The 576,716-nt window shown below is 39.4% G+C and overlaps 2 protein-coding genes across 4 annotated transcripts; both read right to left on the reverse strand.

The window, feature by feature from the left end:
- Positions 1-127,296: 127,296 nt before the first annotated feature.
- LOC149153342 (folate-sensitive fragile site protein) lies at positions 127,297-447,916 on the reverse strand. 3 transcript variants are annotated; one of them, XM_089439784.1, is made up of 12 exons: positions 447,598-447,916; positions 416,649-416,716; positions 402,359-402,440; positions 324,534-324,617; positions 315,052-315,091; positions 297,894-297,939; positions 254,488-254,546; positions 243,166-243,294; positions 242,636-242,703; positions 195,869-195,955; positions 195,644-195,735; positions 127,297-127,659 (listed from the first exon to the last, which is right to left on the reverse strand). In XM_089439784.1, exons 1-12 carry the CDS (start codon positions 447,651-447,653, stop codon positions 127,568-127,570), a joined length of 903 nt encoding a protein of 300 aa, XP_089295910.1. In that variant the 5' UTR covers positions 447,654-447,916; the 3' UTR covers positions 127,297-127,567. The 3 variants fall into 3 exon arrangements, with proteins under 3 accessions (XP_089295910.1, XP_089295911.1, XP_089295912.1); XM_089439785.1 differs by lacking the exon at positions 447,598-447,916 and adding an exon at positions 447,428-447,561; XM_089439786.1 differs by lacking the exon at positions 243,166-243,294 and having other exon boundaries at positions 447,598-447,897.
- LOC149153343 (uncharacterized) lies at positions 301,795-303,370 on the reverse strand. The gene is made up of 3 exons (XM_089445406.1): positions 302,795-303,370; positions 302,570-302,711; positions 301,795-302,465 (listed from the first exon to the last, which is right to left on the reverse strand). Exons 1-3 carry the CDS (start codon positions 303,348-303,350, stop codon positions 301,985-301,987), a joined length of 1,179 nt encoding a protein of 392 aa, XP_089301532.1. The 5' UTR covers positions 303,351-303,370; the 3' UTR covers positions 301,795-301,984.
- Positions 447,917-576,716: the final 128,800 nt, after the last annotated feature.

Raw genomic sequence — 576,716 nt, forward strand, 5'->3', positions numbered from 1 at the left:
AATTGGTAAGGCCAAAAGGCATGACCAAAAATTCATAATGACCCTCATGAGTTCTAAATGCTATTTTTGGAATGTCTTCAGTCTTCATTCTGATTTGATGATATCCTGAACCAAGATCCAACTTGGTGAAGTAAATTGATCCATGCAATTCATCCAATAATTCATCAATGACAGGAATGGGAAATTTATCTTTAATAGTGAGCTTGTTGAGCTCCCTATAATCCGGACACATGTGCCATGATCCATCCTTCTTGTGCACCAATACTACTGGATCATAGAAATAACTTTGACTAGGTTGAATTATACCAGCCTCTAGCATTTCTGCAACTATACGTTCAATTTCGCTCTTTTGGGCATAGGGATATCTGTACGGCCTAATGTTTGGAGGAACACTTCCTGGAATAAAATGAATAACATGATATTGATCACGAATATGTGAGAGACCTTTGGGAGTCTCAAATACCTTGGAATGATTGTCCAAGAATTTTTGGAGATCTGGAGAAATAGGTGATTTCGATGTGGAAACTGTTATCACCTAGATTGACCTCCGGCTGAATGGAGGCAATTCCGGGGTAACCACAAACCAAGCTTAGCCTAGTAGCTAGCCCTACTATGCCGGGAGAGGGTTCTCTCCTTAACGATCTCAATCAAGATGACTAGATCAGGTAAATGATTTTAGGCTAGGTATAGTATCTCGAAGGTTTTGATTGGATTTGTTGGTGTTTTGCTGGATCAGGTGGATTTGGGCAGTTTAGGTTTGGGAAATTAGGTCAGAAATATCGGGTGTTCTATGGGGCAAGGTAGGCATAGGCTTTAGCACTTTAGGCTTAATGGTGTGAGGTGTCTAAGACCGATGAGGAGCTAAGAAGGGCATGTGACAATCATGGATCCTTCTTAAACAATAGAAAACATGAAATATTGAATGATTTCCCAAGGCAGAGCACTGATACAATGGATTCTACCTATCAAAATTGATAACAATCAACTAGAAGAAATGAAATGAATGATGGCATACATAGAACATGTAAACAAATAATTACAAAAGAATAAACTGTACTAAAACTCCATACCATAGGTATCCCATAAAAATACCTGCAAATCTTATTAATCTCCTTGCCAAACTACTTACAATGATGTACAATCAAGCTCTGAGCATCCAAGTGAGTCCAACCTCTCACAAAGAGAAAGAAGAAGAAGATATAGACAAGCATTCAACCTCCTCCCATCTTCAGGGGTCGAATCCCTAAGATGAGGAGATGATCTAACTGATACTAAACAAGAAATAAGAATATAGGCATCATCAACAACTTGCCTCTAAAAGTGAAAAACTAATTCATTTGGCTTCAAACTAACTCCTAAAGCAATGAATCTACCCTATACAACTTTTTAACCATCTTATTTACAATCCATGATATCATTTACAATAGTAAATCATCCACCATGAGAGAGAATCCATGATCATAGTCAAAAACTGGAAAAATAGGCATCCTGAGCAAAATTTGCTCTACGCGCAGTGCCACTTTCAGGTCCATTTTAAAGGCCTTCCCGACATCCCAATTGAGCCCATGATAGCTCATTGGAAAGATCGTCAAGTACACTTTACATAACACCTATAATTTATTCATTTGGAGCTCATTTGACTCTCAAAACTTGATTCTCCCAAGACTACTTTTGTGTGTCCAAAAAGTGGCAGAAAGGTCATTTTTAGGATGTTTTTTTACCTTTTGGTGGCCCAGCTCTGCTCCAAAAACTTTGAAACTTGCTAGGGTGCATGTCCTCACTGCCCTGAATCCAAAAATTCAAGCCATTTGTCCACTGGGTGCCTCTAGGAAAAGCGCAGTGCCGGTGGCATTGCGCATCTAGGCCATTTTTCTATGTGTCGAATTTCCAAAAATTGCAAATGTTAAAATTTACTCAAAATTTCCCCAAAATTTGTGTGAAGACTCACCATCACATGATATAATGAGTCAAGGAAACGTCAGCCAACATTCTAAGTCTATCCTCCTCTTTCTTTCCCTTCAAGGCCCACCTTAACCTAGCTTTCATCTTCTTGATTCTTATGTTGCAAATCCTATTGCGAGTCCTGTAATGATAGGCCATGTGTCTGAGAATTTGATTATCTCTGTTGGTATTCTGTAGCAGCTTCTCAAGGTGTAGGTTGACTTTCTCAAGCCAAGTTTCTCTATCCTCTTCTATCTCCTGCTCAATAGGGGTCAAAGTGACTTGTGTTTCTTTGTCACTTTCTCGTTTTGCCTTGAGCACCTCTAGCTCCATGAGGACTTGTTTGTCACTCAACTGTTTGTTTTCCTGATCTAAGTATGTGATGACATACTTGGCCTTCTCTAAGTTGTCCATTAGAGCCTGCATTTGAGCCTCCTTTTCCTGTATGATGATGTCTTTTATTGTCTCCCTCTCCTAAGAGTCAATGGTCTCAATGTCATGCTACTCAGGCTCATCATGTTCTACCAAGTCAAAGTCCCTTTCCTCCTCATCATAATCTGGCATCTTTTCCTTTCCCTTGTGCAGCTGTTGCACCTATACCTACTATGTCGATGAAGAAGGCAAGGCCCCTTCCACATCCTGTGGAGCAAACACTTTCCTAGCTGCTGCAAATAATCTCCTTGTGCCCCTCTAATAGGTCAAGTAAACTGGCACCTCAGTAGTTCTTGTCTCCTTGGCCTCCTCACCTGTTTTCACTTGACTAGAAGGTCCCCTTGCTTCTTGAGACACTGGTGGAGGAATTTGAGGACCCCTGAATATGTCATGAGCAATAAATGTCTCCCAAGGGATGTTGAGGAGACTGAGATGATGAAGAACAAGGATTTTGATCAGGGAGTAGTGATAGAGGTTGCTCATCTATTGGGGGTATGGCTTCTTCTAGACAAAATGAGCCATCTTCTCAATATTCTTGAACAAAAAGTATGGGAGGTTTAACATCTTCACCCTAGTAAAATGCATGAGGAGCCTGATGTGATAAGTGTACAGCCTGGAGAATCTGCCCTCACAAGTGAAATATTTGATGATGATTCTCATCAAGGGGACATACTTGTTCTCAAGAAACTTGAAAGGAAAAAGCCTCTTCACCTAATTTCTATACTGGCATTTAATGTAAGGCTCATAATAGTGTTCATCAAGATCCCGGGCCTTATACCACTTCTCACCAACATTAGGAATCCTGGTGGAATCTGAAATGATTGATGGTGAAAATGTGAAAGTTACCCCAGCAAGAGTTACTTTGTTGTTTTGAAGATGAGCTACAAAGACTCTGGTGAGCTCTGGGTGATATTGGACTCTCTCTACTTGTTTACAAAACTCATAGAAGCCAAGATATCTAAAACATGACACGGCCAACTGAGAAGCCTGCAATTCCGTGAGGTTTGATGGCTCCTCTTATAATCCTGCCTCCCTTATGAGGTTTTCTCTACTGCATAGCTCTATCTGCTGAGTTGTCACTAGCTTTGTTTTCCTCCTCATAGTCATGGTCTTCTCTATCCATGTTTGCAAGGTTATTTTGGTGGCACACTCCTAAAAAGGGATAAAGGGAATGAGTGGAAGTCTTTTAGGAATGAAAGGATGACTAGGGTAGATTGGACAATGAAGGGTAAGATGTGAATTATGAGAGTGAGGGAGGGGGGTTTTAGGATGAGAGGATATAATGAGGGGATATAGATGAGGGGATAGGTAGTGATGTAGAGATGGGTTTTGAGTTCTAATGATAAGTGATGGGAAGAAAAAAAGGGGTTTAGGTTTTTTTTTAGAATGAATAGAGTAAAACTAGGGTTTGATTTTAATCATGAAGAATGGCACTTATGACTTTCATATGCAAACAAAAAATGAAGGAGAGGAGGGTAACTTACTTGAAAAGAGGGAAAAAGAGAGCAATTTGAAGATTCTTTTGAGGTTTTGAGGGTTTGGATCCTTTCCCTTCAACGCACAGTGCCTTTGCCCAGACGCGCAACGCCTTTGCCTAGACGCGCAACGCCTTTGCCTAGACACGCAGTTCCGGCCCCAACGTGCAGCACCCATGTAAAATTACACTGGAGAACTCTTCCAGACGTGCAGCTCCAGGCTCTATGCGTAGCGCCAATTCTCCAATGTGCAGCGCCGACTTGTTTCGCCCAGAAGTGCAGCACCACTCAGGGAACGCGCAACGCCAAGCTTCTTTTGCCCAAACTCACTCAAATTCGCCTCTTCTTCTTACTTTTGGACTCGCTTGCTAAATGAACATAATGAGTTTTGAAAATGAAATAGGAGAGCTTAAATAGGAGTACATTTTGATTTTTCACTTTGAAAAACCCACTTTCTAATGTTTCTTGTCTTTCTTCAAAACCCTGTTTTTAATGCCTTTTATTGTTGTGTCTTTGCAGGTGGATAAATGCTCAATCTGACTCAATTTCTTTTGCAATGTTTCTTTGTCATGTAGCAAGGAGAGGTGCTTAGGTGTAGCTGGGATGCAATATTACATATAGAAACTTAAAATTACATAAGCAATACAAATAAATTCAAAATACTTTGTTTTTACCTCAAACCCATGTTTTTGAGGTGAAAATTACATTAGGTTAAAAATATAATATTTTCAGTAGGCTATGACTTTTCAAGCCATCATGCTTGATTTATTGATCATCCTCATACCCTTGCTAAACTTTATTTACATTTGGAAATAAGTTTCTTGACCTTGGTGATGAAACCTTAGACCTAATGAAATCATACCCTATGACCTAGTGAAATCATACCCTATGACCTAATGAAATGAACTGCTGATTAATTTAAAAAAACATAACTGAAGACAATTTGAAGAAGGATCAGCAAGTATAGTCTATGAGGGAAGAGCTGAAGAGAGAACAGCCATCGGTGGATCAGGCTGTCATGACCTAATGGGATGATGCAAAAATTTTCAGTATGGGACTCCTAAAATGAAAATACAAAGAGTGATTTTTTATCCCTGATGGAAGTATGCAGATACTGACACTAACATTGGCCTTATTGGGGATGGCAGGTCCTTGGAGGTGTCAAGAACACCATAGACCAAGTGCCTCATCCATTGGGCAATACAGTCAAAACCCAAAAAAATGGAAAATGACTCAATACAACTAAACATTGACTCTCAACCAAACTGACTCATAACTTGACTATAAACCAACTCAGACTTGACACTAATCATTTAAACTTTATAGCCTTCACTTCGGGTCCCAAGCTCAAATGACAGTGTACTTGAAAACTTGCAAGGAAAATGAAAATGGTATTTACAATGAAAGTGACATAATTTTAGGGAACAACCTCAAAAGTAGTAGTGCTTCAGGAGTGTTATCAGGAAAACTAGTGTCTATTCAGAACTGCTAGTCCCACTAAGATGGGTAGCTATCTTAGAAACGAACAAACTAAAGTTACTTGTGTTTTCCTTTATGAGAGATAGACGAGAAAGAAGCAGAGAGTACCAACCTCAGTCTTTCGCTGGGCTCCTTGCTTGTTTCCTTCCCCTTTGACAGAATCTCGCCACTCCTTCCTTACTTGTCCCGCTTCAAAGAGAACCTGTAGAGTCAAAGCAGCATAATACCATCAAAGCATAGAGATCTGTCATTGTAAACAACATAGGATCAGATATATATTGACCATACCAATGCATATAACAACACAATATTCAGAGATATACAAGAATATGGAGGAAAACTCAAATAGCTTTATTGCTAAAAGTAGTAGAAGAGAGAATTATAACCACTTGGTTTGACCCAACGCCATCCTCCCAGCATGAAAGCCCTCTTCACCTCATACAAAGAAAGATCACCCAACAATGTCTTCAAAGAGAAACCAACAACACTTCCTTGCAAATTACAAAATTCCAGCCTTTGGATCTCTTGGATGAGGGATCCATATATAGATGTTTACAGGAGAGTGAGTCAGCTTCTGGGATCTTGATTAGTGTCATTTCACTGATAGTTCTTGGTTCCACATGGAGATTTCAAATCTCTTACTCATCCCTGGGCGAACTCAGAGAGGCAAGTGTCAAATGAGCAATTTCTAGAAGATTCTCTGGGTTTCCACCTAGCAAACTACTTGTGCCATTTGTCTGCTCTCGCTCATCACACCCTATAGAAGGGCTTTCCTGTATGCATCACACTTTTTGCATGTGGCAAGTGAGATGCATCGCACCTTTAGCACTGGGCAGTCTGTATGGTCTTGCTTTGACCAGTTCTGAGTAGTTTTTCAGTTGGCCTTGCTCTTTTAGGGTATGAAACAACACATTTAGGGACTTAGAAGCCCTTGGTTTATGGACATGTATGATTGGGGTTGACGTGCCCAAATATGTCTATAACAGTTGCCCCCTAAAGTATGAGGTTGTAAATCCTTTTTGATGTCGGGTGAAATGCTTTATAATGAGGATCCGAGGTTTTTCGAATTGGAAGGTGACCTATAATAAGATACAATACAATACATTATCTTCATAATATTTTTCATGATCTAGCTGAGGCAGGCATTCCCATGCTCAGCTTTGATAAATTCATTTTCATGTACATAGGACAGACAATCGTCTATGTGCAGACTGATGATCCTGGTGGAGCCATCATCCTTTATTTTGGATGATTATCTGTGCAGCAATGATGTACATTTGATGTCTTTATTTTCCTGAATATATCACAGCCCAGATGGATGAAACTAGATCCGGGGTCTTCCAAACTCGTTTAATCTTCACCCGAAGTACAAGTCGATCCATGTGAAAAGATGTTCTGATGTCGAACATGGAAGGACGTCGCCTGATTACCAGCCAATGATGTAAGCTGTTAATAGGCGTGAGAGGAATCACCAATGATGATGATGACCCTTAAGGTACTGTAGTACAATTCACGTGGTGTGAATACATGAGTTGATGTCGAACACCATGCAAATTCTTTCGGTCAAAGGCCATGAGTGTAAACCTGTCGTCGAAAGTGAGAAACTTGCCATTGAGGCATGCAAGCTTCAAATTACTGAAAGGGTTGTTCCTAGGTCGGCTTCTTAGATAATGAGCTAATGTCGACAAGAAGTGACCCATCGTAGGAGGGCATTGATGGATCCCACATCTACAACACAGAATGGAGCAAATGATTTTGTAGAGGTGAAAACGATCTGATGATACAAGGTTCAGGGTGGCAGTCATGAAAGAATGAAGCGTGAAGGTATTGCAGTGGATGAGACACAAGCTGGGTAGGTGAATTCTCTGAGCGACTTCTCTTGAACATATCGGCGACACTGAAATGGATTGGTAGCGTTAACCCCAAAAGTGGATGGTACGGTGGACTAATGGTGATATGACTGGTGAACGAAACAACCGAACCTGACTCAATCATGATGATGGAGTGAAAATGTCATGTTCAAGAGCGACCTGCTACCAATAAAGTTTCTTCAAGTTTTCTTCCCAATTTTCCCCAGTAATTTCTGACCAGTACTCTTTATTTTTGTCAAGCTTGAGGAGGATAACGTATGCTTGTTATATAATTTTCCCTTTGGGCAAACCTGTCGCTATGTTTTAACGAGCCTAGCGAAAGTGAAACTCGCTCTTGTCTGAATGGACAAGTTTGTCGCTATTGTTTTAATGAGTTTAACGAGAAGGATAACTCGGTTATTTTCAATTTTAGAGAGTCTGAAAGGAGATGAAAAGGAGACTCCAATATTCCTTTTTCGTAATATAATCCCTTAAGTTTGAAAAAGTATAAAACAATGCGAAAGTGATGACTTTTCGATAGTTTTAATGAGCCGAACAAGACAAACGCTCAATCTTTTTGTGTAATAATCCCTCAGGTCCAAAAAGATTAAAATCTAGAGGAGGGATGGCACTTCCAATCACTTTATGGAGCTGGAGAGGCCAATTTCTCGAGAATCTTTTCATATTTTACGAGTCAGATGAAAAGAGCTTAAAGGAGACTCGTTTTTTTACGAACGAGTGATGTTTTCAGATAGCAGCTGGTTCCAGGTAATGTTTGGAACTTTTCAATCACGACAGTGTAAAGAAGGTGGCTAATAGGATCACTCATCGCAGTTGTTCCTCAAAAGGGGTAAACAATCAAATGGAGGCATATGATCAGCTAAAACAGAGTGGAGGTGATAGTAAGAACACAACCAATGCTCAAAAGCTGATGATAATGCATTCGAAATGGTTATTTATCGGAGGTGGGTTCATTTTTTAATGAGCTTAAACTCTGGTGGAACATATGCTCATTGCTAGGTTTAATTTTTAACGAGCTTGAACTTTGTGTAAAACTGCTTGTTGCTAGGTTTATTTTTTAACGAGCTTGAACTTCGCGTAGAACTGCTCAGGTTCAGTTTCATGTTTATACAAGCTTGAAACGAGAAACTATGCTTGTTATAAGTTTGCATGCCCCCAACAAAATGACACAAATCGAGGTGCATGCCCCCCAAGCTTCATTGCATTCAACTAGGTGGATGGAATGAAGGTTCACTTTGGAGATTTTTGAAAGACTCGACTTGGATTTTACGAGATCATAATCAAAGTCTCGATTTGGAAAGGGAGTTGTTTCATTTTTTAATGAGGTTGACATAGTAAAAGAACTATCCTCATAATCCACCGTATTTACAGTATTTGATAGAAAATCAAAAAGTGAAGGATGATTAAGGTTGCTAGAATAATCTTCGTGGTGATCCGGAAGATGGGAATGATGGTGGTGATCTTCCAATGGTGCCTCTCCTATCATCATTGACTGAATGATTCCTTCGTCTGTAGAATGTACATGTGACCAAGAATCTAAAGAGGTAACATATTCCTTAGACCTATCTATCCAAACACTCGATGAGCGTTGATCTGGGTTTGCCCCCCAGGCCAAGAAAATTGATTGCTACAATATTTCTAAAATGTCGATGATTCATGCTGACAAAATGTTCAGTAATCTTCTGAATCTTTTAGATATAGAAGATATCATATTGCAAGTTTCCACCGTGGCCACTTCCGCTAGATTACTTTGAGGCGGTAGGGAAAAAGTACCTATTAAAGTAGGATCTTTTAGGAGACCTACTCCGATATTTTGAAGCGAATGAGAGCTTCCATGGATCATCGGGATGCTTCCCGTAACTTGTGAACTGTTGGGGAGAAAGATTTGTTGGTCGACGATTGTAATTCCTCCTTGAAAAGGAAATGAAATCTTTCTGAAGTATGTCGACACAACAACGGCCATAGCATAAATCCAGGGCCTTCCCAGTAGGATGTTGTAATTGAGATTTCCATCAATAACTTCAACATCAATTTCTATTGTTTTGCCCCCCAATTCAAATTGCTAGTTACTCAAAATCCCATATGGATTGTATGTTCATCCATCGAATGCTTTTAACATCATTGACGATTGCGACAAGGGTGGTGATCCTAAATTTTTCCAGCAACTCATTGACATAATACATGTAGATGCCCCCTCATCAATAATTGTTCGATGAACAGTTTTGTTGAGGGCTTTCACTTGAATGAGGAAAGCGAGTTGAGCGGGTAATTGAGGTTCATATCCTTTATGATTAAAGGCCACAAGATTAGAACCTGTTGGGTCAATCCCACCTATTGCTAATAATAGAGCCTACTTTTGGGAGGGGCAATTTTGTAGTACTTCAAATGTCGACATAGCGAACGGCGATTGGGCCAGGTCCTCTTCTATATTATAATTATGTGCCGCTCTGGCACGAGGATTAAATGTCGATTTGTGTACTTCTCCCTTTGGCGGCTTTATCGTAAGCTCAGGAATGATGGGTGGCACAACTTCGGTCGAAGTTGTTGTCGAACTACTAGGTTGATCAGTAGTCTTGTTGTTCGACAGCTGTGGATTCTCGTAATCTTTATTCCTTGTCGATATCAAAGCATCATTTTGCTATTTTGAAATGGACAAGATAAGCACTTGGGATGGGGAAGCATTGTCACTAGCAACTAGATTGCTTCCTGGGTTTGGAAATGGGTTAGTCAATACTGCTGAAGTTCTTGAACTGTTAAAGATTCTCTTAACTTCAGCTTTATATGGACAATCTTTCATCCAATGATCCTCATCGCATATGAGGCATGGCTGACTTGGTTTCTTTTGCCCAGAAGAGTTTGTAGAAGATTTTTCAGGAGACGAATCATCCTGCTTCTTCTTTTTGCTCTTCCCTTTCTTCTTGCCCCCTAGTTGCTTCGGTTCTTTGCCTTTGTCGGTCGACACGACATTAACCTCCGAGGCTAGAAGTTCTTCATTTGCATTTTGACTAGAAATCTTACGGGATTTCTTAGATGTAGCCTTTGTCGATTTCGTGCTCTTCGTACCTATCATGCCATCACCGTCATGAGAGTCTTTGTTTGATTTAGGAGGAGGAGGAACAGAAAATTCTGATCTGGGAGCGTCAGGGATTTTGTCATAGAGCATGCCAGACTGAGTATAGATCAAGTCTAGATATTGCGCACAAGCAATGACTTGCTCTTTAGTGATGACTCCTCCCTTTGTCACATCTTCTGTAATAGAAGGCAATAATGACTTAATAAACCATTCAGCTAGTAGCTGATCAGGAACATATGTTTTTACCATTCTACGACGACGTCGCCACTCATGAATATGATCAGATATGTGAGTGGCCGTCGTCTGCTTGAAATTGGTAAGAACCTATGTTCATGTTTCGTACCTTATTGGTAACTGAAAATGGGTTAAAAAGGTGGTGGCAGGGGTGCTGAAGTTATCAAATGAAGCTCTAGGCAATTCGATGTACCATTTTGCTGCCGGACCAGTTAGCGTTCGCTAAAAAAGGCAAAACCTAATCGAATCATCATTTAGAGTGTTGGAGGAACACCATAGATGAAAGGTCATCATATGATTCGACGGATCTTCACCCGGATTTCCATTAAATTTAGGAATATCTTACGGAAGTTTATGAGGAATCGCTGGCCACCAAGGGGCATAAGCAATTGGATCATTTGTTAGCCGATTTAGATCTGGTAGCTCTAAATTCACCACGAAGGGCAACTATTGATTCAGGTTCAGCGAAGCATACCTAGGATAAGATGGGATCGCCTGAGAAATGGGTCTTTGCATACCAGCATAATGCATTTGATGCTGATAACTTTGATAAGGTTTCTGGGCATAACCAATTTGGGATGATTGATAATAACCGTTTTGAATATATAGCTTCCCATTACTTGCAAAATTTTGTTGCTCAGGTCCTTGGTATACTTGCTGGAATTGTGGTTGTTGATGTTGCACCAGCCATGGTTGTGGAACCATTTGCTGTTGCCCGTTTGACCAAGATTCAGAGGGGTAATAGTACCCGTTTGAGCCTGAGTTGCTCCAGTTAAGGAGCCACTAACCAGCGATTGCGGTTGCGTCGTGGAGACAAGAGGCTGTTGTATTACGACTTGAGAAACTTGAGGTTGGCATACGACAGGCAACGCTTGTACTTGTGACACTATCACAATAGCTGGTGTAGTGGGGATATTCGACATAGGTAGACTTGGTTGCATTGAGTATACAATTCTTGGTTGTTGAGGCAGTATTGGCACCCAACCACTGGATGTGATTCCATTTTGACCCGAATTTGGTTGAGTACTCTCATATGGTTGTTCTCCCGGAGGGAACAATGAAAGGGCATACTGCCCTCCATACGGTGGCAATCCAATGCTGACAGGAAAGATTGGCCTTTGGAGACCGGACTGCCCAAATTGATACTGTTGTGAAGGATCAATTTGCTGAGACTCAACATAAGAAATTCCAGATATTATTCTGGATGAACAAACGGGAACAGACCATACTGTCGAAACAGTCCCTGGGTGGACTCCCTCTAGCAGTTGAGAGCTAGTTGGGACAGATGGTATGCCAGCGAACATCATCGGAGTGGTGGCAGGAGGTTCTGCTACCACTGTATCGGATGACACAGTCCTAGATGTCGATGGTTGTCCAGACATATCGAGTCTATCCAAAAGACTTCCTAGCGATTCTACAGGAACTTGCGATGAAGGGGTATTAACTTCTGAAGTAGAAGGATATAGGTTGATCCTAGTTCCGAAATGTGATGGAGTACTGGATGGAAGATCCTCTGTAATCTCTTCTATAGCAATCAATCCAGGTGGAAGAGGTAGACCGTCAGGTCCGTAAAATATTTTCGATGCCGAAGAGGGTATAGATTCTGCAGTGACAGATGTTGGAGGAGTAACACCTTCTGAATCAACTCCAGATGGAGCTGGTTCAGGAATAGAAGTGTTTACTGCTACACTAGGATCAGTTCTAATGTCCTCTTGTAACTGCGAAACTTCTTCTGTAGAGGCAGGGATACTAGAAATGGTTGGAGTAACTAGAGTCTCAGAGGATGTTGAAACACAAATTTCGAACAAAAAAGGAGGCTTTGACCCAATTAAACGAGTTCGCTTGGCCCAGAATGGTTTCATTTCCGGAGTCAAAGACGGTTGACTCGTCAGTCTCCGTGAATGACGGGGTTTTGATTGACTTTCTTCCACGATTGCTAATTATTTGATCAACTCAAAATAGGAGGGGAAAAAGTTATTCTGAATTAAATGAATTTTAGACGCTTTGACACAACTTGCTTTTTCAAATTTTAAGAGTCGAGAAAAAGCTAAAGATGACTCTAGTCGCCTTCGATTTTTAATGAGCCTGAAGTGACAAGTGCTCAGATGGACCTTTTCCTTTAAGGAGTCTGAAGAGGAACGAAAGATACTACTCTGGAAATCTAGACAGAGGGATTACCAAACCAATCGCAAAACTGCAGAATACTTTTTACGGTACGACAGTCAATCTTCCCGAATGTTGTGTTCAGTGCAATGCGATCGATAAGGCGGCAGACATGGCTTCCTAAGGTTAAAGGATATAGCCTATTGTGGTCTCCCAATATATACTCGACGGTACGTGGGAGAATAAGTCCGTACTGGCACTTGTCGTCTCAAAGAGGAGGAATCACCCAACCTACGATGAAAGTGGCAGTTACCAGGCTTTACGACGTCGGAATACGTCTCTAGCCTAGACTTCTAGATGTTGTGCGTTAGGTTCCAAAGCATTTTTATGTTCATTGAATTTATTTTATAGTTGATCTTTCTTAAAAAGTTTACCTTTAAGGTTCACCGCATGATGTAGATATACAACTCCTAAATATGCAATCTAAGATGATAAATAGTCGTTTACTCTTCTTTTTGCAATGAAAATCCTAGCTACTAAGGAAAGAGAAACAAAATCCTTTCAACATAGAGCAGAGAGCACACACTAGATGCACTGTCCTAAATCAAATAAACAAGCAATCTAAATGCAAATGCACGTGCATGTATTTGTTTTCTGCTTTCTTAATGTGTGAATGACAAAAAGAATGCTAAATACAAATCTGAATTATCTCTTCTTTCAAAGCGACAGTACTAACGATTTTCTTTAAAAAAAAACGACAGGAAGGCAAGACGAAACTTTGCGATTTTGAATTGAAAACTACTTTTGACACTTGAAATACTATAAATTCAGATCAAATACAAGAGTAACAGTGTAATCGACTATCAAAAAGAGAAGGATTATTTTCTTTGACTGAAAACGACACTTGCGACACTTTCAAATCAAAAGACGACAGTTCAATTAAGCTACTATTTTGTAAATGAGAACTGTGAATGGCGAAAAATACATAAACATTCACAAATCTTTGTACAATGGAGGCTGAATGATGCAAAGGAAGGGGGTTTCAATAGTGGACTACTGATTACAGACAGCAAAACTCTTGAATAAAGCTGAAGACAGTGAAGAAAAAACCAAAGTCTGGAGGCAGAAACCGTCTTATCTGATCATCGCACCTGTAACATAGGGAAACAGGGATGCATCCCACCTACTGCACATAGGAGGTGCGATGCATCCAGTCTGCCAAAAGGAGACAGTGCGATGGTCCAGGAATGAGACTTTAACTTGGTTTTTAGTCACAGTTTGCAGCTTAGTTCAGGGATTTAGGCCGAGATAACGATAGTCAGTAAATACAAAGTATAGGGCTGATCTAATGAGGTTACTTGAGCTACCTCTAGGGCACTTAGGATGTTTGCAATTCAATTGTTCATTTCATAAACAAACCCGGAGATTGACTGAAGCAGCGTTGATCTACTTTGCACTTGCATAGCAAATGCAGTTCGAAGGCTAGTTGGCTTAACTTCAGGCTCTGTCTGTGGTTTATGAATAAAAAAAATAGAGACAAGCAATCAAACTAATCGCTCCCCAGTGGGGTCACCATTTTGTTATCGGGAAAACTAGTGTCTATTCAGAACTGCTAGTTCCACTAAGACGGGTAGCTATCTTAGAAACAAACGAACTAAAGTTACTTGTGTTTTCCTTTACGAGAGATAGAAGAGAAAGAAGCAGAGAGTACCAACCTCAGTCTTTCATTGGGCTCCTTGCTTGTTTCCTTTCCCCTTTGACAGAATCTCGCCACTCCTTCCTTACTTGTCCCGCTTCAAAGAGAACCTGTAGAGTCAAAGCAGCATAATACCATCAAAGCATAGAGATCTATTACTGTAAACAACATAGGATCAGATATATATTGACCATACCAATGCATATAACAACACAATATTCAAAGATATACAAGAATATGGAGGAAAACTCAAATAGCTTTATTGATAAAAGTAGTAGAAGAGAGAATTACAACCACTTGGTCTGACCCAGCGCCATCCTCCCAGCATGAAAGCCCTCTTCACCTCATACAAAGCAAGATCACCCAACAATGTCTTCGAAGAGAAACCAACAACACTTCCTTGCAAATTACAAAGTTCCAGCCTTTGGATCTCTTGGATGAGGGATCCATATATAGATGTTTATAGGAGAGTTAGTCAGCTTCTGGGATTTTGATTAGTGTCATTTCACTGATAGTTCTTGGTTCTACATGGAGATTTCAGATCTCTTACTCATCCCTGGGTGAACTCAGAGAGGAAAGTGTCAAATGAGCAGTTTCTAGAAGATTCTCTGGGTTTCCACCTAGCAAACTACTTGTGCCATTTGTCTGCTCTCACTCATCGCACCCTATAGAAGGGCTTTCCTGTATGCATCACACTTTTTTCATGTGGCAGGTGAGATGCATCGCACCTTTAGCACTGGGCAGTCTGTATGGTCCTGCTTTGACCAGTTCTAAGTAGTTTTTCATGGAGAACTTCTGGGAGATGATGTAATCAACTGCCCTTGCTCTTTTAGGGTATGAAACAACACTTTTAGGGACTTAGAAGCCCTTGGTTTATGGACATGTATTATTGGGGTTGATGTGCCCAAATATGTCTATAACAAGGAGCCTACCATTCACTGGCCCTACTGAAAAATCCTGACCATCCATTTCTTTTAATAAAAAGGCATTCTGTCCTCTGTATGCTGAAATCTTATATGGTCCTTTCCATAGATTTTCGAACTTACCATGCTTTCCTTTGTCCTCATTTCGTGCATCCCACCGCAGCACTACATCTTCTAGCTGAAACTTTTCTGCTTTGGTTTTGTGGTCATAGATCTTCTTTATCTTTTCTTGCAACTGGAAAGTGTTTTGAGAAACTTCTTCCCTTGTTTGCTGAAGGTGGATCATTTGATTAATTCTTCGCTGAATATCATCCCCTTCACTGCCAGCTTCCTATAGTAATCTCATGACCGGGACTGCAAGTGACGTAGGAAATACTGTATCAGTACCATAAACCAACTCAAAAAGTGACATACCTATGGATTTCTTGCTGCTCACTCTGTTGGCCCACAAGGCATTAACAAGCTTCTGATGCCAATTATTCTTATTTGCCTCCAACATTTTCTTGATTATATTCACCAAGGACTTATTTGATGACTCAGCCAATCCATTGCCCTGCGGGTAGTATGTTGTGGAATGACCCAATGTAATATTGTACTTATTGTAGAACTCCACCATCTTCTTGGACTTAAATGTTGCTGCATTATCTGTTATGATCTTGTGAGGGCAACCAAAATGAGACAAGATATTAGATTCTAAAAATTGAATAATTACCATATCCATGGCCTGCCTTGTCGAAATAGCCTCAATCCACTTGGTGAAGTAATCAGTAGTTGTCAAGATCCACCAATGTTGTGTTGATGATATAGGATGGATTTCCCCTATGAAATCAAGTCCCCACTGCTGGAAGGGTGCATTTACTTCAATTGGTTTCAAAGGAAGAGGAAGCAACTTCCTTTTTCCTTGAAAAACTTGGCATTCATGGTAGCTCAACACTATTTTATACAAATCTAAAAACAAAGTCGGCCAATAGTATCCTGCTCTCAACACTTTGTTAGCTGTTGTTTTCCAAAAAAAATGACTGCCACAATCACCTTTATGAAAATCATGCATCACCTGCTGAGCTTTATCTTCAACCAAACAGTTAAGTAGAACACCTCCCGAATCTTTCCAATAAAGAGAATTATTTAGAATGCAGAATTTTGCAGATTTGAGTTTTAGTGATCTACCTTTATTTCTTGACATTCGAGGAGGTGGTGAAAGATTCTGAAGAACATAAACTATGTCTGAATACCATGGTGATTGAAGAAACATTTCTGAAACTTGAATGAGCGAGCCATCATCCTCATCCTCTGACATTGCTGCAATAAGATTTATGTCCAGAGCATGCAGATTTGATTCTGCCATCAGTTTTGCTAAGCCTTGTCCTTTGATCAATTTTGTGGGTTTGATCTCCAGACCATATTCCAACATTGTTGCTATCCACTTACCTCTTCTTCCCTCCGGATCAGTTTGCATCAAAACATCCTTTATTGCTGCATTAGGAACATATGCTATGGTATGTGAATGCAGAATGTACACTCTGAAATCCTTTAATGCTTTTATGAGAGCCAACGCTTGTTTTTCAATGATATTATACCGCAAGGTAGCATCTCGAATAGTCCTACTGAAAAAAGCAATGGGTTGCTCAATCTGATCCCTCTTTTGCATCAATACTGCAACCATGGTGTGCTCGGATGCAAATGAAAATATAATGAAATCTTGAGTGTAATTAGGACTAATCAAGACTGGGGTTGTGGTCAAAGCAAACTTTACCAAATTGAATGACTTCATGGCATCCTCGGTCCATTTCACAGTGCTATCCTTTTTCAACATATTAGTCATTTCTCGTAAATGTTCTGCCAAATTGGGTATAAATCTGCGTAAGAAGTTCATCTTACGATTAAATGCCTAAATCTCCTTTTCATTGCACAGAAAATCTATATGCTGAATTGCCTCCACTCTTGAAGGATCAATGCAGATATCGTCTTTAGAAATGATATGACCAAGGAGCTTGCCCTCGTCCATGGCAAACAAACTTTTCTTTGGGTTGAGAGAAATCCCAAACTTTCTACATCTCTAAAAGACAATCCTTAAGTGGTGCAAGTGTTCATCATCAGAACCAGAGAATACCGTCAAAGCATCTAAATAAACAACTAAGAAAACATCCTTATCATTAGCAAAAACGATGTCGATCACTCGCTGAAAAGTGGCTCCAGCATTCTTCAATCCGAATGGCATTTTGGCATACTGAAAAGTTCCCCAAGGTGTTGTGAAAGCAGTTTTGTCTTGGTCTTTTTCATGCACCAAGATCTGATTATAGCCTGAGTAACCATCGAGTAGTGACATCCATGATGCTCCAACTACTCTTTGCAGAATATGGTCCATATTTGGAAGTGGATAGTTATCCTTTAACGATACTTTGTTGAGGTTCTGGAAATATATGCACAACCTTATTTCTCCAGTCTTCTTTCGTACTGGGACCAAATTCGAAATCCAATCAGAAAATCTAATTGGAATAATGATGCTAGCTTTGAAAAATATGTTTACCTCTTTTTTTATGGATGGCAACAGCTTTGGATTGATCCTTCTCAACTTCTGTCTGAAAGGCTTCTGATCCGGCTTGATAGGAATAGTACGCTGAATTATATCTTTGTCATACACCTTCAAATCTGAATAATCCCATGCAAACACATCATAAAATTCAGAAAGTAATTTAACATACTGGGCTTTTACCTTGAGAGACAATGTTTTTGATAACTTTACAAGCTTGGGCTTGTAAGCTGTTCCAAGATTGACATCCTCAACTCCTTTATCGGTTGGCACTGTTAGGATTCCAAGAAACTCTCCTAGGTTGTAGCTCAGAGATGCCTAGTAACATATAAATTCAACTATTGTTGTAGGTTTAATGGAAGGAATGATGGTTTAGTTCAAGCCAGATAACCACTTCTACTTTGTTTCACTCCAGACATGCATGAACACCCTCGGACTACAAGGCTTTAGACCACCAATGCTCACAGTTTAGATATAAGGTGAATATGGAGAATACTAAACACACCAGCAGATACACAATACCATGTGATGTTCAGCTACAACTAGTAAAGAAACCTGTAAATCTAATGTATTAATGCAAGACAGGATGACATCTCTCCTACTTTGGATAGAAAGAAACTTGAGCAACCTATTCAGTGATGCAATCAATACTTTAACACAGAGATAAGATGACAGTTATCTAATGCTAAACACCAAGATCTCAAGAACACAACACATCAGGCACAAGCTTAGAAACAGAGGGAAATGGACAGTGAGCAGTTAACAACAAAAGAAGCTTGTATTTGCCGAAAATGAAGATGAGAAGCTGCAAGTGACAAAATGTCTACAGTCTCTAGAAGTTGAACCTTACATCAAATTCCAACCCTGATTATGTCTTGCTTCTGGATTTTTATAATTTTACAATACTAGGGCACTTGGCCTTTCAGGTATGGAGAGGTCATAATTGACCACCAACTGCATTTAACTGCCTAATGGAGTCTCTGAACGAGGTGGCTTGTTTTAGTGGATGAATCTGACCTGCTCAGGTGCTGTGATGTCCTTTAGGCAGTTGGAGTGCTCATATCGGTGGAGTCCATGACTGATAAATTTAGTTACAGAGTTGTGCTATGTCCTTTTCTCCCTTGGCCATGCTTTCTGTTAAATATGGTTGTTGGGGGTCTGACTGTGACTGATGATGGCCGAGCTGGTCATCTCCTTCTTCAGGTAACAGAATGGTCAGAGGACGTGGAATGCATGGGTAGGTGGACAATATGGGTGAGTGAGAAGAATGACCATCGGATCAGGGAAATGAATGGCGAAGATGGCTCGACAGAGGCTATCAGCCGAGGTGGGAGTGGGGTGAGTTAGGCCATTAGATCTTCAGCAGATAGATCGGACGGTCGTCGGGTGTCAGAGTTGCATGGGCATTTAACAGACAAGAGTGGTTTGGTCGGGTGGTAATAGTTTTCATCACACCACTTTTGGGCGCTAAGTGGTAAATGTCGGGGTCACGCGATTCCATTCAACGATCGACACGTAGCAGCGGATGAGAGGTAAAAACCGCTCTCATTGCACGCTTTCGCACGATTAAGTTGTCAATGCGATGAAAGCAAAGACCGACAGATCTTGGCGGAGATGATCTGACGGTGGGGAGTGGTAGAGCGGGTCACCTTTATCAGGTGCGACGGGAGCCGTTGGATTGGTGGGGAGTATCAACGACGGGGATGTGGCGCGACGAGTTATGAATGTGCAAAGACATATGGTAGGGTTTTATGAGGGATTTGGGGTTTTGCGCTTGGGGTTGAGGCCAAAAGGGGCTTTATCGGGTTTAGGAGACAAATAGGGAAATGGAGGTGGTGGAGAGTAAGCGGGGTAGGAGAAAAAAGGGAAAATGACCCCTGTGGGGCCCCTTTGAAGACACCGCCAAACGGACCAAGCTTCTTTCTGACCTTAGAAAGTCAGCACTGCATAGCAGAGCTAACACTGGATCCTTTTGGGGATGAAAGCCTCCATGTGAGGTTTCAAGAACCATAGACCACTGCCTTTCTTACAAAAACAAGATCAGCAACATTTCCTAGTGTTCCATTGCGCATGGAGTCTAATTAAGCCTACACTAAAAACTTGTAAAAAGGACATATTTACAGTGCCGAGGCCTAAAGGCCTCAATTAACATAAACTTTCAAAAACCGCCCATTGACTGGGCCATTAAAAACTGGTTCTCCTTCCATACTTTGCAACACGAAAGTGTTGTTCCCCTGGGTCTGAGCAATGATAAAAGGTACAGTCCATAGAGAATTGAACTTCCTATGATTGCCTTTATTTTCCTTCAAAGCATCCCATTTAAGAACCAAGTCTCCAATTTGAAAATTGTCCATCTTTGCCTTTCTGTCAAAGGCTTCCTTGATTCTCTTTTGATGTGCTGCAGACCTTTTAATCAATTGATCTCTAATTTGATGCACTTCAGCCAAGTCACTAATCCTCTTTGCCATGTCAATTTCCTCATTCTTCTCTCCCTGCAAGAAATTGGCCATAGGAAGGGTCAACTGGATTGGGAATACAGCCTCAGTGCCATATACCAGCTTGAACGGAGAATTACCTGTGGATTTCTTGGTGGTTACCCTGTCAGCCCACAATGCAAACTTCAGTTTGGAATCCCAGTTCCTTTTATTGTCTTCCAACAACTTTTTGATTATCCTTATCAGGCTCTTATTGGATGATTATGCTAGACCATTACCTTGAGGGTAATATGAGGTGGAATTCACTAGCTTTATGCCCATTGAGTCACACATGTCCACCAACTCTTTTGCCCTGAAAGCTGTTGCATTGTCTGTAACCAATTTGTGTGGACATCAGAACCTGGTGAAAATGTTTTATGTCAAGAACTTCATGACAACATGGTGATCAACTTTCCTAGTAGGGATGGCCTCAATCCATTTAGTGAAGTAGTCAGTGGCTACTAAGATCCATCTGTGCTGGCCACTAGAATATGGATTAATTTCCCCTATGAAATCCAAGTCCCACTAGTGGAAAGGGCCACTGGCATGTATGGGCTTCAAGGTTAAGGACTTCAACTGCTGTTTTCCTTCAAACCTCTGACATTTGTCACAGGACCTTACAAATGAAAAGACATCGGAAAACAGAGTGGGCCAATAATACCCAGCCTTGAGGATCTTGTAAGTTGTGGTTTTCCAGTAGTGATGTCCTCCATAGATGCTAGAATGAAACTGATGCATGACCTCCCTAGATTGTTCTTTGTCCAGACACCTTAAAAGGATTCCAGATGGATCCCTCCAATAGAGCAAGTTTTCATGAATATAGAACTTGGCTGCCCTGAGCTTAATGGTCCTGGCTTGGCTTGAACCTAGGCCTAGAGGAACTTCCAACTTCAGCAAAAATCGAGCTATTGCAGAATACCATTCACAAGAAGCTAGATTTTCCACCAAAGACCGGTTTTGTCCTCATTCAACTGTTTCTTCCCCTGCCTGTCTGTTATCTGTGTTTGTGCTTATCCAATTCATGTCCAGCATCCTACAATTTTCTTCAGCCATCAGCTGAGCAAGACCCTGGCCCTTGACAAGCTTGGTGGGCTTCAGTTATATGTTGAATTCAATAAGCTTTGCAATCCATTTATCCCTTCTTCCATCAGCATCTGGCTGCATTAGGACATCTTTTACTGAAGCGGAGGGCATGTATGCAATTACCTTGGAGTGAAGAATGTATATTCGAAAAGCTTTCAAAGATTTGATAAGAGCATAAGCCTGTTTTTCGATGATATCATACCTTAGTTCAGCATCCCTTAATGTTTTGCTGAAGAATGCCACTGGATGCTCTGAACCCTCATCATCTTTCTGCAATAGGATTGCTACAAGGGTGTCACCAGAAGCAAAGGAGAAGATATGGAACTCCTTGCTATAATTTGGGCTAATCAAAGTGGGAGCTTCCATAATAGCCCTTTTGATGGCTTCAAAAGATCTTCTTGCTGCATCAATCCATTTGATCTCTGATCCCTTTTTTAGCATGGAGGTGATGTGTTTTACCAATTCTGCAAAATTAGGAATAAACCTCCTTACAAAATTTATTTTTCCCAGAAAGGATTGGATGTCCTTTTTTGATCTTGGAACAGACAAGGTCTGTATCGCTTTCACTCTTTTTGGGTCAATCTTGACACCTGCAGCAGAAACAATGTGTCCTAGAAGTTTGCCCTCTTCCAAAGCAAACTGTGACTTCTTAGGATTCACTGATATCCCAAACCTTCTGCACTTCAGAAACACCTTCTTTAAATGTTGTAAATGATCTTCATGGCTGCTGGAGTACACGGTTATATCATCCAGGTAGACAAGGACAAACTTATCCTTCTCTCCTACAAACGCTATATCCATGGCTCTCTGAAAGGTTGCCCCAGCATTCATCAGCCCAAAGGGAATCTTAGAGTACATAAAAGTGCCCCAAGGAGTTGTGAAAGCAATCTTTTCTTGGTCATCTGGATGTACAGTAACTTGGTTATACCCTAAAAATCCATCCAGGAAAGACATAACTTTGGCTCCTGAGACTTTTTGCAGCAAGTGCTCCATCTTGGGCAGAGGATAATTGTCTTTTTTAAAGCATTTGTTTAGGTTCCTAAAATCAACACATAGCCTGATTTCTCCACTTTTCTTCCTCACCACTACCAAGTTGGCTACCCACCTCGAATACCTCAGAGGAACGATGATTTTGGCAGCCAAAAACTTCTTGATTTCCTTTTCAACCAGAGGGAGGAGCAAAGGATTAATGGGTCTCAGCTTTTGCTTGAAGGGAATGGTGTCTTTCTCCAATGGGATCTTATGCTGGATGATCTTTTTGTCATAATTTTTAAGGTCACTGTATTCCCAGGCAAAGACATCAACAAATTGCTTCATTAAGGTGCAGTACTCAGAACTTTTGGCAGTAGACAAATGGGTGGACAAATTTATATAATTTGGATGATCTAGACTCCCTATGTTATGCCTATAGACTACAAACTGATCTTCTTTTTGGGCAGCCTTATGAGGCACATCGTTATGGTCAAATAGCTTCTCTAGAGGCACTAGCCCTTTAGGTATATGATTGCTAGGCAATTGAACAATGTTGTCTTGGCCAATTCTATTCCTTAGCTGGGGTTGGGGACATTCTTCCAAGTTTTCATTCTCTTAATCAATTTGCATTTTATAGAATTCATCAATGACTTGTAGAAACCTATTTACATCATCGTCATCCTCAAATACTTTCTAGTGCTGAACATTATCAGGCAAGGATGGTCTATATTTTACTTGGACTTCATAAACCAATTTACGAGGCATGGGAGGGATGAACATGCTAGCAGACACAGCAAGGGAATCAACAAGCTGATTTTTTACTCTAGGAATATATGAGATACAAAAACTATCAAAAGATTATTTGAGTCTCCATACCTCATCTCTGTATGCTTTCAGCCTTAGGTGCCTTGCTTGGAATGTTTTGTTCACTTGTTGAATGATGAGATCAGCATCTCCAAACACCTTTATGTCTCTGATTCCCATGTATTTGGCAGCGTTTAAGCCCAATATCAGAGCTTCATACTCTGCTATATTGTTGGTGACCTGGAAAGTCAGTTTAAAAGACAGATGTGTGCTTTCTTGTTTTGGGGACACTAGCACCACTCCTGCTCCTGTAGTTTCCTTTGAACAGGCTCCATCAAAGAACATATCCCAAGCCTGTGTCCCTTCCTCTTCAATGGCCTGGCATATTGGTTTCTTGAGCTGCACCGAGGCCTTCTGGGATTCTTCAATTTGGAGAATACCTGCTCCAAAATCAGTGTCCACTGCGTAAATGGGATGATTAGCGGGGTTCTTCTCATCACTAATGATATAGGCCAGCTGGGCTTCTCTGTATAGTCTTCTACTTTCCCCTCCAAAAACTGGGACGGTGGCATAAGACAAATCATTTTGCAATGTCCCACCCAACCTTTTAATTCACCCTCTGGAAAGTAGCATACCAAACTTAGGGGGAACATCTACTACCACAATATCCATTATCATGCTTTTCATGGGAAGCTGAGTTAAGGTGATAGCTAAGTCTTTGATTAGCCCCAAACATTTCACCTTCCTCAAATCAAAGGAGAACAAGTCATGATAAGGTCTGGTAATATCAAGGCCTAACTCTTCCATGACAGCGTCTGGCATCAGATTATGGTTGGCACCTATGTCCAACAGACAGTTGTGGAGGATTTTGTCATGAATAGCCAAGGAGACATAAAATGATGGGGAATTGTCCTCAGCAGGTTCAGTCATTGGGCTAAGCACAACCGCAGGTTTATCATCTTGTAAATTCACATAGTCATTTGATGCTTGTGTGGCTTTCAGCTCAAGGGCATCAAGGATGGGCTTCCTAAATACCTCACTATTTGCAAGTTCTACCAGAGGTACATATATTTTTTAGCTTCTGGACTTCTGATTCAAAACTGAAAGGGGAAGGGGACTTGTCAGGGTCTCTTACCTCTTGAGTTGGTGCTTTTAGGGTGGTGGGATCAACTGTTGGTCACTTCTACTTACTGATCTGCTGCTCTGTGGGGACAGCAGCTCTTTGGGTTGGATTCTCTTTGACATTACTCACACTTGACCTCAGGTTATATCTCTGCTGGTCTTCAGTCTGCAGAACAAATTCTCTATCCCACTCTTGACTGGTTTGGTCCTTTAGTAATGACTCCTCGTAGGCAGCTAATGTCAAAAGGGCAGCACTACCCTTGTCTTCCATGCAATGAATCTCATCCCCTTCACACACTGCTCCTCCTCCATGAATACGTTCTGGAAAGGAGCCTTAACCCTTTGTTCTTCACTGGCCTCTTTTCCCCTCTGAATGATCTGCAATTGTTCGTTTGCTCTTCTATATGGATTTGGATTTCTAAGAGCAAATGTATTAGGAAACCTTGCTTTCCTAGAACTCTGCTCAACCTTCAGTTTGGATATTTCAGCAGCCAATGACTCTATCATTTTAGTCATTTTGTCTATTTTAGGTTCTGAAGATGAGGAATAAGAGGAGGACTCACCTCTCTGCCTCCTTCTATTAGCATGTCCTTTGAGTTTTTCTGCAGCCATGATATTGGATTCCACCTCCAAGGCTGCATCTTGCATTTCAGCTACAGAAGCACATCTTCTCTCTCTTAATAGCAGGCAGAAATTAGAATCAAAGGAATTGGCATAGGTGAGTTTTGCAGAGGTGGGGGTAGGTTTTACTTCAGCTGGTATCTTACTATACATACGATTGAATCTTTTATTAAAATCAAACAATGACTCCCCATTTTCCCTCTTGAGGTTTCCAAACTCGGTACGGTACTATAGCAGATCTTTCTTATCTCCCCAATGCTTCAAAAACACATCATCTAATGCTTCAATGTCTGTTATGGACCTAGGGGTCATCTCTCTGAACCACTTTCTCCATCAAGGCTTTGGACAAATACTCTCATCCGCACATCATCTTCACTGATATCTAGGTTATCAGCATAGCTATAAAAAGACTCAAGGTGTTCTTTAGTTGTTACTCCATCTGTACCAGTGAACTTAGGCATGTATTTCTAATATTCTCCTACAGGCATGGCATTCAAAGGAATAGGCAAGACCAGGGGTCCATACCTAGCAGCTATGATTCTCTCCATTTTGGTGGGCGCTTGTGGACCTACCATGACTGGGGTAGATGGAAGGGTACTGGCAATTTGAAAGGTAGGGATTTGAGAAATGACTAATAGGGCTAAAGGAATATGATGGACTGGAAGGGAGGTTTTCTTTGGACTGAGATCCAAAGGGGAACTTATTGAATAAGGAGCTTTATGAATCTCTGAGAATATTTCTTCACTGATAATGCTAGGTTCTATCTTTTCAACATGTGCATGCTTAGCTACAAGCCTTTCTTGTAGAGATACATAAGATTGTTTAGGCTTACCTAATTCTAATGCTCCTTTTCATGATATCTTGCTTTGCTTGACAATCTTCTGAGGGTCAAGCACTGGGTTAGCTGGTGATTTCTGAGGATTTCTCCGAGTATGCCTCACAAACTGAGCCAGAACTGTGATGTGGAGTCACCAAAAGGTTGGTCCTCTAGTAGAGTTGCCAGATAGATGATTACAACCAAAAATGTGTCGATACTTTGTCTATCATCAAAGCTGGATCTGTGTCGTTCTCCCAGGAAAGCTGATCTTCAATCTCCTCTCCCCGGCAACGGCGCCAATTATGTTAGGATTCCAAGAAACTCTCCTAGGTTGTAGCTCGGAGATGCCTGGTAACATATAAATTCAACTATTGTTGCAGGTTTAATGGAAGGAATGATGGTTTAGTTCAAGCCAGATAACCACTTCTACTTTGTTTCACTCCAGACATGCATGAACACCCTCAGACTATAAGGCTTTAGACCACCAATGCTCACAGTTTAGATATAAGGTGAATATGGAGAATACTAACCACACCAGCAGATACACAAGACCATGTGATGGCCGGCTGCAACTAGTAAAGAAACCTGTAAATCTAATCTATTAATGCAAGACAGGATGACAGCTCTCCTGCATTAGATAGAAAGAAACCTGAGCAACCTATTCAGTGATGCAATCAATACTTTAACATAGAGATAAGATGACAGTTATCTAGTGCTAAACACCAAGAGCTCAAAAACACAGCACATTAGGCACAAGCTTAGAACCAGACGGAAATGGATAGTGAGCAGTTAATAGAAAAAGAAGCTTGTATTTTCCGAAAATGAAGATGAGATGTTGCAAGTGACAAAATGTCTATAGTCTTCAAAAGTTGAACCTTACATCAAATGCCAACCCTGATTACGTCTTGCTTCTGGATTTTTATAAGTTTACAATACTAGGGCACTTGGCCTTTCAGGCATGGCGAGGTCATATTTGACCACCAACTGCATTTAACCGCCTAATGGAGTCTCTGAATGAGGTGGCTTGTTTCAGTGGATGAATCCGATCTGCTCAGGTGTTGTGCTGCCCTTTAGGCAGTTGGAGTGCTCGTATCGGTGGAGTCCATGACTAATAAATTCAGTTACAGAGTCATGCTATGTCCTTTTCTCCCTTGGCCATGCTTTCTGTTAAATATGGTTGTTGGGGGTCTGACTATGACTGATGATAACCGAGCTAGTCATCTCCTTCTTCGAGCAACAGAATGGTTAGAGGACATGGAATGCACGGTAGGTGGATGATTTGGGTGAGCCAGAAGAATGACCATCGGATCGGGGAAATGAACGGCGGAGATGGCTCGGCGGAGGCTATCGGCTGAGGTGGGAGAGGGGTGAGTTAGGGCCATTAGATCTTCAGCAGACAAATCAGACGGTCGTCGGGTGTCAGAGTTGCACGGGCATTTAACAGGCGAGAGTGGTTTGGTCGGGCGGTAATAGTTTTCATCGCACCGCTTTCGGGCGCTAAGTGGTAAATGCTCGGGGTCACGCGATTCCATTCAACGATCGACACGTAGTAGCAGATGAGAGAGAAAAAATGCTCTCATCACGTGCTATTGATCGATTAAGTTGTCAGCACGATGAAAGTGAAGACTGTCAGATCTTGGCAGAGATGATCTGATAGTGGGGAGTGGTAGAGCGGGTCGCCTTTATCGGGTGTGACAGGAGCCGTTGGATCGGCAGGGATGTGGTGCGACGAGTTATGAATGTGCGAAGACATATGGTAGGGTTTTATGAGGGTTTTGGGATTTTGCGCTTGGGGCTGAGGCCAAAAGGGGCTTTATCGGGTTTAGGAGACAAATAGGGAAATGGAGGTGGTGGAGAGTAAGCGGGGTAGGAGAAAAAATGGAAAATGACCCCTGTGGGGCCCCTTTGAAGACACCACCAAATAGACCAAGCTTCTTTCTGACCTTAGCAAGTCAGCGCTGCATAGCAGAGCTAACAGGCACCAAGCTTAGCTTTCTTGCAACATCATCTTGATCAAAAAGCTCCTCTAAAGGTATGAGACCTCTAGGAATAATTTTATCCTTTAGCTGTAATACCTCCATCTGATTCACCTCAATCTCTTGTTCATCGGTATCACAATCATCATCAATGGAAGCATCCTTGAACTTTCCTTCATTCTGAAAAAAGGCATTGATTTCATTATCATCCCAAAACACTTGCCAATACCTTAAATTATCTGGAACAGCAGGTCAGTGTTTGACATGAATTTCAAACTTGTTGCTGGAGTTCATTAGGATCTTCAAATTGCTTGCAGCAGTGGCGAGTGAATCTGCAATAATGTTTTGAGTCCGGGGTACCGCCGTCAAGGTATATTTAGGAAACACTCTCAAAATATCTAGGACTGCATTTCTGTAGGCTCTCATCTGCAGATGCTTTGCTTGATACTCTCCCTTTACCTGTTTGATCACCAGCTCTGAATCACCATAGACAAAAATCCTTTTTGCATTCAATTTCTTCAAAATTTTAAGACCTATGATCAAAGCCTCATACTCCACTTCATTGTTAGAGCAATCAAAAGCCAACTTGTAAGAACATACTCTAACATTACTTGGGACTTTGGTGGGCTGAAAAGTAGGGCTACGAATCCAAATTCCTATACCGGCACCATCCTTACCCACAGCACCATCAAAATCCATGCTCCAAAGGCCTGCTTCGTCTTCTAAATGCTAAAATTCTGCTTCCTTCTCTACCTTACATTGACTGATCACTTCATTTTTCTGCTCTTCATTGACCTTTTGTTGCTGTTATGTGGACTGCTCAAAAGAACTTGCTATTTTTTCTTTTTCCTGATTAAGGACTTCCTTAAATTCTCTGAAATTTCTGGCACACTATCTACTTCTACAATCTGAATATTTACATCATTTAATCTGCTATCAGAGTACAAAACAAATGATTCTAAATCAGTATGTACAACATTTATTGGATGATTGAGTGAATGGTAGCATAAGAGAAGTCAAGTTGTAAAGTGCCCTTGAGCTTAGCACCCCACAATCTAGACAAGAGCATACCGAATCACGGTGGAATATCATAAACAACTACATCCATCAAAACATTTTTGGTTGGGATCTGATCTAAAGACACTACTAAATCTTTGATAAGACCAATGCAACGAACTCTACGGAGTCAAAGGAGTACAAATCATGGTATTTCCGGGTAATATCCAGGCCCAACTTCTCCATAATGGCTTTAGGCATCAAATTATGAGAAGCTCCGGAATCAAACATGGCATTATGGAGAATGTACTCATGCAATCTAAGACTCGGATAAAAGGGAGGAACTTCCCTATCTTCAAACTGACCTTCTATGGCTGGACCAAAAATGAGTTCAGGATGATCATCTTTGACATTTACCATATCTGACAAAGGGTCTATTTGCAAAATTCTAGACACTTGGTGTTTATAATTGCTATTCTTAACCAACTCAGTCAAAGGAATGGACACATTTAATTTAGCAATTTCATTTTCTAAATTAAAGGATGAAACTTTTTCTACCTCTTTGATAGTAAGGTCCTTCTTTTCTACTTGCTCTTTTGCTGCATTTTGCTGGTTATTCTTCTCGTTTGCAGTGTTATTTGCTGATGATACTTTGCTGGAACTCGGATCAGCAGGCTCTTTCCCTTTCTTCTGAATGTTTGATGGAGAAGTAGGGGTAATAGGTGTTTGATAGGATAAGATTGGTTGAAGGGGAAGGGTAGGTATAAAATGAATTTGGGAATGAACTTCAGAGATTGATGGGAACAAAGATGAACTAAGAGTAGTGGATGCCGATTCAGAAAGCTCAGGGATATTAGCAGCAGTGATGGACGATTAAGGGGAATTTAGGATATACTTGTCAATTAATTGGTTTTCCTTTTGAATTTTGAGATCTAGAATAAATTCCAAGTCTAGAACTATATCATCAAGTGCAGTTTCAGATTTGGTCCTAAATAGAGAAAGGTCAAACGACAAATCAAAAGAGAGATCTTCTAAGAACAACCACTCATCTGGGCAGGAATCTACTTTTATCGAGGGTGTCAAGTTGACTGAACTTTCTTGTCTTTTGAGTCTTCTATAAATAAAATTAGGATTATCCACTACTGGGGCAGGATTGGGATTAGGATTGGCCTTAGTGTACTTTCTTGAAGCCAATGTGCTCAAATTTCAAAGTTTTTATATTGCTTTACAACTTTCTATTTCAGCCTAGCAAATTCTAAAACTCATCATCCAAAGTTCAAGAATTTGTATGAAAGATATTACCGGGGAGATTGGTCTTTCTTCCCAAGTATGGTCGCCACTATGTTATCACCTAGATTGACCTCAGGCTGAAGGGAGGAAATTCTGGGGTAACCACAAACCAAGCTTCGCCTAGTAGCTAGCCCTACTAGGCCGTGAGAGGGCTTTCTCCTTAAGGATCTCAGTGAAGATGACTAGATCAGGTAAATGATTTTAGGCTAGGTATAGTAGCTTGAAGGTTTTGATTGGATTTGTTGGTGTTTTGCTGGATCAGGTGGAGCTGGGCAGTTTAGGTCTGGGAAATTAGGTCAGGAATGCAGAGTGTTCTATGGGGAAAGGTAGGCATAGGATTTAGCACTTTAGGCTTAATGGTGTGAGGTGTTTAAGACTGATGAGGAGCTAAGAAGGGCATGTGAAAATCATGGATCCTTCTTAAATAGTAGAAAACATGAAATATTGAATGATTTCCCAAGGCAGAGCACTGATACAATGGATTCTACCTATCAAACTTGATAAAATTCAACTAGAAGCAATGAAATGAATGATGGCATACATAAAACATGTAAACAAATGATTACAAAAGAAGGAAATGTACTAAAACTCCATACCACAAGGATCCCATAAAAATAGCTACAAATCTTATTAATCTCCTTGCCAAACTGCTTACAATGATGTACAATCAAGCTCTGAGCATCTAAGTGAGTCCAACCTCTCACAAAGAGAAAGAAGAAGAATATATAGACAAGCATTCAACCTAATTCCATCTTCAGGGGTCGAATCCCTAAGATGAGGAGCTGATCTAACTGATACTAAACAAGAAACAGGAATATAGGCATCATCAACAACTTGCCTCTAAAAGTGAAAAACTGATTCATTTGACTTCAAACTAACTCCTAAAGCAATGAATCTACCCTCTACAACTTTTTAACCATCATATTTACAAGCCATGACATCATTTACAATAGTAAATCATCCACCATGAGAGAGAATCCATGATCATAGTCAAAAACTGGAAAAATAGGCATCCTGAGCAAAATTTGCTCTACGCGCAGCGCCACTTTCAGGTCCCTTTTGAAGGCCTTCCCGGCATCCAAATTGAGCCCATGATAGCTCATTGGAAAGGTTTTCAAGTCTAATTTCCAGAACACCTATAATTTTTTCATTTGGAGCTCATTTGAATCCTCAAAAGGTGATTCTCACAAGACTGCTTCTGTGTGTTCAAAAACTGGCAGAAAGGTCCTTTTTAGGATGTTTTTTGACCTTTTGGTGGCCCAGTTTTGCTCCAAAAACTTTGAAACTTTCTAGGGTGAACGTCCTTACTGCCTTGAATTCAAACATCAAATCCATTTGTCCATTGGGTGCCTCTAGGAAAAGCACAGCGCGGCTAGGCCATTTTTCTATGTGTCAAATTTCCAAAAATTGCAAATGTTAAAATTTCCCCAAAATTTGTGTGAAGCCTAACCATCATATGATTTGATGAGTCAAGGAAGTCTCAGCCAAAATTCTAAGTCTATCCTCCTCTTTTTTTCCCTTTGAGGCCCGCCTTAACCTAGCTTTCATCTTCTTGATTCTTATGTTGCAAATCCTATTGCGAGTCCTGTAATGATAGGCCATGTGTCTAAGCATCTGATTATCTTTGTTGGCCTTCTGTAGCAGCTTCTCAAGGTGTAGGTTGACTCTCTCAAGCCAAGTTTCTCTATCCTCTTCTATCTCCTGCTCAATAGGGGTCAAAGTGACTTGTGTTTCTTTGTCACTTTCTCATTTTGCCTTGAGCACCTCCAGCTCCATGAGGACTTGTTTTTCACTCAATTGTTTTTTTTCCCGCTCTAAGTATGTGATGACATACTTGGCCTTCTCTAAGTTTTCCATCAAAGCCTGCACTTGAGCCTCCTTTTCCTATATGATGATGTCTTTTATTGTCTCCCTCTCCTGAGCCTCTAAGTCAATGGTCTCAATGTCATGCTGCTCAGGCTCATCATGTTCTACCAAGTCAAAGTCCCTTTCCTCCTCATCATCATCTGACATATTTTCCTTTCCCTTGTATTGCTACTGCACCTGTACCTGTTGTTTCGATGAAGAAGGCAAGGCCCCTTCCACATCCCATGGAACAAACACTTGCCTAGCTGCTGCAAATAATCTCCTTGTGCCCTTCTGATAGGTCAAGTAAACTGGCACCTCAGTAGTTCTTGTCTCCTTGGCCTCCTCACCTATTTTCACTTGACTAGAAGGTCTCCCTGCTTCTTGAGACACTGGTGCAGGAATTTGAGGACCCCTAAATATGTAATGAGAAATAAATGCCTCCTAAGGGATGTTGAGGAGACTGAGATGATGAAGAACAAGGATTTTGATCAAGGAGTAGTGATAGAGGTTGCTCATCTGCTGGGGGTATGGCTTCTTCTGGACAAAATGAGCCATCTTCTCAATATTCTTGAACAAAAAGTATGGGAGGTTTAACATCTTCACCCTGGTAAAATGCATGAGGATCTTGATGTGATAAGTGTATAGCCTGGAGAATCTGCCCTCACAAATGAAATATTTGATGATGATTCTCATCAAGGGGACATACTTTTTCTCAAGAAACTTGAAAGGAAAAAGCCTCTTCACCTGATTTCTGTATTGGGGTTTAATGTAAGGCTCATAATAGTGTTCATCAAGATCCCGGGCCTTATACCACTTCTCACCAACATTAGGAATCCTGGTGGCATCTGAAATGATGGATGGTGAAACTGTGAAAGTTACCCCAGCAAGAGTTACTTTGTTGTTTTGAAGATGAGCTACAAAGAGTCTGGTGAGCTCTGGGTGATATTGGACTCTCTCTACTTGTTCACAAAACTCATAGCAGCCAAGATATCTAAAACATGACACGGCCAACTGAGAAGCCTGCAATTCCCTGAGGTTTGATGGCTCTTCTCTTATAATCCTGCCTCCCTTATGAGGTTTTCTTTACTGCCTAGCTCTATCTGCTGAGCTGTCACTAGCTGTGTTTTCCTCCTCATAGTCATGGTCTTCTCTATCCATGTTTGCAAGGTTTTTTTGGTGGCACACTCCTAGAAAGGGATAAAGGGAATGAGTGGGAGTCTTTTAGGAGTGAAGGGATGTACTAGGGTAGATTAGACAATGAAGGGTAAGATGTGAATTATGAGAGTGAGGGAGGGGGGTTTTAGGATGAGAGGATATAATGAGGGGATATAGATGAGGGGATAGGTAGTGATGTAGAGAGGGGTTTTGAGTTCTAATGATAAGTGATGGGAAGAAAAAAAGGGGTTTAGGTTTTTTTTAGAATGAATAGAGTAAAACTAGGGTTTGATTTTAATCATGAAGAATGGCGCTTATGACTTTCATATGCAAACAAAAAATGAAGGAGAGGAGGGTAACTTACTTGAAAAGAGGGAAAAAGAGAGCAATTTGGAATTATTTTTTTGAGGTTTTGAGGGTTTGGAGCCTTTCTCTTCAACGCGCAGCACCTTTGCCTAGACACGCAGCGCCGGCCCCAACGCGCAGCACCCATGTAAAATTACACTGGAGAACTCTTCCAAACGCGTAGCGTCAGGCTCTATGTGCAGTGCCAAGTCTCCAACGCGCAACGCCGACTTGTTTCGCCTAGAAGCGCAGTGCCACTCAGCCAACGCGCAGCGCCAAGCTTCTTTTGCCCAAACTCACTCAAATTCGCCTCTTCTTCTTACTTTTGGACTCCTTGCTTGCTAAATGAACATAATGATTTTTGAAAATGAAATATGAGAGCTTAAATAGGAGTACATTTTGATTTTTCACTTTGAAAAACCCACTTTCTAATGTTTCTTGTCTTTCTTCAAAACCCTGTTTTTAATGCCTTTTCTTGTTGTGTCTTTGTAGGTGGATAAATGCTCAATCTGACTCGATTTCTTTTGCAGTGTTTCTTTGTCATGCAATAAGGAGAGGTGCTTAGGTGCAGCTGGGATCCATTATTACATATAGAAACTTAAAATTACATAAGAAATACAAATAAATTCAAAATACTCTGTTTTCACCTCAAAACCATGTTTTTGAGGTGAAAATTACATTAGGTTAAAAAGATAATATTTTCAGTAGGCTATGACTTTTCAAGCCATCATGCTTGATTTATTGATCATCCTCATATCCTTGCTGACCTTTATTTACATTTGGAAATAAGTTTCTTGACCTTGGTGATGAAACCCTAGACCTAATGAAATCATACCCTATGACCTAATGAAATGAACTGCAGATTAATTAAAAAAAACATAACTGAAGACAATCTGAAGAAGGATCAACAAGTATAGTCTATGAGGGAAGAGCTGAAGAGAGAACAACCATCAGTGGATCAGGCTGTCATGACCTAATGGGATGATGCAAAAATTTTCAGTATGGGACTCCTAAAATGAAAATACAAAGAGTGAATTTTGATCCCTGATGGAAGTATGCAGATACTGACACTAACAAAAACATATAGCGAACATAATTGTGCCATTACACCTCGTTGTTCCTTTTTTAGAAGCTTTGTCATACCGTTAGAGCTGATTATCTTTCCCGGTTTCCTTGCAATACCCCTTAATTCAACTTCCTTTCCTTCCGCAGAAAATTTCATGAAAAGTTCTTGAATATTAAAAGCTATTGTACCCAAGGATTGTAGCCATTGGACTCCTAGTACAACAACAACACCTCCCATTGGAATGGAAAGCATTGGGCTATTCAATACATATTCTACCATGGATAGCTTGATATTATGGCACATTCCAAAGAACTTTATGGTTCCTCCACTTGCAACCATCACTTGACACTCTGGTGCTAGATATAGGAAGCAATTCTATTCTTTTGCTATATTACAATGAATAAAATTGTGGGTACTTCCTGAATCAATCAACAATATTACCTTTTTCTTCTTGATATGTCCTTCTATCTTAATAGTTTGAGGAGTGGTAATTATAGCCAATGCATTACAAGATATGGTCGGATTCATTTCTTCTTTATCTAGGGTTTTTTTCTAGAGTATATCCTCTTCTTTTGACATTTCTTGTTCCTTTTCTTCCTCCTCTTCACAATCTATGTAGAATAATTTCTTCTCAGCACACTTATGACCCTTAGTTTATTTTCTATCACAACTGTAACAAAGCCCTTTTGCTATTTTTTCTTCCAATTGCTGTGGTGCAACCTTATAGGTTGTGGAAGGCTAGGGGCAACAACACTTCCATCTTTATAGTTGTGAGAAGCAAGCTTCCTGGTTGCCATAATTTTGCTTTCCATTTTTCTTGCTAACCTGAATGCCTTCTCCAATGAATCAGGTTCCCAAAGGCGAACCTCATGTTGGATATTATCTTTTAAAGTCCCTAAGAACACATCAATCCTATGCTCATCTAGAATATCTTTTACCCTTATGTTCAATTTTTGGAAGTCCTCAATGTGCTCCATCATTGAACCCTTTTGTTTGAGACTTATCAATTGGCTAAAAAAGGTGTTGTTTTTGGTATCCTCATAGTGTGTTGTCATTTCTTCCGTAAAAATTGCCCAAGTGACAATTTGTTTATGAGAGCAAAGCCATTGATACCATACAAACTGATTTGGTTCCAAATATCAAGTTGCAATATGTACATTTTGTGTGTTTTGCACATTATGGAGATCGAAAAATTGCTCCATCTGTAGTATCCATGTTGTGGGATCCTTGCCATCAAACTTCCTCATATCGATTTTTGGAATATGGTGGGTCTTCAATCCAACATTAGAGTCTATGAAATCATGATTAACATCTCTTTTGTTCTTATCATGAGTTTCCTTTACTACCCTTTCACCATTAGTGACCATTTCTTGTAGCAACTTATTCAAATTTATCTTCAATTCTTCCATCTTATCGTCCATTCCATTCATCTTAGCTTCCATCTTAGCATCCATGCCATTCATCTTAGCTTCCATCTTAGCGTCCATGCCATTCATCTTAGCTTCCATGCCATTCATCTTAGCTTCCACGCCATTCATCTTGGCTTCATTTACCTTTAGTGAGAGTGAAATTTGTTGTACTTGGTCTTGTAATTTTGATATATCATGTTGCATTTCTTCCTCTTCTGCACGAGTCATGCTAGAGCTTTCAGCTTGCTTACTAGGTGTTTCCATTTTCTTTCTTTGGGGCATTAATTAATGCTAATAATTCTTCACTATTCCCTTTGAATTCCTTCAAACTAATTTTTCAAACCAATCTTATGCAAAATTAAAAAAATTACACACCTTTTTTCACTTTGTAGGAGCTCGATATTTGAATCTGATCTATCTCTGTAATTTCAGATCATCTAGTTTTGAAATTGCGACCTGCAGTAGCCCTCTGCTTCCTCTTTCCAATGCCACAAGTCTGATCGAATTTAGATTCTCCAAGAAAGAGTTATGCACAATCTCCCAAGATGACCTGATTATATACTTTCTCAGAAGAGCGAACTTGTATGAAGTGCCACGTGTCTCTGTTTTGACCTTCAGGTATAAAAAATATACACAGGAAATTACAGTCTGTCCTCTTTCTGTAACTTCTTACGAAATTTCAATCTGATTCTCAAAACAAAAGTTATGACAATTTTCCCCAGGTCACCTGTTTGGAATGTAATTCAGGAGTCTGCAAAAAGGCCAACTTCCTCAAATCATATCTCCGCAAATATGGCGTGAAAAGCTCTGAAATTTGGACCCAAGGTTCAGAACGATTTCATCCCAAATGAGTTTTTTTTTAGCGTTTGAAACGTCGCAGAGAAATTTTTATAGCGCAAATGCCACGATGACCTGTTTGGAGCAGCGAAACCCTAGAATCCAAAGCTCTAATACCAAATGTTATGAAACCAGCTCACAAAAAGATAGAAAATATAGATCAACGCCTTAGAATTTAGCCTCTTCAAGGGGGCAACCTCCTTTACATTACACAAATGAACTATTCTTCCATGCTTCAAATGACAAAACCTCCTTTCTATATATAGGAGTCTAAGGGGTCACAATATAACCAAGTTGACCTAACAATAATACAAAGACACAAAAATAACAATAGAGGGACTCTATGGGGCACAGTAATAACAATATGGGGACATATGGGGCACAACAATATTAATAAGGGATACAACTACAATAGTAATAGGGGAATCACTAGTATTATAAGGACCCAACAAAAATTATTAAATAGTAAAAGGATCTAACCATCCTAGTTCAATATTTTGCAAAACATTGTGCTTATATGATTTCCAACATGAATCATTATTATATGACTTAATGATACTAGTACCAATATTCTTTGGTTGATATCTTCAGTGTTTCTTTCGTGAGTGATGTTGATACTTTGACTAATTACAGTTCATGCTCTTGTGATTGGGATGTTGATAAGGTGCCATTGTAGCTTAACTTTCCCTTATTGTTATTTTGTGTTGTCTTGATTAATTTTTCGTATGATATCTTCTTCATGCACTAATGTTACATTGCGGTGATTAAATTCTTATTAGTAAGAATATATGAAATTTCCATTGTTTGTACTCCAACATCCAAAAATGTCTTTACGCCAACTATGTTGCCATTTTCTTGAATTGTGATATTAATTGGATTGGTATTTATTCCTCCTCCTCAACTATAATTTGTTCACCTAAAAACTTTGATACTTGCTTCTTAATAAGTTGTTTTAACTTTTATTCCATTTATTTTTTTTCACCTTCTAACTGCTCAATTTGTGTGACCGAGTTTTGATTATGATTCTTGAGGTGAGAAATTTCTTCTTATCTATTTACAATAACTTTGTCAAATTATTTTTGCATATTTAGCACTGGCTTTTGATTATCATAAAGAGTTAATTTAAGATATCTTGAGTTCTTATGATGTCACTAAATATGAATCCATTGTAACATCCTATAATGTTATCTTTTTCTTCTTATAGGATAATGTAGAAATCTATCTTTTGTTTTGTGCTTATGATGAAGGTCTTTAGTGCTTCTACCTAGAGGGAATCTATAATTATGTCATTTTCATCATAAAATAAGGATTTAACAATGAATTGCGATACAACATTATACTTTCCAATTTATAGTCGTAAATTACTTACGTCATATTGTTTTTCATCCCACAAGCCTAATTTTTCAATTATATTTGACTCATGAAATCATTAAGTTTAACACATTTAGTAATAATATAATTACTACCCATAATAAGATCAATGAAAATAGAAATATCTTTTCCTACCATTGTCCCCTTGATCCTAAGCAATGTCAACACATTTTTTTTAAGAAATATTCCTTTTTCGTCATTAATAAACTTCATTTTTCTCGGTTGATAATTTACGTCGAATGATATTTTAATTATGAAGCTTATATATTCTTCATAATAAATGAATGTACAAGCTGTGAGATACCCACTTCTTTAATATCTCTTCAATATGTAATTCATTAAATACTTGCTACAATTTATAACTTGGTTATCTTATTTATTTTTAATTTAACTTTTCTATATATATATATTTATATATTTTTTTGTAATTGGTGATTTAATGTGGTCTCTACCAATTAGAAAATACCTTTTTAATAATCTCACTTGACTATTATTTATATTTTATAGTCAATATGACTCTTCTTAATTATACTCTATTTCTAAGTCGAGTTGATGTATGCGTGTATTGTTTTACTTAAACATTTGTATGTACCTCTACTAATGTATCTAATATATAAATTAAAAAATAGTACATATGTCATTACACCTTAAACTTTTATTTACCCGTAAACTTGATAACTTCCTTGGGAACATTAGGGTGAGGGTCTCACTATAATTCACTTGTAATTAAGTGTAAATTATGACTTTATTTAACATATTTTTAGTATTAAGTCAGTTTTTTGAATTGGGTTTGCTAAGGTTCTTTGATAATACCATGTAGATGGTGATAAAACTATTTGTAGTGGTAACTAGACATACATGCTCCTTGATGGTTACTTGTCTAGTGTATGTTGGAGCCTTTGGTTACTCACATATACTTCCTTAGATAGCTGCAATAACTTATGATTGAATGAGTCATGGGTGCATGAAGAAAGTTACTTTCAAAATACCCCTAAAATTCATTCACTTCGATCCATAGAATTGTTTTAGTTTTGGATGGCACAATTTATTGAATCTCATCCTTTCACTTCAATTCATGTGTTTCACTTGTAATAAAATTATTTAAAGTGTAAAAATTGTTGAATTTCCACGATCTTGGGTCTAGGATAGAATCTTAGAATATTTGACGCTTCCAAACCAAAAATGTCAACAAAATCTACTTTGCACAACGAAAATATAAAGTAGTAAATCACACATGTACAAGTATAGACAACTTTTTACATAACATTGTACAAATATGTATAACAATCCAATCTTTCTTATATTAAACTAACTGATTAACACAACAGTCCAGGGCTCCCATACAAGGGATACAAGATACAATGACAATATCACTACATCCTCTATGTCATATCTCGTCCTATCGGTCCTTCGCTTCTGTTCTGCTCTCTAGCTGCCCCTTAGTCCATCAAGAGACAACACAGAGTCTCCAGGAGGGCTTCAACCTATCACTAATGCAAGTCACTTCTGCTATAATGAACATGGGTCGATCCAATCTTCTGTTCTAGGTTGGCCAACACCTGAGCTCTAATCTTCCAATCTAGTAGCGTCTTTATTCCATCAAAGAGCTACATATAGGCTCAACAACTTAACCCAACCTTTAGTTGTTAAGCTCTCGTTATGCCTACTTGTCAAGGGCTAATTTGGGTCATCAACACACTGCCCTCCACCATTCCAATGATGCCCAATACTCTACTATGAAATATTCTCCAAGTAAAGGCTTCGATAAACCAAGACAGGCCTTCCAATTACCTCCCACAAGCTACTCACAAATATAATCCAAAACTGATCCACAAACTAGGATCCAACACTAGAAAACATACATGAGTTACATGCCTTTTGGCTCACTGTTTGAGGGTTTGTTTAACTGCTGTTGACTTCATCCTGGTTAGGGAAATATGCCAGTTTGATACACCTTCATTACATCATCCAAAAGTCCTCCTAACAACTGCAGCTTTCCATTGTGAGACTCCTTTGCTCCTTTGTTGTTTTTTTGGGCACAAATGAGCCCCCAAACAACCTTACGCACCCTTGTCTTGAGTTGATAAGTCCTGCGGCCTACCCACAATAGTATCCTAAGGGTTGTAGTTGCTTCTCCCAATGTCTATCCACCCTTAAACATCATCAAAACATACTTATAACTCCTTTGATCTCACTCGGCCTGCATCTGACCGAAATCGTTCTTCAAACAGTCACAAGAAAACATGTAAATTCTCCTTCTATATTCGCTTAGATATGTTCCTAGGATCTATGACCGAAACAAAAATCTTTCTCTCTTCAATGAGCTCCCTTGATGCTTTGTGTTGCACTTTGGATGTGTTCAATTAAACTCTCCTCTCCTCATTTTTATTCACTAAAGGAGGATTTCATTTGGACATCCACATGGGCTTTCCAATCTGTCAACAAGTCTTCCTCCACTAGGTCGATTTGTGCAAAACCCGACAGTGACATTCAAAAATTCATAACTCATGATCTATAGCCCTTATCTGAGTGATTCTCGATGCGTTGGTTTTTTCTCAACGTCGTTTATCACCTCAATTTTTCGCATGCTCAAATTCCTTATGGTTTTGACCCAACTCCTCTGGGTGAAAAACCAAAACCTTAGGTTCCAAGCCTACAAATGAATTTTTTGGTGCTTCACCCTCCAAACCCCGAACCCTAGGGCTTGGAGTACCTCCCAAGCTACTCAAAAATCAACACCCCCTATTAGCAAGGGAGGTAGTTCCAATACTAAGAAGTAACTCATTATCATCATCCCTACTCGCAACACTCACCCAACTCTTGGTGCTCACCACTGCAACAATCCCCATAGTATGAATTATGCCTCTCTCGGAATTTTCGTTGTCACTGGAAGCATCCTGCTTCTTCTTCTTCTCTTGTATCACTTACCAATCCCTCCATGATTCCTTCCAAGTAGATGTGGAAGCACCCTTTCTCCCCACTGACCACGCACTCTTCTTATGCTACAAAGTCTCCCTCTGAATCTGCAAGCTCCGGCTACAACTCGACTCCCTCTGAGCCTATAGAAGATAGACCTTCTTCTTTGGAACCTGTATCTGCCCCTATGAAGCCTACACTTGTAACTGCTTCTTTGAAACCTACACTTGGTCTGCCTGCTTCTTCTTCCCTTCATCTATAGGCTTTCCCATCAGCCTGTATAGACCATGTTCTCTAACTCCAAGAACAATACCTATGGAGCTAGAACCTATAGGTCTGAGTCGTGCCTTCCCATCCTAGAATAAGACCTCAAATCCCTTCTTCTCGATCATCGAGATAGATATCATGCTATATATGAGTCGTAGTACAAACAGTACATCCTGGACCCGCATAACCCGTCCTGTATCCATCCTGAATAGAACAACTCTCGATCCTCGGTAGCCTTCTGCCTCTTGTCACCCAACAATATATGCAACTTCGAGTCCCATTCAACTAGAGTCTCGAAAACCTCCTGTGACCCTGTCATATGTTTCGACACGCCACTGTCCATGTACCATCCATCCTCATCGATAGTACCTTGGGATAAATGAGAGATCATAACAAATTCCTCCTCCTCCAACTTCCTGGTGAGAGCATCTATCTCAACAAAGTGGAAACACTGGTGACCTGCTTCCCTTTCTTCTACTCGTCATCTCCCTTCTTCTTCACCGGACAACTCGATGAAAAATGATCCATCTCACTACAGTTGAAACTCTTGAATCTACTCAAGTCCTTCTTCTGCTTACCCTTCATTCATGCTACATGTGCCATGTCATCATCTGAAGCCCTCTTCTTCGGATGAAGATCCTCATCTCGCAACTCTTCCTGAATGAAGTTGTCCCACAACCTATTCTAGTCTGGAAACTTCTCTCTAGCAACGATCCCCTTGATGATGGGCTTCCATTCCTTAGTGAACCCTTTCAAAGAAATCCTCACCATATCAAAATCTGAAATAGTCACACTGACGACAACAATCCCATCTTTGACTTGAGACAATCTCTTCAGATATGAAGTCACTCCTTCTCCCTATATCATCTTGGTGGACTTTAACTTATCCTCCAAGACTAGTACTCGGTTCTCTTTCTTATTCTGGAAAAAATTCTGAAGAGTCATCCACATCTCATGTGTAGTTTTCTTCTCGGAAAAATGAGGTATTAGGGGATCAAGAATGATCAATATCGCCCTTGTATCCAAATCCTTGTACATTTCCAACTCCTTTGGGTTAGTTGGATTTTTTATGACTCCCTTGGAAAACTCTGAGATCCTGTTGACCTGCAAGACTAACTTGATCCTTTCCTTCCATGGACTATAGTTGGACAACCCCTCTAACCTATCCTCATACCGGATACCAGCGTACAACATCGACATTGTAGTGATCCCTTCACCTACAATGTGACCAATTCCCTCCTAAGTTGTACTTCATTGTGCACACTCTGATTCACTGTCTTCCAAAGTATCTCAGACACGCTCTGATACCACGTTGAATTTCCACGATCTTGGGTCTAGGATAGAATCTTAGAATCTCTTATGCTACCAAACCAAGAATCTCAACAAAAGATACTTTGCACAACAGAAAATATAAATCAGTAAATCACACATGCACAAGTATAAACAGTTTTTTACAAAATATTGTACAAATATGTACAACAACCCAATCTTCGTTATATTAAACCACCTGAGAAATACAATAGTCTATGACTCCCATACAAGGGATACAAGATACAATGACAATTTCGTTGCGATCTCTATGTCATAGCTCATCCTGTCGGCCCTTCACTTCTGTTATGCTCTCTAGTTGCCGCTTATTCCATCAAGAGACAACACATAGAGTCTCCGGGAGGGCTGCCACCTATCACTACTGCAAGTCACAACTTTTGCTACAATGAAAACAGGTTGATCCAATATGCTCTTCTAGGTTGGCCAACACCTAAGCTCCAATCTGCCAATCTAGTAGTTTATTTCTTCCATCAAAGAGCTACACATAGGCTCAACAACTTCACCCAACCTTCAGTTGCAAAGCTCTCGTTATGAATGTTTGTCAAGGGCTAATTTGGGACATCAACATGCTTCCCTCTACCATTCCAATGATGCCTAATACTCTATTGTGCAATCTGCTCCAAGGAAAGGCTTTCATCCATGAAGACAAGCCTTCTAATTGGCTCCCACAGGCTACTCACAAATCTGATCCAAAATTCATCCACAAACTAGGATCCAACACTAGCAAACATACATGAGTTACATACCTTTTGGCTCACTATTTGAGGGTATGTTTAACTGTTGTTGACTTCGCCTTGGATAGGTCAAGACACTAGTCTACTACACCTCCATTCCATTATCGAAAAGTCCTAACAATTGCGACTTTTCCTTGTGAGGCTCCTCTGCTCCTTTGATGTTGTTTTGGGCACAAACTAGCCCCCAAACAACCTTACACACTCTTGTCTTGAGTTGATAAGGGTTGCGCCCTTCCCACAACAGTCTCCTAAGGGATCTGGTTACCTCTCCCAAGGTTTGTCCACCCTTAAACACCCTCAAAACATACCCATAACTCAGTTTCTCTCACTCGGCCTACATATGACCCAAATCAGCCCTCAAACAGTCACAAGAAAACATTTAAATTCTCCCTCTATCTTTGTTGAGGTCTACTCCTAGGATCTACGGCCCAAACAAAAAAAATTCTCTCTTCAACAAGCTCCCTCGATGATTTGTGTTGCACTTTGGACGTGTTCAATTGAACTCTCCTCACCTCCTTTTTATACACTAAATGAGGGCTTCATTTTGACGTCCACATGGGCTTTCCAATCTGTCAACAATTCTTCCTCCGCTAGGCCGACTTGTACAAAACCCAAAAGTGACATTCAAAATTTCATAACTCATGATGTAGAGCTCCGATTTGAGTGATTCTCGTTGCATTGCTTTTGTCTCGACATCGTTTATCACCTCAAATTTTATGATGCTCAAATGACTCATGGTTTTGACACAACTCCTTTGGGTGAAAATCCCCAACCTTGGGTTCCAAGCCCACAAATGACTTTTGTGGTGCTTCACCCTCCAAACCTCGAACCCTAGGGATGTTGAAAAATGTAACTAGGTTTGACCTTCATAAAATGTATTTGTCAAAAGAATTTGTATTATTGTTACAATGACTTATTAAAGAATGGGTTTCATGCTTGACTCATTATTTTATTAGTCAAAGTCCCCATTGTGGACTCTCCTAGGATTCATAAAGAGTCATTAGAGTCATTGTATATTTTATGATACCCTTCTTCGAATTTCAAACGCTGTAAAAATAATTATTTTTTAGTATAAAATGAATTATGTAACCTCCACACCAATTCAGCCTCACGAAGATCAAGTCGGCCTCAAGGAAGGAAATTGAACCTCATTAGAAGGTTATATATACAAGGCAGTTCGACTTCATTTGGGGCATCTCGCTCTCTCTCACATAGTTCGATATCTGAAGCTAGAAGCTAGAAGTTGGGAGAAGTGTGAAGGTGAAGAAGGAGGCTAAAAGGAGTGTGAGTTTGGTCAAGAAGGAAGGGAAAGACAAAATCAAAGTTTTGGTATCTCTCTCTCTCTCTCTCTCTCTCGTGTGGGCTAGTTTAGGGGATCAAAGTCTTCTTGAAAAACTTAAAGTTGTTGTTGATGTCATAAACTGCAAATTCGAAGTTGTTGCTGATGCCAGAAGCTACAAAGTCAAAGTTGTTGCTAATGCCAGAAGTTGCAAAGTTGAAGCTGTTGCTGATGTCGAAAGTTGCAAAGTCAAAGCTATTGTTAGTGTCGGAAGCTACCAAGTCGAAGTTGCTAGGGTTGAAGTGTTGTTGCAACTACGTCGAAGGTTGGATTAGAGAAGAAGAGGTTGTCTTGGTGTGGAGGAGGTATTTGTCTAGGTTGAAGAGTCTCAAGGAAAACTACTAAAGGAAGAGATTTTGACTGGTTTTCCCCTAGATAGTGGTTTTCCCTAGCAAAGTTCCTACATCTTGTTCTTATGTTTTTGTGATCTTCATGCACACATAATTTGGTAATTGCTTGATGAAAGATAATATAACAAATAATTAAAAGAAACCAACATAATTCACAAGTAATTATCAAGAAAGATAAATCTAAGCCTAATCCTACTAACATTGATTTCTCAACATGGTTTCAGAGCTAAGGTCAAATAAGATTGAAGATCACTTCGTTGGCTTTAAGGAAATGATTACTCCCTCTATGATAAGAATGGGATTCAATACTGCAAGAAGTTGTATCAAGAAGATATTCTACTACTTATTCAACAAAGTCAAAAGTCAAGGGTTCTTGGCTGCTCTTACAGGTTCTCTTAATGATGATAATGCATGGATTATTAACAGTGAAGCATCTAGGCATATGACAGGGAAGAGTAAATAACTTCACACTCTATCAAAGGAAACATCTTCTGATACAGTGGAATTGGGAGACAACAAAAGCTATGTTATTAAAGACCTCGGATCAACATCATTGAAGCTAGAGAAAGGAATCTAAGGAAACTCTAGAAGTTTATTAAAGGATCATATAAGGAGACCTTATAAGGAAAGAAGCTTACTACCTTCAAGGACAATGTCTAACACAATAAAGGGAGAGAACAAATAAGAAGGGTAATCCAATTACAATGCTTGGAAGAAGAGGATATATCTCATCCTCAAAAATAATAGAATCTTGGATCTAGTAAAAGGAAAAGTGAAGAAGTCTACAAAATGAAGAAGTCTAAAAGGCTAAGAAAGAAGGGACAAGGATCAAGAAAAAAATGCCAAAAAAAGTTTCACCAAAGAAGAACGTGATGGAAGGACTTAAGTCAAGGACCTATTTTCTAGGAACTCTTAGGGACTGTATCCCTTGCATGTCCTTCTACTCTAAGTATCCCTCAAGCTTGGAGGGAGCCCTTACCAACTTCCAAAAGATAAGTATCTTATTACCTTTTCATTTTTAGTTTTCCTTATCTAAGTTTGTTTGCATTAAATACTAATCACATTTATATTCATATTTTCCTTGTTTAGGAAAAACTTGTTGAAGACTCAAGGAAGGAGGACTCACAAGACAAAGCATTGGAATTACAAGGTTTGTTAAGAAACAAAAAGGTATGTCTTGAACTATAAGTTTTTGCTCTCTTCATGATATTCATTCTTGATAAACTATTACTAACATCATTGTGTCTAGCTCTCATGAATCATAAAGATTCTTGATTGGGTGATTCATCATTAGATAAATCTACCCTCCTCATATCTTTGATTACTCCTATGGAACCCTAAGAAGGTTCTTTGTGAAAAACCATAACTTAAGGGTATGTTGATGATTATGTGTGAAACCCTAAACTACTTAGGGTTATTGTTGAAGTCAAAAGAAAATTGTTTGATGCCTTGATGATGTCATGTTTGGGGTTTTGGTATGGGTATGGAAACCCTAATTTATTAGGGTTGAATGGTGATGTTTGAAATATCAAACCTATGAAATATTGATTATCTAGGGTTCTCTATGTTTAGTATTGAAACCTTAGATCATTAGGGTTTGATAGGGTGTATAGGCAAGACCCTTATAATGTCCTAGAAATGAAATCTTTGGTATATGTGTTTGTCTGATATAAACCCTAGTCTAATAAAGTTTGTTATTTGTGTCTTTGGGTTTGACTAACACATGTTATGATATGCTTGTACATGATGATGGAATGCTAGATGTATGAATTGAACTAATCGTTGATCATCATGAGTCCTAGGGTTTGGAACTAAGCTCTAGTCGAAGTTTGATATTCTAGGATGATATTGTCTGTGGATTCTAGGGTTTTGTAGCTAAACCTTAGTAGAAGTTAAATTATCTAGTATATGATTTGACAAATCTAGGATTTATTAAAGGTCGATAAAATCTTGAAATTGTATTGTGATAAGTTTGATTGTTGAAAATCAGTAAATGAAAATCTAGGGTTTACATCAAACCTTAGTAGAATCTAGTCATGTAGTTGATTGAGCTGCGATTGGTTTTGGTTGTTGAATCTCATGTTTGAAATATAGGGTTTGTATGAAATCCTAGTAGGAAGTCTAACACATGAATTTTTAAAGTTGTTAGATGCATTGTTATACTGGTCTCTAGGGTTTTATATATGATATAAAAGAGTTTTACATATCTTTGAAAGAAATATTGAATCCCTAGATATAATGAGATTGATATCTTGAGTTGTTGATGTGATTTAGAGTTTGTAACAAAACCCGGGCAATAATTTTAAGTATAGAAGTAAAGTATCTTGTTGATATGTCTATAAAGTCTAATGCTTCCATTATTGTATGATTTTGATGAGGTTAACTTCATGCTTCTATAAATTTGGTTATACTTGATGTCTAAGTTGTGCAGGTACATAATCTTCAAGATGGTGAAGATGTTCGTATGTAAAGTTGATATGATAATCATGATGAAGAAAGTTATATGAATGATGATGGTCATGATAACTCCGATGAGAAGGATGGAAGCCATGGAAGATTCTCCAATGTCATAGAAAATAAGTTTATCTGCCTAGGTTAAGAAGGAGCTTGGGTATATTCCTTGTATAAGAATGATTACATTCTCCCTTGTTAAGAGGAAGTGATGGATATGGTTATCTACTTCATGTGTCATGCACTAGACTAGGACTAATAGATGTAAGTCTTAGTGAAGGCCTTAAGTGAGAGAAGGACACATCACTCTCGTCTTCATGGAAACAAGTCCCAAGTTAAGAGGGAGCGCATACTATAGTCATGATGGACACCTTGAAAGAAGAAACTAGAGAATGTATTTTTGAGGGGTTTCTAAGATAAGAAAATCCAGATCTATTTGTAGAATATGTTGTTGCATGTGAAGTTGGAAAGGAAGATGTGTGATTAAGGAATATTCTTTCAAGATTCACTTGAAAGTCCTAGTATGATTAAGAAGCAACATCAGTTGTCTGAAATACCCCGGAGGTTTGTGTTTACTTATGTACATTTGAAAGTTTGTTACTAATTGGGGTTGTGTTTGTACAGGTAAATCTCTCAGAGGTTTGATAGCATATTTTTACATTATTAGTGTTATCAATCAATTCGATTGTGATAGATTTGTTATCGATTGTAATAATCGGGAAAGTTGAGGCTTTGTGTGTGAGACACATTGCGTGGGAGGACATATGGCTAACACTTTATGTTGATGTCTAGTTCCCAAAGTTGGGAGGGTGGTGTTGGTCATGGATCTCTAACCTTGGATATGCACCTAGATCCTTGGGTTGATGGCTAGTAAGTAAGCTTGATGGTACCTAGAGAGGTTGAAAGCTTTAGTCCATCTTAGTCCCACTTGGATAGATTTCCCTAGTTAGGAATGTAGTATGTGGCATTGCGGTGCCTAAACTGTTGAGAGACCTTGGATAGATTTCCCTGGTCAAGAATCTAGTCCATGGAATTTCGGTGCCTAAACTCTTAATAGTTCATATAGTTTGAGATATTCCATATGAATACCTCCCTAATTAAGAGGGAGTGTTGAAAAATGTAACTAGGTTTAGTCTTCATAAAATGTATTTGTCAAAAGAATTTTAATTATTGTTACAATGACTTATTAAAGCATGGGTTTCATGCTTGCATCATTATTTTATTAGTCAAAGTCCTTATTGACTCCTAGAATTAATAAAGAGTCATTAGAGTAATTTTATATTTTATGAGACCATTCTTGGGCTTTCGAATGATGTAAAAAGAATTATTTTTGAGTCAAAAATGAATTATGTAACCTCCACACCAAGTCGGCCTCAAGAAGATTAAGTTGGCCTCAAGGAAGAAAATTTGACCTCATTGGAAGGCTATAAATACAAGGAAGTTCGACTTCAATTGGGGCATCTCACTCTCTCTCACATAGTTCGATATTTGAAGTTGGAAGCTGGGAAAAGTACGAAGGTGAAGAAGGAGGCTAAAAGGAGTGAAAGTTTGGTCAAGAAGGAAGCGAAGGACAAAATCGAAGTTTTGGTATCTCTCTCTCTCTCTCTCGTGTGGGTTATTTTAGGGGATCCAAGTCTCCTTGTCAAAGTCGAAGCTACTGTTGATGTCATAAGTTGCAAAGTCGAAGTTGTTGTTGATGTTGGAAGCTGCAAAGTCGAAGTTGTTGCTGATGCCAGAAGCTGCAAAGTCGAAGCTGCTTCTAATGCCAAAAGCTGCAAAGTCGAAGCTGTTGTTGATGCCAGAAGGTGCAAATTTGAAGTTATTGTTGATGCCGAAAGTTGCCAAGTCAAAGTTGCTAGGGTCGAAGTGCTGCAACTACTAGGTCAAAGGTTGTATTGAAGAAGGAGAGGCTAGCTTGGTGTGGAAGAGGTCTTTGTCTAGGTTGAAGAGTCTCAAGGAAAACTACTAAAGGAAGAGACTTTGACTGGGTCTTCCCCTAGATAGGGGTTTTTCCCTGGCAGAGTGCCTACATCTTGTGTCTTGTGTTTTTGTGATATTCATGCACACATAATTTGGAAATTGCTTGATGAAAGATAATATAAAAAATAAGTAAAAGAAGCCAACATAATTCACAAGTGATTATCAAGAAAGATAAACCTAACCCTAATCCTACTAGCATTGATTGGAAAGATTTAGGGATTGGAAAAGATCAAATTTATTGATTAGAGTTGCCCAAAAATATTTGCATACCGATGGTCCTGTCTATTTTATTTTTAACAATTTCCCCCTTCAATCAAGTGTGTATATGCTCTACATCCAAACCAAAGGGTTTTTTTTCCCATAAAAATGTTTTATTGGTCTTGTGTAAATTTCCTCCAATTTCCCCCCATGAATTTTTCCCATGTCCTCTAGATACCTTTAATATGTCATTGACTTAGGAATTACAACAATGTTTTTACCTTTTGTCCCCTCTTCTTCTATCTTGAATTGTCACTTATGTTATGTTATTTTTGGACCAATAATTTATGGTTTGCTCTATTTGGGATGATGGTAATGGAAGAAGAATCACTCTATTTTGTGACTAGAATTTTACAATGTAGATAGCCAAGGCCAATGGTACTAGAGATAGAGAAGCTACAAAAAAATTGTAGTGTGACCAAAATCCTATATTGTCAACAAATGGATCAAAAAATGATATATAATACCAAATGTGACAACCAATATGGCTCACTAATTAAATATCCAAAGTATTTAGAACATAAAGAAATCCATTTAGAATATAAATAATAATAAATTGAGTAGACATATGAAAAATGATATGCTTGGATTACAAATAAGGTATTGTATATATACCTAAGCGGAATTTCGCTTTTATTTAGAATCATGCCCTTTGAGATATAAACTTTCATTATTACTATTTATTATTTATTATTTATTATTTATTATTCAATTATATTTATTTTATATATCTAAATTTGTTACATGTAGTGCCACACAAATACTCAGAAACCCCCTTTATAACTATCCAATTCTCCTTGCATAGTTTTAACATGTGCTTAATCAAAACTCCCACTACAAGTGCAATGTCCCATCTAGTATAGGCCATTGCATACATCAAACTAACAACAACATTGGCACAAGGAACATGGGGCATGCCTTATTCCTCTTCCTATGTCTTCAAACATGGTTATACAAATAACCTTACACCTACGTGAATAGGGACATTAATGAGTCTACATAACTACATAACAAACCTATGTAATCTTGTCTCAATGTATCTCCTCTTATTCAAATATAGTTTGCTATCTTCCTAAATCTCTTTTATTTTACATGCCCACCAAGATATTTCATATCAAATTTAGAGGATAATTGAGTTTTCACACCCTCGATAATTTCATTGTTGTTTCCAATCAACAACACATCATAAACGTACAAGACCACATAAAAAAATTAATCACCAACTAATTTGAAATACCCATAGTGATCAACATTTATCCTAGTGAAACCAAGTCCAAATATGTAAGTATCAAAATTTTGATACAACATCCTTGGAGATTACTTTAATCCATACAGGGAATTTGTTAGCTTGCAAACCAATTGTTTCTTTCTTTTCTCTGTAGAACCTTTTTATTGTTTCACATGGATTTCTTCTTCCAAATTCCCATGTAGGAATGTTGTCTTTACATCCATTTGTTCTACTTGAAGATCAAAAGTAACAACAACAAACAAAACAAATCTAATAAAATTTAACTTAGTAACTTCTTCTTCTTCTTCTTTATCATTATAATATAGTATTTACCTTAAAACATTCAATGGTAAATATACTAACTACACCAATCTTATCCTAGAATTTACATATTTTTTAGGGCCCAAAAACTTCTTGAAAACGTCTGCAATTTAGTTATCTGTGGGGCAGTACTGTAGCTCAATATATTCATCCTTTAGAATATGTCTAATGAAATGGAAACATATCTCAACATGCTTGGTATGTTTGTGGAAGACTAGACTCTTGACTAGTTTGAGTATCCCTTGATCATCACAGAGTAGGGGTGTTGGCTTTGTTTGTTACATATTCATGTCTAAACACATCCTCCTAAGATAAAATAACTCACATGGCCCTTTTATTGTTTTTTTATATTCTACTACTATTCATGAAAAGGCTATTGCATGTTTCTCTTTGTTGGTCCATGTGGCTACACCCATGCCAAGGATGCAAACATATTGAAATGCTGAATTTCTATCATCCATACAACCTGCCCAATTTGAATTTGTAAATCTACATAGTATAGAGTCCTTTATTTTTTTGTGTAGAAGGTTAAAGTCAAGTGTCCATTTCACATATCTCAACACTCTATTTAATTTAGTCCAATGCTCTACCTTTGAAACTATCATAAATCTAGAAAGGAAGATCATAAAATAACTCAAATAAGGCCTAGTGGTTGTACATTATATCAAGCTCCCCACTAGTTTCATCAATAAGCTAACTTGTTAAATATCTTAGAGTTGGTCCTCACAAAAAGCTTCAACATTTTTCCATAGGTGTAGATGAGATTTTGCAATTTGTCATTCTAAACCCATCAAAAAAAAATTGACATATTTTCTTTGTAGGACAAAAATGTTTCTTCTTGTTTCTAAAACCTCTATGCCTAAACAATAATGTAAGAGGCCTAGATTAGTTATGTCAAGAAAAATTCTTGTATAATATTTATTTTTTCAATAGAAAATTCCTCTCTACCTATAAAATGATGTCACATACATAAATGACCTGTAGAATGATATCATCACCCATTATTTTGATGTCAATATACTAACTACACCAATCATATCCTAGAATTTACATATTTTTTGGGCCCAAAAACTTCTTGAAAATGTCTACAATTTAGTTATCTGTGGGGCAGTGCTGTAGCTCAATATATTCATCCTTTACAATATGTCTAATGAAGTGGAAACATATCTCAACATGCTTGGTATGTTTGTGGAAGACTAGACTCTTGACTAGTTTGAGTACCCCTTGCAGTAGGGTTGTTGGCTTTGTTTGTTACATCTTCATGTCTAAACACATCCTCCTAAGATAAAATGACTCACATGGCCCTTTTATTGTTTTTTGATATCTACAACTATTGATGAAAATGATATTTCATGTTTCTCTTTGTTGGTCCATGTGGTTACACCCATGACAAGGATGCAAACATATCGAAATGCTGAATTTCTATCATCCATACAACCTACCCAATTTGAATTTGTAAATCTACATAGTCTAGAGTCATTTATTTTGTTGTGTAGAAGGTTAAAGTCAAGTGTCCCTTTCACATATCTCAACACTCTCTTTAATTTAGTCCAATGCTCTACCTTTGAAACTATCATAAATCTAGAAAGGAACATCATAACATAACTCAAATAAGGCCTAGTGGTTGTACATTATATCAAGCTCCCCACTAGTTTCATCAATAAGCTAACTTGTTAAATATCTTAGAGTTGGTCCTCACTAAAAGCTTCAACATTTTTCCATAGGTGGAGATGATATTTTGCAATTTGTCATTCTAAACCGATCAAAAAAAAAAAATTGACATATTTTCTTTGCAGGACAAAAATGTTTCTTCTTGTTTCTAAAACCTCTATGCCTAAACAATAGTGTAAGAGGCCTAGATTAGTTATGTCAAGAAAAATTCTTGTATAATATTTATTTTTTCATTAGAACATTCCTCTCTACCTATAATAATGATGTCATATACATAAATGACCTGTAGAATGATATCATTACCCATTCTTTTGATGTCAATATACTAACTACACCAATCTTATCCTAGAATTTACATATTTTTTAGGGCCCAAAAACTTCTTGAAAATGTCTACAATTTAGTTATATGTGGGGCAGTATTGTAGCTCAATATATTCATCCTTTACAATATGTCTAATGAAGTGGAAACATCTCAACATGCTTGGTATGTTTGTGGAAGACTAGACTCTTAACTAGTTTGAGTACCCCTTGATCATCATAGAGTAGGGGTGTTGGCTTTGTTTGTTACATCTTCATGTCTAAACACATCCTCCTAAGATAAAATAATTCACATGGCCCTTTTATTGTTTTTTGATATTCTACTACTATTGATGAAAAGGCTATTGCATGTTTCTCTTTGTTGGTCCATGTGGCTACACCCATGACAAGGATGCAAACATATTGAAATGTTGAATTTCTATCATCCATACAACCTGCCCAATTTGAATATGTAAATCTACATAATCTAGAGTCATTTATTTTGTTGTGTATAAGGTTAAAGTCAAGTGTCCCTTTCACATATCTCAACACTCTCTTTACTTTAGTCCAATTCTCTACCTTTGAAACTATCATAAATCTAGAAAGGAAGATCATAACATAACTCAAATATGGCCTAGTGGTTGTACATCATATCAAGCTCCCCACTAGTTTCATCAATAAGCTAACTTGTTAAATATCTTAGAGTTGGTCCTCACAAAAAGCTTCAGCATTTTTCCATAGGTGTAGATGAGATTTTGCAATTTGTCATTCTAAACCCATCAAAAAAAAATTGACATATTTTCTTTGTAGGACAAAAATGTTTCTTCTTGTTTCTAAAACCTCTATGCCTAAACAATAATGTAAGAGGCCTAGATTAGTTATGTCAAGAAAAAATCTTGTATAATATTTACTTTTTCAATAGAACATTCCTCTCTACCTATAATAATGATGTCATATGCATAAATGACCTGTAGAATGATATCATTACCCATTCTTTTGATGTATGGATTGGAACTTGAAGGACTCCACTCAAACCCATATTCATCCAAGTACTTTTCAATATTAATGTACGATGGACAAGGTTTCAACTTTAGGCAATATAAATTATTCTTGACATTACAAACGATGTTTCTTCTTGAAAACCTAAAACCCCTATTGTTGACACATGTAGACCTCTCCTTCCAAATATTCATTAAGGAAGACATTTTTCATGTCCATCTAGACCATGCCATGATTGATAAAATTAATTGGATGGTTCTCCTATTTGTTGTAGGAGAAAAGGCCTCACAGTCAATTCCTTCACAGTAAGAGAACACTTTTGCAACCAATAGTGCCTTGTACTTGTCAACTGTACTACCGTTTTCCTTGTTTCTTCCTTGCTAAAAGATATATGAGATCACAAGTTTGATTTTACATCAATATCTCATGTTCAAGTACCATCATCTTCTCCCATTCAGGTTTCTCTTTTGCCTCCTTCAACACCTATGGCTCATATCCTTCTTGAACATTAAAAATTAGAGCAAACCTGACTGTATTAGGTTTCTTACTCCTATTCTTGATCAAAATTCATTGATCATTTCATATGTCTAAGCATATCCAATGGTTTTACGGCACCACTTTGATTGTTTCCTTAGATCTTCCCTCTCAAAGTTGTTTCCATGATTTGAGAAAATTATACCTATATCATATCACCAAAATAAAATCTTGGAAACTCCTCATGCTTAAAATCTCCTTGCCTTTCAGTTAGAATTACTTGAATCTTGACATATAAATTTGTTATTTTTTCCCTAAAACTAGCAACTGAAAATTCATTAGCCTAGTAGATTGCATATCTATTGAATGAAAGCACAACTAAGTTCTTAATTAGCATAAGTAAAATTTTACATAACCAACCTCAATCACAATGACACAAACATATTTTTCCAAATCAATGGTTCTTCATTAAAATTAGGAACTTACTTGGGCTCCCATCCAGAGATAATGGCCCAACTAAGGAAATCACATATATACAATGTTTTGGATCTACTCCACTAAATCATGCACTAGATCGGTCCTCAATCTCCTTGGTTGATTTGGATCTCCAATATTTCCCTCCTACACTTCCTTAGACCCAACACACTAGAGTATCACACTCCTAACTTTAGATGCCTCTCTTAATGATTTGTGTTGTATAATCTGTCTTTTCCCCTCCTTACCCTTGCTTTTATAAGTTTATATTGAGCTAAATCTGTAACCCTAATCTCGAAAGTGATTGACAACTGAGATTAAATCTTGCCTCACTTGAGATGAATGATAGAGATTAAAACATAATCATTAAAGTAATTTACTTTGCTTTTCCTAAATTTACTTTGGCTCAATTAGCTAACATAATCATTTTATGTTTTTCCTATGCCAAACTTAGGCTAAGTTACATTAGTATCTTGCTCATATTTGAGAAAGTGTCCTAAGAAGATATCATACAAATTCTTGCACACCTAAACACTTAGGTCTATGCAAAAGTACCTACCTAAGCTAAAAAAAATCAACAAAATCCTTTGTTGCAACATGGTGTTGTCTAGTGATTAAAATCTCTAAAGAATTTTGGAAAGGTATAACTTCCTCATCAAATATGACATCATTGTTGGAGCTTATCTGATTGGTGTTAACATCAATGTATTTGTAGGTTTTATGACTATGCTTTTACCCTGGTATAGCTTCCTCATCAACTATGACATCCCTGTTGAAGCTCAACTAATTGGTCTTAACATCAAAGGATTTGTAGGTTTTATGACTATGATTGTACCTTATGATCATTAGTTTTTTTTCTCTCTATGTCTAACTTAGTCCTCTTCTTATTTGGAATCCAAGCATAAATAGTAGAACCAAATACCTTACGATGACAAAATATGGGCACCCTACCCAACCATGCTTCCTTTAGAGTCTTTTGTTTCACCATCATCATTAAATATATATTCAACAGGTATGTTGTTGTGAACACTACATTACCCCAAAACTTGGTTGGAACACACTTGTTTTCATTATACACCAGTGCATAAATATGATTGTGTGGCTTCACCTCTCGACCACTCCATTCTACTACAGAGTGTAGGGTTCAATGAATTATATTTTGATTCCATGCTTAATACTAAACTTATTGATTTATTTGGAATATAAATCCCCACCATTAACAAATATAAGAGTGTTAATGTGACAATCTAACTCTTTTTCTACTAAGGATTTGAAATTTTGAAACTCATTAAACACATTAAATTTTAGTTTAAAAATACACCCACATTTTCCTAATATAGTTATCAACAATACGAAGAAAATATCTGCCACCAATGACAAATGTCATGTTCATTGGTCTGCATATGCCTACATAAACCAACATAATGACTCACATTCCCCCCAACTTGTCTTTCATCAAATGGTGCCTCCTACAAATTCCCTATCCATCAAGCTATGCACACACCATGAATCTATTGATGAATATCAAAAAGTCCATCTATTAGATTATCATGAGCTAACTAAGAAATCTTGATCAAATTAAGGTGCCCATAACATTGATACCAAAGTGTAGGGATGTGTTATGTGTTGAGAAACCAAGTGCTAGAAGATAATTATTGATTTCTCTTAACATGATAATTAATTGCGAATGTTTGTTGGCTTCTTATTACTTATATTATATTCTTCATCAAGTAATTATACAAATTTGCAAAAACATAAAGATCACAAAGAGACAAAGAACACTAAAGATTTGACTCCAAGCCAGGGAAAAACCCCACAAGGGAGAAAACCAAAAAATTCTTCTCTTATAGAATCAGATCAAAATGAGATGTCAATGACTCAAATACCAAGACGAAGACTACCACAAAGGTCCCAAGTCAACTCCCCTCCAAGTCACCTCCAACCAAGTCAAAGTCAATGAAAGTGAATGTTGGTCGAACCTTTTGAAATCTAGTCAAATCACAGAAGTTTCGAACCTGCAGTGAAGGATGAATTTTGGACCTATAATTTTTTCAGAGATGCCACATAATCTTTGAACGCGTGAATCGAAAAAAGCTATAAAACCATAATTTTATCTCTCCTTTGACCTCATTCTCTCTCCTTTGACTTCATCTATTTTTATTCTTATTTTGGTACATAAATTGATGTGTTGTTTTGATGAAGGAATGGTCTTCTAAGAGATCAAGTTGACTTGTATATATAGTTGTCTAGGAGGGTCTAATAGCTGCCACACAGGCTGACTTAGTGTTGTGTTAACTCTTTGGCTCAAAATAAAAATTAATTTCCTTTTCTTTACAAAAAGTCTAAATGGGACATGACTCAAATACAATTTTTTTGACTCATAATAAATTAATTTTGACTCAATTGACTCTATAAGCATGAATAACATGCTTTGATAAAAAATAAAATAATAATAACGAATATAATAAATGATAAAAATTACATTATGAAGACCGACACTAGTTACATTTTTCAACACTCCCTCTTAAGTAGGGAGGTACTCATAATGACACAACATGATACTCTCAAGTTGAAATATTCATATAAGAAATGATTTAGATTGATAAGCATCAATGATGATTTACATGATCATAGCCAGCATTGTCAAAATAGTAAGGCCTTAACTAACACACTCCATCCCTTCATTAGATCAAAGCAAAATGATGGGAGGCATAAATTTTGGACACCATTGCCTCTCAAGGCACATACCCCACCCGAGTGTTCTGAAGGTATGACTTCACAAGACCATTTCCTAATCCTAACAAACAGTATGTCCTATGGAAAATTCTTTACCAAGTCCATGTATCCAACTTAGGATGTTAATCTTAGTTGTCCACAATACATGAATCAAGAATGTACATCCTTAATGCTTATCCAATCCACCATTCTCCCTACTAGTGTTCATGCACTAGGCTTACGACTGTTAGTCCTGACCATAGTACATGACGCATGGAGAATATGGTGTCCACCATCACTCCCTCTCAACTAGGGAAGATATCCTTATTCCCTCTTAACCAGGGAGGAGACATCCACAAGTCTAAGCTTGTCTCAAGAATACCCATCCTTTTTCATTGAAAGGAGCATTATCAATACATCAACTACTTGCTAAATCACTAGAGACATACCGTTAGTTCATGACTTCATCCTACATCATGTCACGAATCATAAACAAATTTGACCTTCCTGGTTCTTTGACAATCTTCATGTAGCCTTGATCAATATCAAAATTGAATCCAACATGTCATCAAGTAGTTAATCAAACATTCTATAGATTCAAACTGCTTCACAATTCATTGTACCAACCGCCACATCTTTTTCCTATATAGTGCTAAAAGATATACTATGTATTCTTCTAGGAAACCATAATATATCTCAATCATCAATAGTATATATTCTTTTTATCATTTCAAAATCAATCAGTGTTACTACAAATCCCAAGTTGTAAGATCATTCATGTCAATTTCTGCATCTATCTCCCTCTTAAGTCGATATTACTTCCTTCGCATTATCTAGCTTCACATTCTTTCAAGAAATTACATTGAATAATGACCAACAATAGTGTCAATATCAGTTCTACCAATAATGTGTTCAAAGTTCGAACCAAACAGCTGCTATATCAATATTTTTTAGTGATATAGCCATATATCTATAAACATGCAACCAATCTACAAGGATAATCTTGGAACTAAGCATATTTTTACTTTCTTCCCAATTATATACAATTAATATATCTTATCAACATGTATCGTGTTCTACCTCCAACTCCCTCTAAAGATAAAGTCTATAATCCATGAGTCTCTTTTAGATATCATGAGACTCCTTCTAATGTAAGTGAATTTCTTCATTAGGTTGATATATACCTATTTTAAATCTTGCTTTCATACTATCATTGACTAACTTAAATGTATAAATTGTCTGCATCTTCTATAATAATTTTTCTTTGTCTTTCTAGTTCTTCTATCTAATCTTCTTCGAAAATGCTTTGTACTGATAATATTACTTTCCTTATTGTATGAAGTCAACTTATCTTCACTGAAATTTAAATGAATATCATGTTTGAGAAATGTTTCATATTGACCCTAACTATGCTATTGTTCTACTTCTATTTTACACTTGTAGTCCTTGCTTGCTAAATGATATGATGTCTACTTCTAAGTCTTCATGATTGTGACTGTAGAATACTGTGACTGGGGAATACTCTGGTGACTCTACCTCTTCAAAATTATATGCTCCTTCTTAAACTTAATATCCATGACTTTGTAATTTGTGAATCCCAAAAATCGTCTATCCTTCAAATATAACTATAACAACTATTATAACCACCATCTTCTAATAGGAAAAAAAAAAACAAACTTGTTTGCAAATTTGGTACTAACCATATTCTTCAATAGTATAGGTCCTTATTGTCTTCAACCTAAGGTTTAATTTTGGCTTCTACATCTTCTAATATATGTGCTTCATTTCTTTCCTTCCCTTTGTTGCTTCTATTATCCTTGGAGTTCTTAGGACAATCTCTTTTCATGTGTCCATATTCATGGAAACCAAAACATTGCACCTTGGACATATCCCTATTTCCATGAGACTTGGCTTTTGTTGTTGTTGTTGTTGTTGTATTTGAGATGAGATCCAAATCTTCCAAACTTCCAAAATTCTTCTTTGATTTAGCAGAAAATGTAGAAATTATTGTGTAGATCTGAAACTGCTCATGAAAGTTACTAAAACACAAGACCCAAATATACTCTACTATTCTGCGGAATTGAATTCACAATCGAGAACACAAATCATAAACATGCAAGAATAATTTTGACACATGCACAAAGATTTATCTAGGGGAAAGAAACTGCTCAAAACCCCTTCCTATCTATATTGCATTAATCAAAGAATAGAGATGAATACATATGCTTACTCAAGCTTGAGCACAACCTGCAAGTGTATAGTATATCTTTAGCCCGACTAACTCTGGCCAACACTTAACTATTTTTCAAGCCCTCCAAGATCTTATTTACTTGCGTTGTTCCTTGAGGAAATTATCCCCTATTATTTAGGAAATTCCCTCAATTAGACTGCACAATTCCTCTATGTCCTTCCTCTGACGGCATGCACCACCTGTACACATGAGAATATTCTACAATTGATAGTAAACTTCGTTGGAATCTTCATCTCAACTGGATAACTAAAATTCTCTGTATGCAACATTTATTTTGGGTTGATTGATCAGTTAACTGGTTGATCACTAAATGTTGTTGAATTTCCACTTCCACAACTTGACCTCCACTAGTTCCTCTAGTAGTTAGAACTAGTTTAATTGACCATAACTCAATTTAACTAAAATAGGTTGCTACGAAATAGCAATCAATCATACTAAATTGAACTCAATCTTCCCCAACTCGAATTAACTGAGTTAACTGAGTGACAAGTGCCATGTCACCTCAGTTAACTACCTCCAATATTTCTGCTAAAATAGAAATTCAAATTTTCTCTAGTTTGACCAAGGCAAAGTCAAACTAAGATTTTCTTGCTACATTTCAACACTCCCTCTTAGCAAGAAAGGGATTATCAGCCACCCCTATCCTACACCTGTGGAACTCGAACTTCCTTCTTGACAAGGCCTTTATCAAAATATCAAAATCTTGTTCATCGGTTAGAATGTATTGCAACAACATTATCCACCTGTGCACACAATCTCGTAAATGGTGATACTAGATATCTATATGCTTGGATTGATCGTGAAAAACAAGATTTTCAGAGAGCTTGATGCAACTCTAATTATCACATTAGATCACAATTGGATCCATCATTTGACCAAACAATCCAACAAGTATCTTTCTCATCCATATCACCTTACATGTTGCTTGACTTGCAACCATGTATTCTGCTTCTACCAAGCTGAGTGCCACATATATTTTCTTCTTGTTGTAACAAGAAACCGTCGTGGACCCAACACTAAAAATTCCACATTATGTACTCTTTCAGTCTGATGGACTCCCTGCCCAATATGCATCTGTGAAGCCACACAACTTCACTCCCTATGTTTGTATGTACCATAGTCAAAACTGGGTAGTGCCTCTGAGGTACTGTAGAACATGCTTAGTTTCCCTCTGAAATAATTTGGTTGGCCTAACCATAGCTTGGCTTAGATGGTTGACTGCATAGCACATATCTGGTCATGTGTTCATAAGATACATTAATGTACCCACCCACTGTCAGTAAACAGTAGCATCCACTTCCTCACTTGAAGTGGCCTCTAGTTTCCTCTAGTTGGTCACTAGAGGTGTCTCCATGGGTTTGCATATGTCCATGCGGAACCTATGAAGTATATCATTGGCATACTTGTCCTGAGAGACAAACAATTCCCCATCACCTTGTCATACTTCCAATCCGAGAAAGTAGTGCATGAGACCCATGTTCTTCATTGAAAATCTCTTGCAAATTCCTCCTTGCAAGATCTAATCAATTTCTCATCACCAGTCAAAATCAAGCCATCAACATATAAGACAATAATCAACAATTTACCTTCTACCAAAATATGATAGAGGTTTGAATCCACTTCACTTTTGGTGAAGCCCAAACTGGTGCTTACTTGAGACTGTACAACACTCGCTTGAGTCAGGACACATGAGACTCCCAATCAAAACTCTCGAAGCCTTCTAGTTGCTCAATATACACCTCCTTCTCAATAACTCCATTGAGGAATGTTGTTTTCACATCAAACTGATGGATCTTCCACCCCATCTATGTGGCAAGAGAAAGGATTGATATGATGGATGAGTACCTTGCTATAGGAGCAAAGGTCTCCTCATAGTAAATCCCCTTAACTTGAGAGTACCCCTTGGCCTTATACTTTTCTATGCTTCCGTCTGCTGCATGCTTCACCTTGAATATCCATCTCGAACCCACAACTAATTTGTCTGCTGGTCTTGGGACCACTTACCAAACACTATTGTTTACAATGGATTTGTACTCCTCCAACATTGCATCAACCCATATAGGTTTCTCTATTGCTTCCTCGAAAGAGGATGGCTCAATCTCTACAAGCTCAATCATTAGAGCCATGTAGCCAGTGTACCGATCTGGTGACCTTCTCTACCTACATTAATTTGAAGGAGCACCTATTGTAGTTGCTATAACCACCCTCCAAAATTTTTCCTTAGACTATTTTGGAGCCTCCCCTACCAACTTTACACAACACTTTGCCTTGCTTTGTCAAGTACTCAAGCTTCAGTGTTTTCCTCGCACAAAGGTAGGTTTTCAATCACAGTCGATCCATTCCCCTCATAGGCTGCTTACCCAGACTTGGTCCAGCTCCAGGTTGAGTAGCTTCCCCTTGAAAATTGCACATTCCTAGAGGGAAACCAGCCTTCCCTCAAGGAATTTCACAATCCTCTCTGACAACTTGTTGGGCTTCAGGATTGCGTAATCCTTCTAGCCAACCCTCCCAGCAGGATTTGCACAATTTTTCCTAGCAGCAGGTTGTTCAGCCCAGGATTTGTGAAAAACTGTGCAGCAGTCAGCTGCTCTTCCCAGAAATTGTGCAATCCCCTTGGGCAATCAACCCAACATATAGTCAGGAATGCACATTTTTCCCAAGCAGTTGAGCACTGGCATGCATGGACAGTCCGATTGACTAGTTCCACTCGGGACCGAGAAAACTTGACTTGCATGCATGCATGACTTGATCTTCCCAAAATAGCAAAAGACAACATGCAAGAGACATCCCATGATTTAGGGAGCTATTTTTAGCAGCCGGTTGTTACATGCAAAGTTGTTTTAGAAGTTTCCCTCCAAGTGTCTCTTTTTCCTAGATTTGTGGCATGTGCATCATGAGACCAAACTTAGTTATTCAAAGTATCAGAGCTTATTCATTCACATCGATCTTGGAGCTCTGACATCCCACAGCACATCCAGGACTCTTCGACACATCCGGCTCAGCTATTCATGGGTAAGTGGACTCAACTTGTCTTTTCAACATTTCTGTCGCCTTTTGTGTATTCGCTTGTGTGAGTGTTTTTTTCTTGATTTATTTGAACGCATGTTGTCATTTACATACATTCTAGCTTGTCCTAGCTTTGTTTCAATTTTCGTTGCTATCTCACTATTTTCGCATGCATGAAATTGTTTTGCACGGATGTTTGCCCAACCAGCGAACGTCCTCACCCACATGCATGCTGATATGTTTGCTGAATCTTCCATTCATGTTTTGCATGCACTATTTATCACTTCTGCTATCACTTAGTGTTGCCATGCATTTCATCGACTTACTTGCTTTCAGTTTCCCATCGGCGAGTCGAGCCAACCTTGGCCTGGTCTCTACGTTCACCAAGGCTTCATTGTGTAATATGGAGAAGGAAGGATCACCTTCCTCTCCAGATTTGTGCATTTTGGCCCATCATTAGCCTCCTAGACTGATTTGCACATTCCTAGAGGGTAGTGGTTGCTTGGCCCAAGAATTTGTGCAAATTTGTCCCCAGGTAAACAATCCTTCCTAGTTGGGATTGCGCATTGCACAATCCCAGCAGCCCGTTGCCCAATTGGATTGTGCATTCCGTAGATTCAGCAGCCAGTCCAGCCTCCTAGTTAGTCCATACTGCCTTTTGCGCAGTTCTAGCAGCTAGTAACTTAGCCTCCTAGTGAAATTTGCGCAATCTTGCTCATCAGTTTCCCAGGTATGTGTTGTGTCCTTCCCCGAATTTTCTTTGTTTTCACTAACATATTTCTTGCCATGCATGCTTCTTGTTTCCAGATCTTTCAGGTGTTCATATGTCTCAATGGCTTACAAGAGAACAGGATCTCAGGACACTAATGGTATCACAGCTGGAGCAACAGCTGAGCAAGTTTCCTCTAGTCTATCAATATATGAAGATATGAAGTTGTATCTAGACAAGGACATCAAACTGAAGTGGCAAGAGATGAATGAAACATTCATAGGTACTTTTGGGGAATACCTTGAAGACCGTTAGGTGTACGTGAACATTCATAAGTCTAGCTTGTACTAGATTTCATGTAGATACCCCATGTTCCCATGCGCGAACATTATTCATTGGACCGTCTCTCACACTGACCCCGAGACGATGACCTTCAGTAGTGTCAGTGGGACAAAGCTTGCAACCTTCTGGGAACTAGATTATGATGAGATGTATCAGATGACCGAGCCCATGACTATCATGACTCCCCCGTTCAGATTTCCCAACAGTAGAGGCCACTCCAAAGACATTATGAAGGATTGGGTAAAGGAGCCAGCTCGTTTCAGGATGACCCCTAATCAGATCTATAAGACGAATATATTAAGGAAGGCATACCAATACTTGGTCATATTCACATGTCGACTGAGTGGCCAAGCGAGCACTTAGACCTTCCCTCAGAGTTAGGTGGTCGCGTTGGACCAACTAGATAGAGAAGGAAGACCATGCAGCTAGTCTGGCATACTGGCTCATCAGCTGAAGGAGCAAGTCACGAAGGCTCGACAGTCACCCAAAGGCATGCATGCAGAGATTTACATGTCCGCCTACATTCTAGATACAGTATGTGCCCGACATAAGTTCTCATGCTTAGAGTGGGCATGGTCACCGGTAGAGACTAGTGTGAGAACATATTTCAAGTTATTGTCTGAGTGCAGCTTGAAAGGAGTGATCATACGGATGTTCAACCATCTTGTCACCCCAGTGTACATGTTGATATTCGAACAGGATCCACCCTGCATGTCAAAAGAAGTGATGAGGGAATTGTTAGGCATTGCAGATTGGTATGCCTCACCGGACAGCACGTTCATCTGAGTGTTCAGTGCGGAGAAGCCTCTACATGTTCTGCCAAAGTTTGCTTTGGACATGCTTGTCATGCAAGAAGTAGTGTATCATATCTCAATAGGATTAACAGCTAGGCTGCAGCGGAAGAAGAAGGCACCTTGGCCCACTCTTCCATTGCAGATTGGGTTATATGAGATCCGAAGCATCAAGCAAGTGGATGTCGAAGCTAAACAGATGAAGAAGTACCCATTCGACCTCTGAAGCTTCAATCTGTATGACCCACATTGCATTGTGAAGGATCACTGCATGAGTGTTCAGTTCAATTCTCTCCATGGGACATTTCATTGGGCCAAAGAGGACCCACGGAGATACTGCTACAATTCCTCCAGACCCACTGAATAGGTCGGTTTCGCTATAGAGTGGTTAGCATAGCAGCGTGAAGCAGCATCACATAGAACACCAGCAGTAGCAGCAATAGCAGAAACAATGGAGCCAAGCATACCTACGTGCAACAAAGGGAAGGGAAAGATTGTTGACCACATGGAGGAGGAACAAAGCTACAAGTTTCAAGAAGATCCACTTGTAGAACTAGCAACTATGACTATTCCACAGAAGAGGCAGCAATGCGACAAGAGAATCGTGTGAAGGCAAAGGGATAAGAAGAGAATGGAAGAAGCAGAGAAGGAGTTGCATGAGCTGAGGGAGCAACTCTGGAAAGAACAAGAGTTGCGTCAACTGGAAAAGGAAGTGTAGCAACAGCAGATTCAGTAGGGGGTGCATGACGTGCAGATAAACGAAGCAGCGCCCATACAAGTAGTGGATTATTCTCAACAATTGGCATCAGGAGAACAGGGTGAACCATTGCAGGGGCAAGACTTTTCTCATGAGATAGAATAGGTTCTTGAATAGTCGGATGCAGACATGGAGCAATAGTAGTTGGAACATGACACTGACCTCATGCCTCATCAAAGAGAGGTTGACTCACCTGCTTCAATGGATCCAGATGATGAGCAAGTCTCGGATGACCAAGGAGGCACTGAGATCCTTGGTGGTCAACTGGAAGCAGAGATGAATAACATCTCCTTTGACGAATCTCATCACAGAGTTTTGTAGTCTCAGAGAGTACTGACTCCGGAGGACCAAACATCCCCTGCGCAATTTTAAGAGCAAGTGATCATGACTATTGTGCACAAGCATCTGGCTACGTTGGCCGATGCAACAAGAGTGTATACCGAAGTCACCAACTCAAGTGTTTGTTTTCTCATAGCTGAGAATGAGCGAATGGCGAAGGAACTACAAGTGGCCAAGTAGGGATGAGACTTGGTGACAATGTCCACCTGAGCTGAACTAAAGAAGGCAATACTAGATGAAGTATTGTCCTTGGACACAATTATGCGAGAATTGTACTCCAAGCTTGGTACCGTGCATCAGGTAGTCATTCATCTCCATGAATGGCAGCATCGATGTGAAAGAAGAATATGCATCTTTAAGAACATACATACCGTTGTTGATAACATGTGAGCATGGATAATGAAGTACAAGAGAGCCCCGCTTCATTTGCCAAAGATGATGAAGGCCAATGCGGTCAAGCTGCAAGCACGTATCCGGAGTCAGATCCGGAACTATGAAGACCTACCGCAACTCATCGCTAGCATACAAGCTTCCCATGCATGAGTATTCAAAAGCATGGAGGTTATAGTGCACACTCATATGATCCCATCACTTGGGACCCTTAGTTGGACGAAAACCAAGAAGAAGGTCCAACAGGAGCTTGACTCATACTTCGACAAGCTGATGCGCACCGCCACCAGCCTAGACTTGCCTATCAGTGTAGACATCATGCACAAGTACGTTGCTAGTCCAGCCACACTAAAGAAAATGATGCGCATGCTCACAGACGAGTTGGATAGAGGAGCCCGAGCAGTGTACCTAGATGCTATGGAGGCAAGGTTCAGGTTTCAGACGGATGTCACAACAGAACACACAGACACTCTCAAGGACTACCAATCTTGGCATCAATATGTCACTATTGATCATCATAAGGATTTCGAGCAGTTAGACTTCTATGGCTCTCTAAGTCCGAATGATGTCTAGTTTGGCTTGTCCAAGCCATTGTTCACATGGGTACATGTGCATTGTAATATTGAGTCATGTCAAGTGTAAGTCAAGTGTCAAGAGTGGGTGTAACAGTCATAGAGTAGGTGAGAAGTCATGAGGGTAGTTGAATGGTCACAAAGGGGAATGTCAAGGGTCACCCCACCCTTTGCTATAGATAGTCTCTCATAACTCATTGTATAGGCTTTTAGTCAACCAAGCTTCTACTAAGACTATTTTGAAGAAGGCTTGGATAGTATTGTAACGCACCTTGGCTTCTCTACTGCATGGAGGTAGTACATCTCTTTGGAGCGACAGGTGGATGTGGCTATAACGTTCCACTGTTGGGGCTAGCAGGTCTAAATGGATGTATTGTATGATTGTGACTTACACTTCTTTATATAATAAGAGCCAACACATTTTCATGCATATGTTGTTATTGTAGTTGGACTTCTCTGATTGCTTTATTCGAATCGTGTTGTTAATGTGTTGCATATGTTGTTAATGTTGTCACCGTCCATGTCGACTGCTCTGCCTGACATCAGACAGACCTTTCACTTGAACCTTGCTATAACAACTGTCACACTCGTCTTGGATTGATCCGTGAGTGTTGTACGTGTTATCATAGCTTGTATGATGTGACTACTGCATCCGAGTGGACTGCTCCGCTGGAAGCTGTGAATGTCCTTTGTGTTTTGTGTTCCTAGCCAAGTTAGGAATACTCCCTTTCAACCTGGAACTCACCTTCATCTCCCCCAAAGTGTTGTAACCTCTCATACACCCTCCTTGACTCACTGCATCAGTCACACCCTTGCTGCTGACAAAGTTATTCTACTTGCCTCTGTGTGACACCGTGGTCAAGGCATTACCTTACGACCCACTACTGGGACTCCTACACCAAACGGTCTGAGGTCTAATTGGGACTTCTCACTAGGGAGATCCCCTTGACATGTTGGAGGGTCCAACACCATCAACATTTCTAGCGCTAGAAGGAGGGCCTGATGACAAGCAGTGTCCTCTCATCCAATTTTCAACCTTTGGATATCTTTCATGGAGTCTTGCATTATTCTTCCCCCGAGGTGTTTTTTGAATCGTGAAGATGTATCCATCTCAGGGAAGCTTTTCAATCTCTTGTCCACTCACACGTATGATGGTGAAGGCGAAGTGTCTTGGCCTGAGCACTTACATAACTTTCTTTCCATGATTTATGAGGAATATGAGTTTACTAACAAACAGGCTGGTTTTCTGCTTGCATACACACTTCGCGAATCTCCATTTCATTGGGTGCTCAGCCTACCGACTGACACCATGCACTCATGTGAGCACTTCTGTGATCTTATTGAAGAAACGTTTTATCATTTTGATCCAGATCATCTTGACCAGAAACTATTACAGCAATGAAAGGCTCCGCATGAATCCATTATTGATTTTTGAAAGCACTTCTGTGACTTGCAGTTTCAAGCTTTGAGGAGCCAAATGAAGTTCACTTATCTCTGGGACCCGTTCGAGTACTGTCTTAAGAAATCTTCCCATCCCAAGAGAAAGCTTGATGTCAAGCCTCGCTCAACCTTCTTCATTGATGGAACTGTGTAATCTCATGTGCAAACAAGCACTGTCTGGACGCACTATCTACCTCCCTCTCATTCAACAGTTCCACCATCGCCCAATGATGTTGAGGATCATGTTTGCACACCTGTTCATCCTTCACACTCTCCCAACATCACTCCACTCCATTTACACGCATCTTTAGTTGTGAGTCCTTCGAGTTCCCATATGTGTTCTTTTCTTCGACCATCGTCTTCACACTCAGATGTTCCTCCAGATGTTGTTGTCTTGTGTTCGTTCAGTCTGGACTCTTCACTTGTTGTAAACGAGGAACAACCCACTGACGGAGTTGGTGTTGCACAACCAACATGCGCTTTCATTCATGAAGAGTATGAGTGGGAGCTTGAACATCAACACTTGGCAAAGGATGACTCCCTTCCATCTGATCCCCCTCCAATCTTTCCTAGTTTCTTTGGTGAACCTTCCATCCATGATTTTGCATGTGTGTCTTCATCCACGAATGCACCCATTGTTGATCACTCATAGGACTCACCGGATGTTAGTCCATCATTTGACAACAACGAGGATAACTTATTCATTGAATATCTACTTGATCCTTCATCTGTCTTTTTTGGAAACACAGAGGATAAGTTCATTCGATTTTCATCTACCCCTCTATTTGATTCATCTAATCATGAGGATGCCAAAGAATTCATTGGTTTTTCTGATTGCGGCAGTCGTGGTCCATTTTCTTCCAATTTTGATCACGATCACGAATCTATCACAGTTGATTTTTCTAAGCCACCGGTGTATGATGAGCTACATGATGATGAAGTTGAGACACCCAAGACTGTCAAGGCACTTCAACCCGAGCTGATGGTTATGTCAGGCCCTCGCTCTCTTGAGGTTAGTCTTACTTCCGATCATGAAATCATTTAATCGCCCAAGGCTCCTCATCACTCATCTGTATGCATTGAAGATCCATCTCACACACAGATCACACTTCCTCCACTCGAACTGCATGATCCCATTGCTCATGCTTTGGAGGAGTCTTACATTGCAAGCACTCATTCGTGACGCAAGTTGTCTTTGTTTCTTTCATTTGCTTGCCTATCACAGTCAAGAGTGTGCTTATGCTTCAAAGTTGCACGTAGTGTCACACAGCACCATGACAAGTCCATGGACTGTCCGTCATGCACATGCACTTGCTTATGTCCCGTGGGAACTTTGAAACACGAAGTGTGGCTGTCTTCACTATTATATCTTTCTTGTATGCTCGTCTACACAACCGGCTTACTCAGGGACCAAGGCTTCACCAACATGGGTCTACCAATGCGCCAGTGGCTGTATTAGAAGTATCACATCACGTGATCAGGCCCATGCACATTAGCATAGGAGCAGGAGTAGTGTTTGCTTTTAGTTGTTTTCTTGCATGCTTGTTTTCTTACATGCTTTGATTGCTTGATTGTTTGATTTCTTGTTTGTTTTCTTGCTTTGCTCTCATTTTTTCTTCTGCTTTTGCTTGGCTTTGTTGTTAGTTCGTTCACTTGTTTCGTTCGTAGGTTAGTTTGCATGAAACCATGTGTGACTCATGAAACGAGTTGGGTAAAGTACAAGAGGGTTTGTACAGCTATCGCTACTTGGTTATCTGTCATCTTGCCTCTGTATGATGAACTTGTTACTCTTAGTCCATGATACATCGAAGGAAAATACGTACTCTTCGAAGTGAACCTTGGTGTAAACACAACGCTTGCGCGCTAACTAGCGTCACCTTCTCTAGTTGATTGTTTTTGGGTTAACCATCGTCAGCTCAGTCAAGTAGAGTAAGGTGAGGGGAAAAACCTTAACAGGAACGTCAGAGATATAATAAACTACTTCTCTGTTGGAACAACCTCCTCTACTCTCAATAAGTCGGGATCCCTCTTCCACCTCTGAAATGAATAAGTGCTATGCACAGTGTAAATCAAAAAATGAAAAGTCAAAAAATTCAAAATGAAAATGAATAAGGAAAAACAAGAGAAATCCTTCCTACGCAGGAAGGTGATGCAAGTAACTCCGCCAGGGTACTAACCAGGCTCGCTGGCAGCAGAGCCAAGCTTGTCTTCCTATGTGACTCCATCAGGGTACTGTCCAGGCCTGCTGGTAGTGGAGCAACACCAGAGATGAAACTAAGACTCTGACGACTATACTGATTATGCACCTATATACCCCTCAACCCCAATCGAAACAACTGTGTTTCCTTGGCTCAGATGTGTGTCAATCGACCAAGGGCTTGGCAGATGCTACATATTACAATCAAGTTAGTGTGAAACCAACATGAGCAAAGAACTAAACAATACTTTCGGAGGTGTTAGACTTGCTTTTCACGAACAAGGTCCATTCAGAGAGCTGGAGTTCTACCAGTGTGTTGCCAAGTGTTGTAGCAGCTACAACCACCCTCCAAAATGTTGCCTTAGCCTATTTTGGAGCCTCCCCTACCAACCTTACGCAACACTTTGCCTTGCTTCGTCAAGTACTCAAGCTTTAGTGTTTTCCTCGCACAAAGGCAGCCTGTCGATCACAGTCAATCCATTCCCCTCACAGGCTGCTTATCTAGACTTGGTCTAGTTGCAGGCTGAGTAGCTTCCCTTGAAAATTGAACATTCCTAGAGGGAAACCAGCCTTCGCTCTAGGAATTGTGCAATCCTCTCTGACAGCCTACTGGGCTTCAGGATTGCACAATCATGCCAGCCAACCCTCCCGGTAGGATTTGCGCAATTTTTCCCAGCACCAGGCTGTTCAACCCAGGATTTTCGCAAAATTGGGCAACAATCAGCTATTTTGCCCAGAAATTGTGCAATCCCCTTGGGTAGTCAGCCTAGCATACAGTCAAGAATGCGCATTTTTCCCAAGCAGTTGAGCACTCGCATCCATGGACAGTCTAGTTGACTAGTTCCACCCGGGACCGAGGAAAATTGACTTGCATGCATGCATGACCTCATATTCCTGGAATAGTAAGAGACAACATGCAAAAGGAATCCCATGATTTAGGGAGCTATTTTTAGTAGCCAGGGGTTACATGCAAAGCTATTTAAGAAGTTTCCCTCCAAGTGTCGTTTTTTCCTAGATTTGTGGCATGCGCGTCATGAGACCAAACTTATTTATTTGACACATTAAATCTCATTCATTGACATCAATCTTGGAGCTTTGACATCCCACAACACATCCAGGCCTCTTTGACACATCCGGCTCAGCTATTCATGGGTAAGTGGCCTCAACTTGTATTTTTCAGCATTTCTGTCGCTTTTTGTGTATTCTCTTGCGTGAGTGTTATTTTCTTGATTTCTTTGAACGCATGTTGTTGTTACATACATTCTATCTTGTCCTAGCTCTGTTTCAATTTTCGTTGCTATCTCACTGCTATCGCATGCATGAAACTGTTTTGCATGAACGTTCACCCAACCGGCGAACGCCCTCACTCACATGCATGTTGACATGTTTGTTGAATCTTCCACTCATGTTTTGCATGCACTATTTATCACTTCTACTATCACTTAGTGTTGCCATGCATTTCATAGACTTACTTGCTTTCAGTTTCCCGTCGGCGAGTCGGGCCAACCTTGGCCCAGTCTCTGCCTTCACCAAGGCTACATTGTGCAATCTGGAGAAGGAAGGCTCACCTTCCTCTCCATATTTGCACATTTTGACCCAGCAATGGCTTCCTAGACTGATTTTCACATTCATGGAGGGTAGTGGTTGCTTGGACCAAGAATTTGTGCAAATCTATCCCTAGGCCAGCAGTCCTTCCCAGTTGGGATTGTGCATTACGCAATCCTAGCAGCCAGTTGCCTAACTGGATTACGCATTTCGCAGATCCAGTAGCTAGTCTAGCCTCCCAATCAGTCCAGACTACCTTTTGCGTAGTTCTGGTAGCCAGTCACTCAGCCTCCCAGTGAAATTTGTGCAATCTTTCTCATCAGTTTCCTAGGTATGTGTTGTGTCCTTCCCCGGATTTGCTTTGTTTTCACTGACATATTTCTTGCCATGCATGCTGCTTATTTCCAGATCTTTCAGGTGTTCATCTGTCTTAATGGCTTCCAAGAGAATAAGATCTTAGGACACTGATGGTATGGCAACGGGAGTAACAACTGAGCAGGTGTCATCTTGTCTGCCGATCTATGAAAATATGAAGTTGTATCTAGACAAGGACATCAAACTAAAGTGGCAAGAGGTGAATGAAACATTCGCAAGTACTTTTGGGGAAGACCTTGAAGACCATCAGGTGTACGTGAACATTCATAAGTCCAGCTTGTACCAGATTTCATGCAGATACCCCACGTTCCCATGTGCGGACATGATTCACTGGATCGTCTCTCACACTGACCCCAAGACGATGACCTTGAGCAGTGTCAGTGGGAAGAAGCTTGCAACCTTTTGGGCACAAGATTACGATGACATGTATCAAATGACCGAGCCCATGATTATCATGACTCCCCCGTTCAGCTTGCCCAACAACAGATGCCACTCCAAAGACATTCTGAAGGATTAGGTAAAGGAGCCAGCTCGTTTCAGGATGACCCCTAATCAGATCTATCAGACAAAGATATTGAGGAAGGCATACCAATTCTTGGTCATATTCACATGTCGACTGAGTGGCCAAGCGAGCACTGAGTCCTTCCCTCAAAGTTGGGTGGTCACACTGGACCAACTGGCTAGAGAAGGAAGACCACGCAACTGTTCTAGCATACTAGCTCATTAGCTGAAGGAGCAAGTCACAAAGGCTCGATAGTCACCCGAAGACATGCATGCAGAGATTTACATGTCCACCTACATTTTGGATGCAGTCTATGCCCGACATAAGTTCCCATGCTTAGAGTGGGCATGGTCATCGACGAAGATTGTTGTGAGCACATATTTCAAGTTATTGTCTGAGTGCAGCTTTCAGAGGAGTTATCATACGGCTACGTGACCATCTTGTCACCCCAGTGTACAGGTTGATATTTGAATAGGATCCACCCTACATGTCAGAAGAAGTGATGAAGGCATTGTCAGGAATTTCAGATTGGTATGCCTTACTAGCCGGCACGTTCATACAAGTGTTCAGTGCAAAGAAGCCTCCGCATGTTCTGCCAAAGTTTTCTTTGGACATGCTTGTCATGCAGGAAGTAGGATATCATATCTCAGCAGGATTAACAACTAGGCTGCAGTGGAAGAAGAAGGCACCTTGGCCCACTCTTCCATTGCAGATTGGGTTATATGAGATCCGAGAATCAAGCAAGCAGATGTCGAAGCTAAACAGATGAAGAAGTACTCGTTCGGCCTCCGAAACTTCAATCTGTATGACCCACATTGCATTGTGAAGGATCATTGCATGAGAGTTCAGTTCAATTGGATCCATGGGGCATTTCATTGGGCCGAAGAGGACTCATGGAGATACTACTAAAATTCCTCCAGACCCACTGAACAGGTCAGTTTCTTCATAGAGTGGTTAGCACAGTAATGTGAAGCAGCATCAGAGAGAACACCAGCAATAGAAGCAGCAACAGAAACAGTGGAGCCAAGCATACCTACGCGCGACAAAGGGAAGAGAAATATTGTCGACCACATGGAGGAGGAACAAAGCTGCAAGTTTCAAGCAAATCCACTTGTAGAACAAGCAGTTGTGGCTATTCAATAGAAGAGGCAGCAATGCGATAAGCGAATCACGCGAAGGCAGAGGGATAAGAAGGAAATGGAAGAAGAAGAGAAGGAGTTTCATGAGCTAAGGGAGCAACTCCGAAAAGAACAAGAGTTGTGCCAACTAGAGAAGGAAGCACAGCAGCAGCTGATTCAGCAAGGGGTTCATCATGTGCAGACAGACGAAGTAGCATCCATACAAGTAGTGGATTCCTTTGAACAGCTGGCATCAGGCGAAAAGGGTGAACCCTCGCAGGTGAAAGAATTTTCTCATGAGATAGAACGGGTTCTTGAACAGTTGGATGTAGACATGGGTCAACAGTAGTTGGAACAGGACACTGACCTCCTACCTCACCAAAGAGAGGTCGACTCACCTGCTTCAATGCATCCAGATGATGAGCAAGTCTCGGATGACCAAGGAGGCACTAAGATCCTTGGTGGTCAACTAGAAGCAGAGATGCACAACATCTCATTCAACGAAACTCATCACAGATTTGTGCAATCTCAGAGAGTACCGACTCTGGAGGACCAAACATCCCCTGCACAATTTGAAGAGCAAGTGATCGTGACTGATGTGCACAAGCATCTAGCTTTGTTGGCTGATGCAACTAGAGTGTATGTCGAAGCCACCAGCTCAAGTGTCTGTTTTCTCATAGATGAGAATGAGCGAATGGCGAAGGAACTACAGGTGGCCAAGTCGGGAGGAGACCTGGTGACAATGTCCGCCTGAGATGAACTGAAGAAGGAAATACTAGATGAAGTATTGTCCTTAGACACAGTTATGCGAGAATTGTGCTCCAGGTTTGGTACCGTGCACCAGGTAGTCATTCATCTCCATGGATGGCAGCATCGATGTGCAAGAAGAATACGCATCTTGAAGAACATACATACTGTTGTTGATAACATGCGAGCATGGATGATGAAGTACAAGAGAGCCCAGCTTCATTTGCAAAATATGATGAAGGCCAATTCGATTGAGCTGAAAGCACGTATCTGGAGTCAGATCCGGAACTATGAAGACCTACCGCAACTCATCACTAGCATACAGGCTTCCCATGTAGGAGTATTGAAAAGCATGGAGGTTATAGTGCACACTCATACAATCCCATCACTTGGGACCCTTACTCAGGCAAAGACCAAGAAGAAGGTCCAACAGGAGCTTGAATCGTACTTCGACGAGTTGATGCACACTGCCACCAACCCAGACTTGCCTATCAGTGTAGACATCATGTGCAAGTACGTTGCTGGTCCGACCACACTAAATACAATGATGCACATTTTCACAGACAAGTTGGATAGAGGAGCCCGAGAATTTACCCAGATGCTATGGAGGCAAAGTTTAGGTTTCAGACGGATGTCACAGCAAAACTCACGGACACCCTCAAGGACTACCAATCTTGGCATCAATATGTCACTGTTAATCAGCATGAGTATGTCAAGCAGTGGGACTTCTATGGCTGTCTAAGTCTGAATGATGTCTAGTTTAGCTTGTCCAAGCCATTGTTCACATGGGTACATGTGTATTGTAATGTTGAGTTATGTCAAGTGTAAGTCAAGTGTCAAGAGTGGATGTAACAGTCATAAAGTAGGTGAGGAGTCATGAGGGTAGTTGAATGGTCACAAAGGGGAATCTCAAGGGTCACCCCACCCTTTGCTATAAATAGTTCCTCATAAATCATTGTATAGGATTTTGGTCAGCTAAGCTTCTACTAAAACTATTTTGAAGAAGGCTTAGACAATATTGTAACGTGCCTTGGCTTCTCCATTGCACGGAGCTAGTACATCTCTTTGGAGGGGCAGGCAGATGTGGCTGTAACGTTCCACTGTTGGGGCTAGCAGGTTTACATGGATGTATTGTATGATTGTGACTTACACTTATTTATATAATAAGAGCCAATACATTTTCATGTATATGTTGTTATTGTAGTTGGACTGCTCCGATTGCTTTAATGATATGTGTTGTTTAACTTACATACTTGTGTATGAATTGATTCACATGAAATTATTTGAATCTTGTTGTTAATGTGTTGCATATGTTGTTAATGATGTCACCGTCCGTGTCGAACTCTCTATCGAACATCAGACAGACCTTTCACTTGAATCTTGCTATAACAATTGTCACACTCGTCTCGTATTGATCCATGAGTGTTGTACATGTTATCTTACCTTGTATTATGTGACTGCCGCATCTAAGTGGACTGCTCCACCGGAAGTTGTGCATGTCCTTTGTGTTGTATGTTCCTAGATGAGTTAGGATTGCTCCCTTTCAACCTGGAACTCACCCTCACCTCCTCCCCCTTTCAAAGTGTTGGAACCTCTCATACACCCTCTTTGACTCACTGCATCAGTCACACACTTGCTCCTGACAGAGTTCTACTTGCCTCTATGCGACACCGCGGTCAAGGCATTACCTTACGACCCACTGCTACGACTCCTACACCAAATGGTCTGAGGTCTAATTGGGACTTCTTATCGGGGAGATACCCTTGACATGTTGGTGGGTCCAGCACCGTCAACAACACCCACATTCTCCCTCGCATCTTGCACAAGTCTCTCAACTTCCCTAGTCCTTTTTCTACCTTCTTTGGATGGTTTTGACTGAGTGGTTTTCTCCAATATCCACTCCTCAACTTGTAGTTGATCCAAAACTTCTTGAGGTTCCTCCTTTGGAGCTAAAAGTTCCTCTTCTAGTGGGATCTAAAGCTCCCTCTCAAGAGAGCACCGCATGTCTTTGTCTTCATCAAATTTTACATCCCTTCACACCACTGTCATTATGAGGGATTGCAAGTACACACAGTAGTTGTGGGAAGTTTTTGTGTAACCCACAAATACCCCCAATTATTTTGTCATCTCTAGCTTCTTCCTTGATTATTTACAGACATGGTAGTAAATAGAGGCTCCAAAAATCTTGAAGTGCGACACATCCGACTTTCTTCTCGAGAAATCCTCGTCCGATGTAATCATGCCCATAATCCGATGAGGACTTCGATTTTGCAAATAGACTGCTATGTTGCAAGGGTTGACCCACAAATTGAGAGGTAGGCCCTGATCATGCAATATCGCCCTCACTGCTCCACAATGCTACAATTCTTTCTCTCAGCCACCCCATTCTATTGTGGGTTGTGAGGTGTTGTCAACTCTCATCGAATGCCTTATTTTGCACCAAAAAAAAAAATCATTCAACACTTACTTACCTCCATTATCACTTCTCTGAGCCTTCACCTTCTTGCTTGTTTCTTTATTAACGAATTCTTTGAACTCTACAAACATGGAGACTATCTCATCCTTCTTCTGCATGAAGAAGATCCAACACTTCCGTGTGAAGTCATTAATAAAAATGAAAAAATATTTGTGCCTGACAGTGGATGCCGTCGAGAATGGTCCACAAACATCATAGTGGATCCTTTCAAGGACTGCATGTGTTTTGTTGTCTCGATCATGGAAAGTGGATTTTGTGTACTTCACCAAGGTAAACCCTTTGCATGTATCCTACTGCTCTAGTTCTCCTTTGGGGAGGCATGTGGTTATCTGCCGCATGATATTCAAAGCGCCATGATGAAAATGACCAAGTATTATATGCCAAAGTTCACCAACATTGTCACTCTACACCTTCTTTGCCTCTATGCATAATGCAACACAATCCTCCACCTCTAACTTGTGCAGGTTCTTCAAATGAACCCCAATTTGTTTCACCTGTCTTGTGGCTATGTGTCTCAGGAATGCCTTTCCTTTGCTAAAGATCACATCTTAACCATGGTCTTCTAAAACTACAACAGAGACTATATTTTTCTTTAGACCCGGAACAAACATCAAATCCTTGAGTCCTAGATGGAAGCTTGACTCCCTCTGAAAGGTGATTGTACCAATATCGGTCACATTGTAGCTTCCATCATCTACCATCTCGATGTGCATCTGGAGATCTTTCTCCTCCAAATCACTAGAAAATTCTCTATTCCTCGTAATGTGGAACGAGGCACCAATATCCAAGTACCACACACTCCCCATCACTATGTTGGCCATGAATGCAATGAGAGTAAAGTCAAGCTCAAACTGTGAAGCCAAGGCTTAACCTATTGCTCCTCCTGAGCCCTTCTTGCTTGTATTATTGTGTGGAAAAATCGTGGAAAAGTACCTAAATTCATGACAGTGAAAGCATTTAATTCTGGACAAGTATTTCTTCTTGCCCCCTTGACTAGATTCTTCTTTGGATTGGTATTTATCCCCTTTTCCCTTGTTTTCCTTTCTAGCCAAGGCACAATTTTCTTCATCCTCTCCCTTCGATGAATTCCCATCTCTGGTATTCTGCCTTATTTCCTCTTACACCAAGGCAAACCATAGGAGCTCCCAATTTGGTATTTTGTCCCTCCCATTCATTCAATCTTGCTAGTTGTGCCAGCTCTTGGGAAGTACTATAAGGGCCAGGCTTACCAAATCATCTTCTGTGACAGTAACACCAACTTGACCAAGTTCATCACAAAATTGTGTGAACCTACTCAGAAACTGTGGAATAGTCTCGTTCTTCTGCATCTTGATATTTCAAAGTTTATCCTTGAGAGCTAACTTCCTTTGGTCACTACTATTCTGGATCAAATCTGTCAATACTTGCCACATTTCATACGAAGTCTCTTTCTCATGGAGATTTGAGGCAATGTGGTCTCATACTCCCTCCAATATGATTCTCCTTGCCTTGGCTAAACACTTCTTCCATTCTGTCAGATCCTAAGTATCAATTGTTGATGGTTTCAGGATGTCATTATCAATGAATTCCTTCAATCCATTATCTTCCAACATTGCCTCCATGTGTTCCTTCCAAGCAACATAATTCGAGCTTCCCTCAAGGGCATACTCGAGTCTTAGTCCATAGAAATCCATATTTCTAGCTATGAAGAATTGATCCTGCAAATTTGATCCTCCTGCAATAATAACTTCAAAATTTCTTCTCTACTGTGAATCCTTCTCTGATACCATGTAGAAATTATTGTGTAGATCTGAAACTACTCATGAAATTTACTAAAACACAAGACTCAAATCTACTCTATTATTCTGTGGAATTCAATTCACGATTGAGAACAAAAATCATAAACATGCAAGAATAATTTTCACACATGCACAAATATTTATGTAGGAGAAAACAATTTCTCAAAACCCCTTCCTATCTTTATTTCATCAATCAAAGAATAGAGATGAATACATATGCTTGCTCAAGCCTGAGCACAACCTGCAAGTGTTTATTCTATCGCTCTTCCTGACTAATTGACTCTAGCCAACACTTAGCCAATTTTCAAGCCCTCCAAGCTCCTATTTCCTTGTGTTGTTCCTTAAGGAAATTATCCCCTATTATTTAGGAAATTCCCTCAATTGGATTGCATAATTCCTCTAGGTCCTTCCTCTGACTGCGTGCACCACCTGTACACATAGGAATAGTATACAACTAATAGTACCCTGCCTTGGAATCTCCATCTCAATTTGGTAACTCAAATTCTTTGTATGCAACAATTATTTTTGGTTGATTGATCAGTTAACCAGGGGACCACTAAGTGTGGTTTGAGTTCCACTTCCACAACTTGACCTCCACTCATTCCTCTACCAGTTAGAACTAGTTTAACTAACCATAACTCAATTTAACTAAAATAGATTTATACAAATTAGCAATCAATCATACTGAAATAAACTCAAGCTTCCCCAACTCAAATTAACTGAGTGACAAGCACCATGTCACCTCAGTTAACTACCTCCAAGATTTTTGCTGAAATAGAAATTCGAATTTTCTCTAATTTGACCAAGGCAAAGTCAAACAGAGATTTTATTTTTGCATTTTCAATAGAAAATGCTCGATAATTTTAATTATTAGGTTCGGTATCATATTTATCCTTCAACCTTGTTTCTTATAGAACACATGGAGCCCAAAGTTCTTCAAAATATGGAGTATCTTTTCTTGCATAAATTCCACTTGCAAAACTATTCCAAGCTAGAGGTAGAGCATTGAGTACAAAAGTGATTAATTCAGAATCATGTGTGATTTCTCCAAATACTTGAAGTTGATCATTTATTTTTGATATTTTCACAATGTTGGAAATACTGGGGGGGGGGCGGGTGGGGTGTGGGGGTGAATCAGTATTTCTTTTCAATTGTTACTTTTTCCAATTAGATCACTTATATTTAGAACACAAAATGATAAATAAGAATAAATTAATTTATTAATTTCTTCTTTACAATAAATCAAGTACAATATTTTGTAGGGATCCAACCCCAGATGAAGACACCGATCGTCAATTCCCTAGGCTCCAACTTGTAATGTGCCAAGCACCGACTTGGACTCTCCAAGGCACCAACTTCAAGGGCTCTAACCCTATATTTGGTTCAGGCTCCGACCTGATTTCTTGAGGACTCTGATCCTCTAGGGCTCCAACCCTACCTTCCAAGGCACCAACCTTGTATTTTCGAGGCTCCAACCTCTTGGGCTCCAACCCTTGCTTTACTTCATCAAGATGTGTTTAGTTGTACTTCACGGCTCCCAATGTCTTCTTCACCAAGCCCTATCAATCTTCAGCAATGCCTTCACTTTAGTCTCCACATCTCATCATCAATGACAACCTTGTTCTCTTAGAAGGTGTCACCATTGCTCTTCATCATACCCAAACAATTTCTCCAAGGTCACCTCATGATGGCTAGTGCATCATGGTCTCCAAGGGTGTCTCCAAGTATTTAAGAATGCTCAAAAGTCCAAGAGATTGACTCCAAGGATATCTTCGATAGTGCTTCCAAAACACCCTTTACTAATGCTCCAAGTTGCTTCCAAATTAACTCCAATAATGCTTTCAAGACTGTCTCCAATAGTGTTCCAAATGTAGACAAAGATGCCTGCTCTATATTAGCTCAATAAGTTTTCAACAAATCTGCTCCAACATAGTCTTCAAGTCAACACAAAAATTCTTCAATGATTTCTTCACAAGATGCCTTTAAAACAGGTCCATAATATGAATTCAACACTATTGTAAGATGTCTTCAACAAATGTCTTTAGATTTCTCCAAAAAATGTCTTTAGTCTGCTCTAAATATGTCAGTGGGCTGCTCCAAAAGATGTCAGTGGGCTGCTCCAAAAGATGTCATTAGGCTGCTCTAAAATGATTGTAGGATTGTTTCAAAATATGTCACTATGCTGCTCCAAAATGTCTTCTTCAACAACCCTGCAAAAGGATCAACAACTCCTCTAGATCTGCTCTTTGATACTTTTATTTCTACTCCAACGTTGTCCTCAAATGATGCCAAAAACAACCAAAAGGCTCCTTCAGATCTATCACTAGGTTGCTTCAAACAATGCTTAAAAAGTTGCCAGAAGTCTTCTTACAAGCACAAGTTGATTTGTCACTTCACACATGTCTGAATTTGTCACTGTTTCAAGATTTACATGTCACTGATCCTTTGCCACAGTTCCAAGCATTTAGATGGCACAAGTTCGAAATTTTAGGAACATGTCCGAAATTTTAGGCACAGGTTCGAAATTCTAGGAACATGTCTAAACCACTGGTCTAAGCTGAGATGAGTGTTTTCTATATCCTAGTTTGATCCCTTCCACAGCTATGCAAGTTTTTCCTTCTTTACTTGATCCAAAACAGAAATAAAAACACTCTTCAAACTATGCATCTATTCTCTTCCTCGGTCAAAAATTTTCTCTGAAATTTGCATCGAATTGATGATGAAAATGGAGCGATGGACATCATATTTATACATGTTTTGACTTATGACGAATAGACATGTCTGTTAGGTGAAGGGGTATGAGCACAAGTCGGCTCACTAGAATTAATAATTTTCTTGACTTAAAAATTCAATTTCTCCCAATCTAGAAGGGTTAGAAGACAAATAATAGCTCGTTGGAAAGAGGAAGAAGTCCTCCACAAGATAGTCAAGGAATAATTGTAAAATGATGTCTTTAAGAGGTCAAAAAAATAATTTTATTTATGATTGTTTGGAATTTTTAGTACAGTCCATGGAGTCATTTGGATTTTTCATGTATAAGGTCAATGGGACTAGAATGACGGTTAGGGTAATTTTATTAGGACTTCAAGAGTGGTCTCCAACCATCATTCATATCATCAAGTCCATATTATCAAGTGTGTCATTCATGTACAGTCCTTCAATATCAAGGGTATGGACATCATCTGGGTTCTAGGCTTCTTCATCAAGAGTAAGAACATCATCATGATTTCTAGGACTTCTTCATTAAGAGCAAGGATACATGAGATTATGGTGTATTCATGGTTAGTTCAAGCATCTAGGACATCTTCTTAGTGGCTTGACATCATAATGACATCATTAATAGATTGACATCTTCATTAATGGCATCCTTATCAAACAAGAGGGACTTGTCATCATGAGCGAGGACATCATCATGTTATGCATCACAAGAATATTTTTCATCCCAATAATGTCATATTGACATCAATGAAAACCTTGATTAACACACAAAGTATGAAGCCACATCTTCGTCTTTTGACATTCTTATTCCTTAGAGACATCTTTAGTAGTATTGACATAATATAGTTTGACCAATTTATCATAGACTTCTTTGGATGTGGACAAATCCAAAACAAAAGAGATAATATGATCCTTGATAGACTCAAATAAAATTCTTTGAGCTCTAATTTCTCCTTTGTTGTACTTGGTTACTTCTTGAGCATTATTTTTTTTGGTACTCGAACATGTCCTTAAACAAATTGCATGACTTCATTTTATTTGAGAACTAGATCAATTATCTTCTTCCAAACTTTGTAATTTGAAGCTTTGTCAAGTTTGTTTCCTTCCTTACAAATATATGTAATTTGTATGGGAGGATTAGACATAGAGTATAGTAGAGTACTTACTTGTCAAAGAAGGATAATTTGTAATAAGAGTGTCTTCAAGAACATTGAAGAGAGGGAAAGAGTGTTGATGAGTGAGCGCGAATTTGATGATATTTCCAAGTTTCCTTGAAAGAGAGATGGCTTCTATGAGTATGTATTCAACAATATTATCTTCAAGCCTTCTTTCTTTTCCTTGATAGAGGGAGAGATATTTGCTGTAATAAATATGCCAACAATTTGTGATCTTTCAAACTGACTTCCTTTCGCCTTAGCTCTGATACCATTTTGAGAAACCAAGTGCTAGAAGATAACAATTGATTTCTCTTAACTTGATAATTACTTGTGAATGTTTGTTGGATTCTTATTACTTATACTATCTTCTTCATCAAGTAATTATACAAATTTGCAAAAACATAAATATCACAAAGAGACAAAGAGCACCAAAGATTAGGCTCCAATCTAGCGCAAAACCCCACAAAGGGGAAAGCCCAAACAATCCTTCTCTAATAGGATTAAATCAAAATGAGATATCCAAGACTCAAAGACCAAGACAAAGACTGCCACAAAGGTCCCAAGTCAACCCTCCTTCAAGTCACCTCCAACCAAGTCAAAGTCAACAATGGTCGAAAATTCTGAAATATGGTCAAATCACAGAATTTTTAGATTTGCAGTGATGGCTAAATTTCAGACTTGTAATTTTCACAGAGATGCCACAAAATCTTCACACATGTGAGCAGAAACAAGCTAGAAACATGAATTTTATCTCTCCTTTGACCTCCTTCTCTCTCCTTTGACTTTAGTTCTTTTTCTTCTTGTTTTGGCACATAAATTGATGTGTTATGTTATGAATGAATGGTCTTCCAAGGGGTCGAGTTGACTTGTATATATAGTTGTACAGGAGGGTCAAATCGCTGCCACATAAGCCGATTTTTCAAGGAGGGCCAACTTGGTCTTTTGTTGACTCTTTGACTCAAAATAAAATTTCTTTTTCTTTTCCTTACAAAAAGTCCAAATGGGAATTGATTCAAATACAACTCTTTCAACTCATAATAAATTGTTTTTGACTCAATCGATTCTATAACCATGAAGAACATGCTTCGATCAAAAATAAAATAATAATAATGAATATAATAAATGATAAAAGATACATTTTATTACATTATGAAGACTGACACTAGTTGCATTTTTCAACATTATGAACCCTTTGCTACCATTCCATGCTCCTTGACTTATCAAATATCAACTAATATGAATATTCCATGATCCTCCACATAGAGATAAATATTATTCTTGGTCACTTGGTCAACTATATAGCATTTGTGATTTCCAAAATTGACATCTAGATGGACGCAACACTTCACAATCTAACTCATTAAAATTTGATTAATATCCATACCTGACACATAATACACATTGAGGAATGTAGACATTTTTTATCCGAATGAAATCTACACATTCCCTTTACCAACTATTTTGTCATCCACCCCACCATTAAAGATCACTAATAATGTACTATGTGAACAAGTCTTGTATGATGGTGAAGTGTCATGATGCACTTGAATCAATGTTCCCAGCGGATGGCTTGTATTGATCTACTTGCTTCTTGGCCATGAATGCAATAAAATTCGACTACTCCTCCGTTACATGCTCTGCAACGTGTGCCTTCTATTGTGGCCCTCCTTGGTTGGTTTTCTAATCAGTCGATAACTTCCAGCAATGCTTCTTCATATGACCTACCCTTGTGATGGTAGTGACAGGTCTTCAATCTCTTAGTTGCATCTTCACCATTGCCTTTATCTTTTTTCTTTGTCCATTTTCCTTTGTTCTTAATGTTGGCTATAAAGGCCTATTCCAAATCCTCTACCTCAATTCTATTACTACATTGTTTCTTCCATATATCCTATTGTAAGAGCATAGCTCATAGCTCATCAAACTTTAAGTTAACATTCATAATGGTGATGTTTAGGGTCTCAATAAAGTACTCATAAGCATATGGTAAGTTTTTTAGAATGATTATCCCCATGGCCTCTTCTACATACAACTAATGGAAAAAAACTATTCTCTAATATACTCAATCTTCTATAAATGCTCCTATGCCAATGCACACTTATCCATTGTGATAGAAAACAACATATTCTTTAGGAACAAGGCTCTTCCCTTCTCTAGAGTCTCGTGTAACTCTTTCAAATGATTCCAAATATCGATTAAAGTCTTCTCTACCTGTATCTTGGGAAGATTTCATTTGTTGAATTGAGGCTTCTGTGATCCATAATAGTTGAAAGAATAAATTCGGCGTAAATCACATGTAGACAAACATTTGTCGACGCGTTTCGAACCAACTAGTATGGTTCATCGTCAAGACAAGTTGAAGAAACAGATCCAGCTTAGCATGATAAATAGTTCGAGCTTTTCAACATCAATTGTTTGGTTCAAAAGCTTAAAATTCAAGAGACCCTACTCATAATTTCTAAATTTTCCTTTTTCCCTTCAATATCAAATGATCCATCTCCTAAATCAACCATAATGATGAAATTTTCTTTCTAATTATAATCTGAGGACCCTACTCATGATCTATAAATTTGATTTTCCCCTCTAATACCAAACACTTCATCTCCTGAATCAACTGTAATAATACACTCTTGCTCCATATGGATTCCCATGAGCTTCTTCTAACATTAAATTTTTAAATCATAAAATTTATAAGAGCCGAGTATGATATAGGTGTTGCATGGGCAACACTTCTGCCATCATATGTCAGCTTCGAAAAGAATACATAGATTAAAAATAAATTAATCTATATAAAAAAGAGACCTAATATGTACACATAATATAAAACATGCATAGAGCAATAAAAGACGTACCATAATTACACAACTAAAAATATTGTAGATGTGATATTTACATAGACATATTGTTATGATGCAAATATAAATATCTTAATAGTAATCAAAATTGTATTTTTACATATTCATATCTCTATGAGTTTTGGATTCTATAGAGTTGATTGAGACTATAACCAACCTAGGTCTTTCTTAAATAATAAAAAAACTTACACATCAAAGGAATTTGATCCCTCTTGACACTTGATAGAATTGGGGTTAAAATGAATCTATGTTGGGTTTGATAAAGTTCATCCACATATGCTTCTTCTATCAACTACAATATTGATCAAGTAATTCTGATGTAGCAACCTATTCACCCTTGGTCTGGGAGACATAAAGTCGTATCTAATAACAATGAATCCAACATTTGTACCTAGAGGCTTTGCTATGTAATGAAAATGAATTTCAATGGAATTGTAGATAACCAATTTTAATGCTACATCTAAATAAGGTCTTTATAAAAGAGAACTTCAAAAAACACATTTTTAAAGAAAAAGGAAAATAGAATGTAGGAAACAAAGACAACAAGTGATGAACTGCATCTTGATGAAACAACTTACAACTATGAAAAAAACTCAAAATCCTTTGAAAAAAAATGTTTGTTAGATCAACATATTAAAAATGAGATGAGAAACCTTAGCACTAGAACTCAATTCCACATTTGCAACAAATTATAAGACATACATGTTGTATACATCCTCATACAAAATTCAATACAACCTTATTAGATGGAGATTGCGCCATCTTTTAAGCCAAGTAGATATTCAAACCATTAGTTCAAAAGTTTAAAACAAACTTTAGAATAAAATTATATGTTGGAATTTGGGTAGCTCGGAAGGAATTTTCGAGTGGAGAAAACCCACCAAAAGTATGTTGGTTGGGAAAAGTACCCCAAGTGGTTGGGGTTTTGACCCAAAGTAGTAGGCTTGAGACCTAAGTTAATTAATTTTTTATACTAATTTATTTGTTAATTAGTTGAGTGGGAAAAACCCTAAAGGGCCAAGGAATCCTAAATAGCCTAAGACAAAAGTATTTATAGAGGAGACCCATGAAGAGATCGACATACAATAACAATCTCATTCTTGTGAGATCAAGCAAACATAAGAGAAAGATCTGCAACTAGAAGAGGACGAGTTAGAGGTCTGTTTATGTGATTGGCAAGGAGATTCCTGTATAGAAGGAGGAGCCTGAGTCGGTCCCCTAAGCCAAGGGTTCAAGTTGTGGTATTTCTTCTACTATTGGAGAATAGAACAGGTTGTCGGATATCTTTGTCTGTTGTTTTAGAAGGAGGTAGACATTCTGATTGACTGAGGAAGGGGGGCAAAGCCTTATATTAGGGTTGAAAGGCCTTAGATCAACAATGAAAGGAGGGTTGCAGATATCTATGTCTGGATAGGGAGCTAAGGAGAGGTCGAAGCCAATTTTGAGGCTAGGCCACATGTAGAGTGATGGGATGAGAGCCCTCATAACCTTAGAGAGGCTAGCTGAGGCACAAAGTAGGAGACCTGAGTTGTTTTGTGACTAGGCCGTTGGCCTAGAAGGAAGCTGAAAGGCCTCGGGTTTGTGAAATGAGGGCTGAGGTGTCTCAAAGTTGCAGGAAGGCCAAAAAGGGTTATGAATGAGAATGTTGACCTATGTAGGTGGATTGCTAAGCTAACAAGTGAATTTTGTTATGTGTCTTTAAGGGAGGCCAAAGTTGATCCAATACGATTCACTAAGGGCTAGAAAATAGATGTATAAGACCTAGCAAAAGGAGGTCAAGAGCCTTAATATGTCTGGATCAACCAAAAAGTCCAACAAGGGTCAGATCTGGTACTTTGAGGGATAGATCAAAGGGTCCAAAGGAGAGATCAAGAGGGCCAAAGGAATTAAGGACAAGAACAAATAAGAAACAAGGAGTATGAGGGCTAAAGAGATAACCCCAGACTCAAAGAGTTGTTTAAGAAGTCTTCCAAGTGGGTAGCAAGAGGATAGTGACTAAAGGAGTTGATCACTATGGAGGAAAACAATAGTCAAGTACATTAAGGGAAAAGAGGACAAAAAGGTTGGAGGCAAAGGGATGCTACAACAAGTAAGTAAATTTATTTTCTCTTTATTTTGATAGTATAACAAGTAAGTCAAGTTATTTTGTCTTTGTTGTGATGGGCATATTGAAGGTCTAAAGGATCAGACTTCAAGCCCTAAATCTTGTATACTATGTATACTAGTTTTTATCAGGGTTTATAAAGGGCCATGATCCCTGATATAGGAGCCCTAATGTTTTCTTATTGATGGACTAATGAGAAACAATATTTGGGCCAATAATATTATGTACTTTGATTGATTTCGTTGTTATTATATTTCTACTATGCAAAGCGCTCCACAACTAACTAACTTCAGTTTTTTTACGTTCTAGTCTAGACATAGACCAGACCTGGGGTACAAGGGAAATTTCAACATGGAGTCGAAGCTACTTTGAAGAACATGTGGATCAGAGTCTGCGCAGGAAGCAACTTAAGAGGGAGTTGTGAGACAATTGTAAGAAACAATAGTATTTCCTAAGACATAGAGCCAAAGGTTCAACAAAGAAGGTGCTTTGGCATGGATGAGATAACTTTGGATGGCGGGTTCATCATGAGTTAGTATCTTCATTGGGTTGTGGAGTTGCACATCCTGCAGTCGATCCATGTGCACATGGAGTGTTTTCCCTAGGAGAATGAGGACTCATGTTGAGTTGAGTTGCGTGCTCTAGAGTGGATTACACCTAGTGTTCAACTATAGCTTGAGACTGACTTTGGAAGGACACAAGTTCAATTGCAGCAATTTCCAGGAGGGAAAAAAGAGTGAGCCAGTGGAGGTTCAGTAGGCACAAAGGGAGTCTAGCTTCAGAGGGAGACTGCAAAGGAATGTCAGCCGCCCAATGGAAGTTTGAATCTTCAAGTTCAAGGGAGAGAGTGATGTTTTCATTTCATATAAGGACAATCATGAACCATGCGAGGACACTCACGGTGGTGCAAGGAAACTCGTAGATCATGCGAGGATAGTCATGGTTCACGCAAGGAAAAGTCATGTTGCATGCGAGGACGATCATGCACCATGCAAGATAAAGCTAGGCCTAGTACAAAAGAAGATGTGGTAGATGCGGGGATGGGTATTGCCACACAAAGTAAGTCATGACTAATGTGAGGACCATCATGGGTATGTAAGGAAAGACATGGAGATGGAAAATTCAAGGTGTGATGGAAATACCTTCCTCACTGAGAGGGAGTGTTAGAATTTGGGTAGCACGGAAGGTATTTTGAGTGGAGAAAACCCACCAAAAGTAAGTTGGTTTGGAAAAGTACCCAAGTGGTTCGAGTTTTGACCCAAATTAGTGGGCTTGAGACCCAAGTTAATTGATTATGTTTTCTATTTTTTTTTTTAATTGGTTGAGTGAGAAAAACCCTAAAGGACCAAGGGTTCCCTAAATAACATAAGAAAAGAATATTTATAAAGGATACTAATAGAGAGGTCAACATACAATAGCGATCTCATCTTTGTGAGATCAAGAAAAACTAAGGGAAACAACCGCAACTAGAAGAGGATGAGTTAAATGTTTATTTCTATGACTGGCGAGGATATTACAGTCTAGAAGGAGGTCGAGTATGTCCCCTAAGCAGAGGGTTCAAGATGCAAAATTTTGTCTATTCTCGGAAAATGGAAGAGGTTGTCGGATATCTCTATCTATTGTTTTAGGAGGACAAGATTTCTCTTAACTCGGGAAGGGGGGAGAAGTCGTAGATCAGGGTTGAAATCCCTTAGATCAGCAAAGAAAGTAGGGTCGAAGATATATGTGTCTGGACAGGGAGCTAAGGGGAGGTTGAAGCTTGTTATGAGGCTACACCACAAGCAAAGTGAGGGGTCGAGAGAATTCATAATTTTGGAGAGGCCAATCAAGGCATAAAGAAGGAGACCCGAGTTGTCCTATGACTAGGTCGCATGCCTAGAAGGAGGTCGAAAGGCCTTAGGCTTGTGAATAGAGGGCCGAGGTGTCTCGGAGTTGCAGGAAGGCCAATGATGGTTATGAATGAGGTTGTTAATCTGTGTAGGTGTGTTATGAATAAAATATAGATATAAAAATGTAAATATAAATAATAATTGCACATCATAAATAATGGTTAATTAGTAATTAGTTAATGAAGTGTTATATCCCTAAGGACATGATCGTTGGTGAAGAGGTATCTGCCTAGGTATATAAGCAGACCCTCACCCTCATTTGTAATCTCATATCTCACTTGTATTCAAATATTCTTCTATAATATATTATTGTCATATCATGGATGTTTATACATTTCATATCTTCTGAAGTAGTATGTTGCATATATGAACTTTGTTTGTTACATTGGTATCAGAGCCACGTTCTCCGATCACCGGCCTTTGGCCATCAATCCTTCACGAACTTTGTTGTTGTCGCAACTAGAGCATATAGCTACACAAGTTGGAGTTTCTCCATTTTCACCAATTGGCCCTTCCATAAAAGAAAAAAATAATTTTAAAAAATGGAAAAAAAATGGAAAAAAGAATTATAAAAAAAAGAAGGAAAAATTAAAAAATAAAATAAAAAAAGGCAATATCAAGAAGAAAAAAAGTCTATATATTAGGAAAATAAAAAAAGAAAAAAAATATTATTATTAAAAAAAAAGAGTCCAAAAAAAACAATAAATAAATTAAAAAGTAATAATAAATAAAATAAAATGTCAAAATTTCAAAAAAAAAAAAAATATATATATATATATAATCATAATTACCTGCTACTGCACGGTTGTCAGCATCGAACGCAGCAAGAGTCGTTGTTACAATTGGACCACCTTCGACCAACCGCCATAGTTGATACATGGCCAACAATTCCCATAAAACCACTGCATTGTGTCTTAGGGAGCCAACTGACCTCTGCCTTTCCCCATCGACTGCTTCGACGAAGCCACTGACGGATTCCGTAGTTCCCCGATGACCTTTCGGTCGTTGAAAAGAAACATTTTCCACCAACGTTTTCTCATCACCATTGTTTGGTTGGTAGTCAACCAATTGTAGAAACCTGTACAACATCGTCGCTGCCAATCCCCTTGCTACAAGCCGCCAACTATTTTCACCTGGACGCCCTGCTCCGCTAGAGTCGTCGTCACCCTGCTCGATCCGCTAATCACTATTTCATTACATCCCACAACGTTCCATTTGACTTAAACACCAAGAGCATTGATAACTTGAAAACTAGAGTGAGAAAACCCCTTATAAGGGTAAGAATTTTTGTTTTCTTAAAACTTCCTAGATTCAAGATCCAACAATGACCATTTATCTAAACATTATTCAGGAAACTATGTGTCTCCATTATATTTGTATTATACAGGTTGTTCACTATACATTTATAGAGATAAGCATTTATTAATGCAACGGTTACAAGAATAAGAATTTTTCTTTTCCTAAAACTTCCTAGATTCAAGATCCAACGTTAAAGAAGAACCATAATTTTAAGAAGTAAAACACCAACATTACAACATAAATCAACCTTTAGTCTAGAGTGGACACTTGTATAATTAGTTAGATGTCTTATGCTATGAATGGCGTAGATAATGTTTAAACAAAACACCATAATAAAGACAACAGAGACATTCACTGTATTGAAGCCAGAAATTATGCATTTTTGGTTTCTCAAGTTGTCACTATCTAACTTTACTTTCGTTAGTCTATTAGCAATTGTTTTTAACGGTGACAAATCTAGTAATTTCACTTGTTATCGCTCTATGCTAACTTCTATTGTTCTAGAATATTTGTTTATTGTCGATTATTTTTCCAAGAGAAAAGATGCTTTATTGATCACATTTCAAAAGCTTGACCACCCATATGAAGTTCATTTTCACCACTTTCACTCCATTTAAAAAAAACTTACAACCAATCATAAATGGTGATAGGTTAGTCTCTTTCACTAAGCAGAAATGTCGTATATAGTCAATCTAATAAAGAAGAAAGAAAGAAGAAAGAAATTATTTTAACGTCCACGAGGCTAAAGATAGCCTATGGGACAGATTGCTTTTTCATCTGCTTGATGTATTCGGCCCTTTTTTTGTGAAGCTTCACAATAAATGCTCCCGTCTTCTCGACAAACCCCTCGTTAAATAGATTATCCCAAGAGTTAGCTGCCAGCGTATCTGCGTAACTTTCCCTGTTGTCTTTGAAGGCCTCACATTCTAAAATGAAATGTTTTTCTGTTTCCACTTTTCCGGAAGAACAAAAAATGCATACCCTTTCCTCCCACACTTCCTTTGGCCTTTTCCAGCGCCCTGTTTCACAACGGAGTTGATGAGAATTAGTCCTTAACTGAGCAATAAGAATTTTGGCTTTCCAAGAGATATTGGCCTCTATGTATGCTTTTGGTTGATGATTATGAGTGGGATTAAACACTTCAATATAGTAATTTTTCTTTCTTCCTAGCTCCTTCTCCCAAGTACGTTTGTGGAACTTTTCCATAACAAAAGCTTTTATCTCTTTGCTGTTTATGGGGCACGCGTTCAAGCAAATATCCCATTTACTAAACCATTTGTTATTTTGTTGCATCCAAGTTTTTTTGCTCTTGCACAATCTATCATTAAAGACAACCTTAGGCCATCTACCATCTTCCATTTGCTCAATTTTTTTTAAATAACTTATGACTCGCACCATAGCAATTGCTTCAATAGGAGCAGCCCCTGTTTCACTTAACAAGATATCATAAGGCACTGCACTTTTGATCTTAAATTTGTTTGTAATCAAACGCTTCTGAATTTTCTCAATTTGTCTCCACTGCATGTCGGAAGTACTACTAGCCCACAGTTCACAACCATATAGAATCACTGGAATCACTAGAAGCCCAAAAAGAGTTTGAGTGGTCTTCCAGTCCCATAACTCTGCCTCTCTACACCTATTTTGAAAAGCATAAAATGCTTTCCAACCCCCCAAAGTTCTTTTCTTTCTACAACCATTCCAGCTTAGATTTTTGTTGAAGTCAACTCCGAGGTATTTGTATTCCGCAACTTCTTCCAGAATGTTGCCTTCAAAGTAGAACTTATGTTGATTATGTTTTCTTTTCTTAGAGAAGACCACTACTTTCGTTTTGCTGATATTGACTTGCATCCCCACACTTCTACAAAAATGCTCAAGGGATAGTAAGTGCTCTTGCAAACCAAGCGCCGATTTAGCAATCAGAATAAGGTCATCTGCATACAAAAGAAGCCTTATAACAAACTTGCACAAATAGATACCATCACCTCCTTGCGAATTTAACCACTCCTCAAGCTTGTCGATATATAAACCAAAAAGGGTCGGAGACAGTGGGCAACCTTGCTTGACCCCGATATCGCTTCTAAAACTTTCAGAAATGCCTGCCGAAGTTCTAATTTTGACTTTCACCTCTTCATACAGTCTATGCACAGCTGCTCTCAAATGTTTAGGAACCCCAAGTTCCTCCATTCTTTGCCAAAGTTTATCCCTAGGAACCGAGTCAAACGCTTTTCTGAAATCAACAAAGCAACAAAATACTTCTTCCTTATTCTCCCAAACTTTTTCAATGATGTGCCTTAGAGTTATGCAATGATCAACTGTTGAATGCTTAGGTCTAAAACCTGCTTGCCCTTTAGCACGCTTATTTCTTTCTTCTGCCCACTTGCTAATTTTGTTTTCTAGCATGCTTCCAAATAGCTTTGCAAACAAAGGGTTTATCATGATGGTCCTATAATTGGAGGGATTATTGATGTCACCGCTCTTGAAAAGAGGTATTGCCAGACTAGTTGTCCAATCTGTGGGGAGCCCTTGTTGTATGATGTTGTTGAAGATTTTTGTAATGTGAGGTGCAAGGATCTTTGAGCCCCACTTTAGATATTCTGCTTGGAGTTCAGCTAAGTCTTTTGCTTTTCCAACACCCAACTTCTTGATACCCATCTCTACCTCTTGTACCGTGAAGAGTTTAGTATCCGTGTTGACCAAGGGGGGAGGGTCAACCTTGGGAACCTGCTCATAGAGTTGTCTTGCATAGTCAAACCATCTAGAAGCTGAAATATTATTTCCAATTTGTATCTTTTTCGGTTGGAGCTCCTTCCAAAATAATTTGGGATTATTTTTCCCTAGGAAGATTAGTTCTTCCCTCCTTGAAACCATGAAATCAGCCTTTTTCTTGCTTAATAAATGCTTGTAAGATTTGAGCGTTATGTTGTCCTTGTTTGACTCTTTCCAGATTCTCCTTGCCTTTTTGCATTCCTCGTCAAACCAAGCATTAACCGGAAAGCAATTTGTTTCAGACTTCTTAATTTTTGTTCTTTTGCACTTTGCAAGTGCGCATTGAATTAAATGTGTTAATTCATGACTATGAAGGTTGTGAATTGTAATTTTCTCCTTCTCAAAGAGCCTCTCTAACGTCATTTTGAAGGTATTACAATTTTCTGGGGTCAAAAGAATTCTGCCCTGTGGAAGATTTTGTTGGACACGCTGAATTTTTGACTCTAATTGTTTCTTTCCAATCCAAGAGAAACATAAATAAATTGGCTTGTGATCTGATTTCAAATCCCACAGCTGATCTCCAACCAGAACTTCGTCCATTTTCTCACACAAACCATGCGAGCAAATTACATAATCTACCACACTTGCTCCATTATAAGTATTGCACGTGAAATTACCGGACTTTGCCCATCTAGTCAAGCCATTACAAATGACTAAATCAAAGGCCCCACATAGAGTAAGCAATTGTTCACCAAAGAGATTGCAGCCCTTGTCCTCTGAAATTCTTTCCCACTGATGATTGCTTTCTTCTGTAAGCCAAATAGGGTCACAATCATCTTTACAACAAAGAATGCTAGCTTGCTCACTTGCAGTCCTAGCATTGAAATCACCCACTATAAGGACTTCACCTAGCTGAGAATATGTTGCAATATCCGCTTTTAAAGCTGCAAATGGATCTTTGTGGTCAAGCCCTCTACCTTTGTAGATTTTTGAGACCTGTGGCGCAAAATAGCATGCTGCAATTCTGATGTGGTTTCCATTTTCTGATATTTTAAACCAAATGAATTGCTTATTTGAGTCTTCTTTTTCTAACTGAATGAGATGACCTTCTTTCTCCCTTACTAAAACCATGATACCCCCGTGCCCTTTGCCATTCCCTGCTGCCTTGTTCCACACTGCCATCTTCCAGTATCCTTCAAACAAAGGTGTCTTGCACCCTTCATGCTCATGTGTTTCTATGAGGCAAATTATGTCTCTATTTTCCGCAATAGGCCCTAACCCAGGTCCTCGTCTCCATGGGTAACCTCTGCAGTTCCAACAAACTAATCTCAAGGAAACCTGGGTATGACTTGATTGCTATTTATTTTGACGTGCAAGACTCACATTTGAGTCTTTGTCCCTGTTTTCCCATACTGACCTTGCTTTCTGATTTCCTGTTGAAGAGTTTGTTGCCTCTTCTTTATTACCATCTTGCTGCTCTGTTTTGGAAGGAGGTCCAAATTGCGCTATCACAGCTTTGCCTTTATAAATCCATGCTCTCTTTCCTTCATCTCTTGCTGCCCTAACCTTTAAAATTTCCTCTCTTCTTTCCTCCTGTTGTTTTACAGTTAAATCTTCTTCTAGGAAAAAACGAGAACCCCTCAAGAGATGCTTCTTGCTTAGAATAATATATTTATCACGTGAGCTAGGCATAATGACTTTTATGGGCCTGGCTCTCTCCTTGTTAAACTTACCCACCCTCCATGCTTGGTATATTTGTCCTTGCCATAGCAACTTGTCTTTCAAGAAGTCTCTTGCAAGGTCAAGAGTACATTCATTTTTTCCATAGTCTTTCACCCCTTTAATAATTATGTTTGTTGCCCTATTTTGTCTTTCCTTGCCTTCACTATCTTGCATGCTGTCAACCTTATTAGCAGAATTACTAATAACTTGAGCCCAAGTTTTAGAAACTTTGGTGGAATCTTCTTTCATTTCTTCTCTTGCGTTCTCTTCGTGGTTGTTTATTTGGACAATCATTTTCCCTTTATCCTGGGATGATTTCACATTCACCACCTCTGTACTTTCCACTACAGATTTCTTTACATTTTGCACATCCGCCTTCATGCGTTGCCATTCTGTCTTCCCTATCAGGAGAGCTTCCTGTAGCAATGCCACTTGTTCTTCTAAAATTTTATTGCTTTCTGCTAACGCCTTGTTCTCAGCCGTTATTATATGAATTTTATGATCTCTTTCCTGCCCTTTAGCTTCTAAAACCTCCAACCTTTGTTTTGCATTTAACAATTCTTTCACATAAAGATCAGATGACCAGGTGAGAGGTGTGGATGTGGGACTATATAAGGCAAAATCATCAATGGTTTTTCCTTTGGGCTTCTTGTTGCCACGTGCTTGTGGAGGAGACTTGTTTGGGTGCTTTTTGCGAGGGAGTTTCTTCCTTGTTTGCTCCCATTTTAGACGAGCTATTCTTCGTTTTAAAATGCCCCGATATTGTTTGGCATTGACCCAAACCCACTTCCCAGCTTTGGCGGATGATGCAATTTTCACTTGTCCTAAATCATTTGTCTCCACATGTTCTGAAATTTCTGGTTCCTTTGTCATGTTTGAATGCATTTGTTGTTGCTTGCTTGCTGCTCAATACTTCCGCTGCGTAAAAACTCCCTGCTTTCACACTGCTCACTGTTTGCTGCTCGCTGCTCTTACTGCTGCCCAAATTGCTCTGCTCACTGTTCACTGCTCATACTGCTCACTGTTTGCTGCTCGCTGCTCTCAAATTGCTCTGCTCACTGCTCACTGCTCATACTGCTGACTGTTCACTGCTCATACTGCTCACTGTTTGCTGCTCTCGCTGCTGCCCAAATTGCTCTGTTTAGTGGGAAAAGCGAAAAAGCTTTTCTCTGTAACGATAATATTATCTTCAGATATGGAGTAAATTATTAGTTTAGGAGAGAAATCCCACGGTTGCCGCAAAACCCAAGCACGAACCCTTTGGGTTCCACAATTAGGTCCTCCTGAAGTTTTCTGCGCTGATCGATGCCGCTGAGTGAAGGGTAGGTTTCTCACCAGTTATAAGTCTCTCCGTCAAAACCTTTTATTTATGCAGCGTCTCAGAGAGCATTCCCCCATTTTTCTATAATGTTGGAGTCTTACTGGGGTTGACCAACAGATGTTTTCTTCTCTTTAAGAATGTAGAGAGATCAAGCATACACTCCATTTTTATCCTGTGTTCGGTGAAGCTCTGAAGGCTTGACGTCGTAGAATACGGAGATAATGGTGGACTTTGACTTCGACATGGACTCCAACATCAGTACTTGTTCAATGAGACACCATCGCGAATCCGCATAACCAGGAGAAATTTTCTATATGAACAGAAGTTGTTCAAATCGCGCTTTCAAGTTGTGGAGTTTTCTTCTCTTCCTATTCTAGTTCCTACTAGTCTAGAAATACTCCCAAGTCATGCTCTGTAAAGCAATGGTAGAGAGCGGTGGCCAACGTTCTCTTGACATTAGGACCTTGGCGATTGATGAATACATCAAACAAATACTGGTCGTTGTTATTAGTGCCATGGGAGATGAATGTGGAGGGGTTTTCAATTGGATACGCAATTATAAAGGAGGATTAAAGATGTGTTGCAAATATTGGGATTATGCGCTCAACCTCAGTTTTTTCATCCTACTCACCCTATGATCTTAGAATTTCAATGAATCTATCAACTACACTTTTACTCACTTGATGTCTAATATCTTGATAATATGCCAATCATCGATTGAAAACAAAACAACAACTAGATCTGGTTGATTTTTGAAAGTCTTATTTCCTTGAAAAAACCAAAATAGTGACTTGAGGTTACGCATTGTAGTTTGAAGGGTAGATGCTTGCGAATCGCAATGGACCATGGTAGCTCCCAATTAAATCTGGTCATCAATATTATCATTCGTATGGATAATGGGCAGATCATGGATGGTTGCTCTGGGCAAGAAGCAGTTACTCCCAACCGCAGGAAGGAAGGAATGGAAGGGAGTCAGGACTCAAAGTATTTAAATCAATTTAAGATCAAAGTCGAACTCTTTTGTGTACCAGTCCACCTTCACATGCACTCATAATTTCAAGGCACTTGTAATTTTAGGTATGACATGTATCATAATTTTTTACGGTTTACATTTCAAACTAAACGTCAAAATGACAAGTTACAGGGACAAAAGACACGTCAAACCTGACGTGGAATAATTTGTAGCCGCCATCAAATACGTCCTGCAACCCAAAATACATCCTATAGGACGTCAAATTCCAAGCTTGACTGCGACCACGTGATAACAACCACCATCCACGATTGCCATGACCATGACAAAACCACCAACAACAACGTTGTCGCTCCTGTCCGCTGCCACCACTGCACGACACATCCACCAAACAACATGTGCTCTATTGATCGTCTCCTACCTTTTTATTGAATAGTAAGTTGTTTCCACTACCCATGTCAACCATCATTCCATTACCACATTCGCAAGGATGTTTTTTTGTCCTTCATTCAACCACTGCCAACCCTGCTCACCCCGCAACCAAGCATTATGTTGTGTTATTCAACTGCTATTGACCGCTATCTCCACTGTCATATGCCATCTCCACCGCCATACACTAGCATAGTCGTCTAACTACTGTTGCTAACGTTATTCTATATCTGGGTTGCAGTGCCTCAACAACTGCAAATTCAATGGATAGAATAGTACACTTAATCCATTTTTATCAAACACCACACACAATTTGTTTAGAGAATTTATGAGAAGAGCAGCGTCGTGAGCAGTGTGGTCAGCAATATGATCAGAGCAGTGTGGGCAGCAGCGAGAGCAGCAAGCAGTGAACAATGAGTAGTGTGAAAGCAAGGAGTTTTTATGCAGCAAACGTATCGAGCAACGAGCAAGCAACAGCAAATGCATTCAAACATGACAAAGGAACCAGAAATTTCAAAACATGTGGAGACAAATGATTTAGGACAAGTGAAAATTGTCTCATCTGCCAAAGTTGGGAAGTGGGTTTGGGTCAATGCCAAACAATATCGGGACATTTTAAAACGAAGAATAGCCCGTCTAAAATGCGAGCAAGGAAGAAACAGTCTAAAAAGAAAAGTAATCGAGTCCTTCGCAAAAAGCACTCAAACAAGTCTCTTCCACAAGCACGTGGCAACAAGAAGTCCAAAGGAAAAGTCATTGATGATTCTGCCTTATATAGTCCCACATCCACACCTCTCACCTAGTCATCTGATCTTTATGTGAAAGAATTGTTAAATGAAAAACAAAGGTTGGAGGTTTTAGAAGCTAAAGGGCAGGAAAGAGATCATAAAATTAATATAATAACGACCGAGAACAAGGTGTTAGCAGAAAGAAATAAAATTTTAAAATAACAAGTGGCATTTCTACAGGAAGCTCTCCTGATAGGGAAGACAGAATGGCAACGCATGAAGGCGGATGTGCAAAACATAAAGAAATCTGTAGTGGAAAGTACAGAGGTGGTGAATGTGAAATCATCCTAGGATAAAGGGAAAATGATTGCCCAAATAAACAACCATGAAGAGAATGCAAGAGAAGAAACGAAAGAATATTCCGCCAAAGTTTCCAAAACTTGGGCTCAAGTTATTAGCAATTCTGCTAATAAGGAAGGAGAAACAAATATTCAAGTTAACAACATGCAAGATAGTGAAGGCAAGGAAAGACAAAATAGGGCAACAAACATAATTATTAAAGGGGTGAAAGACTATGGGAAAAATGAATGTACTCTTGACCTTGCAAGTGACTTCTTGAAAGACAAGTTTCTATGGCAAGGACAAATATGCCAAGCATGGAGGGTCGGTAAGTTTAACGGGGAGAGAGCAAGGCCCATAAAAGTCATTATGCCTAGCTTGCGTGATAAATATATTATTCTAAGCAAGAAACATCTCTTGAGGGGTTCTCATTTTTTCCTAGAAGAAGATTTAACTGTAAAACAACAGGAGGAAAGAAGGGAGGAAATTTTAAAGGTTAGGGCAGCAAGAGATGAAGGAAAGAGAGCATAGATTTATAAAGGCAAAGCTGTGATAGTGCAATTTGGACCTCCTTTTAGAACAGAGCAACAAGATGGTAATAAAGAAGAGGCAACAAACTCTTCAACAGGAAATCAAAAAGCAAGGCCGGTATGGGAAAACAGGGACAAAGACTCAAATGTGAGTCTTGCATGTCAAAATAAATAGCAATCAAGTCATACCTAGGTTTCCTTAAGATTAGTTTGTTGGAACTGCAGAGGTTATCCATGGAGACGAGGACCTGGGTTAGGGCCTATTGTGGAAAATAGAGACATAATTTGCCTCATAGAAACACATGAACATGAAGGGTGCAAGACACCTTTGTTTGAAGGATACTAGAAGATGGCAGTGTGGAACAAGGCAGCAGGGAATGGAAAATTGGCACAGGGGTATCATGGTTTTAGTAAGGGAGAAAGAAGGTCATCTCATTCAGTTAGAAAAAGAAGACTCAAATAAGCAATTCATTTGGTTTAAAATATCAGAAAATGGAAACCACATCGGAATTGCAGCATGCTATTTTGCGCCACAGGTTTCAAAAATCTACAAAGGTAGAGAGCTTGACCACAAAGATCCATTTGCAACTTTAAAAGTGGATATTGCAACATATTCTCAGCTAGGTGAAGTCCTTATAGTGGGTGATTTCAATGCTAGGACTGCAAGTGAGAAAGCTAACATTTTTTGTTGTAAAGATGATTGTGACCCTATTTGGCTTACAGAAGAAAGTAATCATCAGTGGGAAAAAATTTCATATGACAAGGGCTGCAATCTCTTTGGTGAACAATTACTTACTCTATGTGGGGCCTTTGATTTAGTCATTTGTAATGGCTTGACTAGATGGGCAAAGTCCGGTAATTTCACTTGCAATACTTACAATGGAGCAAGTGTGGTAGATTATGTAATTTGCTTGCATGGTTTGTGTGATAAATGGAAGAAGTTTTGGTTGGAGATCAGTTGTGGGAGTTGAAATCAGATCACAAGCCAATTTATTTATGTTTCTCTAGGATTGGAAAGAAACAATTAGAGTCAAAAATTCAGCATGTCCAACAAAATCTCCCATAGGGCAGAATTCTTTTGACCCCAGAAAATTGTAATACCTTCAAAATGACGCTAGAGAAGCTCTTTGAGAAGGATAAAATTACAATTCACAACCTTCATAGTCATGAATTAACACATTTAATTCAATGCGCACTTGCAAAGTGCAAAAGAACAAAAATTAAGAAGTCTGAAACAAATTGCTTTCCGGTTAATGCTTGGTTTGACGAGGAATGCAAAAAGGCAAGGAGAATGTGGAAAGAGTCAAACAAGGATAACATAAAGTTCAAATCTTACAAGTAGTTATTAAGCAAGAAAAAGTTTGATTTCATGGTTTCAAGGAGGGAAGAACTAATCTTCCTTGGGAAAAATAATCCCAAATTATTTTGGGAGGACCTCCAATCAAAAAAGATACAAATTGGAAATAATATTAGAGCTTCTAAATGGTTTGACTATGCAAGACAACTCTATGAGAAGGTTCCCAAGGTTGACCCTCCCCCCTTGGTCAACACTGATATTGAACTCTTCACATTACAAGAGGTAGAGATGGGTATCAAGAAGTTGTGTGTTGGAAAAGCAAAAGACTTAGCTGAACTCCAAGCAGAATATCTAAAGTGGGGCTCAAAGATTCTTGCACCTCACATTACAAAAATCTTCAACAACATCATACAACAAGGGCTCCCCACAGATTGGACAACTAGTCTGGCAATACCTCTTTTCAAGAGCGGTGACGTCAATAATCCCTCCAATTATAGGACCATCATGATAAACCCTTTGTTTGCAAAGCTATTTAGAATCATGCTAGAAAACAAAATTAGTAAGTGGGCAGAAGAAAGAGATAAGCGTGCTAAAGGGCAAGCAGGTTTTAGACCTAAGCATTCCACAGTTGATCATTGCATAACTTTAAGGCACATCATTGAAAAAGTTTGGGAGAAAAAGGAAGAAGTCTTTTGTTGCTTTTTTGATTTCGGAAAAGCGTTTGACTCGGTTCCTAGGGATAAACTTTGGCAGAGAATGGAGGAACTTGGGGTTCCTAAACATTTGAGAGCAGTTGTGCATAGGCTGTATGAAGAGGTGAAAGTCAAAATTAGAACTTCAGCAGGAATTTATGAAAGTTTTAGAAGTGATATCTGGGTCAAGCAAGGTTTCCCACTGTCTCCTACCCATTTTGGTTTATATATCGACAAGCTTGAGGAGTGGTTAAATTCGCAAGGGGGTGATGGTATCTATTTGTGCAAGTTTGTTAAAGGCTTCTTTTGTATGCAGATGACCTTATTCTAATTACTAAATCGGCTCTTGGTTTGCAAGAGCACTTACTATCCCTTGAGCATTTTTGTAGAAGTGTGGGGATGCAATTCAATATCAGCAAAACAAAAGTGGTGGTCTTCTCTAAGAAAAGAAAACATAACCAGCATAAGTTTTACTTTGAAGGCAACATTCTAGAAGAAGTTGCAGATTACAAATACCTCGGAATTGACTTCAACAAAAATCTAAGCTAGAATGGTTGTAGAAAGAAAAGAACTTTGGGGGGTTGGAAAGCATTTTATGCTTTTGAAAATAGGTGTAGAGAGGCAGAGTTATGGGATTGGAAGACCACTCACACTCTTTTTGGGCTTCTATTGATTCCGGTGATTCTCTATGGTTGTGAACTGTGGGCTAGGAGTACCTCCGACATGCAGTGGAGACAAATTGAGAAAATTCAGAAGCGTTTGATTACAAACAAATTTAAGATTAAAAGTGCAGTTCCTTATGATATCTTGTTAAGTGAAACAAGGACTGCTCCTATTGAAGCAATTGCTATGGTGTGAGTCATAAGGTATTTAAAAAAAATTGAGCAAATGGAAGAGGGTAGATGGCCTAAGGTTGTCTTTAATGATAGATTGTGCAAGAGCAAAAAAACTTGGATGCAGTAAAATAACAAATGGTTTAGTAAATGGGGTATTTGCTTGAACACGTGTCCCATAAACAACAAAGAGATAAAGGCTTTTGTTATGGAAAAGTTCCACAAACGTACTTGGGATAAGGAACTAGGAAGAAAGAAAAATTACTATATTGAAGTGTTTAATCCCACTCATAATCATCAACCAAAAGCATACATAGAGGCCAATATCTCTTGGAGAGCCAAAATTCTTATTTCTCAGTTAAGGACTAATTCTCATCAACTTCGTTGTGAAACAGGGCACTGGAAAAGGCCAAAGGAAGTGTGGGAGGAAAGGGTATGCATTTTTTGTTCTTCCAGAAAAGTGGAAACAGAAAAACATTTCATTTTAGAATGTGAGGCCTTCAAAGACAACAAGGAATGTTATGTAGATATCCTGGCAGCTAGCTCTTGGGATAATCTATTTAACAAGGGATCTGTCGAAAAGCTGGGAGCATTTATTATGAAGCTTCACAGAAAAAGAGCCGAATACATCAAACAGATGAAGAAGCAATCTGTCCCATAGGCTATCTTTAGTCTCATGGACATTAAAATAATTTCTTCTTCTTCTTCTACTCTTCATGTCATCGTACCTACCAAAAACCAATCTTAGACGGATAAATTCTCCAAGTTACTATTTGTATGGTCACATCTTTCAACCATTACTTGGTATTACATTACTTTGGGAAATAATTAGTAAGTATCCGGGAGAATTTAGTATAATCTAAGAAAAACTATTTGATATTATTAAAAAAGGATAAGTCTCCAAGTTAGTTGAAAGGGTTATCAAGTCTTAATTCAAGGTATAAAGGGGAAATTCTAAAAAGAAAGTGAATGCTTTCATAAAAGTAGTATTATTATTAAGTCAATTATAGACCCCCATATATTTATATATATAAATAATTTTAAGAGGTGAAATAAGAAATGGATAAAAAATGAAGAAGTTTTGAAGTATTAAATTACATATTAAAGAAGTGGTTTTTTACAACTTGTACATTCACTTGTTTTGAAGAATATATAAGCTTTATAATCAAGCATCATTCAACGTAATTTATTGACAAAGAAAAATGGAGTCTAATTCATAAATAAAGGAAGGAAGATTTCTAGAAACTTCATATAACTGTGCTTCAGTGCTATTTAAAATAAAAGAGACTCTTGCTAGAAAAGATGTTACTATCTTTATCTCGCCCACTGAAAAATAAAAATTATATAAAATCTAAAATCGCAAACCAATTAGTGATGCCTAAGTCAAATATAATCGAAAAATTAGACTTCATGGACAAAAAAGCAATACAAAATAATTGATTTGCAGTTAAACATTGGGGATTATACATTTATGTCACAATTCTTTGTTCAACCCCTATGGAATGGTCAAGGTAACATCATGTTGGGATCACCCTGGATAGAAACTCTAGGGTCTTTCATCCTACATACGAAAAACAAGATTTTGACATTTTCATACAAAAAGGAAAAAATAGCACTACAAGACGCTACATTGAAGCCGAATTCAGTGACACCAAAAGACATACAAGACATCTCAAAAATAATTTCTCAAGAAAATAAAAAAGTGCTACAGAATATGAAAAAGAACGTTGACAAAGTTGTTGCTGACAAAAATGAAGAAGTTACTCACCTCAAGGACCACAATGAAAAATTATTGACACAAATTAAGAAACTTAAAAATGACAAGAAATCCCTGAAAAACAAATGAGAAGAACTTAACACGAAATGTGTATCAAAGTCTCCAGACATGTCCAAGTTGAAGAAAAAGGAACGAATACCGAGCCAGTCAATATTGGAACTCAAGAGGATGACAACACAGTTGAAGGGAAAACATATTCAGAAGTTACATTTCAAATGATGGCAACTCCAAGTGATGATTCGTAAGCCGACTCAATAACATCAATTCTTGAAGAAAATCAAGAAATTACCACACACATGTTAAAGAAAGGTCAAATAGGAAGAACCCCTTATCTACATCCAAATCACAAGAATAAACACCTCAATCAATCTATGAATCTATATTACTCAGAAAATAAACAACAAACTTATGTTGTGAAGAATATTGAAGTATACACAACTTAGTTCAACAATAACAATTCATTACAAGTTTCTAATAATCAAAAGAGTCCACAAAAAATTAACTTAGGATGGTTAGATCCCTTCTCAGTTTGACAATTTTATTTATCACTCCAAGGATCATATCAACTTGTATCAATGAAGATAACAATTCTGAGATGAGAAGACATTCAAACCAGAAAAAGAGATCAAGCCTTTTCATCAACAAGCTTTAAGGACAAAGTTTTTTGAGGAGGAAGACAATGTTATGAATAAAATATAGATATAAATAATGTAAATATAAATAATAATAACACATCATAAATAATGGTTAATTAGTAATTAGTTAATGAAGAGGTATGTCCCTAAGGACTTGATCGTTGGTGAAGAGGTATCTCAGTGTCTGCCTGGGTATATAAGCAAGCCCTCACCCTCATTTGTAATCTCATATCTCACTTGTATTCAAATATTCTTCTATAATATATTATTGTCCTATCATGGATGTTTATATATTTTTGATCTTTTGAAGTAGTTTGCTGTGTATACGGACTTTGTTCGTTACAAGGTGGATTACTGAGCTAACAAGTGAAGTTTGTTATGTGTCTTTAAGGGAGGCCGAAGTTGATCCAAGAAGAATCACTGAGAGTTGGATAATAGGTGTCTGAGACCTAGCAAAAGGAGGTTGAGAACCTCAATAAGTTTGGATTAGCACATAATTCCAACAAGGGTTGTTGAAAAGTATAACTAGGTTCGGTCTTCATAATGACATGTAATTATGATCTTTGTAAATTATGAAATGAAAGAAATAAAATTATTTTTGTATGCCTTGCTTCATGGGTTTCATGAGCAAGAGATGTTATTTGTTAGTGGCTCCCATTGAGAGCTTTAGGATTTATCATTAAGTCAAAGAGTCAATGTCATTTATGAAGAGCTCTTCTTGAGCATGAGTCAATATATCTATGAAGTCTATTAAAGTGTCTAACAACCCTCCAAAAGACAAGCACAGTCCTCTCTTGAAGTCGACCTCCAAACTGTATGGAAGAACACAAGTCGGCTCACAAATAAAAGACACATCCCTTCATGTATACAGGTCAGCTTATTTATGGACAAACTACTATAAATACGTGGCTATGATCTTCGCAGAAGTACAGTAAACAACTCGACTATCTTTGAAATTTTCGGAGGTCAACACAGTTCAGAATTTCGTTCTCTCTGAAGTTTTGGATGGGTATCACAAGGAACATTTCAGATCTCTATAACAGACCTAGCATATCCCTGAGATTCTCGGTGGAGAAGGCAAAGAAGAGTTTGGATAAAATTCGAATGAGCACAGTGAATAGGTTGGGTGTAATCACAGTGAACAGGAATACAAATCCCTCTGTATTTCGGATGGATAAGCATAGTATCAAGTTCGGATTTCCTTGATCAGTAGTTCGAAAGGAATACACTGTCTCATTAAAGGACTCGGCCTACCTTGCAGTGAAGAATACCTCTATCTCGGTATCACATCAGAAGACAGTAAGGTCTCATTGACAACATGACAACTCGTTGTATCTACAGTTTGTTGATGACATTGAAGTATCATCTTTGTGATAAAAAAAAAACTCGGTGTCAAGGAAGTGGTGAAGCTCTTAGTGTCTAAGCAGTAATGAAGATCTCAGTATCAAGGTAGTGATGCAGATCTTACAGTGATAAATATCTCAATAATGATAAGAAGGTTGAGGACTTGTGTTTGGGTCTTGGAGTGGCTAATAGGTTAAGGGTCTTGGTCTTGGCATTCATCAATTGGAATCTCTATAAGAAGAATTTGTGTGGGTTTTCCTCTCAAAGAGTGAGAGGTTTTGGCCCTAGCTTATAGCCTACATGATGTGTCTCTTGTGTATTTATGTTCATGCATTGTTCACTGTTTGATGAAGAAAGAACACTAATAATAACGTGAAGAAGATACTAATCTAAAGAAGTAAAAAGCATTCACAAGCAATCACTAATGAAAGAGAAATCCCCTAATGCTAATTCCTTAGATTTTTCAACAAGAGTTAGATCTAGTACTCTGAGGGATATATTAGAGGGTTTGAAGGACATATCAAGAGGGTTGAAGGCCTTAATGACAAGAACAAATGGGAAGCAAGGTGTCTAAGGGTTGAAGGCATAAGCCCAAACTCAAGGAGCTATTTAGGAAGTCTGTCAGGTGGGAAACAATAGGACAATGACTAAAGGAGATGAACATTGTGAAGGCAAAGGAAAATTAGGTACATCGAGGGAAAAGAGGACATGAATGGTTGCAAGAAAATGACTGCTACAACAAGTCAAGTTATTTTGTCTTTTTTTTTATGGGTATATTGAAGGTCTAAAGGATCAGACCTCAAGCCCTAAATCTTGTATACTATGTATACTAGTTTGTATCATGATTTATGAAGGGTCGTGACCCTTGGCATGGGAGCCCTAATGTTTTCTTATTGATAAACTAATGAGAAACGAGATTTGAGCCAATAATCTTATGTACTTTGATTGATTTCATTGTTGTTATATTTACATTGTGCAAATGAGTATCTTCAATGTGTTTATGTTCTAGTCTAGACATAGACCAAACCTGAGATACAAGCGAAATTTCAACATTATGCACTATATAAATGCTTGCAATCTAAGGCACAAAACACCTTACATTTCAAATAAGGATTTGGTGATGTGTTGGGTCCCTATAAAACTAGTGATTACCCCATTACTATTGTAGTTGCATCCCTTATTAATATTGTTGTGCCCCTATTATCCCCATATTGTTATTGATGTGCCCCATAGAATCCCTCTATTGTTATTTTTGTGGCTTTATATTATTATTGTTAGGTCGGCTGGGTTATATTGTGACTCCTTAGACTCCTATATATAGAAAGGAGGTTTTGTCATTTGAATCATCAAAGAATTGTTCATTTATGTAATATAAAGGAGGTTGCCCCCTCAAAGAGGCTGAATTATAAGGCATTGATCTATCTTTTCTATCTTTTCTTGAGCTTGTTTCATAATATTTTGTATCAGAGCTTTGGATTCTAGGGTTTCACTGCTCCAAATAAGTCATTGTGGCATTTTCGTTATAAATTTTTTTCTGCGACGTTTCAAAAGCTAAAAAAAACCCATTTGAGAAGACATCGCGCTGAACCTCGTGTCCGAATTTCAGATCTTTTTGCGCTATATTTGCGGAGATATGATCTGAGGAAGTTGGTCTTTTTTGCAAACTCCTGAATTACATTCCAAATAGGTGACCTGGGGAAAATCGTCATAACTTTCTCTTTGAGCATCGGATTGAAATTTCGTAAGAAGTTATAGAAAGAGGACAGGCTGCAGTTTCTTATAGGTATTTTTTAGAGACAAAGGTCGAAACAGCGACTCGTGGTACCTCGTACAAGTTCGCTCTACTGAACTAGTCTATAATCAAGTCACTGTGGGAGATTTCGTATAACTCTTCCTTGGAGAATCCAATTTGGGTCAGACTGGTGGCATTGGAAAGAGGACACAGAGGGCTACTGCAGGTCGCAATTTCAGAATTGGATGATAAGAAAGTACAGAGATACATCAGAGGCAATATCAAGCTCCTACAAGTGAAAAAAGGTGTGTAGATTTTTTAAAATTTTTGCTTAAGATTGGTTTGAAAATTTATTTTGAAGAAATTCAAAGGGCATAGTAGAGCATTATCATAGGTAATGGATGCCCCGAGGAAAGAAAATGCAAACACCTAGTAAGCAACTTGAAAGCTCTAACATGACTCATGACGAAGAGGAAGAAATGCTACATGATATATCAAAATTACAAAAACAAGTACAACAAATGTCACTCTCACAAAAGCTAACATAAGCTAAGATAAATGGCATGAAATCTAAGATAAAGCGTGTGGAAGCTAAGATGGACGATTTGAATATAGATTTGAAGACAGATTTGAAGAGAGACATGGCAGATTTGAAGATAGACATAGCAGATTTGAAGACAGATTTGACAAATTTTCTACAAGAAATACTTACTAATGGTGAAAAGGTAGTAAAGGAAACTCATGATGCGAACAAAAGAAATGTTAATCATAATTTCTTAGACTCTAATGTGGGATCGAAGACCCACCACATTCCAAAAATCGATATGAGGGAGTTTGATGGCAAGGATCCCGCAACATGGATATTACAGATGGAGCAATTTTTCGATCTCAATAATGTGCAAAACACACAAAAGGTACGCACTGCAACTTTATATTTGGAACCAAATCAGTTTCTATGGTATCAATGGCTTTGCTCTCGTAAACAAATTATCACTTGGGCAATTTTTACGGAAAAATTGACAGCACAGTCTGAGGATACAAAAAGCAACACTTTTTTTAGCCAATTGATAAGTCTCAAACAAAAGGGTTCAATAATGGAGCACATTGAGGAGTTCCAAAAATTGAACATAAGGGTAAAAAATATTCCAGAGAAGCATAGGATTGATGTGTTCATAGGGACTTTAAAGGATAATATCCAACATGATGTTCGCCTTTGGGAACCTGATTCATTAGAGAAGGCATTCAGGTTAGCAAGAAAAATGGAAAGCAAAATTATGGCAACCAAGAAGCATACCACTCACAACTATAAAGATTGAAGTGTTGTTGCCCCTAGTCTTCCACAACCTATAAGGTTGACACCACAACAATTGGAAGAAAAAAGAGCAAAAAGGCTTTGTTATAGTTGTGATAGCGAATACACTAAAGGTCATAAGTGTACTGAGAAGAAATTATTCTACATAGATTGCAAAGAGGAAGAATAAAAGGAGCAAGAAAGGTCAAAAGAAGAGGATATACTCCAGGAACAAAGCCTAGATAAAGAAGAAATGAATCTGACCATATCTTGTAATGCATTGGCGGGAATTACCACTCCTCAAACCATTAAGATAGAAGGACAAATCAAGAAGAAAAATGTAATAGTGTTGATTGATTCAGGAAGTACCCACAATTTTATTCATTGTAAGGTAGCAAAAGAATTGAATTGCTTCTTATATCCAGCACCAGAGTGTCAAGTGATGGTTGCAAATGGAGGAACAATAAATTGCTCTGGAAAGTGCCATAATATCAAGCTATCGAGGGAGAATATGTATTGACTAGCCCAATGCTTTCCATTCCAATGGGAGGTGTTGATGTTGTACTAGGAGTCCAATGGCTACAATCCTTGGGTACAATAGCTTTTAATTTTCAAGAACTTCTCATGAAATTTTCTGTGGAAGGAAAGGAAGTTGAATGAAGGGGTATTGCAGGGAAACCGGGAAAGATAATCAGCTCTAACGGTATGACAAAGCTTCTAAAAAAGGAACAAAGGGATGTAATTGCACAATTATGTTCGCTAGATGTTTCCACATTGCAATCATCTATTTCTCCAGATCTCCAAAAAGTCTTGGACAATCATTCCAAGGTATTTGAGACTCCCAAAGGTCTCCCACCTATTCATGATCATGATCATGCTATTCATCTGATTCCAGGAAGTGTTCCTCCAAACATCAGGCCGTACAGATATCCTTATGCCCAAAAGAGTGAAATTGAACGTATGGTTGGAGAAATGCTAGAGGTTGGTATAATTCAACCGAGTCAAAGTTCTTTCTCTGCTCCAGTAGTATTAGTGCACAAGAAGGATGGATCATGGCACATGTGTCCGGATTATAGGGAGCTCAACAAGCTCACTATTAAAGATAAGTTTCCCATTCCCGTCATTGATGAATTACTGGATGAATTGAATGGATCAATTTACTTCACCAAGTTGAATCTTCGTTCAGGATATCATCAAATCAGAATGAAGACTGAAGACATTCCGAAAACAATATTTAAAACTCATGAGGGTCATTATGAATGTTTGGTCATGCCTTTTGGCCTTACCAATGCACCTTCAACATTTCAAGGTTTGATGAATTCCATTTTCAAACCATTCCTCAGAAAATTTGTGTTAGTATTTTTTGATGATATACTAATCTACAGCAAGTCGTGGAAGGATCATGTTGAACATGTTGATAGAGTGCTACAACTATTGGAGGAGAAACAATTATATGCAAAAAGATCCAAATGTTTCTTTGGAGTAAAAGAGATGGAATATCTAGGTCATATTGTATCTCATGAAAGAGTTAAGGTAGACCCTAGCAAAATTAAAGCCATTAAGGAATGGAAAATCCCCACATCCATAAAGCATCTGCGAGGATTCTCGGGTTGACAGGGTATTATCGCAAGTTTGTTAAGAATTATGGGAGAATAGTAGCACCTCTAACAACATTATTGAAGAAAGATGCATTTTCATGGACTCCAGAAGCAACAAAGGCCTTCGAACATCTTAAAGAGGCAATGTGCCAAGCACCGGTCTTAGCTACACCGGACTTCACAAAAACCTTTATTGTGGAATGTGATGCTTCAGGAAATGGAATTGGTGCTGTTTTAATGCAAGATGAAAGACCCATTGCTTTTGAAAGTCGTCCAATCAAGGGAAAGCTTTTACACAAAGCTATTTATGAGAAGGAAATGTTGGCAATACTCCATGCACTTAAGAAATGGCAACCCTACCTAATGGGAAGACACATCAAGGTAAAAACGGATCATGATAGCCTTAAATACTTTTTAGAACAAAGATTATCCTATGAAGAGCAACAAAAGTGGGTCACAAAGATGTTGGGTATGACTTTGAAATCATCTACAAAAAAGGGAAGCAAAATGTGGTGGCAGATGCACTCTCAAGAAAGGATGAGGATGTGGAAGCATTGTTGTGCGCCATTTCTATTATCCAACCAAATTGGATAAACGAAGCAAGGGAGGAATAGAAGAATGATGAAGAAGTGTGGGCACTTATTCAAAAGTTACAAAAAGATTCCAGTATGTCTGATACATTTAGCTGGAAAAATGATTCTTTATGGTACAAAGATCGCTTATACCTCTGTAAGAATCCCCAACTAAAACAAAAGCTTCTTATGGAATTGCACACTTCTCCATTAGGAGGGCACTCAGGATTTTTAAAAACTTACCACAGGGTTAAGAAGGAATTTTTTTGGGATGGCCTTAAATCGGATATTCAAAAATTTGTGGCGAAGTTTTTGGTTTGCCAACAAAATAAAGTTGAAACAATTAAGACATCGGGTCTATTACAACCTTTATCCATTCTAAGCCAACGTTGGGAGGAGGTTTCAATGGATTTTATCATAGGTTTACCCAAGTCTGAGGGAAAGAGTGTCATCATGGTGGTAGTTGACAGACTTACCAAGTATGCACACTTTTGTGTATTATCACATCCATTTAAAGCCAGTACAGTTTCTACTGCATTTATGGAAACAATTCAAAAGCTACATGGAAACCCAAAGATTATTGTAAGTGACAGAGATCCCATTTTCACTGGAAATTTTTGGACAAAATTATTTTCTTTTCTTGATACTCAGTTAGCTCATAGCTCATCTTATCATCCTCAATCTGATGGGCAAACTGAGATAGTAAACAAATGTTTGGAAGGATATCTTCGTTGCTTTGTATCTGATAAACAGACATAATGGTCAAATGGTTGCCTTTGGCTGAATGGTGTTATAACACTTCCTTCCATACAGCAACAAAAATGACCCCATTTATGGCACTTTATGGATATCAGCCACCATCCATCACATCATATTTAAGAGAAAATTCTAAGGTTCAAGCAGTGGAACATCACATCGAACATCAACAAGAAGTCCTCCAACTCTTAAAGGATAACTTCGTGTTGGCACAAAATAGAATGAAACAACAGGCAGATCAACATCGCAGCGAAAGAAGTTTTGATGTAGGTGATTGGGTATTCCTACGGCAACAACCATATAAGCAAATGTCCCTCAAGCAAGATAAGAAGGATAATAAATTATCATCAAAGTATTATGGTCCGTACAAGGTGTTGCAAAAGATTGGTACTATGGCATACAAATTGGAACTTCTTGCAACTTCTCGATTACACCCAGTGTTCCATGTTTCATGTTTAAAGAAGGTTATAGGCGACAAGCTCCCAGTTCAAACAATATTGCCAGAACTTGACAAGGAAGGAAAAATTATATTGGAACCGGAAGCAGTCACGGAAACAAGAACTCGACAGCTACGAAATCGATCAATTTTGGAGTATCTTATCAAGTGGAAGAACTTATCTGCTGAAGATTCCACATGGGAGGATGAGAATTTTATACAGAAGCATCCAGAGCTACTTAAGCGTTGAGGACAACACTTTTTTGAAGGAGAAGGGCATGTTGGGTCCCTATAATACTAGTTATTACCCCATTACTATTGTAGTTTCATCCCTTATTAATATTGTTGTGCCCCTATTATCCCCATATTGTTATTATTGTGCCCCATAGAATCCCTCTATTGTTATTTTTGTGGCTTTATATTATTATTGTTAGGTCGGCTGGGTTATATTGTGACTCAGACTCCTATATATAGAAAGGAGGTTTTGTCATTTGAATCATCAAAGAATTGTTCATTTATGTAATGTAAAGGAGGTTGCCCCCTCGAAGAGACTGAATTATAAGGCGTTGATCTATCTTTTCTTGAGTTGGTTTCATAACATGATGTCATCCAAGAGTTTATTAGAACTTGCAATACCACTGAGAAGAGAGCATTAAGCATTCTCTTATTTGAGTAAAGATATTTTGGTTGACAATGTTATAAATTGATGACCGATAAATTCGTCTCGGAAAATTTATTGTCAAGCGTATAGAATATAACTTATTAGCAATGTTGGTAGAAATGTTGGAAATATCGAGAAACTTAAAAATATATAAAAGTAATCATTTCTTTTCAATTCTTTAAACATATAAAGCAACAACAACATCAAACAAGCACATTGTTATATAAATATGAAAATAAAACTAATATATAAGATGTATAAGATGCCCAATGGTACATCACAAATCGACACTAAAAGATGATATCTATCATGAGCTGTAATTCTTAATTGGATGATACAAAATCACATCAAAACTAAAATAAATGTATCTCATGAGATGAATCATGGCAACGAAAATGAGGGTTAAAAAACCAAGAATCCTCTAATTCACTTATGCAAAATGAGGGCCCTAATAAATTATTTCTTTGCAAAGTGTTTGTAGAAATGCTTAAAAGAAGAAAACATAAAGATCTTTGTAAATGAGTATATTAATTTTCCAGAAAAATTGGCCCATTCTAGCCTTGGGACATTATAGTGGTATCAAAGTTGTGCATCCTTCCAACTTGAGGGATTAACAGTGAGAGGTTAATTTCAGATTGCTTTGACCTACACTCTTTTTCAGTACTTTGTTGGTGGGTCCTTTGAGAAAGATGCTAGAGGAAGAACTTTTTATTGCAGGAGATAAACTTGGTCATTTGTTCCCATAAAAAAATGCTCTTCTTAGCTGGTTGGAGGAAGTGGTGAATTGTGTGCATACGGTGGATCAGTCACCTTCCCAAATGACTCTAACAGTTATGACTCCAACAATGGCTTGGGTGAACAAAAATTGTTGAGATACACAGATAAGGAGGTAAGACTTGTTACTCATTGCCTAAGTGGCATTATGAGGGTTACAACTATTGAAATCCCTAATAAGGATGATAAAATGAGGGAGATCTCCAAATTAATCATTGAAAGCTTTTACATATTAAGTGACATCATAAGTCCTTTTGATAAGAGGGCTAAGGTTTTAAAATTGATGGAAAAGGTGAGATGATATGTTATCATGATTGATTATGATTGTCATGATCTTAATCTATACATGTTTCATCATTTCCTCATTGCTATCAATGAGAATCATGACAAATATATTCATGATTACATGAGAATCATTATGACTTCAATTATTGACGAAAGTGAGGTTATTTTCTAGCCTATCATATCTTTGTTATTGGTTGTTTTGAAACTAAGACAGGTCACTTCCGCAACTACCTATAACTTGGTAGACAATATTTTCAAACAATGTGAAAAGACGTTGAAGCCTTGTTTGATGAAGAATTGGTGGAAAAAGGGGGGGTCTAAAATAGTTAATGAAGAAAAATAAGACTATTTTGATGGCATCGCCTCAAAGTTGCAAGAAGAACCAACTTTGGTCCAAGATCCCAAGCCACTTATTAGAGAAGAAGCAATTATAGAAGACGGGGACACTTCAAGCCTCCTAAAAAGAACAATTGTCAAAGAACATTTTTGTATTCTGCTATTGGATAAGGCAACAAATGTTGGTAAATTTGAGGACTATGATGTTGTCAAAGAGGAGGATTTTCACAGACTTGAGGAAAGGGTTCCTAACCCTGTTTATGAAGATGATGTTGAAGAATCTAGGGCAAATGGAGTTTGTAAGATTCTTCTTTTCATGATAACTATTTGTGAGGTTCTTTTAACTTTTCTTAATAATACAATCTTTCCTTATTATTAGAGTGTGTATGCTTAGTTCATCAAATAGTTACCAAAAACAAAGAGACAAGAACACACGATTTTGGCTTTTTGCCAAGGCCAAAACCTCTCACTCTTTGAGAGGAAAACCTGCAGGAAATTCTTTTTATAGAGATTCCAATTGACAAATACCAAGACCATGACCCTTGACCTATTAAGCCACTCCAAGACGAAGACACCAATCCTCTTCTTTGTCACTGCTGAAATCATCATCTTTGCTACACCATAGAGGCCATCACTACTGCACCACCAAGATCTTCATTACTGCTTCAACACCATTACTACACCTTCACTGAGGTATATCTCCATATTGAGATATGTATATATATGAATGAGAGTTGCACCTAGAACCACTAGAGATCATGATTGTTCCACCGTAACAACACCTTCACCGAGATCATACCCTTGTAACTAATGTCTCCATCAATATCTATGCTGAGATCATAACTGCATTTTGAATGTATATAAAAACTGAATGTGTCATTGTTGGATCACTAAGATCAATATCATCACAACTGAGGTTGTGACTGTGTTTTTCTCCCTGCATCAAGGTCTTTATTATCACACCTATGTTGAGACTATAACTCACTGTGATTACCTACGAAGTTGTAGAGGCATCCAAAATTTTAGAGGTGTATATTCAAAGATCTTAGACCTGTACCCATCCGAAAATCTAAGCTTCCTGTACCATCTGAAATTCTAAGCTTCCTGTACCATCTGAAACTATGAGCTTCCTGTACCATCCGAAATTACATGTGATCTGAGTTCTCTGTTCCTCTATTTTGTGCAAACCCTAGCTGGGTATAAATAGTAGTTTGTCCTCCATATTAATTCGACTTGAACCAGCGAAGAGATGTGTCATTTATGCAAGTCGATATGATTGTATTTTTAATTCGTTTGCAAACTGACGTGATGAAGAGGATTGTGCTTGTCATTTGGAGGGCTTCTTCCAAGTATAACATGACTTTATAAATATTACAATGACTTTTATTCATTATGAAAAATCCTAAAGGCATTAAGAAGAAGTCTTTGACCTATGAATAACACTTTTTGCTCATGAAACCCATGATGCAAGGAATACAATAAATATATTTTATTCTCTTTATTACATTTTACATCAGTGATAATTACGTCATTATGAAGACCGAACCTAGTTACACTTTCTTCAATAGATGAGACAACTCATGTTGTTTCAAAGGTTAAAAGTTAAAAATGTCGTCACAATACCAAGGACAAATTTAGGGAAGTTGCACCTGTTGAAGAGAAAGATGTTGTTATTAACGTTCTCAAGTCTAAACATTTAGATGCATATTCTCAACATGAATCTTCCCAAGAAGTGTTCATTATGAAGAAGGTTTAGCATAAGAATGGGGTTCAACTTATTGGTGCTTGCACAAGGCCACCAAATTTATGCATTGTAACATAGTTTATGTCTAGTAACCTATGATTATCTGCACAAGCAAAAAGGCACTTTCAAGCCACTAGCCCTTTTTAAGGTTATTTCTTGCCCATTTGCTTTGGCCTTGCTACACCTACTATTATCCTCATAGGAACTTCTCAGGATGCTCATCTTCCTTAACAAATCTTAGATAATCTGAAGTTTATATATAGTGTAGATATGACTCTTGTTATTAGTGTTCCTCTATCATTTTTCATTTCCAGAGACAATGGTAAGTTTGTTTGTACAACTATAGAGTGGCTAGAGAGAAATTACATTCTCCATCACAAATTACGAACCCATATACAACACAAGTAGTATGTAGACCAAGTTCAGAATATTATGAGGACTCTATTTTTGAAGGATCAATCATCAAAAGCGCATTTTGATGCCATTTAGGTTGCTGCTGAAACGTTAAGCCAGTTTGAGGTGGTGAAAGCCAATGCCTTTGACCTCATTGCTAATTTGTCTAGGTCATTTTTAGAAAATTAGTTGGATAGTCTCTTTGATAGGTTGAAGCATTTTCAGGGTTGATATGCAAGTGAAATTATTAAAATCCTTAGCTTTTTGAAGAAACTTACACAAAGTGTTAACAAAGGAATCATGGAAAAAAAATTACTTGAGCTACTGTGGAACATGATGTGTACGGGAGAAGCACGTGGTGAAGTGTTGAGAGTCTGGAGCATTTATTGAAATCCTTGGTAACTATATCTCAATTGGTCATGCAAATCAAGATGTTCACATTTTATGATGCCTTGTAAGGGTAAAGGTTCGGGAATTTTGCATTCCATCACTTAGGCTTATGCAGGACATTATATGGCTCGATAATGAGAAACCCTTTTACAAAGGTCGAGTTTCTAGAAAGATGACCCTACAACAACTAATAATTAATGATCATAACTTGATCGATCTAGATCTTGTTGGGTTGCCTTATTTGCCTTATGGTCAAGGAATAAAATTATTGTAGAAGAAAGCATAAACACGCTGTGAGACATGCACACCTCCCTAGTAGAAAATTTGCAGCAAGATTGTATCATGGGGAAATCAGAGGACCAAGTTGATGTCTTTTGGACCAAAGGACATTACAAAAGCCTTCTCCAAATCTAGATAGATGGAGCATATGACAACAAGTGGCAACACTCAGGTCTTTTAAATAACATCATTGCTAACTCGTTTTGTTCACATATATTCAGATTTGTTTTTGACATAGCACTCAAGCCAACTAGTAGATATTCAATATACAAAGGCATGATTAAGCGTGGGGAAAATCAGTAGCTGTTGGATCCCTGCCCTGTCGTCTTAGTCTTTCTCCTTCCCCCCCCCCCTTTTTATCTTTGTGCTAGCTTTCTGTGTTTCCCCCTGGAGCCTTCCTTCCTCCTAGGGTTGATCCGTTTTGCTCTGTGGTTTCTTTTGTTCTTTTTCCTGTCCCTCCCCCTTTTTATTTTTTGTTGTTCTCTGTTTTATTTTTATTTATTTATGTATTTATATACCTTATTTATATATACATATACATATTATTATTATTATTTATTTTTTTTGTGTAATTAATTACTTAATTAATTAATGAGTTTATTTTTTTATTTTTTTATTTTTTTCTTTCAGTATAATGATCTATTTATTATTTTTATTCCTTTTTCTCTCTGTTTTATTTTTATTTATTTATGTATTTATATACCTTATTTATATATACATATTATTATTATTATTATTATTATTATTTATTTTTGTGTAATTAATTAATTAATTAATTAATTAATTAGTTTATTTATTTATTTATTTATTTTTCCTTTCAGTATAATGATCTATTTATTATTTTTATTCCTTTTTTCTTTTACCTTAGCTTCTCTTTTATATATTTTGATTTTTATTATTTTATTATTATTATTATTATTATTTTATTTATTTATTTTTATGTATTTTTATTTTTATTTTTATTTTTAAACTAACCTTTACTAACCTCTTTCTGAGTTTTTTCCTATGTTTTAGTTTTATTTATGTATTTATTTATTTATTTTAATTTTTAAATTAACTTGTACCTTTATTAGCTTCATTTTATTTTTATTTATTTATTTTTCCTCTTTTATTTTGATTTATTATTAATTTTGTCTTTCCAAATAACTTTTACCCTTACTAGCTTGGTTCATTTATATTTTTATTATTTTTTATTATTTTTCCTTTTTTATTTTATTCTCACTAACTATTTTTCTATACCCTATGTATATTATATTATAATATTTCTTATAACTTATATTTTTATTAAACTTTTAACTAACTAGTAACATTAACACCTATTAAATTATTTTATTTATATAACAATCTTATATATTTAAAAGAATGGTCATCGAATATAACTATATTATTTGACTTTTTAACTCTGGTCCCATAGTCAAAATTAGTCGTTGGATAAGATAGCCGTTGGGGGTCTCTACTCATACTATTTAAATTGCATAGCTGGATCTGTTTCTTCAACTTGTCCTGACAATGAACTACACTAGTTGGTTCGAAACGCGTCGACAAAGGTCTTTCCTCATGTGATTTTCACCGAAGTTCTGCTTACAACTATTATGGATCACAGAAGCCTCAATTCAATAATAAGGATCTTGCTTATCATAGAATTTGATCTTCCATCATGTGAATTCGAGGTGGTAGCTAGGATTCTAGAACAACTCTATGCTTGTTCTATTTTGTAGGATGTTGCAGATGCTATGTAGAGGGTCGACCATGAGGAGCTATGCTCTTCAACTTCACCAAGAATTTTTATGAAGGTTGTTTCACAATTTAATGGATTGATTCGAGGTATGGAAAATATGGTAGTAATATGAGGTTCAGTTGGTTTGAAATAGTACAACAATTATATGTCGAAACATTATGTAGACATGTTTGGGATCCTCATATTGGGATGCATGTTCATGAACGCTTCAAGACAAACAATTTCAGAAAGGGAAAACTATAATGTCTCATTTTCAAATGGTCACCAACCCAATATCCTATTTGATTCCCAAGGTTTTAGGGAAGAAGGGGGGTCATTAATCTAATCGTTTAACCGTCATTTAGGTGAAAATAGCAACATTTAAGAGTGACAATGAGAATTAAATAAAAAAAGGGTGTTATTAAGTGACATTAGGAAAAAGTAATAAAAACTTTACAGTGAATTGATTAAAACAAAAGGGGGTAAAAAGGAGACCCATAGAATTTGAATGACCAATGGTAATACCCATGGTAATAGCAGATGTTATTATGATAGCCCATGACAATAAAAGAAGAATAGAGCTTGCTCATGGGCATGCATTGAATATTTGTGAAATTGATTTAGTGGGCTCTTAGAGCTTTCTGTAAGGGTGTGAAACCCTCATGGAGATTAGTTTATGTTGTGAGACCATCCACATTAGTTAAATCAAGATTGGTTTCGATGGTGAAACTATCCACCCTAACCAATCAAAAGGAAGGGATCATCTAGATTCCTCACATGTGTTTAAATAAAGTTCTTTTATCAGAGATTGTGGGAACTGGAGGGAGCAGTCATTTATTTATTTGCAACCGTCCACAATTTCATTTTCAGAGGCCAAATTGATTTGAAAGGACGAATCACCTTCAAGGCCAATTTTATTGCAGCAATGATGAAAGTTAAATTGATTGGTCATGTTCTTTGTGCAAGTCGCACCAAATTAAAGGAGGTTGAAATATTTATTGTGAAGGGCGAAGAGTTGAGGAAGAAGAGTTTTATTGTGGAGGTCTACATCTTATTTCCTGAAGCTAAATAATTAAAGATGTCAAGTTCTTCATTAGGGTTCAAGTTTATTATTGAGGCCAAGCTTATTTGCTTGTTGAACTGAGTTTACTTCCAAGGATCGAATTATTTCTAGTTGAGGGACAAGTTATTTGGAAGTTGAGTTTCATTGCAGGGGCGAGGAAAATTAGGAATGTTGAATTGTTTATTGCAAAGGTAGATAAAATGTATTGAGGCTAAGTTTTAAATTTAGGGGTTTGAGTTCCTGAAGTTGTCAAGTCTATTTCCCATAAGTCGAATTCTTTTCTCTTTATTTGTTGGATCCACATCATTCTGAAGGACGAGTTACCCCTTTGTTGAGGTCGATTTCATTGTTGGGCCAATTTCTTTTTTTTTTTAGTGGAGATTTCCACAATTATTCATATCATCTGAATCTTTCATAAATGAATTATGCGGATGTTTTCCCTATTCGACTTTTCAGGTGGACACTCCACCCATCATCAATGACTAGAAAGCAAATAGATGAAAGAGAAGAATGAAGATCACAATGACATCATTTCTTCGTTGAACGAGATCAAGCGGGTATAGTGATATCAACGCTCATGTTTAGATAGCTTGGATGCTCATCTAGCTCACCTGGAAATCCATATTCAATGCGAGTTTAAGCCCTCTGCTTCAGTGGGTACAAGTGCACAAGATTCAAAATACACTATCCCAAACATCATAGTTCAGTTCATATTAGCACTCTCAATATGCCTCAAGGGAAACCAAATCTATTGACCAAGTATTTAAGAGAGTATATAATAAAAACATATGTTGTTGAACACTACGAGAACTATATGAGGTTGAGCTACATAGACAATCAAAATAATTGTATAGAGACAATCATGAGGTTAAGAGTCCATATAAGTCACTAGAGTAGGATCTTGTGCACTTGTACTGGCTGAAGCAGAGGGCTTAAGCTCGCATTGAAGATGGATTTCCAGGTAAGTCAGATGAGCATCCAAGCTAGCCAAACATGAGCATTGATATTGTTGTATCCGCTTGATCTCATTCAAGGAAGAAATGATGTCACTACGATCTTCATTCTTCTCTTTCAGGATTCTACACAAAAGTGTTTTCATTTGCCAATAGAGGGTGATGGAGTCACACATACTAGCTCTGACTTCCCCTGGTGTGACTAGGGTCAGGAATCCAATTGGATACCTCCTCCAGAATTTCAGAGTTAGAGTATGTCTGGCTGTCATTAGTGGTGATAGTTTCAAGCTGGCAAATTTCTTCACGAATGTCATGAGGTGTAACAGAGTGGAAGATAACATCGGCTTCCTGGGCCTAGGCTTGGGTGTTGAAGAGTATAACTAGGTTCGATCTTCATAATGATATGTGTAATTGTAATTTTATGTATTTGATGAAAAGAAGAAAAAATAAATTATTGTAATACTTGTCTCATGGATTTCATGAGCAAGGAATTTTATTTTAGTGATGGTTCTCATTGTGAGCCTTTATGATTTGTTATCTAGTCATAAAAGTCAATTTGAGTCTATGTCATATATGAAGGACCCTTCTTGGGCATGTTACATTTTGTATGAGTCATTAGATAAGTATGAAAGCCCTCCAAGACAAGCACAAGGCATCTCCCTTGAAGTCGGCTCCAAGGAAGATAATAATACATCTCCAAATTACACGTCGGCCCAACTTGTAGTCATGTCAGCTTATTATGATGGAAAACAACAATAAATAGGGCAGTTCGGATTCCATTTCAGAGAAAATTTTCATAGTAGGTTTTTCGGTCAAGTATGCAACAAGAAGTGCGAAGCTTACTAAAGGATGTTTGTTATCAAGCGAAGGAAGGTGTTGAGAAATCTAGGGCATGAATAGATAAAAGATTTCTATGCTTGATAATTGCTTGTGATATACTTTTATTTCTTCGCTTATAGTCTTTTCTTCGTTATATTATTATTTGTGTTCTTTTCATCAAGACAATTACCAATATGCACAATAAAATACAAGTGACATAGTATGTAGGCTTGTCAGCGAGGGCCAAAACCTCTCACCTCTTGAGAGGAAAAACTGATCAAAATTCTTTGTAATATCCCGTTTCCGGGATATCCCTCAAACCCAAGCAAACTCCAACCAAACACGTCCAAATGATATAGTGATCGGGAACTCAAAGTGATAAAAATAACAGTGGTACAGCATATAAAAATGTGAACATGAAATATAAGTAGATACTCAAGAAATGTAGAGAGAAATGCTAAACCATTTTATTATATTGAGTAATGGAATGAGTACAGGAGGTGATCAGAAAGATGGCACCTCAACTTGCACAAGGCAAGTGAAGAAATACACTCAGAATAGCAAAGGAATGGCCTCTCTCTGAACTGCGTCCAAGCTGCTGGAGAACTGTCGTGTTGCTGCTACTGCTGGAAATCAAATGAGGATATGGGGTTGTTCCCCTCCTCAGAAAATGCTGAAACTCTGGAATCCAAATCTACTCAAGAAACCCAGAAAAACCCAGAAAGCTTTTTAGAAATAGCCGACCCCCGAAAATCACCCCCTTGGGGACCTACAATGTCCCTCAAAGCTCTAAGCTACCACTGAATAGAATCCACCAAAACTCAACCCGAAACTCTGCCAAAATCCTCCAATATGCAAGAGTTGATCCCTTGCTCAATCTCCCAGCTCTAATCCTCCCCAAAACCCTCAATCCGGAACTCCCACCAAAAGAACTGCGTCCCTCTCTCTCAAGAATGCGCAGTCCTCAAATGCTCAGCTCCTCCACAACGCCAAAGATCAATCCTATTGCAAAACACTACTAGAAACTACCTTGCCCGAGTAGGCACTCGAAGTCCCCCGGGGCTAAGGGTGAGATCTCCGAACGGAGACACTCAATGCACTAAACAGTGCTGCATACAGGCTAAACAGCCAGCGTGCTCCAAGTCAAAGTGACTAGCTCAAATGCACATAATCGAATGACAAAATGAGGAGGCTCCTCTCTCCTTTATAGCGTTGGCCTCTCTCAATCCCAAGGCCCACCTCCTCCAACGTAGTCTCTCTCTTTCCACGTGTTCCTTTCCATCTGCGCAGTCCCTCCAAGTGTCTGCGTGGGCCCCATCTCTGCGTGGTCCTTCGGCCCCCCTTGGCTCCCCTTTAAGTCACAACGTTGTGCTACTAGGGAGTGACTTTATTCTAAAGGTGAGTTATGTCCCCCTTTTCCTCACCTTTTTATTTATAAATAACTATAGAAGGCAAAATTGAGCAAAATCGAATATTCCAATTAGCAATGGCTAATTAGGAATATTACATTTTTCTTCTAGATCTTCAATCGATAATTACCAAGACCATGACACAGACACTTGACTCTAGTATCCTCCCAAGCACTTTATCACTAACCTTGATGCTCTACCTCTTCCCTTTCTCGCCTTTCTTCTTGATCTCAAACTGCTTTCTTTAGCTCCTTCTAGAGAAACTCTATCTCTATTCTTCACACTGCTTCTTTTCAGCTTTCCCTAGAGAATCTCGGTCTCTAGTCTCTACACTACTCTTCTCAACTATCTCTAGAGAATCTCGGTCTCTAGATCAGAAACCCTAGTCTCTATACTGCTTCTCTTCGATCTTTACTTGATGCCTTCGTTTCTTCTTTTGTACCCAAAACAAATACCCCAGAAGAAACCTTCCTTCACACTAACCAAAAGAATCTCTCCTTCACACTGCCCAGAAGAAGTCTCTCTTTCACACTACCCAAAAGAAGTCTCCTTCATTGCCCCAGAAGATACTTCTCTTCGTTACCCCAGAAGAAACTTCTCTTATCCCTTTTCACACTTCACTTGATAGCCTCTTCTTCGCACTTCTTCTTCAACGAATGCTTGTCGAGTTACTTGCCTCTAAGTGAGGTTGAGTGTGGCTATATATACACTTATTCTCATGTCCTTTAGGCCGACATGATCTCAAGAGTTAGGCCGACTTCTTCTAGCATGTTCTCTCATCGTTGTAGGCCGACTTGAAGAGGATAAGTGACAAGGTCTTGGAGAATACTTTACATAGACAAGTTTGACTCTATACAGAGTGTAACATGACTTCATTACATGACAATGACTCTATCATTTTATGACTAGATGACAAATAATTCCTAAAGACTCTCAATGGGAGTCTTGACTCAAACAAAATCTCTTGCTCATGAAACCCATGAAGAAAGTCAATACAATAATTTTATTTTCCTTCTTTACATCTCATTACATAAAATCATAATTACATGTCATTATGAAGACCGAACCTAGTTACACTTTTCAACAAAAGGAAGGTATAAACCGAGTCCATTTCAGATCTGTTTTTGGAATAATTTCCTTTACACGTGTGGAGTAGCAAAAGATCAGTTGCAGCAGATAGAATCGAGAAGAACAACAGTTCTTTTGGGTAACCGAGATGAAAGAAGTTCAAGTCATAAGGGAGGTCGAGTCAAGCTAATAGGAGACTCCATCCCAAGCAAAGGAGAGGCATAAGAAAAGGTGTTATGAACAAGTTAGAATTAGGATTGTAGACCTAATTCAAGGAGGCCGAAGGTTTGAAGCAGAAAGTCGAAGTGGAAAAGGAGCTGAGACAAAGAAAGGAGCAGAAGGTTGACTATTATCAAGGGAACATGTGTCTTGGTCTTGGAGTGGCAAATAGGTCAAGGGTCTAGGTCTTGGTATTCGTCAATTGGAATCTATATAAGAAAAAGAATTTGTTCGGGTTTTCCTCTCAAGAGTGAGAGGTTTTGGCCCTAGCTGATAGCCTATATTCCATCTCTGTTGTCTCTTTATGGTTTATGCTTGGTAGTTATTTGATGAAGAATAACATTATAATAACATATGAAAAAGAAGATCCTAATCAAGAAGTAAAAAACATTCACAAGCAATTATCTAATTAAGAGAAATCACCTAATCTCGATGCCCTAGATTTCTCAACATTGAGCACGTTGTCGGCGTTGCAGTCCTCTACCACCACCTCCCATGCAGTTACGTATACATTGTCGAGGAATTTTGCATTAATAGGAAAGGAACCAAACGAGATTATTGAACCCCAACAAACCCACACTGAGGGGATTGAGACTGAACAGGTCAAGGAAAATGAAAGGCCAAAAGATACAGGGAATTCAGGAAAGCCCGAGCCAACACAAATAAAAAGACCAATAAACCATAGGCACAGAAGACCACCTCCAAGTAGACACACTTGTTCACCAGGAAACCTTGAGGCACATAAGATCTCCTCCAAGCAAACACACTTGTTCACCAGGAAACCTTGAGGCACATGACACAATGAACTGCGATAAAAATTAAAAGGAATTATCCAAACTTGAACCACACAAACTCAGAGTAATAACAACAAATAACATAGGTCAAGAGAAAACCTTGTAACCTAAAAGCGCTAGCCCGTTTTGTTGGAGCCAACAAGGTTTCAAACATTGTGCAGGGCGACGACACTAACAACTTCTCCCTTCAGCGCCAGTGAAATCCACAGAGTTACGAGGCACAAAGTCTTTGTGTTCCTAATTTTTGGCTCTAGTCCATAATCCTGCATCCCAAGAAGGAAATTGTTTCCACTAGACTCAGAAGTTGAATTAGCTTGCATGCAATCCCAGGTAACTGCCATTGCATCACCAGAGATAAGAGACCCCTTCTCAGAAAAAGGCTAATAATCACGCCATGGCTCTACAGACTTTCCTTTTTGCACAAGCCCGACAAAACTAGACAACCGAGAAAATAATCCCACGGAAGGAGTCCAGACACACCATAAATTCCGAAGAACAACAACATGTTTCACAGGACGAGAGAACTGTGGGAGGCTTAACATCGTAGTGAACGAAGAATAAACTCACACGCATTATGCATGGGGTGGTCTAGCCATGCCACCCCTCTCCTAAACGCAGTGGGAGGTGGCAGGGTGGAGGGCACACCCCCAACCTCCATTGCCACATTGCCAATCACCTCAATCGGGTTCACTGTTGGGCCGAATTGAACTGAAGCTGAATTCTTCATTGATTGAATACAAGTTCTCTATTTCCTGAAGTATAAAATCACAGTTGGGGCCGAGTTCTTCATTTTGGGGGTCTGAATTCTATCTCTTGGAGGCAGAGTTGATTGATGAAGCTGAGCTCTTCATTGCTGGGGCCAGAGCACTGACAAATTGAACAGGCCAAGATACCTCTCCCTGCAGGTCGAACTGAAGCCAAATTAATTAAGGCTGAATTTATCCCTTGGTTGAAACTCCATTGAAGTTGACGTAATAAATTTTCAAAAGAAAACTAATCAAGAAGGCCAAATTGTTTCTACTAAGCAGATTGAAATTATTTTGAGGCGCCGGATTCTCTTGAGGCCATATTCATCCTTGCATTTAGTTCATGCCAATTAGATATTGCTAGGTTCAAGTAATGAAATTGTTGTATGTAAATTTATGATCAAGTAATAAAATTGTTGTATGTAAATTTTATGATCAAGTATAATAAAATTGGCCGAGGATTGGGGTTTACTGGATAAATCTTGTCGAGCAAAATTGTAGTCTCATAATTTATTAAGGTTTGAAGTATTAATTGTTTGAGAGATCTTTGTAAATGAGTATATTAAATTGCCAGTAGAATTGGCCCATTCTAGCCTTGGGAGATTACACAATAACTACTGAAATTATCACAAAAATTATCATCGATATTATAGCTTGGGGAATGACTAGTGATATATCATGATACAGACAATATATCACCTATAAATGTAACATTGATTTTATCTACATATTAAACATGAATACGTATACTAACAGATAGTTCTTGGTCCCATATGAAAGAGATTTCAGCTATAGTATCTCTATTTACATGTATAACCACAATCACATGACTGCTCACTAACAAGTTGTAAATTGTAATCAATACCATTAGAAGACATTTTTCTACATATATTTTTTAAGAAGCCAGTATTTCGTATCACTAAGAAGCACGTATGTGGTCCTGTGCACTTTAATTGCACCAGCCTGTAGATTAATATTATCATTATATGAACTTTCTGTATATGTTCCAGAAAACTCTCTCTTAACCCAAAGAATAAACCATACAATGAATTGTATATGATAAGAAAAAATTCAATGAAAACACCTTAGTTTTCTAATCATCAGCAGGTTTAAAGAAACATCCCTTCAAAATATTCATCAAACTCTGGACCAACATTAGCATCTCCTTCATGCTTGAGACCTGCTGTAGAACACTCCATCCCTACAAAAATTGCAAAAAATTAAGGACCGCACATACTTTACACAAATCATGCACTCCATGGTATTATGAAAATCATGAGTAAATCAGCCAGAAAGTTCAAATTATCAAATTTGTAATGAAATGGTCAGTGATTGCCTTTATAAACAAGATGCAGAATTCTAGATTCGTTGTGACTTGCTGATTAAAAAATTTGATCCATAAATAATTGGGCATCATGCTCATGGCATGCAACAAAAAAAGGTCAAAAATGGAAAGGAATTTTAAACGCTTAAGGAACCTCCTGTATGTTTCTTAGTGTTGGAAAATGTAACTAGTGTCTGTTTTCATAATAAAAGAAAAAGTTATTATTAAATTTATTTTTATTTATTTATTTATCTAGCATGTTCTTCATGCTCTTTGGAGTAAAAAAAAAAGTCAAAGAAATTCATAAAAGAGTCATGTCAAATTTGACATTTGTAAAGTAAGAAAAAGGATTTTTTTTTTTTCCTTGTAAAATTTGTTGTCAAAAACTCCAAGTTGGCCCTCCCTCTGTAAAGTCGGCTTGCATGACCATTTGGCACCTCATGGATAACTATATATAGGCACTTACTTGAACTCTTTTGAAAGGACAAGAAGACAAGTCAGATACAGTTCGATCTCTGCAATTAATCAAGAGAAGAAAAGCGAAGATATAAAAGGAAGTCTGAAAAGAAAGAAGGACCAAATCCTTTCAAGTCTAAAGGAGCCTAAGTGTGAAGACTACCTGTGATCTACAGTAACCGAAGTCTGCAAATAAACTGAAGTCTGAAGGTCATTACAGGGCCGAAGTCAGAAGGTCATTACAGACCAAAGAATCGTCATTGGGCTGAAAATTCTGAAGCAAATTACAACATGTAACAGGGCCGAAATTTCTCTGAAGTAGGTAAAAAGAACAGTGATCTGATCTTTCCAGCATGATTAAAGTTTGAAGAATCTTGACTTTGACTTTGACTGGAGAGGAGGGCTGATTTTGAGGAAGTCTTTGGTCTTGGGTTGGATATCTCATTTTGACTTGATTCAATAAGTAGAGGATTGTTGGGTTTTCCACATCCTTGGGGTTTTTCCATGGCTTGAAAGCCTAAATTTTGTGTCTCTTGCTTCTTTGTAATCTTGCAAGAATAATTTGTGTAATTGTTTGATGAAGAAAGAATAATAAGTAATTAAAGAAAGAAGACTAACTCTCACAAGTAATTACCAAGTAAGAAAATCTCTTTTCCCTTGATTTTCTAACATGGTACCAGAGCTAAGGTGAAGAGGACACTCTTACTAGGCAGACACAAGAAGATCATCACTGTAGCAGCTCAAGAACATCATCATTTTTAGCAGCCATATATGACGATATTTTTTTGGTAGCAGCTCAGCTCCAAGACATAATGTCTAATCCAATGGCATATATGTGAAAGGAAAGCAACAAGTTAGAAGGAGCATCCTACTTCAAGGCATGGAAAAAGAGAATTGATCTAGTCCTTAGAGAAAATGATGTCATGAAGTTTATTCAAGGAAAGGTTCCTACTCCAAATGAGAATAAGGCCCAAGAAGTGGAAAAATATGAAAAAGGAGAGATTAAGGCTCAAAGACCTTTTTTTGAGTGCATCAATGTTAAGTTATGGTATGTTCTAGGCTTAGAGCAGTTTACTTATCTTTCTTATTATTATCCATAGATTAGCAATCACATGTACATTAAGTAAAGTGCAGATAGAACATTTAAACGATCAACAAAAAACAAGCCAAGACAAGAGACACAAGATGTGGCGGCTAGCCAGGGACAAACCCCAATATGGGGAAACCCTTTGATCAAATCTTCTTTTATCTTCAATAATTCAGCAGAGAGAAATAGTACAAAGATCTGATTTATATCAGCAGCAGCAAACCCTAGATCAAACTCGTCAAGTCTCCACCGGTGAGTCGTTCACCGTGCACCAGTCCAAGACTTCGCCATGCACCAGTCCAAGACTTCGTCGTGCACCAGTCCAAGACTTCGCCGTGCACCAGTCCAAGACTTCGCCGTGCACCAGTCCAAGACTTCGCCGTGCATCAGTCCAAGACTTCGCCGTGCACTATTCCAAGACTTCAAACGACCTGTTTCGGCTCGGGTGAGAGAGGAGCCTTTCTGCGCATGAGAGAGAAGAGACTCTTTTTCTGCGCAAAAGAGAGAGAGATATGATGAGAAGTGAGTGACCAAACGAGGAGGAGTCATCCTGTATTTATATCCAAACGTTGAAGATGAATAGATGTGTTTGTTGGGCGTTTGAGCCTACATAAGTTGCTGGCCGACTTTGATAATTTGTCAATAATCAAAATAAATTCATATCTCCATAAATACTTATCGGAATTGGATGATCTTTAGATCAATCCTACACCTCTCGACGAGAGGAATCTAGGAAAAATATTATCAGCCATGAATAAGGTGACCCACATGGAGTTTGGCCCTAGTTGCCAATTTTAACACTCCCTCTCAACTAGGGAGAACTCCATCTGCAATTCGTCTGACCATCGCTACTATTCATCCATCAAATGCACTGCCTTGTACAGCTTGACCCCTACTCTGCTCTACTCGAACTATGAAGAAGAAGAAGTGATCGAGGATGTCTCATACCATCCTCCACTGACTCGAAGTCAGTCTGGAGTGTGTACCACTTTCACTGGTCCCAAATTAGTCCTCTACTGACCCAAAGTCAGTTTCAGAGGGTGTACCACTCTCACTGGTCACAGACCAGTATCATTGATCCCAGAACAATGGAGGTCATCCTAGCATAGGGAGTACGGTGGATAAAATGACGCGTCCATCGATAGAACTACTATGGTCCCTATCCTCATTTCCCTGCTCATTGATCAGATGAGAGGTACTTCCCATGAGTCCCAGACTGCATGGGTAGAATGCCTCGACAAGAGAACTAATCATCCTGTCCACAGGAGAATGAATCATCCTGTCCAGTGGATGCCACGGAGAACTAATCATCATGGCCTACAGGAGAACGAATCATCCTGTTCCATAATCGTCATGGAGAACGAATCATCCTAGCCCACAGGAGAACTAATCATCTTGTTCCATAGTCGCCACGAGGTGTAAGGGGAAGGTTGAACCTTTTACCCTGTACAAAGTGCACCAACAAGGGATGGTGAGTTACCCTGTGGTCATATGTTGCTCCAAGAAGTACCCCGCGCCCCCTTGGAGCTCCTAGAGCTTAGTACATCATACTTGACCCTCAAAAGAGGGTCTTTGAACGACTCCAAGTCGTTCTCGGAAAGTCAAAAATTTGACCTTTCCTAGGGGCTTTGTCAAAATGTCGGCGACCTGTTCATCTATACCGATATGTTGGAGCCTTATAGCTCCCCGCTGCACCATGTCACGAATATAGTAGTACCTGATATCAATATGCTTGGAGCGATCATGGAATACGAGATTCTCTAATAAACGAATCCCACTCTGGTTGTCACATAGGATCACAGTGGTATCCAATGTAAATCCAAACAGCTCACTGAAGAGCTTTCGTAACCAGACTGCCTCACAGGAGGCCATGCTAGCAGCAATGTACTCTGCCTCGACGGTGCTCAAAGCCACAGACTTCTGCTTCCTGCTCATCCAGGATATCGAAGCAGATCCCAAGGAGAAACAGCACCCGAAAGTGCTCTTACGGTCCACCACATTGCCTGCCCAATCAGCATTAGTATATCCAAGTAGTCTCACATTTCCGGCAGTGTATCTTAACCCATAAGTAATTGTGCCACGAAGATATCTCAACAGATTCTTGGCACCAATCCAATGTATGTGGTGAGGTTCAACCATGTGTTGACTCAACGTGTTGACTGCAAAGCATATATCTGGACGAGAGTTCACTAGGAACATCAATGCTTCGACGAGTTGATAATACTCTGTGGTATTTTGTAAAACAGGTCCAACAGCACTACCGCTTAACTTCTTGAAGTCAAGCTCCATCGAGGTGGTTACAGGCTTGCAGTCCACCATGCCGAATCTCTCCAATATCTTCACCACATATTTTCCTTGAGATAGGAAAATCTCCCCTGGTTTTTGCCAGACATCCAGTCCTAGGAAATAGCGCAGAAGTCCTAGGTCTTTCATCTCGAATTCAGAAGCCAACTCCCTCTTACATTCGTGAATGAGAGGGTCTGCACCTGTTAGAAAGAGATCTTCAACATATAGCACCAATATGAGAGGTTTGTCATCTATAACCTTAAAGTAAAGGTTGGGGTCGGCTTCACTCCTAGTGAATCCCAGCTTCATCAAGTAGCTATCGATCCTCTCATACCATGCTCGAGGTGCTTGCTTTAGCCCATAGAGGGCCTTCTTCAACCTGCACACATGAGATTCTCGATCATGAATCTCAAATCCTTCGGGCTCCACATAGACCTCTTCTTTGATCGAACCATGTAAGAACGCAGTCTTGACATCCATTTGATGTAGGTTCTATGATCTATCCTTGTGAAGCAGCAAGGGCTATGATCGAGTGGATGGTGGTATATCAGGCAACAGGTGCAAATATCTCGTCATAGTCTATACCTTCCTTCTAGGAGAAGCCATGAGCAACAAAACGAGCCTTATACTTTTCCGCACTTCCATCAACTGTATGCTTTATCTTGTAAAGCCATTTTGAAGTGACAATTGTCTTGTCCGGTGGTATATTGGGCAACAGGTGCAAATATCTCGTCATAGTCTATACCTTCCTTCTGGGAGAAGCCACGAGCGACAAACGAGCCTTATACTTTTCCGCACTTCCATCAATTGCATGCTTTATCTTGTAAAGCCATTTTGAAGTGACAATTGTCTTGTCCTGGGGTCTGGGGACTACATCCCAGACATCGTTCTTCATAATAAACTCATATTCTTCAGTCATAGCATCCTTCCCTACTTGATGCTTGACAGCATCTGTGAATGATGAAGGATCATTTTGGATGATCGTGCTCATGATGGTCAGGTATCCCTGATACCTGTTCGGTTTCTTACTTTCACGGAAGGTTCCTCGGGGTGTTGTGTGTCCTTCAGCATCATCAAGTGTCCCCCTAAGCCATGAAGGCCTCTTCCTTGAAGAGGAGGGCTCAGACGGAGGAGGATCAATGGGATCCAGGGGTTCTTCCACATCAGGCATTGTCTCCTTCTTTTTCTTTCAGTTCCCTAGTGCCAGCTTCTTGAGTGCTCCTCAAAGTAGGAAGATTGTCCACCTTGCTAAGGGCCATATCTTCGTCAAAGGTGACATCATGACTAATCTCGACTTCCCTTTGACCAGCTACATAGATTCTATAGCCCTTAGTATTTTCACTATAACCCACAAAGATTCCTTTCTTTCCAAATGCACCCAATTTATTCCTTTTCTCTTTCAGCACATGAAAATATACCGGACTTCCAAAAATTCTAAAATGAGATACATCAGGTTTCTTACCGATGAACATTTCTTCAGGAGTTTTGGAACCCAATGCTTGATGAGGGCATCGGTTTTGTACATGTACAGCAGTGTTCGCAGCTTCGGGCCATAGAAACTTCAAAAGTCTTTGATCATGGAGCATAGCACGGACAACTTCCACAATCGTACGATTCTTCCTTTCTGCCACACCATTCTGCTCAGGAGTATAGGGTGTAGTGGTCTCCCTCTTAATGCCAGCCTCTTTGCAAAAGTCATGAAACTCATTGGATTCATATTCAGTCCCATTATCAATCCTTAGGATCTTGATCTTCTTTTCAGTTTGATTCTCGATCAAGGCTTTGAAGCGTTGAAACCAGGAGAACACTTCATCCTTTTTTTTCAAGAAATATATCCAAGTCTTGCGAGAATAATCATCTGTAAAAGTGAGGTAATATAAATATCCTCACAAAGAGTTCACAGGCATCATATTGGATATGTCTGAGTGAACCAACTGCAATATATTGGAGGTCTTGCTTTGGCTTGAAGGGAATGGCCCCCTTTTGAGCTTCCCTTCGGCACATCCTAGACATACACCTTCTTGCTCTAATCTGAACTCGGGCATCCCAGTTACCATTTTTCTTACATCAGGTAGAGCTTTATAATGAAGGTGAGCAAACCTCTGATGCCATAATTCAGACTGAAGAGATGTGTCAAAAGTCATCACACCCAATGGACTTCCTTCGACCTGATATAATAATTCAACTCGAAACCCAAGAGTAAAAGCATCTTTAAATTTCTTTTTCCATACACGTACCTTGCCATCGCTGAAAGCCACCTTGTAGCCTTTGTCTTACATTGCCGAAATGGACACCAGGTTCTTTTTGAGATCAGATACATATAATACATCTTGTAAGTGGATGGTATTACCCTGATTTAGTTGAAGAGTGACATTTCCTATGCCTTTCATGGGATATTTTGAATTGTCTCCAAGAACAATTTCCAGGTTGGTTTCTTTCTCTACCAAATTATAGAGAGCTTCTTTGTAACCAGTGAAGTGCCTTGAGGCACCACTATCAATAAGCCAATTTCCCAGTGAGTCCGGGGGAGCAGTAGTAGATAGAGCAGCTGGTAGATAATATTCATCTTGCTTATTGTCAACAATGTTAGATTCATACTTGGAATTTCTTGCCTTCTTGAATGGTTGTCCTCTTCCTTGATTTCCAGCACTTCTTTTACCTCTGCCATTTGACTTGCCATTCCTTTGATTGCTTTGAGAGGAATTTTGATCATCGTCCCGGTGTGAGTCCCTTTTATCAGGGCACTCCCTTGCATAGTGACCCGTTTTATTGCAATTGTAACATCATCTTTTTCTTCCACCCTTTGGTCCAGCGTTTCCTTTGAATTTAGCCCCGGAATTGTTTCTTCTTTTAGTATGAGAAGAAAAGGCAGAGGGATGACCTTTAAGTATGGGTATTTCTTGCTCTTCCATCCTTGTTTCTTCTTGAATGCATCTGGCCATTAATTCCTCAAATCCAGGAATTACATTATTGTTGAGAAGAGTAGTCCTAAATATATACCATTCAGATGGTAGTCTTCCAAGAGTGGTGAGTGTCATTTCCATATCAGGAATTACTTCCCAATAGATAGGAGATCGTTCTTGATCTCGGTGATTCTTAAGAAGTATGCTTGCATACTCTCATCTTTGCCCTTCTTAATTTCCTTCAGCTTATTTCTAAGAAACAAGACTTGATTTGCATCATTAACTTTAAATAAACTCACCAGTCTATCGTAGATTTCCTTGGAGGTGTTCAGCTCAGAAACATAGGCCACCAAGCATTTGTCGATAGAGTCCCAGATGATCTTCTTTGCTTTGACTTCTCCCTTGGTCCATTTGTTCCTAGCAGCAGTGGATGCATTTGATGGAGGCTCAACAATTCCGCCTCTCACATGGTCCAACACTTCCTGTTCTTCTAATGTTAGATCGAGAGACATTTTTCATCCGTGATAGTCAGACTTCTCACGGAGTTTGCCTTTAGCAACGAAGTGTGTTGAGGACCCCATGATTTCTTTCAGATAGCCTTGCCAACCTTCTCTTCGGTGATTGCTCTTGCTCTTGCTTGGGCTTTGTCTTCACCTCAACTCTAATACCATGTTAAATTATGGTATGTTCTAGGCTTAGAGCAGTTTACTTATCTTTCTTATTATTATCCATAGATTAGCAAACACATGTACATTAAGTAAAGTGCAGATATAACATTTAAACGATCAACAGAAAACAAGCCAAGACAAGAGACACAAGATGTGGCGGCTAGCCAGGGACAAACCCCAATATGGGGAAACCCTTTGATCAAATCTTCTTTTATCTTCAATAATTCAGCAGAGAGAAATAGTACAAAGATCTGATTTATATCAGCAGCAGCAAACCCTAGATCAAACTCATCAAGTCTCCACCAGTGAGTCGTTCACCGTGCACTAGTCCAAGACTTCGCCGTGCACCAGTCCAAGACTTCGCCGCGCATCAGTCCAAGACTTCGCCGTGCACCAGTCCAAGACTTCGCCGCACATCAGTCCAAGACTTCACCGTGCACTAGTCCAAGACTTCGAACGACCTGTTTCGGCTCGGGTGAGAGAGAGAGCCTTTCTGCGCAGGAGAGAGAGAGATATGATGAGAAGTGAGTGACCAAATGAGGAGGAGTCATCCTGTATTTATATCCAAACGTTGAAGGTGAATAGATGTGTCTGTTGGGCGTCTGAGCCTACATAAGTTGCTGGCTGACTTTGATAATTTGTCAATAATCAAAATAAATTCATATCTCCATAAATCCTTATCGGAATCGGATGATCTTTAGATCAATCCAACACCTTTCGATGAGAGGAATCTAGGAAAAATATTATCAGCGATGAATAAGGTGACCCACATGGAGTTTGGCCCTAGTTGCCAATTTTAACAATCAAAGACCACCTTATCAATTTTGTATCAGAATTATCTACATTTAAAGAAGTCTATGATACTTTGGTGACATTATACTCCATCAGTACAACAGATCACATGATAGCCCTCAAGACTCAACTATATCAGTCAAAGATGACAAAAGAAGATACTATAGCTTCTTTTTCATGAAGCTATCAAAAATTAAATATCAACTTCAAGAAGCTGGTGAAAAAATATCTGATTCAGAATTAATCACAGTGGCAATCAATGCCTTACCTAAAGAGTGGGATGGTTTTGCAAGCAGCATCTGTGCAAGAAAAGAAGCTCCATCATTTGAAGAATTATGGGTTCAATGTTCAATAGAAGAATCCAGAATAAAGGTTAGAAGTAACTCTCAACCTGACAATGAAACTTCTCAAGCCTTTGCAGCTAAGTCAAAGAAGAATTTTGATAAGAAAAAGAAAAACAAAAATAGAGACATGTCCAAAGTCCAGTGCTTTGGCTGTTATGAATATGGACACTACAAAACAGATTGTCCTAAGAACCCTAAAAACAATCAAAGGAAGGAAAGGAAAGGTCTGAAGCATTAACAGCTGAAGATGAAGAGCCTTCAAAGAAGAAAAATGAAAAGGAAGGTCCTAGAGATCTCTACTATTGAGAAATCATTGATTTGATGACTGGTATTATCATGCACCAGTTTTGTAACATAAAACTTAGAAGATAGTCTAGAGACATGTTTAGAAGAATAGTTAACTCTCTCATCAAATTTAGTGAAAAGAGAGTGGGGTAGACAATTTAAATAGATATACATACGCAACTCGCATGAGAGGAAGAGCATCTGATTAGGCTGCAAGCCCAGCGAAGAAGAGAAGCTTTGTTTTGGTTTGTTTCTTATGTTTGTTTAGGCAGACTCTAGAACAGAAGCAGGCTGAGTATTTGTGGACAGTTTTGTGCTTGTTTTGGTGGCAAACTTCTCCAAGAATCAGTCTGAGTTCCACTGTAGGTGAACTAGTACAGACCGAGTCCTGTAGGGTCTGTTTTGAGGACCGAAAAGACTACTACAGGTGGCTGTAAGAGGGTTGAGGGATCAGCAAGTAGAGGAATCTGTTTAGGAGAGAAGGCCACAGTGTTTGTGAGCTGATTTGGGCCAAGAAGTACGGCTGTAGCAGCTGCTACAGAAGCCCTAACCAGGTCTTTGCCATGGTCTACTAGAAAAGTAGGCCAAAAGGCCTGTATGGCTACAAAAAGAGGTCCGAGTAACTTCATGTAAATACGCAAGAGATGAAGGTCTGTTTTTGGACGAGTTTTGAGTTGCAGACCTGTAATTGTCTACTGAGCTTGACAAGTTGACTAAGGTAGATAAGGGCTGTAACTTGGGCTGTGAATTGCTTGTGTTTCTATAGAGAATAGTTGCTAAGTAGAGGGTCTATTCATAAGTAAACAACAGAAGTTTGTTAGTTGTCCCTTACGTGAAGTTGAAGAGGCTGAATATGGGTTGCAATGTAAGCCCTAAGAATTTGCAGATATGTGGATTGAACTATGATGCCCTAGATCAGTCAGCTTAAAGGTTTAAACGGACTGTGTGAGAGCTGTTGTGTGCCCTTAATTCAGTAAAATTTGTATGGGATTCATTAGTGTAAGGACAACCGGTTGATGTGTGCCCTAAGTACAATGGTTGACATGACTAATCATTGTTAAGAGGGCTGTATTATGAAAATCTTATGTACAGAAGGCAGATTGACCAGCTTATGAACAGAAAAGCAATTTGATGAAGTCCCTAAGAGTTGGCTATGATGAAGGAACAACAGAAGCAGCTAGTGGGCAGAATTATTTGAGTCTATGAAGCGGCATTGACTGATTAGGACTGATTGAAGAGGTCAGCCTAATAGATTGGCTAACCTTGTGGAAGGAACTGTGTAATGAAATATCTTCAAGGCAGGAAGCAATGCAGGAAGTGGTGGACACAATTGAGGATGATGTAGGTGAAGAACTCAAGTACAGCATAATAATCTGTTAGGAGGCAAATTTGGAGCCCTACAAGTCCCTAGATGAAGAGGGCTGGTTGAGGAAGCTACAATTATAACTCGCAGCAGATGTAAGAGAAGTATGAGTACTTCTGGCACAAGCTGAGGCTTGTTGATGAATTCTCCCTGGTTGAGAGGGAGTGAGCATGGATTTCTCCTCTCAATTTAATAGGGAGTAAGATTGGACACTGGTTCTCCCTGGGTCATGCATTCGGCTAGGACTAACTGCCGTAAGTCTAGTACGTGCATCACAGATAGGGAGAATGATGGTTTGAATCAGAATGGTTCTCCTTGTGTCAGGTATTGTGACGGATTAGGACTGATATCATAAGTCAAGTACATGTACATGGATAAGGAGAATGGTGAATTGGATAAGAATGTTGGACAGACATTCTTGAGTCGTGTACTATGATGGACTAGGATTGAGATACTAAGTCAAGTACATGAACTTGGATAAGAATGGTCTGATGGACAAACATTTCCTTGAGGGAAATGGTCCGATGAAAGATATACTCCGGGTATCCTAGGTGGAGTATGTACCTCGGTGAGGCGGTGTGGTGTCCCATGGAATGCCTATAGATGATATAGTTGAGTCTCCCTTTGTCATCTTTGACTCAACTATATCAACTATAAATATAGTTGAGTCTTCTTTTGTCATCTTTCGTCATCTTTGATTGGAATGCCTTTAGATTGTAATGATCTTGTCCTACAGACCCCACTAATAACTTAGCTACATGTACCAGAACTCGACCCCCTTTTGTAAGCATTTTTCTCAACCACCAAAGGTATATATTTCAGCTTGTTAGCATGAGGAGATACACACCTTTGGGCTTAAATAGACTCAGCCACGAACGACATAACTTGACCCTCTTGGTTAATGGTCACAACCTCAAAGGAATAGCCATGCAGTAGATAAACTCGGCCCCTTTCTCCATAGACTCGTCCTGCAAACTCAATAATAACTCGGCCAACAATATATGGAAGAACTCGGCCTCTCTTCAACACTAGTCTTGGTCCCAAATTTGACTTGGATACTTCACCTAAAAGAAGATATATAGAATATACAAAATCAGAGCTTAAAATCAACTGATAACACCTTGAAATCTTACTCCAACTATGCCATATTTCTCCTTTGAAGCACAACAGCAAAATCTAAGTGATCTCGCTCCCAAACTAGGAAGGGTGTATGGTTTGAACACCAAAACTAGCAACCAGTAGTGAGGGTTTCCTGAAAACCCTAGACTCTTCCTCAAGAGTTCTCCAAATTTCTTTTTCTCAAATGGGCAAAAGCAAGAATGAGGAGAGTCTCCTCATTTTCTAGGTTTTATAACTCATTTGCCACTTTTGCCACCATTTAACCCTTTTATTTTAACAAATTCATTTTAATGGATTTCCTCACTTTATATTTTTAAAGTGACTTTCCATTAGCCTAGAACTCTTGTCACCTTCTCACCACTTTATCTTTTTTAATATTTTCTCCTAAGCGAATCATGTTCCCTTGATTAATTTTTTTCCCGCCCTAGCCTACGAGACCCTTATTAGGCTAGTAGACCCCCTTCCTTATGACTCCTAAGCAGAAGGGGATATTACAACCCTCCCCACCCAAGATTGCTTGTCCTCAAGCAACTTTAGTCTCGATTGTTGGAGCAGTTGTTCCCCTTCCCACTTGGCATCTTCAACTGGAAAATCTTTCCATTTCACTAGGTACTCCTTTATAGTCATGTTCCTCCGCTTTTGCTCCCTCACTACCAGAATTTCCTGCGGAACTAGAATCAGTTCCCCTTCATCATCTGGTGGTGGAAGCTCTATAGAAGGGACTACATGTTGAGCCAAGGCCTTTTTGAGGCAAGAGACATGGAAAGCATTGTGAATCTTGCACCCCTCCGAGAACTCTAGCTTGTAGGCCACCTCCCCTACATGCCTAACAATCTAGTTGGGTCCATAGAATCTGGGTATAAGCTTCTCTTCCCCTTTCTTCTTGACCAATGATTGCCTATGGGGCTATAGACGAAGATACATCCGGTTCCCAGCCTCAAAGCTACACTCTTTCCAATGATTGTCTGCATAGATTTTTTGTTGGTTCTGGGCCATCTGCAAATTGTCTTTGAGAACCCATAAGTATATCATGATTCTCCTAAACTTAATCCTTAGCCAGAGGTGCTCGGCCATCCCAAAATACCCGATCCACAAATGTTGGAGCTTCATATCCATATAGGGCTTTGAAGGGTGTCATACTAATTGAAATGTGATAAGTGGTGTTATAACAATGCTCTCCCAAGTGTAACCACTTCACCCATGCTTTTTTCTAGCTAGATACATAGTTTCTAAGATAGCCCTCCATACTTTGTTTACTATCGTGGTTTATCCATCAGTTTGTGGGTGGTAGCTAGTACTAGGCGTTAGCTCCTTCCTAACTAGTTTGAACAACTCCTGCCAAAATCCTCCCATGAACTTGCTATCCCTGTCACTCAATGGCTTTCGGTAGCCCATGCAATCTAAATATATCTCTGAATAACAACTCTACCACTTGTGATGCTAAATATTTGGAGGGAATGATGAAGAAGTGTGCAAACTGATGAAAACTTGACTAAACTGAGAGGGGGAGTGAGTCAATTTAACATATTCATGGAGATTAAAATTATTTTCCTTAATTTCATTAACTGAAACATTGAATGAGCAGCTTAACAAATAATGACCAACATATTGAATATGTGAACAACAAGTAATAAGCTAATCAAAACATCACATCAACACATAATAAACACACATATTGACATCAAATATATGTGGAAACCCATAAAGGGAGAAAACCGCGATTCTATTATTGATGTGATGCAAAGGCTGATGCAAAGGCAAGCTCCAACCCCCATATGTTTTCTATAGGCTACAACCCACAGGAGGCTCCTACCTCAACAGGTTCCAACCTTATGTTTATCAAGCCACTACTTGAAAGGATACTGCAATCCCCTAATGCAAGCAAGAAACAACAATGCGCTGGTTTACCTAGTCATAAATTTTGCATATCTCCATCTTCATTTCTTCATGTTCTTCCCTTCAAATCTGCTTCACATAAGCTTCAAATGTGCCAGGTAACTAACGCATAATACCTCAATCAGCTCTCATATATTCTCCCACTCTCTAACCTCTCTATTGCTTCCAAAAACCACATATTTTATAAAGATAATTTGTTGGTTGTTTGTATTCCACATCAGAATATGAAGTGAATAGGCTTGATTCTTTTCCTTCCACTCATTCGTTTCCAAACTCTTCATATTTTGAATATTACAAAATAAATAAGTGCTCCACCACATATTATTTCAACCATCTATAATGATTAGGTGCATCAATATCAACATAGTGCCAAAAACAACATTATACCACCACAACACATGCAAGCATTCTCCAATGTAAACAATATGCACACAACATATGAAAATAATGCAAGCATATGTATGCAACATTCACTGTCCAAAACCATCTATATGATCAAATTCATCTTTTCTTCATGCCATTGCCTCAACCTCCTTGAGTCTTGTCTTGTTTTGCTATCATGGAATCTTGCCTTTGTTGTCATGGAGTCTTGCCTTTGCTGTCATGGAGTCTTGCCTTTGCATCACAACAATTCAGCTCAACAACAAATTAGTGTCACCACAAATTCTTCATTAAACAATCTCTACAACATTATCCAAGCATCAAGCCATAAACATGCCAACATCAATGTTATTCCAAACAATCAAGGTATTTGTTGCTCCTTTGTCCTGTTGTCATCAAGCGTGCCAAGCATAACATATGCAATATCTAGCATCAACATATGTGCCATCAACATCTAGCATCTGTCTCACCAACAGGTATTACATCTGAAGAAATTTTCTGTAAAACGTTGACAATTTCTGAATTTCAGTGTCAGCGAAAACAATTTGTAATAAACAGGGAAATGTCAATAATGCGGTTATCAATGTTTATCAGTCTCAGAAAAATGATCAACGGGAATATGCTGACAACAAGAGTGTCAGCGTTATCAGGTATTGGCTGATAGCGGGAATATTAGAGCTTACCTTAGAGGTGTTGAGAAATCTAAGGCATTAATGATTAGGAGATTTCTCTTCTTGATAATTGCTTGTGATATACTTTTACTTCTTAAGTTATGATCTTCTCTTCATTATATTATTAATGTGTTCTTTTCATCAAGACAATTACCAAATAATAGAAGACAAGAGACACAGTATGTAGGCTTGTCATCTAGGGCCAAAACCTCTCACTCTTTGAGAGGAAAACCCAATCAAAAAATTCTTCTTATAGATCTTCAATTGACAAATACCAAGACCATGACAACGACCCTTGACTCTAGTGTCCTTCCAAGACCCTTGTCACCAACCTCTTCTTTAACGATGCTCCTCAACTTCCTTCCTCTTCTTGTGCTCGGCTTCTTCTCTTATGGATCTCGGCTCCCTTTGAATCTCAGTCTCTTCTTGTAGGCTTGTCAACCAAATACAGAAACCCTAGCTTGTCTTTGCTTTCTTTCTAGTCTCAAGAGAGAGACTTCTTGACTCGGCTTCTCTTAGCAAGGTCTAGTCCAAGCAGTTTCTTCAGCTTCTTCTAGATCACTTCGATTCTGCTATCTTCGTATAAAGGAAGACAAATTAACCCAAAAACAATACTTGAATTCCTTCGCTCTTCTTCTCCTTGACTTCGTTGGTATGGAGGCTTCTCTAGATGGCTATTTCGCACTTCTTTTCTTGACTTTCTTCTTCACCGAATTGTTGCTTCAAGTGAGGTCGAGTGAGGCTATATATACACTTTGTCTCATGTCTTTTAGGCCGACATGGTCTCTTGTAGGGAAGTTGACTTCATCTTCTAGATTCTTCATTCGTTTTAGGTCGACTTGGAGAGGGTTAGTGACAAGGTCTTGGAGGACTATTTTACATAAACAAGTGTAACTCTTTACAACGTGTAACATGACAATGACTCTAGATGACAAAATTCCTAAAGAATCTCAATGGGAGTCTTGACTCAAAAATAAAATCTCTTGCTCATGAAACCCACTATGCAAGTATTACAATATTTTATTTTTCTTCTTTACATCTCTTTACATAAAATCACAATTACGTGTCATTATGAAGACCAAACCTAGTAACACTTTTCAACAAGAGGTTTTCCCGCAACTGAGTATTACTAACTGTGTTACTGCTCTTGCCTTGCTACTCTTGTTGCTCATTTGCCATCAATGACAATAATGCCATCAATCTCCCCCTTTGGCATTGATGGCAACACATTCATCCTCCCCCTTTTGTCCTAAAAATGATTTCTCCTTGTTGTTCATAACCTTTGCTTACCTCCCCCTTTGACATCAATGGCAAGGGGTTTGGAAAAAAAAGGACAGACTCTATCAACACTCTACTATAAATTTTCGAACATAGAATGGCTGACAAAAATCTTCCCTCCATTAGATGTGTCTTCTTGGGCTACTTGTTAATGTTATCAAGACCAATGCTCAAGTGAAAATGAAAAAGCTCTATGAAAGTGTACCCTATGAACCTCGAGAGTGAAGGGACTTTGGTTAATACATATATGAGTGGAGCTCCCATGACTAGACAAATATCTAGTTTTACCATGTTCAAATATTTGCACACAAGTTGTTATGAATATAATTTATGTAAATAAAATAACAATAGATAATAAATAATAAATAATAATCATAATAATATGTAATTAAATAATAATTAGTTAAACAAAGAGGCATGTCTCTATAGACATGCCTGTTTGTGAAAGGGTACTTACTTGGCTATATATACTAGTGAAGACTATTGCCGAAATATCGCCGATATTCGGAAATATCGCCGATATTCGGAAATATCGCTGATATTCGGAAATATCGCAATATTTTCGAGGAGACGAGATATTGCCAACGAAATATCGTGATATTTTGTCTCCCCGAAAATATCGCAATATAATATCGGCGATACCTCGGGGAAATATCGCGCTACGATCTAAAATATCGCCAAGCATCAGCAAAAAATGCCGCCGCTGCTAAAAAAGTCCAATTTTGTTTTTTTTTCAATCATTTTCATTTCTGATTGCTGGAGAAGGAAGGGGAGAGCTATGTGCTTGCTACCAAGGAGGGTTTGAGTGTTGAATAGCCATTATCGCCACCAACAACGAAGATTTTGTTGATCTAAGCTTGAAGAATAGTGAGACAATTTCATTTCTTCCATTAACAGGTATGTTCAAATAAACCCCTATGTTAATGATTTTTTTGATAGTTTTAGGGTTATTCTTGCTTGCCTATTTGCCTACAATCATTTTGCTTGTTTTTTTTTTTCCATTTGCTATGATTTTCATGCCAATGAGCAAATGCAAGGATTTTCTCCATATTTGGAGAGCAAACTCCATTTTTTTTTAACTTTCAAATACACCCTCTTATTGTCATTTATGGTTTTTCATTGAATTCACATTGCAATTTGTAAATAATGTAGCAAAAAAAATATTTTGTAAAATGATGTGGTTATTACTTATTAATTCCAAATTTTTTTTTGGTGCCCTAGGTTTGAGTTAGCTCACTACAAAATTCAAATATGCCAAAAGCCTTGGACCCATTTTGGGAGTATGGGGAGCCTGATGGTGGGACAAATCAGGCATATCTTACATGCAAATTGTGTGGGATCAGGATGACAGGAGGGGTTACACGATTGAAATACCATCTGGCTAGACTCATTGGACATGATGTTGGGATATGTACAGTTTCTAGTCCGGGGCTTATACAAAAAGCTCTTGAGGCAATTGATGAAAAAGACAGAAAGAAACAAGGTTGAACGTGCAGGTAAATCTTTAGGGATATCTTCTCTTGATTTTGATGTTGAGGGTAGTTGGAGGGGCTCCATAGCATCACCTGCTACTACTAGTGCAAGGTCATCATTTTTTGTTCCATGAACAGGACATGGATCACAACCTGGCATAAAATCACTTGTTAAAAAAAAGGAGAAGAAAGAAGCAGATAGAGTCATGGGGAGGTGTCTTTTCTGGACCAACTTACCTCTCAACATCACCAAAACCAATCCATTTTGGCAGCCAATGTGTGATGCTATTGCTGTTGTGGGCCCAGGGTACAAAAGTGCTACATATGAGGAGTTGCGGGGCCAATTCTTCAAGTAGAAAAGCAGGACATCAACTCTAGATTAGCGGAGTTGAAAAAAACATGGGAAGTTACTGGATGCACAGTGATGTCTGATGGTTGGACAGATAAGAAGGGTAGGACCCTTCTAAATTTCTTGGTACATTATCTTAAAGGTACCATGTTTATTAAATCAGTGGATGCATCAGAACATATCAAAGATGCAACAACGATATGTGAGTTGTTAGATGGGTTCATTCAGGAGATTGGTGTGCAGAATGTGGTGCAAGTCATAACAGACAATGCAGCTAATTATGTGTCTGCCGGCAAGATGCTTATGGAGAGGCATCGCACATTGTTCTGGACTCCGTGTGCAACACATTGTCTCGATTTGTTGCTTGAGGATATGGGGAAACTCTCCTTCATCAAGGATGCGGTTGATATGGCTAGGAGCGTCCCCAAGTTTATTTATAACCATGCTTTCATTCTTAGCCTCATAAGGAAGTTCACTAGAAACAAGGAGTTGCGGCGTCCTGCGATCGCACGTTTTGCCACAAACTTTATTACTCTTCAGTCTTTGCTTCGATGTTAGTTCGAGTTGAAGCAAATGTTTGTGTCTGATGATTGGCGTAATTGTAGATACAGCAGGAGACAGGATGAGAAAGCCATTGCAAAAATGGTGTACTCTGAGACGTTTTGGCATGGAGTAGAAGAAGCATGCTCAATTAGTGAACCTATAGTAAAGGTTCTCAGATTGGTGGTGAACCTATTAGTAGATGGGGAGAAGCCTGCAATGGCTTATTTGTATGAGGCCATGGATAGGGCCAAGGAGGCCATTCGTTCTTATTATGCAGACAAGGGTTCTGTTGGCCTTGATAGGCATATGATGTTATGGGATGTGATTGATAGTCGGTGGACAGGGATGCTTCATCGACCCATTCATGCAACAACACTCTTCCTCAACCCCGCATTTTCATACAAATGCAGCTTTGATTTTGATGGCGAGGTGATGGAAGGGCTCCATTCCTGTATTCATAGGATGGTACCTGATCCTGAGCTTCGTAGCAAAATCAATCGCGAGATACAGTTTTATCAAGATTGTGTTAGCCTATTTGGCTTTGATAATGCTATTAGGGAAAGGACCCTCTTCATGCCACGTAAGTTACAAGTCATCACTCATTAGAAATTAGAATTTTCAATTTAGAATTTCCTTACTTATAATTCTATTATGTAACTTTTATTTGAAAGTTTAATTATGTTTTAAGTTTTTGAATTTTTTATTTCTTTATTTTGTTGTAGATATTTGGTGGCGAAGCTATGGTGCAAGGGCACCAAATTTGCAGAAATTGGCCATAAGAATCTTGAGTCAAACATGTAGCTCTTCAGGGTGTGAGCGCAATTGGAGTGTATTTGAGAAAATACACGCAAAAAAGCGCAACAGGTATAACTTTGAGCTCCAGCCTTCAGTTGAGCAATTACATTTATTGTAATTTTTAATTTTTAATTTATGACCTTCAAGTGTCAAGAGTCAAGAGTCAAGACTCATTAGTTTTTTCGACACTCTTACAAGTTGGAGTTCGCACACCTCAATGATTTAGTGTATGTGCATTTCGAGTGAAGCAAATAGAAGCACCAATGGATCTAGATGCCATTTCCTTAGACAATATTAATGTATTGTATCAGTGGAGGGTGGAGTCTGAGGAACCCATCTTGGAGGAGTCACCTTCATGGTTAGAGCCAGATGATCCATTAGAACAAGGGCAACAAGAGGAGGAGGACTCGGAGGAGGAGGAGCAGGAGGAGGAGGAGGACACTGCGGGAGCATCAGCATCAACACCATCTGCTATAGATATAGGAGAGCACAGCTCCATACCTAGCACTCATTATTTGACATTCAGTGCAGAGGCAGGGTCAGGGCCTTCTACTACTAGGGGCAGGCCTGGCAAATAGCCCATCATGTTTTCCGTAAAAGGGGGAGAGGGCAGTGATTTCAGATAGATAGCTACTAGTTTTATTTGTTATGCTACATATAACTCATGATGATGAGATACTTTTATATATGTGATGTTATTTTGTATTGGTTCTCCACATTTGAGTCCTTGAATGGACAATTATCAGGGATCAGCAGGATTTGGTATCGCCTTTGATGTATCATTTCTATTTGACATCATATATATCAGTGCTTTCTTCATATTTATGTGCCAATGTGTTTATTTCATGTTGTTATTGCTTTATATGTTTAAAAATCTGAAAAAAATGAATATATTATGCATTTTTTATGCTTGCCGATATTTTGCCGATATTTTCAACACCGATATATACAGGACCCTCATTCCCAATTGTAACATCATTCTTATTCATACATTTAATATATATTTTTGTATCTCAATGGAGATCTTTATATTCCAAGTCTTCTGGAGTATTTGACCTAAAGAACGAACTTTGTTTACTTCATTGGTACAAATCAGGCTGCAGCCAACAATGATGTAAGCCATGCACCATCACATGCATATTGTCTGAACAACATCCTTGCCAATGAAGTAATCCCATTAGTTAAATGTGAGGTTCTGTTATAGGATGGCGAAAACGAGCACACAACTGATATTGATCTTGAGCACAACCATAATATAATTGCCACAAAATAGAACCCTTAGCAGCAACATCATGTGTAAATTGTCTTAGCAGCAACCTCGTAAGGAACAAATTTCACCAAATAACGCGATAGGAAACCACTCTGATGACATAAGCAACAAGCCAACAAATGATGATTCTTCAAACATCCATGCAATCATGCATATACATCTGCAACAATTTGATGCTAGAAAATTCCAAAGTGTTATGGTTGTTGATTGGTAGAGAGTGTGCAGATAGTCTACTTCGATGCCAAATTCAACAAAATATATGGCCCAATATAACATGGTAGACTTATATATATCATCGTACAATATATGCCACCATATCGACCTATTATAATATGTCAATATTATCGACCACCCAATATATAAGATATGTCACTGTATCGAACTCCTAAGAATGTCCAAGTTTATGTTGTTCCCATTCATCATGTGCTCCCTCAAGCACTTGATAGAAATGTGCTTGCTTTGGACGCAAAGTCATCTTTGGTTTCCACATCTTCTTTTAAGCCTGTTGCATGTAAGCTTATAAAGAAAACTCTTCACCACATCCACACTGATATTGACTACCATTTGGTGTTGAACGTTGAAGCTAATGTGGAATAAACCCGATACCAATCTGGTTGTTGTTGACATAGAAGATCAAGGAGCTGAATAATGCTCTAGAATCGCAACCCTTCTGCCATTTGAAATCCACAGTGGAAAGATCTAGAAAATGATCATTGGTTGGAAGTGTGGGATTCTACTCAAGCTTTGAGATACCACAGGGTTTGGCTGCTGCTATAGTGCAGTGCACAAGCAACACTCGAAAAACCTTAGTAGCAAGCTATCTTTCCAGTGGTGTGGTCACATGTAAACTCATGCTTGGTACCAATATAATGATATGACGCTCATTAATGTTAGCAATATAACTAACCCATGCAGCGATAATATTCTCTACGTTTCTCCATACTTTTCCATTGAATATTCATATAATAAAATTGTAATATGATTGCAATTCAATTATGTTGCTTTGCACTGATCAACTCTCTGGCAAGATTCAACAGTGTTTCCCACAGATTTACATCTATATTCAAAAGCACCGGTGTGGTTGGCAATAATATCAACGCCACATCTTAATACTATTAGCGTGCCATATCAAAGGCCAGGCCAACTTCATGTTATGTCAATCATTACTGCATCTTATTGCATCATCGACTTAAATACTATTGACTTGAACCTTGTTTCGCCTTGCTCTTGTGCATTCCATGTTTATTAATGTTTTTCGAGGAAAGACTGGTCATTTGATTGGACAGAGATGGAGTAACTACTATTTGGATAAAAAAAAATATGCATGTAATCCAACGTTCAAAAACATGTCAAAAACCCTAATTAGGGCACAAAACGAGTGTTGTATATCTTGTATATCTTTCAACTGTAATATTGAAGAAGCGTTGTATATATTTGGAGAGAACGTTGCTATATTGCATAATTGTATGTGTGTATACGTATGGAAGAGATGTCGCTCACCTATCATTTGACCTTGTAGTCCCACTTACTGCTGACGCTGGTAAGGACGACCTACAAAAATTCTCATTGGCATATAACACAAAAAGAGCAGCCGCTATGAGAAGCAAACTAGCTCTACTGATTTCTTTCTTGACCTCAGTTTTGTTGATGTTCCCTTCTTGTTGTAACCTAGAAACCCAGTTGCTAATTCTTCTGAGCTTGCATTACAACCTCTGTATTGTATGGTTCAATATACCGTTTCAATATATACACAATATAAATGCTTCAATATCATTCCAATGCTAACGCCATATCGTTCCAATACTAATGCTCTCCATGGTAACTAAATGCATAACCATTAGCACTGCATATTAACCATAATATGAATTACGCTGCATATAATGATATGGAACGCTGCCAATAGAATGGTATGAACACGTTATTCCAGAATTTTGGAAAATGTATTGTCAGGTCACAATAAAATTTTGACAAATGTTCTCCACCAAATGTATTCAACATTGTTCCATGATATGAATTCCAAACACTTGGGCGCAGAACCCTAATCCACAGAGGCACTTCAACGTTAGTATTTGGAAAAATAATGATTATCAAGGCCTGTCAATTAATATGAATATTGCCAGCACTTTGACCACACATTGAATGCCCCATGGCCACCAAATATAGACACATGTTCCATAAAGAAAATAATGCTCTCCAACCTGCCATGTATTTGTTGTATTTGCCAATATAATGAATACCATTAATAATGCATACCTTGATTTTTCACTCTTTTCAATTCTGAACCATCATATACCAAGATCTGGTGGAAGGCAACGAAATTTAGGGTGTGTACTGAGGCTTTGCTGAAAATAGGGACATAATGATAGTGAACATACCGTGACCGAGGAGAAGAGCAGAGGCAAAATAACGGTAGAGTTGGGGCCAATCGCGCCATATATACAACAATCATATATATATATATATATATATATATATATATATATATATATATATATATATATACGCACATTAAATAAGGTTGCTAGGTATAAAATAACGCACCTTTATCATCTATGTCTCTCTGGTTCAAGGCTGAGCGATGCCACCACGTCATATTGTTCTAATAATTCCATAGTGTTGTTCCAATAGTATTATAAATTTCACTGTTATGATAATTCCGGTAATTCCGTAGTGTTGTCCCAATAATATCATAACGTTCATTGTTCTGATAATTTCAGTTCTTTGTTTCATACAGTGCAGCAATTTAATGTAGGTAATAACTCCATCCATTCAACCATAAGACTCCATTCAACATACTACAAGTAGAATTCATTCAATATATATCTGGAAAATAACGTCTCTGCATCCCTGAAACCTCCATTGCATCCCTATCAATTCTGTCACTAGTGAATCTTGCTATCAAGTCTGACATTCCTGCTTTACCTGTCATCTATATTCATAATTATTTCTCTTCAGCGTTACCTTCATGGTTGTTCGATGTATTTTGTTTCTTGATTGTGTAATTGCCTAGTTTCTCGAAAGAACAACGAACAATCCATTTTTATTCCCATTTCAACATCAGCCAAATGCCCATTATCTAGTTCACACTACAACTCCAGTCTATTGTCTCCAAAAAGGTGAAGACTTATAAGATTTCTTTGTAGCAACAATTTGGGCATTCATGGGAGTATCAACAGTGGTGGCATCCTTGCACCACTACCATGCCTGTTTATAAATTTCTATTGCTCGCTGCACATGATTCTCTAGTAAACACGAGAAAAATGTCTGACTAATTACAGCATGAGGTGGTGGACCGCCTGGCCCTGACCAAGTAATTATAGTACCCTCTTTCTTCCTAACAGCCATTTGACCTAGTAGTGGCGATGGGAGGTCTTGAGAAGGAAGTGTAACAGATTTGCCACAGTTTCATTGCCTCCTTCACTCTTATTTTCCGCATCATCTTTTTCTTTATTAATTGTAGCTCTCAACCCAGGAGGTATGAATGATGGTATGTATTTGCTTCCTTTATGGCCTCCTCTTCCTTTCCATTTCCTCCTCGGCTCCGACTCTCATCACAAAAACTCGACTCTTATCTTCTTCCTCAACTAGAAGAGGTTCACCATCAATTCCAAAATGTCGGCATCCACATCCACAACAAGACTATTGTCCTTGTAATTTATTTCTTTCTAGATGCAGTATTAATATCTCACAAATATATTTGTGCTTCATTGGAAACACTTACTAGTAGCCTTTGATTAATGCTTACATCTAAGCTCATTGTCTTTACTGCAATGACAAATGAATTATGTGGTATGTATCAAGGTGCAGACTCAAAGCTTATTTCTTCACACATATTGGTCTTAGAATTTGAATGTTCAATATTCAATTTGTTTTTGTCTTTTCTAATTTTTCTTTTAGGTCATTTTCAGACTATTCTCCCCCTCAGATGATGTTGCTCAAGCATTGTCATTAACCAGATTATTCGTTTCTTGTAATATTCCTAATTAGCCATGGCTAATTGGAATATTCAATTTTGCTCAATTTTGCCTTCTATAGTTATTTATAAATAAAAAGGTGAGGAAAGGGGGACATAACTCACTTTTTGAATAAAGTCACTCCCTAGTAACACAACGTTGTAACTTAAAAGGGGAGCCAAGCGGGCCAAAGGACCACGTAGAGAAGGGGACCCACGTAGACACTTGGAGGGACTGCGCAGATGGAGAAGGAGCACGTGGCAAGAGAGAGGCTACGTTGGAGGAGGTGGGCCTTAGGGTTTTGAGAGAGGCCAACGCTATAAAGGAGAGAGGAGCCTCCTCATTTGGGTATTGGATTATGTTGCATTTGAGCTAGTCATTTCAACTTAGAGCACGCTCGTTGTTTAGCATGTCTGCAACACTGTTTAGTGCATCGAGTGTCTCCGTTCAGAGATCTCACCCTTAGCCCCGAGGGACTTCGAGTGCCTGCTTGGGCAAGGTAGTTTCATCAGTATTTTGCAAGAGGAGTGATCTCTGGAGTTGAGGAGGAACTGAGCATTTTGATGACTACGCAGTCTTGAGAGGGGAGGACGTAGTCTCTTTTGGTAGGAGCTCCGAATTGGGTTTATGTGGAGGATTTGAGCTTGGAGATTGAGCAAGGGACCAGCCCTTGCATATTGGGGAATTTTGGCAGAGACTCGGGTAGAGTTTTGGAGGATTCTCTTCAGGGGCAGCGCAAAGCCTTGAGGGATAGCGTAGATCCTCAAGGGGGTGATTTTCGGGGGGGGGTCAGCTATTTTAGAAAAGCTTTCTGGGATTTTCTGGGTTTATTGAACAGAGGCTGATTCCAGAGTTTCAGCATTTTCTGAGGAGGGGAGCAGCCCCAAATCCTCACTTGATTCCAGCAGTAGCAGCGGAACAGCAGTTCTATGGGAGCTTGGACACAGTTCAGAGAGAGGCCATTTCCTTACCATTCTGAGTGTATTTCTTCACTTGCCTTGTGCAAGTCGAGGTGTTATTTTTCTGATCACCTCTTGTACTCTTTCCGTTACTCAGTATAATAAAATGGCTTAGCATTTCTCTCTACATTTCTCGAGTATCTGCTTATATTCCATGTATGCATTATTGTATGTTACACTACTGTTACTTTTATCTCTTTGAGCTCCCCGGCTACTATACCACTTGTGTGTTTTTCTCCTATACTCCTAAATAGAGTCTGGAAAGGGCCAGGTAGCCTCCAGATCTCGTCCTCTTTTCAGAGGCGACATATCTAGTAAACGCCCTCTCAGTCCATCTCTGGTTGGAGTTTGCTTGTGTTTGAGGGATACCCCCGATAAGGGATATTACAATGGTATCAGAGCATAGATCTGGCTCAGCCTGTGGAGCTAGCAGTCTATGACACCAAGGGAGAAGTCCTACATCTGTTACAGAGGTAGGAAATACAGAGATATTGAGTGTACGTTAGAGAACACCTACGGAGAGGGAGACTGTGTTCGGGTGGTGGACACAGAACAGGAGGAGCCTATGGTGAACACAGAATAGGAGGAGCCTGTGGTGAACACAGAAAAGGAGGAGCCTGTGGTTGATGCAGAGCAGGAGGATACGATGGTAGATGAGGATGGGAAGAGATTTGCGAACATGCTCCTCAAATCAGTGCAGGATCTGTCGAGGCGGATGGAGGTAATGGGGCAGAGATTCACGGCGGTGGAGGCTAGACAGCGTGAGAACCCACAGGTTTTCCAAGTTGGTGAGGGATCGGGTACATCCCACCATTTGCCAGAGCAGGGTGCCACTCAGCGTGATACTACTCAGCAGATGGCCTCACATGCCCCTACACGCTCTACCATGCCCACTTTCCTAGGAGCAGACACAGGGGCCAGAGCCCAGAAAGAGGCAGAGCCCGATCATATGGGCGATTATTTTGCAGAGTACCAGGCCTATGGGCAGGAGTTCAGGGATGCTCTCTCATTCAGAGACTTTGTTCAGCTCCAGCGGGATAGTAGACCCCACAACCATCACAGAGGATATCGGCATTGTCATGATGGAGACACCCACTGCACAACTAGTAGATTCCACTTGCCTACGTTTGATGGCTCATCAAACAGTTCGGCAAAGTCTTGGGTGGAGAAGCTGGACATCTATTTCCAGCTTAACCAGATGTCGGAGACAGAGGCCATCAAGGTGGCGACATTACATTTGGATGGTGAGGCCCAGGACTGGTGGTTCCATGGGATGGTTACACTCGGACACTCCACAGTGATGACATATGCCGAGTTCACCAGGAGATTGATAGAGAGATTTGACCGGAGGGATCCGGAATAGCACTTTGTTGAGCTGACGAGGCTCAAACAGACCGGGAACCCAGAGACCTACATTGCAGACTTCTTGAGAGTTGCAGTGATGGTGCCAGATCTATCCGCGGCACAGAGGATCTACATGTTTGTTGAGGGGATAGCAGAGCCACTTTGGGGTCTAGTCAGATCCACTAGACCAGCCACACACCAGGATGCTATTAGCAGGACCTGGGACTTACAAGATGCCTTACCCAGGACCCGGACACCTTACCCCCAGAGACAGGCTTTCCAGCCTAAGGGGAAGGATGTGAGGATTCCGCCTCCAAAGGGGAATCCAGGACGAGCACAGATTGATGGTGATGCCGGAGGGAGCTGAAGAAGAAGCGGTTGTGCTTTCCCTGTCAGGAGCCGTGGGCATCGGGACATAGATGTGCTGCTGGCAAAGCACATTTTATTGCGGTCTTCTCCGAGAGCAGTGGGGAAGAGGATGAGGAGGATAATGTGGAGGCAGGAGATAGTCATGCCGCGCAAGATCCTTTGCCACCTCCACCACCACAAGCAGGTGGTGCGGCTTTTGCACCTACCGAAGGGGCCCTTGCAGCATTGCGAGGAGTTCCCAAGTATTTGACGCTGCGCGTACAGGGGACAGTACGTGGCCAGCGAGTATCAATTTTGGTTGACAGTGGGGCAACCCACAACTTCATCGATGCACAAATGGTTGAGCGGAGAGGTATACAGACAGAGAGCTTCGATGGCTTTTCAATTTTGGTCCTAGGAGATCAGACCATGGTGTGTGCTCGTTATGTCCCAGAGTTATCAGTGACGATGGGCACCTACACACTAACTGACCACTTTTTCGTGGTCAATATTCCGGACACCAACATGATACTGGGTGTTCAGTGGCTTATCACTCTAGGGAAGGTCATGACAGATTGGAAGGCCCTAGAGATGGAGTGGGATGATGAGAAGACAGGGAGGCATGAGAAGATACGGGGACAGCACACATATCTGCCTCAGACTGTTTCGGCTCATCGGATGGAGGCAGTCTTCCGGAAGGGAGACGTAGAGTGGGCAGTGGAGCTGCATGCATCAGAGGCAAGGACTACAGGGCAGACGGTGCACCCAGAGATACATTCCATCCTTGACCAGAATGCCACAGTGTTTGGGGAGATTTTGCCGGGACAGCCACCGGACCGGGGGTTTTAGCACACCATTGAGCTTGAGCAGGGCATACAGGCAGTGATTACTACCCCCTATAGGCATCCCAAGGCCTATCGAGATGAGATTGAGAAGGCCATTCAGGAGTTGCTAGGTCCTGGGCACATTCAGCCGAGCACGAGTCCTTTTGCTTCTTCCGTGGTGTTGGTGAAGAGGAAGGCGACACATTGAGGATGTGCATTGACTATAGGGCCTTGAACAAGAAGACCCTGAAGAACAGGTACCCCATACCCAGGATCGATGAGTTGATGGATGAGTTGAGAGGAGCACAATTCTTCTCAAAGATTAATTTGAGATCTGGGTACCATCAGATTCGCGTGAGGGAGCAAGACATTCCCAAGACCGCCTTCAGGTGTCACTATGGGCACTTTGAGTTTTTGGTGATGCCTTTCGGGCTAACCAACGCCCCAGCTACATTCCAGTCCTGCATGAATCACATCTTCCGCAGTCACTTAAGGAAGTTTGTGTTGGTGTTCTTTGATGATATCCTCATTTACAGCAGGACTTGGGAGGAGCATCTCAAGCACATTAAGACAATGTTGCGCATCTTGGAGGAGCAGTAGTTCTATGTCAAGCTCTCCAAGTGTGAGTTTGGGTTGACGGAGATGTTGTACTTGGGACACATCATAGGGGTGGACGGAGTGAGAGTCCACGAGGAGAAGATCAGGGCCATCAAAGATTGGCCAGAGCCGAGGAATGTGACAGAACTTTGGGGATTCATTGGCATTTGTACTTACTACCGAAAGTTCGTCAAGAGTTTCTCACAGCTTGCTGCACCCCTGACAAATCTGACGAGGAAGCGGGCGTTCAATTGGTCAGATACAGTGCAGCGAGCCTTTGATAGGCTCAAGGAGGTTATGAGTAGCTACCCAGTGCTTGCATTGCCGGATTTTTCGCAGCCATTTGTTTTGGAGTGTGATGCGTCGGGAGAGGGGATCGGTGCAGTGTTGATGTAGGGAGGTCACCCTATAGCCTTTGAGAGCCGGAAGCTCCTTCCGCATGAGAGGTTGTATTCTATATACGACAAGGAGATGCTGGCCATCATGCATGCATTGGCCAAATTCCGGTAGTATTTAGTGGGTAACAGGTTCAGGGTGAGGACTGATCACAACAGCCTCAGGTTCTTTTTGGAGCAGAAACAGCTACAGGAGAGGCAGCAGAAGTGGATCAATAAGATCCAAGCGTATGACTTTGACATTGAGTATGTCAAGGGTAAGAACAACGTGGTAGCAGATGCCCTTTCACGTAGACCAGCCATGCTGTCTCTTATCAGCTTGGACACAGACTAGAAGGCTCGACTCTTAGTAGAGTACTCCAAGTTTAGATTTGCATGTGAGGTTTTGGATGGGTAGGTGGCGGATGACAGGTACAAGGTAGTCGATGAGATCATCTACTATAAGGACCGGATCTTCTTGACTGAGAGATCTCAGCCCAAGAAGAAGATACTTCAGGCATCACATGATTCACCATTGGCTGACCATCAGGGGTTTACTAAAACCTACAGGGCCATTAGAGAGAGGTTCTCATGGAAGGGCCTCAAGGAGGACGTACTCCAGCATATCTGGGAGTGTGATATTTGCCAGAGGAACAAGGGGGAGATGAGCCATCCCGCAGGATTATTGTAGCCTCTTCCCATTCCGGAGGAGAAATGGGAGTGTATTTCGATGGACTTCATCACAGGGTTGCCCATGGTGCAGGGCAAGGATTGTATCTTTGTCGTCGTTGATCGACTGACAAAGTATGCACACTTTTTCGCCATATCCGCACACTACACAGCAGCGCAGGTGGCCGAGTTGTTCTTCAGAGAGGTCTTCAGGCTACATGGTCTTCCTAAGACCATCATCGGTGACAGGGATAGCCATTTCATGGGCTGGTTTTGGCAGGAGCTTTTTCGGTTGGTGGGGACGGAGTTGACACCGAGTACCAGCTATCACCCACAGACGGACAGGCAGACAGAGATAGTTAACAAGTGGTTGGAGGGCTACTTGCGTAACTATGTCAGTGGGCAGTAGCGAGCATGGCTGAATTGGCTGCATCTGGGGGAGTACTGCTACAACACTACACATCACATGTCCATTGGTATGTCACCATTCTATGCTTTATATGGATATCATCCTTTATCTTTTGTTGACGTGATGTTTGGTGCTAGCAAGGCCCCAAGAGCCAAGATTTGGATCCAAGAGAGTCAGGATATCCTTCGAGCTCTCAAGGATAATATGGCTACAGCGCAGAACCAGCAGAAGTTGTATGCTGACAGGGGTCGGGTAGAGAGACAGTTTGAGGTAGGGGACTTGGTCTACCTACGATTACAGCCATACCAACAGTCGTCATTGAAGCAGAAGGGAGCTGAGAAGCTTAAGCCCCGCTTTTATGGGCCATACAGGGTGATACACAGGATTGGACAGGTTGCGTATGAATTGGAGCTGCCCCAAGGCAGCAAGATTCATAACGTTTTTCATGTATCATGCCTGAAGAAGGCATTGGGGCAGCAGGTGACAGTGACAGATGAGCTACCACCCACGGATGATGAGGGGCATTTGGTGTTGCAACCAGAGGCTATTATTGATACTAGGGAGAGTCAGCTGCGAAGCAGGACGGTCCGGGAATTCTTGGTGAGGTGGAAGAATTTACTGGATGAGGATGCCACTTGGGAGAGTGAGAAAATTTTGCAGCATCCATCACTTCAGTTGCTTGAGGACAAGCAACATTTTGTCGGGGGAGACTGTACTATTCCTAATTAGCCATGGCTAATTGGAATATTTGATTTTGCTCAATTTTGCGTTCTATAGTTATTTATAAATAAAAAGTGAGGAAAGGGGGGGACATAACTCACTTTATGAATAAAGTCACTCCCTAGTAGCACAACGTTGTAACTTAAGAGGGAAGCCAAGGGGGCCCAAGGACCACGCAGAGAAGGGGCCCACGTAGACACATGGAGGGACTGCGTAGATGGAAAAGGAGCACGTGGCAAGAGGAAGGCTACATTGGAGGAGGTGGGCCTTAGGGTTTTGAGAGAGGCCAACGCTATAAAGGAGAGAGGAGCCTCCTCATTTGGGTATTGGATTATGTTGCATTTGAGCTAGTCATTTCGACTTAGAGCACGCTGGCTGTTTAGCCTGTCTGTGGCACTGTTTAGTGCATCGAGTGTCTCCCTTCGGAGATCTCACCCTTAGCCCCAGGGGACTTCGAGCGCCTGCTCGGGCAAGGTAGTTTCATCAGTATTTGTAGGAGGAGCGATCTCTGGAGTTGAGGAGGAACTGAGCATTTTGATGGTTGCGCAGTCTTGAGAGGAGAGGACGCCATCTCTTTTGGTAGGAGCTCCGGATTGGGTTTATGTGGAGGAATCAGTATTTTGTAGGAGGAGCGATCTCTGGAGTTGACGAGGAACTGAGCATTTTGATGACTGCGCAGTCTTGAGAGGGGAGGATGCAATCTCTTTTGTTAGGAGCTCCGGATTGGGTTTATGTGGAGGATTTGAGCTTGGAGATTGAGCAAGGGATCAACCCTTGCATATTGGGGAATTTTGGCAGAGTCTAGGGTAGAGTTTTGGAGGATTCTCTTCAGGGGCAGCGCAGAGCCTTGAGGGATAGCATAGATCCTCAAGGGGGTGATTTTCGAAGGGGTCAGCTATTTTAGAAAAGCTTTCTAGGATTTTTTGGGTTTATTGAATAGAGGCTGATTCTAGAGTTTCAACATTTTCTGAGGAGGGGAACAACCCCAAATCCTCACTTGATTCCAGCAGTAACAGCAGCACAGCAGTTCTCCAGCAGCTTGGACGCAGTTCAGAGAGGCCATTTCCTTACCATTCTGAGTGTATTTCTTCACTTGCCTTGTGCAAGTCGAAGTGCTATTTTTCTGATCACCTCTTGTACTCTTTCCATTACTCAGTATAATAAAATGGCTTAGCATTTCTCAAGTATCTGCTTATATTCCATGTATACATTATTGTATGTTGCACTACTGTTATTTTTATCTCTTTGAGCTCCCCGGCTACTATACCACTTGTGTGTTTTTCTCCTATACTCTTAGACAGAGTCTAGAAAGGGCCAGGTAGCCTCCAGATCTCGTCCTCTTTTCAGAAGCGACATATCTAGTAAACGCCCTCCCAGTCCATCTCTGGTTGGAGTTTGCTTGTGTTTGAGAGATACCCCTGATAAGGGATATTACATTTCTTTTATGAGCAACTAACCCTGTGATTATGACTTCATTATGTCCTTGCAGTGATGGTATCCTCCTTTTTCTTCCTCTTCCACACTTTATTGGGTTTCCTTCTACTTTTTGCATTTCTTTTTTATTCAATGTTCAGATTGCTTTGATTGGCTTCCATCATCTACCTAGAGTTCTTTAGGGTATATAGCAGTTTGCATTATTTTGCTTTGTAGCCAAGATTTCAACATACATAACATTTTGTGTTGCCAATAAATGCAAGAAATGGTGTGCTCCTTCTTGAGTTCATGCTTTCCTTTGCGGACAATTTGCATTCAAATGCTTTATGTCCAAATTCATGACACATATAACAATAACCATAGAAAGAGTTTACGTACTTGGTTGTTGATGTTCTCCTTTGTTTTCTTGCTGGATAGTACCTTCTTGTCTGTTGCATGTTTTGTTGAATACTCTTGATCTTCTTGTTCTTACAATCTGCTGCCACATGTTCATGTTCATCACAAGAAAAATATGTGATGTTTAAACCAACAACAAAGAATCTCCTTTGAGATCTTCCGAACTTGTTCAACTCATTTTCAAGAGAGAATGATCTTGCAGTGAACCCTTTCTTCATCTCATTCATTGGCCTTTGATATTGTTGCTTGTTTTCGTTTTCTTATTTTTTAATCATGGTGCTTGTCCCTTCTCCTATGGGTCTTTTTAGGAAAGCTTCATTATCATCTTTAATTTTTTCCTTTTCTGAGTTCTTCATGGAGGCAACCTCCTCTTCTAGCTGCTTACACAACCTGTTCTTTTCATCTAACTGTCTTCTAGCTAAAATAATCTCAGACTCTAATCTTTCACATTGTACCTCTTTCACCTTTAGCTAGTTATTCATCATCCTTTCTATCCTCCGTGATTCTTCAAGCTATGTCTTCAAACTGACAATTTCCTCCTTGTACTTATGCTCTCTCTCATCACATATTTGCACCAGTTTCTTTATATCTTTGTTTTCATTCTTCAATCTTTCTATTTCAGTCAAGGCTATGTCAAGCTTGGCTTGTTCTTCAGCTGTCTTTTCTTCATGGCAATAAGGTCCATTCACACTAGCAAAGACCTCATTTGACTAAATGCTTTCCTTTTGACAGGAATTTTTCTTTTTCCTCTTTATCTTCTCCTTCTTGACAGTGCAACTACTAGTGTCTCCTTCATGCATGAGATGCAATCTATCCCAGATTTCTTTTGCAGAATTTAAGTCTATTACTGTATCAAGATCCTTATTATGAAGATTATTAAACATTACACATTTTGCCTTAGCATTCCACTGTTGTTCTTCCACAGAGGGAGAGTCTTTACAATAGCCATCACATACTAGTTTCCACACACCACATCCATAAGCTATCAGTTCATATTTTACCTTCAAGTTGTTAGGCTTATACAAAAGGAACTTGCTCTAATACCAATTGATGAAAACTTGACTAAAGTGAGAGGGGGCGTGAATCAGTTTAGTGTATTCATGGACATTAAAATTCTTTTCCTTAATCTCATTAACTGAGACATTGCATCAGCAATGTAACAAATAATGACCAGCATATTGAATATGTGAACAAGTAATAAGCTAATCAAAACATCACATCAACACATAATAACAACACATATTGACACCAGATATATGTGGAAACCCATAAAGGGAGAAAACCACGATTTTATTATTTTTGTGATGCAAAAGCAAGCTCCTAATCCTTGTTACATTTGATTTTCTGTAGGCTCTAGCCTACAAGAGGTTGCTACCTCAATTTTTTGCAAGTTGCAACTGCAAGGAAGCTCCAACCCCTATATGTCTTTTGTAGGCTACAACCCACAGGAGGCTCCTACCTCAACAGGCTCCAACCTTATGTTTATCAAGCCACTACTTGAAAGGATATTGAAACCCCCTAATGCAAACAAGAAACAACAATGTGTTGGTTTACCTGATCATAAGTTTTGCATATCTCCATCTTCATTTTTCCCTCTTCTTCCCTTCAAATCTGCGTCACATAAGCTTCAAATGTGCCAGGTAACTAATACATAATACCTCAATTAGCTCTCACATATTCTCCCACTCTCTAACCTCTATTGCTTCCAAAAACATCTTATATAAAGATAATTTGTTGGTTGTTTGTATTCCACATCAGAATATGAGGTGAACAGGCTTGACTCTTTTCCTTCCACTCATTTGTTTTCAAACTCTTTATATTTTGAATATTACAAAATAAATAAGTGTTCCACCACATATTATTTCAGCCATCTATAATGATTAGGTGCATCAATATCAACACGGTGCCAAAAACAACATTATACCACCACAACACATGCAAGCATTCTCCAATGTAAACAATATGCACACAACATATGAAAATAATGCAAGCATATGTATGCAACATTCACTCTCCAAAACCATATATATGATCAAATTCATCTTTTCTTCATGCCATTGCCTCAATCTCCTTGAGTCTTTCCTTCTTTCATTGTCATGGAATCTTGCCTTTGTTGTCATGGAGTCTTGCCTTTGCATCACAACAGTTCAGCTCAACAACAAATTAGTGTTACCACAAATTCTTCATTAAACAATCTCTGCAACATTATCCAAGCATCAAGCCATCAACATGCCAACATCAATGCCAAACCATCAAGGTATTTGTTGCTCCTTTGTCCTATTGTCATCAAGCATGCCAAGAATAACATATGCAATATCTAGCATCAACATATGTGCCATCAACATCTAGCATCCGTCTCACCAACAGGGATTACATCTGAAGCAATTTTTTGTACAACGCTGACAATTTCAATGTCAGCGAAAACAATTTGCAATAAACAGGGAAATGTCGATAATGAGGTTATCAGCGTTTATCAGCCTCAAAAAAATGATCAACGAGAATACACTGACAACAGGAGTGTCAACATTATCAGGTATTGGCTGATTGCGTGAATATCAGAGGTTACCTTAAAGGTTTTCCTACAGTCGGGTATTACTGACCCTGTTACTGTTCTTGCCTTGTTTCTCCTTTGTCCCTTGCTCCTACACACCTTATTGTTGCTCCTTGCCTTGCTCTTGCATACCTCGCTGCTCTTGTTGCTCCTTTTCCATCAATGACAATAATGCCATCACAAGCTTCGTGAGCCTGTCCACCACCACATAAATACAGTCTTTCCCTTGCACCTGGGGCAATCTTGTGATGAAATCCATGGAGACGCTTTCCCATTTCTACTCTGCGATGGGAAGTGATTGTAGCAACCCTGTTGGGTGAGTGTGCTCTACTTTGTTTTGTTGGAAGACGTTGCATTCTCTAACAAATCTCAACACATCTTTCTTGAGGCCCTTCCATGTGAACCTGTCTTCGATCTATCTATAACTTATAAATCTTCAAGTACCCAGGGTGCCCTACTGGGGTGAGATCTATTTTGTCTGCATAATATTCTCCTTGATTTGAGACTCTGGTACCACGTAAATCTGGTCTTTGTAATAGATAATGTCATCAATGACACAATACCTACCATCCTGGATTAGCCCATCGAGGATCACATAAGCAAATTTGTTCTTGGAATACGCCACCAACAGAAGGGATTTCTAGTCGTCTAGAATCTCCATAAGAGAGAGGGTGGATGGCATTCTGGAAAGGGCATCTGCCACCACATTGTTCTTTCCCTTCACATCCTCAATCTCCAAATCATATGTATGGAGCTTGATGATCCATTTTTGTTGACTTTCACTCAACTCCTTTTGCTCCATGAGGAACCATAGGCTATTATCATAATGGCCCCTAGGTATTGTCTAAACTTGGCCAATGCATGCATAATGAACAACATCTCTTTATTATAAATAGAATAATTCCACTCATAATCTTGGAGTTTGTGGCTCTCGAACACAATGGGGTGGTGATTCTGCATTAACATTGCTCTGATTCATGTCCCTGAAGCATCACACTCAAGCATGAATGGCTGAGTGAAATATGTCAGTGCCAACACAGGGCATAAACTCATTACCTACTTCATCTTCTTGAATGTCACTTGTGTCTTCAAGGTTTCATCCTTCTTCTTAGCCATCACCACTGAAGAAGCAAAAGGGCTAGTACTAAGACGAATGTGGCCCAATCTCAGCAACTCTTTCATAGCCCTCTCAATTTCTCCCTTATAAACCTTGGGATGACCATAGGGATTGGTTATAACAGCCTGCACCCCCTGTTCCAACTCTATCACATGCTCAAATCCTCTATCTAAAGGTCTACCTGGAGGAATGTCAGCAAAAACTTTTTGATGTTTGCAGAGTAATACCTGAATGTCCTTCAAATATTGTCAAGGTTGCTATGGCTGTCTCTTGTCTGAAATGTAGCACTCAACTGCCAATTCTATATCTCCATGCCACTACATTGCCTCCATACTCTGACATGATACTATCTTGGTTGGATATTGATGCATGGCCTTCAAAACCACCTTCTTGCCATCCTGATCTGTAAACTCCATCTCCATCCTCCTCTGATCTGTAGTGTATCTTCAAATAGAGTAAAGCCATTGAACACCAAGTACTACATTGGTGTCCAGTACATCCACCACAAAGAAATCACCCATCAAAGTGTAGTTCCCCATAGTTATTTTTAGTTTGGGAACCCATCTAGTGCACTCCATTTGATGGACACTCAATATGACCATTGTGAATTGATTAAACTCGTCCGTCAAAATCTCCCTCCGATCCACCAAGGCTGCATCAATAAAATTGTGGGATGCCCCACCATCAATCAACATGGTCACCTTCTTCCCCCACATGACCCCCCTAACTCTGAACACATGATACCTGGAAAGTCTTGACATAGAAACAATAACTATGCCTTTAGCCCCGACTTGAGATGACTCCTCTTTTGTAGTCAGATGTCCTTGCTCCTGTGCCTGTCCCTACCCTGACTCCTCATCCTCCTCATCACTATCATTATCTGAATATACCTCAATGTAGTGTACTTTGCCCGGCTTGCCCTTTCCCACACGTCTGAGTCCTGGTGCCCAAGGTTCCTGACAATTGAAGCAAAGTTTCTTCAGTGACATTTCCTTAATTGCGGCAAATGGAAATTATTCTTCTATCTTATACAGATTATTTGACTTCATAAATTAATCACGAGAAATAACGAATAAAATCATTACTACAATTTTCACGAATAATAACAGGAACTGAGAAAATAATGCGCTCACATAAAAATTTAGACATCGATATTTTTGGACAATAGTCCCTGGAAAAACCCCAATGTGGGGAAAACCAGTGTAGTGGATGAGAGTTTATATTAATAATAAATCTTCAACAATTGAGAATTACAACAACTGCTTGCCTCTCACTGGAAAAAGCTCTGCCAAATAGTTTTCTCCATTTGTACTAGTAAAATCGAACATAGAAAACAAAAAGTCTCCCTTTGCAAATCCACATGGCCTCTCCCATACTATTTGCACCACCTCTAGATATTCACACTGGAAGACTAAAGAGTATGAACTGGCCACCTAGAAACTCGCACTACCTCCAAGAAAATTAATCTCATGTATGATCTTGCCTCCAACGACCTGATAAACCCACTCGCTCTTCCTCTGGAAAGATATCAAACAACTAACAATTGAATTGAGCCTCTGGCTACTTGCACTAGTTGAATTGGCTACATGCATTGCCTGATTCGGCCTTCTCTCTACAGAAGAATTCAGCCTCCTTTCTCTTCTCGGAATAATGCAATCTCATTGAAGAATTTCTCCAAAAATTCTCTCCTCAATTTCTTTGTTGAAACCCTGCTATTAGTGTCGTCCACACTATCATTGCGCCGTCCACACTATCATTGCGCCCTCACTATCATTGCAAATTATTGTGCCTCCAAAAGCCCCATTGACTTGCTCTTATAATCTCTCGTTGAGCAACCAACGACCATGATCTAATCTCAATCGATGGCTAAGATCATCTTGACTCAATCTCATGACTCTTTTAGAAGTCACTAGAGCAAATCAATTTTGTCTCAATTAATTTGATTTAACTAACTACTATTCCTAAGTTAGACTTAGGAAATAAATTTAAAACTGACTAATTAATCTAATTAAGACATTTCCCTTAAAAACTTTTTCTAGGTCTTGGAGATAATTATCCTCTTGTGTTCCTTAGCCTCATTGACAACAATAGAGACTATAACACTTGTCCGAGCTACAAAAGCTAACACTCCCTCTTAGCGAGGAAGGTGTTCTCCACTACTCCCACCTTATCCCTGAAGAAGACAAACTTTGCCTTACCCAAGGCCTTCGCCAGAACATCTGCAACCTGTTGATCTGTGGAAACGTATTGTAGTTGAACTGATCCACGTTGTACAATCTCTGATGAAGTGTACTCTAATGTCTATATGTTTCCATCGATCATCGAACACTAGATTCTCAAAGAGCTTGATGAAACTCTGATTATCATAGTAGATACTAGTTGAATCCAACCTCTGACCAAATAGTGACACTAGCAGCTTTCGAAGCCAAATAGTTTCACATGAGGCCATGCTTGCTACCATGTATTATGCCTTTGCAAAACTTAGTGCCACAAACTTCTACTTCTCGCTACACCAAGAGACAACCCCTAATCCAATACTGAAGCAACACCCTAAGGTGCTTTTCCGATCCACTGCACTACCTACCCAGTCTGCATCTGTATATCCCATCAATTTGATACCATCACCTCGAGTATATCTCAGACCATAATCAGTTGTACCTCGTAGATATCATAACACATGTCTCGCTATTGTCCAATGTACTCTCTTCAGTTCCACCATGAACTGACTAAGTGTTGACCACAATACAAATGCCCGACCTTGTGTTGACCAGATACATAAGAGAACCAATAAGTTGCCTATACAAGGTTAGGTCCACTACTGCATCCTCTGATGCATCTATCTTCCTCCAGTTGGTAATCATAGGCATAAACATGGGTCTACAATCCTCCATCCTGAATCTCTTCAAGATCTCCATAGTATATGTTCCTTTCCCAAGGGAGATCTTCCCATTTGTTTGCCATACTTCCAATCCTAGGAAATAATGCATTAGTCCCAAATCCTTCATCTTGAACTCTACTGCTAAGTCCTTCTTGCAATCCTCTATGAGCCCTGATGACCCCGTCAAAAATACATCATCCATATATAGTACGATAATGAGCGGCTCACCTCCTACCATCAAATAGTAGAGGTTAGAATCAGCGTCGCTCTTCACGAAACTCATTTGTTGCAAGTAACTATTGATCTGACCATATCATGCTCTAGGAACTTGCTTGAGTCTATATATCCCCCTCTTTAACCTGCAAACATGAGCATCCCTCCCATGCATCTCAAATCCTTTTGGTTGCTCGAAATACACCTCCTCTTCTATTACTTCACTCGGGAAAGTTGTCTTGACATCCAACTGATGAACCTGCCATCCCATCTGCACTGCTAGAGAGATAATGACCCCGATGGAAGTGTATTTGGCCACTGGAACAAAAGTCTCCTCGTAGTCTATGCCCTCCTTCTAAGCAAAAACCTTGGCCACAAACCTAGACTTATACTTGTCCACACTGCCATTTGCAAAATATTTGATCTTGTAGGTCCAACGAGAGCCAACTACTGCCCTGTCTACTAGTCTAGGCATGACCTCCCATACATCATTCAACATCATGGAGTTGTACTCCACCATTGCATCTTGCCACACTTGATGTTGTGCGACCACCAGATAGCTAGAAGGTTCTTTGTCAATGACCTTTGTCACTAACGCCTTATACCTGTCTTGTTGTCTACGCTCTCTAGTGCTCGTTCTAGGAGCTCTCGTGAACTCCTACGCATCTCTGAATATCTGAAGCACCTCCCTGTTTCTTCTTCCACTAGTGGTGGTTGGAGCTTCATGCTCCTCATCCTACCCCTGGTGCTCCACCTACTATGAACTCTCCTCTGCACCTATACTCGTCACTATACTCATACTAGTGCCCTAAGACTGAGATACCTGTTCAACTCTTGGAGCTTCTTCTGGCCCACTTTGATCATCTGCTAGCAACTCACGAGATATTTTGAAGGCTTTCTCATCCTGGAATTTCACACCCCATCTCACGATGATCTTCCCACTGCTAGGAATATAGATCCTATATGCCTTGGACGTTTCGTTGTATCCAATGAAATATCCCTTCTCTGCAGTCTGATCCAACTTGGTGCATTTGCATCTGACACGTGAGAATAAGTTATACTGCGAAAGATTCTGAAGTGTCCAACCTCTAGCTTCTTTCTTGTAGAAGCTTCCTTGAGTGTCATCTTCCGCAACACCTTATGAGGAACTCTAATCTGAATACACAATGTTGTACTACATGCCTCTGCCCAGAGAAATCTAGGCATGTCCTGGTCATACGACATCACCCTTGTTGCTCCAATTATCGTTTTGTTGTTCCACTTTGTGACCTCGTTCTATTGTAGATTATATGGAGTTGTCCATTCTCTCTTGATACCCTCCTTTGCACAGAATCCCGTGAAGACCTTATCTGTGTGCTCGCCTCCATTATCTATATGGGGAACCTTTATTTTTCTTCTTATCATGTTCTCCACAAGAGCCTTAAACTCTTGAAAGCGACTGAAGACTTCATCCTTTGTCTTCAAGAAATATATCCAGGTTTTCTTGGAGAAGTCATCAATGAAGGTTACGAAATATTCATAACCCCTAAGAGATTTTGTAGACAACGGGCCACATATATCAGAATGTATCAACTCAAGCACACCCTTGGCTCTACTGTCACTCCTTGGAAATGTTGCTTTTGCAAATTTCCCAAGCACGCACCCTCTACACACATCATCATGTTCCGTGTTGATTTCTGGAACTCTTGTTACAGTCTCCCTGAGCAACCTAAGTGCTCCATGGTGTATGTGTCCCATCCTCCTATGCCATAATTCTCCCATGTCCTTGCTACTATTGTTGCTAATCAGTGCCTTTGGAGTGTCGAACTACAACTTGTATAGCTTGTTTCTCCTTACCCCAATCTGTTTCACCATCTTCCAACTCTAGTGTTTAATATACACCTTTTTCCCTCGAAAGTACACACCACATCCTTTGTCCTAAAGTGCAGAAACTGAAATCAGGTTCATTCCTAAACCTAGCACATGCAACACATTTGTAACACTAGTACTCTTACCTGACTCCCTCTAAATGTTGACATTCCCTCTTCCAATTGCAGTACACTTGGACTTGTTTCCCATCTGAATCTGGAAGCTATGAAATTTCCACAATTGCAATAAACTAGATATCTATCTTCTAACTACTGCAATTTATTTGTCTTTTGTAAATTTCTTTACAACAAATAACGATAAATTCACTATTGCAATATTCACAATAAAAATGTTGCAAATATAAAAACAAAAACTGAGAAAATAATGCAAACACATAAAAATATGACACAATTGTTTTCGGACAATTGTCCCTGAAAAAACCCCAAAGGGAAAACTAGTGCAGCAGATGAGGGTTTTATTATTACTCAACAATTTGAGAGAAAATTACAACTAGATGCCTTTCATTGGCAATCCTTCAGCAAGCACTGATCTCTATTGGAAAAATTTACTGGAGACTGTCTCCCTCTGCAAATCGATCTGGCCTCTCCTGGCCACTGTCACATCCTCGTGGCACTTGCACTGCCCTCCTGAAATGTGCAAATTTGACTGAGGATAATTCGCAAAGCCCGAAATCACCATCTTGCAAGTCGGCTTGCCTCTAAAACTCACTCTGCCTCCAGAAAATAGATTCGGCCTCTAGCAATTGAAATGTGGTCTCCTTCACAACTTGCACTTGGAAATCTGGCTACTCGGCCTCCTCTACAGATGAATTTTGCCTCCTCTTCCTATCTCCCAGGCACTAGAAAATACTGAGGAAATCTCCTCCAGAATCCTACTCCCAAATCTCTGTTGATCCCTTGCCTCTAATGCTTCCCTAGCTTCAACTAAACGCTTGCTGAATACCTACAACTAGGTAGTCAAACTGCTCACAAGATACTCAATGCCCTTCTCCAAGCCCTTCGACCTGCTCTTATAATCTGGCATTGGAGTCTCAATGACCATGATCATATCTCAACCAATGGCTAAGATCAACTTGACTTCATCAATAGAAGTCTCTAGAGAAAAATCGAACTTCCTCAATTTATTCACTTTAAAGTTTAATTAACCACTTTTCCTAAGTTTGACTTAGGAAATATTTTAATTATGGCTAATTAATTTAATTGAAGTGTCTCTAAGTCTTTTCTTGCGAAACCTTTTCTAGGTTTTGGAGATCTCGTGTTCCTTAGCCTCTTAGACATCATAGAGACTAGAACACATGTCTGTTGCTACCTCAAAAAATAAGACCCCCTCTTAGTGAGGAAGGTGTTCTCCACTATACCCATCTACTCTCTAAAGTAGACAAATTTTGGCCTACTCGAGGCCTTCATGAGTATATCAGACACCTGTTTCTCTATGGTAACATGTTGTAGTCGAATTGATCCACATTGTTGGTGTCTGTATCTTTGATACCTCATCTCTTCACATCTTCTAGCTGATCTGACTTCAAGTCATTGGAAATCACTGTAAAGAAAATACTCCAATAGTCATTGTCCACCATGCTACTGTGCATACTCTGATCTCACATTGTTGATGCCTCTGTGTTGGAGTCACTCTAGCTAGAACCGTACCATTCTCTTTGCAACTGGCCAATTCACACTGCCTTCCTCCTGCCTCTGCGCTACTACCATCACTGCACCTATGTGTATTGATCTCTCATGCATCTACTAAATCACTGCAACTAGCTTTGCAATTGTCTCCCGAGTATCTGACTATGCCTCACAACTAGCTCTACAACTATCTCTTGAGTGTATGATTGCGCCTTGTTAACAATTCGATCCTCCTACTACTTTAACTCTTGGGCTCCCGTAGCAAAGGTAATGATCCAACTAAGGAACACACAACAACTGGATCTGATCTACTGATCAAGCCCTCCTTGGCTAGATCTAGACCTCCTTGTTGCTCCTCCCTCAGATCCTGCCTAATCTGGCATACTGGAGTGTCATACTCCTCCTTTTAAGGATAATGCTGCAAACATAGTGAATTCATCCTCCAACCTGGCAGACAAATCCTCAATCTTTGTCGAAGTTGCTGTCTACTTCCCCTTCTTGTCCTTCTTCCTCTTCGGACACTGGCTGACGTAGTGACCAAGTTCACCACATTTGAAGCACTTGACCTTCGACAAGTCCTTCTTCTTCTCTCCTTTAGAGTCTTGTCCCTAGCTGGGACCCTTCTTCACTTTTCCCTTCCCTACAAGAGCAACATTTTCCTCTTCCTTCTCTACCTTCGGTCCCTTGCCACTGTTGTTGGTAGTACCATCGACGAGGCTGAGCCTCAGCTCCTCCTAAGTGAAGTCACTCCACAAGAGTTCCCAATCTGGTAGCTTATCTCGTCTAGTAATCACCTAAATTAATGTTCACCATTCCTTGTTAAAATCGTTTAGAGTTGTATGCAGCAATTCATCCTCTGCGAACTTCTCTCCAACTGCTACAAGTTCATCTCTAGCACCCTGGATCGTGGTGAGATAGGACGTTACATTCTCACCCTTTTGCCTCTCCTGGTACAACTTGACGATGTTATCCCACATCTCCTTTGCAGTTCCCTTCTCTGCAATATGCATAATGATATCATCTCGTACATTGTCCATCCTCTTAGCCTTGGCCATGTCCTTCCTGTAATCATGTAACAAGATAGGATTTGTTGGTACAACAAGAACTGCTGTCACAAACTCCTTCAGACTGAATGCACCCAATAGGAATAGGATCCTGGCCTTCCAAATGCCAAAGTTGGAGGCTCCATCCAACCTGTCCTGATCTCTTAGTCATGTGGCGGCTATCTTCTCTGAAAACTGCAAACCTCAATAAAATGGGAAACTTCCTTGACCTTCAAACAAATTAACCCAACCTACCTTCTGGCAACTCGCATTCCTCACTAGACTGCATAGTTCTGCACTAGGTAACTCGCACTTGCCTTCGAATTCACTTCTCAGAACTCGCACTACCTGTTGCTTCTCCTGGGTAACTCACTCTACCTCTAGCAACTATTTGGGCTTTGGCACACACACTGCTGACCCTGAAACACTCACTTGCTGGACTGGCAAGCTCACACCGACAAATCACTTTGCCTGCTACGGCCTTCTGTTGGAAATTGCAGCCTCCTATTGGAAATTACAGCCTCCTTCCCTGTCACTGGGATGCTAGAAACACTGAGAATTTCTAGAAATTCCCTCTCCTGAAAACTTTGCGTGCTTTCTCTTCCTTGCCCTACGCAGATCTGCTACTACAAAACCCTATGCTACAAATCCTCTGCGCTAGATTTGCTTTGTGAATCTTTGATCTTCTCACTGAAAACCCTTTCTAGCAACCTCACTGCTATCGCTACTGCTCTGAGAAAATTCGCACTTTTACTCCGAACTTGACTAGAAATCGAGTTGTTGCTTCTCTGCAATTCGCACTGCTTGGCTGGGTTGCGCAAATATGGTTCTTTGTGCTTCAAATCTCTCTTTGAACTGCACAACCTTCGCTTCTAGAGCCTTTGATCCGATCTTTACTGCTTTGATACCATGTGAAATTTCCAAGCAATAAATTGGATATTTATCTTCTAACTACTACAGTTTATTTGTCTTTTGTAAATTACTTTACGACAAATAACAATAAATTCACTATTGCAATCTTCACAATAAAAACGTTGCGGAATATAAAAATTAGAACTGAGAAAATAATGCACACACACGTAAAAATATGACACCGTTGTTTTTTGGACAATTGTCGCTGGAAAAACCCTGAAGGGAAAACCAGTGCAACAGATGGGGGTTTTATTATTATTCAGCAATTTGAGCGAAAATTACAATTGGATGTCTTTCACTGGCAATCCTTCGACAAGCTTTGATCTCTACTGGCAAAATTTACTGGAGACCAGCTGTCTCCCTGTGCAAATAGATCTGGCCTCTCCTAGCCACTCACACTGCCCTCCTGAAATGCGTAGATCTTGCTAAGGATAATTTGTGCAACCCTAGAATCACCTTCCTGCAAGTCGTCCTGCCTCCCTCTACCTCTATAACCCACTCGCTCTGCCTCTGGAAAATAGATCCAGCCTCTAGCAACTGAAACATGGTGTCCTCTGGCAAGTCGCACTAGCTGTAGCGGCCTCCTCTGTAGATGAATTCATCCTCTTCTTCATGTCTCCCAGACACTAGAAAATACTGAGGAAATTTCCTCTGCAATTCTACTCCCAAATCTCTATTGATCCCTTTCCTGTGATGCTTCCCTAGCTTCAACTGCGCCCTTGCCGAATACCTACAACTAGGTAATCGAAATGCTCACAAAATACTCAATGCCCTTCTCCAAGCACTTCGACCCGCTCTTATAATCTCTCATTGGAGTCTCAACTACCATGACCACATCTCAACCAATAGTTATGATCAACTTGACTTCATCAATAGAATTCTTTAGTACAAAATCAAACTTCCCCAATTAATTCACTTTAATTGACCACTTTTCCTAAGTTAGACTTAGGAAATATATTAATATGGCAAATTAATTTAAATGAGATGTCTCCAAGTCCTTTCTCACAAAATATTTTCTAGGTTTTGGAGATCTCGTGTTCCTTAGCCTCTTAGACATCATAGAGACAAGAACACTTGTCCACTGCTAGCTCAAAAACTAATAGAATCCCATCTCCACTTCCTGCTAACTCGAAAAGAATTCTCTAAATCCCATCATGTGGCATGATGCTCCACTGTCAATATACCAGACACCTGTAGAAGTAAATTTGGAGAGGCAAGCTATGAGAGCGAACTCGTCCTCCAGTCTCGAAGACAAATCCTCAATGCTGAAGTTATTGCCTACTGCTTCCCCTTCTACTTCTCTCTCTTCTTTCGACTAGGACATTCGCTAACATAGTGAACTTGTTGACCGCAACCAAAGCACTTGATTTTACTCAAGTCCTTTTTCTTCTTCTCTACCTTCGACCCCTTATTCGATCCCTTCTTGGCTTTGCCCTTTCTTGTTAGGGCCACTTTCTTGTCATTGTCACGCTTTTGAGTTTTACCATTGTTGCTACCACTGACAAGGCTCAATCTCAACTCCTCCTGAGTGAAACCACTCCATAGGAGATCCCAAATCAGTAGTGTATCTTGTCCCATTGCTTTGAGAATCCATTTAATGCAATCCTCAGGAGCTCATCATCATTTAGTTTATCACCAACAATTGCTAACTCGTCTCTCATTGCTCTGATCCTGGTGAAATAACTTACAACGCTTTCCCCTTTTTTCATCTTTGTGTCTCTCATCTTTTCTTTGAGGATCAACTTCCTGTTTGTGGTAGCATTCTAGTACAGATTCATAACTGCGTCCCACATCTTCTTCGTTGTGTCTAACTCTACGATACAAGGAATTATATGGTCCTTGACTCCAAGAAGGATAATCCTCCTAGCTTTGGCATCTTCCTTGTACGTTGAGAGTTGTGTTGGATCCGTTGGCATGGATATCACACTAGTCGCATACTCCTTGAGACCATTCTCCGCTAACAACAAGAGAATTTTGGCTTTTCATATGCCAAAATTAGAGCCTCCATATATCTATCCTAATCTCTCAAACCTGCTGAGGTCATCTCTTGAAACCTAAGTTATTGAAAGCATCCCTCCAAAACCCCATAAACATCGTTCAGAGTTTCAGAAATGGAAACAGGTACGAAATGGCACTGAAACGACACTGAAACGTTTTAGTTTTTTTGGAAACGCGGGATCCTATTTATGAAACATTTCAGTTTTTTTGGAAACACGGGATCTTGTTTCTAAAATGTTTCAGAGTTTTTGGAAACAAAGGATCTTATTTTTGAAACGTTTCTGGCATTTTTTAGGGCTTTGGATCTGTTTCCAAAGTTGCTTGACTTGGATATGACGTTGAATGCCATGTCTCATCTGACTTTGTTTGATGAGGCACCAATAATTGCATCTTCAAGTGGACATGGTAGCAATGTTCCCACTCATGGAGAGGATCCAAATGTTGATGTGGTACTTAACTACATGGATGAAGACATATTTGATTATATGTAAATGCAATTTATGATGATGTTTTAACCTTTTGAACAATGAATGGTGAAAACCATAATATGTCATATGAAAGTAGAGTGCCAGTCATAGTTCATTTTGTAATTTGTACTATGTAGTGTGCATTTAGCATTATTAATTTTGTTGATGATGTTGATAATTGAAATTGGAAATAAAAACATGATGATATGTTGAATGTTATAATAATCATTAATGATGGTGACAATGTTTACACTTCAAAGTTTATGCTGAATTGAAGATGATGATTTGTTTGTGTTGCATTCATGATGATGATTATGTATTTTTAAATATAGAATCTAGATTCTAAAAGATGAATGGTAAGATGAAATTTTTATTGTCATATCTCTCTCTCTCTCTCTCTCTCTCTCTCTCTCTCTCTATATATATATATATATATATATATACATGTTCTTTCCTTGTTGTGTCATATCCAGATTTTTTGAAAATTTGACATATCTGTTCCAAACCCCATTTCCATATGTGTTCACATATTCGTTTCAGTGCAACTTAGCTTGAAACTCTTCAGAAACTAGACAAAATAAATCTAGAGAGATTCGAACTAGGTTTTAAACCCTCGGTTTCTCTTCTTGTGTCTTGCATTGATTTACTCCTGCAAACCTCTGCGCTTTAGATTTGCTCTAATACCATGTGAAAATTCCTTAATTGCAACAACTGGAAATTATTCTTCTATCGTATGCATATTATTTTCCTTTAGAAATAAATCATGAAAAATAACGAATAAAATCACTACTGCAATTCTCACCAATAACAACGGGAATTGTGAAAATAATGCACGGAATTGTGAAAATAATGCACGCACATAAAAATTTAGACACCGATAATTTTGGACAATAGTCCTTGGAAAAACCCCAAGTGTTAAAACATCATCATCAACAATTGAGAATTACAAAAACTGCAGTCCTCTCACTAGAAAAACCCCAACAAAATTTTTTTCTCCACTCCTACTAGCAAAATCGAACTAGGAAAACAAAAATTCTCCCTCTGCACATAGCCTCTCGTAGGTTATTCGCCCCTCCTCCATAAATTCGCATTGGCAGACAAAAGAGTACAAATTGGCCACCTAGAAACTTGCACTTCCTACGAGAAAATTAATCATGTGTACAATCCTACCTCCAGCAACCTGAGAAACCCACTCGCTCTGCCTCTAGAAAGATATCCAACAACTGGCAACTGAATCGAGCCTTTGGCTACTCACACTGGTTGAATTGGCTGCACGTATTGCATGATTTGGGTTTCTCTCTCCAGAAGAATTCAACTTCCTTTCTCTTCTCAGAATACTAGAATCTTGATGAAGAATTTATCTGGAAATTCTCTCCTCAATTTTTCTGTTGAAACCCACTACTAGTGTCCTCCACGCTATCACTACACCCTTGCTATCACTGCAAATCATTGTGTCTCCAAAAGCCCCTCAATTTGCTCTTATAATCTCTCATTGTGCAACCAACAACCATGATCTAATCTCAATCGATGGCTAAGATCATCTTGACTCCATCTCATAAGTTTTCTAGAAATCACTATAGCAAATCAATTTTGTCTCAATTCATCTGATTTAATCAACCACTTTTTATAAGTTAAACTTAGGAAAATAATTAAAAACTAGCTAATTAAGACATTTCTGTTAGAAACTTTTTTTGGGTCTTGGAGATAATTATCCTCCTATGTTCCTTAGCCTCATAGACACCAATAGAGACTAGAACACCTGTCTGAGCTACAAAAACTAACATCTTCTTCCTTAGCTCCTTCCAAGTCTCCTCATCCAACTTCGACTCCCCGGTGTACTCCTTTTGAAATGGTTTAGTCTCTTTATCCTTTAAGGGAAGGATGATTTAGGAGGAAATCTTCTCTTGGGAATTACATCCTACATATGTCGAGCTCTATTTACTGCATCACATAGAGTGGCGGGTTGATAACCCTTAACCCAACCACGTAGAGGCTCAGATAGCCCCTCCACAAATAACATCACCAGTTGTGCCTCAAATATTTCTCTGATCATAACTAATAGTCTTTGAATCTCTGAGATGTATGCCTTTGGACTGCCATTCTGTTTGAGTTGTGCCAACTATGAAATGAATCTCCAGATCCTTCCTATCAAAGCGCTCTATGAGTCTATGAGTAAACTTAGAATCTGAGGTGATGCTAGCATGACCCATGGTCACTAACCCATGATACCACCACTCATGGGCTTCCCCATCCAGATGTAGTGTAGCCAAGTGTTGTCGCTGCAACAAACGCGCTCCAAATTTTTCCTACATTCAAATTTTGAAGCCTCCTTATGATCATTCCATCCTTCATTTCAATCCATTAATGTCATGCTTAGTCATGTTGCTCAAGAAGTTCAAGTCTGTCTTTAAGAATTATAAGCGTCGAAGCGACCTACTTTTACATGTTTATCTTGTGATGCCTGCATAGCAAACTTTTTCTGAGCAAGCCTAGCAGTCAATGTGTATCCTTGGAAGTCAAGCATTGCGCAATCCTTGATGACAGTAGTTGTGCAGTGCCTAATGACAATGACTGCACAATCCTTGATGACAGTGCTTGCGCAATCCTTGTGGATAGTGCTCACACAGTCCTTGATGCCAGTGCCTGCGCAATCCTTAGAGACAAAGACTGCGCAATCCTTGTGGACTATGTTAGTGTAAGGGCATCCTCAACAGATTGTGATTGCGCACTCTTGGTTGACAATGAGAGTGTTCTTCTTCAAGTAAGTCAATTCACTCTTGGCTCCTAGTTTCCTGACATACACTAAGCGTGCTCACCAACCTTAATACTAATTGCATGTTCGCTCTCCTTATATAGAGATTCCAATCCATAGCTCATCCTTATGTTTATCTTTCACTTTTGAGCTTTGTGGACTATTGCAGTATAAGGAGCATTCTCTCACCCATGGTTGCAAATGCCCCATCATCTAGGTGAGTTACTCAACTGTCGCTTTTACTTTTGGAAGTGTCGCTTTTGCTTTCTTTTGCTCTTACATGTGTCGTTTTCGCTTGCTCTATCTTTCGCATGTGTTGCTTTTGTCCGCCTTCATTCTTACATGTGTCACTTGTGTTTTCTTTTTGTTTGCACATGTCACATTTTCTCTTGCATGTGTCGCTTTCACTTGTTTGCACATCCTAAGAGCACCATGGCTCACCTTCTAGAGGTAGCTCCAACACACTCTCTTGCACTAGTTGATGCTATTTATCATTAGAACATGTGTTGGACACATTCTTATGGCATAGCACACATTTTGGTTGCATTACGACACTTGTAATGTAAAGGTACATCTTAAGTGTCACACTTGGAGATAAGCGTCGTTTCACTGTACACTTGTTGGTTTTTCGCACTGTGTCTTCTTGTCATGTGCTTGGGTGTATATGTGTGTGTGATCATGTTCGATACCTATTATATGCTCTTACTGTCTTGTCTCATTGATCTCACACTTAGTCATTTTGGAGTCCTTCCTTGTCCTCACATCTTGCACAAGTTGTGACCACACTCAATCTTTTAGTCAAAGCAATGAGTGCACTACACACTCTTGAGCCTTAGTGATGAAATCCTTACCTCTCATACCTGTGCACTGTACCTATCTTGAAGACAACTTCAACTATGCATTGAGCAACCTCAAAGTACAAACCCTCAATCTTGTTGTTTAGCCTTGCTCACTACGTAGTCCATGATCCCTCTTGCCCTGTATATGTATTGCGCAGTTGCAGTGGACAAAGGGGTCATCTCAGGACTCCTGCAATGCTCAACTACGCAAATCCCTTGAGCCTCCTCTTCAATTACTACGCATTGCGTAGTTATAGTACACAACCTTGCCTCCCTTGTCTCCTTCACTTGCTCAACTGTGCAATGCCTTGTCCTACCCTACCTCAGCAAACATTGCGTAGTTCTAGTGGACACTAGGTCCATCTCTAGGTCACTGCAGTGCTCAACTGCGCAATCCCAAGAGTCTTCTTCTCAATCACTGCACATTGTGCAATTATAGTGCCTAGTCCTACCACTCTTGCTAACTGTACTTGACCATTGCGTAGAACATTGATGAGCCTTCCCTTATTACGCATTGCGCAGTTCTAGTGGACAACATGGTCATCCCTTGGGCCCTGCAGTGCTCAACTATACAATTCCTAGACCCTTTCTCTCAAGCCCTTGCGCAATGTCCCATCACAATCAACTTGTTACATGAATGAACATAGATAGAATAGGTGATTATGGGATTGATGTTGTCTTGTCATAAGGGAACTTTATTTGCAGGTGTTATCACCCTATCTTGGCAAGATGATGCTTAAGGAGGTTAGCAAGAAGAGGGTACAAGGATACTTGTGGAGATGAGTCACAATGTTGCTATCATGCAGGAGTAAAGGAATCTTGGAAGGTTCCTATTACCCACCATTTTGTGGGTAATATCCCTGGGAGAAAAAATTTCTCCAAGATGGTCCTCAGCTGGTAGCTAGCAACCCCTTGCAGCCATCAACTAGCTCATTATGCCATTTCTCCACCACCTGAGCTAGCCATGTGGTCGCTCGTCCATCTACCATGATCGTATGTTTAAAGGTGGGCCTCCTAAATCTAAAGGTATGACATGTCATTTGGAAATTAAGTACTGTAGTTTGCTTATCATGGACACTTCTGGGCATGCATTAATGGGGGGATTCAGCGTAAAGAATGGGTTAGGTCTGTGCATCTGTCCCCTAGACAATTTTTAGGAATTAACCTTGGATTCTAGTGCCATGGGATCTCTTTTACTGACCATTTGGTTTCAGGGATGGTATTTCACGAGAAACCCTGATTTTGGTTGTGTGGTCCCACTCTCTTATCCGCTTATATTACCCTCTTTTCACTCATTATTACCCTATCCATCATTTTTCTTGCTTGGGTCCACATAGGGTTAGCTTGCCCCTTCCCATTGCCCCCACCTTGGCTCATGGCCTGGACTGAAGCCCAAAGGTTGATGCAGCTGAAAAGAAAGTTAAAAGCATATATCAAAACATTCAACAAGAAAAGTACCACAAAATGCAAAAGATGGTTGGGACAAAAACATTTTAGCACGTGGACAAAAGCCAATACATGAGCTCTACCCCATTATCATGGCCATCACCCTGGTTCCTACATGTTCTATGAGCCTTTTTCATCATATAGGAACCAATGATTGTCCCAACCCCTACTGGGCGATGAACTGCCCCACCTTAAAAGGGGGATTCCACTGATATATCTTACACATCATGCTCTAACCCCTTGAGCCCCGAGCAGTTAATCAAAGAAAATCATAAAAGGCAAAAGGCATATAAAGAAGGGTGGAAAAACCAAGGCCAAGGCACCTCATGTACCACGATTGCTCCCTCCTACACATTATAAACCCAAAGTGTGGGCTTCCCTCTTATTAGCTACCCTTGTACCCCAGCATGTGACCCAAGGCTGCCCCTTCTCATCCCCTACTTCATTCACCTATCTGTCACATGCCACCACCTTTTGACAGATGTACCTTGACTATATTATCCCCTTTAGAGGTAGAAACCACCTAATAGGGTGCTTGGTTAACCCATTTGGAGTTTAGGAGACATTGGCACATCTCGAAGCCCATTATGGAAGGGTAGGCCATTATGAAGTCCCCACCTATGGTCCATGATTAGGTAAACTCATTTACTCAATTTCTCTAATGACTTGTTGTACTGGAAGGCTAGGGGACGCATTGGAACGTTATGCAGCATTGCAGATGGTTTCCACTTGGGGTTTGGTCTCCCTATACAGGGTCCTAATCCTCCAGAGGGCTACATTGGCACATGTAGGGTAAGTGTTGAGAGCCATGGGCCTCCACAACAACAAATTGCACTCCATGGATCCCCATAGCCATTCCGAGATTGCTCATGGTTCACTTATTGGATGAGGAGGACGCACTTGATCCATCATGCCCAGCTGACCCCGGATCTACACCACACACTTGGCAGATGATCCAGGACTTCCACGATGATGTGGCATCACCTACACCATCACCCTAGCCACTGAGGGTGACTTACAGGCATCTATGATTTGTTTGGAGACCCGTGAGGACACTTGTGTGCCCCAGCTGTCATTTGGAGCACCATAGGTTATTACAAGGGGCCACCCCCTTGTCCACTGCTTTTGAGGGTCATTCTCTTCATTGTGGCACCCATGGACCTCATTAGGCCTCTTAGAGGGCCCTACGACATGCATAGATTATTATTTGACCTCTTGAGAGGCTTATCTTTTCATTCATGAGCTAGTTTGGTGGGCTTGTCACCAAAAGTTGTATTATTAGCACATTATTTTATTTTTGGGGCTTATGTAGGCCAAGGAGGCTAATTCAAACTCCTTAGATGTGTATAAATACAAGTGAGGTGAGATCATTTCTCATCATCACTTTTGATTGGATCTCTCTCTCTTTAGAGAATTTCACACTTTTTCTGGAGGATGAATTGGAGCTTTTGTAGATGTATTTTGATGTATGGTTATTGGTCTATCTTCTCTTGGAGCTTCTCTTTTGTCATTTGTGAATGGTTGGATATACTCTACTACATGTAAGTACGGAATTTTGATGTTATTCTTGTTACTCTTTTCATATATGTTGGATTGGGATTTTCATTGTTTTAGGGCTAATTGCTACATGTATGTTAAAATTGGCAACCAGGGCAAAACTTCATGTGGGTCATCTTATTCATGGCTGATAATATTTTTATTAGATTCCTCTCGTCGAGAGGTGTAGGATTGATATAAAGATCATCCGATCCCGATAAGTATTCATGGAGATATGAATTTATTTTGATTATGGAATTATTATCAAGCCGACCTACAACTCATGTAGGCTCAGAAGCCCAACAGTCGCATCTATTCACCCACCAACGTTGTGTATAAATATAAGAAGACTTTTCCTCATTTAGACTCACTCATCTTATCACATCTCTCTCTCTCTACTGCACAGATATGAGTCTCTTCTCTATTGCGCTGAAATGGGTCTCTCTCTCTCACACATGTGAAGCCGGAAGCTGTTGAATTTGAAGCTGCAACTGCAGAAGTAAAGATTGACTTGCGTGACATAGAAGATCTCCTCTTTGGAACTGCGTTGTAGGTTCATCTGAACCTCCTCTGAAAGCCGCAACTTTTGGTGGTGGAATGAAGTCAATCCGATGAACGGTTTGCAGGATATCGACTGCCCTAGTTTGAAGCCAGAAACTGCTGAAACTGAAGCTGCAACTGCAGAAGTAAAGATTGACTTGCGTGGCCTAGAAGATCTCCTCATCTGAACTGCGCTGTAGGTTCATCTGAACCTCCTTTGGAAGCCGAAACTTTTGGTGGTGGAATGAAGTCAATCCGACGGTCGGTTTGTGAGATATGATCTGCCCTAGTTTGATAATGAAGCCGCTAATGTTGATGCTACTGATCTAGGGTTTGCTACTGCTGATATGAATCAGATTTATTGTACTATTTCTCTCTACTGAATTATTGAAGATAAAAGAAGATTTGATCAAAGGGTTTCCCCACACATTGTGGGGTTTGTCCCTGGCTAGCCGCCACATCTTGTGTCTCTTGTCTTGGCTTGTTTTCTGTCGATCGTTTAATGTTCTATCTGCGCTTTACTTTATGTACATGTGATTGCTAATCGGTGGAATATAATAAGAAAAAGAAGTAAACTGTTATAAGCATAGAACATACCATAACTTAACATGGTATCAGAGCTGAGGTGAAGACAAAGCCCAAGCAAGAGCAAGAGCAATCACCGAAGAGAAGATTGGCAAGGCTATTCTAAAAGAACTATGGGGTCCTCAACACTCTTTCCTGCCGAAGACAAGCTCCGTGAGAAAGCTGACTATCACGGATGGAAGATGTCTATCGATCTAACCCTTGAAGATCAAGGAATGTTGGACCATGTAAGAGGCAATATTATTGAGCCTCCATCAAATGCATCCGCTGCTGCATGGAACAAATGGAAAATCGAAGAAGTCAAAATAGAAGATCATCCGGGACTCTATCGACAAGCACTTGGTGTCCTACATCTCTGATCTAGACACCTCCAAGGAAATCTACGACAGACTGATGAGTTTATTTAAAGTTAATGATGCAAATCAAGTTTTGTTTCTTAGAAATAAGTTGAGGGAAATCAAGAAGGGTAAAGATGAAAGTATGCAAGCATACTTCTTAAGAATCACCGAGATCAAGAACGATCTCCTATCTATTGGGGAAACCATTACTGATAGAGAAATGGCACTCACAACTCTCGGAGGATTACCATCTGAATGGTATGTGTTCAGGACTACTCTTCTAAACAATAATGTAATTCCTAGTTTCAAGGAATTAATGGCTAGATGCATTCAAGAACAAACAAGGGTAGAAGAGCAAGAAATGCCCTTGCCTAAAGGTCCTCCTGCTGCTTTTTCTTCTCATGCTAAGAAAAGAAATAATTCTGGGTCTAAATCGAAAAGAAAGGCTGGATTTAAGGGTGGAAGAAAAGGACGATGTTTCATTTGCAATAAAGCAGGTCACTATGCAAGGGAATGCCCTGATAGAAAGGACTCTCACCGTGACGATGATCAAAATCCCTCTCACGGTAATCGAAGGAATGGAAAATTCAACAGCAAAGGTAAGAGGAGAGCTGGGAATCAAGGAAGAGGACAAGCATTCAAGAAGGCTAGAAATTCTAGGATGTATTAAATGCACCTGACCTCAAAAAGGAACCTAGTGTCCATCTTGGCAATGGAAGACAGAGGCTACAAGGTAACCTTCAGCAATGGCAAGGTATGTATATGGAAAAATAATGTTAAAGATGCCTTTACTCTTGGGTTTAGTGTTGATTCATTATATCAGGTCGATGGAAGTCCGCTAAGTGTCATGTCTTGTGACACAACTCTTTAGTCTGAACTTTGGCATCGGAGGTTTGCCCACCTTCATTACAAAGCTCTACCCGATGTAAGACAGATGGTAATAGGGATGCCCGAATTCCAAGTAGAGAAGGTGTATGTCCGGGATGTGCCAAAGGAAAGCTCAAACGGGGACCATTCCCCTCAAGCCAAAGCAAGACCTCCGATATATTACTATTGGTTTACTCAGGCATACCTGAGGTTGGCATTAAGAGGGAGACTACTACACCACATACCCCTGGGCAGAATGGTGTGGTGGGAAGGAAGAACCACACGATGATGGAAGCTGTCCGGGCCATGCTACATGATCAAAGACTTCCAAAGTTTCTATGGGCTGAAACTACAATCACCACTATATATGTATAAAATCGATGCCCTCATCAAGCATTCGGTTCCAAGACTCCTGAAGAAAAGTTCACCGGTAAGAAACCTGATGTTTCTCATTTTAGAATTTTTGGAAGCCCTGTATATTTTCATGTGCCGAAAGAGAAAAGAAATAAATTGGGTGCATCTGGAAAGAAGGGAATTTTTGTGGGCTATGGTGAAAATACTAAAGGCTATAGAATCTATGTAGCCGGTCAAAGGGAAGTCGTAAGTAGTCATGATGTCACCTTTGACGAAGATATGGCTCTCAGCAAGGTGGATAATCTGCTGACTGTGAGTAGCTCTCAAGAAGCCGACAGCAGGGAACCGAAAGAAAAGGCTGATGAATCAATGCCTGATGTAGAAGAACCCATGGATCCGATTGATCCTCCTCCACATGAGCCTTCCTCTTCTAGGAAGAGGCCTTCATGTCTTAGGGCCCTAGTTGATGATGCTGAAGGACATGTTGTACCCCGAGGAACCTTTTGTGAAAGTAAGAAACCTAATAGGTATCAAGGATACCTGACCATCATGAGCACGATCATACAAAATGAGCCTTCGTCATTCTCAGATGCTGTCAAGCATCAAGTATGGAAGGATGCTATGACCGAAGAATATGAGTCTATCATAAAGAATGATGTTTGGGAAGTAGTTCCCAGACCCCAGGACAAAACTGTTGTTACTTCCAAATGGCTTTACAAGATAAAGCATGCAACAGATGGAAGCACGGAAAAGTATAAGGCTCGTTTTGTTTCTCCTAAAAGGAAGGTATAGACTATGATGAGATATTTGCACCTGTTGCCAGATATACGACCATCCACTCGATCATAGCCCTTGCCGCTTCACAAGGATGGAACCTACATCAGATGGATGTCAAGACTGCGTTCTTGCACGGCTCGATCAAAGAAGAGGTCTATGTGGAGCAACCCGAAGGATTTGAGATTTATGATCGAAAATCTCATGTATGCAGGTTGAAGAAAGCTCTCTATGGGCTGAAGCAAGCACCCCGAGCATGGTATGAGAGGATCGATAGCTACTTGATGAAGCTGGGATTCACTAGGAGTGAAGTCGATCCTAACCTTTACTTTAAGGTTGAAGATGACAAGCCTCTCATACTGGTGTTGTATGTGGATGACCTCTTTCTAACAAGTGCAGACCTTCTCATTCACAAATGTAAGAGGGAGATGGCTTCTGAATTTGAAATGAAGGACCAAGGACTTGAAGTGTGGCAGAAGCCAAGGGAAATTTTCCTATCTCAAGGAAAATATGTGGTAAATATATTGGAAAGATTCGGTATGATGGACTGCAAGCCTGTGACTACCTCGAGGATCTTAACTTTTAGAAGTTATATGGTAGTGATGTCGGACCAGACTTGGGAAATGCCTCTGAGTTTCAAAAACTCATTCGCATTGATGTTCTTGGTGAACCTTCGTCCGAACATATGTTTTGCAATTAGCATTGTGAGCTCATATTTGGTTGAGCCTCACTGGATTGATGCCAAGAATCTTCTGAGATGTCTTCAGGACACAATCTCTCATGGATTAAGATACACTGCCGGAGATGTGAGACTACTTGGATATACTGATGTTGATTGGGCAGGCAGTGTGGTGGACCGCAAGAGCACTTCCGGGTGCTGTTTCACCTTGGGATTTGCTTCGATATCATGGATGAGCAGGAAGCAGAAGTCGGTGGCTTTGAGCACCGCCAAAGCAGGATATATTGTTGCTAGCATGACCTCGTGTGAGGCAGTCTGGTTGAGAAAGCTCTTCAGTGAGCTGTTTGGATTTACATTGGATACCACTGTGATTCTCTATAACAACCAGAGGTGGGATTCGATTATTGAGGAATCCCGTATTCGTCCATTGCTCCAGCAGATAGACATCATCTGGGATATGGTAATTTGATGAGCAAGGATGCTCCATCGCATTAAGATGATGTATAGGTTGATACACCGAGGAAAGATCTAATCTGTGATTTTCCCAAACGACTTGGAGTCGGCAAGAAACCCTTGTACAAGGGTCCTGCATGTTGCATACATTGAGCTCTGGGAGCTCTGAGGGCTTGCGGTTCCTACTGGAGCATCATATGACCACAGGGTGACTCACCCTCCCCTGGTAGTGCACACTGGAACAAGATGATTCGCTCTCTTGTGGGACAAGATGATTCGCTCTCTTGTCGAACAGGATGATTCGCTCTCCTGTGTAGCAGGATGCTTAGTTCTCCTGTGAGGCCTGGATTGATGTGTTCTCCATGGCAGCCTGGATTGATGTGTTCTCCATGGCTATTGTAGCAGGATTGATGTGTTCTCCTGTGAGGCCTGGATTGATGTGTTCTCCATGGCAATTGTAGCAAGATTGATGTGTTCTCCTGTGAGGATAGGATTGATTAGTTCTCCTGTCGAGGCATCCTACCCATGTAGTCTGGGACTCATGGGAAGTACCTTTCATCTGATCAATGAGCAGGGAAATGAAGTTAGGGACCATAGTAGTACCGATGGACGCATCGTTGTAACTACCGTACTCCCTACGCTAGGATGACCTCCATTGATCTGGGATCAATGATACTGGTCTGGGACCAGCGGTAGGAGTTGTACCATACTATGACGCTGACTTCGGGTCGGTTGAGACTGGTCTGGGATCAGTGGTACATACTCTGAGACTGACTTTGAGTCAGTGTAGGATGATATTGGTCTAGGACCATTGGAGTTGTACTCGCTATGACGCTGACTTTGGGTTGGTTGAGACTGGTCTGGGACCAGTGGTACATACTCTGAGACTGACTTTGAGTCAGTATGATACATCCTCGATCATTTCTTCTTCTTCATAATTCGGACAAAAGCAGAGTAGAACAGAACAATGCAAGAGCAGAGCAAAACAGAACAAAACAGTTCAGATCAGTGCAGGGCAGAACAAGACAAAGCAGAACAGGCAAAATAGAGCAGAGCAGGGCAAGGGTCAGGCTGTACAAGGCAGTGCATTTGATGGATGAATAGTAACGACCGATAGACAGATTGCAGATGAAGTTCTCCATGGTTGAGAGGGAGTGTTAAAATTGGCAACCAGGGCAAAGCTTCATGTGGGTCATCTTATTCATGGCTGATAATATTTTTATTAGATTCCTCTCGTCGAGAGGTGTAGGATTGATATAAAGATCATCCGATTCCGATAAGTATTCATGGAGATATGAATTTATTTTGATTATGGAATTATTATCAAGCCGACCTACAACTCATGTAGGCTCAGAAGCCCAACATTCGCATCTATTCACCCACCAACGTTGTGTATAAATATAAGAGGACTTTTCTTCATTTAGACTCACTCATCTCATCACATCTCTCTCTCTCTACTGTGCAGATATGAGTCTCTTCTCTACTGCGTTGAAATGGGTCTCTCTCTCTCACACATGTGAAGCCGGAAGCTGTTGAATTTGAAGCTGCAACTATAGAAGTAAAGATTGACTTGCGTGGCATAGAAGATCTCCTCTTTGGAACTGCGTTGTAGGTTCATCTGAACCTCCTCTGAAAGCCGCAACTTTTGGTGGTGGAATGAAGTCAATCCGATGAACGATTTGCAAGATATCGACTGCCCTAGTTTGATAATGAAGCCGCTAATGCTGATGCTACTGATCTAGGGTTTGCTACTGCTGATATGAATCAGATTTATTGTACTATTTCTCTCTGCTGAATTATTGAAGATAAAAGAAGATTTGATCAAAGGGTTTCCCCACACATTGTGGGGTTTGTCCCTGGCTAGCCGCCACATCTTGTGTCTCTTGTCTTGGCTTGTTTTCTGTCGATCGTTTAATGTTCTATCTGCACTTTATTTTATGTACATGTGATTGCTAATCGGTGGAATATAATAAGAAAAAGAAGTAAACTGTTATAAGCATAGAACATACCATAACTTAACAATGTAGTTATTGCTTAATATTGTGGAATTGTCTCTATTATAGTGCTCTATCCATGTATGGACCATGTAGTGTGAGCGAAATCTCCTAGGGGTAAAATTTGATTTTGATAGGCCATTCCTCTTGTGCATTTGAAATATAAAAGCTGCAAGATTGTTTCCACTTGACCTAGAGGGTTTGTGAAGTAATTTTGAGGCCTCCTTGACTGGGAACCAAGAAATCTTACACAAAATCAACATAGACTCCATTCTCCCAAGGATTAAGGCACTGATCTACCAAGGGTGGTCACCAAAACTCTTATTCTTTCACCTTCTCCCAAGTCTAGCCACATTGGGGTGCCTAGGGCATCAATTTCCTGACAAGCTAGCCACTAAAAAAATTTGATCTCCTAGGGTCCTTTGCGTTGTCTTTTCCTCTAGCCCTCCTCCAAATTTGAAGACATTCCGACGGTGGAGTTGGGAGAAAAGCCAAGCCCTAGCTCCGGGACCAAAACTTGCCCTACCATCCCCAAGGCTAGCACTTCCCAGGGTCAAAACATCTTTGACTAATTATATTTTTTTTTATCCTCTCCCCACCTTGTCCAAGGTAATGATATCATTGATTGCTACATTCCTTCCTCATACCCTAGATTGGGTCCACTTGGCCCCACGTGGTCCCACTCCATTGAAAAACCATTATTGAAGAACCATTTGGGATACCAATTCTAACAAGGATTTTAGGGATTGGAAAACTCCTTCACAAGTCTTATCCCATAAACCTAACCCTCAAATCCTCTCTTCCTTCCCCTAGAACACATAGTACCTTGCCTAGAAAGTAAGCAAGTTCAATCCTTCCACGTCTTTTGGGAAATGGATTCATTTGGGTCACTTATATCCGTTGATTTATCCTTCATTAGTGACTCTATTAATACCGGGTCTCCTCCCATCGATGAAAGTCCTTAAATGGAAGGGAGCCTTAGCTGAGGTGACAGTGAGCTAAGCCTCCATTTGTTGCCATTGGCCTAGCATTTTCCCTTTAGGGATCCACCCCCACTCCCCCCTTAGGCCCCTAGCTAGTCTGAGTGGTAATAGTTCCAACACTCATCCAGACCCTTTGGAGGGTGAAGATGAGTCACATCATAGATCAATCATCAAGAGTTGAAGACATAGCAGCAGAGAAAGGAACCTCACATCAATTGTCATCAAGTCTCATGTCGCAATCACCAAGCTATGGTCATTCAAAGTGTCAACACAAGAGTGTTGCTTGATCCCATGTATTTTCCCACATTATTGGTGGAATGTAATTTTGTATTTTTCCAAAATGAGAAAATGTAAAATGTGTGGAAACCCAAGGGTCCCACATGGAATGTGAAAAGTCACTAGAAAGTTCTAAATTCGTGTAGAAGCTCAAAGGTCACATAGGAATTTGAAAATTCACATGGGAACTCAAGAGTCATGAGGGAAGGTCAAGAGTCACAAGGGAGGTGGAGAGTCACCTCATTTGTTATAAATACACCCTCATAGCTCAAGCAAAGGACTTTTCACCTTGGATTCTCTAGCTTGGCATAGGAGAGAAGATCATTCTTTGGAGGAGCAATTAGTGACTAAATGTTCAACTATTAGGGCTAGTGTTGCAGCAATGTAATTGTGTATCTTGGGACTTTCACTTAATCTATGAAGCTCTTAGAGCTGACACACTTTCATGCATGTATCATGGATGTTGTAAGACTATTCTTTTGATGTTTGTAGTATATGTTTATGTTCAAACTTCATACATACTAGAGAAAATGAACTATTTCGTTGGCTTTGGCATGCATCTTGTTGAATGTGCATTTGTCACTGGCTTTTATGATTGTGGTTATCATGTGAACTACTTTGTAGGTTAATTAATGATTCTTTCTATGTTATTGTGTGTCTCTTTTACGATAGTACTATTACTTTTCCTCTAGAGGCTCACTCTTTGTTTTCTGTCCATGAAAAAACCTTATATACATTACAATTGTATGCCTCACAGTGTCAATTTGCTTGTTTGCATAATCTCTTATGTTGATAATTGCAGCCAAGGAAAATCTCTAAGAATAATGGTGGTCGAGCCTATTATCCGAATGGGGCTCCGACTCCAAATGGTGTGAGGTCTAGTTGGGACTTCATACTGGGGAGACCCCATATGTTAGTGGATTTCCAGCACCGTCAACACCAACTTAATGGCATCGACCTCGGTCATCTGATGTAGTTGAATGTAGGTGTCCAACATTTGGACCCATGATCTAGCTGAGCATTTTGATGACCCATCAAAACACGGAATAGACACTTTCCCCAGTGTCTTTTGGAGTTCATTGTTCCGCCTCATCACCTTTTGAACACCATTAGGCTTGCTTTTCATCTAAAGATTGCAGAAGTCTATGAAGCTCAAGGCAGCTTGGAAGTCTCGCCCCAACCTCCTATACTCCACCAAATAGTCCCCAAAGGGAATTTCCTGCTCATTCTACTCCACTTGTTCAGTTGTTGTTTCATTGAGGAATTGTGGCACGCTGGGTAATTGTGGCACGCTGGGTCTGGATGACCTGCTATATATGTGGGAGTGGTTGTACACGATTATGCATGCATGAATGGCTTCTCCATTTTTAGATCCCTTGCCATTTTTGGGATCTTTGGTATGTTTCTCACCCATTGGAGTTCCAGTGGAACCCCCTTTGCTTCCTAAGTTCCTGAACAACTCCACCATCTCCTTTTGGCCCTTAGCCAAATCATTCAGGACACTAAGCAAATTGTTAAACTCTTGATTCTCCTTGTCTCCCGTGATTGTCTTACCCTTCTCAAATGGTTCTTCTTCCTCTCCTTCTGCTTCAGGAATTTCCTCTTCCTCCAAACTTGGAGTGGGCTCTTTGATCTTGTAGTGTCTTTTATAAGTGACCTATGAGTGATCTTCAAAACTCATCAATTGTTGTTATAAACTACCCCTTAAACCTCACAGTTGTCGAAGACCATGCTCTGATACCACAGTAAGATACCCTCCTGAGATATCTCAAATTTTCCCTTTACAGTTTCTAAGTCTTCAGTGGGACATTTCGTCTAACCGTTTGATGACACATTGTTGTAGGTGCATTTTTCCTTTTATATTTAACTTCAAATAAAATACACAACGCTCAAAACACGCAAGGATTTACTCACAACTCTTCAGAAATCTGTTGGCATTAAATTTAAAGAAGATACATACCACTAATAGATGAACCACAACAATTCTAGAAGAGATGTAGCAAGATACAGGCAGAAAATTTAAAGATATATATATATATATATATATATATAACAGTGGGCCTGTAGATGACCATACAATGTATATGCTTGAAGACTTGGCTCACAATGACAATGATGGACTGATAAATAATGAATATCTTCAGCTCATCCAGACTTCAAAAGTTCAACCAACAAGTACAGATCTGTTAAGTAGCTCAAATGGGTGCCAAAATGATGTACTCAGCCTCTATATAACAGCAGCTCAACCCACTAATAATCAACTACATTTACCAGAACTCGGCCCCCTTTTGTAAGCATTATTTTCAGCCACCAGAGGTATATATTTTGGCCTATTAGCATGAGGAGATACATGCCTTTGGGCTTAAATAGACTCAACCACGAATGATATAACTCGAACCTCCTGGTTAATGGTCACAGCCTCAAAGGAACAACCATGAATGATATAACTCGACCTTCCTGGCTAATGGTCACAGCCTCAAAGGAACAACCATGCAGTAAATAAACTCGTCCCTTTAAGAACACAACTCAGCTAGCAAAGGAACATCAGATTTGACCCCTTGTGAGACATGAGAACTCAACCCCTTTCTTCATAGACTCGTCCTGCAAACTCACTAATAACTCGCCCAACAATATATGGAAGAAATCAGCCTCTCTTCAACACTATTCTTGGTCCCAGATTTGACTTGGAAACTTCACCTGGAAGAAGATATATAGAATACACGAAATCAAAGCTTAAAATCAATTGATAACACCTTGAAATCTTACTCCATCTCTGCCATATTTCTCCTTTGAAGCACAATGGCGAAATTTGAGTGATCTCACTCCCAAACTACCTAGAGTGTATGCTTTCAACACTGCAACTAGCAAACATCAATGAGAGTTTCCCAAAAATCCTAGACTCTTCCTTAAGGGTTCTCCAAACAAAACAAAATCTCAAATGGGAAAAAGCAAGAATGAGGAGAGTCTCCTCATTTTCCCTCTTTTATAACTCATTCGCTACTTTTGCCACCATTTTACCCTTTTATTTTAACAAAATACTTTAATGAGTTTTCTCACTTTATATTTTTAAAGTGACTTTTCATTAACCTAGGACCCTTGTCCCATTTTCACCACTTTAGCTTTTTAATGTTTTCACCTAGGCAAATCATGTTCCCTTGATTATTTTTTTCCTACCCTAGCCTACAGGAACTTTATTAGGCTAGCAGACCCCCTTCCTTATGACTCCTAAGTGGAAGGGGACATTACAGAGATAGTGAAAGAAGAAGAAAAGGTTGACAAGATTTGCGTGATGCACAATTTGTGTCATCTACAAATGCCAACACACAGAAGGATGACACTAGTAGCATGGGCTAGAGTACCACTTCACCAAGGCTTTCAAGTATTAGTCACCAAGAACAAACTTGGGAAGAGATTAAAATGGGCATTTTAGCAATGAAGCCAGGGCACTAAAGGAAACAATACTACAACAAGACAGTGCGCTTAAAGACTAGAGAGTTAGGAGTGCTAGGACAAATGCCAATCTTGTCAATCTTGAGGGACAGTTAGATTTTCTAGTGAGGCAGCAACAGAAAACCACTCCTAAGTTGTGGAGTGGCCCTCTTCAAACGTACATAGACTAGACATGCAGCAACAAGAGTCCACACAACATAATTTTAGGCCGTCGATAGATGGTTTGAGGACTCGTAAGAGTGGCATGGGTGGCTAGTGTGAAGGAACAGGAGCCCAAACTTGCAAGTTGCTTTTATAGGATGGCAAGCACATTGGGATGCAGGATCAAGCGATAGGACTTTGGCATATCGACATTCTAGTTATAATCAGAGTAGCATAGTGTTAGTATGGTAATATGTTTCAAGAATTGTTGATTATTGATGGGAGAGACATTCTTCTCTGCGAGGTCATGGACTCCAAAGAAGTTATGGTTGCAATCGGCATCTCCTACGACATAGGTCCCCAATAGTGAGAATCGAGGGAGATTATGAGTTGGTACCCTATCAAATGGGGAATTTATGGGAGGACATTTCTAGCCAAGGGTTCAGCGTAGTAGGAGTGTTAAGGTATTAGGGATGATGGATTCCATATTTGGCAATGGGATCTAGGTGGGTTATTTCAACAATCGGCAGAACTTGACATAGTAGGGGAGTGAAACTGGAAGGGAGGAGGATGACATTATGGTAGAAACTCTTCCCAAGAGACCATCATCATACATTCTTACAAGAATTCTTGTTGATTAGATTTCCCACTAGTTGGGGAAAGATTCCAAGAACAATTTACCTAGGAGTACCGGAGGTCAAAGTTTCTACATGTGGTTGCTGGACCAGATGATGAAGGTAGTGGTAGAAGCAAAGGTAGGAGCATCAAAACTCAGGTTCCTGGCAGTGGGCTTCTAGCCTGTAATTATATCAAACTGTAGCAGTGGAAGCTTAGTGAAAGTATGATCAGGGATCAGATAGCAGTTCTGCCAAACAATTATAGTTTTAGGATGGTTGACTAAATGATGAAGCTTACATGTCTCCTTATGATCCCATTGGAGTATATGATTTCATCACATGACAACCAAGATAGTGTCGTTTAGATATTATCAAACTGCAAGGGCAACGAGCAACTAAGCATGGGAGAATTGTTTCAAAGTTGCCTCAACCTTGTGGGAAGACCAATAGCAACATTTTTTTCTGAGGATATATACACTAGGAAGTTGTATGAAGTGAAACAAGGGAGCTACTTGCAGTCCAGAGATAGGAGTAAGCGACAGGTATGGGGTGAGCCAACGGGGGAAGAGCTTCCAGGACAGGATAATTCTTGGAGAGAGTATTGGGTGGTAGATAGAACATGGAGCTACCTTGTTCATCATCACATTATCAATTGGTATTTCAGGTGGATGATATCTTTTCCCATGATTTCAACTCCTGAAAGTAACCTTAGGGTGAAGATGCAAGAATAGTTGGATCAGCAGGATTCTATCATAGGAGGCAAAAGGGAGAAATTTGGGGGTTATGTTGCTGCTTTAAGAGTCAAGGGACATGGTAGAAGCCCTCTCCAGATTGAGATATATGGAGCATATGGAAACATGTAAGTACCTTGGAGTCGGCTTGGAAAATGATCTAGCTAGCATATTGCGCCCACAGGAATTCTCACTTTTCAATAGTCCCTTATGGAGCAACAATATGGTTTATCACAGGGGGTCTTCTAGTTGTATCTGGGATATCAAAGCATCCTTGCTTAATTTCGAGGGATGGTGCAGAGTATGTTGGAGAAGGGGATCATGAGGAGCTATACTCTCCAATCTTAGTAGAAATATTTGAGGAGCATGGCCTACAACTTTATATGGCAGAGTGTGTCAAGATTGAGATGATACGACAATTGCATAAGAAAGAATTCTGCAGACTTGTGTAGGATCCTAGTATTGGTATTTGAATTGCTTAGGGTCAAGTAATTTCAGGAAGGGAGGATTGTAATGTCTCTTTTTCCAAATGCTGATTGCAATGGCCTAGCTAATTCCCATAGGCTAATGAATATTAAATATCAAGGAATTAATTTATTAAAAAGTGACTAAGGAAAATAAATATTATAAAGTCACTTATTAAAAGAGAAAAAAGTGACCCAAGGTATTCGAATGACCCATGTTATTGACTCATGGTATTAGTAATGGCCATCTCTATAAAAGAAAGTAGGAGCTCATTTAGGGGGACATGATTGGATATTTGATGAATTGATTTTATGGGCTCATTGAGCTTGGTGTAAGGGTTTGTAACCTTGAGTGTGGATCATCTACAGGGGTGAAACTATCCTCCCTAGGGATCAAAACTAGTTTCAGTGTTTCAAGTTACACCTAAGTTAGTCATTTGGAGGGATCAACTAGATCCCTCATTGGTGCTTAACAAGAGAGGGTTTAGAATCGTCAAAATCCAAGGTTCGGGAGATCGATGTACTGGCAACAAACCAGGACTATTTTGGCGAGGGAAATTACATTACAGAGGCAGAGTTAATTGGGGGCAGTGAAATATCTTGAAGGACACTGAGTTGATTTAAGGGGGAACTAGCAAAATTTTGCGAACAAGTTCCATGAATAATTTGTGTAAATTTCCCCAGAATTTATTAATAAAAAATGGTTGGAATTTTGTTGTGGAATTTCATCTGGAAATTACGATTATTGGCTCTTATTTTTCTTGTGTGGATTTAAACAAAAATGTGGGTTCTCCAAATTTTTCCTATTGAATTTAATTAAATTTTACGGAAAAATTATTCCAAAAAAAATTCTAAGGAAATTTGGGGAAAAATCTAGGAGGATTATAGAATAATTCAAAACGGGATATTACAAATTTGGTAAATTGATTTCTCTTTCACATCCAACCAAAAACAATTTTCCCTCAAAAAGGTGTAAAGTTGGAAACAAAGGACACAAGACAAATAACATAACCCAAACAAGGAATGCTACTTTGTATCTAGAATGTACCTACAAAAAGTAGACCAATTAATTGAATTGCTAGTCAATGTTATTGTTATTGTTCAATTTTATTCTCATGACTAATGTAGTTTATAAGCAATTGGCTTCGAACTATCTTGAAATTAACATTATGTCAATATTATAAATGTTGACTAAGCCTTGCCCTTCTTAGGTTCTATATGTTGAAGAAAGGAACATAAGGACAATAAGGAAAATAGCAAACATAATTTTAGAAGGCATCTAAATTATATAAAGAGAAATTGTGGTTGTACAAGAGATGGTGCATCTTCTGTATTTAATAGTATGTGTCCATCAAGAAATCTGATATATGTAAGAATACCATACCTATTTCTTTCCTTCTACTCTTCCTCTCTGATTCGTTGTGCATTTCATCATCACTTTCACTATATGGCCGTTTTTTGTCTCCTTTATCGTGTCTACAACTCAAATAACAATAACAACTCATACAGCATCAACTACAATTATAGGATAACTAACAAGTATGTTACTATAAACTACAACATAATGAAATTATATACAAAACTAAGATTATATCGCTTGGGAAATTACCTCCTTTGTCTTTGTCTCTCCTTATCTTGCTTATGTAATTGGCGTGCCTTTTCTTTCTCTTTCTTATAGTTCAACTTTACAGAGCACCTATTCAAAAATAATCATCGACATAAAAGTGTAAATGCATGAGAAGAAAATGACTAACACAAGTGAATGCTCATAAGATGCTAAACATTACTAAATCCTAAGACAAATATTGGAAGTAAGATCATCAATGTATAAAATTTTAGCACAACCTTGCAATACAGGGATCTGTTAGCTTTGGGGTTTTACTCCAAAAGTGTTGTCACCTAGCCAAGAGAGCACTAGGTCTCCTACTCCTTTGGTGATGCTTGATGGACATATGGATAGCCCAGTTTGAGTAGTATTTGACCTTGTATAAATTGTTTACATAGTGCACTTACCTAGGATGTTGTTATCCTATGTGGCATGATGACTAACCTATTTGGTGCACACAATAGCAAATCCAATTGCGTGCATAATTAGGAGAGGCACCCATCTATTAGGATGAGCACTAGGCACTTCAAAGAGGGCACACAGCCATAAGAGAATAGGACTATGTGCCATACACCTTAGAGTTGGATACTTGACTTTAGGACGCTTCGATTGAAGAGCATACTTCATGGAGGTTTGTTATGGACCCATACACGTGTTGAGAAGCATTGGAGAAACTACCTTGAAAAACATGTTGAAGAGAATTTGGTGCATGAAAGCATGTTGCACACCTCTAGACTGTAGAGATCTTGTGAATGTAATTTTTATTGCAAATTGAAAATTTTCACCTTAACCTTCAGGTTTTTTAGAGCTATTTCCTATGAACCTTCAGCCCTAAAGCTGAATCTGAAATGTGAAATTACCAGTGTTTTAAAAAACGGTCAAGCCAACTCCGACTCGGCCGAGCCCGAGTTAACTTGGCCGGCTCGATCACCGACGCAAAAGCATGGCCAATGAATTTTTTTGGGGGGGGAATTGGACCCCACAGGCAATTCTAATTTGCCTTAGGGTTATATTGAAGTTCATTTACCTCTCCCAACCCTATAAAAGCTACCCAACCCCTCTCATTTCCTCACAGCGATCTCATTGCATTTATGTGAGACTTTGTGAGGAGTTTGTGAAGAGTTGTGGAGTTTGTTTTTGGAGCAGCAGTGAGGAGTCTTGGGCAAGCATTGGAGCAGCAGTGAGGAGCTTCTTGGGCAGCCATTGGAGCAGCATTGAGGAGTTGGTTTGTTGGAGCAACATTGAGGAGGCGGTTTGTGCCTAAAGGTATTTTTTTTTCACTTCTAAAATCTGTTTTTGCTTATTTATTTTTTGTGCAAATCTGGAAATTGAAAAGACTCTTTTTTGTAAAAGGAATGAACATTGAAGCAATGTCATTTTTTTTGCTTTCATTTTCAGATTTTTTTCCTTTCATTTCCAAGTCAAAAGATGGCTCCTAGAGTGAAAGATGTTGCTTGGGCATATGCTGAAATGGTTGATAATCAAATGCATTGCAAATTTTGCCATAAAAAAATTAAGGAGGGTCCTGGGGGCATTCATAGGCTGAAACAACACTTGGCTGGTATTAGAGGCCAAATTACTCCATGTGAATCACCACAAATTGGGAAGATTAGGAAGAAGTTGTTAAATAGCTTTGAGAAGTTTCAGGAAGAAAAATCTAGGCAAAAAGAAATAAAGGCTGAAATTGGGAGGAAGAGGAGTATACAACAGATGATGGCTACCAACCCCATTTTGATTTTGAGGGCTCTTCATCTATCCCTTGTACTAATGCATCCAACCCCTTCTGCTATGTTCCTCCCTCTTTGGAGTCCATGCAAGAAAAAAAGGGTAAGGGTAAAATGAAAAAGAAGGGTGATATGAATATCAAAATTTATTTCATTGTCACACCCTCCTCTCCATCAGATGCACATGGTCCTCAAGCTAGTAGAATTCATATGCAGCCCACTTTAGATGACCTTTGGAAGAAAGAATTGAGGGAGACTGCTTGTGATTACATAGCTAGATGGTGGTATGATGCTGATATCCCCTTCAATGCTTCTCGTTCACCATATTATGAGCCTATGTTTGATGCCATATTTGTTGTTGGAAAGGGCTTCAAAGGCCCTACTATGCATGAGTTAAGGGGGTCTCATTTGCGAAAATAAATTTCCTCTAGTGATGAGTATTTGAAAGATTCCAAAAACTCATGGGCAAAAACAAGATGTACCATCATGTTAGATGGATGGACTGACCAAAGGAACTGTACTATCATAAAATTTCTTATCTTTTGCCCACAGGGAACCATGTTTATAAAATCAGTTGATGCATCTGATAGGGTGAAAGATGGACAATTGTTGTTTCATCTATTGGATGAGGTTGTTGAGGAGGTGGGGTGGCTAATGTTGTTCAAATCATCACAGATAATGCCTCTAACTATGTTCTTGTTGGTAAATTGTTAGAGGAAAAACACAAAAACATCTTTTGGAACCCACGTGTTGCACATTGCATAGACCTCAGCTTTAGGATATTGGCAAATTAGATTGGGTCAAGAACATTGTAGAGCATGCAAAAAGCATAACAAAATGTATGTACAATCATTCATGGATTTTGAGCCTGATGAGGAGACGCGCAGGGGGTAGGGATATTATTAGGCCTGCCATCACTAGATTTTCAATTCATTTTTTGACATTGCAATCTATGCTTTCCCAACATAGAAACTTGCAAAAGATGTTTTTCAATGATGAATGGAATGAAAACCAGTGGTCTCATAAACAGAACGGCAAAGATTTGGAAAAGAATGTTAATGAAGAAATATTTTGGAAAAAGGCAGCAGAGATTGTTTTCGATTTAGGGTAGCATTGGATGTGCTCTAGCCACGAAAATTGGTGGAGAGGCTAAAGCACATGAGATTTCCAATACCCAGAAATGGTTTAGGCAAATTCTAAACAGTTTGGAGATATTAAAATAATTAATATTTTTAATGGAGTCCCTAAGTCTAAACTTAGGGAAAATAAAACATTAATGTGAATTAATATAAAATTGTGTTAGAAGGGTCCAAAAGTCATGGATCAAGCTAGAGTTAATCTTATCTGTTGATTAGGGACTTAATCTCGGTCGTTGAAATGTCAATGAGAAAAGTACAAGAGGAGGCTTGAGGGTCACTTGGAGAACACACCAAGTTGATCAAGACTTCAATTTTCTGGCGCAGGGTTCGCTGAGGAAGTCGAAAGAGTGACTAGAGTTGCAGCTGAGGGGCAGTGAATACAGAAGCAGAGAGGCAGAGAGAGTACTGGAAGAATCAGCACAGAAGTCGGGAGAGAGGGACGCAGAGCCAGCTAGAGGCCACGCAAAGCCAGCTAGGGCCCAAGCAGAGCCAGTAGGGCCGAAGTTACTTGACTGTAACCATCCACCAAAACAAATATCTGAATTGCTTGATCACTGTACTAGAGGTCTGAGCCCATCACTATTCTCTCCATTTGAAAATATCCAAAAGGTTGACTGTGATTACGCTTCAAAAATCTCAGAATAATCCAAATTCTCTTACTGTGCCAAAGATCCGAATTTATTTTTGTTTCAACCATATGAAAACCTCAGAGATATCACCGAACTGTTGACTATATTCCATCACCAAAACTTCAAAAGAAGTCCGAACTTGTCTTCTATTACTGCCATCCGAAATCATAAAGATATGCGAAGATCTAACTGTGGAAATGCAAGTATGATCACACCTATATATAGTAGTTTCCCTCTATAAATAAGCCGACATGACATCTCGAATAGATGTGTCTCCATATGGGCTGAGCCGACATGAGTTTCTACATCTTCTTAAGGCCGACATGAAGAGGAGAGTTCGTGCTTGTCATTGGAGGGCTTCTAGACAATCCTATTGACTCAAATACTTTTGATACATGCCCAAGAAGGGTTCTTCATACATGACATAGACTCTTTGACTTTTAATGACCAATCCTAAGGCTCTCAATGGGAGCCATCTAAAATAAAATCACTTGCTCATGAAACGCATGCTTACAATAATAATTTTATTTTACTCATTACATCATTTACAAAAGTCACAATTACATGTCATTATGAAGACCGAACCTAGTTACACTTTTCAACACAAACGAATCTCTTAAAGAAAAATTTACTTCATTGGAATGATGGAGTAGAAAATTTGTTTGAAGAATTGAAGAACAGTAGGTCCTCAACACCTAATTTAGCAATCCTCGATTTTCACAATATTAACAAAAGAAGGCCACCATATAGTATTTGAAAGTAAGAAGCTCAATAAAAGAGAATGCTTAATGCCTATGTATGATAAAAGAGTCCCTTCCATTATGCATGCTTCAGCTAAAAAACAATGATATCTTCTAGGAAGAAATTCCCAATATGTACAGATTACAATAGACTTCAATACCTTCTACAACAAAACACATTGTCAAAAGAGAAATATAAATGGATAGAGAAAATTTCCATTTTTGATATGGAAATACTACCAAAAAAGGGGAAGGACAATATAGGCGTTGATGCTCTTTCACGAAAGGATGAAGAGGTAATGTCATTTGCAGTCTCAATTGTAGTTCTTGAATGGTTGGATGAAATATGAGGCAAGTATGTCAAGAACCTGAAACATTTTCCATAATGAATAATCCAAATCAAAAATAAAAAATTTAGATGAAAGAATAGGCCCATTTGGTACAAGGGAAGAATCCATCTAAGCCCCGTTGCCCTTCACGCAACTCCCTCAAAGGCACACTCATATGGGTGTGATTTGTTGCTTCTTTGATGAGATTTCTGCTCATCATTCTAGACTTGTTACTCTCCATTCATTAGTTGCATTCCTATGCCCATCAATCATTTACACATAGTGGTATATTAATTCTCATGCCCTCAATCTCAGATGTGTTAGATGATACCTTGGTTGCTTCACTTAATAATTGGTATGATTCTCCATTGTGTGACTCCCATTACCTAGAAATGGTGCTAAGGATTTAACTTGTTGACTAGATGCTAGCATTAGATGGATGTTTTATCACTTTTAACTTAATAAAATGTTACCTTGATAATATTTTTAACTCTTCAGGGACATAATTGTTTCTGAATAAATGTGACTTAGTCTAGACCAAAGGGTACTACTGAGAAGTCAAGGTGGGTAGTGTAGTCATACCCCTTCCATATTAACATTTTCTGTGAAATACTTTTACACTTCCATCCACCCATAAAACTAAATAATCCCCTAACTTATGGTTAACTTATCAAATATTATCTAGAAAAGGATCATGAAGAAAAATAAAAAAATGCAAGCCTTAAAAAGTCAAATCAAGCCAAATCAAAGGCTAAAGAGGCAAGGAGCAAAATAAATAAAAGAAAGGAACTGTTTCATCATGCCCCCTTGCCCGTCCCCCTTTCCACCCCCCATTTCAAGTCCTAAGAGCAAGACGCTCATCTAAAGAAAAAGAGGACTTGAAAAAAAATAAACCAAAGAAAAAATGAAGAAAGGGGGATCGATTGTAGTTCTTGAATGGTGTGATGAAATATGAGGCAAGTGTGCCAAGAACCTAAAACATTTTCCATAATGAATAATCCAAATCAAAAATAAAAAACTTAGACAAAAGAAGAAAAATAAAAAAAATGCAAGCCTTAAAAAGTCAAATCAAGCCAAATAAAAGGCTAAAGAGGCGAGGAGCAAAATAAATAAAAGAAAGGAACTATTTCATCATGCCCCCTTGCCCGTCCCCCTTTCCACCCCCCATTTCAAGTCCTAAGAGCAAGACACTCATCTATAAAAAAAAAGAGGACTTGAAAAAAATTAAACCAAAGAAAAAACGGAGAAAGGGGAATCGATTGTAGTTCTTGAATGGTTGGATGAAATATGAGGCAAGTATGCCAAGAACCTGAAACATTTTCCATAATGACTAATCCAAATCAAAAATAAAAAAACTTACACAAAGGAATGGCAACATTTGGTATAAGGGAAGAATCATCTAAGCCTTGTTGCCCTTCAGGCAACTCCCTCAGAGGCACACTCATATGGGTGTGATTTGTTGCTGCTTTGATGAGATTTTTTGCTCATCATTCTAGACTTGTTACCCTCCATTCATTAGTTGCATTCCTAGCCCATCAGTCATTTACATATGGTAGTATATTAATTTTCATGCCCTCAATCTCAGATGTGCTAGATGATACCTCTGTTGCTTCAGTTAATAATTGGTATGATTTTCCATTATGTGACTCCCATTACCTAAAAATTGGTGCTAAGGATTTAACTCGTTGACTAGATGCTAGCATTAGATGGGTGTTTTATCACTTTTAACTTAATAAAAGGTTACCTTGTTACTATTTTTAACTATTATGGGACATAATTGTTTCTGAATAGATGTGACTTAGTCTAGACCAAAGGGTACTACTGAGAAGTCAAGGTGGGTAGCATAGTCATACCCCTTCCATACTTAACATTTTTTGTGAAATACTTTTACACTTCCACCCCATCCATAAAACTAAATAATCCCCTAACATATGGTTAACTGACCAAAGATTATCTAGAAAAGGGTCATGAAGAAAGATCAATAAAAAAATGCAAGCCTTAAAAATTCAAATCAAGCCAAATAAAAGGCTAAAGAGGTGAGAAGCAAAATAAATAAAAGAAAGAAAATTTCATCATGCCCCCTTGCCCGTCCCCCTTCCCACCCCCCATTTCAAGTCCTAAGAGAAAGATGCTTATCTAAAGAAAAAGAGGACTTGAAAAAAAATTAAACCAAAGAAAAAATGGAGAAATGGGAATTGTGTGTAGGTTGATGTAGCAAAAGCTCCCTCTCACAAGATTTTCAAATGAAAGAAGACTCCTAGCCACAATTTAATCAGCTAGTTGGACTAGAATTAAACCCTTAGCATTATATATGAATTTGAAAGTTAATCGATATCTTACCCTTGCATCCCCTTTTATAAGAAAATAATAACATCATCCACCTACTTTAACTAAGAGGACTTGGAAAATACTCTATGTTCTAGCCCAAAGACATGGGTAATAGGGGTAATGTTGTTTCCTTGGGTAGTTTTCGAGTAACTTAGTAACATTCGCTAAGTTATTTGTGCTAATTTACCTGATCTTTGTTAATGTCTAATTATGTAACAAACCTTGTTTAATTTGCAAGAATTTTCTAGGGTTTTATTTTTTAAATAAATTGAAACATGAGAATTTATTCTCAAAACTTCATAAATCCACAAACAAAATTCATGAATGGAAAAATACCAGCAAAATATGTAAAACCCAGAAGCGAATATTGCAATTCCAATTTTATTGCCATCAATCTCAAGAAAATTTTGCAAATTAATTTTAGAAGGAACCTGGCAATGTGCTCCAAGAAGATTGTCTTGCTAAATATGTTGAATTAATTTGCCCTTTTTCTATAAAACCCAACCAAGCAATTGCGACTCGAGAATTTATTTCACTGTGATTCTAGAAGAGCAGTCTATCCCTTGATTCGGTCCCTTGTTTTAGCGATTTGTTTGGCCTCAATACGTCAAACAACATGACCTCAAGGAATTATGAAATAATTTGATCCCTTGGAAAATAAAGAACTTGGCTTTTGGCCCCTCTAGCAAACACAAAACTCAATGTTTGATAAAGATTCTTTCCTTGGTCATAACACTAGCTAGATTCAGCGCCTTTCACTCAATAAGCTTGCCTTGGGTGAGGTAACATGGCCCAACAAACCTAGGAAATTCGTCCACAAGCTCGGCCCTTCAGTTGTTACTGTATTCAATCCATACACATATGATATCTTCAGCCCTTTGATAAATAATGTCACTTCCCTCCTAAGACAAGGATTAACTTCAAATCAATTGCCTAGCAATCTCCCACTTGGCCCAGAGACATAGGAATTCTGCGTAATTTGATCCACACAATAAATTGATCACCTAACGACCGTCACTGCAGCCCCTCCTGAGACAAATGATTTATCTTAATTTGGCCACCTCATTAGATTCAATTCGGCCTTGAGAAATCCCCTCATTTGGTAGGCTCGACCTCTAAAAAAATTGATCTTCTTGATGTTGATCTTCGCCTACTCTTGTTGCTACCAATTCCACTCCTGTAAAATCAATATGCTAAATGAAATGATTGGCTACGGTGGCTTTGTGGCCACTAAAACCAATGCCACCAACTAGGGTCTCTATTGTAACAACGAAACCGGGTTCCAACGAGAGCTTGCACTTCCCTTCAGTTCTGAGGATCACTCACTTGAGAAAATCGCTCTTCTAATAGCTAATGTGTCTTCCTCCTCTCCCTTAGGCTTCTTTTATAATTTTCATTAAGCCAAATCCCTAACCCTAATCTCCTAAGTGATGAGTGGCTAGGATTAGATCCTAAGCCTCACTTGAGATCAATGATAGAGATTAGATCTAATTCACTAAAATGAATTAAATTCATTTTTCATTAGAAACCTTAGCTTAATAGCCAACATTAATTAATTAATTAATTAATGTGCTTTTCCTAAGTTAAACTTAGGAAAGAAATCATAAAAGTCACTTGCTCAACATAAGCAAGTACCTAAAGAGGCTTTTAGACATGTTCTGCATGCTTGACACCTAGCCTATGCAAAAGTACCTGTTTGAGCTATCATCATCAACACTCCCTCCTAGTCAGGAAGGTACCCTGCACCACACCCATCTTATCTCTGTAGAAGACAAACTTCCCCTCTACCATGTTGATTTCTAGTAGCATCCGATGTGCTCTAAGTCTCAAATTTTGCAGGGAGGCTTAGACACATGCATTCTCCAATACCCAGAAATCATTTTGGGAAATTCCACCCAGAGACAGTGTTATTAAAATAATTAATTATTTTTAATGGGACCCTAAGTCTAAACTTAGGAAATTAAATTAATTAATGGGCATTAATCTAAACTATGGGTGAAACTTCTAGAAGAAGGCGGAGATCAAGTCAATATGATCCTAGCCATTGATTAGGATCTAATCTGGGTCGTTGATTGATCAACGAGAGGATTATAAGAGGAGATTTGATGGGCACTTGGAGAACACACTAGAGGCAGATACTCAGTTGCCCAAGTAAGATCGATTTTCTCTCTGGTCGAAGTTCGGCAAGAGAAAATCGAATCAGAGAGAGAGTTGCAGGTAGAAAAGAGAGTGAGGGTAATCAACATCAATCGGGAGCGAAAGGGAAGAAGACGCAGTGCAGAGGGAGGACAGCTCAGAAGCTATGACGCACGAAGAGACAATGCAGGGGCAGTTTGACGTTGGGAATGCATGGGGCAGTTTTGACGTCGGGACAACATGGGAAAGTTGACGCTGAGACACAGTGAAACGCAAAGGGAATAGGAGCACTTCTCCTGGATCAGAAACTTGTCAAGAAGCGTCTATAAATTTTATCACAGAGAATCTTATTATATTATGTTGGTTGTAACTTGTACATGAGAATTTTGCTGAAGAATAATAAAGAAACCCTCATCTCTTGCACCGGTTTTCCCACATTGGCATTTTCTGGGGGTGATTGTCCAAAACTAATTGTGTCATTGTGGTTGTATTTGTGCCAGTATTTTTCTTTGCATTTACTTTCCACTGTGTTTTAATTGTGAAGGCCGCAATAGAATTTATTTCAATATTTGTTGTAAAAACATTGTGAATAACTTATTTCTGAGTTAATAAGTAGAAAAAATAATATTAATCACTGCAATTGGATTTCTATTCAGAAATTTTCACATGGTATCAGAGGTGAGGTAATGCAAGAAGAAAAGAGTCAGAAGACCCAGCATTGAAGGAATAAAGGAATTCGAAATTCCTGCAGGGGCAGTAATTCGAATTCCCCAGGGGGTTTGCACAGTTCATGCCAAGAGGACTAGATTTTCGTGGTAAAAGCTCTCTCTGAGTGAGTCGACACAGAGGTGAGATTTCCTTATCAAAATCTGTCAGCGACAAAAGGAACAACACAACAAAAGATTCAGGGAAGAGGGGCTTCTCAAGTGGGACGCAGTTTTTCCAATAGCATTTGTTGGGGCAGAGTGGCATCAAAAATCGGTTGAAAATATCACAAAGATGGATACTCAAAGTGTCTCAAAATTGTCTACCAGATTAGAAGAAGAATTTGCATGCCTAGCAAATTCAGCGTCAACAGATGTTTGGTACATTGATAGCGGGGCTTCAGCTCATATGACTGGAGCAATGTTTTCAAAACCATTTTTGAAAACCGGTTACCGGTCTAACCGGCCGATTAGCAAGGGCGCCGGTCTAAACCGGCAAAAAAACCCGGTTCAATCGCCCATTTCACTAAAATTTGCCCTAAACCGGTCCTAACCGGCCGATTTAGGACGGAACCGGCCGGTTTTGTATCAAACCGGCCGGTTCCGTCCTAAACCGGCCGGTTAGAGGCATGCCCACCGTGTAATGCAAAAAGTGTATGCGGACTGTGTTTTAGGGGTTTTGGGGGGAAACTAAGGGTGTTTTCCCTCCAAAAACACCCTCTCCAAGCCTTTAAGAGGCCCCTCTCACTCTCATTTGTCTCACACAACTGTTTTGGAGTGTTTGTGAGCTTGGAGAGTGTTGAGTTTTTGGCATTTGCTGAAGTAGTCATCTTGGAGTTGGAGTTGGAGCTATTTTGGAGATAGTGTGTAGCTGTCAGTGGAGTTGCCATCTTCAAGAGGAGGCTAAGGAAGCTAGTTTGCATTTCCAGGTAAGGATTTGCACTTGAAAATTCCTTATTTGACTGTTGTCCATGAATTAATTTTTTTTTATGTGTTATAAACTTCTCACTTCTATGATCTACCATCCAGGGAGTCATCATGCCTCCAAAAGCCAGAGATACTGCATGGGCTCATTGTGATATGATTGATGGCAAAATGATCTGCAAATATTGCCAAAAATCCATTCAAGGAGGGGGTATTAACAGGTTCAAGCAACACTTGGTAGGGATAGGAGGCCATGTAAAGCCATGTGGAGCACCAAATGAAATAATAGGGCATATTAGGGCAGAATACCTTCAGAAGTTTGAGACTCAAGTCACTGAACCAATAGAGAAGTTTGTGACTGCAAAGTTTGGGAGTCGAGACTCAGCCAACTGAGTTTGATCATGATGACTGAGACTCATGAGAAGTTTCAACTTCAAGTGATAATGTTGATCACTATTATAGTATTACTATTATCATATATGTAGAGTCTAGACTGAAGTCTTGTAGTAGGCCACTGGCCCCATAGTTTGTAGGCTTTGTTTTTGCACTCTAGAGGTCATTTAGAGCCTCATTGCTTATGTATTTTGTCGATGATATGTATTGCACTCGGTGCCATTTTGATATATTCACCTTTACATGGTATATAAATGAGCAATCTTTGCATATTTTGTCTCTATTGGCTTGGAATCATGCTTTTAAATCTTAAAAATAGTTTTTTTCATTAAAAAATAATTATTTAATGAATTTTTCTAAAACCGGTTCGTTTAGACCAAACCAGTCCCGGTTAGACCGGTTCCGGTCGGTAAACCGGTTCATTAGGTGGACCGGTCCGGTCACCGGTTCCGGTTTTAAAAACATTGGACTGGAGTACAAGAACATTTCTCAAGCTATCAAGAAGAACAAATGGACTTCCAGATTACTATGGGAAATAGAACAAAATGTACTCCAGTAGGGAGAGGCACCATAGCATTTCAGACGAAAGCAAGTACCAGAATCCAAGCCACCAATGTTTTGCATGTGCCAGGATTAGGAATGAATTTGATTTCAGTCTCCCAGTTACAGGACAAGGGATACGATGTATACTTCATAGGAAAGAAAGTATATGTCAAGCATCTAAGCTGGAAGAAGAAGACACAACTTGGGACTCGAAGCAACAAATTGTATAGGTTGCATCTTGAGTCTCCAATGGCATTGATAGGCAGCAATTATAATGGTGAAAAGGAATGAAATGAATTATGGCACGGGTGAACGGGACACTTACACCATGGAGCACTGAGGATGCTCAGAGAGACTGTTATAGGTGTACTAGCGCTTAGTAGTGAGCATGATGACTTATGTTGAGGATGTGTGCTAGGGAAGTAAGCTAAAGAAGCCTTTTTCAGAAGTAACAATAGAGCAAAATGTGTATTGGGATTGATACACTCAAATATCTATGGTCCAATGTCCACAAGAGCTCTTAATGATGGCGAATACTTCGTCACTTTTATTGATGATCACTCTAGAAAAACCTGGATCTATTTCTTAAAGACCAAGGATGAGGTCTTTGATCGATTCAGAGAGTTTAAGGCTCTCGTTGAAAATATGACAGGCTAAAAGATAAAGGTATTGTGTTCAAATAATGGTGGAGAATATACGGACAGAGATTTCACAGATTTTTGCACAAAGGAGGGCATCAAAAGAGAGTTGACAACTCCATATAATCCGAAGCAGAATGGAGTAGCAAAGCAGAAGAATAGAATGATTGTTGGGGCAGCCAAAGCTATGTTGTATGATCAAGATCTAGCTAAGTTTTTATGGGCAAAAGTTTGCAACACAGTGGTGTATATCCATAATAGAACTCCTCATAAAGCATTGGGGAAGAAAACGCTCGAAGGAGTCTTCACAAGGAAGAAATCAGAAGTCAATCATCTTAGAATATTCGAAAGTGAGGTATATTGTCACATTCCAAACAAGAAGCGCAGTAAACTAGATCAGACTACAGAAAGGGGTATCTCGTAGTATATAACAAGACCTCAAAGGCACACAAAATCTACATTCCTAGCAACAGGAAGATGGTAGTGAGTCGGGATGCAAAGTTCATGGAGGATAGAGCTTTCAGGAAATCTCGAGAGATGCCAGCAGAAGGACAGTCAGTAAATGTTCCACTAGTCCAAAAGTAGCAGGGGCAGCAAGGAGGACAGGCAGGAGGACAGACACCTAGATCGAGTACACTGACCAGTAACAGTATTTCCTCAGAAGGAGGAAATCCAGATAGTTCTCAGCAGATGGAATGACGGGATCAGAAGGAGGAGTTGATTGAGCCTCCCACCACTAGTGGTAGAACCAGCAGAGAAGTACGGCAGACACTGAGGGACGCAGAGGAGTTTGTTGGAGCTCCTAGAACTGAGGAAAGACAGAGTAGACAACCTGACAGATACCAGGCATTGGTAGCTCAAGTTGAACAACCCTCTAGCTTTCAGGAAGTCGTTCAACACCAAGTTTGGGTGGATACCATGGTAGAAGAGTACAACTCTATCATGACGAATGATGTCTGGGAAGTAGTACCTAGACCAGAGGAAAGTAGTACCTAGACCAGAGGATAGATTAGTTGTAGGATCAAGATGGATCTACAAGATCAAGTATGCTGCAAATGGCAGTATAGAGAAGTACAAGGCTAGGTTCGTGGCAAAGGGGTACGCTCAGAAAGAAGGAATAGACTATGAAGAGACCTTCGCCCCAGTTACCCGTTACACCTCTATCATATTCGTTATATCCCTAGCAACTCAAATGGGATGGAAGATTCAGCAGATGGATGTCAAGACAGCATTCTTGAACAAGGTGATAGAAGAGGAGGTGTATATAGAACAACCCGAAGGCTTCGAAACTCATGAGAAGAGAACTCATGTTTGTAGATTAAAGAAAGCCCTATATGGGCTCAAGCAAGCACCCAGAGCATGGTATGGTCAGATTGATAGTTACTTGCAGCAGTTGGGATTTGTCAAAAGTGATGTTGATCCCAATCTCTACTATTTGATGGTAGAGAATGAGCCACTTATTCTAGTATTATATGTGGATGACTTGTTTTTAACAAGGTCATCCAGGCTCATACAGGATTGCAAGAAGAATCTTGAAGTTGAATTCGACATGAAGGATATGGGGTTGATGCATTATTTTCTAGGCTTGGAAGTTTGGCAGAAGAATGGGGAGATCTTCCCTAGGCAAGGAAGATATGCTACAGAGATTCTGAAGAGATTCAGAATGCAAGATTGTCGACCCATGGCTACTCCCATGATCACCAACTAGAAGAAAATAGATGCATCAAGAGACAAGGAAGTGGACCCCACCTTGTACAGACAGCTCATTGGGTCGCTCATGTATTTGGTCAACACTAGGCCTGACATTTGATTTGCTATCAACACTCTTAGTCAATTCATCGTGGAACTAAAAAGCGTACATTGGGCCGCAGCTAGACACATTCTTAGGTATGTGTGTGGAACAGTCAGATATGAGTTGAAATACTCCCGAGGGGAGGATGTCAGATTGAATGGGTTAACAGATGCAGATTGGGCAGGTAGTTCAGTAGACCGAAAAAGTACCTCAGGGTACTGCTTCAGTGTTGGATCAGGGATGATATCGTGGTGCAGCGAGAACTAGAAGTCGATAGCTTTGAGCTCAGTAGAAGCAGAATATATGGCAGCTAGCACAGCGACATGCGAAGCTATATGGCTTAGAAAATCGCGTATGAGTTTGTTCAAAAAAAGGATGGAAGCGACTAGGGTTTACTGTGATAATCAAAGTTGTATCAAACTCTCTGAGAATCCAGTATTTCATGATCAGTCAAAACACATTGATATTAGATGTCACTTTATCAGAGACTGTGTTCAGCGTGGGGCAGTACAGCTACAGTATGTCCCCACAGGAGATCAAGTAGCAGACATACTCACAAAGGCTCTAGGAAGAGCTAAGTTCATTCAATTCAGAGAGCAGATGGGTATGGTAGAGAATCCGTTTCAGTAGCAGAAACAGGTGATTTCTCAGTTACAGTGGCAGAGGGAGTTGCAGTACGGATGCAGTGTTGACAAGTGGCAGGGTCAGCAGCAGTACAGATGCAACATTTGCGCAGTAGTTGGTGGGCAGGATGTCAGACATCAGCAAGCGCAAAGGGAGATGTTACAAAACAGGGTGATGCTTCAGCAAGTTGCATTACTAGAGCACATTCCTCGCTAAGAGGGAGTGTTGATTTCTGGTAGCATCGGATGTGCTCTAAGTCTCAAATTTTGCAGGGAGACTTAGACACATGCATTCTCCAATACCCAGAAATCGTTTTGGGAAATTCCACCCAGAGACAGTTTTATTAAAATAATTAATTATTTTTAATGGGACCCTAAGTCTAAACTTAGGAAATTAAAATAATTAATGAGTATTAATCTAAACTATGGGTAAAACTTTTAGAAGAAGGCGGAGATCAAGTCAATATGATCCTAGCCATTGATTAGGATCTAATCTGGGTTGTTGATTGATCAACGAGAGGATTATAAGAGAAGGCTTGATGGGCACTTGGAGAACACACCAGAGGCAGATACTCAGTTACCCAAGTAAGATCGATTTTCTCACTGGTCGAAGTTCACCAAGAGAAAATCGAATCAAAGGGAGAGTTGCAAGTAGAAAAGGGAGTGAGGGTAATCAGCATCAGTCCGGAGTGCAAGGGAAGATGACGCAAAGCAAAGGGAGGACAACACGAAAGCTGTGACATAGGGAGAGACAGTGCAGGGGCAGTTTGACATTGGGACTACGTGGGGCAGTTTTGACGCTGAGACAGTGTGGGAAAGTTAACACTGGGACACAATGAGAAGCAGAGGAAGAGGAGCACTTCCCCTGGATCAGAAACTTGCAAAAGAAGCGTCTGTAAATTTTCTCATAGAGAATCCTATTCTACTTTGCTGGTTGTAACTTGTACATGAGATTTTTGCAGAAGAATAATAAAGAAACCCTCATCACCTGCACCGGTTTTCCCACATTGGGTTTTTCCAGGGACGATTGTCCAAAAATAACTATGTCATTGTTGTTGTATTTGTGCCAGTATTTTTCTTTGCATTTACTTTCCAAGTTTCCGCAGTATTTTAATTGTGAAGGTTGCAGTAGAATTTATTTCGATATTTGCCGTAAGAAGACTGTGAATAACTTATTTCTGAGTTAATAAGTAGAAGAAATAATATTAATCACTGCAATTGGATTTCTATTTAGAAATTTTCACATACCATGGTCTTGGAGAGAATATCTGTAGCCTACCCATCTACGGATATGTATTGAATATTCACAGCTCCCCTCTAGATCGTGTCTTTGATGAAGTGGTATTTGAACTCTATATTCTTGGACCTGTCATGAAACACTAGATTCTAAGAGAGTTTCATGCAACTCTAATTATCACAAGGAATCACAATTAAGGGGATCCAACTGTAGAACAAATAACCTTGTGAGCATCTTGAGAAGCCAAATAGCCTCACAACCCACCAAACTCGTTGCCATGTACTTGGGCTCCCCTGAATTGAGTGCCATTGAACTCTGCTTCTTGCTAAACCAAGAAATCATCGTTGATACCAAACTAAAGCAGCACCCTGAGGTGCTTTTCTTGTCCACTGCACTACCAACCCAATCTAGGTTTGTATAGCCTTGCAATTGCACTCCACCACTCTTTTCATATCTCAACCCATACTCTATTGTAACTCATAATTACCTGAGCACATGCTTTGCGGCCACCTAATGCACAATTCTTGACTCCACCATAAACTGGCTTAGGGTATTCATATCAAATTATATATCTGGCCTAGCGTTGACCATAGACATCAAGGAACCTATCAGTTACCTATACAAAGTGGGATCCAACAATTCTGACCCTGAAGTATTAAGCTTCCTCAAATTCGTAATCATAGGTGTAGACATAGGCCCGCCATCCACCATCCTGAATCTCCTCATGATATGAACTGCATGTTTTACCCATCCTAGGAAAATCTCACTTGTTTGTTGCCATACCTCCAACCACAAAAAGTAGTGCATCATGCCAATTTCCTTCATCTCGAACTATGTAGCAGATTTCACTTGCACATCTCTATGAGCTTCTCTAACCTTTTGAGAAATAGATTATCAACATACAACAACAAGATGAGTGGATCATATCCGAAAATTGTATAATACAAGTTGGAAGCTGCCTCACTCATGGTGAAGCTCGTGCCTAGAAAATACCCATCAATCCTCGAGTGCCATGATTTAGGTGCTTGCTTGAGTCCATATAGTTCCTTCTTCAACTTACATACATGAGACTCTGCTCTCCCATGCACCTCAAATCCTTGCGATTGTTCAATAAACCTCTTCCTCAATAACCCTATCAAGCAAGGTTGTCTTCACATCCATTCGATGTATCTTCCACCCCATCTCTAAAGCAATAGCTATAACAACCTTGATAGAAGTATACTTTGTGACTAGAGCAAATGTCTCTTCATAGTCCACTCCCACCTTTTGGGAGAACTTTCCCACCACAAACCTATCCTTATGCTTCTCAACATTGTTATCTATAGCATGCATGATCTTATAAGATCCACCTTGAACTAACCAGTGATTTCCCCTCTAGCATACTCACAATGTCCCACACCTCAGTTTTCATGATGGAGGCATAGTCCTCCACCATGGCATCCCTCCAAACCTGTTTCCCTTCTTCCTCCTCATAATTGCAAGTCTCAAAGTCAGTGATGTAACCATGAGTTCCATATAACTAGGAAATTATCTCAGTGATTTTCTCTCCCTAAAAGTGCTCCTAGGAACCTCCACATGCTCTAGTGCATCTCTCAATATTTGCTCAAGCCATGTTAACCACCTTCTAACAAAAGTAGAAGGATTCCCAACTCCTCCCCCTGATCTAAAGATTGAGTCCTTGTTGCTAGTGCCGATGATCTCTCCTCAATCTTCGTGTTAATTTTCCAGTGTTCTATGCTCAACACAACCACTTATTCCAATTCTTCTTCAATTAGCAACCAATTTCCAATATAATTCAATCTTCCAGCAACAATAAGCAATTGTAGATAGAATAGTAAATCAAATGCACAATAGATGGTGCAAATCAAAGGTTTTCAACTTATCATTAGATTTCCATTTCATTAGTAATTGCTTGTGAATATTATTGGCTTCTTACTTATTTTATTTTGTTTCTTTCATCAAGGAATTACCAAAATACAATCATGAAGATCACAGAAAAACAGTGGACACAAGATATAGGCTCCAAGCCAGCGCAAAACCCCCTCCAAGGGGAAAACCCATAAAATTTTCTTCTTATAGAATCAGATAAAATGAGATATCCAAGAACCATAACCTTAGAAACTTCCACCTCTAGAAGCCAAGTCAAACCATCCTTCTTTCTAGCAAATTCATCAACAAGAGATGTGCCAAGACAGATCTTCCACAAATTCTAGCTCAAGAAAACATCCTCTCTTTCAAACTTTGTCCTCTACTTCTTTTCTACCTTTTCTACAATTTTTCTAACCTCAATCCATCAAGTGTGTGTCCAAATGAGCTCCATCTTCCCTCTATTTATATAGTTCAGAGGGATGCGAATAGACATGTCTATTGGGGCAAGGCCAACTTGGCATCTAGAGGGGTTTTTGTCCCAAAATTACATTTAAGTTTTTCTTTTCTTTTTTTCTTTTACAGTAGGTCCAAAATAGAACTAACACTCTTTGACTCAAAACCTAGAAGCATGAAGAACATGCTTTTCTAGAAAAATAATAATATTTTTTCTTTTTCTTTACTTTTGATTTTTACATAAAATAAATAATCGTAGAAATTATGAAGACCAAAACTAGTTACATTCTCCAACACTCACTCTTAACTAGGGAGGTATTCATAATTGTACACTCGGCACACGGATACTCTCAAACTGTATTCTTATAAGAAGAGTCAGATTGATAAGCCATCTTTAAGCATCAACATTATAACCAACATTGTCAACATAGTAAGGCCTTTAACTGACAAGCTCTATTTATATCAGAGCATAATGTTGGAAGGCTTTACGTGAGACACCACACTACCTCTTAAGGCACATACCCCATCCAGATGTTCACTATGTATGTCCTTTTAGGAGTATTCTTATCTTGGATTGCCCATCCTCAAAGAATTACAGTCCTCTTTGACCACTCTTATCTTGGATACCTGCACAATCCTCAAAGAGTGTCAGTCCATTTCCTATGTTGGATTCTTTATCCTCAAGGAGTATCAATCTCAGATGTTTATTCAATCCTCTGGACCCAATTCTCGCTCCATGGCCTTCACTAGACATACGACTATTAGTCCTGGCCTAGTGCATGGCACATGAAGAAGAGAATATAATGTCAATCTCCCTCTCAACCAGAGAGGAGATACCCATTCCTCTTGATCAGGTAAAAAAACCTTGCTCCTTTTCAAACATTTTAAGGAGACTTCTTACTCCCTCTTAAGCATAGAGGAGATTCCTTACTTCCTTACAGTTGGGAAGTCATAACCATAAGCTTTTTAGATCAATGTGGAAAAAGTCGAAGTCGGGATTAATTCGGCAAGGGTCCAAAAGTTGAAAAACTCGTCAAAGTCGGGAGCTTTTTGAAAAAGTCGGAAAAATTAAAAAAACACAAAATTATTCTCTTTTTTTTCTTTTTTTTTTAACATCTAGAGTATCCACAACATCAAATAAATGCATTTCCACATAAACATGTAAAGAAAGCTAATATATAATATGTATATGAAGTCTAGTGCTATATCACATATCAAAATAGTGAATCAACTCCTGAATTTTGAGTCCTGTCTGAGTCTCAACTCTCAAGAGTCAAAATATCAACAAAAAATATAATAAATGTATATCATGAGTCATCTAAAAGTCATCAAGTAATCAGTCACTGAGATCCTCTTCCCCTTTTAATTTTTGTTTCTGCTAATTGTATTAAGAAATAAGTCATGCATTTATTTAGTGGATTGTAATCTGCTTGGTTAATAAGGTGTCAGGTGGTAGGTCCAATGAACATTAACAGTAAGTATCACAGTAGATGTGAAAATTAACGCTTGGTGACTCCAAGTTGCTTATTTTATGAGAAAACAGTAGATGTCAGATTACTAACCTACCCTTGGCATCTATTATTCAAAAACTCTTGGAGGTAAAATCCACTTCTGACACATAACCTTTCCCCACATTTACAGGGAGTTCACCACTAAAGAAGATTCCCTTTCAAAACATGCTCTCATTGCAGGAAGGATCTTTGTTGTCACAAGATTTCACAAGTACTTTGTTCCTGTATGAAAAATGGGTTCTTTTTTGAGGCACTGGTTTTGTTTTTTTTGGACAGGTTGTTGTTGTTTGATCTTCATGACCTCCTCTTTGTTGTTTCTTCTGGAAGCATTCAACAACTGTAACAATGTTTTTGATGGTGTGGGGTTCTTTGTACGGAAGACTGTTGTATACCTGTCCTTTTGGTACTTTTGTAGTATTTTGAAGGGGCAGTGGTTGTTAGAGTCTGGATCACTGAAAACCTTGAGGCTTAGCCAATGTATACTTTGCTTTCTGACTAGAAATATGAAGTATAAAGTTTTGATTTTCCTTGGAAAACAAAAACATATCTTAACCTCAAAACTAATAGATTACAAATGAGACTGCTATGCTCACAAGTATGACAAACAATACAATGCAATAACTTGAAAATGCATGGATGGAAGCTTCAATTTACAGTTTTTTCACCTTTGCGGCCTCTTTATCCGCGCCCTGGGAAGGGAAGCTGACTTTTTGGGTCGACTCCCAATTAAATCGGGAGTATAAAGAAAAAATCGTGAATTTTTCCTTTGTGAAAAAGTCACCAAAAAGTCGGGGGATTAAATCGTTTAGTTCAAAAAATCGCATTTTTAGGATTAAATCGCGATTTTTTACAAACTTTTTCCACACTGCTTTAGATTCTCTTCATTAATGTGCATCATTTACTACTTCTTCATGGAGATCTTCAGGTAGTAATTGCATGGATCCTCCTTCTCTTTACATCTCATCATATAGAGCTTTTATCATTCTGGAACCAATCTGTGACAGGGTTCAGGCCATCAATCTTCCATATCACTTTCCTCTAGTCATCATCAACAAAGGCACTATGTTGCACCAATCAAAGTAGAGCTAATCGTAGCTCCCTCTAAGCATGAAAGTGATCTTCATGGTCACTGAAACATACACATTAGGTTATCTCCTTGTACTGCTACCTTCCAATTCCAAGATGATGTAGACATCTTGACCACATAATCCTTCAAGGATTACCAAAGCCGTCCACTCAACCCATGTATTCTTTGAATCGAGTCCTTTCCATTATGATTTTTTGCAACATTCTTCCAAGTAGCAAAACCACCTACTGACCAGATAACAAATATCGAAACATAAATATCATGATTATCTCAACATGATGGCCTCTTGTCAAATTTTTCTTTCTTGTTTCCTTTGAGATCAACATCCTTCTGCATGGTCCATTTCCGTATTGTACAAAGAAAAAAAAAACTTTCTCCATGCTTTCACTTTTCAATCAAAGTGCCCATGGAACAAACTAATCAACAAGCTACAATATCTTCTTCCTTGGAGTTGTCATTGTCAACTCTTTCTTTCTTCAAGAGATCATATCTAATGTTGATCAATATCATCAAATGAACTCTCCTTCCAGCCTCTTCACATGCTTTTGCAATATGCCTTACCAAGGAGCCAAGTCATATCCTATGCAAATCATCAATATCAGATTTGCCAAATTATAACATCCTCTAGTCAAAGTGTCATGTTAAAAGTGCTACTTGCTCCATCTGAAGTCAGCGTTCCTTTGAATGTTGTATCTTCATATTGGAAGAAGGTTCTGCTTCATCTTTCAATCATCAATGTGTTATGGAATGAACTCATCAGCGAGAAGTTTCAACATTATGTTCATCAAGGTCCTTACAATTCCCTCTTTCCATCATGCTCATCATCATTAAGGAGTCATCATCAAGCATGAGTCTTGCTTTGCTTTGATCTTCCGTCCTTCTCATCTTTCTTCCTTTATTATGTACCTGCAAATTTTCATCAACAAGTACAACCAAGAAAAAATATACAAAAACAAGAGCATGATGTCAACTTTGTCAATCTAGGGTTTCCAAGATATCTCAAAGGGTGTACTTCTAGGGTTTCAGTTACAAACCCTATATTTCTTGATCTAACCCTTATTAGGGTTTTCACTTTCAGCAGAAACATTAACCCTAGGGAATCAGGATTTGACCTACGCTTCATTTTGACTTCAACCCTTGTGAGGGTTTTACCACATACCCTAGATTATCCTTTCAAAATTAGATCTGCAAACCCTATATGTCAAGAGCTAGGGTTTTCTTGGAGGGAACAACCAATTAGGATTAGAATTTTTACTCCTAGGGGTTAATTCAAACTAAACTAGGGTTTAGAAACCCTAAGTACCAAGAGTCTTCAAGACTTCATAATGTGCAAGACTCATAAACCCTAGAAACTTGATGGTTATTAAGACCAACAAGGAAAAACCATATAGCTAATTGCAAAACCCTAGAAACCTTTTACGCCCTTTATCTTTATCAACATAAAAGAAATTGTACATACCTCTTACCATGCCTTCTTCTTTGCAAGGATTCAGTCCTTTTATGATTGTCAAGTGCTGGCCATTCTTCAACAAAGGTACTTCAAACTTTTATTTTGCCCTTCACACTAAAGTCCTTGTTTCTACATGAGGTTCCCAAGTTCATAGGTTGGCTCCCTTCTTTTTTTCATAACAAGGTGACTCAAACTTCTTCTTTGCAACGATCTAGATTCTCTTCAAGTGTCAAGACTAATTATCCTCTAGTAAATGTGTCCTTTTCTTCTCCAATTATAGAACCCTTTTGATGAACTACTAGTCTAGTTTATTAATCCAAGGTTGCTTCCAAAGGCTTCAGTGTCCTGTCCATTCTTCAAGTAGGTTAAGTGAAACCATACATATTCTCCACTGTAAGTCAAAGTCACATATGACTTTTGTAGACTCTCCAACACAAACATTTACTAGCTAAAAGTGCTCTTTTAGCTACTATGGCCAGTTACTTCAACGCAATAGAACAATGCTCTATATAGTAATGTCATCATTTTGAACGTTACCATTGTTTAATATAGAAATACATTCGAGTCTTAGAACAACGAATGATTAATGCTATGTTGCCACTGTAGTTACGATCCTTTGAAACTAAGCAACCTTTCAAGGAAATCCAAGATCATATTTACGTCGGCTTCATTTACACATATTGTTATATATCTGTAATTGTAGGGTGTCACTTCAACACTCACAACCATACAGTCCCGACAGTGCCATAATATCAAATTATTGATCCATAGATTAAGAGTGATGTTGCTCTGTGAACCACTGAGAGGAGTCAAATCACTGTAATGTGATTCTGAACCACAGACCATACGAATGATTGTTAAATCATCACGTCACCATTGTGTTACTATAATGAGTCTTGTAGAATGCGAGCTTTTGAGCTAGAACATATGAACGAGCCGAATAAAGAAAGACATCGTAACAATGTTATCACAGGTGGGCCTTAGTATCATATTGTGAGTCTCAAATTTTATGCAATCTTAGAAAAATTACGACTCATCGAGCCATAGTACCATTAAGAAAGGGCATGGGTATAGAGAATAAGATGTGATCCACTATTACTGGGTCATTATTACACAGGAGCCACAGGACCACAAAATCACAATGCTTTCACAGGACCGCAGGCCACGGGTCAGTGTCTTCAAAGAGTCACAATGTCCTTTGAGCCATGATCCTTTATCCTCAGAATATCAAGATCATCATATCGTGACCATGATCAAGCGAGCCACAAGCGATTAAGTGTGCCTTTGGTATGCAAGCTTTACTATGATAAAGCGAGCCATCGAACCAATTCTAATTTACTGTATGAGTGATATTAAATCAGTGTGATGTCACAGAATATATTCATCTGAAATCTTGATCATTCCTCTGCAATTTGTCAAAACTTAGGAACAGGAAATCATACAGAGAAAGGCGTATATCCACAAGCCAACAAAGTTTGATCTTCAGCCTCCTTTCCACAAACTTGGCTCTGATACCATATTGAAAATCAGAAGTTTTCAACTTATCATTAGATTTCCATTTCATCAATTATTGCTTGTGAATATTATTGGCTTCTTATTTATTTTATTTTGTTCCTTTCATCAAACAATTACCAAAATACAAACATGAAGATCACAAAAAAATAATGGACACAAGAAATATGCTCCAAGCCAAGGGGAAAACCCCTCCAAGGGGAAAACCCATAAAATTCTCTTCTTATAGAATTAGATCAAATGAGATATTCAAGACCCATAACCTCGGAAACTTCCACCTCTAGATGCCATATCAAACCTTCCTTCTTTCCAATAGATTCATCAGCAAGAGATCAACAACAAGAGATGTGCCAAGGCAGATCTTCCACAAACTCTAGCTCAAGAAAACAACCACTCATTTCGACTTCGTCCTCTACTCTTTTCTGCTTTTCCTACGATATTTCAGACCTCAATCCATCAAGTGAGTGTCCAAATGAGCTACATCTTCCCTCTATTTATATAGTTCAAAGGGGTGCGCACAAACATGTCTATTGGGGCAAGGCTAACTTGGCATCTAGAGGGGGTTTTGTCCCAAGATTACAATTAAAAAATTATTTTTCTTTTTCTTTTACAATAGGTCCAAAATAGGACTTTGACTCAAAACCTAGAAGCATGAAGAACATGCTTTTCTAGAAAAATAATAATAATTTTTATTTTTATTTTCTTTTGCTTTTTACATAAAATACATAATGGTACAAATTATGAAGACCGAAACTAGTTACATTCTCCAACATAGAAGACAACCAAGAACAATAAAGATACAACAATTTGCTCAAAGACCTGGGAAAAACCCCATAAGGGGGGAAACCCTTTCCAAATTCCTCTATTAGATTGTCATCAAATGTTCAACAAAGAGATAAAATGTTCAAGTACACAAACAAGGAGTCAACGATCAAAGCATTGACTATCCAAATACCAATCCAATATCCAAACAAACATGAGCCCAAAAATTCAACTCTGGTCAAAAGTCAAATCTGCAAATTCTCGTTAAAGCCAACAGCGGCAATAGCCCTAACTAGTCCTGGTCAATGGTCAATTAGCCTCCAAAAAGTTCGGTCAAGGCAACAAAATACTTGACCTCTTTAACTTAGTCAAACTTAGTCAAAACAATCCCAAAATATGCCTATGAAATTGGTCAACGTCAACCCTGTGGTCAAAGAGCAGCGTCAAGTCTGCAATCAAACACAGTCAAAGTGCCCAAAAAAATCGCTTTCCTTGCTCGTGAATTCGGCCTCCAAAACAAATCCAAAAACCCAAGTCAAAACCAAGTCAAACCATGCCCAAAATACCAAAATTCAATGATGGTCAACGACCTGAAACAAAAAACAAATTAGGTCAACAGATTCTCTCTCTCTCTCCTACTCGCACATGTGAAAATGAACCTGCAATTTCATAAATAGTTGAACCAATCAAAAGAGGAAATGTGTGTGTTGTGATGTCTCCAAATGATGTAACATGAAGTGTATTTATATGAGGTTGAGGAGACCCAATTTCTCCTTGAGGTCAACTTGAACTTTTTGTGACAATGTGGTTCCATATTAAAATAATCATTTTTCCTTGTGCAAATTAAATTCTTCCAAGGGCTAGTAGGGTCTTCTCTAGATGTGGAAGGCTTCCCAAAGGAGGGACTTTCTCCTTGAGCTGCCAAATTTCAACACTACGCAACCTCTTGCTCCTTATCATCTACCACTACTGGCAAGGGTTCATGTGACTTCCTAACGGATTAGCTTCAGCATGATTTTGAGAACGGTTCGAACCAAGAATTTAACAAGTTTTAAATAAACCCTGAAATGAGATATACTTTTCTTGACTGCGAACACTTCTTTATGGCTTGAAGGATAATTGAGTTCAGCTCCATGAAAGGTCCCTGAGGTGAAGCCGCAAATCTCTCCAGTGCCATTTATGCGTTCAAGAAGAACACCTCCCCATGTAGAATTTGATGCATCTGTTTCAAGGACATAAAATCCTTCATCTGTCGGGAGCTTGAGAGGAGGAAGGTTCTGGACTTTCTCCTTGATGGATTTCACCGCCTGGGTCATGGCTTGATTCCATGGGATTGGTGACTTCTTCAATCTTTGCTGCAAGACAACTAGATCTTAGGCTTGTCCTTTATAGAAACATCTGATATAATTCAGACTGCCTAGGAATCATTGCAGCTGAGTCTTGTCTAGGATTTGCTCCAGAAAATTCTGCAGGTTTAGAAGAACATGATCTTGCAGTGTGACACTTCCATTAGCAATCTTCAAACCTAAGAAACTTACATCTGTTACTCCAATTTCTATCTCTGATTTTGACAAAGCTAATTCATGTTTAACACAATGCTCACGAAATATTTGGAGATGTTTTGTGAGCATTGTGGTGACTTCTTCAATCTTTGCTGCAGAACAACGAGATCTTGTCTAGGACTTGCTCTGGAAAATTTTGCAGGTTAGAAGAACATGATCTTGCAGTGTGATACTGCCATTAGCAATCTTCAAACCTAAGAAACTTATATCTGTTACTCCAATTTCTATCTTGGATTTTGACAAAGCAAATCCATGTTTAACACAATGCTCACAAAATATTTGGAGATTTTCCTGATGTTCTTGGATATTCTTGGAATAGACAAGTAAATCATCTATTTAGATAATTAACCAATCTATGCCACGGATAACATCTTCCATTCTTTTTTGAAATTCACTAGGAGAATTCTTTAAACCGAAAGGCATTACCTTCCATTGATACTGTCCATGTGGGACAACAAAGGTCATTTTATAACGATCTTTAGCAAATAATCCAATTTGGTAGAAACCTGATTTAAGATCGAACTTGCTAAAGAAGTTACATCCTTTCAGTTTTTGGAGAAGCGTCGCTTGATTTGGCAGAGGATATGCCATATTTTTTAGCACTGCATTTAACAGCTTGTAGTTGATCACCATGCGACGTCGGCCTCTTTTGATCTTTGAATGCTTGTTGACGTAGAATGCTCGGCACGACCATGGGCTCTTGGCTGGTTCGATTATGCCCTTGTCTAAGATATCTATAATCTCTTTCTGGCAGTAATCCAACTCGGTTGGACTCATCAAAGCAACTGATGCTTTATGTGGTCTGATTTGTATATCATCTGCATATGGTAGATCGATCACATACTTTTATCATGCCCAGAAAGCATTGGGGATATCCAAAGTACATTGCTAGATAATCTTTTCAGAAATTTATTTCAAATAATCTTGGCGATGAGTTGTGTCGAAAGAAATGATTCTTGCCTTTTTCTGGACTTCTGCAGACTTTGGCTGTTCTAGTTTTTGCTTGTGAGGGATGGAGAATATACAAGAAGTTTTGAGAGGAACCTGTACAGACTTACCAAAAATAGTCATGGAAAATATGAGTAGGTGGTAATCAATAGAAATGGGAGACCAACGAGTAAAGAATTCAGAACCTAAAATAATGTTGGTTGGGATGTCATCAAGTTCAAGGAATGTACATTGAACTGGATGGTCTTGGATGGACACAGGGAAATCAATTACCTGATGTAGGAGAGAAAACGATGAACCAGCAATGCTGGCACAGCCCTCCATTGATTTCTCCCAATAGAAAGGGGGAATAGAAAGATGGCGAGCTAAATTAAGCTGAGTGCCCGAATCAAGTAAACAATCTAAGGAATATGGTTTACAATCAGGGGGACAAAAGGTAAGAGGAATATACAATTTAGGTTGACTGGCAAGAGAGAGAGACTTACCAGGATAGAGTGCAGATAGATCAGGTGAATCAGGGCATTAGGCATAGCCTAGTGCAGGCAAGACAAGGGGAAATTATTCTGGACCTGGTGCAACTATGCATTGAGGACCTAGATTTCTACGGCAAGGGATCTGAACTTTGCTTGCTTGTCTTGGATTTGCATACGCACAGATATGTAGGAGGCACGCTTTATAAGTTGTCACTCTAGATGCTTGGCTGGATGGTCAGCGTATAACTCAACCAGGTGCCAGTAGGAGGGAACAGAATAGGCTATCTCCTTCTCCTTTTGTTTGGTCGTCATTTGGCTGGATGACTCAAGTTTTGGATGGTTTAAAGTGGTCATGGCCTCGATTTTTGTGATCTCATCATGAATGTTCATGCAGAGATTTATCTCCCATGGCGATGTTTGCTTGAGCTTCTGCCTTAAGTCTGCAAGTCGCTTGTTAGGCATAGAAAACATACAAAAGCAGTAGGACTACAAACTATCTTCATCGTCAAAACTGCCATGGAAACCGGGAATGGGGTTTCCATCTTCTTCTTCTACCTTGGAATCATCCTTTGGATAATAAATTTCTCCAGTGGGGTCTTCGTCATAATCATAGTAGAACAGATCCCACATAGTAGGTTCTAAGGTATCTGTGAATAGAGCTACTAGTTTTGGCTTTTGTGCTTTTTGTGGACATTCGTTTGCCCAATGACCTTCCCTATTGCAAATAAAACATCGGACTAATTTAGCTGGAGTCTTTCTGTATCAAAGGAATGGTCGTTTTTTCGGGAAAGGCTTCTTTCTAGACCGATATGGCTGCTTGTAAGCTTCTGGCTGAAACTTACTCACTGAGGACCAATGCTTCTTGTGTGGATCTTTAGATTTACAAGAGCATTTGGGGTCGCGAATGAAGGGTCCCTTACCCCAGTTGGGCATTTGGCCAACTATTGTGCAAATCTTATTTGAAAAGATCTTGTTGTACTCCTTGAAGTCAGTCATAACACGTTTAGCTAAAGTTTAAACAATGTTCTTCAATGACTTTCTGGATGTGGCTATGGACCATTGCTAAGGTCATGCCTGAGAGGGAAAGATGTTGGTCTTCAAAATATTTGTTGATAGCAGTGGAAAGAATGCCAGGCGTACTCTGGATATACCTCTTGAGGTATGTTGTATTAGAATAGGAGTTGGATCAGATGAGCCAATCCCGCATTTGACAAAAATAATCTTCCATAAGACCAAGATTGCCTAACTAGTTAGACATAAACAATTCACTGTAATGGTCTGGATCTTCATCAACTATAAGGCCGACAAATTGTGCACGTAGAGCAATGAGCAACTGAACAACATGATCATTATGGCTAAGGATGGCCTCTTTGGCTTCTGTGGATGTGTAATGCCACCATGTATGTGCTAAGCCACCAAATCCATTGATAACGAGTTGTGCAATGCTACAGAGAGAAAGGGTAGGGTCATTAATATGTTTTTTCGTTGCCTAGCTATTGAGGAGATTGATTGCATTCTCCATTTCGATCTTAGGCTGGCAATTTGGAAAAAACATGGGTTCTTGCGGCATGGCTTGGATGGTCACACTCATAGCTGAAACTGCAATCGTTGTTACTGATATGGAAAGGGATGTTTCGCCACCTTGGTAGTCCACAAGCGGACACCTGGTTCTTGCTTCACATCAACAAGGGACTGATTTAATTGGTCCTTTGAAAGGGCAGGACCCTTTTCTTGCACCTGTTGCAAGAAGGATGTTGTGACCGAAGTAGCTTCCTCGATCTCTTCTTCTTCGGTTGTTTGAATCCCGAAATTTCACATAGGTAGCTCATGGCTAGCTATGCTAAAGTTGAAAGTGTGCCTGAGCTTGTTCTTGGGATTATCTGTAAACATAGTCGACTTTGATGGTTTGTCCAAAATAGAATAGTCAAGGATCTGAACCTTAGATCCTAACTTCTTGATGATTGGGGTAGTGATGGACAAAACCTAAGATATAGCTGTCAGCCTTTGGTCTAGCTTTGTATTGGTTGTTGTAAGGATTGATATGTCAGCTATCTTGTGATCTAGCAATTCTAATCTTGCTAAAATATTCTTGCATGCTTCCTTTTCTTCAGAGACTACCTGTTTAACCTTAAGGACGTCTCTGTGCAAATCATCAATGTTCTTTGACTCGAGGTCGAGCTGGAGATTTGCATAGTTTAGTTGTGCAGTATTAGTAGCAGACGTAGTGGCTGCTGGTACTGTGGCGTAAGGGATGAATTCCCTTTTCTTTTGACCATCATCGTCAAACTGTCTGAAAGATACATAAGGCAGGTTCCTTCCTGGAGTGTAGGATTCTTCACCTATGCTAACTTTAATAGTTTTAGTTGTTTCTTCTTAGGGTAGCCAAGTGATCATGAGGATGTGAGGTCTTTCTAGCTTAGTAGCAGTACTAAGCTTATGTATCAGTTGATTGCAGGCTGGACACTGTTAGTGTTGACCTTGGTGTTCGGTAGTAAGCTCTGTTGAAGTGCTTGCGGGATGGTTTTGGACCATCTCTACAACCTTTTCTCGAAAGGTTGTTTGAACTTGGGTTGGTAACTGAAAGGATTGGGTAGCAGCATTAAATGGAATTGGGAGTGCTTTGGCAATCTTCTGGTTGTCTTCTAGTAAAGGCTGATTGGCGATACTGATCATTTTAGTTTCCCAAAGTTCAGGGAATTGGATTCCATTCCATTCAAATGTAATAGGAGTAGATTTACTGGAACCAGATTCCACCTCGCTTACAAGCTGCAAAGTATAACGGATATGCCGCTATAGTGAGGGCATGTTGTCATTGCCAAAGCGAACAACAGTCAAAGTTTTGAGCTGAATTATTTTAGATAGGTGTTTCATGTCAAAACCTTGGGGATGAATATAAGCTTGTAGAAGGTCGTAGATGTAAGGGTCATCTAATGACACGGAATACTTGGGATAGACTGTATCAAAGGCAGGGTCGTCATGCAGAGGGTTGGCAAAGCCTCCTATTATGGCATCAGCCAATTGGTTATGTCGAGTATCTATCACAATGCAGACGCTATTGATATTCATGGATGGTCGAATGAGAGCGTTCAGCCAAAACAAATTACGCCCAGATGGCAATATTTGTAACCGTGGGATTTTGCCCAGTCGACCTGTGACTTTTCAAGCAAGGGGATTTGGGTAGGTTCATCTTGAGATGTAAAACTTATATCGACAAAATGAAGCCAAATCTGAGAAGAGGCAAAATATTTATACAAGGGCATGTTATATACTTGAGCAGGTAAAATTGGTGGGATTTTCCAGTTTGGGTCGGGGTCGGTTTCAAAAATAGAAATAGTAGAAGTAGAAGTCGAAGCTTCTCTGTAAGAAGACCTTCGACCTGGGAGAGAAACCAGAGGCACTGGTGCTTCAATCTTTACCTGGTTTATTGTTAATAAATTTGAATCCATTTTTTTGTACACCTAAATGCCTTGCCTTCCACCTACAACAAATGTTCTATGCTCTTTTGCCTGTGACCTAAAACTTGGTGATTCTCGAGCCACGATATGGGTCCGCTACAACAAGAGAAGATTCAACTATATCAAACTAAATAGATAGAGGAACAAACCAACTTGGCTCTGATACCATCTTTACACATAATCATATTATGGATCATAATGGATCACATTACTATGGCGGAACAAATTTGAACTTACAGACTCTGGTCTTTGCGAGTGACTGATACTTTAATCGCACTAAGCATGACACTGCAGGCGCAATCTACCATCACTCTTATGAAGAAGAGGAGAAGAGAATTCTGACTAATTGCTCAAAAACTAGAACAACTCAGATTGAAGTTTATGAGGGACGCAGCCACTCATTTATAAGATTCATATCCGGTGTCCGGTTATTACATGACCAGTGAGTGTCGGTGAAAAGTAAAGATTCAAGTGCAAGTGGTCAGCTTGCATTATCTCGGCCCTTAAAGTCTTTCGACATATGGGGACTGAATCAAACACATTATTACGGGCCCACTACTGCTTTCTAAGCTGAGGGTCCACTACTTCACGTGTGAGAAGGTTTGCCACGCAGTTGAGGTATGCGGGCTTATGTTCGACACCGAAGTCATAATCGTATAACCAGACTTCCATTGCATGATGTAGACGTTATTATCAGCAAGTTCATGGTTTGCTTTTATCATGCCTAGCATGATTTTGAGATCAGTTCGGACCAAGAATTTAACGGGTTTTAAATAAAGCCTGAAATGCGATATACTTTTCCTGACTGCGAGTACTTCTTTATGGCTTGAAGGATTATTGAGTTCAGCGCCATGAAAGGCCCCTGAGGTGTAGCTGCAAATCTCTTCAGTGCCAATTATGCATTCAAGAAGAACACCTCCCCATGCAGAATTTGATAAATTTGTTTCAAGGACATAAAATCCTTCATCTGTCAAGAGCTTGGAGGAGGAAGGTTCTGGACTTTCTCCTTGATGGATTTCACCGCCTGGGTCATGGCTTGATTCCATGGGATTGGTGATTTCTTCAATCTTTGCTGCAAGACAACTAGATCTTGGGCTTGTCCTTTATAGAAACATCTGATATTTTGTGAGCACTATGTTAATAATGGATTAGCTTTGTCAAAATCCAATTTAGAAATTGGAGTAAGAGATGTAAGTTTCATAGGTTTGAAGATTGCTAATGGCAGTATCACACTGCAAGATCATGTTCTTCTAAACCTGTAGAATTTTCCAGAGCAAATCCTAGACAAGACTCAGCTGCAATGATTCCTAGACAACTTGAAATATATCAGACATTTCTATAAAGGACAAGCCCAAGATCTAGTTGTCTTGCAGCAAAGATTGAAGAAATCACCAATCCCATGGAATCAAGCCATGACATCCAGAACCTTCCTCCTCCAAGCTCCCGACAGATGAAGAATTTTATGTCCTTGAAACAGATGCATGAAATTCTGCATGGGGAGGCGTTCTTCTTGAACGCATAATTGGCACTGAAGAGATTTGCGGCTACACCTCAGGGGCCTTTCATGGAGCTGAACTCAATAATCCTTCAAGCCATAAAGAAGTTCTCGCAGTCAAGAAAAGTATATCTCATTTCAGGCTTTATCTAAAACCTGTTAAATTCTTGGTTCGAACTAATCTCAAAATCATGTCGGGCATGATAAAAGCAAACCGTGAACTTGCCGATAATAACGTCTGCATCATGCGATGGGAAGTCTGGTTATATGGTTATGACTTCGGTATCGAACATAAGCCTGCATGCCTCAACTGCGTGGCAAACCTTCTCACACGTGAAGCAGTGGACCGTTAGCTTAAAGAAGAATTAGTAGTGGGCCCGTAATAATGTGTTTGATTCGGTCCCCATATGTCGAAAGACTTTAAGGGACAAGATAATGCAAGCTATCCACTTGCACTCGAATCTTTACTTTTCACCGACACTCACCGGTCATGTAATAACCGGACACCGGATATGAATCTTATAAATGAGTGGCTACGTCCCTCATAAAATTCAATTTGAGTTGTTCTAGTTTTTGAGCAATTAATCAGAATTCTCTTCTCCTCTTCTTCATAAGAGTGATGCTAGATTATGCATGCAGTGTCATGCTCAGTGCGATTAAAGTATCAGTCACTCACAAAGACCAGAGTCTCTAAGTTCAAGTCTGTTCTGCCATAGTAATATGATCCATAATATGATCCTGTTTAAAGATCATTTCAGCCTATCAAGAATTTGTCCATCTCAGAAGAAAACCTCGTACCCCTTGTCCTCCATGGTTGATACTTTTAGAAGGTTCTTGATCAACCCTTGAACATGCAATAACTCTATCACCTCCAAAGGCTCTCCTGACTCTTGTTGAAACTGGATAGTCCCAACTCCATCTACTGCAAAACCTGGAATTGTTGACAAGCTCCATATGTAGTTCTAGATCCCATTATCCATCAACACTAATGCCATCCTTTCCTTCCAAGGACTTTACTTGGATGCACCCTCCAACAAATCTTCAAACCCCAACCTTGTCACAGTCATTCTCACAACTTCCAAATCACAAACTCATACCCCAAAAAAATATAACTGCTCGAAAATTCTTTCACTATTGTAAACTCTTGTGACAAATTGGTCTTCTCTCTCCTCAAAGTTTTAGTACTCTGATAACATGCGAATTTTTTAATACCAATTATGATATAATATTCTCAGCAATTTATTTTATACCCAGAAATTAAATTCACCTCAGTAATTTGTTGGAAATACTAAGAGGGGGGTGAACCAATATTTCTTATTTTTTTTTTAATTGTACTAGTGATTGCCAAAAGCATATATAGATATGTATATTTAAATTTTATACACAAAACGCAGAAATCAACAGCTGGAATTAATGCTTTTATTAAAACTCAAGACAGTGCAATGAAATAAATACAATATAAGTATATATCTGATTGTGAATAGTTTCCAAGCTCCAACTTGGACTTTCAGTGAGGCTCCAACCTCCAAAGCACCAACTTTGTTTCCCCAAGACACCAATCTTGGACTTAGGAGCACCAACTCCCAAAGACTTCAATCCTGTTCAGTTCTGAGGCTCCAACCTCTTGGGCTCCAACCCAACCTTGGTGTAAACTCGTATGCTGCTAAACTCTGTTCAGCTGAGGGTCTCTCACTCCTGCTCTCCTGCCTCTACAGCCTCTGCTGCCTCTTCTGCCTCTTCTGCCTCACACACTCGTTCTTCACCACAACAACAGCAACTATAGTTCTCTGTTTTTACTATATTTATTCATTCCCCATGCCTCTGTCTCTTCGTTTCCACTTACACTGCCGCTTAGGCTTCCTCCTCGGTCGTTGCGGCTTCCTCTTTGGTCTCTGTGGTTTTCTTTGTCTCTTCGTGCTTCACCTGCACTGCTGAGACACGTTGATTCAATGGACAGGTCCAAACGATCCACGGAGAACACATCTTCCCTGTTTACCGTAGCAGTGCTCCTTTTGGGAATGATGTCGGGCATACACAGAGTTCTGCTTTATTTAACGGACAACCACGTCCAATCGCAATCAGTGTCGCCATGAATCACCCCATTTACCTGACGTTCAGTCTATTCCTGTATCGGGTCCGCTGCTTAAATCACAATCGGCGATTCGTGACTCCCGGGGTCCTTTATATATCGGACCCATGACTCCGCCGATGGCCGACGACCGATCCTCCACTGCACCGATGGACCGGATGCGATATGGTATTAAACCATGGTTTATATGCCCGTCGGGTCCACAGCCTTATCGCAATCGGCGCTTTCATATGGCAAGGCTTCACGGCTTGCGATCTGCGACGGATGCGATGACAGGTTAAGTCATATTGTAATGTAGCGGCGGGTCCGCATACGTTCATCGCAATCAGGGGTTGCCCTTGGCGGAGGTCCGATGCGATATCGCTATCGGCGATCGCAAGTCGCACAGGGTCAGGGCTTGGCGTTAACGCAGACCACTCCATTTTTGCGATGCGATATGAGATACCAGACCCGATATTTCTCAGCGCTCCCGTGTATAAGGTTTCAAGTCCGCAATCCGCCTCCGATAGTGTATTTGCCCGCCGATAGTGTTAAGTCTATATACCCAAGTCTTTCTGCCTCTGTTTGCGTTAAATGCATATACAGGTCTTGCTGCCTTCATTTCTCCGATGGCTCCCGATAGCTGTTACCTGCATGCATATAAGCTCTCTGATGACTTATTTGCATGCCTCCATTGGCTTTGTCTGCTCTTTGCGTTGTTTGCTCCTCTGGTGGCTCTGTCTCCTCCTCTTGGCTCCGATAGCTCTGTGTGCTCCTCTTGGCTCTGTCTGCTCCTTGAATATTGCCATATTGACATCAATGACAATCTGTGTCCAACATAATTTTCTTCTTGAAAGTAGAATAAAAAATACATTAGCATTTAACTTAATAATTGCAGCAGAAATTCAATATAAAATCAATCACAGAACACAACATAAATTTGCCCAACAAACTCTCCTTCACTTTTATGTTACTTAGGAAAATTAGGGCTCCTTTAATAAGGAAAATAACCCTTAGAGAATACACAAAAAAACAGCAATGGAACTTGGCACCTAGGTCATGTTGATTTTTGGTACCATCGGATGTGCTCTAGCCATAAAAATTGGTAGAGAGGTTAAGGCACATGAGATCTCCAAGACCCAGAAATCTTTTGGAAAAATTCCACCCGGATGAAGAGATATTAAAATAATTAATATTTTTAATGGGGTTCCTAAGTCTAAATTTAGGAAAATTAAAATACTAATGTGTATTAAAATAAAATGTGTGAGAAAGTTCTAAGACACGAAGATCAAGCCAGATCTAATCTTAGGCATTGATTAGGGACTTAATCTTGGTCGTTGAATCGTCAACAGGAAAAGTATAAGAGGAGGCTTGAGGGTCAGTTGGAGACACACCAAGAGAGATCAAGAATTCGATTTTCTGGGGCTAGGTTTGCTGAGGAATTCGAGTTAGAGATCAGTTGCAGTGAGGGGCAGTTCAGCAAGGGATTTCGATCCAAGCCTGAAGAATACATATCAGAGGCAGCAAAGTGCAGAAAGAGGCAGCGCGGAGCCTAGGAGGGCTAGCGCAGAGGCTAAGGAGGCCAGCGCAGAGGACGCAGACGCTGTAGAGGCAGACGCAGAGGATGCAGAGGCTGACGCGAAAAGCCGCAAAGGCTGACGCAGACAGCGCAGAGGGTTGTAGAGGCTAACGCTGGGGTGAAGAGGTTGCGCTAAGGAGGTTCTGCGGGGCAAACTAAGAGCAGATCAGCCAGGAGAGGGTGACGTAGTTCCAAAGAGGGTCACGCAATTCCATAGGAGTGCTTGGAGCAGCTTTCGTTGTCCAACAGAAGGAACAGTGGCCACTGTGGGGTTGATCATTTGGTCATTGATTTGCCAAAATATCTGTCTCCGGATAGAGGTACTACTGCCAAGGATATTCTCTGAAGGGTTAGCCATTTTTGGCACCCTAGTTGTATTCAAAAATCTGCTTAATAATAAAACCCTCATATTTGTTGCACCGGTTTTCCCGAATTGGGATTTTCCGAGGACGATTGTCCAAAATAACGGTGTCCCTTGTGTTGTCTTAGTTTATTTCAGTTGTTGATCTGTATATTTGTGAAGGTTGCAATAGTATTTACTTCGATGTTTATGCAATTAAATAACTTGTTAATGTAAAGGACAAGTAGGAGATTGTAAACCAGTAATTGCAGTAGGGGTTTCTGATGTGTTAGATTCAGGAATTTTCACATGGTATCAGAGGGATCACAGATCAGGGAGGACTGAAGACACCAGCCGAAGAAATCTGATAATTTGCAGCAAAGAAGTAGTTGTCCCGATAGACAACGTTGTTCTAGAGTTGAAGAGGCAAGAGGAGTGAAGTAGTGCAAAGAGGGGGATGTAGAGGCTCATGCAGAGCCTGCATCAGCATTCTGAGCCAGACGAAGGGCCAGCGTAGAGGCAGAGAGGGGCAGAACAGGCTCACATAGAGCCACGTCATCCTTCTCAGGCAGGAAGGATTGACGTAGTTGGCCGGAGGAGCAAATTCAGCCTATACCATGATTGCGCAGAGCCTGAAGGGCTCAGATTCTTCAGTTGTCAGGGCTAAGGGAGTTGTGCAGATTGTGATTTGAGGAGCTGGTGGGACGTTGATTCTGTCAATACAAAACAGTGTCTAAGGAGGCGGAACCAAGGTAGAGGGGAGCACTACCTCGACAGACTTCTAGCCAAGAAATCCAAATCCAAGTTGCAACAGCAAAGGGGGATTGGAGAGGAGTGATTCAACAGTTGGCAGGAGGATTTCCAGGAGGGAAGTCGAGACTCAGAGGGAGTGTAGAAGAGGAGCAGAGATGGCAGTAAACGGATTGAGGGATTAGGACAGATTGGACGGAGCTTCCAATTTTGTCATCTGGAAGGCTAGGATCCTGGAAATCCTGGATAAACATCGCATCAAGGACTATGCCTTGAAAACTGTAGCTATCCCAATTGACCTTGATGCAAATGAGAAGTAGGAGGAGGCCATGGCGAAGGTGAAATTCATGATCCTAGATAGGCTCAAGGATCATGTAATACCACATATTGCTAAGAAGTCAATAGCAAGGGAGATGTGGGAGACATTGACCACCTTATACCATGGCTCTTCCGTGCAGCGGAAGATGTTATTGGAGAATCAACTAAGGTCATATCAGATGCAGAAAGGAGAGGAGATAGATCACTTCCAGCTTACTTCCGTGCGGTCTACACCGGATCCAGAGTTTATGGCTAGGACTACTCTGCATGCAGTCTCCGAGGACTGGGAGACGTTTGTCCAAAGCATTTTGGGCAGAGCGACTCTCCCCAGTTGGGAGGATATGTGGGCAGCTCTTCGACAGGAAGAGATCAGAAGGTTGACCAAGGCGGGGAGTAGCGGTAAGGGAAATCGAGTCAAGAAAGAGGAGGAGGAGGATGCGGCTCTAGCGTCTACAGAACAACAGGGGGTTCAGAAGAGGAAGAAGAAGGACGTCTCCAAGGTCGAGTGCTTCAATTGTGGGGAGTTGGGACATTATGCATCTGAATGCCTCAGGAAGAAAGGCAAGGGAGAAGCTTCCGACTCAAAGGCAGCTCCGGCAAAAGCAGAGAAGGATGTCAAAACTGATGACGATTGCGCCATGAGTGCTCATGCACCTCTAGAGAAGAGGTGGAGAGACATAGAGTTGTAGTTGAGAGGACTATATGCTGGGGCAGGATCCTTGAGGTGCCCAAACTCTTGGATCACATCCGGCTATGGGAGCCCTTGACAAAAGTAGCATGATGACAGGTGTCGGGTGGAGCAAGGTGTGATGGAGGGACAGGGCAGTGCTAGAGTGCAGAAATCTGATGCAGCGCAGTGGTGGTTGCAACAGTGCGAGAGGCACAGAGGTGTCGGCAACAGCGCAGTGGCAGCAAAGGGAGCACAGGGTAGCAGCAGAGGTAGCTTCAGCATCACGAGGCTTCCAAACTGACCGAGATGTTGGTATTTGGGTGAAGTCAGTTACTTACTTCTCGGTAACTGAGTTGCAGTGCAGCAGTTAGCAGTGGCAAGGCTATGGGCAACATGTTGAGAGGGAGCTGCAGTACAAATGTGGCAGTGGAAGTGGCAGTGTCATGGGCAGCAGTACAGGAAGCAGTAGTGCAGGGGATGTGAGGCAACAAACCAAGCATCAGCACAGGTACCGATGCGGAAGATCAGTGTAATGTCACTATCGTGAAGTATTACTAGAGCACATTCCTCGCTAAGAGGGAGTGTTGATTTTTGGTAGCATTGGATGTGCTCTAGCCATGAAAATTCGTAGAGAGGCTAAGGCACATGAGATCTCCAAGACCCAGAAATCGTTTGGAGAAATTCCACCCAGATGAAGAGATATTAAAATAATTAATATTTTTAATGGGGTTCCTAAGTCTAAACTTAGGAAAATTAAAATATTAATGTGTATTAATATAAAATGGGTGAGAAAGTTCTAAGAGACGAGGATCAAGCCAGATCTAATCTTAGCCGTTGATTAGGGACTTAATCTCGGTCGTTGAATCATCAACAAGAAAAGTATAAGAGGAGGCTTGAGGGTCAGTTGGAGACACACCAAGAGAGATCAAGAATTCGATTTTCTAGGGCTGGGTTTGCTGAGGAAATCGAGTTAGAGATCAGTTGCAGTGAGGGGCAGTTCAGCAAGGGATTTCGATCCAAGGCTGAAGAATACATATCAGAGAGGCAGCAAAGTGTCGGAAGAGGCAGCGCAGAGCCTAGGAGGGCTGACGCAGAGGCTAAGGAGGCCAGTGCAGAGGACGCAGAAGCCGTAGAGGCAGACGCAGAGGATGCAAAGGCTGACGCAAAAAGTCGCAGAGGCTGACGCAGAAAGCTGCAGAGGCTAACGCAGACAGCGCAGAGGGCTGTAGAGGCTGGCGCTGGGCTGAAGAGGTTGCGCTGAGGAAGTTTTGTGGGGCAAACTGAGGTTGAAGCAATTAAAAGAAAAAGTGAAAAGCATAATTAGCCACATTTAATAGGAAATTATACCACAAAATGCAAAAGATGGTCGAGACAAAATAATTAGCACGTGGGCAAAAGCCATTACCTGAGCTCTACCCCAATCATTGGCTATCACCCTAGTTCCATAGGCCCTAGATGAGCCTCCTCTATCATTCAGAAACCCATGATTGTCCCAACCCCTGGAGGGCAATGAACCGCCCTACCTAAAAAGGGGTAATCACTATTATATCTTACACATCATGCTCTTGTCCTTTGAGCCCCGAGCAGTTAATTAAAGAAAATTCATAAAAGGAAAAAGGTATATGAAGCACTGTTTTAAAAACCAGCTGTTTCGACTCCGATTCGGCCGAGTTGGTCGGAGTCATAGCCCAACCGAGTCAACTCGGCCTTTGAACCGGACCGGCCGGTCGGGTTGTTACCGAGCTAGCTGAATTGGCTAACGACTCGGCCGGCTCGGTAACAACCCAGCCAGCTCGCCGAGTCTGAGCCAACTCGGCCTGCTCGGTAACAGCAGCCGGTCAAGTCACTTCAGCGACATTTTTTTTTGAAATTTCATTTTTGGGGACTCCCTAGGCTTCCCTGTCTAAATCATGGGTTTCCCTGTCTGACTCTGATCCCTAGTATTGATATGCTAGTCATGGTAATGTTAAATTCTTAAAGTAAAAGTGACATTCTCCTTAATCTTCATTTTCATCCTTTTACTTAAATTTTTAACATTACCATGGAATGACTCAGGATGTTTGAGAGTGGTTCTGGCCTCATTGGATTTCATATGGAGAAAGTAGAATTTTAGATTTCATTCAAAATCCAGTAGACTTATCAGTTTTTCAGGATTTCAGGATTGGGGGATTGCAATGTTTCAATTGAATTTTGTCATGTGTTAGGGTATGGAACTCGTATTTAATCAAGAGCACCAATCCCTCTATGTACCTTGATGTTAGTGACATTGGTTGTTGAACTCCTCCGGGATTCGCTCCCAAACCGGGAGCTTCTGAAAATGTCGCTCCCGCTCTCGTTTTCGCTCCCACTTCCCGCTTTCGCTCCCGCTCCCAAGTAACACTGAGCCAAATGATGTTGGCAACTCTAGCAGTAGCCAGTAGTACTGGTCACAGACTTTTGTTGTAGAGGCCATTTCTAGCCTCCTTGGTTATGTGTTTTTGTTTTGATCTCTATATCATCATTGTGTATGTATTGGATAGTGCACTGGGTGCCATTTTGATATAATGGATATATTCATGAGCCTACTTTGATCATATGTTGTCTTCTATCTATATTCTAATGCTGTGTGTTTGGAAACATGAATGAAAATCTTTAAAATTATGTGTTTTTATAAAAAATAAATATTTAATGTCTTTTTTACAATGACCGAGTCAAGGAAATCAAGTCGGCCGAGTCAATACCGAGTCAGAGTCGGAGTCGGAGTCGACCCTCGGCCAAGTCGGAGTCGGAGTCGGAGTCGACCCTCGGCCAAGTCGGAGTCGGAGTCGGAGTTTTAAAACATTGATATGAAGAAGGGTGGAAAAATCAAGGTCGGGGCACCTCATGTACCATGATTGCTCCCTCCTATACATTACATACCCAGGTGTGGGCTTCCCCTTATCTAGCTACCCCTATGCCCCATTATGTTGCCTAGGATTGCCCCTTGCATTCCCTATTCCATTCCCTGTATTTATCACTTGCCACCCCCATTAGAGGGATGTACCTTGGACATACTATCCCCTTTAAGGGTTGAGACCACCTAATAAGGTACTTGGCTAACCCCCTTTGGAGCTTGGAGACATAAGCACATGCCAAAGCTCAATATGGAAGGGCATGCCATTATGAAGTGCCCACATTGTTATCCATGATTTGTAAGCTTCTTACCCGATTATTTTAATGGCTGGTTGTACTGGAAGCCTAGGGGACACATTGGATCTTATCTAGGATTGCAGGTGGTTTCAATTTGGGTTTGGCTTCCCTATATGGGATCCTAACCACCATAAGTCCACATTGGCAAATGTAGGTTGTGCACAGAGAGCCATGGGCCTCCACATCAACAGACAACACTCCTCAGATCTTCATGGATGCTCAGAGACCACTAGCGATCCACTTTTGGATGATGGTGACATGATTAGTACATTATGCCCAGCAGGCCCCACAGGAGCCCCACACTCTTGGCAGATGCCCCAACACTTGTATGATGTCATGGCAGCATTCATTCCACCACTTCGACCATTGCAGAGAATCTATAGGCATATCTGATTCATATGGAGACCCATCGAGTCATTAATGTGCCCTCAGAGCCACTAAGAGCACCACAAGTCTACTACCTGGAGAACAAGGGGCCACCCCCTTGTCCATCATATTCCGAGGAATTTATTCCTCAATATGGCACTTCAGGATGTTATTGTGCCTTTGAGGGCCCTATGACATGCATACATTATCATTTGGCCCCTTGTGAGGCTTATTTTTACATTATGAGCTAGTATAGTGGGCTTGTCACAATTAGGAGTTATTATTTGCACATTATTTTATCTTTAGGGCCCATAGGCTAATTTGAACTCATTGTGGGGCTATATATTGATGTTAGATACATTCATTTGTATCATCACTTGATTTGGGATCTCTCTAGTCTTAGAGAATTTTTGCACTTTTTCCTTGGAGGATATTTTTGGAGATGGATGAATTTTGGCATATGGATTTGGATTATTTCTCTTATCTTGGAGCTTTGTTATGCAAACAAATTGCTGGTTGGATATGCTCTATAACATTGTAAGTATTTTTTATCGTTGTTATTCTTGTTGCTGCATACTCCTAAATTAGGGCTAGTTGTTGCATTATTGTAATCTGGAATTGAGCAATGTTTTAGTTATTAAATGTATGAGCCAATGTTATATGAATGAAATGTCCTAGAGATTATTTATCTCAAGAAGCTTGCATCATTTGCTTTAAAGTATAAATGCTTGCAATTCGTTTTACTTTTCTTACTGTCTACATTGGATGAAGTTGACTTTTTGGGCCTCCTTGATCAAGAATCCAAGTTCTTACACATTACCATCCTTGACTCCATATCCCCAAGTGAATTAGGCACTGGTTCCATAAAAGGGTGATCATATTAACCTTATCTTTTACCATTTTCCCCTTTTTCCCAAGTCTAGCCCCATTGGGTCACCTAGGGCATCAATTTCTCAACAATTGGCCCAAGGAAAAATTCGATCTCCTCTAGGCTACTGCGCTGGTGGGTCCCCTCCCTCTCCTCCAAATTTGAGGCCATTCTGACAGTGGAATCTCCGGGAATCCCAAGCCCTAGCTCTAGGACCGAATCTTGCCTAGGCATCCCCAAGGCTAGACACTAATAGGATCAATTCAACCTTTTCAAGTAAATATTCTTGTTTGGTCCTTTCGCCTCACCTTGTCCAAGATAGGAACATCAATGGTTGTTACATTCCATCCTCGAACCTGGGTTGGGTCCACATGGCCCCGTGTGGTCCCACTTCTCAATAAAGACTATTCGTCAAAGACCATTTGGGAGTCCAAGTTTCCAAGGATTATAGGGATTGAGAAACTCCTATACAAGCCTATTCTTTCTCCCTCAGCCCTCCAATCCTCACCCCTTACCTTGGGTGGACCAAGTCCCTGTCTTAAAAAGCAAGCAAGTTCCATTCATCACTCCATCCTTGGGAAAGGGTTTTCAGGGTCACTTCTCACCTATCCATTGACATCTACTTTACAAAGTGATCCATACACTACCGGGACTCCTCGCGTCGGTGAATGTTCGTAAAGAGCAGGGAGATTTTGTGGTGATAATGGGCTAAGCCTCCACCATTGCCCTTGACCTAGAAGTTGCCCTCTTAGAAACCCCTTTTAGGTCCCCTGCTGGTTTGAGTGGTAACAAGCCCCAAGCAGTTAATTAAAGAAATTCATAAAAGACAAAAGGCATATAAAGAAGGGTGGAAAAATCAAGGTTGGGGCAACTCATGTACCACGATTGGTCCCTCCTACAGATTACATACCCAGGTGTGGGCTTCCCCTTATCTAGCTACCCCTATGCCCCACTATGTGGCTTAGGATTGCCCCTCTCATTCCCTATTCCATTCCACTTGTTTGTCACTTGCCAACCCCATTAGAGGGATGTACCTTGGACATACTATCCCCTTTAAGGGCTGAAACCATCTAATAAGGTACTTGGCTCTTTGGAGCTTGAAGACACTAGCACATGCCAAAGCCCACTACAGAAGGGCATGCCATTATGAAGTGCCCACTTTTTATCCATGATTTGTAAGCTCATTTACCCGATTATTTTAATGACTAGTTGTATTGAAACCCTAGGGACGCATTCGAACTTATGCAAGATTACAGGTGGTTTCCATTTGGGTTTGGTCTCCCTATATGGGATCGTAACCCCTAGAGGTCTACATTGGCACATGTAGGGTGTGCATAGAGAGCCATGGACCTCCACAGCAGCAGACAGCACTCCATGGGTCTTCATGAATGCTCAGAAACTACTAGTGATCCACTTTTGGGATGATTGTGATATGCTTGGTACATTATGCCCAACAGGCCCCCACAGGAGCCCTACACTCTTAGTAGGTGTCCCAGGACTTGTACGATGTCATGGCAGCATTCATTCCACCACTTGGACCCTTGCAGAGGATCTACAGGCATCTTCGATTCATATGGAGACCCATGAGGTCATTTATGTGCACCCACTGGGAGCACCATAGGTCTACTACTTGGAGAACAAGGGGCCACCCCTTTGTCCATCATATTCCAAGGAATTTATTCCTCAGTATGGCACTTCTGGATATTATTATGCCTTTGAAGGGCCCTACGACATGTACACTTTATTATTTGGCTCCTTGTGAGGCTTATTTTTACACTTGTGAGCTAGTTTGGTGGGCTTGTCACCAATAGGGGTTTTATTTGCACATTATTTTATCATTAGGGGCTAATGTAGGCCCATAGGCTAATTCGAACCCCTTAGAAGGCTACATATTGATGTTAGATGCATTCATTTGTATCATCACTTGACTTGGGATCTCTCTAATCATAGAGAAATTCGCATTTTTTCCTTGGAGGATATTTTTTGGAGATGGATGAATTTTGACGTATGGATTTGGGCTATTTTTCTTGTCTTGGAGTTTTGTCTTGCAAACGAAATGCTGGTTGGATATATTCTATAACGTTGTAAGTAAATTTTGGGGTTGTTATTCTTGTTGCTGCATACTGCTAAAATTAGGGCTATTTGTTGCATAATTTAAATGTGGAATTAAGCATGTTTTAGCTAATTTAATGTATGGGCCAATGTTAAATGAATGAAATCTCCTAGAGATTCTTTGTCTCGATAAGCTTGCATCATTTTCTTTAAAGTATAAATGCTTGAAGGTCACTTTTCTTTTCTTTCTCTCAACATTGGATAAAGTTGACTTTTCGGGCCTCCTTGATGAAGAAAGAAAGTTCTTACTCATCATCATCCTTTACTCCATATCCCCAAGTGAATTAGGCACTAATCCCTCAAAAAGGGTGATCATTTTAACCCTCTTTTACCCTTTTCCCCTTTTCCATAGCTCTAGCCCGGTTAGGTCACCTAGGGCATCAATTTCCCAAGAATTGACCTAAGGAAAAATTTCGATCTCCTACAAGCTACTGCGTTAGTGGGTCCCCTCCCTCTCCTCCAAATTTGAGGCAGTTCTAACGGTGGAATGTCCGGGAATCCCAAGCCCTAGCTCTAGGATCAAATTTTGCCTAGGCATCCCCAAGGCTAGACCTCAACAGAATCAATTCAACATTTTGAAGTAAATATTCTTGTTTGGTCCTTTCCTTTCACCTTGTCCAGGATAGGAACATCATTGGTTGTTACATTCCATCCCCGACCCTACACTAGGTCCACTTGGCCCCGTGTGGTCCCACTTCTGAATAAAGATTATTTGTTAAGGACCATTTGGGAATCCAAGTTTCCCATGGATTATAGGAATTGAGAACCTCGTCTATAAGCCTATTCATTCTCCCTCAACCCTCCAATCCTCACCCTTACCCCTAGAAGACCAAGTCCCTTGCTTAAAGAGCAAGCAAGTTGCATTCTTCACTCCATATTTAGGAAAGGGCTTCCAGGGTCACTTTCCACCTATCCATTGACATATACTTTACAAGTGATCCCTACACTACCGGGACTCCTCCCATCAGTGAAAGTCCGTAAAGAGCAGGGAGACTTAGCTATGGTGACAGTGCGCTAAGCCTCCACCATTGCCCTTAACCTAGCAGTTGCCCTCTTAGGAACCCCTTTTAGGTCCCCTGCTCGTTTGAGTGGTAACACAGCTACAACATCTTGCTGATCTAATGCTGCTGGAAACTATTCTAAAGGCTGTGGTAATAAAGACTTCTGTTTAGGGCAGATTGTCACTGAGGACAAGCATTCGATGAGCAGAAATCTATTCAAGCTTTTTCTGTTTCTACTTTTCAGTTTGAATCAACTAATTCCTCTGTTATTTCATTTCATTGAAAGGGTACATGGTGTTTCCATCTTGAAGTAAAATAGCAATCTGATTTAGCATCCATAGGTAAATTTCTGCACATTAAAACAGCACTTTTACCATCATCCATCATTTGGTTTCAAACCTCTTACTGACCCTTACACATTATATACCCAAGTGGAATAGTGGTGCTAGTCATCGTCCAAGAATCATAGGATATAAACTTATTAAACCAATTGAATATCTGTTCTACTAAGGCTTATTCTCCATTTAAAATTGAGCCTACCTTGCATAGCTTTAGTCGTATTAATCCTAGGAGTACCCCGCTTGTGCTGGAGGAGAGCCAGCCTAAAGTGAGGGGGTTCTACTTTGGTGACAGTAATAGCCCTTTTGAGTTACCTTTAGGGTTGCACTCGCTAATAGGGCATTGTAGCTTATGTGAAATTTTGATAGGTAACAACTACCATACACACTTCTGTATCCCCACATCTGATTTCTCTGGACTAAATGGATTAGTTTTCCTTAAGATTATCTATTCCATCAAAAACTTCCAATAAACATTTAATAGCCTGACTAGATTATTGATTTGTTCCAAGTTTATATGCATATTCATGGCATCTTTATATCTTCGAATTGTCACCAGTTGTTCAATATGAGATATAAAATAATCTAGCTCAAATGTAGAATATAGGCTCATGCCATTCCATAAATAAGCCTATTAAACAAGCCAAATTTACATCTAACTACTAAATATATTGCATTGATGTTATCAGACCTACTCTTAGATGGTGATCATAAAACAAAAAATAAATATACATACGATTCACAAACTCTCAATTTCACTAGTGCCTGCTTGCTTTCTCCTGCTTCCTGGTAAGAGAAGTTAACCTGCCAAAAGCACCACGAAAGGATGACAGCACTTAAGGTCTGTTGAATATTAAACTTCCATTAAAATATTAAACAATTAACACAAAAGACATCATCAACATGAAAATGCAAAGAAAGAACACTAAAGTTGCCAACAATTCCAATCTTTTGCCATTAACCATGTTGATTTTTCAAATGCAATAGATACAAGCACAATATTTCTGAAAAAACTGATAATTACTTATAATGATGTTGATCTTCTTTTAATTTTTCCAGTATATCATTAAGCAATTATACTTCAGAATTTCAACCATACAAAAAGCAATAGAACAGTAGAGATCAAAATGCATAAAGAGAGCACAAGATTTACCCTAGGAAAACTTACCAAGGGGAAAAACCCAATAACCTTTATCAATAGAGAAATTCTTTTGTTCAACAAGAGAAACACCTAGACCCTAGAGTCATCAACTAGGTCAAACTGACCTTCAACAGATCTATGGTCAAACCCTCCAAGTCAAGCCTTCCAATCTGATTCAACAACACTGCCTTCTGATCTGCCCTAGGCCGAATTTTGGCCTCCTTGTTCTGCCCAAAAACCCGGAATTTTGGCCCCTGCAACAAAAACTGCTCAGAAAAATATGCAAACCAGGAGAGAGAGAGAGAGAGAAAGATATGTATTTTGTCCTTCTTTTCGTCCTCCTTGTCCTTCCTGTCCTTCCTGTCCTTCGCTTGCTTGACAAGAAGAAACTTGCTTTAGAGAGATGTGAATTGCTGCCTTGAGGAGGAGATCGAACTACCTTTATATAGTGACTAGCTGGGTCGAATAGGTGTGACTTTGCCTAGGCTTGGTGTCGCTTGAAGTGTACAACTAAGGCACAATGCTCAGAACAGGGGCTATCACTCTAAATCCCTATTTACTCCGTTTAGACTCTCTCCTAGCTAAGTCAACGGAGGTAGTCCCTAAGGATGATAATGAAGGAAAACTTGTTAAAACCACAAGTCTAGGAGATTAAGGGCAAGGCAATTAGTATTAGTGTAACTTCATTATTAATTAAAGAAAGTGTGAGACTTTATGAACAATGTAAATTAAGATAAATGCAATTGGGATCAATAAGGCAGATACAAGATATAAATATAACAGACCAGTGCCTTAATCAATGCTCAAATGTAAATTTAGAGACTTGTTAAGAAACAGATACTCAAAGTTACAATAACAACAATGCTACAAGTGTTAGAAATAGCACAATATCAAATATGAGCAGAAACAACTTGTACTTTCAAGAAAATGTTGAAGATAAAAATGACAATGTTGTTGACGAAATCTAGGGCAAGAATAGTTAAAAGATTTCTCTGCTTGATAATTGCTTGTGATATACTTTTTCTTCTAAGCTTATAGTCTTTTCTTCGTTATGTTATTATTGTGTTCTTTTCATCAAGACAATTACCAATATGCACAATAAAAGACAAGTGACACAGTATATAAGCTTGTCAGGCAGGGCCAAAACCTCACCTCTTGAGAGGAAAACCCGATCAAAAATTCTTCTTCTAGATCTTCAATTGATGAGTACCAAGACCATGACAAAGACCCTTGACTCTAGTATCCTCCCAAGAACCTTGTCACTAACCTTGATGCTCTACCTCTTCTTTTTCTTGACTTTCTTCTTGATCTCGAATTGCTCTCCTTGGCTCCTTCTAGAGAAACTTGGTCTCTATCCTTCACACTGCTTCTTCTCGGCTTCTCCTAGAGAATCTCAGTCTCTATGATCTTACTGACTTCCTCTAGAGAATCTCGGTCTCTAGTCTTGATCTCTATCTCGGTCACCCAGAACAAGTATTCCAAAAGAACCCTTTCTTCGCTAACCCCAAAAGAATCCTTCCTTCACAATCCCCAAAAATAACCCTTCTTCCCTGGCCCCATAAGAAAGTCTCCTTCGTTGTACCTAGAAGAAACCTCCTTCATTATACCCAGAAGAAACCTCCTTTGCTATCCTTCTTCGCACTTTTGCTGCTGGGCTCTTCTTCGCACTTCTTCTTGATCGAATAGCTTGTCGAGTTGCTTGCCTCTAAGTGAGGCCGAGTGTGGCTATATATACACCTCAACACATGTCCTTTAGACCGACATGATCACTAGTGGTTAGGCCGACTTCTTCTAGCAAGTTCTTCCATCGTTGTAGGCCGACTTGAAGAGGATAAGTTTTGGAGAGAAGCTTTGGGGTTTGAGAAACCTTAGCCGTCATTGCAAGCTCTGGTGTTGAAACTATACACCCTAGTTGGTGCAAAGACTGAAATCACTCAGATTTCACCATTGCGGTACCAAGGAGAAGAAGATTTGCAGAAGAAAGTGAAGGTACAAGGTTTTATAAGTTGATTTTATCTTCTGATTTTGTGCATTTCATGAATTCCTTTTAGGTGGAGCTGCCAAGCAAAATTATTAAGATAAGTTGCCAAAGAAAGAGGCTGAGTTTCATGAGCTAAAGAGACCATCTTCTTTGTTACCAAGGGGCCAAAAATATAAGTGACCAAAGAGGGACAAGTTTCGTTTATAACTGGACATGTTGGTTGGCTTCTTACTGGGTCAAAATCCTCTTTAAATCTGAACTGAGTTACTAACCCACGAGTTGGGTATTTCAATGAATAAGTGGCAGCGTCTAATATTCTCAAAGAGGGGCCGATTCCTCTATTTCTCTGTGGGACAAGACGGTATATTGGAGGGACAGACTCTGCTAGTCTTTTGTGGGCCAAAGACTACTGGAAATGCCAAAAAAAATCAGTCACATTCTCCTGTGCATGGGCTGAAGTTTTTCCTTGTTCGTTGCCTATTGAGAAGCTGATATAAAGATGAGTTACTGGGGTCAAATCTGTCCATATTCGTCTCAGATTTCTAGTGGAGTGATCATGGGTTTCATTCCAGGTTTCTTGTATCATTTCTAAGCTTGCAAACTCATTTATATATATTTAATAGAATGGTTGAGTATTTTTGAATCTTTATATGTAATTCTGGGTTGTTTCAAAGAGGAAAAAGTGGTTGTTACAGGATGCCATAAATGTGCATTAGTGCAGTTGTCATTCTCTGAGATTGTTCCCTTATTCACTGATATTTTAAAGTACCGTTTGAAGTGTATTTACTGTTATATAAACATTGAATACATATATTTTGAGTGTGTTATAAATCAGTCTTCGTTGTTAGGAGTATTCTCATGATGTGAAATGACCATTGTGTATGTTATTTAAGTTAAATAAATGCAAACTACACCTACAGCAGTGTGCCAACCAAGTATTTGATGAAATCTCTCAATGAAGAAACACATTAAAACTCGTAAAACTTAGTGATATTTTTGTGCGAATTCCAAGAGGGAATCTTACAGTGGTATCAGAGCATGTTATTGGACAGTTGTGGAGTCTAAGGGCAGAATTATCAGTGATTCATTAGTTCAGAAGACAATCATTTCAGTGGGGTGACCTATAGGAGCCTTCAAATCAGAGAACTCACTCGTATTTGGGAAGAAGAGGAGTCTCCAAAGAAGAGAAGAGAGGAAGTAGAGACCCCTAGGAAGGGAAAACAGGTAGAAAAATCACCTGAAAGAGAGGAGCCAGACATGGGGGATAAGGAAACCCAAGCATTTAATAGTTTGCTTAGTGCTCTAAATTATTCCGCTAAGGGCCAAAAGGAGATGGTAGATTTGATGAGCAAGCTAGCAAACAAAGGGACTTTCGTCGAGAAGGAACTTGTTAATGGGGAAGGGTCTAACAGTGCAAAGGGCAGCCATGCACGTACTCCTATGTGGAACCATTCATGCTCATATAGCTGAGCACCTAGACCCAACATGCCTCAGTTCGTACATGAGGTAGCAGAGCAAACAAGTCAGGGGATTCCTTATGCAGATTATTTGGAGTATAGAGCATTGGGACATGAGTTCCAAGCTGTTATGAGTTTCACTGACTTCTGCCACCTCCAATTAAAAAAGAAAACCTAAGACAGTTCAGAAGGCTTTGAGGCAGAGTCACAAGCTGCAAAAGACATTGGGGAAGGTGACCATTCCTTGCTTTGACGGGTCATCTAAATGCTCAGCTCGGTCATGGGTACAAAAGCTAGACACATATTTTCAGTTGCATCAGATGACGAAGGAGGAGGCCATTAAGCTAGCCACATTACACTTGGATGGTGAAGCCCATGAGTGGTGGTACCATGGGTTGGTGACAATGGGTCACAACAACATCACCTCATACACTAAGTTCACTCAGAGGCTCATAGAGCAATTTGACAGGAAGGACACGGAGCTTCATTTCACGGAGCAAGCCCAGCTCAGGAAAACAGCCCAGAGGCCTACATTTCAGAGTTTCAGAGACTAGCAATTATGGTCACAGATATCTCGGAGGCTAGATTGGTGATGCTATTTGTGGAGGGGTTGTCTGAACCTCTACGTGGTTGGGTCAAAGGATTTGAACCGGCCACTCTTCGTGCGGCAATTAACAGAGCCAGGGACATGCAAGATGTTGTTCCTAAGAGCAGATTCCCTCCTAAGCCTTCCTTTCCCTAGAAGAGCAAAGAAGTCAAACCTTTTTAGAGGGAGGGCACCGAGAAATCAAAAATGGATGAGGAAACTCGGAAGGAGCTGAGAAAGAAGAAGCTTTGTTTCAGCTATCAGGAGCCTTGGGCACTAGGGCACAAGTGTGCAAGAAAGGATAAGGTGGGAAAGGCCCATTATATTGAGGTGTATTCAGAGAGTGATAGTGATGATGATGATGAGGAGCCAGCACTAGAGCAGGTATAGGGACAAATACATCAGACAGTTGGGAGTGAGACATCACAGGCTAGGAGCAAGACCCCTATTATTGCATCCATGTCAAGATTCCCCAGGTATCATACTTTCAGAGTTAAAGGGGTTTTGGAAGGACACAAGGTGTGTTAATTTTTTAATGTTCTATGTTGCAACAATCATTTATAACAATTCTTCTTCCAATAGCAATCAATTATCATTTATCCAAAATATTTTCAAGATAGAACATAAAACCATATGCATAATAGAAGACAACCAAGAACAATAGAGACATAGAGATTTGGTCAAAGACCAGGGAAAAACCCCACAAGGGGGAAAACCCTTTCCAAATTCTTCTTCTATTAGATTGTCATCAAATGTTCAACAGAGAGATACATAGTCCAAGTACATCAACAATGAGCCAAAGGTCAAAGCATTGACCAACCAACCAATATCCAATCAATTTTGAACATGAATATCAAATTTGATTGAACTACAATTCTGCAATTTTCAGTCAAAGTCAACAGTAGTCAAAGAAGCCCTAACCAATCCTTGGTCAGCGGTCAAATCAACTTCATTGAGTTCGACGAACTAGTCAAAGAATGCGGCATCCTTCCCTTAGTCAAACTCGGTCAAAACAATCACAAAATCTTCATCATAAATCAGTCAACGTCAAAGTCAACCCCACAGTCAAAGTTGCCTCTTGCCTATAGTCAAATATGGTCAAAGTGCCCAGAAAATTTTGGCCTTCTCTCTCCTAAATTTAGCATTCAAGAACAGATCTAAAACCCCAAGTCAAACCCTCCAAAGTCAACGTTGGTCAAAGATGCCAAAACAGAAAAGTCAACACAGTCAAATCATATTTCCTTCTCTCTCCTTCGCGTGTGTGAACTTGGACCTGTAATTTTCAGACTAGATCGAACCATCCAAGGAAGAAATGATGTGTGATGTGATGCCTCTAGGTGATGTCACATTAGGTGTATTTATATCTGGTTGATGAGGTCGAATTTCCTTGCCTAGGCCGAATTGTACTTTTTGTGTAGTTCTGGTTCCACATTAAAAATAATATTCTTTCCTTGTGCAAATTAAATTCTTCCAAGAGATAGTAGGGTCTCCAAAGGGTGAGGAGGGCTTCCCAAAAGAGGGAATTTTTCCCTGAGCTGCCAAATTTCAACAAGGTGACAGTGTTGATCGATGGTCGGGCTTCCCACATCTTCATAGATGTAGCCATGGTTGATTGGAGAGGGATTCCTATAGAGGAGTTCAATGGATTTTTGGTAGTTGTACCAAGCAATGTTGCACGAAGCGGGAGCGAAGCGGAAGCGTTTTTTGGAAGCGGGGACGCCGAAGCGTCATTTTCCAAAAATCTAGGAAGCGAAGCGTCCGCGGAAGCGTCTGCTATATATATATATATATATTTTTTTTATTTTTTTGCATTTATACTCAAAACAAACATCCCAAATACCAAATTAATTGTAGAAGACATGAAAACATGCATATTTTTGCATAAATCAAGATAGATATAACATCCATTGTACATTAATGATCTAGAATCTAGATTCTTCTCCTCTTGTCTAGCCTTTGCCTCTACCTCGATTGTCTAGGGATATTAGTCAACATTGCCCAATTTTGATCAAACTACCTAATTCAAGACTTAAAATATGGTAGAAAAAGCTTAACATGTTTGATCGATGATTTTGACTTGATTGAAAGGTAATTTTTTGCTAAGGGCGTGCCGCGTGACAAAGGAGTTCAACAATTAACACCACCAACACCAGGGTACATATAGGGCTTGGTTCTCTTGATTAAATGCTAATCGCATACCTTCATACTTGATATAATCTAATGAAATGCCACAATCCCATTGATCCTGAATACCTGAAAACTGTTAAGTCTGCTGAATTTTGAATAGGATATGAAATTCTATTTTCTCCATATGAAGTCCAATGAGGCTGGAACCACTCTCAAACATTCTGAGTCATTTCATGGTAATGTTAAAAATTTAAGTAAAAGGATGAAAATGAAAAATAAAGGAGAATGTCACTTTTACTTTAAGAATTTAACATTACCATGAGGGAGCATCTGCTATATTTATATATTTTTTTGCTTTCATTTGTCACCCTAACCCAAGGTGGACCCACCCCCAACAAGCAAACTCACCTAAAATTTAAAAAAAAATTGAAAAAAAAAACGATTTTCTAAATGCTTTTCCGGAAGCTTTTCTAGAAGCGTACGGAAGCGTCTGGGAAGCGTCTGGGAAGCGCCTGGGAAGCATCTGGGAAGCGCCGTACGAAGCGCGCTTCGGCGCTTCGGAAGCGCCGGCGCTTCCAAATTTCCAGGAAGCGGCTAAAAAATCCGGAAGCGCGCTTCCGGCCAAGCTTCCTAGGCGCTTCCGTACGGGACGCGCTTCGGGGCTTGGAACCGGGGGGGGGGGCGCTTCGTGCAACACTAGTACCAAGTGTCCATCAGATGAACTGCACTAGATACATCCCCAAATTGCAGCTAACCTTAGGGAATTACACAATGACTGATGATTTCTTCATGGTGGAAATGCCAGACACCAATGTGGTGTTAGGAGTTCAGTGAATCTACTACATTGAGAAGTATACTACGAATCAGCGGAACATGGAGATGGAAATTGGAATTCAAAGATCCAATGGACGGCAGAAAGGTAGTTTTGAGGGTCATGCATCAGTGTCCACTAAAGATAGTATCATCTAACAGCATGGAACCAGTGTTGAGGCAAGGTGATATTCAATGAGCGGTTGAATGCTTTATTGCAGACAGCAGCCAACCGGATCAGCTATGACAACATCCCAACGAAAATTAGGTATTTTCTCTATAAACACTAGAAGGTTTTTTCTGACATTCCTCCAAGTATACCACCAAACAGAGGTTTTGAGCATGTTATAGAATTGGAGGGTGTACAGGCGATCATTAGTAGCCCCTATTGACATCCCAAGGTTTACAAAGACGAGATTGAGAAGGCCATTAAGGAGTTGTTGAGGTTGGGTCACATTCAGCCTAGTTCCAATCCTTTCGCTTCTTCAGTGGTCATGGCCAAGAAGAAGGACGGTACCTTGCGAATGTGTATTGACTATCAGGTTCTTAACAAGAGAACAATCAAAAATTGGTATCCTATCCCCAGGATAGACGAGTTGATGGATGAACTGAGGGGAGCCAAATATTTTTCGAAGATTGATCTTTGTTCAAGCTACCATCAGATTCGAGTTTGGGAGCAGGATACTTCGAAGACAGCTTTCAGGTCCACTATGGGCACTACAAGTTCCTAATTATGCCATTTGGGCTAACCAATACGCCTGCAACTTTCTAGTCATGCATGAACCATGTGTTCAATAAATAGTTGTGGAAGTACTTGCTGGTTTTCTTTGATGATATACTGGTCTACAACAAGACTTGGGAGGATCATCTAATGCAGTTGAACGAGGTATAGGGGCTTTTGGAGGAGCAGGAACTATATGCAAAAGAATCAAAGTGTGAGTTTGGCATGACAGAGATGCTCTATTTAGGGCATGTGATTCAGAATGATGGGGTTCAAGTCTTGTTGCTGCACAAACTAGCAGACCTTGTAAAGAGGCAAATCTAGAGGGCACAACAACACTATGCAATAGAGGCCCACTGTCACCACAGCCTAAGTCCCCTTCTCTTCTTGGATTTTCACCGATGGGAGGAGTCCCAGTATAACTCATTTGTGATAGATGTGTATCTATGATAGGCTTGAAGTGAAGGAAGGTGGCTCGTTCAATGAAAGGGTTCAACAAAAGTATGAGCTTTCTTAGAAGCTAGTAAGACCTTCAATGAAAAACCCCTTTGAAAGATGGTTACATGAGACCTAGGATTGAGACATACAACGAGATATGAGTGCATCCAAGGTCAAGGTAGATAAGAGAAAAGGCATTGAATGATTTAATTCAACAAGTACTAAAAAAATTCCTTTCAAAGAATCCCCAAGTTGAAGGATTAGCTTCTAAGGTTCCCTCTTGATGTGATGGCTAGGGCATCAAATATATAGAGATTCCACAGTGGGAATTCCACCAAAACTTGAGGATCCCTAGAGGAATCCAAGTGAAATTCAAAATGCCTCCCTATAAAGGATTTCACACCAAGCCCTTGGGGCCCTCCCTATCCTTAAAGGGGTGAAAAATAGAGGTGAAAAAGAAAGATATTTTCGAGTTGCAGGTGATCATCAAGGATTCAAGACTAGTGCCTGGCCATTAGGAGATCAGATTCATGAAAGATTTCAATATAGACACTTCGCTCTTCAAGGAGACCTAAAGATATAGGCTTTCGCTACCCTTTAGATATTTATACTTCTTTAGACACTTGTCAATGGAGTTTCAAGGAATAAAATGCATTAATTCCCCTAGGAACATTCATTCAATCACTCTATATGAGTAACACATGAAAAATTTCTTAATAGTTACAATCTTTGAACAATATTTTCAGTAGCTAGGGCACATTAAATAACCATGAGATAATATTCCATGCATTAGACATTACAAAATTCAGAAATTTATCATCAAATAGCACTTACAAGATAGTGAAGAAAATAGCCATCCATAAGAATGCCAATTAGAAGCTCCAAAAGTATAGCGAAATTATCCAAACATCAAAATTCATTCAAAAATATCCAAAACACTCCACAAATTGCAGGTCCAAATTCTTTTCCTAGGCCAAAAATCCAAGCGATGATGGTTTCAAATGGGAGAGAGCCTCTCCAATTTATACAAGACCAAGCAGTTCAGATAACACATGAAGGAAGCCCCCTTTACATGCCTAATATGCTAAGTAACCCACCCATGGTTACAAGTCAGCCACGATAACTCAAAAATCAAATAAAATTTCCCTCCTAGGTCCACGCAAGGTTGACATCATGCATGTGTGGACGTCTAGAGGGGCAGCGTTGAGGCCTTGTGTGCTAAAAAGGTGAGAGAGAGCTTCAATAATCATGATGAAGAGGGTGGTACCCTCCTTATGCTGCAAAACATCTCCAAACCCTTATTTGGGCATTGTGGGTCTCCAAGTGGCTCGAGATCAAGTCGATGCTCAATCAATGAAGGCTAGAAGACGACACATGCCCTCCCATGTCTCCCTAGAAAAGGCATAACCTCCTTTGGGCCATGGAACAGCTGCCAAGTGTCAAGTGCAATGTGTATCCGGCTAGGGCAATGTGCTCCAAATGCATCATCATCTCTGAATAACTGGGGCACAAGCAAGCAAATGGTGGTGCTAAAGAAGCCCATGGTGTGGCAATCAATGCTCTGCATGGATGGAGGCCCATGGCTCTCAACGTTCACCCTACAAATGCCATTGTGATCCTCTGGAGGGCTTGAATCCCGTATTGGGAGGCCAAATCCAAGATGAAAACCCACTTGCAATCCTGTACAAGATCCAATGCATCTCTTCACCTTCTAATACAATGATTCATTAGTGCAATTGAGTAAATAAGCTTGTTAATCAAGGGCAGAGATGAGAACTTCATAGTGGTTTCCCTTCCAAATTTGGGGCTTTGAACATGTACTATTGTTACCTTCCTGAGTAGGAGAGGTTAATGAAAGACCCCATTAGGTTAATCCAGTAGCTTACCCTTTTGAGAAGGCATGAGGCATGATGCAAATGTTCAAGAACTTAAGCAGAGACTTATAAACAACATGGAGACGCATCAAGATCAAGTTCGGGGTTGGTCTGTGCATGCCAATTTGTAAGATTAAAAGAGACATAGTGATTAAGGTTTATGCTGGCCTACTTCATGAAAATAAGGGTGCATGTAGAGAGCAATTTCAATGCAGCAAGGAAGAAAGAAGCCCCTGAATCTGCACAGTCACAATACTATAAGGGAAAAGCCATGGTGGATCCTGCCAATTTAGAACCTCATGAGGATGACCTTGACCATATGCCTATATAGCTTGATATTTTTGCAAGTGTACTGCAAAGTTTGCGCAATAAGGTAATTAAAATTGAAATAAATCAGCAAGGAGACACTTCTGCAGCCCCTCTTCAGCCTAGAGGACAGCAGCAAAAAAGGTCTTAACGCAGTGAAAAATTATAATCAAAACCCTCAGATCCCATTTAAGCCCAATAATTTTGCTGCTGTTATTACTCTGTCTGCTCGGTAGTAAAGTAACCCATTCATGCTACCATGGGGATGATAAATTGCAGTCTATGTAATCAGAAAAACCCCCAGCACACCCATGCAATCACTCCGCATTCAACACCCAAGCATTCAATTGAGTAATTGTTACCCGCACCATGGTCCAGCACAAGAGCTTTCTGAGAATGCAAATGTCCAGCACTAGCAACACCTTCGATTCAGCAGTCTTAATTCCTGTCACTTTCTCAGTGGCAACTTATTGTCTTCAGCATTTTCTTTTCTTTTCTCCCTTTCTTCCTTTTTAGTGTTGAAGGGCATCCGCTTGATCAGCTAAACGTAATTAGCTAAACATAATTAAGCTGATAATCATGTCATGTAATATTAGACTGCGGATTTATGCACTTTATCATATGCACCTTAGAAAAGAAGGATATCATAAACCCACTCTTTTTAGTAGTTTGAGAGTCATATTCTTTGAAGCCTTGTGTTTGGATATGCTATGATTTCATAGAGACATGTAAGTGTCGCTCTTGCCTTTACTTTGATAATGAGATATAGTTGCTATTCCACTCCTATTTTTGTCCTATAGATGGATGAATGGAATGTTTTCTTTTAAGACGCACTATATTTACTTCAATTTTTATGATGAATCACTCTTTGTTATTTCATGTGTTTTCATGTAGCAGCTCTTCATTGTCTCTCTGTACATTTGCCTTAAAATGGCATTTCTTGTTATTTCATTGTTGTCCTGTAGGAGAATCCCCTTCATTATTACTCCTAATAACCCACTGGAACAAAAATAAATGCAATAGCAAAGTGAATTTCAATGTCTCTTAGGGAGGGAAAAAAGGTAACAGAAATAGAGATAAGAGAATCATGTCAATCTATAATGCCATAGTAACATACATGTAACCATATAATAGTTCAAAGACATGCCTCGTAACTGGACAGGCCTTCCCTCTCATCGCATTTCTTATTTCCACATATGAACTGACCTGTCAATCAAAATATTTGAGTTAAACTAGAGTTATCAAAATAATTTCTTATTTCCACATATGAACTGACCTGTCAAGCAAAATATATGAGTTAAACTAGAGTTATCAAAATAAGTCCAAAAAATCTTCACAGCTAAAACCAGCCTAGATCTATCTTAACTCTAGATCTATCAAGTGCCAAGAGGGATCAAATCTCTCAAGGTGCAAACCTCCTTTTTTGTTGCAAAACTTAAGAAAAGGATGCACCTTGAGAGATTTGATCCCTCTAGGTGCTTGATAGATCCAGAGTTAAGATATGATATATATTTATCTATATAAGATAAATTTGATTATTTTGACACCCTTAAGAATCAAATAAATATTATTATCATAATAATAACCAAATGAAACTCCAACTAGTTGGAAGAAAATAACTCGCACATGAAAAATAAAGAAACCGATGCCAAAAAAGAGCCAAGAAGCAAAGTGAGTGTTAAGAAATCCAAACCATGTAAAGAAAATATGAATGAGGAAGTCGAGAATGTTCTAACAGTTTTAACAGAAACCATTTAAACATAGAAAAGTCCGCGCTCCTATTCTTCAGCGTCGGACTGGTTGCATTATTTGATTTGAAGCAAAAGGAACTGTGGATGAACAGGATTTTGAACTTTGTTAACTTCTAATTTGGTTGGACCTTTTTATTATAATTTCCATTCCGAATTTTCCCAAATTCACCCATTGAGTATTCTGCTATAAAATTGAAATTCGACTTGTATATATTTTTCTTACTAGTTTTATCAGATAAAAATACAATTTTATCACGACTCACTAATATAAACAATGTTTTCTATAAACACTTTTGTTGCTGTGCAAGGTCAACCTTAGTTTAGGGTATTGCAAAAGGTAATTTAATGGCTTCATTATTTTGTTTTATTTATAGAAAATATCTTCGTTGTCAGATATTTATCTTAGATAATTGGACAATATTTAATTAGGCGAAATGGGTGTTTCTATGAGGGCTCAGGGCCATCGAACAGATCCATACAAATGCCCAACGGGAACATATCCATAAAAACGTTTTACCTTTACAGGGTACATGGATTCAACGTCATCATGTTGTACAGGTAATTATGTATCCAAATTTAACATCAAATTAAGATGGATCTAGGTCAGTTTAATTTACCACTTAAATAGGTTATATTCCACATGAATACCATGGGTTAATACCTTGGGTTATTTTTATTTATTTTTTATTGTTTAATTTTTGTAGGGTTATTTTATTTTGTTACTTTGTTATTTTTATTTTATTTTCACGGAGTTAAAATGTTTACATTACATTAAATTACATATCTCTACCATATTTTAATTCTATTAAAAAAATATATCATATTATATTTAATATTTTGATATAAAAATATTATATTTTAAAACATTTTACTCAAAATCTAGAGTACAAAAACTGCCAACACTAAATTAACAATTTTACTTTCATTATTTGTTTAGTTTATTTATTTTATTTTTATTTTTATTTTTATTTTTATTTTTATGTAATTTGACAGAGTCAAAATGTTAAACAAGATAGGACATTACAACATCTCTACCATATTGGGTTGGAGAGTGCCGCTCGGCACAAAAACTTTGTGCCATTTTTTTTACAAAATATCCTATCTACCATGTACAAACATAAATGCCATCTTCAAAGCCATATAGGAAAAACAAGAAGAATCAAAACCTTTAAAATAATGGAAAACAACCCCCCCCCCGCCTTTTATATATATTTTTATCAATTCTCAAATAACTTGAGTAAATCTATAATTGTGAGTTTATGGTTCATTGGCATTGGAGCATGAGTTCCAAACAATGGTTGTACAACAATTCTATAGCCCAAGGTTGTGGGGGAGTGCGCCCCCCCCCCCCCCCAAATCCGCTCCCGAAGGGCACTTTGAGCGTGAGTGACCCCGAGAGCGCAATCCATAAAAAAAATCGCTTCCTACCAATTCGAGAGCGATAGAGGGAGCCATTGAAGACTGGAAACAAGAATTTTTGAGTGGGGTGGCGTAATATTGAAGCCTATGGCCTTAGTATTGATATGCAGTTCATGGTAATGTTAAATTCTTAAAGTAAAAGTGACATTTTCCTTTATCTTTCATTTTCATCATTTTACTTAAATTTTTAACATTATCATGAAATGACTCAAGTTGTTTGAGAGTGGTCTTGACCTTCATTGGATTGCATATGGAGAAAGTAGAATTTTAGATCTCACTCAAAATCCAACAAACTTATCAGTTTTTCAAGATTTCAAGATTGGGAGGATTGCAATGTTTCCATTCAATTTTGTCATGTACTAGTGTATGGAATTTGTATTTAATCAAGAGCACCAATCCATTTATGCAGCGAGACTCCCAATAATCAAGAGCACCTAGGGTACTAGGGTATGGAACTTTTATTTAATCAAGAGCACCAAGGCCGTTCGACTATGTGGGAGGAGAGTCCCAATAAACCATGAGACAAGAAATTAGAAATATCTCATGGCAAGGGAGGTCAAACAGTAGATAATAGATTTACTTGTCTTTTCTAGTTTCTAGTACTTTTTATAACTATTGACTCATTCATATTTATTATGATATTTTTGTGAACAATATATGACAATTTAAGTTCGAAGTTTGAAGTTGCCATTTATAACTCAATGGTAATGAATTATGAATATGATGCTTCGTGAAAGTTGAAATATTTCATTTCATGTTTGACATTCTTTGTTATAATTTGGTAATGGCTACAAGTACAGCTTTAGTGATGACAAATGTTATATATTGAATTTTGAAAGTTTGAAACTTTAAGATTGACAAATCATGACACTCGATATGTTGTAACATGTAACTTGTGGACATGTGGTTGATGAAGATTATAACTTTTAGATGATTGATGTTATATGGTTTAATCCATATTTTTATACTTTTTATATCTAATTCATCATTATACATGTTTTTGCTGTCATATATACATCAAAACATATATTATATAAAATTTGGTCCCCATTCGCTCCCGACCCAGGGCTTTTGAAAATGTCGCTCCCCACTCCCACTTCCACTTCCACTCCCACTCCCACTCCCAAGCAGCCTTACTATAGCCACCATACTCACCATCCATACCTATCTGCCACCACTGTACACAGCCACCAGCCTGTCGGATGTTGAATTTTCTCTGCCCATACTACCATACCAATTTTCAAATAAGAACCATATATAATCCTACCTACTAATTAAACAAACATGCAAAGTACTACCATCAATTAGCAGTACTCTCGTACAACCACCAGTTTTAGCCATCTTCTTGACATCGGCTGCTATACCATCCGATGATCAGTGTACCATCATCCTATAGCCATTGTACATACAACATCAAATTTCCATATAGTTGCAGCTTTAGACATATAACCACCAACAGTCAATTAGAGTCATACGACAATTTAACAAAAAAACAAAACAAATAGTCTGTCAAAATTGAGCGCAAAAGTACTCTAGTAAATAGTACACTAAGGAATTCTCAAGCCATAAACAATTTAACAAAAAAAACAAAACAAATAGTCTGTCAAAATTGAGCGCAAAAGTACTCTAGTAAGAAGGAAAATGGTAAATATAAATTGGAGAAACTGGAGGACCAGTACAAGCAGGCTAATAAGGAGCACACATAACTGAAGAAGGATATTTGGAAAAAACATGCTAAACTAAAGCAAGAAATTGAACAGACCCGTGATAGTCTGAAGCAAGTAATAAAATAAACTGGTGCTGCATTAAGACACAGATTAACAAAAACAATGGAGCTGACAATCAAAAAGGTCGAGGCATTGAAGAATAAGATGAAAGAACACACCAAAAAGATGAGAGAAATAAAGGCACTCACCAAGGGCTTTTAGACAATGGTAAACCTCCATATACAACCAATCCACAACAAAGTTTTTCAATTCAAACTAATCCACACTCAAGTACAATTAATCCACACAACTAAGAATGAATAAAAATGGCTTAGAGATCACCAACCATTCACTACCCTATACAAATCCAATGGTGATATATTAAGACAGAGATTAACAAAAACAATGGAGCTGACAATCAAAAAGGTCGACGCATTGAAGGATGAGATTAAAGAACACACCAAAAAGATGAGGGAACTAAAGGCACTCACCAAAGGCTTTTAGACAATGGTAAACCTCCACATACAACCAATCCACAGCAAATATTTGCAATTCAAACTAATCCACACCCAAGTTCCCAAAGTACAATGAATCCACAACTAAGCATGAATAAAAATGGCTTAGAGATCACCAACCATTCACTACCCTATACAAATCCACGAATTTTCATGTACCCAATGAGGGCAAAACTAAAGCTATAAAATTTATATGGAAATGAAAAGCAAGGTGTGGTCTGGGTTAACAAGGCAGAAGAATACCATGATATATATAATATCAAGAATGATAACAAAAAAATCAAGTACACCTCCATGCAGCTTAAGGGTGATACATTCAATTGGTACATGCGGTGCAAGAAGTCACCCTATTTAGTTAGCTGGGAAACCTTCAAGAATAATTTATTTAAAAGATTATAAGATATCATAGAGGAAGACTAAGAATGATTTCTTTAAAAGATTCTAAGATATCATAGAGGAAGACTAGAATGGTTTCTTTAAAAGACTCTAAGATATCATAGAGGAAGACTTTTACAAAGTCACTAAACTACAACAAAAGGGAAATATGGATGAATTTACACATTGACTAGGAAGCACTAGGTATGAAAGTACCCAGGTTATCAACAAAACGACTAATTCAATCTTATGCAATAAGACTAAAGCCACAAATCTAGAGTGAATTAAAAATGCATGATATTATGTCCATGTAAAAGGCCAAACATAAAGTAAGGGCTACAAGAGCTAAAATCGAAAGATCATCATTACAAAAATTCATGACAAAAGAAAGGCAAATGGAGATATTGTGGAGACAAGTAGTCACCTGAACACAAATGCAGCAATCAAAAATCATATAGATATGATGATGAAAGAGAATCAGACACCTCTAATGGGAACTCCAACGAAGAAAGTAATGAAACAAAAAAAATGACATAGATGAAGTAAGAAACGGACTCCAAGTCATAGATATGCATCCAATTGCTTACATCGTTGCAAAATTATAAATGGGAAGGCAGTAGAGTCTTTTGCTAAAAAAGACATGTTAGACTCTACCAAGGATGAAATTCATCAAAGTTGTCATTAGCTTCAATCGCATGCATTAGGAAGACTCATATGGAAGAAGAAACAAAGGTTTGTAACGAAGTTATAAGCCAAGACGAAGAAGCACAACCATGTATAGCAAGATATATTCCACCTCATCTATTAAACAATGGCAATAGCCAGAGATTTCAAGACAAGAAACCCATGATAGAAATTGCAGCAACTATAGGAAAAATGGAACCAAGGACATTAAAACTCAAGGGAAGCATAACGAATAAAATTATCACTATCCCTGTAGATTCTGGAAGTACCTACAATTTTGGGATATCAATCTTGCAAAAAAGCTAAACCTTTGTGTATAACCTATGAAGGAACTCATTTTTTAAGGTCATTGATGATCAACAAGTCAAAGAAATAGAAGGTGCCATGAATTTTATGTACACATAAAAACCTTGGAACTACAATCTCAATGTTATGCCCTACTAAGTGGGATGGACATAGTATTATGAGCAAAATGGTTGATGCAGTTGGGCACCTATGCCACAAACCTCAAAGAACAACTTATGGTATTCAAATGGCAAGGGAAGAACTACAAGTTGTATGGTTCAGAAAGCCAAAATCATTCGATAAAAGAACTCCCAAGTCTCACACTTCCGCTATAAGCAGACTTCACACACATTCAAAAACAAATCCAAAATCAAGATGAATTTTTACAATGGAAGATGAAAACATCTAGAATTCCTTTGAGGACAAAAATTAATATAAAAATAAAAGGAACCTAATAAAGTTAATATGTTAATAAACAGACATGACCTTCAGTGAAAAGGTGGCAAGGCACCAGCCTAAAGATATTTATAAGGTGACCCTCATTGTAAAATAAAGAGCATTCATCGATCTACTTTATACACACACACACACACACACAAATAACTTGAGTAAATATGCAATCATGAGTTTATGCTCCAAACAACTATTAGCAGCTGTTTTCATAGAAATTGCAAGTCATCCAAGAACAAGACAATCATTTTGAAAGATCATATAAAATGCTACCTCAAAAATATTTACAACAAATATATGCATCAAGGAAAAATGAATATCATCACTTCTACTAAATAAACTTTTAGAGATAATATCCCAAACAAGAGACAAAATAGATTCAAGGCATTAGCACAAAATATGATTATACCAGGGAACGAGTATAAATAACTTGATTCCTTCAATTAACTATAGGCATATCCCCAGAAGTAAAGAGCAAGTCAACAGTAGAAGTGATGAAATGCCTTAAGTCTATTTTGTCTCTTGTTTGGGATATTATCTCTAAAAGTTTATTTACTAGAAGTGATGACAGTCATTTTCTCTTCATATATATATATATATACTCTTGAGGTAACATTTTATATGACCTTTCAAAATGCTTGTCTTGTTCCTGGATAACTTCTTGTAATTTTTACAACTGCTAATAGTTGTTTGGGGCATAAACTCATGATTACATATTGATTCAAGCTATGCTGCAAAAAATGCACATTTACTTTTTCAAACTATGTTGCAAGAAATGCCTATTTAGGTGACACATCAGACCCCAAAATGCCTTCAAGCATTGACAAGCATATCACATGTAAATATCACATTTCATGATTTTGAAATGCCATTTGAAATGCCAAGTGGTGTTTCACATGCATTGCAGGGTAAGTTGTGCACGGTTCAGTGAGGTTAGCCTGCATTTTGATTGGAGAGTTGACCCTCTCATTCTTTCCTCACAATGTTTGGTCAAAGGGGTCTCCTACACAAACAGCAAGCATTCTTGTTGGAGGAAGCTCTTCATCGGCAGCTACAGCAACAGCAAGCAAAGTTAAAGCATTTTGTGTGTATTGAGCAGCTACAGCAACAGCAAGCAAAGTTAAAGCATTTTGTCTATATTGAGCAGCTACAGCAAACAAGATTTTACTGTGTATTTTAGGCAACTACAGAAAACAAGCATTATCAAATCTTGTGTATTTTGGGCAGCTATGGCAAGCATTTTCTGTGTTTTAGGCAGCAAGATTATTGTTCCACACTTCATTATCACATGTGAGAAACTTGCTTTTCGCTTCTTTCACTCTTTGTTTGACAAAAGGAGTTGTTTGGGGTTTAGGGTTTATGCAGATCCCTTTATCATTATCCCACAGCAATGGCTTCTCACTGTGGTTCTTCTATTCCTCCGACTCCTACCTCTAATTTATAAATTCTGTACATCATATGCTTTCCCCACCTGATTTATACTAAAGTCATGCTCTTTAATTTTTCTTTTCCACTATATTTTTATTTTCACTTTGAAACATTACCTTTCAAAAACAAAAACAAAAAAGATTACAAAGTTCAAAACCTACTATACATTTATATAAAACCAAGTTAACATGGGTCCCACAAAACAAAAAATCCACCATCAAAATGGGTTATTATGACGAGCCACAACTAGATGTCCACTATTATGAAGATGACACCACTAGCACTAATCAACTTACGGATTGGATTGAGAAGTCTCAAAAAGAATTAAGAGAGTGACAAAAAGAATTAAGTTATAAAGTTGACAAATTAATATAAGATACAAGCAACTAAATTGATAAATTAATCAAAGAATTTGAAATACAATGGCTAGAATTAATAAAGAAGGGAAATAATTTCATAGATGTAATAGGAGATGGACTCTAGGATATCTATCTGAAGACAAGTTAATACATTATTCAAAAAAAGTGGACTATAAAAAGGTAGAAGTCTCAAACCCAGTGAATGAAATCACTATCAGGTATAAATTTAATTAAGGTTTCAACAAGGGAAAACCATCAAGGATAACGAATAAGCATAGAGAAGGGATTGCTCTACCAACCGAAAGACGAGTTCAAAGTAGAATCCTTAAATTATGAAAATCCAACACTAAGACTGAATTCATCCTCCAGAAGTCATGAAAAAAATCAGGATAAACAAGTAACATCAATAAAATCAAAATCAAAATATCGAGGATTGATGATGAAGCAATGCCAAAAGTATCACTGGCATCAATCACATTTACACCACCAAATAGAAATGGAAAGAGCACTCCTCAAAAAGAAATTATTACTCCAAAGGACCAAATACAACAATTGACTGCAAAATATATTCTACCTCATCTCAGGAAGGCTGATAAGATCCAAGTTCAAAGAAAGGAAGAAGGAAAACTTACAATTCCACCTATAACCATAATAGGGGAATTACACCATTATAAGTTATATGGGGTTGAAAGATCCCATCACAAGGAAAGTTAATTACAATCAATAAAAGAGGGGCAATAAACATAGAGAAAGATACAACAAGGGAAGCAAAGTAATTATATTACTAAGAAGCATGGAGGTTTTACATTAAAGTTTAAACAAACAAGCCAAAAGACTTCAGGATATGATGCACACAATACAAAGGAACCCCGTCGACACTCAAAAATAGGTTGTAAGTTAAATCTCTACTCTAGATAAAAATAATGCCACCAAGACAACGTGTTCAACTACATAGAATCCTATTTACCATGCTTTGAAGAAAAAGCACTCCTTAAGGGAGTGGCAATGTAACAAACATAAGTATTCTCCTCCAATCTGTGGTTATTTCCCCATAGCACCTCCCCCCATTCAGATTCTCTCGCGATGCACCAAGTCATCTTCTGCTGACTAAATAGGGACTGAATCGTCCATCAAAGAGGATATATATCAACTATACACTCTTCTCACATGGATTTCCCCTCCTACAAGCCTTAGTACGAAGAAGTCTTTCTATTTGGAGCATTTCTTAGCGCTACAGGATAGCCTCATCATCTGGCCTCCTACTTATGCCGACATTGGATGCACTCACTTAGGATCCCTTTGAGTCAACTTCGTGTGGGCTCACACCAACTCCGAGTTGATTCCTCGGTCAGATAGAATTTTCTAGGTGTGCCATCTAGAGGAGCCAAAGACTGAGTGGCACCTCATTTTTAGGTGCCTCGTTTACTATGAGATCAGAGGACGTTTCCATTGTCTCCACAGAGATTCTGGGGGCTCCCTCTCTACTTTTTTTCTAATACCAAGACCAGAGATGCCTAGCCCACCTTATCAGGGAGATCCTTGCATACAAATCTCAACTCTTGCACGCCTCAACTCACTTTGGGATTTCTAGAACTATTACCTTTTACTTCTAGGTTGTTTCATCTCATTGAAACAATAAGCTGTAGGCAGAGCCTTAGTATGCAACCGATGGGAGAAGGGTGAGACCACGGGGTTCACCACAACCCCCCCCCCCTTGCTTTATGAGACAGACAAGTATCTTTAAGACCAACCCATAGATGCAGTACCATGCTTCAGTTGAATCATACTCACAGAGCCAGAGCGAATGATTTGAGACAGAGACAACGTAGGGCGCCTCCCGCTAACCATACCTCCTCCCAGCGACAACTCAACGAATAGAGAATACTCAACAACATCTTCCATTCGGCCTCGGATGTTAGGAGTAGCTCTCGCTCCTATACTCCCCCCAGGATCATACAATTAGATTTCTCAACGGTTGTGGAGGACCCAGATAGGGAGAGATTGTCTTGCTCGCCTCCCTTGCCATCGACCATCAGATTCGAGAGATGCTGACTTCATTGGCCTCATCTTCAACTCCCCTTTTGCTTCTTTGGAGTTACAGAGTGCAACAGTGACATACTCCATATCTCTCATTTTTGGTCACTTCATGCAATTTTATACATTCTCTAATTGTACTTTTATTTCATTTTAGTCTTATTTTAGTCATATTTTATTCGTGTTAGCTTTGGGGTTACAAATGAGTCGCATTTGCACTCCCACATGTCCTGTATTTACACTGCATGTATCTTTTAGTCCCATTGACCTACGCTTGTGGTCACTCGAGGACATTAATAATATTATCTTATCTTATCTTATCTTATCTCATGCACTCTTCATTCGAGCACATGGATCATGCGCTCTATGGTGAGCACATTTCCCCAAGTTGGAGCCAGATTTACCCACAAAAAGTGGGTAACCCATTGGAGAATTTTTTTCTCCTCATTTGACAACCAGCAACCCTATTATGGTCTTCAAATAGCATTATGCCAAAGTTCTCCACCTATTTCTCAAGTCAATGCTCTCGCTCATCTAGTATTCTTCTTGAAGAAAGGTGGGTCATCTATCAACAAGTACTTTAACCATTTTAGCAATCATGTGTTTTCACTTAATGTTATGGCATATTAATATGAAAATTGGATGATTGATTAACCACTCCTGTTTATATCTTAGTTCCCACATTTCACCTAGGATGTTAGCCTTTACCTCTAGTAGGACCTCCTCCAAGACTTTATGGTTTAGGAAGGGCACTATGGGGGGGTACTCATTGATATAGCGTATCCATGGTAATCCATACTTACCACTTTCCATCTTTCTAAGCTATTCATCTCCAATCTTTGGGTTGATAATCATTGGTCATTGGGATGGGCACCTTATATCCACAACCTTGAGTCAATGCCCAAAAACTTGGCCCCAGAGTTTGATGTAGCTGAAAGAACAATAAATGCATATAATGCCACAATAGAAAGAAAATGTAAAATAAAAAAGATGGATGGGATTTATTTAGCACGTGTGAAAAGTCCTAGCATGACCTCTACCTCCCTCATTAGCCATCACCCAATTCCTCAAGTATTTAATGATTCATCTAAAATAAAGGAAGTCATGAATGTCCCAAACCCGATGAGCGAAAAACAGCTACATCTTTAAGGGGTATTGGAAAAATCACAAAGCAAGCTTGGTCTCCTGAGCTATGCACCAAAGAAAAATAACTCATTAAAGATAAAAGCACACCATAGTGGTGGCAAAGCAGGCCAAGGAAAGGGGTAATTCATGCCTCCATGATTGATCCCTTCGTACATCACTACACTCAGGATGTTGTGTTAGTTTTTGTTTCAGGTAGCAGCGGACAAGTGTTCTAGTCTCTATGGTGTCTAAGAGGCTAAGGAAAACGAGATTTGCAAAACCCATAAAAGGTTTCATGAGAAAAGACTTGGATACACCTCAATTAAATTAATTAGCCAATAATTAAATATTTCCTAAGCCTAACTTAGGAAAACTAGTTAATTAAAGTGAGTTAATTGATGGAGTTTGATTTTTCTCTAGAGACTTCCAGAAAAGTCAATTGACAGAGTCAAGATGATATTAGCCATTAGTTGAAATGTGATTGTGGTTGTTGAGACTTCAACGAGAGATTATAGGAGCAAGTCAAAGGGTTTGGAGAAGACAATTTATCACAAAGCAGTTCGACTACCCAGTTGTAAGTATTCAGCAAGGGTGCATTTGAAGCTAGGGAGAGAGTCAGTAGCGGGGTTTCAGTACTGAGAATTTCTCAGGAGGTTTTCCAGTGATCCAGAGTCAAGACAAGAGGTTGAGTTTTCTAGGTTGATTCAGCTAATGCGAGTAGCCAGTTTCCCCAGTGCGAGTAGCCAGTTTCCCCAGTGCGAGTTACAAGAGCAGCATTTCATTTCCAATTGTCAGAACAGGTGCCAAAAGGAAGAGTAAATTGCTCCAGGAGGTAGAGGGAGGCAGATCGACTTGTAGGGAAGGGTTCCTAGGGTTGTCCGAATTTATCAAAGGTTATAGTGCACATTTTTGCGCAAAAGCGCGAGTGCCGAGGAGTGCGAGTAGCCCAAAAAAGGCCATATTGATTTGCTAGAGGGAAAAAGGGTTTTCCCCAAATATTTTTCCAGTCAGATAAAGTTTCCAAAGCTTTTCTAGAAAGGCAAGCAATTGTAATTCTCTATTTGTGGAAGATAATAATAAAACGCTCATCTACTGCATTGGTTTTCCCTTCAGGGTTTTTCCAAGGACATTTGTCCAAAAATAACAATGTCATATTTTTATGTGTGTGCATTATTTTCTCAGTGCCGTATTTTATCTTCCACGGCGTATTTTATTTGTGAAGATTGCAATTGTGAGTTATTCGTTATTTGTTGTAAAATTACTTTACAGAAGACAAATAAATTGCACAAGTTAGGAGAATAATATCAAGTAATTGCAATCGTGGAAATTTCACATGGTATCTGAGCAAAGATCATATCAGTGGAGCTCTAAAGTGAGGGTTATGCAGTTCAAAGGGAGATCTGAAGCACAGAAAACTAGATCTATGTAGGCCAAGAAGTGTGAACTGCAAAGGCAGAAGTTGGATTTCCAGTCAAGAGGTGATCCAGAGGAAAATCAAGTTGTCTCAGTTGCAACAGCAAGCAGTGAAGTTCTCGGAAAGAGATTTTTGAGGCAAATCAGATTTCGCAGAGCAGATCTAGCGCAAAGAATTTGCAACATAAGGATTTTGCAGTAGCATATCAACGCAGAGCAAGGAAGAGAAAGCACATGATGATTTCATTTCTCCAGTATTATCATAGTCAAAGAAAGGTTGATTTATCTGTATAAGAGAAGGCCAAAGCAGGCAGCGTATTCACCGAAACGAATTTCCAAAAGCATTTCTCGGTTGCTAGTATGAGTTGCAAGATACAGTGCGAGTTCCAGGATGTAGAGTGAGTTTGCAAAAGGAGGCTGAGTTAGTTTTTTGCACAAGAAACTTAGTGTTTCTAGATCGATTTTCTAGTTGGAGTAAGAGTTCTCCAATTTATTGAGTTTTGCATAATTTTCTAGAAATGGCTACAATAGGATTGAAAGATAAGGACAAGTTGGCTGGAGCCTCTAAATTTGGCATCTGGAAGGCCAAGATGTTGTTCCTTTTGAACGAGCACGGTCTGAAGGAGTTTGATACAACAGTGATAGTTATACCAACAGATCCCATCCAATTTCATGACTATAGGAAGGATAACACCAAGGCAAAGAGGATGATTCTCGATGGTGTAGGAGATCAAATCATCCCACATATTGCAAAGAAGGAAACTGCAAAGGAGATGTTGGATGCCATAGTCAAGTTGTACCAGGAACCTTCCGAGAACTGGAAGATGATTCTCAAGGAGAAGCTAAGGACGGTCAAGATGAACAAGGGCAAGAACATAACGTCCTATCTCACGAGGATTCAGTCGGTCAAAGATGAACTTGCAGGGGTTGGAGAGAAGCTAGTTGATGATGAGCTTGTGTGGATAGCTATCAATGAGTTTACCAAGGAATGGCGTGTGTTCGTCCATGTGATCTCTGGGCGTGACAAGCTTCCAGATTGGGAAAGTTTGTGGAGTGACTTAACTCAGCTTTGTGTGGATAGCTATCAATGAGTTTACCAAGGAATGGTGTGCGTTCATCCATGTGATCTTTGGGCATGACAAGCTTCCAGATTGGGAAAGTTTGTGGAGTGACTTCACTCAGGTGGAGCTAAGGCTCAGTCTTGTCAATCATACTACCAGCAGTAGTGGCAAGGGACCGAAGGTAGAGAAGGAGAAGGAGAACATCGCTCTTGCAGGGAAGGAAAAAGTGAAGAAGGGTCTCAGCTAGGGACAAGATTCTAAAGGAGAAAAGAAGAAGAAAGATTTTTCAAAGGTCAAGTGCTTTGGATGTGGTGAGCTTGGTCACTATGTCAGCGAGTGTCTGAAGAGGAAGAAGGGCAAGAAAGGGAAGCAGACAGCAGGTTTGGCAGAGATCGAGGAATTGTCCACTAAGCTGGAGAATGAATTCACATTGATAGAAGAAGTACCTCTAGGAGGAGGAGTATAACACTTCAGTATGTCACATCGAGCAGGGTTCGAGGGATGAGCAACCAAGATATCTAGATCACATCTAGGAGGGCTTGATAAGTAGATCAGGTCTAGTTGTTATGGATGGGATTCCTCAGGGTGGACCATTACCTTTGCTACAGGTGCCCAGGTTATAGTAGCAAGAGGATGAAAGGCTAGCAAGGCGCAGTCAGATACTCAAGAGACAATTGCAAAGCCAATTGTGAGGCACAATCAGATACTCGGGAGACAGGTGCAAGGTTAGTTGCACTGACACCATAGATCAGGAGAGATAGGTACATAGTTTGTAGTGACAGTGGCAACGTAGAGACAAGAGGGAGGCAGTGTGAATTGACCAATTGCAAAGAGCAAGGTGTAGTTCCAACCAGAGACTCTAGTGTAGAGGCATCAACAGTGTGAGATCAGAGTAGTGCAGTGGAAGCACAGGTTAGTTCGGCTACAGCGTGTTCCCACAAACCAACAGGTGGTTGAGATACTAACGAAGGCCTAGGGGAGGGAAAAGTTTGTCTACTTCAAGGAGCAAATGGGTATAGTGGAGAACACCTTCCTCGCTAAGAGGGAGTGTTAGTTTGTGTTTGGGGTAGCAACGGATAGTTGTTCTCATCTCTATGGTGTCCAAGAGGCTAAGGAACATGAGATCTCCAAAACCCATAAAAGGTTTCACAAGCAAAGACTTGGAGACACCTCAATTAAATTAATTAGCCAAAATTAAATATTTCCCAATTCTAACTTAGGAAAATTGGTTAATTAAAGTGAGTTAATTGAGGTAGTTTGATTTTTCTCTAGAGACTTCTGGAAAATTTAATTGCCGGAGTCAAGATGATCTTAATCATCGGTTGAGAACTTGAGATGTGATCGTGGTCGTTGAGACTCCAACAAGGGATTATAAGAGCAAGTAGAAGGGTTTGGAGAAGACACAGTTTATCACAGAGTAGTTTGATTACCTAGTTGCAGGTATTCAGCAAGGGCGCAATTGAAGCTAGGGAGAGAGTCAGTAGTGAGAATTTCCGAAGAAATTCTCAAGAGGTTTTCCATCGATCTAGAGTCAGAATAGGAAGCTGAGTTTTCCAACAGAGGAGGTCGATTCAACAAGTTCAAGTAGCCAGTTTCCCCAGTGCAAGTTACAGGGGCAGCATTTCATTTCCAGTTGTTGGAACAGGTGTCTGAAGGAAGAGCGAATTGCTCCAGGAGGCAAGGAAGATAGATTGACTTACAAGGGTTCCCAAGTTTTGCGAATTTAACATAGGTTGCAATGTGCATTCTTGGGCAAAAGTGCGAGTGTCGGGAAGGAGTGAGAGTAGCCCAGCGAAGGCTAGATCGATTTGTTGGAGGGAAAAAGGGTTTTCCCAGATATTTTTCCAATGAGATAAAATTGTCGGAGCTTTGCCAGAAAGGTAAGTAGTTGTAATTCTCTATTTGTTGAAGATAATAATTAAACCATCATCTGTTGCATTAGTTTTCGCTTTAGGGGTTTTCCAGGGACATTTGTGGTGCCATATTTTTATGTATATGTGCATTATTTTCTTAGTTCAATATTTTATCTTTCACGACGTATTTTATTTGTGAAGATTGCAATTGTGATTTATTCGCTATTTGTCATAAAATTAATTTACAGAAAACAAATAAACTGCACAAGTTAGGAGAATAATATCCAATACTTGCAATTGTGGAAATTTCACAAGTTGGACCTCCATTCGATGGTCTCATGGCTATGGCATCTTCCTTGAAGTCTTTCCCACTCCATGATAACCTTATCACATACACCTAGGGCCTAGGACGTGTTGCTCCCCTTGGGGACTGGAAACACCTAATAGCACGTGGACCTACTCATCCCTAACATAAGTGAGGTAACTTGTTTACAAATCTTGATCTAGCGAGACATTTGAAGGTATGTCTTGTGTGCAGTAATTTTGTGCCCCTGTCATTAGATATGGTCCATTATGATGCTTCAATTTTTTTATGTCCCTAATGATGTTGATCTCACTTGATCTTGAGAGGTTTGTTTATGTGTTATCACACATGCAACAAAGATCCCTTGAAGAATGGTCTTACACCTTTCCAACACATTCCAGAGGGTACTTTGCCCCATTCTAAGCGCATATGTGACATCGTTGCCCCTCCAGAGATTAGCTTTGGCCCTTCAGAAGCTTCTTCATTATTCTACACCTCTTGATGTACCTCAAGATGCTAAAATGCTAAGCTTGAGAGCTTAGGCATTGGACTACTTGATCATGTGCCCAGATAGACCTAAAACACCCCCAAGCTAGCATTGACCCTATTTGATGGATGATGGCTTTTTATGAAGCTCAAATGAGGATGGATGTCACTAAGGTGACTTGGGAGGGCTATCACATTCTTCCTTGGAGCCAACGTTTTCCCTAGATAGTGCCATGTAATTCCTACATCCCTTGGAAGGGTGACGTAGGCATCCTTATGTATGACATCATGGTGAAGGCATCTTTTGGAAATGTATCCATGCATTTTGAGATTTTCTTGGAGTGAGGAGAAATCTTGGACCATTTCATCACTTGATGCATTAATGGTCATTCTTGGAGAAGGATGTCATGGTGGAGAGTGTTTATTCCCACACATGTGAGTTGTTTTTCACATTTTATTATGTTTTAGAGTTCTCTCGAGGTCAGATTGTGACCTTTAACCCAGTTCAACACTCAAGTAAACTTGTTTTTAGGGTTTTTTCTTGTAAATCAAGGAAAAGTGACTTGGTTACCCTCATATAAATAGAGGGGAGTCACTTTGATTTACTCGTCATCATCATTCATCACACTTCTCTATCTTAAAAAGTGTGCACTAGCTATTGGTCTCTTTCTACTTGGATGCAATGTGATTTTGTGGAGCAAAATGTCTCGTGAAGGGAATTTTTGCATGAGGAGACTTCTTTGGTATTGACTGAAGAGATTCTTGTGGAATGGTGTGAGTTTTATTACCCATTGAAATGGGTGACCCTATAGGAGAAAATGTTCTCCCATTCTTCATATCTAGCTTGTCAGCCATGTAGCCCCTGACAGCCACCACTCGCTGATATAGATTATGGGGTCACTTGTAAGGAGGGGTTTTGACTGTGATCTTGTTCCCTCACCTTAAATAGGGGGTTAATCTTTAATCCTAGTCCATTGGGACCTCCCCTAATGGCACAATGGGCACAAGAGGGGCACTACTCGGGAAGCCCTAATTAAGATAGTGTAGTTCCATCTATCCCTATTCCATACTTACCACATTCCATCTTACATTACAAGCCCATATTCCACCCCCATTCTTCATGTTCAACTAACCATTTGTTCTCTGGGATTTGGCACCCATACATCCACATTACCTAGGTAAGGCTCGGAACTTTGCGCTGGGAGGTTGATGCAACTAAAAGAAAAGAAAAGAGCATTTTATGGCTAGAAAATAATATAAAAGAATATCGAAATGCAAAAGATGGTTGGGACATACACATTAACACATGGGCGAAAGGCTAACATGAGCTCTAACTCACTCGTTATGGCCATCACCCAGTTCCTGAGCACATATTATTCCTATGCATCATAAAACGAACCCTTGCATGTCCCAACCCTGATGGGCAATGAGCTACCTCATCATTAAGGGGTAATACAATTGTTACACATCATACACAGCAAGCTCTAACCGTTTGAGCTATCAGTAGTAATACAAGGAAAAATCAAGCAAAAGTAAAAGGCGCACAAGAGGGGTGGAAAAACAAAGGTCGAGTTGGTAACTCATGCATCAACGATTGCTCCCTCCTCACATCTATACACTCAAGTTGTGGATCCCCATCATGCTAGTCCTTTTGACCATGGCACTTGGCCATGAAGTCTTCTCCCCTTCATACCATCATTTTTACTAACACCTATCAATTGAAAGGGTGGACTGAGGAAATGTTACCTCCCCTTTGGGGCTGGAAACACCTAATAGCTAAGTTGCACGAAACGCTAAAACGTTTTGGAGTTTCGAAAACGGGTACGTTTAGAAACGTCACCTCCCAAAAATGGAAAAGTCAGTCGAAATGTCATAGATGTATATATATAAATATATATATAAATAAATAAGTGAATAACACATTATCTTGCAAGAAAAAAGGGAATAAGACCCATAGATGACAATTTAAAAGGAAAAGCAAGTATGTATTAACTCTAATAGATGATTACATGATGGTCAAGTTTCGGCCAAGTTTCAGAGTTTCGGGTATGGGTACGGCCCGAAACGTCGGGTCCTTTGAAGTTTCGTGCAACATAGCCTAATAGGGTTGTCCTTTAGCCACTCCAACCTAGGGAGGAAACACTACTGTGAGTTCAAGGCCCTAATTTTAGAAGGGAAGCCTTAATTGAAGTATTAATAGCCCTTTACATTCAAGCTTAGTTCACATAGATCCAAAAATGATTATTGCACCTAATGATTGGTTTCTTTAACTAGACTTTATGTTGTAATTGTTAGGTGGTTCAGCAGCCCATGAGCTGGGCACCTTACCCACAAGTACCCCGACCCAAAGAAGTATATTGGTACCCACATGTGAGGTGTTCAGAGTCTTGGGTCTTCAAGCAATAGCAACACATCACACCTACCCCTGGACACCTTCCACACCCAGGATGTTCTGCCACTTTGCACTACATTTGATGATTCTTCAAGATGATGCACCTAGACCAACATGCCCCCAGCTTAGCCTTAGTACTCTTTGAGAGATGACAGCTAATCCAAAGCCCAAATGAGGATGGTCTCACCTTCAAAGACTTGGGAGGGCTAGTAGCACCTAGAAAGTTGTCAACATTGGAGTAGAGATGGACATTTTGAGCAATTGGAGACCACCTTTAGTGCCCCAAACTGGATTTTCGAGTCCACAAAGGCATATTGATAGAGATTTGTGGGCCAACCCTCACATCATGATTTTTAGAGACTTCTACACCACTCATGGCACCCTAGAGCCTCAACACATGCCACACGGAGCGCATTTAATGGATGACCTCAACCTTTTGAAGCCTCATGACTCACATGTGTGGGATTTCACTTGAGTTTATGTCTAAGCTAGTTGAGTTGGCATGTAACCCAATGCATCATTATGATTTTACTTATTGATTAGGGGCTTTTAGGCTAATTAGGAACTCTTCCTCCTCATATAAATAGAGGAGAGGATCATTTTGTAAACCATCATCATCACTTTTGAATTTGGCCTCTCTTAGGAGAATTTCGGCCTCTAATCTCTTTTGCAAGATGTGATCTGTGGAGTATAATTGGTTATTGAAGCTCGTTATTGAATTTCAAGAATTTGTCCTGGGACCTGGATTGATAATGAAAAGTTCATGCATTTTCATCTTGTGAGTGTACATATTTTTGGATAATCTTTATGTTTATGTCTAATGTATGGAATAAATTGATAATCTAGGGTTTGTTATATTGCCCTAATTTATTGAATATCAATTATATGGACTCTAGGTCACATTATTGCATGCATTACTCATTATATGATATGTGAATGGCATTCCCCTTGGTGATCTTTATTATAGCTCTCCCAAGTGACTTTAGTCCCTCACAAAGGCAATAGTTAGGGTTTGTGCTAGGACATCAAATATCCTTACGCCTTTGCAATAATTGGCTAATCCATCACCTCCATAGATTCCATTAACCCAAGGGCTAGGCACTAGCCAAGTCTTATTGGTGATCAAACCACTTTTTATCCATAAATTTGCATTTTCTCTCTCTCTAATTCAGCCCTTAAGGTCATGTTAATCTAGGTTGTCATTGATGTCAATAGTTGATCATTGATATAGTAGTGACTGGATGGAAAATATTCTTGTATATGCCAGATGACGATGATGAAGATGTCAAAATTACTCTTGATGGAAGAAGTGCCAATCATGTACCTAATTAACTAGAAGCAATTCATGACCATTCTTGATGTACATAATTAGAATACTGCCATTGTATCCCTATGACATACAATAACTTACCTCCAACACGCATAATGAAAGAATACATGATGACATGTCCTACCTCCAATGATGTGAAGCCACAGTCCTTGATGTCTTTACCTCCGGTGATGAAAGATGACATGATGTTGCATTTGATTGATGACATATCTCTGCACTATCTTGAGGACATGGTGACATTAATGGTGACATGTTGACCCTATGAAGTAGAAGGAAAAGCAATGAAGAAATCCATTCATGAAGGAGAAGCCCATCTATGAAAGAATATTGATGTCCTCCATTTCTGCACTAATTAATGACCAGTCACATTAAAAAAATCTTTTTCTCCACCTTAGAGGTAGAATCTCATCATGAGACCTATACCATCCTAAAGAGCATAATTATAGCTTTCCAACGAGCTCTTACTTGTCCTGAAAATCCTAGTAGTTTGTGAGATATTGAATTTTTAAGACTAAGGAAAATTACACCTAACAGTGAGCCGACCTATGCAAAGTTATATCAAGTCGGCCTCAATTCCAAAGGATGTGTCCCTTCATTCCAGAGTCGAAATCACTATAAATAGAAAGCGTAGAGACTCATTTCAAGTATAATTTTCGATCAAGATTTCAGAGAAGATGTAGAGAAACAAGAAGAGTTCACAACTCGTGAACTAAGAAGGCCGAGGAGGAGAGTTTAGGTTAAATCTGTGATTGGGTTATCTTGAAGACCTCGGACCTGCAGAAGTGAAAACCTCAGAACCTTACCTGTGAACTTGGATTGGTGATCAATGTTGGAGACTCGTTGAAAGATTGTTGTGAAGGCCTCAGGCTCAGACCTGAGCATATCTATGACAAGAGAACAGTCGGACTAGATCAGAACCTCAAACCTAAGGGAAAGTCTACTATGGAGTGCTCAAATTAGTTGTAGAGGCTCGGACTGGTAGTGACACTTGTCTATAGCTCAGATTTGTGACAGGTCTGCTTGTGGAGCTTAAACATTGAAGGACGCTCATATAGTCATCCCTCCAGTTCAGAATAGTGTTGTGGAGAGGCTTGAAGGTGCTCGGACCTGTGGTTGTCCTGTGGTGGCTCGAAGGCTTAGTTTCAAGCTCGGACAGACCTATTGGAGGCTCATTGAAGCTCGGACCTATGGATAGTTATAGTGGAAGGCTCGAATTTGTGGACAGTGACATGTGAGGGCTCAGACAAGTGATTAGTCACCTTGGAGGCTCAGTTTTAGGGCTTGGTGCTATAACCTCACACAGTGATTTAGACTTCGGTTGGCATACATTACTTCGGTCATCAAGGTTTGGGTCTCTCTACTTGGAAGTATATTTTGGACCATCACTGTGGTGCAGAATAATAATTGGTGCAACAACCCACACTGTAGAAGCTTAGTTGTTTGACCATGGTGCCAAAATATTATTGTTGAAGTTTTGGTGCAGTAAGGACATTGGTGAAGCTGTGGTATAGAAGTCTTGGTGCAGTGTTGAAGTCTTAGTGCAAGAACATTGGCAGAATTGATGAAGAGGTGTGGTGTAGAATTGATGAAGAAGTGTGGTGAAGAATAGATGGTGCAGTATGGTGTATAAATCCTTGTGTAGAAGTATTGGAACAGTTTGAACAGTGGTCTGGTGCAATGTGGTGTAACGACATTTGTAAAGAAGAATTGTCACAATCTAGTGTTAAAGTCCTGGTGCAGCAGTGGTCCAGTAGTCTTGAGATAATTTGGGGTTGAAATATTGGTGCAGTGCAGAAATCATGGTGCAAATTTTGGTGCAGACCTTTGGAGGTAACTTGAAGTAACCTTTGGAAATTGGGACTAACCTTGGACCAGATTTGAAAAAGGTGCAGAACTATTATTAGAGCTCGTGCAGAACTTGGTGTAGTTCATTGAAGACACATTGAAGTGTTGTATTGAATATCATAACGCAGTGTTGATATCATGAAGAGGTAACTTGAAGAGATTGATTGGGTATTATGAAGAACAGTGGTGACACTTTCTGTATGACAAGGTTGTCATTGATGACGTGATGTGGAGACTAAGTGAAGGGATAACTGAAGATTGACAGGGCTCGGTGAAGAAGACTTTGGGAGCCGTGAAACCAAACATATCTTGACAAAGCGAAGCTATAGGATTGGTGTCCTTGGAGTTGGTGCTCCTAAACTCAAGGTTGGCGCCTTGGATAAGATAGAGTCGAAGCCCTAGAGGTCGGAGCCTCACTAAAGTCCATGTAGGTGCTTGGCACATCCCAGATTGGAACCGGGGTGTTTTCTTCTAGGGTTGGAGCCCTACCTATATTGTACTTGATTCATTGTAAATATTATATTAATAAAAGCATTTATTTCTATTGTTCATTTTGTGTTATAAATATAAGTGATCTAACTAGTAAAAGTAACAATTGAAAAGAAATATTGATTCACCTCCCCCTCAATATTTCCAAAAATTGGTATCAGTGTCAGTACCTTCACTCAAAGCCTAACAGCTTGAAGGTTGATCATTAGAACACAAATGGCAAAGCCAAGGAAAAAGGTCTCCAATCCTCCTAAAGATGTGTCTCCCTCAACCACCGAAATTGAAGTCAATCAATTTGTGAAGGCCCCATTGTTCAAAGGAAACTTTGATATATGGGAGGCAAGAATGAGGAATTTCTTAAAAACTCAAGGCATTGAAGTCTAGAAATTGGTGATTGTTGATAGCACGATGGATGGAGAATCCAAGGAACATAATACAAGAGCAATGAAAGCAATCTTGAATGGGCTACCTGATTCTATCAAGGCCAATTTTCAAAAATGTTCATCAGCAAAAGGCATATGGGATAAACTTCATGATCTTCACTCAAAAGGAGCATTGACAATGATCTCTAGTCAAGAAAATGATGGAAATTTAGAGCCCATCAAGGAAGCTAAAGATAAGAGTGATGACATCAAGGCTAAAGAAGACCTAGAAGATGAAGAGAATGAAAAATATTTTGAAGAAGATCTCTCACTAAACTTATGGCTTCCATTGAAGAGATTAACAATTTGAAAAAGGAAAATGAGGAACTTAAGAAGAAAGTGCAAGTTGGTGACCAGGACAAAACAAGGAAGGAAGTTGGCCTTGTCAAGCTTCAAGTACAAGAAAGAGATGAGGAGCTTGCCAAGATTAAGGAAGAATTTCATCAAAACAAGAGAAAGCATCATGAAGAAGTCATATCCATGACAAACCAATTGGATAAGGAAAAGAAACGGGAAGATACCTTGTCAAGCCACCTTGAACAAAGCCACAAAAGCTTGAACAAACTTGAAGCAAAGATTGGTCAAGGACGGCTACAGAGTCGGCCCAGGCCTGGAGGGCAGACCCAGCCCCTTAAAGGTACGAGTTTCACCCGTCTGCATGGATTCTGATCGCCCCACTCTTCCCGAAGGGAAAGGGCGATGGACCCTCATCCCGAGGTGGATCAATACAAGGAAGAGGTCTCCTCCCTTAGATCTCAACTACAAGAAGCAAGGAAACAAGCACAAGGAGCTGAGAAGGTGATGAAAGCTTTGACATTCATAGAAGGACAAGTTGATGAAGCAGAAAAGGAGAGAAACACCATGATATGCCAACTAGAAGAAAAGGATGATGACATCACCAAGTTAAAATCAGAAATCACTTCTCTTAAGGCCCAATCGTATGAAGTAACTAAGATGAAGGAAGAGATGGAGATCATTCTATCAAAGAAGGATGAAGAATGCAAGAAAATGAAGGAAGAAATTGTCTTTCTTAAAAAGGAAGTTGACTTGCTGAATAAGAACTATAAAAGTTCTCAAACCCTAGATGACATCCTAAGTCATCAAAGGTCTCCCCTCGATAAATCAGGTCTTGGCTATACAGGTGAATCCTCAAGCAAGAATGATGCAAACCCTAATGTTTCAAACAACAAGGATGTGAGGAAGCCTGGAAGAAATGTTGATGCTCGCAGTTCCAACAAAGGCAAGGAGAAGAGTCAAGACAACAATGGCAAAAATCCTATTCCAAGAAAAAATGCAGATGGTGTCAAGGATGCAAGAAACAATGATTATCATCAAAGGATCCCAAGGCAAAAGGACTTCAAAAGTACATCAAGGAAACCTTCTTCTCCCAGGTACCAAAGTATATTTCTTGGTTATTGCTATTCTTGTGCAAACTTTGAGCACATGGCAAAAGATTGTAGGGCATATCACAAAGACATTTAATGGTCCCCGTCAATCTTCGAGAAGCAACTTTGCAAAAAGTCATGAATTCTTATTCATGAACAACATAAAGTACTTCAAGTGTCATAACATTGGACATATGGCACGTAATTGTAACTTGACTTGGGCTCCTAACCAAGCTAGAACCGTGCCAGAGAAGAAAGATACACAAGTATGGAGAAGGAAGCAAATTGAATCCAGAAGTCTCTTGAACACTCCAGCCAACAACACATGTTGTTGACCTGATGAAGTCATCCTTGATATTTAAACTATTTGATGGTGAGGCACTACCAAAAGGAGACCATACAGTTAGGGGAAGTTTGTGATTCTTGAACATTCTTGCAAAATTTATCCGTGAAAGGGCCTTATGAAATCCTTGATGAGCTATATTGACAATCATTCTTTGATAGATCATCTCTCGGGAACACTCCATTGAAGAACATACTCCTTATTCATCCGATGGAATTTTAGCAAGTAATCTTTCCTGAGCTAGAAGAGGTTGTGCAGACAAGGGGAGTTGGTTCATCACATGAAGGAATGTAAGCACATCTATCATGGACCACATTGCCAGAAAGAAAGAGCACCATGACAAGAGAGGTACTCGGGCACCCTGTTTGCCATTGATGTCAAAGGGGGAGAGAATGTTGAAAGGGCAAGAATATTGCCATCAGTGACAAAGGGGGAGATTGTTAATCTAGGTTGTCATTGATGTCAATAGTTGATCACTGATATAGCAGTGACTGGATGGAAAATATTCTTGTAGATGCCAGATGATGATGATGAAGATGTCAAAATTACTCTTGATGGAAGAAGTGCCAATCCTGTACCTAATTAACTAGAAGCACTTGATGACCATTCTTGATGTACATAATTAGAAGACTACCATTGTATCCCTATGACATACACTATCTTACCTCCAACACTCGTAATGAAAGAATACATGATGACATGTCCTACCTCCAATGATGTGAAGCCACAATCCTTGATGTCTTTACCTTCGGTGATGAAAGATGACATGATGCTACATTTGATTGATGACATATCTCTACACTATCTTGACGACATGCTGACATGCTGACCCTATGAAGTAGAAGGAAAAGCAATGAAGAGATCCATTCATGAAGGAGAAGCCCATCTATGAAAGAATATTGATGCCCTCCATTTCTGCACTAATTAATGACCAGTCACATAAAAAAATCTTTTTCTCCACCTTAGAGGCAGAATCTCACCATGAGACCTACAACATCTTGAAGAGCATAATTTTAGCTTTCCAACAAGCTCTTACTTGTCCCAAAAATCCTAGTAGTTTGTGAGATATTAAATTTTTAAGACTAAGGAAAATTACACCTAACAGTGAGCCGACCTGTGCAAAGTTATATCAAGTCGGCCTCAATTCCAAAGGATGTGTCCCTTCATTCCAGAGTCGAAATCACTATAAATACAAAGCGTAGACACTCATTTCAAGTATAATTTTCGATCAAGATTTCAGAGAAGATGTTGAACAACAAGAAGAGTTCACAACTCGTGAACTAAGAAATTCGAGGAGGAGAGTTTAGGTTAAGTATGTGATTGGGTTATCTTGAAGACCTCGGACCTGCAGAAGTGAAAACCTCAGAACCTTACCTGTGAACTCGGATTGGTGATCAGTGTTGGAGACTCGTTGAAAGATTGTTGTGAAGGCCTCAGGTTCAGACCTGAGCATATCTATGACAAGAGAACAGTCGAACTAGATCAGAACCTCGAACATAAGGGACAGTCTACTATGGAGTGCTGAAATTAGTTGTAGAGGCTCGGACTGGCAGTGGCACTTGTCTATAGCTTGGATTTGTGATAGGTATGCTTGTGGAGTTTAAACATTGAAGAAGGACGCTCAAACATTCATCCCTCTAGTTCAAAATAGTGTTGTGGAGAGGCTTGAAGGTGCTCGGACCTATGATTGTCTTGCGGTGGCTCGAAGGCTTAATTTCAAGCTCGGACAGACCTATTGGAGGCTCATTGAAGCTCCGACCTATGGATAGTTATAGTGGAAGCCTCGGATTTGTGGACAGTGACATGTGAGGACTCAGACATGTGATTAGTCACCTTGGAGGCTCAGTTTTAGGGCTCGATGCTATAACCTCACACAGTGATTTAGACTTCGGTTGGCATACATCACTTCAATCATCAAGGTTTCGGTAGCTCTGCTTGGAAGTATATTTCGAACCATCACTATGGTGCAGAATAATAATTGGTGCAACAACCCACACTGTAGAAGCTCGGTTGTTTGACCATGGTGCCAAAATATTATTGTTGAAGTTTTGGTGCAGTAAGGACATTGGTGAAGCTCTTGTACAGAAGTCTTGGTGCAGTACTAAAATCTTGGTGCAGTGTTGATGTCTTAGTGAAGAACATTGGCAGAATTGATGAGTGTGGTGCAGAATAGATGGTGCAGTATGGTGTATAAATCCTTGTGTAGAAGTATTGGAACAGTTTGAACAGTGGTCTGGTGCAATGTGGTGCAAGGACATTTGTAAAGAAGAATTGTCACAATCTAGTGTTGAAGTCTTGGTGCAACAGTGGTTCAGTAATCTTGAGATAATCTGGTGTTGAAATATTGGTGCAATGCAGAAGTCATGGTGCAAATTTTGGCACAGACCTTTGGAGGTAACTTAAAGTAATCTTTGGGACTAACCTTGGACCAGATTTGAAGAAGGTGCAGAACTATTATTAGAGCTGGTGCAGAACTTGGTGCAGTTCATTGAAGACACATTGAAGTGTTGTATTGAAGATCATAATGCAGTGTTGATGTCATGATGAGGTAACTTGAAGAGATTGATTGGGTATTATGAAGAACAATGGTGACACTTTCTGTATGACAAGGTTGTCATTGATGATGTGACGTGGAGACTAAGTGAAGGGATAACTGAAGATTGACAGGGCTCGGTGAAGAAGACTTTGGGAGTCATGAAACCAAACATATCTTGACAAAGCAAAGCTATAGGATTGGTGTCCTTGGAGTTGGTGCTCCTAAACTCAAGGTTGGTGCCTTGGATAAGATAGGGTCGAAGCCCTAGAGGTCGAAGCCTCACTAAAGTCCAAGTAGGTGCTTGGCACATCCCAAGTTGGAGCCTGGGTGTTTTCTTCTAGGGTTGGAGCCCTACCTATATTGTACTTGATTCATTGTAAAGATTATATTAATAAAAAGCATTTATTTTTGTTGTTCATTTTGTATTCTAAATATAAGTGATCTAACTGGTAAAAGTAACAATTGAAAAGAAATATTGATTCACCCCCCCTCAGTATTTCGAACAATGAATATTTGTCATCTCGGCTAGTGCCATATTGACATCAATGACAACCTAGATAAACAATCTCCCCCTTTGTCATTGATGGCAATATTCTTGCCCTTTCAAAATTCTAGGTTTGTTCCATTGCCCTAATTTATTGAATATCAATTATATGAACTCTAGGTCTCATTATTGCATGCATTACTCATTATATGATATGTGAATGGCATTCCCCTTAGCGATCTTTATTATAGCTCTCCCAAGTGACTTTAGTCCCTCACAAAGGCAATAGTTAGGGTTTGTGCTAGGGCATCAAATATCCTTACTCCTTTGCAAGAATTGGCTAATGCATCACCTCCATAGACTCCATTAACCCAAGGACTAGGCACTGACCAAGTCTTGTTTGTGATCAAACCACTTTTTATCCATAAATTTGCATTTTCTCTCTCTAATTCGGCCCTTAAGGTCACATGGTCAACTAGGGCTTTAGTGTGAATGGCTAGGAAGGGAGATTTTTGGTCTTGGAAAGTCTAAACATCGAAGGATATAGTGATTGCCTCAAAATCACTCCCTTTGGTGGGCATTCATTCCAATTTAATTCATAATTTCTCTTTCCCTAGTTGTTTGCCTTAGGATAAAATCCTCGTTTGTTTTTAGCTTCAACTTGAGGGCTTTCTAAGGATTTCATGTACCATAGCCTTGTTGGAATACATTGTGAGAAACCCTTTCTTTGCACCTTGACCTTTGGTCATTCCAACCCCCAACCTATCAATCAAACACTAGGCCTTGTGTTGCCCTAATTTGTCCTCTTTCAAGGAAAGTGAATTGGCTTGTCTTGGAGCCTTGCGCCTAAATTTTGTCTTTCCCTTGGAGGCCTCTTTGTCACCACACAGCTTTAAGCTTAGAATACCTATTACATGACCTATATACATACCGAGACTCCTCGCATTAGTGAAAATCCATAAAGAGCAAGGGATTTTGGCTTTGTTGACAGTGGGCCATCACCCCACTGTTGTCACTTAGTCTAGTGATAGCCTTGTAGGGTACCCCTCTCCAAGGCCTACTAGATTTTGCGCCAAGTTTCATGTTGATTTTCTTCCATTTTGCATGCTATCGTATGTGAATTAGGGTTTCCATGTGTGCATATTAAAAATTGCAATATTTCCTTGAAATAGTTCATGGTATGTAAATGGTGTTTCCTTGAATCATGTTACCCACCATTTTATGGGTGATATCCCTACAAGAAATTTTTTCTCCAAGATGGTCCTCAGTCGGCAGCGAGCAGCCCTTTGTAGCCACCAACTAGCTCGTTGTGCCACTTCTCAGCCACCTGAGCCAGCTATGTGGTCCCTCACCCATCTGTCATAATCGTATGTTTGAAGTTGGGCCACCTAAACCTAAGGGTATGCCTTGTCATTTGGTAATTGAGTATTGTAGTTTGCTTATCATGGAGACTCTTGGCCATGAATTAATTGGGGGATTCAGCGGAAAGAGTGGGCTAGGTTTGTGCTCTTGTCCCTTAGACCTCTTTTGGATGTTACCCTTGTACCCTAGTCCCGCGAGATCTCCTTTGCTGACCTTTGGGCTCTTGGGATGGTCCTTCATGGGAAACCACAATTTTGGTTAAGTGGTCCCACTCCCTCATCCACATACATCACTCCCCCTGCGCTCATTATAACCCCATTCATCATTTCTCCCACCTAGGTCCATGCTCCTCTACTGGGTCCACATAGGGTTAGCCTTCCCTTCCCCTTGCCCACACCTTGGGTTGGGACTGAAACGATGTGCCAGAGGTTGATGCAGCTGAAAAGAAAAGTAAAAGAATAATTGGCCACATTCAACAAGAAAATGTACGACAAAATGCAAAAGATGGCCAAGACAAACACATTCAGCACGTGGGCAAAAGCCAAATGCATGAGCTCTACCCCATTCTCACGGCCATCACCATGGTTCCTATAGGCCCTAGATGAGCCTCTTTTATCATTCAACAACCCATGATTGTCCCAACCCCTGGTGGGCAATGAACCGCCCCACCTCAAAGGGGGTATCCACTGTTATACTTTATATATCATGCTCTTACTCCTTGAACCTCGAGCAGTTAACCAAAGAAAAAACATAAAAGGCAAAAGGCATATGAAGAAGGGTGGAAAAATCAAGGTCAAGGTAACTCATGTACCACAATTGCTCCCTCCTATACATTATATACCCAAGTGTGGGCCTCCCCTTTATTAGCTACCATTGTACCTTGGCATGTGACCCAGGATTCCCCCCACCATCCCTACTCTGTTCCATCACTTTATCACATGCCACCACCAATTGAGGGATGTACCTTGGGCATATCATCCCCTTTAAAAGTACAGACCACCTAATAGGGTACTTGGTTAACCCCCCCTTGGAGCTTGGAGACATTAGCACACACCAAAACCCACTATGGAAGGGCATGCCATTATGAAGTGCCCATATGTTATCCATGGTTTGTAAGCTCTTTAACTCGATTTATTTAAATGACTTGTTGTACTCGAAGGCGAGGGGACGCATTGGATCTTATGCAGATTACAGAAGGTCTCCATTGTGGGTTTGGTCTCCCTCTACGGGGTCCTAACTCTCTAGAGGGCTACATTGGCACATGTAGGGTATGTGTAGAGAGCCATCAGCCTCGACAGCAGTAGACAGCATTCCATGGATCCCTAGAGTTGTTCAGAGATTGCTCGAGTTTCATCTATTAGACGAGGAAGATGCATTTGGTTCACCATGCCCAGTCGGCCCCACAGTTGTATCATGCACTTGGTAGATGACCCAAGACCTATATGATGATGTGACATCACTTATACCATCATTCAATCCTTTGCAGATGGTTTACAGGCATCTTCGATCTATTTGGAGACCCATGAGAACACTTGTGTCCCTCCCCACACCCATTGGGAGCACCACAGGTTTATTATTTTGAAAACAAGGCGCCAACCACTTGTCCACTACTTTGGGAGTCCTATTTCTTATTATGGCACCTATGGACTTCATCGGGCCTCTTAGAAGGCCCAACGACATGTATTATTGATCATTTGACCTCTTGAGAGGCTTACTCTTTTGTTTATGAGCTAGTTTAGTGGGCTTGTCACCAAAAGCTAGTTATTTTACACATTATTTTATTTTAGGTGCTAATGTAGGCCTAATTAACTGAATCGAACTTATTAGAAGTGTATAAATACAAGTGATGTGAATTCATTTTAGCATCATCACTTGGATTGGACTTGTATCTCTCTTGAGAATTTCGCTATCCTTCTTGGAGGATGAATTTTGGAGCATGGAATGAATTTTGATGTTTGGATTATTTTCTCTTGTCTTGGAGCTTCTTGATTGGCAAATTCTTGATGGTTGGATATACTCTTAATACATATAAGTACAATTTAACGCTATTTTCTTTTCTATTCTTGTCATATTGTTATTGGGAATTTGCTATACTAGGGTTAATTTATTGCATCCATTCATGCGAAGTTGTGGAAATTCGGTCTCTAGATAGTGATGCTTCATGTATGGGCCATGTATTAGGAATGAATGTTCCTAGAGATGATTCTTCATTAAAATTCATCTTGATAAGCCATCAATTTTGCAAAACGAAGTATAAAGTTCTTGAAGTTGCTTTCGTTGCTGCCCTAATGCCATGCAAAGTTGTCCTTGAGGCCTCCTTAACGTAGAAAATTCAATGTCCATAGTCATAATTACTCTTGACTCCAAATCTCCCTAAAGGATTAGGCACTAGTCAACCATAAGGTGATCACCTTAAACCTATTTTCCTTCTCCCCTCTCCTCTTCTTTAGGTCTAGTCCTCTAGGTCTCTTAGGGCATCATTTATCTTGCAAACAACCCATTGAAAAAATTCAATCTCTTGGCATCCTCTATGTTGGGGGTTTCTCCTAGGCAACCTCCAATTTTGAGGCAATTCCAACAATGGGATTGCAAGATACCTCAAGCCCTAGCCTCAACATCAATCTTGCCCTTGGTTTCCTTAGGCAAAAGACCTCATTGGAATCCTCACAATGTCTTGCACTAAGATTCTTCCTTTGGTCCCTTTCTCCGTCCGGAATAGGTCAAGCATATCCTTGGTTGCTAAACCCTATCCCTTGACCTAACCATGAGTCCACTTGGTCCCATGTAGTCCCATACACTATTAAGGATAATCCTTCAAGGATCACTTGGAATCTAAGCTTTCACAAGAATTTTAAGGCCTAGGGACCTCCATTATAAGATACATACCCTAAACCTAAACCTTGAAATTCACTTTAAGCCCTTCCTTGAGAGCCTACAACCTTGCCTTCCAAAGCAAGCAAGCCACATATTTGAGCCTCTCTTGTGAATAGGCTTCCAGGATCACCCCTCACCCTATCATTGGTCCATCCATTTCGTGATCCTTGTCATAACAGGTCTCCTCCCATCATTGACCGTCAGTAAAAAGTAGGGAGCCTTAGCCGAGGTGACAGTGGGCTATTGCTCCATTGTTGCCCTTAAGTGGTAGTCCTTTGAGGATCCCCTGCTAGTTTGGGCGGTAACATTTCTGGCGTCGTTGTCGGAGAGGAAGTTGGTCTGCCTCCCTAGTGAATCATTGAGGAATTGATTCATTAATGACATCTTGTAATATTCCTCTGGCGACTCCACAAACATCCTCCTTAGAATGGAAGACCTCGAAACCATAACCTATCATCGTAGAAAGGATGAAGGACCTCACACTCCATTCTTTGATAAAAGGATTAACAGATTGAAACAAAAGCACAAGTTCTTCATTCCTCTCAACCTTTCAAATATGATTGGGGCCCTATTTAGTTCTTTACCTAAAGATCCTAATAGGCCTAAGTTCACTGGAGAGGAAGATCCCCAAGAGCATCTTTTAAAGTTCGAGTACCAAACATGTGATGCATCTTACAATGAATGTAGCCGTATGATTGCCTTTGCCACAACCTTAATAGGAAAAGCCCGGGTATGGTACCTATCCCTTCCCCTATCCTCCATCTCTTCATGGGAAGGATTTGTTGAAACATTCGAAAAAGGGTGGTACCATAAAAAAGATGTAGTCCAACTATACAAGGGTCTCCTATCCACTGAGAAGGGTAATAATGAATCCGTTGCCGAATTCAACCATAGGTTTAACATGATTATTCGTTCTATTCCCCAAGTATTAGCTCCTCCACAAGAGGTGGCCTTAGCTGCTTACTTCAACGCTTTCACAGGGAAATTGGCCTTTGATGCTAGGAACAAGAAACCCACTAGTCTATTCCAAGCTCAAAAAATCGTGTTTGATCTGGATCAAGCCATGAGGCAAACTTCCATCAACATGTTACAAGTTGAAGAAGACGACTCGTATGATGACGAAGATGCTTACCATAACAAAGAGGACACATTACCCAAAGATAAAGGAAGAAAAATGTTGAAGTTTCTAAGTCTACCAGTTAGAAACCCTCCATGCACTTTACTGATTTATTCCTACCTACTTGTTCCGTTACTTAACAAGTTATTTACAATGTAAATACTGAAAATAAACACTAGTGCATGCTCAACATATTACAAATCATCAACTAAAGGAAACAAAAACAATCACACCAAATGACACTGTTATTTTTGGACCAATGTCCCCAGAAAAACCCAATGTGGGAAAACCGGTGCAACTATCTGAGGGTTTTCTTATTAAGCAATTTCAGAGTACAATCTGGGTACCAAATCTGGCTTACCCAACAAAGAATTTCCTTGGCAGTAGTACCTCTCAGTCTGAGACAAATGTCTCGGCTGAAACCCTGAATAAACCTTCCGGCAGCTCCTCAGCTCCAATCTGCCCCAAAAACCCCAGCGTCTGGCTTTCTGGACTGCATCAACCTCTCTCTACCCAACGCTAGCCCTACATCACCCTCAATGGGCCTGCGTCAGCATTCTGGCCCTCTGCGTCAGCAACGCTAGCCTCTCTGAAGCACTGCACAGTTCCCAGCTGCCTCTGCGTGGCCCTACGTGAGCCCTGGCTGCTACTTCGTCACTCTCTCTCGCTCCTGCGCCGCTCTCTCGGCATTATCTCTGCCTCTCTGTCTCTCTGTACTCAATGCCCCTCAACTGCAACTCCAATCACTGATTCTATCTCTCTTAGCAAATCCCGCTCTAAAGAATTGAATCATTGATCATCTGGTGTGCTCTCCAAGTGACCCTCAAGCCTCCTCTTATACTTTTCTCGTTGACATATCAACAGCCAAGATTAAGTCCCTAATCAACAACTAAGAGTAGATCATGATTGATCCATGTCTTTTGGACCATTCTAACACAGTTTTATATTAATCCACATTAATATTTTAATTTCCCTAAGTTTAGACATAGGGACTCCATTAAAAATATTAATTATTTTAAGATCTCCTAAACTGTTTAGAATCTGCCAAAACCCTTTCTAGGTATTGGAGATCTCATGTGCGCCAACCTCTCCACCAAATTTCGTGGCTAGAGCACATCCGATGCTACCACAAATCAACACCCCCTCTTAGCGAGGACTGTGCTCTAGTAATACTCCTCACTGAGTATTACTCTGATCATCTGGCATCGGTCCCTGTGTTGATGCTAGCCCTGCTGCCCACCATCCTCTACACTGCTGTATCCTGTACTATTGCCCATGGTTCTACCACTGCCACTGCTGCATCTGTACGACAACTCCCTCTGCATCTATGTTGTTGCTGGTCCTTTCTCCCAACACTACATCCGCACTGCAACTCCTCTCATCATGTTGCATCGTGCTGCCCACTACTGCACTACAACTCAGTTACTGAGAAGTAAGTAATTGATCTCCCAACTCTGACCTCTTTGTTGGGCTAGAGACCATCCTGGTGCCAAAGCTGCCTCTGCCGCTAACAAGTGCTCCCTCTCTGACCTTTGCGCTGCTACAACAACTCCCTGCATCTCGCATCGTTGCACACCTCTCTGTGCCATCCTGCACTGGTGCAACACTCCTGTGCCTCTCGCATTGTTGCAACCTGCTAGCCTTGCGTTGTCTCGAGACTCCTGCACTAGTGCAACACTCCCGTGTCTCTCGCACTGTTGCAACCTGCTAGCCTCGCGCTATCTCGGGACTCCTGCACTGTAGCTCTCTTTGCCGCTCCATCCGCATCCGTCTCTACCCACATCAGCCAGTCCTGCTACTCCTCTTCGGGGCTCCCGTAGCAAGGTCTAATCCAAGAGGCTGGGTACCTCGAGGATCCTGCCCCTCATCGCCTATAGTCCGCCTGACTATAGCTCGATGTCTCCCCACTTCCGCTCAAGTGGTGTGTGCACTCATGGCACAGTCATCGTCTGTCAACACTTCCTTCTCTGCCCTTGCTGGCGTTGCCTTAGTCTCAGAAGACTCTCCCTTACTCTTCTTCCTTGGACACTGGGTCGCATAATGACCCAACTCCCCACAGTGGAAGCACTTGATCTTGGAGAGATCCTTCTTCCGCTTTTCTTGCTTTCCCTCAGATGCTAGGGCAACATCCTCCTCCTCCTGCTTGACTCTGATCCCCTTGCCGCTGCTTCCCACCTTTGACTGTCGTCTGATCTCTTCTTGGCGAAGAGCCGCCCACATCTCATCCCAAGGTGGAAGTGTCCCTTTGCCCAGTATACTCTGGACAAATACCTCCCAGTCTTCTAGACAGCATTCAGCGCTGTCCTCACCATCAATTCCTAATCCAACTTTGCTTCTATAGCAGTCCACTGATCTCGAATCTCATTCAGTCCTCCGAGGAAGGTGTCAATCGATTCTCCCTTCTTCCCCTGATATGACCTCAACTGATTTTATAGTAACATTCTTCTCTGCACAAAATTATGCTAGTACAATTTCTTTAGGGCCTCCCACATCTCATTTGTCGTTTCCTTCTCGACAATGTGTGGTACTACATGGTCCTTGACCTCGTCAAGGATGATGCTCTTGGCCCTCACCATTGCATCCTTGTACTTGTCATTCTCAGCTGGGTCAACTGGGATAGCTATCGTCTTCAAGGCGAAGTGCTTAACACGATTTCTGTCAAGTACGGATAAGATTTTGGCCTTCCAGACTACGAATTTTTATGCTCCATCCAACCTGTCCTGGTCTCTTACTCCGTGTAGTGCCATGATGCTCTTCTACTTCCCTCCTGGAAGTTCTCAATGTGACTCCCTCTGAGTCTTGATTTCCCTCCTGAAAATCCTTCTGTTGATGTCGAGATGCCCCCTACTCTGATCGTCTGTGCAACCACACCACTAATCCAGATTTCCCGGCTAGAAACCCTTGGTAGCAACTCCCTCCTCTTGACCTTGCCCTGTTAGGTACTGTTCTAACTACAGTACCTCACCAACTCCACTCTGCAATGTTCCCACAGCCTTCTAAACCCTAGCAACCTCCCTTAGCCTCTGTGCTGCCTCTTCCTGACTCACCCTTGATGACGCAGACACTGCATCACCCTTCCCTTGTTGTTGCTTTGCTCGAAACACCTTCTGTCACTCAAGACAACTGTTTTCTACTGCTATTGCTTCGCTTGGCTGATATCCTCAGTTCTCCTGTGATCTGCAACCACCCTCTGATACCATGTTGAAGTTTCTAAGTCTACCAATTAGAAACCCTCCATGCACTTCATTGGTTTATTCCTACCTACTTGTTCCTTTACTTAACAAGTTATTTACAATGTAAATACTGAAAATAAACACTAGTGCATGCTCAACATATTACAGATCATCAACTAAAGGAAACATAAACAATCACACCAAATGACACCGATATTTTTGGACCAATGTCCCATGAAAAACCCAATGCGGGAAAATCGGTGCAGCTATCTAAGGGTTTTCTTATTAAGCAATTTCAGAGTACAATCTGGATGCCAAATCCGGCTTACCCAACAGAGAATTTTCTTGGCAGTAGAACCTCTCAGGCTGAGACAAATGTCCCAGCTGAAACCCCAAATAAACCTTCTGGTAGCTCCTCAGCTCCAATCTGCCCAGAAACCCCAGCGTCTGCCTTTCTGGACTGCTTCAGCCTCTCTCTGCCCAACGCTGGCCCTACGTCACCCTGAATGGGCCTGTGTCAGTCTCATGAAGCCCTGCGTCAGCCTTCTGGCCCTCTACGTCAGCAACGCTGGCCTCTCTGAAGCACTGCACAGCTCCCGGCTGCCTCTATGTGGCCCTGCATGTGCCTTGGCTGCTACTACGTCACTCTCTCTAGCTCCTACGCTGCTCTCTCGACACTATATATATTAAGCAAATAAGACCAGTCTTTCAATTAATTCTTTCACATCCTGAAGATGAACCACCGTTGCTGGTTCGAAACGACGATCTAAAAAGAAATTGAATGCGATGGATCTGGAAGAAAAACACAAACATGAGACTCGCAGAAACCTCAAAGACAAAAAACTATCTCTGCCTCTCTATCTCTCTGTACTCAATGCCCCTCAGCTACAACTCCGATCACTGATTCTATCTCTCTTAGCAAACCCCGCTCTAGAGAATAGAATGACTGATCATCTGGTGTGCTCTCCAAGTGACCCTCAAGCCTCCTCTTATACTTTTCTCGTTGACATATCAACAGCCGAGATTAAGTCCCTAATCGACGGCTAAGATTAGATCTGGCTTGATCCATGTCTTTTGGACCATTCTAACATAGTTTTATATTAATCCACATTAATATTTTAATTTCCCTAAGTTTAGACTTAGGGACTACATTAAAAATATCAATTATTTTAATATCTCCTAAACTATTTAGAATCTGCCCAAACCCTTTCTAGGTATTGGAGATCTCATGTGCCCCAACCTCTCCACCAAATTTCGTGGCTAGAGCACATCCGATGCTACCACAAATCAACAAAAATAGAAAGGCCACAAAAAGGAACCCCCTGATCTTGCCATAAGAATCCCTCTAAGGTTAGCTTTGAATATGAGTGATCCCTTTTACATTGCTTTTGGAATAAACGGTCACAACTTAAGAAATTGTATTCTAAATTCTAGTAGCCCCATTAACATCATGTCCTCAAGCATTACGAGGAAGCTTGGACTTAAGCTCTCAAAGGAATGTTCCACTAAGATGATCCTAAACTATGATGAGCTTAAAGTATGTGGAGTAGTGGAAGGAGTAAGGGCCTTTTTTCATACATATCCAGAAAAAGAATTCTCCATCAACATAGTCATAGTCAAAATGAGCCCTGCATGGGGGATGATTGTGTCTAAGCAATTGATTGAAAATCTAAACTTGTCCATTAGTGAAGATAGCTCCATTATATACCTCCCTTGGAAGGAGAACTCCTATGTATCTATTCCTAGACATGTATTTTTTGCCCCTATGATCGCATCCTCCCAAGAGATGGACAATGATTTAGAGGAAGAAAACGATAAAATTGGGTAATAGAGAATTTTCAATAACGAACACACCAACACTTTGCCCCCTCCTGGACTGTGGGTAATGTATATCGAAGGAGCACACTCTAAATCTAGGGCAGGGGCAGGGATTGTAATTATCTCCCCATCCGAAGAATATTTACTATTTTCCCTGAGACTCCAATTCGCTTAGATCGATGCCTGAATGGCATGACCAATGCCCTAGCTATAGTCGGATCTACTTCCTCAATCATTCGTAATGATGTTTCAAGAAGAGGAAAGTGTATAATCGACACAATCATTAGACCCTCTGTGTTGAAGTGTAACTAGGTTCGGTCTTCATAAATGTACTTTTGATATTAGTACTTATTCAAGAAAAGAAATATTTTTTTTATAATATATGAGAATGAGTTTCTTGCTCATTGAAGTAGGTCTAGCACATGTCAAAGTGCTATAGGTGAGTCAAATAGTCAAGTGAAAATATTGAAGGCCTTAAGGCTTAAGGGCATGTTACAACATGTATAAACATATATTAAAGTCAAAGGGAAAACCTCCAAGCAAAGCGAAGTCCACTCCTATGGCACCATCAAGAAGCTCCTTCAAGCATGCTACACCACCATGGAAACTATCTGAAGTCTACTCAACAAAACAGCCTCCAAGCAGCCCTCAAAGTCAGCCTACAAGCAGTGAATCAAGTCGGCCTACATGGAGGGACAGTGCCCTATTTATAGATGGTGTCCACTCCAAATACAACGCACTACACAAGCTCTGAAATCCGCAAGGGAAAGAAGACAAGGAGGAATGAAAGAAGCCGAGGTAAAGGGTATACAAGGTGCAGCGAAGAAAGGAGGGAGAGCGAAGGTAAAGGACTGTTTCTAGGGCTAGAAACAGTCACACGTGCGAGGAAGAGGAGGAGAAATTTGCGGGTAGGACAGCAAGGACAAACAGTTCATAGTTTTGTGTTGTTGGTGTTTGATACTAGAATCACAAGGTCTCTCAAGACAAGCGAAGGAGCCCCTCTCTCTAGCAAAGGAAGAAAGACCCTAATACACTAAGGGTACTCTCCACACGTGCGAGAAACTAGGGCAGCAGAATAGCAGAACAGTCATACACTCAAGAAGGATCTCGGTTGGTCAAAGATATACTTGAGCAAGGGATAGAAGAGTAACACTTCATCTAGAAGACTCATTCAAGGAAGGTCTAACTCTAGACAAGAATCATAGCAAGAAGAAGAAGTGTCGGAAGGAGGACGAAGTGTCGGAGAACAAAGTGCCAGAAGAAGTACCAGGGAATAAGGTGCAGAAAGAAGGAAGGACTTGACTTTTGCTTGGAGGATACTCTTGTTAGGGGTTTAGGGTTTGGCATTGATCAATAGAAGCTTCAATAAGAGAAATTCACTAAAGGGTTTTCCTCTCAAGAGAAGAGAGGTTTTGGCCCTAGTAGAGAGCTAACATCTTGTGTTCTTGTTCTTATGTTTTGGTAACAGTTTGATGAAGTACACACACATGCATTACTAATAAGAAGAAAAAGATTAAGCTAACTAGAAAAAGTAAAAATACTCCACAAATCGTTATCAAGTAACGAAGAATCACACTACACTACTTTGCCCTAGATTCTTGAACATGGAATCAAAGCTAAGGTGACACATCAAGGAAAGGGCAACTCAAGAACACTAATCAAGAAGAAGCATCTACAAAGTTGAAGCATCAAGCCTAGAAGTCTTAATCACTTCCAGGACAAGAAGGGTATACAATCCATCATTCATCAAGGAGGTCTACAAAGCTAGAAGAAGAGCCTTACATAAAGGCACCTACAAAGAAGAGCAGATTGAAGCAAGACCTACATCAAGCTACAAGTCATCAAGCAAATCTATCATCAAGCAAGCCCACTTGGAGAAGGCAACTTGAAGAACATCAAGCTCCAAGGAAGACAAGCCATCAAACCTTCAAGGAGGAAGCAAATCCATTACATCTCAAAATCTATCAAGTAAGTACATGTCCCCTTTTGAATATACATCAATGTCTTTTTGCAAGGAAAGCAATAAATTGGTAGGCACCAATAACTTTCTTGCATGGAAGAAGAGGACTGATCTACTTCTCAAGGAGAATGAACTCCTAGAACATGTCAAAGGAAATATCACTATCCCTACTAAGGAACAGACTTAAGCCTTAGCCAAGTACAATAAGGATGAGACAAGAGCTCAAAGGATTCTGATAGAAGCAATCAAAGACTCTCGCATTCCCTATGTCTCCAAATTTGAGACATCGAAAGAAATTTTTGATAAGCTAGTAGAGCTATTCTCGATATCCACAACCGAAGAAGTAATATCTCTGAGGAATGAATTGTACAAGATGAAGATAACAAATGAAGGCATAGCTCCCTACTTCATGAAAATCTTTCAAATGAGAGATCAACTTCAAGAGCTTGGGGAAGTCATGTCTGACAGAGAAATGACAACTGTAGTACTCAATGCTCTACGTGAGGAGTGGGGAAACTTCACATCAATCATATATGCCAAGAAAACTTGGCTCCCCTAAGAGAAGAAGCAACCAATTTCAGTGAAATGTGGTCTCTATGCAGAACAGAGAAAACCATACTTAAGGCAAAAGAAGATGTGGGATCAAAGGAGCAAGCATTTGCTACCATGGCCAAGAGAAAGGGTAAATTTGGCAAGTTTGATCCACGAAGAACAAACAACAAAGACATGTCCAAAATCCAATGTTTTGGATGCCAAGAATATGGACACTACAAAAGGAATTGTCCTAAGCTTAAGAAGGACAACAACAACAAAAGGAAGAGGGAAGAAGCTCACATAACTCAAGAGGTGAAAGAAGCAAAAGAAGGAAGATCCTCCGGATCTCTACTATGACTAGGTCAAACTCTTTACTTCTAGACTTCTTTCAAAGTTTTGAGTAAGATAGGAGCATGTAGGAATAGATTAAAATTGCATGGCTAGAAACATCCTCTAGAATCTAGAAGCATGATGTGCATAGAATTATAGATACTCATGAAGACGTAGCATTTATGATCAAAAATGCATAAGTAGAAATATCTTCTAGAATATAGGAGCATGGCAGATATAGCTCAAGATATTCATGTAGAAAAAACATACCTAGTATAGGACCTCATACACGATGAAAGGAAAATTGATCATGATTAAGAATCTTAGAAGACCTCCATCATCAAAGGAAAAGGAACATTTGCAAGGCAAGGGTCTTTAAGATCCTTTAATGGAATCTTCAAAGAAAGGTTCATGGACTAAAACAGATGTCTCATTAGGAATCCCATTCACGGGATTCAAGAAAAGGATGATATGCAGGCAAGCTAAGATGAAGCAAGAAGGGCCACACCAAGGTCAATCAAATGAAGCCAGGATGATCAAAGAAGAATCAAGATGAGGTATGTATGCATCAAAGTTTAGTCATGTTATCATTTGTATATTTTTGAGTCATGGGAATAGTTCTATAACATGATCAAGTATGAAAGAATCTCTTTCACCAAGGACATGCTCGAAGGCATGTACTACAATGCAATGAAGGTCAACAAAAGAATATGCTCACAGGAGGAGCATAAGATTGTTGACTAAGAAGCAAGAACAAATGCTGACAAGTCTAGGAGCATCAACGAAGGAATGCTCTCACAGGAAGCATTAGATGGTTGACTTGTCTATCTGATAAGAAGCAAATGAAGAAAGAGATCAAACATATGGAAGAACACCATGATCACCGAGAATCACTGTCTGACAAGATACTTTGAAGATATCTCCCGAAAATATATCGGGAGACATCCAAACATCCCCGATAAATCGAGGACGTTTGGATGTCCCCAAAAACTCTCCATTTTTTCGAGGGACGAACCGGGGATGGCCTTGAAGTCCTCGATGGCGTCCTCGACAAATTTGGGACGTTTCTGACGAGTTCCAAAGTACCCGAACCACCAGAACAAAGGAAACATCATGTATTTTGGTGGGGCCAAGTCCCCGTGCATCATAGTTTAATTCTTTTACACATTTTATCCATGATTTCATCATTAAGCAAATACACATAAGACATCAAAATTATAACATTTATGACATTAGGATCATGAAGAGACAGCCAAAAAAAAGAACACAAGAGTTTACTCTGGGAAAACCCACATGGGGGAAAAACCCAGCAACCTTTTCAATAGAGAAATTCCTCGGTTCAACAGTACGTCTTTAATTTTTGAGTTTCAACAGAGATACAACCTTTTTGAGTTTTTTAATTTTTTAAATTACATTTCATTTCTTACGTCTTGTTTTTAATTTTTTAAATAACAATACACAGTATATCAGGGGACGTCCAAACGTCCCCAATTTATCGAGGGACGTTTTGGACATCCCCAAAAAGTCCCCTTTTTTTGAGGGACGGCCCAAGGATGGCCTTGAAGTCGCCAAGTCCCCAATGGCGTCCCCGGCAAATTTGGGACTTTTCCGACGAGTTCCAAAGTACCCGGATCGCCGAAACAAAGGAAACGTCATGAATTTTGGTGGGGACGAGTCCCCGTGCAACATAATTTAATTCTTTTACACATTTTATCCATAATTTCATCATTAAGTAAATACAAAGAATACATCAACATTATAACATTTATGACATTAACATCATGAAGAGACAACCAAAACAAAGAACACAAGAGTTTACCCTAGGAAAACCCACATGTGGGAAAAACCCAGCAACCTTTTCAATAGAAAAAATCTTCAGTTCAATAGAGATACATCTTAGTCAAACACTAGGTCAAACCTGGTCCATCCTCCTAGTCAAGTCAATCAGCTGGCCCAAGAAATTTTTCTCTGGTCTACTCAGCTAGGATAGAATTTCATCCTCCTCCTTCATCTATAGAATCCGATCCTACAACTCAGAAGCTTGCCCTTTCTGTCTCAGAAATTTGCTTTTCCACAGATATTAGATAAAGTATCATCTCATAAGTTCGGTCTGCTCTTGAGCTAGAAACTTATCCTTGAACTTCGTCCTTCTTCTTTGTCTTCTTTGAATGGTTCAACAGAAGATGAGAAGTCTTGATGATCAGATCCAAATTGCCTCTTGGACAGGAGGTCAAGTCACTTAAATTGGCATCTTATAGGTTGAATGGGTGCCTTCCTTTAACTGGGCCGACTTGACCAGGAGGAGGCCAACTTCATCTTTTTGGAGCCTTAATATTCAACTTTTACAAATTCCCAAGAGGGTTATCAAGAAAGCAATAGAACTTCCCCAAAAGACCCATCTTTGTTAAATACGTTCATCAATCAGGTCAATGAAGAGCAGTAAGACACATTTTCCATGTTGGCCAACAAGCATTTATCAATTTCAAATAGTGAAGAGGTTCATAGCCCCGAAGATGACAACTTTCAATTTATATGACACAGAATACTGTTGAAACATAGTCCCTATAACAGTAGTTCTACGACAATAAGTTATGAGTAGATAGTAAGAGTTAATTTCAGCCTGAATACTTAGTTTTTAAGCAGGGACCCATTTCACAATCATGTTTCTAATCAATAAAGCTTTTCCTCCTTTCATCATTGAAGGTAATAATTGTATCTTAGTTAATGAATGTTTTCATTCTGCAATGATTAAGTAGACATGAAAAAAAAAATTGATTATCAAGAAGTGGCACCATATTTTACTAAGATAACTTCCCTCACTGCCTGTATTTGATTCAAGTAAATTTTCAATCTGAACAAACTATCAATCCAGGAAATTAGGGAAATCATCCATCTCAGAAAGGTCCACTACCTTTTCCAAGGATTACTTCCTTCTCTACTCTCCATCTCAGTCCAATCTGCCCAAAACAAGTGTTTAACTAATAGTTAGTCCAAATAAAATCAGCATATGCTTGAAATTCAGAAATATCTGCCACCTACAATTATGAAATCATTACCATTCAACTTCATTCCTTGTTAATTTCATTGACTATTATGAATTTGCATGACTAATGACACTGACAAAATTTTCAAACACACTGAGACTTGTGACAGTGAAACTGAAACTAATTTTTTGTATGACTAAGTCCAGAAAAACAGTACAAGCTTCAGTTAAATTGAGTTACTTTGAACAGAACTCCAAAATCTTAACTATTATCCACCATATCAGAATCTGAAAATACTTATTAATCAGCCATAAATTTAACCAAAAAAAACACTAAAATCCATTTTGTAAATGATATGCAAATGGAACATTCTAACCTAGAAAAATATGCTTTTAGCTTTAGTACTTCTGGACTAGACTTGAACCATGAAAACAATAAAATCGACCAATATTGCCTACCCTTCTATTGTCTACACAGTATTCACATTCCTGTTTCCAATAAAATAGAATAAATCACACTATGAATATCAATGCCTGTCCCGTGTCTAAGAGCCTTGCAACCAATGTTGCATTCCGGAACATGGGAGCATTGGGAGCATGGATACAAGTATCCATATCTAGAATAGCCAGAGCTTTTGCCCAGATTTACAAGAACTGGCGAGTTGGAAGTGGCGATAAGATAAATTAAAGAAATATTTGAAGGTGAAAAAAGTTTATATACTATAAAAATGAAAAATCCATAATATAACCCATTAGGTTATATAATTTATATCTATATTTTAATAACATATAACAAAATGGCGTTGTCTACCGAGGCTACAATTTCACCCAAACGGGGAATTTCCAGTCAGAAGCCGGCAAACAAAAAAAAATCAAGAAATGCGATTGTTCTTGTGTTCAAATCATTTTTTTATGGCAAAAATGGATTCAGCACCATGAAGAACCCCTCTGACACCCAAAATCCTGAATCTTGACAGCTGTAACCCAGATTTTCACAAATTCTGGAATTTCTATTATTATCCAGGCAAAATTGTGGCCTGTTTAGACTACAAATAACAAAATATTTTAAAATTGAACTATAAATACAACATAAATATCTAAAATATAAAGTGCAAAATATATTAAAATTGAACCATAAATCAATATATAATGATATATAATGTTTGCAAATATAAAAAGTTACATATACATTACTAATATAAAAAAGTTACCTCTTGTATATATAAACGTAGAAAATTTAAAGAAAAAGTAAAAACATATAACTTTATAAGTTAATCAAGTTTAAAAATTAAAAATATTATGACAAAAACTTATGCTAAAGTTTAAAATCTAAAGAATGAAAATTATATAAAATATAAAAACATATATAATCTTGAAGTTGATAATATTTAAAACTTTAAAAATGGCATTAAAGATTTGCACTATGGACCTGCTACCCACCAAAATGGGAAACCCCATAGAAGAAAACCTTTCTCCTACATTGGACAGCCAATCAGACAACAAGCCGGCCAGCCAGCAGCCCTTCACATTCACTTCTTGATGATGATATGTCACATGCCTCCACCATCTGCATCAGCCACATACCTCTCACCATCCAACATTTCCTCTTGGATGAAGATGGGCTTCTATTCAAAAGGTACTTTAATCACTTTGCAATCAGGTGTTTGTACTTGTTTGTTTTGGGCATATAGTATGGATAAAGGGGTGATCCAGAAGACTGACCCATCTTAACTGTAAATTTGTTCTATCACCTTACCAAGGGGGTTAATTTTTAGCCCTAGTTTAGTGGGACCTCCCTTAAGGCCTTAGGGTTATAGGAGGGTCACTATTTGGAAAACCCGGATTGAGATAGCGTGTTCATCCTCCCCTGCATCCTACTTGACACTTTGCATGCCACATTACAAGCCTCTTATACCACCTCCATTCTTCAAGTCTAACCTGTCATTCGTTCATTGGGATTTCAGCACCCGCATGTCCACACTAGAGCCGGGAAACATTGCCCCCAAAGGTTGATGCAGCTAAAAGAATGGAAAAGCATAATAAGGCCACTATGACAAAAAAAGAAGAAAATCAAAATGCAAAAGATGGCCAGGAAATAAGATAGCATGTGGGCAAAAGCCTAGCATGAGCTTTACCCTCCTCATTTGGCCATCACCTAGTTACCGAGCACTTGATGCTCCAATTCAACAAAAGGAAACCTTGCATGTCCCAACCCTAATGAGAGATGAATTGTCTCATCTTAAGGGGTATAATTATATCATAAAGAACATGCTCTACCCCTTGAGCTATGTACCCAAAATAAAAAGCATTATCAAAAAGAAGTAAAAGGCGTAATGGAGGGGTGGAAAAATGCATTCATAGATCCGATTTACTCCACAAGAAAAGAAGGTTGAATTACACAAGAGACCGAAATCTCCAAGTTGTCTAATTTACAAATGAATGATCTCTCCTCTATTTATATGAGTACTAAAGTTCATTTTAGCCTAAGCCCCCCTAAAACAATAAAATAATGTCACAAGTAATAACAAGTTTGGTCACAACCCGACCCTCTAGCCAAGAAAAAGCATGTAAAATTGCCCACACATGTGAGCCATAAGACAGCATATGATGGCATCATCCATGTGTGAGCCTCTCTAGGGCATGTGTTGAGGTCTCTTAGTGCCAAGTTGAGTGTAGAGGCCTCTAAAAATCAGCCCCTTAGGGTTGGCCCTTAGGTTTCTGCCAATCTCCCACTATGGACCCCAAATTTCATCTTGGGGCACAAAAGTGGTCTCATGGATCTCCAAATGGCCAAAGTTCCTATCCCTGCTCCAACATTGAGGGATTTCAAGGTGGTGCTAGTCCTCCCATGTCTCAAGGGGTGAGACCATCCTCATCTTGGCCCTCGATCAGCTACTCTCCTTCACAAAGTGCTAAGGCCGGTTGGGGGCATGCTAGGTCTAGGTGTATCATCCTAAAAATCATCAAATGCAAGACAAAGTGCCAAAACATTGTGGGTATTGGAGGTCCCCAAGGGTGTTTATGATGCTCTGTTGCTGCTTGGAGTCCCATGGCTCTCAACACCTCACTTGTGAGTGTCAATATGCTCCTCTAGAATCCCGATACCAATTAAGGTGGCCAGGACCCCACTATGAAACCACCTAACGATCACGTCACAAAGTCTAGTGAAAGCAACAAATCATCAAGTACAATAATCATTTTCGCATCTAAGTGGACCAAGCTTGAGAGTAATGGGCTATTTGACACTTAAACAAGGATTCCCTTCCAAATTTGAGGCTTTGAACTTGCAATGGCGTTACCTCCCAAGATAGAAGTGGCTAAAGGACAACCCTACTAGGTGTTTCCAGCCCCCAAGGGGAAGTGACATTTCCTCAGTCCACCCTTCAATCAATAGTGTCATGTGAACAACGATGGTTACAATCAAAGGGACTAGCATGGTGGGGAACCACATCCTGAGTGTATAGATGTGAGGAGGGAGCAATTATGGATGCATGAGTTACCAACCTGGCCTTTGTTTTTCCACCCCACTTGTGCGCCTTTTACTTTTGCTTGATTTTTCTTTGTATTATTGCTCATAGCTCAAAAGGGTTAGAGCTTGCTTTGTATGATGTATAGTAGTTATTACCAATGTGGAAAAAGTCGCTGTCGGGATTAATTCGGCAAGGGTCCAAAAGTTGAAAAACTCGGCAAAGTCGGGAGTTTTTCGAAAAAGTCGGCAAAAAGTCGGCAAAATTAAAAAAACACAAAATTATTCATTTTTTTTAATTTTTTTTAACATCTAGAGTATCCACAACATCAAATAAATGCATTTCCACATAAACATGTAAAGAAAGCTAATATATAATATGTAATATGTATATGAAGTCTAGTGCTGCATCACATATCAAAATAGTGAATCCACTCCTGAATTTTGAGTCCTGTCTGAGTTTCAACTCTCAAGAGTCAAAATATCAACAAAAAATATAATAAATGTACATCATGAGTCATCTAAAAGTCATCAAGTAATCACTAATCAGTCACTAAGATCCTCTTCCCCTTTTACGGGAATAGGGAATGGCTTTGCCTTTTCCTCTAGAGGAAGAAGACCCTGCCCCTGGGGATACAAAAGGAAATGGACTCAATCGTCCTCTAGAAGCTGATGGAAGAGGTGGCCTCTGTGCTACGTTGCCGCTGCTGCTGCCCACCCTAGATGGTGTCACCTCCTCCTCAGCATCCTCATCCAGCTCTGCTACTGCCTCCTGACCCTGATGTTGCTCCGCCTCCTCCTCCTCTATCTCTAGCTCTCCCTCCTCTGCAACTGCTACATCCTCTAGATCCACACCTAACCAATCCGGGATCGTGTCCAAGATTGGCCTCTCAATCTCGACTCTCCATGCAGCGGTGGTATCAATATTGTCCAATGAGATGGCTTCCACATCAGTAGGTTTCTGAAGCTGTCTCACCCACAATCGAAGATTGTAGTAGACGTATACCATGTCATTGAGGCGTTTGGATTCCAATCTGTATTAGGGTCATAGATTGTAAATTAGTACTTAGAAAATTTAAATATTAAAATTAATCAAATGAATTCAAAAAATTTAATTTGAAATCTTTTTAGTTTTTACCTGTTGCGCTTTTTGGAGTGTATTTTGTCAAATACACTCCAGTTGCGCTCACACCCAGAGGAACTGCATGTTTGGCTGAGCACTCGAATGGCAAGCTTTTGGAGATGTGGTACTCTGGCACCATAGCTTGTCCACCAAGCATCTACAAGTTAAAAGAAAAATGAGAAACATAAAAAAAAACATTGAAATTCTAAACTTGAAAATTTGAAACAAACTGAAACTTACCTGGCATTTTGGTCGTCCTATTCTTAATAGCCATGTCAAAACAAAATGTGCCACCTGCCATCCTATAGACCTCCATTTCTTTAGAAATCTCCTCACGTTCTCGCCCAGATGACACCATCCTCTCGACACAAGAGAAGAATCCATCCATCACCTCGGCATCAAATCTGAAACCACAAGCATAAGAAAATGCAGGGTTGAGGTAGACACCTGCAGCATGAATGGGGCGATGGAGGGTATTGTTCCATCGCTGATCAATCACTCCCCATATGACCTGTTGTTTCTCCAACCCCTTGTCTCCCTTATCTGCATAATAAGCACGGATGGCTTCTTTGGCCCTATCCATGGCCTCATACAAGTAGCCCATTGCGGGCTTCTCTCCATCAACCAACCGAAGAACCTTTACCAAAGGTTCTGAAATGGCACACACCTCCTCTACTCCTGCCCAAAAGCTCTGATCATATGAAACTAGTCTGCATATGCCCTCTCCCTCCGGTTTGCGGCTAATAGATAAAGAACGCCATTCCGCTGAGAGAAACATGCTCTTCACCTCCCACATAGAATTCAACAGAGACTGAAGAGATATGAAAGAAGTGGAAAATCGTGTAATGGCAGGCCGCACCAACTCTTTTTTGTTGGTGAATTTTCTCATCAAGCTAAGCACAGATGAATGATTATAAATAAATTTTGTTATGCTCTTGGATGATTCAACAATATCCCTCACAGTAGGAATTTTACCCATATCCTCCAACATCAAGTCAATGCAATGAGCAGCACAAGGTGTCCAAAACAAGTTAGGATACCTCTCCATAAGCATCTTGCCAGCTGCAACATAATTTGCAGCGTTGTCCGTTATGACTTGGACAACATTGCTTGGGCCTACTTCCTGAATGAAGAGGTCCAACAACTCACATAATAAACGTGCATCTTTAATGTGGTCAGATGCATCAACAGATTTCATAAACATTGTCCCCTTGGGACAACTAACCAAGAAGTTAAGAAGGGTCCTACCCTTCTGGTCAGTCCAACCATCTGACATGACTGTGCATCCAGTGTGCTCCCATGATGCCCTAAACTCTGCCAATCTAGCAGTGCACTCAGTCTTTTCATCTTGAAGAAGAGGCCCTCTCAACTCTGCAAAGGTGGGGGCTTTGTACCCCGGGCCAACGACAGCAACAGCATCAAACATAGGCTGGTAGAATGGGTTTGTCTTGGCAATGTTGAAGGGAACATCACTCCATAGAAGACACCTACTGACCAACTTGTCAGCTTTTGCCTTTTCCTTTTTTTTCATTGATGATCTAATCCCAGGTTGTGAACCAGTTGCTGTTCTAGGAACAAAAAAAGATGAGATAGAAGGATAAGTACCACTACCCAATGTACCCATGGGTGAGGAAGGTGATGCTGCTGTAGAAACATTGCCACTCTCAATTCCCCCCACTCTTGAGCCCCCTGCAATTTGGTTTCTTAGTGTTGCCCTGGTGTCTTTTCCTTCCTCTTTATCCATCAATGATTGAATGGCCCGTCGGATGATTTTTGGAGTTGTCTCTTTGCAAAGTTCAATATTTTGGCTTGGAATTTGCCCCAAATGGAATTTTAATCTGTTGATGCCTCCTGACATATGCTTTCCACACAATTTGCAAGTCAAATACATTCTATTGACCGCCCCAGTTTCAGGTATAACATCAGGCTCACCAAACTCCCACATAGAATCCAAAATCCTCGGCATTTTGTTTTAAACTTTGAGCTGGAATTTAAAGTTTAAACCTGGGCACAAAAAGAATGGAAACAAATTCAAATCAGCAAATTATAATTAGTAATTTACTAATTTGTATTGCACTCAGAATTTAGAAACAAATTAGTAAATATTAAATAATAAATCATAAATGTATGTACAGTGAACATACTCTGAGCGGCTGTTTTGAAGTTTTGAACAGTTATATAAAATTATAAATATTAAATAACAACATACATAATACATATATAACATACATATATTGCTAGAAACAAGAGTTTGTTCCAAGATCAAAACACACCGACTTCTGTTATTGCTACTAATATCACAGCCATTTATTCTGCTCTGCCTCCTCCTGAGGAAAAAAAAAAATCCAAAACCAAACAAAATAATATCATTATACAGGAGGATATCCCTTGTGGTTTCTTTGATGGGGCCTCACAAAACAATAGGGCTGGTGCAGGTTTGTGCATACATTTCAATTCCGAACATTCTCTAAGAGCTTCGGTTGGGTTGGGTGCTGGAACAAATAATTATGCAGAACTTTCTTCCTTACGATTCCTATTATGCTGGCTACATCACAAAAACATCAACTCTATTCAGATATTTGGGGATTCTCTTAATGTTATAAATTGGATCAATGGTTTAGCTGCTTGTCAAAATCAAATTTTGATGACAATTGTTGAAGAAATTTTATTCCTGAAGACATTCTTTTACAGGTTCTCACTTTGCCATATCTACAGGGAAAGGAATGAAGAAGCAGATCAGCTATCTAAGGCTGGTCTACAACAGGATCTGGGCAGCTGGGAGATAGAAGAGATTCGTCAGGGGCAGTCTTACAGATCAGATCAGCCCCCATATGATCAGCCATAGTGATCTCAGTATATAGATTCATTTTTGTCGGCACCATTCACAGCTTATCTTTCCACTGTTACATTTTTTGTATATATTTTTCCTTAGTAGTATACTCTTTCGGCAAGTAGATCACAGTTTACAGTCTTCTTATTATAATTTTTGTTACATTACAAAACATTGGAGGTCATACCTTTTTTGACTGTAAGGGGTTGTTTTTCCTTCTCTGAAGGAGACCCCGGGTTTCACATGATACTTTGCTTTTTGGATATTAATCATCCTCCCGGGAGGAAGACTACTACAGGTTTACAATACAGCAGAAAAGCTCCCTTATGGTTGAGCAGTGAATGAACACATGAGCCCAGCATGGCTTTAGAACAAATGTATGAAAACTTTTTATAAGATCATAATAAAAAGTTTTGCTTTTTTCCCCGGAAAAAAATATAACATACATATATAAATATTAAATACATATTACATACATATTACATAAATATAACATATAACATACATTATTATTACAGTCATAAATATTAAATAATAACAATAAAATAAATATAAATAAATGTAAATAAAAAATTAACAATTTAACATACATATTACAAATTTAAATTTTACATATTATAATTATATAACAGCCGCTGTTTTGAATTTGACTGTTGAACAGTTATATAAAATTTAAATAATAACAATGTAACTGTTAATTAATCTTTGTCACTGTTATTAGCATATACTTCTTTGTACTAATCTGTGTCATTGTTAGTAGCTTCAGTGATGATAACAGGAACTTGCCTGGGCATTATCTTATTTTCTCATTTGTCTCTACCCATCTGTATGAATTCAGGTATTTCAAAGGAAAATGTCAATTGCGGTAGCTGGTAACACAGCCACTAATTAAGTTGAAGTTTGGCATATTGATCCTAGTAAATGAAAGAGAGTATAGGCGGCAGGAAAAAAAACTTCAGCACATCTAAGAGTTATTTTAACTTGAATCAAAAGGAAATTTGTCTGGCACTGAAGACAGTGAGAGCTATTTTAACATGAAACAGCGGCAGTTTGTCTCGCACTCAAGACAATGCCTTGCATGTAAGGGGATTTTGTTTATCCTTTGTCTGTTGGTCCTAGCCCTTTTTTTAGAATGAATATGGAAAATAAAGAAATAATGTCTCCAGATTTGTATCTATGCGTGTATTTGGTGTGAATACACCCCGCTTTCGTTGTAACTGTCCATAATTGTCAGGGAAAGCAATGTAATAAGTCTGTAACATACAATTACATGTAACGTAACAGTTATAAACTTAAATATATATATAATATACAATGTACATAATACATATGTCATAAACCATGGAGTTATAATATACAATGGAGCCGGAGGTACCAAATGGCAAATACATGGAGCCGGAGGTACCAAATGGCAAATACATACCTTGTCACCTTGACGGCGGACGCTTGCGGCTAGCAAATGCACACCCACAACTTCTTCGAACTCGAAACCCTCGTTTCTCCTCCACAGCGAACAAGCCAAAACACAATTAAAAAATAAAACGACGATTTCCAGTTTTTATGCCCGCGGACGAATTTTTTTTAACGCAGCCGATTTTTTGCCATCGACTCCCGATTTAATCGGGAGTAATTCGATTTAATCCCGATTTTTTCGTTTCTTAAAAAGTCGGCAAAAAATCGGCCGATTTAATCCTTTTCTTGAAAAAATCGCGTTTTGGGGAATAAATCCCGATTTTATCGGGACTTTTTCCACACTGGTTATTACCCCCTTAATGATGAGGCAGCTCATTGTCCATCAGGGGTTGGTACATGCAAGGGTTCCTTTTGTTGATTTGGGGTAGCATCGAATGTGCTCTAGCCACGAAATTTGGTGGAGAGGTTGGGGCACATGAGATCTCCAATACCCAGAAAGGGTTTGGGCAGATTCTAAACAGATCAGGAAATATTAAAATAATTAATATTTTTAATGCAGTCCCTAAGTCTAAACTTAGGGAAAATAAAATATTAATGTGTATTAATATGAATCTGTGTTAGAATGGTCCAAAAGACATGGATCAAGCCAGATCTAATCTTAGCCATTGATTAGGGACTTAATCTCGGCCGTTGAGATGTCAACAGGAAAGGTATAAGAGGAGGCTTGAGAGTCACTTGGAGAACACACCAAATGATCAGTCATTATATTCTCTAGAGCAGGGTTTGCTAAGAGAGATAGAATCAGTGATCAAAGAGTAGCTGAGGGGCATTGAGTACAGAGAGACAGAGAGGCAAAGATAGTGTCGGGAGAGCAGCAGAGCAGCCAGAGAGAGTGACGCAGGAGCAGCCAGTGCTCACGCAAGGCCACGCAGAGGCAGCTAAGTGCTACGCAGAGCACCAGAGAGGCCAGCGTAGCTGATGCAGAGGGTCAGAGAGCTGACACAGGGCCTCCTGGGGCTGACGCAGGCCAAGATAGGCTGACGCAGGGCCAGCGCTGGGCTAGGAGAGGCTGACGCAATCCAGATTGGGTAGACGCTGGGGTTTCTGGGGCAGATTGGTGCTGAGTAGCTGCCGGAAGGATTATCCGGGGTTTCAGCCAGTAGATTTGTCAGAAACTGAGAGGTATTACTGCCAAGGAAATTCTCTATTGGGTAGGCCAGTTTCGGCACCCAGATTGTACTCTGATATTGCTTAATAAGAAAACCCTCAGATAGCTGCACTGGTTTTCCCACATTGGGTTTTTCCAGGGACATTAGTCCAAAAATAATGGTGTCATATGGTGTGTTTGTTTCTGTTTTTTTTAGTTGCTGATCTATAATATGTTGAGCATGCACTAGTGTTTATTTTCAGTATTTACATTGTAAATAACTTGTTAAGGAAAATAACAAGTAGGTAGGAATAAATCAGATAAAGTGCATGGAGGGTTTCTAACTAAGTAAACTTAGAAACTTCAACATGGTATCAAAGGATGATTGCAGATCACAGGACTAAAGGACATGAGCCGAGCGGAGCAATAGCAGCAAAAAACAGTTGTCCCGAGGTGACATAAGCTGTTTCTAGCAGCGCAGAAGCCAAGGAGAGTGATGCGGAGCTAGCCAGGGCTCACGCAGTAGCAGTCGGGAGCTGCGCAGAGCCTCAGAGAAGTCAACGTTGCTGACGCAGAGGGCTAGAAGGCTGACGCAAGGCCTCCCAGGGCTGACACAGACCCATCTGGGGTGACGCAGGGCCAGCGAGAGGCAGAGAGGGGTTTCTAGCCGAGGAACCCGAATCAGCGGTGCGGTTGCACAAGACGATCAGAGTAGGGGGCATCTCGACAAGCGGCAGAAGGATTTTCAGGAGGGAAATCAGGACTCAGAGGGAGTCCAGAAGAGAACTTCTAGACAAGAAGTAGAGACTCAGAGGAGTCGAACAGAGAACTTCCAGGAGGGAAGTAGAGGAGCATCATGGCACTACACGAAGTAAGAGACCAGGATAGACTGGACGGAGCATCGAACTTCGCAGTCTGGAAGGCCAGAATCTTATCAGTGCTTGACAAGAATCGTGTCAAGAACTTCTCCTTGAAGGTTATAGCTATCCCAGTCGACCCCAATGAAAATGAAAGGTACGAAGAGGCGATGGCGAGGGCCAAGTGCATTATCCTTGACGAGGTCAAGGATCATGTGGTACCATATATAGCCGAGAAGGAAACAACAGTTAAGATGTGGGAGGCTCTCAAGAACCTGTACCAGCATACTTCTGTGCAAAAAAGAATGCTGCTCAAGAACCAGATGAGGTTATATCAGATGAAGAAGGGTCAATCGATTGACACCTTCCTCGGAGGACTGAATGAGATCCGAGACCAGTTCACTGCTATAGGAGCGACACCGGATCAGGAACTTATGGTGAGGACAGCCCTGAATGTTGTCTCAGAAGATTGCGAAGTGTTTGTCCAGAGTATTTTGGGCAGAGGGACTCTCCCACCTTGGGACGAGATGTGGGCAGCTCTTTGCTAGGAAGAGATCAGACGGCAGTCGAAGACACATAGCAGCAGCAAAGGGATCAAGGTCAAGCAAGAGGAGGAGGATGTGGCCCTAGCATCTGAGGGAAAGTAGGAGAAGTGGAAGAAGAAAGATCTCTCCAAGATCAAGTGCTTCCACTGTGGGGAGATGGGTCATTATGCGACCCAGTGCCCAAGGAAGAAGAGTAAGGGAGAGTCTTCCGAGACTAAGGCAGCGCCAGCACGAGCAGAGAAGGAAGTGGAGACAGACGATGACTATGCCATGAGTGCACACGCACCACTTGAGTGGAAGTGGGTAGACATCGAGCTGTAGTCAGGCGGACTACAGGCGATGAGGGGCAGGATCCTCGAGGTACCCAGCCTCTTGGATTAGACGTTGCTATGAGAGCCCCGAAGAGGAGTAGCAAGACTGGCTAATGTGGGTAGAGACAGATGCGGATGGAGCGGCAGAGAGCGCTACAGTGCAGGAGTCCCGAGACAGCACGAGGCTAGTAGGCTGCAACAGTGCGAGAGGCACGGGAGTGTTGCACTAGTGCAGGATGACATAGAGAGGTGTGCAACGGTGCGAGATGCAGGGAGTTGTTGCAGCAGCGTACAGGTGAGAGAGGGAGCACTTGTCAGCGGTAGAGGGAGCTTCAGCATCAGTTGGTGTCTCTAGCCCAACAGAGAGGTCAGTTGGGAGATCAGTTACTTACTTCTCAGTAACTGATTTGTAGAGTAGTGGGCAGCACGATGCAACATGGTGAGAGGAGGTGGAGTGCGGATGCAGTGCTGGGAGAAAGGGCCAACAGCAGCACGGATGCAGAGGGAGCTGTCGTACAGATGCAGCAGTGGCAATGGCAGAACCATGGGTAGCAGTACACGATGCAACAGTGTAGAGGATGTTGGGTAGGAAGACCTAGCATCAGCATAGGTACCGATGCCGGATGGTCAGAGTAATACTTAGTGAGGAGTATTGCTAGAGCACAGTCCTCGCTAAGAGGGAGTGCTGATTTGGGGTAGCATCGGATGTGTTCTAGCCACGAAATTTGGTGGAGAGGTTGGGGCACACGAGATCTCCAATACCCAGAAAGGGTTTGGGCAGATTCTAAACAAATCAGGAAATATTAAAATAATTAATATTTGTAATGGAATCCCTAAGTCTAAACTTAGGGAAAATAAAATATTAATGTGTATTAATATGAATCTGTGTTAGAATGGTCCAAAAGACATGGATCAAGCCAGATCTAATCTTAGCCGTTGATTAGGGACTTAATCTCGGCCGTTGAGATGTCAACATGAAAAGTATAAGAGGAGGCTTGAGAGTCACTTGGAGAACACACCAGATGATCAATCATTCTATTCTCTAGGGCGGGGTTTGATAAGAGAGATAGAATCAGTGATCAGAGAGTAGCTGAGGGGCATTGAGTACAGAGAGACAGAGAGGCAGAGATAGTGCCGGGAGAGCAGCAGAGCAACCAGAGAGAGTGACGTGGGAGCAGCCAGTGCTCACGCAAGGCCACGCAGAGGCAGCTAAGTGTTGCGCAGAGCACTAGAGAGGCCAGTGTAGCTGACACAAAGGGTCAAAGAGCTTACGCAGGGCCAGCACTGGGCTAGGCGAGACTGACGCAGGGCCAGATTAGGCAGACGCTAGGGTTTCTGGGGCAAATTGGTGCTGAGTAGCTGCCGGAAGGATTATCCAGGGTTTCAACCAGTAGATTTGTCAGAAACTGTGAGGTATTACTGCCAAGGAAATTCTCTGTTGGGTAGGCCAGTTTCGGCACCCAGATTGTACTATGATATTGCTTAATAAGAAAACCCTCAGATAGTTGCACCAGTTTTCCCACATTGGGTTTTTTCAGGAACATTAGTCTAACTTAATGGTGTCATATGGTGTGTTTGTTTCTGTTTCTTTTAGTTGTTGATCTGTAATATGTTGAGCATGCACTAGTGTTTATTTTCAGTATTTACATTGTAAATAACTTGTTAAGGAAAATAACAAGTAGGTAGGAATAAATCAGATAAAGTGCATGGAGGGTTTCTAACTAAGTAAACTTAGAAACTTCAACACCTTTTCCATGATGTATAGGAGCAATACGGTGCTCAGGAACTAGGTGATAACCATATGGGGTGAGGTAGAACGAACTCATGCTAGGCTTTTGCCCAAGTGCTAATGTGTATGTCCCAACCATCTTTTGATATTCTTTCTTTATTTTTCTTTTGTGGCCATTATTTGATTTTTTTCTTTTTCTTTTAACTGCATTAACCTCCCAGGGCCAAGTTTCAGGCCCTACCCAAGTATGAGGATGTATGGGTGCCAAATCCTAGAGATCCAATGGTTAGTCAAATCCAAAGAATGGAGGTAGAACATAAGGCTTGTAATATAAGATGGAAAGTGGTAAGTATGGAATGGGGATAGATGGAACACGCTATCTCAATCAGGGCTTCCAAAGTAGTGCCCCTCCTATACCCATTGGGCCATTAGGGGAGGTCCCACTAGACTCTGATCAAAGATTGACCCCCCATTTAAGGTGAGGGAACCAGTTCACGGTCAAACCCCCTCCTTCCAGGTCACCCCATAATCCATGCCAAAAACACAAATACAAACAAGCATAAGCACCTGATTGTAAAATGAATAAAGTACCATTTGGTCGGAAGCCTACCTTCATTCATGTGCTCTTATGAGATGGGTGAGAAGACATATGACTAATGCAGGTGGTGGAGATATGAATGGCACATATTCATCAACTTGTGGTGGCTGCAAGGGATATTGGTTGGCTGACTAGAAGAGATGATGGGAGAAAAATTTTCTCCTAGAGGTCACCCACTTTTAGTGGGTAACACACCTCTTATTGAGTCTCACATGCAATTTATGGAGGCTGGCCTACAATTATAAAATATGTTCATCATAAAACATCACTTCAAAATTAACAGCCACCAACCACCTATTTAGTCCATCATTGTTGCTTTCACAAGAATGCAATGTATTTTTCAAAGGCATAAGCGCCATCTCCCTTTGCCAACAATATCTCTTCGTGCTGATGATAATTACAATCCATATTTCCCTTGAATAGCATTAATACCAAAAATATAATCCATGCTACACACATGACTCTTACCAACAATAAACATAATGACAAAAATATGAGATAAACCTGTTAGTATGAATCTGAAATGCAATTTTTGGGTGTTGGACTACAAATACAGGTATGGTCATGGTCATCATAAAAACATTTCTTCCTCAAAAATATAACAACCAACCATTGATCTATTAATCCATCAAATCCATCTTAGTCCATTTTCATTCCTTTTATAACATGTTAAATGTTGGAATTTCTAAGTCTGACACGTTAGAAACCCTTCATGCACTTTACTGATTTATTCCTACCTACTTGTTCTGTTAATTAACAAGTTATTTACCATGTAAATACTGGAAATAAATACAAGTACATGCTCAACACATTACAGATCATCAACTGAAGGAAATAGAAACAAGCACACAAGTGACACCGTTGTTTTTGGACTAATGTCCCCAGAAAAACCCAATGCGGGAAAACCGGTGCAGCTATCTGAGGGTTTGATTTATTAAGCAGTTTTAGAATACAACTTGGGTGCCAAATCCGGCTCACCCAATAGAGAAAAAATCTCGGTTGTAGTACCTCTCTACTTGGACGCAGATATTCTGGCTGAAACCCCGAATAAACACTCCGGCAGCACCACAGCTCCAATTTGCCCCACGAAACGCCAGCGTCAGCCTCTAGGGACTGCGTCGGCCTCTCTCTGGCCCGGCGTTAGCCCAACGTCACTCCGGCTTGGTCTGCGTCAGCCTTCTAGCCCTTTGCGTCACCCACGCTGGCCCTCTGAAGCACTGTGCAGCGCCCGCCTGCCTCTGCGTGAGCCCTAGCTGGCTCTGCGTGAACCCTTGGCTACTTCTGTGTCCCTCTCTCCAGCTACTGCGTTGATTCTCCCGGTGCAATCTCTGCCTCTCTGCTTCTACATTCACTTCCCTTCAGCTGCAACTTTGATCACTCTCTCAACTTTCTCAGCAAACCCAACCCCAGAAAGTCGAAATCTTGATCTCTTGGTGTGTTCTCCAAGTGACCCTCAAGCCTCCTCTTATACTTTTCTCGTTGACAAATCAACGGCCAAGATTAAATCCCTAATCAACGGCTTATATCTGGCTTGATCCATAACTTTTGGACCATTCTAACACAGTTTTATATTAATTCACATTAATATTTTATTTTCCCTAAGTTTAGACTTAGGGACTCCATTAAAAATATTAATTATTTTAATATCTCCCAAACTGTTTAGAATCTGCCCAAACCCTTTCTGGGTATTGGAGATCTCATATGCCTTAGCCTCTCCACCAATTTTCGTGGCTAAAGCACATTCGATGCTACCCCAAATCAACATTAAACAATGTATTTTTCAAAAATATAGGCACCTTCCACCTTTTCCATAATATCTCTTCATGCTAACAATTACTATGCTCCATATTTTTCTTTAAAACATGCTCTTTTAAGGCACGCCAATGACAAGTTTAAACGCCAAGTATGCAATTAATGCATGTTATCCTTGGGAAATCGAAATGCTCCCTCTTTTGCCTCACACATCTTCTCATTTAATTCAAGCAATTGAATCTTAAATAGATGCTTGCATGTTCGTGACAATAACCTTTCTTTATTTTCCTGAAACGTGAAAGCAACATAACACTTTGTTTTCCACAGTCCACTTATCACATGAAATCCATTGTCTTTGACCCTTCAGCAATATTCCATCCTTGCCAAATCTATGAATACAATGCCAATTCAAGAAAAGGTAATAATGTGCAAAACAAATCATAATAATGTTTATATTTTAAATACTAGAGACATCCATTTCCGTGTGGAAAATGTTGTGTTTGCATTTACATGACATGGCATTATAAAATTTGACAAATTAAAAAAGAAATTCAGTAACTCATTATTCAGTGGTCATATACCACTAAACCAGTGAAATGACAAGAGGATAAATTGATATTTGATATAATTTTCACAACCATTAGACTTTACATATCTTTATTAAAGGTTATTTGATGCTAATCATAATATAAAGCTTATTCCCTATTTTTGGTCCTCCACCATCAACAGTTCAGGGAAAAATACTTAACACATTAGAAATTTCAATGACTTAAATCTCATATCCCAAATATAAAGAAGATAGATGTTTTCACCAAACAATTATATAGGTTTAACGTGAGTGTTGCATTAAAAGCCATCAAATTTCCTACAAAGTCTAGTAGTAACAGTTAACACTTTCATCACAAGGATGTCCTGCAATTGATAGTCCATCAACAATTTAGGCCAGCTCTGCCTAAAATTTAACAACTAGCTAAGAATGCCATACATTTTCCGAAGAAGAAAAAAAGAGATCGCCTAAACAAACGGACCATGTAAATACAAATCAATTAACTGAATCATAAAAGATTAATTCAAACCATAATATAATTACATGAAAACCAACTCAGTACAGACCCTAAAAACAGCTTCTATTAAATATTTTTATGCCACAATACCATACAGTACTCTCTTTGTCGCAGTATCTGGCCTATATATGATTAATGATTATGTACCAATAAAAATTTTATATGTCTTCTTGCATACAAGTTACCACAAAGTGTTTGTGAAAATCAACTGCCTACTCTATCATTTATACTAGCAAAAGCTAAAGTAGTACCTTGCCCTCCTTGTATTTTGACATGTCAGCAATGCAATATCTTTGTCATTGTCAAGGTTTTACATACTTGAGTCTTTCTTATGCTCTCAACAAACAAATAAGCAACCCACAAATAAACAAAATTAAAGAATCAAATATGATCATATATGCAACCTATCCAACAAGCTAACCAGTCAGGATTCATTAAATGTGTCCTATCTGTAGAGTTTCTTAAGAGATAATTATTAGAGAACATGTAAAATAAAGAAACTATTCACATAGACCAAAAGTTGCAGCATTTGAAAATCATAAACACATCCCCTCGGAATAGCAAAGAACTAGTTAAAAAATGATATGACTACTTCCTGGTGTCATTTGCATGATCAAATGCATGAGATATTAGATATTTCTAAGCAAATACGATAATTTTGGTAGCTGTGAAGTTTCATCATTTCTGGAATATTAACTAAAAAGATTACTTTCAGAACTCCCAAAAGAAATGACAATTTTAGTAGATGCAAGATTCCTCAGCAAAGAAGATATCTCAAATGCAACAATTTCCATTGGGGATATGGAGGAACAGTCAACAATGTTGGATTATTTGAATAGGAGTCACTTTATACATTATTAACATGTGACCAATGTAATTGTTGTTATTAGAAGTTAGATGGTTAATCAACTTGAACCACCCAAACCACTTAAGAATATTTTAAATTGTAATAAGTTATGATGTAAAGCATGTCAGATGTGAGGCTGGTGGACTAGCTCGAGTGGTTGAATGCTTTGAACTTCATGTAGGAGGTCTTGGGGTCAATTCCTTAGGCTAATTGCCTCTTAGATTCAATAACCTAAGCAAGATACATGTGCAATAGATTATTCCCAAAGGCTAAAAATCAACAACTAATAAATAAACTTCAGCAGAAAATTAAGAACAGTATTACCATCAGAAATAAGAGAGTAACACCACCATCAAAACCCCAAGACTTTGCATTATTATTATTCCAGAAAAGATTACAAGAGAGTTTCAAGAGCAAGTGCACGATTCAACGATTTGTGAGACAAATGATCTCTAACTTATAGATAAATTTTCCAAACGACTAGTTGGTTTGATCTTTGTCAAAGTAATCCCGACTGCTGATAAAGATTTAATTATCTTTTAATCTCCACTGTCGAAATATTTATTTTTTGAGGAATTTTCGAATTTCTCTTTTAATTCATTTTTAATTAGCTCAAAATTAATTATTTTGAGTTAATTTCCTCAAAAAATTGACTTTGACTTAACCACCAAGGCCCAAGGGTCCAAAATTTCTTGAAATTTTCAATATTCCCTTGGTGGGGGACCTCCAAAAATTAATTTCTCTAGAACCCACGAATTTTTTATTTTGGAGAATTTATTTTTCCTAAGACTTAATTTTGACTCTAATTAATTAAATTTCTGGCTTAAAATTTTTTAATTTATTTTTGCCAGAAAATTTAATTAATTGACACATGAGGGGATTAATAATTTTTTCCAACCCTCTAATATTTTAGCACCATGGCTAAAATATTATTTACATAAGATAATTACATTTCAACCCTCAAAGGGGGAAAACCCATTTGTTATAGACCCTCAATTATTTTACCCAATTTTGCGACTCAATATGATTTAGTAGACCAAGTGATTTGTAATAAAATAATTTAACCAATTAGCTAAAATTATTCTCAAATCACTTTACAGAAGACTCGACTAAAACACTAGGACTTACCTAAAATCTTGACGACAAAATCCACCCTAGTTTTGGGGTGAAGGTGGAGGAAAAAACTTTGCCGATCATTTGTTTTTGGAAAATCGGTGAGACAAAAAACCTCCTAGGATGAAAATCGTCATCCAAATAATAGTCTTATCAGGTTGTTACATACATGATAATCTTACTAAGATCATTTACATTATAAACTTGCAGAATGCGTTTACAACTTTTACAAACTGTCAACTGATGCCTGATGAATCCAGGATGATCTGAGTGCTCGAACATGATGGAATATCTTTGCAAAAAAATGTACTGCTATAGGGTAGTTGACATGGAGTGGTCAACAGTGCCTATAATATGTTTTTCCATTCTTTTAGCTACATCAACCTCTACGGCAATGTTTCCCGACCCTACTCAAGGATGTGGAAAAGATGTTGCCAAATCACAATGAAACAATGACAGTTGGACTCGAAGAATGGAGATGGTATCAAGGGCTAATAATGTGATATGGAAAGAAAGTGTTGAGTATGGTAAAGGGAAAAATAACACGCTATTTCAATCCAGGTCTTCCAAGTAGTGACCCTCTTATAACCCTAAGGCCTTAGGAGAGACTAACACTCTGGATAAGGAGAGAGTACAAGTTTATAGTTAAGATCGATCAATCATCCAAATCACCCTTTTATCCATACCAAATGCCTAAAACATTAAGTAAAAGCACCCAATTGCAAAATGATCAAAGTACCTTCTAAGTGGCAACCCACCTTCATTTAAGAGGAATGTCAAATGATAAGAAGTGGAGTGATTGGTGCAAATGGGGGAGGAGCTAGCATATCATCATCATCAAGCTAATGTGTAAGGCCATTAGCTAGATAGCTTTCAAAATAGGACAACTAAGGGGTTACCCATTTTGGTGGGTATCAGTAACCAAGCCAATGGAAAACCTGTACGAACCACATCATTGAAGAGATTAGCCAAGTGAGAAAAAATCATAAAGACCAAGATTAAAAGTTGTACTTGGAAGCCTTAAAATATGGAAATGGTATATTGGAGTAGATCTCCACTCCACAAATAATCAGTTAATGGCAAATAAAACTATGGATTTACCCTTGTTTTATGGCTGGAAAACAGTCACAAGGTTGCTTCTGCTCTCAGAGCTCAATCTCAGCAACATAAAAACCCAAAATGACCAGAAAAACAACTCGAAGGCTTTAATTCGCAAAAATAAGCAACAATGCAGCGACTACCATCATCTCGCAATAATTATTGAAATTATTGCAATAAGTTCAAAACCAGCATTGATAATATCGCTGATATTTCGTGAAATATCGAAAATATCGTGATATTTTCGGCAAAACGATATATTGTCGGGTAAATATCGTCGATATTGCGTTAAAAAATTGCACGACCAAAATATTGCTAGGCGCGGAGGGTCGCAGCTACAAAGCTGATTTTTTTACTTTTAATTGGTCATTTTGTTTTGTTGGTCTTAGAGAAGGAAGGGGAAGAGCTTTGTGGTGGTTTTCAAGGAGGGATTGAAGATCAAATAGCCATTATCATCACCAAGCAAAAAAAAAATTATGGAGCAAAGATTTAATATTAGTGAGACAAACTTCATATTAACAAGTATGTTCTTAAAAACCCCTGTGTTAATGATTTTTTTCATAGATTTAGGGCTATGCTTGCTTGCCTCTTTGACTACGAACATTTTGCTTCTTTATTTTTTTGTCATTTGCTATAATTTTTGTGCCCATGAACCAATGCAAGGGTTTTCTCCATATTTGGCCAACAAGCTTCATTTTTTCTTTAAACTTTCTTATGCACCCTCTTATTGCCATTTTTCATTGCAAATAATGTAGTAAAAAAATTATTTTTTAAAATCAGGTGGCTGTTATCTTTTGTGTATGGGTTTAATGCCAATTTTGCCTTTTTGGTGCCCTAGGTTTGAATTTTGGCATTGTCCATTAATCCACTACAAATATGCCAAAGCCCTTGCACCCATTTCGGGAGTATGGGGAACCTGGTGGTGGGACAAATCAAGCATATCTTTCATGCAAATTGTGTGGGACCAAGATGACAGGAGGGGTTACGCGATTGAAATACCATCTGGCTAGACTACCTGGACATGATATTGGGCTTTGTACGGTTTCTAGTGCGGAGCTTATACAAAAAGCTCTTGAAACAATTGATGAAAAATCCAGAAAGGAAGAAGAGGTTGAAAGGAACAAGGTTGAACATGCAGGCAGATCTTCAGGGATATCTACTTCCGAGTTTGAGGCTGAGGGTAGTGGGAGAGGCTCCACAGCGTCACCTGCTAATATTACTAGGAGTGGGAGGTCATCATTTTTCATTCCACGAACCAGACATGGAGCACAACCTTCCATAAAGTCAGTTGTTAAAAAAAGGAGAAGCAAAAAGCAGATAAAGTTATGTAGAGGTGTATTTTCTAGAGTGACTTACCTCTCAACATCACCAAAAACAATCCATTTTGGCAGCCAATGTGTGATGCTATTGCTATTGTGGGCCTAGGGTACAAAAGTCCTACATATGAAGAGTTGTGGGGGCCAATCCTTCAAGCAGAAAAGCAGGACATCAACTCTAGATTGGTAGAGTTGAAACAGACATGGGAGGTGTCTAGATGCACAATGATGTATAATGGTTGGATAGATAGGAAGGGCAGGACCCTTCTAAATTTCTTGGTACATTGTTCTAAAGGTACCATGTTTATTAAATCAATGGATGCATCAGCACATATAAAAAATGTAGCATTGATATGTGAGTTGTTAGATGGGTTCATCTGGGAGATTGGTGGGCAAAATGTGGTGCAAGTCATAACAGATAATGCAACTAATTATGCGGTTGCTAGCAGGATGCTTATGGAGAGGCACTGCACATTGTTTTGGACTCCATGTGCAGCGCATTGTATCGATTTGTTGCTTGAGGATATGGGGAAACTCTCCTTCATCAAAGGAGGTGATTGATATGGCTAGGAGCATCCCCAAGTTTATATATAACCATGCCTTTGTTCTTAGCCTCATGAGGAGATACACTAGAAACGGGGAGTTGTGGCGTCCTGCAATCACACGTTTTGACACCAACTTTATTACTCTTCAATCTTTGCTTCGATGTCAGTTTGAGTTGAAGCAAATCTTTATTTCTGATGAGTCGTGTGATTGTAGATATAGCAGGAGACAGGATGGGAGAGCCATTGCAAAAATGGTGCACACTGACACATTTTGGTAAGGAGTATAAGAAGTGTACTCAGTGAGTGAACCTATAGTAAAGGTGTTGAGATTGGTAGATGGGGAGAAGCCTATAATGGCTTATTTGCATGAAGCCATGGATAGGGCTAAGGAGACCATTCATGCTTATTATGCAAGCAAGGGTTTCACTGGGCTTAATAGACAGATGATGTTATGGGATGCGATTGATAGTCAGTGGACGGGGATGCTTCATTGACCCATTCATGCAGAAACACTCTTCCTCAAACCCACATTTTCATACAAATGTGGCTTTGATTTTGATAGTGAGGTGATGGAAGGGCTCCATTCCTGTATTCATAGGATGGTACCTGATCCCAAGCTTCGCAGCAAAATCAATTGCAAGATACAGTGGTATCAAGATTGTGTTGGCCTATTTGACTTTGATGATGCTATTCGGGAAAGGACCCTCATCATGCCACGTAAGTGACAAATCATGACACATCAGAATTTTCAATTTACTAATTTATAATTCTAAATTTTTTAAATTCAATTATGTTTTATTTGAAAGTTTAATTATGTTTTAAGCTTTTAACTTTTTTCTTTATTTTGTTGTAAATGTTGGTGGCAAATCTATGGTGCAAGGGCACCAAATTTGTAGGAATTCGCCATAAGAATCCTGAGTCAAACCTATAGCTCTTCAGGGTTTGAGCACAATTGGAGTGAATTTGAGAAAATACACTCAAAGAAACACAACAGGTATAACTTTGACCTTCAGCCTTCAACTAAGCAATTACCATTATTGTAATTTATGATCCTCAAGTGTTAAGACTCATTAGTTTTTTTGACACTCTTACAGGTTGGAGTTCTTACGCCTCAATGATTTATTGTATTTGCATCACAATCTCCGACTTCAAGTGAAGCAAATAGAGAAACCAATGGATTTGGATGGCGTTTCCTTAGACAATATTGATGTATTGTCTAAATAGAAGGTGGTGTCTGAAGTGCCCATCATGTTGGATTCCCCTGCATGGTTAGAGGAGGAACCATCAGTACAGGGGCACCAAGAGGAAGATGACTCAGGGGAGGAGTAGGAGGAGAAGGAGGAGACTATGGGAGTGTCAACATCAGCATCGTCACCATCTACTACAGATAAAGGAGAGCACAGCTCCATACCCAACATTACTTGACATTAGGTGCAGGGTCAGGGCCTTCTACTGCTAGTGACAGACCTGGCAAACAACCCATCATGTTTTCCCATAAAAGTGTTGAGAAATCTAGCGCATAGCAATTAGGTGATTTCTCTACGTTAGATAACTGCTTGTGAATGCTTTTAACTTCTTTAGTTAGGGTCTTCTTTTACTTATGTTATTACAGTGTTCTTCTTCATCAAACAGCTACAAATGCATAAACCATAAAGAGACAAGAGACACAAAATGTAGTCGGTCAGCCAGGGCCAAAAACTCTACAAATAGAGAGGAAAACCCAAACAAATTCTTCTTCTTATAGAGACTTCAATAGACGAATAACAAGACCAAGACCTAGACCCTTGACACAACAACCTCTCCAAGACCAAGTCACTGCTTCTCCTTTCACAAGTTCAACTGCCTTCATGCACTACTACTCTCTGTTGCTCTGAAGTTTTTCGGCCTTCCTCCACAGGTCTGCAATTTCGGCTGCTGAAATCACTGTATAGACACATGTGTGGACTGAATTATGGTTCTTCCTGGTGTGTCTTTCCTTCGCTTACCTTGAGGGCTATTCCTTGCTATTTCGGCTAGCAATGGTGATGGTGAGAAGACCCTTTTCTTGTCTTTTACCACAACAGATGTATCCACTGCAAAAACCCTAGTTTTTGACACACGTGTGAAGGTATTCACCCAAGAAACAGTCCCAAAATAGGTTGATCTTCCTTTCCTTCTCCTCACTGGTTATTAGGCTGCCTTTCTAGAGAACTTCACACTCCTTTCTGCCTTCTTGTCCTTGACCAAAAATCTGTCTTTCAAATGAGGTCGAGCTGCCCTATTTATAGTGGTTTGTGCATCATAATAAGCCGACTTGTTCTAGAGCCTAGGCTGACATGCCTTTCTGGAAACATCTTTGGGTCCACTTCAAGGTGACTTTGTGACAACGTCTTGGAGGGTTTAAGACACTAATAAATTTCCTTTTACAATGTGTAACATGCCGATATGGGTCTTATATTTTTGACATTGACTTTATAGACTTTTATGACTTGATGACAAAACCTGAAGGCTCTCAATGGGAACCTTAACTAAAATAAAATCCCTTGATCATGAAACCCATGATTCAAGCATTACAAAATTAATTTTACTTCTTTACATCAATTACATAAAGTCATATTTACACATGTCATTATGAAGACCGAACCTAGTTACACTTTTCACCATCTACTACAGATATAGGAGAGCACAATTCCATACCCAGCAGTCATTACTTAACATTAGGTGCAGGTCAGGGCCTTCTACTGCTAGTGGCAGGCCTGGGAAATAGCCCATCATGTTTTCCTATAATAGGGGGAGAGGGCACACTGATCTCAAATTGCTAGTAGCTAGTTTTCTTTGTTTTGCTACATATAACTCATGATGATGAGATACTTTTATATATGTGATGTTATTTTGTATTGGTTCTCCACATTTGAGTCCTTGGTTGGATAATTATCAGGGATCAATAGGATTTGGTATCACCTTTGATTTATTTTTATTTTACATCCACTACATCATATATATATATATATATATATATATATATATATATCAGTGCTTTCTTCATATTTATGTGCCAATGTGTTTATTTCATGTTGTTGCTTTATATCTTTAAAAATCTAAAGAGAAAAAATGAATATATTATGCATTTTTATGTTTGTCAATATTTTCGTCGATATCGCTAAAAAGATGTTTTCAGGACCCTCGCCGATATTTTGCCAATATCGATATTACCAACACTGTTCAAAACAGTGAAATTATCGCACTAAACCACAGTGATAATATCAACGAACAGTAATTTGGCAATAATGTTGTGATAATTCCAATATTATCACGATATGTGCAACACTAATAATCAGTGAGAAGGTGTCGGTATTTCTTTGTATGCAAAGTAGCTTTAGAGTCAGAAAACCATTCTTGTGAAGTGTAGGAGGACCAATATGAAAAGTGCCCAACCAAATGTGCTTTGTAAGATGGATCCATTAGGTTCTAAAAGACTTATAAGATCCAAAAAATAAATTAGGGTTCATACTTCTAGAACCCCTAGATAAAACCCTCGAAGATGATGATCCAAGAAAACTCTAACTTCACACCCTAAGATAAATGCCACTAGCTATTAGTTTTTGAATCACACAAGAGAATTGGGAAAATTAAGCTCACATTTGCTCTAATACCATGTCAAAAAATATAACGGTCAACAAGAGAATCGACGAAACCAAATCTCACCCCAAATTTCCAAAAAGCCTCATCACAAGTGCGCTAGAGAGAATTAGGTCTAGTACACTAGAGAGAAACAGTGCAAAATCCAAGCACAAGTGTCCCTTAAATAAAAATGCCAATCGCAAGAGAAAATGCAAAAAATTATAACTTAGGCTTATAACACTTTGAATATTAGATCAAGAACATAAAACGATGAGATGATACAAATGAGAGCACAAGTTGTGTACTTATACATAACTCAAGTGAGGTGTCCTCCCAAGAGAGGGTTATGTGCCCACACACTAAGAGGGTTATTGATCCTACATATCATGTTTGACTAGGTCAACCTTAATAACACCTAGTAATATAATGAAAGAGTAAGGAAAATGACCTTACCCATAATTACAAGTACATAATGATACACGAGTTGTGGCCATATGTAGAGAGTAAATTAAAATTCCAACATTACCATACTAGTGTGTTGGTTAACCAGGTGCCTTGGTGGATGGTGTTAAGCTTATATGCAATAGACCAATACTCAATCTTCAAATTTTGTAGTCATATATTTCTTCTTTGTAAGTTTGTACATTTGTATTGATGGGGTAAAATCTAAGAAATTATATTTTCATGCTAAGGGGGGTGTTGGATTATTAACGTTCTTATAATATTTGTATTAAGAGCCACTTTATATTTAACAGTTCGTAGCATATGACCGATGTAATGTTTGTTTTAGTGGTTAAGGATTTGGTGGTTGAATCACATTAACCACTTAGGCATGTTTATATTCTAACTAGTTATGATATCAAGTGTGTGAAAGATGTATCGCTACAGCATTCATCATAAGACTAATTTTCGTTTCCTCTTTCTGCCATTGTCTATCTGAATGTGTGCACCACAAATTCTTAGAAACATTGGCGCTGTGTTTTAGTTAATGTTTTAACAATGTAATTGGCAATGTCAATCAGGAAGTTCTAAAACAAGATTCATAAGCGAAAATGTTAATGCCCGTTGATCACATTTTTTAATTTTTTATAAAAAACAACCACAAATGCAATATTAACAGTTTCTGAAGCAATAACATTAATATAGTTCATTTAACATATGGAAATGGATAAAAATATATCTTTGAACTGAAAAATAAAACCGTTCAAGGATACTCCTTAAATAGTTTCTCATAGTAACGTTTTGCTAGCCTTTGTTCCCATGATGAATCCAGATCATCTTCCTCACTTCGAATAAACCTTTCAAGTTTCAAGTATAAGGAGAAAACAACATTAGTTATATATACTTCAATATTGACTAAAAGAAGCAGACCCATAGTAAAGCACATCACTGGTTGAACTACAATTCTGACTAACAGCAGAAATCTAACCACATATAGCCATATTGATATGCTTCAAAGTTCAAACCCTTCTATTGAAATTCGATGACTCATACAATCTAATTTTCAAAGTCAAAATTGTGAGTTTATTCAAATGTTATGATGGCTGTATCAACCTGCCATTCCATGAGGGAAAGAGAAAAGATAAAATAACTTTATTAATGTCTTACAAATGACCACAATAGTTAGGTCAATGAGATTCAAAAGTACAATCTAGTGCAAGTACAAAGTGGGTGTACAAAAGTAACTCCTATCACAAAATTACAAAATAGTTAAAGAGATAAACAAAATTAACTAGAATCAACACAATGACAATGTCAATATTGACCATGAAAGTGATGATGACAAAGCCAAATGGCTACCCAACCCCAAACTAAACCAGGAACAAGGAAGCATCTTAAGGTGCATCCAAGCTAGAAGTCAAATGAGAGGAAGAAGAAGATGCTATCCCAACATAATCGTCCATCATGAAGGACCCAATACACTCCTTGATAATCTCCCCTGGAGAAAACCTCAAGCTAAGGGAACTACGATGTGTGATCCTAGGTGGAAGTCAACCATCCAACAAAACTCTTCTAAGGAGAGGAAGAAGAAGATGATATCCCAACATAATCGTACATCATGAAGGACCCAATACACTCCTTGATAATCTCCCATGGAGAAAACCTCAAGGCTCAAGCTAAGGGAACTACAATGTGTGATCCTAGTTGGAAGTCAACCATCCAACTAAACTCTTCAAACACTAAAGACTATCGAGAAGAATTTGGTGACAGAACAACAAAATGGAAGGCTAAGGGGCCAAATTGTGTTGAGTACATCCTCCTCGAAAACCTAGCAAAGGGGTTTACTAGCTAGTAACTATAGGTCCAAAAGAAGTACAAGTTCTCGCCAATCTGAAAGTCAAAATCTCTTAGCACTCTACATGTCACATGTAGTCATCTATCACCAAGATAGAGGGAAAAAATGAAGTGCTTAGACTAATAGGGCTTTCCCCTAGGTGGATGCTATAGAATCTATCTCCTAAATCCCATTATTTCCTTCAAGAAGAAACAGAGACAACTCTAGCCCAATTATTGAAAGTAAGTAGAGACCCTCTTGACTCTCTATAAAGAGAATGGAACCTCCCCCTGATCCTATAGTACATAGGTGATGGAAGGGGGAGAGAGAGAGTGTGTGTGTGTGTGTGTTAATATCCACTAGTGACTAAAGATAGGCTAGTAGGACTTAGTTATACATCGAGTAATAATATCCAAATGTGGAGTCCTTAAGGCATATCCACTCTAGGGAATCACCAAAACAACACAGAAATGTAAGTCAAAGTGGGCAAGGGAAGCACTTGGAGGTTTCCTACTCATGGTATATGTGGTGCCTCCCAAACATCCAATAATTATCTCAGGAGGGCCATATCTTGTTGATATTTCTAGGGTTCACAAAAACTAGAAACAATTTCCTTCAATAGATAATTGCTTCCAATGACTTATTAGCATCACTTTTATATATAACATCCAATATCATTGTCCATAAGGTCTTGGATAAACGGTGATCGGGTCCAATGTTAAGGCACTCCTAGATGTTAAGTCACCAGTTCAATTCCCCACCCTATTCAGGTGTTATTCTTGGACATGACCATGATGTAGCCTCACCAATGTCGAACTTTCAAAAAAAAACATCCAATATCATTAAGCAGTTATACAGAGGAAAATTTCAACCATTAAACATGAAAGAGCAGTAAAGATAACCATGAGACAATGAGACCAGTGTTCCACGGGGACGCACACCCCAGGGTGGGGGCGTGCTTCCTCGCTCCCCCACACTCCCGGGACAAGGAAACTCCTGGGGAAACTTTTCTCCACGTCCCCTTTTTAGGGGAAACTCCGAGAAACTCCAGGGGGACTTTTTTCTGGTGACGAAAAGCACCCCCTCAAATTTTTTTGCTAATAACATTAAAAACATAAAAACTTAGAAATTTTAATATAATTAAAAAAATGAAAATAAAAACTAAAGGATAAATTAAAACTTTGAAACATAATCATTCACATTTCTCATTAACCCTACGATTTTACCTTGTCGTCATTTTCCTTCTACTGTCGCTCAACATTTTACCTTGTCGCCCGATAGTTTCTTGCTACCGTCGCTCGACATTTCCATTTGCAATTCGTTGTGATTCAGATTTACCATTGATCATGGGCCCTGAGTCATTTGGAGCTACAATTTTCATTTTGTGACTTGGAGTTGCCAAATTGGAGCTGCGATCATTTTGTGACTCGAAGCCACCAAGTTGGAGCTGTGATTTATTATTTAGTATTTTTTGAGAAATTTACTAGTATTTGACTGCTTTCTATGTGTTAAATTATGGTATGTTCTATGCTTAGAGCAGTTTACTTATTTTCTTCTTATTAGCCACAGATTAACAATCACATATGCATTAAGTAAAGTGCAGATAGAACATTAAACGATCAACAGAAAACAAGCCAAGACAAGAGACACAAGATGTGGCAGCTAGCCAGGGACAAACCCCAATGCGGGGAAACCCTTTGATCAAATCTTCTTTTATCTTCAACAGTTCAACAGAGAGAAATAGTACAAAATCAGAATTCTGTAATTTTATATTAGCAGCAGCAAACCCTAGATCAGCAAAGTCAAACTTGGTCACACGAGTTGAAATTGACCTCCAATATTGTAATATCCCCTATCAAGGATATCTCTCAAAAACGAGCAACCAAGGAGATAAAAATAACAGTAATGCAACATACAATAATGTATACATGAAATATAAGCAGATACTCGAGAAATGCAGAGAGAAACGCTAAGCCATTTTATTATTCTGAGTAAAGGAAAGAGTACAAGAGGTGATCAGACAGGTAGCACCTCGACTTGCACAAGACAAGTGAAGAAATACACTCAGAATGGTCAGGAAATGGCCTCTCTCTGAACTGCGTCCAAGCTGTCGGGGAACTGTTGTGTTGTTGCTACTGCTGGAATCAAATGATGATTTGGGGTTGTTCCCCACCTCAGAAAACGCTGAAACTCAGGAATTGGCTTCTGCTCAATAAACCCAGAAAAGCCCAGAAAGCTTTTCCAAAATAGCTGACCCCCAGAAATCACCCCCTTGGGGATCCACGCAATCCCTCTAGGCTCTGCGCTGCCCATAAAGAGAATCCTCCAGAACTCTGCCCGAAACTCTGCCAAAATCCTCCAATATGCAAGGGTTGATCCCTTGCTCAATCTCCAAGCTAAAATCCTCCTCAGAACCCCAATCCGGAACTCCTGCCAAAATGAACTGCGTCCTCCCTCTCAAAACTGCGCAGTCATCAAAATGCTCAGCTCCTCCTCAACTCTAGAAATCACTCCTCCTGAAAAATACTGCCGGAACTACCTTGCTCGAGCAGGCACTCGAAGTCCCCCGGGGCTAAGGGTGAGATCTCCGAATGGAGACACTTGATGCACTAAACAGTGTTGCAGACAGGCTAAACAACCAGCGTGCTCTAAGTCGAAGTGACTAGCTCAAATGCAACATAATCGAATGAATCCAAAATGAGGAGGCTCCTCTCTCCTTAATAGCATTGGCCTTTCTCAACCCTAAGTCCCACCTCCTCCAACATAGCCTTCCCCTTGCCACGTGCTCCATCTCCATCTGCGCAGTCCCTCCATGTGTCTGCGTGGGTCCCTTCTCTACGTGGTCCTTGGGCCCCCTTGGCTCCCCTCTTAAGTTACAACGTTGTGCTACTAGGGAGTGACTTTATTCATAAAGTGAGTTATGTCCCCCTCCTTTCCTCACTTTTTATTTATAAATAACTATAGAAGGCAAAATTGAGCAAAATCGAATATTCCAATTAGCCATGGCTAATTAGGAATATTACAAATATGCTTGGTCAGTTTCCAGTCAACTAGCCCTCTTACAGCCTGAAGAAACAACCCTTGAACAGCCCCAAAAACATAGTCAAACTGTTGTTGACTGAAGTCAACCTACTACCCAAAACTAGCGCAGTCGGTCAAACCAAAGGTTTGATTGCCTCGGTTTCTGTGCCAAAATCTGTGGCCTGCCTAGGAGAGGCAGCCACACCAAAACTGCACCCTTGATGAGTCAACGTTTGGTCAACGCAGGTCAAATATGCCTTCTGTTGCCTCAATCAAACTCGGTCAATGCAGTCAACAATTTATGTGTCCTCTTTCAGCCTGCATCTTGCTTCCCACGTGTGAGAGATCCTCTTCCTTGTGTATACCCAATCATACAAGGAGAGAGAGAAGAATGAGAGATGATGAGATGAGTTGAAATGAATCAACCTCACTTGTATTTATATGATTTGTGCCACACATTTAGTTGCTGGCCGACCTTGACAATTTGTCAAATAATTACAAATAAATTCATATCTCCATAAATACTTGTCAGAATCGGATGATATTTAGATCAATCCTACACCTCTCGACAAGAGGAATCTAGGAAAAATATCAGCTGCCATAAATGAGGTGACCCACATGGAGTTTGGCCCTAGTTGCCAATTTTAACACTGTTTGTTTTATTTTAGTATTCTATGGCCATTTTAGACTTCAACATAATGTCATTCTCATATGATGAATTTACTTTCGATGTGCATTGTGTAATTTCAATTGTCAAATGATTAATTTAATTTAGATGTACCTTGCATAAGATTAATGCCCATTGCCAAATGATGAATTGAGATGGAACATTGCATAATGTCAAATGATGGATTCAATTTAGTAATTTACTTTAAGATTTACAATTTTACATTGATGATTGCAGAAATGTCAAATGATAATTTTGATTCATAATAGTCTAATACGAAATGATGATCATATTTAGATGTACATTTCATAATTATTAAGATTTACTATTTACTAACCTAGTTATTGACATATTGTTGCGATTTTTATTTTTATTTTTATCTAGGGCAATTAGTTTAATAAGGTTCTTCTCACGATGATAACTATTTGTGAGGTACTTTTTACTTTTTCTTATTAGCACAATCTTCTCTTGTTATTATTAGAGCGTGTTTTCTTACTTCATCAGATAGTTACCAAAACAAAAGAGACAAGAACACAAGATGTTGGCTTTCTGCCAGGGCCAAAACCTCTCACTCTTTGAGAGGAAAACCTGCACAAATTCTTCTTATAGAGATTCAAATTTACGAATACCAAGACCATGACCCTTGACCTATTTGGCCACTCCAAGACCAAGACACCAATCCTCTTCTTCGTCATTGTTGAGATCATCATCACTACTACCGAAGTCATCACTGTTGCAAAACCGAGGCCATCACTCTTGCACCATCGAGATCATTACTGCTGCACCATTGTTGTACCTTCACCGAGAACTTCATTGTAACAACGAGATATCTATACTGAGATATGTATATATATATATATATATGAGAGTTGCACCTAGACTCACTGAGATCACGATCTTGTAACTATGTCTCCATCAAGATCATGACTGTATCTATACCAAGACCATGATTACATCTATGCCGAGATTATCACTGCGTCTAGAATGTATGCCAAGACAGAGTGTGTCACTGTGGGATTACCGAGATCCTCCTCATCACAAATATGTTGAGACTACAAGGAGACAGGTCCGAGCCCTTTTCTGTGGTATCTGAGGCTGCTTTTGTGATCATTGTATTGGTAGGCCGAGACTGTGAGGAGGTTGAGACTTCATCTCTGTGGTACCCATCTGAAAAACACAGAGATGCTTGTCCGAATTCTCTGCCTTCTGTGGTGACCCTAGCTACATATAAATAGTGGTTTGCCTCTACACTTGAGCCGACATGTCATGTTGAACGGGTGTGTCTCCATAGGTGAGCCAACAAGACTTCCTTTGTTATTGTTTGGAGGCCGACTTCTTCAAGAGGGATTGTGCTTGTCTTTGGAGGGCTTCTAGACATTTCTATAGACTTGTATACATTAAACATAGGCTCAAGAAGAGCTCTTCATACATGACATTAATTCTAGACTCTAAATGACAAATCCTATTATTCTAAAATCACTTGCTCATGAAACCCATGAAGCAAGTTTACAATAATAATTTTGTTCTCTTTATTACATCATTTACATCAGTCATAATTACATGTCATTATGAAGACCGAACCTAGTTACACTTTCTTCAACACTCCCTCTTAACTAGGGAGGTATTCATAGGTACTCAGTCATTCTCAATCTTAAGAATTTCTCATAAGATCGGATTAGTAACCCATCTGTATAGCATCATAGTAACCAACATTGTTTCCACTGCAAGGCCTTGAATGACAGCTCTATCTCTCATCAGATTAGAGCACAATGTTGGCAAGACCAATGACTATAGACACCTTCATCATTGTCTCTCAAGGTACATACCCACCCGAGTGTTCACTGAGTATGACCTTCTAGGACTATTCTTATCTTGGGTTCCTAGCCTAAAAGAATATCGGTCCTCTTGCCTACTCTTATCTTGGATGCCCTACACATCCTTAAAGAGCATCAGATGCCAGATGATTACCCAATCCTCCATTCTTTCTTCCCAAGTGAAGACAAGAATGTTGTGTTTATCTCTCCCTCTCAACTAGGGAAGATATGCCCATTCTTGTAAAGGAATGTACCCAAGCTCCCTCTGATCAGGGACTTGCCCAAGCTCCCTCTTAATTAGGGACTTGTCAGAGCTCCTTCTTAACTAGGGACTCTCCTTTTCATCAGCAGCTTCTTCTTCATGGGTCCTTCAACTGCTTGATCAATTTTATGTCATGAAATTCAGTCGAGCTTCTTCCTTGTAGGGCATTAGCCATCGATCACTTTCCTCCTTGGTTTGTCATGTCATTCCTTTCTTCATGGAAAGTGGCCTTCTTGGTACATATCTGGAACCTTCTTCATATGGCTACTTCTTTCTCATCATGCTTCTTTCAGGAATTTCCATTCACCACATGAATGCTAGTTGTACTTGCACTTACAACTCTTGTTCCAATAGCCCTGCATGAACTCATCCAGATATTATTCAAGAAATCAAAACATAACATTAAATCAAATAGTACCTTATGAGATGGCTTCTTCATCATGACATCTTCCTGTAGGTATCAGCATCCTACATACATGTTGACACATCTCCCAAAGATATCCATTGTCAAGAGTCTCCATCTTTTCAAAACTCTCATCAAAGTCTTCATATCTTTCTGGAAGATTTCCTAGTCAAATATTATTGGTCTTTTGGATGTTGATCACCTTATCATGGTTGCATATCTCACGATCTCTTCCTCTTACACATTCCATTCCTAGGAGCTTCCAATCAGAGTTCCTTAATTGTAATCAACCACCTCATACTTCATATGAGGACATTTTATGTTGATTTCATCTAGTGTGACTTATGCCTTCCTGCATCCTTCTAGAGGAGATGATCCTTTTCCCTTGATCATGCTTCTCAAGATAGAAGTAGTGATCCATGTTACCTGCAACCATACAACATGACTTTATAATATTAAATACAAGCATACATACCTCATTTTACCTTTAGGTCATATAGGCTTCTTCCAACAACTTCCTTGATTGAAAAGATCTTCAACCCCTTGATCTGCTTCATTTCTCATGTCATCATATCATCATCCCATGAATTCCATAAGTTGGAGTTCCTGATAAAACACTTGCTTCCACTCTGGATCTATGAATCCTCTGATGAGGATTCCATCAGAGAATCTTGAGGATCTCGCATATACTTATTCAGCAAATGTTTCCCTTTTGATTGATGTATGATGAGACTTGTCCTAGATGACTTTTTCCTTTGATCTTTTAATGAGGTCACCAAGAGCTATATTGACTACCATAGATTTTGTTTCAGTGGTCCTTCATATTTCCTTATGGTGATGTCACAAGCTCTTGCTTCTAATGCTTCTCCTTCCTTGTTCTTTCTCTTTTCAATTTCCTCTTTTTCTTCAGTGAAATGGAATTCTTCTCTATTCTTCTTGTTATTGTCCTTAAGCTAAGGACAATCTTTCTTGTAAAGTACATAACCTTCCATAGCATTGAATTTCAGCTATGTTTTTTTCCCTTTCCGAGTACCAGAATTTTCCAAACTTCCTTTCCTTCCAGCAAATGTTTGAGTCCTCAACACTTTTGCCTTCAACTTGTCTTCTTCTATCTTGCATAGAAATCACAAGTTGAATAAGGTAACTTACTTATCGCATGAATTTTGTTACCCTCGTGATGATGTCACGAGTCTTTATTTCTAATGCTTCTAAGATGTCATACCGCATCTTATTGTAGACATAACCTATGCAGGATTTAGGAGCCAATGAGAGAGACTATCTTAATGATTTCTTACTCCCTCTTACCATGGAATTCTTTTCCTCAGCTCCTCCTATCCTTTCCAATGATATGAACTTTATTTTCTTGTAATGTTCATAATTCTTCTTCCAGCTTCTTTGATGTCTCCAATATTGTTTATGTGAGAGGACCTTAAGAGTTCCTTCTCATGAATTCAAAGGAGACATTTTTCATTGATATGTTTCATGACTTCACTTATCTACGAGGATTATGACAATCCTCCTTATTTTATGCAAGGACCTTCGATCACCCCACCAGCTTATCGATTTCCTTGCAAAAAGAAGTCATTTAACCAAAATTAATTAAAGAATGAAAAGAAAAAAATACTTACTTCTCATGTGAAGATGAAATCTTCACCTTGATCATTTTGAAAGTGGTTGAAGCAAATGTATCGATGCTTCCTCCAGATGAGATCCTTCCTGTAATGATAGAAAGCTTGCCTTCTTTCCTTCAAGATACTTCGGCTTATACATTTGATCCTTATGATTAATAAATTGTTGACATACTTAAGATGGCACTGTATTGCTATCACACAAGTGGACTATGGAACCTTGTAGCGTGCAGCGTCGTGTAGAATCATAGAGTATCGAGGTCACTTGCTACAATCATCACCTTATTATACCAAGACCTATTTCTGAGCACTATGTTGTAGATGATCCGCTTTTATATGCCATCGACTATGTATCATCAAGCTATGGGAATCTGAGTTGTCAAGATTGTTCTCTTTATAGAAAGGATTCAATCCGAGGTTGTGACTATCACTGGTATGTTGAGATCATGCCATTGCGAGATTATTGAGATCACCGTGGTATGATATAGACCAAGACTGTATACCATCGAACTGTGGTATATGTCGAGGGTATATATAGGTGATTTTATCTCCATTCATGACTGTAAACCAATCCTTGAGTGCCATTGTAACCATAACTTAGAAGCTCTTCTTGAAAACTTGATCCTTGAATGTCTCTTTTATGCCCTTCCTTTAACTTTAGCACCTTAGCTCTGATACCATGTTGAAGAATCTAGGGCAATTAGGTTAATAAGATTCTTCTCGTGATGATAACTATATGTGAGGTACTTTTTACTTTTTCTTATTAGCACAATCTTATCTTGTTATTATTAGAGTGTGTTTTATTACTTCATCAGATAGTTACCAAAACAAAAGAGACAAGAACACAAGATGTTGACTTTCTGCCAGGGCCAAAACCTCTCACTCTTTGACCCTTAACCTATTTGGCCACTCCAAGACCAAGACACCAATCCTCTTCTTCATCATTGCTGAGATCATCATCACTGCTACTGAAGTCATCACTACTGCACCACCGAGATCATTATTGTTGCACCATTGTTGTACCTTCACCGAGATCTTCATCATAACAACGAGATCTCTATACTGAGATAAGTATATATATATATATATATGAGAGTTGCACCTAGATTCACTAAGATCATGACCTTGTAACTATGTCTCCATCAAGATCATGATTGTATCTATACCAAGACCATGATTACATCTATGCCGAGATTATGACTGCATCTAGAATGTATGCCGAGACAGAGTGTGTCACTATGGGATTACCGAGATCCTCCTCATCACAAATATGCTGAGACTGCAAGGAGACAAGTCTGAGCCCTTTTCTGTGGTATCTGAGGCTGCTTTTGTGATCACTGTATTGGTAGGCCGAGACTGTGATCACCGAGACTGTGAGGAGGTCGAGACTTCATCTTTGTGGTACCCATCTAAAAAACACAGAGATGCTTGTCTGAATTCTCTGCCTTCTGTGGTGACCCTAGCCGCATATAAATAGTGGTTTGCCTCTACACTTGAGCTGACATGTCATGCTGAATGGGTGTGTCTCCATAGGTGAGCCGACAAGACTTCCTTTGTTATTGTTTGGAGGTCGACTTCTTCAAGAGGGATTGTGCTTGTCTGTGGAGGGCTTCTAGACATTTCTATAGACTTGTCTACATTAAACATATGCTCAAGAAGAGTTCTTCATACATGACATTAATTCTAGACTCTAAATGACAAATCCTATTATTCTAAAATCACTTTCTCATGAAACCCATGAAACAAGTTTACAATAATAATTTTTCTCTCTTTATTACATCATTTACATCAGTCATAATTACATGTCATTATGAAGACCGAACCTAGTTACACTCTCTTCAACAATTCCCACTTAGCAACATTGCTAAGGGAAATATCAATTTTTGGCCAGTTTTGAATTAAATTGCATTAGCACTTAGGAAGTGTGGATTTAGAGGCCCCACATGTATTTTTGATCAAATGTGAGCCCAAACATTGGAGGCTGGAGGATAAAATTGAGCCACTAGTGGTATGTGGGGGCCATTCATAGAGAATTGTGGCCCACATGGGCAACACGCTCTCAATGGAGCGAAGTTGGTGGGGGAAAGTCGAGTTGGCCTCACATGGGCATCTTGGAGGCTCTTTGATAAAAAGAGCAAGAGGCACTCATTTTGGGCATTCATTCATTAATCTTTGTGAAAATTGTCTTTGACGTAGCACGATTGAGCGAAAGCCAAGTCTGCAAGTGTTGTTTAGCATACGAGTGTTTCCGAGTGGAAATCTCAACCCTTGCTTCGGTGGACTTCGAGTGCCACTGCCAATCCAAGGAGGGAGTTCCATCTATTCCGGTTCGTACCAGCAGTAGGGAGTGTGAGTTTGTAGAGAGGCTCTGCGGCAGCAGCGCAGGGATTGCGCAATTCTTGGAGGAGGCACACTGGGAGGTTGAGGAAAAAAGTGATTTTTGGGGCTGAGACTTGAGGAGGGGTCCAAAGAAGTATTTTGTTGGATTTTCCAGCACTTTGGGGGAGCAATGAACACAGCAACTGCCACAGGTTACATTTTCTGCTTGTGGAGGAGGGCCAAGCATTTGTTGTCAATTTTGGAGCATCAAAACTAGAACAAACTCTTTCTGGGCTTTTATGGGTTTTTGACAAGGACCTTAGAAATAATTTGGCAAAATTTTATGGGTAGATTTGAGGGGTCAAACAGGGGTCCCAATTTAGCCAGCAGCGACAGGAGCTAGGGGAAATTTGGGCCGAAATTCCGAGGTCAACATTTGGCCAATTCCTTCGTGGGTTTTTGTGGGTTATTGGTGGAGAGCTTGGGTTAAATTCCCGAAATTTTCTGAGCACCGAAGGAGGCCCTAGCCACTATTATTTGCAGTTAGCAGTGCAATTTTCACTGGGACAGCACAGAGATTGTTGGGGACAGCCATATTGCATGTTAGAGCAGCTAATTTCATCACCTGGATATTGTTAGCTTGCCTTGAGCAAGCCCAAGTGCATGCTTTCTGATTTTACCTTTGTACCTAGCAATTATATGTTGAAATTTCTAAGTCTAACCCGTTAGAAATTCTTCCTGTACTATCTGGTTTATTTCACCTACTTGTTTAATTTCTTAACAAGTTATTTAACCATATAAATACTAAAAATAAACACAAATGCAGTCTCAACCATCTACAGATCACCAACTGAAAGAATAGGCAAACACACAAGGGACAACGTTATTTTTGGACAATCGTCCCCGGAAAAACCCAACTTGGGAAAATCGGTGCAGCAGTTTTGAGGGTTTTACTATTAAGTAGCTTTCTTGAGTACAACTAGGTGCCAAACTGGCTCACCCGACAGAGAAATCAATTTGGCAGTAATACCTCTCTTCGAAAGCAGATATTCGACGAGTCTGCTCCACGAAAAAACTCTCCAACGCCTCTCTAAGGCTTTGCCTCAGCCCTCCTGGCCTTCTGATGCTCTACACAGGCTCTCTGGCCCTCTATGTCACTCACGCAGGCCCTGGTAGCCTCTGCGCAATCCCTCTGACCCTCTGCGTGGCTCCTGCTAGCCCTGCATAGCCTCCGCTGCCTTTGCGTTGGTCCTTCGGAACTATCTCTGCTCTCTGCTATGCACTCACTACCCCTCACTACAACTCAGATCACTTGTTCGATTTCTCTCAGCAAACCCCCCTCCAGAAAATCGAACTCACTGATCAATCTTGGTGTATCTCCAAGTGACCCTCAAGCCTCCTCTTATTCTTTTTATGTTGAGTCTTCAACGGCCGAGATTAAGTCCCTAATCAATGGCTAAGATTAGATTTGGCTTGATCCATGTCATTTAGAACCTTCTCACCCAATTTTATATTAATACCCATTAATATTTTTATTCTCCTATGTTTAGACTTAGGAACCCATTAAAAATATTAATTATTTTAATATCTCTCTAACTGGGTGGAATTTCCCCAAACCATTTCTGGGTCTTGGAGATTTCATGTGCTTTAGCCTCTCCACCCATTTTCATGGCTAGAGCACATCCGATGCTACCCCAAATCAACATTATATTAATAAAATGGCTCAGCGCAGCGCAGTTTATGGAGATTTATGGTTGTTTGATGTGCTGTAAATTTTTGTATGTGTTTTAACTATGTTTGCTTTGTTTATCATTGTAAATTTCCATTAGGAATATTACAGCCTCCCTTGTGGGGATTACATCCAACCATAGAACAACAAGAGAATAGTTACTAAGTTGACAATGGTGACTAATCCTATTGTTTCTCTTAATCTAGATTGCTTAGTGAGGTTTTGCACTAAAGTGCTAGATTTTGCAGTAACAAGGCCCTGATATTAGCATGTATATTTTAATTAAAAAAGGAAATCAGCAATGTTGAAGAGGGGCACACTCTAGGAAAAAGAAGGCTTTTATGGCAAATTTGGTGTTTCAAATGTGCAAGCAAGCTATTCTTGGAAAGGATGACTCTCTTGAATCCATTAAAAGCATGTTTCCATCCTATTTGTCTCATGAAGTTAGTCTGCCCTACTAAGAATAGAATTCCTCTGGCAGATTTGATATATTTTTATTGGATGGAGGGTGAGCTCTTGTATGGGAGATATAATCACATGCATGAGTGCATTATTTTTGGAGTGCTCCATATAGGGTCTGCTTGGAGTATCCTTGGAGTACATCCATACTATTAATGTTTATCTCTCTATTGCCATTCTCTTCTTCTATAAAACAATGTACAAGTAATGAAGGGAGGTAATGATAAGTAATCAGTAATTGAGTCGAATTGATTAGTGCTTTGTACCTTTTCATTGCTTCCATCCTTCTTTTGACAGAATGTGATTGAGAGCTATCATAGAGTACATGTGGTGGTTGGACTTCTTCATTGTAGCATGATGATTCTATATGTCCCATCTGAAGTGGGTGAGTTGTAAAAGCTTGGCTTCCTCAAGATCTTGGAGAGTTATTGATGTGTTCCTAGCTATTAAGGACCTTGTTCTTCCTACAACGCTTGGTAATAAAAACTTAATCAATGATTTTCTCAGTGAAAATTTGCATGTATGCCATTTTTAAGAGCAATGATATTTTCATAGACTCTTGCTTTTATTTGTGTTTTTGGTAGAATCTAAGCAGTGGAACTTGAATATTATTGTTTACCTTAAATGCTTTTCTTCACTCATAATTCAACTCCATAGAGCATTGGTAAATTTACTTGAGCTATTTAACCATTCACAAATCCAAAGCTTATAGGGCATATAGATTAGGCACATTTAATTTGTTGTAAGTTTATTTTGTGTGAAAAACAGCAAGATTAGCTTAATGTTTTCTAAATTTTTGTGCACAAAGAGACAGAAACTGTCTTTCTGGATTTGTGTGCATTAGAAAAGCAGAAAAATACAAAAAAATACATTTAAATAAGTGTTGACAGCCTAACTGTTTCTGCACTTTAATTAGGGATTCTTCAGCTTAGAGTTACATTGGGTTGTGTAACCAAATATAGTACAAAATTCTGCGTCATTTCCATGTATTCAGTTTTAAGGCAATTTCCATCTTCGTGTTTTTTTAATTTAGTTGCACATTTATAACAAAACAGTAAGGTTTTATAATTTATTTGATTTAAGATGTTCGTAGTCATTTTTGTTTCAAGTTTTGACCCCATAGATCATTAGGGATACCCACCTGAATTTAGCAAGCAAGGTGACAATTTCTTATTTCCTGTGGTCATCCAACCTCCAAATGCATAGATCATTAGGGATACCCACCTGAATTTAGCAAGCAAGGTGACAATTTCTTATTTCCTGTGGTCATCCAACCTCCAAATGCTTTTGCAGGACAAAAATTTTTGGGTGGTAACATATCCAAAGTTGCTCAAAAGTAGGCATGTCATCACAGCCACAAACACTCTACAAAAGGAATCCCCAAGACTTTGGAAATCCATTATTTCTATAGACATTGTTACCCACCAAAATGGGTAACCCTATAGGAGAAAAAAAGTCTCCTATCTTGGACAGCCAGCCAGCCAGCAGCCCTTTACATATGTTCATTGATGAAGATATGAAAGCTCCTCTGCCATATGCACCGGTCATACACCTCTCTCCATCCAGCATTTCTCTTGGATGAAGGTGGGCTACCACTCAACAAGTAATTTGATCAATTTGCAATCGAGTGCTTTTACTTAATGTTTTAGGCATTTAGTATGGAGAAAGGGGTGATATGCATAGTTGATTGATCTTGACTGTAAACTTGTTCTCTCACCTTACAAGGGGCCTCCCCTAAGGCCTTAGGGTCATAGGTGTTGAAAAATGTGTAACTAGGTTCGGTCTTCATAAGTATGAAATGTACTCTTGTAAATAATAAAATGAAAAGAAATTATTATTATTATTGGAGCATGGGTTTCATGCTCAAGTTCTTTTATTTTATAGGTCAAGCACCCATTGAGTGCTTCTAGGGTTTGTCCTAGGTGTAAGAGTCATTGTCATATATTAAAGACCCTATGGGCACATTGTATCTTGTAAAGAAATATTTATTTTGTCTTTAAAGTGTCGAAATACCTCCAAGATCAAGTTGTCCTAAGGCGCTGTCAAGTCGGCCTACATGAAGAGCCACATCCACCCTTAAAAGAGCCTATATATAGAGAGGAACTCGTCCTCCATTATAGAAATTCACTCATATCATTCTCTATGCGAAGAAGAGGAAGAAAGAAGTCGAAGAAGAGGGTATGAAGAAGAGGAAGTCAAAGAAGTCGAAGTGCTTGGGCTAGATCTATCTCTCTTGTGAAAGTCAAAGTTAGGGTTTCTGCGCTGGGTCTATCTCTAGTTCGATCTTGAAGGAAAGGCAAATGAAGGTCACTTAGGGCACCTCATTAGCCCTAAGTCTCAAGGGAAGACAAACGAAGAAGAAGGGAAGGCTATCTAAGGGAGATCAAAGTCTCTAGGAGTAGCAATAGCAGTTGTCGTGAGACAGAATTTCAGATCTACAATAGGAGGTCGAATTCACTGCAGCAGAAGCCCGAGCTGATCTTAATCTTGGAGGGTATTTGTCTGAGTCACTAGGTCATGGTATTCGTCAATTGAAGAATCTATAAGAAGAGAAGAGATTTATGGGTTTTCCCCTCAAGAGGAGGGGTTTTGGCCCTGGCTTGCAGCCTATATACTGTGTCACTGTTCTTATTGTTTTGGTAGTTGTTTGATGTATCGCACACTGTAATAATAAGGAACAAAGCTAATAAGTAAAAAGGTAACACAAACAGTTATCAAGTTAAGAGAATTAACATACTTACTGCCTTATTGAATTCTCAACAATAGGAGGGGCACTACTTGGGAAACATGGAATAAATTACCATGTCCATTGTCCTTTTCCATACTTAACATTTTACATGTCACATCATTTTCCTTGATATCATCTCTATCCTTTGAGTTATCTGCCTTTGGTTCGTTGGGATTTAGCACTCACATATCCACATCCTTGAGTCAGGCCGGAATTCATTTCCCTAGAGGTTAATGCAGCTAAAAGAATGAAAAAGCATAAGATGGCCACAATAAAAAAAAAAGAAAAATCAAAAAGCAAAAGATGGTTGAGACATAAGATAGTGCTTGGGCAAAATCCTAGCATGAGCTCCATCACCCTCATTAGCCATCACTAGATTCCTGAGCACTTGATGCTCCATCTCATCAAAAGGAACCCTTGCATGTCCCAACCCTGATGTGCGAGAAACTACCTCGTATTAAGGGTAAAACAAATGCTATATCGTAAAGAGCAAGCTTTCATCCTTGAGCTATGCACAAATTAAAAAAGCATTATCAAAAAGAAGTAAAAGGTGCACCAGAGGGGTGGAAAAAGCAGGCCAAGAGGGGTAACTCATGCCTCCACAATTGTTCCCTCCATTACATCTATACACTCAAGATATCGACTTTCATTAGCGGTCCCTGGACCATGGCACTTGGCCATGAAATCCTTCCCCTCCATTGCCACCCATTTTCGCCATCACCTATGGATTGAAGGGTTGACCTTGGAAATGCCACCTCCCCTCGGGGACTAGAAGCACCTAATAGGGCTAACTACATAGCCACCCCTACAAAAGTAGGGAACACTTTTACAGGACTTGGTCTGGTTAGAGATTTGAAGATGATCCCAATTTGAAGTATTAATATGCCCTTAACATTTAAGTATGGTCCACTTAGATGCAATTATGGTCTAGTCTCTAATGAATGGTTGCTTTCACTAGAGTTTGAGAAGGTTTTGCTAGGTGATCCAAAGAAGTTGAGGCCTCGAGGACACCCTACTCCACATGATGCCCAAGACATACTACACTATCGGAGAGCATGATGATCTTGCAGATGCAGCATTGTCCATATGCAGCAAGATGTTGGCCACTTTGATGATCTTAATAGTTGATGGATATCCCAAAGCAACCCCAAATGCCATAATGTTGAGCTTCTCTTGCTTGGCATGTAGGATCCCTGATGATGTACCAATGGACCTAGCATGCCACAAGGTTGGCATTCATACTACTTAATGGGCATGCCTCGATCTAGGGCCCAGATGAGGATGGTCATCCCCCAGGATGATTAAGGAGGGCTTGTTGCACCTAATGGAACACCAATGCTAGAGAGAGAGCACACCACATTGTTTACTTGGCATCCATAAAGATGACGCAGGGAACCCATAGTTGGTTTTTGGACACATGGAGATGCTTTCAAGCTTGATTTGGAGACCTTCCCCCAAATTAAGGATGATCATGTTGCTTGCAGACATTTGTAGCCCTTCCAATGCATTGTTGGACCATTTTTAGCTCTAAAAGGGCATGATGTCATCCATTTTAGAGGATTATAAGTCACACATGTGGACTTGTATTGGCATATTTTGTTGGGGAAGATTGTTGGGAACACGTTGTTGTGAAACATTGTCCCTAGCAAATATGTTTTTCTTGGGAGGTCTCCCTTTATTGAATCATGGCTTGGGACGAAAATTTTGAGAAGCTCCCTTTTCCCTTTCCAACATTGACAACTTGTTCATCATGGCCATCTATCCTTGCATCAACTCAAAAGTGACTTTGTCAAAGTTTTAGGTAAATGTCTGCAAGGCAGTGTCAACTTGGGAGCTAGGCTTGGCTTTTGGTTCAATTTTAGCCCTTGGATAAGCAAGCAATTCAATCTTGGAAGCATTGAGATTTTGCTCTATTTCAGTAGCCAAGATTTTAGACTCATCTAAATATTTAAGCGTCTTGTCTCTTAGAACATATTACATGTGTCCAAGAAAAGCTTTAATAAATCTATCAAGGTTAGTATCATCAGTTGGTTTGTACAAACTTGGAACTTCCTTGAGTAAATTATCAAACCATTGCATAAACTCCCTAACATTTTCATTGTCAGTTTTTCTAGCCTCCTGGAATTTGTCAAGAAGCATAATGCCTTCTTTGATCATGGCCCATCTTTTGTCGAAAGCTTGGTGAAAGGTATCCTAGTTTGTAAGAAGGCCTTGAGGAAAACTAAGGTACCAATCCCTAGCAGTTCCTTCTAAGGTCAAGTTAAAAAGCATGATAACCACGTCCTCATCTTGGACTAACCTAGCACTAACAACCCAATAGAACTCATGCATATGTTTTTTTGTAGTAAGAGCATTAGTACCAATGAATTTGGGTAACCATTCCTCAATGAGCCAGGATTTGTTCATGTTGTTAATGGTAGTTTTATCCATGAATAGGCTTCTAAACAAAGGAATCTTTTGAAGTAGAGGAGATGAGGTAGCGTCAATAGTTGTTTTATGATTAGCCATTTTTTTTCTTGGAGCTATGGTATCGTCAGAAGAACTACTAGGGCAGATAATGAGATTTGATTTAGGAGTCACTATAAGAGAATCTATGTTGTCATTTGAAATATTCTTTTCAAATTTAGTGAAGCTCAATCTTCAGATGATGAGAAGGTTGACTCAAATCCTCCTTAGCAACAGCGCCAAAGATGTTGCCTCAAAATCTAGTAGGCCTTGTGAGAGGCCTCACAAGGTGACGACTAGACCCTAATGCAAGAATTGATGCTAAAACATGTTTGGTTTTTGAGTAAAAGGGCATGATGTCATCCATTTTAGAGGCTTATAGCTCATACATGTGGGCTTCTATTGCCATATTTTGTTGTTGAGCTAATGGGTTGGCTTGTAACCCAATTTGACATTATGTTTACTCAAAAACCAAACATGTTTTAAGGATATATATCACCTTCACAGTATATATCAGCTAAGGGTATTCTAAGTCAATAGGATCAAGGTAATGTAAAGGACGCCTTATCAAGGTACTTCTCACTTGGAACAACGCATAGTTCTTTGTATAAAGGAACAATGTACCTATGAAGAGGCCTAGGAGATAGTACTTGAAGCCAAGGGTTTCGGGATGTAATTCAACAATGGTACATCTAGCCATGCAAGCACGAAGAAATGGCTTGTTTGGAAAGATATGATCGACAAATGGAATGACAAACCTCCAATTAGCCCTAAGTTGAAGGTTGAAGCATTTTTTGTTGAATTAGGATTTCAAGAGACTTAAATTTCCTACGGTTGATGACAGCCCTAATTAGACAATTTCCACCATGGTAAAGGCTAGACTTTTAGTTAGGAAGGTAAAACAAGGTGGAAACAAACCAAATTAGCTCCAACGTTGACTTGAGGCAAGCCCTAGTTGAATTTGGCCCTTGTCATAGCCCTAACAACTTGCCTTGAAGGGTCGAAAAGAGAAAAAGGAAAGGTAAAAGATTAATTTTCAAAGCTTTGATCACCAATATGGATGCTAGTGCATTTTCCCTACTTGGGTGATGGAGTTTTAGGAACCTTAACCATGGAGATATCAAATCTTTGAAGGGAGTACGGGGGAAAACCCTAGTTTTCGATTTCTAACCCAAGCTATCATTTTATGATGGGAGAAACTCACTAGAAAGGGTCTCTCCAGGAGGTTCTCTAGGGAGTTCAAGGATAAAATATTTAGCATGCAATAATTGCCAGGAATATTAGGTAAACATATGCATTTAGACAAGGAATAATAGAAACCCTAGCAACATTCCATTACATCCAAAACCATAATGGTATTCAGCAAAATACTCACAATTTTGTTGAACATGCTTTCTTTCAATCCCAAAATGGCATCTCCACAACTGAAATTAGTCTCCAATAGCCAAAATCCAGATAAGATCACATCTCCACAAGCAACGAAATACAACAAAGCAAGTCAATTCTCTTCTAAAGAGGTCAAAATCCACAAGTGTGATGATGAACAAATGAGAGAGGTGATCATCTACTTATATGAGGTCTATCACCTGTAATTATTGACTAAAAGCCCCCGACACCAGTTTGATTTTTGAGTAGACATAAAGTAAAATTGGGTTACAAGCCAACCCACTAGCTCAACAACAAAATATGCCAATAGAAGCCAACATGTGTGAGTTGTAAGCAATGTTGCAGGAATCGCCCCCCCCCCCCCCCCCCCCCCGACCCAAGGATCCAAAGGCAGATCCGCGTCCCATACGGATCCGCCACTGATCCTTCGATGGAAATGCGGATTGGAAAATCAGATCCACGATCATCTTTTTTTTTCGTGATTCTTGCAAAATTGGATTCGTGGGGCCCCAATCCACGACTCCTACTGCCCGATCTGCGATTCCTATTTCCCGATCTGCAGATCTGGAAAAGATCGGGTGCAGATCTGTGAAGGTTTGGGTGTGTATCCACAGTGGATCGCGAGCGGATCCGAGAGAAGGTGGATGGTTCCGCATGGCTTTTTTTGTTTTTGGAAACTTCGAACTGTTCTGTGAGGAACTACACTTTCCGAATACTCCCAAGGTGCTCCCTAATGGTAATGTTAAATTCCTAAAGTAAAAGTGGCATTCTCCTTTATCTTTCATTTCCATCCTTTTACTTAAATTTTTAACATTACCATGAAATGACTCAGGATGTTTGAGAGTGGTTCCAACCTCATCAAACTTCATATGGAGAAAATAAAATTTCATATCCCATTCAAAATTCAACAGACTTAACAGTTTTCAGGACCAATGGGATTATGGCGTTTCATTGGATTATATCATGTATGAGGGCATGTGATTGGCATTTAATCAAGAGCAACAAGCCCTATATGTACCCCCCCCCAGTGTTGGCGTTATTGATTGTTGAACTCCTTTGTCATGGCCTTAGCAATTATGTACCCTTCACTCAAGTCAAAATCATTGATCAGACATGTTAAGCTTTCTCTACCATATTATAAGGCTTGGATTAAGTTGTTTGATCAAAATTAGGCAATGTTGACTAAAATCCCTATAGAATTGAAGTAGAGGCAAAGGCTAGACAAGAGAAGAGGAATCTAGATTCTAGATGGTTGATGCTGGAATAATTAATCATTGATGTACAATGGATGCCATATCTATCTTGATTTATGTAAAAATATGCATGTTTTCATGTCTTCTACAACTAATTTGGTATTTTGGATGTTTTTTTAATATAAATGCAAAAAAATATAATATATATATATATAGTAGACGCTTCGCTTCCTAGATTTTTGGAAAATGACGCTTCTCCGTCCCCGCTTCCAAAAAACGTCCCCGCTTCGTGCAACATTGGTTGTAAGCCTCTAAAATGCATGACGTCATGCCCTTTTAGTGCTCAAAATGCTCCAACAATGCACTGGAAGGGCTACCCTAAAATGGCAACCACCTCATTGTTGCATTAGAGTCTATCCCTCACCTTGTGAGGCCTCTCACAAGGCCAACTAGATTTTGAGGCATTATCTTTGGCATTGTTTTCGGGGAGGATTTGAGTCAACCTCCTCGCCATTTGAAGATTGAGCTTCATAAATTTGAAGAGAATATTTCAAACAAAAACATAGATTCTCTTCTAGTGACCCCTAAATCAAATCCCATTATCTCCCCTAGTAGTTCTTCTGATGATACCATAGCTCCAAGAAAGAAAAGAACTACTCATAAAACAACTATTGATGCTACCACATCTCCTCTACTTCAAAAGATTCCTATGGTTAGAAGCATATTCATGGATACAGCTACCACTAACACCATCGACAAACTTTGGCTCATTGAGGAATGATTTCCCAAATTCATTGGTAATAATGTTATTACTACAGAAAGACATATGCATGAGTTCTATTGGGTTGTTATTGCTAGGTTAGTCCAAGAGGAGGATGTGGTTATCATGCTTTTTAACTTGACCTTGGAAGGAAGTGTTAGGGATTGGTACCTTAGTTTGCCTCAAGGCCTTCTTACTGACTAGGATACTTTTCACCAAGCCTTCAACAAAAGATGGGCCATGGTTAAAGAAGGCATTATGATTCTTGAAAAATTCCACGTGGGTAGAAAAACCAACAATGAAAATGTTAGGGAGTTCATGCAACAGTTTGATAATCTACTCAAGGAAGTTCCTAGTTTGTACAAACCAACCCATGATACTATCCTTGATAGATTTATTAAAGCTTTTCTTGGACTCATGTCATATGCTCTAAGAGACAAGAAGCCTAAATATTTAGATGAGGCTAAAATCTTGGCTATTAAAATAGAGCAAAATCTCAATGCTTCCAAGATTGACTTGCTTGCATATCCAAGGGCTAAAATTGAACCAAGGTAAGCCTAGCACCCAAGTTGACCCTACCTTGCAAGCATTTACCCAAAACTTCAACAAAGTCACTTATGAGTTAATGCAAGGACAGATGGCCATGATGATCAAGTTGTCAAAGTTGGAAAGGGAAAATGGAGCCAGTCAAAATTTTCCTCCCAAACCACGATTCAAGAGAGAGAGACCTCCCAAGAAAATTTCATTTGCTAGGGGCAATGTTTCACAACAAAGTGTTCTCAACAATCCTACATCAACCAAAATGGTTGGGAAAGAAGGCGACCCTTGGTGTCAAACTTGCAATGGGTTCCATACGCTTGAGGAGTGTTCCTATAATCCGTTAGAAGAGGAGGAAGCTTTGGAGCATTTAAATGTTGTACATGACAATGCTCCTTTCAATATCTTCCTTGGAGAGTCCTTCTTCCAACAACAACATAAAAAAAAGTACCGAGGAAGCCACTATTGACCAAGATGAGCAAATCATGGCTATTGAGGAAGGTGCAAGGTTTAAGGGGCTACACTATTCAAGAAGGAGTAATGACCAAAACCAAGCAAGCACCAGTTCTAGCACCACCCTCCAAAAGAAGGATAGTCAACCTCCACCACCTAAGAGCATCCCTAAGCCCACTACCAAGAATCCTAATGTGTCTTTGGATGTTGACTTAAGAAATGTGTTAGCCAAGATGAATGTGTAGGTGCCTCTTTTGGAGCTGGCCAAACTTGAATCCCAAAGAGGGCAAGTTAAGAAGGCATTCAACCTTGAAAAAGAGCCTGAAGACCCTCCGGTTATTCTCCAAAACATGTATAGTGATAAAAGAAAAGGAGGGCATGCACCCTTTTTATTGTCTCTAGTGATAAACAATCTGATTTTAAACAATTGTATGCTTGACTCCAGTGCCTCTACAGATGTAATTCCTTTAAGAGTCATGAACCAATTAGAGAAGGAAATCACTAGACCTTATAAGAATGTGTGAGGGTTTGACTCGAAGTCTATACCTATCTATGGTCTTATGAAGGATGTCAGGGCATCCCTAGCTGCTAACAAGGACATGTCTATATTGATGGATATTGTGGTCATAGATGTGCCAAATAATTGGGGGATTCTCTTGTTTAGGAGGTGGTGTGCCTCAATTGGAGGACACTTACAAATGGGCTTATCATATGCCACTATACCTACGGTAGATGGAGCGCCATTCATCCTTTACAGTGAGCCACACATTCCCAAGCATGTGGAGGACATGGAACCCTTTCCATTCCTCAAGCCTGTTGGAAAATCCAAATCTAGCATACCTCCGAAAGACCTACATATCAAGAAAAAGCACTTTGAGCCAAAAGGATATGAAAAACTTAAAGAGGTTGAACCTTTAGGAAAGGTTTGCCAAGTTAAGAACACACATGTAAACAAAACCGAGAGATCAAGAGATCGACATTCCAAAATAAGAAGCAGAGGGTTCAAAGACAAGGAAAAGAGTTTCAAGTGGGTGATCTAGTCCTTGTCAATGGTAATCGCATCCCAGTTGAGGTCCATGGAAAAGTAGGAATTGGGTACTTTTACATTGTTAAGCTTGATCATGAACTCTTGCCTTCCCTGTTAGGAGGAAGTCGCCTTACTTTGTTCAATGGAACTTGATGTATTTTAGATAAGTTGAAGCATTACATTTGTGTGAGCATTTTACTTATTGCATTTATCATGTTATTGTATTGCATCTTAGATTAGATTGCATTTAGTTCGAATTTTCTTTCCTATATGGACTTTATTATATCAAATAAAAAAAAGGGTGGCGTCGAGTGATAAGCACCACGTGCACATGCTTCCAAACAAGTTGATTTGAGTGTTTAGATAACAAGTCTGCAAGCCTAGAGATTGTTGGGGTTCACATGAACACCCCGTTTGAGCGTATGGATCATGTGCTCTACAATGAGCACATGACCCCGAGTTGGAGTTAGGTGTTAGCCACCAAAATGGGTAACCCTGTAGGAGAAAAAAATTCTCCTATCTTGGACAGCCAACCAACCAACAACCCTACACATTTTCTCAATGATGAAGATATACCAATTCCTCTGCCATCTACATTCATCCAACATTTCTCTTGGATGAAGGTGGGCTACCACTCAACAAGTACTTTGATCAATTTGCAATCAAGTGCTTTTACTTAATGTTTTGGGCATTTAGTATGGATAAAAAGGTTGACCTTGATGATTAACCGATCTTGATTGTAAACTTGTTCTCTCACCTTACAAGGGGTATTAATCTTTAGCCCTAGTCCAATAGGATCTCCCCTAAAGCCTTAGGGTCATAGCAAGGGCACTACTTGGGAATCTTGGATTGAAGTAGCATGTCCATTCTCCTTTTCCATACTTAACATTATCCATTCCACATCATTTTCCTTCATGTCGTCTCCATCCTTCATATTAACTGTCATTGGTTCACTGGGATTTGGCACTCACATATCCACATCCTTGAGTTGGGCTGAAAAACATTACCTTAGAGGTTAATGTAGCTAAAAGAATGAAAAAGTGTATGATGGCCACAATAAAAGAAAAAGAAAACTCAAAACGCAAATGATGGTCAGGACATAAGTTAGCACGAGGGAAAAATCCTAGCATGAGCAAAACCCCCCTCATTAGCCATCACCCAATTCCTGAGCACTTGATGCTCCATCTCATCAAGAGGAACCCTTGCATGTCCCAACCCTGATGAGCAAAAAACTGCCTCATCTTAAGGATAAAACAAATGCTACATCATAAAGCTATGCGCCGATTAAAAAAGCAGTATGAAGAAGAAGTAAAAGGCACACCAAAGGGGTGGAAAACGTAGGTCGAGAGGGGTAACTTGTGCCTCTGTGATTGCTCCCTCCATTACATCCATACACTCAAGATATGGACTCTCATTAGTTGTTCTCTTGACACTCAGGATATGGACTCTCATTAGTTGTTCCCTTGACCATGGCACTCAACCATGAAATACTTCCCCTCCATTGCCACCTATTACCCCCAACACCTGTGGATTGAAGGCTTGACCTTGGACATGCCACCTCCCCTTGGTGGTTGGAAGCACCTAATAGCGTTGACTACCTAGCCACCATTACAAAGGTAGGGAACACTTTTACAGGCCTTGATCTAGTTAGATATTTGAAGGGGATCTCGGTTTGAAATATTAATATGCCCTTAACACTTAAACATGGTCCACTTAGATGCAGATATGGTCTTAGTCTCTATAGAATGTCACTTTCACTTGAGTTTGAGATGGTTTTGCACAATGGTCTAGAGTAGTTGAGGCCTCAAGGGCACCCTACTCCACATGATGCCCAAGCCATACGACCTTGCAGATGCAATGTTGCCCTTATGCAGCAGGATGTTGGGCACTTTGATGATCTTAGCAATTGATGGATACTCCAAACCAACCCCAGATGCCAAAATGTTGACCTTCTCTTGCTTGGCATAGAGGATTCTCGATGATGTACTAGTGGACCCGTGATGCCCCCAGGTTGGACATTGACACTACTTGATGGGAATTCCTTGATCCAGGACCTAGATGAGAATGGTCATCCCCCAGGATGATTGAGAAGGGCTTGTTGCGCTTGATGGAGCCCCAATGCTATAGAAAGAGCACACCACATTGTCTACTTGGCACCCATAGAGATGATGAAGGGCACCCACAGCTCGATTTTGGACACATGGAGATGCATTAAGGCTTGATTTGGGGACCTTCAGCCAAATGGAGGATTATCATGATCATTGGAGACCTTTGTAGCCCTTCCAATGCATTGTTGGACCATTTTGAGCCCTAAAATGGCATGACGTCATCCATTTTAGAGTCTTAAAGCTAACACATGTGGGCTTCTATTGGCATATTTTGTTGTTGAGCTAGTGGGTGGGCTTGTGACCCAATTTTACTTTATGTTTACTCAAAAATCAAATGTGTTTTAGGAGCTTTTAGTCAATAATTAGAGGTGATAGACCTCATATAAGTAGAGGATCACCTCTCTCATTTGTTCGTCATCACACTTGTGGATTTCAGCCTCTTTAGAAGAGACTTGACATGCTTTGTTGTACTTCACTACTTGTGGAGATGTGATCTTATGTGGATTTTGTCTATTGGAGACTAATTTTTGTTGTGGAGACGTCATTTAGGGATTGAAAGAACACATGATCTTCGATAAAATGTGAGTATTTTGTTGAATATCTTTACGGTTTTGCATGTAATCGAATGTTGCTATGGTTTCTATTATTCCTTGTCTGAATGCATAGTTTTATCTATAATTCTTGGCAATTATTGCATGCTAAATCTTTTATAGTTTAACTCCCTAAAAAACCTCATAGAGAGCCTTTTTCTAGTGAATTTCTCCCTTCATAAAATGATAGCTAGGGTTAAAAAGTGTTAAAAGTGGCAACTAGGGCCAAACTCCATGTGGGTCTACTTATTCATGGCAATTGATATTTTTCTTGGATTCCTCTCGTCGAAAGGTGTAGGACTAATCTAAAGATCATCCAATTCCGACAAGTATTCATGGAGATATGAATTTATTTGTGTTATGTGACAATTCGTCAAGGTCGGAAAGCAACCAAATTACCCCCATCTATCCTCAACGTTTTACTATAAATAGAGGTGGCCTTCAAGTCATTATTTACTCATCTCATGTGATCTCTTCCTCTCCACTCATTTGGGTTTTGGTGGAAGGAAGAAGATCCTAAGAGAATATGTTGTTCTAAGAAGAGATGCCCTAGATCTAGATGTTGTCATGGGAAAGAAGGCTCTACGCAACCCTAAAGAAGATGCCCTAGCTCCTAATGTTGGCATGGAGATGAAGGCCGATCAAAGTTATGAGGAGAGGCTTTGGTATAGAGAAGCCCTAACGCTGGCCTAATGATGCCCTAAATCTAATACGTTGTCATGGAAAAGATGCCCTAAGAATCACAGTCTACGCTGCCCTAATGTGGAGAAGCTTAACGTTGTCCTAAAGAAGCTCTACGCTACCCTAATGTGGAGAAGCTTAACGTTGTCCTAAAGAAGCTCTACGTTGCCCTAATGTGGAGAAGCCTAACACTATCATGGAGAAGATCTACGCTACCTAAGCCTAACGCTGTCATAGGAGATGACCTTAAGCATGAAGAAGGTCCTCTATCTCCGAGTTTGAACATTGTCCTTAAATACCCTAAACACTGGGTCATGAAGACCTGTTGAAGGAGTCTGTGACTATAGCCTAGCTGCTCTGCTAGGCTGCAAGCCATAGCAAGCAGCTAAGGCTGGTATGCATTTGCAACAAATTGGTTGCAGTATGTTAAGTGCAGCATAAGTATTACAGCAGCATGGATGTATAGCAACAACATGATATATTGGGTGCAGCATAATATAATGAATGGTGCAACATAGTGCACAGTGACAATAGTGCAGCATAATGATGATGAATGGTGCAGCATAGTGCATAGTGACAGTAGTGCAGTATGACAGCAGTGCAGCATAATGATGATGAATGGTGCAACATAGTGCAACATGACAGTGGTGCAGCACAGTGATGATGATCAGTGCAGCATAGTGATGACGATGACTGCAGCATAGTCTAATGAAGTGCAGCGTGATGGGTGCAGCTCAGTGATGATTGTATGCAATATGATGAGTGCAACATAGTGTAATGAAGTGCAGCACAGTGATGGGTGCAACTCAGTGATGGGAGCAGCAAAGTGATGAGAACATTTCAGTGATGGGTGCAGCACAGTGATGGGTGCAACACTGTGATGGGTGCAGCATGGTGATGGAATCACCTTGGAGAATCAGTTGAAGCAGTATGCCTTCACCTGAGTTCAGATCAACTACCTCATGTGTTATCTTCTTAGTGAATATCTTTGCTCTTATTTTGTCAAGTCAAAATGTTGACTTCTGATGTATATGTACTATCTCTCTCTCTGCTGAACTATTGAAGAACATAAGAAGAATTGATCAAGGGTTTCCCCACATTGGGGTTTGTCCCTGGCTGGCGCCACATCTTGTGTCCTCTTGTCTTGGCTTGTTTTCTGCGATTTATGTTTATGTTCTATGTGGATTTTACTATCATGCAAAATGTGATTGCTAATCTGGAATTGATATTGAGCTAATATGGAAAATTGAAGTAAATTTGCTCTCAGCATAGAACATACCTAAAATTAACATGGTATCGGAGTTGAGGTGAAGACAAAGCCCAAGCAAGAGTGAAAGAGCAATCACCGAAGACAGTTGGACAAGGTCAAAGGCTCAATGGGTTCCTCATCCCTCTTCCCAAAGGAAGACAAGTTCCGGTAATGGATGGAGAATCTGACATTGGAAGAGCAAGACGTGTTGGATTACGTGAAGGGTAAAATCCCGGAGCCTTCATAAAATGGACCAGCTACAAAGAACATGTACACTAAGTATGGAAGGAAAGAAAGATGCCTTGCTTGCAATAAGTTTGGCCATTATGCGAGGGAGTGTCCGAATAGAAGGGACACATTACTTGATGATGATAACAATCATTCCAAGGGCATCTTTAGTGATCGGCGGAATGCAGGTCATCAAGGAAATGGCCGACTCTTCAAAGAAAGCAAGGAACTCCAGGTATGAAGAATCAAATGTTGTTTCTGATAAGCTAAAGGAGTATTATCTTATATTGGCCCTCTCCACTACTTCTCCTCTAAACTCTTTGGGAATCTGGCTTATTGATAGTAGTGCTTCAAGGCACTTCATCGGATAGAAGGAAGCTCTCTCTAATTTGATAGAGAAGGAAACAATCGTGGAGATTATACTTGGAGTCAATGCCACCTATCCCGGAAAGGGTGTAGGGAATGTTACCCCTCAATTGAATGAGGGTAACACGATTCATTTACAAGAAGTTATTTATGTACCTAATCTCAAGAAGAACCTGGTGTCCATTTCGGCAATGGAAGTCAAAGGTTTCAAGGTGGCATTCATCAATGGAAAGGTACGTGTGTGGATAAGGAATTTTTTAAAAGATGCTTTTGAGTTCAAGGTTGGCAATTTGTATCAAGTTGCAGGAAGTCCATTGGGGACCATGTCAGTTGACACATCTCTTCTATAGCACCGGAGGTCTGCTCATTATGGGGCCCTACCCAATGTGAGTCAGATGGTGAAAGGGATGCTTGAATTCAAGAAGAGCATGGAGGTACATGTCCGAGATGTAACGAAGGAAAACTTACAAGGGGACCATTCCCCTCATGTAGCAAGTCCATAGATTTGGAACAACCCGAGAGGTTTGAGATTCATGATCGAGAATCTCATGTATGCAGGTGGAAGAAAGCCCTTTATGGCTTGAAGCAAGCACCCCGGGCTTGGTATGAAAGGATATATAGCTACATGATGAAGCTGAGATTCACTAGGAGTGAAGCCGATCCAAACCATTGCTTGAACGTTGTGGACGATAGACCTCTCATATTGGCACCTTATGAGGATGACCTCTTTCTAACAGGTGCAGACCCTCTCATTTGCAAAAGTAAGAGGGAGTTGGATTCCGGATTTGGAATGGTGAACTGCAAACCCGTGACTACCTCGATGAAGCCTAACCTTAAGTAAGCTATGCGGTAGTGTTGCCGGACCTAATTTTGGAAATGCCTCTAAGTTCCATAAACTCATACTAGCATTGATGTTCTTGGTGAACTCCCATCCAGATATATGTTTTGCAGTTAGCATGTTGAGCTCATAAATGGATGAGCCTCACTGGATTGGTGCCAAGAATCTTTTAAGATATCGTCAGGGCACAATCTCTCATGGATTGAGATACACTGCCAAAAAAGTGAAGCTGGATGATTATTCTGATGCTGACTGGGCAGGCAGTGTGGAGGATCGCAAGAGCACTTCTGGGTGTTGGTTCTCTTTGGGTTCTGCTTCGATATCCTTGATGAGCAGGAAGTAGAAGACGATTGTTTTGCGCACCGCTGAGGCCGAATAAATAGCTGCGAGTATAGCCTCGTGTGAAGTTGTCTGGTTGTGGAAGCTCTTTAGTGAGTTGTTTGGACACGTGCTGAATACCATCATGATCTTCTGTGACAACCAGAGGGGGATTCAATTGTTGAGGAATCCCGTGTTCTATGATCGCTCCAAGCATATAGACATCAGGTACCAGTTTATCTGGGATATGGTACATCGAGGAGCAAGAAGGCTCCATCGCATTGGGATTGATGTGCAGGTCGCCTATATTCTACCGAAGCCCCTGGGAAAGGTCAAATTCTTGAATTTCCGAGAACGACTAGGAGTCGTGAAGAGACTCTCTCCTAAGGGTCCTGTATGATATGGACATTGATCTCTGGGAGCTTTGGGGGTCTTGGGGGTACATCTTGGAGCGATGAGCAACCATAGGGCAAGTGGTTCAACCTTCCCCTAGTGCTCTGCTGTGTAGGCAAGATGAGTCGTTCAGCCTTCCCCTAGTGATTTGTTGTGTATAGGGTGAGTGGTTCAGCCTTCCCCTGGGATACCCCATGGTGACATGTAGGCAATATGAGTGGTTCATCCTTCTCCTGCTGAGACATCCTACCCATGCAGTCCGGAACTCATGGGAAGTACCTCTCATCTGGCCAATGAGTAGGGAAATGAGGATAGGTACCATAGTAGTATCGATGGACGCATCGTGTATCTACCGTACTCCCTATGCTAGGATGATATTGATCTGGGATCAATTGGAATTGACTTCAGGTCGGTAAGAGTGATATAACTCACTCTCTTTTAGAACTGACTTCGGGTCAGTAAGAGTGGTATGAGACACTCTCTTTATTTGGAACTGATTTCGGATCAGTAAGAGTGGTATGACACACTCTCTTTATTGGAACTGACTTCAGGTCAGTAAGAGTGGTATGAGACACTCTCTTTTATATGGGATTGACTTTGTAATATTCCTAATTAGCCATGGCTAATTGGAATATTCGATTTTGCTCAATTTTGCCTTCTATAGTTATTTATAAATAAAAAGTTAGGAAAGGGGGGGACATAACTCACTTTATGAATAAAGTCACTCCCTAGTAGCACAATGTTGTAACTTAAGAGGGAAGCCAAGGGGGCCCAAGGACCACGCAGAGAAGGGGCCCACGTAGACACATGGAGGGACTGCGCAGATGGAGAAGGAGCACATGGCAAGGGGAAGGCTACGTTGGAGGAGGTGGGCCTTAGGGTTGAGAAAGGTCAATGCTATAAAGGAGAGAGGAGCCTCCTCATTTTGCTCATTCGATTATGTTGCATTTGAGCTAGTCATTTTGACTTGGAGCACGCTGGCTATTTAGCCTGTCTACAGCACTGTTTTGCAGCACTGTTCAGTGCATCGAGTGTCTCCGTTCGGAGATCTCACCCTTAGCCCCGAGGGACTTCGAGTGCCTGCTCGGGCAAGGTAGTTTCAGCAGTATTTTGCAGGAGGAGCGATTTCTGGAGTTGAGGAGGAGCTGAGCATTTTTTATGACTGCGCAGTCTTGAGAGGGAGGACGCAGTCTCTTTGGGTAGGAGCTCCGGATTGGATGTATGTGGAGGATTTGAACCGGGAGATTGAGCAGGAGATCAACCCTTGCATATTGGAGGATTTTCACAGATTTTCAGGTGGATTTTTGGAGGATTCTCTTTAGGGGCAGCACAGAGCCTTGAGGGATTGCGTAGATCCCGAAGGGGGTGATTTTCGGGGGTCAGCTATTTTAGAAAAGCTTTCTGGGCTTTTCTGGGTTTATTGAGCAGAGGTTGATTCCAGAGTTTCAGCATTTTCTGAGGAGGGGAATAGCCCCAAATCCTCATTTGATTCCAGCAGTAGCAGCAGCACAACAGTTCTCCGGCAGCGTGGACGCAGTTCAGAGAGAGGCCATTTCCTTACCGTTTTGAGTGTATTTCTTCACTTGCCTTGTGCAAGTCGAGGTGCTACCTGTCTGATCACCTCTTGTACTCTTCCATTACTCAGTATAATAAAATGGCTTAACATTTCTTTCTGCATTTCTTGTGTATCTGCTTATATTTCATGTATGCATTATTGTATGTTGCACTACTGTTATTTCTCTGGGTGGAGTTTTCTTGTATTTAGGGGGATATTTCTAATAAGGGATATTACAGTGGTATCAGAGCATAGATCTGGCTCAGCTTGTGGAGCTAGCAGTCTATGACACCGAGGGAGAAACCCTACATCTGTTACAGAGGTAGGAAATACAAAGATAGGGAGCGTAGGTTGGAGAACACCTACAGAGAGGGAGACTGTGTTCGGGTGGTGGACACAGAACAGGAGCCTGTGGTGGACATAGAACAGGAGGAACCTGTGGTGGACGCAGAGCAGGAGGATCCGATGGCAGATGATGACGGGAAGAAATTTGCGGACATGCTCCTCAAATCGGTGCAGGATCTGTCGAGGCAGATTGAGGTGATGGCGCAGAGATTCACGGCGGTGGAGGCTAGACAGCGTGAGAGCCCACGGGTTTTCCAGGTTGGAAAGGGATCGGGTGAATCTCACCATTTGCCAGAGCAGGGTGCCACTCAGCATGATACTACTCAACAGGTGGCCTCACATGCCCCTATACACTCTACCATGCCCACTTTCCTAGGAGCAGACACGGGGGCCGGAGCACAGCAGGGGGCAGAGCCCGGTCATATGGGCGATTATTTTGTGGAGTACCAGGCCTATGGGCAGGAGTTCAGGGATGCTCTCTCATTCAGAGACTTTGTTCAGCTCCAGCGAGATAGTAGACCCTGCGACCATCACAGAGGATACCAGCATTATCATGATGGAGACACCCACCGCACAACTAGCAGATTTCACTTGCCTACGTTTGATGGCTCATCAAACAGTTCAGCAAAGTCTTGGGTGGAGAAGCTGGACATTTATTTCCAGCTTAACCAAATGTCGAAGATAGAGGCCATCAAGGTGACGACATTACATTTGGATGGTGAGGCCCAGGATTGGTGGTTCCATGGGTTGGTTACACTCGGACACTCCACGGAGCACGGTTCTTCTCAAAGAATGATTTGAGATCTGGGTACCATCAGATTCACATGAGGGAGCAGGACATTCCCAAGACCGCCTTCAGGGGTCACTATGGGCACTTTGAGTTTCTGGTGATGCCCTTCGGGCTAACCAACGCCCCAGCTACATTTCAGTCCTGCATGAATCACATCTTCCGCAATCACTTAAGGAAGTTTGTGTTGGTGTTCTTTGATGATATTCTCATTTACAGCAGGACTTGGGAGGAGCATCTCCAGCACATTGAGAGAGTGTTACGCATCTTGGAGGAGCAGCAGTTCTATGCCAAGCTCTCCAAGTGTAAGTTTGGGCTGACAGAGATGTTGTACTTGGGACACATCATAGGGTTGGATGGAGTGAGAGTCCACGAGGAGAAGATCAAGGCCATCAGAGATTGGCCGGAGCCGGGGAATGTGACAGAACTTCGGGGATTCATTGGCATATGTACTTATTACAGGAAGTTCGTCAAAGGTTTCTCACAACTTGCTGCACCCCTGACAGATCTGACGAGGAGGGGGGCATTCAGTTGGTCGGATATAGCGCAGCGAGCCTTTGATAGGCTCAAGGAGGTTATGAGCAGCTGCCCAATGCTTGCATTGCCGGATTTTTCGCAGCCATTTGTTCTGGATTGTGATGCATCGGAGAGGGGATCGGCGCAGTGTTGATGCAAGGAGGTCACCCTATAGCCTTTGAGAGCCAGAAGCTCCTTCCACATGAAAGGTTGTATCCTATATACGACAAGGAGATGTTGGCCATCATGCATGCATTGGCCAAATTCCGGCAGTATTTAATAGGTAATAGGTTCAGGGTGAGGACTGATCACAACTGCCTCAAGTTCTTTTTGGAGCAGAAACAGCTGCAGGAGAGGCAACAGAAGTGGATCAATAAGATCCAAGCATATGACTTTGACATTGAGTATGTCAAGGGTAAGAACAACGTGGTAGCAGATGTCCTTTCACGTAGACCAGCCACGTTGTCTCTTATGAGCTTGGACACAGACTGGAGGGCTCGACTCTTAGTAGAGTACTCCAAGGACAGATTTGCATGTGAGGTTCTGGATGGGCAGGTGGCGGATGACAGGTACAGGGTGATCGATGAGATCATCTACTACCGGGACCGGATCTTCTTGACTGAGAGATCTCAGCTCAAGAAGAAGATACTTCAAGCATCACATGATTCACCATTGGCCGGCCATCAGGGGTTTACCAAAACCTACAGGGCCATCAAAGAGAGGTTCTCGTGGAAGGGCCTCAAGGAGGACGTACTCCAGCATTTGTCAGAGGAACAAGGGGGAGATGAGCCATCCCGCAGGATTATTGCAGCCTCTTCCCATTCCGGAGGGGAAGTGGGAGAGTATTTCGATGGACTTCATCACAGGGTTGCCCATGGTGCAGAACAAGGATTGTATCTTTGTCGTCGTTGATCGACTGACAAATTACGCACACTTTTTCGCCATATCCGCACACTACATAGCAGCGCAGGTGGCCGAGCTGTTCTTCAGAGAAGTTTTCAGGCTACATGGTCTTCCTAAGACCATCATCAGTGACAGGGACAGTCGTTTCATGGGTGGATTATGGCAGCAGCTTTTCCGGTTGGTGGGGACAGAGTTGACACCGAGTACTAGTTATCACCCACAGACAGACGGGCAGACGGAGATAGTTAACAAGTGGCTGGAGGGCTACTTGCGTAACTATGTCAATGGGCAGCAGCGAGCATGGCTGAAGTGGCTGCATCTGGGGGAGTACTGCTACAACACTACACAACACATGTCCATTGGTATGTCACCATTCTATGCTTTGTATGGATATCATCCTTTATCTTTTACTGACGTGATGTTTGGTGCTAGCAAGGCTCCGAGAGCCAAGACTTGGATCCAAGAGAGTCAGGATATCCTCCAAGCTCTCAAGGATAATATGGCTCCAGCGCAGAACCAGCAGAAGCTGTATGCTAACAGGGGTCGGGTGGAGAGACAGTTTGAGGTAGGGGACTTGGTCTACCTACGATTACAGCCATACCGACAGTCGTCACTGAAGCAGAAGGGAGCTGATAAGCTCAAACCCCGCTTTTATGGGCCATACAGGGTGATACGCAGGATTGGACAGGTTGCATATGAATTGAAGCTGCCCCAAGGCAGCAAGATTCATAACGTTTTTCATGTATCATGCCTGAAGAAGGCATTGGGGCAGCGGGTGACAGTGACCGATGAGCTACCACCCACGGATGATGAGGGGCATTTGGTGTTGCAGCCAGAGGCTATTATTGATACCAGGGAGAGGCAGCTACGGAGCAAGACAATCCGAGAATTCTTAGTGAGGTGGAAGAATTTACCGGATGAGGATGCCACTTGGGAGAGTGAGAATATTTTGCAGCATCCATCACTTCAGTTGCTTGAGGACAAGCAACATTTTGCCGGGGGAGACTGTAATATTCCTAATTATCCATGGCTAATTGGAATATTTGATTTTGCTCAATTTTTCCTTCTATAGTTATTTATAAATAAAAAGTGAGGAAAGGGGGGACATAACTCACTTTATGAATAAAGTCACTCCCTAGTAGCACGACGTTGTAACTTAAGAGGGGAGCCAAGGGGGCCCAAGGACCACGTAGACACATGGAGGGACTGCGCAAATGGAAAAGAAGCACGTGGCAAGGGGAAGGCTACGTTGGAGGAGGTGGGCCTTAGGGTTGAGAGAGGCCAATGCTATAAAGGAGAGAGGAGCCTCCTCATTTTGATCATTCGATTATGTTGCATTTGAGCTAGTCATTTCGACTTAGAGCATGCTGGCTGTTTAGCATGTCTGCAGCATTGTTTAGTGCATCGAGTGTCTCCATTCGGAGATCTCACCCTTAGCCCCGAGGGACTTCGAATGCCTGCTCGGGCAAGGTAGTTTCAGCAGTATTTTGCAGGAGGAGCGATTTCTGGAGTTGAGGAGGAGTTGAGCATTTTTGATGACTGCGCAATCTTGAGAAGAAGGACGCAGTCTCTTTGGGTAGGAGCTCCGGATTGGGTGTATGTGGAGGATTTGAGCCAGGAGATTAAGCAGGAGATCAGCCCTTGCATATTGGAGGATTTTGGCAAAGTTTCAGGTGGAGTTTTGGAGGATTCTCTTCAGGGGCAGCGCAAAGCCTGGAGGGATTGCATAGATCCCCAAGGAGGTGATTTTCGGGGGTTAGCTATTTTAGAAAAGCTTTCTGGGCTTTTCTGGGTTTATTGAGCAAAGGTTGATTCCAAAGTTTCAGCATTTTCTGAGGAGGGGAACAGCCCCAAATCCTCATTTGATTCCAGCAGTAGCAGCAGCACAGCAGTTCTCCGGCAGCTTGGACGCAGTTCAGAGAGAGGCCATTTCCTTACCGTTCTGAGTGTATTTCTTCACTTGCCTTGTGCAAGTCGAGGTGCTACCTGTCTGATTACCTCTTGTACTCTTCCATTACTCAGCGTAATAAAATGGCTTAGCATTTCTCTTTGCATTTCTTGTGTATCTGCTTATATTTCATGTATGCATTATTGTATGTTGCACTACTGTTATTTCTCTGGGTAAAGTTTGCTTGTATTTAGAGGGATATCTCTGATAAGGGATATTACAAACTTCGGGTCAGTAGAGGATGGTATGATATATTCTCGATCACTTCTTCATAGTTCAGCAGAGCAGAGCAGTGTAGGGCACTGATGGCAGAGATAGTACAGTCTGGCAGATGGATTAGCAGATGGATTTCTCCCTAGTTGAGAGGGAGTGTTAAAATTGGCAACTAGGACCAAACTCCATGTGGGTCTACTTATTCATGGCAACTGATATTTTTCTTGGATTCCTCTCATCGAGAGGTGTAGGATTGATCTAAAGATCATCCGATTCCGACAAGTATTCATGGAGATATGAATTTATTTGTGTTATGTGACAATTCGTCAAGGTTGGCTAGCAACCAAATTACCCCCATCTATCCTCAACGTTTTACTATAAATAGAGGTGGCCTTCAAGTCATTTAGTTACTCATCTCATGTGATCTCTTCCTCTCCACTCGTTTGGGTTTTGGTGGAAGGAAGAAGATCCTAGGAGAATACGTTGTTATAAGAAGAGATGCCCTAGATCTAGATGTTGTCATGGGAAAGAAGGCTCTACGCAACCCTAAAGAAGATGCCCTAGCTCCTAACGCTGGCATGGAGATGAAGGCCGATCACAGTTATGAGGAGAGGCTTCAACGCTGGTATAGAGGACCCTAACGCTAGCCTAATGATGCCCTAAATCTAATACGCTGTCATGGAAGGGATGCTTTAAGAATCACAGTCTACGCTGCCCTAATGCGGAGAAGCCTAACACTATCGTGGAGAAGCGCTACACTGCCTAAGCCTAACACTATCATAGGAGATAACCTTAAGCATGAAGAAGGTCCTCTATCTCCGAGTTTGAACGTTGTCCTTAAGTACCCTAAACATTGGGTCATGAAGACCTGTTGAAGGAGTATGTAACTATAGCTTTGCTAGGCTGCAAGCCATAGCAAGCAGCTAAGGTTGGTATGCATTTGCAGCGAATTGGTTGAAGTATGTTAAGTGCAGCATAAGTATTACAGTAGCATGGATGTATATCAACAGCATGATATATTGGGTGCAGCATAGTGCATAGTGACAGTAGTGCAGTATAATGATGATGAATGGTGCAGCATAGTACACAGTGACAGTAATGAAGCATAATGATGATGAATGGTGCAGCATAGTGCAGCATGACAGTGGTGGAGCACAGTGTTGATGATGAGTGCAACACAGTGATGATGATGAGTGCAACATAGTGTAATGAAGTGCAGCACAGTGATGATGATGAGTGCAACATAGTGTAATGAAGTGCAGCATGATGGGTGTAGCTCAGTGATGATTGTATGCAGTATGATGAGTGCAGCATAGTGTAATGAAGTGCAGCACAGTGATGGGCGCAGCTCGGTGATGGGAGCAACACAGTGATGAGAACAGCTCAATGATGGGTGCAGCACAGTGATGGGTGCAACACTGTGATGGGTGCAGCATGGTGATGGAATCACCTTGGAGAATCAGTTGAAGCAGTATGCCTTCACCTGAGTTCAGATCAGCTACCTCATGTGTTATCTTCTTAGTGAAGATCTCTGCTCTTATTTTGTCAAGTCAAAATGTTGACTTCTGATGTATATGTACTATCTCTCTCTGTTGAACTATTGAAGAACATAAGAAGAATTGATCAAGGGTTTCCCACATTGGGGTTTGTCCCTGGCTGGCGCCACATCTTGTGTCCTCTTGTCTTGACTTGTTTTCTTGGATTTATGTTTATGTTCTATCTGCATTTTACTATCATGCTAAATGTGATTGCTAATCTGGAATTGATATTGAGCTAATATGGAAAATTGAAGTAAATTTGGGCCCTAAAATGGCATGACGTCATCCATTTGAGTCTTAAAGCTAACACATGTAGGCTTCTATTGGCATATTTTGTTGTTAAGCTAGTGGATTGGCTTGTGACCCAATTTTACTTTATGTTTACTCAAATATCAAACGTGTTTTAGGAGCTTTTAGTCAATAATTAGAGGTGATAGACCTCATATAAGTAGAGGATCACCTCTCTCATTTGTTCTTCATCACACTTGTGGATTTCAGCCTCTTTAGAAGAGACCTGACATGCTTTGTTGTACTTCACTACTTGTGGAGATGTGATCTTATGTGGATTTTGTCTATTGGAGACTAATTTTTGTTTTGGAGACGTCATTTAGGGATTGAAAGAACACATGTTCTTCGATAAAATGTGAGTATTTTGTTGAATATCTTTATGGTTTTGCATGTAATCGAATGTTGTTATGGTTTCTATTATTCCTTGTTTGAATGCATAGTTTTATCTATAGTTCTTGGCAATTATTGCATGCTAAATCTTTTATAGTTTAACTCCCTGAAAAACCTCGTAGAGAGCCTTTTTCTAGTGAATTTCTCCCTTCATAAAAAGATAGCTAGGGTTAAAAAGTGAAAACTAGGGTTTTCCCCCTTCCTCCCCTCAAACATTTGATATATCCATGGTTAAATTTCTTGAGACTCCAACACCCAACTAGGGAAAAGGCAGTGGCATCTGTCTTGATGATCAAATCTTTTAAAAAATTGTCTTTTACCTTTTCTTTTTCTCTTTTTAGCCCTTCAAGGCAAGCCGCTAGGGCTACGACAAGGACCGAAATCAACAAGGGCTTGCCTCAATTGAATGTTGGAGCTACTTTGGCGTTTTTAGGGAAAACCTCCTACTGAGCATTTTTCTAATTAATTTATTCCCTCATAAAAAGATAGCTAGGGTTAGAAAGTGAAAACTAGGGTTTTCCCCTTACTCCATGCAAAAATTTGATATATCTATGGTTTAAATATTGAATTTCCTTGACCTTGGGTCTAGGTTAGAGTCTTAACATCACTGACGCTACCAAACTAGGGATATCAACCATAAACTACTTTGCACAACGGAAATATAAAGCAATAAATCACATATGCACAATATACATAGTTTTAAACAAAATTGTACAATATGTACAATCCCAATTTTCGTTATATTAAACAAACTGAGTAATACAACAGTCTATGGTTTATAAGATACAATGACAATCTTCGTTGCGCAACTTCTATGTCATATCTTGTCCTGTCGATCCTTCGCTCCTGTACTGCTCACTAATAGTGCCTTAGTCCATCAAGGCCACTACACATCGAGACTTAAAGAGGGTTTCCTCCTATCACTGCTGCAAGTCACATTTGCTACAATGAGCACGGGCTCATCAACTGCTCTCTGGGTAGGCCTAATTCCCGAGCTCCAATCTGTCACGCTAGCAACAACTTTAGTCCATCAAAGTGTTGCACTTCGGCAATGTCCTTCACCCAATCTTCAGCTGCTCTTCATCCTTCAAGATAGCTCGTCTAGGGCTACTTTGGGTAGCCAACACGCTGCCCTCCAACCAGCTCTATGACACCCAATCAACTCACTGTCGAATCTGCTCCTAGGAAAGACTTTTCTCCTCCTTGGAAGACCCTCCACTTGGCATCAACAGGCTGCTATGCAATCTGATCCAAACTAGTCACATACCTTGACCCAACACACATAAATTTCTGCTCCAAGTCTGTTGTCCTTTTGCTGCCCTTGACTGTCTCTGGTTAGGGCATATTTTGCAGGCTGCAACAGCCACTAACCAACCCCAGAACAACCCTCATTAAATGTGACCTAGTCTTGGGATAACCCTCCTATACCACGATGTTGTTGTAGGCTTGAACCAGCCCACTGAAACCTCCCTTCACACACCTAGTTGTGGTGCTATGGCCTGTGGCCTAGCACACAACAATCCTATAGAAAACGGCCAGCAGAATGATATCTATCCCAAAACGTTGCCCAACAGACTTGCATTTTCCCTTACTTAACTTGGCCTCCTTGCAAGATAAAGCAGAACCTAAAACAGTCACCAAGAAGCTCCCACATTGTCTTATCTTCTATCTGCGACCTAATCAAGCTAGGAAATTTGAGGTCCTTTTCTTCTCCAACGAGTTCCTTTCGATGTATATGTGTTGCACACAAAATGGATGCTTAAAATGACTCAATACACTTCATATTTATACACATATGAAGGCTCAACGTCACATTTGAAGTGACACTTATCAAGTCGGCCTACTTGACAATTAATTAATTATGTCAACTTCAAAAATTCATCTCTCTAACGACAACTCGGATTCAGACGATTTTCGATGCGCTGGAATCATCTTTCTGAGCATTATCATCCTCATCCATCGCATGTCGTAAATCCATCATGGTTTTGCCCCAAAACACAATGGGTGCCAAAACCCCACACTTGGGTTCCAAGCCCACAAGCTTCCCTTGTGGCGCTTTGTCCTCCAAACCCTGAACCCTAGGGCTTGGGTACCTCCCAAGCTACACAATTCAACATTAAATACCTAAGACACTATCACCCAAGTAAGAAGAAAGCACTAGGATCCCTTTGATGATCAAAAATATTGAAAACTCTTATATTTTCCTCTTTCTTATCGTTTTCGGCACCCTTCAAGGCAAGCCATTAGGGCAAGGGCAAGGGTCGAATTCAACTAGGGCTTCTCTAAGTGCAACATTAGGGTAAATTTGGCATATTTTCACATTCTTTGACTTTATCAAATCAAAACCTAGCTTCTTCCTTAGTGAAAATTGCCTCATTAGGACTGGCATCATCCACTGTAGGGAATTTAGGGCCTCTTGAAACCCTAGTTCTACAAAAAGGCTTCAACTTAGGGCTTGATGAAGGTTTATCATTCCATATGGTTGATCATTGTTGAGCAAAGTATTTTCATTGATGTCAAAGGAGTAGTCATTGATGTCAAGTAGTATCAAGTTCAAGAGGAGCTTGCTGGAGATTGTTGAGCAAAAAAATAGTTGGTTGTCATTGATGTCAAGTAATCATTGTTGATGTGTTTTTGGTGTGTTGACCTCTACTGGTCAACTACCCATGCAGTGCATCCCGTTTTTTCTTGACAGAAAGAAGCAGCACCTGACCAGCATGTCCGTGCCATCCTGCCATCATCAGCAGCTTGATCATTTTTGTTGTAAACCCAGTCTGCATGTATTAATTGTAAATAATCTTAGCAGACATGAGTCATGTATGTAATTTGCCTAGGTGGACCTAACTTTCTGATGATAATCCACGTCCCGGAAGGTTTTTTGTCTCACCGATCCACGGATCGGCAGAGTTTTCCTTCAAACCTGACCCCAAAGCCGGGATTTACTTTGTCATTAGAACTTTAGGAGAATCCTAGTGTGTTGATCTGCTAGATTATCGTGTGTCGCAGAACTAGGTGTTCTATGAGGGTCTGTATTAAGTGGGTTCATCCCTTTGAGATGTAAATTGTAAAAATCATGATGAATTGTGTCTTGAGGGTTGAAAATGTTGTAAATCCCCTCATGAGTCCTAAGTCCTAGGTCCTAGGTGATGATCCAAACGGCTTAGTTTGATGATCCATCTTAAAATAAATTAAAAAATTTAAAAAATGAATAAAAATAATAAAATAATAAAAAAAAATCAAAAAATGAAGCAAAAAACCCTAACTAATAAAATAATAATATTTTAAGTTAATAAATCGACGGATGAGATCAAGAGATGTCTTGATCCTCATCAACGGTCGAGATCAGTTCTACATGGATCACCCAAAACTAGCCGTTGGGATCATTTCCTTTATATAGGGTCTTAGGGGGTCATTTCAGATCATCTGATTTGTGAGTCTGTACTGAAAGCTCTCTTGTAATCTGATTTCTGATTAATAAAGAAGACTTTGGGGTTCAAACTGGCTGGTGTTGCTCTCTAGGATTGCTGTGAGATCTTTAATTTTCTGCATATTTCAGTTTTCAGCCATTAATCATAGCTTGTTTTTTTAGAGTAGTGTGAGCACAGGTATCTTGTTCACCTGCTAGGGTTTGAGGGCTGCTAGGGTTTCTGAAATAATGGCAGGTATCTCCATTATTTCCTGAGATCTAGCAGCTTTCTCTCTCTCTTTGCTGATGGTTGTTTGAGATGTGCAGGAAAACATTTTTTGAAGGAAATTTTGTGGCCGTTCGGGGAAGTTCTCGGCTGAACCAGCCAACTCCCGCAAGCACTTTCTGTGCAGAGCCCAGCTGATTGCTCCCTGGGTTAATCATTTAAAGTTTCTTTTCTGTTTTACATTGAGAGATTTTCTTTCTGTTCACAGTGAAGTTCAAAAATTTCTGATATATTTCAAAATATCACTGCATTTATTGTCAAATCTCGCTGTCCAGAGCTGTAAATTTTTTGTTAGACCTAGGGTTTTGATTTAGTTTACTGCATCTTTTTGTAATTTTAGGTTTTACTTTAAAATTTTGTGCATCTGCCAGGTTTTGTTTTCCTTCTTGCAGGATGCAGATCTGAGATAAGATCTGGAAGAAAAATTATGCAGGGTTATCATTTCGCTGTCCAGGGTTTTGCAGATCTGGAAGGGTTTCACATCAAATCATTTGCTGGGAAATCTGCTATTCGAACCCTTTTCCTCTCCAGCTCAGCCATCCACAAACGATTCTTTTATTCTACCAGCCATTTGATACAACTTAAAAAAAAAAAAGATGTGCAATCGTTTTGGGTCTCAGAACACATAGATTGATTTAACAGGACCGAGTGGCGGCGTGAATTGTTTCCAAACGCTGCTGAAGCATTTTGTGCCAACATAAGAGACAAGCGTGAATAGATGTGCGTCCTGCGTTTTTTTTTTAAATCATCCCAGGTATTTCCAAAAAACCTGCTGTCTCATTAACCTGCAAGTACATCACTAAAAAACGACAGAGAAATTTTTTTAGCATGATGGAAGCGTGAAGGTATTTGCAACTTAGTTTTTCGATTTGAGTAATTTGTGATTTGATTTCTGGTGAAGCGTATTGAGCAATGTAATCAAGCCATGTTACTGAAAAATCATGAACATCACAAAGAAATGAGATGAGATCTAGACAACTTCTGAATCCAGAACTCCGTTTTATAAAATTAAATATTTGATCCAGATCGATCAATTGAAATGCGCTGGTCATATAGCCTTCTGAGGTAAAAAAAATCGGCATTCAACCCTCGGCAGTCTATCTCTCTGCTTTCGCATGAAGGAATCGCGTTCAGTCTTTGGCATATGAGCAGGGTTACGTGTTGTCTTTCTTTGCCGCTGTTCCTTTCAGAGTTTTTGCTGGTCATTGATCTCACGTGGCCGCACTCCTGCTCAGACTTCGTTCATACCCGCGTTCACAAAAATTCACAAAACCTGTAACAGCAATCGTTTTCTTTTGAGGCTGAGGCTCACGCATTTTGGCTCGATTTCCTTAAGTTTGTTTGGTGCGTTATGATTCGGTTTCCGTCGTAGGGTTTCCATATAGTTTTCATGCCCCGCTCCATTTCGCATTTCAGTGTTTCATTTCCTTTCGATGCGTTTCATGTAGGTTATTTTTTATTTTTTTTGTTTGAAGTTTCATTTTTGTTTTTATTTTATTTATTTTCATAAAAAAATAAAAAAATATACACATGCATTTGGTTACGTTTCCATTGCGTTTGATTTCTAGGTTTAGTTTTTTTTATTTTTGCTTTATATGGTTATGTATATTAGATTTCAATTAGCTTTGTTATTTGTATATTTTTTAGGATTATTAAAATATTTGTTAGGTTAGATGCTGTTTTAGTCTTGGTTAGGTTTGATCTTTTATAATTTTAGAGTTTAATTTTTTTTTTTTATTTTCAATTTTAGTTTAGCTTTTTAGATTTTAATTTTTTTTTCTTAGATTGTGTAGATTTTAAATAAAAAGGGATTTTTAGAATAGTTTAGTTTTAGAATAGAATTTTAAAATTTAAATTTTTAGATTTTTAGTTAAAAAGATTTCAAAAAAAAAAAAAAAAAAAAAATTCGAAAAAAAAAAAAATATAAAAATTTCGTAGAAAATTTATTTTTGCCAGATTCAGTTGTTTTCATGTTATATCTTTCATGCTGAACTTTCAAGTCGAGATGCGAAGTTGATATCTGGTTAATGGTTTATGATTCGTGGTGATTTAAAGCATTCATCTTTTCAAATTTTTAGCTGCTGGATGTCGTTTTTGTCATTTTAAGAGCATTGTGTTTTTAGCGGATGACAGATGATTGCTGTTCATGGTCCATCCTTTCATATCATTTAACAAGTAATCATTTTAATAACAATCTCTTAAGGCACTGGTCTATTAAATCTCTAAATCCATCAGGTGCTTATCATATCGTGTATCGTGTCTCCCACCCAACTGTTTGGCAGTTGGTCTTCACTATCTCGCAGGGTCTACCCCCCTTAGCCGCGGGAGACAGGCTTAAACGGAGGGATCGGGGATCAGAGTGACAGCCCCCGGTCCGAGCATTGTCGTGCCAATCTGCGCGACAACATTTTTGGCGCCGTTGCCGGGGATAGAGTTTTTCTGTCCTTGGTTTTTCAACGACAAATCATTTTTCTTCGCATCTTTCTCATCCCTCAGTTGAGCTGGGAGATTCAATATTTTGGCATCTTTTCATCACATATCAGCAGCGTCTCTTCGGTTTTGTTTCTTGTTTGGGTGGCGACTCCACTTTTCTCATTTTTCCCAGACAAGAATCTTTCCTCGTATCTGCTTGTGGTTTCTTCTTGGATCTTAGAATCAGTTTTATTGTTCAAGTGGCGACTCCACTTCTTTCACCTTTTGATTTTCTTGAGCAAAGAGCTAGTTCTATCATCCATCTGATCCCTTATTGTTCATCATGGATTATTCATTTAAACCATGTCGTTTTACTCACCGTCTCCATGATCTTCCGGAGGAGGCCACTCCTAAATTACCTATTTTTTCAGGTGGTGATCCAATCGCTGTTAGAAGGCATCTAGGCTTGTTTGATCGCATCATGATCATATATTGCAGATCCCCTCAGTTTAATCATGAAGATATCAAAATGCGTTTATTTGTCCTTACTTTAGAAGATGATGCTTTAAATTGGTTTAACAGTTTTCCTAAGGATTCTTTCACTTCTTTAGAAGACATTGTTGATGCTTTTAAAGATAGATATGGTTATCCAAACAGATTGCCTTCTAAAATTGTTGATCAGAAAGAAAGTAATTCAGCTGTTGAAGAAAGATTTCAAGATCAGAATGTGTCATCAACCGGAAATATTGCAGATCATCATAGTGGAAAATCAGGGACAAATAATAGTGAAAGGGAAGAACAAAAGCAAATTATACAAGATCTAATGATGCTGGTAAGAAATATGGAAAGCAATCAAACTAGTCTTATCAATGATGTCAAAACTTTATGCACCCACCTAGAAAAACGTAATAGGGAGTTGGAGGTCACACAAAATCAGCATGCTAAGGAAATTGAGGCCATAAAAACTAATTATGAAACAGAAATTAAAATCATGCATAGCAAGATGTCAGTCTTAGAGGAAAATATGGTGACCATGAAAACTGATCATGATAGGGAAATTGACTCTATGCAAAATAAGCTTTTAACCATGGATGAGGAAATGACCATCATGACTTTCAATCATAATAATCAAGTGGCTGACATACAAGCAAATCATAAAGAAGAAATAGATTTTATGCAGCATTGCTTGATGGACATAAAGGAAGTGAATGATAAAGTAATAAAAGACATGCAAGAGCACCATGCCAGACAAATTAGTGTTGTAAAGGTTGAACACTCTAGTCAGATAGATGCATTTAGAATAGAGGTTCAAAGGTTTCAGCAATTGGAAGATGAAAGAAACCAGGTGACATCAATAGATCAGGAGCCTTCTCATGTGCTGCAACAAGATCCATCTTATTATGAGGAGGTTGTTGATTCGATTGAAAGATGGTTAATTGAAGGTGATCCGAACAGACTTAAGAATGATAAAGATCAGATGCGGGCTAAAGAAAGACATATCATGCATACTTCATCTGATAGTTTTGAAACAGAAAGTTCCAGATCATCAGTAATTCATCCTGCCAGAAAGAAGCGCAAGAGGAAGAAGATTAGACGAAGATTTGAAGCATCAGACGGCCGTGAGCAGCTTGATTTTCGGATAGGAAAGAGTCCTACCATATGCAAAATTGGACATGGCACATCCGACAAGCAGCCGACAGATTTGCCTGAAAGCAGGCAAATGCTCAGTATGCACTATATTGAACACATCTGATGCCGTAGGGCATCCTTTGTAGCGTATTTCTAACCCTACTCCTTGTTTTTCCGCATTTTCATTTCTGCTTTAGATAAGTTAATAAATGAAGAGCTTTTTCTTTCCTGTGCTTAATGTATACGCTGATTTATGGATGGACGCTACTTATTTTTGTGTTGTATGGATGCAGATTCTGGATTCTCACATTCCTGCAAGCAGCAACGTGTCCCCAAGTAGAACCAGATGTTGACCTCTACTGGTCAACTACCCATGCAGTGCATCCCGTTTTTTCTTGACAGAAAGAAGCAGCACCTGACCAGCATGTCCGTGCCATCCTGCCATCATCAGCAGCTTGATCATTTTTGTTGTAAACCCAGTCTGCATGTATTAATTGTAAATAATCTTAGCAGACATGAGTCATGTATGTAATTTGCCTAGGTGGACCTAACTTTCTGATGATAATCCACGTCCCGGAAGGTTTTTTGTCTCACCGATCCACGGATCGGCAGAGTTTTCCTTCAAACCTGACCCCAAAGCCGGGATTTACTTTGTCATTAGAACTTTAGGAGAATCCTAGTGTGTTGATCTGCTAGATTATCGTGTGTCGCAGAACTGGGTGTTCTATGAGGGTCTGTATTAAGTGGGTTCATCCCTTTGAGATGTAAATTGTAAAAATCATGATGAATTGTGTCTTGAGGGTTGAAAATGTTGTAAATCCCCTCATGAGTCCTAAGTCCTAGGTCCTAGGTGATGATCCAAACGGCTTAGTTTGATGATCCATCTTAAAATAAATTAAAAAATTTAAAAATGAATAAAAATAATAAAATAATAAAAAAAATCAAAAAATGAAGCAAAAAACCCTAACTAATAAAATAATAATATTTTAAGTTAATAAATCGACGGATGAGATCAAGAGATGTCTTGATCCTCATCAACGGTCGAGATCAGTTCTACATGGATCACCCAAAACTAGCCGTTGGGATCATTTCCTTTATATAGGGTCTTAGGGGGTCATTTCAGATCATCTGATCTGTGAGTCTGTACTGAAAGCTCTCTTGTAATCTGATTTCTGATTAATAAAGAAGACTTTGGGGTTCAAACTGGCTGGTGTTACTCTCTAGGATTGCTGTGAGATCTTTAATTTTCTGCATATTTCAGTTTTCAGCCATTAATCATAGCTTGTTTTTTTAGAGTAGTGTGAGCACAGGTATCTTGTTCACCTGCTAGGGTTTGAGGGCTGCTAGGGTTTCTGAAATAATGGCAGGTATCTCCATTATTTCCTGAGATCTAGCAGCTTTCTCTCTCTCTTTGCTGATGGTTGTTTGAGATGTGCAGGAAAACATTTTTTGAAGGAAATTTTGTGGGCGTTCGGGGAAGTTCTCGGCTGAACCAGCCAACTCCCGCAAGCACTTTCTGTGCAGAGCCCAGCTGATTGCTCCCTGGGTTAATCATTTAAAGTTTCTTTTCTGTTTTACATTGAGAGATTTTCTTTCTGTTCACAGTGAAGTTCAAAAATTTCTGATATATTTCAAAATATCACTGCATTTATTGTCAAATCTCGCTGTCCAGAGCTGTAAATTTTTTGTTAGACCTAGGGTTTTGATTTAGTTTACTGCATCTTTTTGTAATTTTAGGTTTTACTTTAAAATTTTGTGCATCTGCCAGGTTTTGTTTTCCTTCTTGCAGGATGCAGATCTGAAATAAGATCTGGAAGAAAAATTATGCAGGGTTATCATTTCGCTGTCCAGGGTTTTGCAGATCTGGAAGGGTTTCACATCAAATCATTTGCTGGGAAATCTGCTATTCGAACCCTTTTCCTCTCCAGCTCAGCCATCCACAAACGATTCTTTTATTCTACCAGCCATTTGATACAACTTAAAAAAAAAAAAGATGTGCAATCGTTTTGGGTCTCAGAACACATAGATTGATTTAACAGGACCGAGTGGCGGCGTGAATTGTTTCCAAACGCTGCTGAAGCATTTTGTGCCAACATAAGAGACAAGCGTGAATAGATGTGCGTCCTGTGTTTTTTTTAAATCATCCCAGGTATTTCCAAAAAACCTGCTGTCTCATTAACCTGCAAGTACATCACTAAAAAACGACAGAGAAATTTTTTTAGCATGATGGAAGCGTGAAGGTATTTGCAACTTAGTTTTTCGATTTGAGTAATTTGTGATTTGATTTCTGGTGAAACGTATTGAGCAATGTAATCAAGCCATGCAAGCCATGTTACTGAAAAATCATGAACATCACAAAGAAATGAGATGAGATCTAGACAACTTCTGAATCCAGAACTCCGTTTTATAAAATTAAATATTTGATCCAGATCGATCAATTGAAAAGCGCTGGTCATATAGCCTTCTGAGGTAAAAAATCGACATTCAACCCTCGGCAGTCTATCTCTCTGCTTTCGCATGAAGGAATCGCGTTCAGTCTTTGGCATATGAGCAGGGTTACGTGTTGTCTTTCTTTGCCGCTGTTCCTTTCAGAGTTTTTGCTGGTCACTGATCTCACGTGGCCGCAATCCTGCTCAGACTTCGTTCATACCCGCGTTCACAAAAATTCACAAAACCTGTAACAGCAAATCGTTTTCTTTTGAGGCTGAGGCTCACGCATTTTGGCTCGATTTCCTTAAGTTTGTTTGGTGCGTTATGATTCGGTTTCCGTCGTAGGGTTTCCATATAGTTTTCATGCCCCGCTCCATTTCGCATTTCAGTGTTTCATTTCCTTTCGATGCGTTTCATGTAGGTTATTTTTTTTGTTTGAAGTTTCATATACACATGCATTTGGTTACGTTTCCATTGCGTTTGATTTCTAGGTTTAGTTTTTTTTATTTTTGCTTTATATGGTTATGTATATTAGATTTCAATTAGCTTTGTTATTTGTATATTTTTTAGGATTATTAAAATATTTGTTAGGTTAGATGCTGTTTTAGTCTTGGTTAGGTTTGATCTTTTATAATTTTAGAGTTTAATTTTTTTTTTTAATTTTCAATTTTAGTTTAGCTTTTTAGATTTTAATTTTTTTTTCTTAGATTGTGTAGATTTTAAATAAAAAGGGATTTTTAGAATAGTTTAGTTTTAGAATAGAATTTTAAAATTTAAATTTTTAGATTTTTAGTTAAAAAGATTTCAAAAAAAAAAAAAAAAAAAAAAAAAAAAAAAAAAATCGAAAAAAAAAAAATATAAAAATTTCGTAGAAAATTTATTTTTGCCAGATTCAGTTGTTTTCATGTTATATCTTTCATGCTGAACTTTCAAGTCGAGATGCGAAGTTGATATCTGGTTAATGGTTTATGATTCGTGGTGATTTAAAGCATTCATCTTTTCAAATTTTTAGCTGCTGGATGTCGTTTTTGTCATTTTAAGAGCATTGTGTTTTTAGCGGATGACAGATGATTGCTGTTCATGGTCCATCCTTTCATATCATTTAACAAGTAATCATTTTAATAACAATCTCTTAAGGCACTGGTCTATTAAATCTCTAAATCCATCAGGTGCTTATCATATCGTGTATCGTGTCTCCCACCCAACTGTTTGGCAGTTGGTCTTCACTATCTCGCAGGGTCTACCCCCCTTAGCCGCGGGAGACAGGCTTAAACGGAGGGATCGGGGATCAGAGTGACAGCCCCCGGTCCGAGCGTTGTCGTGCCAATCTGCGCGACAACATGGTGTTTGCATAGTTTTGTAGTGATTGCAGATTAATGGACATATGATCTAATAGCCTATCTTTGAAGGCATCTTGTCTGCAGGTAAGTTGCTCAAAAGCACAAGCAAGGTGCTTGGTTAGATGGCTCTCTCAAAGACATTTCCAATGGTATATGACACTTGGTCAAACTCAAAAAGATGGATGAGATAAAGCAGTTTGAAGTTTGGCAGTAAGTTAAGTCACAAGACATCTGGGATATCCAGGTCATCCAGGCACAAGCTAGTTGGTGTGTGGCTAACAAAGGCGGATTTCGAACATGTCCAGATATCTGGGAAATTCAGGACATCCGAACTTGTGAAGAAATGTGAGACATCCAAGACATCTGAGCTTATCCGCGTGGAGGAAGGGATATCTGGATATCCAGGCATCTAAGACTTTTGAGAAAATAGCGAAGGAGAAAGATGAAAAACACCCGAATGTCAGGTTCTTGTACATACAAATGAATGACGTGGTAGAGGCAACAAGTGGAAGCATTTGCTTGGGTGGCTCAGATGATTTGGTTGTTGAGCTGGCCTGCGGATGTGGCAGAGAGAAGCATATCTGGGACTCCAAGCGTGTAACTATTTTGTCGTTTTTTCTAAACACCCAGATCTAAATTTCTCTAGAGATAAACAAACGGTGAACCCCATAAAATTGGCAACATGAGCTAGCAGCCAGGTGGCTCAAGGTGGCAGTGACATGGTAGATAGATGGTGTGCCGCCTTGATAGCGTGACACATGGTAAGTGTTTTTGGACCTTTTGGGTGGCCAAATAGTTTGAATCTTAGTGACACATGTCACCAATCAGAGACTACCATGTGGCAGTGATGACATCAGTAGATGACATTGTAGGTAACATGGCATATTATTGGGGTTCGCGCCATGGGGTCATTTTGTGAATAGTTTTCAATATTATGATTTTCGCAGTGGGCCCAAACCAGGTTTGAGGGTCATACGGATATCCAGGCATGTAAGTTTTGAGCAAATATTGTAACATGAGAAAAGTTCCAGACTTCTGAAGATCTGAAGCTCGCGTGATAAGATTGTGGTCCCATCAGCAGATCATATGGAATAAAGTTAAAGCCTCAAGAGCTAGAGTAAAAGTAATCTGGGTATACTGTAATTTGTCACAATCAATTGGACCCGGATCCAGATTTTTAGGATCACAATCATATCGTATGGTCGTGTTAGTTATTTGTTGAAGCCCCTTGGAGCCAAAAAGCCAAGGTGTATCCAAGTCATCCGGATTGGATTTGCAGCAAGAAAATTTACAAGTTGTGCGTTGAATTGTTGGCTCTGTTATGGATCGACTGCATGAAGATGTATATGTAAGCCAAATCACTTTGGAGTTAAGGGTGATGTTGATCTCGATGTGGTGAAGTACCGTCCCAAACAGTCTCATGGCTTAGCAAGAATGATATCTTAAGTAAGAAGCACAGTAACAGATTACAAAGACGCTGCAAGGCCGAATTTTTGTTTCGGGTTTATACTTGCTCTGGATTAGAAGGACAAAATTAATTGCTAAATCGAGGAGCGAGTATGAGCTTGTTTTGTTTAAGATTGTAAAAGATCAAGAAGTTTTGAAGAATGAGAAGGTTGTCGATCTAGTCAGAAATATTGTGAAAATTGGTCCACAGCAAGTTCCAGAGAAAAGTGGGTGCCTCCACCAAGGTTGGATCCTCAATCAAGTTGAAGCCTATAGCAAGTTCACGCTTGCTCATTTTCGAGGTCGGTGCCTCAATAAGGTTGTAGTCTATTGCAAGTGGGTGCTTACACATTTTGGGGGTTGGTGCCTACAACTCTGTGTAATCAAATTGAAGACGACAAAAGGATTTGTGGTTTTCTCCCGCAAAGGTTTCCACGTAAAAGTCAGTGTTCTCAGGTATTTATGTGATGATTGTTACTTGATGCACAGTTCTATTCACTATTATGATGTATGTTATTTGTTGATGCATTGCTACATATTCAATTATTGTTGAAATGGTTTTGAAATGATGAATTTTCCATTACATTGATTTGCCCTCCCCCCCGCCTCCCTTTTAGTGCAATCTTTGGTCTAACAAGTGGTATCAAAGCAGGCTCCTTCAAGAACAGTTAAATGTTGGAAGGTTGATCCATGTTAAATTTTAGGGCTAGATTGTTCTATGTTGTAGATCATTTCAATTTTAAACTTTCTCAACATTTTCATATAGCATTCATCCCATAACATCATATCATCATTAGCAATTATGTTGAGAGAACAATAACATCAACAATGCAGCACAAAAATAAGGAACAATAGAAGAAAAGCATACACAAAAGAGACACCAGGGTTTAGGTCAGAGACCAGGGCAAAACCCCACAAGGGGAAAACCCAACCAAATTCTTCTTAGATATTCATCAATTGTTTGGCTAAGTCACAAAGTACAATAAGTATGAGACACATCTTTCTACATCCAATACATTAGGCCTCCTAGGCTAGTCCAGTATCATACAAGATCTTCCTGAGATGGCAGCATACAAGAATCAAAGAGGCATACATAGACCTCCAAATCATTGTCACAAGTAGCACATGTATTTGTCACCATATAAGAGCACAACATTTCACTGTCACTGTCAAAACACTTACTGTAATCAATGTCATCCAAAGAGTATTGTAAACATATTGTTATCACTGTCATTAAGAGTATTGTAGACATAATGTTATCACTACCATCAAGATTATTGTTACTATCATATATCATTAGGTCATTGTCATAGAACAAGATCGAGGCCATACAAGGTTATTGCCATATCAAAGGTCACTGCTATACAAGGTTATTACCATATCAAAGGTTACCGATATACCAAGTCCACTGTCATATCGAAGGTCACTGCCATACATAGTATACTGCCATATCAAAGGTTTCTCTGTTATACCAAGTTCACTATCATATCAAAGGTCAATGTCATAAATAGTTACTACCATATCAAAGGTCACATTTATACCAAGTTTACTATCTCATATTGAAGGTCACTGCCATACATAGTTACTGCCATATCAAAGGTATCTTTGTCAAAACAACTGCCATAGATTGTGTCCCTCACCATTGTCATTATCATCGTCAAGGAAGTAAACATCATAGTTATACAACACAAAGAAATAATGATGCGAACCATAGAGAATTGCAAGCCATAGCGAATCAAATCGAGCCACAAAATTAATGGTGCGAGCCATAAAGAGTTACGAGCCATGGAGAATAATGTTATCCACAAAAAAAGAATACAACATCATTTTCATCATGGTAACAAAAACTTTTTCTTTAGCACACACAATCGCCAAACTTCTACCATTAGGAGAGATAGCCAACAAGACATTGTCCTTCCCAGATGCTCTAAACTTTCCATTGAGATACCTTGTTGTGCAATCCAATTCACATACCATGCCCTATGCTATATAGAACCCATGCATTGTTTATGAGTGAAGCAACTTTCACACCCTCTACCCTTATGTGCATGTGGAGGAGAGACCGAACCTTGAATGATCTAAACATCTAATTCCTCATCAAAGTTTTCTTCTTTAATGGGCTTATGCAGTTGTTTTTGTTCCCCTTTTACAAACTTGTTGGTTTCTTCATTTTCATGACTTTCATGCCATAGGCCTTTTAATGGGGACTTGTAGTACTTGTTTAACGATCGACCTACCAACATTTGTAATGAAGTACCCCCATGCTTTTGATTTTTCAATTTGCAAAGTCACTGTAATATTCCTAATTAGCCATGGCTAATTGGAATATTCGATTTTGTCCAAATTTTGCCTTCTATAGTTATTTGTAAATAAAAAGTGAGGAAGGGGGGCATAACTCACTTTTAAAATAATAATAATTAAAACAAAACAAAACAAAACAAAAAAAATTCACTTCCTAGTAGCACAACGTTGTGACTTAAAGGGGAGCCAAGGGGGGCCAAAGGGGGACACAGAAATGGAGCCCATGCAGACACATGGAGGGACTGCGCAGGAGGGAAGACACACGTGGCAAGAGGGGAATCACGCAGGAGGAGGTGAGCCTTGGGATTGAGAGAGGCAAAGGCTATAAATGAGAGAGGAGCCCCCTCATTTTGATCATTCGGTTATGTGCATTTGTGATAGTCGTTTTGGCTTAGAGCACGTTGGCTGTTTAGCTAGTCTGCAGCACTGTTTAGTGCATTGAGTGTCTTCGTTCAGAGATCTCACCCTTAGCCCCGGGGGACTTCGAGTGCCTGCTCGGGCAAGGTATTTTCGTTGGCATTTCAGCAGCAGTATCTTCAGCATTTCAGCAGTGGTTTTATCAGTGTTCTGGAGGACTGCGCAGCACTGGGAGAGGGACGCAGTTCTTTTTGGGAGCAGTCTGGATTGAGGGTTTGTGGAGGATTTGAGCCGAGGGATTGAGCAAGAGATCAGCTCTTGCATATTGGAGGAGTTTGGCAGAGTTCTGGGCTGAGTTTCGGAGGGTTCTATTCAGTGGCAGCGCAGAGCAGTGAGGAACTGCGCAGAACCCCAAGGGGGTGATTTTCGGGGGTCGGCCATTCTAGGAAAGCTTTCTGGGTTTTTCTGGGTTTCTTGAGTAGAGTCCGATTCCAGAGTTTTAGCTTTTTCTGAGGAGGGGAGCAGTCCCAAATCCTCATTTGATTTCTAGCAGCAGCAGCAGCGCAGCAGTTTTCCTAGCAGCTTGGACGCAGATCAGAGAGGGGCCATTCCTTTGCTATTCTGAGTGTATTTCTTCACTTGCCTTGTGCAAGTAGAGGTGCCATCTTCCTGATCACCTCCTGTACTCATTTTATTACTCAGTATAATAAAATGGCTTAGCATTCTCTCTGCATTTCTTGTGTATCTGTTTATGGTTTATTTGATATATATAGTATCATTGTTACTTGTATCTCTGTGAGCATTCTCGGCTATTATACCACTTGTGTGTTTCTATTATACTCTTATTATACTCTTAGACAGAGTCTAGAAAGGGCCAGGTAGCCTCCGGATCTGGTCCTCTTTTTAGAGGCGCCATATCTGGTAAATGCCCTCCCAATCCATCTCTGGTTGGAGTTTGCTTGTGTTTGGGGTATATTCCTGATATGGGATATTACAGTGGTATCAGAGCATAGATCTGGCTCAGCCTGTGGAGCTAGCAATCTATAACACCAAGGGAAAAACCCTATATCTGTTATAGAGGTCAGAGATACAGAGACTTTGGGCGTAGGTTGGAGAACACTTACAGAGAGGGAGACTGTGTTCCGATAGTAGACGCAGAACAGGAGGAGCCTGTAGTGGACGCAGAGCAGAGGGAGCATGTGGTGGACGCAGAGCAGAAGGCTCCGATGGCAGATGATGACAGGAAGAGATTTGCGGATATGCTCCTCAAATCAGTGCAGGATCTGTCGAGACAAATTGAGGTGATGGGGCAGAGATTCACGACAGTAGAGGCCAGACAGCGTGAGAGCCCATGGGTTTTCCAGGTTGGTGAGGGATTCGGCGCATGCCACCATTTGCCAGAGCAGCGTGATACTGTGCAGCAGGTGGCCTCACATGCCCCTACACGCTCTACCATGCCCACTTTCTTGGGAGCAGACACGGGGGCCGTAGCCCAGCAGGAGGCAGAGCCCGGACATATGGGCAATTATTTTGCAGAGTACCAGGCCTATGGGCAGGAGTTCAAGGACGCCCTCTCATTCAGAGATTTTGTTCAGCTCCAGCGGAATAGTAGACCCCGCAACCATCACAGAGGGTACCGGCATTACCATGATGGTGACACCCACCGTGCAGCGAGTAGATTCCACTTGCCTATGTTTGATGGTTCATCAAACAGTTCAGCAAAGTCTTGGGTGGAGAAGCTGGACATTTACTTCCAGCTTAACCAGATGTCGAAGACAGAGGCCATCAAGGTGGCAACATTGCATTTGGATGGTGAGGCCCAGGATTGGTGGTTTCATGGGATGGTTACACTCGGACACTCTACAGTGACGACATATGCTGAGTTTACCAGGAGATTGATGGAGCGATTTGACTGGAGGGATCCGGAGCAACATTTTGTTGTGCTGACAAAGCTCAAACAGACAGGGAGCCCAGAGACCTACATTGCAGATTTCTTGAGGGTCTCCGTGATGGTGCCAGACCTATCCACGGCGCAGAGGGTCTATATGTATGTTGAGGGGTTAGCAGAGCCACTTCGGGGTCTAGTCCGATCCACTAGACCAGCCACACTCCAGGACGCTATCAGTAGGACCCGGGACTTACAAGATGTCTTACCCCGGACTCAGACACCTTACCCCCAAAGGCAGACTTTCCAGTCTAAGGGGAAGGACGTGAGGATTCCACCTCCAAAGGGGAATCCAGGACGAGTACAGCTTGATGATGATGCCAGGAGGGAGCTGATGAAGAAGCGGTTGTGCTTCACATGTCAGGAGTCGTGGGCACCAAGACATAGATGTGCTGTTGGTAAAGCACATTTTATTGAGGTCTTCTCTAAGAGTAGTGGAGAAGAGGATGACGAGGATGGTGGGGAGGCAGGAGATAGCCATGCCATGCAGGGACCTTTACCACCTCCACCCCCAAAAGCAGGAGGTGCATCTTTTGCACCCACCGGAGGGGCCCTTGCAGCATTGCGAGGAGTTCCCAAGTATTTGATGCTACGCATACGAGGGACAGTACATGGCCAGCGGGTATCAGTTCTGGTTGACAGTGGGGCGACCCACAACTTCATCGATGCACAGATGGTCGAGAGGAGGGGTGTACAGACAAAGAGCTTTGATGGGTTTTCAGTCTTGGTCCCAGGAGATCAGACCATGACGTGTGCTCGTTATGTTCCAGAGCTTTCCGTTGGTGCACCACTTTTTCGTGGTCGATATTCCGAACACCAACATGATATTGGGTGTTCAATGGCTTATCACTCTAGGGAAGGTCACGACAAATTGGAAGACCCTAGAGATGGAGTGGGATGATGAGAAGACAGGGAGGCATGAGAAGATACGGGGACAACACACATATCCACCTCAGACTGTTTCGACTCATCGGATGGAGGCAGTCTTCCAGAAGGGAGACATAGAGTGGGCAGTGGAGCTGCGTGCATCAGAGGCAAGGACTACAGGGCAGTCAGTACATCCAGAGATATAGTCCATCCTTGATCGATATGCCATAGTGTTTGGGGAGATTCTACCAGGACATCCACCGGATCGGGGGTTTGAGCACACCATCGAGCTAGAGCAGGGCACACAGGCAGTGATCACCACCCCCTATAGGCACCCCAAGGCCTATTAGGATAAGATTGAGAGGGCTATCCAGGAGTTGCTGGCTCTTGGGCACATTCGACCGAGCACGAGTCCTTTTGCTTCTTCTGTGGTGTTGGTGAAGAAGAAGGACGGTACGCTGAGGATGTGCATTGACTACAGGGCCCTGAACAAGAAGACCCTGAAGAACAGGTACCCCATACCCAGGATCGATGAGTTGATGGACGAATTGAGAGGGGCACGTTTCTTCTCAAAGATTGATTTGAGATCAGGGTATCATCAGATTCGCGTGAGGGAACAGGACATTCCCAAGACCGCCTTCAGGTGTCACTATGGGCACTTTGAGTTTTGGTTATGCCTTTTGGGCTAACCAACGCCCCAACTACATTTTAGTCTTGCATGAATCACATCTTCCGTAGTCACTTGAGGAAGTTTGTGTTGGTATTCTTCGATGATATTCTCATTTACAGCAGGACTTGGGAGGAGCATCTCCAGCACATTGAGACAGTATTGCGTATTATTGGGCTAATTTATTGACTAAATTAACACAAGTATTTAATTATCAATCCGGGTTTGTAAAACTTGGAGGCAAGTCCACTGTATATGGACATCAGATATAATCAAGTTTAGAAGATAAAATTTGAAGATTTAAAGAAGTACATATTACAAATATAAACCTATTTTAACAATTTCTAATTCACTTATGTAATATATGAGGGAAGAGGCTCCTAACTTAGGAGAACCAGGTTGTTCTTCCCTACAATACTACATTCATGAAGATAAATCTAAGAGCACTAATTAACAATGGCTTATGATGCAGAAGATGTAAAAGAAGATGCTCCTAACTAAGGAGGTCCAGATTGTCCTTCTTCACAATCCTACTATATCACAATCACCATTGCTTCAAATCAGAAATGCATAAATAACTTCAAATGAGAAATGGAGAATGAAATTCAGTTTTAGTTCAAGATCAAATAGAAGGAGAATTTAACTTAAATTCGTGTGTGTCCCTTCATATGTAGATTAGAATTAAACCAATATTCATTCAGCAATCATCACACATCTAAATACATTTGAAACAAAAACTAGTCTATGAAAACTATGAAAATTAAACCAAGAAGTGTACTTAGCTTGGTGTGGGGGCCCTCCACCCTTGCCTTGCACACTTGAAGAAATCTCAGCTACAGCAACTTTAGTAAATCAACCAAGCATGAACAACAAATTGGAATGAAAACAAGTTCTTCAAATTAGCTCCCAACTCAAATTATACAACAGTTACATACAAATTCCATTACAAAAGCCATCAAAGTCTTGGCTTTAAATAGAGGTTTAATGAAACAAACTAATCTATATTATCTCTAAAACTCATATCTACTCATATCCACCTATCTAAGTCGAACTCATCCAATTCATCCCAAGAAATATGGTCAATCCCATAAAATCTCAAAACTGCCCTATTTCCTAGGGATTTTCTGGTGACTAGTCATGTTTGACCAGCCTTGACCGGGCCTAATAAAGATTGTTCTGGTCGAACCAAGTGGAGTTAGCTTAGTCCTAGTTCCCAAGCTGTCCATCCATGCATCAAACTCGAGCCCAAGTGTCCTGCAAATAGGTCATCCACATAGCTATTACGGGAATTTCTGATTCAGTCCAAAATTGCACTTGAAACTCAAATTTCATAAAAACTTATAGAAATTGCAAAATTAAAATTAAACACCTGAATATGCATAAAATACATCAAAATGAGACGGATGTAATGGAAAATGGATGGAAAATATAAGAATTAAGTAGGTTTCCGTAAGCAAAAATAGACCAAAACTGAGGCCCAACATCTCTCCCTTGCTATTCTTCAAGCATGTCCTCATGCTTGCCTTTGTCTCATTGATCTTCTGCCTCTGTATGCTGACCTCCCTTGTTGTTCTACCAATGGCTCTGTCCCTTGAAGATGAAGCTTTCTCTTGAGCTACCTGTAAAAAGATATCTATGCTTTCATGTACTTCTACTCTTTTCTTGTGGATGACTTCCTTTACCAATATATCATTCTGGATGAGCAGCTTCAGACGACAAATAAAACTTGAATTTGGCAATATATTCCGACACAGGATTCATGTCCCTCTCAAATCAACAATTTTACTCAAAGCATCCAATATCTAGTTTCCCTTACATCTCATTAAAAGAAGCAATTTTTTATGTCTAGGCATTCACTCTCAATTTAGCCACTGATTTACCCATGCAATCTGCAAAATATGGGTTGGAAGAACCATAAAAATATCCCAAATAAAAATGAATTTGAGAAACCTGTTCCCATGGAGTCTAATTAGGCTCGTTTTGAAGAAAACCCATGTTTTTGTTTTTCAAATTTCATTTTCATTTGCCCAGAAAAAGCAATGAAAAATAGTAGCTTCTCAAAATTGGAATGTATTCCTGAGATTGAATGATCATTTAATTTGCAATCAATTTTTTTCTCTTCAAATTTTTTCTCCAGTATCTTGTTTTTAAAAACAATTGAATTGCAAGTTTGTTTAATTTCTATCTTGCTGCAACACTGAGTCAATACCCTTTGTAGAAAAGAAATAAACACCTCTGTAAAAAAACTGAGCTCTGCTTTGAAATAGAAATACATAAGAAAAATATCTTAATGTAATCTCAAAATATTGTTCTTCTGCTCCTTGTATATTCACCATGCAAGCCAAGATTCAATAACTAATCTTCAGCACTGTGCTAATCATCATAAAGAAACTTGTTGCTCACTGTGCAATGCTTTGTATCAACCCCTGCACTGCTTTATATAAAGTCACTAAAAACAAGCAGTGCATTTCCTCAAATGGCTCGGCCTTTATATCTATGAAAACTTGAAAATCAAACAACTCTCGGCCTCATATATATATGAAAACTTTGAAAATCAAATAGCACATTTAAATAGGATGGGATTTAAATGGCTTGGCCTTTATATATATGATAACTTGACAAACAACAACGCATTTAAATGCTCAGCCTTTTGAAAACTTTGAAAAACATCAGCACATTTAAATGGCTCACCCTTTTTGGAAACTTTGAAAAACAACAGCGCATTTAAATGCTCGACCTTTTGAAAGTCTTTGTTATACCTTGCATACCAATCCCCTGTATCAACAAAACTCACAGTCTACGTGTTTGTTCACATTACAGGTTGCTTCCCTTTAAAAACATGCAACGTATCGACCATACAATCAATAAAATCAACCAAACAATGCAAAACAAAATCGGCTATATAAACACATCAAAAATCGCATTCTCGGTGCTAGAAAATATGAATCTGCCTCCTCTGTTATATAAGCTCTGTTTCAATTTGCAAAAATACACATGCGAGATTATGTTGTTGACGTGTTTTGCATGCAAAAATATGGTTGGATTGCTGCGCTGTTTTTCATAATTTGCGTGCCTTACCCAGTGCCTTGATTTATGCTACTACACCGAATCACGTTTCCTTATCACAACTTCATTAATACACTGCTGTTCATCTAACCCTTAGATTTATTAGCTTCTGGAATCAATGGTGTAGTTTTGGCGTTTACCTGGCTATTGGCGAGTTCTGAGGATTGTTGAATGGCGCTCCAAATCCCTGTATCGTCGTTTTGCTGACTGCGTTATCCCGAGATTCTGGAAACCACATGGTTGTATTTCATATCATTTCTCACTTATTTGTTGACTGCCTCTTCTGCGCAATTCTTGGAGTTTGTTGGAGTGCTTTAACCACTCGGCGAACAGAAATTTCAGTTTTTAACTCATGTTAAAACCGATGCCTCTTCTCCTATTTCTTTCGCTGCTCTAGCTTATTCAATTATAGTTCCAGGCCTTTTTTACTTAGCATTTCTCCCTACGTTTTTTTATGGCTCCGGCTTATTCACACGGTGAAAGGATCAATTACTGAGCTGGGTTGCATTTTAATTATGGAAAATAACATTACCTTCCAAGTAATTTTCTGTTCTGCGTCATTCATGGTTGCATCCTTCCTGTGGCCACGTTGCATAATAGCTGAGAGAGTGTGTTCTGCGTAGCTGTAGCTCTGCACAGGGCTTTTGACCAAAATGTTTTTTACTCAAGCTCAAAGCTTATACACTAATTTATTGTTCAATGCTTCATTGTTTTCTCTGAGCCTTCAAATAGCTGTGATGGCAAAGATGATTTACGGTTTTGAGGTTTCTGGCTTCAAAGATGGCGGAGCTCTCTCTGTTAAATGCACAGGGTTTTTTCTTTGTTGTTTCAAAACGTTTTTACCATGTCACTGTTTTATTGACTGTAGCTTATCGGAATGCTATGCACATATTATGGTACTTTCCACGTTGTTGCATGAATCATGGTACTTTCGGCATTACCTACGACTTTTTTGAATTCATCATTTAAGTTTGAATTGTATTTCCATAAGTCTGCTATGATAATAACCTTACCCCATCATATTACTATATACTTGCCACCAAATCGTTTTTGCCATTATAACTCACACCATCGTATCATATTACCATTTCAATAGTATTACTTTTCATGAATTATTTTGTATGTTTTCTCATAATGCGCACATCCCATATGTTTGGTAATATATCTCTTTAATTTTAAAATGACCATTTTGGTCATATTTAAAATTATTTCCCATGATACTAATGTTTTATTTGTGGTGCAGGTGCAACTTTTTAAATCCTCACTTTGATCCATTTTGCTTTATGGAAAAATACTTAGGGTTAGGGTTATGAAATGAATATAGAATATATGAAGGGAATGTAGAATATAAGGATAATGGCATATTAGGGTTATGGAATGAAAAATATGTACATATGTACATTGGATTAGGTCTAGGGTAAATGTAAATGTAGAATATAGGATAATGGGCATAAAAGAATGGATATAGGATGAAGGTAAATGTAATGAATATAAAATATGCATTCAGGTATTAACTCAATTTTAACAAAGTCTAAAAATTTCTACAAAAATTTGAATTTACAAGAGCAAAATTTTGTACTTACGATTCTTGTACTTCCCTGTAGTATTGGATGAATGTTGTTGTTCTTTAACAAGATTGGATGAAGTTGTCTTGATCAAATATCGTAGATAGATAGAGCTTATTTATGATTTCTATTCTAGCATCCTTCATTGATTCTTGTCGATTGATTGTTGATGTCGTTCAGGTCCCTCTGCAATTGATTCTTAATAACTCAGGCCCCTTCTGTCATGTACATTTTTATGCAATATATACATGTTTTTGCTAACATTTCAGGTCCCTCTGTAATTGATTTGAAAAATATTTCAGGTCCCAACTGCCAACAATACAAGTTCCGTCGTCAATGTAGCTGCATAACTAAGTTTCTTTTTGTGAACCTTCCCCCTTGCTGATGGGAAGACTTGTCCTCAAGTCTTCTTTATTTTGGAGGATGATTCCTGCAAACTCAAAATGAAGAAATGGTAAAACAAAATAGAGAATTCATATTGGCCAAGCTGGTTGGTTTTCCGATATGAATTCGAGTTTGTATTGTGCCACTTTCGTGGATTTTCACAACCAAACTCCTTTATTATTTTTGATCTTTTTCTATTTTTTTATTTTTCTCTTTTCTGAATGGAGGTGGGGTGTAATGAGTAGGGATGTATGAAAAGCTTATGGAAATAGGTTATATTGAAGTCATGATGTAGTAGTAAGTCTAGACTTCAACATGCTTGGTCATGGAGCTTAACATACAGTATGGATGATGAACAATATGAATTCAAATCATGAACAAATGATGATGATCAAATCATGAACAATATGAATTCAATATGAAAGGCTTTTTTGAAGATTGATGTGACTTGACATAGTACTGAACTTGACTGCTTCTTCTAATGATTATCTTCATGCCTTTTTGCCTTGATCTTGATCATGTTGTAGGGTTTGTGGATGTTGTTGGTCAACATTGAAGAGCAAGCTTCAAGAGTTTGAGTTTCATTGAATGAACTCAACATCAGGTGTATCTTCACTTTTCTTTGACTTGAACATTTGTATTCATATTCTGAAATATGAATTTGACTTTTGAAAATTACTTCATCCATGGAGTTCACTCCTTCATTCTTCCTATGACCTGCAAAAACATAGCACTTGCCTGCAATACAACATTAGATGATGGAGGAAGAGAGGTGTACAGTCTCTCTTCTTCCAATAAAAATGTAAATCATTACAAGCATTGCTTATAAAACAAGCCCAAATATGATAGACAAACATAATGCATTTATTTACCCCTTTGAGGAATGGTGGCCAGCCTAGACCTCCTAGCGGTATTTTGTTTACAAAATATTCGTTTGATATCATATTAGAGTGATTCCAAAGCCAAGTTGAAGTGAATTCATATGGCTACCTCCAGTATAAACAGGTTTTCAAAATGGTTTAAAATGATATGGTAAAAATTATAATGAGTGCCATGTTTGATAGGGCTGCTTGTGAATTTGTAACTAGACCAACAGTCACTATTTGAAGCATAACGTTTTCGATAAAGATCAGATCAATGTGATTCCACTTGGAGATTAAAGTAGATTCATTTTTGTATTTCCAGTAGAAACAGGTTTTAAAAATTCTTAGGCTTGATATCACAAAATTGGTGATGAACAGGCCTAGGAGGCAGAGTTTTGCTATACTGCTTTGAAGACATGCAGTCATTAAATGTGGCATAACTTTTTCATTTCACCTCCAAATGGGATGATTCAAATTGTGTCTTAAACTAGAATTGACTATATATCTCCCATATAAACAGGTTTTGAAAATAATATGATTTGGTATTTCAAATATGCCAATGAACAGTCAAGACCTAGAATTGTCACCATGCAGATTTTTCGACAAACAGTTAGTATTTCAAGAATAACTTTTTCATATGATACCTGATTGAAGTGATTCAAATTGATTTGGAAACTAGATTCAAAGGGCTATCTTCCCTATGAATTTCAGTTAAAAATGTTTCCATTAGACAATTCAAATATAGGCTGTACTAACTCTGTTTTCAACATTTCACTTGAGACCTAGTTTTGATTTTGATCACATTTTTATTGTGATATAAATTGAAAACTTCAAAATGGATTCCAAAACTAGATTTCAAGAGATATGTAAAATAAACCATGATTTCAAAATGATCCTATATGGTTACCCAAAATAGGCTTGGTCTTACTGCATTTTGCCATGTAGTCCTTTCAAATGAATATTGAACAATGATTTGAAGAAATTGTTTGAAACAAATTTATTATGGAAGTCTTATTGTGAGTTCATTCTACTTGTTTATTTATTCTATTCTATCCTATAAAATAATTCATTCTCTCAAGTATAAGAGAATTTCCAGTGCATCCATTTTCGTAACAAGATCATAAGTAAACTCATATCCAAATTTGAAAAATATACTTTAATGTATGTTTGGACATGAAAATTTATTTGATCAAGATTTGATGAGAAAGAATGTTGAATAATGGAGTAGTGTTGTGAGCTAATGACTAGTTGAAACCAAGTTTTAAGATGATCTTTGTCTGCTTGGTTCTCATTAATTGTCATAGCACAAAACTCTTCTTGTGGTACTTGTTCAAAATCTTGTATGCACAAGGGATCGTGTGATATACTTGCTAGAAATTCTTCAATTTCTGGCTCTAATGTTTGATCTTCATTGCCTGTGATCCATGATTCATTCACCTCCTCACAAAGATAGCTAGAAGAAAGTTCTAGGTTCTCTTCCCGTGGATCATCATCATGGATGTTTTGTTGCTCTTCTATCCTTTGACATAAAGATTCAACCCTAGTGAGCATTCTAAATTGAGGACAAGGACTTGAAAATAGTTTTGTGGTAGCATACCCTCCTTCTCTAAATGATTTCTTTAACATCATTCTTTAGATCTTGTCTTGCAAATGGATTTTGTAGTTATTTTTTTTTATTTTATGTTTTTGTTGGGGGGTTTATTTTGGAAAATCTACTTCTAGGATCTCTATTTCTAAGCATAAAGAAACATAACTAAGAGAAATGCATACTAACTAGATTTTTAGTGTTTTTGTTTATCTTCTATTTGACTATGCTGATAATTACCTCCCCGGCAACGGCGCCAAAATGTTGGGCTAATTTATTGACTAAATTAACACAAGTATTTAATTATCAATCCGGGTTTGTAAAACTTGGAGGCAAATCCACTGTATATGGACATCAGATATAATCAAGTTTAGAAGATAAAATTTGAAGATTTAAAGAAGTACATATTACAAATATAAACCTATTTTAACAATTTCTAATTCACTTATGTAATATATGAGGGAAGAGGCTCCTAACTTAGGAGAACCAGGTTGTTCTTCCCTACAATACTACATTCATGAAGATAAATCTAAGAGCATTAATTAACAATGGCTTATGATGCAGAAGATGTAAAAGAAGATGCTCCTAACTAAGGAGGTCCAGATTGTCCTTCTTCACAATCCTACTATATCACAATCACCATTGCTTCAAATCAGAAATGCATAAATAACTTCAAATGAGAAATGGAGAATGAAATTCAGTTTTAGTTCAAGATCAAATAGAAGGAGAATTTAACTTAAATTCTTGTGTGTCCCTTCATATGTAGATTAGAATTAAACCAATATTCATTCAGCAATCATCACACATCTAAATACATTTGAAACAAAAACTAGTCTATGAAAACTATGAAAATTAAACCAAGAAGTGTACTTAGCTTGGTGTGGGGGCCCTCCACCCTTGCCTTGCACACTTGAAGAAATCTCAGCTACAGCAACTTTAGTAAATCAACCAAGCATGAACAACAAATTGGAATGAAAACAAGTTCTTCAAATTAGCTCCCAACTCAAATTATACAACAGTTACATACAAATTCCATTACAAAAGCCATCAAAGTCTTGGCTTTAAATAGAGGTTTAATGAAACAAACTAATCTATATTATCTCTAAAACTCATATCTACTCATATCCACCTATCTAAGTCGAACTCATCCAATTCATCCCAAGAAATATGGTCAATCCCATAAAATCTCAAAACTGCCCTATTTCCTAGGGATTTTCTGGTGACTAGTCATGTTTGACCAGCCTTGACCGGGCCTAATAAAGATTGTTCTGGTCAAACCAAGTGGAGTTAGCTTAGTCCTAGTTCCCAAGCTGTCCATCCATGCATCAAACTCGAGCCCAAGTGTCCTGCAAATAGGTCATCCACATAGCTATTACGGGAATTTCTGATTCAGTCCAAAATTGCACTTGAAACTCAATTTTCATAAAAACTTATAGAAATTGCAAAATTAAAATTAAACACCTGAATATGCATAAAATAAATCAAAATGAGATGGATGTAATGGAAAATAGATGGAAAATATAAGAATTAAGTAGGTTTCCGTAAGCAAAAATAGACCAAAACTGAGGCCCAACACGTATCTTACAGGAGCAGCAGTTCTATGCCAAACTCTCCAAGTGTGAGTTTGGGTTGACGGAGATGTTATATCTGGGACACATCATAGGGGTGGACGGAGTGAGAGTCCACGAGGAGAAGATCAGGGCCATTAGAGAATAGCCAGAGCCGAGAAACGTGACAGAACTTCGAGGATTCAATGGCATTTGTACGTACTACCAGAAGTTCGTCAAAGGTTTCTCACAACTTGCTGCACCCCTGACAGACTTGATGAGGAAGGGGGCATTCAGTTAGTCGGATACAGCGCAACGAGCCTTTGACAGGCTCAAGGAGGTTATGAGCAGCTGCCCAGTGCTTGCATTGCCAGATTTTACGCAACCATTTGTGTTGGAGTGTGATGCGTCAGGAGAGGGGTTCGGCGCAGTATTGATGCAAGGAGGTCACCCTATAGCCTTTGAGAGCCAAAAGCTCCTTTCGCACGAGTCGCACGAGAGGTTGTATTCTATATACGACAAGGAGATGCTGGCCATCATGCATGCATTGGCTAAGTACCGGCAGTATTTGGTGGGCAACAGGTTCAGGGTGAGGACTGATCACAACAGCCTCAAGTTCTTTTTGGAGCAGAAGAAGTTACAGGAGAGGCAGCAAAAGTGGATCAGTAAAATCCAAGCATATGACTTTGACATTGAGTATGTCAAGGGTAAGAAGAACGTGGTAGCAGATGCCCTTTCACGTAGACCAGCCACGTTGTCTCTTATGAGCTTGGATACAGATTGGAGGGCTCGACTCTTAGTAGAGTTCTCCAAGGACAGGTTTGCATGTGAGATTCTGTACGGGCAGGTAGCAGATGACAGGTACAAGGTGATCGATGAGATCATCTATTACAGGGATTGGATCTTCTTGACTGAGGGGTCTCAGCTCAAGAAAAAGATACTCCAGGCATCACATGACTCACCATTGGCAGGCCATCAAGGGTTTACCAAAACCTACAAGGGCATTAGAGAGAGGTTCTCATGGAAGGGACTCAAGGAGGACGTACTCCAGCATGTCAGGGAGTGCGATGTTTGCCAGAAGAACAAGGGGGAGATAAGCCATCCTGCGGGACTATTGCAGCCTCTTCCCATTCCAGAGGGGAAATGGGAGAGTATTTCGATGGACTTCATCATAGGGTTGCCCATGGTACAGGGCAAGGATTGTATCTTTGTCGTCGTTGATCGGCTGACGAAGTACGCACATTTCTTTGCCATATCCGCACACTATATAGCAACACAGGTGGCCGAGCTGTTCTTCAAGGAGATCTTTGGGCTACATGGTCTTCCTAAGACCATCGTCAGTGATAGGGACAGTCGTTTTATGGGCGGGTTTTGGTAGGAGCTTTTCCGATTGGTGGGGACGGAGTTGACACCGAGTACCAGTTACCACCCACAGACAGATGAGCAGACAGAGATAGTTAACAAGTGGTTGGAGGGCTACTTGCGTAACTATGTCAGCGGGCAGCAGCGAGCATGGCTGAGGTGGCTGCATATGGGGGAGTACTGCTACAATACTTCACATCACATGTCCATTAGTATGTCACCATTCTATGCCTTGTATGGGTATCATCCTTTATCATTTGTTGACGTGATGTTTGGTGATAGCAGGGCTCCTAGAGCCAAGATTTGGATCCAAGAGAGTCAAGATATCCTCCGAGCTCTCAAGGATAACATGGCTACAGCGCAGAATCAGCAGAAGCTATATGCCGACAGGGGTCGAGTGGAGAGACAGTTCGAGGTAGGGGACATGGTCTACCTATGATTACAGCCATACCGACAGCCGCCACTGAAGCAAAAGGGGGCTGAGAAGCTCAAGCCCCGCTTTTATGGGCCATACAGGGTGATACGCAGGATTGGATAGGTTGCATATGAGTTGGAGCTGCCCCAAGGCAGCAAGATTCATAACATTTTTCATGTATCATGCCTGAAAAAGGCATTGGGGCAGCAGGTGACAGTGACAGATGAGCTACCACCCATGGACGATGAGGGGCATTTGGTATTGCAGCCGGAGGCTATCATTGATACCAGGGAGAGGCAGCTGCGGAGCAGGACGGTCCAGGAATTCTTGGTGAGATGGAAGAATTTTCCGGATGAGGATGCCACTTGGGAGAGTGAGAAGATCTTACAGCATCCATCACTTCCGTTGCTTGAGGACAAGCAACATTTTGCCGGGGGAGACTATAATATTCCTAATTAGCCATGGCTAATTGGAATATTCGATTTTGTCCAAATTTTGCCTTCTATAGTTATTTGTAAATAAAAAGTGAGGAAAGGGGACATAACTCACTTTTAAAATAAATAAAAAAAGTCACTTCCTAGTAGCACAACGTTGTGACTTAAAGGGGAGCCAAGGGGGGCCAAAGGGGGACGCATAAATGGAGCCCACGCAGACACATGGAGGGACTGCGCAGGAGGGAAGACACACGTGGCAAGAGGGGAATCACGCAAGAGGAGGTGAGCCTTGGGATTGAGAGAGGCAAAGGCTATAAATGAGATAGGAGCCCCCTCATTTTGATCATTCGGTTATGTGCATTTGTGATAGTCGTTTTGGCTTAGAGCACGCTGGCTGTTTAGCTAGTCTGCAACACTATTTAGTACATTGAGTGTCTCCGTTTGGAGATCTCACCCTTAGCCCCGGGGGACTTCGAGTGCCTGCTCGGGCAAGGTATTTTCGTTGGCATTTCAGCAGCAGTATCTTCAGCATTTCAGCAGTGGTTTTATCAGTGTTCTAGAGGACTGCGCAGCACTGGGAGAGGGACGCAGTTCTTTTTGGGAGCAGTCTGGACTGAGGGTTTGTGGAGGATTTGAGCCGAGGGATTGAGCAAGAGATCAGCTCTTGCATATTGGAGGAGTTTGGCAGAGTCCTGGACTGAGTTTCAGAGGGTTCTATTCAGTGGCGGCAGCGCAGAGCAGCGAGGAACTGCGCAGACCCCCAAGGGGGTGATTTTCGGGGGTTGGCCATTCCAAGAAAGCTTTCTGGGTTTTTCTGGGTTTCTTGAGTAAAGTCCGATTCCAGAGTTTTAGCTTTTTCTGAGGAGGGGAGCAGTCCCAAATCCTCGTTTGATTTCTAGCAACAGCAGCAGCGCAGCTGTTTTCCCAGCAGCTTGGACGCAGATCAGAGAGGGGCCATTCCTTTGCTATTCTAAGTATATTTCTTCACTTGCCTTGTGCAAGTAGAGGTGCCATCTTCCTGATCACCTCCTGTACTCATTTTATTACTCAATATAATAAAATGGCTTAGCATTCTCTAATCATGTGCTTAATCAATACTACACTTGGTTCCATTTGGTATAATCTTCTGCAATAGGAACAATCTGTGACATAAACCAATAGAGCATCATTAGTTGAAACAAAAGCTTGAACAAGCACATCTTCAAAGAATGTATGATTGCCATTTTAGTAAAGTATACATTATGCAAATTCATGGAGGTAAAGGAGTTATTACTCAAGCAAGTCATGACAGAGATTCATTTAGGAAAGGCATTCGACAATACATAAACCATTCTAAAGGGCACAACTAAGTAATGCGACAAAAATATACACGAAAATTTGAAAAGCAAGGGGGACGGAAAATTTTAAATGCACATAGTGAAAATTTTGGGGAGATGTTGTAGCCGCTACAACAATTGGCAAACCACTGGTAGAATCCAGTATCTCTGCCTTCATCCCTTTAGAAGATAGAGTCTTTGATGTGAAGAAGTATTGAATAGACATTGTGGGTACTGCCTTGAGCTACTTAACCATTTATAGTTATGTCGTCTATCCATCTCACAGTTAGGTACTGGTAGCCTTTATGTACCAAAACAAAACTTCACAAGCGTAAGTCTTTGAAGATGACACAGATAACATGACAGAGGGTTTTATTATGTTCAGAACTTAAAGTGAGTTTTTGGTGTTGCTTTGCTGCCGACGAGCGTCCATAGCCCCAACAGAGTCACTAAAGAAATCACAAGCAATGCTTCGCTATCAATGAGCGTCCATATCCCCCACAAAGTTGCTTGCATCATCTCTCTGCACAGGAAGCCTTTCTCATGCCTTTACCCTTTTATTTGATTTTTCTTTACATGCAAATTTGCATTATATAAGCGTTCTTTGCACTAGGGCGAATGAGGGATCCTGACTTATTTTACGGCAAGAGAAGTTGTTTCTCGTTTTACAAAAACTAAAGATTTTCTTACTTAGGCTTTCCCTCATGCCATATTTCCATATCACGTCTCCAACTCACAGGTGGACATTAAAACCCACAAAATCAAATATTTAGGACTAGACTAGAAACAAAATGCAAGTTATAGATGTAGGTCGTATAACTTATCAAAGTTCCCCACGAGCACCTAATCGTACTTTCCTTACTAAAAGGTCATACTCATGACAAAATATTCAAGACATAGTTCAACACCAGGGTCTGCAAGTGATTGCATCTTGGAGCAACCAACACAACTATACACAACCATTGATTGGGGATAGCATTTAAGCAAGGTGGGCCAAGGAATATTTTTAGGGTTTTATTTATGTACAGGATTAAAAGTGAAAAGTAATGCAAGGAAGTAACGTTAAATGGAATAGTGAATGATCAATACATAAAGGAAACAAAAACTAAATGCAATGACAAAGAAAAACAATGTGAGGAAAAACTAAATGAAAAGCATATAATCAATGCAACAAAAACAAAACCTAAATGCAACTAAAAAGGCAATGTAGGGAAACAATGTTTAAATGAAAAAGGAAATGAGCAATGCAACAGGAGTAGCAAAGCTAAATGTATTGTAAAAAGAAAACAATGCAGGGTGAGCTTGCAAGAAGCTAAAAGCTAAATGCAAAGAAAAAGAAAAGCAATGTTGAAAACAAATTTAAATAAACAGGCAAAGGGAAATACAATACTACATGCGGACATAAATGCAGAGAATGAAACCATCTACGAAAGCAAACTACTATGCATGCATAACTGCTCCAACAAGCAAACAACTAAAACTAAACCTAAACCTAATCTAATTTAAGAGGATATCGGAATCAAGTGAAGTCAAACTTATAGTGGAGCCATTCGAGTTGTTCCCGACCTACAAACATGAAGATATCAGTGATTAGTACCAATATAAAGTAATGTGAAAAAGCAAATATAGTCTAAGTCATCGCATTCATGTTTGTGTTCGAGTTCGGCGACTTTGATATTCGAATAAAGCTCGACCATTAAAATTTTGGCAATAAAGTTCGGCATTAAATTCGTCATATATATATGTGTGTGTGTGTGTGTGTTGCAGGAAACGTCGATTTTAGTGGCGTACCAGTACCAGGGATGCCTCAAAATGTCGAAACAGCTTTGAAACGCCGCCAAAACGTCGTCGGTCGTACCGTACAGTGTTTTGCGATTTGGAAACGACAGACGGTACGGCCGGCGGAGTCTCGGCGCAACAAGCCGAGTTTCAATGGCGGAAAAGAAATGAATTTTTTTTAAGCCTTTTTCAGCCATCTCAACTTGTGGAAATAGGGTGTGGGCCCCATCTAACACCAAAACACACTAATAAATTAATTTTTATGTGGCTGTTAGCTAAATTTAATAAATAAATTACAAATGGGATTCTCTAAAAGATGAGAAGAATAGAACTCTCTAGAAACCCTATGAGCCTCTTCTTTTCTTTAAAAAAGCACTTCATTCACTCATTTCTCGCACATTGTTTTGCAAGAAGAGCTTCCTATAGCAGCAGCGAGGAGTTTGTTTGTGTTTTGGAGCATGGGCAACAAGAGGAAGGGTGTGGGCAGCAAGAGGAAGAGTGTGCACAGCAACTAGTTGGGTGAGTTTTCATTTCCTAATTTTGCATCATTCATGGCTTCTCAAAGTAGTGTTTCAAGTGCCTCTAGATTGGGTGAGTTTTTCATTTTGTATTATTGTAATTTTGCAGCAATCATGGCTTCTCAAAGTTGTGTTTCAAGTGCCCCTAAAGCCATTCAAGTAAGCAGGGCAGCAAGAATATTATCCTGTATGGAAGTATGTTACCAAAGTGAAGCAAATGGGTTTCGGTGGTACATGGGAATGGAAGTGCAATTTGTGCAAAAATGAAAAGACCTTCAAGGGCTCTTAGTGAAGGCTCACATTTTGCAAGAAGAGATAAAGGGTATTGATGTGTGTGCACATACCAAAAATGCAGAGGTGAGGGCTAGATTCAAGAAAGAGAGAGATGATGCTCAAAGGTTGAAGGATCAAAGAAGCAAAATCGACATGGCCACTACCAATCCTCGCATGTCTGATAGCGTTGAGCCAAGGATTGTTCGAGAAGCAAGAAAGAGGAGGGCACTAGAAGTAGAAGTTGTGTTATCAAAGCCATCAACTCCAATTCAAGACAGCAGATTGGTGAAAATGCTTGATAGTCAAGGGAGAGAAGAAGCTGACACAAGAGAGGCAAGGGCCATCTTTGCTTGTGGAATCCCCTTTAATGTAGTTCGATCCCCATATTGGCAGGATTTGGTGAGAGTGATTAACAAAGCTCCTCAAGGTTACAAAGGCCCAAACTATGAAAAAGTCGTAACAGTTTTGCTGAAGAAAGAGAGGCAACTTCTTGATGATGTTCTCAAACCAATTCGTACCTCATGGGGTAGTACAGGGGTTTCTATTATCTCAGATGGCTGGACTAATACAAGACGCGGGCCTTTGATTAATGTCATTGCATCATCACCAAAAGGAGCCATGTTCATCAAAGCGGAGGATTTTTTGGGTGAGATAAAGGATAGTAAGTTCATTGTTGATATTTTAATTTCTGTTATTGAACAAGCAGGCTCAAAAAATGTGGTGCAAGTTATCACAGATAATGCACCTGTTTGCAAAGCTGCAGGCTTGATTGTTGAGAGTAGATACAATCACATATTTTGGACTCCTTGCATTGTCCACAATTTGAATCTGATTTTAGAAGAGATTGAGGCAAAAACAGAATGGATTAAGGAGGTCACAGGGTAGGCTAGGGAGATTATAAAATTCATCACCAACCACCACCAATCTCAAGCAATATATCGAGAATACTCCAAATTGGAGTTGTTGAAAGTTGTTGAGACACAGTATGCCTCAAACTTCATCATGTTGCGTCGCCTTGTTGATGTTAAAAATGCATTAATGAGTATGGTGGTGGGTCCAACTTGGGCCGAGTGGAGACAAGCAAATTCAGAGAAGGGAAGTATGGTGAGGAGGGTGTTGGTTGATGAAGATTGGTGGAGCAAGATTGATTTCTTGCTCAAGTTCACATCGTTTGCATTTGATCTTCTTCGAGTTGCAGACATAGAGAAACCCTTCTTAGGAGAGGTTTATGATGGCAGGGATACCCTGGTTGAAAAGACTATGGAAATTATTACACAGGAGGTTCCCACTCTTCTTTTTGTGGATTTTGATTTTGCTGAACAAGTGAGGTCCATTATCGTTACCAGGTGGAATGGCTTCAACACTCCATTGCACACTTTGGCACATGCGCTAAATCCAAAATTTTATGATGAAGAATTCATTGCTGAAAGCAATAGGAAGAGGAAGGCTCCACATAAGGCCAAGGAGGTGGCCAATGGAGTGAAGATGGCCTTTTAGAGGATATTTCCAACTTCTTTACAAACTGATGTAAGGCAAGAATTTGCCTGTTTTGTTGTTGGATTAGAGGATTTTGCAGACATATCAGCTTTGGATGAGAGGAGGACCATGTGTGAAAATTCCTGAATCTAACACATCAAAAACCCTACTGCAATTACTGGTTTACTATCTCCTACTTGTTCTTTACATTAACAAGTTATTTAATTACATAAACGTCGAAGTAAACATTATTGCAGCCTTCACAAATATACAGATCATGCACTGAAATAAACAAAGACAATAACACAAGGGACCCATAATTTTTGGACAATCGTCCCTGGAAAAGACCCAATCGGGAAAACTGGTGCAGCATATAGAGGGTTTGTATTATTAAGCAGATTTCGTGAATAGAATTAGGGTGCCAGAAATGGCTCACCCAACAGAGAATATCCTCGGCAGTAGTACCTCTATCCGGAGACAGATATTCCAGCAAATCAGCAAACGGATGATCAAACCCCACAGCGACTCCAATTGTTCCTTATGCTGGACAGCGAAAGTTGCTCCATGCACTGCTCTAGAACTACGTCACTCCTCTAGGAGTTGTGTCACCCTATCCAAGTTCAGAATCTGTTGATCTGCTCTCAGTCTGCCCCACAGAATCTCCCCAGCGTTGCCTCTGAGGCCTAGCGCCAGCCTCTGCATCTCACTACGTCAGCCCTCTGCGTCAGCTTTACGACCTCTATGTCAGTGCTTCTAGGGCCTACGCTGTGTCTCTCGGCACTGCGTTGCCTCTCTGCTATGTATTCTTTAGCCTCAGATGATTTGCTTATTATTTAGCCGAATTTAAGGGGTGAATTTGATCGATTATGTTTGTAGTTCTTTCAAATTCGACAAATTTCAAACTTCATAAGGGAAAGTAGTCGAACCCGGTGACTAAGAATATAGTCACCCTTTATAGCATGCCAAAGGACAAGAAGATCTCGCCCACCGGCGAAAAAGTTTGCCAAGAAAGACTCTTCCAACTGAACCGCAATTCTATCTGAAATTTTAAAATGCAAACATAGTTGAGTATCTAACCATAGCATGCAAATTAAATCTAAAGACAAAACACACACATAAAAATACTGGACACCAAATATACCTAGGAAATCCCAACTCCAGGGAAAACCTGCAACTCTATGTTCTTCTTTAATGCTCAGAAAATTCTTTAGGGAATTTTACAGTTGGGTGAAAAACCCTTTCTCTGTGCCTTGCCCTCCTGAACAACTCCCTCTCTCAGCCTGATTTTCCTCTGGAAGTGTCATGGCCTATACGGCTGGTCCATACTGTACAGACGATCTGTACAGGCGCCTCTGGTCCCCCATAGAGACTTCGTCTTGCTACTGATTTGATGCCCAGGTCGTTTGACCTTCTCTCTCCTCAACTTGGACACTTAACTTTTTGCTAAAGGTTGAGTTGAACCTGTTGAAAAAAAAAAAATCCTGATCTAAGCACTAGAACACTTGTTGATGCCAAATCGATCTGCCTCACTTCTGCCCTTATCGCCCTTTTGTAACTTGACTTTGGCCCTCTCGAAGCATCCAAGGGCTGAGATTGCCTCTTGGCCAAGATCTAATCTCTTGTTGATTTTCAGCGTGCCTTGGCACCTGGGCAAGTGCAGAATCCTTCCTGCTCTACTCTAATCAACAAATAGAGTTCAAAACAGCAATCACTATTTTCCTATTCACACAATACAAAACTTGCAATGTTATCCTCATGGGACTACAATGGCTTTTCACAAAAATAGCACACTCTCTTGGTAGCATCACTCTACTGTAGCCTACTATATATAACCTTAACTAGCACACCCTCCCTAACTAAGTCAAACTTGACAAGGGAAGAATGGTTACAAAAGTAATGATCAATATTATCCTTCATGAAAAGGATAATCCATCACATATAACAAGGAAAATTTCCTCAAGGGATTTCATCATTTCCCCTACTTAGCATGTGCAACTCTTGCCATAAACACATCATAATGTGTAAGAGGAATCTGTCATAACTGTCATATTATCTGTCATAACCTTTCACAGACCAAAAACAAAAGATGCCAAGCACCATAAGTGGAACAAATCTGTCATAGAGGTGTAATGGGATCTCTCCCACATGGCACACCCATCTAGCAAGGAATCCCCTTCATCTAAATATCAGGAAAAGCTAACATTTTGCACCCCGTGTTCATGTTGTCAACCCTTTTTACTGAGCCCACATCCTTTTCCTAATATTTACACGAAAATGTTTATCAAATCTGTATGCACGTGTACATTCACCAAAAATTATCACCCTTCATAACCATGGTAGGCACTGGTGTCGATTTCCTTGTTTTCTTAAGTTAATTGAATTCGAACCACTTCTGCATTTAATGAAATGTTCAAATCTGTCCATTTTGTGGCTAAGAAACAACCCAAACGGGGAGCTTGTTTTTAAAAAGTCATATCTCAAAATTATTTCTTCCTGGAAAAATAACCATATATCAATTTGGTGGTAAGTGAATAATTACTACCAGCTTGATAAAGATAGAAATTTGAAATTCTGAGCAAAGCTTCTAAGTTTTCACCAAAACCCTAACAACTGAAAGTTAATTTACTATCATCCTTAATGGAAACCCCAAGTGGATTTTGTCAGATAAAAATGAAATTTAGCAAGAAATAACATTTGTTCTACATAGGTCCTTAACAATAACGTGCTGTTTATGTTTGACAATTGTCCGATAATTCTAAAATTTAATTACATGTAAAGACGACCAATAGTTGTTATAAGCAGATCTATTCTGAAGGAAAGGTGCATACTGCATTCTACTAAGTAAACTATGGGCTAAGTTCAAACAACATAACATGTAAGACATGATGGAGGTCCCTTCACAAAAGAAAATTTTCTTATTGAGAAAAGTCGAAGAAAAAATGAATGAAATCTTAAACCACGAAAACATCTAAAAACCATTGTTTGTCATCTAAGAATAGGAGCACACAACCTGTATGCTTCTCTAAGTGTATCTTGGTCTGTTTTAACAGGACGTCTTTCCTCTCCAGCTGTACATTTCCCATAGAATTGAACTGAACAAAAAGCAAAACATAGAAAGATTAGCAATGAAAACAAAATGATAGTTACTGTCTTTGTCAATCCTTGCTAAGAGATCAATTGCTAGAAAGAGAAGTATCATCCTAATGTGATAAGTAGAAAACAAATATCCGAAGTTCTAAATAGACATGCCAAGCTCTAACAGGCCATAGCTTGAACTAGATCTCTTTTTCATTCCAATTCCAAAACCATTCAGTACAACTATCAAAAACATCAACAGGTTGGATGAGAATTGAGGGATTGAACTGCACCCAAAATAGATTGACAATCCAAAAGCACTTTCATCTTTTAAAGACTGGATAGGCTTGATTTCAAAAACAAACAGTTCCCTCCATCCCTATATCACATTTGTGAACCCTGGTAGCTACAAAAACAGACCAAGTGGAAAGTTCCTCCCTGCAGGAAACCACTCTTACACTAATTGAGATCATAAATAAACAAATTACAAGATTTTTTCTCGAGAAAAAATGACGCTGTCGAGCACACGTGCCCAACATCCTTCCTTGCACTTCTTGAAAACAAGCAAATCTGAGTTTGAAATATTTGAGGACAGCAAGCCCTAAATTATGAGCTGGAAAATGTTTTCAGCTTTGGAATTTTATCCCTTAATCCATTACCATGTTTGTTAGTTAGTAAAAATTTTGCAGATCTTTATTGGTGTAACCACCTAAACCATTAATGCTTGAGGGTCTGATTGATGTTTTTCATGGCAGCCAAGGAGGATGATTGTTGAAGCATAGAAATCAGCCTTTTTGAGAGACACATTGTGGATGACGAAGGCTTTGTATGGATCAATCATGGGCTGCAACATTCACATTGCAGATTTTATTTCAGCCCTATCCACCAATGGGTAGAGAACTTGTAGTGGTGCACACCATCCTTGGCATGGTCTTGGTTTTCTTTCTCTGTATTTAATTATCATTACAAATATTTGACAAGGTTTATTCACAATAAAAGGAGAGCAAATGTAGATATTGTGGAGACAAGTGGTCACCTAGACACAAATGCAGCACTCAAAAATCATAGTTATGAAGGTGAAAGAGAATCTGAAAACTCTGATAGCAACACCGAAGAGGAGGTAAAAAGGAACAATTGCTGTAAATGTAGTAAGAAGTGAGCTTCAGGTCACAAACGTGCATCCAATCACTTATATCATTGCAAAAATATATATGGGAAGGAAGTAAAGGTTCTCACTGAAGAGGACAATGTAGTGTCCCAAGGGAATTTTGGCCCTTAGGGTTCAATTCTTGTCAAGGGTTTTCAACAAATCATGAAAGGAATATATATATCATAACAGCAGTGCACATTTATCCACTCAAATAACAGTAGGTATTCTTCTATATAATGTACTAATGGTATTAAAGATATTCAGCAGCCATATGTTTCTTCAGCAAAACACCATAAGTTAGGACTAACTGTCCAATGAACAGTAACCAATAATCCACCAATATAATTCAAACTGTAATAACAATATTCGATGGGACGATATTCCAACTGTAATCCACTAATAACAATTACACTAGCACTATCCAAATCTGTTGTTAACAACTCACTGTTATGGACTGTAAAACTTACAGGCACCCTTGCAATTGCTGGCTGGGACCTCTCTGTCCCCAAAGATCTGCTTCACTGCTAGGTAAGCTTGTAACATACTTTTGATCCAGATTACCATCTGTTAAAATTGGCAACTAGGGCCGAAGTCCACTGTGGACAGCTCATTTGATGGAGATGATTATTGCATTAAATTTCTCTTTTCGAGAGGACCAAAATTGACCTAAAGATCATCAAATTTGGATAAGGAAAAATATGTTTTTGAGGTCAAGCTACACATGTGCAAATTCTCAAGGTCGGCCACATCATCATGCAGGCTCATGAAGCCCAACAGACATGTCTTTTGACCCTCAATGACTTGTATAAATAAGAGAGACCTCCACCCTCATTTGGCACTTCATCAACTCAACATATTCTTCTCTCTCCTCATCTGATTGGTTCGTACAGCTTATTGGGCATCTCTTTTCCTCACACGTGGCAGTGAAGAAGGACGAATTTCAGGAAAAATTACAGGGCTGAATTTCAGGAATCTGTTGCAGGTTTGACCAGCGTTGACCAGGGGTGCGTTGACCAAGTTTGACTGTGATTTTTGGGTCAAAATTTTGGTTTTGGAGAGCTGCATCTATTGGCACAGAAACCAAGGTATTCTGGGCACATTGACTGGAGCTGACCGCAGACTTCAAGTGCAGACTTTGACCAAGTTTGACTGCTGATTTATGGACTGTTTTGGGCTGACTTTGACCAGCAAAAGAGGCCGAGTTTGACTGTGGTTGACCAAACTGTTTTGGAGAAGTTTGACTGCTGTTGACTTTCTGGTTAGGGCTGATTTGACTGTTGTTGACCAAGGTCAGAATTGCAAAATTTTACAGGGCTGTTTTGACAGTGATTTGACAAGTCAACTTTGACTTATTTTTGTACTCCCTCTCTCTCTCTGTTGAACATTTGATATAATAATAAGAAGAATTGATCAATGGGTTTTCCCCACCATGTGGTTTTTCCCTGGCATTCGCCAAATCTGATGTTCTCTTGTCTTGGCTTGTCTTTGCATTTTATTGTTCATGTTCTATCTACAGTTACTATGTTAAAATTGGCAACTAGGGCCAAACTCCACATGGGTCATCTTATTTATAACAGCTGATATTTTTCTTCGATTCCTATCTCCAAGAGGTGTAGGATTGATCTAGAGATCATCCGATTCTGACATGTACAAATGAAGCTATGAATTTATTTTGATTATGGACAAATTGTCAAGGTCGGCCAGCTAACTTATGTAGGCTCAAAAGCCCAACAGTCACGTCTATTCATCATAAACGTTTGCTATAAATACATGATGCCTCATCCTCATTTGAACACACTTCACTTCTCACACATCTCTCTCTCCTCACATGATTGGGTACGGAGTTCTGGGCAGCCTCTCCACACGTGCGAAGAAGAAGATAGTCATTTTCTATATTGGGCGTTGACCAAACTTGACCAATATTTTAGGAGGCCAAAATTTCAGGAGGCTGACTTTGACCAATGTTGACCCTATTTGACTGCATTTTTGTGAGGGAAAACTCTGTTGGGGCAGGCCGCATTTATGGGCACAGAAATCGAGGCATTCCGTACTGTTTGACTAGTGTTGACTGCAGAGAATTGACCACAGATTTGACTTCTGCATTGACAAAGTTTAACTGTGGTTTTTGGGACTATTTTTGGGCTGATTCAGAGCACTATTGGAGGTCGAGTTGACTAAGTTTGACCGAGTTGTTTTGGAGGTCAAATCTGCCCTGTTGACCAGCATTGACCTTTCTGGTTAGGGCTCTTTTGCTGCTATTATAAATTATCAGAATTTGTAAATTGTACTATCTCTCTCTGCTGAACCGTTGAAGACTAAAAGAAGATTTGATCAAGGGTTTCCCCACATTGGGGTTCGTCCTTGGCTGGTGCCACATCATGTGTCCTCTTGTCTTGGCTTGTCTTCTACTATTTATGTTTATGTTCTATTTGCATTTTACTATCATGTTGATGTGATTGCTAAACTGGATATTGATATTGGGCTAATAAAGAAGTTGAAGTAAAATTGCTCTAAAGCATAGAACATACCATTGTTACCTAAAATTAATATACTGTCAATGTGATTTATGGTTAATGTGATTTCTCTTGGAAACTAATTTGGAAATTGTCATAGGACTGCTAAAAGGACATTGAAGTAATTGTGCTAAGCATAGAACATACCATTGTTAACTAAAATTGACATGGTATCAAAGCCCAGGTAAAGACAAAGCCCAAGCAAGAGAGAGAAAAGCAATCACTAAGAAATTTGTTGGACAAGACTATTGGACAAGTCTCCGTGGCATCTACATCTTACCTCAAAACTGAGGATAAGCTCAATGACAAATCTGACTATCATGCATGGAAGATGACTTTGGATCTGACTTTGGAGGAGCATGAAGTACTAGAATATGTGCAAGAAAAAGTGGTGGAGCCTCTTACAAATGCACCGGCAACTGCTAAGACGAAGTATAGAAAAGGCGAGGTCAAAGCAAAGAAATTTTTGATTAACTCCATTCAAAAGCATTTGGTTGTCTACATTTCTGATTTGGGAACCTTTAAGGAAATATATGATAAGCTGGTTGGGATGTTCAAAGTGAACAACGCAAATCAAATCCTCTTTCTCGAAAATAAGTTGAAGGATATTGAAATGAATAAAGGGTAATCTATCCAATCCTACTTCATGACAATCATTCAAATCAAGAATGACTTGCTATCTATTGGAGAAGTTATTTCTAACAAGGAGCTCACTCTCATTGCTCTCAGAGGTCTTCCAAGACCATGGGATGTATTTTTCACCACCATTCACAACAATGACAGGATACCTGGTTTCGATGAGTTACTGGCTAGATGCACTCAAGAGGAGACTAGGATGATGGAAAGAGATAAGCACTCTAATGGAAATAAACGTACTGCCTTCTCCAGTCATGCAAAAAGGAAGAATAATGTTGGTCCAAGGAGACAGGGTCAAGGATTCAAGAAGGGATTCAAGGAAGGAAGAAAAGGAAGGTGCTACAATTGCAACAGGTTCGGCCACTATGCTAGAGAGTGTCCTCACAAGAAGAATACTCCAAGGGATGATGACAACAACAACCACAACAATTTCAAAGGAAATGGCAATCAAAGGAACAACAGGTTCAACAACAAAGGAAAGAGGAATGCTCCCGTTGCTCAAAATGGAAATGGTCAACCTCCCAAGAGGACAAAAAATGTCAGGTATGATGAAAGTAATGTTGTAGAAAAACAAGATGAGTTTTATCTTATTTCCACTCTATCTACTGCCTCTCCTCCGGATACGTTGGATCATTGGTTGATTGATAGTGGAGCCTCAAGGCACTTCACTGGATACAAAGAGGCCCTCTCAAATTTGGTTGAAAAGAAGACTAATTTGAAGATCATACTTGGAGATAATGCCACCTACCTTGTGAAAGGGATAGGTACTGTAACTATTCACTTGAATCAAGGTCATGTTACCGCTCAAACTAGCACGGAACCTAAAAGGGGCTCTTAAAGGGACAATTGCTAGGCCAAGGGCAACGATGGAGACTTAGCCCACTGTCACCTCAGCTAAGACTCCCTACTCTTTACAGACTTTCACCGATGGGAGGAGACCCGATATATAGAAAGTCACTTGTGAAGGATGAATCAACAAATGGATGTGAAGTGACCCTAATGACCCTTTTCCTAGAAGGAGGTTAAGGATGGAGTTTGCTTGCTCTTCAAGCAAGGTACAAAGCTTTCTAGGAGGAGGTGAAGATTTAAGGGGTAGGTTTAAGGAATATGCCTTGTAAAGGTGTTTTCTAATCCCTAAAATCCTTATTGAACTTGGTTTCCCAAGTGGTTCTTGAAGAATTAACTTTTCAAAGGTATGGGACCACACGAGACCAAGTGGACCCAGCCTAGGTTAAGGGGAGGGAGTTTAGCAACCAATGATGATCTTAACCTAGACAAGGAAGGAGAAAGGATCAAAACAAGAGTTTTCACTTAGAGGTGTCAAATTGATCCTATGAGGTACTAACCTAGGGAACACCAGGGCAAAGTTTGATCTCAAAGCTAGGGCTTGGGATATCTCACAATCCCACCGTCAGAATTTCTTCAAATTTGGAGGAGACCTTGAGGACACACCAGCGCAGTAGAGGCTAGGAGATCGAACTTTTTCTATGGCTACTTTGTCGGGAAAGTGATGCCCTAGGTGGCCTAGTGTGGCTAGACCTAGAATGAAGGGGTAAATGTGAAGAAAAAATGGTTCTTTTAGTGACCAACTATTGGTAGACCAATGCCTAATCCCTTGGGGAGAATGGAATCTAGGAGAATGATGAGAAAGGACTTCGTTTCTCGGTCAAGGAGGCCTCAAGGACCACTTCGCTTGGTCTTTAGGGAAAGAAGTGACCTTAAGACTTTATACTTCGCTTTGTAAAAAGAGATGGCTTATCAAGATAAATTAAATGGTAGAATTATCCCTAGGAGATTTCATTCAACATACATGGCCCATACATTGAGAGATGCTATATAGAAACAATCATTCCACAACTTCACAATTATGCAATGCAGCAATTAGCCCTAGTATAGCGAAAATCCCATTCCAATCCATATGACAAAGAAAAACAAGAATAGCATTAAATGTGTGTACTTACATGTAAGAGAACATACCCAACCATCAACATATTTGCCAATAAAAAAGCTCCAAGGTAAGAAAGTCCAATCCAAACATCAAAATTCATCTATGCTCCAATTCATGCTCCAAGAAAGAAATGTGAAATTCTCAAGAGAGAATGATCTAATCCAAGTGATGATACAAAATGAATTCATGTCTCTCCTATTTATACACTCATTAGGAGTTCGATTAGCCCCTAAAATAACAATAATGTGCAAATAACTAACTTTTGGTGACAAGCCCACCAAACTAGCTCATAAACAAAATAACAAGCCTCTCAAGAGGTCGAATGATCAATAATACATATTGTTGGGCTCTTTAAGAAGCCTGATTAAGTCCAAAAGTGCCATTATGATGAATAGGACTTCTAAAAGTAATGGACAAGGGGTTGGCCCCTTGTTCTCCACATAATAAACCTGTGACGCTCCCAATGGGTGTGAGGGCACACACATGACCTCATGGGTCTCCAAGTAAGCCGAAGATGCCTCTAGACCATCTATGAGGGATCAAATGATGGTGTAAGTGATGCCACATCAACATACAAGTCTTGGGTCATCTGCCAAGTGCATGGTACAACTGTGGGGTTAGCTGGGCAAAGGTGAACCAGGTGCATCTTCCTTGTCTAATAGGTGAATCTCGAGCAATCTCTAAACATCTCTAGGGATCCATAAAGTGGTGTATATTGTTGTGGAGGCCCATGGCTCTCAACACACACCCTACATGTGCCAATGTAGCCCTCTAGAGGGTTAAGACCCTGTATAGGGAGACCAAACCCAAAATCGAGACCACTTGCATTCCTGCATAAACTCCAATGTATCCCCTAGCCTTCCAGTACAACAAGTCATCAAGGTGTTGGAATTTCTAAGTCTAACTGTTAGAAACCCTTCATGTACTTCTCTGATTTATTTCTGCCTACTTGTTCTGATTAATTAACAAGTTATTTACCATGTAAATACTGAAAATAAATACAAGTACATGCTCAACACATTACAGATCATCAACTGAAGGAAACAAAACAAGCACACAAGCGACACCGTTGTTTTTGGACCAATGTCCCCGGAAAAACTCAATGTGGGAAAATCGGTGCAGCTCTCTGAGGGTTTTAATTATTAAGCAGTTTCAAAATACAATCTGAGTGCCAAAACCGGCTCACCCAACAGAGAATAATCTCGGCAGTAGTACCTCTCAGTCGAAGACAGATGTTCCGGCTGAAACCCCGGATAAACACTCCGACAGCTCCCAACTCCAATTTGCCCCACGAAAACCCCAGCGTCAGCCCTTTCTGGCCCAACGTCTGCCCAACATCACCCTAGCTCACCCTGCGTTAGTCTCTGGAGGCACTGTGTCAACCCTTAGAGCCTCTGTGTCACCCACGTTGGCTCTCTGAGGCACTGCACAGCTCCTCGCTGCCTCTGCGTGAACCCTGGCTAGCTCTGCATGAAACCTGGCTGACTCTGCATGAACCTCTGACTGGCTTTGCGTCCCTCTCTCCCGGCTTTTGCGTTGATCCTCCTAGTACTATCTCGGCCTCTCTACTTCTGTATTCACTGCGTCTCGGCTGCAACTCTGATCACTCTTTCGACTTCCTCAGCAAACCCTACCCCAGAAAATCGAAATCTTCATTAACTCAGTGCGTTCTCCAAGTGACCCTCAAGCCTCCTCTTATACTTTTCTCGTTGAAATTCAACAGTCAAGATTAAGTCCCTAATCAAAGGCTAAGATTAACTCTGGCTTGATCCATGACTTTTGGACCCTTCTAACACAATTTTATATTAATTCACATTAATGTTTTATTTTCCCTAAGTTTAGACTTAGGGACTCCATTAAAAATATTAATTATTTTAATATCTCTCAAACTGTTTAGAATCTACCCAAACCATTTCTGGGTATTGGAGGCCTCATGTGCCTTAGCCTCTCCACCAAGTTTCGAGGCTAGAGCACATCCGATGCTACCCCAAATCAACACAAGGAAATCAAGTAAAAGAGCTTACAAACCATGGACAACATGTGGGGACTTCATAATGGCATGCCCTTCCATAATGGGCTTTGGAATGTGCTAATGTCTCCAAGCTCCAAATTGTGTTAACCAAGTATCCTATCAGGTGGTTTCTACTTCTAAAGGGGATAGTATGTCCAAGGTACATCCTTCAAAAGGTGGTGGCATGTGCTAATGTTTCCAAGCTCCAAATGCGGTTAACCAAATATCCTATTAGGTGGTTTCTACTTCTAAAGGAAATAGTATGTCCAAGGTACATCCTTCAAAAGGTGGTGGCATGTGATAAAGAGATGAATGGAGTAGGGAATGAAAAGGGGCAACCCTGGGCCACATTTCGGGGTACAAGGGTAGCTAGAAAAAGAGAAGCCCACACTTGGGTATATAATGTATAGGAGGGAGCAATCATGGTATATGAGGTGCCCCAGCCTTGATTTTTCCACCCTTCTTTATATGTCTTTTGCCTTTTATGATTTTTCTTTAATTAACTGCTCGAGACTCAAGGGATAAGAGCATGATGTGTGAAATATAGCAGTGGATACCCCCTTTAAGGTAGCGAGGTTCATTGCCCACCGGGGTTGGGACAATCATGAGTTCCTAAATGATAAAGGAGTCTCATAGGGCCTATAGGACACCTTGTGGGGGGCCTGATGTTCTTGGTAAACTCTCGTCCGGACATATGCTTCATTGTAAATACTTTGAGTCAATTTATGGTTGAGCCTCATCACATACATTAGATTGCTGCTAGGGATCTCTTGAGATACCTCCGCGATACAATCAACTATGGTTGAGATACACAGCTAGGAATTTGAGGCTGCAGGGATATTCTAATGTTGACTGGGCTAGCAATGTGGTATATAGAAAGAGCACGTTAGGATGTTGCTTCTCATTGGGGTCTGTTTCAATTTCATGTATGAGCAAGAAACAGAAATCGGTTGCTTTAAGCATTGTCGAGGCCGAATATATTGTTGCTAGTATGGCCTATTGTGAAGTTGTCTAGTTGAGGAAGCTCCTCAGTGAGCTAATTGAGCACGTGTTGGATACCTCTGTGATCTATTGCAACAACCAAATTGGGATTCACCTTTCAAAGAATCTTGTGTTCCACGACCGCTCCAAGCATATGAAAATCAGGTACCACTTTATCCGGGATATGGTACAATAGGGAGCAATAAGGCTCCATCACATCAGTACTGATGAGCAGATTGCTAACATTCTCACAAAGCCCTTAGGGAAGGTCAATTTCTTAGCCTTTCGAGAGAGACTTGGAGTCATGGAAGGACCCTCCCATGAGGGTCTTGCTTGAGATGGACACTGAGCTTTGGGAGCTCCTAGGGGCTTGGGTATTAAGCGACTGTAGGGTGAGTGGTTCACCTTCCCCTAGAGGTGCATTGTATACACGCTGAGTGGTTCACCTTCCCCTGTGATACCCCATGAACTTGGAGTACTTGCCATCATCTCCTAACTCAATATGAAGTTGCATGTCCTTCTCGTTCAGCTAGCTGAAATACTCCTTGTTCCTAGTCATGTGGAAGGATGCTCCAAAATCAATGTACCATACGTTGTTGCCTACTGAGCCTGCCTTGCAAGCTATAAATGAGAAATCTTTCTCGACTAAGAAAAAAACCCATTTACCTCAGCGGATGCAGCCACATGATCCTTATTGGACCCCTTCTTCCAATTAGGACACTTAGTAGCATAGTGCTCAAACTCATTGCAATGGAAGCACTTGATCTTACTCAGATATTTCTCCTTCTCCTCACCCTTCTGACTGGACTTGGCCTTGCCTTGGCCCTTCTTTCCCTTAGCTTTGTTGCCTTTGCCTGACAAGGCAAAGTTCTCGTCCTCTATCTTTGTTGATCTTCCAGCTCTCTCCCTCTCTGGATTTCTTCTTGGACGCAGTCTGACCACAACCTTACCTAGCTGGAAAGATTCTCTCTACCACTGTTTGCATCCTGGAAATTCTCCCAAGACTTATGAAGTCCTAGAATCACAAGACTCACAAGGTCACTATTTGCTAGAATCTCGCCCACTCCACCTAGCTCATCCTGAATCTGAATGAACTTAGAAAGATACGTGATGATGAACTCTCCTTTGCTCATCTGCATACTACTTAGCTTCTCCTTTAAGAAAAGCTTCCTGACGTCACTGGAACCCTGATACAAATCTAAGATGGCTTTCCACATCTCACATGTTGTCTTCTTCCCATGGAGACGAGGGATAATATGGTCTTTGACCCCCTCAAGAATGATCCTCCCGGCCTTGGTGTCATTCTTGTTATGCTGGATCAACTGTTGGGCATCTTAAGGTGGATTTATTTGATTCGCCACAAATTCTAGCACCCCATTATCTTCCAACACCACTAAGATTTGTTGCTTCCATGAGCAAAAGTTTGAAGCTCCCTCTAAACAGTGATCTACCCTTGGTCCTTGGAATGCCATCCTACTATCCAAAAATAGATCTTCAAAAAACTCTAGCCCAAGCCTTCTGACTGATCAATTTGGTGTTGGTCTTTATGTTGAACTTTGCTCTGATACCATGTTAATTTTCTTGAAACTCTGCAACTACTTAGTGAATCACTGAAAACAAGGCAACTAAAAACTGAAACCTAATTTACTTTCGCCAAGATATTGAGTTTCTTAACAATTTATAAGCATCAGAAAATAATCGTGAGATAAAAACAAATTCACACAAATTAACACGCATGTTTACCTAGGAAACCCAAATGGGAAAACCTGTTTTCTTTGTTGTTATATTTTATTAATAGTTCTTGAGCAATTGGATCTACTACAAAGCAATTTGTCTCTAAGAAAGCGTTTTGCTTCTTCTCACTAATCTCAGCTCCTAATATTTGTTGAAGATAGTCTCGACCTGCCCTACTTCTACATAATCCCAGCTCCTACTTCCCTGCGCACTAGAACCCCTATTTCCTTGCGCAATTCTCCTATTTACTAGTGCACAATTGAGATCCTATTTCCTAGCGCATGAGTCCCTACTTCTTAGCGCACTTGTGGCTCCTATTCTTTAGCACAATTCAGCTACTAAACTCGTGTGCACTTGCTCCTCAAATTTGCGCACACAACAATCAAAGATGATCTCACAAACTTTTCCTTAATTATGCCTTCATCCTCCACTTTATAGACCCAATTCGAGCATGTAAGAAGGTCCAATCCAGTTTAGAAGTCAAGTCCTGATTGCAAGTTAACTAAGAGTTTTATTCGTCCTTTCTCCAATCAACACTTGGAGTTTTAACTCATTCTCTCACCAATCAATACTGAAGACTAACTCGTTGTAACTGAACTTAAAACTGCCACCTCGTTCTGTATTTAAATTGAAGAAAACTCCACGTAACTAAAGCTCCAATACTACGCATGCAATCTTGATGACTATTCCAGTAACATGGACATAAACTCACCACCTTGCACACTTGTGGCCTCCTATTCTCTAGCTTACAAGCTCCTTAAATTTGCACATACACACACAAAAAATTGATCTCACAAACTTGTGATTATCATGTGCCTTTGTCCTCCTCTTTATAGACCCAATTCGAGCATGCAAGAAGGCCCTGCTCAATTTTAGAAATTCGATTTTTTATTGCAAGTTAACTGGTAGTTCTACTCGTCCTTTCTCCAACCAACACTTGGAGTCTTAACTCATTCTCCCTTCAATCAAGATTGAAGACTAACTCGTCCTAATTGAACCTGTAACTACCACCTTGTTCTGTAGTTAAACTGAGGAAGACTCCACGTAACTGAAGCTCCAACACTATTCATGCAATCTTGATGACTATTCTAGTAAACTGGAAATAAACTCACCATAACTAAAGTCTATGAGCTCGCACCCATGCTAGAGAAAGACAAATCAAGGTCTTCAATGGCTAAGGCACAAGCCAGAAGACCTTCACTAGCTGCATTTTCAACAGAGTATGTCACCAGAATATTGCTTGATCAGTTAAGAGCCAGATCCCACAGATTTGCTAGACAGAAGATATTGATTTGTTACTGAACCAGACAAAACCAGATCCACAATCTGTTCCAATGACCTGTGCCAGAATCAGGAGGGGTGACTAGGTAGGGTGGGATCACCTCCACCGAAACTAGTCAAAGAAGGGAAGGAGTCTTAAAACCCTCAGTGCCTCAGGCTAAAAGAAAAATAAAGGCGATTTAATCCAGTCCAATGATAATCAAAATGATTTTATTCTCTTGTATTTATAGCTTTCCTTGTCGTTGTTTTTCCTTCTTAATTAGTTGAGAGGGGTTTGTGCCAACCCCCAACTTTGGGCTTTTTACCCCAGCTGCCCCAAAACTTACCCCATGTTGCCCAAACATTGGGTAATTTGAGGTTTTCCCATTTATCAAAGACTATAGCCTACGGGGATTGATAGGCTACTTCGTCCCTTGGGAAATTATTCCATAGGGGGCATTACAGTCTAGAAGAAGGCCGAATTATTCCAATATTTCCAGAGGTCGAATTTTTGGAGCCAACCAAATTGTGCCAGTACAGCTACAGCTAGGGTTGAACATGGAAAATTTTCCAGAGGGAGTCGAATTGTTCTCTTTGCCAGGTTTTCAAATCTAAATAAATGTAAATTCTCCTCAATGTATTTAATAAAATTGGCTGGAATTTTTGGTGTGGTATTTCTTAAAAAAATTATGGTTGGTGGCTCTCCAAATTTTGATTGGAATTTATTTAAGTTTTTGGAAAAATTGTTTGTCGAAATTTTCTGAGGAAATCTAGGATAGAAAAATTCTTGAAAATTATAAACTAATTAAAAGGAGACATCACAAATTTTTTTATTCTATATATCTCACGTTTCATGGATTTCAATCTTACAAAACAACTAAGCCTTTTTGTATATCCTATGAAAGATCTCATGGTTGCAATTGTTGATGGTTGCAATTGTTGATGGTCAACAAGTCAAAGAAATAAATAGGTACCATGAAGTTTATGTACAGATGCAAAGATTGGAACTACAAATGGGATGTTATTCTCTACCACTCAATGGGATAGACATGGTGTTAGGAGAAAAATGGTCGATGCAATAGGGCACCTATGCCACAAACCTCCAAGAACAATTTATGGAGTTCAAATGGAAAGGGAAGAACTAAAGGTTATATGGTTCAAAAATCCAAAATGGTCCGTTGTTGAAGAAGCACCTTAACACTTGAGTTGGGTATCTTACTATCTATACACCCAAGTCCCAATCTCGTTTGTAATTTACTCAAGTGCCACTTATTCATCTTCTAATGAAGTGTTTGGCATAAAGGAACCATCAAATGTTGTGCTCTCTTTTGTTCATGGGTTTCTTTCTCTCTCTAGAAGATGTACTTTAGTTATTTCTCTCTAGGGTTGCACCCCTATTAGCTGATTTCTCTTCAAGAGTTGTGTTTCCCTAACACTAGTTTATTTTCTCTTGATTACAAAATTAGGGTTTATGTTGTTTCCATTTGATTCTAACACTATCTCTTGTGAATCTCTACAAATGTCTCAAACACACTTCATAATAACATTATGAGGAGGTAGTGGCTCACTAGCTACAAGCTAATTCAAATTCAATTCATCCACAGTTATATTAGGATAAAAGAAATTTAGCTATTAAGCATTGTTAACATTTGTACTAAATGCAGTAACAAAAATCTTCAAACTTCCCCACATAAAAGAAATCGTGCTCTTAACAAATTTTCATTTAATGGTGAGTATATCATTGCAAACATCAAAGAAATGAAAATCCCATCTATGCACAATGAATCGTAAAAAGTACACAAAAAAACTAGTGGTTCAGCTATAAAACAAAATCTTGAAGTTTTTCTCCCAACACGAATCCATTTTTCTTATCAAAATGCTCATAATCACCCTTAATCTAATGTTAGCTTAGAATACACAAGGGAAGGCCATGTTACAAGCACTACTAAAGACATGAATATCTACTCTTACTAGGCATTAAAGGAACAATACCATAATCTTCCATAAACTTTCGATGACGCTCAAAAGCATTAAGCCCCTTGATATATGCTCCGTATTGCCTGTCATTGTCATAGATATTAGATACCTAGTCAAGAATGAAAACCCATTTAGGAAGTTGAAAATGCAAAATGTGGAAGGAACTAAAGAAAATTTCCACAACTAATTATTATGAACTAAATCAGTGGTAGCAAAACAAATGACCCATATGGTACAATCTAAGTGAGATACACAACAATGTTTGATATGTGCACACTAATAGCAATGAAAACACTTGCACAAGAACACACACTGCAAGCAAAAAAAGCCAAAAATGTACACATTGTATACTTTCTACTAAATAATGAAGTGATTAGTGGAATGGTAAGTGTATTGACACAGTGATTGAGTGATTAGTGGGATATTTTTATAATTCGTCTCCTTAATTGAGTACTTACATATAGACGTGTATAATATAAAATTAACATTCGGTATATTTTAAGGTTAAAGATAGGCCTCAAAACAAAAAATGTGTGATCAACAGCAGCTTTAAAAGAACCAATAGAATTCAAAATGATGGTGTCAAGCATAAGGGTAGATAGTTTTGAAGAGAAGGAAAAAATTTGTTATTTTATTGTATTTTCAACTTATCTCCTTGTAGGTTTACTCAGATTTCAAGTGTAGGCAATTGTTGATTCCACATACTTTTGATATACACATACTAAGATAAACTGGAAATAAATGAGAAAATGTGTTTCTTGAAACATAGAACCATAATTGAGATAAACTAAAAATAAATGAAAAAACGTGTTTCTTGAAAATTAAAACTCATAGTGAGAAAAACTCAAAATACATGAAAAATGTTTCTTTTCAGGAAACATATTTTTTCATGTATTTCTAATTTATTTCTGTGGGTCTATCAAAAGTATGCAAAGTGGCTACTCATTCGATGTGGAATTCCACATCCAATGAGTGCCTACACTTGAAATTTCAGTAAACCTATAAGAAGATAAGTTAAAAATACAATTAAGGAAAGTAGTTTTTTTTCTTTTTGTTTGAAAATTCATATTCTTATTTTATTATATTCCTTAAGAGAGCCATTTTAGACCTTGAAATTTCTCAAATGTTTACAATGGCACTTGTCGCCTACTATATCTCTTCATTTCCTCACTGCTCGGAGGAAATTGTTCCCAAACTTTATCATAGGTGAGGAAAATTCTGCTCGAAAGTAGACTAGGATAGTTCGTTAGCCTACACTAGTAAGCTTCCTCTTCTACCAAATAACTAAGTGGTTGTATGCCTCTGACTAGTGGTTCAAGTGAATACAACGGACAAAGCATCCTTAGTTGAAAGACGTTGAAAATCTTGAATTGTATCCTTTATGTGATTGACTAGAACTTCACCCTCCTTTAGATGATTGAATTGTATCCTTTAGATCATCATGTATACCAAGCTCAGGTGCGAGAAACAAAAGAAAATCATTAGGACCCACTCATTGAACAATAGTATAAGACTAATATTGAATTAGTTTGAAATTCTGATGTTATTTGTTCTTGAATTTCTACTTATCCAAGTGTAGCCAACCACAATCACCAACCTACAAAAATGGAGGTAATCAATAGTACATACCAGTCACGAAATGCCTTGTACCTAGCTTGAGTTTGTTGGAGTATATAGCATGAATTGCCAAATTCTAAACAAAAAAGCTTTGAATTGCTCCCTTTGTTGTTGATATGCCATTGGAGGTGGAAGAGTAGTAGGAATTTCACAAAGTGCCAAGGGTTAGATGCCATAACAGACTTCAAAAGGAGAATGGAATATGGATACATAAGCTTCTCTCTATAGTATATGCTACAACTGCACAAATAGTTATCCCACTACCTATTTTGTTGATGATATATGTGAAAAGCATTGACCAAGGTTTCAATACTAGCATCATTCTGACCATTAGTTTGAAAGAGCATGGAGTGAAATAGAGAACCGCAACTGAAAACCCAACACCCTCCACAAGGACCTTCAAAAGTGGGTCAAGAAACAAGTCTCAGTTTGAATTGATGGTGAAAGGGCCACCCAAACTAACTCGATACATTCTCAAAGAATAGCTCAACGACTTGTGAAGCAATAATAGATTTGTTGCATGGATAGAGATTACAATCTTTGAAATTGTGCAAAAAAGACAAAAAATGCAATCATGTTTTGTTAAAATTGGAAACTAGGGCCAAACTCCATGTGGGTCATCTTATTAATGGCAGCTGATATTTTTCTTGGATCCCACCCATCAAGAGGTGTAGGATTGATCTAAAGATCATCCAATTCCGATAAGTATTCATAAAGTTATGAATTTATTTGTGTTATAAGACAATTCGTCAAGGTCGGCCAGCAACCAAATAAACCCCACTTGTGCTCAACGTTTTAGTATAAAAAGGGGTGGCTTGCAAGTCATTTGCACACACTCTTCTTGTGATCTCTTCCTCTCCACTTGTCTTTGGGTTTTAGTGGGAGAAGAGATCCTAAGAGTATACATTGGTCTAAGTCTTATGATGCCCTAGCCACAGTAAGGAGGATGCCCTAGCAGCAGTCTGACCGCAGTCAAAGGAGGAACATCTAGACGCAGTCAAAGGGAATATGCCATGCCCTAATCCGCATTCTGAGAGAGACCTTAACGCTGTCATGGAGGAGAGAAGAAGTCTAAACGCTGACCTAAAGGGAGATGCCCTAACTACTGTTCTATACGAGATCAAGGCACAGTCAAAAGAGAAGGCTCTATGCAGTCAAGGAGGGAGCTCTATCCGCAGTTAAGGGTGGCCCTAATTCACTGTTAAAGAGGCCCTTATACACTGTCCTAAGGTGCCCTAATCTGCAGTCTATTGAGCCCTTATTCACAGCTAAACAGTGATCCTATTCCGCAGCAACTGGGCCCTAATATGCAGCTAAGAGGAGGTTCTATACACAGCTAATATAGGCCCTAATCCGCAGTTAGGAAAGGTCCTAATACGCTGTCCAAGAGATACTTATACACAGTCCAGAAGGAGCCTTAATATGCTGTTAATGAAGGCCCTAATACGCTGCCTGAAGTAGCCCTTATCCACAGTCCTAAGGGAGAATTCATTCACTGTCAATGAAGCAACAAAGGTAGCCCTATAACGCAGCAAGGAAATGTCATTAAGATGCAAGTTTGTTGTAGGTGACTGTGTGATAAAGGAAACTGATATAAACATGCCTTAAGGACTATTTGATAAGCCATAGTTATACAGTAAAGGAAAGCGTTGAACTCTGCTCCTTAGTGTTGCTGCGTTAATGATGTTTATGTAACTGTTTTGAGGACATTTACTAGGCCATAGGCCATAGCATCATAGCAAGGGTTTCTTAGTGACTGCGTGAAGGGTTGTTAAATGCTACAGCTAGGCTGAGTTTGAATAAAGGAGGACGCAGGTCTGTGTGGGCAGTTTTAAGGTAAGGGAAAAAGGTGTTTTAATTGGCTGTAGGTGACAGTTTGTGCAGCAGCATGATGACAATATGTACAGCAGCATGAATAGATACAACTGTAATGATTGCAGCATAGTGGAGGCAGTATGTACAGCAGCATGTATGGGTACAACTGTGAGTGGTGCAGCATAGTGCACCATGATGGGTACAACCATGACTGGTTGCATCTCAGTGACAAGAGCAGCTCAGTGAATGGGTGCAGCACAGTGACAGGTGCAGCATGATGATGAGGTGCAGCACAGTGAGGTGCAGTATGGTGATGGAGTCACCTTAGAGGATCTGTTGAAGTAGTCTGCCTTCACCTAAGTTCAGATCAGCTACCTCATGTGACATCTTCTTAGAGAAGATCTTTGCTCTTATTTTGATAAGTCAAAATGTTGACTTCTGATGTATATGTACTATCTCTCTCTGCTGAACTATTGAAGATCATATAAGAAGAATTGACGAAGGGTTTCCCCACATTGGGGTTTGTCCCTGGCTAGCGCCACATCTTGTGTCCTCTTGTCTTGGCTTGTCTTCTGCGATTTATATTTATGTTCTATCTGCAATTTACTTTAATGCTGATGTGATTGCTAATCTGGAAAAGATATTAAGCTAACTGTGAAAATTGAAATAAATTGCTCTAGCATAGAACATACATAAATTCAACATGTTTGCTATGTTGTGAGCATGTATTGATGAAATCCATGTCAATGGCTCCTAAAGTTTGGATGGCGGTGGTAAATGTTGATTTTTGGGGTAGTTAAGGTCGGTATTCCCAACTATCCAAGTTGGCCCATATAAGAAATATAAAAGAAGAAATTTTGAAATTGAATTTTGAATTTAAATTATTGTCTCCAAAAGTCAAGTTGGCCCTCCATGAAGTACAAGTCAGCCAGCCCTAAAGACACACCTATTCGGGCTCATTAGATCACTATAAAAAGGCCACTCGTCCTCCTCCACTGGGCACCAATTCAGGTCACACATACCTCTAATCTTTCGTTCATCTATGCGAAGGAGAGAGAAGGAAAGAAGTCTGAAGTTTGTCCAAAACAAGTCCAGCGTTGACCAGGCTATGTTTCATCTTTGTTTGACCTCGGCTTGACTTCGCACGTGTGGGAGCAAACCGAAGTTTTTCTGTGCATTTCTCTGGGCAGCAAAACGAAACTCTGTGGAGGTGCAGGAGGAAGAAATTTAACCTAGTTGACCTAAATTGACCAGCTATTCAAAAGGCTGAAAATATCACTATTTGACCTAAGGTTGTTTGTTGGTCAGTTTGACTTTATTTGACTTGAAAAACAAAATTGCATCTCTTGTTGAATTGGAAAATTTCTCTAAGAAAAGGTCATTGGGTTTTTCCCTAGTTAGGGTTTTCCGAAGGTAAAATTTTGTCTCGTGTTAGTTGCCTCTTCATGATCCTACTGTCATTATTGTTTTTATTATTGAGCTTTTTTATGTATAATTGCTTAATGATGAATGTGAGACAAGATGAATTAATGAAGAAATCACTGAAAGTATTTATCAAACTAGAAGATTAGAAAGTCATGAAAAATCAACATGGTATCAGAGCAATGGTGAAAGAGCAACCTTGATAAAGTTCTAGTTCAAGTTTTGTAACCCTAGACCAGCAAGAGAGGATAAGCCAACAATGTTTTTGACCATGACAAAGAGAGACCGAAATTTTGTTTAAGGACGAAGAAGGACAAATTCTACAACAAGAGGCCGAGAAGAGCTCAGGGCTGGTTGCAGGGGGTTGAGAGGCCTCAAGGATGACCTCGGGAGGGCTGAAAAGGCCTTAGTATGATAGCACAGAGGGTGAGAAGACTCAGAAGGTAGCCAAGAGATACAAAGGCCTATAAAGGGGTCATTAACAGTGACAAAGGGCTTGATCCAAATTGGTCAGGTAGTTCTCCATGGATATTGAATCAGTGATCCCACAAATGTAATGTCTATGTTAAGCTTGTTTTTGCAATTATACCATTGCTTGATTCTCTCACAATGGATTTTATGTAATATTGTTTGGGATCAATTTCTTGGTCAACATTCTTGTAGATCTCAACTAGCTTGTAGATTCAAGAAGAATATATTGATGCCTTATTTAGCATTGTCCACATTGAAAATATTGACAATGAAGGGATAAAAATAGGATTGTGAGTTATGACAGTGAAGTTGCATGACCAAGTATAGGTCTCGTTGAAATCCAAGATTCATCCTATTTGAAGGTTAAAATGTTGATCAATTGGAGGACATATCACCTAGCAAGGAGACTGTGTTCCTCTATAACAGGAGACTGAATTGCTCAGAAGTTCGAAGACTGAGAGATCGAGTTTTATGGGAGTCAACTGGATTAATTGCCAGGATGTCGAGAAGACTTACGTGGAGGTCATAATAATATTTTGGAAAGCATATTCTGGAGGCCGAAATCCTCTTGTGAATGTTGAGTCATTTCAAAGTTGGAGTTGTCCTTGTAAAGGGCAAATTGTCATTATTACTACAATAGTTTGGAAGATGCCAAGCTACTTGAAGGGCTGCAAGCAATCATCTAAGATTTGCTAAACATTTTGTTTCGTGCCAAAACCTATAACTACGTGAACAAAACCTGTGGACAGAATTTGCAGATGACTCCCTTATAAAAGAAGTTTGGACCATGTCTGGGCCACTTGAAGATTGTTGATAGAGCGACTTCCATTAGAAGATCCTATGGAGGACACTGAAATGCCATAGTCTTTGAAGATACCTTACTTCCATAGAGTATTCCTTGGAGATTTGTAATTATTGCTCGACCTGCAATATTTTATCCTTGTTGATGACAGTTTTAGGGTGTTGTTTCTTTACAATGTTGATCAATAAAAGGGAAAAATACAACCTTACAAAAGCTACAATGGATCATTAATCTTGATACATCTGCTTGGACTGATACCAAGATGAAACATCCTTGATTGATTGATGACATGATGTAATGTCCCTTCCGAAATTAAATTGTTACAGGTTTATTTATTCTACAATTCCATCAATTTTGGAGGCCATGGGACCCATGTGATTTTTGGAAAAGACTTAGGAAGGAAAAAGGGGCCGAAATGTTTTGTTGGCATAGCGTGGGGGCCACCCACATGAGGAAATACGCACCACCTTAAAGAGAAGTTCGAATGGCTAAGGAGGGAAAGTCGAATTGCTAGTTGGAGGGGGCCCACATGGGAAAAGAGGCCCACGAATTATAAATAGAGGAGGCTCAACCTCATTTGGTATCTTTGACATATTGAACTCAATCTTAGTTGCTCGTGCTACTTAGCCGGATTACTGTGTTGTTTAGCACACGAGTGTCTCCGAGCAGAGATCTCAACCCTTACTTCGGTGGACATCGAGTGCCAGCCCCAGAAGGGAGTTCTTCATCTTAGTTCGTAGTAGCAGCAGGGAGACAAGTTACAGTAGTTGTAAGTCGAGTACCAACAGCAGGAGGAGTAACAATAGCGTAGGGATTGCGCAATGACAGCATGAGGCACTCCGAGAAGTTGGGGAGATAGGAGCATCCTTCATCATTTTCAGGAGCATAGAGGGCAGCCACAGACAAGAGGGTCATCCTACACGTAACTCTCATTTCATCACACGCAGGACTACGTCATCTCTTCCATGACTGCGCAGCCATTGGAGTGAGACTCTTTGGGGCAGCACCATCCAGGGGAGTTTCGAGCTGGGAAGCTAGGAGATCATTTGGAGGGCCATTTGAGGAGGATTGCTGGAGTTGGGAGAGTAGAGATTGACAGGATCATTCACAGCAACAGAATTCGAAATTGGAGGAGGGTCACGCTGTGAAGGATCAATTTTTTAAAGTTAGAACCAAGGACAACCCTTTATGGGTTTTTCTGGGTTTTGGGCAAGGATCACACTCCTAATTTTATAGAATTTTTTTGGGCAAATCTAATGGCTCAAACAGGGGTCCCAACTCAGCCAGCAGCAAGAGGAGCTAAGGGGACTTTGGGCCAAAATTCTGAGGTCAACATTTGGCCAATTCCTTCGTGAGTTATTCTGGGTATTTGGTGGAGAGGCCGGGGTTAATTTCCCGTAATTTTTTGAGCACTAGAGGTGGGGTTTCCAGCAGCATCTTTGCAGCAGACAACAGTTTCATAAGGGCAACGCAGGGCATCATTGCAGCAGTTATTTGTGCCATTTGGGCTTGACATATTACCACCTAGGCTTGATCACGCTTGTCATTGAGGCAAGCCCAGGTGCACCACTTCCACATTATTGTACTTTTCTCCCAGATTATAATAAAATGGCTCAGTTGTTGGTTATTCCTGGACTTTTTATGGGTGTGCACTGAATGTTTCAATTTTATGGTGTTGTTTTTATTGTTTGCTTTGCATAGCACTATTTTTCCTAGTTTGGAACATTACACATGATGGATTTCATCACATACGCAAAGGCATGGAAACTCTATGGCTCATTCTTTTCACTTATGGCTTTGGACAAATTGGTTATGTTCTACATTGGCTACAACAAGGAAATTTGCACATGACAAAGTTTGTTGGACTTACAAAAGGTATAGATGAAATTTGGAAATCTAGGTGTTGTAAACCCTAGAAGACTAGAATTCTTGGATAAGAAATCCCTAGGGTCTGTGGATAAAAACCTAGAACTAGACCTAGATCGATGATTCTACTGAATGAAGAAACCCTAGCTCATGCAAGGAAGGAAAAGGCAAGAAACATGCATTAATAGTTGATGATGAGGATGAGGATGATGAATTTGCAGATGGATTTCATTTCTACAAGGTAAGGATCAAGACGGAGTTGACAATTCCCTACAATCCTCAAAAGATGAGTACTTTATATCCCTCTTCCTTGATTATTATTGCTTTATTATTAGTTAGCCTCTTGTCATTGTTTCTTTTATTGGGTTATAATGGTTTCTTTCATGACCTCCTAATGAGGGTTGCAGGAACATCGTAAAGGTTGCCAAGGCTCTGGTAGCAAATGAAAACATTGAGAAAAAAGAAGCCAAGCTTGTGACAAGAGGATTCTCCCAGATTGATTTGTGTTCAAGAGGGAGGAATTGTACTGACATCTAGAACCGTGCTTGATGACCAGAAGAGCTCTTAGCTCAGAGGGAGAAGGCAGACCAGCAAGTTTGAAGGATGCCATGGAGAAAATTGTGTCGAAGAGAAGTCGGCGTTGACGTCCAAGTGGATCTACAAGAAGAAGCATGCGATAGATGGCAACAGATAGAGGTACAAATAAAGATTCGAGAGGATTCTCCCAAAAAGAGGGAGAGGACTATGAGGAGTCATTTGCTCCAGTTGTCAAGTACACTTCTATTAGAATTATATTTCTGTTGCTTCTATTATGAGTTGGAAATTATATTAGGTGGACGTGGAGACCGCTTTCGTCAATGGAGTAATTGAGGAAGAAGAAGCATGCATAGAGCTACGTCAGGGCTTTGAGGTACATCAGAGGAAATCTCATGTTTGCAGAATAGATAAGGTTTCTACGGACCTCAGGCATGGTATTCTCGGATGGATGGATATCTAATAAGTCTTGGTTGATCTAGTTATCATATGACTTTCCTCTGATGGGATAGAAGGACTCACGTGACAGAGGGAGTAGCAGTGGAAGGAGGATCTGCTTCTGTGATAGAGGGAGCAGTCAAGTCCTGCTTCAGTGTCAGAGGGAGCTGAGACCTCTGAGTTCGAGATGAAAGTTTTTTTAATACATTATTTCTTGGGACTAGAAGTGTGGCAAAAGTTGGATGAGATCTTCCTTGAAGGAAGTATATTATTATGATCCTTCAGATATTTGGGATGAGTCCATGGCCACTGCCATGGTAACTAATCTAAAGAAGCTAAGTGGCAGCGAGAGCAACAAGTATACAGCAGGATCTGTCTGGGTGACTGAAAAGCAGCTATGATGATGGATCCAGTGAAGGAAGTCAATCAGTTTATGGTTGAGCCAAGGCATGTAACACAACATGTGTTGACTATTGAGGTATCGACATGGTACATGTCTAAAATGATGAAGTACAACTACATGGATATACAGATTCAGGTTGAGAAGAGATTGTTGAAGACAAGAAGAGCACATCAGGATGATGACACTATTTGGATTCTGCTTGGGCAAGAAGTAGACATTTGTTGCACTCAAGATTGCAGAGGCCAAGTATATTGCAGCTAGTTTAGCAAGTTGTGAAGCAGTGTGGCTTTAAAAGCTACTTACGGGATTTTTTGATCAGGTGCAGGAGACAACCGTGATGACAAGTCAAAGTACATCAAGCACTTGGTACCATTGCATCTGGGGCATGGTACAAAAGAGAGCAGTGAGGCTCCTATGCATTTCTATAGACGAGTAGGATGTTGAAATTCTCACAAAACCTTTGTCTAGGATGAAGTTTGTATACTTCAGGGACAAGCTTAAAGTGATTGAGAATGCTTCCTTTGGTTAAAGGGAGTGTTGATGTTGTAGCATCAAGGGGCAAGCATTCTCCCTAGGTCAAGATATTGATAGGTCAAAGGTATTGACCAGGGGCCATGTAATGTGGCTAGGGAGAATGGCCTAGAGAGCATCAAGGCCCGGAGTGCTCCCCTAGATTGCCAAGAGGTACTTGGCTAGTAGGTAGAGTGAGGCACAAGTGGGTAGAGTGAGTTCCTTTTAGGATCATGCAGGCATGTTACCATTCAATTGGCATGCGAGAATGGTAATAGCCCAAGGTTTCACCATAAGTCATAGGTGTTGACCAGGTTCCAAGTAACCACTCGGATAATTGGTGCCCCGAGACTAGTATTGACCCCAGAAGGTCGAAAGGTACTTGGCTAGTGGGACCACATAAGGCCTTTGGCCAGTGGGTGACAAGATCCATTTGCAAAGGGGATGTGTCTAGTGGGTAACTAGATTCCCTTGCATGATGCTGATGTGGGATACCTTTCACGTGGTTCTGGTATAGAACATGAGATGGATTGATTCATCTGTTGAAGAAAGTATAACTAGGTTCGGTCTTCATAATGACACATTCCAATGTAAATGATGTAAATTATATATAGCAAAATATTTTGTAAATTTGAGTCATGGGTTACATGCTCAAAACTTGCTTTAGTAGCTCTCATTATGAGCTCTAGGCTAGGTGATAGGTTTGTGTCATTGATGTAAGTATTTACACTTGTAAATGTATAACTTGTGACTCTAAGATCAAGGGCAGAATCATGTGGAAAGAATCCTCCAAATTCAAGAACAAATGGCTAGTAAAATTCTCCTCCAAGCGAAGATAAAAGAGGCAATATATTTTCGGCCTAAATATATTTATAGATATATATATATATATATATATATATAGATATATATTCATGTCGGCTTTATCACATAAACAGGTCGTCCTAATGAGTAGCCCTTAATACTATAAATAAAGGTCTCTCCTCTTCTATTCAGACACACACTCAAGATCATTTTCGATCTCCAATCAATGCGAAGAAGCTTGTCTTTAGGTGCGAGGTAAAGGAGAAGATCAAGGAGCCGCAGGACATCAAAAGAGAAGTTTGTTCTGTCCTTCCTAACCACAGGAAGCTCATCCACACGTGCGAGGCTAGGGCATCTTCCTATCTGCCCTACTTGTCAAGAAAATCATTCGGTCTCGAGTCTATTTGAATGGCATAATTGTTTGAAGAGCAGTGACAAGTGGAGCGAGGATTTAGGAGGGCTAGGAGAGCCCTAAACCTTCCACATGTGCGAAGGTGCAGGCCATCTCTAGGGCTGCATTACAGTCCTTAGCATTCTTCATGAAAGAAGGTTGATTCACGTTCAAAAGAGCTCGGTTGTGCATCAAAAGAAAGATCTGAATCATGCGAAGGGATAGCAGAGGCTACAAGCACTTGTAGCTCACACGTGTGAAGAAGTGTCATCTTCGGAACTGCAGTTAGGGCAGCAAAATAGTTCAGGTCAAGGAATCAAATTATTTTGTCTAAGTAAAGTCTTGAGGACAGCAACTTGACAAGTGAACCATTTCATACAAGTAAGGATTGGAGGAAGGAGGAAGGGGGAAGTAAGTTGATCTCCAAGTTGCAGATCTGATCCAAGGTGCAGCATTTCAGAGAGCAGCAGTAATAGAAGATTCTAGCCTTGATCTTGGAGTCATCTTGGTCAAAGGGTATTTGTATTGGTCTTGGAAATTTTGTCAAAGTGAAGATTCTATAAGAATATTTACTGTGGGTTTTCCTCTCAGAGATGGAGAGGTTTTGCCCTCGCTGCTGCCTATATCTTGTGTTATTGTTCTTTTGTTTATTGTGCATGGTAGCTAGTTGATGAAGTTAACAATTATTCACTTATTAAAAATCTTGTTTTAATAAGTCTAAAGGACAAAATTACTTCACAAGCAGTTATCTAATATCGAAAAATCATTGTTTAATCAAAGCCCTAGATTTCTCAACATGGTATCAGAGGGATGGTAGCATATCAAGGGCAGGGTAACAAAGAACACTAAAGAAGAGGCAGTCAAAGGCAAAGCCAAATCCAGATCCGCATTCCAAGACCTCAGATTTATCAAAAGAAAGGCGAGATCTACAGATCTACAAGAAGGAACAAGCATCCTCACCCTCCAGTTGAAGAGTAGAAAAGAGATCAAGAAGCCTCACATTCAAGGCAGCCATCCAAGCTCAAGCTTCAAAGATCATCATATCAAGTAAGTATCCCATTTATTTTGAGCAAATCCAATCTTGAAAAGATATCATCTTGTAAGGAAAGCAATAAGTTAGTTGGAGTTGCCAACTTCCTTGCTTGGAAGAAAAGAACTGACCTCGATCTAAAGGAACAAGAAGTTATTGAACATGTGCAACAGAAAATTCATGTTCCCACTGATAGTCAAGAATTGACTAAGTACAACAAGAATGAAATAAGGGCTCAAAAGATTCTCATAGAATCTATCAAGGATCCCTTAATTCCCTATGTGGCCAAGCTTGAAACAACTAAGGAAATCTATGATAGATTGACAGAACTATTCTTTGTCAGCACTACAGGAGAAGGAATCTCTTTAAGGAATGAGTTGTACAAAATGAAAATCAATAAAGAAGAAGGTATAGCTCCATACTTTGTAAGGGTTTCTGAAATAAGAGATCAGCTACAGGATCAAGGAGAAATCATGTCAGATCAAGAAATGACAACTATAGTGCTGAATGCACTACCTGAGGATTGGGGAAACTTTACAGCCAGCATAGGGGCTAAAAAGGAGGCATCCTCACTAAATGATCTATGGGCTATATGCAAAGTGGAAGAGGCTAGATTGAAGGCTAAGGAAGATATTGCAGTCGGATCCAAGGAGCAAGCATTTGCTGCCAGGTTCAAGCGAAAAGGGAAGTTCGGAAAATTTGAAAGATCTGGTGATCAGCAACATCCCAAGGACATGTCAAAGATTCAATGCTTCAAATGTCACGAATATTGGACACTGCCGAAGAGATTGTCTCAAGAGAAAGAAGAATAGCAAGAGGAAACATGAAGCAACACATGTCACTCAGGAAGTTCAAGACAATGAAAAGAAGCCGAAGGAGGAGTGATTGAAAGATCATCTCCTGACTTTCTTTTCCATAGGTCTTAACTGCATGATAGATTACATAGTTTTTGTGACATACTGTGGTTTATGAACTTTCTTGTGTAGAGATTAGGTAGTTCTTTAATGGATGTAATAACTAATATTGTGGACCATCCATGGATAAACTCTTAATGTTTGAGGATATGTTGAATCCTACAGAAGAACTATTAAAGTTATGATACATGTATAATGTGTAGGTATTTCTTTGTGAAAGGATTCTAGGAAAGAATAAATTGCTATTTATAGATGAGAACACTTTGGTTCTCCGAATCTTAGAAAAACTTTTCAGGCAAATATTCTCCGTAAAGAATCCAGATTCATAGAACTCTGAGTAATGATGCCAAGGAGAAGCTGCAAGAGTCAAACCAACTCCGTTGCAATGCAAAAACTCTTCAGGAAGTCTGTTGCAAGAATCATGGCATGATTCAGACCAATACGGTATGTATGCTTGTATTTAAATTTAATATTGTAATGTTATGTTATATGGTTGCAAGTGACATAGATCTAGCATGATAAAGAGAGAGAAGATCTCCTCCTCAGAAAGGATGTAGAAAGACATAAGTAACACTAGATGAAATCAACATAATATGTCCTCATATAAAATGAGGTAGTTGACTACTATTGAAGAACTCTGAGAGCTCCTGGGAATGAAAGACACGAGGATGGAAGAGATCGTGAAATATGCAACCATGATGAAGGCAATCAACATCCAAAGGATTAGGAAGATTTGACTAGGAAATCTCCTGGAAAGACATGAAGACTCTGATGGAAGTCTGAAAAGATGAAGACCCTTGACAACAAATATCTTTGGGAGATGTGTCCACAACTATGTACCTCGTGATCTAGAGCAATCATCATTGAAGGAAAGGTGAAGATAAATGGCCCTATGAAGGAAGCCCCAGATTGTAAAGCCAAGGAGGATACTTTCCGGGAGAGAAGGAATGACACGATGAAGGAAGAGTGGGCATCCAAGACAAGAGTGGGCAAGAGAACCGATATTCTTGAGGGTTGGGAACCCAAGATGAGAATAGTCCTAGAAGGGCATACTCAGAGAACACCCGGGTGTGTATGACCCTTAGAGAGACAATGATGATGCATGTATACTAGTCATTGGTCTCACCAACATTGTGTGCTCTGATCTAAGTGAGAGATAGAGCGGTTAGTCAAGGCCTTGCTATATAAAACAATGTTGGTTGAAATGATGCTATAACAGATGGATTGCGAATCTAATCTTCTTATGAGAATTCTTCTGTGAAGTTGAAAAATTGTCCAAGGACCATATATGTATGAATACCTCCCTAGTTAAGAGGGAGTGTTGAAGAAAGTGTAACTAGGTTCAGTCTTCATAATGACACATTCCAATGTAAATGATGTAAATTATATCTAGCAAAATATTTTGTAAATTTGAGTCATGGGTTACATGCTCAAAATTTGCTTTAGTAGCTCTCATTATGAGCTCTAGGCTAGGTGATAGGTTTGTGTCATTGATGTAAGTATTTACACTTGTAAATGTATAACTTGTGACTCTGAGATCAAGGGCATAATCATGTGGAAAGACTCCTCCAAGTTCAAGAACAAATGGCTAGTAAAAGTCTCCAAGCGAAGATAAAAGAGGCAATATATTTTCGGCATAAATATATATATATATATTCATGTCGGCTCTATCACATAAACAAGTCGGCCTAATGAGTAGCCCTTAATACTATAAATAAGGGTCTATCCTCTTCTATTCAGACACACTCAAGATCATTTTCGATCTCCAATCAATGCGAAGAAGACTATCTTTGGGTGGGAGGTAAAGGAGAAGATCAAGGAGCCGTGGGACATCAAAAGAGAAGTTTGTTTTGTCCTTCATAACCACAGGAAGCTCATCCACATGGGCGAGGCTAGGGCATCTTCCTATCTGCCCTATTTGTCACGAAATCATTCGGTCTCAGCAGAATTGTTTGAATAGTAGTGACAAGTGGAGCGAGGGTTTAGGAGAGCTAGGAGAGCCCTAAACCTTCCACACGTGCAAAGCTGCAGGCCATCTCTAGGGCTGCATTACAGTCCTTAGCATTCTTCACGAAAGAAGGTTGATTCAAGTTCAAAAGAGCTCGGTTGTGCATCAAAAGAAAGATCTGAATCATGCGAAGGGATAGGAGAGGCTACAAGCACTTGTAGCTCACAAATGCGAAGAAGAAGTGTCATCTTCAGAACTGCAGTTAGGGCAGCAAAATAGTTCAGGTCAAGGAATCAAATTATTTTGTCTAAGTAAAGTCTTGAGGACAGCAACTTGACAAGTGAACCATTTCATACAAGTAAGGATTGGAGGAAGGGGGAAGGGAGAAGGAAGCTGATCTACAAGTTGCAGATCTGATCCAAGGTGCAGCATTTCAGAGAGCAGCAGTATTAGAAGATTCTAGCCTTGATCTTGGAGTCATCTTGGTCAAAGGGTCTTTGTATTGGTCTTGGAAATTTTGTCAAGTGAAGATTCTATAAGAAGAATTACTGTGGGTTTTCCTCTCAGAGTTGGAGAGGTTTTGCCCTGGCTGCTGCCTATATCTTGTGTTATTGTTCTTTTGTTTATTGTGCATGATAGCTGGTTGATGAAGTTAACAATTATTCACATATGAAAATTCTTGTTTGAATAAGTCTAAAGGACAAAATTACTTCACAAGCAGTTATCTAATATCGAGAAATCATTGTTTAATCAAAGCCCTAGATTTCTCAACATCATCAACATAGCTAGCTCATTCAACCTTTTCTTGGGATAGAGAAATTTTTCAACAAGAGACATCTGAAGAAGTCCAGGTGAATGCCTCCTTAGCTAAGAGGGTGTGTTGATTTTTGGGGTAGCTATGGTTGGTATTCCCAACTATCCAAGTCAGCCCATAAAAGAAATATAAAAGAAGAAATTTTGAATTTAAATTGTCTCCAAAAGTCAAGTTGGCCCTCCAAGAAGTACAAGTCGGTCAGCACTAAAAGACTGCTAATCGGGCTCATTAGATCACTATAAAAAGGCCACTTGTCCTCCTCCATTGGGCACCAATTCGGGTTACATATACATCTGATCTTTTGTTCATCTATGCAAAGGAGAGAGAAGGAAAGAAGTCTGAAGTTTGTCCAGAACAAGTCCAGCGCTAAGGAGAGAGAAGGAAAGAAGTTTGACCTTTGTTTGACTTCGCATGTGTGGGAGCAGACTGAAGTTTTTCTGTGCATTTCTATGGGCAGCAGACTGAAACTCTGTGGAGATACAGGAGGCCAAACTTTAGCTTAGTTGACCTAAGATGAGCAGCTGTTCAAAAGACCGAAAATATCACTATTTGACTGAGTTCGATTTGGGCTTGTTTGCTGGTCAGTTTGACTTTATTTGATTGGAAAAATCAAATTGTATCTCTTGTTGAATTGGAAAATTCCTCTAAGAAAATGTTGTTGGGTTTTTTCCTAGTTAGGGTTTTTCCAGGGTAAAATTTTGTGTCTCATGTGTTGGTTGTCTCTTCATGATCCTACTGTCATTATTGTTTTTACTGTTGAGATTTTCTATGTATAATTGGTTAATGATGAATGTGACACAAGATGAATTAATGAAGAAATCATTAGAAGTAATTATTAGACTAGAAGATTAAAAAGTCATGAAAAATCAACAGTAAACACAAGTACAATCTAAGATTATGATTGGAAGGCTTGGATTGGTTGTAAAGAGAACAATGTTTGATGTAGTCTTCTACTCACCTCTACATGGAAGGCTAGTAAGTATTGTTAAAGGTGTTGCAACATCTTAGGGATTGACGAATGGGATTAAAGGAATAATTAGCTAGGCTAGTATTTTTGGCACACAAAGCCGATTAAGTTTGAATACCAAGTCATTTCTAATTATATAGTCCAAAAAAGGGTCTAGTTCACAACCATAAATAGTTTTGAGCACAAGAATGGGACCAAAATGAGAATTAGTTGGGGGTACAAATCCTTCCACTTCTCATAAGCGGCACATCTAACATCAAGTAAGTTAAGGATCTTGCCAAAAGGTCTATGGAGACAAACCGCAACTTCATTGGATGGACCTCTCTTGTATCTGATCACCAAATGAAATGTAGGATGTTCGAGTTGTGTCCATGAATATTTGGCTGAGAGTTCAAGCACTAAAGTGGCTCATGATTAGAGTGCAAGATCATCTCTTTGCCAAAGATATAATGGTACCATTGCTTAAATTCATGACATACACTTTTCATTTGGAATTCTTGAGTTGAGCCTCTTGGTCAATTTTGGAGCTGTTTCAAGGGAATATTTTGGTCAATTTCTTCAGCAGATTTGGAGTTGTTTCAAGGGGCTATTTTGGTCAATTTCGTCAGCAGATATGGAGCTTTTTAATTTCTTAGGCTGTTTTGGAGCTAATTCAAGGGTTCATTTTCAGAATTTATGGGCTGTTATAGAGATGTTTTTTCTATTGTTAGGAACTGCTCTTCTTCTATAAATTCGGAAGGCTTCCAAAGATATGTCAAGGTTGTTCTTCTTATATTTACAATTGTTGTTTCTGCCCTAGTAATTAAGAGTTTCTAGGGTTTTATTTGCATATTTTTGTTTGTTGGTTTAAAAATTGCCATGGCTCCTAAAAATAAGAGGGATCCAGCATAGGTTCATTGCCATTTCAATGAAGAGAGAACAATTATATGCATTTATTATGGGAAGAACATTGGTTTGGGTTGGGGTGAATCCGTAGGATAAAACAACACTTAGCACATGTAAGAGGACAACTAAAACCTTTCCCAAAAGACTTCGATGATCTAAAAGTGGAGATGTTAAGTTATATTGAATCCTTCCAAGCAAATAAAGCCAAGACCAAGAAGATTGAAAAAATATAGGGAGAAGTTCAAGGTTAATTGATGATAACCCTAAAGGTCAAATGCCTAGTTTTGAGGAATCATTTAGATTTCCTACTAGACATAGAGATGAACTTGTATATGGCCCTACTTCATCCAATTAATAGAGGCCACATAAAGGGCTTGACTCTTTCTTTGTATCTTACACCACCCTTGGTGCTCAGCCCACCCTTGATGCTAAATGGAAGAAGATGGAGAAGGAAGTTGCTTGGGAATGCAATGCTAGATGGTGGTATGGTGCAAACATATCTATCAATACTACTACTTCTGCATATTATTACCCTATGTTAGATGTTGTTGCTTCATGTAGTCCCGGCTTTGAAGGCTCGAGTCTTCATGATATCAGGAGAGCACTTCAACAAAATGAGGTCCAAAGAGTAGATGAATACCACATAGATTTCAAGAAGTCATGGAGTAAAACAAGGTGCACAATCATGTTTGATGGATGGAATAATGAAAATTCCTGCACCATTTTCAATTTCCTAAATTCTTGCTCAAAAGGAACCATGTTTCTTAAATTTGTGGATGCACGTGATCAAGTGAAGGATGCACAATTATTATTTCATCTTTTGGATGAAGAAGTTGTCGAGGTGGCGGTAGGGAATGTTATACAAGTCATCACAGACAATGCCTTCAACTATGTTGCAGTAATAAGGATGTTGGAGAAGAACACCCCACCATTTGTTGGACTCCATATGCAACCCATTCTTCAGACCTCATGTTAAATTTCCTTAACCCCAGCTACTGGCAAGTTATTTCCTAGTAAATTATTTGTTCTAAATTAACTTGAACAGTGGTTTATTGAATAGAATGCACTAAAGGGATTTTAACTGGCAAATAATATCAATTTCAACGGAAGCAAATTAGAAACCAACTTCACACATACACACTAAATTTATGAACCTGGGCTTTCCCAACCTCGGAAATGAATTTCCCATTAAGGAAAAATACAATGACAGTGAAACCATAAAATTTCCTCACTTAGGAAACTCTTATCTCTATAGCCCATATGGCCTGCATAACCCTACCTGCAACTTCCTATTGTTTCCTGCACCCTGTACCTTGCAACCTACTACCCTATCTTGGGCGCTTGCGTTACATTGTATGGTGTAGCCTCCAATCTATACTATGCAACTTATGCAGAAATACAGACTCTACAGTGGTTATTTGCATGTGGCCCTGCAACTTGGATTATGTCTGGATGCTCCTTTGCATTCTTTTCTTGTCGCCCAACTGAGCAAAATTGCTCCTCAAATTCGAGTGATTGGGTTTTCTCCCTTTGTCACTCCTGAGTCCTTTGCACTCTCCTCCTTTGGACTTGATCTCTAAATGGAAGTCCTTCTTAACCCTTGGTGGGATCTCCTTGAATCACTATCTTTTGTGACTCAAACACTCAATATCTCTTATGTGTCTTTCTCCTTCACCTAGCCTTGCTTTTATAAGCTTGAGATGTTAAACAAATTCATAACCCTAATCTTCAAAGAAATTGATGATTGAGATTAGATCTCACCTCACTTGAGATCAACGGTTAAGATCCATCTAATTCACGAATGCAAAGACCTTTGCATTTCATTAGATCAAACACTTTTTATAAAAAGCACTTCACTCTAATTAATCCTTTAATTAAAGTGACTTTGCTAAGGTTGAAGGCTTTGGATTCCACACATATAGACACTTAGACCTGTGCCAAAGTTCCTATCTAATGTTACAATCACAAACACTCCCTCTTAGCGAGGAAGGAACTTCTTGAAGAGCCACCTGGAACTGGCTTTCCCTCCAGTCCTGGCACAATGTTCATGGATCATCCTCCACCATGGCATTCCTCCAACCCTGTTGGTTTGTTGCCTCTTCAATTATGTAACTCATAAGTGCCATATAGTTTGGAAACTTCTTCAAAGGCTTGCTCTCCCTAAATGTACCCCTAGGAGACTCCACATGCTCCTGAGCATTCTTTAATGTTAGCGTAAACCACTTGGGTCTCCTGACATAACTGGAAGGAGCTACTAACTCCTCATCCCCATGTGAAGGAGCCTACCTGAACTGGAAGCCTTTGAATCTTGTTCACCCTTCAAAGCCTCCTACTCCTCATTCTTTGTCACTATTAGTGGGGATCTCATGAGACTTTCTAGATGCCAAGTTCTCCTTGAACTTCACAGCTCTACTCACAATTGTCTTCCTATATGATATAATGAAGATCCTATGAGCCTTTGAAGTCTCATTATATCCCACAAATGTCCCCTTTTCTCCTAAAGGCTCCAACTTCGTCCTCTTCTCTACAGGAACATGGATGTCTACTTGACAACCAAAGATCCTCAAATGTCTTACATCTGGCTTCATCCTAGTGAAAGTATCCTCTAGTATTTGTCCCCCAATATCATGTCAGGACTCCTATTTTGCACATATATTGTTGTGTTACATGCCTCTACCCAAAGAAATTATTATTGCTGCGACAAACACCCTCCAAAATTTTTCCTGCACTTGAATTTTGGAACCTACTTAGGATCTTGCGATCGATCGTTCCATGGTCAATTCATGGTCGGTCAATGTTTTGCAAAGCGCTCAAGCCTTCTTCTCGGATTCTAAATGTCAAAGTCACTTGCTCATACATGCAGTCTATGATGAACTCATAAATGCACTCCTTTCTATGCAAGCTAAGATAGGCATTGCGCAGCTCCTAAAAGTAAGGCTTGTGCAGAATCTAGGAATAGAGGTTGCGCAATGTTCAGTGCAATATACTGCGCAACCCATGTCGATAATCAATGTGCACTCTCCATTGGCAGTCTCTCTCTCACTTTTAGCTGCAAATATCTTATCATTCGGGTGAGTTTTCTCAACTGTCGCGTTTGCACACCTTTGCTTTCACAAGTCTCTTTCACTTTCGCGATTGTCGTTTTTGCTTGCTCTCGCTTTAACAAGTGTCGTTTTCACTTTATCTTCGCTCTGGCATGTGTCGTTTTCACTTTCTTTAGCTTTTGCAAGTGTCCTTTTCACTTTTTCTTACTGTCACAAGTGTCGCTTTAACTATTTCCACTCTTGTTTGTGTCACACCTTCGCACGTCACTAGAGGTAGCTCTAGCGCACTCTTCCACATTACATGGTCCTCTATATCATAAGAATATGCGCTAGACACATTCTTATAGCTTAGCGCACTTTCTGGTCGCAACCAATGTTTTAAAAATCAGAATTAGTGACCAGACCGGTCCACCTAATGAACCTGGTTTCGAACCGGAACCGGTCGAACCAGGGTTGGCCAGGTCTAAACAAACCGGTTTAAAAAAATACATTAAATAATTAATTTTTAATGAAAAAAACTATTTTTAAGATTTAAAACCATGATTCCAAGCCAATAGAAACAAAATATGCAAGGTTTGCTCATCTATATACCATGTAAAGGTGAATATATCAAAATGGCATCGAGTGCAATACATATCCGCAACAAAATACATAATCAATGAGGCTCTAAATGGCCTCTAGATCCTAAAAACAATGCTCTAAGCTATGGGGTCACTGAACTACTACAAGTCTACATATCAGTGATCAACAACATGATCACTCCTCATCATGATCAAACTCATCACTACTACTAGACAAGAGATCATCAACATGAGCTACATAAATAATATGCCTCCAAGTTTGAGGACTCCTAAAACTCCTCTACAACTTTAGTAGTAGTAGCAAAAATAAACATCAAAACTACAAATCACTGATCAACATGGTCACTCATGAAACTCATCATTGATCCAATGCTACTAGAAATACATAAACATCATCAACAAGAGATACATGAACATCATCTAGCTCAAAGTCTTCAGACTTGGATTGCTCAACCTTATAACATGTTACATGATAGAAATTGAAAAGGTTTAACACGCCTAACCAATGATTTTGGTTTGAGTGAAGGGCTCATCTCCTCAACCTTATAATGTGGTAGAAAAAGATTAGCATGCCTAACCAATGATTTTGGTTTGAGTGAAGGGTGCATTCTTGTTAAGGCCATGGTAGAGGAGTTCAACAATCAGTGCCACCAACGTCAACAAAGTTCAACAATCAATGCCACCATGATCAAGGTTCTTAAAGGGCTTCATGCTCTTGATCAAATGCCAATCTCATACCTCACGCATGATAGAATCAAATGGAAACATTGCAAACCCCCAAACCATGAAATCCTAAAAGCCATTAAGTCTGCTGAATTTTGAGTGAAATCTAAAATTCTAGTTTCTCCATATGAAATCCAATGAGGTCGAAACCACTCTCAAACGTCCTGAGTCATTTAATGGTAATGTTAAAAATTTTAGTAAAATGATGAAAATGAAAATTAAAGGAAATGTCACTTTTACTTTAAGAATTTAACATTACCATTAATTGCCAACATTGTTAGGGTTGAGATGTGTCAGGAAAATGAGAGGGTAAGCATGTTTTTCTTGGAGGGACTATTTTTGGAGGAAAACAACCCCAAATTTACCTCAAAACGGCTTCAAAACTCACAAAAATGCATTTTGTGGGAGTTATAATTGCCCTGGCAATAAACCAGCTGGTTAGGACCGGTTAGGACAAAAAAAAGGCGAAATGAGGAGGTAAACTAGTTTTTAAGCCAGTTTGATCCAGTGGGCTTGCTAACCAGTCAGTTTGACCGGTTACCGGTTACCGGTTCAGACCGGCCAGTTTTTAAAACACTGGGACTCGCAGCCGACACTTTTGTCACAACTTGTGTTGTAAGTGTCGCAATGTTACGTTTCAACTGTCGCACTTAGAAATAAGTGTCGCTTTGCTATTGTTTGAAGGTGTGATTGTTGATCGTGAGTCCTATGCAATCCCCTGGCTTGTATTGATGGCATTCATGTCTATGATATCTGTTTTGGACTTGTTCGGATGTCTTTTCCTCTCCTACTCTACCAGTCTTACACTTGACCATTTTGGACCTCTACTTGGTCCTCCTGTTCAGTGCAAGTTGTGAACGCATTAATCTCTCACTAGGTGATGAGCACTGCCTATCTATGAGCCTCATTGATGAAATCTCACCTTCCTAGAATTGTGCACTAAGTCTTTTCTCAGGTCAGCTCCTAGCATTGCACATCGAGAACCTTCAAAGCATGGTCACTAACCATTGTTGCTTGTACTAACTCATTGCACTGAGTTTTGATCAGTTCTATCTTGCATAGCGCATGGAGCACTTCTAGTTGAAAACAAGGACCTCCTCCATCCCCTTGCAAAAGCAATCTGCACAATGCAAAGTTCATCCTTCCTTTACAGTGCAGTGAGAACCTTCCTGGCAAGGTGACTTGACTTTTTGTTGCATGCCTTAGCCACCTGCGCAATCTTCCCTTCTGGTGAGCCTCCCTCTGCGTATTGCACAGTTCTAGTCAACAGTTAGTCCATGTCTGAGCCACTGCAGCCCTCAACCGCACAAGCATAGGAGTTTGTCCCTCAAGCACTGTGCATTGCACAGTTGCAGTGCCTAGTCTTGCTCCTTTGTTGACTAGAATCCCCCATTGTGCAATCACCTTGTCCTGCTTGGCCTCTTCTACGCATTGTGTGGTTCTAGTGCACAATGAGGCCTTCCCTCAGTCACTTTGAATCTCACCTGCATAGTCACTGCCTTCTTCCCCCCTTGAGCACTACACATTGACTAGTTTCAGTCAATAGGCTCATCAACCTTGTCTCTTGCGCTTGCTCACTGCGTTAGACCCTAAACAGCCCCTCCTTATAGCGCATTACACTTTTCCAGTGAGCAGTGGTGCCTTCCTCAGCCACTACTGAGCTCAACTATGCAATCCTCAACAAGCCTTTCCTCCTCATCCCTCACACAGGCCCATCACAATCAGCTTCTTCTAGGGGCAAAGCAGGGGTAGAATAGATGATTTCCAAACTGATCTTGCCTTGTCATGAGTGAAAATCAATGGCAGGTGTATCACCTCAACATGGCAAGATGGTGTTCAAGGAAGATGTCAAGGAGAAGGAGCAAAGAGCCACTTGCAGAAAAGAAGCACAAAGAAGAACCATCATGAAGACATGAAGAAATCCAAGACCATGACAGAGTGATGACATTTCATGATGACTGTGAAGGACCCAACAATGATCAAAGACTCGTTGCAAGGTGAAGATGAAGTACAGATCAAATCTATCATCAAGAATGCAAGACATAGTAGCAAGGAGAAGAACTTGGCATGGATACATCACGGTGAAGTCTTATGTCATAGTGGCCAACCCATGGCCTCTCAAAGTGTCATCACATAGTCTTATGTTGTCCATATACTTAGCCACATTATGTGGAATGTAATTATGTATTTTCAAGAAATGACAAAATGTAAATGTATGGAAGTCCACGAGTCATATGTGGAATATGAAAATTCCATGTGAACCAAAAGGTCAATAGAAGTTCACAGGTAACTTAGCGAGTCCAAACATTATGAGGGAAGCTCAAGAGTCATGGAGATATGAAATGTCATTCCTCGTGTTAAAAATACACCCTCATAACTCAAGCAAAGGGCTTTTGGAGGTTTAGACTTTGGAGATCAAGCCTTTGCTTCTCTAACTTGGCATAGGAGAGAAGATCATTCTTTGGAGAAGCAAGAAGTGACTTAATGTTCCACTACTGGAGCTAGTGTCTTGCCAATGTAACGGTGTACTTGGATCTTTCACTTAATTATCAGAAGCTCGTCGAGCCGACACATTTTCATGCATGTATTGTGAATATTGTAAGACTATTCTTTAGATGTTTGTGGTATATGTTGTGTTCATATGTACTAAAGAAATTGAACTACTTCATTGGCTTTGGTGCTTATCTTGTTGAATGTGTGTTGTATTTTCTTTAATGATCGTTGTGTCTATGTGAACTACTTCGCTAGATAATTAACGAATCTTTCCTTGCTCTCGTGTGCCTTTCTTAGGATAGTACTATTACTTTCCTTCCGGAGGCGCATTCTTTACTCCCCTCTCGTGAAAGCCTCCTTTTACACATTGCAATTGGTGTTTCACAGTGTCAACTTACTTGTTGATTTCAAAGGTTATGTGCATACTCTCTTATGTTATTCATTGTAGATAAGGCAAACCTTTGAGTTATGGTGTTAGGGTCGATACTTTGGATGGGTCTCCTACTCCAAACAGTGTGAGGTCTAACTGGGACTTCACAACGGGGAGACCCCCTTGGTTGACAGATTTCCAACACCGTCAACAAAAACATAAGTAGATCCTGGTAATTTATCATAGCCTTGGAAGCTCCAATAATGGACTAATTCTTTCTCTTTGTAACCCCATTCTGTTATGGGTTGTATGAGACTGTGAACTCCCTCTTGATCATTACCTCCTTGCAGAAATAATTGAAGTCATTTGATGTGTACTCGGCCCCATTGTCCAACCTCAAGACCTTGATCTTACTTCATGTCTGGTTCTCCACCTAAGCCTTGAACTCCCGAAACCAACTGAAGACTTCATCCTTGGTATTCATGAAATAGATCCATCTCTTTCTAGACGTAGTCATCAATGAACGTCACATAGTATAATGCCCCTTGCATAGATGCCACTGACATGAATTCACACACATCTGAATGAATGAAATCCAAGATCCCCTTGGACCTACTCTCACAACTTTGGAAAGCAACCTTGGCATTCTTGCTAATTGCACACCCTCTACACAAGCCCTATTGCTCAATACTGAAATCGAGGAAACCAGTGACAATCTCCATCAAAATCAACAATGCCCTATAGAGCAAGTGCCCCATCCTCCTGTGCCATAACTCTCACAGGTTGTCACCCTCACGTACCAAGACCTAAATTGGCCTACCCTGCAACCTGTATAAATTTCCTCTCGATCCCAATGACCACTATTGTGTCAAGACTAGATCCCTCTAGAAGAATGATTACTTGTCCTTCCTTAAACATGAAGACAAATCCCCTGTCCTCCATAGCAGAGACTAAGAGCAAATTCTTCCTCAATCCAAGTAAATATAACATGTCCTTGGCTTCCAACAATCCTCTTTACTCGAGTTGGAATAAAATAGTTCTCTCTCCCCTCATTGCATGTTTGGCATCATCACCAAGCTCCACATGAACCCCTAAGTATTTCTCCATCAAATTGCTAAATAGCTCTCATGCTTTTGTCATGTGATGTGATGCACCACTAACCAAGTACCATGCACTCCTAGTGTTAGGTTCTAGTATAAAGGCAAGAGACTAGTGAGAGGTCCATCTCAAACTTTAATGCAAACTCATCTAGCTAGATCTCTATCAAGGTTGTTGTTTGGTGTTGTTTCCCCTTCCCCTTCTTCTTTGAACACTAAGATGCATAGTGCCCATTCTTGTGGCATATGAAATACTTGATCTTGCACAAGTCTTTCTTCTCCCACATCTATGAGTTTGACCCTTCACCATTACCCTTGGAACCCATGAGGCCAGCATCAGTATTGCAGTAGCTATTTGGAGGTCCCCAGCTCAGTTATGTCCATGTAATCTTATATCTATATAATAAAATAAAGTTGAGATTTCTATTATTCTCGTGTGTATTTTTGAGTTGCAAAATTTTATTGAAAATGTGTTGGGATGTTTAATGAAAATTTTGTGGATTTTTCATTAATACTTCCGGCAAAATTTCTATTGAAATAATTATGGTTATTTTTAGCCAAATATTTCGAAAGGGATATTACAAGCCCCCAAGGTGAGGTGGAATTTCCAAGGTCAACCCTTCAATCAATAGGTGTTGGTGTAAGTAAGTGGCAATGGAGGTGAAAGACTTCATGGCCAAGTGCCATGGTCATGGGACCAGCTAGTGGGAGTCCACATCTTAAGCGTATAGATGTAATAAAGGGAACAATCGTGGATACATGAGTTACCCGACTCGGCCTGCTTTTTCCACCCCTCTAGTGCGCCTTTTACTTCTTTTTTATAATGCTTTGTATTTTGGTGCATAGCTCAAGGATCAAAGCTTGCTCTTTATGATATAGCATTCAATTTACCCCTTAAGATGAGACAGTTAATCGCTTATCAGGATTGGGACATGCAAGGGTTCCATTTGATGAGATGGAGGATCTCAAGAACTAGGTGATGGCTAATGAGTAGGGTAGAGCTCATGCTAAGCTTTTGCTCACACGCTATCTTATGTCCTTTATTTTTCTTTATTTGTGGCCATCTTATGCTTTTCCATTTTTTTAGCTGCATCAACCCCCAAGGCAATGTTTTTCAACCCTACTCAAGGAATGTGAAAAAGAGAGTGCCAAATCCCAATGAACCAATGACAATTAACCCGAAGAATGGAGGTGGTATCAGAGGATAATAATGTGAAGTGGAAAATGTTAAATATGGTAAAGGGAGAATGAACATGCTATTTCAATTGAAGTCTTCCAAGTAGTGCCCCTCCTATAACCCTAAGGCCTTAGAAGAGGTCCGACTCAACTAGGGGAAAAGATTAACCCCCCAGGTAATGTGAGAGAACAAGTTTGCAGTCAAGATCGATCAATCATCCAAATCGCCCCTTTATCCATAATAAATGCCCAAAACATTAAGTAAAAGCACCCGATTGCAAAATGATCAAAGTAGGTATTGAGTGGTAGCCCACCTTCATGCAAGAGGAATGTTGGATGATGAGAGGTGTATGACTGGTGCAGATGATGGAGGAACTGGCATATCATCATCATCAAGCAATGTGTAGGGTTGCTAGCTCGTTGGCTGTCCAAAATAAGAGAAAAAATTCTCCTAGGGCTGGCTACCCATTTTGGTGGGTAACAATCCTATTTGCAAGTCTTCTTCATTCACAGTTTTGGGATTCTCAACACCCCACACGAGAATACTATGAAGCGAATGCCAACACCAAATTTGCCTTCATAACTCTTGAGTGTTACTTTCCAACATATGTTCATGGATATTATTAGGAACGAGCTCAATGTTTCAAAGTTTGTGAGTACCTTAGTCATATGGGTACTCAGTTGCCAAGCTTTGTTCTAGCCTTACCTTATTCTAGAGTTGTCTTGTATGAGTTTTGGGAGCTTTCAAATTGATGTTTAATGGGGATAGCACATCCTCTTCTATCATTAGCGATTTTTTAGTTTAGGCTTCCAACATTTTATTTTCAGCAATTTTCCCCATGCATTAGAGTTACATGTAGATTGAAGAGCACGCATGGAGCATGGTGGATAGTCAAATGAACACTTTTAGATTCCTAATTTAGCAATTTTTATTAGTTTCTATTTCTATATACTTGGCCTTTTTCAGCGGGGATATAGACTTATGGTTTGAATTTGGGGTCAATCAAAAAATCTGATATTTTAGCAAATTCTATTTTTAAAAACTATTATTTTTTGGAAGTAGTCCAATTGATAGGATGATTACATAAATGAGCACGCAGTTGGAAGATTTTAATCAAGGTTCAAGTTTTAGCTAATTCTGAGACACTGGAAATTTTGTTTATTTTTAGCAGGAAAAAATTTCACAGGGTGACTAGATTTTTGGATACTCAATATGCCATTCTCAGGATTTCAAAATTTCAAGGATTGGAACCATTATTGCCACTACAAGGGGGTGCTTGGTGAGCACACATGGGTTTACTTGCTAATTTTGGAGAGGCATTAACCTTGATGGCCTTCTTACTCACTTGACCTAGTGTGTCATGGATTTTCCTTGAGTGTGCTTTGAGCCATTTTCGACTGCTATTTTTTATCCTAGAACCTAGAGGCCCTCCCTTACTATTCTTGTACTCTTTAGTTGTGATAGACTTACTATATGTGAGATTGGTTGACTTTGAAGGGGTGTACCTTACTTAGGAAGATTCTTCATGCATGAGAAGTGAATAAACCTACTAGTCTTGGCTAAGTGAGGGAGCGCTCCACTTATTGCTATATATAATGTTATATCTCCCTAATTTTATCCCTCAGCCACCTTACTAAATATGCTATTTATAATGTTCTCTCTCCCTATTTTTATCCCTTAGCCACCTTACTAAATATGATATGTAATGCACTTTTATTTCCCTTACTCCTATTTTCATACATCAGCTTATTTTTAGGGATTCTCTCCCTGAGATGGTGTGTCCTAGTCCTATTCTTACACTTTGCAAGGAAGATGTCTTTAAAAGAATTCAATGCGGCATATTCTAGCATGCATGTGGTGAATTAAAGGAAAGAAAAAAAACAAACATAAAAGAAAGGGGAGAGCTCTACTATCAAAAAGTTTTTCCTGGTAAAAAACTCAGCTATGCAATCGGAGATAGGGCAAGTTCATTGAGCAGATTTAGAAACCCTCTACCTTGAAAATATATAATCGCCCTCTTATTGCAGATTTAGCATCTTCACTTCAACAGATTTAAAGAGATCATTACAGCAGTTTGGAGGCCTTGGAATAGCATTTTTGTTCTTGAATGAAGAGAGACATTCAAGGAAGGGAGCACATGGCTTGGAGGAGGAGTTACTTCAGCTAAGACTAGATTATTCTATCTGTTATTCTCTCTTATCTCATACACCTTTTATGGAGGAGTTATCTTTGGCATATTGCATATTTGATATTATACTTCTAGTGTTAGCTCATATATTTTTGTAGACTCCTAGGCCTAATATATAAAGGCAGAACGGGTAGGGTGAAGAACAGTTAGATGTTATTATTGAGTAGTGATTTTTCTTGGTCTTTTGCTTTCACACCCCTCTTTCCAACTGGAGTGATTGTGCCAGTGCATAGTTTTCAGTGAAAGGTAGAGCTTGCTTGCACTTTGCTCACATGAAATTAATCCCCGAACACAAGTGTCAGAAGGTGCTTCAGAAGTGGTTGGACATCCCCTTGAATTCTTGTAGGTTAAACCAGAGCTTGCTTGCACTTGGCTTCCGTGGATTAATTCCTGAACACCAGTGCGAGAAGGTGCTTCAGAAGGGGTTGGACAACCCTTAGAGTTCCTGTTGGTGAAGCTAATACTCCCCCGGACTTTGTACTTACGGATTTGGAAATAAAGATAACATCTATATGGCGGCTATATCTCATTGATTTAATGTGTCTCTTGCTTTCCTTTAATCTATTGAATTGGTTAACATTAAGAAGTACTCCCTCTTAGTCCTGGTTAACATAAATCTGCGTTTTGGCCTACTCAGATTACAGGTCTGTTATTTTGAATTACGGCAAAGCAAGCTCTAACCCGAAGTACAGAGAGAAAAATCTGGTGTGGGTAGAGGAGGTTATTAAATATGACTTTCTTTAAAGATTAGGAGGATTAAAGTTTGACTAGAACCTGCACATTTTGATGCTCTGTTAAAGTACAGTACGTAGCGAGGTACTCTGAGAACTTCACTTTAAATTTAATCTTTTGGAACTATTTTTAATTTAATCTAATGAAACGGCCTGTGCGAATTAGGCCTTATTCTGCTATACTAGTTTAGCTTAATAAATATGAAATCAGCCTGTCTGATCTGGCCCTAAATAAGACAACTTTCATTATCATTCAAATGTTGAGTACTGGCAGACTTCTAAACGAAGTGTGACAGAGGAAAGAAAATTGACTTGTTAAAACATTGTTGGAATCCACCCTAAAAAAATTGAAAGCAAGGTAATTTAAGATATTCTAAGCTGTAAAGTTGCATTCAGCTACTAACAAATAAGACACTGGAGCAAACCAAATAAGCGGGAAATAGTTACTAATGTGGTTTTGCTTCCTTCCTCTAATTGTAACTATATCGACCCATTGAGATTTAGTTCATTGGGCTCTCGCTCTAAAACGGACTGTGATTTCTATCTCAGTGAATTATTTGATCAATCTTGCAAACTTTACCATGGTTACAAATTAACAAAATATAATCATCATTCTAAAAATAGTAATAATAACTAAATAAGGGTCTAAATTCAGTACAGTCGAGACACTCTTGTTTTTTTCTTTTTAAAGAGGAAATCTTTTACACAAAGGACTATCAAAAATTGCAGATTGACGGGTTATTTGGAGATAAACTTCACCCTAATCTAGCTGCCTGCCAGAAGGAAGAGAAGAGGCGACGTTGCTAGAAGAATTGATGTTGCTAAGATTCGCACTTCAAAGGTCAAACAGTTAGACACTGATAACGAATACGACTAGGGTTGCATTGCTAAAAGCTAGATAGAGGGACGCTGAATGAGTTTGGACTTACTGCCTCCGCTCTTCCTTTTCGAAGACATCTGCCCTGACCGAACGGAAGGACGCCATGGCCACTCGATGAAGCGAATCAGAGAACAGTTTCTTTATATTTACTCTCGGCGTGTGACGTGTCTACGGCTGGAACTCCGTGGGATGTGTACATATGAGTCCAGGACGTATGGGTTTTTGTGGAAAGCGAGATATTCATGTGCAACGGCCACCTCCATTCAGCGCGCACTCGACCCTGTCCGTGCTGTATCACTTCAACTACACCATTGAACCATTGAAGTTCACCATTTTTAAGTAAATATAGCTAACAAAAGTTATCATAATTGGAATTACCCGATTTCGTTATCATAATTGGAATTACCCGTCTCATGCATTTGAATCTTAGATTATTAACCTGCTTATAAATAGTTTTAGAGCATACTCTAGCTCAAACCGGATCCTATGGAAGTGGGGGCTAGGTTCCTTCATGACACCCTTAGCCTTCCCAATATAGCTTTGGACAAAGCTTGGCTGGGCTACGACTTTGCTCTTTTCCTCAGGTTTCGGACTGCATCTCATTGACTCTACGCCCTCAGGACTAAGTGGAAGTTGTTTTCTCTTCCCAACAGGGTTTTCTTGGACGAGGACCTAACTCGAGCACAGGTTGTAGAACTTAAATGATCTAGAGAACAAGTTATGGCAACACGACAGGCAGGGAAATGGGCAGTTATCCGGAATCTCTGGGCAGTGATTCGGGACTCTTTCCCACCTGGGTGGAAACCTTGAACTAGAGGTTCCAAATGACGGGCCCGCTTGGGGAGGCGACAGGGTACAGGGATTTCTATCCATTGTTGGAATGGCAATGGATCTTTTTGGTCATTGTCGGGACTCTTGTATGATGCTCTCGAATCAACGGACATCCTCTTCATGACCGAGACTCATGCGAGCCCTGTTCAACCCCTCCCAGATATTGCAAGTTACCATTGGATCTCAGTTTGCAAGCAGGAGACGAGGAGCTCAGGAGGGGTCAGAGGATCAGGTGGAGTTGTTTTTTTGGCTAGTGACTCACCCCTGAATAGGGTATCTTTGGTAGCCAAAGATGAGTTTGCCAAGTTTATGTGGATTTGGATTAGCATCGGAGTCTCTCCTCCGAGGGACATCTATATTGCAGTTTGTTACTTCCCCCCAGCCTCTTCACCATTTGTTGTCCATAATGGCTCAAACGGGGATCCCTTTATAGACTTATACACCGACATCACCCGGTACTGTGTTGTTGGGGAAGTCATCCTCCTAGGGGACTTCAATGCTTGCACTAGAGATCTCCAGATCCCTCTCCACGACCAATCAGAGGACGTATTTTGTACTTAGGGGATAGATCCAGATTCAGTAGGGCTTCACCAGATGTCAGATGATGCTTTAGGGCCCATTACAGTTTATGGTAAACATCTACTGCAGTTGTGGGAATCTCAGGAGTTGTTGATTCTAAATGGTCTCCCCTGTTTCCCACACTCTCGCTTTTTCACTTGCCGGCCATATGGCGGGGGTACAAGTGTAATTGATTATGTACTCGCTAGCCATAACTTGCTCCCTTTTATTCGCCATCTCTCAGTCTCCCCCATCCCCCTTGCTGATCATGCACTTATTTCCTTCTCTCTCCGATTTAACCTTCCCCTTCCACCCCATCCCTCCCCTCGGGGCCCACTCCGAACTACCTTCCGATTTGACGAAGGAGACCCTGACATTTTCTCCTCTACCCTATGCAAGATACTCCCATCAAAAACCCAGTTCTCCTTGCTTGACTCTACTTACACTAAATACACATGTCTTTCAGCTGCCATTTGGGAAGAAGCACTCAAATCCTTCCCCCACTCCACTCGTTCCACTTCGATCTCCCCTAAAGTTGGATCTTGCCCCATGAACAAATGGTACGATGATGAATGCAAGACTCTACATTGAGAACTTCGATATGCTTTCACCCACTCTTAACCCTCCTACTCCGAACTCAAAGCTTCTTATCATCGTCTCCTTCATCACAAGAAGTGACTCTTTGTCTCCCATAGAAGACGAGAACTTTCTGCTCTCCTTGCCCACTCCCCTAAACAATTCTGGCGTACCATCCTTCCTCGACGATCCCTTATTCCACCTAACCTCGACCCTACATCCATGTTCTCTCACACTTCCAACCTTTATGATATTCCTGGGTAGGCCCAAATCCATGTTACCTCCCCACCCTCTTCATGTTATCTATTCTCAGACAGAGATATTAGAGAGGCCATTTGGGTGATGAACAATAGCAAAGCAACCGATGAGGATGGCTACCAAGTAGAGTTCTTTAAGCACGGTTTCCATGCTTTGGTTAGCTACTTGGTTGATCTCTTCAACCATGTAGTCCGTGAAGGTTTTCCACTGACATGGGCACACCACATCATCCATCCGATCCACAAATCAAGTTCTAGCTCAAATCCCAATAATTACAAAATGATCATGGTGGGTCACACGTTCTCGAGTTGTATGCTACTGTTCTACATAGGAAGCTCTCCAGTGACCTTGAGTAGAGACAACTCAGAGCTAGGGGACAGGCAGGTTTTCGACCGGATCATTAGACCATTGACCACATATTCGCCCTTCGCGCCGTGATTGACGAGGCACGACACCTCTCTTCGAAAGTTTATTGTTGTTTCGTAGATTTTCGGAAAGTTTTTGACTTTGTTCCGAGGGAGGCCTTACTCCAGAGACTCAGAGATATTGGCATTTCTACAACCCTATTGACCACTATTATGCGCTTATATGAGTCCATTCTTAGTCATCTTCACGCAACCCATGGGATGTCTGATTTCATTCGAAGCACTATTGGGGTTAAACAGGGTTGTCCACTGTCCCCTACCCTGTTTGGGATCTATATTGATGAGTTGGAAGCATTTCTACACAAGCATATCTAGGACATTGATGGTTGCCTTCTTCACCAGGTTCTGACATCTATTCTACTCTTTGCTAACGACGTGGTCCTCCTCTCCTCATCCCCAGAAGGATTATAGAGGCGACTGGATGCCTTAGCTCTATTCTGTGACCATCGACAGTTGACGGTCAACCTAGGTAAAACCGAGGTTATGATCTTCAATGGAGTGAAGAAAACCTCAGACCTTCACTTTCTATTCAGAGGGGAGGAGATTGAGATCACTAGCACGTATAATTACTTGGGGGTGCAATTTGCAGGTCCCCGCTTCAGTTTGTGACCAACGCTTCAACCTCGGATCAACAAAGGACATGGATCCTTAGCCCTTCTCGAGAGACAGTGCTTTCGACATCACTTCCAGGACATCTTGTCCAAGATGAGCCTCATGGACACCTTGATTCGTCCCATTGTTCTATATGGCTCAGAGATTTGGGGATCGTCTTTACTTGAGCCAGACTGGGCTTCAACTAAGAGAGCCCAAATTCTTCTTCTCTGTCGCATCATTAGGTGCAAACTGATAGTGCCGCAGCACATCATCCTTGCAGAGTTTGGAGCTTAGCCCTTTCAACTTGAGACGATCTTCAGATTGGTTTCATTCTTGCATCGTGTCTAGGGCTTGGCAGACTCGATAAAGAGTAGGGACTGTTATCCTTACTTGGCATATTGCTCTTCTAAGACTATTACCCATTCTACTCCCTCAAGCCGAGCCAGATGTTGGTTTACAAGGGTTTCAAACCTCTTAGAGTTAGTGAGAATTCAGTTGGATTGTCTCCCTCCTTTCCAATATTCCTTAGATGCTCCTGGTCACCTTTTACCTACTAGACAGGAGCTAAACAAGATCATCGGGGAGGACATCTATAAGCAGTTCGTCCAGGTCACCTGGGTCAATCCTCCAGGAGGGTTGCGCCCAAAGATGGCCTTCTATGCTGAGCACTTCTTGGAGTTGAGAGACAGGCTCATTGTTTGACCCCAGTATACATTTCACCATTGGATGCATGCTCTTCGCATTCCTCTAGGCCAGTTCAAAGTAGGTTCTCATAGACTTCGAGTAGAGACAGACCACCAGGTGGATAGACTAGACAGACTCTGCCAGGTATGTCATTTACAGGAAGTGGAGACTGAGGTGCACTTCATCCTTGGATGCCCTGTCTACTACGAGATCAGAGGAAGGTTTCATTGCTTGTTTAGAGATTCTCGAACCCTCACCGACTTTTTTAGGTACCCCGATCAGAGATGTTTGGCCCTATATATGCAGGAGGCTCTTAGGTTCCGAGCGCATATTCTTCAGCCTCCCATCAGACCATACCTCACACAAAGGATCACGACATTTTTCAGGGTACTACCTTCAAATAGGGGCACCAAGAGATTGATTGATACTAGTACATAACCAGACTCCAGATCAATGAGGATCCGTGGGACCTCACCCTGCCACACGAGATCTCAGCAGCAGTTCCGTCTCAGATCCGTTCCTGGGAGACAGACTAGGTCCTCCAGCATTCAACAGCGTGTGAACCCCCCCAGGAAACGATTTAGTGGACAATCTGCACTTGCCATCGGCTCTTCATCGGGCCAACATATATTGTTGAGTTTCTTTAGCGTTATTCATTCAGCCTCAGATGTTAGGAGTGATGGGTCTGATCCTCAGACCTATTAGGTCCTGGATCTTCTCTGTTAGGGCCAGATGTTGATTTACTTCATGCATTATATCTTTGATTTACTTCATGCATTATATCTTTTATAGGAGACTGTTTGGTTCTCCCGCTTTGTATATACATCAGTGTACTCAACAGTCCCTTTGATCTACTTTGTGGTCATTAGTTGGACATAAATATAAGTATCTTATCTTATCTTATCTATAATTAAATGGTTATCACAATGGGATGTTATCCCCTTTATCCAGTTTCAAATCCCATGTGGTACATCTTTGGTCTTTTGTGATAAGGCTCAAGAAATGGGCTCCCCACTTTCGTGAAGCCTCAGTACTTGCTAAATCATAAATTCCTAATATATTTGGCTTACCCAGGAATTATCAATGCCATATATATATATATATATATATATATATATATTAAAAAGGTTAAATATAGCCAACATATCACAAAAGCCTGAATTCCTAGTATATTTGGCTTACCCAGGAATTATTAATTCCATATATATATATATATATTAAATTCCTAGTATATTTGGCTTATCAATTCCTAGTATATATATGGAATTATCAATTCCATATATATATATATATATATATATTAAAAAGGTTAAATATAACCAACATATCACAAAAGCCCGAGATCAAATATTATTTATAATTAAGTTTTATACTAGCAATTGGCCCAAAAAGTGCAAAGATACACCAAAGCAATATAAGATTTGGGAAGATCATCTCCATGGGAATAAAGCCAAAAATAAGCTCATAATTAAATTTTAGAATTCGAAATTAGCTATATAATTTCAAAACAAAAACTTTTAATAACACAAATAATCATAAATTTTATTTATAAAATACAAATAACTAAATAAATTTAATTACATTCAACATAACGATGACAAACAACTATTCATTTTTACTAAAACTTTACATGCACACAAAATTTGTAATAAAAAAAAAACTCTAAATCTTACACCTTGTTTAATTTTGAATATAGAATTTATAATGATTTTGTTGTTCCAACATGATGAACAACAAATAATATCACAATGTGACAAACAATAAATGATATGGCAATTGGACAAAAAAATGATGTCGTAATGTGACGAACAACAAATGACTTTGCAATGTGATTAACAATGAATCTTGTTACGATGTGATGAATAACAAACAACATTGCAATGTTATAACATCAAAATGTGATGAACAACAAATGTCATCACAATGCGATAAACAACAAGTGTTGTGACAATGTGATGAACAACAAACAACATTGTAAAGTGACTAACAACAAAAAACATCACCATGTGACAAAATATAAACAATGTTGCAATATGATGAACCACAAACATCTTTGTAATTGGAAAAAAATGATGTCTCAATGTGATAAACAAATATTGATATCATAATGCATTGAACAAAAACCATTGTCAACCATGGTCAAGCATGTTTAACTATGTGAGCCATGATCAACCTTTGGTTGACCATAGTTAGACACAATCAAGAATGATCATCCATGGTTAAGCATAGTCAACTATGGAGAACATCGTCAACATGGTCAAAATACCCAACCATGGTCAACCAATGTCATCATATGTTCAACATTGTTAATTGAGGTTAATTATGGTCAACCATGCTCAACATGGTATATGGTCAACTGTAACTTGTATGTGCATCTTAGTTAGCCATAGTCGATCATAGTCATCTACAAGGAAATGCTGACATCCTTAGTCAACCATGTTCACCATAGTCAACCACATGTTAACCATTGTCAATCATGGTCAAACAAACTCAACCATGGTCAGACATGGTCAACAAGTACAACCATGTGTAACCTTGTTCATCCATGGTCAAACAAGGTCAACCATGGTCAACCATAACCAACCATGGACAACATGGTCAACCATAGTCAACCTTGTCAAGCCTCTTCAACCATTAATGTACATTAACACTAACATTAATGCAACATTGACACTTACATTAATGTAACATCATCCATGGTCAACCACAGTTGACAAATATTAATGTGACAAGGATCAACATTAATGTGACACCAACATAGATCCATGTTAACCCCAAATCTATCAAGCACTGATAGGAATCAAATCTCTAAAGGTGTAAACCTTTTTTAGATTACAAAACTTGAAGAAAGGTTTGCACATTGAGAGATTTGATCCCTCTCGTTACTTGATAGATTCAAATTTAACATATATATATATATATATATATACATTGTGTAATTCCTTCCATGCTTAGCATGAAGTTGACATATGCATGTCATATGCCAACATATATGCATGCCATATGTCAATTCCATGCTAAGCATGGAAGGAATTACATATTTCCTTTCACCTTTAACAATACACTAATAAAATGCTTTAACCATAGATTATTTTATTTTATTTTGTTTCATTTGTTTTATAGAATATATATATATAGTCTCGCTCTTTTTATATAAATAGATAGATAGCTCGGTAGATAGATATTTACATTGACCTTTTTTTGTTATTAATAATTATAAATATTACATCTCCATATCAATAGAAGGAATTACATATATCCTTTATCTTAAGTAATACAACAATATTTAATGTTTTAACCATAAGAAGTTTTTTTTTTTTAATATATAGACTCTTTCTTTTTTTCTATCTCTTTATATGCACACTACTCCTTAAGCAACACATTAACAAAGTATTTTAACCTTTATAAATTTGTTATTTTCATTTACTTTTTATAATATATATAATCTCTCTCTTACACATGCTCTCCTATAGATAAAATGATATTTGTATTGACTATTATTATTATTATTATAATTATTTTTAATGTTATATCTCGTCCACAGGGTTTTGGGTAGATGGTGATCGGGTGCTTTGTTAAGGCACTCCTTGATGTGAAGTCACTGGTTGAATTCCCCACCCCAATCGGCATGATATATTGGACATGATGAAGATGTAGTCTCACCAAGCTTACAAAAAGAAATATTATATCTCAATTTCATATTAAGCATTGAAGGAATTATCAATGTTGCGCAATACCCTAAATTTAAAAGTATATACTAAAATATTTTAAGCATATTGAAATATTTCATTAATAATCTACATTCAAATTTATTTATCAGTAATATTTTTAAAAACTACATATCAACTTCATATTAAGAATTGAATAACTACACATCTAATCACAATGGAAAGTGAAAATACAAGCAAAATGTTTAATTTCCCCTCTATATAAAGTTGATACATTTTATTTACGGGTTATATGTGTGTGTGTAAGTCTTTTAAATATCACATGTCATCTCGACACAAAATGAAGTTCACATCTCCTTGACACTAAACTGTAAAATCAATATTATTTTTAAATGCCAATTGTTAGTAATGCGGGAATTACACATTTGCGTCACATTCACATTCTAAAGTTAAAAGTAACTATAAAAAAAGTATTATTAATTTTTCTATCAATTACTATATCTCTTTATATAAATTTGATGTAAAATTAAAGTGAAAACTGAAATATTTCTTATTACTAATTTCTAATAATATTTTATTACTTTTAAATAAAAAGTTAACGGACAAATCGGCATGAAAGGTAGAGAGGCCCTTTTAGCACAATAATTTAACTTAGATGAAATATTCTAGAATTTTATGGTTGAGATTTATTTCTAAAATAGTTAGATTATTTTTTATTTTTTAATTAAAATATTGCAGCTAAATTCATTTATAAAATAATTACGCTTTTTTTTTTCCTTTTTAATTAAATTGATTAATAAAAAATACTTGCACTCTTTTTACATCTTTCATATAATATGTATCATTTTCTACTTGTCATCACAACATCAATTTCAAAACATAATAAATGACATGGTTCATGATTAATTTGATTTTGCTAGTTAATAAAAAATAACTAGAATGTACAACAGTGGAATTTGAATTGGCGTCCATGAGAACACTCATACAAGTGGTTAGTATTCTGAAATATTCTTGAAATTTACAATTAATATAAAAATGATTTCTAAATAAAATAATAATATTTTTTAAGAGGGGAAGTGCATCCCCTGAAGAAGCAACATTTTCATATATATGCCGAAGCGAGCAGATACAACAGCAGAAGCTGCAGAGCGGATCCATCACATCAATCACAATACACTGATATACATTCTCATCATTCTCAATGAAAAGAAACCTGCAGTGCAGCGCCACAAACTGGGAATCGATAGCTGGTGGGGTGGGTGAAAGCCCACTGCCCCAACCGTTGACCCATGCCCCATAATAAAATAATAATATTATCAACATCATCCCACTTGTAATGACTGGTTCTGGATTCTTGCATTTTCTTAATGACAAATTGATATTTTGTCAAGATTGAGATAAATATATGTTAATCCCATCAGTTGACATGAATGATTTGTGGTCTCAATTCTGTTATGGACTTTTATGAATCCAAACGAATCATCAAATTGTCCTGAAGTTGTTTCTTGAGTCGTGCAGGATAATTAATGTTCCAATGAATTCATGTCAGGTTGTAAGATATGAGGAAGCACAGTTCAATTGTTCATGCTTGAAATTTTCACACTTTAGGCAGCATTCATGGTCGAGGGAAAGATCATTGATGTAACGACAATGCAAAATCAAATGGCGTAGTGCGACTCACTGCTTATTTATATTTGTTCGAAACGCAAGCATTCCCGTCGTAAATGCATAAAACAAATAGTGTACAACAATTTCCAGAACAGCAGCAAGAATCGCTAGAAGACCCTCTCCTGCCAAGTATTTCATGCTAAGAGAGACATGCAACCAAACGATGACGCTATAATGCATTGTTTTAAGTTGTAACTTTATTTTAATGTTGATAATGAATTTAACTAAACTTGATTATAGTGATATTTATAATGAATGACTAAGCACAACTCGATTATAATGGTAATTATAATGTGTGACTTTGTCGTTATTCTTTCTCTAAACATAGAAGGGGTAACTGTAATCCACAGCCAAATTTATCACCTAAAGAAAGATGATCTACCATCAGTAAACAAGCATTATCTTCCATTTGTCGTTGAAGCGATTGTCTCTTTCTTCTCTATGTTTTTTCACCACCCCACAATGTCCTATGCAAATTCACTATTAAAAGTAATGTGTAATGCTTAGTCATTCATGTTGAGAATGTTACAAAAGGGTAATTTATATGGTGTGACTTGTAACGTTTAGTTCATTGATAATATTATTTTTAAACTTAATGGAAATGATGTTTTGTACATGTAGAATCATAGGTTTGCTACTCTAATTTGAGATCAATTTGATTCATATTTGATTCATATTTGGTAAAAGTGGTAATTAGTAATGGGATTTTAGAACATGGACTTCAAATATTAGTGGTTTTATTAAAACGACGAAGTATACTGTGCTTGGATCCATATTGAAGACATTAATAGAACATTTTTATTTTAAAGTTAATTTTGGTGAGAATTTTGAATTTCACTTTAATACAAATTTTCAATTACATGAGTGTTTAATAATATACTTTTAAAAGTTAAGTTATCTTTCTTGATATGAAGGTGGAAAGATGGAGGACACAATGTGATCTATCTATGGTCGAACTCCAAGGGTTGTAGAATAATGCAAAACTTTTCATGTTTCCTTTATGGTTAAGGTTTTTTTAGTCAAAGGTGGCCTCGCTGTTTGGAATCTAGCTATTGGGTTAAGCGGGAGTCAAGATAGAGGAGTTGGTGGATTTTGGGTATTCCCCAAACGAATCTGTTGTGTTCTAGGCAGGCGATTTTTCCTTGTAGGTTTCTGCTGATCTCGGGGAACAATTGGCACCCCTCCTTGGGTTTCTTTAGTTTCAGTACAGGACGGGGCTTCGATTACAGTTGGAACCCCCCTTTACTCATCTGTCAAATATCCAAATCAACAGGCTTGGGGGGAGGTTATGAGATCTAAGCCTCTAGGAGTTGATGGGGTTGTGGAAGATGTTTATCTCACCATATATGGACAAGTTTTTGTTTTTCTCCTAAAGGTTTTATTATGAAACCAGCTCAAGAAAAGATAGAAAAGATAGATCAATGCCTTAGAATTCAGCCTCTTCGAGGGGGCAACCTCCTTTACATTACATAAATGAACAATTCTTGGATGATTCAAATGACAAAACCTCCTTTCTATATATAGGAGTCTAAGGAGTCACAATGTAATCCAGCCGACCTAACAATAATAATATAAAGCCACAAAAATAATAATAGAGGGATTCTATGGGGCACAGAAATAACAATATGGGGGTAATAGGGGCACAACAATATAAATAAGGGGTATAACTACAATAGTATTGGGGTAATCACTAGTATTATAGGGACCCAACATGCCCCTCTCCTTCAAAAAAGTGTTGTCCTCAACGCTTGAGTAGTTCTGGATACTTCTGCATAAATTCTCATCCTCCCATGTGGAATCTTCAGCAGATAAGTTCTTCCACTTGATAAGATACTCTGAAATTGATCGATTTCGTAGCTGTTGAGTTCTTGTTTCTGTGATTGCTTCCGGTTCCAATATAATTTTTCCTTCCTCGTTAAGTTCTGGCAATATTGTTTGAATTGGGAGCTTGTCGCCTATAACCTTCTTTAAACATGAAACATGGAAAACTGGGTGCAATCGAGAAGCTGCAGGAAGCTCCAATTTGTATGCCATAGTACCAATCTTTTGCAACACCTTGTACGGACCATAATACTTTGGCGATAATTTATTATCCTTCTTAGCTTGCTTTAGGGACATTTGCTTATATGGTTGTAGCCGTAGGAATACCCAATCACCTACATCAAAACTTCTTTCACTGCGATGTTGATATGCATGTTGTTTCATTCTATTTTGTGCCAACACGAGGTTATCCTTTAAGAGTTGGAGGACTTGTTGTTGATGTTCGATGTGATGTTCCACTGACTGAACCTTAGAATTTTCTCTTAAATATGATGTGATGGATGGTGGTTGATACCCATAAAGTGCCATAAATGGGGTCATTTTTGTTGCTGTATGGAAGGAAGTGTTATACCACCATTCAGCCAGAGGCAACCATTTGACCCATTGTGTCTGTTTATCAGATACAAAGCAACGAAGATATACTTCCAAACATTTGTTTACTATCTCAGTTTGCCCATCAGATTGAGGATGATAAGATGAGCTATGAGCTAACTAAGTACCAAGACAAGAAAATAATTCTGTCCAAAAATTTCCAGTGAAAATGGGATCTCTGTCACTTACAATAATCTTTGGGTTTCCATGTAGTTTTTGAACTGTTTCCATAAATGCAGTAGAAACTGTACTGGCTTTAAATGGATGTGATAATGCACAAAAGTGTGCATACTTGGTAAGTCTGTCAACTACCACCATGATGACACTCTTTCCCTCAGACTTGGGTAAACCTGTGATAAAATCCATTGAAACCTCCTCCCAACGTTGGCTTGGAATGGATAAAGGTTGTAATAGACCTGGTGTCTTAATTGTTTCAACTTTATTTTGTTGGCAAACCAAACATTCCGCCACAAACTTTTGAATATCTGATTTAAGGCCATCCCAAAAAAATTCCTTCTTAACCCTGTGGTAAGTTTTTAAAAATCCTGAGTGCCCTCCTAAGGGAGAAGTGTGCAATTCCATAAGAATCTTTTGTTTTAGCTGGGAATTCTTACAGAGGTATAAGCGATCTTTGTACCATAACGAATCATTTTGCCAGCTAAATGTATCAGAAGTACTGGAATCTTGTTGTAGCTTTTGAATAAGTGCCCACACTTCTTCGTCATTCTTCCATTCCTCCCTTGCTTCGTTTATCCAATCTGGTTGGATAATAGAAATGGCACACAACAATGCTTCCACATCCTCATCCTTTCTTGAGAGTGCATCTGCCACCACATTTTGCTTCCCTTTTTTGTAGATGATTTCAAAGTCATAACCCAACATCTTTGTGACCCACTTTTGTTGCTCTTCAGAGGATAATATTTGTTCTAAAAAGTATTTAAGGCTATCATGATCCGTTTTTACCTTGAAGTGTCTTCCCATTAGGTAGGGTCGCCATTTCTTAAGTGCATGGAGTATTGCCAACATTTCCTTCTCATAAATAGCTTTGCTTAAAAACTTTCCCTTGATTGGACGACTTTCAAAAGCAATGGGTCTTTCATCTTGCATTAGAACAACACCAATTCCATTTCCTGAAGCATCACATTCCACAATAAAGGTTTTTGTGAAGTCCGGTGTAGCTAAGACCGGTGCTTGGCACATTGCCTCTTTAAGATGTTCAAAGGCCTTTGTTGCTTCTGGAGTCCATGAAAATGAATCTTTCTTCAATAATGTTGTTAGAGGTGTTGCTATTCTCCCATAATTTTTAACAAACTTGCGATAATACCCTGTCAACCCAAGAAATCCTCGCAGATGCTTTATGGATGTGGGGATTTTCCATTCCTTAATGGCTTTAATTTTGCTAGGGTCTACCTTAACTCCTTCATGAGATACAATATGACCCAAATATTCCACCTCCTGGACTCCAAAGAAACATTTGGATCTTTTTGCATATAATTGTTTCTCCTCCAATAGTTGTAGCACCCTGTCAACATGTTCAACATGATCCTTCCAAGACTTGTTGTAGATTAGTATATCATCAAAAAATACTAACACAAATTTTCTAAGGAATGGTTTGAAAATTGAATTCATCAAACCTTGAAATGTTGAAGGTGCATTGGTAAGGCCAAAAGGCATGACCAAAAATTCATAATGACCCTCATGAGTTCTAAATGCCGTTTTTGGAATGTCTTCAATCTTCATTCTGATTTGATGATATCCCGAACGAAGATCCAACTTGGTGAAGTAAATTGATCCATGCAATTCATCCAGTAATTCATCAATGACAGGAATGGGGAACTTATCTTTAATAGTGAGCTTGTTGAGCTCCCTATAATCCGGACACATGCGCCATGATCCATCCTTCTTGTGCACCAATACTACTGGAGCTGAGAAAGAACTTTGACTCGGTTGAATTATACCAGCGTCTAGCATTTCTGCAACCATACGTTCAATTTCACTTTTTTGGACATAGGGATATCTGTATGGCCTGATGTTTGGAGGAACACTTCCTGGAATCAGATGAATAGCATGATCATGATCACGCATAGGTGGGAGACCTTTGGGAGTCTCAAATACCTTGGAATGATTGTCCAGGACTTTTTGGAGATCTGGAGAAATAGATGATTCCAATGTGGAAACATCTAGCGAACATAATTGTGCAATTACACCTCTTTGCTCCTTTTTTAGAAGCTTAGTCATGCCATTAGAGCTGATTATCTTTCCTGGTTTCCCTGCAATACCCCTTAATTCAACTTCCTTTCCTTCCGTAGAAAATTTGATGAAAAGTTCTTGAAAATTAAAAGCTATTGTACCCAAGGATTGTAGCCATTGGACTCCTAGTACAACATCAACACCTCCCATTGGAATGGAAAGCATTGGGCTAGTCAATACATATTCTCCCATGGATAGCTTGATATTATGGCACTTTCCAGAGCAATTTATTGTTCCTCCATTTGCAATCATCACTTGACACTCTGGTGCTGGATATAGGAAGCAATTCAATTCTTTTGCTACCCTACAATGAATAAAATTGTGGGTGCTTCCTGAATCAATCAACACTATTACCTTTTTCTTCTTGATTTGTCCTTCTATCTTGATGGTTTGAGGAGTGGTAATTCCCGCCAATGCATTACAAGATATGGTCGGATTTATTTGTTCTTCATCTAGGCTTTGTTCCTGGAGTATATCCTCTTCTTTTGACCTTTCTTTCTCCTTTTCTTCTTCCTCTTCACAATCTATGTAGAATAATTTCTTCTCAGCACACTTATGACCTTTTGTGTATTTGCTATCACAACTGTAACAAAGCCCTTTTGCTCTTTTTTCTTCCAATTGTTGTGGTGTCAACCTTGTAGGTTGTGGAAGACTAGGGGCAACAACACTTACGTCTTTATAGTTGTGAGTGGTATGCTTCCTAGTTGCCATAATTTTGCTTTCCATTTTTCTTGCTAACCTGAATGCCTTCTCTAATGAATCAGGTTCCCAAAGGCGAACATCATGTTGGATATTATCCTTTAAAGACCCTATGAACACATCAATCCTATGCTCCTCTGAAATATCTTTTACCCTTATGTTCAATTTTTGGAACTCCTCAATGTGCTCCATTATTGAACCCTTTTGTTTGAGACTTATCAATTGGCTAAAAAAAGTGTTGCTTTTTGTATCCTCATAATGTGCTATCAATTCTTCCGTAAAAATTGCCCAAGTGATAAATTGTTTACGAGAACAAAGCTGTTGATACCATACAAACTGATTTGGTTCCAAATATACAGTTGCCATACGTACCTTTTGTGCGTTTTGCACATTATTGAGATCGAAGAATTGCTCCATCTGTAATATCCATGTGGTGGGATCCTTGCCATCAAACTTCCGCATATCGATTTTTGGAACATGGTGAGTCTTTAATCCAACATTAGAGTCTATGGAATCATGATTAACATTTCTTTTGTTCTCATCATGAGTTTCCTTTAGTACCCTTTCACCCTTAGTGACCATTTCTTGTAGCAACTTATTCATATTTATCTTCAATTCTTCCATCTTATCATCCATGCCATCAATTTTAGCGTCCATGCCATTCACCTTAGCTTCCATGCCATCCATCTTAGCTTCTACACCTTTCTTTAAACCATCCATCTTAGCTTCTACATCTTTCCTTAAACCATCCATCTTAGCTTCTACATCTTTCCTTAAACCATCCATTTTAGATTCTGTTGCTTTTTGTGCAAGTGACACTCGTTGCACTTGTTCTTGTAATTTTGATATATCATATAGCATTTCTTCTTCTTCTTCATGAGTCATGCTAGAGCTTTCAGGTTCCTTACTAGGTGTTTGCATTTTCTTTCCTCGGGGCATCAGTTACCGATAATAATGCTCTATTATGCCCTTTGAATTCCTTCAAAATAAATTTTCAGACCAAGCTTAAGCAAAAATTTAAGAAAATCTACACACCTTTTTTCACTTTGTAGGAGCTCAATATTGCCTCTGATGTATCTCTGTACTTTTCGATCATCTAGTTCTGAATTTGTGACCTGCAGTAGCCCTCTATGTCCTCTTTCCAATGCCACAAGTCTGACCCAAATTAGATTCTCCAAGGAAGAGTTATGCGAAATCTCCCACAGTGACTTGATTATAGACTAGTTCAGTAGAGCGAACTTGTACGACGTGCCACGAGTCACTGTTTCGATATTTGGATCTGAAAAATGCATACAAGAAACTACAGTCCGTCCTCTTTCTGTACCTTCTTACGAAATTTCAATCCGATCCCCAAAGAGAAAGTTATGACGATTTTCCCCAGGTCACCTGTTTTGAATGTAATTTAGGAATCTGCAAAAAGACCAACTTCCTCAGATCATATATCCGCAAATATTGCACGAAAAGCTCTGAAATTTGGAGCCAAGGTTCAACGCGATTTCTTCTCAAATGGGTTTTTTTTTGCGACTTCTGAAACGTCACAGAAAAAAAGTTATAGCGAAAATGCCACGATGACCTGTTTGGAGCAGCGAAACCCTAGAATCCAAAGCTCTGATACCAAATGTTATGAAACCAGCTCAAGTAAAGATAGAAAAGATAGATCAACGCCTTAGAATTTAGCCTCTTCGAGGGGGCAACCTCCTTTACATTACATAAATGAACAATTCTTGGATGATTCAAATGACAAAACCTCCTTTCTATATATAGGAGTCTAAGGAGTCACAATATAATCCAGCTGACCTAACAATAATAATATAAAGCCACAAAAATAATAATAGAGGGATTCTATGGGGCATAGAAATAACAATATGGGGGTAATAGGGGCACAACAATATAAATAAGGGGTATAACTACAATAGTAATGGGGTAATCACTAGTATTATAGGGACCCAACAGGTTTGCACACAGGGATTTTTCTGAGCGAAGGATTGTCATTTGAATAGTAACAAATGTATGGGTTTCTAAAAGAGGGAGAAGACATAACCCTAGCAAAGGGTTTGTGGGGTTTGAAGCTGTTATTGGGGTTTAGTGGTGGGATAGAACTGAACTTCCCTCCTTTATTTGTTCTCAACTAGGTCTTCCTTGGACCACCTCTAGAGGTTTTAATGACATCAGGCCTATCCTAGTCAGGGGAAAAGCAAGACAACCTATGTTCGCAAAAGAGTAGGAGATATCCCTTGACCCTAAGGGCATTCCAACATAGGTTGATGGGAAAACCAACAACTGGAAGAAAATAAAGAAGGGTTATCATACAAAGACCAGAGGCAATAATAGCAAATTAGTGTTTGGGGAGGACGTGCAATTGGGGGAATTATGTCTATAACGGAGCAGGTGGTGGTTAGGCGTACTAGAGGTCGTAAGTTCTCAGAGGAGCTCCTGACTGACTGGGTCAAGAAATAATTAGGTATCATGTTGGGGACAACTATGGAGGTAAGTCTACTTGCTCGAGTATGGTTCATGGTTAACTTTCATTCAGTTAACTTTGTTTCATGGGATCTATGGAAGAATTGGAGTATAAACTCCTTTCCTATTTTACTTAAACAATGGAGCCTTCTTTTTTAAGTGGTCCAAGAAAAGCTCGACCATGCCCTGGTCTAGGTTAGAATGCCAAGACTCCCTCCTCAATTATGGTCATTGGATGTGTTCAAAGCTATTAGGAATAGATTAGGAGTCTTTCTAGAAGCCGACATGTCCTACAAATCCTCCAAGGATATAACAATGGCTAGGATTATGGTTAACCTAGACCCAAGGGAGTGTTTATTTGTTGATCTAGAACTATGTTACAGAGGTTACACACATTGTCAAATCCTAGAATATGAAGTCATTTCCTTTAGATGTAGGAGATGCCATCATCATATCCATGTTCTTAGGGATTTTCCTCTTTCATATACGGGAAAAAAGGTTGGGGGGATCCTCTCGCCAAGGGTTTATAGGAGCAATATCAAGGATAAAAAGAAAATATTTTGGAGAAACTGTCACCATGAGCACCACAATTTAAGCAACAGCATACAACAGAAAGAGATGTGCCCACAACGTATCTGAAAGTCTCCTCTATGTCCAAAGACAATCATGGTCCCTCAAAGATGGATCTTGCTTCTACCTTGATAGCTTCCTATCTGGGTAACCTTTCACCCCCTGCTGACTATCTCATTAATTCTTTATGCAATTTGGCTATGGGGTCTAGTCCATCCAGTACCCATCTTTTTTCCTCTTTATAATCTCTTGCCCCCTCCTCTATTGCTCTTATTCCATGTCCATCACCCCCTATTATTCATGTTCGCGAATCTTGTTGGCTTCAGATATGTTGCAATCCTCAGACACCCATGCACATTATAATCTACGGCCCCATCCATCAAAGGGTTTTCCCTCTCATGGAGTTGGGGTTTTGGGTCATGTATCTCCAGAACAGACTAAGGGAGATATAAGGGGTAAGAAATCTCATATATCCAAAGTTAAGTTGAAATCCCACCAGGATATTAAGGATGGTAGGCAAAGATCCATAGAAGGGGCGCTTAGAGCAGTGCAAGCCCCTGGAAATTTTCCCTCGTCGTGATTATCATCTCCTTCAAATGTAGGGATTTGGCTAGCACATCCAAAAAATTAGCCTTGCATAGATTAATCCAAGTAGAGTCCCTAGATAGTCTTCTTTTGCAGGAAACCTTGGGTGATGGAGACTGAATTTCTCAGGCCCTCGCTTCACTCGTCCTGGGTTGGCACTTTTTTGCTTTTGATGCGAGGGGTCACTCTGGAGGTTTAGTTATTGGTATAAACAACAAATCTACAAAATTAAACACCTCTTGGGGTGTTGAGTCAATCTCAGGGGTGGATATCCTCTCGTCTAAGTTGGAAATGGCTTTATGGTTGCCAAAATATACGACCCCTACCAGGATAGGGTCCCATTATGGGATTAGCTAATGAGTAAATATTTTATTCGAGTAGATAACTTGGTGGTTCGGGGGGTATCAACTTATCTTTAAGGGATATTGAATTTTCGGGTTCACATGGAACCCATAACAAATTACTTTTCCCATCTCTTGGAAGTTCATAAATTGGTAGATGTGGATGTGGTCAAGTGTAAACCCTCTTGGAGAAATCGCCATACTGGGGAAGCGACAATAGCTAATGCTTGGATTGCTTCCTTACGGAAGAGCCTATGATGGAAAAAATCTCTTTATTTCATTAGTGGATCAAATCAGGAGATGAATCTAATTGCTTTCCTGTCATTCTAGAACTGAAAGGGGGCCCTTGGAAACCTACTAGCCCTTTCAAATTTAACTCAGCCTGGTTTAAAGAAGAGACCTTTCGAAATCTAGCCTCAGAGATCTTGACCCCATATAACAATGATCTCGGCTCATCTATTGCAAAACAATTCGCTAAAACCCTCAAGAGGGTCAAAAAAGCTACTATCCCGTGATCTATCCAAAAGAAACTCTTAAAGCAGTAGAGGAAGAGTTAGGGAGACTGGAGACCCCCGAGGAGGGTGGTTATGAATATGAAGAATCCAAACAAAGAGTTCTCTAACTTGAAGCAACCAAAAGGAAACTTATGGAAGATAAGAAAGAGTTATGGAGACAAAAAAGCAGAGCGATTAGAGTGGAGACAAAAACACTATTTTGTTCCAAAATTTTGCCAAGAGAAAGAAAGTTAAAAACGTTATCTGGTATCTAACTGCTCTGGATAGAAGTATAACCAAAACATTTGAAGAGTTGGTTGCCCTAGGCAAAAGTAATTTTAGCAACTTGTTCACTACCCCTTTGGAGCCATCTATTGCAGAAGTGATCTCTCTGGCACAGGGTTTCCCCTAGTTTGCAAAGGAATATGACAATCAAAAGCTTATGAATTCCATAATAAATGGAAAACTTCAAGGGGTTCTTCATTGTCTTCAAAAAGATAAAATCCTTGGGCTTGATGGTTGTTCTATGGAATTATTCTTGGGTTTCTATGACATCTTGGTAGCTGACCTGCTAAGGGTGGTGGAATATTCTAGCCAAAATGGTAGGATCCTCTCGTCCTTCAAATCAACCTTCATTGCTCTCATACCCAAGTATAATGATCCCAACTCTTTTCACGAATTCAAGACCATTTCCCTATGTAATTGCATCTATAAGGTGATTTCCAAAATTATTGCTAGTCAAATCAAGCTTATTCTATCCAGAAATGTATTCTTGGAGTAGTTTGTTTTTCTAGAAGGGTGCCAAATTCATGAAGGTATTTGAGGTTTGCCCAAGAAGGTATCCATAGCCTAGAAACCTGAAAATCGAAAGGAATAGTGATCAAAATTGATATGTCAAAAGCTTATGATAGAGTCAATTCGATTTTCATCTGCTTGATTTTAATGCATCTTGGTTTTGAGGTTTCTTTTATGAATTGAATTATGAGTTGTGTCACTTATGTCTCCTTTGTAGTGCTCATTAATGGGTCAGCCTCTCCTTTCGTTCATGACTAGTAGGGTCTACATTAGGGTTTCCCTTTATCTCCTTTACTTTTCCTTCATAATGCAAAATGCATCATTAGACTCATTATTGTGGCTAAAAGAAGGGGAGACCTGAAAGGAGTGATGGTGGATGACGATTTTCTTATTACTCGTATACTTTTCATTGATGACATTTTATTGTTCAGTTGTGGTTCTAGAAGTGGCTATGCTTCCATTAAAGAAGCTTTGACTCTATTTTAGAAAGCCATTGGGATGCAAGTGAATGATATGAAATAGTCATTAGCCTTTTTTTCTTTCCCCTGGTGAGGTCAGAAGCATTCAAGCCCTCTTTCCTTTTAATATCAATACTCTTGAAGAAGGTCTAAAGTACCTGGGGTTTCCTCTTGAAACCCAATGACTACAGGAATGTTTATTGGCTCTAGCTTCTAGCCAAAATTGAGAATAAATTAAGGTTATGGAGTTTCAGATGGTTATCTAGAGTTGGAAGATTGGTCCTCATCAAGTCAGTTCCAGAAGCCATTCCATTGTACTGGATGCCTTTATCATGGATCCTAAAAGGTAGTTTATATCAAATTTGCAAAATCTACAACACTTTTTTATGGAATGGGACCAAAGAGGATCATGTCGTTCCTTGGGTGTGTTGGGATAAAATTGATGTGTCCAAAGCCTAGGGGGCCCGGGGCATCAAAAATATCCCTTCATGTGTGAAATCTATGGCAGCTAAGGTGGGTTAGAGGTTGCTATCTACAACAAGCCTTTGGACTTCGGTGGTTTATAAGAAGTATATATTCTCGATCTTGATGGAAGAATGGATTAGATCTCCAAAAAAGAAGAAACCAAATGTCTCGGTTATATGGAAAATTGTTCTCTCTTCTTTTGATGCAATTGAGGGTGTCCTTGCATGGAAAGTGGATAATGGTGAAAAATATAGGATTGGTGTCGATTCATGGATTGGTTACCTGAAGATTTTTTGCTTACCTCATGACCTAGTTGCCTTCCTTAATGATAATGGGTGGATCACTCGTAGCTAGATTAGTGATAATGCTCGCACATCCATTTGGGCACAAGGTTGGGCAAACACTCAACAACTCAACGTTTCAGATGCTTGTGTTTTTTAATGGCAGGAATACATTGAGGCATTGAATAGGTCACATGTCAAAATCAGAGACAAGGAAGACACATTATGTTGGGTACACTAACCATTTGGAGAATATACTCCTAAAAATAGTTACTTATTCATGACAAATGATTGTAGAACCAAGGGGTCATATGCTAGCAGAGAAAGATTTGGAAGTTATATTGTCTTGCAAAAACACATGTTTTTCTATGGTCTTTAGTGGAAAACAAAATCCGCACCTGGGATAATTTGCAAAAGATAAGGAAATGCCCAACTGGTGTGTTCCGTGTAAGAATGTTGAGGAATCGATCAGAAATATGTTTCTAAATTGTCCCTTCACTCAACATGAATGGGCTATTTACATGAACAATATTGATGGTGGCTTGGTCTGGTAAGGGGTATCCTTTAATAAGGCATGAAAAATTTGGTGGAACTAATCAAATGTCAAGCAAATCAAGAATATCCCCCCTCTCATCTGTTGGGGAGTTTGGCTTATGAGGGATAGGGCTAATTTTTTAGATTAACCTTCCTCCCTTAACAAGGTTGCCACATAATTTCTTGTTATTTACTCACTCATTCCATCTTCAGACTTTGTTCACATTCTTAGAATTATATCTGCTAAAGTAATTGATCACTCTTATCCATGGGTTTTTTTGACGAAGAATCCCTTGAAAATGGTGTTTGCAGGGGAGGAGTTGTCTTTTATCTACACGAGCATCATTCTTTCTAGCTACAAATGGGCTTGGACATGGGATCTAATAACTATGATGAATTGATATCTTTAAAATTGTTGTTATGTTTTGATATTGAAAAAGAATCTTACTCTCTATAGATCTTTGGAGATTCTATAAATGTTGTCAATTGGTTCAACTAGACTTAGAGAAGTCATTGTTATACCTTACAACCCATTCTTGAGGAGATTTTTCTACTAAAACAATATTTTAATCAGATCTCTTATTGCCATATTTAAACATAGTAGCAAATACCCTATCTAAAGCAGACACTCAACAAGATCATGGCATTTGGAAAAACATCGAATAGACAAGAGATACAACATAGAATTATATCACTGACCATTTATAAACGACATCCACAATGCACATAATTGACAAACAAAGTCTCCTCTGATATATATTTTTTGACTAATGTTTTAAGATGTTTTTTTATCTGATGAGCATTGCAACATAATACGTTAATATGTATAAATTTAATTTTGATGACTCTAGGCATCATGCCATGAACAAATTTTTGTAGCTTAAGGGATTTTCACAAGCTTGCTTTTTTTTAGTCTCCATAGTTCTCAGACAAATATATTGAATGCATTAATATGCATTAGCGAAATATAATTTTTCATTAGTTAATGAGAAATTACGTTTTTTTTTTTTTGGAAAAAAAACACTTTCAATTAAAATATTTACAAGTTATATTTTCATAGATAAGAAAGCTTTACATCAATCATAATTGAAACGTAAAGGATTATGTAATATAATTAAAAAAATACTATATGGTTTTTAATATCATCAAATAAATTACAAAATTTAACAATAAGAAACATCATAAATGAATGATATGCTTGAAAAAATTCAAATTTTAATCATAGAGTTTCTTTGGTTTAATCCTCACGCTCTCCTCTTTACATGGCCCTAATGTAATTGTAGGTGAGTAGGTTCACATCCATAAATCCTAATGAAGATTGGAGCGCGTCACTTGATAGCTTTTAAAATTCTAAAGATATTAGCTAAATGTTTTTAAGGATGAAATTCAAAACTATCCATAGTTTTTCACTAGAGAAAATGTGTTTAGAGATTTGTATGTCAAATACAAACAAGAGTGATAGTTGCACAATAGCATAGTCCCTACCTCTTTTGGTAGTTATTAGTAACAATGACTAAGGCAATGTAGGGTTTGTGGGTTGTCCTTATTCAAAAATGATTTTTTGTATATGTCAACATGTCCCATTTCTACAATCAGTTGTGACATATACTAGTTGCAGAGCCGTTTACATGTTTTTTATTTGTTTACACAATGGTTCAAAGTAAATTTATTAAGCACTCAAATGATGTCATGATTGCATGCTGATTCCTAATAAATGTTGAAAAGACTTACATTTACCAGCAAGGGAGCTTTTGATAATCGTAGGATTAAGCCTTATTTTTTTTAATATGTTACTCTGTGCCACAGGAGATTGATCGAGTTTAGGTGACATTTGGCCAAAATGTTCTTGCGAAACAGGAAAATATTTGTGTTAAATAATGTGAGAATTAGCGTTTTGAAGTTTTTAATTAAACTGAGTTTGCAATTTTAATGCCTTTTTGTTCGTTTACAACCAGTAATCATTACTCAATACTTTAGATTAAATGCTATTAAACACTCAAATGATGTCTTGATTATGTATCTATTCGCCCAATAAATGTTGAAAAGACTTACATTCACCAACAAGGGAGCTTTTCTTAATCATAAGATTAAGCCTTAATTAATTTTTAGCATGCATTGTGGGAGGTTGTTTGAGTTTGTGTGATGTTTTGCTAAAACATTGTCGTAGAATGTGAAAATATCTATATCACATAACATGAAAATTGATGTTTTGTTGTTTGTGGGGATTGGAAGTGTGCAAAAGAAGTTTCTGGCGAGTAGAATGTGTGCAAAGGTGCGGAAGTGGGCATATAATGGTTCTTGCACATGTCGCTCATCCACACATCCTTTATTCCACACAGTAAAATTTTAAAAGCTTTCCACCATGTGGAGTCAAATTATGAAATCAGTTTTAAAATGTGAATTTAAAATTAGTTTTAAAGTTATGAGATTAGTTTTAAAATGTCAATTTTTAGTGTAGCGTGAAATAATAGAAAATTAAAGTATGATTTATTTAAAACTGAAATTAAACCATGGTAGACTAGTGTTTTGTGGTGAGAAAGTCTCGTTTAAATGCTTGTTAAACTTGTCATTCAATGTAAGTTGAAATGCCTTTTTGTACATGTCGACACTTCCCATTACTGCAATATGCTACGATGGATACTGGGTGTGGATCCCTCCACACATTCTTGATTTATATACAACTAGTAATCATTACACAATGTTTCATAGTAAATGCTAGTATGCACTGGAATAATGTCCTGATTACAACTCAATTTGCCAAATAAATGCTAAAAAGACTTAATCCACATCAAAAGTGATTGATTGAGTTTATGTGACATTTTGCCAAAATGTTGTTGTTCAAATGGGAAAATATATGTGTAGAATAACATGAAAATGGGTGTTTTGTAGTTTTAAATTAACGTTAGTTGGCATTAACCACTGTGGCAAGTATAGTATGCAAAGTGATGACATATCACCCATAACAAGCTGGAAATGTGGTAGTTTAATGCTTGATTTATGGATGTTGATTTGGCCAAAATATGTGACACATGGTAGTACAATATAGTAGCCATGTGAGGCGTTTCTTGATGTGAGTTTATACTGTATCATCTAGAGTTGGTGGAGGGCATGGCCTAACAGAACCCGCGAGACGAGGATCTTTAAGTCATTTAACTGAAGCATTAGTGTGAGTCATTTTTATGTTAACACATGTTACTATTATAGGGGCTACACGTAAGGATGTTATCCATATTGTTTGTCCATGTCAATAGCTAGAACAGATCATCATAGAGTGCTAAAATCAAGGGTTACTGGAAAAGTAAATGTTTTGTGTTATATAACGAGAGCGACTTCTTGTCATGTCACAACATTAGTGTTAACCCTTGCAATCAAAGCATTAATCCATGTACTCTAAGTATTAACACAGGTAATTAAGTGTAACCAACCAAACATTATACCATGAAATATTTGTAATGACAACAGGTGGTGTAGAAATTGTTGATAGCATTGAGTAAAAAAGTGTGAGAGAAAGGACAAATGTGCAGGGTGGAGATATATGGAAAAAGATTGCGGAGGCAGAAATTCTTGCAAAGGTTCTGAGCTATTGATTTAACAGGCAATCACAATCATTATATCAGTGGGGAACCACATTGGGATGGGCATAACCAAAGGCATTAGTTTTAATCGGGGGTGCAAGTTTGTTTTTGCGTCGGTGCTAGTTTGGAGGTGATACGTTGTTGGGCCATTGGGTCAAAGAGATCGTTGATATTAGTTGTCATTGGACTGCAACTCCCTTTTAAACCACCGTGGTAGTAGAAGCCTGATGTAAGCTCTTTGAGGCTTTACTATAGTACAATAATAGTAACTACTATAGTTTACAAGTTTACTATTGAACACTAGAATGAGGTTTTCATTAATACATTGGCCCAAATATTGAAGTAACAGTATCATAATTTCTCTAGCCTTCCTCAACAATGTGATATCTCACACTAGATAAATATTTAACATGTTGCACCAAAGAGTCAAAAAGGAAGAAAATCCTTCTAGCCTAAAAGAAGTCAATTAATATGCGTAAACATTATCACCTTCACGTATTTGGAGAAACCTTCTTTGAGATGTGAGTTTTGTTATGTGATTCAAAAAGGGTTAAATGGTCATTATATATATATATATATATATATATATATATATATATACATATATATAAATTAGTTTTATATTACTTTGATCAATGACATAAAGTCAATGTTCTCACAGTTGCGGATTAACATCAATATTATGAATAATAAACAACCTAAAATTCCATAGGCTGAAACGATGATAGTAGTTCCATATCTCTCCAGCGTTAGTATAGTATATGTGCCATCCTGAGGGAGTTGTGATTTGAGAAAGATTTAATGATATCATGGTGAACACCAATAGAAACTAATGGAATTTATTGAGTGTACAATACAATAAACCGTCATTCCATATTAATGTTATTAGAGTGATCACAACTCAAGAATTTTATAACCCAATGTATTGGTGGTTCAATCAGTAAGAGAACTACTCTGAGCAATAACTAAAGTTTCTAACCTGATTATCTCCAACTTACAAGAGGTTTCAAGTTCCCAAGGATTTAATCCACCAATTTCAACGTAAACAGGATGTCAAACCAATGTGTTGATGGTTGTGAGTGTAGTTACATTGCACCATTCATCTAGCCAATAATTGTTATGTGGGAATTTATTTCGTGTGAAGGGGCTCCATTGAATTACTATTATGTAATGTAACTGCATGACACACTACTTCGATTTAGATTGGATTTCAATGTATATGACAACAATTAGATTTTTTCTTGTTACCCATCAGTCCACAAGAGTAACTAGTTAAGGATATGTTTTTCATAGTTCCACAAATATGTATGACCAAGGCTTTGGAAGGAATAAATCTTTTAAGTCCGTATTGATAGCTCTTTCGAATATCCTCTTCCTTCACATGAAACAACCAATTTTACTCCATACTCTGGCGATATTACCAATAGACTTCAACAACAAAACACCTATATATAACAAATTTTGGTAGTAGTAGTGGCTTACCTTTAAATCAATAAATTATACTCATGGTATTACTTTCTCTTTCTTCATGGACCCCTTTGCCCCACAGGGAAACTTGGGCTTGTGCAGATATTCGAGTGGGTTGTTGTCCACTTCTCATGTAATTGACTTCCTTTACAAATAAATATTAGATTTGACAAAAAATAAAAGAAGCTTTATGCTTCCATGGTATGGGATAACATAATTGTATTGGTTCTTCATTGGGATTGAAATTAGGTTTATAGGGTGAGTCGTGAAAGACATGGTTGGACACGAGGGTTTTTATTAGATACAACATCATAAAGAATCTATTTCTCTTGGACAAATTGAGTGCCTAAAAGCTAATTCATTGGAAATGAGATCAACCCAGTCGAATAAAAAATCTTTTCTATATGAGTGGTAGATCACATAGGGTACAAATTTTGGGACATTCATTGTAGTTTCTCGCCCGATCATGTGGAAAAAGAGCCAAAATAAGTCTCTAAATGGCTATTTAAACAAAGAAATATCTAGAAGGGAAATATCAAAAGGAACCTGGGAAGTTAGAAAAATGAATTCTTGAATAATGTTCATCTCGCTTTCTTGTGTGCTTGGGAAATTGTCTGCTTCTGACAATTTTAAGCACTTATTCGACTCTAGTAGCTTGAATATCCAACTGAGTGCCTTGGGAGTAAGAGGAATTGGGGTCTTCTTTTTCGCTAGCATGATTGTTCTTGTTCTTGAATCAAAATTATTTGCACACAAATAAACAATTCCTCTGAAGTCAAAAGATTTTGGAACACATGCAACATTCACCAATCTACGCATCCAATTTTTTTTGCTATTCTTCTCTTTCGTTGGAATCTTCACATGCCACTGATATGCAATCGACTAGTGAAATTTCTTATTGATACGAGAAAATTATTTAGTTGTATTAGTTCAAATAGCTTCTTTCTTTTCTCTGCTAGCCATTTCTGCTTTGTACTTAAAATTACCCGCTTAATCAGCAACGTTCTCAATGCCATTTAACTGTAGATTCTTCGTTTTCCTATATAATCTCTAACTGTTACTATTTCACACATGAATTTTGTTATACGTGACAACCTTAATAAATAACAATTTAAGATACTAAATCCCCCACTTATGAGAGATAGTAGAAATAATTCTCGGAATTCCAAAACCATCTCATCCATTTACTTCGCACTTTTCTCATGCTTTAATATCATCAATATGCATAACCTAAGTAAAAAAATTTACAAAGTGAAATAAATATGAAATATTTGTGATCATGATAGTTGGCGTACAAGTTGTTAATAATAAATCTAAGTCGAAAAGCATGCAAGGACAACTAAGAATAAATATTGTGTGGAGACATGGTCAACTATCTCTATCACGAAGTGACTCGATGGGTGGGTTGGTCCCCACCTCTATGTCGACATCGGATCACCTTAGTTGATATTGGGTTCCAAAGAAGCTGCACCAAAACTTCTTTATGAATAACCTGATTCGCCGTTTTGAAAACTAGGGTGGAAAGTTGGGTGTCACAATGCATCCAAGACGATTGAGCTGACTTTGTCTTGTTTCACTCAATGTACTATGCGCCAAATAACAATTTTTTGGATACAAATGGATTTAGTTGCAAAAAAAATTAAGAGTTTGGATGGAACTTTGCAGAAATGGAATGACTTTCAAATTTTGGTAATAAAAGTGATAAGATGCATACACTGGGAAAATTGAAGTGTCGATGCAAAGAGGAATGAACATGACCATTTCCTTGAAATAAAAAACCTCAGAGACACATGCAACATTCACCAATCATTGCATATTGATTCGATCTATTCTCTGTCACCCATATTCCATTTGTGCTTAGAAATATGTGATGTACTACTAACCTACTCAATGCTACTTACCCCTAAATGCCTCCCTGACCTATATAATTACCAGTTGTTACTGGTTCATGTGTAGGTTTCCTTCACCCTTCATCTATCTCACTTTACCTCCTTTACAGAAAATTTACCCTCTTTCTTGGAATTTTGACAACGTAAGGTTTCAGCGCAAGGCAGGACTACTATTATGGACCCCCCTCTCTCCTATGACGTTACAGTTGTACCCCCCGTCCCCCCCTCGACAATTAATGATAGCCATAGATTAAGTGTGAAATTAATTTTTTCGTCCGATTATTTTGACAAAACTAAGAGAAAAATATCGAGTGAAAACCCTCCTCCTCCATTGACGTCACAAGGAAGGGACCCCACACTCAATGTCAGTCGTTGATTAGGGTAGTATGATCAGAGTTGTCAAACCCACAACAAAAACCCCTTGTTTGAGGGTAACTAACATTGAGTAGGTCAATAATACATCGTGCATTTCTAAGCACAAACAAAATATGGTTGTATTGTAGCATCTATAACCACTCTCCAAAATTTTGGATCGCATGCAAATTTCGAAGCCTACTTTAGATCTTGCGATCGATTATCCTTCATTGTTTGTTGGTAAGCTGATGATTTCAAGCTCCCCTCCTTGATCCTAAAGAGTTGTCCGCATTCTCATATTTTTGTAGCATATGTCATTTTCGAGCATAGTGGTTGTTGTCTATCATGCAAAGGGAATGTTCTCTTGCTTCAAGGGAATTGTGTGTGTATGAGTGGTTGTCATCACATAGACATGTTTCACACTCACCTCATGCACTCATGTCATGAAGGTTGTTGCATCAAGAAAAGTATGTATTACGTATTCTGGATGGTCTACGTGTCCGTGTGCAATCACAGTCGAGTCCTATCAATGTTTGCATATGTTTCACTGATCTCACACTTAGCCATTTTCCCAAGCAACCTAGCCTCATCCAGCTTCCCGAAACTATGCGCTTTGTTTTTGCAACCATCAAGCTTCCTCCCTTGCCTGTTGAAACCTCAGTGCGTAGAGACACCAACATCCCTTTCATGTTGAAACCCCGCAGTGCGTAGAGGCCCCAACCAACACTACTCTCTGGAAATGCACAGATCAGTCCAACAACATTACACTCATAAATTGTGCAGAGGTGTCCTCCTGGGACCCATGTCCCGCAATAGTGCTTTGAGCCTCAAAACTGCGCATTGTTGTCCAAGTTTTCTTGTTGGCGTTGCATGTAGAAATTGTGTAGACGGACCTCCCAGGGCCTCATCCTGGCAACAACCACTGTCTGCTGAAATTGCACAAACTTACCTCTCAGTGGCTACATGAAAATGTGACCTGCTAAAATCACTTCCAAGGAATTGAGGAGAAGGACCAAGGAACCAAGTAATGGAAAAGATCAGGACTGCATGTAAAATCCGTCGAATGCGTGATCATCTTGAGGGTAAGTATGGTAAGTACAAAACGCCTTTCAAAATACACCTCTTAGTTGAGTTTGCAGGATTTCTTTTCATTATCATATCATTCTGTCCTCAGTAACATGTATGTGCGCAAACGTGAAAAGTCACTTTATGTGTTGCTTCTACACGTTGTGCTTCTTTTTTCACTTGTTCAACCAACTATCATCTTCTGCATGTTAATTGTTATGTCATGATTGCAACCATGTTCTGGTCATGCACAAGGTCTTCACTTCGTGTGTACATGTTGTGTTACAATGAAAGCATCTGTTGCGCTCACACACGAAGTCGTATGCACTGTCGCATAAGCATCTTCATGGTCATCCAACAATCAATCACAAGCGTCACACTTGTTGACTCGCACCGTCGGTCAATTATGTTGATCATGTATGTCTGGATGGTTTGAGTCGTCTCATCGTCAATTCATGTAAGTGTGTGTTTGCAAGATCACGTATGCACCTTTTCACTCGCTTACATACTTAGTTGTTTTGCTGAGGTTCTGATGACCGGATCTCCCTATGACAGCCGGACCTTCACCCCGCCATGGACTCGATTAACTTTCAGCCATAACAGTGCAGAAGCACCAAGCAAGCCATTTCAAGCTGCGTTTCCCATAAGCTAATCAATCAACCTTCCTGCTGGTCAACCAGAGAATTTGACCCAACAGTCACCCTAGGACTCACTCCCCTCAAAAATTGTGCAGAGGTTGCAGACCTTGTCCGCTCTGCTGACTGAGAAAATTGCGTAGACAATCCAGACAGACACTAGTGCCCGTCCCTGTCTCCCTCAGAAAATTACACAGTTATTCCAGCCAACCCACCAGTTAGCTGACCGGTTGCTCACCCGGAAAACTGCGCAGATTTCATGAGCAAGCCCTCTACTTCTCAGCTGTCCGCTTAGCTTAGAAACTACGCAAAGGTGATCAGCAGGCCAACCTCCCAGCATCAGTGCAATTTTTCTCGCTAGCAGCCCGCTGCCAGTTCCCTCCAGGAATTCCGCAGTTTTGGCTGTCAAGATCCCAGCAGTCGACTGCCAGTTCCCTCCAAGAATTGCACAATTTTTTCTTCCAGGCTCCCGCTGCCCGCTCCTTCCAAAAGTTGTGCAAATTTTGTTTGCCCATCCTTCCCGTAGCCTAGAATGCCCCTCCAAAAAATTGTGCAGTTTTATCCTCCAACTGAGCGAGACCCCGCAGATAGTCGCTGTTGATCTAGAGTGCCCGTCACCATCTCCTAGTGACTTCTGCACATTTTTCACCAATAATGCATGGAGCCTCCATCCCAGCTTGAAGCTCGCAACCATGTCTTCTCTCTCGATCACCTTCATCCGAAACGATCATGCATCATGGTTAGACTAGGAGGTTTATGAATTTGATTTCATCTCATCATAAGTGACCGCAGGTACACAAACAAACATGGCGCGACGACGGATGGGATGAACAAAGGGAGTACATGCAGAAGGACATGTTCGCCAATAAACAAACAAATAATGCATGCAAAGATATGTGCTCATGAACAAACGATCATGCAAATATGTGTTCACGGACGAACAGACGAGCAAACATGCGAGGATGTGTTCGCACACAGATGAATGGATGGATGAACATGCGCTTTTCACGAACATACGAACTTGTCAAGCATGCAAAAATACAAGCAAGGAGAAACGTGCGAATGCAACATCAAGCGAACCCAACGACCATCGAAGACTCTGCGCACTTTGCCATGCAGAGGTGAAGCTGTTACACACCATGAGGACATCCATCACCCAGCAACACTGTAACTCAACATACACACCAGCAACAGTACGAATGTACTAGCACTGCCATGTCGAGTCTTTTTCATGAGTCATGTTGTCCACATCTCCACTGTGTGCCGTATTGTCAATCAATGTAATGTAATGTGGAAGTCCAAGAGACCCACTTGTCATATGAAGAGTCATGTAAAGTTGAAAGGTCATGGAAGTCAAACAGTCATGACGGAAGTTGAATAGTCATGAGGGAAGTTCAATCTTTCAAAACAACCATCATGAATTTTATGATCCAATCATTGAATGGCTGGAATGATCTTACTTGGCGAGTCGTTTTGCAGGTAACAAGCTTTAGTCCTTCCCCGCACTCACTAAGAAACTTGGTGCAGAATAACACACACTCGCAAGAGGCCTCCAAGGTTTGTTGAATTGTGTAGTCATGGAAGAGGTAAGCACGTGTGTTAGGTGGTTCTGACACATTCTTCTACCCACAGTCGAGACCTTTTTCTCTTGTGTGCAAGTTTCTCAAGTTTTTTCATTTTCTATTGCACACTATTTTTTATCTGTTTTAATTGCTTGTATCTTTGTGATTGCAGGTCGGGTACGCCTCTAGTGGCTTCACTGGAAATTTCATTTCACGTAACCCCGACCATTTAGAGTATGAGTAGGAGTAGTGCTTTCTTTCTCGCTTGTCTTTGCTTTTTGGTTTGCATGTTTGTTTGCTTGCTGACTTGGTTCAGTTTGTTTACTTGTTTGCTTTGCTTACTATTTTCATTTTTTTTGTTTTGTTTGATTGATACCTTGCTATTCTTGTTTTCTGGAAATAAGTGTTGCCATCTACTGAGTTCTGGCTTTTGAATGAGTATGTGGCTGAAATCTAAGAGACTTGTGACACTACAACACTTGGTCAGTCTTGCATCCGTCTTCTCTGTGCTTGGTTGTAACCTTTGGCCGATGAAGTCTTAATGGAAAATACGAGCTGTTTGTAAGGGGAAAGTTAGTCCAATCATGAACCTGTGTCCACACTGGGAAACCCCATGCATGTACTTAGCCTTCTGTTTTGTGTGTTCAAGCTCATCCAACTAGTAGAAACAGAGAAGGGGGAAATCTAAACGAGCAAACCTATAATAGAGGTCTTACATGCTTCTCTGAAGGAACAACCACTTATTCTGTCAGTAAGTCGGGATCCCTCTTCCACCCCAAAAATGAATAAGTGCCAATGCAAAGTCCTCTTAAAAAAATACAAAGGCAGAAGAAGAGAAAGGCTTCCTGCGCAGAGAAGTGAAGCATGCAACTCCACCAGGGTACTGACCAGGCTCGATGGCAGTGGAACAATGTGTGTGTCCTTGCGTGACTCCGCCGGGGTACTGTCCAAGCCTGTTGGCAGCGGAGCAACGCCAGAGATGAAAACTTATACTTTGAAAATGTTCAACTTGCGAGCCAAACTACCCTTCCCGATTTAGAAACACTGTGATCAAGCTGAACTTTTGTTGTGTTTTGACTGAGTTGACAAAAGGTGAACAATGTTTGTCCATGGGGTAAGTGGGGAAGTTAAAGTAACCCGCACAACGATTCAATACTCCCCGAAAAAGCAAGGCCTTGTGTTGTCAATGAACCAAAATAGAGAAGCTAGATTTCTACTAGTGTGTCGCCAAGTGTTGTAGCGGCTACAACCACCCTCCAAAATTTTGGCTCGCATGCAAATTTTGGAGCCTACTTGGATCCTGCGATCGATCATCCTTCATCATTTGTTGGTAAGTTGATGATTTCAATCTCCCCTCCTTGATCCTAAAGATTTGTCCACGTTCTCATATTTTTGTAGCATGTGTCATTTTCGGGCATAACAGTTGTTGTCTGTCATTCAAAGGGAATGTTGTCTTGCTTCAAGGGAATTGTGTGCGTATGAGTAGTTGTCATCACATAGAAAATTTTCACACTCACTTGACACACTCACGTCACAAAGGTTGTTGCATCAAGCAAAGTATGTATTACGTATTCTGGATGGTCTACGTGTCCGTGTACGATCATAGTTGAGTCCTATCAACGTTTGCATATATTTCATTGATCTCACACTTAGCCATTTTCCCAAACAACCTAGCCTCATCTAGCTTCTTGGAACTATGCACTTTGTTTTTGCAACCATCAAGCTTCCTCCCTTGCTTGCTGAAACCCAACAGTGCACAGAGACACCAACCTCCCTTGCCTACTGAAACCTCGCAGTGCGCAGAGGCCCCAACCAGCATTGCTCTCCGGAAATGCGGAGAGATGTCCAGCAACACTGCACTCATAAATTGAGCAGAGGCTTCCTCCTGGGACCCCTGTCCCATAATAGTGGTTTGAGCCTCAAAACTGCACAGTGTTGTCTAATTTGTCTTGTCGGCTGTGCATGCAGAAATTGCCTCATCCCAACAATAGCCACTGTCCGCTGAAATTGCACAGACCTACCTCTTAGTGGCTACACAAAAAGGTGACATCCTGAAATTGCTTCCAAGGAGTTGAGGAGAAGGACCAAAGAACCAAGTAATGGAAAAGACCAGGACCACATGCAAACTCCGTCAGATGTGTTAGCACTCAGAATGAACCTCAAGGCTGAGAAGAGGCCACTCTGAGGTAACCACAAACTAAGCTTTCAATCTGGCATCTAGCCCTGCCAGACCAGAGAGGGCTCTCTCTTTGCCAACAAAATGTGGCTGTGATAACTGAATCTTAGGCTAGCTATGGAGTGCGGGGATTTGTTTGAAAGGCTTTTGGGTCGAAAACAATAAGAGAAAGGACCATTGGGCTATGGAGTCGATGCCAGTTTATGAAATAAAAAATAAAAATAAAAATTTATCCTAAAAACCTATCATAAAAACAATATTATAAACTAAACAATCCTAAATAAAACTCTTGTGAACTATTGCAAATACAGTTTTTTGAAAACCCAAATTAAGTGAAGGTTTGCCAAGTGGATTAATATCAATGTATCTGCTCCTTTAAATGTGGAACCATATTCCACAAAATCTTCCCTTTGACTGCCACCTCGCACCTGCCTGCACCAATCTTGGAGTTGTTTGATCAACCTGTTGTTCTTGTTCCTCCTTGGATGTTCTCTGACTGCCATTTGTACCCAGAATTCTGCGAGCTATTAATTTGTACAACAATAACTGTAATGTCATCACTACAAATGTCATACTCTAGCCATAACCGATATAATTCATTAACAATTTCGGCACAAGCATCACAAGGATCATTGAATTTGGCAACATCAACCACTGCTTGATTGGAGATAAACTCAAAGACTCCATCACAAGCAATAGAAAGGGGTAGGATCACTAGAGAAGTCCAATGCAACAAGATCCTTTCCATAACCACAGATTTGCTACAATTGTCCGACCATTTCCATAGATTTAAAATGCTACAAGCATTCTATATCACCTCATTAATTTAGAGAATCCAGTAAAACATTCGCATAGATAAGATCCATCAGTTTCATTTCTTCTCACTGCAATTCCACAAAAAGCTAAATGGAATCCTCCTTATACCCATGTGTACATACCAACAATGATTGCGTTCTAAGGATTACTCTTTCAGTCAGACATTTAATCAAACAACTGGTTTGCTTCCTCTAGACGTTCATGTTTGTTGTAGATATTGATAAGAATGTTTAGCAAGAAGGTGGATGACTCCATTCCGGATCTGATAATGAATGAACCTTTCATTGCTCTTCCATGGAAAAATGTCTTAAAAATTAAACGAGTAAAAAAAACATTTATACACCCATCATTCTCTGGATTGTTGGTAACTTGAGCATATTTTTCCCACACCACTTTGTCTGCTGGAGTACCCTTGCGGTGCCATAATTGATCTTCGAACATGATTACTTCTCTGGGAGTTTCGAAAGTGTGCTGAGTCCTATGCGCAACGCCAAAGGGCTACGCGCAACGCCATAGCCAGAAGCGCAGCGCCACAGCCAGGAGCGCAGCGCCACAGCCAGGAGCGCAGCGCCACGACCAGGAGCGCAGCGCCACACTCCAGATTGGCTTGGCTTCGATTTTTTGACTTGTGTGTGTTGTTGTTGTGGTTGCAGGGGCGCTGAGTTGGGCCTTCGTCTAATGCCTGCAATTTGGCATGCGACTCGCTCCACCTATCAACTCCACAGCATAAAGGTTTTCCACTTTTAAGCCAAAATGTTTAAGAATTTCCTTTACAGGCAAAAGCGCCTCCTCAAACAGATCCCCACAAAGCTCTTCAAATTTATGCTGAGTTATGGTACTACTGAAATCACGATCCTCATAAATGATTCAACTGATAGAGAGGCCTCATTATTAGCACTAAGGATTTCTTTTGTGCACTTAATTTGTTTCTTCAACTTCGCCATTGCTTTAGGAGATTTCCGCACATCTATCTATTGTTGAATTCATTAATCTACTTGCCTATTAAATTCTTCAATCTACTGTTGCACGTGACAGGTGCTCTCACAAGACCACCAAGGAGCAAAAACCTCGACAGAGTGTCCTTGTCTTTTCAAAGAAGGGTAAAAGCGGTGCTCCCCAATAATATCTGGATGCTTCAGCTGCACAAATTTTGTCATTTGATTTTCTGATTTTTTGACAAACTATACTTGAGAACTGTGAATGAATTACAAGGAGAATACTCTGTTTCTCTTTCCATTTTTCAATGACTGAAGCTGGTTACATCTCAACGTTTCTGCCTTATTGGTTACATCATACAGGTTATAAAAAGGGATCTCCTCCACTCCCCATTTTTTAAACTCATTCATCCATGGACCCAGAATGTTTTTGGGTGCTATAATCAGTGGTCTTTCCTGCTTCCTGGTACGTGTGCCAAAATGTAACCACAAGGTTCTTCAACTATGAGATTCTTTTGCAAGAAGTTTAACCCATCAATTTGGTGTGATTTCATGTGTTTTTTCAGACAAGGATGCAATACAAGATTGAGTACAAGGGTTCTCTGCTAAGAGATTTTGTAATTAATTGATTCGGTGTTGTTGATCCCTAAAATAGTCCCCAAGTCGTTTTAGGGGCATGCCTGGAATGTTTTACTACTTTACGAGCCTTTTACCAATGGGATTCAAATATTGTTTCAATATTTCATCCAATAAGACCACAGTGTGTGCAAACATAGCCAAAACCATCTTCCACCTGAGTAGCTAATACCTTTTCTTGAGTGGACCTGACCTTGGAACACTGGAAGATAATGACATTTGTCTCCACATGGATGCAAGCTCATCGTTCTTATCTTCATCACTTTCACTCTGCACATCTCTATGTTTTAGAACATTTTATATATTTTCCAAGGAGCTTGTTCAAGATGTGTTCTATTTGATAGTCAAAGATATTGTAAGAAGCTATGAGCTGCATGGCCAAATAGTGATACCCTTCTCCTTTTCAAAGTCCACTATATGCCTATCAATTCATTCATCAATGCTGTCATAAGAGAGGGATCTATATTGTGTTTGATGTTTAGTACTTCTCGTCGAAGTTGAGAAACTAAAGAGAACATGCACTTTCACCATCTGAATTTTCAACTCCTTCCCCCCCTGCTGCTGACTGCATCAAATACATAGTGTGTAAATAGTTCTACAAAATTAATATTTTCACTATTCATGTATACTTTAGTGTCTAGCCATGCTGAAATTTCGTTACTTCCTGGATTTTCTTTCTCATTCTTTAAGAAAGCTGTCATGATAATGGCCCACTATTGCATTACCTCTTTCTCCAAGTAAACCTGTCCTATCAGAAAAAAATTCCTGAATCGGAATTGGTGACAAATTGCATGACCTTTAAGCTGCAGAATCACCTGAAAGTGATGCTCTTGCTTGATAGTAACACCAAGAGGCATATGAAAGCCATGCTTTAGGAATATTTAGACACAGAAGTGTAGGTGCTTTAATGGAAGCACCAACCACTACACATTTGCTGCCTGTCGATTGTGGAAGCTGCATAGGGATAAGAGTTGTTGGTTCTAGAAAGCACCTGAGCAGTTTCATTTACCACCACTCTACAACCACATCCAGTGAATCTTTCCTTTTTCATACACATGAGCAAATCACTCATTTGATCATATCTTCTGATACGGGAGCCGGTTTCAGCAGTATGATATATCATTGGAAATCTCTTTCCGAGCTACTTCTGATGAACATGCTTATGACATGTTTTGCACTGAAGATCATGTGCAAAACATCTCTAAAAACTAGACATAACAAGAGCCCATTTTGATCCTTGGTGATAGGTTGCGAAGACTGAAACTAACATTGGACTTATTGGGGATGGTAGCTCCTTGGAGGTGTTAAGAACACCGTAGACCAAGTGCCTCATCCATTGGGCAATACGGTCAAACAGCTGCAAACTTGAACAACTTATACCAATCCAAAAACATAGATACACTGCAACCTATACATAAACAAATACCGGAAGCAAAGTGTTGCTGTGGGCAGCTTATTTATGCACAAACCTACCCTACTTTGCAACAAAATCTATAGATCAAGTGATGTTGTAATGCTAAATCAACCAATCAAGTAACTGTGACAAGGATGCTGCTTGGAAGTGCTTGAACCAGGACACAACTAGAAATGTTGACAGCCATACATGCACAAAATGAGTCTAGCTGTGTAAAAGACAATCTGACTTATCATTCAAACTGAAAAAATACTCCATATATGCAACAATAGGATCGAAGAAACCAAACTTTGTTTGCTACCCTAACTCCTCAACACAAACCTCCAACTGTAAACTGTCAATGCAAACATCCATGAGCAGCCCTATTGTTTCTTGTTTTGAAGGAGGGAGAGTTTCCAAGAACTTTTTGGGATCTCGGAATTCATGTGATTTAATTTGAACATCCAATAGTTCAATTTCATTTTCTAATCTTTCAGCAACTAAGCCAAGAAAACAATATTTACTTTTAGGTGTGAGTCGACTGGATTTCAAACAAAGAAACAATAATGTTGAGAAATTCTGGTCAATCTGAAATTTTGCTAACTCATCCATTAAAGTCAATAACATTTCAATAGATAACGGATTTGACACTTACCCTGTCATTGGTGATTACCATCAACGTTTTTGAAATATGGATTCTAGATTCCTTGACAGTGAAGTTGCTTTGAAACTTTGAATCTTGGGATCTTGAACAATGGAGTCGTCAGGTAGATGATTTCAACCTTCATATGTGTCTAATTGCTGTCCACCATCAGCAATGAGATATGCAACTTGAACGATCTTTCCCAGAAAAGATCTGTCACCTCGTCCCTGGCAACGACGCCAATATATTAGCACTCAGAATGAACCTCAAGGTTGAGAAGAGGCCACTCTGAGGTAACCACAAACCAAGCTTTCGATCTGGCATCTAGCCCTGCTAGACCAGAGAGGGCTCTCTCTTTGCCAACAAAATGTGGTTGTGATAACTGAATCTTAGGCTAGCTATGGAGTGCGGGGATTTGTTTGAAAGGTTTTTGGGTCAAAAACAGCAAGAGAAAGGACCATTGGGCTATGGAGTCGATGCTAGTTTCTACCGGCAAACTTGGGGCAAAGTAAGTGCAATGCTTAACCAGATAAAATATTGCAAATGTGAGAAGAATAGGGGAGAAAGCCTGTTGCCCTACAGGCATCAAACAGGGGATGGATCTACAGTAGCAGTGTTAGACGAAAGAGAAACACAAGGTTACTCAACAGAGCATCTAACAGAGGATGGATTCTGCAAAGACAACCACTACATTTAACAACAAAATCATCATGAAAGGAGCATTGTGTGTAGATGAATTCCTAACACATCTCTTAGATAATGCTGTAACAAGGTAGAAAAAACAAAATATGTAAGTGAATTACAGGAAAAATACTAGACATTAAACACCCTGATGGATCCCAAGTCTAAAGGGCAGAAACTGCTTTATTAAAATAATATTCAAGAAAAACTTTACACAGTCCCAAGCAGCCTCTCTCTGCTGCAAAAATCGAACCCTTACATCTTTAAACTAATCCTATTTATAATATTACAAAATCATTTTAAATTTCCTCAACATAGGAAATAAAAAATAAAAATAAAAATTAATCCTAAAATCCTATCATAAAACAATATTATAAACTAAACAATCCTAAATAAAACTCTCGTGAACTATGGCAAATAGAGTTTTTTGAAAACCCAAATTAAGTGAAGGTTTGCCAAGTGGATTAATATCATTGTATCTGCTCCTTTAAGTGTGGAACCATATTCCACAAAATCTTCCCTTTGACTGCTACTTCGCACCTGCCTATACCAATCCTGGAGTTGTTTGATCAACCTGATGCTCTTGTTCCTCCTTGGATGTTCTCTGACTGCCATTTGTACCCAGAATTCTGCGAGCTATTAATTTGTACAACAATAACTGTAATTTCATCACTACAAATGTCATACTCCAGCCATAACTGATATATTTCATTAACAATTTTGGCACAAGCATTGCAAGGATCATTGAATTTGGCAACATCAACCACTTCTTGACTAGAGATAAACTCAAAGACTCCATCACAAGCAATAGAAAGGGGTAGGATCACTAGAGAAGTCCACTGCAACAAGATCCTTTCCATAACCACAAATTTGCTACAATTGTCTGACCATTTCCATAGATTTAAAATGCTACAAGCATTCTATATCACCTCTGAAAACAAATTTTACAAACTCAACAAACCTTCAAGCACAGTTCAACAAACCTTGTTTAATAATCATTAATTTAGAGAATCCAGTAAAACAGTCGCATAGATAAGATCCATCAGTTTCATTTCTTCTCGTTGCAATTCCACAAAAAGCTAAATGGAATCCTACTCATACCCATGCGTACATACCAACAATGACTGTGTTCTAAGAATTACTCTTTCACTTAGACATTTAATCAAACAATTGGTTCGCTTCCTCTAGACAATCATGTTTGCTGTAGATATTGATAAGAATGTTTAGCAAGAAGGTGGATGACTCCATTCTGGATCTGATAATGAATGAACCTTTCACTGCTCTTCCATGGAAAAATGTCTTAAAAATTAAACGAGTAAAAAAAACATTTATGCATCCATCATTCTCTGAATTGTTGGTAACCTGAGCATATTTTTCCCACACCACTTTGTTTGCTGGATTACCCTTGCGATGCCATGATTTATCTTCGAACATGATTAATTCTCTGGGAGTTTCGAAAGTGTGTTGAGTCCTATGCGCAGTGCCACAACCAGAAGCGCAGCACCATAGCCAGGAGCGCAGCGCCACACTCCAGATTGGCTTGGTTTCGATTTTTTGACTTGTGTGTGTTGTTGTTGTGGCTGCAGGGGCGCTGAGCTGGGCCTTCGTCTAGTGCCTGCAATTTGGCATGCGAGTTGCTCCACCTATCAACTCCACAGCATAAAGGTTTTCCACTTTCAAGCCAGAATGTTTAAGAATTCCCTTTACAGGCAAAAGTGCCTCCTCAAACAGATCCAAAGCTCTTCAAATTTCTACCGAGTTATGGTACTCTTGAAATCACGATCCTCATAAATTGATTTAACTGATAGAGGGGCCTCGTTATTAGCACTAAGGATTTCTTTGGTGCGCTTAATTTGTTTCTTCAACTTCGCCATTGCTTTAGGAGATTTCCACACATCTATCTACTATTGAATTCATCAATCTACTTGCCTATTAAATTCTTCAATCTACTGTTGAACGTGATTGATACTCTCACAAGACCACCAAGGAGAAAAAACCTCCACAGAGCGCCCTTGTCTTTTCAAAGAAGGATAAAAGCGGTGCTCCCCAATAATATCTGGATGCTTCAGCTGCACAAATTCTATCATTTGATTTTCTGATTTTTTGACAGACTATACTTGAAAACTGTGAAAGACTTACAAGGAGAATACTATGTTTCTCTTTCCATTTTTCAATGTTTGAATCTGGTTACATCTCAACATTTCTACCTTATTGGTTACATCATATAGGTTATAAACAGGTATCTCCTCCACTCCCCATTTTTTAAACTCATTCATCCGTGGACCCAGAATGCTTTTGGGTGCTACAATCAGTGGTCTTTCCTGCTTCCTGGTACGTGTGCCAAAATGTAACCACCAGGTTCTTCAACTATGAGATTCTTTTGCAAGAAGTTTAACCCATCAATCTGGTGTGATTTCATGTGTTTTTTCAGACAAGGATGCAATACAATATTGAGTACAAGGGTTCTTTTCTCTGAGATTTTATAATTAATTGATTCGGTGTTGTTGATCCCTAAAATAGTCCCCTAGTCCTTTTTAGGGGCATGCCTGGAATGTTTTACTACTTTACGAGCCTTTTACCAATGGGATTCAAATATTGTTTCAATATTTCATCTAATAAGGCCACGGTGTGTGCAAACATAGCCAAAACCATCTTCCACCTGAGTAGCTAAAACCTTTTCTTGAGTGGACTTGATCTTGGAACACTAGAAAGATAATGACATTTGTCTCCACATGGATGCAAGCTCATCGTTCTTATCTTCATCACTTTCACTTTGCACATCTCTATGTTTTAGAACATTTTATATTTTTTTTCCAAGGATCTTGTTCAAGATGTGTTCTATTTGATAGTCAAAGACACTGTAAGAAGCTATGAGCCGCATGGCCAAATAGTGATACCCTTCTCCTTTTCAAAGTCCACTAGATGCCTATCAATTCATTCATTAGTGATGTCATAAGAGAGGGATCTATATTGTGTTTGATGTTTAGTACTTCTCATCGAAGTTGAGAAACTAAAGAGAGCATGCACTTTCACCATCTGTATTTTCAACTCCTTCCCCCCCTGCCGCTGACTGCATCAAATACACAGTGTGTAAATAGTTCTACAAAATTAATATTTTCACTGTTCATGTATACTTTAGTGTCTGGCCACGCTAAAATTTCCTTACTTCCTGGATTTTCTTTCTCATTCTTTAAGAAAGTTGTCATGATAATGGCCCGCTCTTGCATTACCTCTTTCTCCAAGTAAACCTGTCCTATCAAAAAAAACTTCCTGAATCAGAATTGGTGACAAATTGCATGACCTTTGAGCTGCAGAATCACCTGAAAGTGATGCTATTGCTTGATAGTAACACGAAGAGGCATATGAAAGCCATGCTTTAGGCATATTTAGACACAGAAGTGTAGCTGCTTTAATGGAAGCACCAACCACTACACATTTGCTGCTTGTCGATTTTGGAAGTTGCATAGGGATAAGAGTTGTTGGTTCTAGAAAGCACCTGAGCAGTTTCATCTATCACCACTCTACAACCACATCCAGTGAATCTTGCCTTTTAATACACATGAGCCAATCACTCATTTGATCATATCTTTTGATTCGGGAGCCAATTTCAGCAGTATGATATATCATTGGAAAGCTCTTTCTGAGCTACTTATGATGAACATGCTTATGACATGTTTTGCACTAAAGATCATGTGCAAAACATCTCTGAAAACTAGACATAACAAGTGCCCATTTTGATCCCTGGTGACAGGCTGCAAAGATTGGAACTAACAAGATGCATGATCATCTTGAGGGTAAGATGGTAAATACAAGACATCTTTCGAAGTACACCTCTGAGTTGAGTTTGCAGCACTGCTTGTCATTATCATATCATCCTGTCCTTAATAACATGCATGTTCGCAAATGTGAAAAGTCACTTTATGTGTTGCTTCTACATGTCATGCTTCTTTTTCACTTGTTTGACCAACTGTCGTCTTCTGCATGTTGATTGCTATGTCATGCTTGCGACCATGTTCTGGTCATGCACAAGGTCTTCGCTTCATGTGTACATGTTGTGTTCACTATGAAAGCATCCGTTGCACTCACACACGAAGTCATATGCACTGTCACGCAAGCGTCGTCGCGGTCGTCCAATGATTAATCACAAGCATTGTACTTGTCGACTCGCACCGTCGGTCAGTCATGTTGATCATGTATGTCTGGATGGTTTGAGTCATCTCGTCATCAAGTCATGTAAGTGTGTGTTTGCAAGATTGCATATGCACCTTTTCACTCGCTCACACACTTAGTCATTTTGCTGAAGTTTTGACGACCGGATCTCCCTCTGACTATCACCTAGAACAATGCAGAAGCACCAAGCAAGCCATTTCAAGCTGCGCTACCTGCAAGTTGATCAATCAACTTTCCTGCTAGTCAACCAGAGAATTAGACGCGACAGTCACCCCTGAGACTGATTCCCCTAAAAAATTGCGCAGAGGCTATAGACCTTGCATGCTTTGCTGATTGAGAAAATTGCGCAGACAGGCCAAATAGACACCGGTACCCGTCCCTGTCTCCCTCATAAAATTGCATAGTTTTTCCAACGATCTCACCAATTAGCAGATCGGCTGCTCGCCCAGAAAACTGTGCAGATTTGATGAGATAGACCTTTGTTACTCAGCAGTCCACTTAGCTCAGAAACTGCACAGAGGTGATCATTAGGCCAACCTCCCAGCATCATCTCAGTTTTACCCACTAGTAGCTCCCAGTAGCCCGCTGCTAGTTCCCTCTAGGAATTGCGTAGTTTTCGCTGTCAAGATTCTAGCAGCTGACTGCCAGTTCCCTCTAGGAATAATGCAATTTTTGCTGCCAAGGTCCCAGTGGCTAACTGTCGGTTCCCTTTAGGAATTGTGTAGTTTTTGCTACCAAGGTCCCACCAGCCAGCTGCCAATTCCCTTTAGGAATTGTGCAGTTTTGGCTGCAAGGCTCCCATTGCTTGCTCCTTCCAAAAAATGTGCAGATTTTGTCTGCCCAACCTTCCCGCAGCCCGGACTACTCCTCCCAAAAATTGCGCAGTTTTTTCCTCCAATTGAGCCAGACCTCACGCATAGTCACTGTTGATCCGGATTGCCCGTTGCCATCTCCCAGTGACTTCTACACAGTTTTCACCAGCAATGCCCAAAGCCTCCATCCCAGCTCGAAGCTCGCAACCTTGTCTTCTCTCCCGGTCACCTGCATCCGAAATGATCATGCATCATGGTAGACTAGGAGGTTTATGGATTTGATGTCATCTCGTCATGAGTGACTGTAGATACATGTACACAAACAAACATGGCGCGATGACAGATGGGATGAACAAAGGGAGTACATGCAGAAGGACATGTTCACCAATGGACGAACAAACGATGCATGTAAAGAGATGTTCTCACGAACAGACGATCATGCAAAGATGTGTTCGCGGACAGATGGACGAGTAAACATGTGAGGATGTGTTCGCACATGGATGGATGAACAAACGAACATGGACTTTTCGTGAACAAACTAACCTGTCAAGCATGCCAACATACAAGCAAGGAGCAACGTGTGAATGCAACATCAAGCGAATCCAACGACCATCAAAGACTCCACGCACTTTGCATGCGGAGGTGAAGCTGTGACACACCATGAGGACATCCATCACCCAACAACACTGCAACTTGACATGCACACCACCAGTAGCACGAATGTACCAACATTGTCATGTCGTCCACATCTCCACTGTGGGCCATATTGTCAATCAATGTAATGTAATGTGGAAGTCCAAGAGATCCACTTGTCATATGAAGAGTCATGTAAAGTTGAAAGGTCATGGAAGTCAAACAGTCTTGAGGGAAGTCGAACAGCCACAAGGGTTAGTTTCACCCTTGGCTATAAATACCCCCTCATTTGTACATGCAAAGGACTTTTAACCTCGGCTCCTCGCACATAGCCTTGAGAGTCGGTAATATTTTCTTTGAGGAGCAAGTAGTGGCTCCAATGCCTCGCCCACGGGGTTAATGATGTATGGTGTAATGATGTGTCTCGGAAATTTCGCTTAATTTAGAAGCCTGCTAATAGGTCAACACATTTTCACACGTGTTGAAATTGTTGTAAGGCTAATATTGAACACTTGTAATGCATGTTGCTTTAACCTGTGTTTAACACTTGAACTCATGCAATTGTTGTAATACATATATATTAATGAAAATGTGTTGTATGAGCTGTTAACGATGTCCCGCCCATGTTGGTTACCTCCCTTGACATCAGACAGACCTTTCATGTAAAATTGCTATATCGACCATTGCACTCGTGTGGACTCCTTTGCTATGTGTTGTACGTGTTATCTTTCCTTGTGTGTTGTGACTGCCGCATCCATGTGGACTGCTCCTCCGAAAGTTGTGTACGTCTTGTTGTGTTTTGGGTTCTTAACAGAGTTGGGACTTCCTCCCATCCAACTTGGGACTCACTCTCACCCTCTCCCTCTTCAATGAAAGAACCATTTACACAAGTAACATTAGGAATCACCAGGCACGTGAACCTCACTACTCGAAGACAAAGCACCATTCTCATGTGCTGACAAGCAAGAGTTGAGGCAAACATTTAAGATAATGGCAACGGGCCATCATACTGGATGGGACTTCTACACTAAATGGTGTGAGGTCTAGTTGGGACTTCATACCGAGGAGATCCCCTGATGTTTGTGGGTCCAGCACCTTCAAGAGGTTGATAAAGAAAAATTTTGTCTTTCCAACTACTTTTAGATACACACACAAGTATAATTGTTTGTGCATGTTTGGATTAGGAACTATGAGGAAACTATGGCGAAAAAGTTGAGATTACTTGTGAAAGGAAGGAATATTAGTGATAAAAAATTGAACGAGGAATTTTACACTTGGGTTGAGGATGAAAAATTGAGCTTTTTACAAGTCTAGTTGAAAATCCTAGTGAAGTAGTGAAAATTAAATTACTAGTGGCTAGTATGTTACTGAAGCCATAGTTTAAGGCAATGGTCTCATTGTTGAGTGTTATTTTAAGATATCAAAATGACTTGGTGATGGATGAAGTTGTCCTTATGTGCTTAAAGGAAATAATGAAAAACCCCAATAAAATTAGGATTAATTTTTTTTGCTACATTTTTCTTGGACTATGGTTATTGCATGTCTAAAAGAAGATAGTATGTTGAAATCTAATTCTACTTTTTTTTTTGCAAAGCAAAAATTGGAAAGGAATGTATAGCTATTAGATTAGATTTTAACTTATGGGAACAAGAATTATTAATTCCAGTAATGGAACAAAGACATTTGCAGAAGTAATGCATATGTCGAGACAAGACATGCCTAAAGCTAAATTCTCCGCCGAAGAAAAATGTGTATGCAACTAAACCCTGCCCTTTGCCTTGACCTTATGCAGAATCGTGAAACTTACCCTATTACCTTCGCACATGCTTCATGTCTACACCTACTTCACTTCCACACAACCCTTACCCTGAAACATTGACTATTTCTGCACAGACTTTAGCTCCTCATAGGTCTTACATCCGCACATGGCTTATTTGCACCAGTTTGTTGTCCCTTGTAATTAGTGAACAATAACAATAACATCTGCGTCAACAAGTCAAAAAAAATATTGAAATCATCAACAACATGTGATTGTATCAACAATATTATGAATAAATAGAATACATAAACAATAATTAGCATAGACGTGTTCCACTTGATCACTGATTTCCATACCTATATTATAGGAAAAATAATGTGCAAAAGTACAACGAGAGAATGTTGCTGCATGCAAGCAAAGAACTAATAGTTCTTGATACAATTGATACAGTGGTGGCACAACATGTCCAATAAAACAACAAGATTGCCACCAAAAAATTCTAATAAAATGTAATTTTCTCGTTGAGCTATATGCAAGAAACTGTAACATAGAGGATAACATTATTAATAGTGTTGGTGTAATATGTAAAAAATGTACAAAAAAATCTTGCAAACCAGTTGTTAAAGAACACCAAATAAAAACAAAAGCAAAGAATTATTTGAAAGGAGTTCCTTGCAATCGAATAAGGGTGTGTTTCTATCCACCCAACCATAGGCTCAATTGTGTGTATCTCTACCTATAATTGGCCACCCCCTGGCCAAACCATTATACCACTAGGAAACTCAGATTTTCAATAAATCGATGGGTGTGAAGGCCATTGTTAAGCCTTATATAAGCTCCATGTTAACCCTAAAACTTGTTATTAAGCCCCAAATATTGAGTTCTTATATTACTATTTTTATATTGTTATGTTTACTAGAACCTTTCATTGTACCATTTCATTATCTATATATATATATATATATATATATATATATATATATATATATATATATATATATATATATAACATTAAGGAGACCTCGTATTAGGATTATCAAATATTATCTTATACATTGTATTCATTGTAAAAGGAGTTTTTCCCTTTAAAGTGGACTATAATTATTGGTTTCATATCATTTTTTAGGCACATGGGTCATAACATTTTTTGCCAGAGCTATAATTCGAGGGTTTTGCTGCTTCAAATAAGCCATCTCAACATTTTTTTCTATAAATTTGTTTTGGGGAAGTTTCAAACTATGAAATTTTGATCATGAAAGGTCCTAAAATTAGTTCGAAACAAGTGATCATGGAATATTCACTATAATTTTTTTGGGACACATTAGACTGAAATATTCAGATATTTGAGAAAACATATTGAAGCACCTTAGGTAAAAATTTCATAATAATATTTGAAAATTTTGACACATGGCATGATGTACAAGTTTGTTCTTAGCAAGAGGCCAAAAATTAACAAGTTTTGGGAAAGTTACCATAGCTTTCACTTGGCACATTAAATTTTGGTCAAACCTATGGAGTTGCAAAGAAGACATATCAAAGTACTACGTCATGAAATTTTAGATTCAAAAAGGCTAGAATTTCATCGAAATATCATGACAAAGGTTAGCCATCCAACTAGTCTATATATTAGGGTTTTGAAAAGCATGTAACTTACAATCTACATAAATTTTGATTAAAATATATAGTTTTGGTGATTCAAGTGTCATGATAAAGAGGAAAAAGAGGAGGATTATCATGTTCTCACATCACTCCAAAGAAAGATCCAAAAGGTACTAAACCAATGAAACGTCCTTAAGGCTCATTCATGACTCATGAATAAATAAAATACTTCGAGTACCAGTTATCCACATTGGAAAGTTAGTTTAAGAGAATAAGTGATACTGTGAGGGTTGAATTACTACATGTGAAAGGACCAGTTGGAAATATGGAACAAAAGGTGGGAGAAAACAAGGAAAATATTAAAAGGTAAATGATGGATGAAATGGAAAAGAAGATGAATGAAAATAGGAAGAAATGCAAAAATAAATGACTAAAAACAAGGAAGAAACAAAAAAATTACAAACCATGTTGTTGTAGAATCTCCGTAAAAGGATATGGAGATCCAAGAAAATCATGAACGTAAGGAGAAGAATGGACTTGAGAATAAATCACATATGGGGAATATTTTATCACAATTGTCGAATCACATAACCATAATCATGAATTTTCAATCCAAGATCCACATCATCACCATCACATCATAGAGAACATCATATTAGTGGTATGTGGTATTAGGGATCCAATGGCTACGATCACCGGGAACAATGGCCCTTGATTTTCAAGATATTTTCATGAGATTTTCTTTAGAAGGAAAAAAATTGAGCTTAGAGTTATCCAAGGTAAACACTCTAAATTTTTAATTTTTAATAGCATGACAAAATTACTAAAAAAGGGACACCATGGTGTAATTACACAATTGTGTTCATTAGATATTTAAACATATATATACTCTACTCTAATGGATCTGAAGAAAGTTATGAACACTTATTCCAAGTTACTTTGAGATATGCCTAAGTGTCTTCCACTTGCTTAAGATCATGACCATGTTACTCATTTGCAACATGGAAGTGTACCACCTAACATCAGTCCTTACAAGTATCCATATGCACAAAAGAGTGAGATTTAGCATATGGTTCAAGTAATGTTAGAGGCTAGAATTATTAAACCTAGCCAAAGTCTTTTCTCTTCACCAATGGTGATGGTTATAAAAAAGGATGATTCGTATTGTATGTGTCCAAATTATAGATAAATCGACAAAGTGACAATCAAAGGTACATTTCCTATTCATGTCATTGATGAATTGTTAGATGAATTGCATCAAGAAATTTTCTTTATGAAGTTGGGTCTCCTTTTTGGATATCATAATATCAGAATCAAACAAGAAGACATTTCCAAAACATCCTTTAGAACACAATAATATCATTATGTAACAACCCTGGTGAAAATTTCATGTAATAAAAGTTAAAAAAGGCAAAATAAGACCACGGTTAAGGGACATGTATTCCAAGCTGAATGTTGAGCAAAGATATTGTAGTGGGCATCACTGGATATGTGTTTTTGTCTAAGGAAATTGGTAAAGGCTAAGGCATTAAAAGGAAAAAAGGCATTTTTGGCACAAATATAAATAATAGAAATTAAGAGAAAAGTAAGGTGAAAGGTCATAGGTTGCATGTGAGGAGGAAATTGAAGGAAAATAATGGAAAATGAAGAAAATAGAGACCTCATTAATAAAAAAGCTTCTAAGGATCAGTTAGCAAGATCTTGGTCAGTGTAAGTTTTGGTCAGTTCAAGTTTGGAGCTCTCTCATTATTTTCTCTCTCTCATTGTTGGTCACTTAGAGTTTTCTTGGAGCACTCTAGATTTGGATCAAGGAAGGAAAAACAAGCAAGGGGAAAGGAAGGAAAGCAAGGATCAAGGAAGGAAAGCAAGATCAAGCAGCTTCAGCAGGAATACTTGCAGGTAACCTTTTGCATGTGTGATTTCCTAGCTGGTTTGGACATGCATGGCTTTGCATGTTGGTGTATGGTTCTCTTACTGTCGGTGGCATGGTTTTGTCGGGATGTGATAGTTGTTTTCAGCCTAGCCTTCCCTTTTTCTGGATGCCATGGTATGTTGGGATGTTTATTTCAATTTTAAGCTTTGGCTTGCCGGATGGATTTTAGAATCTGGGGCGGAGGTGGTCTCAAGGTTCATTCCCTAAGGGAGAAGTCTTGGTTTAGGGCCTAGTGATCTAGGTTTAGATTGCGGTAAATCCTAAGAGACTGGTCTCGGTTTAGGGCATAGTGATCCAATTTGTATTGTGGTAAAGCTTGAGAGACAAGGAGATGGAAATTTCCTCAAGGATAGTGATGGATTCTAGATGGCATTCCAAGTTCAGTTCAGTTGTAATCGAAGCATCAATTTTGGTGTGATCACGGTTTGGTGAGGGTGGAGGTGGTTTAACCTCTAGATTCCCTTGGTTGTTCTAAGAGATCCCACATTCATGCTTGGAATATGGCACGAGGGTGACTGGATGAAAGAGAGATTTGGTTTAGTCATGTCTATGGTCGGGTGGTACATGGAAGTCCTGAACCTGGTCGGATTTGCCTATGATTAATAAAAACTAAGTTCTCTTAATTTTGTACTTTTTATATGTGGGTTTAATGGATGTCATATCTATGATATTTGTATGGTTTAATGTTGGTTATAAGCATGGTTATGTGACGGGTTCATGTCATGGTTATTTCATCTATTTACTTGTACTTGTTAAATGGATGGATGCAAGACCTAATTGATGATATAATAGTCCAATGGAGAAGGTGATGATCCTTCTAGTTATGTTTCATAAGTTCTTTTAGTCATTTACGTTGTGTCTTGTATCCTAGATGTGTAGGTTGCATTGATGCCAAGTGTTTGACATAATGTCAGTCTCGGTTGGGGATGCTCCCTAATCTTGAGGTCGATGTTGAGTATTCAGTATTGTTATCATATCTTTGAATGATTTTGAAGGTTGTAACAATATTTGGTCAGAGGCTGGGATTATGAGCTAGAAAAGTGGCTCAAATCTCGGGGTCATTGGCATAGGTATGCTGAGAGAAGTCCACAGTCGCTAGCATAGAGGCCTATGAGAGTGGATTTGAGTTGTTGGTCATTGTCTTGCCTATAGCATGAGAATGGCTCTCGATTAAAAGGCTTAAATCATCAGTGGCACTAAGGGATAGGCTGTCTGAGTGGTTGACATGTCTCACGAGGGTGTTTTTACTGATGTGGATGGGTTTGTTTGATGAGTTCCATCGATTCCATTTCCTTAAGGTCACCTAGGAGATTGAATCCCTTAGTAACCTCTCTCATCACATGTTTTCCCAACTGGATGGTTGCTTGGGTGGACTTGGGAGGAGGGGGTGTTACAAATTGGTATCAGAGCGTGGTTGCGCTCTCCTTAGGTGAATGTGTTGGTCATGCATGCATGTTAGTTGCATATGTGTCTCTTACACTTGCATTCCATGTGATTTTTATATTTCATAATGATTGATCATGATTGTAGTAAGGTTGTCATGAGGAACTTGGTGTTTATTTTGTGGAATGCATCATTAGAAGTATATGATTGGGTACATGCTTATATGCCACTTGATTACATCCTTGTATGTTAGGTTGCATTCTTGTATGTTTGATTACATGTATTAGTCTTATAGGTTGGTTACAAGAATTGATCACTTATGCTCGACTACATGCGTTCATGTGTATGTGTAGTTGATTAGGCATTGCTTATGCATGTTGATGGTTGCATATGGAAATGTGTACAATGGAGTAACGGTTGTTGTCATGGATGAGGTCATGGTTTATGTATTTGATATCGTCATGCATTGATGACTGGACTCTAGCTAGAATGATGTGTATATAGTCTTGTGCTCATGTGTTATATGTCTATATGCAATTGTTATGCATGTATGGTCTTGGTTATAGTCATGCCTGAATAGTAGGTCAAACATGCCTTGTGAAGTCATGGTATGAAATTTAGGTCATCAGGGTGATATTGGTATGTTATGATTCTAATGTGTTGAATGAGGTAAAGCAGGAGATGTAGATCATCAAAGTGAAGTTGCAGCATTGGACCTCGAGGCAAGAGAAAATCGTCATACGGGTATTATATGTTGGCATGTATGTATGTAAGTTAAGGATTATTATATGCATTAGGGTTATATACATTATGGTTGCATTCATGATAGATGTTAGTTGATTAGTGTAGTTATATGCACGTGTCGGATAGTCAAGAATGATAATAACCTATAGTTGTATGCATAGTTATTTTTGTTCTATATTAGATAACTTAATGATTATGTTATATGTTGTTTATGAGTATGTTATAGGTTAACTTCTTGTTGTTATATGCTAGTAACTTGATTATTAGGGTTATTACATTAAGATCTTGATGTTATATGTATCATGATAATTTGGATTGGCCTATGTAGATGGTTAGGGTTAGGACATTCAGGTATGAGCCAACAAATTTGTGATATGGTGTTGTACTAATCTAGATTTACTTTGCATGTGTGAATGATAATTGTGTATGAGTTATGATGTAAACATGCTAGCTGACCACTATTTGGATATCATGATCTTATTTATGTTTGGGTTAATATATTGTGAAGATATATCATGCCAATATGGATTGATTATGCATACAAGATTGCCTCCCCTAAGATACATTAAGGTATGAGTTTGCTTATGTCATATACTTGGTGCTTGACCATTTAATTATGTCGTCTAGTTGATTTATTTAACATGGTATGGTTGCAGTTGGTGGAATGTTTGATTAATTGCATGATATGAGTATGAGCCTATATGATTGCATGAAGAAATGATCTTGTTTTAAGATGATTGTACTAACACATATGTGTTGAAACAGTTGATATGTACTTGAATGTTGTTGACAGTTGTAGCATTATGTATAATGATTATGAGTTGACTATGGAATATGACATGATTGTTAGTCTTGATAAAGGTTTATTTCAAATTGATAGATATTATTGTTTTTATATTTGTAACATGTGGTTGACATTTGTGAGCAGTTGCAGGAAACATGTTTGGTATTAGCGTGACAAGGTAATAGTTGATGTGTTTATATAACTAACAGTTGGGTGATGTGACAGTACATAGTAAGTTTCGATTGCAACAAGGTAAAAAGGTAAAAGAAAGGAATTGGGCAAGAATTCCTTGGGTTATGTTTGGAAACCATAATTCCAAACGAATGAGTGCTTTGCACACAGGAAGTCTTCTTAACCTTGATTTGTCTGAAATTATGTGGATATGTGCTATATTCATGAACATGTACTTGACAGGTATATTAGCTAGTCTTTAGTTACATATGGATTTTTCAAAGGATTAGAGTCCCTTGCAAGATGGCGTGGATGTGTTCAGTTCTAAGCAACCTGCTTGACACAACAAGATGAGGTAACTGGTGTATTGTTATGTTTGCTTATGCACTAATAATTATGTGTTAATGACAACATGATGCAGGGAGTTGCATGGCAAGAGAGGTTGCCATGAAATCTCGAAGAAGCCTCAGGTCAAGATCTCCTTGGGAACCACGGGGATTGAGTCATGGTGTCTATTGTTAACCCTGTGCTTTTGGTCTTTTGTGATTGTTGCGCTTGATTTGCGATTTTGAATGTTTATGGTGTATGACTATTCCAGTTTGTTCGCAGTGTCATCTTGTTTTTGGTTTTCCATGGTTTTCTTCTTGTTGTTTCTTGGGTTGCCTTTTATGTTTTGAGTCTTGTGAATTGGTCGGGAAAGAGGAAAGTTAATGGAGCTCGGGGAGAGATGTGTTGATCTGAACATAAATAGGAACACAAAAAATTACAAATATAATCATAAACACAAAGATGTTGCAGAAAAAAATAATTCATTTCATTAATAGAAAAATATCGAACTATGCTTACAAACAGAATGGAAATAAGATAACTCAAGCGATGGTAGTTTATCTCTGAGAAGAGATGTGGCGGCTACATGCCTCTGAATTGTGTTATAATGAGGCTCAAGGGTCTATTTATTATTGGAAAACATGAGAAAACCCTAAACAACCAAAACCCTAAACCTAGGAGATGTAACGCCAAGAGTTTGTGGGCCCCGTTGGGGTTAGTTGGGTAGCCAACTTCCCGGGGTCGTAACTTGGTCATATTATCTCCGTTTGGAGCGTAAAATACCTTGTTGGAAAGGTCTCTCTACATACTACAAGTTTCACCGCAGGTCCTTTCTTACCACTATGGGCCTGCCACATACCCCAAAAAACGTTGTTTAGGGGGTCAAAACTGCTCCGGAAGTTTAGGACCCAAAAGACTGCTAAAAATAGTAAATGTTGAAATGAACAAGAAAACAAATGAAACTGACTAGGGGGTCTACGTGGAATAGGCAAGTGGCCACCAATATCCACCTAGATCATTCCTCCCCTATTAGGAAGCAATGGTCCCCATTGCATGCATAGCCTCCATGAGGTGAGGAAATTTTTGTTGAACCTGGTCCTTGGTGAACCACTTTCCTTGGTCAAGGAGTTGACCTGCTTTAACAACTTGATATATTTGTATCCTCTATTTGCGAGTGTTCTTGATATGTGTGTCCATGATTTGATCAGTTGTAGCCTGTTCCATGTAGTTCGGCTTGAGCTCTGTTCGTATGAGTTGTTCTACAATGTCAGTTGTGTCCAACAATGGTGGAAAGTATGGTTGAAGGAGATCTACATTGAACACTAGGTGCAGACCAAGGAACGGTGGGATGCTGAGCTCGAAGGCATTGTCACCAATGACCTTGGTGATGGTGTATGGCCCATATCAGAGCAGGAGAAGCTTGCGGTGGGGTCCAACAAGGCACTGCTTCTACAAATGTAGCCAAACTTTGTCACCCACCTGGAACTTGTGCGACACTCGATGCTGATCATGGTGCTGCTTTTACTTAGCACTGGCTCTATCCAATATATCATGGACCTGCTAGCGTATGTGTTGAATGCGCTCAATGAAGTTGTTAGCCCTTTCAGCTTCGGACTGAATGTGAGCCAAATCTACCTGAGTGGCTGAAAATGGTATGACCACATCAATGGGGCATAATGGCTGAAATCCTAGCCTTACCTGAAAGGGGTTATGGAATGTTGAGCTGTGGAGAGCTCTGGTGTAGCTATGTTGGACATAAGGGATACTTTCATCCCACATACGTGGATGCTTCTAATTGTACATGCGCAAAATGTGTATGATCATCCTGTTGACAACCTCTGTTTGGCCATCAGTTTGGGGATGAAAAGTTGTGGACTTAGTAAGTTCTATATCCAACATCGATTAGAGACTTAACCAAAATGAACTTAGGAATCTATTGTCCCAGTCTGAGACAATGGACTGTGGGATCCAAAAGTGTACCCATACTCGCTCAAATAAGAGCTTAGCAGTGGCCTCTGCTGTGATACTCTTCTTGCAGGTTTCCATGATGGCCATCTTAGAGAATCTGTCAACGACCATGAAAATGTAATTGTTTTTGTGCTTAGTAGAAGGAAGGACCAACATGTAATCCATGGAGACAGATTCCCAAGGCCAACTAGGAGTAGGTAGAGGAGTATACATGCCTTACTTATTCATGGTTGGTTTGGCAATGGTGCAGGCGGTGCATGATCTAATGTACTTCCCAACATCCTAACGAAGTTTCAACCAATAAAAATACTTCTGCAATACCACCACTATTTTCTCTAATCCGAAATGTCCAACGACCCTATGCTTCCCAAATCATCTTGGCATGCTCACTTGAAGGAATACGTATGTGTCCTAGGTGGCATAATAGTGCATCCTGAAGGTGAAAATTTGGAACTTGCTTCCCTTCCAAGAGTGTCTGGTATATGTTGTCGTATTCTAGATCACTTTTGTAAAGATGAGACCACCCTGATGTCTCGTGCCCGCAGGAGTTTAGCACAATGATCAGTGCCATGACCGGTGGTTGGCTGAGGCAATCAACAACATTATTGGTGCTTCCCTTCTTATACTTAATGTTCAAATGGAACTGTTGCAAATAGGTGGACCATTTCTTATGGCGATCGTTTTGAAACTTCCCTTGTGTCTGTATGAACTATAGAGGGTGGTGGTCTGTGTGGGTGATCGTTTCCTTCCCCATAATGTAATGCTTTCATTGACAGCAGGCCTGCACAATGGAATACATTTCTTTGTTGTAAGTGGGGTACTTTCGGAATGTGTCTAAAAGTGTCTCACTGTGGTAAGCCACTGGATGCCCATGCTGAGTAAGAACCGCACCAATAGCATAGTCGGAGGCATCTGTCTCAATCTCAAATTGTTGTTGTAGCTCTAGTAATGTGAGCACTGGTGTAGAACATAGGTGTTTCTTCAACTCAAAGAATTCTTGTTGTTGGGTTTCCAACCAAACAAACTTTGTTTTTGCTCTACCCTTGGTGACTTGACTTAAAGGCCAAGTGATATGAGAGAACCCCAACACGAAACTGTGGTAGAACCTGGCAAGGCTTAAAAAGTTGCAGAGCTCTGTTAGAGTGATTGGGGCTGGCTAATCCTGAATGACTTGTATCTTGGGTGGGTCCACATGTACACCCTACTCATCAATGATGTACCCAAAATATTAAACCTGGGTTAGGCCAAAGGTGCATTTCTCCAAGTTAGCACACAACTTGTGTTGGCGCAGGGTTTGAAGGACCTGTCGAATATGGTGGGGGTGCTCTTCTGAACTCTGGTTGAAGATCAAGATGTCATCTAAATACACCACCACGAATGTATTGGTGAAGGGTCGCAAGACGTCGTTCATCAGTCTCATGAAGGTTTTAGGGGCGTTCATCAATCCGAATGGCATGACCAACCATTCGAAAAGGTCCTTCTTGGATTTGAAGGCAGTCTTCCACACATCGAAGGGTTCGATAGGCACCTGGTGTTAACTTGACTTCAAGTCAATCTTGCTAAAATATTTGGGCCCCTTGAGCTGGTCCAAAAGGTCATCAATCCGTGGGATTGGGTACCTATTCTGGACAATGATCTTGTTCAGCGCCTGATAGTCAATACAGAGCCTCCAAGTCCCATCCTTCTTTTGTACCAATACAATTGGACTCCCACAAGGTGATGAGCTTGGCTTGATGTTCCCTTTCTGCAATAGTTACTTAATACACCTCTTGATGTCATCGTGTTCCATAAGAGAGCATTGATAGATCGATCCATTGTGCAACGGTGCACTCGCAGTCAGATCGATGGAGTGCTTGATGTGACAGTGTCGAGGTATCCCTGTGGGTGAGGCGAAAATATCCCTGTACTCCTCCATGACCTTGTCCATCTACTACTGCTGTGTAGAGGAGCCCTGCCTAAAAGCCATGGCCACAACCTTCTTCTTGCCCCAGGGGCGAATGATAAGGAAAACAAATTTCCTAGTCTCGGAAATGATCTTACTGCATTGCTTTGTAGTGATCAAAGAGATGGTAGTAGGCGAGGCTACCTCCGGTATCCTGTACAACTTATTAGCCAAAGTAATAATCATAGAGTGAGGTCTAGAATCATATACAACATGTCACTTCCACAAGTGTGATTGTACTAACAATACATCATAAAATTCAAGAGAGCAACGCCACACAATACCTCATCCCTGAAGGGCTTAATGATGAGGGAAGGCGGCATTGTTGGCTAACACAAAGATATCATCCTTGGTGAAGCCACCCGATGGTGTACGACTATGGATGTGCTATAATATTTACGCCCAACCACTTCATGACCTTTGCTGAAATGAGGTTCTTTTAGCTCTTGCTGTCGATAGTGAACTGCAGTAGAGAACCCTTCACCCACATCTATGAGTGGAAGAGGAATTCACCCTCGTCTGGATCTTCAAGCTCAATCTTCTGGATCTTGGTGGTGGCCATGGTGGCACTGGGCTCTGCATCAATGATCTGCTTCCCTTTGTCAGTCCCCTTATTGGGTTCTGATTCAGAGTCGGAACTTGCATCTAATTCAGAAGCCTTCATCTCAGCCACCAATGACTACTCAACCTGACACTCACTTGTATTATGAGTGGAGCTCTTATGGAACTCACACCATTTTCCCATGTCCTTCTTCATCTTCGGGGTGTTGTTCTTTGCTTGTGGCTTCGGCGGGCTGTCTTGGGTAGCGCTACCTTGGCTTTTTCCTTTGTTCTGTGGTTTGGGGGCGCATTTTCCTTGCTTTGGATTCACAGATCCAAAGTCTTGCTTCTTTGTTTAATCTGCTCAATCTTGATAGCGTACTGATACATCATACTGAGAGAGGAAATGTCTATAAACTCCATCTTGTATTGGATGTACTTGTGTAGACATCTGCGGTACTTGAGCACCAAATGCCACTCAGTATCCTTGATACCCAGCTTCGTGCGAAGGGTAGGAAAGTATTTGTGATCTTTGGCACAACTTGGTTGCTTCCTTGTCGTAGCGTGGTCCACTTTATGTATTTGTCTTCATAGCTCTCGACAGGGTAATATTGTTCCTTGATGGCATCTCAGAAATAATTCCAAGTGGGTGTGGCTGAAAACAACGAGGGTTCACTCTCGTCCTTTTGTTCACAGTAGGTTTCCCACCAATCCTTGACGTGTGGGGCAGCTTTAAGAAGTGAAAAAGTAATATTTTCCTGATTGGAAAAGTCATGAACTGAAAAATATCCTTCCAATAAATTTAACCATTTATCTATGGCGTCTGCATCTATCAGGCCTTCGAATATGGGAATATCGAAGTTAACTTGTACCTTAAAAGGAGTGGCACCTCCAGAGTGGTTGCTGGATGAAGATGCATCGCCTGTGGGTAGCCGTCGAAGGATCTGGGCAAAGTTATCCATCATTGCATCCCTCTATCACTCGAGGGCTTCCTCGAGCAACATTTTGAAAGGATCTCCTGCCCCCTCGTCTTTCTTTTCTTCCGCCATGGGAGGTCGTCGGGTTTTACGAGGCTGATCTTGCAATGGTTCAACCAAATCAAACCCTAACTCCTTATACCCTAAACTCGTTGAAGACATGCAAAGAAAAATAGAGAAAGAGAAGAATGATCTGATATCGCTGATCCGAAGTTAAACAGGAATGCAAAAACTTACAGATATAATCATAAACACAGAGATGCAATAGAAAAACACTTCATTTCATTAATAGAAAAATATTGAACTATGCTTACAAACAAAATGGAAATAAGATAGCTCGGGTGATGGTAGCTTATCTCTGAGAAGAGATGTGGTGGCTACATGCCTCTGAATTGTGTTACAATGAGGCTCAAGGGCCTATTTATTATTGGAAAACATGAGAAAACCCTAAACAACCAAAACCCTAACCCAAGGAGATGTTGGACACCGTTGGGGTCATTTGGGCACCCAACTTCCTCGGGTCGTAACTTGGTCATATTATCTCTGTTTGGAGCACAGCAAGCCCTTGCCTATGTCCATGGGCTTGTTGCGGACCCCAAAAAAATGTCGTTTAGGGGGTCAAAAATGCTAAAAATAGTAAATGTTGAAACGAACAAGGAAACAAATGAAACTGATTGGGGGTCTAGGTGGAATAGGCGGGTGGCCACCAATATCCACCTAGATCATGTGTGGTGCCCAACAGGTAATGTAAGACTCAAATGAAGCTCTGTGCATGAGTAAGCATAATGGAAGGTAAGACTATGACAATCGGTTGGACTAGTTGGGTCCATTATGGTAAATGGATGGTGGAAGCACATACATGAGAAAGGTAACTAGAAAAGGTAAAGTAAATGGATCTGAGGTGTTGGATGCCTTGGCTATGTTGGGAACCATTGTTCTCAATGTCGTGCATGTTGTGCATGAATAAAGGAATTTCTCTTAACCTTGACCTTGATATCTGGTAATTATGTTATGATCATGATTATGTTGATGTTTATATATGTATACATGTATGTATGTATGTCATTGTCTGACATGATGATGATTGTTTTATGCTAGTGAATATATATGTATCTATGTCACTGTTTGATAGGGTTGTCAGGGATCGTTCTTGTGGATGAATGATTTCTTGTGCAGGTGAATGGCATGAAGAGATTCCTGGTTCATGAGAACTCAAGTGGGAAGAGTAGTCACGACAAATATACCAGGTAAGTATCATGTGGATATGAGTTGATATTGTATTATGCCTATTTTTATGTTATGACAGGTAATGTGGAAGGGTACATCAGTGAAATGAAAGTAGTGTGGTCTGTGACATGCTGGGACATGCATAGATATGACAATGGGAGCAAGGTTTCTTGGTAGAGACAGTGTGCTTTTGGATGTGAAGTACTATTGTTGTGCATATGTTGTATATGTTGTACATGTTGCATCTATGATGTTGTGTGCATGCGATGTTGTGTATACCTAGCGTGTGTACATGTTGTTTATGCAATGTTATGTACAATATGGTACATATAGTGTTGTGCGAATATTGCATATGCAGTGCTGGGTATAGATGGTGTCATGTACATAATGGATATGTGGTGTTGTGTGCAAATGGTGCTGTGCACATGTTGGATATGCAGTGTTGTGTACAAATGATGTTATGTACATGTTGGATATGAAGTGCTATGTACAAGTGGTGTTGTGTGCATGTTGTACATGTGGCGCTATGTACAAATGGCATTGTGTGCATGATTGTACAAGTGGCGTTGTGTGTATGTGGTGCTTTCTACATGTTGTACAAGTGGCACTGTGTGCAGGTGGTGTTGTGTACATGTGGTATTGTTTACACGTTGTACAATGGTGCAGTGTACATGTGGCATTGTGTACACGTTGTGCAGGTGATGTCGTGTACATGTGATGATGTGCACACATTGTGTAGGTGGGGCTTTGTACATGTGGTACTGGTGTATGTGTGGTACTGTGTGCATGTCATGCATGTTGTGTTGAGGGCATGTGGTACTAGGTGCATATATTGCATGGTGTTGTATGTCATGTGTGGCTGTATGTGTGTGATGCACACTATGTGTATGTGCACATGGTTGAGGAGAAGGCACTGGTGTTTGTATGGTGTGGAAATCAATTCGGAGTCTGTACGGAATAAAGAAAAAGATAGAAGCTAAGGATTGATGAAAGGATAAGTATCAACATTTTATTTCAATTTTATTATGCACTTGATTTATGATTATGGTATATGATGATTATATGTGATCTATGATTTTGGTTCATGATGGTTACATGTGATTTATGATGTTGATCTATAATTGTTGTGTTTTGAGCTAGCCATATGTGATATGTTTATACATTATGTCTTGGTCAAAGATGATAGTTTGACTTATTGTGACAAGAAGTAAACATGATTGCAAGTATACCTCATTGACGAACTACCAATGAGGTATGATTTGAGGTTATTTTGATTTATTTGAATCTAATCAAAATTATGTGCTTGGAACATGAATGCATGAACATGCCTGGTTGAGTGGTTGAAATCGACTGCAAGAATTTCCATCAATAACAAAAGGAATTGGAACATTCAACAGTATGCTGGTAAAGCACTTCAAGAGCAAGGCCATTGTGGGACACTAGTACCCAATAGTGTCCATTGATTTCTATGAGCATGCTATGACCGGTATGATGGTTTTGAGGAAGGCATATGCATTGGTTTTTGTATATTCTGATGCAAAGAAGCCTTGCCAAGGGATGGATCGCCCGGGATAGGGGATACTGGGGAACTTGGAAGGTGAGTGACTGCACAGAAGGGGTGACCAGATTTCTCGAGGGACTGTGTAGTAGAGAAGGGAAGGTAATGGATATATTGGTTTTGGTCATTAATATTGCCAGATGGAATGAAATGCACATTGGGAGTGTATCCTGGAACAATGAGCCAGTAACTATTCACTGAGGAGACAAAGGCGCATGATTATAGCGTTAGACATTGGATGCAACTTTGACTGTGGTAGTGGATTCTCGAATTCCTTGGAAGGAAGTGAATCCTGGTATTACTTTGAGGGTGGAGGTGTGATCCTCTAGATTCCCTTGTTGATTGATACGGATCTCACATCCTTTTATTTGTTGGTTTAGAAAATGTGCATATTTTTATATGTGATTATTGTAAATACTGTAATGAGCTATGTTATAAAGCTCCACTATGCGGTATGGTTGTTATTTAGTCAAGTTGTCATGATGTTTGCTTTTGAACAGGTCTTTCATTGTAAACACTGCAATGAGCTAAGTTATAAATCTCCATGAGAAATATGTTTTCTTTTCAGCAGTTTTGTTGAGGTCATGGTGTGGTTTAACACCGAGGATAATGTTCCCCAAGGGGGAGGGTTCTATAACAACCCTGGTGAAAATTTCATGTAATAAAAGTTTAAAAAGGCAAAATAAGACCACGGTTAAGGGACACTTATTCCAAGATGAATGTTGGGCAAATATATCGTAGTGGGAATCACTAGATGTGTGTTTTTGGCTAATGAAATTGGCAAAGGATAAGGCAAAGACATTAAAAGGCAAAAATACATTTTTGGCACAATTGTTTATTAAAACAATGTAAATTAGGAGAAAATTAAGGTGAAAGGTCACAGGTTGCATGTGAGGAGGAAATTGAAGGAAAATAATGGAAAATGATGAAAATAGAGGCCTCATTAATAAAATAGCTTCTAAGGATCAGTTGGAAATCTCTTAGCCAGTGTAAGATTTGGTTAGTTCAAACTTTTGTTAGTTCAAGTTTCGAGCTATCTCATTATTTTCACTCTCTCTCTCACTCTTGGTCACTTAGAGTTTTCTTGGAGCACTTTAACTTTGGATCAAGGAAGGAAAAGCAAGTAAGGGGAAAGGAAGGAAATCAAGGATCAAGGAAGGAAAGCATGATCAAGTAGCTTCAACAGGAATACTTGCAGATAACCTTTTGCATGTGTGATTTCCTAGTTGGTTTGGACATGCATGGCTTTGCATGTTGGTGTATGGTTCTGTTGTTGCCGGTGGCATGGTTTTGTCGAGTTACGACAATGGTTTTAAACCTAGCCTTGCCTTTTTTCAGATGCCATGGTATGTTGGGATGTTTATCTCGGTTTTGAGCTTTGGTTTGCTAGATGGATTTCAAAATTTGTGGCAGAGGTGGTCTCAAGGTTCATTCCCAAAGGCCTAGGAATCCCTTGACCAGTTTTGGTGGGATACACTGTAAATACTAATGGAGAAGTCTTAGTTTAGGACCTAGTGATTTAGGTTTGGATTGAGGTAAATCCTGAGAGACTGGTCTTAGTTTAGGGCCTAATGATCCGGTTTGCATTGTGGTGAATCCTGAGAGACAAGGAGATGAGAAATTCCTCAAGAATAGTGATGGATTCCAGATGACATTCCAAGTTCGGTTCGGTTGTGATCGGAACACCGGTTTTGGTGTGATCAAGGTTTGGTGAGGGTGGAGGTGGTTTAACCTATAGATTTCATAGGTTGTTCTTGGATTGTTTATTCTATGAGATCCCACATTCATGCTTGGAATATGACATGGGGGTGACTGGCTGAAAGAGAGATTTGGTTCAACCATGTCTATGGTCAGGTGGTACTTGGAAGTCCCAAACATGGTCAGATTTGCCTATGATTAATAAAAGCTATGTTCTCTTACTTTTTCACTTGTTTATATGTGGGTTTAATGGTTGTCATATCTTTGATATTTATATAGTTTAATGCTGGTTATAAGCATGGTTATGTGATTGGTTCATGTCATGGTTATTTCATGTATTTAATTGTAATTGTTAAATGGATGGATGCATGACCTAATTGATGATATAAAAGTGCAATGGAGAAGGAAGTGATCCTTCTGGTTATGTTTCATTAGTTCTTTTAGTCATTTATTCTTTGTCTTGTATCCTAGACGTGTTTGCATTGATGCCAAGTGTTTGAGAGAATGTCAGTCCCGGTTGGGGATGCTCAAGCCTAATCCTGAGGTTGATTTTGAGTATTCAATATTGTTATCATGTCTTTGAATGATTATAAAGGCTGTAACAAGTTTTGGGCAGAGGTTGAGATTCTGGGCTAGAAAAGTGGCTCAAATCTCGGGATCGCTAGCCTAGGTTTGCTAAGAAAATTCCACAGTGGCTGGCATAGAGGCCTATGAGAGCGACTTTGAGTTGTTGGTCGTTGCCTTGCCTATAGCATGAGAGCGACTCTGGGTTAAAAGGCTTAAATCATCAGTGGGACTCAGGGACAGGTTGTCTGAGTGGATGACATGTCTCTTGAGGGTTTTTTTGCTGACGTGGATGGGTTTGTTTGATGATTTATGTCGATTGCATCTCCTTAAGGTCACCTAGGATATTGAATCCCTTAGTAGCCTCTCTCATCACATGTTTGCCCGGCTGGCTGGTTGCTTGGGTGGACCTAGGAGGAGGGGGTGTTACACATTATGACTTTTTGGCTATGCCATTTGGACTTAGTAACGCATCTTCAACATTTCAAAGCTTAATGAATTATATTTTCAAACCCTTATTTAGAAAATTTGTGTTAGTATTTTATGATGACATACTAATCTACAACAAATCTTTGGAAGAGCATGTACAATATGTTGACAACGTCTTAACATTATTAGAAGAGCAACAACTATATGAAAATCCTTCCAATTGTGCCTTTGGGGTTCAAGAAGTGGAATTTTTGGGTCATAATGTATCTCATAAAGGTGTTAAAGTGGAACCTAAAAAAATCAAAGCTATGAGGGAATGGCCAATACCAAAGACTTTGAAGAAACTCAAAGGATTCCTATGATTGACTTACTTAGACCCATCTATGAAAAAGGAAATGTTGGCTATACTACATGCAATTATAAATGACATCCATACCTAATAGGAAGACAATTCAAAGTAACAATAGATCAATGATAGTTTGAAGCATTTCTTAGAGGAGAGACTATTTTTATAAGATAAACAAAAATTGGATACAAAGATGCTAGGTTATGACTTTGAAATTATCTATAAAAAAGGAAAACAAAATATCGTGGCAGATTCACTCTCAAGGAAAGAGGAAGACACAAAGGGTTTACTATATGTTATTTCTATTCCACAATATAATTATGTGGAAGAAGCAAAGGTAGAATGGAAGCAATATGAGAGGGCGTGCAAGATCATTCAACAACTACATGAGGACCTTGATGCAATAGAAAAATTTATATGGAAGAATGAATTGTTGTCGTAACAATATCACTTATGCTTTTGTAAGAATTCTCAACTTAAGTAGAATGCCCTTTTGGAATTACATACTTTTCATGTAGGAGGGCATTCAAGTTTATTGAAAACATACCATAGGATTAAGAAATATATTTTTTGGGAAGGTTTTAAAGTAGATGTGAAATTTTTTGTGGCTAGATGTGTGGTATGCCAATAGAATACAGGGGAGACAATAAAGACTCCAAGACTCCTAAAACCATTATCCATACTAATCTAACATTGGGAAGAAGTTTCAATAGATTTATTACAAGTTTACCCAAATCCAAAGGAAAGAATTTCATTATGGTAGTGGTAGATCATATGAGAAAGTATGCTAATTTTGCTCTCTTTCTCATTCTTTTGAAGTAGGTAGAGTGAAAAAAGCATTCATGGAAACAACCCAAAAGCTCAATGGGATATAAAAGATTATTGTAATTGACAAAGATCCATTTTTCACTAGAAACTTTTGGACTATATTATTTTCTCTTTTGACTATTGAATTGACTCACGACTCATCTTACCATCCCCACTCCAATTGGTAAACTAAGATTGTGAATAGATATTTAGAAGGATATTCATGTTTCTTTTCATCTAATAAATAAACACAATGGGTCAAATGGTTTCCCTTGGTATACTAGTGGTACAACACATCCTTCCATACTTTATCAAGGATGTCCCCATTTATGGCACTTTATGGATATCATCCTTCACCTATCACATCACCTTTGAAAGGATTGTAAAGGCTCAAGATGTGGAGGATCACGTAGGGTACCAACAAGAGGTTATCAAATTATTGAAGGAAAACTTGGTTATAGCAAAAAATTGGATGAAACAATGAGCATACCAACATCACAGTGAAAAGGAATTTGAATTGGGGGGTTGGGTATTTGTCAAACTACAACCATATAAACATATGTCCCTCAAGCTAAAAAGGAACGGAAATAAATTAACATTGGGGTGATATGGCCCTTGTAAGGTGTTGTGGAGTATTGCAAGTACAACTTACAAATTGGAGTTGCCTCCATCTTTCCATATACATCAAATATTCCATTCTTCTTGCTTAAACAAGGTCAAGATCCCAGTCCAAATGATTTTAAATATAGATTTATGCAGAAGGGAAAATCATACTAGAAAAAAAAACAATCTTGGAAATAAGGATTAAGCAGTTGAGAAATCAAACAATTACTAAGTACCTTATCAAATGGAAGAACATACTAGTGGAAGAGGTGACATGGGAAGATGAGTTATTCATGTAGAAACGTATGCAGTTAGTTAAGTGTTGAGGACAACACTTATTTAAAGGGTAGGGGCATGTTAAGCCATATATAAGCGCCACATTAAACCTAAAACTTCTTATTAATCCCTAGATATTGAAGTTATTACATTTCTAATGTTATATTATTATGTCGATTATAACCTTTCACTATACCATTTAATTATAATTGTACCCTTTGTCTTTTATATATATACTACATAGATCTAGTATTAACATCATCAAATATTGTCCTATACATTGTATTCATTATAAAAGGAGGTCTCCCCCTCAAAGTGGACTATAATTATTAGCTTCTTATTATTGTTAAGGCATATGGTTCATAACAACCACTCTCCTTCATAGACAAATTATGATAGCAACCCTCTACCCATTAAGCCAGGACTTCCACAAATTGTCCAAATGATTTCTCAGTTATTTGTAACTGCATAATGGGGTCCCTTCACTACCTACATAGCCATTCAACACCCTCCCCTCTCAGTGCCTGTTACCTAACCCAGCTGGTATCAAATTCACCATCCCTCCTTTCCTAGTTTGGACTTGGGTATTCCTGCCTCAAATGTGTAGACATATTCAAAATTTAACATACCTAAGTAGTCAATAATGGATCCCATTAAGATTCTAATCCATTGGGCATGATTTTTGGCTACCTTAGGAAGTTTTATCGACATGTAAATATTAGCGAAAATCCCACCCATGAATCAACTCATTTTTCACTCGTGGGTACTCTCTACTCTCTAAAAACTCTTACTATATACTCTTGGGATATTCAACGTTGTCCCCATGCGTAGAATAACCAATCCAACAATGAACCAATCCATTTGGTTGGGTTATTTGTGCATGCTAGAACAACCATTTGCACATTTTTTTGTTATGGGTTCAAAGGTTGTTGCTATGGGAAGAAACAAGACCATTACACAATTGCATAAGTGGATACAAACATAATATCTTAGAGAGGAAGGTGTTATTGATGAATATGTTGGGTAGAGCCCCCTACCAATAGTTTATATGCAAATCTGCCATTCAGAGATGTCATATACAATTTGAACCCTATGTTTAAGATTTGAAATCACATCATAAAACAAAACAATGGAAATGTTGGTTTTAGCTCATCATAAAATTAATTGTGAGATGAAAATTAGACTTAAAAAAATGTAGAAATTAATAGAATTTTTCCACTACTGATGAAGTCAAATTGAAAACAAAAGATTACACATTTCCTATACTATTATGCAGAAAGGAAATCACAATTTATAAACACATGCAATGACATGCAACCATCAAAACCACAAGAACACAATGATTTTACAGGGGAACCAAACTGGGAAAAAACCCCTCCGTTTTTCTTCATTAATCAAATGAGAATGAGAAACTATTACAATGTCTTGCTTTGAATCTGAAGCACACCCTGCATTGTAAATCCGTTCTCTTGCTGATTGTCTTGCTCTGGCCAACACTTATGCAATTCAAGCCTCCAAATTCCTCCTATTTCCTTGCGCAATCCTTGAGGAAATTAACTCCTAAGAGATGGGAATTTCATCCTATTTGTTTGTTCCGATGGAACGATTCATCTTCTTAACTGCCAAGCTTATACACTCAACTAGTATACAATTGATAATTACAATGTGCCTTTTCCTCCACTCCAGCTAGGAAATTCGAACTCCATGCATGTTTGGGCTATTTTTAGATGATTGACTAGTTTAACTGAGAGATCATTGAATTGAAAAAAAATATACTACTCAATTGACCTTCAACTGACTCAACTAGGGACTTGAGCTCAGTTAACTGAGTCAAACTGAAAATAACTGAACTAGATTGCTAAATTTTAGCAATCACTACATGCATAACTCTACTTCTAGCCTATAACTCGAATTTACTGAGTAAACAATTAAACAAATACATGTCACACACATCAATTGCAATCCAAGTCATCTTGCTGATGTGGAAAATTGAATTACTAAATTTGACTAAGGCACAAGTCAAATTTAGCCTTTCTTGCTATAATTTCTAACACTCCCTCTTAGCAAGAAAGGGATTTTGCACCACCCCTATCTTGCACCTGTGGAATTTGAATTTTCCTCTTGAAAATGCCTTTGTCAAGATATTTGCATCTTGATCCTCAATTGGAATGTACTAGAGCATCATAATTCTCCTCCGCACACAATCCCATAAGTGATGGTGCCTGATATCAATGTGCTTGGACCTGTCATGAAATACTGGATCCTTAACGAGTTTGATACAACTTTGATTATTATAATAAATCATTGGTGGATCCATCTTGTGACTGAAAAGACCCATAAGTATTTTCCTCAGCCATATGGCCTAACATGTTGCTTGACTTGCAACCATTTATTTGTTGAAAAGAGTGACTAGGTTCAATCTTCATAATGACATGAAATTATGATTTTATGTAATGAGATGTAAAGAATAAAAATAAAATTATTATATTGACTTACTTCATGGGTTTCATGAGCAAGAGATTTTCATTTTGAGTCAAGACTCCCATTGATATCCTTTAGGAATTATTTTTCATCTAGTCATAAAATGTTAGAGTCATTATCATGTAATGAAGTCATGTTGCACTTTGTAAAAGGTCAAATTTGTTTATGCAAAGTATCCTCCATGGCCTTGTCACTGATCCTCTTCAAGTCGACCTACGACGATGGAAGAACATGCTCGAAGAAGTCGGCCTAACTACTTGTGATCATGTAGGCCTAAAGGACATGAGATGAAGTGTATATATAGCCACACTTGGCCTCACTTGAAGGCAAGCAACTCGACAAGAATTCGGTGAAGAAGTGCGAAGAAGAAGGCTACAAAGAGAAGTGTGAAGAAGTGATAAGAAGAGTTTCTTCTGGGCAAGTGAAGGAGGAGTCTTCTGGGCCAACGAAAGAGAGATTCTTCTGGGTTAGCGGAGGAGAGATTCTTATGGGTCAGCGAATTAAGGTTTCTTTTGGGATAGTGAAGGAAGGATTTTTTTGGGACACTTGTTCTGGGTAACCAAGACAAAGATCTAGAGACCGATATTCTCTAGATGAAGAGATCTAGAGACCAATATTCTCTAGAGGAAGATATCTAGAGATCGAGATTCTCTAGAGGAAGAGACATAGAGACTGATATTCTCTAGAGGAAGCCAATGAGAGAAGTTCAAGATTAAGAAGAAAGTTGAGAAAGGGAAGAGGTAGAGCATCAAGGTTAATGCCAAGGTTGTTGGGAGGATACTAGAGTCAAGGATCTTTATCATGGTCTTGGTACTGATTAATTGAATATCTAGAAGAAGAATTTGGATCGGGTTTTCCTCCCAAGAGGTGAGAGGTTTTGGCCATGGATGGCAAGCCTACATATTGTGTCACTTGTATTTTATTATGCATATTGGTAATTGCCTTGATGAAAAGAACACAATGATAACATAATGAAGAAAAGACTATAAGCTAAGAAGTAAAAGTAGATCACAAGCATCAAGCAGAGAAATCTCTTAACTATTCATGCCCTAGATTTCTCAACATGGTATCAAAGCTTAGGTGCTGAAGTCAAGAAGGGGCATTCAATCAAGAAGACATCAAGCAGTGGAAGAAGGATTGTAGCAGATTCAAGGGTTACCAAGGTCAAGATCTTCAAAACCCTAGATCAAAGAAATCTACACCAGCAAGAGTCTTGAAATCATCTTCAAGAAAGAAGAAGGAAGGCTAAATCATTCAAGGAGGAGTGTGAATCAAGCTTTCTCTCATCAATATCTCAATAAGAAAATCCTCTATATACATCAAGATCAAGGAGGAAGCAAGCATCAATTTCTCAAGTAAGTCTATGACTATATTTGATAATAAAATGTCATTTTGCAAGGAAAGAAATAAATTGGTTGGGACTATGATCCAGGTGGATATTGGTGGCCACTCGCCTATTCCACTTGGACCCCCACCATTGTTTCTTTCAGTTTTCTAGTTTCCTTATTTGTAGCACAATTTACTATTTTTTTGCAGTTTTTTCGGGTCCTGAACTTCTGGAGCCGTTTTGAGGCCCTAAACGCTGTTTTTTAGGAAAACTGGGACCAAAATGGGTTGACCAATGTTTTTCATTCAAAATTTGTAGTCCTCGGATATATATTTCTAACGAGGTATTGTGCGTGTCAAATGGAGATCGTATGCCAAAGTTACGACCCCGAGAAGTTGATGTACCAATTTACTCAAACGAGGCCCATAGTTTGGCGCTTCATCTCCTAGGGTTAGGTTTTTGGATGTTTAGGGTTTTCCATTGTTTCTCAATAATAAATAGGCCTTTGAGCCTCATTGTAACATAGCTCAGAGGCATGTACCCACCACACCTCTTCTCAAAGATAAGCTACCATCGCTCGAGCTAGTCTTATTTCCGTTCTATTTGTAAGCATATTTCAGTATTTGATATTAATGAAATGAAGTGTTATTTCTACTGCATCTTTGTATTTATGGTTATATCTATAATTTGTTTCGTTCTTGTTTAGATCCGAATTAGTGGTATCATAGCAGTTTGCTCTTTCTATGTTTTTCTTTGCATGTCCCCAACGAGGTTGGGATATAAGGAGTTAGGGCTCGATATGGTTGAACCTTTGCAAGATTAGCCTCGCAAAACCTGATGGCCGCCCATGGGGGAAGAAAATAAAGACGATGGGACAGGAGATCCTATCAAAATATTGCTTGAGGAGGCCCTTGAGAAACAAAGGAACACGATGATGGATAAATTTTCCCAAATCCTTCAACGATTGCCCACCGATGACGCATCCACATCCAACAACCGCTTTGGGGGCTCCACTCCTTTTAAGGTAAAAGTAAACTTTGACATTCCCATATTTGAGGACCAAATAGATGCAGACGCCATAGATAAATGGTTAAATCTTCTATAAGGATATTTTTCTGTTCATGGTTTTTCTAGCTGAGAAAATATTATTTTTTCTCTTCTCAAAGTCGCCCCCAACGTCAAGGACCGGTGGGAAACCTACTGTGAGTAGAAGGATTAGAGTACAACCTCACGATTTTCAGCCACACCCACTTGGAATTCATTCTAGGATGCCATCAAGGAGCAGTACTACCCTGTCGGGAGCTATGAGGATAAATACATAAAGTGGACAATGCTGTGGCAGGGAAGGGACCAAGATGTGCCGGATTTTACCAATGTTTTTCATACCCTTCACACAAAGTTGGGTATCAAGGATTCTTCGAAACATTTGGTACTCAATTACCGCAGCTGCCTACACAAGTACATCGAAGACGAGATGGAGTTCTTGGACATCTTCTCGCTCGGCACGACATACCGATACGTTGTCAAGATCGAGCAAAAGTTTAAACAGAAGAAGCGAGACTTTGGATCTATGAATCCGAAGCAAGGGAAAGGTTCCCCCAAACCACTGAACAAAGGACAAATCCAAGGTGGGGCGACCCAGGACAACTCACCAAAGGCACAAGCAAAGAACAACACCGTGAGGCTGAAGAAGGACATGGGAAAGTGGTGTGAGTTCCATAAGAGCTCCACTCACAACACAAGTGAGTGTCGGGCCAAGTAGTCATTGGTGGTCGAGTTGAAGGCTTCAGAATCAAATGCATGTATAGACTCTGAGTCAGAACCCAACAAGGGGAATGAAAAAGTGAAGCATATTATTGATGCGGATCCCAATGCCATAGTTTCCACCACATAGATCCAGAAGGAGGAACCTGAATATCTAGAGGAGGAGCGCCTCATCCACTCCTAGATGTGGGTAAAGGGTTCCCCTCTATAGTTCATTGATGACAATGGGATCCAAAAGAACCTCATTTTGACAGAGGTCGTGAAGCGGCTAGGCTTGCCGACCATAGCACACCCACAACTGTATACCATCGGGTGGCTTCACCAAGGACGAGATCTTCACGTGAGCTAGCAGTGTCGCCTTCCATACAACATCAAGCCCTTCATGGATGAGGTATTATGTGACGTTTATCCCCTTGATGTTTGTGATGTATTATTAGACAAACCATACTTGTGGAAGTGACATGTTGTATATGAGTCAAGGCCTCACACTGTTATTGTTACTTTGGTAAATAAGTTGTATAGGATACCAAAGGTAGCACCGCCTACCACCATCTCTTTGGTTACTGCAAAACAATGCAGTAAGCTCATTTCCAAAATTGAGAAATTTGTTTTCCTAATGATACGCCCTCAAGGAAAGAAGAATACCATGGCCATGACCTCCACACAGGGACCCTCCGCATGATAAAAACAGATTGACAAGGTCATGGAGGAGTACAAGGACATATTCACCTCCCCCGCAAGGGTGCCTCTGCACTATCAGGTCAAGCAATCCATCGATCTGACCCCAAGTGCGCCGTTTCCCAATGGACTAATCTATCGACGCTTCGTTTTAGAGAAAGAAAAAATCAAGAGGTAGATTCAGGAGCTACTATAGAAAGGTCACATTCGGCCAAGTTCATCGCCCTGTGGGAGCCCGATCATGTTGGTATAGAAGAAGGATGTGACTTGGAGACTTTGTATTGACTATTGGGCGTTGAACAAGATCACTGTCTGGAATAGGTACCCGATCCCATGGATTGATGACCTTCTGGACGAACTCAAGGGGGAAAAATATTTTAGCAAGATCAACTTGAAGTCCAGACATCACCAGGTACCAATCGAACCCTTCGATGTATGGAAGACTACCTTCAAAGTCAAGGAGGGCCTTTTCAAATGGTTGGTTATGCCTTTTGGGTTGACGAATGCTCCTGCAACCTTCATGAGGCTGATGGATGACATCTTGCAACGTCTTCTTCTTCTTCTTAGCTTCCTGATTACTAGAATCCAAAATTTCACTAGCTGAAGAGGAAGAACGGGGTGAAGAAATAGGCGAAGAAGGCAAGGGGTCAACTTTAGGATCAACATGAGGTTGATGTTGTTTAGGTGGAGGAGAACTTGGTTGAAAAGAATTTTGGACACTTGAAACCACCGAGGTCGCAAACAACCAAATAGGCAAACCAATGGTCAATCCAGGAAGGGACAACGTCACCATATAGGGAGCACCAGTGTTTCCAAAAGAAGGAAAAGGACTAGGATTTCCATCAGATGGATTTCCTTGACTGGTATACTTAGGAAATATTGCCATTGGTATCAACCTAAGATCTACTGAGTATTCCCACAGGAAGGATGTTGTTCTGCGGTCAATTAATTTTAGAATTTGAAACAAAAACTTTGCCTTTTCATGTTTTAAGAGTCGAGAAAAGGACAAAAAGGTGACTCTAGTCGCTTTCGTTGGTTTAGAGAGCTTGAAAGGACAAGTGCTCAATGATATTTTCAAGTTTAAGGAGTATGAAAAGATTGAAATGACTGCTCAGGTGAATTTAGGTAAAAGGAGTACAAAGTAACCGTGAACTACAATATACACATCAACAAATAAATTTACCAAGGACTTAACGTACGTGCAGGCAATCTCCCTGAATGTTGTGTTTAGTGTATTAGGTTTACAGGGTGGCAGAATCGGCTTCCTATGGATAAAGGTTTGCAACCTATGGGGGTCTCCCTTTATATACGCGACGGTACAAGGAGCACAAGTTTGTGCTAGAGCTGTTTAATGCCGAAGCGAACAACAATTGCTAAGTTTTAAAGATGCTAGAACACATCTCTAGCCTAGACCACTAAATATGAACGTTAATGTTTCAAATTCTCCTTAGATTAATGGATAGATGTTAAAGTTGACCTTGGAATTATGTTTCACTTTCAAGGCCTTAATGGTGTTACCTGTTCCTAAAATGCAAACTAGATGATGAAATGAAATCCTTTAATTTGATGAAAGCTATCTATGTAAGGAAGAAGATCACTCAAATCAAGCATCAAAACAAATGCAAAAGTGCATCCATGACAATCTTCAAATGCTAAATGCAAAATATGAAATCTAATCTTTCATATGATAAGCAAATGCAAAGCCAAAACAAACCTTAAAGCAAAACTCCCTTAAGATATAATGATGATTTTTTCTCTTTTTGAAAATGCAACTAACATAATATAGTGCAAAAGTAGAAGAGAATGCAAGCAAGCCAACAAATATGAAAATATCTTTCACATTAATGATTTGAATGCAACCTAAAATGCTTCAAAAACTATGAAAATATAAACACTTGCTTTCAATTCAAATGAGACAATCAATTTGTAATCTATTGTTTATCAAATGGAGCTTAAGCGACTTTCACAGTATCCACTAATGAAAACAACTTAAGACACAAGAACTAAAAGTGATCTGCAAAGGATGTTTGAACGCACAAAGACTCTTTAACACAGGTAATTGATCTCTAATCTCTGATGAGAAGACTAACGAATGGACGAAAGTTGACCTAGAAGACCTAGAAACCCTAAAAGGCTAATCAAACTTCAAGCACACTCAAACCAATTTGAAAGGTGATTGCAATCAGACAACAAAAGATTTAACCAAGATCACACTGGTAAATCACTGGGAGAAGGCCAACATAACTGAAAATAAGAAGACAAACCCTAAATTTCTTAATCTTCTGCAGTCATCGCACCTGTTAAGAGGAAAGTAGTGATCATCGCTACTGTAATCAACAAACCTGCAATATCATTGCAACTGTCAGGGTAAAAATTGAGATGGTCGAGAAAAGCAAAGAAAAACCACAAAATCTTCAAGAACAACTCAAATCAACAATCTTCAAGCATTGACCGGAAACTGAGATTGACTACAGACAAACATTGAGGTCTAAGAATGAATGGTTGATCAAACTCGTCAAAAGACAAGGTGAAGAAAGGGAAGGAAAGGGTCATAGGCTCCCTAGTGGAGTCGCCATTTTTTTGACAAGGTTAATCCTCTCTGCGGACAAAGACAATCCTTCTAGCCCAAGTAGTGGGTCTAGCAACTGAAGTGACAATCAACTAGACATCTTCCTAGGTTATAATTGAAAAGTAGAAAGAAAGAGATGACCTACGTCATTCTGATGCTATTCCGATTTCCTTTGTTGAGGGCCTCAAACCGCTTGTGTCATGGACGTGTTCCTACTTCTCTCAGCATTTGTGTACCTGGATAAGTGATCAAGAGACAACAAAGCATACCAAAACCAATAGGAAATCCAATAACAACCTACTAAACTGATCAGCGAATGTCAAGCTAAATAAATACATGAACATATATATTTTGGGAAGATGAACCAACAGTTCTATATTATTAGGAAATAAAGGGAAGCTTACAACCGAAGCATTGATGTTGACAGGTTCTCCTTGAGTGGTAATCCAATTCCAAGCCAAGAAACTCTCCAAGCACTCCTTCTCCAAGTCTAATGAATAGCCTCTAGGCACAAGCTTAGCATAAGGGTGCAAATAGACATAGACCAACCATTTGGGAATGGGAGAGGAGGAATTTATAGGCTGGGAGAGGGAGTTAGGAATTTTCCAAAGATAGGATTAGGCCCACATATCAAGGAGGTAGCTCATAGGGATAAGCCAAAGAGGTCAATTTAAGAGGATTCAACCTCATTTATGCGAAACGACCTCCAGCTTGTCGCTCTAGAAGCTTCTAGATCACGAAGTTTCTCATCTCCTTTGGGAAAATTACCCTTTTGGGATCATCGCAGGTATACAAGGGAACAAAGTGATGCCATCGCTGGTCAAACTTAATGCAATAGGTGACCATATCCGTTTTGAGCCTCATAAGAGCAATGATCCTTATTTTAGGGTTTTAAGAGTTATTTCTTCAGGGAAAGCTCAAGACATTTTCCATACAAAGTCTTAGGAGGTATCTGAGCTGTATGCATGAATGAGTGTTGCACAATAATTTGTCACCAACCTCATGTCAGTCCCCTAGCAACATCTCCACTGTGTCATACATCATATAAACATGTCCATATCTTCCCACTCATTTAAGAAGATCAAGAAAGTGCTCTCTAATCCTGAAGATTGACCCTTTTACCTATGTTTCTGCATCGTCGCAAGTAAGCATCATTATTATTGTGACGATTCTCTGTGTTGAACTATAAGGTCGTGTCGTCGTCGCAGGGGTACATCAGTTTCCTGCGACGGTCGGATTTTAGGGCTCGACGCAAGTCCTCAAGATTATTCTTGCGATGATTTGTCTGAATACACTACTTCCTTGCGACGTCATCGCTGAGCCCTAGTGTATGACTTGTGATGATCCAGATATGGCGAATTAGTTCAAACAGAATGCTTCTGGGTGATTCTAGAGTTGGTTGTTGGGTCAAAGGAGTTCACCTTTCCTCCTCTGGGATGGTAGTTCCACCTTTTGAGAAACCTCCCTTGAGGATAAGCTCCCTCTCCCTCATTTCATGGAGGCTCCTCCTCCTATAAAAGCACTCCCCATTGCTATGATTAGCTAGTTCTTGGTTTTTGGATTTGAGCAAATTAGCTAGCTTTGGTGTGAGTTTGATAAGTTTGCAGTGTGAATTGCTGATAGTTTAGCAATTGGTTGTGGATTGCCTTAGCCTTGTATTAGAGCTTGTGAGTGAGAGAGAGAGTTACCATCCATTTGGGAGATCCATTCTTGAGAGTGAATTCTTGAAGAAACATATCGTCTGGACCCTCAGTTTCTGGGAAAACTAGTGTCTTTTAGATCTGCTAGTCCCACTAGGATTGGTAGCTATCCTAGAAACAAACAATCAAAGCAATTTGTGATTTCCTTTATGTATGATAGATAAGAGAGGAGTAAAGGGACCAACCTGGATCTTCCGCTTGACTCCTTGCTTGATTTCTCTCTCCCTTGATAGAGCTTGCACCTCTTCTCCCACTTATCCCGCTCAACGAACACCTGTAGAGACAAAGTGACAAAACACCATCAAAGCATCTTGATCTATTATATCATAAACAATGCAGAATCAGAAATACATTGATCATACAATGGCATTCACAAATAACAACATTCACAAATACACGATTGTATGGAGGAAAACTCAAAGAAATTTATTAATAGTATAAGGGAGAATTACAACCCAACTGTCTGATCCAGCATCAAAGCCCTCTTCACCTCATGAAAAGCAAGATCACCCAACAATACAATGCCTTTTCTCAAAGACAAACTATCAACACTTCCTTGCAAATTACCCAATTCCAGCCTCTAGATCTCTCAGATGAGGGATCCATTTATAGATGTCTGCAAGGGTGTGAGTCATCTCTGGGTTTTTGATTAGTGTTATTCCACTTGTTTTTCTTGGTTCCACTTGGAGATTTCTTGGATCTCTTACTCATCCCTGGGTGAATTCAAAGAGGCAAGTGTCATAGGAGAAGTTTCTAGAAGATTCCATGAGCATCCACTTAGCAAACTGTCTCTGACATTTGTCCATTCTCACTTATCGCACCCCATAGAAGGCCTCTTCAGTATGCATCACACCTGGCTAGTGTAGGCGTAAGTATGCATCGCACCTTGACAGTGGAGCAGTCAGTATGGTCCAGTTTTGGCCAGTTCCGAGTGGTTTTTCTAGGTGGAACTTTTGGGGAATGATGTAATCAGTTGACCATGATCCTTTAGGGTATGAAACAACACTTTTAGGGGTTAAAGAGCCCTTGGTTTATCGACATATAAGATTAGGGTTGCAGTGCCCAAATATGTCTATAACAATTGCCCCCTAAAGCATGAAGTCGTAAATATTTTGATGTCGGGTGAAATGCTTTAACATGAGGATCCGAGGTATTTGAACTGGAAGGTGACCTGTATAAGATACAGTATAATACATCATCATCATATTATTTTCATGATCTAGCTGAGGCGAGAATTACCATGCTCAGCTTTATAAATTCATTTTCATGTACATAGGATAGATAATTGTGTACAGTTGCAGACTGGTTCTTCTTATGAAGAGTCATCTTCCCTGGCTTAGATGACTATCTATGCAGCTTCTGTGTACATTTGATGTCTTTATATCCTTGAATATATCGCAACTCGGATGGATGAAACTAGATCCGGGGTCTTCAAACTCGTTCAATCTTCGCCTGATGTACAAGTCGACCCATGTGAAAAGATGTCCTGAAGTCAAACATGGAAAGACATCGCCTAATTACCAGCCAATAATATAAGCTGTTAACAGGTGCAATAAGAATCGTCGATAATGATAATGACCCTCAAGGTACTATAGTACAATTCACGTGGTGTGAATATATGATATGATGTCGAACACCACGCAAAATCTTTCGATCGATGGCCATTAATGTAAACCTATCGCCGGAAGTGAGAAACTTGCCATTAAGGCATGCAAGCTTCAAAGTACTGAAAGGGTTGTTTCTAAGTCAACTTCTTGGATAATGAGCTGATGTCAATAAGAAGTGACCCATCGTAGGAGGGCCTTAATGTATCCTACATCTATGACATGAAACAAAGCAAATGATTTCCTGGAGGTGGAAACGATTGACGACACAAGGTTCAGGAATGATGGTCATGAAAAATGGAGGTTGAAGGTATTGTAGTGGATGAGGCATTAACTGGATGGTGAATTCTCTGAATGACTTTTCTTGAACATATCGACGACACTGTGATGGATTGGTAGCATTAACCCAAAAATATGGATGGTATGGAGGACCAATGGTGATATGACCGGTGAACGGAATAACCCAACCCGACTCAATCATGGTGATGGAGCGAAAGTGTCATGTTCAAGAGCGACCTGCTACCATAAAATTATTCAAGTTTTCTATTCCCTTTTTCCCCAGTCATTGCTGACCAATACCTCTTTATTTTTGTCAAGCTTGAGGAGGATGACATATGCTTGTTCTATAATTTTCCCTTCGGGCAAACCTGTCCCTATGTTTTAGCGAGTCTAGCGATAGTGAAACTAGTTCTTGTTTGGGTGGACAAGTTTGTCGCTATTGTTTTAACGAGTTTAACGACAAAGACAACTCGGTCCATTTCAATTTTTTCATAAAACATACTCATAACCAACATAAATAACAAGGATATAATAGCCATAAAAACAACATATGAGGTAATACATTTACATATGAAATACTAGGGAGAAGGAGCCATTATTCATGAATGCGTAAGCCATCTAGGTCTGGGACTTCCACGAACCACTCGACCATAGATTAGGTTGAATGAAACCTTTCTTTCAGAAAATGACCCCGTGCCATATTCCTAGCATGAATGTGGGAAACACAACAAAACCAACCTTGGTTTCCAGAAGAAAAACCACCTTAACCCTCATGAATACAACCAGGCTTTACTGCAATCCTCACAGGATCATTCGGCCCTAAAAAAGCATGGATGCCTCCAGATATCTCCACCTAAACCATGAGGAATTTTTCTATCTCAACCTCTAGGCTTTATCATGTATCCCACCATTACCCTTCAAGGGATTCCTAGGATTATGAGGTCTCCACCCTCTGGGATTTATTGTGTATCCTACCATTACCAGTCAAGGGATTCCTAGGCCCAATCAAGGGTATTCCCCTTTGAGGTGTATCGTGTATCACTCCATTCACCTGCCGAGGATTATTAGGCTCAATCAAGGGTATTCACCTTTGAGCTTTACCGTGTCTCCTTCCATTCACTAGTCAAGGATTCCTAGGCCCAATTAGTGTGTTCACATCCAGGCTCTACCATGTATCCCATCTTGGGGTTCCTAGGCCTTGTGAATAATATTGAGACCACTCCACTTAGCTTTGAATCCATCTAGCAATCCAAATCAACCAAAACAAGAGAACCCCATCACACCATGGCTATTTAGAAATGGGAAGGCAATGTTGAAGAACACTATTACACTTGGAAAGACCCATGCCAATGGCAGCGAGAGAACCAAAAATACACATGCATCTTCCATGCATGCCAAAACTAGCAAGGAAACCACACATTCAAATCGATACCTACAAGTAATCCCATTGTAGTTGCTTGATTATACTCCTCCTTTCTTGATATTTTCTTCCTCTTTCCTTCTTTGCTCTTCTTTTCCCTTCTTTTCTCCAATGCTAGAGTGTTCCAAGAATGCTCTAAGTTTCTAAGAGTGTGTGAGAGAGAGAATAGAGAGAGAGATCTCCAAAACTGAATTGACAAAAGGGTGCCAACTGATCCTCATAAGCCATTTTATTAATGAGGCCTCTAATTTCTTCAATTTTCCATTATTTTTGTTCATTTTCCTCCTCACGTGCAACTTGTGACCTTTAGCCTTCCTTTTCTCCTAATTTCCGTTATTTTCATAAATAAATTGCCAATTAATTCCTCATGCCTTTCTAAAGCCTTTGCCTTTGCCTTTTCTCATTTCCCTTGGCCATATAAACCAAATAAACACCCACACTAGGACGTTTTGCCCAACATAGCTTGGAATAAGTGTCCCATGAACTTGGTTCTTATTTTTCCTTTATTAACTTTATTTATATGGAATTTTGACCAGGGTTGTTACAAAAATAATTAAAATCTATATTGGACATCTATGAATTAAAATATTTACCCTGATCAAATTGTAAGTTAGATTTCCATGTTGTTGCTATTCTTACAAGACATTCTTTGGAAGCCTACATTGTTTCAAAAAGAATCATCTTAGAGTCTCACTTTTAGGAATGTATTCATAATGTTCTCAATGTGCTCTCCCAAAAATATCATCTTTCAAGACATCCTCTATGTTTTTCTTTGATATATATTCAACCCTTACACAAAGTGAGCTTCTAGGGGGAAAATAGAGTCAATCTTTACCTTCAAACTAACATGTTTCACAAATTAATTACAAACAATACTTTTAATATAAAAATTACATCAATAATACATTACAAAGAAAAGGATCTAAAAATCTATCAATGAAAATATTTGTTAGCTTGATATTGACTCTTACAAGTATCTATTTTATGTAGAGAAATTTGCAAGGTTGCCAAGGGTATGTATAAACAATTGTTGTCCATTTGAAAATACATAGGGAGGAAGAACAATTTTGATTCTCTAGTCATGCCTCAAGAGAAATTCTTCCTCTACAATTAAACTTGACATCTCTAATAAAAAAAAGATTAAAAATGCCTTTTTGCTGCCAATAATAGTATTTGGTTCTCATTATTTCATAGATAAAGAAGACTAACTATTTTCAAAATTAATTTTATATATAGTTACAATATACATAATTACATATATAATATATATAATTTAAAAATATTATGTAAATTTTACAAGTATCATTAGTTTAGTTTTTATTAATTTATTATTATATTTTGTATTTTATACTTACCTTTTTAAAATGAAAAAATATCAATATTTATGTTGTAAAGTGTTCCTTTGGGAAGAAATCCCCTCCATGACACTATGTGCTTTTGTGAGCCATCAATGTTGTGTTTTATACAATAATTTTTTTTTTATTTTATTTTATTTTATTTCAGCTTTTGGATCTGTGGAAGGTAGTTACATTCATTAGTGGTACTTTGCCTTAACTAACTTACTCATCCTTTGTTTTTAATTTTTGGTTGTTGCATTTTGATGGAATTTTGGTTGATTGTCTTCCCATCACTCCTATGGTACCCTATGTGCCAAACCCACACAACCCCACTAATTCTCTCAACCTTCCCTTAAACCCACACACAACCCCATTGTTGCTCTAGACCTTCCCTTAAACCCACACATCCTCACTGCTACTCTTGACCTTCTATAAGTGAGTAAAGATATTCTTTCTACAAGAAAAATATAGGTTTGCAACATAGACATTTAAATTAAATGGTGTATGATATATAAAAGGAGATGTAAAAGGGTTGAGCAGGGGTCTGCCATTTATAGACCCTGGCATGCATCAAAAGTCTATTGCTGCAAAACGAATGTGCTTTCCATGGAAAGGGTATTTTTTGTCGTTTTTCGTTGGATCTGCTAGACTTCCTTTCAAACCTATAGTAATAGGCATTTTTATTTTGTTCAATATTTTGTTTTGGGTACTCTTGAGTGCATTGACAAACTGACTGCTAGATCAAGAAGGGTTGCATTGTTTCCAAACCAGTTGCAACATCAAATGGTAAATTGGTATCTTAAAACCTTATAATGGGCATCTTAGATTAGATTTCATGGGTTGTGTTTTCACAGAGTAATGCATCAAAATAGTAGGCCCTAGAATGGAAACTCCAAAATAGGAGGAATTTATATCCAAGATTAATGATATGAGGGCCTTAAGAGATACTGTCAATCTTGTGGGAGCTTTGAATACTCATGCAATATAAAAGAAGATGGGTTCATGAAGAATTTTTTTCGATGTTATTAATTCCTTGTAACTACTGAGAGGGATTTGTTGTGAGGGTTGACGTAGTCCGAGGAAACAAACAAAGGTGTAGTCAGAAGGAAGGATAAAAAATGAAAATGCATACATGAGATGATACTACAATTTCCATCAACGATGTTAATAGAGATTTAAGTGCATAATATGGGGTATTAAAAACACATAATCAACTCACAACATGGAAATCCAATGGCTATCCTAACCCCAATCAAGGCTTTAGGTCTGAAAGAAATAAAGGTTGAGGTCATTGTGGATAGAGGTCCAGTTCAACTTCCAGTGATAATATGCCATCAGAAAATGGGAAAAATCAACAATATGGAGCAATAAGAGGGAGAGGAAGGAGGAATTTTTAGAGAAATAATTAGAGTAGAGGTTATTAGAATTGGAGGAAACAAAGATCCTATCCTCATCAAAATTACACTGCAAAAGAGGGCATATTTTAGCCAAATAATGTCAATGAGGTATGCATCTTGGGATAGAGAACTACAAATTAGGATTTTAGTGGAAAGAGTTCTACAAATAAGGGACTCATTGGTAAATCCAATAATGGAAAGCACCCACCCACAAAACATAAAATTTTCTAAAACAGATGGATTTGAGGGGTACTAAGAACAAATCTAATGTTAGTACACTAGTCATCCTACCATCTTAATCATGTTTATCAACAAGTGGTCTCAATTTTCTCGGTGGGAAACCAAATATTTTTTACCATCTACCTATAGAATAATTTGTTTGAAACTAAAAAATTAGTAACAACTGAAGCACAATTAAAGTATCTACTACATAATTAAAAAACAAAAAACTATCAGCAAACATTTCAAAATCAAGGAATCATAAGAGGTAACAGGTGTTGTATCCTTAGTAGTGGATGTTTAAGGAGTTGAAGTAGCAGTAATAGATGAAATGTGGCACTAAATTTGAGCTAGCTAAGTGTCCCTTCTCTAAAGACATATCCAGTGGTTTCTATGGATACGTTTGACATCCTCAAGACTTGCAAATGATTATATCTTTCGGCCTGCTTTTCAGTAAGGATCATTCCCAATAGGCTTTTTATTTTTAGTATTTTGATAAGGTCGTTGGGTGTGGAGCCTAATTATCTCCTTTATTTAGAGGTATCGCCACATTGGACCCCACTTTGTAATTTGGTGACAACACTACCTGTAAATGTACGCTGTCACGGGGGTAGCACCCCTGAAGCTAAAAATAGATGTAAAATTGCCTTGTAAAATGTTGTAATTTCGTAGTAAATCTGGGTCATTCATTAGGCAGAGATCTGATAGTAGAAGTTATGTTTAATTTATGGGTTTTTTCCTTAGAAGGCAACCCCTCGATATATATGAGGGAATTGTATTGCGTCTATGCAGATCTGTATTCTGAGTGTGAAAGAGAGAGGAGATTGTGTGAGAGTGAAGAGGGAGTTATAGTGGATTTGTTGTAGGTTGTATCTCTTCAAATTGTTGGATAATATAAAAGGAATGACTAGCTGTTTCTCCATGAACATAGCCCAAATTGGTTGAACCATGTATATCTGTGTCTCTCTTGTTTTATGTGTTTTCTGTGTTTATATTTCTGCAATATATTTTATGTGTTCCATTGCTCTGTAATATATAATTTTCTAACAACTAGTATCAGAGACGAAGGTCTATTTGGATGATAAACTTGTAGGAGAGAAGGGTTCCTAGTTCGAGTGGGAGAAGTGGCGGAAGATGGTAGGTTTAGGGTTGAAAAATTTAACGACTAAAACTACTAGCTATGGAAGATGCAGATGGAAGATTATCTGTATCAGAAAGATCTGTGCCTACCATTCAGTGGAAAGACAAAGAAGTCGATGAGTATGATAGACATAGAATGGGATATTCTTGACAGAAAGGCACTTGGAAAAATATGGTTGTGCCTAGTAGCGTCGGTAGCCTTTAATATTTTAAAGGAAATGAAAACAGGTGGTTAATGTCGACATTGACCAAACTATATGAAAAACCATCGCCTCAAATAAGGTATTTCTTATGAAGTGTTTATTTAATATGAAGATGTCAGAAGGTGGATCTGTTGCTGATCATTTAAATGAATTTAATATAGTTACCAGTTAGTTAAGTTTTGTAGGGGTAACTTGTGATGATAAAGTTATGGTTCTTTAGTTTTGTGCTCATTGCTACAAAGTTGGAATGGTTTAGTTATGGCCATTAGTAACTTTGTCTCTGGATCTAGTAATTTAAAGTTTGATGATGTTGTCGGTGCAATCCTTAGCGAGGAAATGCGACAAAAAATCTTTGGTGAGACATCAAGTAATTCTTTGACTGCAGAGACTAGGGGAAGAAAAATGGAAAGAGGAAAGAGCCCAAGATATTGCAGTAAGTCAAGGAAAGGTAGATCCAAGTCCAGATTAGGGATAGTGTGTTGGAAATGCAGGAAGAAAGGACACATGAAGAAAGACTGCAAGTCTCGGAAGGGAAAATAAGGAGGCATGCAACAAGAAAACAATCATGAAGCGAATGTGACAGGTGATGTGTTGCAAGATGTTTTGATTCTTTCATTAGAAAATATTATTGATGCCTAGGTGGTAGATTCAGGGGCCTCATTCCATGCCACACCTGATAGGAAACATTTTCATGATTATGTTCAAGGAGATTTTGGACAGGTTTGATTGGGTGATGATAAACCTTGTAAAATCATTGGAGTGGGTACATTTTTCATAAAATAGCAGAATGGAAATCAATGGCTATTGAAGGAGGTAATGCATGTTCCAGATCTAAAGAAAAATCTAATTTCAACAGGGCAGTTGGGAGGTGAAGGTTGTTTGACTACTTTTACAGATAAAACTTGGAAGGGCACTAAAGGAGCCCTAGTAATAGAAAAAGGAGAAAAGGTTGGTACATTGTATTTATGCAATGGTATTTCTAATTATGTTAATGCTTTAACCTCTATAACAGAAGATATGACATTGTAGCATCATAGACTCGGGCACATGAGTGAGAAGGGGATGCATATTCTTCACTCAAGAATTTTTTTGCCAGGTTTGAATCATGTTGATTTAAAATTCTGTGAGAATTGTGTTTATGGAAAACAAAAGAGAGTCAGATTCCTTAGAGTTGGGAAAGAAAAGAAGAGTGAAAAATTAGAACTTGTGCATACAAATGTATGGGGATCTGCTCAGGTACCATCTCTTGATGGCTCTCATTATTATGTTACTTTTATTGATGATGCAACCATACAAACCTAGATTTATTGTATTCAAAATTAATTTGATGTATTTGATACTTTCAAGAAATGGAAAGATTTGGTTTAAAATGAGACATGGAAAAGGTTGAAGTGTCTTAGATCAGACAATGGAGGTGAGTATTGCAACAAAGAGTTTGATAGGTATTGTTTCGAGAATGGAATTCACAGAGAGAAGACAGTTCCAGCAACACCACAAGAAAATGGTGTGTCAAAAAGGATGAACAAGACAATCATGGAGCGTGCAAGGTGCATGAAATTGGATGCATGAATTCCTTTAAAATTTTGGTCAGATGCTGGCGATACTGTTTTTTATATAATAAACAGAAGGCCTTCAAGTTCCTTGGATGGTGGTATTCCAAAGGAGGCATGGAGAGGTAAAAAGGTAAACTACTCATTTTTAAAGACTTTTTGTTGTGAAGCCTTTGTCCACATTAATAAAGAAAATAGAACAAAGCTTGAGGAAAAATCAAAGAAATGTACCTAAATTGGATATGGTGTTAATGATTTTGGTTATCGTTTTTATGATTATGAAAAACACAAAATCATTAGGAGAAGAGATGTGATATTCAATGAAAAGGTTTTGTATAAGGATCAGATGCAGGAAAAAAATAGGAAAAAGAAAACATAGAATACACGGTTTGTTGGTATCATCCCAAGACCCTTTTTCCTTCCCAAAAACATATCATTTATCCATACATTTTCATCATATATCCCTCAAAATCCTTGAATATTGATTATTAATTGTTCTATAGTTATTAAATTGCATAGAAATTAATTTAGGGGTTTTATGTTCCAGAATTAGAGGTTTTTGATGACATGATTACAGGAAGTACCCACATCCTGTAATGAGCTTACCGTTTGACATGTGGCGCAGCAGATGAGCCAGAACGAAAGGCATGGGCGAAAAGCAGAATGTCCAAGCATGGACAAACACCTCTCACCCAGCCAAATCGAGCCTCCTATGCATGCGGTCAACTTAAGTCAAAGCAGGGCACTCTGACAGGCAAAAGCAGAAACAGCATCGTTCCATTTTTCATTTTAGTCTTTTTGATTTTTGAAACACTTGGCATGGAAACATTTTGAAAAGGCTATGTAATAAACGCGGCAACAACACTATGTACATTCATTGTATCGATGACATGGCTGTGCGTACGCATATGTAAATACAGTCAGGGTTATGTTTAGAGTTTAGTGGTTGAATTGTTGAATCGTATTTCTCAGAACAGAGTTTTTAAGTTAATACACAGACCTATTTACAGTCACGACCGTGTGTATTCTTCTTGCGTGATTTGATAGCTGATTAGTTGTAACCAGTATACCCTCAGGCGCGGACGGGCCCTGCGTTCTTCGACTGGTATACTGTTCACTTGTTTTGTTACATTCCAGTTATCACATGTTCGCACAGTATTCACATAGCTTTTGATTTATATCGCATATGGTTTGCATCACAGTATTCACATAGCTTTCGATTTATATCACATGGTTTGCATCACAGTTTCGATTTACATAGCTGTTGATTCGCATAGCATACGGGTTGCATAATATTTATATAAGCTTTCGATTCCTACAGCCTTTGAATTTCATTACATAGATATGGTGTGCACTTATGAATGGTTTATGGTTATGTTGAATAGTCAGCACTAGGATCTGGAAGGGAGTCTTGTAAGGGATTCGATCCCTGTGTGACTCATAGAGACATTATCTCATAAACTCTGTTTTGCTTTACAGTTCATTCATGCTTTCTTTATATAGTTTGATAGTGTAAATATCTTGCATGCTGTGTGTGGTTACCAAGCAAGGGTTTTCTGAGTGATACCTCTGTAAAGAGGTTAGAATCATTGCCACAGTCATATACAGTACTTAGGTTCATGATTTGATTAGATAGATGCATCTCATAACAAGCACTGTAATCAAGCATATCAGTAGGGTAATCTAGGTGTGTGAATGATAGGCTACATATTCCGGTCTTCCGTAAAGAAGCATTGTATCCTACATCCTACTCACTTGGCCAGAGATTATTTATGTCTATATATTTTAGACCACGCCTCTAAGCTTACGCACCTCGGTCGATATTAAATATAGAGTCCAGTCTAGTACCCTAGCTGGAACCACTACATTTTGGCGCCGTTGCCGGGGAGGCGTACGTAAAGGATTCAAATAAAAAGAAAAAAAATTCAATACACAAAAACAACCAAAAACACAGTTATAAATCATGTTCATTTATGCCTAGACTTAGAGACAATCAAGGGAGATTTGTAAGAACCCCCCACCATCTCAACACTAACCCATCATCATCAGGAGCAGACTCTCCAGGGCATACAACACCAACTGAGGAGGATATGCAAACAATAGCTGAGAAATTTTATTCAGGACAGCACATTACTCTTGCTGAGAGGGAAACTCTGTTTGCACATAAATCACAAAAGCCACCCTTTCCTAAATCTTCTACATAAGGGAAAAGTAGCACCATTACCAAACAATTTTCCTTTCTCTCTTTTCCACTAAGAGACACTAAGAAACCAAGTAGAATGGCTGAGGAGGGATCTGGATCAGTTCCCCATCAAGAGGAGGAGGAATCAACTTTTAAATTCCCTATACAAGAACCACAGGAGGATGAGGAGATCAAAATGAAAAATATACCCCCATCTGTGCTACCCAATTTCTATGGTATGGCTTCAGAGGATCCAGACTCATTCTTATTCGAGTTCGATATTGTGTGTCGAACTTATGGCTATACTGATGATGCTCACAGACTAAGATTGTTTCCAGCCACATTAAAGGCAGCAGCCTTGAAATGGTTTATGGGGCTAGGTGAGCATGCCATAGTGGATTGGGATGGCATGAGGAGAATATTTCTGAGGAAATATCAGCCTTATTGCAGATCCAAAGACTCTAAAGATGACATCTTTAGAATGAGTCAGCAGGAGGATGAAACCTTAGAAGAATATCTAGAATGGTTTGTCTATAACTTGCAAAAATCTAAACACCGAACAATGCCTCCTGATCTAGTCCGCACAATATTTTTGAAAGGTATCCGGGAAGAATACATGGATGATCTCAATTTAATGGGCAAAGGTGATATCTCTGCCTTACCCTTTGAAGAAATAGCTGAACTGTGTGAAAAATATTCAAGAAGTAAAGCCAAAATGGGAAAGAGAACCTTGTCATCTAGGGTCATAAAAACTGCCTCTGCTAGTGTCACCCGAGCTGAAATTGGTAATCTTTTAGAAGAGTTCAAAACAGATTTGTTGAGTACTCTAGGAAACCAAATTGATACCTTAAAAGCCAAAAAGAAACAGGAGGAAGAAGACAATATCATGGCTATTTTCTGCCCCAAGTGTCGCAAGAAGCATGCATTAAAAGACTGTCCTCTAGACAATATCCAAGTATGTGCTTTCTGTACTGAGCATCATGATATGTTTAACTGTCCTAAAGTTAAAATTGTGCAGAACTGTAACATGGCAGCCAGCACAGAGATGGAGAACGTGTACTACATGGGTGCAAAGCGACCATGGCAGCCAAGGCAAGCACCCCAAGGTATGTTTCCTAATCAAAATATGCAATTTCCTATGAATGATCAGATGTATGCACAAAACTCATGGAATATACCTATGCCATGGCAGCATGGAAACCAATCAAAAAATCAATGGAGACCGTCTCAACAGTATTCCCAATCCTATCATCAGTATCCTCAATCATACCCACCTTACTCACAGCCATATCAGCAGTACCAACAGCCATATCCATCACATTTACAGTCATATCAGCAACACCCTCAGCCAGTTGTTTATCAGCCCCAACCTTCTCAACAGACCTTACCTGCTCCTCCACAAATAAATGTACCACAACTTCAATTTCCAACTAACCCACAACCTCCCAGACCCACACAAATACCTGCTCAAACTGTCCCAAATCCGAACAATAGAGCAGAGAGGCCAGTTTATAATGTAGAGGAAGGAACCTCCTACTCCACACTGCCTTTGCAAAACATTAATCTGAGGTCTGGTAGGGTGCTCCAGAAGGATTCTCTAATAACAGATCAGCAAGAAGAAAACTTAGAAAAAGAGAATGAAATGATCACTCAAACAAAACCAAGCAGTGAAACCAAGGACAAACAGATGCAATCACTGCAACCACCTTTTCCAGACCGTTTGGTTCAAGTAAAACCACCATTGCCTCCACCACAATTTGATGTCTTGGATGAACTTAAAAATGTCTACATAAAAATCCCTTTGCTGCAAGCTATAAAGGACATTCCTATTTACACCAAAGCCATCAAAGACATGTGTCTCAAGAAACCTGCTAGAAAGAGGATTGATCCTCAGACCATTCATGTTTTAGGAAATTTAGCAGGCCTTATGACCAATACCATCTCCATGGAGAAGTATGTTGATCCAGGCATTCCAAAAGTGACCACCATCATTAACAACATACGGATCCCAAACACTTTGATAGATCTTGGAGCTGCAATCAATGTCATGACCCTTGAAACTATGAGAACACTCCAACTCATGAATTTGCAACATACCACAATTGTTCTTGAACTAGCTGATAGGTCCAAAGTCATTCCTGAGGGGATTTTGGAAGATATCATCGTCTCACTGGACTCTTGGGAGTATCCGGTGGATTTCCTAGTCCTTCAACCCAAATCCAATCTAGGAGGACATCCTATCATTCTAGGTAGACCATGGTTAGCGACTGCTGATGCATTTATTGGATGCCGATCAGGTAACATGATTATCTCTAGAGGGACCGAAAGGAAACAACTCACCCTCTATCCATCGGCACAATCACCTGCAGTGACACATAACTTGTGGCTTGATGACAAATTTAATGACAAAGAGGAGGTACAATCTATTTTTAGCATTGACCAGATCTATGATTTCCATGAAGACAATACTGATTTGGTAGAATTATTTCTCTCACAGCCTGATATATCTGAAAATGTGAGGAATGAACAATATAATGCTGCAGATGTACTTCTAGCTCAAAACTTTCAAGAAACATGCACTATCCATTCCTTACAATCTACATTTCATGACATCTTTCTAGTTCAATCCATTACCAATGCACAGAGTCAAGTCATAGAGATCAGTCCAGGCAAAACTCTGAACATAGGCAACCACCTTGACTCATCTCAACAAGAAAAATTGATTAGACTCTTGACGAAGTACCAAAAAGCCTTTGCTTGGGATTACACTGACATGCATGGGATTCACCCCGACACATGCACTCACCACATTTACACTGACAGCACCATTAAACCAGTGAGGCAACCACAAAGAAGAATGAACCCCATGCTCCAAGACATTGTCAGAGAGGAGTTGCAAAAACTTTTGAGAGTCAACTTTATATATCCTATTTCTGACAGTTAGTGGGTATCCCCATTGGTTATTGTGCCTAAGAAGAATGGCAAGTGGCGTATCTGTGTTGACTACAGACAGCTGAACAAAGCCACGCTCAAAGACTACTTCCCACTGCCATTCATCGACCAAGTGTTAGACACCCTAGCCGGCAAATCATCATTTTCCTTTCTTGACGGTTTCAGTGGCTACAACCAGATCCGGATTGCCTCTGAAGACCAGGACAAAACCACCTTCACCTGTCCTTGGGGCACCTATGCCTACAATGTTTTGCCATTTGGACTTTGTAACGCTCCAGCTACATTTCAGCGAGCTGTGTTAGCTATCTTTGCTGATTTGATTCATGATTGTGTTGAAGTGTATATGGATGATTTTTCAGTATATGGGAATTTTTTTGAACATGCATTAGAAAATCTAGAGAGAGTTTTGAAAAGGTGTATTGAAGCTAACCTGTCCCTCAGCAACGAAAAGTGTTTCATGATGCTAAATGAAGGGATAGTGTTGGGCCATTATATCTCTTTTCAAGGCATCCAGGTTGACCCAGCCAAGATACAGATTATTGCCGATTTGCCTATTCCACAGAACCAGAGAGAGGTAAGAAGTTTTCTCGGGTATGCTAGCTATTACTGCAGATTCATTGAACATTTTAGCAAGATAGCCTTACCTTTGTTTAAACTTCTAGCCAAAGATGTATTTTTCAATTGGACTGAGAACTGCCAACATGCATTTGAACAACTCAAGAAGAAACTATCTACTGCACCAGTCCTGAGAGGGCCTAATTGGAGCTTACCATTTCATATTTTTACCGATGCATCTGACACTGCCATAGGTGCATGCTTAGGCCAAAAAGAAGAATCTTGTACATATGCAATTTATTTCATTAGTAAAAATCTCACACCTGCCGAGCTAAACTATACAGTTACAGAGAAGGAAACACTTGCCATCATTTATGCTGTGAATAAATTTCGCCATTACATAACTGGTTATGAAGTCTTTGTACATTCTGATCACTCTGCCATTCGACATCTCATGAATAAACCAATAACTAGTGGCAGAGTTACCAGATGGTTACTATTGTTACAGGAATTTAACATCACAGTGTTAGATAGACCAGGCAAAGAAAACCAGGTGGCAGATTTCCTGTCTAGACTGCAAAATCCAGGTGAGATTGTTCCTGTTGAGGATTCTTTTCCGGATGAGCACTTATTTGCAATTTCCATGGTAACTCCTTGGTTTGCTGATTTAGCTAATTACTTGTCTACAGGTAGGACACCTCCACATTTCACTGCAAAGGAGAGGAAAATACTAATCAAACAAAGTGCTAGATATTCATGGCTCAATGCCGATCTCTTTTACACTGGTTTTGATATGATCATTAGGAGATGTGTACGAAATGATGAGGTAATTGACATTTTAAAATCTTTCCATGATGAACCGTGTGGTGGGCATTTTGCAGCGAAGCGGACAGCCTTCAAAGTTCTTACTCTTGGATACTATTGGCCATCCATTTTCAAGGATGCCAAGAAGTATGTAAAGAGTTGTGACAGCTGCCAAAGGATGGGTAGACCCACAGCTACCGATCAGATGCCCCTTCAGCCCCAAGTTCACTTGGAACCATTTGATAAGTGGGCTCTGGACTTCATAGGACCTATCAACCCAGCCTCTAATGGTAAGAAGTACATCTTAGTATGTACTGATTATGTCACAAAGTGGGCAGAAGCAAAAGCACTGGTAAGAGCAACCGAACACACAGTAGTCAATTTCCTTTTTGAGGAGATCTTTGTGAGGTATGGGGTGCCAAGAGAAATTGTCACTGATCAAGGTACCCAATTCACCTCAAAGCTCATGAAGGACATCACAGACAAGTACCAAATAAAGCATAGAAAAAGTACCCCCTACCATCCACAGGCCAATGGACAGGTGGAATCCACCAACAAGACTTTGGAGGGGATCATTACCAAAACTGTTGCAATGAACCACAAAAACTGGGAAGAAAAGCTCAAGGAGGCACTCTGGGCTTACCGGATTACTTGGAAAGATACCACCGGATTTACACCATACCAATTGGTGTACGGTAAGGATGTCATGCTTCCTATTGAATTCCAAATTCACACTTTTAAATTAGCTGCATATTTACTAATTGATTTGGATCAAGCACAGAAAGAGAGAATCCAGCAGTTGAACCAGCTGGATGAGATGAGGCAGCAAGCAGAACAAACCACCACCCTCATGCAAAAGCACAGGAAGCAATGGCATGATTCACACATTAAAAAGAAGCACTTCAAGGAAGGTGACTGGGCTCTGCTTTTTGATTCAAAATTCAAGGATCATAAAGCTAAGTTCACCACCCATTGGATGGGCCCTTATGAAATTGTTTAGGCTTATGACAATGGTTCAGTAAAACTTCAAACTATTGATGGCAAAGGTCATTCTTTCACAGTCAATGGTCATCGCCTGAAGCTGTACAACAAGCCCATCAGCAAGCAAGATTTCCTGCATACACTATCTCAGCAAGAAGAGGTTGAGGTACTGCAGCCCTCAGCTACAGTATCACTGCCTTAGTTTTATTTCCTTTCAATTTCAAAATCAAGGAAAAAATGATAAAAAAAAAATTAAATATATATATATATATATATATATATATATATATATATATATATATATATATATATATATATATATATATAATAACTAAAATAAAAACTAAAAAAAAAAAAAAAAAAACAACAACAAAAAAATAATAATAATGGGTTAGATGTGAAAACCAGTATCTGGCACACTCTAACCCCGAATTCCTACCTGAAAACCAATTTATTGGCGGGTATGAATTCTCTTTCTATTGTTCATTGTTTCATTTCTTAGTTGCATCATGACTTGAGGACAAGTCAAACTTTCAGTCGGGGAGAGGGAGACACCTGTTCTGTTACTTTTATCTCTCCCTTGTAAATTCTTCAGATTTCTTATTCTATATTTCACTGTAACTTTCCAACAGCAGCTTGTTACCAGCATTCCAGACTTTAACAAATAAGATGTTCTGTCATGATTTTCAGAGGGACCTGGTTATAAATATTTTGCAGGGGGACCTGTTCTGTTCAAGACATCTATGCTATTAACACCAGCAACAATGGGACCTGTTTAAGATATTCAGTTGGGACCTGTTAAAGCAATTGACACCTGTTTGAGACATTCCAACCAGCAGTAAAGGGACCTGTTTAAAACATTCAGTTGGGACCTGTTAAAAAAAAATTCTTGACATCAAAGGCTACTTCAACAGACTTCCACCAAGACTTCCAGCAAATTGCAAGCTCAGTGAACCTGTAACAATACAAAGAGCTGCATGAACATCTTCAGTTTTTCCAAGGGACCTGTATCTTCAAATTTTCTTAAGGGACCTATTGCATCTTCAGTCTTCAAAAAGGGACCTGTACATTCCAATTTTTCAGAGGGACCTGTTACATCTTCAAAACTTTTCTCAAAGGACCTGTGTATTCAACCTCCCTCAGAGGACCTGTCAAAAAGAACAGTCAAAAGGATTAGCAACTTAGCATGTCAAATGATCAACAAAAGAGTAATGTATTTCTGTTCTTGGGCATTCAATTTCCTAGATTAGTTTTTAATGTAATTTTGGTGACTATAAGCTGTTGTAATTGATTTCAAGGACATCTTCATACATCCACTTATCCCCTTTATCCCACCAAGTTTCATCATTTCCCTACATCAACCTATCCCTAAAGCCCATCACCAACACATTCACCATGTCATATACCCTACAGGCATACCAACATTCTCTACATGACCGAGTATAATTGAAAAGGGCACGTGGTGAGCTGTGTGTTTGTTTTTAAAAAAAATATACAAAGGATGAGATAGAAGCGGCCTATATATATATATTCTTCACCCCATACAGTCAAATCATAACAAGCGGCCTATATGTTTTGCACCACACACACCCGAATCATAACCTCGCCACCCAGCATTATAGCTCAGCACTATGGGTACGCTCTCAGCGTTCTTATGCTAACATGCATACAAGCGTACAACACTCTGTTTTTAAACGAATGATTATATTGTAAGGCGAGTACAGGTTATTTCACATCCTTTCCACCCTCAGTTCCCATAACTTACAAATTGAAAGAGTGAAGCAAGGAGCGTGAGGAGATTGTTATTATTCAAGTAGAGTTACAAAGTGAAAGAGTGAAGCAAGGAATGCCGAGAAGATTGTTATCATTTGAGTGGGGTTACAGAGTGAAAATCTGAACAAGGAGCGCCGAGGAGAGTATCACTGTTCGGGGTCGGTTTACACAGTGAAACCGGTGAGCGCCGAAAAGGGAAGCATCACCATTCTGTCTCTAACTCCCACCACAGTCACATCGACCAGCCAAGCACCATAATTGAAGACTGAAGGAAGCGATATATGCCAGGTAACCAACTTGACACTTCTGTGTTTAAATTTTAAAGAGCATAGACAGAGAAGGGTTCGAGGCACAACCCTCTGCCATCACCATGACTAATAGGGTCGAACCCAGTACATTTGATAGCTCACAATACCATAACGATTGCATTGAGATTCTTAGAGAAGCACAGTGGTTACCTTTTCTGGAAAAATTCCATGGGAGTAATGAAGAAGTCACAAAACAATTTGCCTTTACCTTTAATGGAGAAAAGGCCCTAATAGGCACCTTCTCCTTCAGAATCTCATAGGATACTATAGCTCAGGCAATTGGACTCAGCCCTGAGGGAGAAAAGTACTTTAAAACTAAACAATTCAAGGAGAAATCATGGACACAGTTCATGTCCAGGTCTAGAGTTTCCTCAGTAAACTGGAAGAAGGGAGTTCCAAGAAGCTGGTTAGTTCATCCTTGGGATGAAATGGTTTACATTATCCAAAAGTTCATAACCTGTGAAGGTAGATACAACATTGTTTATCTATATCACATCAAGCTACTCCTCCATTTAAAGAAACAATGTGTAATCAGTGTGCCATATTTTCTGCTGCAAAGTTTAACAAAGATGGCCAAAACTATCCAGAAACAAAAAGGGAATGAGGATAAAAACCTGTACCATTTTGGCCTGATTAAAATCCTCATTGAACATGAGTTGCAGAAGCGAGGGAAGCCATGGAAAGAATTCTTAACTGTCAACCAAATCAGAGATGAGGAGGAAAAAGAAGAAGTGCAAGAAGATTCTGGGTTTATGAAGGACATAGATGAGGAAATTCCAGTGTCCAAGGCCAGCAGAGCACCTCAACCTGTGGGCAGCATAAGGACCAGGAACATGCAAAAAGAGGATGCCAAGAGGGCTGAGAAAGACAAAATTTTTACCACCTACTCCCGAAGAACAAGGAGGACACCAAAAACTCAGCTGCAAGAAGACCAATTCGAATCTCATGCCCCTGCACAAATGGATGTTGAAAGTGGTGGTCATTCACCACCAGCACCAGAAGTTGACATAGAGGTGGAAAGCCATAACAAACAGGAAAAATGTTCACCACCTCCCACCAAAAGACAGAAGAAGTTAGAAAAACAAATTGAAGAATTGAAAGAAGAGCTCATGGAAGCTAACATGTTGGAAAAGGTTATTAAAAGAGAAAACGAAATGCTCAGGGCGCAAAGCAAAGAAACACAGAAGACAAATGAAAAGCTCAAGGAAAGAATCAGTGAGTTGGAGACTGAGCAATCTGAGATTTCCAACTGGGCCACTAAGTGGTACAATCAGAAGAAGGCTCTTAAAGAGAAATATAAAAAGTTAAAGCAGGAGCTCAAGGGACAGAAGGATCACCAGGTGAAGAAGAATGTAGATACCTTGCTCAAGGCAGCAGAGATCCATGCAGGCACAGAGTTCAAGGGGAGTACTTCTGGGGTAGCATGAGGACATGCTAAGTCCTTAAGTCGGGGAGAGATGTTGGTATCATCCTAAGACCCTTTTTCCTTCCCAGAAACATATCATTTATCCATACATTTTCATCATATATCCCTCAAAATCCTTGAATATTGATTATTAATTGTTCTATAGTTATTAAATTGCATAGAAATTAATTTAGGGGTTTTATGTTCCAGAATTAGAGGTTTTTGATGACATGATTACAGGAAGTACCCACATCCTGTAATGAGCTTACCGTTTGACATGTGGCGCAGCAGATGAGCCAGAACGAAAGGCATGGGCGAAAAGCAGAATGTCCAAGCATGGACAAACACCTCTCACCCAGCCAAATCAAGCCTCCTATGCATGCGGTCAACTTAAGTCAAAGCAGGGCACTCTGACAGGCAAAAGCAGAAACAGCATCGTTCCATTTTTCATTTTAGTCTTTTTGATTTTTGAAACACTTGGCATGGAAACATTTTGAAAAGGCTATGTAATAAACGCGGCAACAGCACTATGTACATTCATTGTATCGATGACATGGCTGTGCGTACGCATATGTAAATACAGTCAGGGTTATGTTTAGAGTTTAGTGGTTGAATTGTTGAATCGTATTTCTCAGAACAGAGTTTTTAAGTTAATACACAGACCTATTTACAGTCACGACTGTGTGTATTCTTCTTGCGTGATTTGATAGCTGATTAGTTGTAACCAGTATACCCTTAGGCGCGGACGGGCCCTGCGTTCTTCGACTGGTATACTGTTCACTTGTTTTGTTACATTCCAGTTATCACATGTTCGCACAGTATTCACATAGCTTTTGATTTATATCGCATATGGTTTGCATCACAGTATTCACATAGCTTTCGATTTATATCACATGGTTTGCATCACAGTTTCGATTTACATAGCTGTTGATTCACATAGCATACGGGTTGCATAATATTTATATAAGCTTTCGATTCCTACAGCCTTTGAATTTCATTACATAGATATGGTGTGCGCTTATGAACGGTTTATGGTTATGTTGAATGGTCAGCACTAGGATCTGGAAGGGAGTCTTGTAAGGGATTCGATCCCTGTGTGACTCATAGAGACATTATCTCATAAACTCTGTTTTGCTTTACAGTTCATTCATGCTTTCTTTATATAGTTTGATAGTGTAAATATCTTGCATGCTGTGTGTGGTTACCAAGCAAGGGTTTTCTGAGTGATACCTCTGTAAAGAGGTTAGAATCATTGCCACAGTCATATACAATACTTAGGTTCATGATTTGATTAGATAGATGCATCTCATAACAAGCACTGTAATCAAGCATATCAGTAGGGTAATCTAGGTGTGTGAATGATAGGCTACATATTCCGGTCTTCCGTAAAGAAGCATTGTATCCTACATCCTACTCACTTGGCCAGAGATTCTTTATGTCTATATATTTTAGACCACGCCTCTAAGCTTACGCACCTCGGTCGATATTAAATATAGAGTCCAGTCTAGTACCCTAGCTGGAACCACTACACGGTTCTTGATGAGATCACAGAAAAAGTGAAGATGCCTGCAAATCATAATGATCAACAACCAGAACAACAACAACAACAACAACAACCACAACAACAACAAGCACCTCAAATGCCTGAAAGTGGTGTTAGAATATCTACCAAGATAAGTAGACCCCCTAAACGATTCTCTCCTTCATTATATTATGTACTGTTGACTGATTCTGGTGAACCGGAATGTTATGAAGAAGCAGTGCAAGTAGAAACCAAGAAGAAGTGGGAGCAAGTCATGAAAGAAGAGATGGAATCCTTAACACATAACCAGACTTGGGACTTAGTCAGGTTGCCTGCAAGTAAAACAACATTGTAGAATAAATGGGTTTATAGGTTGAAGGAAGAAGATGGAGGTAGAAAAAGGTATAAATCTAGACTTGTGGTGAAGGGGTTTGCACAGAAAAAGGATATAGAATTTGATGAGATATTTTCTCTTGTTGTTAAAATGACTTCAATTAGAACTATTTTAAGTCTAGTAGTACCTGAAGATTTGCATCTTGAGCAGTTAGATGTAAAGACAACCTTTCTCCATGGGGATTTGGAGGGAGAGATATATATGCAGCAGCCACAAGGATATGAGATAAAAGGGAAGGAGAAACTAGTGTGCAGGTTGAAGAAGAGCTTGTATGGCTTAAAACAGGCTCCAAGGCAGTGGTATCTAAAATTTGACAGGCTTATGTCTGAACAAGGTTATACTAGATGTCACTCTGATCATTGTGTTTATCTCAAAAGGGAAAATGATGGAAACTATATTATATTGTTATTGTATGTAGATGACATGTTTGTTGCGGGTTCTAACATGTAGGAAATAAATGTTCTCAAAAGAAAATTGGCAAACTCATTTGCAATGAATGATTTGGGTGCAACAAAACAAATCCTTGGTATGAGAATAACTAGGGACAGGAAGAATCGAAAATTAACATTATCTCAGAGTGAGTACATAGAAAAGGTGTTGAAAACACTTAATATACAGAATGCAAAACCAGTTAGTATACATTTAGCTAGCCATTTCAAACTAAGTAAGGAGGTGTGTCCCAAGACTCAAGAAGAAATGGCTTATATGTATAAAGTTCCATATGCATCGGCAGTTGGAAGCTTAAAGTATGCAATGGTATACATAAGGCCTGATATTGGACATGCAATGGGAGTTGTAAGTGGGTACATGAACAATCCAGGAAAAGAACATTGGATGGCGGTGAAGTGGATTATCAAGGATTTGAGAGGAATCAAGCATTATGCTTTAGTGGTCAAACATTTCTCTACAGGGATATGTTGATGCAGATATGGCGGGTGATAGAGATAACAGGAGGAGAACCACATGGTATGTGTTTGCTGTAGGTGGAACAACTGTCAGTTGGGTTTCAAAATTGCAAAGTGTTGTTGCACTCTCAACAATAGAAGCATAATATGTTGCTGCTACAGAGGCTAGTAAAGAAATGATTTGGTTACAAAGGTTTCTAGATGAATTGGGTAAGAAGCAGGAGTTGGGCAGGTTATACATGACAGCCAGAGCACCATACATCTTGTAAAGAACTATCCATTTCATTCCAATACTAAACATATGTAGCTCAAGTATCATTTCATACGGTTAGTGTTGGAAGATGGACAATTGAAGTTGGAAAAGATACACACTAGCCAGAATCCTGCAGATATGTTAACAAAAGTTGTAACCAGGGAGAAACTAAGATTCCACTTGGTTTCAATTGGTCTTCAAGTGTGATGATGAAGATGAGAAACAACTAGGTCCAAAGTGGAGTCATTGAACAACAAATGAAGCAACGGTGGAGTTGCTATAATCAGTCTCCAAGTGGGAGATTATTGGGTGTGGAGCCTGATTATCTCCTTTATTCAGAGGTATCACTGCATTGGACCCCAGTTTGTAATGCGGTGGAAACACCGCCCATAAATGTAAGCCACCAAGGGGTCCAGGGGGGGCGAAAACAATTATTTGGAGCCGCAGCGCCCCCGAAGCTAAAAATAGATGTAAAATTGCCTTGTAAAATGTTGTAATTTCGTAGTCAATCTGGGTCATTCACTAGGAGGAGATCTGATGGTAGAATTTATGTTTAATTTAGGGTTTTTTTCCCTAGAAGGAAACACCTCGCTATATATGAGGGAATTGTATTGCATCTATGTAAATCTGTATTCTAAGTAAGAAAGAGAGAGGATATTGTGTGAGAGCAAAGAGGGAATTACAACATATTTTATGTAGGTTGTATCTCTTTAGTTTGCTGGATAATATAAAAGGAAGCACTGGCTGTTTCTCCATGGACATATCCCAAATTGGGTGAACCACATATATATGTGTCTCTCTTGTTTTATGTGTTTTATGTGTTTATATTTCTGCAATATATTTTATGTGTTCCATTGCTCTGTAATATATATTTTCTAGCAAATACATTGAAGTACTCCTTTTTCCTTCTCTTCGTATGGCTAGGGTAAGGAAACCAATGCCACAATTCATCAATTATCTCTAAATTTGAGTAGGCCTACCTATCTCTAGTTGTTAGGGTTTCCAACTGCTGAATTTCATTATGGGTTTCTGGGGGAACAACTGAATGAAAGGTTTTAGCATCCTCGTAGGCATGTTGTTGGTATTAGTTTCAACATTATGGGTTGTATCCCCCTCCCCACACCTACTTCTCATGAATTGGTACTACATATAGTCAAACATGCATATCCTTCTAGTATCAACACATAAATGGCCAAGAACACAAATTTGAGTGTAGAGATAAGGCAAAGTCACAGTTGTCGACAAGACTGGGATGATGAAACCCAAAAGGATCCATACCCAACTCCAAAGTGGGAAAATATAGTAATAGATATTAAAACAACACTCGTACATGTAGGGTTTGGAAAAAGTAAAAGGAAAGCTACCACAATGCATGGATATAGTCCCACTACGCAAATGAGACAACAACCAAGCCCATATGAAAAAACAACACCAAAAGAAAATAGTCGAAGCCAAGTAAAATAATAGTAACTAAATTATAAATATAAGAAGGCTTAAGAATCACCCAAGACGCAGTGACCTTTGTGCATCAAGGGAAGACTAGCAAAGGTCCCTACGTACCAATTACATTGAGAGAAACTGAAAGGCAATGGTCTGCAGCTAAAAGATGGTATGAACTCCCAACATACTTCCTTAGCCCTGAGTTGCATAGAACCAACGCCCAATTTTCCCTTACACAACTTACATATAGCTTCACTCTCATATCCTTTCCCTCCAGAGTCACTCTCAATGATGCCAAGCAATTATACTCCCATATTATTTTTTACCAGTTGCCTCTAGCTAACCTATATTTCTCCCAAAAGGCAGGCCAAACCTCATTTTTGGGGGGCTTCAAGCTTTTTCCCTGGGATAATGCTTCTTAGACAGACCCACCACCCCCCTTTCCTCCTCCAAATGTTACTTATCATGGTTGATGAGATGCAATATACTCACATGCTTCTACATGCATGGGGGTGGCCATGCCACCCCCTCCATTTAATGTAATCCCCTCTGCAAGGTGGTAGGCACAACCACCAAGTCCACCAATCTCCTCGATATACACCCCCATAGGGGAGCCCCCATGGGCTATAGTTATTAACATATTGTTACATATTAATATTAATATGTTATATATGTTTAGATTAATAATATAATAATGTTGGGTCCTTTGTTTTTGAAGGAATAGAAGTTGCAGAGGACATTTTGGACAAAGTTGTCGGAACCAGACCACTAGAAAATCAAAGTGGCAGTGGAATACTTGTTTTGGGACTTGTGCGATGGAAACAAAGGCCACGAATTGAAGAAGATGGAGCCTATTTTGATATATTCAAATAGAGAACCAAGGTAATGAACCTAGATATTGGAAAACCATGGATTAAGCGAGTGAGGGACCAAAGACTAGATCAAGTGAGCATAACTATGAAAGAAGATGAAAGGCAGTGAGAAACAAGTTAGGCAATGCTACAAAGTTTAGATCCTATTTCAATCTTAGACAATGTTGTATAGTTTGGACTGTGCTGGAAGTTTTGATTTTTTTGTAATATGTGGAATCTGAGCTTTATGAGAAAAAGACTGCTTATAGGCAGATATGAACATGTAATGACCTGTTTTGATACTTATTTTGAATTTTAATATCTATACACAAGTCAGTAATGTGTCACAAGATGTAATGAAGAGATGTTGGTGTAATCAGGCTTTGATGTTTTAATAATAAAAGTAGAATGGGATCTTTTCTACTCGTTTATGTGTTCTGCACCCCCGTTTAAAATTCTCTACATATGGTTACTTTTTGTTAAATGTATAAGTTAAATAGTTATGAATGAATGTATAAATGGTTGTGCAAGTTGTTTAGATAGCTAAATCCAAATCACCTACACCTTTTTATGGTTCTGGCTCACCTTGGGTGAGACACACCTTTGATTCAAGGGAGTGAAAATGTTAGCGAAATGCTACACTACACAAAAACCTTTTTTCGCACCCTAGGTCGAACCCTAGGTCAAACTTCAATTAAACTTTTTTACCAACAAATGATTCTGTTTCTGGGACCTTGAGTTTCTTAAGGGCATTTATATCACATGACCAAGGTATATTCATCTGGATATCCAAAAATGGTGGCATGAGAGATTTGATTACTTTATTTTGCAGTAGGAAGAATTGAGACAATAGGATCTAGATTGGGTCAAAGGATAGGTTTTGTATGCCGAACCTCCTTTTGACCAATACGTGATATTTTTGGGAAATTTCCCCGAGGAGTTAGAAAATTGATTGACTCGATTTCACCATAAATCATGTGTTTCGGTACAACTAAGGTTGCGCATAACTTGGACTACAACTAATCTAGCTGACTTCATCGATTGAATAACAATCTAACAAGAGTTGTATACTTTTGGATTAATGTGAATATTGAAAGCTATATCATTGAATTTGGGATTGAGAAGCACCAGTCGTTCTCTTGTGTAGAAGCCATATTCAAATTTCGGTTATGAGGACGGTTTCTAAAAGATATTCCTCTTTGTATTAAAGTATTGTTGGTTGAAGACAACTTGTTGGTGTTTCCACAAGGTCAAATGGCACCTTAAAATTTTAGTAGTGGGGGAATGGATTAGAGGAGAGGAATGTCGTGCAGATGTGGGAGAATGAGAAAATTATTACAATATGTCAAGAAGAGTTATGGAAGGTGAGATACTTCAAATTGTTTCAATGGGAAGGAATAGTTGATGAGTGGCAAGAAAGGAAGTTGTGGGAAGTTAGGGTTAGAAGAATGGAGTTTCAATGCATAGGGGTCATTGTAAAATTTTCAGCGGTGCAGAATATGGAAATGGAGACTCTGGAGTGGTGGAATGAAAGCCAGGGAGAAGGTTCTCTTTTCTGGAAAAATAGGAGCTTCCAGTGGTTGTGAAGTGGAGTGTTTAGAAGTGGTTACTTGAGTACATGAGGAATCAAAAGGATTTCAGATGCAAGAGTTAATGTTTCCACTGATTATGTTATCAGATGAACAAAAACCATTAGATGATGATCTGCATTTTGCAATGAGGCATATTTTCCTTGAGAATGATTCAGTACCAGAATATAGAACCCCGTAACATGGCAGAACAACTCCTCCTCTCCCTAACCTTCCTTCGGTGCCATATCAAAGTCCTGATCTTCTCTTTTCAAAGGTACACAATTTTATTAAATTTCAGTTATTGCATAAGGGTAAAGGTAGTTTTAGTGGTGTTATTCAACCAAGTTCAACTAGTTGTTCTCAACTGGGTTCCTAAGGATTCATACTTTTTTCTTCAAAACAATCAACTATGGCCAAAATCGCAGCCGACTCACTTACCAGATATCCAGAGTTCGTAGGAAGGGGGGGGGGGAACAAAATCTGTATTTCTGTGAAGTTGTTTGGAGAGCTTATCAAACACCTGATGCTACTGTTAGCATTATGACAGAGGTTTGGCACTATGACATAGGTGTTGTCCTTGATGGCAACTCACTCAAATGATAGATCATTGTTCAGGCTCTCAGAATGAAAGAAAAAGAGATATACGCAAGTTACTCTTAACCAAATCGCGCATACACGCGGGATTGCCTATCAAAAGGCGTGTATATGTATGCACACACTTTCATGCAAGGAAAAGTGCGTACATGTGGGAAAAATTATTTTTGGTCCATGGTATTTAGTCCTTGGTATTTGAACCTATGGTTTTGTACCTTGGTATCTCGTCCAAAGTATTAAACCCAGGTATTGCACCCCAAGTATTGGTTCTCAGTGGTTTTGGACCATGGTATTGAGTAAGGCCTAAGACTATAAAAGGGGAAGGAGATCATTAGGCAAATGCATTCACTCAAGTATTGAATATCTAATGAAGAGCAAGATCTAGAATTGGGTTATGGCGCATTGCTGGATCTGAACCAAGGAGGAACCTGAGTGCTAAAAGATGGATAAGTTCTATTGATGGGTCAAGATCTTAAGGCTTGAATAGTAGTATCTTTGTGTGATTTTGATTTGTTATATTTGGCGCATGATTTGATCTATAAATATGATAATCTAGGTATAACTGATGTCTGAATAAGTGAAAAGGGTAAATTATCTTTTATAGATCTGTACGCAGGTTCGACACATCAGAGGCGCGTATACATGCAGGTTCAGTAAGTTAAGACAGCGTATATGCTGGTTGGCCTTGATACAACAACGTATGTATGCAGGTTTCTACATTTTGAAGTAGCGTACGTCTCATGAAATATGGTTTAGATGCTTATGTTTATTACTGCAGTGTTCTGGGTTCAAGATTGGTTTCTGGTTATTATTACTGTATTCTGGTTACAGCTTTCTGAGAAGTGATTGGTTGATTCAGTATTGGTTTGTACAAGGAAGATTGGTTGATGCAGATATACTTGATGTTTGATTGATGTTATTCATGGATCCAGTCTGAAAATTTATGAAACGTGGTCCGTGGAAGAAAAGAGATGGTTGTAGCCTTCTGTAGGTCAGCACCTACGTACTAGTACCTCAATTAGTACAAGAGCTAAGGGGGTTGTAGCTCCCTTCTAGGAGAAGCTGGAGAACGAGAGAAGGTTGTAGCCTTCTACAGGTAGTAGCCTGCGTACTGGTATAAGACTGCACCAGTATAGATACATTGTAAAAAGAAGTTTCTAATTAAAAAGAAGATAGAGACGAATTGCAGCAGATGGTTTTCACCCACATTGGGTTTCCACCTTATATCTTGTGTTCTTATGTGTGACTATCTGTTCTGTTTTACTGTTCCTGGTTATTGTTTATATGGTTTGATGCACAGATTAATGATCAACATTTGAAGAATAATTTAAATTACAAGTCTGCTGGTTATACGCTAGTTTCCTTAACTACAGTTGCGTACATACGCGGATTTTACTAACTGAAGTAGTGTATACAAATATGATTGTGAAATGAAAAATAATTGACCTGATAATACTGATTCACCCCCCCTCTCAGTATTATTGCCAATAATTGGTATCGGAGCAGGTCCTTCAGAAGAAGCTTGATCACTTGGAGGAAGATCTATCATCATGAGCAACTACGAAAAAGAGGCATCTATCAGACCACCAATTTTTGATGGGAGCAACTTCGTCTATTGGAAGGTAAGAATCACAGCCTATCTTCAATCTCTTGGTACAGAAGTTTGGGATATCGTGGAAGCAGGATACACATTTTCATCAGCAACTCCTATAGATACGGTTGGCAAGAAGCAGTATGAAACAAATGCAAAGGCTGTCAATACTCTATTAGCAAGTTTATCTCAATTAGAATTCGTCAAGGTTATGCAGCTCAAAACCGCAAAAGAAATATGGGACAAGATCGTTCTGAGCTATGAAGGAGACGATCAGGTAAAACGTGCAAAACTACAAACTCTCAGAATTCAATATGAAAATCTCAGAATGCACAATGATGAAAGTGTGGCTAATTATTTCTTACGTATAGATGAGATTGTTAATCGTATGAAAAACTTGGGTGAAGAAATAAAAGAAGTTACCTTGGTTGAAAAGGTTCTAAGATCTTTGTCTTCTAAGTTTGAATCAAAAGTTTCTGCCATAGAAGAAAAGGAGAATCTACAGAGCATTACCATGTCACAGCTGCACGAATCCTAACTGCTTTCGAAATGAGAAAAGGGGGACCATCAGACAGGAGAGAAGCTGCATTCAAAGCTTCAGGAAAAGGAGATTACAATGAGTTAGGACATATGTCAGAAGAAGAGGAAGAATCAAACTTTGTCAAGAACCTTCAACGAGGTTCAGGAAGATTCAGAGGTAAGCTACCTTTCAAATGTTTTGCTTGTGGAAGGGTCGGTCATTATGCAGCCAAGAGTCCTCATAAAGATAAGCTTGATAAAGGTAAGGGACTAGTTAGATGGAACAGAAAACAGAATGTAAGTAAGAAGAGCTATTATACACATGAAGACAGTGATGGATTTTCAATTAGTGATGAAGATGAACAATGTAATGATTATAGACTTTTGATGGCATTTGAAGATGATGATTTCTTGGATGCTATAGATGAAGAAGGTCTTTATGAAGAAATTTCTAAACTTAAAATTTGTTTAGAAGAAAAGAATATGATTATAGACACTCTGAAATTCCAACTTGCTCAAAGGGAAAAACACAATGAAAAGTTAGAATGTGAAATTGTGGGACTTAGAAAAGATATTGAGAAAACAAAAGCTCTTAATCTTAGATTTGCTAAAGGATCTGAAACTTTAGATGAGATTATCAAAGTGCAGCGTTCTCCTCTAAGCAAGACAGGTCTTGGATATACTGAAGAAGCATCTCAAGCACAGAAGCCATCCACCTCCAGAAGTTATCTTGATGTAGCAAGGAGAAGTGAACAGGTTGACAATTGACAACAAAGGCATAAAGGAGATCATCAGGTAAATCAGGGTCAATTTACCTCAAGGATGAACAAAGATCACCAATTACATAAGGGACAATCTACCTCAAGGATGAACAGAAGCTACAACCAACCGCAAGTAAATCATTCTCAATTTGCCTCAAGAATGAATGACTATGGAAACTACAATCACCTGGACGGAAGGTTTGACAATCACAGGAATTTCTTCAATGGCCAATGTTTCTCTTGTCATAATTTTGGACACAAAGCAGCTCAATGTGTTGCCTACAAGACCTTCATGACCAGAGAAGCACGAAATCAAAGGAGTGTGACTGGAATCATGAAAAGAACCTACAATAACTTTTCTGCTCTTGAAAATGAAATAGAATGTTCTAGTTGTAACAATTTCGGTCATGAAGATTTTGAATGCAGGAGTAGGTTTCGACAAACAACTCAGAAGGAGCAAGCTTCATTGAGTCCCAAAACATGGAAAAAGAAAGAACCGCCACTAGAAAGATGTGGTATAGCCTTATATGCGGAAGGACAGGAAAACCAGTGGTACATCGACAGTGGATGCTCGAAACATATGACAGGTGATAAAGAAAAACTTCAGACATATAGTGCCTTTGAAAAGGAAAGGAAGGTCTCATTTGGAAATGACACCCCTGCATTCATAAAAGGTAAAGGTTCTGTTATTTTGAAAGAAAAAGTCAAAGCAGGAAATGTTATGTATGTTGATGGCTTAAAACATAATCTATTGAGTGTCAGTCAAATGTGTGATCAAGGAAATGAGGTAATATTTCGATCAAATGGATGTATTGTTCGTGAGCTTGATACAGGAGAAACAATGATCAAAGGCATAAGAACTCCAAATAATTTATACATACTCAAGGGAGGACAACAACAATGCTATCTAAGCAAGAATGATGAACACTGGCTATGGCACAAAATATTGGGGCATCTAAGTTTCTCTCAGATAAGGAAAGCATGCAAATATCAGGTAGTTCATGATCTCCCTGACATCAGAATTCCAGACAATATAATATGCAAATCATGTCATTTTGGTAAGCAAACCAGAACTAATTTCCCTGAGAAGGAAGGATCAACAAGTAAGCCACTTGAACTTGTCCATACAGATGTATGTGGTCCATCCAGGAAAAGGTCACCTCGAGGAGAAGAATACTTCATATTGTTCATTGACGACTTTTCTAGGATGTGTTGGATAGGACTTCTGAAGCATAAAGACGAAGCTTTCGAAAAGTTCAAAGCATTCAAAGCCTTGGTTGAAAACAAATCAGATCACAAAATCAAATGCTTGAGGTCTGATTGAGGAGGGGAATTTACCTCGGATGAATTTTTCGATTTTTGTGAAGAACATGGAATAAGAAGGGAATTCTCTACTCCAAGGACTCCTCAGCAAAATGGAGTAGTAGAAAGGATGAACAGAACGGTTCAACAAATGGCTCGTGCTATGCTTGATGAGTCTGGAACTCCCGCAACCTTCTGGGGTGAAGTTGCATTTGCTGCAGTTACTATTCTCAACAAGACAAATGTCCGGGTGAACAACACTCAAACTCCTCATGAACTTTGGTATGGTAAGACTCCCACGGTAAAATACTTCAAAATTTTTGGAAGCAAATGTTACATCAAAAGGACTGATGAAAACCTTGGCAAGTTTGAACCTAGAGCAGATGAAGGCATTCTCCTTGGTTACTCTCCCCATAGCAAAGGATATAAGTGTTACAATAAAAGACTTGGAAAAATTGTTGAAAGTATTGATGTAGTGGTTGATGAAGAAGGAAACATTCCTAGGTAGGTAAAATCCGAAGATTTCGAAGATGATGAGGACTATCCTTCAACATCAAATCAGACTTATGATGAAGAAGAAACCCATGAGGCTCCAGAAGAACAGATAAGGTTAGAAGAAAAGACTCCTTCCAGGTACGTTCAGAAGAATCATCCAGAAACTCAAATTTTGGGGCAGAAAGAGGCAGGTGTACAAACAAGAAGAACTATTTTAGAAGCTTCAAGCTATCTAGCATTGCTCTCATCCATTGGACCACAAAATGTAAGTGAAGCATGCAAAGGTGAATGCTGGGTCAAGGCCATGAATGAAGAACTTGAGCAGATTGAAAAGAATAACATTTTGGAGTTGGTTCCTAGACCAAATGATAAGAATGTCATAGGGACAAAATGGATATTCAAAAACAAGTTGAATGAAAATGGAGATGTTATTAGAAACAAGGCCAGACTTGTTTGTAAAGGGTATGCTCAACAAGAAGGTATAGACTTTGAAGAAACTTTTGCACCGGTTGCTAGAATTGAAGCCATAAGAATGTTTCTTGCTCTTTCTAGCTTTTAGAAGTTCAAAGTATTTCAAATGGATGTGAAATAAACCTTTTTAAATGGAGACTTAGAAGAAGAAGTGTATATTGAGCAACCAGATGGATTCATCCTTGGAAATGATCCAAAACTTGCATGCAGACTTAAGAAGGCACTCTATGGTCTTAAATAGGCTCCAAGGGCTTGATATTATCATCTGGACAAATACCTCCATCAACAAGGTTTTTCAAAAGGATCAACAGATAGCAATCTATATATAAAATTGATAATGATAAATTGCTAATACTTGTTGTATATGTTGATGATATCATATTTGGTAGAAATGAAGAAGCCATGAGTCAAAACTTTGCCTTGGTGATGTAGAAAGAATTTGAAATGTCCTTGCTTGGTGAGCTGACATATTTTCTTGGCTTACAAGTCCAACAAAATAAAGATGATATATTTTTATCTCAAACCAAGTACCTCAAGCAGATATTGAAGAAATATGGCATGGAAGATTCGAAACCAGTATGTACCCCTATGGTAACAGGATGCAGCCTCAACGCAAATGATGATTCAACAACAGTACATCAACCAACCTATAGATCCATGATTGTTAGTCTGCTCTATCTGATAGGTACCTGACCAGATATCATGCATGCAGTAGGAATGGTTGGAAGATTCCAGGCAAATCCCAAAGAAGCACATCTTCAGGCGGTTAAAAGAATTTTCAAATATCTTCAAGGAACACAAATCTATGGCTTATGGTATCCTAGAGATATAGATCTCACACTTCATGCATATATAGATGCAGATTGGGCAGGAAGCGTGGATGACAGAAAAAGCACTAGTGGTGGTGCATTCTTTATGGGTTCCAGATTAGTATCTTGGTTCAGCAAGAAACAAAGCTCAATTGCTTTATCTACAGCTGAAGTGGAATATGTGGCTGCTGCATCTTGCGGCACACAACTCCTTTGGATGATGCAAATTTTGCAAGATTTTCAAATCACTTGTACTCCTCCTATTTCTATTTTATGTGATAATACAAGTGCAATCAACATTTCAAAAAATCCAGTCATGCATTCAAAGACCAAGCACATACCTATCAAATATCATTTTCTCCGAGAACAAGTGCTTGAACAAAAGGTCAAATTGGAGTATGTTCCCTACAAGGAATAGGTTTCTGATATACTCACCAAAGTACTGCCCAGGGAGACATTTGAATACCTCAGACAGAAGCTGGGAGTAGTTGATGCATCATCTTGCTGTTGAAACTTGTCTGTTTCAGAGAAAAGTGGTTGTACGCGAGTTTAATGAGGAGAATCCACGTACATACGTCGGTTTATGTGGATACAGTCACGTATATGTTGGTTTGAAGACAAACAGTGGGCCAGGCTCAGGATGAAAAGAGTCTGATATGGGTCTGACAGAGACCGTCTGGCACAGGTTCAGGGGGAGAATATATATTCTTATAATAATGCATTGTTGGCATTATCTTAGAAGAGCTTGGTTTAAGTTCACAATGTTTTTGGTTTCAGGTGGAACAGGTGCAGAAGGAGAACATGGTTGCTGGTCTGAATGATGATTGACAGATGCCGCTGATGATAGTTGTTGATAACTATCATAGCCTTGTTGTAGATATTTCGTCTCTATGTCATGTATTTCTTTTCTTATCAAGGTCATGTAATGGCCTACTTTGGTTTCCCCACTATGCTTGGGATGGATAATGTAATGTTCTTGTTTTATCTTGTGTAAATTTTTGGTGTATCCCCACTTGGTTAGGAGATGGATGTATGTATGAGTCTTTGGTGGTAGGAAGGTCATTTATGATGTATAAAGTTATGTATCTTCTTGTAGAACATCTTCTTGCAGGCCTTGCCTACAGTTAGGGGGAGCATGGACAGCACAACAGAGTAGAGATTTCAGCATGAACTTAGGGGGAGCGTAACCCTTTGCACTTGATGACAGAGGGGGAGAATGACTTTGAGTGACTTGGGGTTGCCATCAAGTCCAAAGGGGGAGATTGTTGGCATTATGACAGAGGTTTGGCACTATGACATAGGTTTTGTCCTTGATGGCAACTCACTCAAATGATAGATCATTGTTCAGGCTCTCAGAATGAAAGAAAAAGAGATATATGTAGGTTCCTCTTAAACAAATCGCGTATACACGCGAGATTGCCTATCAAAAGGCGCGTATACATATGCATGCACTTTCATGCAAGGAAAAGCGCGTACATGTGGAAAAACTTATTTTTGGTCCATGGTATTTAGTCCTTGGTATTTGAACCTATGGTTTTGGACCTTGGTATCTCATCTAAAGTATTAAACCCAGGTATTGCACCCCAAGTATTGATTCTCAGTGGTTTTGGACCATGGTATTGAGTAAGGCCTAAGATTATAAAAGGGGAAGGAGATCATTAGGCAAATGCATTCACTCAAGTATTGAATATCTAATGAAGAGCAAGATTTAGAATTGGGTTATGGCGCATTGCTGGATCTGAACCAAGGAGGAACCTGAGTGCTAAAAGATGGATAAGTTCTATTGATGGGTCAAGATCTTAAGGCTTGAATAGTAGTATCTTTGTGTGATTTTGATTTGTTATATTTGGCGCATGATTTGATCTATAAATATGATAATCTGGGTATAACTGATGTCTGAATAAGTGAAAAGGGTAAATTATCTTTTATAGATCTGTACGTAGGTTCAGCACATCAGAGGCGCGTATACACGCAGGTTCAGTAAGTTAAGACAGTGTATACGCTAGTTGGCCTTAATACAGCAGCGTATGTACGCAGGTTTCTACATTTTGAAGTAGCATACGTCTCATGAAATATGGTTTAGCTGCTTCTGTTTATTACTGCAATGTTCTGGGTTCAGGATTGGTTTCTGGTTATTGTTACTGTATTCTGGTTACAACTTTATGAGAAGTGATTGGTTGATTCAATATTGGTTTGTACAAGGAAGATTGGTTGATGTAGATATACTTGATGTTTGATTGATGTTATTCATGGATCCAGTCTGAAAATTTATGAAACGTGGTCCCTAGAAGAAAAGAGAAGGTTGTAGCCTTCTGTAGGTTAGCATCTACAGACTAGTACCTCAGCTAGTACAAGAGCTAAGGGGGTTGTAGCTCCCTTCTAGGAGAAGCTGGAGAATGAGAGAAGGTTGTAGCCTTCTGCAGGTAGCAGCCGACATACTGGTATAAGACTGCACCAGTACAAATACATTGTAAAAAGAAGTTTCTAATTAAAAAGAAGATAGAGACGAATTACAACAGGTGGTTTTCACCCACATTGGGTTTCCACCTTATATCTTGTGTTCTTATGTGTGGCTGCCTGTTCTGTTTTACTGTTCCTAGTTACTGTTTATATGGTTTGATGCACAGATTAATGATCAACATCTGAAGAATAATTTAAATTACAAGTCTGCTGGTTATACGCTAGTTTCCTTAACTACAGTTGCGTACATACACGGTTTTTACTAACTGAAGTAGCGTGATTGTGAAATGAAAAATAATTGACCTGATAATACTGATTCACCCCCCCTCTCAGTGTTATTTCCAACAACTACTAAGATTATTGAATTTCAAACTACGTTGTGAGATAGAGCATTGAGATGGTTTATGAAATGGATCGATGCTAACCCAATGCTAGTATAGATTTGGTTAAAAAGGAATATATTCAAGAATTTAAGTTATGTCGTCAAATCAACAAGGATTGGCGAAATTATTAGATATTCACCAATGGGAGGGGGAATCTACTTCACAATGTATGCAGCGTTTTAGAGACACTATCAACAAATTTTCTTATCCCATTGATCTGCATCATCAAAGAGATTTATTCATTAAGGCCCTGTTACCAATGACTCACATTCTATTGTCTTAGTAGAATATTGATACACTTCAAGATTCGTTAGAACAAGCAATGGAGATAGAGGCTATGGCCTGTTATCCACAAAACTGTAGAATTGGTATTTATTCAACAGATCCTACTATTAAGGGCCTTCAGAATAAGATTTCTACCTTGATATAAAAATTAAAATATCTTGCACCTTTATAGTCTGTGAGACCTCATATTTGGTGTACAAACTATTAGGCTGAAGGACATCATGTTACAAAGTGCTAGTGATTGAGGGGGTCAGGACTGTCTCGTGCTCCTATGGGACCTCCTCCATCGCAATCCCCTGGAATTACACAAATCTCATATGCTCTTCCTTTTTCAGGCCATACGCAATTCCAGTCATTTCCAAATCCTCAAGGTATGTTTTTGAATGATTATTGTGAGATATTTAGACTTTTTGGTCATTTACCTCGTCTATGTTCTATTCTACAAAGGTAGTTCAATTTTCCTAATAACTTGTTTTGTGAGTTTTTTGGATCGCCCAATCATCATATGAATCAATGTTGGTCCTTAGATACTTTAGCTGACCACCTTGATCATTTAGCCTTTCGTATTAATGAGACTCCTCGAAGATGAGGAGGGGGAGCTCCAAGAGGAGGAAGATCAAGCGAAAGAGGCCTGATTAGGCGTTATAACTATGAAAAGGAAGTCCATGTCGCGAGAGAATTCACTATGCCACGAACGCCTTGGTGTTCATACTGTTGAGTGAATACCCATGAAATTGAATATTGTCCTGAACTTATTGCTCGGTGGGAGGAATGAAACCAGGCTAAAGGAGCTAATTTAGTTTGTGGAGAACCTTAGGATCCTAGTCCTACAATTCAACCCAATATCAATGTTGTTACAAGGGGAGGGAAGAATAATGGAGCTGATATTGGAACTCTTGATCAACCATCCATTATAAGACCTGCATCTCCAAAGAAGTCTTATGATCTGAATCAACAGAAGGAGTACTATAGGGATGTAGTTGAACTTTTCTGACAGTTGATTTCTTCACAAGGATATCACAATGAACATCATGAGAAAGTAAAGGTTCATGAGCAGAAGCATTTTCCAAAACCTTTCCAACCAATAATGTATTGGCTTAAGTTATTTCTACAAATTATGAATGATGGAAAACTCACAGGTCAGTTATGGAAAAAGTTAAAAACTATTGTTAAGGATGATGTTTTTTCTGAAGAACCAATTTTTGCAAATTTACTTGAGCAACATTTCAGGTGGGTATGATGGAAAAAGAAGAGAACCAGAAGGGATTTCCAAGTAGAGGCTCAGATTGAAGGGTTTAAAATTAAGGATTCCATGTTGGATTTGGGGTTGGATGTCAATATTTTGCCAAGGAAAACTTGGGAATCCCTCAGAAATCCCAAGTTAGTCTTTCCCCTATTCAGTTGCAGATGGAAAATAAATATTGTATTCTTCTTGTTGGCATATTAGAGGATGTTGAAGGTGATATTGTTGGTATTAAAACTTATGTAGATTTTGAAGTTATTGATATAATTAGAGATAAATATTAATATCCCACTTTATTGGGCATTGGCTGGGCTTTCAAGAATTATGTACTCATTGATATGAAGCGGGAAACCATGACTTTTGAAGTAGATGGCATGAGGTTCATACAAATTCTTGATCCTTATCAGGGCTCGAGATTTACTGAAACTGTGGATGATGTTTAGTCACCTAATTTATTGGATCAACTATATCAATTGACTACTAGGAGGCAACAAGATTATATTAAACCCACAATAGATGGATCTATTATTTGGTGGAGTATTTAAAGTATTGAAGTTGGCTCTAAGGCTACGATGGAAGATTGGAAAAAAAGGCACTCATGAAATTCATTCTCGACATTGTGCCATTATTTGATGTGTCCACTGGATTAGTACTGAGCTATGCGAGTATCCTATTTTTAATGGTACTAATTCTGTTGTAGATTAGTACTGAGCTATTCGAGTATCCTATTTTTAATGGTACTAATTATGTTGTAAATTTATTAAAGAAATTGACTCTTTCATAGAAGAAATTCAAAATATTCCTTTAATGAGTGTTGTTTTGCAAGAAACTCCCGCAAGTTGGTGGGAAACCCATCAGGATCAACTTCAAGATTGGAGCACCATTAAGGTTGTTCTTGTTTATCAGTTTATTCCTCCAAATGATCTTTGCAGCAGAATCCCCGCTTATGATGGTCGTACTTTCTCGCAAGAGCATGTTGAGCATTGTTGTTCTATATGGTAGGTTCATGGCCTAGCAATTGAAATGTGGCCACATCTATTTATCCATTCCTTGGGAAATATTCCATAAGCTTGGTATTTGTAGGAGGATTTAAGACGCCAAACAACACATTTGGAGGTGTTGTTTACCCAATTCTGTAGAGACTTTTCCGTCTCTGATGGTAATGGAAAGATAGTGCAAGACCTTAGAGATATCATAAGAGTATTGTTTTCAGGTGGGGATGCTTTATCAAAATGCAACAGGTATGGAAACTTTGCGCACCGGTATGACTTGGGGTTTCATGAAGTTGTGGTTTGTAGCAAAGTTAATAAAGATCCAAATGATGACCTTGATGAGTTGAGACATTTTTATTTTAAAGAATTTAAATGGAATGGAAAATAAAATAGGATCCTATACATGTTGTTGCACATCTTGCAATCTCTTAAGTTGAAGATGATGAATATTGATATAGAAGATAAACCAAAGCTTGCTTCTGTTGGGGATTATTGGGATGATCAAAGCACTTAGGAAATTTTCGATCTACTCAAAGAATATGAGGATTTATTTCCCTATTCTATTTCATAATTAAAGGGAATTAAAGGAGATTTGGGAGAGATGAAAATAACATTGAAGCCAGATATGAAGCCAGTTAAACATCGACCTTACAGATTGAATCTGCAAGTTAAGGAGAAAGTAATAAAGGAAATTGACAAAATTATAGTTGTTGGCCTTATATTCTTGGTTGATGAAGCTGAATGGATAAGCCCCATTGTCATCCATGATAAGACAGATTTAGGAGAAATTCAAGTGTGTGTTGACTATTGCAGTCTCAATAATGAATGTGTGCATGACCCATTTCCAACTGCTTTTAGCAATGAAGTCTTGCATAATGTTGGGGGTAATGAAGCCTATTCTTTTACTGATGGTTTCTTGGGGTATCACCATGTTCACATTGCAGAAGAAGATAGGAAGAAGACCATGTTAACTACTGAATGGGGATCCTATGCTTATAATTTTATGCGCCTTGTGTTGAAGAATTCCCGAGTTGTTTTCTAGCGCATTGTTATTGCTTCTTTCTGTGAATATATACATAAGTTTCTTGAAGTCTACATTGATGATTGGATTGTTTATAGTTTTCTCAAGCATCATCCTAGATTGATGAGGGTTATGTTTGATAGGTGTAGACAACTTCAAATATCTTTGAACCTGAAAAAATGCAATTTTGTTGTGCCGTTTGGAACATTATTGGGGAATATCATCTACAAGGAGGGAATTTGTGTGGATATTACCAAGGTTGTGGTAATATTGAATATGACACCACCCACTTATGTCTAAAATTTTCGTTCCACTTTGGTACATACTGGTTATTATCACAGGCTTATAAGAAATTATGCTTCAATTACAGCTCCACTTGAGAAGCTCCTTAAGAAATTTGAATGCTTCATGTGGTCTAGTGAATGTGATTCTACATTTGATGCATTGAAGGAGAATCTTACCAGTGCACCCACTCTTGCATACCCTGATTGGAACAAACAATTCCATGTCCATGTTGATGCATCTGGAATATCCTTGGTAGCTATAATAACGTAACCAAGTGAAGGAAACTTGGATCATCCTATCCGTTTTGCAAGTAGAAAACATTCCAATGCAGAGAAGAATTATACTACTACAGAATGGGAAGCTTTATCTGTAGTATATTCTCCCCAAAATTTCTGACATTATTTGCTGAGAGGTCCATTCAATTTTTTCATAGACCACTCAATGCTGAAATATTTAGTTAATAAGCATGTGCTTGAAGGAATAATTTGTCAGTGGTTATTTTATTTCAGGAGTTTACTTTTAAAGTGATTGTCAAGTGGGGAAGATCCAATGTGGGGCCAAACCATTTGTCTAGGTTAGAGTAAGGAGAATCAGGGGGATCAATTGATGATCAGTTGTCAGATGCTCATTTGTTTCGTATTGAAGTTGTCCCTAATTACTTAGAAGATTTTTCCTTTTCTTGCTACAGGTCAATGTCCTCCTGATTATACTATGGTGCAGAAGAAGCATTTGGTGCTAAGGTCAATAGGTTATCAACTTATTGCAGGACAACTATATAAAATGGGTGTCTATCAAGTTTTACGCCATTGTATCCTTGATCATGAACACAAAGGTGTATTATGGAAATGTCACGCTGGGGTTGCAAGATTTCATCTTGGAGGGAAAGCTACTACTCAGAAAGTTATGCAAGTTGGCCTTTGGTGGCCGACTCTCTTAGAGGATGCAAAAGAATACACAAAGACTTGCGATGTCTTCAATGGGTTGGCCGAATATTCCATTTCGATGAAAATACCTTTATAACTTGTACAAGATCTTGTTGTTTTTGAGAAATGGGTAGTTGATTTCATTCGGCCTATTCATCCTCTTACTCGTCATTTGAATGCTCAACATATAATTACCATGGTGGATTATTTGACTCATTGGGTAGAAGTTGCTCCAGTTAAAGATTGCACTACTGATATGGATGCTTTGTTTATCTTTGAAAACATTATTACCATGTTTGGTTGTCCATGAAGTCTTACAAGTGATCAAGATTCCCATTTCATAAATGAAACTGTCCAGGCTCTACTGCATAATTTCATGATGAAACACCATAAGAGAACTCCTTATCATTCGGAAGCTAATGGGACTGTCGAAGCTTTTAATAAAATTTTAGATAAATGACTTACTAATTTTCTCTACAAACAAAGATGATTAGGATGAACGAGTTCCTGCTACTTTGTGGGCCTACTGAACTACAGTCAAGCGGTTTCAAAAGTACATTCCTTTTGAACTGGTTTATGGGAAAGAATTTGTTGTTCCTGTTGAGTTTATTATTCCTAATATTTTCATTTCTCATGAAAATGAAATTTCTTAAGATGAGTCCATTCCTGAATGAGTGCATGAATTATCGCAGCTAGATGAGTCCTGATTTCTTGCTTATTTTCATCAAGTTGTTGAGAATGAGTGCCAGAAGGCTTGGCACAATAAAAAAATCAAGAAGAAATCATTTTTTGTGGGTGACTAAGTATTACTCTATGACAACAAGTGTCATAGGAATCATGATAAGCTCCAAAAGCATTGGCTTGGTCCTTTTTGTTTTGCGGAAATCAAATATTTTGGTTTTGTTTTGCTTGCTCAATTAGATGGTACACTTTTCTCTAGATGGGTGAATGGCACTCTCTTGAAGCCCTATTTTTCTATTTCAACTTATAAATAACGTGTCCTCCCTTCATGAGAGTAGTAAGTAGGAGTTAGGATAGTTTCCTCAACAAGTTAGTGGTTTGTGTTTTCAGTATTTTTTGCAAGTCTGTTGTCTTTTCAGTTGCAACCCATTGTGGTTGGGGAAATTTTGTCGTATATTATCTTGTCAGTGTCATTAATGCTTGTCTTATCTATCATTATTTCCAGTCATGTCCGATTTAGTTACCAAATTTGTCTCCCAATTCCCGATAACATTTCCTTCTATACTTAGATGTTATGTTATGTCATGACATTCCTCAGTATGTGTTCAAATCGTCTGTCATTAATTCAAGTTTAATTCATATTTCTCGTGCTTAATGGCTAAGTCCTCCACTCCGTTGAATTTTCTATATATTCTCGCTCTCCATCTTCATTTTCATCTTTACTTTTCTTGCATTCTTAGTTTCCGCTCTCGCTATGTTACCACTTAAATTTTTCCCTCCCCTGTTTGTTTTATGTATACCTATCATTCTTTAACCATGGTTCACCAAGTTAGAAATGTTGTCAGATTGTACCTTATTTACTCTCGTATTCACTACCAGGACAACCTCTTGGGGAAGTATGACAAAGCCCATCTTGTTGATAATGACCTCTCTCATCCCACTTTTTTACTTGTGCTTTGGACCAATGTTTTTATGGAGCCCGATACCCATTCCAATGCCCACTCTACCATGAAAGTTAGACCACTCTTCTTTCCCTTGAAGCATTCCACTCTCCTTCTTCTGCACAACTTACCTATTTTTGGCACCACTAGTGAGGTAATTTATTGCACCAAGTTACTAATCATTCGACTCCATTGGGGTTCTATTTGGTTGGACTAGGAATACCCCATTCATGCGGTAGATATCTATAGAATCACAGGATTGTCCGCTTATGGTGCTGACATTGGCTGGAATTTTCAGAAAATTGCTAAACGTGGCAAGAATATAGATGAGAATAATTTGTATAAGAAGTATAGAACCACCAGAAAATTTCATGGATTTTTTCTCGATATGATCAATAATATGTCGGTTTGCGTTGCTGCTACAATTATCGCCACTAAAATCATGTGTCATTATACCAGAGCATAATGTTTGTTTGATGCCATCTCAGTTGCAAAAGCTTACGTCTGAGGTGATCATCCAAATTGGTCTAGCTATCTCCTTCATGAGTTATTTGAAGCCATCAATAATGTTTATGCTCGACCCACATATTTTATTTTTGGATTTCTGCTTCTTTCCCTTGTTATGTCCAAATGGTGTGCTCCAGAAGGCCGTGACCTTGACATAATTGTGGAAGATGAACCTTTCATATGCTTATGCACCTTGGCACATCACTGAAGATATTTTCAAAAAAAAGATTAATGATCTTGCATTTGGCCACTCGTTCAAAAAAATGGATGATGTGACTAGAACCATTTCGCAGGTGTCACTCCCTCTACTCATCCAGTACTCTCCTTAGGCCTGGTTCGATATATCTCATATTTCTTGTTATCTTCGGTTGAAGCATGTCTCTCCTACAACTTTTTCTATGCATAAATTGTCATTCTACATAAGTGAGAACGACTTTCACTTTGAAGTCATCACTTGGCCATTGGTCATCTCGTGACAGTAGAATGGAAAGATACTATACAACTTTGATGAAATGAAACCTATCGAAGATGCCCCTTCATCTTTGCGATAAAGATATGTTAGAAGATCTCTAGCTCCTATTGAAGAAAGATAGGGAGTGTGTGAGCTCAGCCCATGCTACTTAGTCGGAGGTAGGCTCTTTTGTTCAACAAACTCTTCATGTACATCAAATCACTCTTATGTCCACTGTACCACCCACTATTGCATCCATCATTCGACCCGCCACCATCCTTACTTTCCTTTCACCTCGCCAACTCCACAACACTAACCCTACATCCACCTTCATCGACCTTGATGTCGAGCCTCCATCCATCGATCATGTTTTTTCCATTGATGAAGAACAACCCTTATCTCTGCATACAGCCTCCGAAGAGATACCCCATTCATCAAAAGAAACCTTATCATACCATACTGACTCACCTATTATCACTGATGAGCCAATAGATATGGAACCTAACTCTGCTTTTGTCACTTATGTTGGTTTTCCTAATACTATCATTCCCCCACCATCAATTGTTTCTCCTCCTACTGCTACTTCAACTCATCTATCTTCTTCCATCACTTCATTCATTTATGCCGAGCAAGTGGCTAATTTATGAAAGACCTTGAGCAGTGTCATCAAGTGATCTCCCTTTCCTCACAACAACATAACCTCATTACTTTAATCTGGACCCCTGTTCTTCATAGAATTGAACATAATAAAAAAGTTGATATACAGAGAGAATCTTCATCGCAAGACTAGTCAGAGGTCTTAGGTTCTAGTGGCCAACCATTACAATTGTGACTTCCATCACCAGATCCCATTTCAATTTACACCATTAACATATTTTTTATTCATGCCTTTGTGTCTTAGATGGAGAGTTTTCTTGTTCAGACTGAGAATCGAAGTGTATATCTTCAAGATACTTGTGAAGAACAAGAACACAAACTCCATGTTTCCGCTACTGTATAAACTTAGTTGTGCCTTGAAAAGGATGCAGTATAAACTCAAGTAAATGATGTTCATTCCAAATTGCAATCAACGTTGCCTACACTTGCACCTTTTGCTGAAGAGTTACCTAAATATTTCGCTGCCTATTCCCCTACCGAATGTTTCACTTTTTATGAAGTGACATATAACTAAATTCTCGCCCATAACCTTGCGTTCCAGGACACTGTCGCTTCCTTACAGAAATCCACATTAGATCCCTAAGAGCTATTCAAGAACCAGATCCTCAATAAAATTAAGGAAGTCACCTCTATCCTAGACATTTTTCCATAGTTTATGTAGGAGTCACAATATATGATCAGTCGAATTTCCGACTGCAGTGGTGTTCTAGCGAAGAAGAATAAAGTTATTGTTCCCTTGTGCAAGAACGTCAAGAACCTCTTCTAGCAAGTGATGATGACCTCGATTTGATAATGAAGACAAAACTCTTGGATAAATCTTATGACTTAGATGCTCATATTAATCAGTTTGACGATGCGTCACAGGTGACTAGATGCATTCTTCACGACCTCGCCCATAAGCAAAAAACACTTCCTCACTTTGAACAAACTATCTACTCTTGTTGATCAACAACTCCAAGAACTTGTATAGTTGGAACCCATTGACCTTAGTGCACAGATAGTCAAATAATTTTCAAGAAAATTTTCTACACTGTTGGACTCATGGAACTCATATGTTTCTGCATACACAACAATTAAGGATTCATCTCTTCAGACTGTTCCAGAGTTGGGTCATTCATTTGAAGGTACCATAGCTGATCCAAGTAGAAGCCAACATGCACAGAGTTTAGAAGCAGCAGCAGTAATACAATGCCTCGAGGGTGAGTAAATGGGATTGTGGTCGAGGCATGTTGGGTCCTTCATTTTTGAAGGAATATAAGTTGCGGAGGACATTTTAGAGAAAGTTGCTGGAAGCAGATCACTAGAAAATCAAAGCGGCAATGGAATACTTGTTTTTGGATTTGCACAGTGGAAAATAAGGGAGTGCACCAAAGAAGATGGAGCTGATTTTGATATGGTTAAACAAAGAATGAAGGTAATGGCCCCAGGTATTATAAAACCATGGATCAAGCAAGCGAGGGACTGAAGACTAGATCAAGCGAGCACGACTATAAAAGAAGACGAAAGGCAATGAGAAACAAGTTATATGACGCCACAAAGTTTAGATCATATTGCAAGCTTAGACAATGTTTTATAGTTTGGACTGCGCTGCAAAGTCTTGATTTTTTTGTAATGTTTGGAATTTGAATTGTATCAGAAAAAGACTGCTTACAGGCAGATCTGAACATGTAATGACCCGTTTTGATACTTATTTTGAATTTTAATAAATGCATGCAAGTTTGTAATGTGATACAAGATGTAATGGGGAGATTTTGTTGTAATCATGCTCTGATGTTTTAATAATAAAAGGAGAATGGGAGTTCTACTACATGTTTATGTATTTTGCACCCCCGTTTGAAATTATTTGCATATGGTTACTTTCTATTAAATGTGTAAGTTAAATAGCTGTGAATGAATGTATAAATGGTTGTGCAAGTTGTTTAGTTATCTAAATCCAGATCCCTTATGCCTTTTTATTGTTCTGTCTCACCTCGGTGAGACGCTCTAATTCAAGGGAGTGAAAATGTTGATGAAGTGTTAGACTATGCAGAAACCTTTGTTGGAAACCTAGGTCGAACACGGGGTCAAAATTCAATTAAATTGTTCCGCCAACAAATAATATTAGAAAATATTACAATAATAATTTTCATACATTTATTAATATTAGAATATTTAATAAATATGTATGTAGACCTTCATAAAATTTAGCAGAAAAATCGTTATGCTGAGGCAAGCTCATTTTCACACAATCAAGAGGGTATCATACACCAATTTGTTGTTGAGCTTGGTTGTGACATTAAAGTTAAATTATTATTTTTGTTATTATTATTATTATTAAAATTAATAATTATATTTATTATTTTTTGTGTATTTTAGATTTATAAATATGTTGATATGATATTGTATAATTTGAATCTTAATAGATAGTAATATTATTATAAATAATGGAAATATTTTATAAATAAATGATAAATTAGAATAACATACATAATAAAATATTATATCACATTGTGATGTGTGAAAAGAAATGGATTATGAGGGTTTGGTTGAGTAAAATATTAAGGAAAAATTAACAAAATTTAATATGAGCAGGTGTAGGATTGGGGGGATATATTAAGGAAAACTCATAATGAGGGTGAGGGAGAGGGTAGGGGGATACATTAGGGAAACTTAATATGAGGGGATTGTGTGGGTGGGGGTAGATGTTAGGGAAAATGTAATATGGGGGGAATATGGGGTTGGGGGGTGATATTAGAGAAAATTCATAATGAGGGTGAGTATGAGGGGATATATTAAGAAAACCTTAATATGAGGAGGCTATGGGGGAAGGGAAGATATTAAGGAAAATGTATTAAGTTTTCCCTAATATATACTCCCACCCCCTAAAGTTTTCTCTAAAATATCCCTCCAACTCCACACCTTTATTAGGGAAATAATATCTCCCCCAACCTTCACCTAATAAGTTTTCCCTAATATGTCTCTCTCTCACCTCATATTATGTTTTCCCAACTTCACTCTCATAATTAATACCCACCACCACTTCCAACCTTATTATGAGGGTAATAATTTTTCCCTAATATATTCCCCCCCACATATTTAGTTTTCCCCAATATCTCCCCCCAAACTCACTTAATAAGCTTCCCTTAATATCTCCTCCAACCCTATCCTTCTAATTAATAACTACCCCCATCTCCACCCTCATAATAAGTTCTCCCTAATATCTCCCCACCCACACCCTCATTATGAGGGTAATAAGTTTTCCTTAATATCTCCCTCCAACCCCACCCTCATTATGAGGGTAATAAGTTTTCCTTAATATATCCTCCCAACCCCACACCCCCATTCATATTAAGTTTTCCTTAATATCTTCCCTCACCCCCACATAATGTGTTTTCCCTAATATTTCCCCCTATCCCCACACCCTCCACCATATTAAGATTTCCATAATACCTCCCTACACACCCACCCTCATCCTCATAATTAATATCTCTCCCCACCTCCACTCTCATTATGAGGGTGATGGTGGAGGAAGATTATGAGAGTGAGGATGGGGGGAGATACTAGGGAAAACTTAATATATCCCAACTTTTAATTCTATGAAATAAGATATGGTAAGAATAATCACTAGTGAATATACCATGATAGAAAATTATAATGAGTTGAATTAGTTGATTGGGTTATAAAACTATTTATATATAAGTTTAATTATTTTAGAATTAATTAACTATTATATTGATAGGAGAATCATTATTTTTGTGAGTATTTTCCCCCATCTTTTTCCTTATTATGAGAGAAAATATGGAGGTAAGATATTAGGGAAAACTAATGAGGGTGGGGATGGGATTAAGGGGAGATAATTAGGAAAAACTTTTCATAGTTTTCCCCAATATCTCCACCACCCACCCTTATTATGGGATTATAACTATGAACATGAAGAAAAATATTAGTAAAAACTTAATATAATTTTACTTTTGATTTTATGAAATAAAATATGGTAAACATAAATCACTAATAAATATAGTATGCAATAAATTTATAACAAATTAAATTAGTCGATTGAGTTTTAAAATTATTTTAAAATAATTAACTATTATAATAATAAAATCATGATTATTTTTATGAATGTTCATTGAATAAGGATTTTCAATACTAATATGAAATTGAGGGAGTAAGAAAAGAGATACTAAAATAAACAAACACAATAATTAATCATTTATCATCTTAATAGGATTTTTATATTTCTTCTTCTAAGTATTTATGAGATTTTCTTCCTTTTTGGAATGCTTATAATAAAATCGTTTATGGGGTTTTTATATTTCTTCTTCTAAGGAATTATTTATGAGATTTTTTTTCCCTTTTATTTGAATGTTTATAATAAAATTTTAAGAGATTTATCATACTTGAACTAGCCATTTAAGATTTTTTTATTGTAAAATGTTTTGGATTGATAATAATTAAATGTTTGGAAATGTTTTGTCATACTTCAAAGCATTTAAAGAAGAATGTGATTGTAAGTACTTTATTAGCATCAATCAACTCACAAAAATAAAATATGCAATAAGTAAAATTTAAATTTGAGAAAAGAGAATGAAAAAAAAATTTTCAATCATCTAAACTAACCCCAATTAAAAGTAAAGATCTACATATATAAATGCTTATATCAAGATAAGTTACATATACTTCATTAAAACCATTTACCATTCAATTTCGAAAAAAATAATACTAAGTTAATCCAAATGAAAATTACACTAATTATTTTATTTTTACTTTTTTTTTTTTTCAAATAGTTTTAATAAAGTTTACTTCTCTTGTGGCCAATATTTGATTCAATATATGAGATTCATACTAGATGTTATTATAAAGTACAAAATTTTATTGGGGGTAGAATTTTTAGTGAATGCTATTTAAGTTGAGATTGTATTTATTTTTGGAATGATCTAAAATCTAAAACACTAAAATGTATAGAAAGGATGAAAATATGCCCTTATAAATTACCCAATCACGATTTGAAATTATATAATTTTTTAAAATAATTTTGATATTTTATAATTTTAATAAAATTTACTTTCTTGAAGTTAATATTTGATTTTATATGTGATATTAAGGTTAGATATTACAATCAAGCATATATCAGTCTTTTTTTGGATAATATTTAAGCTAAAATTGCTAGTTTATATATTTACCACATATCGATAAACTTGAAAGAATGCTTTTTTTTTATTTTTTTTTTATATTTAAAACAAAATTGAAAACACATGAAAGGGCGGTTTTCAAAAATATCATTTAAAAGCAAACTTGAAAGAATATGACAACTCAACTTTTAAATGATAATTAAAAGATTGGTGCAAGGAATGGTAATTAAAATTTGGGTTTAAGATTTAATAGGATTCGAGAGTAAAAAGCTAGCTAACAATCCAAAAAAGCATAACACTGGACTTGTCGTTTTAGGAATGGGTTGAGTGATTAAATAGTCATGCTTGGTGAATGAATCATGATAGGAATCCAAGATTGAGAGAAGGTTCTACACAAGAGGATGAAATTCAAAGGTTGTTTTGCACAATCCGAAAACTAGAGGGAAAGGCAGTAGGAGATCGATTTGATTACTCATGGACACGGTAATATTTTTTCCTTAATTGGTTTGTGGGATGTTTGTGTAACATGACAAAAAAAATTCAATGTTCAATGTACAGGTTAAGCATGGATGTTAGATCTTTCTTTCTCTCTCAAACATTGTGATGTAAAGTTGTTTTTCTTATGGAGCACTCCATAAATGTACTGTACCATGTAGTATTGTATGCATCAATGTACTGTGTAATGTTGTTGTATGCTTGCAACTTGTTGTGTTGTGTGTGCGCAAATCTTTGTGTTATGTGTCTGTGGATTCATGTTAGTTGAGAGAGAAAGTTGTGGCTGAGGTTGAAGGGCCAACTTGATCAACAAATAATACACTTTCAGAGTGAGTTGGTATTCATGTCGATATTTTCTTTAGTTATTTTTAAATTCATTATGTTTCCTTTTTTATGAGCTGGAATTTTATATACAGGAGCTAGAGCAACACTTCCAAAGGTTTTGAAGTAGTGAATGAGGAGTTTCCAACTCTTTTCCAACCACCAATTTCCCCAGTTTCAACTCCAAAAGAAAGATTCCGAGGAAGAAAGGTTAGTATTCCTTGTCGACGGCCCTTCTCTTCTTATAGGCAAGGGTAAATATTTGTAGAGGTTTACTCATTTATTTTAGAAATAGGAAAACGTACATCTTGTATAAATGGCCCTACCATTTTATTTTCTAGGGTTTAAACAATTCAAACTTAAATGAATTTAGTCTAAATTCAAAATTGAACAGAGAGATGCTACCACCTACCCAGTGATGGGATCCATAGCATCGATAGGAACATAGCATTAGCATAAGGTCCTCTCCATGCCCTTACAGTTGGTCCTTCACATAGTTACACATATCCCTAGCCCCTTGTTTATTGAGATCCAGATTATGCAAACTTGAGTAATCCATAAATCCCCAAAGAGTGAGATGCTTGAGAGCTAGATCATGATGCTTATGATTGTCTGAGTCTTTAGAGAGTCGGATGCTCCAGATCGATCGAGCAATTACAACCCTGAAGTTACCGATTCCAGAGCCTCTAGGGGAGCACCACCTATATTATATAGAGAGCCTATATAGAGGTCATTTCTTTCAGTAAATTCTTGAATCTGAAATGAAGGTTGAAGAACTTGAACCAGAACGAGGAATTTAAATTCCATTTTTTTAAAAATCAAGTCTCCATCTTTTTTGTCTTGGATTTTATGGTATTGGACTCACTTAATGATCTATAACATGTTTTTTAAGATTTAACCTGAAACGAGTGACCTCTTTTCTGTTTTTTTCCCTGAAATCTGTGTCCATGTATATCTGATTCGTTATATGTCTATGATATAATATTCTTTGGCCTTAGTGGGCTTTCCATGAATCTTTATCCCTACTGAGATTTCTAGTATTGTATTATGAATGAAAATAAAAAGCTAATATAAGTTTATGCTACTATTATAATAAAAAACACTTAAGCTTATTAGGGGAATTTTGGTACACGTGTGCCAATAGACTATGGGATTCTTTATCCAATTGGGCCAAGGCTCGATTGACTATAAATCCGTTGCCTAATTTGTTTATTTCATCTACTGTGGAGAAGATGTTAGACCCAATCATCACTTTCACATATCTAAAAGATGAAAATTAGTTTCAGTGATGAACTCGTGTATTTATTTAATTTGACCTGGTATGGTGAATCATCACGACTCACAGTTCAACAATCTTCTTAAGCAATATATTATGCAGGGGGTAGACTACGCAGAAAGGTGGTAAGCTAGATTACCTTGCATATACCAAAACGAAAATCCTAGAAAGCACATTGTAAAAGGAATACAAAAGCATCAACGAAAACCCATATTAAAAGCTAATATTGATAAGTATGTTAAAAAATAATATTAAAGAGTAATAATTATGTGAATTTATGTTTTACCAAATAGATTAAGTATAATTATGCCAAAATACATGTTTATCTTGGAATAGGGTTTCTATAA

Source organism: Pinus tabuliformis, chromosome 9 (assembly GCF_031772625.1).
Source record: "Pinus tabuliformis cultivar Carrire ecotype Pingquan chromosome 9, CPIR1, whole genome shotgun sequence".
Lineage (NCBI taxonomy): Eukaryota > Viridiplantae > Streptophyta > Pinopsida > Pinales > Pinaceae > Pinus > Pinus tabuliformis.

What these genes read in the sequence shown, in the direction of transcription:
- LOC149153343 (XM_089445406.1), bottom strand. Translation starts at nt 303,350, where the DNA reads ATGTGGGAGGTGAAGAGCATGTTTCTCTCAGCGGAATGGCGTTCTTTA. An exon ending in TAGGACGACCAAAATGCCAG is followed by an intron (nt 302,712 to 302,794) that starts GTAAGTTTCAGT and finishes TTTAACTTGTAG; the next exon opens with ATGCTTGGTGGACAAGCTAT. An exon ending in CACTCCAAAAAGCGCAACAG is followed by an intron (nt 302,466 to 302,569) that starts GTAAAAACTAAA and finishes ACCCTAATACAG; the next exon opens with ATTGGAATCCAAACGCCTCA.
- LOC149153342 (XM_089439784.1), bottom strand. Translation starts at nt 447,653, where the DNA reads ATGGCGTCCTTCCGTTCGGTCAGGGCAGATGTCTTCGAAAAGGAAGAG. An exon ending in GAAAAGGAAGAGCGGAGGCA is followed by an intron (nt 416,717 to 447,597) that starts GTAAGTCCAAAC and finishes TGACAATGACAG; the next exon opens with GCAATACGGAGCATATATCA. An exon ending in AAATTGAGAGTTTGTGAATC is followed by an intron (nt 195,956 to 242,635) that starts GTATGTATATTT and finishes ATTTTTGAATAG; the next exon opens with GTGCTCTGTAAAGTTGAACT.